This window comes from Schistocerca piceifrons, chromosome 3 (genome assembly GCF_021461385.2).
Source record: "Schistocerca piceifrons isolate TAMUIC-IGC-003096 chromosome 3, iqSchPice1.1, whole genome shotgun sequence".
NCBI classification, from domain to species: Eukaryota; Metazoa; Arthropoda; class Insecta; order Orthoptera; family Acrididae; genus Schistocerca; species Schistocerca piceifrons.
This window is the reverse complement of record NC_060140.1, coordinates 69,650,629-70,218,466: the sequence shown is the minus strand read 5'-3', so window position 1 is coordinate 70,218,466 and position 567,838 is coordinate 69,650,629. Positions and strand designations below refer to the sequence as shown.

At 43.3% G+C, this 567,838-nt stretch overlaps 1 protein-coding gene and 2 pseudogenes across 2 annotated transcripts; 1 reads left to right on the top strand and 2 right to left on the bottom strand.

The window, feature by feature from the left end:
- Positions 1–83,937: 83,937 nt before the first annotated feature.
- On the bottom strand, positions 83,938–346,009 carry LOC124789497 (arylsulfatase J-like). 2 transcript variants are annotated; one of them, XM_047256881.1, is made up of 11 exons: positions 345,902–346,009; positions 246,246–246,274; positions 103,761–103,885; positions 100,211–100,370; positions 98,696–98,922; positions 96,778–97,036; positions 96,529–96,686; positions 96,143–96,278; positions 91,648–92,004; positions 88,768–88,991; positions 83,938–85,788 (listed from the first exon to the last, which is right to left on the bottom strand). In XM_047256881.1, exons 3-11 carry the CDS (start codon positions 103,875–103,877, stop codon positions 85,429–85,431), a joined length of 1,998 nt encoding a protein of 665 aa, XP_047112837.1. In that variant the 5' UTR covers positions 103,878–103,885; positions 246,246–246,274; positions 345,902–346,009; the 3' UTR covers positions 83,938–85,428. The 2 variants fall into 2 exon arrangements, with proteins under 2 accessions (XP_047112837.1, XP_047112836.1); XM_047256880.1 differs by lacking the exons at positions 246,246–246,274; positions 345,902–346,009 and adding an exon at positions 111,999–112,137.
- A 2,033-nt stretch (positions 346,010–348,042) lies between these two features.
- On the top strand, positions 348,043–348,160 carry LOC124790309 (annotated as a pseudogene).
- Positions 348,161–538,498: 190,338 nt separating this feature from the next.
- LOC124790763 lies at positions 538,499–538,616 on the bottom strand (annotated as a pseudogene).
- Positions 538,617–567,838: the final 29,222 nt, after the last annotated feature.

The following is a 567,838-nucleotide window of genomic DNA, read 5'->3' as shown; positions in this document are numbered from 1 at the left end:
CTAGAACAACTTAAATTGGAATGATCACATATACACTGAAGAGCCAGAGAAACCAGAACAGCTGCTTAATATAGTGTAGGACCCCCATGAGCATGCAGAAGTGCCATGACACGATGTGGCAAGGACTTGACTGATGTCTGGTGTAGTGCTGGAGGGAACTGACACCACGAAACCTGCAGGGCTGTCCATAAATCAGTAAGAGTATGAGGGGGTGAAGATCTCTTCTGAACAGCAAGTTGCAAGGCATCCCAGATACGGTCAATAATGTCCATGTGTGGGGAGTTTGGTGGGCAGCGGAAGTGTTTAAATGCAGAAGAGTGTTCCTGGAGCCACTCTGTAGCAATTCTGGATGTGTGGGGTGATGTATTATCTTGCTGGTATTGGCTAAGTCCGTCAGAAAGCAAAATGGACATGAATGGACACATTTCTCGATTAAAAAAAATTAGATAATAAATGTAGGTTCTGGACCACTAGACGGATTTTATAAGAAATAAAAAATTGCTCGTTAACACATTTTTTATTTTTTGTAAAATTGATCTAATAATCCAGAACCTACATTTATTATCTACTATCCCTTTTACCTAATAATAAAATAATATGATAACAGCTATAACAACAAAAATCATCTACTTTACATACATTTCCCATAGGTGAATGTAATGTAAATAAATATATTAGAGAATTAACTATTATTTTAAAAACAAATTTTAAAAAAGAATTTTTTACTTTTTCTTAGCCCCAAAAATTGTCCTATTTTTGACTTTTCTGAAAAACGTGTTTTTTAAAATTATGTGAAAGAATGAGTATACAAAATTATTTACTTTCTGCTTTAGCAGCCATAAGATTATTATGAGTTGTTTTCCATTGTGAATGTGAGTAAATAAATAAAATTATATTAGTTAATAAAATACATTTAAAAAATATTTTTAGTATAAAATACAAACTTATTTTTTGTAAAACTAATAAAAAATTTTTCCACATAAATGGAGGCTATTATCGAGAAACTCAATGATGTTAGTGTCTCGAAAGAGATTAAAAAAATAACTGAAATGGAGATAAATGTTTTATATAATGTTACTGACTGTGAATGTTTAAATACTAGATATGGAGAAACAATTTGTATGGAGCTTAGCAATGATTTTAAAGTTCTTCAACCAAATAGATATTACAAATTAATTGATCATCGGGAACTTGAAATAATTATAAAAAAGGCAAATGAAACTGAAATTAAAAGGAATGAAGAAACTTAAAAATAGAAAAAATGAATTACATGATATAGAGTTCTCAACATGATTTTTTTTGAAAATAATGTAATTTTGAAATTATATCTAAATGATTTATTTCTAATTTTTTATAAATCTAATAAAAATTATTTCTTCTAAATGGAGAACCAAAACGAAATGCAAGCTAAAGAAAAAGATACTTACGAAATAATTGAGGAATGTGAAAAAGATTTTGATTGTCCTATTGTTTACGTGAAGAAAATAATAATCAACCTGTTAAAACAAATAGCAATCGTATATTTCATACAGAATGTATTGATAAATGGTTAAAGGAAAAAGAAAATTGTCCACTTTGTAGAAGTATTATTAAAAATATAGAACAAACATCAGTTGACATATTAACAACACTTGATTCTTTACCTGTAACTATAATTAGAACTTTTGATCAATTTTTTGATTCTTTACCAGTAACTACAAGGTCTTTTGATCATTTGTTTGATAGAATTCACAATTTAGAAAACAGTATTATGAACCCAATGAGGAATCTGATGATTCTTATTTTTAAAATAATTTATATAAATAATTTAAAATTAAAATTTATAGAATTATAAAAATTAAAAAATTATAAAATTTTTACAAATCTAATAAATATTTTTAAAAATACAAATAGAGCCAGTTCAACAAGATTATTCTGTGAAAAATAAATTTTGTAAATATTGTAATACAGAGTAATCAACTGATAATTTCACTTTACAAAAATACATAAAATATGGTTATAGAACTATATGTAGAACATGTATAAATAAATATCATATAAAATTAACAATAAAAACCGAATTCCTTGTGTATGTGGATAAAGTGTTGCTAAACATTTTTTAAAGAACATTTAAGACAAAGTGAAGAACAAAAATATTATTATCAATGGAAAATGAAGAAAAATCTAAATCTACAATGGATAATGAAGAAGTTATAACTGAAGAAAACATCTACATCTACAAAGAAATGTAAAATTTGTCAAGAAATTTAAATTGTTTTTTTTTTTTTATAATTCCATCACATAAAAATAAACATAATAATAAATGTAAGAAATGTACTTTGGGATATATTAATGATAAGAAGGCTTTAACATTATGATTTATTATTTACTCAATAATAATCCTTTATGATTAATTATCTGTTATATAATAATACTTATCCATCGATTAAATAATTTTCATTTCATTGATAAACAAATGTTTTAGAAATTTTTTTCGTAATAAATAGAAGAGCAAAGTAATTGATCGTTAAACTATATAATAAACTAATTGTTTAAAAACTAATCGATTGTTAAACTAAGTACTAAAACAATTGTTTAAACACTAATTTATTGTTAAACTAATTGTGTTTTGATTAATTATTTATTAAATAATAATCCTTGTCTATCAATTAAATAATTATTATTTTATTAAAAACATTTTTTTTACAAATCTAATAAATTTTTTGTGTTAAATAGAAGAGCAAAATTTTTGCTGCTCAACTAAAAAATTTCACTGTTGCTAGACTTTGTGAATTTTGTAAAATAAATAATTTATGAGGATATTCAAATTTATGTAAAGCTGATTTAATTACATTTATTATTACTAATCGTTCAATTATTATTAGTAGTTATCCTAAAAATGTTACACATACAACAATTACAAATAATACAAATATTGTTCATAATAATAATCATTCTGAAATGAAAATGATAAAAATTATATAGCTGAAGTGTGAAAAATCATAAAAAAATTGTAAATATTTATATACCTGAAGATAATACGAAGAATACAGATGAAGTAAGTGAAAATCCTTGGAAAAAATTTCCATTTTATGGCAGTTATGATGTTTTTCTAATGAAAGAAGATAAACCATTAAATAGATTATTTCTATTTTCTACAAATATATTTGTAAAACCAAGAGATAGAAGAACAATTAAAGATTTCATAGTTGAAAGAGCATTTGAAAATAGATTAGTATAAATTTAGAAAATAGTACAGATATACTTGATCCTAAACATTTCTTAAATGCAGTACAAAACAAAAAAATTTAAAATTCTTAAAGAATATTTGAAAGTACATCATAGTGTAAAAATAATTTTAATTTATATTGTGATTATGTAGTAAAAAAAGGTTGATATAAATGAAAAACTTGAAGAATTTTGGCAACGAACAGCAAACTACTATTTTAGCAGAAGAAAGATTTTAATAAAAAAATTCAACAAGGATGTGGATGGTCTTTAAGTGGAATTATTGGTTTACAACTAGCAATTAATAAATATGTTCCGCTAAAAGGATCAACTTATATTGGTTTACCTGTAGTAATAACGAACAAAAAAGCTTGTATTAATGTAAAAAATAATGATCAAAAGTTTTTTCTGTGGGGTATAAAATCAGCTTTGTTTCCTGTAGATGAACATTCTGATAGAATAACAAAACTTTAAAACGTTAGTCTTGATCTTTATAAAAAAACTTGAAAATATTGAATTTCCTGTATTAGTTGACCATATTCTAGAAATAGAAAATATAATTAATGTATCTATTAATGTTTATTCGTTTGATAATGGTGATGAAGAAAACTATCAAGTATATCCATTAAAAATAACAAATCCAAAAAAGAAAAACATGTAAATCAACTTTATTTTAACAAAGATATTAATTCACACTACTGTTATACAAAAAGATTATCTAGACTTGGATCAAGTCAAATCACCAAACATGAAACAGTAAAATTTATTTGTGATTTGTGTTTATTACATTTTAATAGTAAAGAAAAATTAGATAATCATACACCAAATTGTCTAACTAACAAACCATTAAAAGTTGAAAAGGCAAGTGAAGGAGAATGTGATTATTTTAAAAATTACCAATATGCATAAAAAGTTCAATTTCTTATTCATGCTGATTTTGAAAGTTTACTTTCAAAATGGATAATTGTGAACCAAATCCAAAAACACCATATGCACTGAAATATCAAAACATGAATTGAGTGGATTTTGTTATATTAAATATGTATGTGGAAATTATGAAGATCCTGTTGATCATAGAGGACCAAATTGTCATAAAAATTATAGAATGAATAAAACAAGAAGTTCAAGAAATTGGAAAAATTTATTCTGAAACTGAAGAAATGAAACCACTTACACGTGATGACTACAAAATGTATCATAAATCTAGTTCGTTCACTATGTAAATGTCATTATACAAAAAAATAATAGAAAAGTATGTCATCATGATCTTTTAAATGTAAAATACATTGCTCCATTATGTAATAATTGTTATTTAAAACTAAACCAACCTAATTTTGTGCCTATTTATTTACATAATTTAGCTGGTTATCATTCACATCTGATTGAAAAATAACTTGGTTATGATAATAAAGAAATAATGAAAATAAATATATTAGTTTAGTAAACATAAAAAGATTTAAAAATGTGATTTGTTGATACATTTAGAGTTATGGCTTCTTCACTTGTTAAACTTTCACCAAATGCAAAGAAAAATCAATTAAAAATATTAAAAAGTATTTTTCTACAGAATTATTTAATTTAGTAATTAGAAAATTAGTAATTAGAAAATATGATTATATGTATTCTTGGACTAGTTTTGAAGAAACACAATTTCCAACAATAGATAAATTTTATAGTAAATTAAATGATTGTAATATAACTGATGAAGATTATGAACATGCAAAATTAGTTTGGGAAAAGTTCAATATAAAAAATCTTGGTGAATATCATGATTTATATCTTAAAACAGATGTATTATTGTTCAGTGATGTTTTTGAAAAACATATATAAATACATATAATCTAGATCCTTCTTGGTATTTTATAGCACCATGTTTATCTTGGGATGCAATGTTAAAAATTACTGAACAAAAACTTGAATTATTATATGATAATGATATGCTCTTAATGGTTAAAAATGGAATAAGAGGTGGAATTACACAATGTTTAAAAAATATTTAAAAGCAAATAATAAATATTTTAAAGATTATGATAATAATGAAATATCAAATTATATTATCTGACTAGGGGCAAATAATTAAAAGGTTATGCAATAAATCAATATTTACCAAATGGTGCATTTAAATAGGTAGAAACAAATAAATGTAATTGTACAAAAATTAATGAAATGCCAAATAATTCTGAAAATGGTTATATATTGGAAACAGATTTAGATACCCAAAAGCATTACATGATTTACATACAGATTTACCACTAGCTCCCGAATCAAAATTAGTTCCAGGTACAAATGAAAGTAAATTAATAACTACTTTAGATAAAAAGTATAACGATGTAGTACATTGTAGAAATCTTAAACGATATTTACCCGTCGGAATGCAACTTACAAAATGTCATAAAGTTTAAAAATTTAAATAATGTGATTGGTTAAAGATGTATATACATCTAAACACACAGTTAAGACCTAAAGCCACAAATGATTTTGAAAAAGATTTCTAGAAATCTGTTAGGAAAAACAATGGAGAATATAAGATATAGACAATGTATAAAATAAGTTTCAAATAGTAAAATATGTGATAAACATGTAGCTAAACCAAACTTTAAACATAGAACCATATTTGATGAAAATCTTGCCGCTATTCATATGAGTAAAACCAGAATAATATTTATTAAACCTATTTATGTTGGAATAAGTATACTTGACATATCTAAACAATTAATGTATGATTTTCACTATAAAGTTATGAAACCTAAATATGGAGAAAATATTGAATTATTGTATCAAAATACAGATAGTTATATTTATAATATTAAAACTGAAGATTTCTATGAATATATGAGAACGATGATTGATTACTTTGATACAAGTGACTATCCAACATGTAATATATACGGTATTTCACAAGTAAACAAGAAAGTTTTTTGTAAAATGTGGTTTAAGAGCATAGATTTCTGCTTATTAAGTTGGCGACAAAATAGAATTTAAAAACCGTGTAAAAATAGAATAAGTAAAGAAGATTATTAAGATTGTTTATTTAACAATATAGAACAATATAGAAAACTTTATTTAAATAAAAGTGAAAAACCTGAAATATACACAATTCAAATAAATAAAAAAGCAAGTCCTCATGATAATAAAAGATATATATTGGAAAATAAAATAGATACATTACCATAAGGTCATTATAAGTTATTAAAATAATAAAACCACTTTTATATATAAAACTAGTGAAATTGTTTTATATATAAAATTTTTATATATAAATGGAATCTTTTTGCAAGGATAAAGTAAAATATTTAAAAAGTCAAATAAACAATAATGATTATAGTATACAAAAGTACAAAGATTAAATAAAATAAACAATGAAATAATTCAAAATAAGGTGATACAATTAAAATGAAAGATGATAGAATTAAAATAAAAGATGAAAGAATTAAAGCTAAAGATGAAATAATTAAATCAAAAGATGTTTAAAATCAAAATTGGATGGAAATATTTGATACTTATTTTTTAAAATTTAAAATATTGTTCAACTTATTCCTTATAAAATTACTTTCTCTTTATTTAACTAAGTGTTATATAAATAATCAAATCCTAACCATTTAACATAAAGTTTCTTATCCTCCTTTTTTAAAACTTTTTCAATTAAGTATACATCTGGAAATTTAGTTTTTTGTAGTTCTTGGTGACAAAAATGTCCTTTTAAATCTGTTAATTTATATGGAAATGGATTAGAATGGATAACATATTCAATTTCATATATTTCTGGTGACCAATTAGCTGTATATCCTTTTTCAAATAGACCTTTAAGTTTACTGATTCTAGCTTTATCCCCTTTTTTAAATTTAGCTTGGTCATTAGATACAATATTACTTATATTTAATTTTTTTTTCATTTACTTCTATTGGTTTCACTTTTATTGTAGAATGTTTTGTATTATTATTTTCATCAATTAAATTTTTAATTAAATTTAACCATTTATAATTTCCTTGTATAGCAAATTTCTTCCACATTTTTTCTTTGAGCGTTTTATTAAAACATTCAAAAACAGATGCTTTTAATTTTGAAAACTTCAAATGGTGATGAATGTTATATCTCTTCATTAAATCTTTAAATTCTTTGTTATAGAATTCTTTAACATTACCCGTACATAAATTTTGTTTGCTAATTATTAAATTTTTTTTAAAGGCATCTTCTATATTATTGGCTGTTTTATTTTTAAAAGGAATAGCAAATGCATATTTTGAAGAAAACATCAATTATTGTTAATAAATATTTATGACCATCGTTTATCTTTGAATTTCCTTTTAAATTACCAGAATCCATTTCAACTAAATCAGCTTGCCATAAATCATCTATATTAAAAGAAACAACATTTCTTCCTTTAAAATTCTTTCTAATTGTTTTTTGTAATGCGTTAATTATTTTTTCACGAATATTATTATTTAAACCTGTACCATCTACAATATTTTTTTAAGAAATTTACTTTTTTCAGTTTTACACATCGTACAAAACCTTCAAATCTTTGTCATCCATTTTTAGTTGTTACTCTATGTGGATTATGTATTACAATAAACTTTTTACACTTTAAACAATAAATGTGATTGTCTTTAAGAACTAAATGTGAACTATGGATTTCCATTTATATATATAGTAATTTATATAGATTAAAAAGTTTTAATATATGAAAATTTTTTTAAAGCTAAGTTAATCTAATGATTTCAGTAACTCTAGATCTTCACCTTCTTTTTTGTCTAAGCGTCTATTAATTTATGGTTCTAATGATTTAAAGTAACTTTCTGCTGAATCAATTTCAACTAATGCATTAAGAAGACCATTTCTTTCCTTTAAATCTAAAAGAAGCTCGTTAAATCTTCTTTATTAACATAGTTATTAATTTGTGTTAAAATGCTTGTGTATTCTGGTTTTGTAACATATTCTTTTTCTAAGATTTGTTTGTTATTATTTACATTAACACGTCTTCTATTTTTAAAACTAATATAACCTTTAGTTATTTTAAAAGTAACATTAAATTCTTTTGAAATTGTCTAATTCTATTAGTTATCTTTGGTACTATTGATGATTGTAGTTCTTTACTACTGTTTTCAATATTTCCAACTTTTTCAATTTTTTCTAAATTTAATGTATATGTTTGAACTAATTGTTCATTCTGTTTAGATAAACATTTAGGAAATGTAAATTATTTTTAAAATTATAATTTTCACAAAACAATAAAAAACAAATAAACATAAATGACCACATATTACTTAATCAAAATTTTGTATTCTTTCTGTATTGTGGTTTAATTAATTTTTTCCTACATAATTAACTAATTGTTTTGTTATATTACCACCAAATGAAAAAAACAACTTTTTATATTTATTTTTATAATAATAAATCCAATGTGTACCAGGATTATCAGATACATCTAAATTAACTATACCACATACAATTTTTGATGGTTTATTTATTAATTCAATAGTTATGTCTACACCACTAAAGTTTTAATTTTAATTGTGTCGTTAATTTATCTATATATAAATTACTTAATGCATTAGGATATTTATTAATTGTTTTTTGAAATTTTTTGTTTTCTTTATTCTATTACCCACTTTCTTTTCCATTTCTAAGTTATATCTTTTTTGTTCTTTATATCCTTAATCATTTTTCTCTTTATTTAATACTGCATTAGTAATTGCTGCAGATCCTCCAGCTAAAGAACCAATTGTTGCTAAATAAGGTAATGCAGCTAATATTAATGGTAAAAATCCACCTGCATGTTGTGTTAGTCCTTTAGCTTCTTTTTTGTTAAATATTCAATAATTTTTTTTACAACAGGAAGAGCTAATGTAACAAGTAAATTTCCACCAATTGTCTTTTCTTTTTTTCCTTTTCTGAACATCTGTTAAAAATGATTCAATTGTATTTAATTGTTCATTATTTAACTTTAATTTAATTGACTTTAGTTTGGTTTTGTTACTAGGCAGCAAAGTGTAATCAATTGTAAAGTTATTCATTTATATAATTAAAGATTTAATAAAGATTCTTATAAAGTTTAGATTTTATACCGATTTTTTATGTAATTAAAGATTTATGAGGTTTAAAAATTTATAAAATTTTTTTAGATCTCCAACCATTTTCATCAAAATCTAAACCCATACCTAATTTTCTTTTTCCATATATTATTCCTCTATGTGGTGTGGCTGCTACTTTTTCACCAAATGAAGCATCATTTGCATATATTATTTATTTTGCAGCTATCTGAAGTTCTTAATCAGCCATATGTCTTTTTTCTAAATCTTTATTATGTCTATAAGCAATATCATATTTTTTACAAGCTTGATCTAATGCATTTATACCTATATCACCTTTATCTAATCTTTCTTCTTATTTTGTACCTGGATCACAATAATTGTAAACTGGAAGATACATTTCAATGGGTAATTTGTTAATTAAAGTATTTACTAATTCTTTCCATATTTATCACTTTTCCATAATGTATGTGGAAGATTATTTAAAAATCTAAATATGGGATTCATTTTGGATTTTCAATTATAAAATCACTAAATTTATTTTTTAACATTTGTGCAATACTACCTTTTTCATTATGATAATACTTATGTCCAGCTAATTCTTCACCATGAATTACGGCTACTCTATCAATTAATTTTCTAACATCATTTAACCAATCATATTGAATTGTCTGTATATTTTTTAATTAAACCTGTACCTCTTTAGTCTGGAGAACTATTATCTGATGAATCTATAGTTTGTATTCTTAAATTTGGAAATTAATCATTGACAATTTCTTTTATTATTATTATTATCATTATTTATTTTATGCCCTTCACTGGATCACTCTAGTCAAAAATACAAAGTTGTATACAAGTTGTTACACAGGGATGCAATTTGGCTCAACAATAACTTAATATGATATTTAGGTAAAATAATTATTAGATTCTGTTCTTGTATGAAAGATGTTTTGCTCTTCTGTCTGCCCAATATTTCTTCATTCTTTCTGATATTTTCTTTCTTTCTTCATCTGAAACCGCTCTTCCTATACTCCTTTTATTGATTTTCAATTGTAGTCTCGTTTCCGGCTCTTGCAGTATTCTGGTTTTTTCTGTCTCGTTTTTTAGGTCATCTACTGTAATTTGGAGTTCTTTTATATCTTCCTTAATTTCTGTTATCCATTTAATGTCGCTCTTGCTATTCCACAATTTTTGTTTTATTTTTTTTACTAATTCTGTTTTCTGGAGTACTCATCAGATGTCCAAAGAATGAGACAGGTTTCTTCCTGATCGTGCTCATGACTGGTTCTATTCTCTTATATACTGTTTCATTTGATGCTATTCTCCAATGTTTATTTATTTTATACTGTTTACTATTCATGTCCTAATTATTTTTCTTTCTATTTTTAGTATTCTCTCAATTTCTGCTGTATTAGTTGTTTTGAAGATAGTTTCAGCTGCATACGTTATTTCTGGTTGTGTAACTGTTTTATAGTGTTTTTAATTTTTCATCTATAGATAAGCTTTTTTGTTGTATGTAGTTTTGGTACTGTAATTCGCGTAATTCAGTTTTTTATTCTATTCTGCCATGGTGGCTTCTCATTTAGACTTTATGTTATTATTTCGCCTAAATATTTAAATTTATCAACAATTTTAATTTCCTGTTCTCCTATTGTAATTTTGTTTGCATAATCTCCTTTTTTCAAATGATTTTCTAATTCCCACTTTCTCTGCTATTTCTTGTAGTGAGTTCACCTTTGCCTTGTTTCTTGAACGGTGTTGCCTAAGAGAGCAAGATCATCAGCGAATCCCAAGCAGTTTAAGCTAATATCATCTTTTGCACTTCCAATTCTTATCATGTTTGGATTGTCCTTGTACCGTTCTCTCATTATGTATTCCAGTGCACAGTTGAACAGTAATGGTGATAGGTGATCACCTTGTCTTAAGCCTGTTTTTATGAGGAATGGTTCCGAAATTTCTCCTCTGAACTTCTCTTTTGATTTGGTGTTGGTTAGAGTGAGTTGTATTATTGTAAATAGTTATGGATGGAGTGCTAGACTTCTTAAAATTTTTAATACTGAAGATCTGTGGAGACAGTCATATGCCTTCTTAAAAACTATAAATGTTATTGCCAGAGGTTTGTTCAATTTCTTGTAGTATGCCATAATCAATTTTAAACTAATTATCTGCTCTGCACAGCTTCTGCGTGGTCTGCAACCTCCCTGATATTTTCCTAACTCCTGTTCTAAGTGCTCAGCGATTCTTTCATATAGGATAGATGGATAGAATTTTGTATGTGCAGTCTAGAAGAGAGATTCCTCTGTAGTTGTCTGAGTTGCTCTTATCTCCCTTTTTGTGTAGTGGGAGGATGATAGCTGTGGTCCAATGCTCGGGGAATCGTTCTGTTAACCAAATTTTTGCTAGAGCCATGTGTAAGGAGGTCTTGACTGTGTCACTTTCATATTTCCATATTTCAACAAAAACCTGATCTTCTCCACATGCCTTATAATTTTTTTGTTCTTTAAGAATTTTTTCTACGGGTCTAGTTTGTTAGGTTTTTATTGGGGTACTTGTGTTGATTTGTAAGGGTTTTTGGGTTCCTCGCAATTCATAAGTTTTTTTAAATGCTTTTGCCATGATTTCTGCATTTTCCTTGTTACTGTGTGTCATTCTTCATCTTTCAGTATTAGTGTAGGGGCCTCATATTGATGTAGTTGTTTCCCAAAGATTTTATATTAGTTCCTGGAGTTGGTTCTATGATAATTACCTTCTATAGAGTTTATAATATCCTTATGGAATCCTCTCTTGATTCTTCTAATATTTTGTTTGAATTTTTTCTTCCATTTTTTAGATTGATGGCATTTTCTTCAGTTTTATGTATTTGAAACTTTAACAATGCTTGGTGTCTATCTTCATGGAATTTGTCACATTCTGATGTCCACCACGCGTGTTAGCTCAAGGGAGATAGGTTCTCTGCTTCTTTCTTAAGACTAGGCACTAGTTGTTCTAGATTGTCTGTTAATTTGATGGTTTGTGTTATTTGTTGGTATTTATTATTTTTAATTAGCTGATGTGGGTAAAACCTTTTTATTTTATTAGTTTTTCCGGTCCACTTCTATAATGGAGTGAATTTGATTTTAATTTTAACTATATTATGGTTTGTGCCTCTGTCTACTCCCCTCAGTACTTTAACGTTGTGGATCTCCTTATGAAAATTTTTGTCCTTACATACATGGTCTAGCTGCCACTTCCACTTCCTCCACTCTGGATGTTGCCGTGTTTTAAGTTGACTTGGCTTCCTCTTAAAGTATGTTGATTTAGATATAAGGTTGTGTTCTCTGCAGAGTTCTACAAGTCTTTGACCGTTTTTGTTCGTAAATTTATGAGGAACCCATTTTCCAATTATATATTTATATTTCCTTTCTTTTCCCAACTGAGCATTGAAATCTCCCAATAAGATTTTTACATTCATTTTATTTACTCTGTTGACAGTTTGTTCTAGAAGGTCCCAAAATTTATCTACCTTTTCCTTTGTTTTGTTAGACAATTTTTTTCATTTGTTGGGGCATGAGCATTTACTATTGTATAGGTTTTATTCGTTGTTTTAAAGCTTAGAGTCGCAATTCTTGGTGATACTGCTTGGAAATCCGTTACTGAATCTATTATTTTTGTGTTTACTAAACACCCTGTTCCAAACTGGGGACATTGTTTCATTGCCCTCGGTCCTGGTTTCCCATTATAAATTCTGTATCCTTGTGATTCGAATGGATCCCCTGTGGTGTTTATCATTTCTTGGATCCCTGTTATTAAATTTTTCGTTTATTTGGCTCATCTGTGAGATCCTTGAGTTTTCCTGTCTGAAGTAGTGAGTTTTATGTTGTGTGTTGCTATATAATTTATCTGCTCATGTTCAATCTTCTTTTTGTGTTTTAGTGGCCATTTTGATGGTTGCAAACACTCCAATTCATTGCTGTCTTCTAGCTGACTACCCACCGAATCCGATGTAGCCTTTTCCTGTCTTTTTGAGCCAGACAGTGGAATTTTTTTCCTAAAAGACCTTTCCATAATTGACTTTCAAAGGTTGTCAACCTTACTTGGAGCAAGCTCTGATTTACAACTATGGTTGTTAAACGGAGAGGGTGTGTTTGGTCCACGAGAGCTATTTTATTTTACTCATGTCCACCAGTAAACTGGTGAGGACTTCCCTATCTGCCACCTGGGACATGGCACATTGGAATGTCACCTCTCCTCCTACTATGACAGAATAGTAGGTTCATGAAATTTCTTTTATTAAGTAATTATATTTATTACCCCCTCTTGATCTTGATCTTATGTTATTTGGATTCTTATCAGAATATAATGTTCCTTAATTAAATAATATATCTGCATAATTTTTAAACCTACAGCATCAACCTTTTTATTTAAATCTTCCATAGTAATTTGTATTTCAATTAAAAGTTTCATTAATCGATCTTCATCTTCATATTATTTATCACCAGTCATCATATGACCATTAAATTCTAGAGGTAAATTATGAGCATATTTAAATATACCAACAGGTTTTAAACCAAATACTTTATCTTCACTCATTTATATACTTTGGCATTCTTTCACTAACATTTATCTTTTTAGTTTCGTTTATATTTTTACTTTCATTTTCATTCATATTTTTACTTTTATTTTCTTCTTCATATTTATTAAATATATCATTAATTTCTGTTTTACTTAATTTACGGTCATATTTTCCACGAATATCATCAGACCAATCTTTTAATCTTTTAATTGGTGATAAATCTCCAAAATCTTCTCTAAGAGACGATATGGAATCATTTGTTTTCCAACTTCCCTATTTTCTTCAATTGCTTTTAAAACATTATCACCTAAACCTTCAATACCTTGTTTTACTTTTTCAATAGCATCAATAACAGGTTTATCTTCCTTTTGTTATTTTCCATATTTTGTTCCTGCTTGTTTTATCCAAAGTTTAAATTTTTCTTTTAATTCTTCAGCTTTCTATTTTGTTGAGCTTTTTTAACAACTTCTTCATCGTACTTTGCAAACATTTATTATGGAAGAAAAAACATTAATTTAGTTTAATGTTTATATTTAAAATTTATGTTTATGTTGATCATTTTTGTTTATGTTTATGTTTAAGGTTTATGTTTATGTTAAACATTTAAATTTAATGTTTATGTTTATGTTTTTTGTTTAATATGTTTATTTAATGTTTATGTTGTTAAGAAATGTTGTATTTTATTTCTAAATCATCCTTCATTTATTTTTCTATATATATCTATTGTTAAAAAACCAAAGTCATCATTCCAACATTTTCTACACATTTCTTTAAAATTATCAGAATTTTAATCTCCATCAACAAATTCGTGACAAATATGATTTAATTTTGTATCATCTTGCCTACATATACTTAAAAAATTTAAATTGTCTCTTACAAACTGTTTTGGTATTTTTGAATGCATTTGAGCAAAATAAAAACAATCTATACCTTTATGCCACCAGTTAAATAATCTCTAACGATATGTTGTTTTTCCATAATAAAATCATAAAATTCAACAACTGAATTTTCTTTACATTCATCTAATAGAATAATTTCTTCATTATTTTCAATAAAACTAACAGTTTGTTTATTAATTTTATGTTCAATTCATTTACATTGTTTTATAAATTCTGGATACTTTGGTTGTTCTAAACTTTTTGAATAAATATACAAATGTTTAATTTTATTCCATTTAACCATCCTGGAGCTAAAATGTAATAATCAATTATTAATGTTTTTTTCCACAACCACTTGATCCAATTATTGCATATCTTACATTATTTGGTAAAAGCTTACCATGTTTGTTATTTAAATTATTTTCTTTAATTCTGACTTTAGGTTCTCAATCTGATTTGTTCATTTAGTTTATAATTTATTTTTTGTTTATATATTTTATTTATTTATATTTTTCATTTTAGTATTTTTTTACATTATTTATATTTTTCACTATTTAATAGTTGTTATATTTATTAATAATTTTTCAATAGTAAATGAGCCGCCTTTTTCAACTTAGTGATAAATGTAGTATATTTAGAAAAAGATTAACTGTTCCATTATGTGATAATTATACTAATGTTTCATTAGTTTTTTTTATTCAACTTTTTAACACCAAATATTACAACAAAAAATAATAAACATTATTGTGATGGAGAAACAATAGAAATTCCTGTAGGTCAATAGTTTTAAAAATTTTAAAAAAAATTATGGATTTAAAAAACCTAATATACATATTAAAGCAGATGAAGTTGTAAATAGAATTGTTATTGAAAGTGATGTAAAATTATGTATGGATATACAAGATAGTATTTGAAATTTACTTGGTTTTAATAATGAAGTTGTTTTACCTAATGAAAAAGCTGTAGCTGAAGATGTTCCTAAAATAATTCCTTTTGAATTAATAAATATAAATTTTAATCTTCCTTATGGAGTGTATGTAAAACATAGTAATAATTTTCATAAAGAAACTAATATTATTGCTTCATTTAAACCTAATGCAGAATTTGATGGACCAAAAATTTATGAACCAAAATATTCTGTAAATGTTGCTATTTTCAATAGAATTCAAGATTTAGAAGTTACTATAACTGATGAAAATGATAATTTAACTAACTGTAATGGTGCTATTGTAACATTTATTTTAAAAATATCTTACTACATTTTTTCTGTAATAAATAACTACTAAAACAATTTAGACTGTCATTAATAAATTTGAAAGTTATCAGTTTTACTCACGTTCTGTTAATGAAAAAACTAAAAATAATTTAAATGTTCCTAACAAAGATACAGGAATTTAAATAAATATTGTTGATTGTTGGCTACATCCAAATCATGCACAGTTATACATGAATTTTCGTATTATTGGAAATGATGGTACAGATAATCCAACTTATGATGAAAAATCAAAGAAAGCGTTAATTGATAATTATATAACTAAATTGTTTGACTTTGTAACAATAAAAAAAGGAAATAATTGTTTATCTAGAGTTAAACATCCTTTTATTTCATCAACAGTGTTACTGCATTTAACTTCATCTGTTACTGACAAAATATGTTTAGAAGCACCATCATTAATACAGGAAAAATAAACAGTAAAAGAAATGAAGTGCTTTATCCATTATGATTACTTGTTGAATTATGAAGATTATAAAGAAATTATGGTTGAAGGAGAGTTAACTATAATTTCTACACATAGTTCATCTTCTGGAGATGTAATTCTATGTTGATCTGATGAAAATGATGCTGGAGTTGAAATAAAAGATACATTATCTAAAGAATATAAAATTATTATAGAATCTATGGAAATTCGTGTACCTGTTGTTAAATATGAACCAAATTATGAATTTGAACAATGTAAAAATATTTTAAAAAATCCCAAAATACCTATTTCTTTTTATGAACTTCAAACAGAAGAAGTTACTGTTTATCTGGTGAAAACAGTTTTGAACTAGATATAACAAATTACTATAACTCTACAGAATTTGATATGCCTTATTTTGTATTTGTTGTATTTCAGACAAATCGTAAAAATAATCAATTATTTGATTCATAATTATTTGATCATGTAAAACTGCAGAATACATATTTAAAAATGGTAGAAATGTAGTTTTTCCTCAAGAAATGTGGAATATTAATCCACCAAATAATTTTCTTAAAGTATATGATGCATTTCTTGATTTTAAAAGAATGACTTTACTAAAATCAAATATTGATATTAGTCCATTTAGTTTTATAATTAATTATCCAATTTATGTAGTGAATATGACATGTAGAAAGTATGTGGTAACTACACAATAAACAATTAAAATACTTTGTGAAACTTTTAATGATAAAATTCCAAATGATACACTTGCTTATGTAATTGTGTATGGTAAAAAGAATCTTACTTATGATGCACAACATAGAATACTTACTGAAAATTTTTAATTATTAATATTTGTTTCTATATAAATGAATGAAGAACTTAAATTTATAAAAATGTTAACCTCATTTATACACATTTCTGAAAGGTTTTAAGAAAGATATAAAAAAATAAAAACTGAAATTTTTAATATAATTTAATTTTGTTAACTAATTCAATAATTATTTACTATTGTTAACTAATACATTTTAATTATGTACTTACTATCTCAATGTGGTTTTTAAAATAATGTACTTTGTCGACTAATTAAGTTTATTTATTTTGTTATTGTTGTCCATTTTTGTTGTCCATTTAAGTTTTAATATAATTTACTTTTGTTAGTTAATAAATTTTAATTAATTTACTTACATCCATAAAAATTAATTGTTTTCAAAAAGTAGCTGAAACTAGGTAGATGAAAGCAAAGTGAAGTACTTTTCTTATTTATCTGAATGTGGTAGAAGTGTAAATAAGTCTTCCTTCAAAAAACATTTACAAACAACAAATCATAATAATCTTATGGCTGCTAAAGCAGAATGTAAATAATTTTATATGCTTATTCTTTAATATAATTTAAGAAAAACACGTTTTTCACATAAGTCATAAATATGACACTTTTTGGGTCTAAGAAAAAGTTTTTAAAAATGATTTTTATATACATATTCTTTAATATATTTTTAAAGAGCACATTTTTCACAAAAGTCAAAAATAGGACAATTTTTGAGGCTAAGAAAAAGCTGTAAAAATGCTTTTTTAAAAATTGTTTTTTAAAATAGTTAGTTCTCTAATATATTTAATTACATTACATTCACCTATGGGAAATGTACGTAAAATAAATGATTTTTTATTGTAGCTATTATTATATTATATTATAGTATATTATTATTAGGTATAAGGGATAGTAGATAATAAATGTAGGTTCTAGTTTATTAGGTCAATTTTATAAAAAAATAACAAAATTGTGTGTTAGCGAGCAATTTTATATAAAATTTGCCTAGTGGTCCATCTTCTAAAGAACTTTACCAACAGCCATAGATTTTGGGTTACTTTATATATCAAATGCTACCAGTTTCGTTAACTCAATATTGCCATCTTCAGGCCTCATATGCTTTTTTCATTTTAACAAGTTTATCATGTGGTGGCATAAAACTGGAACCATAAATCCGAACTGTTATACAACTGATTCATGTGATTCAGATTTACGGCTCCGGTTTTATGGCACCATACAATAAGCTTGTTAATACGGGAAAAGCGTATGGGGCCTGAAGATGGCAATATTAAGTTGCTGAAACTGGTAGTATTTGATATATATGGCTGTTGGTAAAGCTTTTTGAATCGAGACGTCCCTGGCCATAATGGACTGAATGGATGCTGGTGATCAGGCAGGATGCTTACGTATGTGTCACCTGTCAGACTTACATCTAGACGTATCAGGGGTCTCATATCACTCCAACTGAACACGCTCCACACCATTATAGAGCCTACACCAGCTTGAACGGTGCCTGGTGACATGGATGGTCGATTGATTCATGAAGTTGTCTCCATACCCGCTTACGTCCATATGCTCGATAGAATTTGAAACGAGATTCGCCCGACCAGGCAACATGTTTGCAGTCATCAACAGTACAACGTCGGTGTTGAGGGCTCAGGCGAGGCATAAAGCTTTGCTTCAAGCAGTCATCAAGGGTACATGTGTGGGCCTTCTGCTCCGAAAGGCCATATCAATGATGTTTCGTTGAATGGTTCGCACGATGTGACTTCTTGATGGCTCAGCACTGAAATCTGCAGCAGTTTGCGGAAGGGTTGCACTTCTATCATGTTGAACGATTCTCTTCAGTCATCGTTGGTCCCATTCTTGTAGGACCTCTTTCCGGTCGCAGCGATGTTGAAGATTTGATGTTTTACCAGATTCCTGATATTCACGGTACATCATCAAATGGGCATACGGGAAAATCACCACTTCATCGCTATCTCTGAGATGCTGTGACCCATAGCTCATGTGCTGACTGTAACACCACGTTCAAACTCACTTAAATCTTGATAAGCTGCCATTGTAGCAGCAGTAACCGGTCTAACAACTGCGCCACACACTTTTCTTATATAGGCATTGCTGACCACAGCACTGTTTTCTGCCCAAGTACATATTTCTGTATCTGAATAGGCATGCCTATACCTGCCTGTTTACATATCTCTGAATAGGCATTCCTATACCAGTTTCCTTGGCGCTTCAGTATATAATGTTGTGAGGAATGAAATCTGGTCTCGCAGGACAGAGCAGATACGGTTATAGTTGTGGAAAGGGGCAAAAATAAGTTACTGTCAGTTGCACAAAACATATAAACTTTATTTTCCTAAAACACTTAATCACACATACCGCTATAAGCATTCAAAAAAATGCGCCTGAAGGCCTGAACACAAGTTATTAAAATTACCTTAAGGAATACACATGGCTGAAGGCCTTAGTTAAAAATTTGTACGTAAAAACTCGGCTGAAGGCCACACACTAGAGATGGAAGAACTGAGGGCTTAAGGCCTGGATAACAAGGATTTGCAATAGATCAAAATTCCCCTTTTTCTCTTTAACAAAAATTAGTTCAAACAAGAATTTTCAGTTTTAAACTAAATTAATAGGCGGCTAAAGGCCTCGCACCGTACTTGAGACAAAAAGCACAATCTAAAAACAACAGAACAATGGTGCTCAGAAGTGTTTCAAGGGTCGGGCTGAGGAGGTAACTCTAACGTAAAATTAGGTGAGATAGGCAGCCAAGAATAAGATTAAGTAATCACGTGGCGACCCGACCCAGGAACTGCTGATGGACCGACCAACAACCTAATCAATTTCACTGCGTCGACCAACGGCACGACAACGGAAAATATCAGCCTAGGACGAAGATACCAGCAGCACTACGTCTTCAAAATTGGCGTCTAAAAACAGCCAAGGCACAATAACCACTCAAAAACGTGAACTACACCAAAGGCTGTCAAACTACACGCAGTACGGACAGCATCAACATGGCGAGGAAAAACACACTGCGGAACACTACACTAATGCCCTTGCTGCACTGACCCAACTGCCTGCTCCTGTTCGCAGACAGCATTAACATAACTGCTCAGTCGAAATTACACACGCCAGACACCGTTCCACGAAACAACCGTAAAAGCAATCACTGTGGAACAACCAGGACGAATGACAAGTCGACACACACACAGAGAACCCGAAGCGGTCGGTGACCAAATACACGTCGCCCGATGAGACGACCGACCAAACGACCAACCAACGGTCGTTCCCACTCACGTCATCTGTGTCAACAACAGTCGGGCAAGTCTTGGGTGTCCGGACCTTGCTGCAGCTCCACTCCCGTTCGGAACTCGGAGACACGGCGACCTGGGCACACGGCTCGGACCCACTCTCTGGCTCTAAGCACTATGGGACTTAACAGTTGTGGTCATCTGTCCCCTAAACTTAGAACTACTTAAACCGAACTAACCTAAGGACACCACACGCATTCATGCCCCAGGCAGGATTCTAACCTGCGGCCGTAGCAGCAGCGCCTAGAACCGCTCGGTCGCCGCGGCTGGCCATGCAAAGGTAAAACACTTGCCCATTTGCCACCTGACAACTCAGCACAAGGAAGGAACTGACCCATGTCCCGCACGATGACCAACTGACGAGGCCCAGAAACGGTCAAAAGACCAAATACACGTTGCCGGATGAGACGACCGACCAAACGATCAACTAAAGGTCGTTCCCGCTCCAGTCTCCTTCCGTTGGACAGTACATGAGTGTCGCCAGCGATCGGCGAGTACTGGCTGTCCGCAGATCACTGGGGCTCCGTCCCAACTGAACTCCCGACACACAACGAGCCGGAATGCTAGCGGTCGCTTCAAACATAATACGACAGTGCTCTTGTCGATACGCGCTGCTGCTGCCACTTACAAGCCAGCAACCTAGTGACGCCAATAAATCGAATAAGAAACGAGGCGACAGTTCCGTAAAGACAAGTTGTCAAGCAAGAAACGGAATGAACACGAGCCACGCACTGCTTGAGGAAGACAAACCAACGACTACGTTTTGCTGGCAGAGCTGTTAGAATATACAACAGCTCTACTAAAGAGACTGAACAACGCTTATTCGTCCTCTGCCAGAATACTGTTGTGCTGTGTGGGATCTTTACCAGATAGGAGACATCGAAGAAGTTCAAAGAAAGAAGGCCTCCTTTTGTATTACCTCGAAATAGGGGACAGTGTGTCACAGATATGATAAGCGAGTTGGAATGGCAATCATTAAAAAAAGGTGTTTTTCGTTGCGACGAGGTCTTTGCACGAAATTTCAATCACCAACTTTCAAAATAGCTTGCCTGTTTCCAGCGAAGCAGAAAATTAGGTGGAACACAAAAGACAATCTGCTCAAGCAGGCCGCACATAAAGAAGGAGAAATGATCATCATATTAAAATAATGGAAATCACATAGAAAGATTTAAGTGTTCATTTTTTTTACGCGAAAAAACCTCTGCCCGACACTTAACGTATTAACTGCAGAGTACTCATGTCGCTGCTGTAGATGTAATTACTGGTCGAGGTTTCGTAACGCCTAATACTCGCCGTCGCACCTCGTGCCTCCTCTCCCCCTAAATATAGTTTAGTTTTTTTTATGTGCGGCCCACTTGAGCAAATTGTCTTTTGTGTTCCACCTAATTTTCTGCTTCGCTGGAAAGAGGCAAGCTATTTTGATTTAGATAATTTCTAGTTCGACTGTGTAAGTAAACAGTTTTTCTTCCTTAATCTTGCATCTTATACATCTACATCTACATCTACATACATACTCTACAATCCACCATACGGTGCGTGGCGGAGGGTACCTCGTACCACAACTAGCATCTTCTCTCTATGTCCACTCCAAAACGGAACGAGGGAAAAATGACTGCCTATATGCCTCTGTACGAGCCCTAATCTCTCTTATCTTATCTTTGTGGTCTTTCCGCGAAATGTAAGTTGGCGGCAGTAAAATTGTACTGCAGTCAGCCTCAAATGCTGGTTCTCTAAATTTCCTCAGTAGCGATTCACGAGAAGAGCGCCTCCTTTCCTCTAGAGACTCCCACCCGAGTTCCTAAAGCATTTCCGTAACACTCGCCTGATGATCAAACCTACCAGTAACAAATCTAGCAGCCCGCCTCTGAATTGCTTCTATGTCCTCCCTCAATCCGACCTGATAGGGATCCCAAACGCTCGAGCAGTACTCAAGAATAGGTCGTAATAGTGTTTTATAAGAGGTCTCCTTTACAGATGAACCACATCTTCCCAAAATTCTACCAATGAACCGAAGACGACTACCCACCTTCCCCACAACTGCCATTACATGCTTGTCCCACTTCATATCGCTCTGCAGTGTGTAAGTAGGCCGTTTATGTTTTCTCTATGTAAGTAGGCTGTTTATGTTTTCTCTATGTAAGTAGGCTGTTTAGGTTTTTTTATGGTAACGCCACCTCTGTATGAAAATCACTGGCTGTGCTGTGTGCAGTCTGTGGCTGCTTTGCATTGTTGTAATACTCGCCATTGTAGTGTTAGGCAGCTGGCTGTGAACAGCGCATAGCGTTGCGCAGTTGGAGGTGAGCCGCCAGCAGTGGTGGATGTGGGGAGAGAGATGGCGGAGTTTTGAAATTTGTCATGAACTGCTATATTTATATATGATGATATCAAGGTAAATACATTGTTTGTTCTCTATTAATATCTTTCATTTGCTAACTATCCCTATCAGTAGTTAGTGCCTACCATAGTTTGAATCTTTTACTTAGCTGGCAGTAGTGGCGCTTGCTGTATTGCAGTAGTGGGAGAAATGAAGATTATTGTGAGGTAAGTGATTTAGTGATTTGTGAATGGTATAGTTTAATGTTAGTCAGGGCCATTCTTTTGTAGGGATTTTTGAAAGTCAGATTGCGTTGTGCTAAAAAAAATATTGTGTATCAGTTTAAGGACAGTCGTGTATAATTGTTCAAAGGGGACGTTTCATATGGCAACCACCTGGGTGACGGCCGCCCAAAAAAAAAAAAAGCCATTAGCCTTTCAGAGGCGCAGGTGGAGAAAAAAAAGGAGAGACCATTAACCTCGCTATTGACATTCCTTTGTGGAAAGCATCGCAAATAAGACACGCTCATTACTTGGAAACATGATTAGATTGTGGAGCGCCTACTTTCTGCTACTTACTGAAATGCTTATAAACTGATGGGAAATATTCTTACATCTGCAAACCTGATTATGACAAGTGTCTTTCTACGAGAGTTGAGAGCTACTGACTTACGAAATGCCACATGACTATTGAATGATATATTTATGCTTTGGTTTGCGTAATTGCTTATTTCATTTGACATCTGTTTTCCAGCTGTGTTGCAGCATTGGTTTCATAAAATAAAATTAAATGCGTTTGCTAATGTGAACACTTTCTGTCAACAGATCTATTAAATAATAATTTTGTGATCCACATTCTTTAAAAAAAAGGAGCACTTGGAAAGGAAAGAACAATAAGAAGGGACTAGTAACAGTAACTGGACACATAATTTTCTTTTCAAGTACATGGTAATATTTTTTTTTACAATAAGTTGTTGTGGTGCACCACTTTAATTACTTAGACATTAAGATGTGATTATGCATTTCCCTTATCTGCATTGTTGTTTTTACTGTAATATTTTTTCTGCTTGAGCTATGTCATGTTTAGGTATAAGTTGCTGCTGTTTGCCAGGCATAGTGTTATTGAATTTGACTTTACATTATTCTGTTAAGCCAGTGTTACTAATGATTTATTTTTATTGTTTGCTGCACATTGCCTTAGATTAGTTGTAATATTACAATTGCTTTGCTAATTTCTTAATACTGCTTGCTTCGAAAATCTGCGTTTTTTTTTCATTGCTGTTTATGTTAATTGTTTTATGTGATGCTGCATTGCCTCGTCCCTTAGTTTAGCATCTGAGCTCAGTAGATTTAAGTTAGCTTAAGAGGGGTAGACTATATAAGAAACTGACTATGGAGAGTAGGTAAAGAATGCGTTGCGAAGTTATATGAAAAAGATTTGGGCCAAAATGAGTATTGTACACTGAGAAATAATTATATTGAAAGAAATATGAATAGAATACAGAAAGCAGGTATAGATAGGACTTTTTGGGAATAATGATGAATGAAGGGAGATCTCCAAGAAGTAAAGAAAGTTTTGTTTGCAAAATACTGCAGTACAACAAACCCTGTCCTTTCCTTTTGTGTTATCCCACTATATGTTTGTGTACCCTTGTGTATTTGTTTTCTTCCTGTCTCTGTGTAGTTTCATAGAATTTTTTCTTCTTTTAATATTAAGCTACATTCACTATGATGAGGAATACTGTTATCCTCAAATATAATTTGCATTAATAATATGTTATTTACCTTGTAAATATGCTTAGACATTATTTATTCTGGTTTGTTGCTCAAATGTGAAGGTGATGTTTCAAAAGTTCTTGTGATCTTTATGTATTTACTTATGTCATAATTCCTGTAACACTGATGTATATGTCTATTTCTATTCTTTTGTAAAGCCTGTACTACAAATGTTATCTGTATTATTATGTTCTTTAATGATGTATTTTGTACCTTTGTAATTGTATTTTCATGTTGTAAATTTATAAAATTGTAATTGACACCAGTTCATCTTATTATTAACTTGTAAGTTACATTTCACTGCACACGTTTCTGTTGGTCATAGTATATGGACAATATGTGAGAAGTAGGGACTGTTAGTGTTTGCACGTGTGTTAATAATTCAGAAAGGGACTGGATAACAGCATTGCTGGTTCTAAGGACAATTCCAAAAACTTTGTGAGTGCACAAGTGGTGGTTTATAGACTTGCTATATTCTCCGCAAGACTCTTCGATGGTGAATGTGCACCTGCACAATCGCAACAGATGGCTGCTGGCCATCTCTACAAGGACTACAGTGGGTCTGCATCTTTGATGGCCCACCATTACCATTATCTCTACAAGGACTACAGTGGGTCTGCACCTCTGGTGGCCCACCAATACCGTAATCTCTACCAGGACTACAGTGGGTCTGCTCTGTGATAACCTACCTACCAATATTCTTCCAAACTTCGAATGACTCTGCTGTGGGTTTGCTCTGTTGTGACCCAATACTTGTCTGCATGTCGAGAGTCAGCACTGTCTTTCCGTTGGAAGGACAACACTACTTCTTCGAGACTGCATGGAAATCCACTACTTCCGTGTGCATTTTCTTCTACTGCTCAGACTTTGAGAAAAACACTATATTTTACCGTAATGAATGATCAGGACTGTCTTTATGGACTGTGACAAAATTTTAGCTTTTGACCAACGTTGTATCAATAAGTGTGTGCATTTGATATCTTTGTTATTGTAATTATGAAAAATTTTTTCAAATCTGTATTGGGCACTGCCCAAACCAATTTGTAAAATTTATTGTGGGGAGCATGGGGGCTATGTAAGTAGGCTGTTTATGTTTTCTCTATGTAAGTAGGCTGTTTATGTTTTCTCTATGTAAGTAGGCTGTTTAGGTTTTTTTATGGTAACGCCACCTCTGTATGAAAATCACTGGCTGTGCTGTGTGCAGTCTGTGGCTGCTTTGCATTGTTGTAATACTCGCCATTGTAGTGTTAGGCAGCTGGCTGTGAACAGCGCGTAGCGTTGCGCAGTTGGAGGTGAGCCGCCAGCAGTGGTGGATGTGGGGAGAGAGATGGCGGAGTTTTGAAATTTGTCATGAACTGCTATATTTATATATGATGTTATCAAGGTAAATACATTGTTTGTTCTCTATTAATATCTTTCATTTGCTAACTATCCCTATCAGTAGTTAGTGCCTTCCATAGTTTGAATCTTTTACTTAGCTGGCAGTAGTGGCGCTTGCTGTATTGCAGTAGTGGGAGAAACGAAGATTATTGTGAGGTAAGTGATTTAGTGATTTGTGAACGGTATAGTTTAATGTTAGTCAGGGCCATTCTTTTGTAGGGATTTTTGAAAGTCAGATTGCGTTGCGCTAAAAAAAATATTGTGTATCAGTTTAAGGACAGTCGTGTATAATTGTTCAAAGGGGACGTTTCAAGTGTTACGCCCAAATATTTAATCGACGTGACTGTGTCAAGTGCTACACTACTAATGGAGCATTGAAACATTACAGGATTATTTTTCCTATTCATCTGCATTAATTTACATTTATCTATATTTAGAGTTAGCTGCCATTCTTTACACCAATCACAAATTCTGTCTAAGTCATCTTGTATCCTTCTACAGTCACTCAATGACGACACCTTCCCGTACACCACAGCATCAGCAAACAGCCGCACATTGCTATCCACTCTATCCAAAAGATCATTTATGCGGATAGAAAACAACAGCGGAGCTACCACACTTCCCTGGGGCACTCCAGATGATACCCTCACCTCCGATGAACACTTACGATCGAGGACAACGTACTGGGTTCTATTACTTAAGAAGTCTTCGAGCCACTCACATACTTGGGAACCAATCCCATAGGCTCGTACCTTAGTTAGGAGTCTGCAGTGGGGCACCGAGTCAAACGCTTTCCGGAAGTCAAGGAATATGGCATCCGTTTGATACCCTTCATCCATGGTTCGCAAGATATCTTGTGAAAGAAGGGCGAGTTGAGTTTCGCAGGAGCGCTGATTTCTAAAGCCGTGCTAATGCATGGACAGCAATTTCTGTGTCTCAAGGAAATTCATTATATTCGAACTGAGAATATGTTCGAGAATCCTGCAACGAATCGATGTTAAGGATATTGGTCTGTAATTTTGAGGATCCGTCCTTCTACCCTTCTTATATACAGGCGTCACCTGCGCTTTTTTGCAGTCGCTCGGGACTTTACGTCGGGCAAGAGAACCCTATAAAAGCGAGCTAAGTAAGGAGCCAATGCAGTACTCTCTGTAAAACCGAACTGGAATCCCATCAGGACCTGGCGATTTATTTATTTTCAACCTAGTCAGCTGCTTCACAACCCCAGGGATGTCTATCACTATGTCCTCCATATGGGAATCTGTACGAGACTCAAACGGCGGTATGTTTGTACGATCCTCCTGCGTGAAAGATTTCTCATCTTCTTCATATACTCAAGACGAACTTCTGTAGATTTTTTCAATAATTTCTCTAATTTTTACCAGCACTGCTATCCTTACCACGTCTTCGGCAGTGTACCCAATGAGGTCAGTGTACCTGGTGGAGCGCGCCAATCCCCAGAGCGGAACTCACTACATCTGGAACCGAACAGAGAGCTGCCGTCCATCGAGGACATTTACTTGTGCGACCCCGCTGCACGTGCTTGACGTTTTTTTCAATGTGCGTTAGTGGTATCAAACTGTGCTACTACGACGTAACGCATTTCAAAGCATTTTCTGACGTTGGCTATGCCGCATTTCCTATCGCGCACGTGATTAAAAGATGAGGCGTGAGTTATGAAGACGTTGACTCTGATAGTTTTGGAGCCTACTCTATCTTCAAGGAAGTCATCAGTATTGCGAGATACTCTGCTAGAAAAGTAGTTGTCCGACAACTTCATAATTGGTGGCAGGAAGATACGAGTGGAGTACTGCTAAAGGTGAAAGGTCACCTACAAGAAGTGAAAGCAATGTCTTGCATGAAAGTGACTAATCGAAGTAATCACTCAGCGTCATTTGATAATGAACTAGGCATAATTGAATTAGAATTTTTGAACTGTGGTCTTCGAAGTACGCACAGCATCGATGAAGAGAAGTTCTTGATGGCAGTGTTGTGTATGAGGCGGAACTATGGGCCTCATGGAAAAAGAGTGACCCGGCTGAGTCACGCAATTTGACTCCTAGTCTGATCACGAGGGGTGTCCATTAATTGCACGCGTTGATTACGTAGGCTGACGTGAGGATCAGTGAACTGTACTTGACGGGATGTATCTGGAAAATCTCAGGCGATTAGAAAGTTAGTAGACAAGAATACAATTAAATACTTAGCTTTAACTCAGTATCAGCGGTGAACATCGATCTTGACTTTGTACAATAATATTTACAAGTGCAGTTATAGACTGAACTGCGAATACTTCTTTACAATTCTGATTGCTTCACACATATACATCGATTGCCATTGCATAAACTGTATGTGGCGCCTGGCTGGGTCGTAGCTACTGACTTAGTTGAAGGCTATGCTAACTACCGTCTCTAACAAGTGAACCATTCCTATTAAAGTCGACAGTAGAACTGGGCAGTGCGCTCGCTTGTCTCGTAAGACCAGCCGAGTGGTGGCGCTCGGTCTGCTAGCGTCGACAGTGGAGACTAGCGGGTCCGACGTGTACTGGCGGACCGCGGCCGATTTGAAGCCTACAACCTAGCAAGTGTGGTGCCCTGCGGTGACACCACACTTAGACTCATGCTTATTGAGATGAAGTAACGTCGTGGCATATGTGTCAAAGGACTACGCAAACGGAAGGCATAACACAAACCGTATTTCAATTAAGTTCACTATGGAAAGTGCAAATATAGCTATTGTACGACTTTCAAGTTCGGTTGCTTTCTTAACAATGTAGCTGTCCGCGTCTGTTTGACTATAATTGATGTAATCGGAAATCAGGATAACAAATTTAGTACTTTCAGAGATGCCAAGAAAGGAAGGATGAAAAGTATTCTTAGAGATGTCGCTCCAAGGCAGCGTATCTTAAACTGAATTACCTCTGTGACGAAAATCTTGCTTTGAGCGGTAATATGCAAGATGTTCGTAAATTATGTGTTTTGCAGAAAGCGAATCAGAAAGCTTTTTTTGATCGTGATTTGGATACGAATGATTATCTCGATATGGTATTACGTTCCCTAAGTCAAAATGCAGAAGGCATGCCCATTCAGCGTGTGCCTGTGCCGCTTCAAGTCTTCATGTTTTGCTCCGAACACTTCACTTTGTTAAACACAATAAGGCATGCTACTCTATATTTCGCAACGCAACAGGATGCGTATTTTGCGGGCAGTCAGAAGTGGAAGGAAACAATTTATTACTACGCTGGAGTAATAAATATTTACAGAAGAATTATGTGTTCAAAATGGTATGTGCTACGCATGACGTCAACTAAATTGCATCTTTGTTTGGATGATTTAAGAATATTGTGTTACAGGAGGCGTCAAATGCCAAGCCGTGTCTAGGATCGTAACGGATTGGCTTCGGGCTAGTATACACTCCGTTTTGGAAAAAAATATGTGGTGTAAACTTGGAGGTATACTTGGATATTCTGTACACTTACAATGTATCCAGTATGCCTTTTTGAAATACCAATGTTCAAGTGCACTCCGTGTTTGCTTGCTCATTTCATGAAGATTATACCCGTGGATCTCGAAAAACGAGGGCTTCCAAACTGCAGCAAGAAGTTTGTTATGGTGGTCATGGCTATAATGGTTTTTGCAAAGAAGTGGCAATAGCTGCTCTCCAGTCCTAAACATTTTGTCACTGTTTGATGAACAGAGCAGTGACGTCACGTGTGCGGGAATCGTTAGATTTGCTAAATCAGTTTAACACGAAAGACCGTTAGCTGTAACATACAGATACCTCTGAAAGCGAATCTGAAGATCATATGCAAGCATCAACTGTATGCGAACTGAGTAGATTTTACTGGCTTTCCAGAAGGAAGGTAGAAGAAATAAGAGAACAAATATTGCTGGAAGCGGATACCGCCCAGAATTCTTGCCATGACGAATATTTTGTTACACATATTTTGGAGAGATGTATGCCATTTGTGCCTTTGTGGTCAGATCAGAATTCAGGAAACAGAAAGGCTGACGGTAGTTTGAGATCATGGAAACCCAAGTATGATCTATTTTCAGAGAGTTTAAAGTCCCTTCACTGGAAGAAGTTCCAGGAGAGTTAAAATGGAAGAGAAGACAGAAGCAGTTTGAAAAGAGTAGAGGGCCAACTGCTGAGGAATTCTGTCAAAGAAAAAAGAAGACCAAATTTTCTTATTTCAGTTAGTATTTTGATGTTGCAGCTCTTCAGTATTCTGCGCGTGGTTGCAAAGACATTAAGTGCACAGGAAGTGCTAACGTTCGTGACTGTGTAACAAGATGTTTAAAGAACGACTTGCTCAAGTGTTCAGCCTGCTATGAAAAAAGCTGCCATGTGGATTCTGTTGTTGCTATTTACTGTGGCACGGTTGAGCCGCAAAAAGAACAATTCTTGCGAAGTGATGATTATAAATATCTCTGGCTGATAAATGTTATTGATTGTTGTGCAGTAATTATTTTTCATTGTCATTAGAATGAGTCCTGAATTGGTTTTCAGACACAAGGCAGCATTTTGGAAGGAAGAAATTGTAAAAATAGTTCTATATATGGGAAGAATGTCAACGATTTTGAAAGGATTTTCGTTACAGTATATGTAAATGGTAATCACTGGTGCCTGTCTGCAGTCAACATGAAGCTAAAAGAACCAATGTGTTTGGATTCCTTGCGACAGCAAAATAGGTAAGGTGAATATTTCTTGTCAGTCTTCAGAAACTTTTGTAGGTCTTGGAATTACTTGTCTATGTTCGATAAAGTGACCTGGAGGGACTTTCCTAAGTTGGTTGAGGTGGAACAGTCAAGACCAAAAGATGGCTGGAGTAGTGGATTATTTGTCATTACTTATTTGAATAACGTGGCTGCAGGAAAGTCACGCACTGAAGGCGTAAATCCGTTTGATTCAAGAATGTATTGCCAATTGAAACTGTTAGAGATGTCTCTAAACGTGCACGGTAGATATCTTTACTATGGTTTAGAAGCAAATGATCGCCAAAGCGTGAAATGCTTAAAAATACGGGCGATTCATGCATGACAAATGCTGTGAAGGTTTTTTCAGTCTCAACGACGCAAAAAACTTTCAGTTCACTAGTAAGGTGTGCACCGTCGCACTTCTTACTGAGTGAAAAATGTGTTTCTCCATCAGAGTGGTTATATGGCTCCAGGCGAGATCACCACTTACCAAAAGGGGGAACGCACTGGACTGTGTGCTTCCTGGGTAATACGGAAACTGCTGGAATTCTGTTACTGTTGCTACGTTTAGAGCACCTATTTCCAATAGAGTACCGAGCGAGGTGGCGCAGTGGTTAGCACACTGGACTCACATTCGGGAAGACAATGGTTCAAACCCGCGTCCGGCCATCCTGATTTAGGTTTTCCGTGATTTCCCTAAATCGCTTCAGGTAAATACCGGGATGGTTCCTGTGAAAGGGCATACCGACTTCCTTCCCGATCGTTGCCGAATCGAATGGGACCGATAACCTCGCCGTTTGATTCCTTTCCCTGAATCAATCAGACAGTCAACCAACGGGGAAGATGCATTGTCAATGAGGCCATCCAGAGCTGCAGACCTGCTATCTGCATAATTAAGTGATCAGATGAAATCTAGTGAAGTTTCGATTACAGCGGTTAATTATGTTGGAAATATTTTGAATACTGCAGATGCTGACACGGCATTATGATACAAACATACTCGCCGACACCTTAAGTTGTGAACAGTGGCAGATTTAGGTCCGTTCGGGTCGTGGAACAGCAAAAAAAAAGTATCGGTTCCCTCGCCCCCCCCCCCTCCCTTCCCCTTGTCACACAAAATAGCATAAGAATGCATAGTAAATACATTATATTTCTAAATACATTAAAAATATTATGTAGCATTAGTATTTTATCTCCATTAAGTTTGAATTTGATATGTGTATAAACTTTTTCTTCTTCCAGTAATTTTCGGGTTTGCAGCCGGATCCCATCAACATTCTGCCACGATGTTTCGGCCCAGAGACGTCCGGCCATCCTCAGGTGATTAGACGAAGTACTGAGGAGCCCTGATGCAGTCATGGTATTTATAGCGAATCCCGCGCATGCGAATCGTACCGGCGGTTTACGCCGCATGCGTTAGATGACATACGGGAGGCACCCAAGTTGTGTGCTGCCCTCAGTGGTGAAGTAAAAACTAATCGCTGGGTATCGACTGAGGGTGTCGATTCCGTTGTGACCGCATAATTTTAATAATGGGATTCCAATTTTTATCTAGCTGAAAGTCGTTATCATGATTCATTAAATTATCAGCAAGACGTATTTCCACGGATTCTTTAATTACAGAGTCCCAGAAGCTGGAAACTGGTGCTAAAATTTTGGTATTATTGTATTCCACTGAATGTATCATGGAAATGCAATGCCCTGCTACTGCTGATTTTAAAGGTTGCCGCAGACGGGTGTGTCTTTCGTGCTCTACTCAGTGTTCCTGGACCGTTTGTGTCGTCTCACCTGTGTGTATGCAGAGCCACACCCACAGGGAATTCTGTAAACATCCGCCTTCCTCAATTGCAAATCGTCTTTAACGGATCCGACTAAGGCCCTGCTCTTTGCTGGTGGACGGAAGATGACATTAATACTATTCTTCCTAAGCAATCTGCCTATTTTAGAAGACACGTTCCTGGTATAGAGAAGGAATGCATTTGATTTGTAGTTGTCATCAGTGTCCTCAGGGCGTTGCTTCTTGTTATTATAATCGTGCATGTCCTTCCGTATTTGAGGCGAAATGTAGCCATTCTCTTTAAAAACCTTCTCCAGATGCACTAATTCTTCGTGAAGGCTATCAGTATCCGATTTTACATGCGTCCAATGAATTAAAGTACTGAGAACACCAGCGGTTTGTGCAGGATGATGGCAACTGGACGCCTGAAGATATAGCTCTGTATGTGTGGATTTTCTGTACACCGAATGTCACAAAGACCCATCATTCTTATGGCATACTAACAAATCTAGAAAGGACAAAGTCCCATCTTTCTCAGTCTCCATAGTAAACTTGATGTTACTTTAAATGAGAAAGGAATTTTTCCAGATCTTGTCTGCCGTGAGGCCATATAACGAAAGTATTACCTACATACCGCCAGAAAACCGTACGCTTTAAGACGGCGGACTCAGAAGCTTTCTCCTCAAAGTCTTGCATAAAAAGATTGGCCACCACGGGGGACAAGGGACTCCCCATGGCGACACCGTCAGTTTGTTCAAAAAATTCGTTATTAAATAAAAAATAAGTTGAGGAGAGAGTATGTTCAAACAAAGCCGTCAAATCATCACTGGACAAGTTACCAATAAGATGTAGAGAATCAAATATAGGCACTTTGGTAAATGGTGGGACCACATCGAAGCTAACTAGCAAATCCGAGCTGCTTAGCTTGTCTTCAAACGATTGATAAAATCCTTGGAATCACGTATGTGGTGGCAGTACTTACCCACATTCGGCTTGAGTAAGGAGGCCAGATGTGTTGCAGTCGAGTAAATAGAAGCACCAATATTATTCACTGTCAATCGTAGTGGAACGCCAGCCTTGTGAATCATGGGCAGCCCATACAGTCCTGGTGGAACAGCATTGTGTGGTCTCAGCCTCTTGATAAATTGTTTAGGTAAAGAACTATCATTCAAAACAGTAGCAGATTTTCTGGATATATGGCTAGTTGGGTCCTTATCGATTCTGCGGTACATAGCCGGGACCGTGTCTTCTAAAATAGGCAGATTTAGGAAGAATAATATTAATGTCATCTTCCGTTCATAAGCAAAGGACACGGGCTTAGTCGGATCTGTTAAAGACCATTTGCAATTGAAGAAGGCGGGTGTTTATAAAATTCCCTGTGAGTGTGGCTCTGCATATATACGGGTGAGACGACACAAACGGTCCAGGAACACTGAGTAGAACACGAAAGACACACCCGTCTGCGGCAGCCTTTAAAATCGGCAGTAGCAGGACATTGCATTTCCATGGGGCATTCAGTGGAATACAATAATACCAAAATTTTAGCACTGGTTTCCAGTTTCTGGGACTCTGTAGTTAAAGAATCCGTGGAAATACATCTTGCTGATAATTTAATGAATCGTGATAACGGCTTTCAGCTAGATAAAAATTACAATCCAATTATTAAAATTATGCGATCACAACGGAATCGACACCCTCAGTCGATACCCAGCGATTAGTTTTTACTTCACCACTGAGGGCAGCACACAACTTGGGTGCCTCCCGTATGTTATCTCCTAACGCATGCGGCGTAAACCGCCGGTACGATTCGCATGCGCGGAATTCGCTACAAATACCATGACTGCATCAGGTCTCTTCCAATACGACCACGTTTTTCTGTCCGTTTTCGTACAGTCACTGGCCTGTTCTTGTCCAGCTACTTTTTTCTTTGACCATAGAGTTGGCGCATTGCTGCACCCCTCTCTCTACTTCCACCGTCGGAGGGTGGCACGGAACTTGAAAGTTCCAAAGCCACACCTTCAATGTGCTACGCTTGGCTGTTATTCTGCCGTTACTTTGAGTGTCCTATCACTTGTCCACGGAGACAGTTGGACCGTATCTGAACCGGTGACGCTGTGTATTAGTAAACTGCCACAAAAAAAGGCCTCTTCAGTACTTCGTCTACTCACCTGAGGATGGCCGGACGTCTCTGGGCCGAAATATCGTGGCTGAATGTTGATGGGTCCCGGCTGCAAACCAGAAAATTACTGGAAGAAGATATATGCCGGGAAAATTTCAGAAGTCACAGCCTTTTTCTTCTCAACATTTGTCCCACTTCAGAGCAAGGTTCATCTGCTTGTTTATCTTCCATTCAATAATGTCTTGTGGAATAGCTTTTGGGGTAGCTCGCCAATTAGAAAGAAAGTATTGATTGCACATAAGTGGAGGCACCTCTTCAAGGAACTAGGCATTTAAACTACGCTGTCACAATAGATACAGTACACTCGCTAATGAAATACATCGTAAAGAACCCATCGCAATTTAAGAACAATGAGGTCCATACCTTCAACATTAAACTTTTATCACACATTATCGCATTTGTCAGTGGTTCAGAAAGGAGTTGAAAGTATTGTTTCCAAAATCCGACTTATCCTAACTTGTCAGGATAACTGCAATACCTTCAAATGTATGTCTGAATGCCTCTCACGAGGTGTGAAAGCTGTTGTAGCATTTTTACAGCATCGCCCCTGCCGTTTGGCACCAGGTGTAGGACTTAAACAATAGGTTCATACGATGTGACGATACTGGTTACTGGGTTATCGATCACTGCAGTTTGGCGGAGAATTGCAGGACCCTCCTTAATAGGCTAGGCGTGTATTACACGCAGAAGGCAGCTAGCTGCGTGTCAAGAGAATATGTGGGAAGATCCAGAGATGAGCAGCACGTTCTTCCAGGGAATTGTTTAGTAAGACCGAAAGCATCAAGGAGATGATGATTCAACTTCTCTGGCAGACATTACAAGACAGGCTTTGTACACGACGATGTGATTACTGTTACGTTCCTAGCAGACTCAACCAGCGTATTGCTTCCTCCTACATACAGGGCGAGCTTTAATAAAACCGACAAATTGCAGGGACGGGTTCCTGACTGGAAACGGAGCAAAAAAGGTCCTATGAACACGTGTCCGGAAGTGTATCGTTGCCACGGTGGACAGCGGTGATGAATGAAAGTTCCTCTGATCACGTATCGTGTTTTCCTTGTGCGTTGCAGGCTGTGTGATTGACGCAGTGTACTGCAAGCAGCAGGATAGCCCCGTATTCATGCCGGAGATAAGCCGAGATAGTGTTTTTGCACGGCCAAGCAGATGGAAACGGTCGAGAGGCAGCACGGCTATACCAAAACAAGTACCCTCACAGACACCAATCACAGCACACAACATTTCGAGCCGTTCCTGGGCGTTTGTGTGATCGCGGGTCCTTCCAAACAGACGAACGCCCAGGGAGGCGACGGACTGTGCGTACATCAGATCTGGAGGATCGGGTTCAACAGGATACTGAGACGAACCCTAGGACAAGCTCCAGACAAGTAGCCCGCCAGCATGATGTAAGCAAAAGTATCCTGCATGACAACAGATACTATCCCTGTCATCTACAGCCAGCGCAATGGTTCTTAGCAGCGGATTTGCCTCATGTCGATGGCTTTAGCACTAACACCGTTCGTTGCCGGATACATGTTCGTGGGACGTGTTTTTCCTCCGTTTCCAGTCAGGAATCCGTCCCTGCAATTTGTCAGTTTTATTAATGTATACCTCGCGAAAAACCGTTAGTCTAAAATTATGTAGACACGAACTCATACGTTAACTGTCAATAGGTATTAATCCTGCGCTTCATTAGCAACGAAAACAGAGAATGGAGGTAATTGTATTGGTGAAAGGAGTACCCATCGCCACACCCTGTAAGATTGCTTCCTGTAGACGCCCCCAATTATTCTGCGTCTGTTTCTCACGCACACATTTTAGTGGGATTATAGTTGAGATTGAGGTAGTGTAAAGCTATACAAAGGTTTCTAGAGTGGAAACGCAAACATGCTGGAGAGCAGTCGCGAATGGATAGAAAAACACCAGAAGGCCTTCCAGATGGTAAAAGAACATCGTTGAACGATAACAGGAAAGCACACGCAGCTTCATTTTACTTTTACAGCATCGTTCAAAAGATATTTCTTCTTCGTGAAAACTGAAGTAATGGGTTGCAGGAGTTAAATTCGTAGTATCAACCAAAATTGTCGTTCGCTTGCTTGAGTGCTCAAGCAGACAAACAAGGAAGGTCACCTGTCTCCTATTTAAATCCCCCTACCCAGGAGGGAAGTAGTGCACACATTCTGCTTGCATATAAAGCAAATTTTCTGTGAAAGTGTTAAAAAGTGTTCCCGAAGTTTGTGTAATTTGTATCTGAGGCGTGAAATTGGAACCAGCCCAGTATTCACCAACTGGGGTGCGGAAAACGGCTCAAAAGCCACATCCAGGCTCGTCGTTATCCTCCAGACAGATTCAATCCGGGGCCGGAGCATCTCCCTGTATTGGAAGCGGGTCCATTAACACGCGCGTCTAAACAGGCGGGTGAACCAAAACGACAAAATTTTGTTGAGTTACTAATGAGAAGATACCAACTTAATTCAAAAAATGGTTCACATGGCTCTGAGCACTATGGGACTTAACGTCTGAGGTCATCAGTCCCCTAGAACTTAGAACTACTTAAACCTAACTAACCTAAGGACATCATACATATCCACGCCCGAAGCAGGATTGGAACCTGCGACCGTAGCGGTCGCGCGGTTCCAGACTGTAGCGCCTAGAACCGCTCGGCCGGCCATACTTAATTCATATCTTGCTTTCTGTGTTGCCAACTTATTACAAACTTCGTCACAACCAAAAATATGAAGAGAACCTGACATCTGAACTGGTGTGAAGTTAGTGTCCGTGGCCCATGCCTGGAGGCGGACCTCAGGGAACGCCTCGAGTCTGCTTGCCCTAGTTGTCTCGAAGGAAACGGTCTGTTGAGATCACTGTTTGTTTTCAGACAAATTTATGGAGGCTTCCGGCGCGAAATGTGTCAGTTAGCGACGTCGCAATGGAGATGCGCCAGCAAACCAGCCACAGTCGCTGGCTGTATTCTTCAAGTACCACTGGCTTTACGTGCAGTGGCCGCGCGGGATTAGCCGAGCGGTCTGAGGCGCTGCAGTCATGTACTGTGCGGCTGGTCCCGGCGGAGGCTCGAGTCCTCCCTCTGGCATGGGTGTGTGTGTTTGTCCTTAGGATAATTTAGGTTAAGTAGTGTGTAAGCTTAGGGACTGATGACCTTAGCCTTTAAGTCCCATAAGATTTCACACACATTTGAACACATACGTGCAGTGTGATCATTACCTTTCTACTGATTATTCACTCATACCAAGAAGGATGGTGGTTCCCTGTGTTAATATGCACCACGGCCATTAAAATTGCTAAACCACGAAGATGACGCGCTACAGACGCGAAATTTAACCGACAGGAAGAAGATGCTGCGATATGCAAATGATTAGCTTTTCAGAGCATTCACACGAGGTTGGCGCCGGGGGCGACACCTGCAACGTGCTGACATGAGGAAAGTTTCCAATTGATTTCACATACACAAACAGCAGTTGACCGGCGTTGCCTGGTGAAACGTTGTGATGCCTCGTGTGAGGAGGAGAAATGCGTAGCATCAGGTTTCCGACATTGATAAAGGTCGGATTGTAGCCTATCACGATTGCGGTCTATCGTATCGCGACATTGCTGCTCGCGCTGGTCGAGATCCAACGACTGTTAGAAGAATATGGAATCGGTGGTTTCAGGAGGGTAATACGGAACGCCGTGCTGGATCCCAACGGTTTCGTATCTCTAGCAGTCGAGATGACAGGCATCTTATCCGCAAGGCTGTAACGGATCGTGCAGCCACGTCTCGATCCCTATGTCAACAGATGCGGACGTTTGAAAGACAACAACCATCTGCACGAACAGTTCAGCGACGTTTGCAGCAGCATGGGCTATCAGCTCGGAGACCATGGCTGCGGCTACCCCCTCACGCTGCGTTACAGACAGGAACGCCTGCGATGGTGTACTCAACGACGAACCTGGGTACAGGAATGGCAAAACGTCATTTTTTGGATGAGTCTAGGTTCTGTTTACAGCATCATGATGATCGCATCCGTCTTTGGTGACATCGCGGTGAACGCACATTGGAAGCGTGTATTCGTCATCGCCATACTGGCGTATCACCCGGCGTGATGGTATGAGGTGCCATTGGTTACACGTCTCGGTCACCTCTCGTTCGCATTGACGGCACTTTGAACAGTGGACGTTACATTTCAGATGTGTTACGACCTGTGGCTCTACCCTTCATTAGATCCCTGCAAAACCATACATTTGAGCAGGATAATGCACGACCACATGTTGGAGATCCTGTACGGGCCTTTCTGGATACAGAAAATGTTCGACTGCTGCCCTGGCCAGCACAATCTCCAGATCTCACACCAATTGAAAACGTCTGGTCAATGGTGGCCGAGCAACTTGCTCGTCACAATACGCCAGTCACTACTCTTGATGAACTGTGGTATAGTGTTGAATCTGCATGGGCAGCTGTACCTCTACACGCCATCCAAGCTCTGTTTGACTCAATGCCCAGGCGTATCAAGGTCGTTATTACGGCCAGAGGTGGTTGTTTTGGGTACTGATTTCTCAGGATCTATGCACCCAAATTGCGTGAAAATGTAATCACATGTCAGTTCTAGAATAATATATTTGTCCAATGAATACCCGTTTATCATCTGGATTTCTTCTTGGTGTAGCAATTTTAATGGCCAGTAGTGTATTTCTAACTTCAGACGTAAATTCAAAAAATGTTTACTTCTAGGTAAGGTAAGCAGCTGGAAGGCAACATTAATGCACTGAAGATCCAAAGAAACTGGTACACATGCCTAATATCGGATGGGGCCCCCGCGGATACGCAGAAGTGTCGCAACACGACGTGGCATGCACTCCGCTAACGCCTAAAGTAGTGCTGGAGGGAACTGACACCATGGATCCTGCAGGGGTCTCCATAAGTCTGTAAGAGTACGAGGGGATGGAGATCTCTTCTGAATAGCATATTGCATGGAATCCCAGATATACTCAATAAACTTCATGTATGGGGAGTCTGATGGCCAACGGAAGTGTTTAAACACAGAAGACTGTTCCTGGATCCACTCTGTTTCGATTCTGGACGCGTGGGGTGTCTCATTGTCCTGCTGAAATTGCCCAAGTCAGTCGGAATGCGCAATGGACATGAATGGATGCACGTGACCAGACCGGATGGTTACGTACGTGTCACCTGTCAGAGTCGTATCACAACGTTTCAGGGGTTCCTTTTCTCTCCAACTGCACACGCCCCGAACCTTTACAGAGCCTCCACCAGCTTGGACAGTTCCTTGATGACACACGTTCATGGGTTCATGAGGTTGTCTCCATACCCGTACACGTCCGTCCGCTCTATATAATTTGAAAGGAGAATCGTCCGACCAGACGGCATGTTTCCAGTCCTTAACAGTCCATTGCGGCGTCCACGGCCGCAGGCGACGCATAGAGCTTTGTGTCGTGCAGTCATCAAGGGTTCACGACTGGGTCTTCTGCTCCGAAAGCCCAGGGTTGTACTTCTGTCACGCTGAACGATTCTCTTGAATTGTCGTTGGTCCCGTTCTTGTATGATATTTTTCCGGCCGCTGCGAAATCGGAGATTTGATGTTTTACCGGATTCCTGTTATTCACATCCACTCGTGAAATGGTCGTACGGGAAATTCCCCACTTCATCGCTACCTCGGAGTGCGCCGACTGTAAGACCACATTCAAACTCACTTCAATCTTGATAACCTGCAATTGTAGCAGTAGTAACCGATCAACAACTGCGCCAGACACTTGTCTTAAACAGGCGTTGCCAACCGCAGCACCGTATTCTGCCTGTTTACTTATCTCTGTATTTAAACACACATGCCTGTACCAGTTCCTTTGCAGCTTCAATGCAAAATAAGCAAAACGTAGACGTTCGCTTTTGGCTCGAGAAACAGCTGTTTTCTCAGTTGCAATATGTCAGATTACGCGCATGCACACTTAAGTTTGGAGCATGGATTGTAGCCAAGTTTCCATTCTGTATTTTCCCTATTCTGTGATGGCGCTATCGTTATGCAGCACGTCGACTCGGCGTCAAAATGTTGCATCACCATCTGCGTAAGGCTTTATTATGTGACAGTACTGAGGTGCACTTGATGCGAAATTCTTTTATTTCTTCTGAAGTGCCAAGCTACTGTAGCACCAACCCATCTGGGCAAACTGCAAGAGCGCCACCATAGCGTCCATGTACTTCCGCTTCGAACAGCCGATTTTGTAAGGGAATGTTACACGTTAATGGACGAATTAGATTCATGATATCACGTGGCGACTTTAAAGAGCGCAATAGGGTGACTAATATTTCTTGTGGTGAGCTACCGTGTTTCCGTATTTGGATAAATTTCTTCAGAGGACAAAAAGACAAAATTAAAAAGAAACGAATTGCTGGACACATCAGAGGAAGCAAAGACAGTGCCGTCGCGAAAGAGATTTTCCATATTTGTTAAATTTTTAGTGAATAAGTTTATCTTCAATTACAGAACAATTCTAATTATGTACCTTGGGGATTATTGTATTCCAGATGACTTTTGGTCATTTTTACCATGTAAACTAATCAACACCCAGTTCAGGATTTGTACTGATATTTAAAAAAATGCTTCAGTTCAGTAACCAGAATAAAACAATAATTGGATCCTTTTACCGACCTCCCTATTCAGATGATACAGTTGCTGATAGGTTCAAAGAAAACTTGAATTTGATTTCAAACACATACCCGACTCATACAACGATAATTGGTGGTGACTTTAATTAACTCTCGGTATGTTGGCGAAAATGTATGTTTAAATCCACAGGTACGCATAAACCATCATCTGAAATTGGGGCCGGCCGCTGTGACCGAGCGGTTATAGGCGCTTCAGTCCGGACCCGCGTTGCTGCTACGGTCGCATGTTCGAATCCTGCCTCGGGCATGGTTATGTGTGATGTCCTTAGGTTAGTTAGGTTTAATTATTTCTAAGTCTAGGGGACTGATGACCTCAGATGTTAAGTCCCATAGTGCTTAGAGCCATTTGAAACATTTGGACCGAAATTGGGCTAAACGCATTCTCTGAAAATTGTTTCGAGTTGTTAGTTCATGAGCCCACGTTGTGGAAACACACTTGATCTCTTAGTAACAAATAATCCTGAACTGATAATGAGAATCAAAACAGATACAGGGATTAGTGAGCACGGGGTTGTAGCACGATTGAATATTGTAACCCCAAATCCTCCAAAAGCAAACGAAAAATATACCTATTCAAAAAAGCATATACCTATTCAAAAAAGCATATAAGAATTCACTTGACACCTTCCTGAGAGACAATCTCCATTCTTTCCAAATTAACAATGTAAATGTAGACCAGATGTGGCTTGAATTCAAAGAAGTAGTAGTGGTAGCAATTGAAAGATTTGTACCAAATAAATTAACGATCGACGGAGCTGATCCTTCCTGGTACACAAAACGGGTCAGAACACTGTTGCAGAAACAACGAAAAAACCGTGCCAAATTCAAACAGATCCAAAATCTCCAAGATTGGCGATCTTTCACAGAAGCTCGAAATTTAGCGCGGACTTTAGTGTGAGATGCTTATAACAGTTTCCTCAACGAAAATTTGTCTCGAAAACTAGCAGAAAATCCATAGAGATTTTGGTCGTATGTGAAGTATGTTAGCGGCGAGACATAATGAATGCCTTCTCTGCGTGACAGCAATGGAAATACTATCGACGACAGTGCTGCAAAGCAGAGTTGCTAAACACAGCCTTCTTGAATTCCTTCACCAAAGACAACGAAGTAAATATTTCAGAATTCGAATCAAGAGTAGCTGTCAACATAACGTAGAAGTAGATATCCCCGGAGTACTAAAGAAACTTAAATCACTTAACAAAAGCAAGTCTTCCGATCCGGACTGTATACCAGATAGATTCCTTTCAGAGTATGCTGATACAACAGCTCCATACTTGACAATCATACACATCAACTCTCTCGACGAAAGGTCCGTACTCAAAGAATGGAAAGTTGCACAGGTCACACCAATATTCAAGAAAGGGAGTACGAGTAATCCACTATATTACAGGCCCATATCATTAACGTCGATATGCAGCTGGCTTTTGCAGCATATATTGAGTTCGAACATTATGAATTACCTCGGAGACAACCGACTACTGACACACAATCAATACGGATTTAGAAAACATCGTTCTTGTGAAACACAACCAGCTCTTATCTCGCATGAAGTGCTGAGTGCTAATGACAAGGGATTTCGAATTAATTCCGTACTTCTGGATTTCCGGAACTGTACCACACAGGCGGCTTGCAGTGAAATTGCTTGCTTATGGAATATCGTCTCAATTATGTGACTGAATTCGTAATTTGCTGTCAAAGAGCTCACAGTTCGTAGTATCTGATGGAAAGTCATCGGGAAAACAGAAGTGATTTCTGGCGTTCCCCAATGTAGTGTTATAGACCCTTTTCTGTTCCTTATCTATATAAACGATTTGGGAGAAAATATGAGCAGCCGTGTAGGTTGATTGCAGATGACGCTGTCGTTTATCGACTAATAAAGTCATCAGAAGATCAAAACAAAATGCTATACGATTTAGAAAAGATATCTGAATGGTGCGAAAATTGCCAGTTGACGCTAAATAACGAAAAGTGTGAGGTCATCCACATGAGTGCTAAAAGGTATTCGTTAAACTTCGGTTACACGATAAGTCAGTTAAATCTAAAGGCCATAAGTTCAACTAATTACGAACAACTTAAATTGGTAGAAACACATAGAAAATGTTGTGAGGAAGGCTAACCGAAGACTGCATTTTATTGGCAGGACACTTAGAAAATGTAACAGATCTACTAGGGAGACTGCCTACACTACGCTTGTCCGTCCTCAGTCGGAATACTGCTGCGCGGTATGGGATCTTTACCAGATGGGATTGACGGAGTACATCGAAAAAGTTCAAAGAATGGCAGCATGTTTTGTATTATCGCGAAATAGGGGTGAGAGTGTCACTGAAATGATACAGGATTTGGGATGGACATCATTAAAACAAAGACTTTTTCGTTGTGTAGGAATCTCCTCACGAAATTCCAATCACCGACTTTCTCCTCTGAATGCGAAAATATTTTGTTGACGCCTACCTACATGGGGAAAAATGTTCACCATGATAAAATAAGGGAAATAAGAGCTCATACGGAAAGATATAGGTGTTCGTTTTTCCCGTGCGCTATACGAAATTGGGATGATAGAGAATTGAGGAGGTGGTTCGATGAACCATCTGCCAGGCACTTAAATGTGATTTGCAGAGTATCCATGTAGAAGTAACCTTCGTGTATGACATTCAGCTAATCGGTATAGTATTGTAGCATCGAATCGCTTGGGGGTCCCTTTTCTGGCATGTCTCTCTAGTGAACGCCGTTTATTTCGATATCTGCGGCAGTTTCAATTATTTGTGCGTTATTGCCTTCAGAAGTATCAACTATGTTTTAGTCGCATGTGAATTGTTTTGGTATTGTTATTTAGAAATTATTGTTGAATTTAATTCAGTTTTTTTAGCCTTTTCATAAGAGAGCACTGAAGAAAATAGTAATTTCCGAATCATAACTCCAGCAGAATATGTAAACAAATCTGGGGTAAATATGGAATGAGCGCCATGTACCATCAAATGAGACAGAACAAAAATGGTGATAATAAATGGCTATGTTCAGTAGTGAATTCATGCTAACTGTAAGCAGTGGGTTTCTGCTAAGTGGTGAAATCTAACTGGATAAAAATGTCGACTACAATATTTCGAAAAAAAAAGAACCCTTATAAATCAGTGAGAATCTTTTCCAATAAGTATGTAGACGTCGATATACACATTATGGACTGCATGTTGTACATATCATGTTTATTAATTTTACAGTTCCTTGTGATGTTTGGAATTACTTGAGAAATTTTACTGCCTTTAACTTGAAACATTCTGGCACACAGGGACGGAATGCCACTGATAACAATGAAGTCTATCAATCTTTATTGTATTGTAAATACACCACGATTCCGTACTGCAGCTGTAAATAAGAAGCCAAACGAGGCCACAATTCACACCCAACCATTGCTGAGAGCACGTGTTGATTAGCTGTTTTTGTCCGTGGTTAACCTGGAAACAATTTCAGCAATAGTGTTCACTATGACGAATACGTAATTAAAAAAAAGGAAATCAGAATGTATTTGGAACGTCGAAAGTGATACCCTCAAGTACCCTTTGAGAAGCTTGAGCATACAAATTTTATCTGTACGGCTGTACGTCGCAGAAACGGGCTAAACGTTTCTTTTTGGAAAATCTGAGCGAGATGCCTCCGTGCTGAGACACAGGACTCGCATTCGTGAAGACGGCGTTCCAAATCCCCGTCATTCCTTCGAGATTAGGCTCTCGCTGTTTTCCCTAACTCTCAGAAAGTAACTGCTGGCATGGTTCCTTTGTAAATGATACGGCCGATATCCTTCTTCACCCTTTTCAGTCCGAGAGTGGACTAATAGGAGAGACAACCACGAGAAAGAGACTGAATAATCAACGAAAGGGTAAAATTCTACTAGTCCGAGCGTGGAATGGCAGAAATTTGAAAGTGGTACGGAAGTCAGAAAATCTAAAAAGAGAAATGCAAAGTTTCACTCTAGATATGGTGGGGAACAGTAAAGTAAATCGGCAAGAAGATACGGATTTCTGGTCGGATGATTACAAGATAAAATCGACAGCAACGGAAAATGGTGTAAGGGAATTAGGATGCATCATGAATTGGAAGTTAGTGCAGAAAATGTGTGCCCCGACCGGGACTCGAACCCGGGATCTCCCGCTTACATGGCAGATGCTCTATCCATCTGAGCCACCGAGGACACAGAGGATAGCGCGACTGCAGGGATTTATCTCTGGCACGCCTCCCACGAAACCCACATTCTCAACGTAGTGTCCCGCACTACATTCGTAGTGCCCCCGCCCATTATACTCATTACTCGCGGCGCGTTGCTGATTCCCGTGAGAGGTCGGGCACTGTTTTTGCATTCGCACAGAAGGAGAAGATGGTCAAGTGGCCGGTGAGCCGAAAGAACAGATACCATCTTATCTTATCTAAATCATTTTGCAAGTCGTTCTGATCATCTGATGACTTTACAAGACGGTAAATGACAGCATCATCTGCAAACAATTTAAGACAGCTACTCAGATTGTCTCCTATGTCGTTAATATAGATTAGGAACAACAGAAGGCCTATAACACTTCCTTGGGGAACGCCGGATATTACTTCTGTTTCACTCGATGACTTTCTCTCTATTACTACGAACTGTGACTGTGTGGCAGGAAATCAGGAATCCAGTCGCACAACTGAGGCGATACTCCATAGGCACGCAGTTCGGTTAGAAGACGCTTGTGAGGAACGGTGTCGAAAGCCTTCTGTAAATCTAAAAATATGGAATCAACTTGACATCCGCTGGCGATAGCACTTATTACTTCATGAGTATAAAGAGCTAGTTGTGTTTCAAAAGAACGATATTTTCTGAATCCGTACTGACTATGTATCAATAAATCGTTTTCTTCGAGGTACTTTGCTGTGCTGGCAGAAGAGCCAACACCGTGTTGCTAGAGGAGGCCGAAATGCACGCGTTTAATTACACGCAGACTGGCGTGGGGTCTGGAACAGTTAAATGTAATTAATATAGCCAATAAGGTACGCTGTTGCTGGACTACTTAACTTTAATCCATAATTGGTGTACATCGCTCTTGACGGTACATAATTTCCATTTCAATATAAACTGGTAATGGCGCCTTGCTAGGTCGTAGCAAATGACGTAGCTGAAGGCTATGCTAACTATCGTCTCGGCAAATGCGAGCGCATTTGTCAGTGTAGCATCGCTAGCAAAGTCGGCTGTACAACTGGGGCGAGTGCTAGGACGTCTCTCTAGACCTGCCGTGTGGTGGCGCTCGGTCTGCAATCACTGACAGTGGCGACACGCGGTCCGACGTATACTAACAGACCGCGGCCGATTTAAAGGCTACCACCTAGCAAGTGTGGTGTCTGGCGGTGACACCACATACTTCATAAAGTTCGAATACAGTATATGTTCCAAAACGGTACTGCAAATCGACGTTAGTGATATAGGCCTGTAATTCAGCGGATTACTCCTACTTCCCTTTTTGGGTTTTGGTGTGACTTGAAAAATTTTCCAGTCTTTAGGTACGGATGTTCCTGTGAGCAAGTGGTTGTATATAACTGCTAAATGTGGAGCTATTTTATCAGCATACTCTGAGAGGAACCTGACTGGTATACAATCTGGACCGGAGGCCTTGCCTTTATTGAGTGATTTTAGAAGCTTTGTTACACCGAGGATATCTACTTCTTTGTTTCTCATCTTGGCAGTTGTTCTTGATTGGAATTCAGGAATATTTACTTTGTCTTCTTTGGTGAAGGAGTTTCGGAAATCTGTGTTTGATAACTCTGCTTTAGTGGCACTGACATCAGTGACTTCACCGTCGTTATCACGCAGTGAAGGTGTTGATAGCGTCTTGCCACTGGTGTGCTTTATGTATGACCACAATCTCTTTGGGTTTTCTGCCGGATTTCGAGACAGAATTTCGTTGTGGAAATTATTAAAAGCATCTCGCGCTATATTTCGAACTTCTGTAAAACTTTGCCAATCTTGGGGATTTTGCGTTCTTTTAAATTTGGCGTGCTTTTTTCGTTGCTTCTGCAACAACGATCTGACCCGTTTTGTGTACCATGGGGGATAAGTACCATCACTTATTAATTTATGTGGTATATATCTCTCAATTGCTGTCGATACTATTTCTTTGAAAACATTCCACAAATTTTCTATGCTTACATGGTCAGATCGGAAGGAATGAAGACTGTCTCTTAAAAAGGCGTTAAGAGCATTTTTATCAGCTTGTATAAATAGATATACTTTGCGTTTCTTTTTGTCGGTTGTAGGTGATACGGTATTCAGCCTAGCAGCAACTGCCTTGTGGTCGCTAACCCCTGTATTCGTCAGAATACTCACTATTTGTCCAGGATTATTTGTTGCTGAAAGGTCAAGTATGCTTTCGCAACCATTTACGCTTCCAGTGGGTTCATGAACTAATTGTTCAAAATAATTTTCTGGGGAAGCATTCAGTACAATTGTGGATGACGTTTTATGCCTGCCACCGGCTTTAAACGTATAATTTTTCCAGCATATCGAGGGTAGATTGAAGTAACCTCCGACTTTAATTGTATGAGCGAGGTACTTATTTGAAACGAGACTCAAGTTTTCTTTGAACTGCTTAGCAACTATATTTTCTGAGTCGGGGGTCGGTAAAACGATCCAATTAATAGTATAGTCCGATTGTCAGGTATAACTTGTACCCATACTATTTTACACGAACTATCTACTTCAATTTCGCTACAAGGCAAACTACCTCTGACAGCAATAAATATTCCACCACCAACTGTATTTAATCTATCCTTTCTGAACACTATTAGATCGTTTGAAAAAATTTCGGCTGAACTTATTTCCGGCTTTAGCCGGCTCTCTGTACCTACAACTATTTGAGCTTCAGTGGTTTCTATTAGGGCTTGGAGCTCTGGTTCTTTCCCAAGACAGGTGCGACAATTTACAACTACAATACCAATCGTTCCTACAACTACCTTACTGTGTTTTACCTGCCCACTTTTAGACGGACGCCCCATCTGTGGTCCGCTGAGATCCTCTAACCTAAAAAACCGCCCAGTCTTTTCTACACAGCCCCCGCTACCCGTGTAGCCGCCTCCTGTGTGTAGTGGACTCCTGACTTATTAAGCGGAACCCGGAAACCCACCACCCGATGGCGCAAGACAGGGAATCTGCAGCCTACACGGTCACAGAACCGGCTGAGCCTCTGATTCAGACCCTCCACTCGGCTCTGCACCAAAGGACCACAGTCGGTTCTGTCGACGATGGAGCAGATGGTGAGCTCCGCCTTAGTCTCGGAAGTAAGACTGGCAGTCTTTACCATTTCCGCTAGCCGCCCGAAACCAGACAGAATCTGCTCCGATCCAAAGCGACACACGTCATTGGTACCAACATGAGCCACCACCTGCAGTTGGCTGCACTCTGTACTCTTCATGGCATCCGGAAGCACCCTTTCCACATCCGGAATGACTGTCCCCGGGATGCACACGAAGTGCACACTGGCTTCCTTCCCCTCCTTACCAGCCATGTTCCAAAGGGGCCCCATTACGCGCCTAACGTTGGAGCTCCCAACGAATAGAATGAAAGATCAGTAATGAATAGCTCTAATTAAAAAGGGAATAAATCAGAGGAATAGTCTAACATGTTCACCGAAGAAGCAATATCGGGCATGAAAGCTTGCCTCCAGAGTGATTACACTTCAAGGTGAAAGAATGTCAACTGTAAGATGTGAAGATGACATTGTCCTCCTCCAGTGAGAACAAGAATGAAACAAGGAACATGGTAAATGAAATGAAAGTCTAGTGAAAACCGGATATGAACTGAGAATAAACACAAGAAAGTCGAAAGGAATGAGGTGTATCACAAATTAAATTAATGAGAAACTTATCATCAAAATTGGGAACCATGAGGTAGACGAAGTTCAGCTTTTCCTCCGCCTTGGAAGTGAAATAACACGTGACGGGTGAAGTAAGGTCTTGAAAGGCAGACTGGCGCAGGCAAGGATGGCATTCTGGGCCTAAAGAAGTCTACTAGTTCCAAATGTTGACCTTAATTCGGGAAAGACCTTTCAGAGAATATATGTAAGGCGTACTTCCTTGTATGGAAGTGAATCACAGACTGTGTAAAAGCCAAAAAGAATTGAATTGATACATTTGAAAAGAGACAATATACAGTGGTGTTGGAAATTAGGTGGACCGATAGGATAAGAAATGAGGTAGTTCTCCAAGGAATCGGCAAGGAAAGAAATATGTAGAAAACAGTGACATGAACAAGCGACAGAATGATGAAACATGTGTTAAGACCTCAGGGAATAATTTCTGTGGTACTCGAGGGAGCTTGGGACGGTACATACTGTAGATGAAGACAGAGACTGGGAATAATTTCTGTGGTACTCGAGGGAGCTGGGTACATACTGTAGATGAAGACAGAGGCTGAAACATGTATCCAATAAATAATTAAGGGTGCTGGGTGTAACTATTACTCTGAGAGGGAGTACTATCGCCAAAAAGAAGACTTAGATGCAGTTTACGTCTCTGCTGTTCAATGTACACATGGAATAAGCAATAACGCAAATAAAAGAATCGTTGTGAAGTGGGGTTAAAATTCAGGATGAGACGATATCAACAATAAAATACTCAGATGACATTGTTCTCCTCAGTGAGAACGTGCAAGAATTATGGAACATACTGAATAGAGTGACCATTTTACTGAGAGTGGTGTACGGGTTGAGAGTAAACGCAAGAAAAATAAAATTATGAGGAGCAGCAGAAATGAGACTATCGATAAACTTTATATCAAAATTATGGAACATGAAATAGGTGAAGGAAATCAGTTTCCTTGAAAGAAAATAACACATGACGGACTAAGCAAGAAGGACAGAAAAAGTATGATAGAGGCCGGGCTGTGCCATCTCTAGGGTGGCAGGTGACACTGTCTGTGATACGCCAGGATGTATGGTAGTTCACCTACCACGGAGTGGCTGCAGTGCAGAGGTGGCATGTGTATGGCAGCGGATGTCATGGAAACAATGCTGGTTGAGTTAGTCCTTTGTTCCACGACGAGTGCAGCATTTGAGACAAAGTTGGAAAGGCACTGGCTGGCCTCCATGACATAGGCTGCCAAGACTGGAGAAGCGTGCTGGTGTCAGCCGTAGCCTGCCAAAAGGACTGTCCACTGTATGTTCCCTCAGGTGATCATGGCAGGTGGCAAAGTGCTGCTATCAGCACAATGGCACTGATGCTGACTTAGAAATGGCGCTATGTGGCGCACAGCGGAGAGACAGCGTGTGGCCTGAAGCAGCAGGTTTTCTCCCATTACTCAGCATGACACGTATCGTGCCAAGAGGGATCCAACTGCGACCGCCAGCACGGATGATGTCGGTGGCATGGGTTTGCACTGAGCATTGGTGGACAGCAACAGCATACGCCCAAAGGGGCCGATGTACAGCGACAATGTTTGCCACTTGGGACATGGTAGCTGGGCAGTTAGGGGGCCATGAATCGAACCCATGGTGCACCAGGAGGAAGGTGATCAGCAGATGGTAGCCGCCCAGAGGGTGGCGCGACGGTGTGAAGGCGATATTTCGGCTGCAGCCTGTAGTTATTAAAGTCAGAGTCTGACTGTGTCACCTTGTGGTACATGTCGGACGGTAGATGGGTGTAAACCCCCTCTCATGACTAGTGGCTCGATAACAGAGTGTCTCTCTGGGTTTTGGCAGTATATATACAAACCAGGCCGGCTAGTGTTTCTGAAATACCAGCAATTCCGGTCGTAAAGTCGTAACAGATCTGAAGCGCCAGGTGTAATCGTTGGGCAGTAACGATATCGTATGCCCTAGGTTTTTCCACCACGTCAGCGCCTACAGAATCCCTATCAGCGCTGTAATGTATAGCAGCACCTCCACTCAGAGGCGATGGACGGCATCTTCTGCATTTTCAGCTCACTGAATACTTGATCTTATCTTCTGAATGCAGGTCCTTGCGCCAGGACACATGTTTCCTGAGGCGAAATGCGATACCCTGCTGATGACTTCGTTTTGCTGATTCGGTGGCAGGAGCCGTTACACCAGGCCAAACCGTTTCGCAATACCCCTTTCCCCTTCAGGAAATCAAGTCCACCGGGTTGCCTTCTGTTTGCGCATCTGGAAAAAAGTATCACGACAATTTCCGTGGTTTTATATAAACTTACAATAATCTCCATTCCTCCTCACTCTGAGTTAGCTTGGACCACATTTTTCATTGCTCACATTTAAATCAATCTAATTTAAATCAAATCTAATGTTAACTCAGTCTTCTGCCAGTTCATGCACTGTGAACTCCAGTGGTTGGGTGATTTTCTGCCTAAAGCGGATACGGATTACACGAAATAGAATCGGTGCTACGAGAGTATCAGAAGCCGAGAGACATATTCTCTTGAGTTAACTGCGTTGTTCATCACGGTTTGCTGTACTGTCTGTAACATCTGCTCCACATTAATGCCTCCTAATAATTTTTTTATGATATATTTTTTTAGTCAGTACCGCCATTAGACTGTTGTTTATTTGCAGTGTTACATTTACACTTACGCGATCATGATTTCGGCTTCAAAGTGCCATTATCAAGTGTTTTTTGAAAGCATATTAGACAATAACGGTGAAATACATAACAAGTGATGTAACCGCATAAGAATCCATATTTATAATGCTTACGTACATGTGTTACACAGTGCATAAGATGGCATACTCTCGTATTTAAAATACACTGTTAGACACATTGTCTAAGGGTCGATATTTCTGGTAAAGCCTACTGCTTTGTTTCATCACTGAGTATACTATCGCCTCAAACGTCACTGGTTAATTAATTAATGAGTAGAATAAGTAATTTGCACTGTATTATATTAATTCTGAATGGAGGCAAAATTACACAACTTAGAGTGGGCCATGTGTTAATTTCATGTAAAAGCTGTATATTTACCCATTAAAATGTACTTCAAACAAGGTCAATGATTAGCTGGACTGCTATATTTATGGATGCAGAGAATATTATCGAGAGGTTTGTTACTGTTTATGTTTATGAGCAGGCAACTTTATTGTATACTACGATAAACGGGTACTGCAAAGATGTAACAACTGCCAAAGAAAATAAACTGCTGCTAACCTTTCCTATCCTACCGGACACTGAGTCCAAAGATTAAAAGAAAAAGTCACCTGCTTGTAACAGGAATTTCTTTGACCAAGACAATTTGAACTTAGCCAACTGTCATTCAGTCAAGATGGTATACTCAGTGATGAAACAAAGCAGTAGGCTTTACCAGAAATATCGACCCTTAGACAATGTGTCTAGCAGTGTATTTTAAATACGAGAGTATGCCATCTTAGGCGCTGTATAACACTTGTAAGTAAGCATTATAAATATGGATTCTTATACGGTTATATCACTAGTTATGTATTTCTCTGTTATTGTCTTATATGCTTTCAGAAAACACTTGATAATGGTAATTTGAAGCTGAAATCATGATCGTGTAAGTGTAAATGTAACACTGCAAATAAACAACAGTTTAATGGCGGGTCTGACTTTAAAGAAAAATTAATGCGTCCTTTTTGCGTTTCTATCAGTTCTCCCTGTAAATCGAAAAGGTCAGGTTCCTATGTGTGTTCAGGTAGGTGATGTAAGGGCGGGAAGAATCTTCAATGGTTCATTCGGAAAATACAAGGGCTGCTTCAAATTCACGATAGCGATGTCAGTGATAGTAGCTGGAAGGCGAAAATCTACTCAGTAACCCATTACCTGGTAGTTCTAGTCTCATCATCTCTCTCTGTCGACCTTGCTCTTAGCAGTTTACAGTAACCACTTTGGGTTTGAATATGGTATAGATCCAATGCATGCCGGCGTTTGGAAGTAAGAATGTGATGCTACCATATCATGCGAGCATTCTCTTGTTCCTGCTTTCGTTAAAAACAGCTGTACCTCACATGCCTTTGCATGGCCTGGACCTCTCTGACAACGAAGGCGTTTGTCCACTGATATTAATATTTAAGTTCACCTTTCGTTAAACATTTTGTCTTATTCTCTTACCTGCAGGTAATTGCCCAGAGCTTCCAGCTTTATCAGGTAGGGGTGGACTATATATCATTCATATCGTGTGTCAGTACTTGCCTGTGGAAACTGAACTAGTATTTGGAGCTGGGCTTGTAACGTCGCAGCTATTTGCACGGCTGCAGAGTTTTGCAGTATGTTTTATTCCGTTAGGTCAAGCTTTATTGGAAGCTGGCAATGAAGCCTCCAGCCCCGGCCATTGTGTAGTCGGCTGCTGGCGTGTGTGTGCAGATTGTGAGAACTGCTCTGTGTGGAGCGTACTAAGATCACTTATTCATCGCACCTAAGAAACTAAATAACTATGATAAACATGATCTGTTTGTTTTCAAATTTGGTATAGGAACTTTTATAATTTAGAAGAACAGTGTGTAAAATTTTCATGTGGATAACTTTAACAGTTTTGGAAATATAAAAAACCTATTAAAAAGTACTTAACCGACGCTTAGTAAAGTAAATTCAGATAGGAATCACGACAGTTTAAGTTTCTTTGTTATTTGAAAACAATAACAGCACTCTCAGTGCGCACAAGTTATTTTTAAAGAATTTTAATTGTAAACTTTTGGTAATTTTGCTTTCGTAAAGAAAATAATGGTTTAAAGTTGTTTGGGTGGGAGTAGATGAGAATGAATGTGAGTGTGTATGTGGGGGCATACGTGAAATTTCAATTTGACAATATATTACACCATCCGTAAATAGCAAGTGTTACGTAACCACGATGTCCTGAAAACGGTGAATCCCCCTAACTGGTGGATGGCGTATGTCTAGGAGCGTTTGCTTTTGTAATAAGGCAGCCAGAAAGACAGTAAGAGGATACTTAGTTCTAAAGTAAATATCAAGCATAGTTTTCTTTTGATTTTCGTTTAGTTTGGTTTTGTGGAACATTTTGTGAAATTTTGCAATATGAAATGACGAAGATGCATCTGCGTATGCTGATTGGAGTAAAGCAGTTTGCACGAGAAATTGATCATGAAAGGTTAATCTGATTGGATGATCATTTTGATCAACCAATGAGAGAAAAGTCTTTTCCGTGTAATTGAATGAGTTATATGCCCTGTGAGCGACGGCATTGAGTCAGTCGTGGACTCGCTGTCGGACGAGAAGGTCATGTTAAATGTGTCCGAAAAAATTATCTGTAAGTTGAAGAAATGACGGTTAAATCGAGCTTGGTTTATATTGCCGTGCTAGCAGATTTAATTACGGACATTTCGGTGAAGTTTTGAAAGGTTTTGGAATGTCGACTAGAGAATAAACCGCGTGTGAAAGTATAGGGCTTTGTGAATATTCTGCGTGGTGTGTTCCGTATGCATGTACAGAACATTTTGGCGAGCATCTTCTTTCGAAGAATCCACTGAAAAGGACCGAATGTGAACTCGTTTTGTAACAGTATGTTCCCTGTGTGAGTCTCGTAACATTTAGGGTTGGACTTAGCACATTTCCGGCTGTCTTACGTGTGATATAAGCTGCACGAACTAGTAGTAGATGTACTACCAACGTAAATGTGGGCTTGGTGACACAGTAAATGAAAAGGACCGAAATAAAACATCAGTATCTACAAACATTTTCAGTGAAGGTAGGAAGCACCCACTTTGCCCGTTATTAATAGAGATTTACAGATTTATCTTGTTACTTGAGTTAGGCGGACTTTTTAATCGTGAGTGTGGACGGTGATATTCTTTAACGCTGCTTTTCTCATCGTCTACATAGTAACTACGGATGCAGAGCAACGGGTTGTGAATGGACGCTATACTGTGGTAGGTGGGCATTAAATAAATCGCAAAATAAGACCCGCGAACCCCGCCCGCCGCAGGCTTTATCGGTGATAATTCCTACTGTTGCAGCATGATGAAATAACGAAAGCTCTGCCTATTCAATTTAAATTATTGTTCCAGTTCTGCTATTAGCTTCCTCCTTGACCTTCTGTAGGGCAGTCAGGAATTGTTCCAGGGGTAATAGTATAATACTCAGTTGCCCACGTACTACATGGTGTATGGTCTCCTGTACTGCTGCTACCCCTACCCTCCCATCTCGTATGCTATCAGCTAGTGAGGTTAGGAGACTTGCCACTGCCACTCCTGTTTATAACAAATATAGCTGGGTCTGCAACACATTCAGATCTTGATTCACCATGCTCGTGGTAGTTTTATGGGACCCACCAGTTCTCTTGTTAGTTCGCACAACATTCGGGTCTTATTCGGCATGCCTTGTTTCAGTTTTGTTAGATGTGTGATATGGCACTCCGTTACAGCGTTGTTCCAGCCTTCTACTCTTCTTACTTGTCTAAGCATGTTATTTAATTGTCGGATATCATCAGTATCCATGGTCCCACAGACAATTTTCAGCAACTACCACCTGCATCCAAACATTCTCTCACGTGGCAACGTGTGTAGCACCTGATCTACTATTTTACGTAACAGCTCCCAAAGTAGTTCGTAGGACTCTCCTTGGTACTCTCCCTGCTACTCTCCTCGTATTTTCTCCAACCTTCTTTGGCTCTGAGCACTATGGTACTTAACATCTGAGGTCATCAGTCCCATAGAATTTAGAACTACTTAAACCTAACTAAGGACATCACACACATCCATGCCCGAGGCAGGATTCGAGCCTGCCACCGTAGCGGTTGCGCGGTTCCAGACTGAAGCGCCTAGAACCACTTGGCCACACCGGCCGGCTCTCCAACCTTCTTTCTTCTCAGCCTTAAGTTCTGATTTGGCGAATGTCTGGAGAACAATACCCCACTTCCAGTTTTTGATTTTACAAATATCTACCACTTCCCCATTGAAGAAGTGCAACATTGCTAGAATTATGGGATGCACAAAGGTCGTCCTTGGTTGTAACGTTCTAGTTCTCTTAATTCGCCTTTCTTATTCAGTGTTAGGCGCTCTGATCCATACGTTGCTTGTGTCCTAATAACTGAATTATAATGCCTAATCTTCGCTTGTATGGATATTGATTTCTTATTGTAGTAGTTTTGTGCTAATTTATATGCAAATACTAACTTTTTTATTCCTTTCTATTTGTTATATTATCCAGTCCATTGGCTTGGATCCACTCCCCCAGGTATTTGAATCTATCAACTCTTTTAATTTTTCCATATTTTGTTTTCATAAACTTTTCTGTATTATGTTTGATGAGGATTTTATCAACTGTGTGAATTTTATCGACTGGTTTTTTTCCGAGATATGTATGCATGTGGAGTGCCCTTTAAGCTTTGACTTCATATAATGTTACGTGACAGTTTTATGAAAAGGTCCACAAAAACACATGATGGTAGCATAAGACTGTTGAAACCAGTCATTTTGGAACAATATATGTGTCTACACTGCAATCATATTGTACAAAGTGTGTTCTTCATTTCATTTCCTAGCTGGTTGGTGAATCACTTCAAAGTCGAGTTCATGTAATTTCAGCTGCCACAGAGTCGGTCCGCTGAATGATTTTTTAAAACTAATAACCACTTTAACTCAGCACGTTTCTTTAATACTTTGAATTTCGTGCCACATCCCAGACTGTGTTCGCTTCTCATTGGGGCTCAGTTCGAAACTGAACTCCTCACTGAAGACAATTCTACTCTAGTCAGTAAGATTCCAGGCTGAAGACGTGCCTGGAGGCGCTCCAGACAGCGGAGGGATACCAAAATGACTGTTGGCCACCATATGCCATATGGTCTGACTGCCAGGAGTGATGGCCAGGGGCGCCATTTCTTTTCATAGCAGTACGCCCACGGCACCGTTACAGCACAGCGTGTACATCGACTACATTCTACGCCCCGTTTTGTTGCCCTTCATGGCAAGCCATCCTAGGCTTATATTTCAGCAAGATACTGTCCACCCACATACGGCGAGAGTTTCTACTGTTTGTCTACGTGCTCGCCAAATGCTACTTTCGCCAGCAAGGTCATTGGATCTCTCCCCAGTTGACAACGTTTGGAGCATCATGAACAGGGCCCTCCAATCAGCTCAGAAATTTGACGATCTAATGCACCAACAGGACAGTATTTGGCACCATATCCCTCTGGACATCCAACAACTCTTCCAGTCGGTGCCAAGCCGAATAACTGTCCGCATAAGGGCGGGAGGTGGACCAATGCATTATTGCTTTCCTCAATTTTTGAAGCTCTTTCTCCGGAATAAATGATCCAATTTTTCTGAAACTGTGATCACTTGTTTATCTGCAGATATATGCGTATGTCACATCTACCAATTTCCGTCCCATTTGTGTATTTCCTTTGTGGTGTGTCTTTTTTTGTCTTAGAGTGTATTTGCACCTCTTCTTATTTTTGTATTCGCTATCACCTACAATATGCTTTCTGTGTGCTAACATAAATTTGTTTAAATCACCAGTTGTTCCATTCACCCATAATTTGGCACAGAGTGTAGTGTAGTGTATTGCGCAGAGAGTCTCGTGTAAAATATAAACAGTATCAGCAGTAGGGCACTAATGCTACAGGCAGAGATTGTGCTGACACAACGCTTTTTATATGGTGTCATGTTACAGCTGAGACAATTGCAGGTGTCATATTTCGCTGACAGCAACAGCAGCACTTCCATGTCTCCAAGGCCATTCCAGGAACCATGACAAGCCACTTGTCACCACTTGGCAAGATCAAGGAGGGGGAGGGGGAGGGTAGGGTAGGGTAGGGTAGGGGTATGGGAGGGAAGGGGTAGGGGTAGGGGTAGTGGTAGGGGGAGTGGGAGGGGAGGGGATCCTGCATTTGTGCAAATTTTGCATGATGCACCCTCCACCCCATGTACCACAACCCACACTCCCGCGCTTCCACGTACCTCACACCCATACTCTGCAGCTGTGATTGCATTACTGACTTACACAAACATTCGTTTAAGGACAGATTCACCAGTCCTTACCTTGGTATCTTTGATTTGAAGCTACATATCATTCGCCTTGCAATAATTGAACATGAAGGTAGCATATTTCTCTATAAATAACTAAAAGCCAACATTGGCATATAACATATAAATAATGAAATTGGAATTCTTATTTCCTGAAAATGAGTTTTTCACCTTAAATACTGTCCTATAAACTCTGAAAATGTAACTAAAAGCAAGACCACTTTCACAGCCTACTTTCTCCTTTCACCAGCAGATGGCTGCAAAGGAAAATCGATAGTTCTCTAAAAATAATTAAAAACCAACATTTACTTCAAAAATATAAATAATGAATTAGATATTCCTATTTGTTGAAAGTGAGTTTTACTTAAATATCATTCAACAAACGCAGAAAACGCGAAATAATACTAAATGCCAGTTCCTCCTGTCACCAGCAGACAGCTACACTGTAAAATCACGACCATATTCGATCTTCGTAATAATCAAATAGTTGGCTCCAATAGCAATTAAAATACACAGTGGAGTCGTAAATTAACTATATCCTGCATCTAAGATGCTGAAAAGGTTCTAAAGTGTCTATAAGATACAGTAGCAGCGCGAAAAAGTAAAATGTCTACAGTATTAGTTGAGGTTTACACATAAAAAAATACTGATTGGTGTCACAATATTGGAAAGAAACGTCTGCAGTGTAAAAGAAAGTGTAAATTGATTTGCACATATATACATATTTGTAAAATTAGTCCCAAAAATTCGGAAGTATTTGGCCCAGTGGTAGATTTCAAAAGTTGACATTTGAGAATGTAGGCCTAAAAATTAGATGTTGTAAAACTATTCTCACCAGGCTTATTACAACAAAAAATGGTTCAAATGGCTCTGAGCACTATGGGACTTAACTGCTGAGGTCATCAGTCCCCTAGAACTTAGAACTACTTAAACCTAACTGACCTAAGGACATCACACACATCCATGCCCGAGGCAGGATTCGAACCTGCGACCTTAGCGGTCGCGCGGTTCCAGACTGTAGTGCCTAGAACCGCTCGTCCACCCAGGCCGGCTTATTACAACAGAAAAATAGATATCAGCTAAGACTCTCATACTTAGCAAGCACAAATCAAATATTTCCGCAGCTAAATTGTCTGTTTAACTCATTAAAATACATGTTTATCGTAAAACCAACAACGTCGATAAGAAAACTCGATTGTGTATGCCTTGCAGTCACAAAGAGCTATCATAATACATCTAACTCAAGGCTTGCATTACTATAGAGGCTAAAAAAATGCCACAACACGTATTAAAGTGATGATGTTCTATATAACGGATAGATATGCAGATAAATTAATGGAAGACGACCGGAAATGATGTTTGAGATGCAGCCCATGATGCTGCCTCAGGTTTAACATACGTTTAATACCAATCCCTCAACCTCCTCGTTGATGTTAAGACTTCCAATAAGCAAAGCTCAAAGAAAATAGCTGCAAATTCTAGGAGGTATTCTATCTCAACACTGCAGTATGACAGTACGGTAGTGCCACTTCGCAGAGATATCGACGTCGTAATACACGGCAAAAAATGTGATTACAGCAACAATTGCGGTGCGGAATTACCAATAATTGCCGAAGTGACGGAATTACATTTTACAACAGAGTAGTTGATAAGTCATCAAGTAAGTACCTAAACAGTCTTGCACAGGAATCAAACACACGATCCATTCTGTAGTGGTCTCCAGCCAGGTAATACCATATTCAATAACGTGCGTGGTTACTCTAGAATCCACAGTAAACAATCAATCCAAACTGTCTTACCGTATAGTAAAACCCTAGGTGTCACTGTATTACCGAAGCTGGTGGCTCCGTTAATGTAGATTTATAGTGTAGTTTCGTGGGATAGAATACGGGCGCTGAGTATAAATTAACGGCGTCATGGCGTATTCTGCAAAAAAATGACAGCGAGTAATAACGTAATGGGATAATTTAATGGTAAATACCGTAATTTGTGCGGAAGAGCACCATTTAGCTACGGATAGACTGTACCGTCGATGGTGTTGTGCAGAACAACGCTTCCCCTGTTATAGTGCCGGCCGGAGTGGCCGAGCGGTTCTAGGCGCTACAGTCTGGAAGCGCGTGACCGCTACGATCGCAGGTTGGAATCCTGCCTCGGGCATGGATGTGTGTGATGTCCTTAGGTTAGTTAGGTTTAAGTAGTTCTAAGTTCTAGGGGACTGATGACCTCAGAAGTTAAGTCCCATAGTGCTCAGAGCCATTTTTTAAGTTCTAGTATTGCACTTCTGGCGTAGTCAGAGTAGCTTATTATAGCCGTATGCGGAGAGAATATGGTGGTTAATGATCTACCTGTACGCCAGTAGACAAAGCAGATTTTCCGGCACAGCGCTAGTAGAACTGATGGAGTCACAGCATACAAGTTTAGGAGACACATGACCGGATTGGGTGCTCGGATATCGGATACAATAAGCTGAACCTGCTACAATTGAGTAGCAGTAAATTGTCATCTGTCGTCCAGTTCTCATGTGCTGTAAACGATCTGATTGCAGCAAGAAGGTGGGGCTGCAGCGGTGTTAGTGATCAACAACAAGCCGATTGTGCTGCCACAGTGCCCCCAAACAATGTCATCTACATATAACAGATCATAAAGGAAGCTACCAGCCTACGTCACAATAGTAGCATTTCCAGTGGCAATGTAAATATCGTTTGCTAATCTGAATTTCCAAATCGATAGTCATAGCTGGATTTCGCCATGCACTGTGTTTAAAGCTATATGTAAGCCTTGCCTGCACGTTTTCAATAGTTTTTTCTCTTTCCATTGCTGTTTATATTCTTCCGTTACGGCTACATTTACTTTTTTTAAATACTTGCGGGATAACATTGCTTTTTGGCACCAGTACTAGTTAGTCAATATCTTCATCTGATAGTATTGTGGAGAAAAATGCACTGGGTTGAGAGAAATATGCTTCCCCTACTTTAATATAACATTTCTGTGTAATACCTATGTTGTCTCTGTTGGAGGCATTGTTAAGAACTTCCACGTAATTTTGAGGTAGATAATGGAAACCGTATTCCGACAAAGCATGATTTTTAAGCTTTTCTCTATCTTCAGCGTCGGGAAGGGTTATTTGTACACCAGACAATTTTCCTGTATACTTATTACCACAGTAGACAAACAGCTGAACGTTGTTAAACACCACACAGCAGCTGTTCTGTAAGTTATTAGTAACTGGCACCACATGGACATGATTGGCATAGAGTACAGTGGAGCACATTGTAAATACTATCTGTTAGAATCTAATGTGCTTAAACAGTCTTATACAGGATCTAACACACGATCCATTCTGTAGTTGTATATCGTAGCCTGCAGCCTGTTAATACCATGCTGCTTAACCAAAGAAGACGTGAAAGATTCTCACAGTCACGTGCCCGGCGTCGTAAAAGCTATAACGTGGTTACTAATAACTTTGTTTACTCCTGGACTTGTAGTTTGACATATAAAGCAATATGCTATATAGCACATATGGATCCAGCATGCAGCACAGAAGTACCGTTCTAAATACGGATCCGTCAGAACTACATTATATAATTTTACTGTACAACAGGAGGTCAGTCATATTAAGCAGTGTCTTCCAACTGTCATATTGCTATCCACAATCGCATTACGATTTTCGTGGCAGTCACGTCCCATGCTGAAGTTGTAAATGATGTTAGGTAGTCGCACATTTCCACTTTGTTAAAAATCTCGGCAAAATCTTTCGTTACGTCCAAATCCAAAAGGCAATACTCTTCTACATTAAACCACTGCAATATTCCAGGCAGCTCTTCCATTACACACCCATTTTAGCGTTGGCTGATCCCGCAGGATGCTTATATGTCCTAGAAATGATTACCATACCGTCCTTGCCGATTTTTCCCGGTATTCCTCATGCTGTCACATTGTCGTTTCCGCGTAGGAAAAAAAGGCAGTTTCGCTTTGACATCATATTTCACTGTGACAAACTTGGAGAATTTACTTCTTAGATAATAGGTAAACGATCCGAACAACTCCTTCGTTAACATCACGTGCTGCTCTTTCTCTAATTGCTTCTGACAATACACTTCATCACAGAATTTAACAACCGTAATGTTATCACGTAACAGTTCTGTAAGGGGTGTAACACTTGCTGCTAAGAAGTAAGAAGCGTACCATGTCTGATGTAATTTACACCACCAATATGACTAACAAGACAGTGTAATTTCACTTTTGTTTCATCTCATCTTTGCCCCCTACTTGTTCCCTCATTCTTCTTGTCTTACCTGGCAAATACTTTGCTCATTTGTTCAGTGAGCTGTTTAATCAGTTTACTAAACATACCTTAATTTTGATAATAATATTTTATACACTGAGACTGTTTTAACCACGCATAGCCCACGTCCTGTCACACAAACGATTTCTACATCATGTAGTGTACGAGTTAATCACCAAACCACAAAATGTTCATTCAAAGAACTGGTTTCTTTGTTCATCTCCCAGGACCAACAAAAAAACTGAACATAATACCACCCACTGTGATTCTTATTCTGATGGGATGTTACTAATCTGGGAAGCTGTTAATGAGCAAAGCCTTATACACATGGATCGTGATTACAGTGATGTGCATGCGATGTTACTCACAGAAGGTGCCATGATCAGTACAGGTAACCAGAAAATGTAGTGTTGTGCTTTGTACCCTGCACAGCTGAAGAGTAAAGGGTTCTGTTTGACCATGTGAGTGGTGAGTAGGTGAGTATTCTCTGCTGAGCACACAGAGATGCTGCAAAGTGTGATGTATATAACAAATGTAACAGTTATGATTTGCACTGAAATGCCAAAGAAACTGGTATAGGCAGGCGTATTTAAATACAGAGATATGTAAACAAGCAGAATACGTCACTGCGATTAGCAGCACCTATATAAGACAACAAATGTCCGGTGCAGTTGTTGATCGGTTACTACTGCTACAATGGCAGATTATCAAGTGAGTATGAACGTGGTCTTACAGTCGGCGCACGAGCGATGGCACACACCATCTGAGAGGTAGCGATGAAGTGGGGATTTTCCCGTACGACCATTTCACGAGTGCAATGTAAACATCAGGAAAACCCTTAAAACAACAAATCTGCGATATCGCAGCTGCCGGAAAAAGATCCTGCAAGAACGGGACCAACGACAATTCAAGAGAATCGTTCAGTGTGACAGAAGTGCAACCCTGGGCTTTCGGAGCCGAAGGCCCAGTCGTGAACCCTTGATGACTGCACGGCAGAAAGCTCTAAGCGTCGCCTGCGGCCGTCAACACCGCATTGGACTGTTAATGACTGGAAACATGTTGTCTGGTCGGACGATTCTCGTTTCAAATTGTATAGAGCGGACGGACGTGTATGGGTATAGAGACAACCTCATGAACCCATGGACTCTGCATGTCATCAAGAAACTGTTCAAGCTGCTGGAGGCTCTGTAATGGGTGGAGCGTGTGAGTTGATGTGGGACCTCTGATACATCTAGATACGACTCTGAGAAGTGACATGTATATAAGCATGCAGAATGAGATTTTCATTCTGCAGCGGAGTGTGCGCTGATATGAAACTTCCTGGCGGATTAAAACTGTGTGCCGGACCAAGACTCTAACTCGAGACCTTTGCCTTTCGCTGGCAAGTGCTCTACTAACTGAGCTACCCAAGCACGACTCACGACCCGTCCTCACAGCTCCAATTCCGCCAGTATGGTATGTAAGCATCCTATCTGATCATCTGCACCCATTCATGTCCATTGTGCGTTCCGACGGACTTGGGCAATTCCAGCTGGAGAATGTGACACTCCAAACGTGCAGAATTACTACAGACTGGCTCCAGGACCATTCTTCTGAGTTTAAACACTTCCACTGGTCACCAAACGTCTCAGACGTGAACATTATTGGGCATATCTGGGATCCCTTGCAGTGTGCTGCTCAGAAGAGGTCTTCACCCCCTTGTTGTCTTACGGATATATGGACGGCCCTGCAGGATTCAAGGTGTCAGTTCCCTCCAGCTCTACTTCAGACATTAATCGAATCCATAGCACGCCATGTTGCGGCATTTCTGCGTGCTCGCGGGGGCCCTACACGGTATTAGGCATGTGTACCAGTTTCTTTGGCTCTTCAGTGTATATGATGTCATGTAACGTGTCTTCACAATGCTTCTTACGTCTTATGCAGTCTACACCATGGCGATGCGCTATTGACATCTGGGAGACATACTCTGTTGCTAACTGTGATTGAAGTCTCTCTAGTTTAGTTGCTGCAGAGTCTAATTACAGAGATGGAGCTGATGAAATACCTTTAATTATAGGCCCTTGCTATTACTCCCCCTTTTTGGAAAGCTTTTGAGAAATAAGTGAGTAGTGAAACCTACTATCATATTTCAAACTATAATTTATTTCTGGCTGACACTTTCATTCCGAATAATAGACCATCTACAATGAAAACCATCTTCGAATCCACTAATGATTTTTTAGTAGAAATAAGTGAACAAAATATACCAAGGAGACTAGTGTGCCATTTTATTATCATCACTGTGTGATTAACTTTAAATTTTGACCATTCCAAATTTTGGCCTGATGGTAATAAAACGCGTTTATAATTGATTTTTCTGTGAGGTCTGACTCTTAATTTAATGAAGACATGCAGTACATAACTCTGTACGAATGAAGATGAGTCAAATCCTTGTCACCGTCATAAACAGCATAATTTGTAAATCATCATCTATGGTAATACATTATATGAATTCAGTGCAATTTTCATGCATATGGCTAGTTGTTCCAGGTAAATACTCGAAAATAGTTGTGTAACTACGAAGAGGTCTTAATGGATACAGTCTAAGTGGAAAAACATAACCTTCATTCCATAAATTAGATGTAGATGTAGAAATAGGCATCAGTTCTCAGGCAGTCTCATGTGTAAAATTTTCGTATCTAGATTTATAACTAATCTTGTATCGATTTAGTTGAAAACGTAAATGATCCCGCTTTCTCTTAGAATTATTTCTTGCTGTGGTGATGTATGTATGAAAATGGTAGTATATTTTCCATACTCTCTCTCCTCATTATCTTAACTGATGTTTTGTAGAGTTGTCAATGAAGTATCAATACCATGATGATGGAGAGGAATAAGATAGATAACCTAACATTTCACTTCTTCCTGCTAAAGGGTATAAACACACTAAGTACAACTACATTATTTACTACCCTTCTTGATGTTGCAATTTTAACGTCCAACTATGTACATCTCCCTCCATGATACAAATTCCGACTCATGCCTCAGACCATTGCTATTTCCGTTCTAAACTCTCATCAGTATTTAACCCATTGCTTCAGCCTGCAACATTATTGTAGATAAAGGTGAGACTGGGTATGTCTCACGAATATTAACTGCATATATCACCTATGCCGGAGGTAATCCAATTTCACTCATTGCTAAGGTGCTATTCCAATATTGGAGAACCTGCCAATACTGATGCGAGTTTAGAAGGGGAACAGGGATGGGCTGAGGCATGAGTTGGAATCTGTATTGGAGAGGGAGACGTAATTAGGCGATCAGAGCAGCTATGATAGTCGCAGTGTCAATGTAACATAACAGCTAGTGCTTCTCGCTAGCCGGATGACAAGGTACAACAGCGTGTTCAGTCAGAGGGCTGTTTGCCCCCTGTAGTAAAAAAAACTGAGTGAAGTATTCAATGATCAAATGAAATGGATGTCATGTGACGGCTGCCTGAACAAAATGCCAAGAATGACAATGGTACTGGTACAAACTTTAATTCATTGCTTTGGCCTATATCATTATCATAGACAAAGGTGAGACTCAGTACGTCTCAGGAACATCAACTGTATATGATTAAAATTCTAAATATTGCATTGGCCGTAAGGAAAAGCCATTATACTGAGATTTTATGTGTGGCCCATGGCCATCATGCAAAACGACTTTCTCTCCATGTCTCGACATTTGGCACCATGTGGAAAATGGCAAAACTAGAGCTAAAAAAGTCCTCGCTCAACACTAAAGATGTGACGTGGGTAGGGGAATGCAGCTAGTCTCTAGGGTTGGCAATGAAAACTACACTTTTAATCAAGGAGGCCTATTAGCCAGACTATTAAACTGCTGGAGACACTGTGCTCTGCGTCACTCGCTCGTGCAAATGACTGGCAGGTGACTAGCAGAGTTCACTTAATCGTTTCGTCTCAACGTTTATATTGGCATGACAGTATGCTGCCAAGGTAAATAAGAGCTTGCTGTGACTTCCATTACCTTAGAGTCGGACTTGCAGGGTATGGGCTTGCTATAAATTCCCTCGCTTCTGAAGGCATGGCATCAATGGACGCCAGACTGGAGACAATGCATTCCAGGGGTCGACCCTACAACTTGCTGCACACACACACACACACACACACACACACACACACACACACACACACATGTGCAGCTGATACACTAGTAAGTTCTACAGCCTGTGATACCACTTGATTAGATTAATTATTCATTCCGTAGACCCACAAAAGAGGAGATCCTCCTGAGTGTGGAACTTGTCAGATAAACACATTACAATAATGTAATTAGAAAGACTTAAGTTTCATTAATTTTAATGATCCTCAGACAATAAACAGTAAAATTATGTACATGAATTAAAATTAAACTTCTAATACTTACAGGTTTTGTACTTACATCTGCTTTCATTAATCGACCATTGACACAGCAGCTCATTACTTGGCTATGACAACCAAGTATTGTCAAAAATTAAAGTAAATTATTCATTTCAATAATCCTCAGTTAAGAACAGTCAAATTATGTACAAGGTTTAACAGTAAACTTCCACTATTTACAGACTTAGGACTTACATGTGCTTTCCATACATTCATCATTCACACAGTAGGTAGTTACTTGGCTGTTACAACCAAGTATTGTCAAAAATTAAAGTATAATAAATTTTCATTAAACTGGTCTACTGCACTTTTTGAGAAATTCATGGATGGAATAGAAGGAGTTGCCCACCAAAAATTCTTTTAAATTATGCTTAAATTTTACCTTGTCTTCCTGAATACTGGACTCCTTTCTGGGCAAGAGTAAGTGATTTTAAATCTTTATGTATACTGTTCTTCCTCCTAGTATTGATACTGTGCACTAAGCAGCAAAAGAGATGTATTATTTACATCAAACTTCATTATGTAATAAATATACTGAGAAACGGTTGTTAGTATGCCCAATTCTTTGAACAGGTTTCGACATGATGTTCTTGGATTTACACTACACATTACTCTATTATACACTTCTGTACTGTAAAAAATTTTTCTTGGTTTGTGGAGTTACCCCAAAATATGGTAACATATGACACAATAGAGTGAAAATAATCAAAATATGCCAGTTTTTTTATATTTATATCTGTGATGTCTGACATCATTTGCATTGCAAACACAGGATCCTTTAGGCACTTTAGCAGTTCATTAGTATGTCGCTCCCAACTGAATTTATTATCAAGTTGTAGTCCGAAGAATTTTACACTCTCAACTTCTCATACTTCCATGTCATCATGTTTTATACACACACAAGAAGGAAACCTCTTGGAAGTTCTCAACTGCATATAGTGGGTCTTTTCAAAGTTTAATGAGAGTGAACTGGCTAAGAACCACTTATTAATGTCTGTAAAAATTTGATTAGCTGCCCTTTCTGAATTTGTATTTGATTTCCTATTTATTGCAATGTTTGTATTATCTGCAAATAATACAAACTTGGCGTCTGGTAATGTAACAGATGACAGATCATTAATATACACAAGAAAAAGTAATGGACCTAGAATGGAACCTTGGGGGACACCACATGTAATTTCTTCCCAGTCAGATGACATATGATTGCTTACTGCTGAAGTGTTACGTAATGACACCCTTTGTTTTCTATTAGCAAGATATGACTGAACCACTTTGCAGCGCTACCAGTGATGGTATAATATTTTAATTTACTTGCAAGAATGCTATGATCCACACAGTCAAAAGCCTTTGATAGGTCACAGAATATGCCAGTTGTTTCTAATTTGTTGTCTAATGAATTAAGGACATTTTCAGTGTAAGTGTAAATAGCCTTCTCAATATCAGTTAACAACTCTACTGTCTCTCAGTGTGATTACCTCTCGAGTTCATTTGAAATTCGAATGGTTTTCTTCGTTTCTTACTCAATTACTCTATTTAATTGGTCAGTTGTCGTCTTTTTGTTCCGTTTAAACATGCTATGGACTATACCATGTAAAATCTTCTAGCTTTTTAGCTCTTTTCCTGTTCTATCTATTTCCTACCTGGCTAAATGCAGAAATTGCATCATTAGGGGAGACCTGGATGGAACAGGAGTAGGAACTTTATTCACAAACCTGAGTTTTTTGGAGGTTCTAGAGAAGCATGATCAGGACTGGGTAAAAATGCTGTGAGCCATGTGAACACAGAGTTCAGCGGATTGCTGCTGAGTGAAATGAAATCTCATGTGAAGGCCTGTTGCTACAATTGAGAAATGGGAATATGCTAGACATGTGCTACACCTGAATGATAGAGGGAAATATAGGGTAATTGACTTTCTTGCAGAAGTTGTACATGGGAGAGGGAAGGCACCATCAGACACAGCCAAATCCCAATGGTTGTTGGTGTCACAGGAGTATCTTTCTCACATAAGAGTGAGGAATCAGGCAACCTGTTGTGAAAGACGTTAAAACAACAGAAGAGCCTCATAAAATGCTTACGAATGCACAGAGAAGTAAAGTTAGCTTATTTCATAACAATGTTGGAAGACTGAGTAATAAGATAGATGAGCTTGTTGTCTGTTTGGAAAATTTACAGAGCTCTGAAAAGATAGATATACTGTGCCTATCTATGCATCACAAAAGCACAGAGCTAGAGAGGTTAAATATAAAATATTGTACTCCATATCTTATTCATATATAACAAATATGGGAGAAGGAGGAGTTGTTACATATTTTAATACAGAACACAAGTTTAAAAACACATGTAGATTTTATACAGACCAACATGTTGAAATGTGTGCTTGTGAATTAATACTGAAAAAGTTCATTATAAATGGTAATTATATATATATATATATATATATATATCCACTAGGAAATTCTGAACTGTTTATGTGGTATATGGGTTCCTTGCTACACTATCTGTTAGAAAGCAACAAGCAGTTAATAGTCTGTTTATTTGCATCCTACAATTTGATCTCAGTAATAACGTTCCAACACAGGTGGTTAAAGACAATGTTTTCTTTGATGAAGCTCAAAGCAAGAAAATAAGTGTATATACAGTAACAAATGCTGTCTCTGATCATGATGCTGAGTTGGTTGGATAAATAAGATATTACCTTAAAAGGACACTAAATACCCATGTAAAAAATCCCTGGATCAGAAGAGGGATTAAAGTATCACACGAAAGGAAAAGGGAAATGTATCTGTTGGCAAGAACAAGTAAAGATTCTGTAGTAGTTATACGATAAAAAACTATTAAAAATTACTGAGCAAAATTATTAAAAACTCAAGGAACATGCATATTATGTCAGAAATCAGTAATTCTGATGACAGACTTATGACTATTGGGAGTGTAGTGAAACTAAAGATAGAACAACAATCCACAGAATGGGGTAATATCACAATTGAATTAAATGGTAACGCTACATATTATCAGTTACAGGTAGTGTATATGCTTAATAATCATTTCTTAAATGTAGTAGAAAATATAGGAACTAAGAGTTTAAGAGAAAATCCACAGTAGTATATTGAAGCACTGTTTTCTAAATATGTAATTCATCGCTAATTTAGGGCGTTTTTCCAGGGATAATGAAATGTGCCATTGTTAAACTCCTTTATAAGAAAGGTGAAAGGAGAGCTGACGAAAACTACTGAACTGTTTCACTGTTGATGTCTTTTTCCAAAATTCCTGACCTTATGTATTTTAGAACAGTATCCCATCTGAGTATCCTCAGTAATTTGCAGATTGGATTTTAGATAATTGCTCAACTGAAAATTCCATTTATTCATTCACTCAAAAATTTTATGAACATTAAATAATAAAATAAATCAGTAGGTATTTTCTTGGGTTGTCTAAGACATCTGACTGTGTGAATTCTCTTAAATGAACTGAGCTTTTGTGGAATTGATCGTTTACCCAGTCAGTAGACAATGTCATTTTGAATCCAAACAATAATTTAACCAAAGTAAGCAGACGATATTCTTCTGACTAGAGAGAAATCACTTATGCAGTTCCACAAGGATTAACCTTTGGTGCACTATTGTGTCTCATACAATTATGTAAGCGACCTTCTGTCTAATGTACAAGAACCACAATTAGTTCTTTTTGTGGATGGACTAGTAGTCTAATAAATTTAAACATACATACAGTAACAGAAGAAATGGCAAATAATGTTCTTAAAATATTTATTGAGTGGTTTTCTGATCTCACTCTCAGTTAAAAAAAAAGAAATAACATCCGATTTTGCACATTCAGTGGCATTGCACCATCGATAAACGTAACTAATGGGCAGGAAATAATTACTGGGCTGAAAATTTCAAAAATTTTAGGTGACCAGATTGATGAGAGTTTAAACTAGAAAAAACGTATTTTGAAATTCGTAAAACAAGTTAGTTCATCCATATTTGCACTTCAAGATGTTGAAAATGCTGGGGAGAGACAAATCAGTAAATTGACATATTCTGCCATTTTCTGCATATTTTCATTCAGGAATGTCTTACCCAATAAATTTCTGGGATAACTCGTATTTAAGAAAGAAAATCTTAATTTCTCAAGAATGTGGCATAAGAATAATGTGTGGTGCTCACCTATGATCACTTTGTGGTCATGTCATCTGTTTAAGGAGATTGGCATTCTATCTACTGCTTCACAGTATGTTTATTCCATCATTAAGTTCGTTGTAAGGAATCCACTGCAGTTCATTACTCTACATTAAGATTGTTCTCAGCTCATACTGCTATCAAAAAAATTTTATATGTTACCTAGTGATAGAGAATGTCTGACAGATAGGAAATTTAAAACTGAAAAGTTTCTCCCTGACAACTCTTCTAAATCTGTAGAAGAATGTCTACTTTTGTAATATGTAAAAAAGATGATGGGTAGGCAAAATTAACTCACAACTGTTTTCTGTTTTAAAAAAATGATTATTGTAAATGGTCAGCAGATAGCAAAATTTACATATAAATGTGTAATGTGAATATTAAATAACTCGTTCCACACCATTAAGATTAATAGTACAAATGATGCATCATTTGCATTGAACATGAAACTGACTAACTAACCACTTCATGATGGGATTACTTGGATTATTAGCTCCCAAAATGGAAAGGATGTGTCAACTTTCACACATTTGAATAACATAGCTAAATCAAGTTTAACTTCTACTGACTGTTTGTTGTCTGTGACCATCCCACTGGGCGCAGTGTATCCATACAAATTTTTTTGACAGAAACGGTGATGGTTATAGGAAAACTCCTCTGGAATTAAGAGTTACTTGTGAGAGAAGGAAAGGAAGTGACAGTTAGGGAAACACAAGTTGAAACGTCCCCTTTGAACAATTATACATGACTGTGCATAAACTGACACACAATATTTTGTTAGCGCAACGCAATCTGACTTTCAATAATCCCTACAAGAGAATGGCCCTGACTAACATTAAACTATACCTTTCACAAATCACTTACCTCACAAAAATCTTCGCCACTCAAGCTACTGCAATACAGCGAGCGCCACTACTGCCAGCTAAATAAAAGATTCAAACTATGGAAGGCACTAACTACTGATAGGGATAGTTAGCAAATGAAAGATATTAATAGAGAACAAACAATGTATTTACCTTGATATCATCATATATAAATATAGAAGTTCATGACAAATTTCAAAACTCCGCCATCTCTCTCCCCACATCCACCACTGCTGGCGGCTCACCTCCAACTGCGCAACGCTACGCGCTGTTCACAGCCAGCTGCCTAACACTACAATGGCGAGTATTACAACAATGCAAAGCAGACACAGACTGCCCACAGCACAGCCAGTGATTTTCATACAGAGGTGGCGTTACCAATAAAAAACCTAAACAGCCTACTTACATAGCCCCCATGCTCCCCACAAAAAATTTTACAAATTGGATTGGGCAGTGGCCAATACAGATTTGAAAAAATTTTCATAATTACAATAACAAAGAAATCAAATGCACACACTTATTGATACAATGTTGGTCAAAAGCTAAAATTTTCACACAGTCCATAAAGATAGTCCTGATCATTCATCATAATAGTAATTACTGGTTTTTTTTCACAAAGTCTCATTAGTAAAAGAAATTGCACACAGAAGTAGTGGATTTCCATGCAGTCTTGAAGAAGTAGTGTTGTCCTTCCAACGGAAAGACAGTGCTGACTCTTGACATGCTGACAGGTAATGGGCCACAATGGAGCAAACCCACAGCAGAGTCATTCGAAGTTTTGAAGAATATTGGTAGGTAAGTCATCACAGAGCAGACCCACCGTAGTCCTGGTAGAGATTACAGTATTGGTGGGCCACCAGAGGTGCAGACCCACTGCAGTCCTTGTAGAAATAATGGTATTGATGGATCATCAAAGATGTAGACCCACTGTAGTCCTTGTAGAGATAATGGTACTGGTGGGTCATCAAAGATGCAGACCCACTGTAGTCCTTGTAGAGATAGCCAGCAGCCATCTGTTGCGACTGTGCCGGTGCACAATCACCATCGAAGAGTCTTGCGGACAATATAGCAAGTCCATAAACCACCACTTGTGCACTCACAAAGTTTTTGAAATTGTTCTTAGAACCAGCAATGCTGTTATCCAGTCCCTTGCTGAATTATTAACACACGTGCAAACACTAACAGTCCCAACTTCTCACATACTGTGCATATACTATGACCAACAGAAACGTGTGCAGTGAAATGTAACTAACAAGTTAATAATATCATGAACTGGTGACAATTACAATTTTATAACATAAGAATACAATAACAAAGGTACAAAATATATCATTAAAACATAACAATACAGATAACATTTGTAGTACAGGCTTTACAAAAGAATCGAACTAACATATACATCAGTGGAATTATGACATGAGTACATACATAAAAGATCAGAATAACTTTCGAAACATCAACTTCACACATGAGCATTAACACAAAACAGAATAAATAATGTCTAAACATCTTTACAAAGTAAATAACATATTATTAATGCCAATTATATTCGAGGATAACAGTATTCCTCATCATAGTGAATGTAGCTTAATATTAAAAGAAGAAAAAATTCTATGAAACTACACAGAGACAGGAAGAAAACAAATACACAAGGGTACACAAACACATAGTGGGATAACACCAATAGGAAAGGACAGGGTTCGTTTTCAGTGTAACATGTGGTACTGCAGTCCAACCCAAAACTTCATATATCTTTCCTCTTATTTCATCCTTTGTTTCCACCAAAAAAAATTCTATCTAAGCATGCTTTCTGTATTTATATGTTCACACATTTCTTACCTCAACATTTATTTCCAAGAAAATCCTACCTAAACCTGTTTTCTGTACTTTTTTTTGTAAAACTTCTCAATGCATTTCTTCCAATTCATCGCAACTCATTCTCTTAGAGGCTACCCCCTCTTAAGCTAACTTAAATCTACTGAGCTCAGATATATATACCAAGGGACGAGGCAATGCAGCATCACATAAAACAATTAATATAAACAGCAATGAAAAAAAACGCAGATTTGCAAAGCAAGCAGCATTAAGAGATTAGCAAAGCAATTGTAATATTACAACTAATCTAAGGCAATGTGCAGCAAACAATAAAAATAAATCATTAGTAAAACTGGCTTAACAGAATAATACAAAGTCAAATTCAATAACACTATGCCTGGCAAACAGCAGCAACTTATACCTAAACATGACATAGCTCAAGCAGAAAAAATATTACACTAAAATGGCCATGTCTAATACCTATGGCACATCTTAACACTAGAGTGATGCATCACGTGAACTTACACTAGCAGATAAGTTACCAAATCGTAAAGAAATTATTTATGCAATTCCTGTGAAAGGAAATGTATATTTATGTGCCCTCGTTTTCTTGGAAGTAGATCATAAATTTCTTATTGACTGGATCTGTAGGCATAAAATAACTATATTAGTACATACATTAAATTTTATTTTAACCAATGCTGCAGTGCAGCTAGAAACTTAATATTAAACAAAATGTGTAAATAAATACATAAAGCAAGCCATATGGCATTTTTCTCAACTAGCAAGACAATAGCCGTGAAATGTTTCTCATCGTTTCATTAGGCATTTCAGTAAATATCATAAATTACGACCTCCACAGTATGCTTTCAACAAGGAAATGTCAATAGCGAGGACAATGGCCTCCCCTTTCTTTTTTTTTACCTGTGCTTCTGACAAGGCACTCACACTAATGGCTTGTTCTCCAGGCGTCTAACGCAGCTGTGTGCCCACGACGCACGTGCAGGTGGTCACTTAACTTTCTTACGGAAATATTTACGACAGCAGCTTCCGCTACAGTGACAGTCTCATATAAAAATATTTCACAGGTCAAGAATTTGCATTGCAAATGTGTAGAAACAAAATCCTATGAATATAACAGTGTCATCTACCTCAAACGTACTTTAAAAATCATGCTCCCTTACGAAATACGACATTCAACGCTCTCATAGTATCACAATGGTTCCGAAAAAATATGAACAGTTCACACAGTGCAGACAAAATACAATTTCATAAGTGTGAAGTTATCCAACTGTGTAATTACGTAAACATGTGTCACTGACATAGTAAAAAGAATGTTTGTTTCTCTGTCAAATAATCAGATAGCTGTGTAATTCTGTGTTAGAGAAATATGGTACCGATGTGTAAAGTTGTATAAGCAAATGCCATATTAGCTAGGGTTCCTTGTGGTTGCCACACACATGGTACACAAAGTAAGCGTGTACCCCCCTGAGGATTAATGTAATTATACCCTCAGGTGTTACAGATTACAGCAATGGAATGAAATGTATCACGGAAAACTTTCTTTGTAATTTAAGTACAAAATTAATCACTGAAATGCGTGTCCTGTAGCGCTAAATGTGCATCTTGTTGTAAGATAATTCTGTGGAAGTGTCCTAATTATCGTCCTCCGAAAGCTAAGTTCTGCAGAAGTCAATGTACTTACCCCATCATAAACGAAAGTGAAATGCTTTGCGTAGAGATATCTTAGTTATTACGCTTATTGTTGTGATGATGAAAGTACTGTGCTGTAACGTATTGTTGTGCTATGGGAAAGGCTGTCTCCTTGTAGCTATACCACAAAAGTTACTAATAAAACATGTTTTGATTTCCAGAAGAATTCAGAAAAACTGCGCAGATTTAAAACAAATACTCTGCAAAAGCAACATTGTGAATTGTCACTCATTAGTAGCGTCATGATAACATCGTGTAGCTGTCACATAAACTAACCACTGTGTCCTCTGGTATCTCACAGAAAGTACTTTAAACCCAGAATGTATTTTCAAGTAAACCAAAAGTTGCATTAAAATCTCATTAGCAGTACCAGTATGTGTCCTAAGTATGTAAGCCTGATAGTCGTTACGTAACCGTGCAACTAACAAGCAAGAATGTACAATTAACAACACTGTGTCCTCTGTTCATTATAACAATGCATTCATAATTTCTGTTTAAATAAGTTCTCTTGGTTCTTGACTGGATATTTCACTTCAAACATTGTTACATGTTAACAGATTCTAAATCTGACAAAGCATACTAGAAATGTGAAGTGAAAAGTTTTATGGCAAAGACAAAGATAAAAAGCAGATTATCTTTCAATAAACGGTTTTACATGTGAAATGTGGTGTAAACCTTTACTCTTCCTAGTACTCAGAGTTTGAACTTGAATGCAATTGTCATGCGGTATACGTCGGTAAAGAATACTGGAATTTTTCTCAAGGTTAGCGTCTATATTATTTTTCTCTGAGCCAGCCGGCGCACGTGGGTGCCTGCAGCGCGAGTCATTGTCTGTCTCTTTGTTGGCGCGTGTTGTTATTGGGATTAGGAGACCTAACTTCTATAAATTCACGTTGTCGAAAGTGCCCTGCTCTGTTTGAATCCCGCCAGTTCTGATGCAATTCAGGTCTGTCGTTACGAATATATCGTCTGTCGTCATGTCGGTAGATTCCGTAGTTTCTTCCTTGTCCGTCACGTGGTGGAGAGTTTCTCCCTGAATCGTAACTGTGCGCTGAACTGTTGCGTCTGAAGTTATTTTGTCTCCCTTGATAGTATTTATTTTGGTTCCCATATTATCTGTTTCTCTTATTTTCTCTGTGATAGTCATTACCACGGAGAGGTGATCTTTCCCTGTAGTTATTATTACTCTGCCAACGGTTGTCATACGGGTGGTGTCTGTTTTGGTCACGATTTGTGTTGTGAGAATAGCCTTGTCGTGTCAAGTTATTACTTCTTTCATCGCGGAATTGCGACGGATGTGACCTGTAATTGTTGTGTACCTGGTTTCGCGTTCCGCGATTGTCAGTGTCAATTTCTAATTCTTGTAAGAGTCCCTGAAATGCTTCAATGTCGTCTTTGCAACGTCCTGCTAAAATAATATGTCATAAATGTTCAGGCAGTTTGATTAAGCAAATGCGGATGAGTTCTGAGGGGCTGTATGGGTTTGAAAGATATTGATTCTTATGCAACATGTCTTCAAAATATTTCATAAGACTGGAAAATTCAGATTGCTCGAAACGTTTCATCATTATGATGCTATGTTTTACTCGGTCTTGTGTGGCTTGAGACCAATATGCTGAGAGGAAGGCATGGTAAAACTCTCCTTCACTGTGGCAATCGTGAATTACCGATCGCATTCTTACAGCTGGTTCATTCTCCAAGTAGCCACACATAAATTCTAATCTGTGTTCTAACGACCAGTTGGGAGGAAAACAATGAGAGAATTGATGGAGCCATGCTTGTGGGTGAATGTCGTTGCCAGAATTCTTAAATGTTTTGAATTTACGTGTAGTAATGAACAGCTTATAGTCAAAATCATCATGTTGGCGAGTCGCATATCGGTCATTGTTAGGTCGTGTCGGCCGTTCCATCTCAAAATTCGGTGCACATTGCCAATTTCTTTCATAACTTCCGAAATGCCTTGTGTTATTATTTTGTGGCTGTTCCGTATTTCTGTGTCCTTCTTCCCGTATTGGGGCGCGAGTATCCTCTGAAATACGTAATTCTTGTATTACCTGTGTCAGCTGATCTTGTACTTCCCGGATTTCTCTTTTGTACTGTGTATTGATTTGATTTTGATTCTGTTTGAATTTTCTAATTTGTTCGTACTCTTCTGTGTCATTAAAGACTACCGGTCTTGCGTCAATCAGATTATCATCTACCTTCGTAGATAAATTAGTGAACTGATCCAAAAGTTCGGCTACTTTCTCCGATAGTGTACTTATTTCCTCAGTGTGTTTTTCTGAACCAAGTTTCAGAGTATCTACTGTGTCCTTAAAGTTTTCCTGAGTTTTTGCAAGTTGCGTAACCGAATCGGTAGATGCAACTGAGTCAAATTTAGCTTGCAAGGTCTCATGATTTTCATGAACAATAATTTGCAGTTCTTTTATGGCTGCTTCGTGATTCTGTAATGCATTTTCATGCCGCGAAAAAATAGGTTGAAAATGCTCACAAATTTGAGTTTTTACGTCATTACAGACTTTTTTGACATTTCGATTCAATGTTATGTAACTCAGTAGTTAAATCTTCACGCGTTTGTTCAAGAGTTTGTTCCAATGAGTCTAACTTTTGAAGCTGTTGCTGTGTTTGTCTCTGATTTTGTTCCAGTGTGTCTAACTGTTGCTGTGTTTGTCTCTGATTTTGTTCCATTGTGTCTAACTTTTTGGGATTTTGTTCCACTGTATCTAACTGTTGCTGTGTTTGTCTCTGGTGTTGTTCCATTGTGTCTAACTTTTTGAGATTTTGTTCCACTGTGTCTAACTGTTGCTGTGTTTGTCTCTGGTGTTGTTCCATTGTGTCTAACTTTTCAAGCTTTTGTCCCATTTGTTGCATTAATTGTAATAACAATGCACTGGTGTCTGAAACATGTTCCTCAGTGCTTTTCGGCAGTGAAGTTGCACCGGCAACATTCACATTTGGACAAGCGGAAAATGTGTCTTGACTCATTTGAGAAAACGGTCAGAACCCAAAACCTGAGTCTGCAGTATTTGCAATATTGTGTTCTGTCATTTCCGATTCCTGAGGCGAGCTGTTGCCGACCAATCGATCGATAACGCTTCCCTGTTCACTACCTGTTTCACTGTCTACACCATTGTCTGCCGCCCGCTCCATTTCCCTATGCGCAATTACCAAATTACTACTTTGAACATCAATTAATTCATTACACGGTGGCGCTAACACACTGCTTTCATTTTCACTGTCTTTTCTCAGTTTACTTTGGAGCCTAGTATTACGTTTTTCACACGCCATTATTGTCACAATATTTCACGATAACACAGAAAAGCACAATTTGAAGAGCAAAAATAAGAGAACACATTAACATAACACTGAAAATAATATCTAGTTAATTGCAGCTGCGAAATACTTGGTGCAAATCTACATGCATGCCACAACTGTTTTACTGTACAACAATGAAAAACTACAACTACAAAGGAGATTTTCTCTACAATTACGCGCTAGCAATAAACAATAGCTACACTAATTACACAAACTACAAGAAAAAATCAGAAGATTCCAGTGCGGTATCCTTGGCTAAGGGTCGACATATGAAACGTCCCCTTGGAACAATTTATACATGACTGTGCTTAAACTGACACACAATATTTTGTTAGCGCAACGCAATCTGACTTTCAATAATCCCTACAAAAGAATGGCCCTGACTAACATTAAACTATACCTTTCACAAATCACTTACCTCACAAAAATCTTCGCCACTCAAGCTACTGCAATACAGCGAGCGCCACTACTGCCAGCTAAATAAAAGATTCAAACTATGGAAGGCACTAACTACTGATAGGGATAGTTAGCAAATGAAAGATATTAATAGAGAACAAACAATGTATTTACCTTGATATCATCATATATAAATATAGCAGTTCATGACAAATTTCAAAACTCCGCCATCTCTCTCCCCACATCCACCACTGCTGGCGGCTCACCTCCAACTGCGCAACGCTACGCGCTGTTCACAGCCAGCTGCCTAACACTACAATGGCGAGTATTACAACAATACAAAGCAGACACAGACTGCCCACAGCACAGCCAGTGATTTTCATACAGAGGTGGCGTTACCAATAAAAAACCTAAACAGCCTACTTACAAAGTGGCCCGAGATTTACTCTCTTCCATTCATGAATAATGCATGGGAAGAACGACTACTGTGTGTAAGTTTCTATATGTAGTTGAATTTCTGAGATTTTTCTATCATTGTCATTTAGTGACATGTATGCCTATCTGATTTATGTTCTCACACAATCAAAATGAAAGCCTGTCCCCTACTTGTACACTTGTGATTGAGAACAGTGGGAGGATCCCACTTTGCTTTAATGGACAAGATACTATAGAAGTATTGCTGTTTGCTTGCTACAGTCTTGTATATGTATTGCATAAATGATTGTGAAGAGTGCTTGTGGAAGGTGATGATGTGTTTGTTTTGTTCTGAATCAGTCTGGAGTCAAAGAAAAGGAGTGTGTGAAACTCAGCGCCAGCCATCTCATCTTGAATAACCAGACACAAGATTCACCGTTAATGTGTCGCATGCCTTCAATGAATGATACAATACAGAAAAGCACAGTATGTAACCCACGTCACTGACAAAAGGGCTGACCATCATGAGCCATCACATTGTTCATTTTCGTTAATTGATTAGCGATATTTTTGGTAATCGAAGCAATAGTACAGTAGAAGTCAGTTACACTACATTTATTTGGTTTTCGTCTTCTTTTATTTTGAGAGATGAAATTTTAATGAATCATTGAATATTATATTTTTAAAGTATGTGATCAATTTTTTAACTCATGTGGGCCATCTGTGTACCACTGTGCTTGTGATTTTGCTACATTTTTGCTGTCTGCCACTTTTGATGTTCCCTGTGAACTTCAGTGGCAGGTTCCTTCCTAGTACCTAGAGATTTTCTGTTAGCCGAGTATTTCTCCATTTTCCTACTGAACTCTCATTCCTTTGATTATTTCCTAGTCACGTCGTGGTTAACTGCTGTAAGGGATGTTATGAAGGGTCTGGTTTCAATAGCTATATGGTAGTCGCACCTGTTAGCTATTAACTTTTGCCTAATATGAAACTCTGTGAGGTCTCTCTATTAGCTTGATCCGAAGGGATCCAGTGGTTTTCCGTTTTTGGCTGCTTTGAAAATACTTATAGAACGGCTTGTGGCGTGCAGGTAGTCATAGAAAGCTGTAAGTAGTTGTCTTCTTCTGATAGCATCAGTGAGGTTTGTTCCATCGTCTCCCATCTAACAGGATCCTTAGTCCCACCATCTCCTGCAGGAATTTACTTTCTTGTAGTTGGAGGGTTCTTATTGAGGGCATCTTGCTTGGGACAGGCATTGTGCTCCATAAAGGACTAACAGTCTGAAAACTGTGTTAAGTGCCTTAGTTTGATATTCATCGATAGATACTTCGAGGTACATATTTTTCTGACTGCAAGCATAGTATGCCCTATCTAGTTGGATTTTTCTTTGTTCGACAGCTACAGTTTCAGTAAGATCCATTATCCACGATTCTTTACGGTTTTGGCTCTATTGGTGTATTGGTAATTTGTGTTTTTCTTTAATTATTTAACCAGAATATAGTAGTGTTTAAATTTATAAATTACGTAATTTAGAATTTTAGGCCAAGTTTCTGTTTCCGGATGGTAGTTTTAAAAAGGTAGATATGTGGCTTATGTGAAAACTAACCATATAGCCACTGCTCGCGCTTAATACGTAAATGTCGGAGCTCAAAGATTTTCGTAATCATATTCAGGAGTAAATTCATCTGTTACCGAAAAATGTGAGGGAGCTTCGTAACATATCATTTTAAAGCTGCACTCGTTCACAATAGCGAACGCCAGCACCGATTATTTGTCTTCCGTGGTCGGGAACGATTAAGCAGATCGGAGATAATGGGTCAGTCCTCTCTTAATCTGACAACTGTGGCGGTCTGAGCTGATCCTGCAACTGTTTTCAAAGGCTAGAGATTTCCACAAGATTGACGGTGTTTCCTGATTCCCTTTCGTAGAATAAACTTCTGAGCCAACGCTTTACAGCAAGTACTATGAACATTAGCAGGAAAACGCCAACTAAAGTGCCTATATTTTCTTTACATAATCTCGAGGGTGGCTGGTCGAGACTGGGTGTTGTGTGATGTCCTTAGGTTAGTTAGGTTTAAGTAGTTCTAAGTTCTAGAGGACTGATGGCCATAGATGTTAAGTCCCATAGTGCTCAGAGCCGTTTGAACCATTTTTGACTGGTCGAAAAGTCCGCAGGAAAATTTTGTGGAGTGTTTTGGGAAGTTCGGGAGGAGTAGGAGTCAGACTGCAGCTCTCGTGGGCAGCATGAGACCAGTTTCTTGCTCTGTGGAAGAGGGGGAGGGGGGAGGGTAGCGTTTCGGAGCGTATTTTGGAAGCCGGTGGTCACTGTGCAGTGAAGTCGTTCTCCCCATGTGGAAAGTTTCGGAAGCGTTCATGAATGCATTCCTGTGCAACATTGTAGGTACTGACTTACTCGTTTTTCTTTTTCCAAGAGGGATGTTGCTGCCTAGTGGACGTACATGGCCTCAGTCGGAAGATGGTGAATAGCAGAGTGTGGACGCATAACTACCTGGAAGTGTTATGTAATGAAACAAACAGGCTTGGCGAAGATTATTATAAGATAATAAATTCTCTTTTGTTCCAATGGAAATCTGAAGTTTGGCGTTCTTACGGAGATATGGCTTAGCCACAGCTTGGGGGCTCGTTTCCGGAATGAAACGATCCCCCAGGCTAGGGCGAAGCCATGTCTTCGCAGTATCCTGTTATTACGAGTGCTAGTTCGGCAAGGTGTGTGGAAGAAGTTCTGTGAGGTTTGGAAGGGAGGAGAAGAGGAATTAGTGGAAGCTGCGAGGTCGGGTCGAGAGCTTGGATAGCTCAGTTGGTAGAGCATTTGACCACGAAAAGTAAAGGTCCGAGATTCAAGTCCTGGTTCGGCACACAGCTTTAATCTCCCAGGAAGTTTGATTGTGTGCCGTCAGAACGAGTAGCAAGCAGAGCGCTCGTCTCTGGTGGCGAAAGGCAGGTCTCAGGAACCGTGAGTTGCTGGAAAGCAATGACATATAGAGCGGCTGGGCGTGATCGTTGATGCGTGGAGCCACTGTAACACACTGCTCCGAATAAGGGTGAACTATTGGGAAATAAAATGTTCTCAAATCCATCAGTGTTTGCACTCACATCCTACAAAGCGAACAACTTGTCCCATCTGTTTCGAAATCACCTGTGGTAAGTATATTAGGAGAATTTCTCCCTCACACTTCGTTAAAGATAACTTAACGGATCTCAGTCCACATTGTTGCCAACAATATGATGGCGTCTTGCAGGCCACGTCTTCGCCCAAAGGATCTGTGCCACAGAGAAACACCTTACTTAGAATGACTGTGTATTGACTGTAGTGCAGTAAATTAATCTAGGTGCTCCAAAAATACCTTTCCTAGGATATCTATGGAGCAATTCGTTGCGTAATTTATCTCGCACACCGCATGGTGCTAAGAGTTATTGGACCGTGGCCACAAGTAGGTCTTCACCTCACGCTGCTGAAGCTGCGAGACGACAGATAAGGAGGAACTTTCCAACATCTCCTCCTTTTGCCAGTGTTCTTAAATTGCACTGTTCATGAATGGAACACGAATGGGAGGCAATGGTGGTGGTACTCGAAGTATCGTCCGTAACACGCTGTAAGGTGGCTTGTAGGGTATAGATGTGATATAGTTCTAGGTTTCAGTACAAACTTCTTTCACCACCAGATTTTGAACACAGTACTTCTAGATCAAGTGCCACCGCAGTAGTAACCATAAGCAACATTGAGTATGCATGGTGACTTCAATGCAGTAGGCCAACAGTATTAATGTACAATGGATACTGCATTAGATACTTCTGTCTCCTCTGTGTTTTGGAACTTTTTTGGTTTGGTATTATGATAATTTTAGAGTTTATAATGGTACTTATTTTTCGTTTCATACTTGATATTACTGGTTTTCATGTATGTATATTTCCTATTGAAACACATTTTCCGTTTATTGTAAGTCTAGTAGTCTGAGAAAGGTCAAACAGAAAATAAATCACGCATTTTTTGGATTAACTACTAAGTATTAAGGGAACGTCCTCCTGGAGAAAGCTGTTGTAAAATCTCAGGAACGAAGGAGGAGGAATGGAAGTTTAATCGCTTACTTCTCTGTGATGATGATGTTTTTAAAGATGTCTCTTAAGCTTGGATTGGATGGGAATGGAACAATAAGCAGGCTGTGGTCTGTTATTCAAAGAAATCATCCAAGCGTTTGTCTGAAGTAAAATATGGAAAACATAGAAACTCTAATAGCCACAAGTTTCTACCCACAACCTTACTTTTGTACAATTTTATTTCTTTTGTACTATATGTTTAAAAACGAAGAAAGAAAAATACAAGATCAATTTTATAAAAATATTTTATTACAATAACAGTGAAATATAAATAATATAAATTACAGAATCATGAAACTTATCACATTAGTGATTATGAGCGATGAAGTGAACAATATTACAAATGAAAAATGAATTTGTGACACTTTCATACTCAACTGCCTGAAATCTGCAACAACAGCTAAAGGCTGAAAATGATTGGTATGTACAGTGCAGTGTGTCTGACTATTATATACAATGCATATGTTACACACATTATACATATATATATATATCATGTAGTATGCTTAAGACCATGGACAGCAGTCAGTGACATGTTATATCACATCAAGTATACCTCACTTTACAGACCCCTCTTAGGTAAGTCACAATGAGGTAGTAGATCAGGAACCTAATACCATAAAATACTTCTGTATGGTGATTTGTAACTGTCACCTTTATACCCCTTTCTTTCTTACATCTGGTATTGAATGGTTCAAAATGAAGGAACTTTCAGTAAAAGAGAGAAAGAGAATATGAATAAAATTATCATAGGAAGGAACATTTATAGTAAAGTATACATCACTTTGATCTTGGTGCGTTGCTTTAAACTCTTCTTGGATAATTTACTCAGGTTACCAGATTTTTGTACATTAGCGCGAAAGCTACATCTTAAAATATGGATGATCTTTCTCATTCTGTTCAACATTTAAATAAATTAAATTACATTAGGCTGTACAGTGCTCCTGGCACATTTAGAACGACCGTGATTTTGTCACTGGCAAAATTTCAGTTAAATTCTCTGCGATACATTCTCACCTGACCATGTGTAGACTTATTGTTTACAGATGTTTTACGTCCCATGTTACCACACTGGTGAGAGGGAAAAGTGACAACTGCACCACTTTTGTTGTGCTCTGTTGCTTTTGTCCAAGGCACCAAACCAATATTCGTATGATAACTAATACTGTTTTTTTCATTTTAAGGTGCATCTGAAAATGGCATATAAAGAATTGGGACCACTTTTCCTGCTATGTTGTGGATCATTGTCAAAGAGTGCATAGCATGTAATGAAAGAGCATTTTATAAAAGTGTATTCTCTGAACTGCACAGTAGGAGGTGTGTGAAAAAAGGCCAGTGATCTTTTATATTTGAAAACAAATCTGTTGGAGTCTGAACTACATTTCCGTTCTGTAGAATATAGTGCCAACAGAGCAGAGGTTCCAATCTCTGCTCTGAAACTGATGGGAGCGTTTTGCGTAAAGTCAGTTACATCTATTTTTAATGTATCATAGTTTTTCTCATGACACTTGAGGAATCCAATCCGGATAGTTCTTGGATATTACGGAGCTCCAACAAGAATGTTACCGGTACGTTTGTTTGTGATAGGCAGTTTGTGTGTGTATGTGGCAAATAACTGACAAGAAACCACAATTTATGATGTCATCCTGTACACACACACACACACACATGCACACAGACATAAGCAATGTTACTGCGAGGCTATGAGCGACTGCCTCGAATTTTGAATCTTCGGTTCCTTCCCAACTGCTTGGGTCATTTCTTCTCCTCATCCTCTGAAGGCCGTGCCGAAGTTTTCTTCGTGGCCTTCTCTTCCTTAAAAGCTGGGGAGATGTTGAAGACAGCGAGTGCTTTGACGATCTCCTTTCCGAGGTCTTTCTCGGTGCGGAAGGCACGCAGCACGGCAGACGTGATCCCCAGCGCCACCGCCAGGAAGACCGTGACGACGACGGCCAAGTTGAGGGTCGGGCTAGGCTTCATCTGGAACGGCTGTTGTGCGGCCGGCACGTCCTGCCACGGTGCCCATGTGTTGTTGTAGAAGGCGGGGTTCGCCCGCGGGTCCACAGGAACGTTGTTTGGAGGCACCATCGTCAACCTGTACTGCTGCACTGCCTCCTGGAAGCGTCAAACAACCACTTGTAACAATGCACAGCGTCTTACACGTCTTCAGATTAAAATGACGGCTGCTGCTACTATTATCTGCTAGAAGGGAATCATCTCACACTTCCAAATTTATTACCTACAACAACATACTCACACCATCATCTACATCTAAACTCTGCAAACCGAGGGGAAGTGCATGGCAGATGGTACTTCTAACTGTACCACATTATTCTAAAATTTCTTCTTCCTGTCATCGCGGCTGATACAGCAATCAGTATAAGCTTCGACATAAAAATACAGTCTTGGTTGCGGAGGTTTTTTAAAATTTGGATGACAAGTTTCGCCTTTGGTAGGCGTGTTCAGATTGTAGAAAATTGTCACGGCGCACGCCGTCCGTAAAATGAGTACACTACGCGCATATGTCGGCAAAATGCAATTGGGATATGCAAAAGTTGAAAATCCCTAATGCCTGTCAAGTGGGTTCCTTACTCGTTGCCAAGCGTAAAGGACGCCTCACAAGTTAGGAACAGATGCGTAGAAGAGCTTTGTAGGGCGGAAGCACAACATGTATCAGCGACCCCGCTGACAAACGTAAAATATGCTGTGCTCCCGCTCCATGAAACTCTTCTATGCATCCGTTCCTCACTTGTGTGGCGTCCGTAGAAGTTTGGGAATTTCCGTACACCCTGTATAGATCGGAATGTGGAGTAAATTTTAACGGTACTATCAGGTCTTAAATTGAGCACCAGCTCGGAAACAGCGATATGTTCCGAAGGAAATTTGTGCTGGACTGGGATTCGAACCCGGGTCTCCTCCTTACCAGGATGGTGCGCTGACCACTGTACCATCTGCACATTGTGACCATCGCAACTGTACATTTCCCATGAGACTCAAATTCTCAACTTATACACACATTACTAATGTAGTGCTCCTTGCCCATTATCCTCATTAGATGTTCGAAAGAATAGTCACGACATATATAATTAAGGTGAGGAAGACCAACTGATCACTTCAGTGCGGATGTACACCACGCTCGAACTCTTACAGGAATATGGGAAATGTCACGGGTAATGACGATAGTGTGCAAGGGGCACTAAAATAATAGTGTGTGGGTAATTTGAGAAATTGGGTCTGCTGGGAGGCGTGCTAGGTTAGTCCGTGCAGTTGCAATGTTCCCTGTCTCTGGATGTCATAGTGCTCAGTGTGTCTGCCTAGTGAGCCGGAGCCTTGGGTTCGAATCCCAGCCTAGCACAAATTTTCAACTTCCATAATAGATTTAAATCATTGCCCACTTGCAGATGATATCATTAGTTCCTTTGTGTCTCGATTGATTCGTAAGGACTCCGGGATCAGAAATAACAGACCCCATACATACAAAGTTATACCATTTTTTTACGAAATAACATACCAAGTAATACCATAGAGTTCATGCATTTCCGCAAGACGCAGCACATCTGCCATGGTTCCAAACTATACTACTGGCCATTAAAATTGCTACACCACGAAGATAACGTGCTACAGACCCAAAATTTAACCGACTGGAAGAAGATGCTCTGATATGCAAATGATTAGCTTGTCAGAGCATTCACACAAGGTTGGTGACGGTGGCGACAACTGCAACGCGCAAACATGAGGAAAGTTTCCAACCGATTTTTCATACACAAACAGCAGTTGACCGCCGTTGCCTGGTGAAACGTTGTTGTGATGCCTCGTGTAAGGAGGAGAAATGCGTACCATCACGTTTCCGACTTTGATAAAGGTCGGATTGTAGCCTATCGCGATTGCGGTTTACCGTATCGCGACATTGCTGCTCGCGTTGGTCGAGATCCAATGACTGTTAGCAGAATATGGAATCGGTGGGTTCAGAAGGGTAGAACGCCGTGCTGGATCCCAACGGCCTCGTATCACTAGCAGTCGAGATGACAGACATCTTATCCGCATGGCTGTAACGGATCGTACAACCACGTCTCGATCCCTGAGTCAACAGATGGCGACGTTTGCAAGACAACAACAATCTGCACGAACAGTTCGACGACGTTTGCAGCAGCATGGACTATCAGCTCTGACACCATGGCTCTGGTTACCCTTGACAGTGCATCACAGACAGGAGCACCTGCGATGGCGTACTCAAAGACGAACCCGGGTGCACGAATGGCAAAAAGTCATTTTTTCGGATGAATGCAGGTTCTGTTTACAGCATCATGATGGTCGCATCCGTGTCTGGCAACATCGCGGTGAACGCACGTTGGAAGCGTGTATTCGTCATCGCCATACTGGCGTATCACCCGGCGTGATGGTATGGGGTGCCACTGGTTACACGTCTCGGTCACCTCTTGCTCGCATTGACAGCACTTTGAATAGTGGACGTTACATTTGAGATGTGTTACGACCCGTGGCTCTACCCTTCATTCTATCCCTGCGAAACCCTACATTTCAGCAGGATAATGCACGACCGCATGTTGTAGGTCCTGTACGGGCCTTTGTGGATACAGAAAATGTTCGACTGCTGTCCTGGGCAGCACATTCTCTAGATGTCTCACTAATTGAAAACGTCTGGCCAATGGTGGCCGAGCAACTGGCTCGTCACAATACGCCAGTCACTACTATTGATGAACCGTGGTATCGTGTTGAAGCTGCATGATCAGCTGTACCTGTACACGCCATCCAAGCTCCGTTTGGCTCAATGCCCAGGTGTATCAAGGCCGTTATTACGGCCAGAGGTGGTTGTTCTGGGTACTGATTTCTCAGGATCTATGCACCCAAATTGCGTGAAAATGTAATCACATGTCAGTTCTAGTATAATATATTTGTCCAAAGAATACCGGTTTATCATCTGAATTTCTTCTTGGTGTAGCGGTTTTAATGGCCAGTAGAGTAGTTTGCGAGAAAGAGGCGTTACCACAGGCGTGGGTTATCACTGCTAACTTTCTTTCTGGTAAGTCTAATACTGGAGTCTAGCAACGGCCCCAGTGACGCTTTGCTCGCACGCACCTGCAGACTGCGCAGGAGGAGCGGCTGTGAGGTGGCGAGGTTGACGGTCTCGCAGGGGTCCTCGCGCAGGTTGAAGAGGCAGGGCGCCTCCATGGGGCGGCACTGCGTGGCCTCGCTGGCGTTGTCTGCGCGCCGCGGCGGGCAGCGCACTTCGGCCTCGTGGCGCAGCCTGGCCACCGCCTCCTCCGAGAGCAGCTGCGTCGACAGATGCTCCTCCACACCGCCTGCACACAGGTGAGGACAGGGCGTCAGCAGGCGTCGCCAGCTCCGCATCTCGCAGGCAAACCCACAACTTCCGAAATACACTCCTGGTGCCCATAAATCGGGATAAGAGCACAAAACACTGCAATACCATCATCCTACGTGTTCTATGTAGTGCTGAGTGCATTATGTCGGATCTAAGTGAATTAGAATGTGAACAAATTGTTGGTGCTCGTATGGTGGGTCCTTCTGTAGCCAAGGTAGTCAATCTGTTTGGTGTTTGCAGAGGCACGATTACCAAGATAATACCAGACACACGGAGAAAGCAGAAAAGCATCACTAGCTGAGTCTCAACATCTTCGTTGATCCATTATGGATCGTGGGACGACGGCTGGCATGAACTTCTTGATGCAATAATTTACCAACAGCCGTATGTACTGTAGAAATTTATTTTATTTTATGAACTCCTATGTGTTACCAGTTTCGGCATTACATTGATGCCATCTTCAGGCCCCACTCGTCATAGTCGTAAAATCGCTATACACGGAAGGAGCCATATAACTGGATCCGTGAATCAATCATCCTGCAACAGCTCTTGGTGGCCAGGCGACACAGACTGAGGATCCAGTTATATGGCTCCTTCTGTGTATAGCGATTTTACGACTATGACGAGTGGAGCGTGAAGATGGCATCAATGTAATGCCGAAACTGGTAGCACATAGGAGTTCATAAAATAAAATAAATTTCTGCAGTACATACGGCTGTTATTAAGTTATTGCATCAATAAGTCTCAACATGGGCTGAAGCGTGTGTTGAGTGAGCGTGACAGATGGTCGTTGAAGAGGATTGAGACGAAATATAAGATTCGCTGAAGAACACGGTGAGCGGTTCAAAAGCACGGAGCTGCATTGCGGGCTGCAATTTCAAAACCCCTCATCAGTGATGCAAGTGTCTGTAACAGCAAAGCGTCGTGCCAGAGCTATAAAACCTGGACTACGGAGCAATGGAAGCAAGTCATTGTGTTGGATTAACCTCGCTTCCCACTGTTTCCGACTTCTGGCACAGTTTAAAACCAGGAGCGAAACGTGGGTGGGTCCGGTAATGATTTGGGCAGCCATATTGTGGTAGTCCATGGGCCCCATACTCTAGAACTTCGCGCTGCTGCCAAGGATTATGTGACCATTTTGGCTGATTGGGCCACAGCATGGTACAGCGTTTGTTTCCCATTGGTAACAGTGTGTTCAAAAAATGGTTCAAATGGCTCTGAGCACTATGCGACGTAACTTCTGAGGTCATCAGTCGCCTAGAACTTAGAACTAATTAAACCTAACTAACCTAAAGACATCAAACACATCAATGCCCGAGGCAGGATTCGAACCTGCGACCGTAGCGGTCGCTCGGCTCCAGACTGCAGCGCCTAGAACGCACGGCCACTCCGGCCGGCAACAGTGTGTTCTATCACAACAATGCTCCTGTTGACACAGCCACAGTTGTGTACAACTTGATAGAGGTGGGCTATAGTGTTGTTCGGCAATTGTCGTAGTTGGAAACCTGGACAGGAGCAGAAATGGTTGGCAAACAAGGTGAGACAAGAAACAGAAGATTTACTTCAGTAGTATTTCTCCAGGGGTACAAAGACTCCTTACAAATATAGCAGCAAGCAACAGAGTGCAGCGGTCACAACGTTATCACAGAAGAGGGTCCAAACGCGATTGGGCTAAGCCGCTTTTGCCGGTCGTCCTGTATTCCGGCGGCAGAGGATGCTCGTAGTACAGAGCTACTGGTGCTCAGTGGACACGTACCACTGGGTCCTCCAGATCCCAAATGATCGCTATCGGTGATTCGATCGATCGCTTGCGCCTTGTCCCGCATTAACGCAGGGTCGGCCATGGTTAACCGGATTTGGCGTGTCAATGTTAAGGGGTGGCCGGATGCCCTTGCTGCCGCCATCCCATACCCCCGGGACGGAATCAGTGTACCCCAGCTGTCTGCATCTAGTGTAAATCGTGAAATATCGTGAATGCGTTTAAATGTCTGCGAGTCGTGTAACTGAGGCGGGAAGTGGGGACCAGCCCAGTATCCACCTAGCAGGATGTGGAAAACCACCTAAAAACATCCAGGCTGGCCGGCACACTGGCCATCGTCGTTAATCCACTGGGCGGCTTCGATCCGGAGCCGGCGCGCCTACCCGAGTCCAGGAAGCAGCGCATTAGCGCTCTCGGCTAACCTGGAGGGTCAAATGACCTCTATGGGCGTCAGATGGCAATTCGCCATTCCGTTACCAATCTCGATACAGTTGTATCGAAATGTGATTCAACATCCAGGACTGGTTTTGTGAGCACGAGGTTGAATTGTCGCATCTTCCCTGGTCACTAAACTCACCAGATCTCAGTATTATTGAGCCTCTTTGGTCTACTTTGGAGAGAAGTGGGCGTGACTGCTACCCACCTCCATCATATTTACCTGGACTTGTCACTATTTTGCAGGAAGAATGGTATAAGGGTTCTCTTGAAAACTATTTTGGAATCTCTTTCGCATGCCAATGGTTATGCTGCACGGTATTAGGAAAGTGTTGCGGTTTTGGTGGCTGTATATTTGCGTCGATCCCTTGTGTGTATCGGTGGTGTAGTGGTCTGGGTGGCACATAACCAGTGCTCGCATCAGGTCGCTGTTACTGACCTGTGTTGCCGGCGGTGACGGCGGCCATCTTCTCGAGCAGCTGGCGCTCGGTGAGGAATCCGGCGAGCGCGACGCCCGTCTTGGAGGCGAGCACGCGCGCCACGTCGTAGACGGGGGCGGCGCCGTGACCCAGCCCCGCACCCCCACCCCCGCGCCGCCGCGGCTCGCCGTACCAGCCGTCCCAGGCGCCGCCGGTGGAGCCGGTGACGTACTTCCAGCCGCCGCGCACCAGCGCCGCGTACCCGTAGATGTCGTCGATGTTGTGCAGCACCTCGGAGCGCGGAGAGGGCGCGCCCTCGCTCAGCGACGCCCACATGTCGACGCCGTCGACGCGGCCCAGCTCACGCACGTCCATACCTGCGGGCAGACAGACGGCGGCGCTCAGCGTGAGAGGCGCGCTCGGTGAGGCGGTGAGGTAAAGCCGCATCCACTCCGTACTACGTCGAACTAGCACGCGATGTCGAGCGTATCTAGGTGTGCGTCCACACTGTGCAGACCATAGTGAATTGCATTGCACACGGCATTTCCCTTTGTACCAGATATTGGGCAGGATTTCGGTTCGGTGAGGTGGAGAGCAACTTGCTCTAAATGTCGTTCAGCTGCTAATGCAGACGAGTAAGAAAAGCAATCCTGTAATATTCGAGTACAACTTTGGTGGTGTTCAGCTTGACACAGCCACGTCAGTTGAGTAGCTGTGTGTGTGATGTTGTAAAGCAGCACACGTAAGGTTGGTTGTAGGGCGAACAGTCGACTTTGGCTTAATGGGAGAATTCTAGCAAACTGTGGATCGTCTATAAAGGAGACCGCTTACACAACACTTGTACGACTCATTATTGTTATTATTTATTTTATGGCCTTCATTGGACCACTCTAGTCAAAAATACAAAGTTGTAAACAAGTTGTTACACAGGGATACAATTTAGCTCAACAATAACTTAATATGATATTTAGGTAAAATAATTATTAGATTCTATTCTTATATGAAAGGTGTTTTGCTCTTCTGTCTGCCCAATATTTCTTCATTCTTTCAGATATTTTCTTTCTTTTATCATCAGAGACCACTCTTTCTGTACTCCTTTTATTGATTTTCATTTGTAGTCTGGTTTGCGGGTCTTGCAGTAGTCTGGTTTTCCGTGTCTTGTTTTTTAGGTCATCTACTGTAGTTTGGAGTTCTTTTATATCTTCCTTAATTTCTGTGATCGATTTAATGTGGCTCTTGCTATTCCACAATTTATGTATTATTTTTTTACTAATTCTAAATTTCCAAAGAATGAGATGCGTTTCTTCCTGATCGTGCTCATGACTGGTTCTATTTTCTTATATACTGTTTCATTTGATGCTATTCTCCAATGTCCATTTATTTTATACTGTTTATTTATACATGTCCTAATTATTATTATTTCTATTTTCAGCGTTCTGTCAATTTATGCTGTATTAATTGTTTTGAAGATAGTTTCATTATTGAGTACTGCTCGAGTGTTTGAGATCGCCACCAGGTTGCACTGAAGGAAGACGTTGAAACAGTTCAGAGGTGTGCTGTTAGGTTCGACCAAGACGCTATGTTACGGAAATTGTCCGTGAACTCACTTGATAATCTACTGAGGGAGGAAGTTATTTTTGTAAAATACTCTTGATATTGTCGGCAATTGCGACAGAAAACGGAATGATTCCGCTGCCATCAGTATCACGTAACGACCACGAAAACTAGATAAGAGAAATCATGGCTCATACAGAATAGACAGACAGGAATTTTTCCTCGCTCCGCTTGCGAGTGCAACAGAAAAATGTATGACAAGCAGCAGTACAGAGTTCCCTCCACTACTCACAGTTTGATTTGTTGTGGAGTACGTACAGGGTGCACAAAATAAAACCAACCCAGAAAATATTTAGTGCACCTTAAAATAGGCTACCCAACTTACATACTCTTCACCCAGGTGCAGAAGATGTAAGTTAGCTTTCCTATTTTAAGGAGTACGAAATTTTTTCCTCACTCGTTTCATTTTGTCTATCCTCTGTACAGATGTAGATGTAGATACTACGATTTATTGCTATTCCAATTACAAGTGCACATGAAGGGCAGAGAAAATCACGGCTTAAAAGTCTCTATGCTCACTATGATTTTGTCTTCCTGGTCACTATGGAAGCTGTAGTATATTGCTAGGTTCCTTAAGCTGTACTGGGTCTCAGAATTCTTAAGCGAGCTCAAACTTACGCAGACTAGGCCTATTGCCTTAGGTGACAACACAGTGACAATGTTTTAATTTTTTTTACTATATATTTCCGCATCAGCTCACGCCTGGTTCTGAAATATTATTAAAAAATTGTTGGCTTCCCAGGGATAGCTGAAGTCTGTCTTCAAGCATATGATAGTCTAAGTTTTTCAACATTTCTGTGACGTTCTTTTGTGAGTCAAACATATCTTTGACCACTCGTGTTTATCTTCTTTGCATACGATCAACATTTCCTGTTAGATCTACACAGTATGGGTCCCACATACTTGAGAAGTATTCTAGGAGGGGTCACATTAGCGTTCTGTAAGCAATTTCATAGAAAGAAGAGTGGCGTGAATCGTCACAGGCTTCTTCAACTGGCGACAGAATATAACATAAAGACGTCGAAAAATCTTAAATTCCAGGTACGCAGATCTTGTAAGAAACTGCTTAGAAAACACCAAGAACCGTCTTCCAGGTCTAAGTACGAGTGTCCTGCAGCTGCCTACACAGCCATTCTGTAAAAGTTTTGTAGGTAATTGTAAGCAGAAAGTATGTCCAGAATGAATTTTCACTCTGCAATGTAATGTACGCTGTTTTGAAACTTGCTGGCTGTTAAAAACTTTGTGCCAGCCGGGGCTTGAAACAGGGACCTCTGACTTTCACGGTCAAGTGCGCTACCGAATGAGTTTAGTTGGCTGAACACTTGCTCGTGGAAGACAAGTATCCTGGGTTAGAGTCCTGGCCCGAGACGGTTTTAATCTACCGGCGAGTTCAAGGTAGCATGTCGCTCACAGGTGTACAACCATCCATCCATTCTCCCCATCATCCTTCCGTGACTGGAAAGAGGAGAAACCTGATTATACAGTGCACGGAAAGTATCCTCTGTCACACATTTCAGAGCGATTCGCAGGGCATCGATGCAGGACTGGAAACTGTATTGTCTTTAGGCAGCGTCATATTGGAAATGATCTTCCGTCCTCTAGCTTTGCACTAACTGGCCCAGCCAGTTATGCCGGTTCAAAATGGTTCAAATGGCTCTAAGCACTATGGGACTTAACATCTTAGGCCATCAGTCCCATAGACTACTTAAACCTAACTAACCTAAGAACAGCACACACATCCATGTCCGAGGCAGGATTCGAACCTGCGACCGTAACAGCAGCGCTGTTCCGGACTGAAGCGCCTAGAGCCGCTCGGCCACAGCGGCCAGCTAGTTATACTGGGAAGCTACAGTTTAATATGGGCTCCAAACCACTGTGTAGCTTCGCTGTCTCCACATATCAGAGGCATTGCCACGAGTTTTTTTTTTTTTTTTTTTTTTTTTTTTTTTAAGGCGATAAATGGCAGAAGAAAATCCTAGTATTGACTGAAGATCGAATGCCGAAAACTTGGATTTTTAGTCTGCCTTTTACAGTCAGACGCCGAGACACAATGAATACATATTGGTACATAAGGGCTCACTGAAAAGAAAGGAAGATTTGCGTTTAACGCCCCGTCGACATCGAGGTCATTAGAACAATGAAGAAGAGCCCTGCCGAAGTAATAAAGAAATGTTGTTCAGCTTTCCTTTCTGGACTTATTTAAATACATCTTTTTATTCTAGATCACTAATGAACGGCGGTATGATGATGTTCATTATGGATAAAGGATTAAAATAATCACACATGAGAGAAGAATAGGCAAAGTTTTAAAGTTAATATGCCGACCCATGGGAAGGTTAATGTGAACTCAGTTCTTTGCGACTAAATACACTTCTTTTTGGGGAGTCGATCCATATCCACCTTTCAGCACAGACTGCATTACGAACTGACATTATTCACAAACAGAGTGAGATGCCAGAGGGGTTAAGGCGCTGACTCGCATTGAGGAGGATCGGTCTTTAATTACTCGTCTGACCATACAGATGTAGGTTTTTTGTGATTTCCCAAAGTTGCTTGAGGTAAAAGTTGCGACGATTGCTTGTAAAAGTACACAGCCCTATTCCGTCTCCGTACATCCTTACTCAGAGAATGCGTCCTGGCTCTTGTAAGTTCACTGGTGATGGGACACTAATTCCTACTACAGCTTTAGCTGAACTGGAGAAAGATGGGGGAAGAAATCGACTCCGGGCTATTTTAAGAAAACTACCTGGCACTCCCCTGAAGCTAGTATGGAGACTATGGAAGAGGCTGGAGGACCGATTGGTGGTACCGACTTCGTTCCTTGCGATTGCGAGTCCAGTACCTCAACTACGGCGATGTTCGGATACGTTCAGAAGTGGCAGGAAGGAGAGGAGGGCTCACCTGCTGCAGAGTAGAGCGTGGGAAGCCAGTCGGTCATGTGCATCAGCTGGTTGGACACCCTCTGGGTCCTCTTCAGCAGCGGGCTCCAGACAGCCGCGACGGCGCGCACCCCGCCTTCCCAGGGGCTGTGCTTCTGCTGCAACACGTCACAAGAGGACACCGTCAGTTTAGCCACAACTGCAGATCACCTTGCAGTGATAAACAGGAAAACCTCTAACGTAACTGTTATCTTTCGTTTGAAATGAACCATTTCAACAACCATCATCTTCAGATTATGAGGTATAAACTTAGGACATGAATCAGACTTGTGTTTAACGTAAAGCGGTATCAAGCAGCAGACAAAAATGTACAGCTGGGGCTGTATTAGTGAAACAGACGGTACTCACCCCTCTGAACGGCCAGTTGGAGCCTCTGTTGGAGTGGATGCCGTGCGTGGGCGCCCCGTGGTCTGACATGAAGACGATTATCGAGTTGTCCAGCATGTTGCTCTCTCGCAGGGCAGCCATCACATCACCCACCGACTTGTCCATGCGTGACACCATAGCTGTAAACAGGAAAGAAGCACAGGGCTGTTAGACACGCGAGAGCGTTGCGGGTGATGCAGAGAACGCTTCAGCAAGTGGGGGGTAGCTCACCGGCGTAGACGCGCCGCTCCGGGTCCTCGATGTGGCGGAACTTGGCGATCTCCTCGTCGGGCGCCTGGAAGGGGTTGTCCTGGTTGCCGGTGTGCGGCGCCAGGTGCGCCAGGTAGAGGAAGAGCGGGCCGCGCGACTGGTCGTGGCGCCGGATGATGGACACCGCCTCGTCCGTGTACAGGTCCGTGGAGTACTTGCCCGCCGCACTGTAGTCGACGCTCATGTTGCGCCGCATGTCGTAGCCCGCGAACGGAGAGTTCTGGAAACGCGGAAGCTACCGTTACACTGGTTGAGGAGCATACAGCCCTAAATGACGCGTCCCTCACCCCATCCATCAACCTATCATCTCTTTTCTTTATACCTTTTTTTTCTCTTTTCATTTCTTTGTTTGTTTTCTCTTTTCGTTTTATTCCTTCTTTTTGTTATCTCTTCTATCCTTCTCTTTTCATTTTCCTTTCTCTTTCCCTCTGCTTTTCTTTTGTTTTCCTCTTTTGTAGTTGCTTTCCCACCTTTTTCTACTATTTTTATTTTTGTCTTTTTTTTTCTTTTCTGTCTTTATATTTTCTCATTTTTCATTTCTTTTCCTTTTCTTCTTTTATATTTTCTTCGACTTTCCTCTTTCAACATTTTATTTTATCTTTTAGCTTTTATTTTCTTTGTTTCTATTCTTTCTGTTTTCTGGTTCCACAGCAGTTGCAGCTGCAAGGCAGCTACCTTAAGTTCTGCCAGGAATTTTCATAATTACTCAAGTTATTTCTGTATAAAGTTTTCTCGTTTGCTGAACTGACACAATATATCATACTCTATAAAGTCTTAATTTAAATGGAAGCCTTACTGAAAGTGGATTATGATGAAGAAGAAGTGAAGTATTTTTGGTGGGAAGTAAGATGCTTAATGTACCGCCGACAGTGTGATCATTAAGGATGAAGCACTCTTTCTCGTTTTGACTTTCCATCGTAATGGATGGTGCGAATGCATCAGTGTTATGATGGGCAAATATAAATAATCTAGGTCACACCTTACCGGAGTGAATCGGCTTAAAGCTACTCATAATAACAGTTCAAATATTTTCTAACCAGCTTCGATTCCATCATGATCTGTTGTGCAGATCGACCGTAGGTTTTAAAGAAGGAGACGGACACAGCAGTCAGTCACAATCTCATTAGTTTTTATTATGCTTGCAAATCTAGATTTCGGCTATTCAGTGGATTTTCGTTTCAATTCAACAGACTGACGGCAATTCATGTCACCATATGTTCTTACAGGTGTATATCCCGTACACCTATATGTATATCTGTGTATCACACATACGTGTAAGAACATATGGTGACATGAACTGCCGCGAGCCTGTTGAATTGTAACGGAAATGCACTGAAGATGACCATTCATGCGGAAATGCAAAATAAAAACTAATGGGAATGCGACTGACTGTTGTGCGCTTCTCCTTCAATACTATCTTCTGTCTTGCGTGTGTGACCGTATAATGTCGGCATTTAAATATGAATTAAGACCATTTATAATGGGACTGTGTGTATCACTCTCTACAAGCATCAACCATTTATGGCATTAAAAACAAACCTCTGTGATAAACCAGAGTGAATATTCTTCCGAAAGGGCACAGAGACATAATAAAATGCTGTCCTACACCCATGAGCCACATCGTCACGGGTTAAAATTATTTATAATTGCTCTCTCAGTTGGTCAAGCTTGGGGAAGAGAATCGACATATATTTAATGGAGCCCTCCGACTGTTGTTTGAAGAGGCTCGATCAAATTGTGGCAAACGTAAATGTGGCATACACAGGGAGAGATTTGAGTCTCGGTCATTGGCAGAGTAAGCGGTAGAGGCATAGCTGGATCTACGCTGAGACTGGTGGAAGGAGACTGCCAGCAAATACAGCTGAAGACTCGCGCTTACCGTGGCCTTGACAGTGTGGTCGTAGTAGTCCTGGAAGCCGTTCCAGTAGCCGAAGTGTGAGTCGAACCCTCGGTAGGTGGGCGTGTACTCCTTCTTGAAGAAGCCGAGGTGCCACTTGCCGATGGCGTGCGTGGCGTACCCGGCGCGCTTCAGGTGCTGCGGCAGGATCTTCTCGCTCAGCGGCAAGCCCCATGGCTCCGGCTCCAGAATCACCAGGTGCTGCATACCTGCCAAAGACACCACCTCAGTACCACGCCACAGGAAACAGCTACATCGTCAATTTAATATATTTCCTGTTAAGCATCTCGTCTTCTTCAGAGTTCGAGCCACCTAGCGCTAGTTAAGCATGAAAAATTCTGTGTTAATTTAATGGTATCCTCTAGGAATGGAGTGATGACCGAGGAAAGTCATCTGCGGGTGACTTTGATGTCTGATGTAGATTTTTCTTTCATCTACATTTACATATATATCTCCATTTATGTCTTCGACTCCGGCTGTTTTGGCCGAACGGTTCTAGGCGCTTCAGTCTGGAACCGCACTGCTGCTACGGTGGCAGGTTCGAATCCTGCCTCGGGCATGGATGTGTGTGATGTCCTTAGGTTAGTTAGGTTTAAGTAGTTCTAAGTCTAGGGGACTGATGACCTCAGATGTTAAGTCCCATAGTGCAGAGCCATTTATGTCTTCGGCTGCGTTTACATCTATGGTCCACAATACACCTTATGCTGCGTGACGGAGGTCACTTCTCGTACCACTTCAATCCCATCCTCCCTCCCAACCCTCTCGCCCCGTCCCAGTCTCCTCTTGCATGCTTGGGAAAAACGGTTGTCTGTAAACACCCGTATAACCAATAATTTCTCCTACTCTCTCATCGTGGTCATTTCGCTAAATTTATGCATGAGGAAACAAAATTTTGTCTGACTCTTCTTGGACCGTAGTTTCTCAGAACTACAAGCCTCTCCACGATACGCAGCTTCATGTCAAGTAGATGCATTACTCTGTACTTAATCTGCAAAGATCTGAAGATGGGCTATAACGGTCGAAACCGGTAATCACCTATATTAAATAGCAACTACGAGTAAACTAAATTATCAGCTATAGCTAATCAATAGTCGCTGCATCTCTCCATAGACGATATTCTGCCATTATATAGATAATTCAAGCTCAAAAACCGTTTATTGATTGCCTGTCCCTTCGAGAGAAACTGGTTTTACACTGGATTCGTTTTCACTTTTCTCTTCAATAAATCGGCCAATTTTTCTGAAAACTGTAATCATTTGTTTGCCTATACAATTACATCACACATACCGATTTCCATCCTATTCGGATAATTCCTTCTTTTTTTTGTCTTACAGTATATATTTACATTTAGCATTAGTGACAGGCTATTTTTTGGTCTTAGAATGAATACATACATTTAACATTAGTTGGCACACACACACACACACACACACACACACACACACACACACACAAACACACCAGCGCGGTCGCGGACGGATGCCATAGTGAACTTACCGGTATGCGTAGGGTATTTTCCGGTCATCAACGCTGCTCGGGATGGCGTGCAAAGTGCGGGCGCGTAGTGGTTGTTGAGGATCACCCCGTGGTAGGCCAGCGCGTCGATGTTGGGCGTCGGGATCTGGTCGGACCCGTGGAAGCTCACGTCGTTCCAACCCTGCACGTGCGACGAGACGGTAAAGTCAGGTGCAAACAACCAGCGCTATTAGGAACTATACAAGAAGGTTATCTTATCCTAAGTGCTTTTGGAAACTACCGGGATTGTCGGAAGATCAAGCAAGATATATTGCAATATTGAATAGGGACAAATAGTATTAAATTGATGAGTGATGTCACTATCGTGTAACGTTTGTTCTCTCTAATCTCCATGTCAGTTCCTCCCAAAAATTCGTTTGTTACTTTTATCGATCATATGCTTTGCTTTTCACCGCGTACATTCTTTCATCGTATCTACTGGCGAACCGCCGAGTCATTCATTAATTTGTTTCCACAAATCTTGCAGTTTATCAGTCAACTGATCGTAATTTCAGGATGGGCTCGTGTGTTTTGATTACGTTAGGTAGAAGTTTACAGTATCGTCATCGATCTTTCAGCTATTTGTGTTCGAAATAAATGTTTCACCGTGTGCCGAGATACTGCGCTGTAATGAACCTGATTACAGGTGTGGGTCGTTACAAGTCTCGAAACACAAACTTTTCCTTTCGCAGTAAATGCTCTTAGGAACTCTGTTAGTATACGATTATTCACTACAGCCTTGTGTGTACCACGTTTGCCACTTTTGGGAGTCAAGTACATGTAATGACCTATACTTTAACTGGACCTGTATCTCCACTTATCAGAAAGATGTTAAATCACACTGGAAATAAAACGATTTACATTGCCAGTTGTTATACTACGATTTACTTACTTAATTACGTTATTACATTCAGTTATTCATGTGCGTAAGTTGTACAGCAGCTTCAAGTGCATTCCTATACTTGTAAAAGTTTTCAATGCCACTCGCGATTATCTATACGGCGTGACTTGTTAACGGATGATTCACTCCTGTTTCATTCGGAGTAGTACGTTGCACCCACCTTTTCCGTATCTTGAGTCACGACGCCTTTTAAACCTCCTCCGTTAACCGACCGTAAACCCAAGGATAGACGTTTTCTCAATAATCCCAAGGCCAACGGTGCAGAACGGCACCGTGGTTTTATAGTGCTCCGTCGTAAAAGTGCAAAGTGTGCCATAAAATGGACACTGTGAGCTTTTACTCTCAATTCTGTTACTCTACATTTTTTTACACTGTTTCGAGCCGCTGGTTCTGTCACTGTCAAAAAATGTAACGGGGACAAGGGCGTCTCGCAGGCCCGTATGTGGTCCCTTCTCAGGAGAGAGAAATCTGGTGCAGAGGCGCGTGCTCCCCAGCAGCCAGGGAGGAGCTTGTGCTGGTCGAGCGCGAGGAAGAATATTTGTTGGATTAAAATATGCCGGGTTAGTACTAGATAATTTCTAGTACATCATGACCTTTTGTGTGCACGCCACCTTCGGCCTTATCGAAACTGGAATATATTATTCGTGAGGAAAATCAAATTTTGTAACAATTTTAAATATAAGACTATATTCACGAAAGCGTAAATCTATACGGTCTTATCACAGTATGAGAAGCAGGCAGACAAAAGGAGGGATGGAGGGAGAGAGGGAAAGAGAGAAAGAGAGAAAGAGAGAGAGAGAGACAGACAGAGAGAGAGAGAGAGAAAGAAAGAGAGAGAGAGATAGAAACGGAGAGGGAGAGAGAGAGAGATAATGTAAACAAAGCTTACACATATAAAAATTAACTTACAAATACTCGAATGTTCTTATTTGGTCCGAAGACAAATGCGACTATAAAAGGGAAGATATACAACTATTTTGTCGCGTGTTCATATTGGAAACTGGAAAGAAGATAGTACTTGAGCATCCTAATGAATATCGAGAGAAGGAAGGCTTTTGCCGAATCTTTTGCACAGGTAGTGAGATTATATGGAGAAAAGCTGAATAGTGGGGAGAGTAAAGAGGGTATAGTTACACTTAAGGGTAGCTGAGTAAAGACAACTTTTCACTGAAAAGAAGAAAGATAAAGAAAACTGCCTGAAAATATCCCCAGGTACTAGCAGTTTACGGTATAATTTTTTGTTAAATGGAAAAAAACCATGAACAACGAGCTGAGGTTGCCCAAGAGTCATTCCACGAAGAGTACTGATATGGACGATTAAGAGGTGTAAAGTGAAAGAAAGTACGAAATAAGGAGATGCTGCAGAAAGCCTTAATTTATGCAGCGTCATGATGAATCGTTACTTGTGTTCGATGTTGTCTTCAACCACGATGTTTATTGCTAAGAAATTTTCTACATTGCTTGCAGTGGAGATGGTGTGTGGTCTGCCGGTGTATCCACAAATACATGCGTGATAGTATCGCGCTGTAAAGTTTGCTGCGAGGTAGAGCCTGGCGGTTATGGCAAAGCGGTCATTCCTCATCAAAAGAGAACAGAGCTTACTCAAAATGTGTGGAAGAGTCTATTATACTTGTTTTACCTTTTGTGAGAATGCTTCGCGTAGCATGTCAGCTTAGTAAATCGTCATTCAGCCATAATAAAACGTGCTCAAGTTCGACAGACTGCCTGTCGAGGACATGAGGAGTTTTAATAACAGTACCAGTGAAATAACCTGGACCATTTCCTGTTGCTGTAGAGGATATGACACGCTGTTCGGATTTCTGGTCAGAGACAATGTATGAATAAGCCCCTTATCCTTAATGTCGTTTACAGAAAATCAGCAGAATCAGCAGTGGACTCTGAGTTTTGTGATATATTCCGTGCTGCAAAGACCAACAAATGGACTATTCGTTTTCGGTTCAGCAAAATTAGACAACTGTAAATGTGCTTGTTTCAAAAAAACCGGTGCCATGTCATTACCACAGTGTCTAACGTTGTCGGTAAACCAAACAGTAATTATGAAGTTCGTGCTTCAATCAGCGGAATTATGGAAACATGACATATCCTTTCATCGAGACATGTTTCATGTTGTGTGACTTAAAAGGATCACCGAGCGAGGTGGCGCACTGGTTAGCACACTGGACTCGCATTCGGGAGGACGACGGTTCAATCCCGTCTCCAGCCGTCCTGATTTAGGTTTTCCGTGATTTCCCTAAATCGTTTCAGGCAAATGCCGGGATGGTTCCTTTGAAAGGGCACGGCCGATTTCCTTCCCAATCCTTCCCTAACCCGAGCTTGCGCTCCGTCTCTAATGACCTCGTTGTCGACGGGACGTTAAACACTAACCACCACCACCACCACCACCACTTAAAAGGATCTAAAAAAGTTTAATGTAATGGACTACATAGATAGAAGCACAATTCATTCCAACGAGCGTAGTCTACGTCGTGAATATCATTACAAAACCGAAGTAAAATTAGCTGCAGATTGTGGATCTGTTGCTAATATTTTGAGGGAATTTATACCTGGGTGCTGTGAGGCAATTTCTGGTCTGCAGCGGACCATGAAAACAATCGTGGAGCAAATACTTACCAGATCATCGGCCAGCATGATGATAATGTTGGGCCGCTGCTTCGTGGGCGTGGAAGACGTGTTCGCGAAGAGCGCCAGCAGCACCACGGCTGCGACCGACAAACACGTTCTGGACATGGCTGCACCTGCAACGCGCCAACACCAAATGCTATAGGCTGTTTGTTCCTCACTAACCTCTACTAAAACTCTCAGATTCTTTCAGTAACATAACTATATTCTTCCTTGCGAATTAAGACGCGCCCATATCGGCTGAAAACAAAATGTATCAGAAGTTCGTGTTCTATCCACTCATCGAAGTCGCTGAAGTTATGTTAATGAACCCGCGTTCAGTACGTCCGAATAAACTTCTTTTATTGTATTATGGCTTCAGATCTAGCATTTTATGATGAATTATAGAATATCAGTACCATAATCTATCTCTGACGCGTGTTAAAAACAATGATTCTTCTTTGGCCGATTTCGTTAAAAACAATATACTCAAGATTTCTTGGGGACACAAGTTCAACAAGTTCAGTTCATTAGTACAGTTAAAAAAGCGTTATATTGCAGGTACTTCTATGAAACCTGGTTTGTATAAGGCACGTTAATTTCAGACCTCACAGCAGAGAAATACTCATGTGATAAAACAACGGAGAACAGTGTCGACAGAATACCGGCTGCAAATTGGTTTACTAAAAAATGCCTCTGCCATGCTTTTTCCTCTATGTTCCTCAGTGACGTCCTCTAAAAATCTCGCATGTGTTGAGTAACATAGTTGCTTTCTTTGTGAATGAAGACGCGCCTTTATCGGCCGAAACCGTAAAAATCGAGATCTAAATTTACTAAAGGTTCGTGTTCTATTCGCTCATCGAAGTCACCAATGTTAATAAAAAGGGACCGGCGTTCAGTACGTGCGAAGTAATTTCTTTCACCGTATTTTGGCTTCACCACTAACATTTTATGACAAACTATGGAGAACACTACCCAAACCTATTTCTGACGCATGTTCTTTGGTCGATTTCGTTGTAATATCATACACAACATTTGTATGGAAAACGAGTTCCATTCATTAATGATAATAAAAAAGCGTTTTTTTAGTCTGATGATACTTCACACAGTTTGATATCAGTCTCATGTAAAGACGAGGCAACGAAAGAAAACTCCCTGGCTCACTGCAAAAGCGCATGGCACCATTCTTGTCAGAACATGGAAGAAAAATACGATTAGGTTATTCAACAAGTTTTCGTTGCATGTTTCAGTCCTGGAATTGTGATAGAGACAGCGACGTGGTTGTTATCTACCCAAGGAAGCGTGGTCGGAACTCCATAGATTGTATCTCTGGTTACAGCTGTTAAGTTTCTGCCTGCAGCCTTGACCCGTTCAAGCTGTCCTGCGTTTCTTGGAACATAGTAGATATGTAGGACACACCGCCACTCCTGTAATATTCCGTCGCTCCGACTGTTTTGGTTGTATTTCATATATTTATTTTTCGGCTCTGTCGCGTCCAAAATCATAATCTGGAACGCAGACCACTAAAGATGTAACTGAAGCACAGGAGCAGGTCCTTGGAGGCGGCGGTCAGAAGGCGCAATAGGCCGCGTATTATGATGTAACCGGGTTGGGCCACGGCTTCCTTGGCGATGCACGACCTCGACACGGAACACCGTGCCAGCGGAGAAGAGAGCGTTTACCGACTCAGAGGTAGTCAGGTCATTACAGTGTTACCGAGATGCCTACAAAATGATCGCTCTCTTTGAACCGGGGCTATGCTCCCACTGAACTTTTCTTTTATGAGGCGGTGAAGCTTCAAGGTAAAGTACAATGTCGAGTGAAAATGTGCGGCAAATTGCAAGTACAGAGTATATTTTGCTGGAATTGACGATTTGTTCATTGAAGAATATTTTCTTGCAAAATGAGCAGAACACATCCAACAGAAATGGAGAACTTCATGGAAAGAAGCCTTCTTCTGAACTAAATGACGGACGGCATGTTACATGGATTTGACCCATTCACGAATTTGGTTATTGAGGAGACTATTTATGACTGTGAGGAAGGAACGATGAATGACGTTGGCATAATTCTCTAGGTAACAGTATTGTGATGTTGGCGTTATTGGATTTATATATGTAGACGTGTCTTTGGATTTTGGGTCAGGGTAATTGAGTTCAAGTGTCGCGCTGAAAAAAAAAAAGGATGTACTTCCAGTGACAAAAATTGACATTACTAGATGTCGTCTTATTTTCTACGATATTCATTTTGGAGATATGTCATTATGAAAGAAGTGTCTGGATACTGTCATTAATTCTAATGTTTAAATACGAGGGGTATTCAGAAAGTAGGATCCGATCGGGCGCGAAAAGGAAACGACATTGAAAATTAGATGAAGCTTTGCACAGATGTGTTGGGTAAAGTTTTTAGTAGGCCTGTCGATCGCGGCCGTCGCTCCTTTCAGTCCTGAGCTCACAGTGAGAACGTAAAGATGGCTAGAAAGTAGTGTCTGCCGCCAAGTAGGAGGCTCTGCTGAAAGATTTCGCCTGAAGCTATTCTACCCACGTAACATAAATTTTCATGCTACATGACAATTCTCAGCCGCAATCTGCAGGGACAATGAAGGTGCTCCTGCAGCGTTTCCTATGGGAAATGTTTGATCACGCACAATAAAGCCCATAATTGGCTCCTCGTGAGGTTCTTCTCTGCTCACATGAAACGCTGTCTGTGGAGACAACCTTCTGGCACAGATAACGAGCTACAGACCAGCGTAGGGAATTGTCGGAAAGCACAGGCAGCTACCTTCCAATGACGATGGTGTTGGAAAGTTGGTATAACGCTACGAGAGGTGTCTAATCGGAACGACGACTACGTAGATAAGTGGCTGGAAGTTGTAGCAAACTGTTGCAAATAAAACATTTTTGATTTTTTACAGTGGTTTCCATTTCACTACCCATCGGACCTTGCTTTCCGAATAGCCCTCGTACTATGTGTCAAATATATTCTTTTTCTGTGTCTGCAAAACACCTGACTGAACTGTTAACTTACGTTAAATGGAAAGGAAAAAGTACCTGCTCTAAAGTGTTCAAAATCTTTATGAGTGCAATTTACTGAGTAGTGTTCTTACAGAACATATGAGAGTTGATCCGGTGCAGTTATTAAGACAGATGCGCATTCGTCAGTAACTGGGCTCAAATCATGCTGCTCTGACACTGATATGGATTTACACGTTATTTATTTCACCATTTCAAGCTAACCAGTGTTCTACAAGAACGAAGTGGCAGATATGTATCTGTCGATAGCGGCATCCATCATAAGTTTTTGCATTGTCGAGCCTGGGTATCAAGACCACTGTAATTTGTGGACTTGCACATTTTACAGAGGAAGACTACGGGCTTAATTTGCCATAAGTAATTCGAAGCCCTCTATACGTCTGCGTCGTTGCTAAAGAGTTTGAAGAGTCATATTTGTGGACTAAAGCCCAGGAGAATCACCGACTACAGAAAGCACAGCGATTGGCTGAAATATCGTGTATAAGCGACAGAGATTTACGACCGTAATAATGATAATATTTATCATTATTATGGTCCAATGTTGTTATACCTTAGCCTGTAACTGAGCGTTGTATAACGTGTTAGTGGCACATCCGTAGTAATGTGCCAGTTTCATTAGCAATTATTGTACCTTCCATGATCCAGTTCACTATTACTTAACAAAACAAAGTCATCACAGCAGAGTTGTGTGCGGTGCCAAAGAAAGATGCAATCACTGAGCTGTTCAATGCTGTATACAAAAAACCTACATTTGTGTCGCAGCAATCATTTTTGTCCCAATAATTCATCGTTAACACCGTCTACCATTATTAAATTATGATAATGGTCAATGTTAAGTGAATATATAGGACTGTAATTTTCGGAAGGGTAAACTATCTTCACGCAGACTGTTAGGTGAAGATCTGTGAAGAACTGAAGTCTTGGAGTACTTCCTAGGTTCTCGTGCGTACGTCTACGTTGTGTACTAAACAGGCTAGCTATTCAGATAGCTTGCTGCTCTCTTCCCTAATAGATGATAGCTCCGCAGAAAGAGTTGTACAGGATTTTGAAATGCTTTGACGAGTTGGTAAACTTAAACACCCATTGAAATGCAAGCCACTCATTGATGCAGTTTTCATTATTAACTTCACTAGTGCCCCGATTTATTTATTTTTAAAAAGACGTCGTACCAGAACTCTGAACGCAATAGTGGAAAGTATTTTTTCTCGCTAACGATTCGACTATAGAAATAATAAGTTCATGTTTTGCAAGCCAACTGCTTATTAGAAGAGGTCGTTAGCCGAAATTCAGCACACGGAAATAATTGTTACGTCACGATGTGCTCTCGTGTTTCTTCATGGACAGCGTTACGAAAGCAGAAGGAGTATACTTGGCTTCCGTAACGCTGCGGTATCGGAAAAAAGGACGCACGTGGCTGGGCGAGTAGCTACTGGGTGTTCTCAAACTGGTGCTTTACGAAACACGTGACAAGCAGAAAGCTGAGGTGGCTGTGAGACAAATGCAAACCAAATAAAGCAGCGATTATAAGGCGAAGGACGACCGGAGGAACGGCAGCTATGCACACTGCGGCATAGCAGGAGGCCACATGGAAAGTTGTAGAGATTGTGGCAGGCCGATCAAAACAAAATAAGGGAAGCTTACGGAGCGATGCAGTAAAACAGATACGCAACGGCAGTGTGGATACTGAGAGGACCGGGGGGGGGGGGGGGTATAATGGAGTGAACGCTATGAATGATTCTACAGGCTATTGCTGGTACGCTAGAAGAAAAATTTTCCGTATGGAAAATGAATTAATTTGTGAGTTGAATAACGAAGCAGCAGAGAGAATGTCGTAACTGATCTAAGGGTAAAAACTGGTGGAGAGAATAGAAGTTCTATCCAGATAGCAGCAAGTTCAATTACAAGTGCGGCTGGTCTATGAAAGGAAGGAAGAGATAAAATAACTTTCAGAAATGGAGATGTTTTAAAACTGGGGACATAGAGATCAGGAAACCAGAGAAGCAGCAAAGGACCCTAACTGGCTGCTGGAGGCAGACTAAGAGTTAAAACATGAAGAGGTCTTGCTAGGAGAAAAGGTAGGAAACTGAAAAGTATAAGCTGAACGTTCTTCGAAGAAGGCCCAAGTGGTAATGAAGAAAAGTCACTGCTGTGGAAGAAATATATTTAGCTTTGTGTTACTGCGTATTTGGTGACTACTATGGTGTTAGTGCAGTGTCCATTATGGCCCACATGAAACAACACAAAAAATATTACGTTAATGAGTGATAACATTGCATTTACCAGTATTTTATGCCCTCTGTAATGAAAACGCCAGCATTGCCAGTTCTCAGAGTAGAGAACAGCTGCAGAGTGTGGTGTTGAATGGAGACAGAGAGCACGCTGACGAAGCCGCAAACTATTCTCTATCTGTCTCTGCTCAGAACGTATCACGCAGCTGTCTACATCGGTGCACACCACTCTGCAATGATGGATAGCGCAAGAGTTACTGCGTTGAACTGTCAGACGCCGCTTAATTCGAGCACCCGCTACGCATAGATGACAGATGGGTTGCCTACGCTGTGGCGCTGGGACCGACGTAAGAATCAAGGTCGGTCGGTGAATCGCACACCACCGGAATGACATGCGTTAGCGGCCTTGGCTACTTTGAGGGCTAGTTGGTCAGATAGTGTTGAGCTATTGACAGCAAATGTCACAGCAAAAAGTCTTTTGGAGAATAACAGGGAAATAACTTTGCAAGGAGAATCATAGTAGGTAAAATCGAAAACGGGAAACTTAGCCAGGATGATAAATTTATCTTTGTGTGATTTTAGCTCTCAGTTTGCTGTTACGATGAGGAAATATAGTAAACTAAGAAAAATCAAAGCTTGCTATAATGACTTGAGTCCCCCCCCCCTTCTCACCCCTTCTTCCCACCCCTCTGTAAAGAATCACAAGATGAAGTTCATTGGAAGAGGAACATTCCGACAGCCTTTTAATTCGTTTTACTCATTCCCTTCGCTCAGACAGATGGTGAGAAATGTAAAAGAAATCGCCGATGACACTTTCGCCCCACAATATGATACACCTGCTTGAGAGGTCAGGTCAAGAACCTATGAGATCGGTGCCGATTTGCTTTTCACTGTGATAGCATTGCAGAAATCAAATCCTATGAAGGGCGTTGCGCATCACATGAACAATTGCTCTTATCTCAATCCCTCGATGGCAGAGATCCAATACTGGGTCTTGTATTCGGGTGATAGTGGGTTCCAGTCCAGTCATTCTATTGTATCTCCGAACTACATCTTTAATAACAGTGACGTCGACATTAAAATCTTTTTTTATCTGTCCAAGACTATCTTCAGAGCTAAGTCACAGTCTTAGATATACGGCGCTGTCAGACAGAGCTCTTAAAATCAGAGAAATTATAACAGAAATCGATTAGTGTAAGGACGAATGAAATTTGTTCGAGGTATCACGACATCTGCAAGCGAAGCAATTTGCTCATAAAGTGTGTGAAGCATAACAGCCGCTCCAAGAGAATTACTATACAGGTGAAAGCATCATAACCATCGACATTCTCCAGAAAAGTAGTTATGTTAAAGCTTTATCGCGATCGCTGGGTTTAACCGGAACAAATGCTGGCAGTTTATTTCACAAGCTTGCTAACGAGAGGTGTTTTTCTCATTTAGAATCTCGCTATTTCTATCTGTCGCGGTACTTCGGCGATGACTGCATTTCACGTGTATAAGACGTCGCGCTAGTTTCGAAGACTGTGCAGCTGCATTCACTGATGTCAGGTGGCACGGTATTTCGGCGTCAGATCGAGACACAATCGTCAGGTCACCTAATCGTACCACTTTGACAATCATATTTGCCGTGGTTCTAGGAAATTTTCCTGCGAGACGTCTGCTAAAGGACTTTGGTTCACTAGCAATACAACTACCGAATTGTTAATGTAGTTAGCAGCGAAAGGTTATGAAGTACTACAGACATTTTTGGACTGCAGTATGTTTGCTAAATATTACTAATTTTCTACGGCACAATATTATAATAATTTTTCAAAATTTTTTTACACAAAAGCGTTTACACAAACACACACACACACACACACACACACACACACACACAAACACACACACGCGCGCGGAGTGATATCATGTCTGAGTGTCAGTGAATGAACATCAGCAAAAATAGAAAATAATTGAATGTAGTCGAATTAAATTAGGCTAAGTTGAGGTAATTAGACGAGAAAATGATACACTAAAAGTAGTAGATGAATGTTGCTATTTGGGTAGCAATATAACCGATGAATAGCGAAGAAGAGAGGGAAATAGCAAGAAAAGTGTTTCTGATGAAATGTGTTAACGTAGGGCGTTATGAAGTCTTTTCTGAAGGTATTTGTCTCGAGTGTAGCCTTATACGGAAGTGAAACGTCTACGATAAGCGATTCAGACAAAAAGGAAAGCCAAACTTTTGAAATGTGGTGCTGGAGAAGAATGCTGAAGATCAGGTGCGTACCCGTGTAAACTGTGAAGATATGCTGAGTCAAATGGAGGGGAAAACAAATTTATGATACAACTTGACTAAACGCAGAGATGGGATAATAAGACATATCCTGTGGCATCAAGAAATTGTAATTTGGTATTAGAGAGAAGTTTGTGGTGGTAAAAATTGTAGGAGACCAATGGATGAAATCCGTAAGCAGGTTCAAATGGATGTAGGTGTCGGGTAGTTATTCGGAGATGAAGAGACTTCACAGTATAGAGTAGCATGGAGAGCTGCACCAAAGCAGTCTTAGAACTGAAGACCACAACAGCAGTGTCGCAATGAATTTACGTTGTCCAGTCTTAAATGTTTACCCCAGTGATGTAGGTCTGTCGTGATCCATTTGATGACAACATGGACAATGCCGGCGATCTCTTTATTGGAGCTTGTACCAGAAAAGTGCCACACTTCGTATCCTCGTAGAGGATACAAGCATCAGTCTGTTTCACTAGCACTCCGAGAACCACTGCTTCTCACGGAGCTGCAGGTGTTACTGCAGTCAAGACGGGCAAACATTGTAAGATTTTAACAACACTGAAACGACAGTTCGACGGTATAGCCTGCAGAGTTCTTTTCAAAGCACCACGGGGTTGCTTGTTCGCCGGCGGATCTGACGTGGTGCTGGGCGTTTGCCGGGACACGGTGCCTACGGCTGGCACAGTCTGCTGAGCTCTTCGGTACTGGCGCTACGTACCCTGTGACACGGTGTGCTGGTCGCGGTCTCCTCGGCTGCGTGCTACGCTGCGTCCTCTGCTCCCTCGCTGCCTGCGACCAGATAGCCCCGACGCGACGTTCTGGCGGCGCCTCGCAGCCGACCACTGCCGCGGACCACGTGCCGGCCGCCGCTATATACTAAGTGACCGACCGCAGCAGAGAATGCAGCAGCAGCCCGCCCCCTACCCCCCACCGGCCCCCGGTGCACGCAGCCTGCCCCTCCACTGGCGCGTCAACCCGCCTCGCGCGGCACCGCCGGCGTCACGCCGCGTAAATCCCGCGCTGGTATTTCGTTCCCCAGTCTGGTCCGGCGGTCCGGCCACACTCGGAGGCGGACTAGCGGTAGCCGAGCCCTGGCCGCCCTGACGCACGCCAGCTAATATTAGCCGCTCCCACCTGCCGGCTCGCGCCGCTTTCCGAGAATCAGCCAGCCACTCGCGGGATGTAGGTGACCGGCAACAGGTTGGCGCAGGGGAAGGACCTGCCGCCGTTGACGTCACGGCTGCAGCGCGCGCACGCTCTCTCATCTCTCTCTCTCTCTCTCTCTCTCTCTCTCTCTCTGTCTCTCGCTCTCTCTTTTTCACCGCTTGCACGTGTGTGAGTGTGGCAGCTGCCCGGGAGTCCCCGGGTCGCTTCCCACTCGTATAGTCTGGGAGACGAGTCTTAGGCGTTGACGGCCCAGTAGCGGCTCTTCGTTGCCTAGCGGTCACAGGAAGCCAGCCAATGGCGGACTGAGCTCGAGCAGCTAGCATGAGCCACGTTGCCGGGTTCACACTCAGGCTACTGATAAAATATCGATACACTGATATTTTTTCCAAAAGTAATGTCGATATACCGGCTGATCAAAAAGTCAGTATAACTTTGAAAACTTAATAAACCACGGAATAATGTAGATATAGAGGTAAAAATTGACACACATGCTTGGAATGACACGGAGTTGTCAGCCGGAGTGGCCGTGCGTTTCTAGGCGCTGCAGTCTGGAGCCGAGCGACCGCTACGGTCGTAGGTTCGAATCCTGCCGGGCATAGATGTGTGTGATGTCCTTAGGTTAGTTAGGTTTAATTAGTTCTAAGTTCTACGCGACTGATGACCTCAGAAGTTAAGTCTCATAGTGCTCAGAGCCATTTGAACCATTTGACATGGAGTTTTATTAGAACAATAAAAAAAAAATAAAAAAAATAAAAAAAAAGAATAGTTCACAAAACGTCCGACAGATGGCGCTGGACAGCAAAACGTCAGTGACTGCGCATGACAATCGTGTATAAAAGGAGCTGTAATGAGAGAGAGAATCAGACGCGACAGCAGTCGCAGCATGTTGACGTTACCTGAAAAGGCGCTTTTAGTAAAGCTGTATTATCGGAATGGGGAATGTGCTAGTCCAGCGTTACGGTCCTATCGCCATAGGAAGGGGATTCGAACGGGTAAAGGTCCGTTGACAAATGCAGCTGTGGCGAGAATGATTTCGAAGTTCCGAAGCCACGGGTTGTTTAGACGATAGACCCCGTAGTGGCCGACCGAGCACAAGGCGTAATGCTGCTGAGATAGTTCAGGAAGAAATGGAGACTGTAGCGGGTTCGTCTATGCACGGGGAAGTCAGCGCTCGTGCAGTCGCACGTCACACCGGCATTCCATACACTACTGTTTGGTTGGCACTTAGGCGTACTCTACGATGCTATCCGCACAAAATCCATCGGCATCTTGAACTGTTACCTGGCGATTTAGTGAAGCGGAGGGCATCTGCGGTGTGGGCGTTTCAAAAGATACGGAAGATGAAGATTGGTTGAGTAACGTGTTGTGGACCGACGAGGCCCATTTCACGCTCCGAGGGTGTGTCAATGCCCACAACTGCAGAATTTGGGCTACCGAAAATCTTAGAACTGTCGTGGAAACTCCACTGTACGACGAGAAAGTCACGGTATGGGTTGGATTTACCACATCTACCGTTATCGGGCCTTTTTTCTCCAAGGAAATGCGTGATTCTAGTTTTGTAACTGCTTCCGTGACGGGTGAGAAGTACGCCGATATGTTACAGAATCGCATCATCCCCAGCCTGGCTGATAAACACCTGGTGGAACGTAGATGTTTATGCAGGATGGCGCTCCACCCCATATTGCTAGACGCGTGAAAGATCTCTTGCGCGCGTCGTTTGGTGATGATCGTGTGCTCAGCCGCCACTTTCGTCATGCATGGTCTCCTAGGTCCCCAGACCTCAGTCCGTGCGATTATTGCCTTTGGGGTTACCTGAAGTCGCAAGTGTATCGTGATCGACCGACATCTCTAGGAATGCTGAAAGACAACATCCGACGCCAATGCCTCACCATAACTCCGGACATGCTTTACAGTGCTGTTCACAACATTATTCCTCGACTACAGCTATTGTTTGGAATGATGGTGGACATATTGAGCATTTCCTGTAAAGAACATCATCTTTGCATTATCTTACTTTGTTATGCTAATTATTGCTATTCTGATCAGATGAAGCACCATTTGTCGGACTTTTTTGAACTTTTGTATTTTTTTGGTTCTAATAAAACCCCATGTCATTCCAAGCATGTGTGTCAGTTTGTACCTCTCTATCTACAGTATTCCGTGATTTATTCAGTTTTCAAATTTATACTGCTTTAAGCTGTAAGATATTTCACAATCTGCGCCGTCCAATTCAGAACAAAAGACGCGGCAAGTTGATCAAGGGCATCGTTTCGCTGGAAGACAATGCCCGTCCGCATGTCGCGAATCAGTCCAAAGAGCTCATCACATCTTTTCGATGGGAAACTCTCCATGTTTGAATTGTTGTATGATGTTTGTCAAATGTTATAAGCATCATAGAACAATTTAGATGTGGAAATCTTTAAGTTAGGGGTGTGTTGTGCCTTACACCAAGATTATGGCTAAAAAATAGAATGAATTATATCCTTCCAGTACTAGCGATAATTCAGACTACCTATTTGATTGTCTTGATTTGCCTGCATAGCTTAGTATTTTAGTATACGCGTGATAGTGATGACATCGTTAACAAGGAAGGTGGGCTTTACCACCATCTTGGATTGTGATGTCATTGTCTCTGCATGTAAGCAACATGCGCGCCTCCTCTCAGGTGCTAGTTGCATGGGATATGCACCAGGCAGTGCATTGATCTGCTGCTTGCACTGCATGGAAGTCAATAATATACTGTGGGCAATCTGGAAAGAAGAGGATCGAAGTGTTTGAAATGAGGTGTTGTGGAAGACGCTGAGAATTGAATGAACTGATAAGGAATGAAGTACTCTGCCGAAATGGTGAGGAAGGATGTGGAAAACAATGGTTAGAGAAAATAATAGGATGATAAGACATGTATTAAGGTACAAGCGAATGACTTCTGTGAGAAACTGTAGCGAGAAACCGATTGGGATATATCTAAAAAATCATAGTCGACTTCGCGTATTGTACTACTCTGAAGTGAGGAGTTCAGCACAGGAGAGAAAGGCGTAGCAGGTTGCATCAAACCTGTCAGATGACCTTAGATTCTGTGCCAGTTCCAGTCTGCGCCGAAAATTTTTCGTGGTAATGTAGGAATAAAGTCATTAACAATTGATTTAGGTTAATATGTAATTTAGTTATCAATCTCTTTGATAGAATCGTTACATGGAGTAGTATAATGGTTACACAATAGATACATGACAAGTTTATAGCATGTAATGTCAGATGACATCATGACGATGTTTGGAGGTCGTGATACGTTTGGGCGGCTAGGGCACATTTGCGCCGATTTATTTTGGGAATTTTTAAATTTTTTGTTTGATTTATCGTGTTTAAAATTGTTTGCTCTTATAAAATGGTTTTTAAAGTTGGTATATATACATCTAACTCAGCACTACAGTTCAGAATGCAAAATAATTTTAAATTGGCTTAAGTCGAATGCGTAAACGTGGCTCAGGTATGGGGCAGGTATACGCACCTAGGGTGGGGGCACGTTTAGCTGTTTACAACAGGTTATAAAGCGGACATCAAATGTTGTAATTATTACACGCTTCTATGCAACAAAATACTTTCTATTTGAATGACGAGTGACCCCAGAGTATGCTGCCACAAGGCACTAGACAATGGAAGTAGGAAAAGTAAATCAACTTTATGAATTTTTATCTCCAAAATCTGATATTATCCTTGACGCTGAAGTTACATAGCTTAGGCGTTACATGTAACTTCCAATTCAAGTTCTTATCAGTATAAGGACCTAAGAATGTACAATAAATGTTACAGCACAAATCTAAATCTTCACAGTTCGTGAGTAAATCATTCACAACTAAGAAGCTTCTGGCTGGGAAAAGCCCCTCTCACTCCACAGAACGAAGCACGTCAGAACTGAGTCATGCTGCAGGAAGTTAATATCTTCTTGTTTTGGTTACGCAGAAATAAAATCTGCCACAGCAGAAGAATGTTGCGCGGCGCGCGTTTACGTCCCTACATCAGACATAAAAACTCTGCCTTTGATTTTTACGAACGGATTCTTTCCTGGACTCATTTAAATCATGCGTCTATTTGTTGCTGGGGAACATCGGTACACCGACTCAGCGAGACGACGTGACTCAGAAGTTTGAAGTAATCCCAGAACGGAAAAGTGCTGTCCGAGGAACATGAGAGCGTGTTTTTATATTTAACAGGGATGTCAAACGTCACTTACGTTGCGACAGTAAAGGACATTGTGTGGCAACAGGTAGTGAGACGATTACGTCGGGCAGTCAACATACGCAGTTGACCCTCAACATAAATAAATGTTACGTGTTGCGCATAAACAGATGAGCGGTGGCGTCGTGAATGAGATAGTGGATTCGGGAGGAGCGAAGTACCAATCCCCGTACGTCCATATAAATTTTCATTGCCGGCCGCGGTGGCCGTGCGGTTCTAGGCGCTTCAGTCCGGAACCGCGAGATTGCTACGGTCGCAGGTTCCAATCCTGCCTCGGGCATGGATATGTGTGATGTCGTTAGGTTAGTTAGGTTTAAGTAGTTCTAAGTTCTAGGGGACTGATGACCTCAGCTGTTAAGTCCCATAGTGCTCAGAGCCATTTGAACCATTTTTTGAAATTTTAATTTTCCGTAGTCCCCTCATCACTCAAAGCTGAGGCTGTGAGGTTTTCTTCGAAAATGACAGATTTCTGTCCCGTACTGGTCAGTGCTAGCTTGTATTCCGTCACAAATAAAACGGTCATCTACAAATGGATGTTACAGCCATACCTTCCTGCGAAAGACACACACGAGTGGTGTTATCAGATTCAGTTTGCACAAAATTGGGACTGAGGATCATCGGTATTAGGACTTGGAAACCGGAAATGAGGATAGGAATGTAAATTTTTAATTATTAGATTTTATTATAATACAAAATGAGCAAAATTGGTACTCTTAGCAACTTTGCTCAAAAGTTCTAATTGTCCGGCGGAAGTACCAACTTTAGGCTGGTAATATAAAAAATTTCAATGTGCTTCGGTATGAGTCGACATGGTTTTTAAATACACGTGGACGTCACCGCTTCAGCTATAAGAGGGTTTTGTTCTTAAATTCACAACCGGTTTCAGGCTACAGCACCAGGCGCAATTACTGAAAACAAACAAGAGGAGTACGCTAAAAAAATACTCTTTACATATGCTTGTGTGCATAAAATAAAGCGAATGAGGACTATCCTTTTTAAGATTCTAACAGCGGTCGGGCTAGATACGGTGAAAGGCGGGAAAGGAATACGTCGCAATATCATGGTGACAACTAATACGAAAACAAAGAAAGTGCCCAGAGGCATGGTATGAGAAAAGAACCAGAACTAAAGTTGCGTTTTACCAAAATTACGGTTGGGTAGTTTTGGTAGAGTACATAACTGGCATAGTAAATTATAGGATTGCCGATGGTATTGGTAGCAGAGGTACAGAAAGAAACATAAATGAATGTATGGGAGAGAAGCTGGGGGCCGACGACTTTCCTTTGTTTTTTCTTTGTTTATTTATTTCTTTGTTTCTTTGGAATATAATTAGAACGACATATTATTCAGTGTTAGACCATGTGTATTTTATATTCCTACTGAACATAAACTGCATTTTATAAGTGAGCAAAGTTAGTCTGCGCCGTTATATAACCAAAGGAATTACTTCTGTTGCAAGTACAGTTTACATGCACAAACAAAAAAAATCTGTATAATTATTATTGTTATTTTGTGCTGCGTGGAACCTTCTTCATTATGATCAAAGTCAGGCATTTCCTGTTACTACTGACAAGTGCGACAGTTGTTTATGAACAACAGAAACATATTTTATATAAGCCCGACGAAGTATTGAAGCTATGTTTGATAGGTTTTTGCTTTGCCTTTTTCTTAATTTTACCTTTATTTTTAGGAAATTGCATTTTCTAGCACTACACGGTGAATTTGTATTGCTTTCATTATTTTTACTAAACTATCCCTCTGTTTCAGGTTAGAAACTGAGGGTTTTCGAATAAAACTTCAACGAAACATTGAAAATTTTAATTTTGCTGTAAATGCTGTTTATTTTTAAATAGCAGACATGGGAACATTTTTGTAGAGCAAAAACTTTCTGTAGGTTTCGCAGTCCTTTATATATATTCACTCAGTTTCTAGCTGGTTCACTGCTTCCGCTTTCTAAGAAAAAATAATTTAAGGATTTCCATACACCATTCAGAATTGGTAGTGGTTCCATGTGGCATGACGTCTACGAGCAGCAGTCCTTCTGAATAAAAAAAGCACAGGAGCCATTACTTTTTCTGCTGAAGGCGCATTTTTTAATTTTTTCATCTTCGGCGAGTTTGCGTCATGCCATTCCATAGATTGCAGTTTCGTCTCCTGTTCATAGTGATCGAGCAGGGTTTCATCTCCCGTCATAGATGTTGCAAGGAAGTCATCCCTAGAATTCTCGTACTGTTCCAAAAGTTCGCTGGACACTAACTTTCGTGTTTCTTTGTGGGCATCCGTCGACGTACACCACCCGCCGCAAACCTTTTCCAATTTCAACTTTCTCGACATTCTGCGCACGCCCGATCCTCAAACTCCAACTGGTATTGACAGTTCGCTCACAGTTATGCTTCTGCTAACGAAAATGAGATTGTTTATATGCTGCACAGTGTCAGGAGTCTCTGCAGTGTTCGGGCTTCCGAGGTCCCGATTATTGGCATGCCCACTCTCATCAGATAACCTGCTTCCTCGACGACCAGCTGCCCTGCGATCAACAGCGACGTCACCATACAGCTTCTCCCTTCTCGTGTGAATGTTTGTCACTGCCTCATTCTCACAACGCAGGAACTGTAGACTGAGGTGACAAAAGTCACGAGATACCTTCTAATATCGTGTCCGACCTCCTATTGCCCGGCGTATTGCAGCAAATCGGTGGCATGGACTCAACAAGTCGTTGCAAATGCCTGCAGAAATTCTGAGCCACGCTGTCTCTATAACCGCGAAAATACTGCCGATGGATGATTTTGTGAACTGACGCCTCGATAACGTTCCATAAATGTTGGATGCGATTCACGTCTGGCGATCTGGGTGGCCAGATCGAATTGTTCAGAACGTTCTTCGAACAGTCGCGAACGATTGTGGCCCGATGTCATGGTGCGTTGTCATTCATAAAAAGTTCCATAATTGTTTGGAAACATAAAGTCCATGAATGGCTGCAAATGGTCTACAAGTAGCCGAATATAGCCATTTCCAGTCAATGGCCTATTCAGTTGGGTCAGAGGACGAAGTGCATTCCATGTAAACACAATGCACGCCATTATGGAGCCAGCACTAGTTTGCACACTGCTTCCTTGACAACTTGGGTCCATGGCTTCCTGGGTCTGGGCCACGCTCGACCGTTACCGTCACCTCTGACCAGCTGATTTAGGGACTCATCTGACCGAGCCACGCTTTTCGAATTGTCTAGGGTCCAATCAATGTGGCAACGGGCCTAGGAGAGGCGTTGCATGCGATGTCGTGTCGTCAGCACTTTGCTACATCGCGTCGCTCGTCCGCTGCCATAGCCCATTAATGCCAAATTTAGATGCACTGCTCTCGGTCATTAAGTGAAGGCCGTCCACCAGTGGTTTATCCGTGGCTGAGAGGGAATCCCTGAAATTTGATATTTTGGCCACGCTGTTGACACTGTGGAGCTCGCAGTATTGAATTCCCTAACGTTTTTCGAAGTGGAACGAAACATACGTGTAGCTCTAGCTACCATATCGCGTTCTAAGCCCGTTAATTCCCGTAGTGCGGTGATAATCACGCCGGAAAGCTTTTCACTGGAGTCACCTGAGTACAAATGACAACTCCGCCAATGCATCGCCCCTTATAACTCGTGTACGCGACACTACCGCCATCCTATACCTAGTGTCCCATGCCTTTTCTCAACAGGACGTTACTTCAGACGAACGTCAAGTGCATCAGCCATCTTGGTGGGGCTCTACAACTGCGCGACTTACGAAGACGTGTTTAATTAAATTTGAATACAAGCAGGAGGATTGTTTCTACAATCTTCGTGCATACCAAAGACATAGAACAAACGGTGTATTCTTGAGGAAATGTTGTGTATTTCTTTTGGAGTGACTTTCGCATTTCAAAAGTGACTGGCCGCAGTTTTCTGTACTTATATTCTTTTAATACACTACTGGCCATTAAAATTGCTACACCAAGAAGAAATGCAGATGATAAACGGGTACTCATTGGACAAATATATTGTACTAGAACTCACGTGTCATTACATTTTCACGCAATTCGGGTGAAATCACTTCCCAGAACAAACACCTCTGGCTGTAATAACGGCCTTGATACGCCTTGGATGGCGTGTACAGGTACAGCTGCCCATGCATTTCCTTACGATTCAGCCGGCCGAAGTGGCCGTGGGGTTAAAGGCGCTGCAGTCTGGAACCGCAAGACCGCTACGGTCGCAGGTTCGAATCCTGCCTCGGGCATGGATGTTTGTGATGTCCTTAGGTTAGTTAGGTTTAACTAGTTCTAAGTTCTAGGGGACCAATGACCTCAGCAGTTGAGTCCCATAGTGCTCAGAGCCATTTTTGAACCTTACGATTCCTGTAATGAGAACTACAGCTTTTACATTAAAATTTCTCAGTTTACGTTTAAAGAGAGTGTTCAGAATAACATTCTGAAAATAACTACCAGAACCCTCATTGAATAACTAATGAAGCAACTGCAGATGCTGTCTGCATATGCTACGAAGATGAGTCAAATGAAAACCTTAAATGTTTAATAACAAATCGACATTTCGCGTCGTTATCCTGTAGGTTCGTAAGCGTGCTACAAACCGCGTGCAGAATAGCTTGTAGGTGGCAGCATAGTGCAAATGCACACATACCGTCGCAGTATCAGTATAAAGATGGCTGCCCCACTAGCAACTTGCACCAGGGAGGAACAGTCTTCTGTTATTCGGTTTTTGCGTAGTAAAGGTGTGAAACCTACTGAAATTCATCGACAAATGAAGGTTCAGTATGGTGATGCATGTTTGTCACAGCAGCAAGTCTACAAATGGAATAGGAAGTTCGCAAGTAGTGTGACTTCAGTGGAAGATGCTCCTCGTCCAGGTCAGGCAGAACGAGTTGTGACTCCACAGAACATTGCAGCAGTTGAAGCCATAGTGAAGGAAAACCGCCGAGTGACACTGAATGACATTTCAGCATGTTTACAGATTAGTCATGGGTAAGCACACTACATTGTGCATGCTGTGCTCCAGTTTCAAGTGTCTGCAAGATGGGTGCCACGGCAGCTGGCTCCTGAAATGAGAGAACGACGTGTTGATGCTTGTGAAGAACTTCTTCGGCGCTTTGAACGAGAAGGTGATGGCTTCCTTGCAAGAATCGTTACTGGGGACGAAACCTAGGTTCATTTCCACCAACCGGAAACAAAGAGAGCGAGCAAGGAATGTCGCCATTCCTCATCACCAAAAGCAAAGAAATTTCGAACAGAACCATCAGCAGGGAAGGTTATGCTGACTCTCTTTTGGGACGAAAGAGGCATCATTTTGGAGCATTACATGCCTAGAGGGACCATTGTCACCAGTGCATCATACACAGATCTCCTAAAAAATCATCAGCGGCCTGAAATCAAATCAAAGCGGCGTGGACTGCTGTCAGCAGGTGTCCTTTTACAACATGACAATACAAGGCCCCACACTGACCATTCAACAGTTGCAACAATCACAGACCTGCATTTTGAGTGTCTTCCTCATCCACCATACTCACCAGACCCTGTCCCAAGTGATTTCCATATGTTTGGACCACTCAAAGACGCAATGGGAGGAAAGAAGTTCCCTTCTGATGAAGAGATACATGAGTGGTTGCGCGGACTACCAAAAGAATTTTTTTCTAAAGGAATTTACGCACTTTGTAAGCACTGGAGGACCTGCATTGAGCGTTGAAAAGTGCTACAGCTTTGTACCACTTTTGCACAATAAATAATATTTAAAAAAATTTAAGGTTTTCATTTGACCCGCCCTCGTACAACAACAACAAAAAAAAGCAGTTCGTTGCTTGCTACTGAAGTGCAGAACGAAGCAACAGGAGGCGGAATATTTCACCTATCCGGGCTTTTGCTTCTAGATCGACTTCGTCGAGAATTGGGAAAATCATAGATTAACTTTAAAATAACGTTTTAACTCTGCAGCTAAATTTTTTCCAATAAATTTAATGCCAGTGCCTTAATCGTAATGGTTGCCGGAAGGCGAATGAAAAAATCCAAACGATTGTGAGACGAACTTTGAATTTCTGTGCATCTATAGTGAAACAAAGTCATTTAAGATATGTAAGTTACACTTGGAAAATTTATTGACTAGCTCAGACAACTCGCATGAGTGCATGAGTACCTACGTGAGAGGCGAGGCAGATCATGATAAGCAAAGTTTTGTAAAGAAGTGAGAATTCGTGAGCTGCGTATCAGCTTTACATTCTGAGTAAGGAGTATTTACTATTTGCGAGCGCTAACTTTCTTTCGAAAACTGTGGTGATTATTGTCCCACAGTGTCATAGAGAGGTTCAAGTGGTTCAAATGGCTCTAAGCACTTTGGGAGCTAACATCTGAGGTCATCAGTCCCCTAGGCTTAGAACTACTTAAGCCTAACGAACCTAAGGACATCACACACATCCATGCCCGAGGCAGGATTCGAACCTGCAGCAGTAGCAGCAGGGCGGTTCCGGACTGAAGCGCCTAGAACCCCTTGACCACAACGGTCGACCGTAGAGAGGTGTTGATGTACAGATCTGCACGTTTTACTTCGCGACAAATAATTCTAATAATGTCTCTTGAAAAATTGTTTAAGTAGAAAATAATATGATGACGAAATGGAAATACAATTTTCCCAGACCCAACTCCGTGGCAGTGGATGCCAACTGCATCCTGAGTTAGCCGGTTCGAATCTTTGTGGTGGAAGCCGAAGGAGTTACAAGTACGTCTACATATAAATGGACACACTGCAAATTACACTTAAGTGCCTGGCAGAGGGTTCATCGAACCACTTTCACAATAATTTTCTATTAATCCAATCTCGAACAGGGCGGGAAAAAAACGAACACCTACACCTTTCCGTGCGAGCTCTGATTTCCCTCATTTTATTATGATGATCATTTCCCCCTATGTAGGTCGGCGTCAATAAAATATTTTCGCATTCGGAGAAGAAAGCTGGTGACATAAATTTCGTGAGAAGATTCCGTCGCAACGAAAAACGCCTTCGTTTTGATTATGTCCACCTCGTATCGTACATCATCTCACTGTCACTCTCACCTATATTTCTCGATAATACAAAACGTGCTGCTCTTCTTGGCAGTTTATCGATGTACTCCGTTAATCCTATCTGGTAAGAAAGCCACACCGCGCAACATTATTCTAAAAGAGGACAGACAAGCGTAGTGTAGGCAGTCCGTTTAGTAGATCTGTTGTATCTTCTGAGTGTTCTGCCAATAAAACTCAGTCTTTGGTTCGCCTTCCCTACAACATTTTCTATGTGTTCATCCAATTTAAGTTGTTCGCAATTGTAATTCCTAGGTATCTAGTTGAATCTACGGTCTTTATATTTGACTGATACATCGTTAAGCGAAGTTTAATGGATTCCTTTTAGCATTCAGGTGGATGACCTTACAATTTTCTTTATTTAAGGTCAATTGCGAATTTACAATACAGATAAATTTTCTAAATCGTTTTGCAATTTGTTTAGATCTTTACTAGACGGTAAACGACAGCATAATCTCTAAAGAACTTAAGACAATTGCTCAGATTGTCTCCTAAATCGTTTATATAGATTAGGAACAGCAGAGGGCCTACAACGGTACCTTGTTTCACTAGATGATTTTTAGTCAGTTACTAGGGGCTGTGACCTCTCTGACAGGAAATCACGAATCCGGGTACGTAACTGAGACAATATTCCATAAGCACGCAATTTGATTACAAGTCGCTTGTGAGGTACAGTGTCAAAAGCCTTTTGGAAATCTAGAAATACGAAATCAAATTGAAATCCCTTGTCAGTAACAATCAACACCTCGTGTGAGTAAAGAGCTAATTGTATTTCACAAGAACGATGTTTTCTAAATCCGTGATGATTATGTGTCAATACACAGTTCTTTTCGAATAAATTTATAATGTTCGAACACAAAATAAGTTTCAAAATCCTGCTGCATATCGATGTTAATGATATGGGCCTGTAATTTAGTGGATTTAGTATATGGGAGGAAAGATGACGGCGTACATTTCCTGATCAGCACTGCATACTGCTATCTTCAGTGTTAAATACCAAACCTCTCCATTTTGCACTTAATATGGTGCTGTGCAATTAACATAAATAGGAACCATAAACAGAGGTTTTCAAAGTAGTTTGAGCACCAGGAGTCACCTCATGAATTCAAATAACTGTAAGTGATGCCACCAAGTCAGCCTTATAATTCCAGATATCCCGCTACATTCAGAGCTTACTAGTTTCGATTTTTTTTCTGTTTTTACATAGATACACACGCGACGCCCACAGTATTGTAAACAATCACTAGGAACTGTGTCGCTTGGCGACTTGAAACCGATAATCGTAAAATAAACACTCTACCGTCACATAAGGTGACTCGTCGCAGTAATTTGTGACATGCGTTATTTATAAATACCTCTGTGATTTCAAAAGACTATCGTGCGAAAACTGCAACATATACCCATATTTCCAACTTTTAAACTCACATTACAGGAGCTGAGTATGTACACCATTTGTGATGTGATAAACGCCTATATGGGCGGAAGAGCACGCGCGTGCTAATTCGTTGAAGTCGCAACGACAGCAGGCCGCTATGGAAATTTGATCAGTGTGTTGCCTGTCTGCAGGCGCGAGCTATTACGGTGCTGCATTATGGAGCACATGATTTGTCTACGTGTTCTGTCACGCTTACCCGCTAGGCGTACGCCCTTTGTCAAAGTACAAGGTGACCGAAAAGTCAGCTAACATTTGAAAATTCATTACTTCACGGAATAATGTGGATAGACATGTAAAAATTGACACACATGCTTGAAATGACTCGAAGTTTTAGTGAAACAATATGACCTACACTTGACGTTTCCTGTGGAACACCGTGTTCATTATAACAAGTGCTCAGAATGTCGGTCGTTATTCACAAACAATACCTGTAGTCGAGGGACAATTTTGTGAACAACCCTGTATAGCGTGTCAGTAGGTATGATGAGAAATTGCTGTTACATGTTCTCTCTGTGCATCCCTAATGAGGTCGGACGACCGCGGTAGACTTGCGACTCCATGTAACCCAACAACCAATAATCACACGGATTGACGTCTGGAGACCTGGTAGGCCAAGCATGACGGAAGAAGCGGCTCAGCATGCAATCCACACCAAACGATGTGCGAGAGAAATCTTTCATACGTGTAACAATACGGTGTGGAGCGCCATACCAGTCGTACCTTCCAGCAGGCGTTTATCAGCCACTCATCGATGACGTGATTCGCTGCATCACTACAGCTAGTTTTATACAGGCCTCTCATAGGGAGTCACTGACGTGTTGCTGTCCAGCGCCTTTGTTGGGCAGTCTTTGCACTCGTTTCAGGTTTCAATAAAACCCCTTGTCATTTCAGGCTTGTGTCAGTTTTTACTTCTCTATTAATTATTCCGTGAATGAGTGCATTCTCACTCGTTAAAGTCCTGTACTACGAAATGAAATTTTCGGATGCTCTGTCCACTAATATACACTAATATCCATTAAAATTGCTACACCAAAAAGAAATGCAGATGATAAACGTGTATTCATTGGACAAATATATTATACTAGAACTGACATGTGATTACATTTTCACGAAATTTGGGTGCATAGATCCTGAGAAATCAGTACCCAGAACAACCACCTCTGGCCGTAATAACGGCCTTGATACTCCTGGGCATTGAGTCAAACAGAGCTTGAATGGCGTGTACAGGTACAGCTGCACATGCAGCTTCAACACGATACCACAGTAGTGACTGGCGTATTGTGACGAGGCAGTTGCTCGACCACCATTGACCAGGCGTTTTCAGTTGATGAGAAATCTGGAGAATGTGCTGGCCAGGGCAGCAGTCCAACATTTTCTGTATCCTGAAAGGCCCGTACAGGACCTACAACATGAGGTCGTGCATTATCCTGCTGAAATGTAGGGTTTTGCAGGGATAGAATGAAGGGTAGAGCCACGGGTCGTAACACATCTGAAATGTAACGTCCTCTGTTCAAAGTGCCGTTAATGCGAACAAGAGGTGACCGATACGTGTAACCAATGGCACTCCATACCATAACGCCGGGTGATACGCCAGTATGGCGATGGCGAATACACGCTACCAATGTGCGTTCACAGCGATGTCGTCAAATACGGTGTGACCATCATTATGCTGTAAACAGAACCTGGATTCATCCGAAAAAAAAAAGTTTTGCCATTCGTGCCCCCAGGTTCGTCGTCGAGTACATCATCGCTGGCGCTCCTGTCTGATTCAGCGTCAAGGGTAATCGCAGCTATGGTCTCCGAGCTGATAGTCCATGCTGCTGCAAACGTCGTCGAACTGTTCGTGCAGATGGTTGTTGTCTTGAAAACGTCCCCATCTGTTGACCCAGGGATCGAGACGTCGCTGCACGATCCGTTACAGCCATGCGGATAAGATGCCTGTCATCTCGACTGCTAGTGATACGAGGACGTTGGGATCCAGCACTGCGTTTCGTATTACCCTCCTGAACCCACCGATTCCGTATTCTGCAAACAGTCTTTGGATCTCGACGAACGCGAGCAGCAATGTCGCGATATGATTAACCGCAATCGCGGTAGGCTACAATCCGACCTTTATTAAAGTCGGAAATTTGATGGTACGCATTTCTCCTCCTTACACGAGGCATCACAACAACGTTTCACCAGGTCAACGCCGGTCAACTGCTGTTTGTGTACGAGAAATCGGTTGTAAACTTTCCTCATGTCAGCACGTTGTAGGTGTCGCGACCCGCGCCAACCTTGTGTGAATGTTCTGAAAAGCTAATCATTTGCATATCGCAGCATCTTCTTCCTGTAGGTTAAATTTCGCGTCTGTAGCACGTCATCTTCGTGGTGTAGCAATTTTAATGACCAGTAGTGTACTTTATTTGTCTGTATGTCCTCCAGTTTTCGAAGAGCCTTCTCCTGAAATAACGGAGGTACTTATTAGTAACCCTGTATACACGTGCGCCGTAAACAGTACCGTGCCCTACAACTCTCCTTTCGGGTACTCCCGAGTTTACCTCTCCGCCGACGGAGACAAGTGCTGATGTCCTTGTGGGGGCTGCCTCTACCCCAGAGGCCGCGCGCCCTCTGGATGACGATTCAGCGGCCTGGGAACCGGAGTGTTGGTTAAGGACAAGGGAGTCGCCGCCGCCACAAGGCTGAGATGGGCCGCTTTCCTTGGCCCAGAGCGCCGGCCCCCAGAATGTGCGGCAGACACGCACCTCTCGCTGTCAACAAGACGCGGCCCTGTGTGCAGCTATTTGCGTACTCGCGTGTGTGGATGATTGTCCTGTGAAGCAGGCTGACGGCCTCAAGGTAGGGAATAGTGCGTTACGTGCAGAAGACAACCTGGCAGCCAGATTAAGTGAGAACTAGATACTCACAGCCTCGAAGCCTATAGGAATCGAAAGGGTATTTACAACTTGTACATAAAAACCAGGCAGCAGTTAAAAGAGTCGAAGGGCATGAATGGGAAGTAATAGCTGAGAAGGGAGTGTGAGCAGGTTGTAACCTCTCTCTGATGTTGTTTACTCTGTACACCGAGCAAGAAGTAGAGGAAAGCAGGCAGAAATTTGAAAAAGCAGGCAGGAGAAGTAAAAATTTTTGCGGTTTACTGATGACACTGTAATTCTGTCAGAGACAGCAAAAGACTTAGGAGAGCAGTTGAACAGAATGGATAGTGTCTTGAAAAGAGATCACAAGATTAATATGGACAAATGTAAAAGCAGGGTAATGGAATAAAATGGTTCAAATGGCTCTGAGCACTATGGGACTTAACTTCAGAGGTCATCAGTCCCCTAGAAATGGCTCTGAGCACTATGGGACTCAACTGCTGAGGTCATTAGTCAGTCCCCTAGAACTTAGAATTAATTATACCTAAATAACCTGAGGACATCACACACATCTATGTCCGAGGCAGGATTCGAACCTGCGACCGTAGCGGTCGCGCGGTTCCAGACTGTAGCGCCTCAAAGAGCTCGGCCACCCCGGCCGGCGGTAATGGAATATAATAGAACTAAATCAGGTGATGCTTATAGAGGATGGTCAAAAACAACCCGAAAAGCTTGCAATGTTATTGCAGGGTAGGGTGTGTTGAGAAGAATTTGTTAACAAAAAAATTCGATACGTTGCGCCGTGAGCAGTCGTCTTTGTAGACTGATGGTGTCTTCCCAGTACCCAACCAGTCAATCGAAATCTGCCACCCAATTTACGTACGAATGAGCCTGAGTGAACATTGCGTCTCATAATATATTGTTGCACTTAGTTAATTGTACGAGTTGTCTGATTACACTTGTGTCTCATCGGTATTATAGTCTTATGGGTTTTGTGATGTACACAATTTTACGTTTATGGACATTTAGAGCAAGTTGCCAATTTGCAGCAGTATCTGACTGAATATGGATGCAATTTTTTTTCAGATGAGCTACAGCCTACATGTTTGTCGCGAGAGAATTCAGCAGCTATATTGGTATTTAAAACAAAATTATGTCGTTTAATTTTCAGTCCACATTGCAAATATTTTTAACAGTACGGCTAGTTTTGATCTTCCTTGATCATTTTCAGGTCTATGAAGATGCGGTCGCAGGTTCGAATCCTGCCTCGGGCATGGATATGTTAACTAATGTCCTTCGGTTAGTTATGTTTAAGTAGTTCTAAGTCTAGGGTACTGATGACATCAGATGTTAAGTCCCATAGTGCTTGGAGCCATTTGATCTATGAAGATGCATCGGCAACCTGTTGTGTGTATACCGGAAATGGGGAAAGAGCAGATCCGTGATGATCACTTGAGGAAATAGGCAAGTCACCTGATAATCCAGTGGCAGAATGAACATTACTTTGTAAGGCTTGCGGTAGAGCATCCGGACCCATTCAGTTAGATCTTCAGGTGCTTCACGCTCCCGGCGACCAAACCACATGAGATCCCTTGTAATTCGGTCTAAAATCTTTTACAGGTTCAGGAAAGAAGAGTGAAGATGGTTAGACTTCTCACAGCCTGTTTTCAAGAAGCAAATGAGATGCATGGATAGCATCGGTGGTCCAGCCACAGCCGTTCACAAAGCCACACTGATGGCCGGTAATATTGCCAACAGCGCGTATTCTGCTTTCTGGAACTCTGGAGGTACTTATGAACAGCCGTATATTACAAGATTCTAAACATTTTATTGTATTATTATTAAAATTCTATTTATTTTTCGTGTGTTAGATTACATTGGGCGTGGGAGGAAGTAAAAATTTGAGACCTTTCCCACGTAATGTTCTACCGATGGCCGGCCGTTGTGGCCGAGAGGTTCTAGGCGCTTCAGTCTGGAACCGCGCACCGGCTACGGTCGCAGGTTCGAATCCTGCCTCTGGCATGAATATGATGATGTCCTTAAGTTAGTTGGGTTTAAGTAGTTCTAGGTTCTAGGGGACTGATGACTTCAGATTTTATGTCCCATAGTGCTCAGAGCCATTTGTTCTACCGATGTTACTACAAGGTGTTTCACTGCATGACACAATGGGGATGTACTTCCAACATGATGGATGTCCGGCACATAACTCACGTGCGGTTGAAGCGGCATTGAATAGCATATTGCATGACAGGTGGATTCGTCGTCGAAGCACTATAACATGGCCCGCACGTTCACCGGATCTGACGTCCCCGGATTTCCTTCTGTGGGGAAAGTTGAAGGATATTTGCTATCGTGATCCACCGACAACGGCTCACAACATACGTCAGCGCATTGTCAATGCATGTGCGAACATTACGGAAGGCGAACTACTCGCTGTTCAGTGGAATGTCGTTACACGTATTGCCAAATGCATTGAGGTTGATTGACATCATATTGAGCATTTATTGCATTAATGTGGTATTTACAGGTAATCACGCTCTAACAGCATGCGTTCTCAGAAATGATAAGTTCACAAAGGTACATGTACCACATTGGAACAACCGAGATAAAATGTTCAAATGTACCTACATTCTGTATTTCAATTTAAAAAACCTATCTGTTACCAACCGTTCGTCTAAAATTGTGAGCCATATGTTTGTGACTATTACAGCGCCATCTATCACAAAGCGAGAAAAGTGGTCCAACTAAAACATTCATATTTCTTTACGTACTACACGAATATGTAATAAAAATGGGGGTTCCTATTTTAAAAAAAACGCAGCTGATATCCGTTTGACCTATGGCAGCGCCATATAGCGGGCCAACCATAGCACCATCTGATTTCCCCCTACAAGCTAGACGAGTTTCATTTTTTGTAGTTTTCTCGTTTGATGCTTATTTCGTGAGATACTTGGTCCGGTCACTATCAATAGACCACCGTGTATAATGAGTAGGTAACGACGGAGAGAGAGATTAATAAGAAGAAAGAAAGGAAGAGAAAAAATTGGAAGTGCTCTTACTGTTAACATGCTGTGGTTAATGGAGCGTCACGGAGGTGTATGATTACCCACTGCAGGCTTACATCATCTGCTGGCAGGCGTTACGCAACACATCCCGTTGGTCTACTCCAGGTACAGCAAAGATGAAACCAGACGCTCGCTGGCTGAAAACACACAGGCGAGAGGAGCAGAAAAACGAGGCCCGCTTGTTATGATGGCAGACTGCAGAACCCGTTTCCAGGCCTCGCCTGCCGTCGCGGGACTGCAGCTAGCAGCTAGCTGGCTGGACACCTTTGTTCGTGCCGGTTCGTAAACCAGACAGCGGGAGACTGGCTGCGCGTGTTTACCGCGTGTAGAGACACGCTCCTGCGCACGGGAATCACCGTGGGTTCTCGGCCACTTGTTATCCAAGTCCGAGCCAGTGGGCGGTGTTGCGTCGTAAAAATGTTTGTACCCACTTCGTTTATCTGCACATAAGTAAAGTAAAGCGTCTTTTAGTTTACCCATCGTTTTTGATTGTAACAGAGGTAAGCAGCTACACTATATTTTATTACGTGAGAGATTACAGATTTCCTCACAGACGTTCTATTGTGTTCGGGGAAGGAGTTGCAAAGTTTTTCACTCTCCAGTCCCCTCAAACTCCCCCCCTCCCCTTCCCCACCACCACCAACCGTCCCATCCCTTCCAACTATTCTCCCATTTACCGTTTTGATCACATTTAACACGCCACATATGCTCTAGTACTTTAATAATAATGTCGCTTTAATAATAATATAGCTATAAGAGTCTAGGGACTCGAAGGGGACTCAGTGGTTGAGAAGGGAGTGAGACAGGTTTGTAGCCTGTCCCCAATGTTATTCGATCTGTATATTGAGCAAGCAGTAAAGGAAACAAAAGAAAAATTTGGAGTAGGAATTAAAATACATGGAGAAGAAATAAAAACTTTGAGGATTGCCGATGACATTGTAATTCTGGCAGAGACAGCATAAGGAAGAGCAGTTAAACGGAATGGAAAGTTCTTGATAGGAGGATATAAGATGAACATCAACAAAAGTAAAAAGAGGATAATGAATTGTAGCCGAAATAAATGCCAGCCGGGGTGGCCGAGCGGTTCAGCGCTACAGTCTGGAACCGCGCTACCGCTACGGTCGCAGGTTCGAATCCTGCCTCGAGCATGGATGTGTGTGATGTCCTTAGGTTAGTTAGGTTTAAATAGTTCTAAGTTCTAGGGGACTGATGACCTTAGAAGTTAAGTCCCATAGTGCTCAGAGCCATTTGAACCATTTGAACCGGAATAAATCAGGTAACGCAGAGGAAATTAGATTAGGAAATGAAACACTTAAGGTAGTAGATGAGTTTTGCTATTTGAGGAGCAAAATAACTGATGATGGTCGAAGTAGAGAGGATATAAAATTTATGGCGAGGAAAGTGTTTCTGAAGAAGAGAAATCTGTTAATACAGATTTAAGTGTCAGAAAGTCTTTTCTGAAAGTATTTGTATGGAGTGCAGCCATGTATGGAGGTGAAACAAGAACGATAAATAGTTTAGACAAGAAGAGAACAGAAGCTTTAGAAATGTGGTGCGACAGAAGAATGCTGAAGATCAGATGGTTATATCGCGTAACTAATGAGGAGGTACTGAACACAATTGAGGAGAAGAAGAATTTGTGGCACAACTTGATCAGATGATGGGATCGGTTGGTAGGACAAGTTGTAAGGCATCAAGGAATCACCAATATAGTACTGGAGGGAAGTGTGGAGGGTAAAAATCGCTAAGCATATTCAGAAGGATGCAGGTTGCAGTAGTTACTCGGAGATAAAGAAGCTTGCACAGGATAGAGTAGCATGGAGAGCTGCTTCAAACCAGTCTCTGGACTGAAGACTACAACAACAACAACAATAATAGCAATAAAATATTTAAAATTGTAAGCTTCCCTCCTGTGCAACACTCTTGAAGGATCACTTTTTGGAAATCCCATAATTATCGCCTATTCCGACGCATAAGTGTCAAATTTGGCTCAAAGTTGTCTACAACCTTTCTCTGTAACAGTTCAAAAGCAGGGAGTACTGCGATGTCACCCTGTGGCTCGGAAACACTTCAAACAGCAAGGTGTAGAGAAATTCGAATAAAGGCCACAGCTGAGAAGTTCATATGAGGTGTAAGGTGAACAAACGATATCACATTGGCACAAAACTGTACCAAAATTCTGCCCCACGCCACTGTGGACGTGTAACACCCTCTCTTACTCATATTTCACCTCTTCTACTGAAGCTTCTTCGGTGGGTATCAGAACCGCAATGCCCAACGTTGAAATCACGCGGTTTTCTTGTGGGTGGCAGAGGAAAAAACTGCAGAGACAGCTGCGCTCAGAACTGTCACAGAAAGGCCTCAGGGATGATATAAAGGATTTCAGTGGAGCCACCCTTTACCTTGAGGCGTTGATTTCCACACATTACGAGGTCGAAAACGACAGTCTGCAGTGTGATGAGCAACAGGGCGACGTGTTTTACAACCTTTGACATTGCTGACACCCCCGTATGATTCAACCATACTCTAAGGACATCGTGGGCCTGCAGACCCATTGTACATCATCCGACCCCTTTTGAAGTGTAAGACGACCGCAAGTTTTGCCCTGTGTACTGGATGGAACCGCTAGGGACCCTTAAAAACCATCCAAGGAAATTTAAAAGCGATTCGAAGCAGCTCCTTCAGATCTAATTTTTTTGTGCCTTCTTGTGTCATGATAACTGAGTAGTGTGGCATCGACGCATACATTAATAAAATGGCAAGGCATCGTTCTAAGACCCCCTCAGTCTGGCCACATCCCCGGTGGCAATGACCAGCCTTTTTTGAGCACTTCAAAAATGTATCGCAACAGGGGCAATCTGTGGCGAAGTCCTTGGCCCTTGCAGGCAGGCAACCACTTCGACACCACTCAGAATCCGGATTGTCTACTACCAGAGCAGCGGTGTAGCCTTCCTGCAGGAGCATAGCACTCTTGTCACAGGTTCTGTCTGTACATGCACAGTATAGGTTGCTCTACATAGGTGAGCAGGTGACACAGGATATTACCAAACTGGGTGTGTGTATAAGTAGCACCCTTCCGTGATCATGCCACAGGAGGGCGCGAAATGAGATAGCTGAAAATGTATGAGCACCCTTTGCTCCTTTAGATCATGTTCAGACTTTGGCGAATGGGTTTGAACGATCCTTAGTGGTTCAACCCTGTACAGGAGAACGAAAATTGCGATTGCACTACATTTCAAAGGGGCGATATCACATTCTGCGGTGTTGCAGGTATTAGATGTCCTTAGAGAAGGGTTGAATCGTCTGGAGCGCTGCTAGCAGTGCCAAAGGTTGCCATGAACGTCGTCTTGTTCTCATCGCACAACAAACTGTCGTTTTCGACTACGAAATGTGTGGGAATCAACGTCCCAACGGAACGGTAGATCTTATGGACGCTAGTTATGCCACCCACTGTGCTTTTTTGGTGTAGATTCTGATCGGTGGTGTATTTGGTTTTCCTCGGTCATCAAAAAGAAAACAGCATGATTTCAACCTGGGCGTCGCTGCTGTGACCTCCATCGGAAGGGTGTCAAAAGAAGGGGTGAAATGTGAGTAAGAGAGCGTATTACGACCTTTCCTTCGTGTGCAACGTCCAAAGTGACGTTGGTCAGAATTTGATGAAATTTGGTGCCAATGTGACATCATTAACCCACTTTCAGCTCATATGAACTTCTGAGCTCTGGCCTTCTTCTTGCATTTATCGACACCTTGTTTTTTGAAGCGTAACTGAGACCGAGAAGGCGTAACAGGGCCCATCGCTTTTGAAGCATTACAGACGAAGGTTGTACGCATCTTTGAGCCGAATTTCAAACTTACGCATCTCAGTGAGAGACAATATCTGGGTCTCAAAAAAGTCATCCTTTGATTGTGCTGCACAATATATACAAAGTAATATACAGGGTGGTCCATTGATAGTGAATGGGCCAAATATCTCACGAAATAAGCACCAGACGAAAAAACTACAAAGAACGAAACTCGTCTAGCTTGAAGGGGCAAACCAGATGGAGCTATAGTTGGCCCGCTAGATGGCGCTGCCATGGGTCAAACGGATATCAACTGCGTTTTTTTAAAAAATAGGAACCCCCATTTTTTATTACATATTCGTGTAGTACGTAAAGAAATATGAATGTTTTAGTTGGACCACTTTTTTCGCTTTGTGATAGATGGCGCTGTAATAGTCTCAAACGTTTAAGCACGTGGCATCACGTAACACTCCGCCGGTGCGAACGGTATTTGCTTCTTGATGCATTACCCGTGTTAAATTGGACCGTTTACCAATTGCGGAATAGGTCGATATCGTGTTGATGTATGGCTATTGTGATCAAAATGCCCAACGGGCGTATGCTATGTATGCTGCTCGGTATCCTGGAAGACATCATCCAAGTGTCCGGGCCGTTCGCCGGATAGTTACGTTATTTAAGGAAACAGGAAGTGTTCAGTCACATGTGAAACGTCAACTACGACCTACAACAAATGATGATGCCTAAGTAGGTGTTGTAGCTGCTGTCGCGGACAAATTGCGCGAGAATCGGGAATCTCAAAAACGTCGGTGTTGAGAATGCTACATCAACATCGATTGCACCCGTACCATATTTCTATGCACCAGGAATTGCGTGGCGACGACTTTGAACGTCGTGTACAGTTCTGCCACTGGGCACAAGAGCAATTACGGGGCTATGACAGATTTTTTGCACGCGTTCTATTTAGCGACGAAGCGTCATTCACCAACAGCGGTAACGTAAACCGGCATAATATGCACTACTGGGCAACGGAATACCCACGATGGCTGCGACAAGTGAAACATCAGCGACCTTGGCGGGTTAATGTATGGTGCGGCATTATGAGAGGAAGGGTAATTGGCCCCCATTTTATCGAGGGCAATCTAAATGGTGCAATGTATGCTGATTTCATACTTAATGTTCTACCGATGTACTACAAGATGTTTCACTGCACGACACAATGGCGATGTACTTCCAACATGATGGGTGTCCAGCACATAGCTCGCGTGCGGTTGAAGCGGTATTTCATGACAGATGGATTGGTCGTCGAAGCACAATACCATGGCCCGCACGTTCATCGGACCTGACTTCCCCGGATTTCTTTCTGTGGGGAAAGTTGAAGGATATTTGCTATCGTGATCCATCGACAACGCCTGACAACATGCGTCAGCGCATTGTCAATGCATGTGCGAGCATTACGGAAGGCCAACTACTCGCTCTTGAGAGGAATGTCGTTACACGTATTGCCAAATGAATTGAGGTTGACGGACATAATTTTGAGCATTTATTGCATTAATGTGGTATTTACAGATAATCACGCTGCAACAGCATGCGTTCTCACAGATGATAAGTCCACAAAGGTACATGTATCACATTGGAACAACCGAAATAAAATGTTCAAACGCACCTATGTTCTGTATTTTAATTTAAAAACCTACCTGTTACCAACTGATCGTCTAAAATTGTGAGACATACGTTTGTGAGTATTACAGCGCCATCTATCACAAAGCGAAAAAAGTGGTTCAACTGAAATATTTATATTTCTTTCCGTACTACATGAATATGTAATAAAAAATGGGGGTTCCTATTTAGAAAAACGCAGTTGATATCCGTTTGACCTATGGCAGCGCCATCTACCGGGCTATCCATAGCGCCATCTGGTTTCCCCTTCAAGCTAGACAAGTTTTGTTCTTTATAGTTTTTTCGTTTGACGCTTATTTCGTGAGATATTTGGTAAGGGTCACGATCAAAGGACCACCCTGTATACACTTTGTGTCCTGATATCTAACCCCAGAATGTGAATATGTCCCTATGACAAACTGATATGACTTTTTGACCAATGATAACACGTAGCAAGTTTACGCAAAGCGCAACAAAATGGGGAAAACTTAGGATTAACACAATTGAGTATAGAACACGTACATGAACTGGTAATAACGTACCACACAGCCTCCAAATGTGATAAATCCCTCTTCTAGTTCCGATTTGTGCAAGGACAAATGTTTTTACCGTCTATTACCTACTTCCTCGAATATCCTACGAACATATAGAATGTGTGGTGAATGAAATGATTTGCAGTTACATTGCCTCAGCTGCAGTAAATCTCGGAGTAACTGCGCCAGCAGCAAATTACCTTGTCTGTTGAAAATCACGAACAATATCCATTGGGAACTGCATGTGCAATGTAACCCTGAATCAAGTGCAAGACAAATGCAAAAAACGCACCAGCAGACGAGGAAGAATTCTAAGATAAACAGTACACGTGGCAGGATAAGTAATTCCGGGGAAAGGATGTCAATTAATGAACTCGCGAAGTCGAAAAGTAACAAAGAAGTAGTATTTTTTTTACGATTGGATTATTCTCACAACTTCGCCACTGTGGCGACGAATAATCACCGAGTCGGAGTATTTCACATTTCTTTCGAGAAACATCTCAGAATCACAAAAGGAATAACACTACGAATGCCCCGGAAACCTCGTCGCTCGTGCAAAAAGCTGCTTACAAATCTCTTGAATATAGAGATTCCGAGTACAGAGATGGATTTCTACCATCACGTGCTCTGAATTAATGGCAGATACGAACAAAGACTCGATATTCTGCCTGTGGAATACACAAAAGACGTGCAAAACCGATATGACTTTACATAACCAGACTATTATCTTGTTGCACAAGCAGATGAAGGCAACTGTAATGCTTGCGGTTTTTCTGCGGTATCACCCTCGCACGGAAGTCTGCTTGTCGAACGCGTTGAATGACCACGCAAGGCAAACTTCTGGAAGCCTATTTGCGACAGTGTGCTGCTCCGGGCGATTGTCTTGCAAAGCGTGCTGCAACAGAAACAAATTGAGCCTCCTAGCGTTGTCACTGTCCAGGACGGTCAAATCTCATATCTAGCAGCGATATAGGCTCGCACCCTCTCTTTTCCGCAAAGATAGTCGCTCGTAGGTGACCCGTGTCTGAGTATCTGTGATTAAACAAGTGACTTACGCCGAGCGCTTTTTTATTTTGCTATACGTGAAAGGCGCTCGTTCTGAAATGGCCGCGTTTCAAAATGTTTTAATATAACAGTCTGTTTACATCGGTGGTTACTAGCATGCTTTTTTGGGTGGGGGGGGGGGGGTGAGTCGTGACTCCCATTGGACACCCTCCCGCTTGCATTTGCGCCTCACTTCCTCAGCCTGGACTTTATCGATTTCGGAATGCATTCGCCATCATCAGATGTACCTGGGAGAAACGACTCACATCTATGTCGATTCAGTGAAATACGTCCATGCACAGATAGCGGACAACAACAGGGATACTGCGATACCACGTGGGTGCAATCACGAAAAGTTTTGCAAAATCTTTTTTGTTTTGTTTTGCTTCATACGGTATACGAAATTGAAACTGACCATGGAGCGCACCAATCAGAACTGAGCACAAGAGGTTGTACGGGTTACTTCCTAGTCAAACACCACTGCGCAGGTGTTTTTAAAACATTCGATTTCACAAGACCATATTTTCCGCATGAACGAAGACAGGAATTTGGTGTGAAATTTATCATAAGCACAAGATTACAAAGTTGTTATTTTCAAAAAAACTATCCGAGTTTATAACGGTTATCTTTCACATTCGAGAACAGGTAACCTTGTAGTACATTTATATTTACATTTAGGATCAAAGTTTGTATCTACCTTTCACACATGTTCATTGTGCCCTCCGCTTTACCCACGAGAAACAAGACGATAGTCAAACTCGTCTCATACTTTCGCGAGCGTGTCTGGAATACCAGCATATGCTTGTGTGGTGTAGGTTTCTAGCTTATTCTTGGGTTTCAGGAAAAGTGACGCAAGCTCCAGTTTCAGTCGATGTATCATACTTCATATTTGTATGTTTGATATGTCTCAAACAGAGGTTTCCAATAGTCGATATGTTACGCTACAAGGTTCTGATTACATGTAGTGCGATCTTTGGCTGTAGTAGCATTGTCGTTGCTGTAGCATTCTAAGAGAAGCTATTGAGTCGGGTCGGGAAATAGCTTGTGGTGCATAGAAATAAGGATACAGAGGATGATGAATTTTAGGAATACGGTAAATATTAATTTGAAAAATGGAGATTTACAGATTCTGTTGTTGGTGCACTGCTCGCTTGCGCGTAATTTATGATGTGTTTAGAAAATTGAAAGTTAGTGGGATTTTTCTTTATTAATTCGGGCAAGCTAGTTTCATTGTTGAAACGTGATTACGGAAATTTATCTCTTCACGGGGCTGGCACTCAAAAGTTATAGACTCAGCACTCCTTTTTCATTTCATTTCAGTCTAGGCAGAGTCATATTTTTAATAACAAATGTTTTGGAACGATTATTGTAATAGACAATGAGGTTCAGGATTCACAATATTGTTCTTTAAAAAAAGGTTAGTCTCTTTTCAGTCACTTAGGCGTTTTAAATTCTACCACCGTCTCGTTATGAAAAGTTTATTTTCTGATTATGTGTGTCACCGCATTGTAACTTTGCAGAACATAATGATCGAAGTATGATGTGCTTAGCGTAGCTGAACGTCCTTACGTTACACTGCACAAGGCTTCCTTTCTTATTTAGCTGGCTTCCTGCTGCGCTGTATTTTGCATGTCCATCACTTCGAGCAGTACCGAGGTTCTGTTGCCACACATACGAGGTGCGGCTAGAAAAAAACCGGACTGATGCTGAAAAAACATTTATTTACAATTATTTACAATTTCATGTTATCTCCTTCAATGTACTCTCCTCCTCGGTCTCTACACCGCTCCATACGAATTTTCCACTGTTCATAGCAATGCTGCAGATCATTTTCGGTAAGTCCATACATTACTTCCGTCGCTTTTTCTTTTACTGCTTCAACAGTCTCAAATCTAGTTCCTTTCAAAGCTGACTTGACTTTAGGGAAAAGAAAAAAGTCACAGGGGGCCAAATCAGGTGAGTAGGGTGGATGATCTAAGATGGGAATGTTGTGTTTTGCCAAAAACGTCTTCACTAACAACGCGCTGTGAGCTGGGGCATTGTCTTGGTGAAGGATCCATGACTTTTTTCTCCACAAATCGTTCCGTTTTCTCCGTACTCGCTCACGTAGGGTAGCCAGGACGCTAATGTAGTAATGCTGATTCACTGTTTGTCCCTCTGGTACCCAATCAATGTGCACAATCCCTTTGATGTCAAAAAAAAAAAACAATCATCATTGCCTTGAATTTCGATTTTGACATTCGTGCTTTTTTTTGTCGTGGAGAGCCAGGAGTTTTCCAATGCATCGATTTTGTAAGAAGGTGGGGTCACTTTCAATGTTTTCCAGGATGTCAGAACAAATCATTCTTCGGCGTTCCTTCTGTTCAATTGTGAGACACTTTGGAACCATTTTTGAACACACTTTGCTCATGTTGAAACTTTCATGAAGAATCTGCCTAACACTTTCCTTGTCAACTCCTGTTAACTCAGACACTGCTCTGATTGTTAAACGGCGATCTTGTCGAACAAGTTTACCGATTTTTTCAGTGTTTGCATCAGTTTTTACTGACAATGGTCTGCCAGTGCGAGTGTCATCACTGGTGTCTTCGCGGCCATCTTTAAATCGTTTAAACCACTCAAACACTTGTGTTCGCGATAAACAATCATCGCCGTACACTTGTTGTAACATTACAAACGTTTCACTTGCAGATTTTCCTAGTTTGAAACAAAATTTGATGTTAACACGCTGTTCTTTCTGTACACTCAACATTTTCCGACGCACAGACAAAACGTCAACTACTTAAAACAGACGCCACGGGCAGACTGAGTGCAGGAGGCAGATGAAACTCGAGCAGTAGGCGGAGCGAGAGTCACGTGACAGGCCACGCGACTTTCAGCCTTATTGCATTCGTTTTATTGTTTCACCAGTACTAGTCCGGTTTTTTTCTAGCCACACCTCGTATGGCATATAGATTTAGTACTTTACATGAGTTGGGAAATAAAGAATCATACACAGTTAATATTGGTTCAGTTTGGATAAAGCTCAGTTTTAAATTACGTTTCTTACGCAGACAGTTTTACTATTACAATGCAATGTTACATCTGCATGAAGCTATTCAGTCTCTCGAATTTTATTTACTCACATCTTGTACGTAAAGTTATAGGACATTTTCAGAGGAACTTTTTGGGTCATTTATTCCTCCAGAATTCGTTTTGTCGTTTTATTTTGTTATCTTTGTGTACTGAAAATGCAATTTACGGATTGTGACGTCACTCATTGTATCACTTTTTGTGGTGTCACCGCCAGACACCACACTTGCTAGGTGGTAGCCTTTAAATCGGCCGCGGTCCGTTAGTATACGTCGGACCCGCGTGTCGCCACTATCAGTGATTGCAGACCGAGCGCCGCCACACGGCAGGTCTAGTCTAGAGAGACTCCCTAGCACTCGCCCCAGTTGTACAGCCGACTTTGCTAGCGATGGTTCATTGCATGCATCCGCTCTTCTTTGCAGAGACGACAGTTTAGCATAGCCTTCAGCTACGTCAATTGCTGCGACCTAACAAGGCGCCTTATGCAGTTACTATAATCTGAACAGTTAATATTGTGAATCATGTACCGTCAAGAGCGACGTTCGTCATTAATGGATTACAGTTAAGTATCAAACTAATTACGTCCGCTTTCTGACCTCACGTCAGTATAGTTCTTCCCTCCTCACGCCAGCCTGTGTGAGCTAAAACGCGTGCATTTCGGCCTCCTCTAGTAACACGGTGTTGGCTCTTCTGCCAACACAACACTATTCACTCTACTGAACAATACAGAGTTTCGCAGGTCAGCTCATTTAGTTAACAATTTTGGTTTTCTTATTAATTTGGTAGAAGCTAATTGCGATACAGGTATACAGTTGTTGGGTTTCAGATAGTTTGGCGACTTATTTTGTCAGACAGCGTAGTCATAACTACAGCGCTTGCGTCGTTCGGGATAACAGCACAGATACACGAAGTTGAAGGTAGGAATCGAGTCAGGTTTAGTTCAAATAAACATTTTCTTATTCACGAAAGAAGGTACAGTGGCTATGCTGCAGCTCATCCAAATTGATTGGAAGGGGAGGCACGTAGAGAGACTACTTCACAAACCCACCAATCCACCCACCCACTCACACACACACACACGCCCGCGCGCACACACACACACACACACACACACAAGCACACACATAAGTTAAAAAAATATACAGTCGTCTATTGCATATTCACACATCGATAAATCGAATTTCTTGCTAAATCGAAGTAGTTGTGCGGTCTCTTAAAAAAAAAATCTTTATAATTGATAGAAATACGATGTGTTTCGGTACATTTGATTATTTGAAGTGAATCCTGTGGTGTCACCGCCAGACACCACACTTGCTAGGTGGTAGCCTTTAAATCGGCCGCGGTCCGGTAGTATACGTCGGACCCGCGTGTCACCACTGTCAGTGATTGCAGACCGAGCGCCACCACACGGCAGGTCTAGAGAGACCTACTAGCACTCGCCCCAGTTGTACAGCCGACTTAGCCAGAGATGGATCACTGACAAATTTGCTACGACCTAGCAAGGCGCCATAGCATTTGATATTGAGATTATAACATGTACCGTCAAGAGCGATGTACACCAATTGTGGATTTAAGTTAAGTATTATATCAACTACGTACTTTATTTGCTACTATTAATTCCCTTAACTGTTCCTGACCTCGCGCCAGCCTGCGTGAGCTTAAGCGCGTGCCTTTCGGCTTCCTCTCATTGTGACTTGGCTGTCTTGCCAAGTCACAACAAATCCGAAGTCAACGACAGGGACGAATCGGATTCGGCGACTCCGTTTTTAAGAGAAAAAAGGAGCCGATTCTGCTTGTGACTGCAAAACTGCTCGAGTACCTTTTTGAAACATCGTCTACGAAAAAGTGAGTTGCAGACGTGTGTACTCACTGTAGATCGAGGCTTCGTAGTCCGTCCGGATTCAACACTTGTCAGGTTCTCCAGGCCTATTTAAGGAGCTACTGAAGTCAGCAAGATGCCGCGGCTTTACGGCGGCGCTGCGACCAGACGCCGTCGGCTTGTCAGCTGGCAGTAAAGCCTGGACGGGAGGCGCGTCGGAACGTGGGCACCGATGCGGCGGTGGCGGCGGCTCCGAGATAGCCATCAGCGGCGACTCGTCGGCCTTTACGGCGTTGTTTAATGGCTGCTATTAGACGTTAGTGTCTCAATTAAGAGCTAAGGGCCACCTAGCCTAAAAGCTGATAAATGAACACCTTCTCACTTTCCGGCGAACATGAAGTGCCTGTGCTGATGCAAGCAGCTGTGTAGTGTGCGAGCTGAGATTCGTGGGTACCAGCAGGTGACAAGCCAGTTCAGACATTTCATTTGAATTTACGTTCTACTTTCTTAGTCGCTTCTTTAGTATCAGACACTGATTCTGGTTCTCTGTACAGACAGAGCATCCGTACGGAGGGAAGGTCAGATAAACAAAGTAAGAGCCTACGGAATATCAGGCCAGATGTGTGGCTGGATTGAAGAGTTTTTAGCAAACAGAACACAGCATGCTGTTCTCAATGGAGAGACGTCTACAGACGTTAAAGTAACTTCTGGCGTGCCACAGGGGAGTGTTATGGGACCATTGCTTTTCACAATATATATAAATGACCTAGTAGATAGTGTCGGAAGTCCCATGCGGCTTTTCGCGGATGATGCTGTAGTAGACAGAGAAGTTGCAGCATTATAAAATTGTAACGAAATGCAGGAAGATCTGCAGCGGATAGGAACTTGGTGCAGGGAGTGGCAACTGATCCTTATCATAGACAAATGTATCGCGAATACGTAGAAAGAAGGATCCTTTATTGTATGAGTATATGATAGCGGAACAAACACTGGTAGCAGTAACTTCTGTAAAATATCTGGGAGTATGCGTACGGAAAGATTTGAAGTGGAATGATCATATAAAATTAATTGTTGGTAAGGCGGGTGCCAGGTTGATATTCATTGGGAGAGTCCTTAGAAAATGTAGTTCATCAACAAAGGAGGAGGCTTACAAAACACTCGTTCGACCTATACTTGAGTATTGTTCATCAGTATGGGATCCGTACCAGGTCGGATTGACAGAGGAGATAGAGAAGATCCAAAGAAGAGCGGCGCGTTTCGTCACAGGGTTATTTGGTAAGCGTGATAGCGTTACGGAGATGTTTAGCAAACTCAAGTGGCAGACTCTGCAAAAGAGGCGCTCTGCATCTCGGTGTAGCATGCTGTCCAGGATTCGAGAGGGTGCGTTTCTGGATGAGGTATCGAATATATTGCTTCCCCCTACTTATACCTCCCGGGGAGATTACGAATGTAAAATTAGAGAGATTCGATCGCGCACGGAGGCTTTCCGGCAGTCGTTCTTACCCGCGAACCATACGCGACTGGAACAGGAAAGGGAGGTAAAGACAGTGGCACATAAAGTGCCCTCCGCCACACACCGTTGGGTGGCTTGCGGAGTATAAATGTAAATGTAGATGTAGATGTAGACACTGTGGCCTCATGCCGCGACTGCAGCTTGCTCCTCCAGTGCGGCCGCGACAACGTCACGTGAGCCTGTCCATTCACGTGACAGCGTCCATAAATACCGCAGCACTGCACCAGCGCGGCGCGTTTCGCTACTCGCTGAAGCCTTCGATCCGCACTGCTGATAGTTCAGTGATTGACCTTGCCTGTGTTTACGTTGTCTGCTTCGTATCACTCCCTGGAGTGTTTGTACGTGCTTACAACGACTTTAGCTATGCTGCGGACTTTGCTTCTGGCTAACCGTTCACTTTGGGAACTCCGCCGTCATCGACAACATGATTCGCCTATTTCTTGCAGCAGTCTCTGCGTCATCGCTTGTGCGAGTGATCATACACCGTGTTCTGACCACACTGACAAGGGCACCGTACGGGCTTCCCCTCGCCGATTTGATTTGTATTGACTGGAAGTAAAGGGCACGACTAGGAGTTCAACGCGTGGAAACGGGACGACGCAACTCTCAAACGTTTTCTAGAAAATCGAGTTCGAAAGTTTTAGACGTACTTATATACTTTTTTGGGCCGCTAATATTCAAGGACTCCACAGCCGTGCGAGTAAGCAGCTAGTTTTATAAACACCAGGTCTCGGGATCGAATCTCGCTGTCGGTAATTCTTTTTTACATTCCCACGTAATTCCAACAACAGGTTTATTACGACCGTGCAGATTATTAATGCTTAATCATTTATTTATTATTTTCTTAGTCTTTATGCCGGGGAGAAAAAAAGAGAGTGAGAGGGAACAAGCTCTTTTTTTTGTTGAGGAAGATTATAAATGCAAAAAGTACAGATGAGAATTTTCAATGAAATCACTACAGTGATTTTATTTATACTATTGTATCTACATGTTTGACAAGTAAACCTGAGGAGCACTGCACGAGTCAAAATTATCCCGATGGTAGAAACATGGCAAACAATAATTATTGTGACGTGCAACACATGTAATGAAGGTCGAATTTTTTCATATGCATCGTTTTTTCAGTATGTCTATTGCTAAGCAAACTTGGTCTACATTCATAAACGGTCAATAACAGCCACACAGTTTCGCGGTGTACCACGCTTGTGGAAACACATCACCGAATGTTGGTGCAAATAGCTCGCACAAAAGGTAGTAACGGCCGCGAGATTCGACCCCGAGACCCGCGCTTATGAATCTAAGAGCTTACTAGATCGGTTGCGGCTTTCTTAAGTATTACCGGCTCTACAAAGTATTTAAGTGCCCCCGAAACTTAAAAACTCGATTTTATCGAAAACGATTGAGAGTTAAGTCTTTCTGTTTACATGTGGTGAAGTCTTAGTTGTATGCTAGACATCCTGTCAACATGAATCAGATCGCTGAAGCGAAGTTCGTACGGTCCCTATGTGAGTAAGATTCGAAACTGTGTATTTTATCTGTTCAGGTTTTATTTATTTATGCTTTATTTCATTTTTCATGGATTGCAGAGCAGTACACAATAATAATATTAATAAGCAGAAGACGACAGCAATTCGAGGACAGCATTTAATAATAAAGAAAATTGTGAAATATTAGTTGACTGCTTTGAAAATTCTTTAAATTGTGAATGCTCTTCGTATTTGAACAAGAGTCCACCCAACGTCTTGACCCTCTTGTTACCACCAACAAGAAAGAAAATTGTTGAAGTAATTAAACTAGTTAGAACAAATAATGCAACTATAGAGAATTCAATAATTTTTGAATTTCGGCGCTATGCAATTAACATGTCTGTAAAGCATTTGGACAACAGGAAACTCCCCAACAATTATAGAGACAGATCGCTTGCTTGAGTCGCATATAAACTGTAAAGCTTTATTAACGAGAGGAGAGAAATAGATTCGGATATTGGAGACATCAGTGGAGCGCCTCGAAAGGCAGTCAATTCACAGAGCTCAAATCTAAAATCATTCATGATCTATTTGAAAAAAAAAAGGTCTAATAATTTTGTAAATATTTCTGTTAGTTTAAAGACGCCGGCAATTCAACTGATTGGTCACCTTCATTTAAAATTATCAAGTAATTGAGTCTATATAATAAAACAGTCGATTTCATTAAGAAAGAATTACGAAGACATACTCTAAGGTTAAATTCCGAGGTAAATGACACTAAAAAAAAAGGACTCACCACGAAGGCATTATCCGAATGGAACGGAAATCGCTTACAATTTCAGAAAAATTGTATCATTTGTCAATAGAAAGTGTTCACAAATTGAGCGCGTTGGTTCACCGGTGGACCTTATGCAACCAATTTTTCGGCTTGGCATTGATTGACAGGGTTGTTGGATGTCCTCCTGAGGTATCGTGCCACGTTGGCGCGTTAGATCGTCAAAATGCTGTGCTTTTTGAGGAGATCTGCCCACAGTGCTACAAACTTTCTCAGTCGTGGAGGGATTCGGCGACCTTGCTGGGCAAGGTAGGGTTTGGCAAGCATTCAAGAGATGCAGCAGAAACTCTCGCTTGTGCGGGTGGCCATTATCTTGCTGAAATGTAACCCCAGGATGGCATGCCTTGAAGGGCACAAGACAGCGAATAGAATATCGTCAAAATACAGCTGTGCTGTAAAGGCGTCGCGGATTACAACCAAAGGAGTCCTGTTACGAAGTGAAGTGCCACCTCAGACCATCACTCCGGGTTGTCGGACTCTATGACTGGCAACAGTTGGGGTGATATCCCACCAGTGTCCACAGCGTATCCAGAAACGTCTTTGTTGGTCATTGGGGCTCTTCTAAGTGGAACTCATCGCTGAAGACAATTCTACTGTAGGCATTTAGATTCCAGGCCGAAGATATGTGTGGAGACGCACCGGATTGTGAAGGGATACCAACGTCACTTTCACCCGTCCCAAGGCCCAACAGCTGGGAGTTAATGGTCTGGAATGCTATTTCCTTTCATAGCAGGACCTCTTTTGTTGTCATCCGCTTCGACGTTGTAACACTGCGGTACGTCGACAATATTCTACTTTCCGTTTCGTTTCCCTTCATTGCAAGCAATCTTGGGCTTATATTTCAGCAATATAATGCCCACCCACAGACGGCGAAAATTTCTACTGCTTGTCTTCGTTCTTCCCAAACCCTACCTTGCCCAGCAAGCTGGCCGTATCTCTTTCCACTTGACAACATTCTACATCTACATCTACGTGATTACTCTGCTATTCACAATTAAGTGCCTGGCAGAGGGTTCAATGAACCACCTTCAGGCTGTCTCTCTACCTTTCCACTCTCGAATGACGTGCGGGAAAAACGAGCACTTAAATCTTTCGGTGCGAGCCCTGATTTCTCTTATTTTATCACGATGATCATTTCTCCCTATGTAGGTGGCTGCCAACAGAATGTTTCCGCAATCGGAGGAGAAAACTGGTGATTGAAATTTCATGAGAAGATCCCTTCGCATCGAAAAACGCCTTTGTTTTAACGATTGGCACTCCAATTCACGTATCATGTCTTTTGCACTATCTCCCCTACTTCGCCATAATACAAAACGAGCCGGCCTCCTTTGAACTTTTTCAATATCATCCGTCAGTCCCACCTGAGACGGATCCCACATCGCACAGCAATACTCGAGAATAGGACGGACAAGTGTAATGTAAGCAGTCTCTTTAGTAGATCTGTTGCACTTTTTCAGTGTTCGGCCAATGAATCGCAGTCTTTGGTTTGCTCTACCCACAACATTATCTATATGATCGTTCCAACTTAGGTTATCTGTAATTGTAATCTCTAAGTATTTAGTTAAATTTACAGTCTTCAATTTTGTGTGTCTTATCGCGTAATCGAAATATAGTGGATTTCTTTTAGTACTCATGTGAATAACTTCACACTTTTCTTTATTCAGGGTAAACTGCCACTTTTCGCAACACAGAGATCTTATCTAGATCATTTTGTAATACATTTTGCTCATCTGATGACTTTCCAAGACGGTAAATGACAGCATCATCTGCAATTAATCTAAGAGGGCTATTCAGATTGTCTCCTATGTCGTTAATACAGATCAGGAACAATAGAGGCCCTATAACTCTTCCTTGGGGAACGCCGGATATTACTTCTGTTTTACTCGATGACTTTCCGTCTGTTACTACGAACTGTGGCCATCTGACGGGAAATCACGAATCCAGTCGCACAACTGAGACGATATTCCATAGGCACACAGTTTGGTTAGAAGACGCTTGTGAGGAACTGTCGATAGCACTCATTACTTCATGAGTATAAAGAAATAGTTGTGTTCCGAAAGAACGATATCTTCTGAATCCGTGCTGACTATGTGTTAATAAATCCTTTTCTTCGAGGTACTTCATAATGTTCGGATACAGTATATGTTCCACAACTCTACTGCAAATCTACGTTGGTGATATCGGTCTGTTATTCAGCGGATTTCTCCTATTTCCCTTTTTGGGTATTGGTTTGACTTGAGCAACTTTCCAGTCTTTAGATACGTATCTTTCTGTGAGCGATTGGTCTGTGAGCGATTGGTTGTATGTACTTGCTAAATATGGAGCTATTTTATCAGCATACTCTGAGAGGAACCTGACTGGTATACAATCTGGACTGGAGGCCTTGCCTTTTTTAAGTGATTTAAGCTGCTTTGCTACACCGAGGATATCTATTTCCTTGTTTCTCATCTTCGCAGTAGTTCTTGAATGGAATTCGGGAATATTTACTTCGTCTTGTTTGTTGAAGGAGTCTCGGAAAACCTTGTTTAATAGCTCTGTTTTGGTGGGACTGTTATCAGTGACTTAACCGTTATTATCGCGCAGTGAACGTATTGATTACATCTTGCCACTGGTGTGCTTTATATATGATCAGAATCTCTTTGGATTTTCTACCAGATTCCGAGACAGAGTTTCTTTGTGGAAATTATTAAAAGCATCTCGCATTGAAGCACGCGCTATATTTCGAACTTTTGAAAAAGTTTGACAATATTCGTGATTTTGCATTGTTTTAAATTAGCGTGCTTTTTTCGTTACTTCTGCAACAGCGATCTGACCCGTTTTGTGTACCATTCCGGTATTTTGACAGTCTAACGCGCCAATTGGACAGAATTTGGCAAGATATCCCCCAGGAGGACGCCCAGCGCCTCTGTGAATCAACACCAAGCCGAATAATTGATTGCCTCAGGGCCACAGTTGTATCAAGGCATTATTGGCTTGTTCAATTTCCGTCCTATTCGTATAATTCCTTTGTGGTTCGTCGTTTCCGTTATTCTTTTTATCTTAGAATGTATAAAACAAATTGAGGCTGAAAGAGGAGCCAGACAAGGAGATGATCTTTCATCATTTTCAACTTAGAGAAAAATCTAATCAGTGGAAGATTGGAATTAGAAAACAATATCGCCTGGTTTGAAACCGATTATCGCTGACAGATCGTGGCAATTATCTATTTCCCCTGTCGGTTAGGATCTGTTTATGACAACTGTTCTTACATCGTGATACATGACTACAATCGCTGCAGCGTTCCTCGTTGACACACTGAACGGTTCGTGTGATACACCAGCGAATCAGGAAACTTCGTTGACGGGCATGTCCGAGCACGACAGATCCGACATGCCACTCTGTCACGACTGCATGTCGATCCATTTTATTGTACTGATAACTGCACAACCGACTGCCACATGCAGAGTGCTTCATTGGTGCGGCTTACGTCAGTGGTGGAGGGCCATGTGGCCGCGTGGTGCTGGATGTACACCGCCAACTGCAGCGTTCCAAACCGACCGGTGTGCACTTCAGGGTCGTCACTGTTATTCTACCGTCTGAACTTACGTGATGAACATTGACGACAAGTAAAGTAGGGGACACCTGCTGAGGGGAAGAACATAAATTAGTGATCCAGATGACAATGTGTTATACGGAGCAGTGAGGACTACTTTGTTTTCAGTCTCCGACTGGTGACGGTATGCAAACCGCAGCGACAATAAAAAATGTTTAATTTGCAGCATTTAGCTACATCCCTCCAGCTACGTCTCTACATAGTCGCCACTCCGACTTTGACATTTGTCGTAGCGCGGTACCAACTTTCCAATATCATCTTCATTGTAGGCAGCCCCCTGCGATTTCTGCCAATTTCCTAGGCTGGTATGCAGCTAGTTGTCTGTGCCAAAATGCTGACCTCATAGTCAGCGGTTCATGTGAGCGAAGAGATTAATCAGAGGAAGCCAAGTCTGGGCTGTATGGTGGGCGATGAAATACTTCCCACTGAAAACACTTGTTGCACCTGCAACGCGCAGCAGAGCATCGTTCTGAAGAAGGAAATGCATGACAGTTAAGTTATGTGGGGGGCATGGAATCGGACGGAACTCCTCAGCAGGCATTTCACACTTGCTGGAGACACTATTGCATCTTTACGTGCTCACTGCGCGCTCAGAACTGAAAAGCGCGACGTGATGCGCTCGATGGGCATACTAGACACAGTGCCCAACACATTTACGCAAGGCTTCATCGGATTTATATTATGGTATTAATTTAGCGACTGATCGGCAGTTGAAAAATGAAATAGCCCTCATATTAAGGGAATAGCGCTATGATTTAAAGTGGCTCAAATGTTTAAAATTAAAAATCGCACGTAAATGAAAAGCAGCAGTATGTTGCTGTATGCGGTATGTTAACCGGGGACCTAGAAACGACAGAGACGCTCCGTTCCCGCCGCAGCCGCAGTGGTCCACAACCCCAGGACGACTACCGCAGTCCACTTCATCCCTCCGCCGCCCCACACCGAATCCAGTGTTATTGTGCGGTTCGGCCCCCGGTGGACCCCTCAGGGAACGTCTCACACCAGACGAGTGTAACCCCAATGTTCGCGTGTCAGAGTAATGGTGGTGTACGCGTACGTGGAGAACTTGTTTGCGCAGCAATCGCCGACATAGTGTAGCTGAGGCGGAATAAGGGGAACCAGCCTGCATTCGCCGAGGCAGATGGAAAACCGCCTAAAAACCATCCACAGACTGGCCGGCTCACTGGACCTCGATACAAGACCCCAGGGCGGATTCGTGCCGGGGACCAGATGCCCCTTCCCTCTCCGGAAAGCTGTTAGGCCGCTCGGCTAACCGGGCGAGCTAAGCAGCAGTAACTAACATATACGTTGTTTTTTACATTTTCGTGTTCTTGGGATGAAGAATGACTCTGACCGTAGTGGAAACAGATTTCTAACATGAAGCCGGAATTATTAGGACTGAAAAGCTTGGCAGGTAAACTGCGGATATCTTTTCGTTGTCAGTTCGTTCTGAAATACTGAATATAATAATACATGTTATCAAAACAGTGACATGGTAGAGGGCTTATAAGGCTCGTGGTGACAGCTGTTAACCTCCCCATGTTTACTTGTATATAAGTTCTGTCCGGCAGCTAAACAGATTCCGATCCTTAACCAAATAGCTACCGGTAGTGTCCATTCAAATATGGGGTGGACGCTGTGTAAACTTACGATGGATCACTCTATACAGAGTGTTTGCTGATATTATACGGACCGGGACCTGCAGTCTACTGTTTTTAGTATGCTTTCCCTCAGTACTCTTGAATGAATTCAAGGAAATCGAGAATCAGGATGGATCCATACGCATTTGAGCAGTTGATGCACAGCACTCCCGATCGCTTTAGTGTCGAACTTACGTGAGACTTCTTTACGTTGTTTTCCGTCTTTGTGCAGAGCTATTTAACTTCATACTACTGGGTACTTTATTTCTTTTCCTTTTACTGTGCTGAAAAAGGAACTGAACGAACTCACAAAGAAGATAGAGCATTCGATTATCTACACTCCTGGAAATGGAAAAAAGAACACATTGACACCGGTGTGTCAGACCCACCATACTTGCTCAGGACACTGCGAGAGGGCTGTTCAAGCAATGATCACACGCACGGCACAGCGGACACACCAAGAACCGCGGTGTTGGCCGTCGAATGGGGCTAGCTGCGCAGCATTTGTGCACCGCCGCCGTCAGTGTCAGCCAGTTTGCCGTGGCATACGGAGCTCCATCGCAGTCTTTAACACTGGTAGCATGCCGCGACAGCGTGGACGTGAACCGTATGTGCAGTTGACGGACTTTGAGCGAGGGCGTATAGTGGGCATGCGGGAGGCCGGGTGGACGTACCGCCGAATTGCTCAACACGTGGGGCGTGAGGTCTCCACAGTACATCGATGTTGTCGCCAGTGGTCGGCGGAAGGTGCACGTGCCCGTCGACCTGGGACCGGACCGCAGCGACGCACGGATGCACGCCAAGACCGTTGGATCCTATGCAGTGCCGTAGGGGACCGCACCGCCACTTCCCAGCAAATTAGGGACACTGTTGCTCCTGGGGTATCGGCGAGGACCATTCGCAACCGTCTCCATGAAGCTGGGCTACGGTCCCGCACACCGTTAGGCCGTCTTCCGCTCACGCCCCAACATCGTGCTGCCCGCCTCCAGTGGTGTCGCGACAGGCGTGAATGGAGGGACGAATGGAGACGCGTCGTCTTCAGCGATGAGAGTCGCTTCTGCCTTGGTGCCAATGATGGTCGTATGCGTGTTTGGCGCCGTGCAGGTGAGCGCCACAATCAGGACTGCATACGACCGAGGCACACAGGGCCAACACCCGGCATCATGGTGTGGGGAGCGATCTCCTACACTGGCCGTACACCACTGGTGATCGTCGAGGGGACACTGAATAGTGCACGGTACATCCAAACCGTGATCGAACCCATCGTTCTACCATTCCTAGACTGGCAAGGGAACTTGCTGTTCCAACAGGACAATGCACGTCCGCATGTATCCCGTGCCACCCAACGTGCTCTAGAAGGTGTAAGTCAACTACCCTGGCCAGCAAGATCTCCGGATCTGTCCCCCATTGAGCATGTTTGGGACTGGATGAAGCGTCGTCTCACGCGGTCTGCACGTCCAGCACGAACGCTGGTCCAACTGAGGCGCCAGGTGGAAATGGCATGGCAAGCCGTTCCACAGGACTACATCCAGCATCTCTACGATCGTCTCCATGGGAGAATAGCAGCCTGCATTGCTGCGAAAGGTGGATATACACTGTACTAGTGCCGACATTGTGCATGCTCTGTTGCCTGTGTCTATGTGCTTGTGGTTCTGTCAGTGTGATCATGTGATGTATCTGACCCCAGGAATGTGTCAATAAAGTTTCCCCTTCCTGGGACAATGAATTCACGGTGTTCTTATTTCAATTTCCAGGAGTGTATATCACTAATCGGCTAAATCATCGCAAGAGGCAGTTACATGTTGCGTACCTAATGGCTTTTAGATACAGCAAAAATTCGATTTTCAGTATTTCATAAAGTTGACGACCGAATTTAAAATTTTTAAAAGCTGCCATAATCTATTTATTAAGAGATACTGTGAGGTGACAAAAGTCATGGGACAGCTGTATGTGTATATACAGATTGTGGTAGTTTCGCGTACGCAAGATATAAAAGGGCAATGCAATGGCAGAGTGGTCATTTGTACTGAGCTGATTCATGTGAAAAGGTTTCCGACGTGCTTATGGCCGCACATGGTAAATAACAGACTTTCAAATCGGAATGGTAGTTGCACCTAGACGCACAGGACATTCCATTTCGGAAATCGTTAGGCAATTCAGTATTTCGAGACCCACAGTGTGAAGATTGTGCCGAGAATACCATATCTCAGGTATTGCCACGGACAACGCAGTGGGAGACGGCCTTCACTTAATGACTGAGAGCAGCAGCGTTTGAATAGAGTAGTCAGTGCTAATAGACGAGCAACGCTGCGTGAAATAACCACAGAAATTAATGCTGGACGTGCGACGAAAGTATCTGTTAGGACAATGCGGCTGAATATGGCGTTAATGGGCTATGGCAGAGAACGACCGACGCGAGTGCTTTTGCTGAGAGCACGACACCGCCTGCAGCGCCTCTTCTAAGCTCGTGATCATATCGACTGGACTCAAGAAAACTGGAAAACCGGGGCCTGGTCAATGGAATGCAAATTTAATTTGATAAGAGCTGACGGTAGGGTTCACGTGTAGCGCAGTACCAAGTTGTCAACAAGGCACACAGTGCAAGTTGGTGGTGGCTCCATAACGGTGTGGGTTGTGTTTGTATGGAATGGACTGGGTCCTCTTGTCCAGCTGAATCCACTGAGACCATTTGCAGCCACTCACTGATTCTGTGTTCCCCCCCCCCCCCCCCAAAAAAAAAAAAAAACAGTCGAATTTTTATGGATGAGAATGCACCACGTCGCTTGGCCACAATTGTTCGCGATTGGTTTGAAGAACATTCTGGACAGTCCGAGCGAATGAATTGACCACCGAGATCGCCCCACAATGAATCCCATTGAACATTTATGGGACGTAATCCAGAAGTCAGTTCGTGCACAAAATCCTGCACCGGCAACATTTTCGCTGTTATGGACACCTACGGAGGGAGCATGAGTTAATATTTCTGCAGGGGACTTCCAACATGGTTTTGGGAAGTATCTCATGACTTTTGTCACCTCATTGTGTAAGGACACAGTGAAAATTTAACATTCTAAGTCAACTACAGAAGTCAGAAGCTATATACATTATGCTTTCATACAGCGTAACTCACAAAGCGCAAATTTTCGAGACAATATTAATCCGGTATTTGAAAATGATAACACTTAGCTTCTTCCGACAAACGTTACAAATAATTTCAAATCTTTCCAAAATTTTGGAAATTTGTGGTAAGTTCCTATGGGATCAAACTGCTGAGATCATAGGTCCCTAGGCTCACACACTACTTAACCTAACTTAAACTAACTTACGCTAACGACAACACACACACACACCCATGCTCGAGGGAGGACTCGAACATCCGACGGGGGTAGCCGCGCGAACCGTGGCAAGGCGCCTGAGACCGCACGGCTAGCTCTGACACTCTCCACAAAATAATGAAAGGAAAGAAGTCTATCGCTTACTGCATTTTCGTTGTTCATGCAGTAAAACTTCAGCATCAGTTGAAACGTTTTAGCTTCATACTTATTTACTACAAACACTATTCACAAAAAGTTTTACGGGCGGTGTGCAAATACAGTATTGAAAGTACCATAATTGTAAGACACATAGTAGGGAAGATGTGTCATGATAAACACTGAGAAGCGTGAAAGGCGTATTTTGGAATATTTAAAGGATCGGAAGGGGGAGGGGTTCATTACTGGTTGCAAAGGAGAGGCAAGACTCGCTGTGACGAAACTTCAGTGACGCACACACATTGCGCAAGAACACTGCTTCTCGCACTTTTCAGCATTTCATTTGGCTTGGCTGCCGTCCACGAGAAAACAGCGTGCTTTAGCCTGGTCACTGTGACCACCCGCTGAATTCACCGACCACTGCACAATTCAGGGTGTCTGAAAATGAGGCGCGAGATATGCGTAACAGATGGGGCAGTCATTAATTGGTTTCTAAGTCTTTCGGTTGAAGGTCAGTACTAACTGGTCCGTAACACGCAGGTCCTGCGAATCAGGGCCTGCATCTGTAACAAAAAGTTAGAGGCGAATTGTATTAACAAGACCTTGCAGAAGTCTCAGGAGTGATATTTACGGTATACAGAAATGATCGCAGTGTTCATTACTGAATAGAAGGGCGCCTCTGTATTATCCAGTGAAGTTCTTTGGGCATGCCCTTCGAGTCATTATTGTGTCACATGTTTGTAAATTGCAAAGGGTGAGAATCAGTACAAAATGTGCTGTATTCATTATATCAGCCTTATCAAAGAGTACTGTTATGCACGTCGTGCGTGATTTGCTCGCTGTTAAATTACACTGAATTTGAAACTTCCTGACATATTAAATCTGAGCGCCGAATTCGAATGCATGTCTTTCGTCAACAGTGTTCCTAGATTGAACTATCCAACCACTACTCAGAAATGGTTTATGAAGCTTCAGGTTTGTTTCAACTTCTCGCATACTTACGAAACCTCAAGGAAATTTTCCTGTATAACTTACTGGACTAACAAACGTGGAAGTGAGGATATCGGGGAGAAATGGCTACTGTATAGTGCTGGAGGTTCTTTACGACTCACGTTTTCTCTCTGGAACGAAGTGTAATCTGTACTGAAACTTCGTGGTAGATTACAACTGAGTGCCCATCAAGGACTTTAACATGGAACCTGCAGACAGAATTATTCTGGTCACATCCCTTTGTCGAACTTCGGGTGTGTTTCCGCTCTGTAAACATGACCAATTAAGAAGATCGCTTTCTTTTACTGCAGAATATCCTCTTACAATTTCTGTACTTCATATTTTTTCTCGTTCTGTTAGTATTTATGTCAGTTGTTACATGTAAGGGCAGTTTTGCAGTTTACAGAACCTATTATTTTTATTGATTGATAAAGTTTTTGAATTGATAACTTATTCAAGTACAACAACCTACGGTCACTACAGGAAACTACGTTATGTGTAAAACGATACCTTAACATACAAATATACGGTACCATGTCTGCAATACCACGATAGTAATGCAGGATTCATTTCCTAACATCAGAGATGGTTTGTAACTACCACTTAAGGATTTCCTCAATTCAAATTCGACTCAAGATGGCAGTTCTCTAACCCCGAGAGGATATTGGAAACATTACAATCTCTCGTTTCGATAACTTTCCTACCGTTGCTTGGCAATCCTCGTTATGGTGGTCTCCGCTAACATATTTGAAAGGTAAAGTATTTTCTAGTAACCTAATTATAGGGAATATGTATTTAGAAATGTTGAATAAAATGATGTTCATATAATACGTAAACTTGTAGAGCATTTCTGCCTTAACTGTACCATTTCTTCTGGCCAGTAGGAGACGCGACCGACGCTACAATTTCTGGTGAAGGCTGAACTGATAAATCCAGAAGAGTGATCTAAGAGCAGCGTCGATATGCTGTACAGCTAATGTCTGGTTTGAACTGGAGCGAGCGCTACCTTGGGCATCGCCGAATGAGAAGTTTCTCTAGTGTAAACGGGAGACAGGCACGAGCGAACTGCATTCGGTCGTATTCGGTTCGCATTCTCTAGTGTTTCTGCTGGCGTCGGTCTTTTAGCGAAGCGTAGGCGCAAACAGTACAGACAGCTGTTACCCGCTATCCTGTCTATTTTTGTTGTTGCTGGCATGAGTTGCGGGAGCGATGGAGTGCTCAGGAGACAGCGTAAAGTTGCTGACTGAAAAATGTAGACACCTTAGGTGTTTTAAGGGATGCAAGAGATACACAGCACAAATGCCAAAGGGAAAATAAAGTGATTGATAGAGTATTGCCGAGGCACTCAAAGATAAAATAGGGGACGTGAGAAAGATGATAAATTCAAACGGTTCAAATGGCTCTGAGCACTATGGGACTTAACATCTGAGATCATCAGTCCCTTAGAACTTAGAACTACTTAACTAACTAACCTAAGGACATAACACACATCCATGCCCGAGGCAGGATTCGAACCTGCGATCGTAGCGGTCGCGCGGTTACAGACTGTAGCGCCTAGAACCGCTCGGCCACGATGATAAATTCATTAGATGGTTGCCTCACTGGGAAATAAAAAGGGAGAAGCACAATAAATTTCCTAGAAAGTAGATATTTGTGACTATGTACAGATCTGTTATACTGATTGAAATTAAAATATGCGAAAGATCTATGATTGGTGTTGCTTTCGTTCGTGGTAGCTGTAATTAGATGTCCGATGTGTCACTGTTACATCAAACATTTTTGATAATACTAAGAACTGTTTATCTGGCGTAGCGCTCTCTGTCCTCTTACGAACCTGTATAGCAGATCTGATCAAGTACCTATGTGACTAGCCATATGTAAGTGTATGTGACATTTCGCTAATCTACATTTATATCTACATAGATACAAAACAAGCCACTGTACGGTGCTTGACGGACAGTACTCTGTACCATTACTTGTCATTTCCCCTCCCGTTCCACTCAAAAAGAGTCTGTGGGGAAAACGACAGTCTGTATGCCTCTGTATTAGCCCTAATTTCTCGTATCTTATCTTCGTGATCCTTATGCGCGATATTTTATTGGCATTTCTTCAGTCATCAGTCTTCTGACTGCTTTGATGCGGCCCACCACGGTCTCCTGCGTCAACCTCCTCAATTCAGAGTAGCACTTGCAATCTACGTCCTCAGTCATTTCCTAGATGTGTTCCAGTCTCTTTTCCTCCATAGTTTTTACCCTCTGCAGTTCTCTCTAGTACCATCAAAGTTATTCCGTGATGTTTTAACAGACGTCCTGACATCCTGTTCCCTCTTCTTGTCAGTCTTTTCCATTTATTCCTTACCTCTCTCGTTCTACAGAGAACCTCCCCGTTCATTATCTTATCACTCCACCTAAATTTCAACATTCCTCTGTAGCAACACACCTCAAATACTTCGATTCTCTTCTTTTCCGGTTTACCCCAGGCCTTGTTTCACTACCATACAATGCTGTGCTCCAAATGTACATTCTCAGAAATTTCTTCCTCAAATTAAGAACTATGTCTGATACTACTAAACTTGCCTAGGACAGGAATGCCCTTTTCGCCAGTGCTAGTCTGTTTTTTATGTTCTCCTTGCTCAGTCCGTCATGGGTTATTTCACTGCCTTGGTAGCAGAATTTCTTCACCAATGTTAAATTCCTCGCTGTTCTCATTTCTGCTAGTTCTCAGTAGTTTCGTCTTTCTGCCGTTTACTCTCAATCCTTATTCTGTACTCATTCAGCAGATTCTGTAATTCTTCTTCACTTTCACAGAGAATAACAATATCATCAGCGAGTCTTATCACTGATAGCTTTTCACCTTGAATTTTAATTCAACCCTTGAACTTATCTTTTATTTCCATCACTGCTTCTTCTATGTATAGACTGAACAGCAGGGCGAAAGACTACGTCCCTCCCTGACACCCTTTTTAATCCGAGCACTTTGTCCTTGGTCTTCCACTCTTACTGTTCCATCTTGGCTCTTGAACATGTTGTATGCTCCCGTCTTTCCCTGTAGCTTGCCCCGATTTTTCGAAGGAATTCGTGCATCTTGCACCATTTGACATTGTCGAACGCTTTTTCCAGGTCGACAAATCCTATGAACGTGTCTTCATTTTTGTCTAGTCTTGCTTCCAATACCAACCGCAACGTCAGAATTGCCTTTCAGGCGTCTTTACCTTTCCTGAAGCAAAACTGGTCTTCTAACGCATCCTCAATTTTCTTTTCCACTTTTCTGCAGATTATTCTTATCAGCAAGTTGGATGAATGAGCTGTTAAGCTGATTGTGCGATAATTCTCGCACTTTTGCACTCTGTGTAGATGATGTTTTTGTGAAACTGTGGTGTTCAGTTGGCACCGCAAAGCAGCTCAGTCGTCTACAGTTGGTGGCTGGTTGATTTGGGGGAGGGGACCAAACAGTGAGGTCATCGGTTCCACCGGATTACGGAAGGATGGTGACGGCAGTCGGCCGTGCCCTTTCAAAGGAACCATCCCGGCATCTGCCTGAAGCGATTTAGGGAAATCACGGAAAACCGAAAGTAGGGTGGCCGGACGCGGGTTTAAGCCGTCTTCTTCCCGAATGCGAGTTGTCTACAGCGCCCGTTAAACACGGCGCTCTTCAGGAGTCGGTTAGAAATGACGCAAGAGTCGACCAATTTTGCACCATTTGCGCATTTCCATTATATTTTCTTGTTATGTTAATTTTCTTTGTGTCTTGCTGCGCATTTTTATATTTAATTGAGCTACACACCTGGCTCATCCCCCCGATTGTAATCTCATTCCTTCGCTGTCCATTAGATGATAGCTCGTAATACTATGTCAAGGAGATTTAACTAACTATGAAACTCAGATAATTAGGCACTTGGCACGTAATTGAGTTGCTAATAGGATCCACCCCGGCAGTTTTATCGCACTGCGAGAAGCTTTTATTGCTGAGTCACAGACGTTCATTTAATTAGTAGCTCTGCTAAATGAGCATGGACGCATTTGTTGTCCTGAACAAATTACGGTATTGAAAGCGAGACCATTGGATAGCAACGTTTGTGTATACGAAGATTCCATGCTGAGCTCTGATTACCAGTCAAGGAAAAACGCTTGCAATAGTGTCATCTGTATGAAGGACAGCTGTCCAAGTACACAGATACACTTTCATGTAGATTATGAAAAGATACATTTGTGTATAGATATATTTGTGTGTTTTTTGTAACGATTGGTTCAAATGGCTCTGAGTACTTTCGGACTTAACATCTGAGGTCATCAGTCCCCTAGAACTTTAGAACTACTTAAACCTAACTAACCTAAGGGCATCACACACATCCAAGCCCGAGGCAGAGTTCGAACCTGCGGCCGTAACGGTCGCTTGGTTCCAGAATGAAGCGCCTAGAACCGCTCATCCACACCGGTCGGCCTGTAATGAATGAGGTACCTTTTATACTAAGAACTTCATCGTTTTGAGTGATATACGATTACAAGAGGGTTTTCGAAGTTACGGTGGTTGTTAGACAGAATAATATCCATTCATATGACAAGGAAAATTCAAACGAAGTTTTATCAGTATTGTGAATAACTGGCGATGACTTAGGTGCTACGGTCACTCTATAGAAAAGGTATGAGTCATTTACGAAACGTGTTGCTGAGATACGATGTCTTCTCCAAAATTTCTAAAATGTGTTGACAAAATTAGTAACTTCGTACGTGACTCACGTCCAACACTGTTACCTCCAAATTAGTCACTCTGGCAGTCAGCGTTACTGTTACGTTTCAAATGTACCCTTGAACTTCTCACTAGTGTGAGCCTTCAGCACCGCTATATTTGTGTTTCTTGAGGCTTCTTCTACAGAACAGCTGTAGAAATGGTTTTTGGGCGAGACGTCGAATATCGTTGTGAAAGCCTTACAATATCTCATCAGCGCAACTGCCTGACATTTTCAGGTGCGACGAACACACTGCTGAGTTGCGACTGTAGCCAATTTACGTCAGTCTAAATAACGAAGAGGCACCTTCATGGCCGAGCGTTTCCTACTTAGACTGGCATAAACAGGTCCAGTCGTAACTCATCAGTGTGTTCGTCGCACCTGAAGATGTCAGTCAGTTGCGCCGATGAGATACTGTAGGGATTTCACAACGACATTTGCGTGACACGATCTTTTCACAAAACGAATAACTTTCAAATGCGATTTCTGAATGAGAAACCCGCTGCGTAATCTTTCCTTGTACACAAAGTGTGGTTGGCATTATCCATATCCGCTTTGAGCGATTGCGATGAAATGCTTATTGTTGTGACTTGGCAAGACAGCCAAGTCACAATGAGAGGAAGCCGAAAGGCACGCGTTAAGCTCACGCAGATTGGCGTGAGGTCTGGAACAGTTAAAGGAATTAATAGTAGCAAATAAAGTACGTAGTTGATGTAATACTTAACTTTAATTCACAATTGTAGAACATCTCTCTTGACGGTACATGTTATAACCACAATATAAAATAATATCCAATGCTATGGCGCCTTGCTAGGTCGTAGCAATTGACGTAGCTGAAGGCTATGCTAACTATCGTCTCGGCAAATGAGAGCGTAGTTGTCAGTTATCCATCTCTGGCTAAGTCGGCTGTACAACTGGGGCGAGTGCTAGGAAGTCTCTCTAGACCTTCCGTGTGGTGGCAATCACTGACAGTGGCGACACGCGGGTCCGGCGTATACTAACGGACCGCGGCCGATTTAAAGGCTACCACCTAGCAAGTGTGGTGTCTGGCGGTGACACCACACTTATCATTGGCATATTCAAGCTTGTTATAACCTTGACGTCAGTTTGACGTTAGTTGCATGCTGTATTCATGGTATTCCAATTATAACGGTCGTCAGTATACACAGGGTGTTAAAGAAAAAGTATTCCGTATTTTGAGAGGTGGTAGTATGAACCGAAAAAGAAAAAAAATTCAATAAACATGGGTTCTAAAATGCATACCTTTAGAGCAGTTATTCAGTAGAAGAGATGTATTTTAGAGTAGTGAAGATGAACAAGTGCTCATAGTTCTTAAGGTACGCGTTTCAGAGCACATATTTGCTGGGAATTTTGTCTTGTTTTGATCCATACCACCAACTCCCAAAATACGCATAACTTTTTTTTAACGCTCCGCAAGGAAGGAAGATTGGGTTTAACGTCCCGTCAACATCGAGGTCATTAGAGACGGAGCACAAGCTCGGATTGTGTCAAGGACGGGGAGGAAAATCTGCCGAGCTCTTTTAAGGAAATCATAGCGGCAATTGCCTGGAACGACTTAGGGAAATCACAGAAAACCTAAATCTGGATGGCCGGACGCGGGTTTGAACCGTCGTCCTCCCGAATGCAAGTCCAGTGTTTTAACCACAGCACCGCCTCGCTCGTTTTAACGCTCTCTGTTTGGGTCTTAGGAAGTCATTTCTCAAAGTATTGTTCTGGGGTGTACTTCCTTGTATGGATGTGAAACGTGGACAATAAACAGTGCGGCAGAAAGAGAAAAGAAGCTTGTGACATGTGGTGCTGCATAAGAATGCCGAAGATTACATTGGTAGAGCCTGTGAGCAATGAGGTGAGATTCTTATAATCTGGCAGAAAAGAAGTTTATGGCACTGTCTGACTAAAGGAATGGATATATCCTGAGACATCAAGGAGTTGTCAGTTTGATAACGGAGGGAAGCGTTCAGATTAAAAATTGTAGGGGAGACCTACAGATAATTACAATCAGCAGCTTCAGATGGATCTACGTTGTAGTAATTATGCAGACATGAAGCGGCTTGCACATTATAGCGAGGTGAGCTGCATCAAACCAGGTTACGGACTGAAAACCGGAAAAACAGAAAGCTAACAAAAAGCATCATAGCGTTCTTTTACAATACAGAGACTTCATATGCGTACTCACAGGAGAGGTCTATAAATACGCCACAACCTTCAGTAGTTCACGTGTCTGCCAACGGGAGGCGTGTTACGTAAACTGAACTCAGTCAGCCTACTTTCGAAATCCTCCGTCTGGAAGATCACATTGCACGGCTGGAGTCAGCTTGTCGTCCCAAACAGCAAGTGCGAGCACGCAGGCTTAATCTTTAGTAACGCTCATTTGAAAGCGTTGTGGTAACAATTATGACTGGAGGGCGGCAGAAGATGAGTCTCCTTGAGGTGCAGAGAGAAACCTTTTATGCGATGTATGTATTACACTTCACGAGATGGACCTCGGTGACATTTAAGAAATGCTCAAAATAAACCATTAACTTGCACCACGAACAACGCTAAAAATGGCGCTCCAGAGTGATAACAAAGGTTTGCACCAATAAGGTCGAAGGCGAACTCTTTGCGCAGGACTTTCGCTTAGGTACCCTCTCTTAAAGAGTGCATATCGAATCGTATTGGTTTAACGGGGTGAGGACAACTGATGGAATGTCGTGGCATACAACCGAATGCAAAACAATCTGTCATGGAGTTTAACGTGAAACTGGCTATCCTTTGGAGGCGTAGGTGCAGATAGTGCGATAGTACGTTTCATAGACACGGAAAAAACAAACATCCAAGGGCTGAATTTGTCCAGTCGTTCCATATAGTATGAACTGCAATGTTACACACTTTTCTGGAGGAATTATTTGCTCTAAAAGATTATAATTTTTGTACCCAGACCACGTATAAAGCAAAATTAACTGCTCTTGAAGCGCTATTGGCCAAAAGCAGTGTTCATACCATAATTGTAGTACGCCCATTTTTTCATTCTCGTTTGCTGTGCCGGCCGAAGTGGCCGAGCGGTTAAAGGCGCTACAGTCTGGAACCGAACGACCGCTACGGTCGCAGGTTCGAATCCTGCCTCGGGCATGGATGTGTGTGATGTCCTTAGGTTAGTTAGGTTTAAGTAGTTCTAAGTTCCAGGGGACTTATGACCACAGCAGTTGAGTCCCATAGTGCTCAGAGCCTCGTTTGCTGTGACGTAAATATTCCCTGCTTCCCTTGCAAGATCACGCACAACAGAAGGAATCGCATGGTCCAGAGCACTTCCACTTTCTCGTAGCAAATAAATAACTTCTCAGCTAATCTGCCATCCAGATTAACAGTCGGCATAATTGCATACGAATATGTTAAAGGCATTGATTTCAGCTGATATTGAAGCAGCTCTCTTGGTATTTCTATTTTCCAGGGTTCCTTTCATATGCTTTTCCCGACTAATCGAAGCTGGAAACAATTCCTTAATGAACGACGGGATGAGTTTGTTTATCTCATCTACACAGTTTCGAGCCCATTCCGCAGTTTGCTGTGCGTCGTCAAATTGAAGCTTTGTTTGAAATTTCGTTGTCTTACGTCTTCCAATTTTGTAGCACTGTTTTAAGTTATGCAGCCGGCCGAAGTGGCCGTGCGGTTAAAGGCGCTGCAGTCTGGAACCGCAAGACCGCTACGGTCGCAGGTTCGAATCCTGCCTCGGGCATGGATGTTTGTGATGTCCTTAGGTTAGTTAGGTTTAAGTAGTTCTAAGTTCTAGGGGACTGATGACCTCAGTCGTTAAGTCCCATAGTGCTCAGAGCCATTTGAACCATTTTTTTAAGTTATGCAAACCATCCACTGATTCCGTTGAAATCACTGTAATCTATGTCGTGCGCAGTTTGATGTGCATAACGCAGCAGGTCACTATTATTCACATCCTATAAACTGAATCGAGCGTCCTTGAATCGCGCAAAGACCGGTTTCTGTAACATGTGCGTCTTGTCCTCCTTTGAATGTCTATAGTTTTTCCTGTGCGCAGCATGGTGATATTGCCTCGGACTTATTCAAAATCTGTTCATCACTGTTTATTTACTCCGTTGCGGATGATATTCCGTGTACTTAATTACGTTTAGTACCGGCTCCTTGGTCCACGATTGTTCTTTACTACGTTGCTCTGGAGACGGGAGGTGTGGCTATCTGTCCCACAAGGATGATGAGCTACATGATTTCTCACGTGTTTCAGTATCACTTTCACTTGTTAAGCACGCATCGTCGTCGTCGCACTCCTCATGTACGTTGTCCACACAGTCGGGCATATACGGCGCTACTCATTCCACTGACCCATCTTGCAGAAACGCTAATATTGCAGCTGCCACTTCTTTCTCGTTCTGAGAAATTCCTTTGGTTTCTTTCTGATGAAGTGTCAACTTCGACAACTGCTGTTGTAGATATAATGCAATGTTTGCTTGGTTTATTGTTACCATTGCTCTGCTTTGTATCAACACCACTAGCACTGTAGCACTAAGCAGTTGGACTACGCTCCCTGACTTCATGCTGCGTTCATCATTGCATACCTCCAGTTCCACCCTTTGTTGCCTTTAGCGGCCAGTATTGTGGTAGCATGGCAGACAATATGTGGGACGTCGAATGCTGTAAATATCTTTGGCCTTTTGCGACCCCCATGACTTCGTTGTCAGATTTCGTTTCCGCGAAAATACACTCCTGGAAATTGAAATAAGAACACCGTGAATTCATTGTCCCAGGAAGGGGAAACTTTATTGACACATTCCTGGGGTCAGATACATCACATGATCACACTGACAGAACCACAGGCACATAGACACAGGCAACAGAGCATGCACAATGTCGGCACTAGTGCAGCGTATATCCACCTTTCGCAGCAATGCAGGCTGCTATTCTCCCATGGAGACGATCGTAGAGATGCTGGATGTAGTCCTGTGGAACGGCTTACCATGCCATTTCCACCTGGCGCCTCAGTTGGACCAGCGTTCGTGCTGGACGTGCAGACCGCGTGAGACGACGCTTCATCCAGTCCCAAACATGCTCAATGGGGGACAGATCCGGAGATCTTGCTGGCCAGGGTAGTTGACTTACACCTTCTAGAGCACGTTGGGTGGCACGGGATACATGCGGACGTGCATTGTCCTGTTGGAACAGCAAGTTCCCTTGCTGGTCTAGGAATGGCAGAACGATGGGTTCGATGACGGTTTGGATGTACCGTGCACTATTCAGTGTCCCCTCGACGATCACCAGTGGTGTACGGCCAGTGTAGGAGATCGCTCCCCACACCATGATGCCGGGTGTTGGCCCTGTGTGCCTCGGTCGTATGCAGTCGTGATTGTGGCGCTCACCTGCACGGCGCCAAACACGCATACGACCATCATTGGCACCAAGGCAGAAGCGACTCTCATCGCTGAAGACGACACGTCTCCATTCGTCCCTCCATTCACGCCTGTCGCGACACCACTGGAGGCGGGCTGCACGATGTTGGGGCGTGAGCGGAAGACGGCCTAACGGTGTGCGGGACCGTAGCCCAGCTTCATGGAGACGGTTGCGAATGGTCCTCGCCGATACCCCAGGAGCAACAGTGTCCCTAATATGCTGGGAAGTAGCGGTGCGGTCCCCTACGGCACTGCGTAGGATCCTACGGTATTGGCGTGCATCCGTGCGTCGCTGCGGTCCGGTCCCAGGTCGACGGGCACGTGCACCTTCCGCCGACCACTGGCGACAACATCGATGTACTGTGGAGACCTCACGCCCCACGTGTTGAGCAATTCGGCGGAACGTCCACCCGGCCTCCCGCATGCCCACTATACGCCCTCGCTCAAAGTCCGTCAACTGCACATACGGTTCACGTCCACGCTGTCGCGGCATGCTACCAGTGTTAAAGACTGCGATTGAGCTCCGTATGCCACGGCAAACTGGCTGACACTGACGGCGGCGGTGCACAAATGCTGCGCAGCTAGCTCCATTCGACGGCCAACACCGCGGTTCCTGGTGTGTCCGCTGTCCCGTGCGTGTCATCATTGCTTGTACAGCCCTCTCGCAGTGTCCGGAGCAAGTATGGTGGGTCTGACACACCGGTGTCAATGTGTTCTTTTTTCCATTTCCAGGAGTGTAGAAAGGTTTTTATTCAGTACTTGCTAGTATATTTTCTTCGGGAATATGATGACTCTCTGTGATATCATTAAAGCATTCGGATATTTATGTACGTAGTATGGTTCAAACTGAAGTGAAACGTCGACGATAAGCAGTGCAGACAAGAAGAGAATATCTGGTTCAGACTGTATACCAGTTAGGTTGCTTTCGGAGTATGCTGATGCATTAGCTCCATACTTAACAATCAAATGGCTCTGAGCACTATAGGACAACTTCTGACGTCATCAGTCCCTTAGGACATCACACACATCCATTCCCGATGCAGGATTCGAACCTGCGACCGCAGCGGTCGCGCGGTTCCAGACTGTAACTTAATAATAATATACAACCGTTCGCTCTACGAAAGATCCGTACCAAAAGACTGGAAATTGCACAGTTTACACCAATATTCAAGGAAGGTAGTAGGAATTATCCACTAAATTACGGGCCCATATCGTTAACGCCGATATCCAGCAGGATTTTGGAACATATATTGTGTTCGAACACTATGAATTACCTCGAAGAAAACGGTCTATTGACACACTGTCAACATGGGTTTAGAAAACATCGTTTAGGTGAAACACAACTAGCTCTTTATTCACATGAAGTGTTGAGTGCTATTGACAAAGGATTTCAGATCGATTCCGTATTTCTGCATTTCCGGAAGGCTTTTGACACTGTACCACATAAGTGGCTTGTAGTGAAATTGCGTGCTTATGGAATATCGTTTCAGTTATGTGACTGGATTCGTGATTTGCTGGCAGAGAGGTCACAGTTGGTAGTAACTGATGGAAAGTCATCGAATAAAACAGAAGTGATTTGTGGCATTCCCCATGGTAGTGTTATGGGCCCTGTGCTGTTCCTTATCTATATAAACGATTTGGGAGACAATCTGAGCAGCCGTCTTCGGTTGTTTGCAGATGACGCTGTTGTTTAACGACTAATAAAGTCATCAGAAGATAAAAATATCTGAATGGTGTGAAAAGTGGCAGTTGACCCTGAATAACGAAAAGTGTGAGGTCATACACATGAGTGCTAAAAGGAACTCATTAAACTTCGGTTACACGATAAATCAGTCTAATCTAAAAGTCGTAAATTCAACTAAATACCTAGGTATTACATTTACGAACAACTTAAATTGGAAGGAACACATAGAAAATGTTGTGGGGAAGGCTAACCAAAGACTGCGTTTTATCGGCAGGACACTTAGAAAATGTAACAGACCTACTACGCTTGTCCGTCCTCTTTTAGAATACTTCTGCGTGGTGTGCGATCCTTACCAGATAGGACTGACGGAGTACATTGAAAAAGTTCAAAGAAGGGCAGCACGTTTTGTATTATTGCGAAATGTGGGAGAGAGTGTCACAGAAATGATACGGGATTTGGGCTGGACATCATGAAAAGAAAGGCTTTTTTCGTTGCGGTGGAATCTTCTCACGAAATTCCAATCACCAACTTTCTCCTCCGAATGCGAAAATATTTTGTTGACCTACATAGGGAGGAACGATCACCACGATAAAATAAGGGAAATCACAGTTCGTACGGAAACATATATGTGTTCATTCTTTCCGCGCGCTTTATGAGATTGGAATAATAGAGAACTGTGAAGGTGGTTCGATGAACCCTCTGACGGGCACTTGAATGTGATCTGCAGAGTATCCATGTAGAAGTAGCTGTAGGTGTAGATAGAAGTTTCTGAAATGTGGTGCTACCGCAGAACGCTGGAGATTAGCTGGGTGGATGGAGTAACTAATGACGCGGTACTGAATCAGGGGAGAAAAATGACGCAAGTTGAATAAAGGAAGGGATCAGTTAATGGATCACATCATGAAGCACACTGAAACGGATGTAGGTTGCAGTAGTTGCTTAGAGATGAAGAGGGCTGCATAGGGTAGACTAGCGAGGAGAACTGCGTCAAAACCATTTTCCGGAATGAAGACAACGACAACACTCTCAACAGAATGCTTCAAAAAGGAAGTAGAATTCTGAAATGAAAAAGGATGTATGGTAAGACATAAATTATGTTTACGTTCAGAGAAATCCAACTTTAATTTTGTATCAACTCTGGATTCAAACGTTCTACTGATCGATACTTCACTTTGTGACATATTTTGAGTTACTGAGTTCATAGCCTCTCCTACGGCAAGTAACACTGCTGGAACGAATAAAATCGAATAATAATGATTTTGAAATACGGACTAGCGTCTGTTCTGTCAGCCATCAATTTCATTTCTCTGCAAAACTTTGAATTTACGTACAATCTGTGTCTAAAGGTTAACGAGTCTGAAGCCGCTGAAGAAACAATGACTATGTAACAGACAATCCTGGACTGGAGATTGACGAGTGTCGTAAATCAAGTGAAAACCTAAACAATGTAACGGGTGTTTATAACTGAAGTGCAGCTTTTCAGTGAGGTCCAGGGTCGGGTTTAATAAATCGTGTGGCAGCGATCTTTGGTCAGTATGCTAATGTGTTAACACAGAACCGATTTAGGCTGGTAAAACACTACTTCCAGTTTTGGTCACTAGTTGAAAATCAGGCGCTGTATGCTGTTTGTATGGCGGTATTAGATCCATGCTGTCATTTGACAAGCCATAACGTGCGTGAACAGTGTGGCTATCGTGAAGAGGGATAGTGCACTGTTAGTAAACTGTTTCATGTGAACGGCTACAATTACAATGCTCCATTAAGAGAGAGCCGCTGACTATAAGGTCTGAGGAGAGGCCCTGGAAGAGGAAGGTTATGTGTTGGTAAATGTGCCAACACCTTGTAGATAGAGGAGGCCGAAATCTAACGCAGACGGGCGTGAATTCTGGAACAGGATAAGTAGTGAATTCTAATAAGAAAAGTATACAGCTCCTCGAATACTTAACTTTATTCGATCCTTGTGGTACATCGCTCTTGATAATACAAATAAGACTATCTTCAGATACGGTTAATGGCGCCTTGCTAGGTCGTAGCCATGGACTTAGCTGAAGGCTATTCTAACAGTCTCTCGGCAAATGAGAGAAAGGCTTCGTCAGTGTAGTCGCTAGCAAAGTCGTCGTACAACTGGGGCGAGTGCTCGTCCGTATCTCGAGACCTGCCTTGTGGTGGCGCTCGGTCTGCGATCACACAGCGGGGACACGCGGGTCCGACTTGTACTAAATGGACCGCGGCCGATTTAAGCTACCACCTAGCAAGTGTGGTGTCTGGCGGTGACACCACAGAAGGCTCATATTCTGGAGGAAGTTATTGACGAGGTTGCTGTTGCTGTAAATGGCCGCACAGTACTTGCCCCAGGTAGACCTAATGCTCCCACAGCGTCACGAGAACTGTCCACGACACGAAAAGTTTTCCTGTCTGTTTTACACTGATACCACGTACAAGATCAAGACGGTGCAGCAACTGAAATATTGTTGTACAATACGTGAGTCCAGCTGTGGAACAAAGCAGCTGTGTGGAAACCACTGTTTTCATGAAAGATGGGCAACTCACGCCGTTCGCCCAGTGAAAAATCTGCTTTGTGCAATCTTTCAAGAACGTGTCATCTCCAGACGTTTTCCAGATGCATGGCCTGCAAGATTGCCTGATATGAATCTATGTGACTTTTGGCTCTGCAGATACAGAAAAGACCATGTCATCAGTGACACATTTGGTCTTCACCTGATCTTAGGGCCAGTATACAAAAACTAGTTGCTCATATTCAACCAGAACTGCTGCTAGCAAACAGTTGATCACGTCGTTTTACGGATGCAGCATCTCGTCGACATCTCCCACGCTCAAATTGTGTGGCGCCAGTTAATAATGAAATCAAAATTATGCCTTTCTCACTTGTTTGACATTTCCTCCCTATGTCCCATACCTAACCTGTTACACATGGAAAGTTTCCATATGTCTTTATTGCATTCACAGCGCCAGATTTACACCTGGTAGCCAAAATTAGAACTATTTTTTTTTCAAACGTAAATCGGTTCCATGCTAATGAATTACAACATCTACCAAGTTTTGCTGTCATGTGATAATTATAGCCCACTCTGGACCCCAGTTGGCAGCTGCACCTTAATTAGAACCACCCGCTATGCTATGTGAATGAAAGTATCCGAACAACCGTATGTCATGCGAAATTGAACACTAGATTTCACGAGAACTTGAACCAACCAGTACGACGTGGTACCCCCCCCCCCCCCCCCCAAAAGAAAAAAAAACCGGAATAACATTGCCGTGGGTGTGGCTTGTGTAGTACGCATTTCTGCCACTAGGCGTGTATTGTGCAACTCTTTGCCAATTCAGTGCTGCCATTGTTGTCGACGTGGCTTGTTCTGTTCACCTGCAGTGACTGTTTTTGCTGCCACTGTTTTGTTCCTGTTTCGTGGTTTCGTGTATTTTTTTTTTTGTGATGCCAAGTTTAAGCGAACAAAGCGCAACTGTGAAATTTTGTTATCCACACGGTAAAAATACTGCTGAAACTGTTTTAATGTTGAAAACAGCTTACCAAGATGACACTATGGGAAAACTAAAGTGAGGGGTCATTTGCTCGATTTAAAAATGGCGACATGTCGGTTAATGAGAAACCTCGTTCTGGACGTTCATCAACTGCCCGAATCATTCAGATTTTGTTCCTCCAGGTTAGACTCTTCAATGAAACCTTTTATTTGAAAGTTTTCAGAAGATTGCGCAGCAGTGTTCATCAAAAAAGATCCGATTTCTGGCAGAAAGAAGACTCGTTCTTCCGCCACGGCAAAGCACCTGCACACACAGTAATCTGCGGTAGACAGTTTTTGGCTAAAAAATGGCACGGTTCCGCTGCCCCATGCACCTTACTCGCCTGATCTCGCTCCTTGAGACTTTTTCTTATTTTCACACACGAAAAGGGGCATGAAAGAACACCGATTTGACAACACTGAAGAAGTCAAGAAAAAAACGAGGGAGGAGCTGTAAGCTATTTCTAAACATGACTAAAAAAATGTTTCGAACAGTGAAAGCACCGGTGCGACAAATGTATTAGTTGTAATGTAATGGAGTGTATTTTGAAGAGGATAAGGTTGATTGTAAACAATATCATCATTATCATAATCATTTAACACTGATTATGCCTTTCAGCATTCAGTCTGGAGCATAGTTCCCCTTATAAAATTCTTCCATGATCCTCTAATCAGTGCTAACATTGGTGCCACTTCTGGTGTTAAGCCTAGTACTTCAAAATCATTGTTAACCGAATCTAGGTACCTTCTCCTTAGTCTACCCCGATTCCTCTTACCCTCTACTGCTGAACCCACGAGTGTCTTGGGTAACTTTGCTTTTCCCATGCGTGTAACATGACCCCACCATCTAAGCCTGTTCGCCCTGACTGATACATCTATAGAGTTCATTCCCAGTTTTTCTTTGATTTTCTCATTGTGGACACCCTCCTGCCACTGTTCCCATCTACTAGTACCTGCAATCATCCTAGCTACTTTCATATCCGTAACCTCAACCTTATTGATAAGGTAACCTGAATCCACCCAGCTTTCGTTCCCATACAACAAAGTTGGTCGAAAGATTGAACGGTGCACAGATAACTTAGTCTTGGTACTGACTTCCTTCTTGCAGAAGAGAGTAGATCGTAGCTGAGCGCTCACTGCATTAGGTTTGCTACATCTCGCTTCCAGTTCTTCCACTATGTTGCGATCCTGTGAGAATATGCATCCTAAGTACTTAAAACCGTCCATCTGTTCTAACTTTGTTCCTCCTATTTGGCACTCAATCCGTTTATATCTCTTTCCCACTTACATTATTTTCGTTTTGGAGATGCTAATCTTCATACCATAATCCTTACATTTCTGATCTAGCTCTGAAATATTACTTTGCAAACTTTCAATCGAATCTGCCATCACAACTAAGTCATCCGCATATGCGAGACTGCTTATTTTGTGTTCACATATCTTAATCTCACCCAGCCAGCTTGTTTTCAACATATGATCCATAAATAATATGAACAACAGTGGAGACAGGTTGCAGCCTTGTCTTACCCCTGAAACTACTCTGAACCATGAACTCAATTTACCGTCAACTCTAACTGCTGCCTGACTATCTATGTAAAGACCTTTAATTGCTTGCAAAAGTTTGCCTCCTATTCCATAATCTCGTAGAACAGACAATAACTTCCTCCAAGGGACCCGGTCACATGCCTTTTCTAGATCTATAAAGCATAGATACAATTCCCTGTTCCACTCGTAACAATAGCTTTTAAAAAATAATTCCAGTTTGTTTTGGGTATCCGTTCATATAACAGGAGGTTGGGAATACTGTGATGCCAATAGAGCAAGTAGCAACAGCAGACTGGGTCAGTCAGGAGAGCTGACAGTCTTCTAAGGTACTCTAGGCACTGGAAATCATTTGAGTGACAAATCCATCAGAGGCATTTCAACCCTTCTAAAAGCTGCGCATGTCAGCAGTTGGTGATGTGACTGTGAAGTGGAAACACGAGGGAACAACCACAGGTAAACCGAGATCTGACATACCTTGTACACTGACGGACAGGGAGCATGGAATATTGGGGAGGGTGATTGTAAAAAAAAATCCCATGAATCTAGCTAGCAGAACAACAGTGCATAAGGAGTTAAAAAGAATAAGGTACAATTTACGAGCAACTCCTCACAACCAAACACTTCTGAAGCCACTGACAAGCGACGCTTGCGCTGTTGTAAAGATCGACGCAACTGAACAGTCGCCAACTGGAAAAGAGTGATTTTGGGTGATGAATCGTGTAAAAAAATGTTTCAAATGGCTCTGAGCACTATGGGACTTAACTTCTGAGGTCATCAGTCCCCTAGAACTTAGAACTACTTAAACCTAACTAACCTAAGGACATCACACACATCCATGCCCGAGGCAAGATTCGAACCTGCGACCTTAGCGGTCTCGCGGTTCCAGACTGTAGCGCCTAGAACCGCTTGGCCACTCCGGCCGGCAATTGTGTAAACCTTGTGGCAGTCCTATGGAGAAATTTCGGTTTGGCGAAAGCCTGGAGAACGCTGTCTGCCATCATGTGAAGTGCCAGAAGTGAAGTACGGAAGAAGTGGTTTCGGCTCTTGAGGAAGTATGGGCTGCCATTCCCCCACAGACATTCAGAGAACTGTTTGAAAATTTCCTTGCAGTGTTCAAGCCGTCATAAAGGCGGTGGGTGGGACACACCATATTAATGTCTATTAATAGATGTGCGGATATTTTCGGTCAAACAGATTGTGCAACACATGTATCACTTACAGCGATATTTCCCAGATTAGAAGCTACTGTTTTGGCGTACGTTTCTTTCCCTTATTCCTCATAGAAACGCATACGTGGAGTTTCAATGAAATGATTGAAACATAGCGGAATGGAACAGCTCCCAGTGAAGGTCTGGATGATATGATCACTGTGGCTTTGAATAAAACGTCGTAGAATGTCCACATATTTCCACGTGAGGTGAGCGTACTCCTCCATTCCGCTGTCTTTTAATTACTTAACGGAAACTTCACAGTCGGCCGCGGTGGCCGATCGGTTGTAGGCGCTTCAGTCCGGAACCACGCGACTGGTACGGTCGCAAGTTCGAATCCTACCTCAGGCATGGATGTGTGTGATATCCTTAGGTTAGTTAGGTTTAAGTAGTTCTAAGTTCTAGGGACTGATGACCACAACTGTTAAGTCCCATAGTGCTCAGAGCCATTTGAACCATTTTTTGTTAAGTCCCATGGTGCTCAGAGCCATCTGAATTTCAAACTTCACATATCAGCTTCGATGATTTTTAATGCCGTATTCTACAAAACAGTAACCTCTATTTTTCGTAAATACGACTCTTTAACTACTCCTTCTATAAACTTATAATGTTTTAACAAGGGTACGACGTCAAACGGGCCGACTTGGAGCAGGAGAGGCACCACAGGAATTTTAATTTCCGTCTATACTTCTACAAATAAATTCATAGAACTTTGTCAGCATGACCAGGAAGGATTAGGGACTCACATTCATAGCAGTGAACAGAAACACAGCAAAATAATTTCTTTTTACATGTGAAATTTCATCATTTTTTCGCTTACTACTGGCTGCATTTGTTGCTATAGATACATTTTTTTTCATAAGTAAGACAGATTCTTCGATGAATTTTGCACAGCATACAAACCATACGTACAGTTGAATGATTACAAAGAATCCGCCTCGATTGCAAATAGAAACCGGATGTTGACCTAGGTTTCGGCGCGGATAACCACGCCTTCTTCGGAACACACTAAAACTACAAACTGCCTAAAAAGGCATGGTCCAACATTAATACAGAACGCCCAAAATTAATGTACCAGTAGCAACAAATGCTACCAATAGTAAGTGGAAAAATGATGAAATCTCACACGGAAAAAAATTAGTTTGTTATGTTTGTGAACTTTCACTGCTTTGAGTGTGAATCCTGAGTCCTTCCTGGTCATTCTGACAAAGCTTTGTGAATTTATTTGTAAAAGTGTAGACAATGGAAACTGAAATGTCATGTGATGCCTCTCCTGCTCCAAGTCGGCCCGTTTGACGTCCTACCTCCCTTAAGCAAATGTTTATCTTTTTGCCTAAAAATATTTCATTTATTAATCTCACGAATCTGTTGGATGTGACAAGAAGTGTTTCTTTAGTGACCTGTATTTCTGTAGATTCCTTAACCCTCAAACTTCGATTGTACAAAAATACAGTTACACAGATAAGTGAGCTTGATCGGTGGAAAAAAAAAATTGTTAGATTTCACGGCTCGTCCCGGCGAAGGTTCGGGTCTTTCCTCGGGCATGGGTGTGTGTGTTTGTTCTTAGGATAATTTAGGTTAAGTAGTGTGTAAGCTTAGGGACTGGTGACCTTAGTAGTTAAGCCCCTTACGATTTCACACACATTTGAACACTTTTTTTGGTAGATTTCAACTGTTTGAGCTTGGGTGCTACGCGTTTCAATTAATTTGTGTGAATCCCACAATTTCAATACGAAAACCTAATCACATATGAAAGTCATATAAGGTATTTTCTGGTGACGTCAGATGCCTCGGATAGCGACCAAGATCTTGCAACCTTCGTATGTCCATCCACTATCTAGAAATCACTTCGTTAAAATGGCACCTTTCTTCTATAGGTTAACGGAATGCGGCGCCGTCATACATAAGAATAGAATTGTGCGTCAATATTGGTGCGGCTGCGAAACTAGCCTGTTTTTTTTTTCTGCGCCGACATAATAAAGCCCGGTAATAATTTTCTTCAAAAAAGGGGAAAGGTCGACCTTGGACACAACTTTTTTTAAAATCTAGTTTTCATTGAGGTAGTGAAACAGTCTCCCTACTGTTTAATGGCAACACCAGAGAGGCTTTTAATTATGTGCTCGTTGTTAGATTAGTCACGTGCTACGTCCGTTAACGATATGTCTTTTACAGCAGTGTTAGAAGCAAATGCATTGCGTGTGTGATAAATTGCTTTCGATACCAGATAAGCTGTCTAATGAAGATGATTTTTGCCGCGGAACATGTGTTTTGCGGTCGCTCCTGCGCTTCATTTACATAGGTAAAAAGGTGCCAACAAACTTACGTCCAGTTTTTCTAGCAGCAGTGATTCTCCGAATCGCATTAAGCCGTCTCTTCAGTCAGTTTCTTAGCACGTACCTGCGCCTGCATTAATAACTTCCTTTCCCGTCGAGGAATGCGTCCTTGGCTTATTTCGCTGCGGCAGATATCATCAGTCAGGTTGTCCTTTTTCGCTGCAGCGAAATATGAGTCCGCGCCGCTTAAATTGGCGCTGGGACGGCTCTGTTGGAGAGTGCACGGCGGCTCGTAAAGGCCGCTCGCCTCCCACCTGTCAAAACAGGCCGCCCGCTGAGGCCCGCGTGTTCCTGTTCTGAAACAGCGTAAGTCGCCCTCTTGGCCGTCAGCTTGCATGCTTCATTAGCTGCGTGTCCAACTCTGTTTCTCTTGCAGGAAGTCTAAATTTCCGTGGGATTTAAGCAAGGAGTCTGGTAAGGCGTAGGTTACGAGGGGCGTTTGAAAAGTCCGTGCAAAGTCCGAGAGATGGCACCACCGGCGCGTATCGAGGCCTTGCTCAGTCAGTAGCATCTTTGCAAAGAATGCACACCAAGTTTCAGCCATATTGGTCTATTTCCTTGCGTTTGGCATGCGTGTGAATCAAGGAAGTCGAGTGTTGTTTAGTCAGTAGCATCCTTGTAAAGAACGCACACCAAGTTTCAGCCATATTGGACTATTTCTTGTGAATCAAGGCAGTCGAGTGATTGTCAAGAAATGGACGAAAAAGAATTTCGTGTGGTGATTAAACATTACTTTATGAAAGGCAAAACACCTCAGGAGACTAACGAGAAGCTTGATAAACATTACAGTGACCCTGCACCTTCGATTAGAACAGTTTATAAGTGGTTTCAAAATTTTCGGAGTGGCCAGCCTCTGCCCCACCCTCACCTACCTTGGCCTCATCACTGACCGTCACCTCACCTGGATCCCTTATCTCCGTTCCATCCAATCCAAAGCCCACAACCGCCTCTGACTCCTCAAATTCTTCTCTGGCCAGACATGGGGGTTGCACCCCTCCACCATCCTCCACACCTACAAATCCTTAATCCATCCCATCCTCTGTTATGCCAGTCCCACCTGGATGTCTGCCCCCCACCCCCCTCCCCAAATTCTATAAGCCCCTCCAGATCCTCGAGCACCATGCACTCCACCTCACCTTCCGCATACGCCTCCTGTCTCCCAAGCTGATCTTCTATGACCTCATTCCTTTCCCCCATATGCTCCTATTCCTCGAACATATCTGCATACTCTACACCTCCCACTACCTTGATCCCCCTCACCCCCTGGTCGCTCCTCTCAATCCCCACCCTCTGTCACGCCTTCACTGTTGTGTCCCCCCTACCCTCCATCTCTACACTCTTCATCTCCTTTCCCAAGGTGGCTTCTGTCACCTACCCCTCCCAGATGATGCCCTCTCTCCTTCCATTTTATCCCTCCTATCAACCCTGATCCTCGCCCCCCCTCCTTTCCTGTCCTTTCCCCAGGCTCCCTCTTCCCCCCCTTCCATCCTGTTTTCTCCCCACCTAACCTCTCCCTATCTCCCCTCCCACCCCCCACCCCCCGAGTCCTTTTGTATACTCCTCCTCTGCCTTTCCCCACTCCCTGTCTCCTCTGCCCAGCACCCGCCCCCCTCTTTTGGGCCCTCGTCCTCCATCGGCTCCTTTCCCCCCTCCCTTCGTTTTTCTCCTCTATTTCCCCATCCCCCCTCTTTCCTTTCCCGTCACCTGTCCAGGTTCCCCCCATCTGCCCTCGGCTGTAGTATATAACATTTGTGCCGATTTTTTTTTAGTGCAGTGTTCAAAAAATGGTTCAAATGGCTCTGAGCACTATGGGACCTAACATCTATGATCATCAGTCCCCTAGAACTTAGAACTACTTAAACCTAACTAAACTAAGGACAGCACACAACACCCAGTCATCACGAGGCAGAGAAAATCCGGCAGTGCTCAAGTGAATGTTCAGTGTTGTTCGTCTTTCCAAAGTGTTGCGAACACAAACCATGCTGTCGCTGGGTGTCAATTTTATATCTCATGCGAACAGAAATCAGACTGTCGCCGTATTCTTTTAATTGTATGTCTATTCTTTTACCTGTCTGCTTCATATGTATTTTATCAGCATCAACCCTTTGTTTAATGTTTTAAGTTCCACGAGTTTCCACCCTTAACCACTTAAGTCACCGATTTTATCGACTGCTTTTATTGTTTATTATCTTCATCTTTTTTAAGCAAATTCTGTAGGCTGAAGAGCGGCATACTAAGCTGCTGCCAGGTCGCCCCATTCAGGGAGAATCGAAACTTAATAAAGGAAAAAAGGAGGAGTGGCCATATGGGCACAAGTGATGCTGAACGTTCTGGGCGCCCTGTGGAGGTTACGACTCCAGAAATCATTTATGAAATCCATGATATGGTGATGGATGACAGAAGAGTTAAGGTGCGTGAGATTGCTAGTGCTGTGGGCATCTCGAATGAACGGATACATAATATTTTGTATAAACATTTGGACATGAGAAAGCTATTCGCAAGATAAGTTCCGCGATTTCTCACGCTTGACCAAAACGGAATCGTGTGAAGTGTTGCAAGGAAGAATTCGCAGGAGCGTCGTTTCGTCACTGTGGATGAAACATGGATACATTACTATACTCCTGAGACCAAAGAACAATCTAAACAATGGGTTACAAGGGAGAATCTGCACCAAAAATGGCGAAGACCATTCCTTCTGCCGGAAAGGTAATAGCGACTGTCTTTTGGGATTCGCAAGGGATAATCCTCATGGACTATTCAGAAAAGAGTGAAACTATTACAGGTGCATATTATTCATCGTTACTGGACCGTTTGAAAACCGAGCTGCAAGAAAAACGCCGGCGATTGGACCGCAATCACGACAATGCACCAGGACAAACTTCAGTAGCTGTGGTCGCAAAAATGATGGGAATAGAATTCCAACTCGTTTCACATCCCCAGACTTGGCTTCCTGGGACTACTATTTGTTCCCCAATTTGAAGGAATGGCTGGTGAGACAAAGATTTTATTCAAAGAAGGAGATGATTGCAGCAACTAATAGCTATTTTGGACACAAGGACAATTCCTATTATTCGGAAGGGATCAACAAATTAGATCAGCGTTGGACGAAGTGTATAAGTATAAAAGGAGACTATGTCGAAAAATAAAAAGGATTTACCCCAAACACGTAAGTACTTTTTACTTTTGCACAGACTTTTCAAACGCCCCTCGTACATAACTGTATGCGAAGGGCGTTCATTACGTAATGCATATTTTTTTGCTGACAGCACTTTTTTTATTCAGGTCTCTAGAACACCGTATTATCCCTCTCTCTTTGGCTACAAAACCCTATTTTTCAGCCGGCCGGAGTGGCCGTGCGGTTCTAGGCGCTACAGTCTGGAGCCGAGCGACCGCTACGGTCGCAGGTTCGAATCCTGCCTCGGGCATGGATGTGTGTGATGTCCTTACGTTAGTTAGGTTTAATTAATTCTAAGTTCTAGGCGACTGATGACCTCAGAAGTTAAGTCGCATAGTGCTCAGTGCCAGCCCTATTTTTCAACAAAATCTTCGATCAATGCGACGGCTTTGCGCCACCTTACTTTGAGGGCCTGTATACCCTCATGATATTACTCTATGGTCGACGTCGGGGCCAGTGTGATGCTGCATCAATAACCTCCCCATCACCCACATACTGCTTTCGTGCGGAGGGCGTCCTTCATTGGGTCAAACAGATGGAAGTCGGAAGGTGCAAGATCCGGGCTGCAGGGTTCAGTGAAGTTTTATGAGCTCCTCCCTGCCGCGGAGATCTGTCCGAGGCCTGGTGTTGTCATGGAGAAGGAGAGGTACGTTTTCATTTTTGTGGCGACGAATACGCTGAAGTCATTTCTTCAATTTCCTGAGGCAGACAATACACTTACAAGCTGATCGTTGCACGGTGAGGGAGGACATGAAACAAAATATCCCCTTTGGAGTCCCAGAAGTCAGTCGCCATGGCCTTATCGCCTGAGCATGCGGCTTTGTAGTTTTCCCTCGGAGCAGAGGTGGTTGTGGCGCCACTCCATCGACTGCCGTTTCGTTTCTAGTTCGAAGAGATGAAGCGACATGACACTGTTTGACAGTAGATTGTCATGATACCTACTTAATGCTTAAACAGTGCCGCAAAGACGGGTTTCACTCGCGCTTTATAGTCTTCACTTAGGCGACGAGGAAGTCAGTGGGTCGCACCTTCAAGTACTCCAGCTGGTGGATGAGTGTCCAGTTCAGCAGAGATTTGTTTGATCATGAAGCTGTCGATCACCTCGAGTTTCTGCTTCGAAGAGATGAAGCGACGTTTCATCGCTTGTGATCAAGTTAGACAGAAAGTTGTCATAATAGCTACTTAATGCTTAAACAGTGCCGCAGAGATGGGTTTTACTTGCACTTCGTAGTCTTCTGCGAGTGAGACGCACCTTCGAGTACCCCAGCTGGTGGACGAGTGTGTCAGCACTACCACCAGAGAAGTCCAGGCTCTGGCTCTGAGCACTATGGGACTTAACATCTGAAGTCATCAGTCCCCTAGAACATAGAACTACTTAAACCTAACTAACCTAAGGACATCACACACATCCATGCCCAAGGCAGGATTCGAACCTGCGACAGTTGCGGTCACTCGGTTCGAGACTGAAGCGCCTAGAACCAGAGAAGTCCAGTTCAGCAGCGATGTGTCTGATCGTGAATCCGTCGATCACATCGAGTGAGAGTGTCCACATGTTCCAACATTGCAAGACTCACTGCTGTGTGCGGCTGGCCGGACAGGGGTGCGCGACCTTGCTGTGATGATGACAAACGCCTCGCCCACGATTCACTGTGCTTTTATTCACTGCCAGGTCTTTGTAGCGCCTAGGAGTATCTGCGATGCGCTGGTTTTCCGACAGCTCTCTGCTTGCAACGCATCTCCTTTAGAGACGTCCTTTTGAAGGCTACGGATGGCGCCCTTTCCTCTCGGAGCTTAATGAAACTATAGGGACTGAAATGGGAATATTACACGATCTCCCACAACAGGTTCTGAATTTTGTCAACTGGGAGAGAAGAAAAGTTCGTTGCATTACTTATTGAACACTCCTCTTGTAACTGACTTTAAACTGAATTTTGCACACAGATAAACGTAGTTTTTTATATATATATATATATATTTTACCATCAATGCATTGAAATTTGTACGAGGGTAATTCCAAAAGTAAGGTCTCCTATGTTTTATAAGAACAGACTTCTGGCAGTTGGTCACACTGTTATGAAGAGTGCTTCACGCGCTGTGTGTAAACATGCGCACGCCGCGGTCACGCGCTCACTCTTGGCTTGGCAGCCGTCGAGAATGGAGCTCCCGTTGGATGTTACCGCCAAGTGTGAATTGCGGTGCAGTTATTCGATTTTTGAACGCAAAGGGCACTGCGCCGACTGAAATCCATCGCCAATTGACTGTAGTGTATGGTGAGTCGTGCATGGATGTCAAAAATGTTCGTAAGTTCAAAAAAATGGTTCAAATGGCTCTGAGCACTATGGGACTTAACATCTGTGGTCATCAGTCCCCTAGAACTTAGAACTACTTAAACCTAACTAACCTAAGGGCATCACACACATCCATGCCCGAGGCAGGATTCGAACCTGCGACCGTAGCAGTCGCGCGGTTCCGGACGGCGCGCCTAGAACCGCTAGACCACCGCGGCCGGCTTTCGTAAGTGGTGTAGAGAGTTTGCAGTTTCTGAGGAGACAGTGTTGAAGATTGAGCAAAGATCTTCATCCAGGGATCACCCTGGATAATCTCTGCACGTTGGTTCTTGAGGTTTCCCGAAGCACCACTCATAGAATTTTAACTGGAACATTGAACTACCGGAAGATGTGCGCAAGATGGACGCCACGCATGCTGACTGAAGACCACATGCGGCAGCGAGCTGATGCTTCCCGCGCATTTCTTCACCGCCTTGCAGCCGAACAGGACAACTTTCTAGACTGGTTAAAAGAACATTTGGCCGGAAAGCGGTTCAGCTCCGACGACGAGGTGAAAGAAGAGGTTCATAACTTTCTGAACAGCATGGCAGCGAGCTGGTACGACATGGGCATACAAAAACTGCCACAGCGTCTACAAAAATGCATCGACAGAAAAGGTGATTATGTCGAAAAATAGCTAAATTTCAAGCTGTAAACTGATGTAAACCATTGTAGAGATAAACAGGTCTATGTGCTTATAAAAAATAGGAGACCTTACTTTTGCGATTACCCTCGTACATAGATAATAATCAAACCTGACACTTGTTACTGATGTGTACATATTATGGTTGATTCTATGGGTATTAAACAAAACTCTAAAAATAAATAAATACAAAAAATAACTTGTTTTCAATACTGTATGAAATGGAATGGTTGCGAGTAATGTTTCCTCATTGATCGTTGCTGTTGTGGTCTTCAGTCTGAATACTGGATCGATGCAGCAGCTGTCCATACTGCTCAATCCCGTGCAAGCGTCTTCATCTCCGAGTGACTGATTCAACTTACATCCATCTGAATTTGCATGCTGTATTCATCTCTTTGTCTCCCTCTACGATTTTTATCCCCAACACTTCCCTCCAATGCTAAACTGGTCATACCTTGATGTATTTGAATGTGTCCTATCAATAGATCCCTGCCTCTAGCCAGGTTGTGCCACACACTTCTTTCCTCCTCAAGGTTGTACAGTACCTCCTGATTAGTTACGTGATCTACCCACCTGACCTTCAGCATTCTTCTGCAGCACTGCATTTCAGAAGCTCCTATTTTGTTCTTGTCTCAACTGTTTAACGTCCGCGTTTCACTTCCACACAAGGCTACTCTCCAGACAGAAAAGACATCCTAACATTTAAGTCTACATTCGATGTTAACAAATTTCTCTTCTTCAGAAATGACTTTTTTTTCATTTCCAGCCTACATTTTATGTACTCTCTAGTTCAGCAATCATCAGTTATTTTGCTGCCCAAATAACAAAACTCATTTACTACATCAAGTACCTCGTTTCCTAATCTAACTCCTTCAGCATCTGATCTAAGTCGACTACATTACGTAATTCTTGTTTTGCCTTCAGTTACTACCACAGGTCCCGTGGAAGCCCAGTTCAGCTTCACCCTCAGCAAATTTCTGCTTCCGCTGGCCTGCTGCTCCTGTGGTATAGCGCATGTTTCGAGCAGCGATATGTCTCCAGTGATAAATGGTCCAATCGCTATCGTCCCGTGTCCTCTGCAGTACTAATTGATGATGTCATTGGGTCAACACGGAGCACGTATGGATCATCATCTGCAGAGACCTATAGTCAACAATGTGCTCTGAACGGCATGCTGCGAAATATAGTCACATTAATGTGAGCACCGCCTATACTCGACGTCAACGTGCAGTAACCGCTCACAGGCTGCAGGTGAGAGCATTAGCAGTGGAGGGCCGATAAAGCGTGTCAAGAGGACGTGGGAAACAGTGAAGTCGTTGTCGTAATCGGGAACGGAGTGCTTAATGTGAGCCGTAGTTACGTCCGGCTCTTCGAAAAGCGCGCCAGGCGAAGTGTTTCCGGTGGTGCTTTCGGTTTGGCGCTCTGTTTGGATCGCTACCGCCCTATGGCGAGAGGTGGAGCAAGTGTACGGTCACGTGACGATCGAGGAGTACGTACAGGGCGGTGACCGAGAGAGGTGGTGGCGCGAGCTGCTGTTGGGGGTCGTCAACTGCTCGCCTCGTGCTTTACCCGACCTCTTGGCTGTCAGGGGTTAAGTATGCCTTACCCGCATGTACGTGGCTTAGGAAGCTTAGAAACCGTGGTGCAGGAGATCAGCGAGTGGGACCTTATGTCTTCTTATCGGCCGTTGAAACCACTGGCAGCGGTTGGCTCTGACGAGCATAAGGCAGTTCAACGTGTTCCCGGCGCTGTGGTGGAGAAGTTGAGTACTGTTTTCATGTAAGAGAGTTTTATATTTCTAGTGAAGTGTATGAGGTTGTCCACCAGTGGTTTTTTTGGGGTCTTCCGACCACAGTTTTCGTTTGCCTGTCCGCGGGAATGTGGTAATTGCTTCTTGGTCCGGCCACCACCATTCTTTCTTTCTTTTTTCTCAGGGCCTGTGTCCCGCACCAACGCGGGGTAGGCTTTTGTTAGTACGGAATTGGCAGTGTTAATGGCAGAGGGGGGCCGGATGCCCTTCCTGCCGCCACCCCATTCCCCCTCGGATGGAATTAGTGCACCCCAGCTGCCTGCGTCTAGTGTAAGTCATGAAATAGTGCGAACGTTTTTAAATGTCTGTGAGTCGTGTAACTGAGGTGGAACGTGGGGACCAGTCCGGTATTCACCTAGCGGGATGTGGAAAACAGCCTAAAAACCACAAACAGGCTGACCGGCATACCCGCCCTCGTCGTTAATTCGCCAGGCGCATTCGATCCGGGGCCGGCGCGCCTACCCGAGTCCAGGAAGCAGCGCTTTCGCGCTCTCGGCTATCCTGGCGGGTTGAAGAGCACCAGCATGAGTCTACCGAACTCTCCTGGTCACCAGACTCCTCGGATTTAAACCCAATTGAGAATCTGTGGGGCCACTTCGATCGGGCTGTTCACTCACGGATGCTCAACCGAGAAACATAGCGCAGATGGTCGCCGCACTCGAGTCAGAATGTCTCCGCATCCCTGTCGGTGTCTCCCAGAACCTCACTAACGCCTGTTCCCGCACGTGTCGCAGCGGTCCCGTCTACAAAAGGCGGTTATTCAGCTTTTGACAGGTGACCACATCAATATGACTGGACAGTGTTCTTGGGCTTGCGCCAACATTGTTCTCTGTCGTCAGATTTGGCGTAGTTCGCCTCCTATCTTGCTTTACAGAGCGGGAGAGTCTCCGCTAAACGCTCTGTGATGAGGAGTGGTCGTCCAAAACCTCGACGTCTACTAGAGATTTCACCGTCCTTTAACCAGGATGCGTAGATCCTCAGAACTGTAACACGTGAACGCCCGACTAGCTTCGGCGTTTCCGAGGCCCTCTTTCTCAGGCGCTGGGCCTTAACAAAACAATTTGCCCGTCATCATTGTCGCTTATGTCAGTAGATTTCGTCATTTGCGACCCGCAGCGTCACTAAATTGATTTCCCATTTCTCTCTGCTCCTCTCGTATATCTTCCTTAATGCGTCACTTGTCTGCAACGCCGCCGCCGGCATTCAGTCTTGCGAAGGACAATGGTCACAATGTTTTGTCCAGTCAGTGAATGTACACTCATGCTCATAAATTAAGGATAATGCTGATACATGGTGAACAAACGCGGTTTGTGGGTTTAAGTCACCTCGGCGTATGACCATGCGGTGCATTTGGTCTGCGGTCGTCGCACGGTGGCCCTAGAAGCAGTCCACGTACGTTGAGGTGTGTTGGTGCATGTCAAATTACGATGCAGCGAGTAAGTGTGCAGACGTTTTCAGACGTGGTAATGGTGACTGTGTGTTGAAAATGGCTCAAAGAACACGTATTGATGACGTTATGAGGGGTAGAATACTAGGGCGACTGGAGGCTGGTCAAACACGGCAGGTCGTAGTACGGGCCCTCCGTGTGCCACATAGTGTGATCACAAGATTATGGCAGCGATTCCAACAGACAGGAAACGTGTCCAGGCGCTACAGTACGGGACGTTCACAAGAAGACCGATATCTCACCATCAGTGCTCGCAGACGGCTACGGAGTACTGCATGTAGCCTTGCTCGGGACCTTACCGCAGCCACTGCAACAGTTATCTCCAGACACACAGTCTACAGACGATTGAACAGACATGGTTTATTCGTCCGGAGACTTGCAAGGTGCGTTCCACTGACCCCTCGTCACAGGAGAGCCTGTAAAGCCTGGAGTCAACAACACAGTACATCGTCACTGAAACAGTAGTCCCAGAATATGTTCACAGACGAGTCCAGGTATAGCCTGAACAGTGATTCTCGCCGAGTTTTCATCTGGCGTGAACCAGGAACTAGATAAAAAAAATGGTTCAAATGGCTCTGAGTACTATGGGACTTAACATCTGAGGTCAACAGTCCCCTAGACGTAGAACTACTTAAACCTAACAAACCTAAGGACATCACACACATCAATGCCCGGGGCAGGATTCGAACCTGCGACCGTAGCAGTCGCGGGGTTTCGGACGGAAGCGCCTATAACCGCTCGGCCACCGCGGCCGGTAGGAACCAGATACCAACCTCTTATGTCCTTGAAAGGAACCTGTTGGAGGTCATGGTTTGATGGTGTGGGGTGGGATTATGATTGGCACATATGCACCCCTGCATGTCTTTGAGATAAGAACTGTAACAGTCAGGTGTATCGGGACGTCATTTTGCACCGGTGTGGCCACCTTTTCAGGGGTGCAGTGGGTCCTACTTTGCTCCTGATGGGTGATGACGCATGGCCCCACTGGGCTGCCATCGTGGAGGAGTACCTTGACACAGAAGATAGGCGAATGGAGTGGCCTGACTGTTCTCCAGACCTAAACCCCATCGAGCACGTCTGGGATGCTCTCGGTCGACGTATCGCTGTACGTCTTCAAACCCCTACGACACTTCAGCAGCTCCGACAGGCACTGGTGCAAGAATGGGAGGCTATGCCCGAGCAGCTGCTCGACAACCTGATCCAGACAATGCTAACCCGTTGTGCGGCCTGTGTACGTGTGCATGGTGATCATATCCCATATTGATGTCGGGGTACGTGCGCAGGAAACAGTGGCGTTTTTGTAGCACATGTGTTTCGGGACGGTTTTCTCAACTTATCACCAGTACCGTGGACTTGCAGATCAGTGTCGTGTGTGTGTTCCCTATGTGCCCATGCTATTAGCGCCAGTTTTGTGTGGTGCCATGAGCATCAGTGTACAGGGTGGTCCATTGATCGTGACCGGGCCAAATATATCACGAAATAAGCGTTAAACGAAATCTACAAAGAACGAAACTTGTCTAGCTTGAAGGGGGAAACCAGATGGCGCCATGATTGGCCCGCTAGATGGTGCTGCCATAGGTCAAACGGATATCAAGTGCGTTCTTTTAAAATAGGAACCCCCATTTTTTTATTACGTATTCGTAAAGAAATATGAATGTTTTAGTTGGACAACTTTTTTCGCTCTGTGATAGATGGCGCTGTAATAGTCACAAACATATGGCTTACAATTATAGACGAACAGTTGGTAACAGGTAGGTTTTTTTAAATTAAAATACAGAGCGTAGGTACGTTTGAACATTTTATTTCGGTTGTTCCAACGTGATACATGTACCTTCGTGAACTTATCATTTCTGAGAACGCATGCTGTTACAGCGTGATTACCTGTAAATACCACATAAATGCAATAAATGCTCAAAATGATGTCCGTCAACCTCAATGCATTTGGCAATAGGTGTAACGACATTCCTCTCAACAGCGAGTAGTTCGCATTCCGTAATGTTCGCACATGCATTGACAGTGCGCTGACGCATGTTGTCAGGTGTTGTCGGTGGATCACGATAGCAAATATCCTTCAACTTCCCCACAGAAAGAAATCCGGGGGCGCCAGATCCCGTGATCGTGCGGGCCATAGTATGGTGCTTCGACTACCAATCCACCTGTCATGAAATATGATATTCAATACCGCTTCAACCGCACGCGAGCAATGTGCCGTACATCCATCATGTTGGAAGTACATCGCCATTCTGTCATGCAGTGAAACATCTTGTAGCAACATCGATAGAACATTGCATAGGAAATCAGCATACATTGCACCATTTAGATTGCCATCGATAAAATTATCCTTCCTCTCATAATACCGCACCATACATTAACCTGCCAAGGTCGCTGATGTTCCACTTGTCGCAGCCAACGTGGATTTTCCGAAGCCCAATAGTGCATATTATGCCGGTTTACGTTACCGCTGCTGGTGAATGACGCTTCGTCGCTAAATAGAACGCATGCAAAAAATCTGTCATCGTCCCGTAATTTCTCTTGTGGCCAGTGGCAGAAATGTACACGACGTTCAAAGTCGTCGCCACGCAATTCCTGGTGCATAGAAATATGGTACGGGTGCAATCGATGTTGATGCAGCATTCTCAACGCCGACGTTTTTGAGATTCCCGATTCTCGCGCAATTTGTCTGCGACTGATGTGCCGCGACAGCAGCTGAAACACCTACTTGGGCATCATCATTTGTTGCAGGTCGTGGTTGACGTTTCACATGTGGCTGAACACTTCCTGTTTCCTTAAATAACGTAACTATCTGGCGAACGGTCCGGACACTTGGATGATGTCGCCCAGGATACCCACACGTACGTTGGGCATTTTGATCACAATAGCCATACATCAACACGATATCGACCTTTTCCACAATTAGTAAACGGACCATTTTAACACGGGTAATGTATCATGAAGCAAATACGTCCGTACTGGCGGAATGTTACGTGATGCCACGAACTTATACGTTTGTGACTATTGCAGCGCGATCTATGACAAAGCGAAAAAAGTGGTCCAGCTAAAACATTCATATTTCTTTACGTACTTCACGAATATGCAATAAAAATGGGGGTTACTATTTAAAAAAACCCAGCTGATATCCGTTTCATCTATGTCAACGTCATCTAGCGGGCCAACCATAGCACCATCTGATTTCCCCCTTCAAGCTAGACGAGTTTCGTTCTTTGTAGTTTTTTCATTTGACGCTTATTTCGTGAGATATTTGGCCCGGTCACGATCGATAGACCACCCTGTATATTATCCGTTCGGTCGGTGTAGACCACATCGCCGCTAGCGTGCGGCGCGGCGGCAGCGGCGGTGGCGGCGGCGCGTTACGTCACAGACTGCCCTGGCAGGTGGAGTTGCGGGCTGCAGGCCGGCGAAACGAAAGCGGAGAAAGCAGCCGCGCGGCACCGACTGGGAAGGCACCTCCCACCTCCCTCAGCCGTGTCCGCCACAATCGCAGAGAGGCTTCTTCCGGAAACGCGGTATGTGACGCGCTGACGTCCGGGCTCGTCGACGATTGTTGAACTAGCGCTACCGTTTATGCACGTTTTTGAAGTGTCGGAGGTTTAACGACTTTGACAACTGCGAAAACATAAGCTTTTTTTTCCGAATCGCTACAGCGGGAATAACTTCTCTCTAGCTTCGCTGAGTTCCTCATCACGTGGAAAATCATCTTGTATTGTGTAAAACGTATTAGGCATACAACCAGGTTTTACAGCCTAAATTATACCAGAGGTTGGAAATACCGCTACATTTTCGGGCTCTTATACCCCCATCTTCAGGTATTATTAGTTCGTACTGTGACCCCGAGCGCCGCGGTGGACTAGTACACGATGCGATGTATTACCAGTGAGCCCAGAGTACGCTCTTTACAACTGCAGCGGTAGTTTAAACCTCCGGCATAATGTTCAGCTGCGGATGTTCCTCCGACAGGATTATTAGTACACTAAATTATGTTCAGACGTGTTGCAGTACATTTTTGCCTTAAGCAGTGATTTATGTTTTATTCTAGTCTCGAAAATACAAGATTTTTACATAATGATTATTGAAACGAAAATTAGGCCTAAAAAGCTTTTGTACAGAATCGGCAAAATAAAACAGGACGAGAAAATATTTCATGCACCTTAAGACAGGGAAGAGCATTTGAACGGAATGGAAGTGTCTTGAAAAGATGATGTAAGACGAACATCAACAAAAGTAAAACGAGGATAATGGAATGTAGTCGAATTAAATCGGGTGATGTTGAGGGAATTTGGTTAGGAAATCAGACACAGTAGTAGATGAGTTTTGCTATTTGGGGGGCAAAATAACTGATGATGGTCGAAGTAGGGTGGATATAAAATGTAGACTGGCAATGGCAAGGAAAGCGTTTCTGAAGAAGATAAATTTGTTAACATCGTGTGTAGATTTACGTCTCAGGAAGTCGTTTCTCAAAGTATTTGTATGGAAGTGAAACATGGACGATAAACAGTTTAGACAAGGAGAGAAAACAAGCTCTCGACATGTGGTGCTACAGAAGAATGCTGAAGATTAGATGGGTAGATCACATAACTAATGAGGAGGTACCGAATAGAATTGGGGAGAAGAGAAGTTTGTGGCACAACTTGACTAGCAGAAGGGATCGGTTGGTAGTACATGTTCTGAGGCATCAAGGGATCACCAATTTAGTATTGGAGGGAAGCGTGGAGGATAAAAATCGTAGAGGGAGACCAAGAGATGAATACAGTAAGCAGATTCAGAAGGATGTAGGTTGCAGTAGGTAGTGGGAGATGAAGAAGCTTGCACAGGGTAGAGTAGAATGGAGAGCTTCATCAAACCAGTCTCTGGACTGAGGACCACAACAACAAGACAAGACAGGCAACCCAACTTACGTCATCTGAACCGGGTGAGAAGCGGATTACCTGCCGTAAGTTGCGTGAAATATTTTTCAGGTCAGTTTTATTTGGCCCATCTTTATCCATTGCGAATATTGCTTTATTCTCTAAATGGTTATGTTATGTAAAATCTTCTTTAGCTGACCATATAGCATGCCATCTTCAGCATCGCCGCGGGGTTTGAGGCACCATGTCACGGATTGCGCGGTCCCTCCCGCCGGAGGTTCGCGTTCTCCCTCGGACATGCGTGTGTGTGTGTGTGTTGTTCTTAGCATAAGTTAGTTTAAGTAGTGTGTAAGTCTAGGGACCTATGCCCTCAGCAGTTTGGTCCCTTAGGAATTCACACACATCTTCAGCAACATACTGTGTTTGTCAAGTTGGCGGGTGAGTCAGCAAATCACTCTATCTTTAAACGTAATTTCTTAATACAAAACTATTTCGCGAGATTATTATGTGATTACTTACATTTTTCCACGCAGTTCATTCAATCTGTATGCTTATCTGTTATAGAAATAGGCACAGAAACACGATCGATGATTTTTTTTATGAACAATGCTCCATAGTAAATACTTGCCATGTGAAACTAATGGCCAATTAATTCTAATGTGCAAGTTATGTTGTATACTACGTACCTATAGCAGCTATTTAGAATACTGAACGCCTTTATCCACGTATTACGAAATAATCTACTGAGAAATCTTTACTCTGTCTCACTTAGTTGCATAATTTACTCTGTCTTACTTAGTTGCACAATTTGGTTGCTTACGATAGGGGTGTAATTACTGCTTATCTGTATCCTCTACACTGTGTTCTTTCAACTGTTCATTCCATAGACACACGTATATGTTCTTTAATGTTTCTTCACAGGTCTTCAAATTCCAATGTGCCATGTCATTAAGACATGAACAACCTAATTTCTTGTAAGTTTCTGTCCAAGATGATAGATTAATCCCACTTAGGACGACCCAAGTTGTGGAATTTTTCTCTGTACAGACATTCTGCTTGCCGAGTGCCAGACTCAGCTAAAGGCATGCCTACAGGTTCCTGTAACGAGTGTCGGCCCATGTTCGACAACATGTCGTGAATTGGAAAGAGTGGTAAACACCAAAGAGGTCATGTCACAGAGTGTTGTGTGTAATTTTTCATCCACTTCAATGCGACAGGCAGTTGGATGTTAAGAGACACGAGTAATTCACAAAACGTGACTGAAATATGCATTGCTTAACCCGAAATACTCAGTCTAGAACGCCCTACCATCGGTATATCTTTTGCTGCTGAATGTTTTAGAAACCTTGTATAGATTATTATGGAAGATGTGGGACACCCTGTATAGGCTCTCCTGTGATCTGGGATGCACTGCATAGATTCTTATGTACGATCTGAAATACGTTGGATAGGCTCTTATGGCAAATTTGGGATTTCTGTATGGGCTAGTATTGATGATTTGGGTTATTTTTTACAGCCTCTTGGAATATCCTGTACAGATGTACAAGGTGATCAGTTGCCCTTACCCATAGGTTTTATACAGCCCACAACGTCTTCAATAAGCACACACAAAGTTATCGTATTCTCTCCCTCTATGCTCAAACTATTAGTCCTACAGAAAAAATGAACATAACCTTTTTGTAGGAAATTTAATGCACTTAAATTTTGTGTTGGGATACGTTTTCGAGGTACTCAAGAAAAACCCATCTTAATGTCACTTTTGTAAGTTTTCCTCTAATAATTCGAAAACTACGGCTTCTAGAGAAAATGTGTCGCTGTACAAAATTTAACAAAAATAAATTTCCTACGAAGTCGTTCTGTTCATTTTTTGTACGTAGCGAGTGAGAGAATATGAAAATCTTGTATGGAAGATGGAAGATATACGGGTGTGCAGTGCTACAGAGTTATACATGGGAAAGTGTTTTCCACAGAAACGCCTTAATGACATTTACGGCATCTATCAGAAAAAACGTATATGAAAAGTTTAAAAAGTTCTAGTAAAATTCTGAAGTTATTAAGTCGACGCACCGTAATAAGAGTCAAACTTTGCTGTACATTAAGAGTATTACACAGAGTGTTTCCGTAAGAGCGGGCAAAAATTTAACAGGACATAGCGAATGCTCCACTGAACAATCTGAGGTAGGGAACCTGGGTTCGAAGAAGCCAGTTTAAGGAGATGTGGAAGTAAGCCTGTTGCCGCTTTGTCTACGATTACTGATTTCCAGCTTATTTACAACTAGCATGCGTACAAGATTACACATACTGTGCTGTTTATTTGCGTGAAGGAAGCAAGGAGGACGAGCCTGATTGCCTGCAACTGATGATGCAGGTTTCGTTTATTTTACTTGTCCACGAGATGGCTCTGTTGTATCGTATTCACACTATCCCACGGCAGAACGTGCTATGAATCAACGACAGACCCATTCATTACTCAGTGTTATTGAGAGATGTACAGTACAACGTGATGGAGCAGTACCGGTACAGTATTTCCTGGTCACTCAGTTGGAGGGGAAGGGAGGCCCTACTCCATGGCCTGCTAGGTCACCTGTCCTGAATCCCCTTTATTATTTCGTAGGGGGGTATCCAGAGTCTCTTGTATACGAGACCCCAGTGGTTACGAAGAAGGAGTTAGTTGCCAGAATTGTAACTGCCTGTGATGTTATTCGAAACACATCAGGGATATTTGTCAGGGTGCGTCAGAATCTTGTTCGCCGATGTCATGCTTGCATTGAGGGTGATGGCGTCAGTTTCAGTACATTTTGTAAGATACAGTACAGACGGTATAAGTTCATTGTTTCAATTATGGTATTTGCAATTAACTAACTTTATTCCTATTATTTCCTTAAGGCGGTTTCTCCGCCGCCGCTTTCCTACCTCAAATTGTTCAGTGTCCTGTTAACTTTTTGCACGCCCTTACGGAAACACCCTGTTCATGAGAGCCGGCCGGGGTGGTCGACCGGTTCAAGGCGCTACGGTCTGGAACCGCGCGACCGCTACGGTCGCAGGTCGAATCCTGCCTCGGGCATGGATGTGTGTGATGTCCTTAGGTTAGGTTTAAGTAGTACTAAGTTCTAGGGGACTGATGATCTCAGATGTTAAGTCCCATAGTGCTCACAGCTTTTTTTTTTGTGCATGAGAACAAAAAACAAACGGAAGCAGAAAATTGCTTCTGCAAGTGGTGCTGGTTCACCCGTTGCAATCACGTTGCACAAAATTAAAAATCTGAATTTTTTTGTGCGCCGCTGGCTGTCCCCTTGTAAACTGTTACTTTTACTTGTTGTGTTACTGTGTTGTTGATTCGGTGACTGGCAATTTTCTCTTTACTGGAAGTCCTCATTTGAATTTTTGGTCAAATTTCCACTTTTTGCGCATAAAATGTCGAGAGCTCACCGACGCAGTCAACAGCAAGTAAGACTTGTTGTTCGGAATGCTGTAAGGCCAGGCGAATCGGAAAGATAACGAGTGGTAATGGTTCGAGAACATTCGGCGCAAGCGCAGAGTGCTGCGCGGCAACAGGTTTGAGTGACGAAGTGGGGTTAGGTTATGGACGCGGGCGGTTACACAACGCTTCTCCCAGGCCGTACCCGGCCGGCTCGCCTTCTGCCTGGAATCAGCTGGACAACGGCGCCGACATACATTGTGCTCTGTTCTGCTCCTCTCCAGACGACCCCTGGCTCCCGTCGCCATACTGATGACTCTTTTTCGTCTCGCCGACCGAGCAGCATTCCAGACTCGTGAATCGCTACCACGAGTGCAGTGCTACTAGGCTGCTTCGTCCTCAGGTGACTGCGCAGGCCTCTCGTAACGAAGAAAAGTACGTCCAGCGCGCAAGCAGGTTAGTTGCGCTGTGGAAAACTTCGGTGGGCCACGGCAAGGCCGGGTTGGACGTGCGGAAAGTGGAGCGCGTCTCAGGTGTGAATTATGTGATCCACGCACGGACCCTCGTATCTGTCGTAAACAGACACCATTCGTCACTGCAGCGCTAGCCTACATCTGTACACTACTAGCCACCTTGAGGTGTGCGGTGGAGCGCACTCATGCTATCGTTCCAGACTGAAGCGCCTAGAATTGCTCGGTCGTGATGTTTTTCCGAGATTGCAAAAAAAGAGACTCACCGCCACACACAGGTAGAAAAGCTGAAGAGTGATTACTACGGCAGAAATAGAAAGCTACGTGCTCTGATGCCATTCCACAACATTTTCACATTCATATATACGTGCACTAATATTTTTTGTAAGAGGGTAGTATTCATTCTAACTTCCTCCGTCCGTCCATAGCCCTCTTCTTTCGAACCCAGTTTCAAATGGCTCTTACTATAGAAAAGTGTGCTCAGTGTTAACTCCTCTTATTAGTTATTATTATTATTATTGTTATTATGATTACCGTTCCGCTTTGATGGCCCCATTGGACCACTTCCCCGGTTCCTAATTTCCTTTATCCATCCTACTTGTTGCTTCATGTTATTATTATCATTATTGTTATTATTTAAATTCCTCCGTCCGTCCATAGCCCTCTTCTTTCGAACCCAGTTTCAAATGGCTCTTACTATAGAAAAGTGTGCTCAGTGTTAACTCCTCTTATTAGTTATTATTATTATTATTGTTATTATGATTACCGTTCCGCTTTGATGGCCCCATTGGACCACTTCCCCGGTTCCTAATTTCCTTTATCCATCCTACTTGTTGCTTCATGTTATTATTATCATTATTGTTATTATTAAAATTATTATTTGTATTACACTGACGGAAAAAATCCCAACACCAAAAAATAATTAATGTAGAGTAATGAAATTCCGAGAATACGTTTGTCTAGGTAATGTATTTAAGGATTAACAATGCCACATCACAGGTTAATGTGAGCTCAAATGGTTCAAAAGGTTCTAAGCACTATGGGACTTAACATCAGAGGTCATCAGTCCCATAGACTTAGGACTACTTAAACCGAACTAACCTAAGGACATCACACACACCCATGACCGAGGCAGGATTCGAACCTACGACCGTAGCAGCAGCGCTGCTCCGGACTGAAGCGCCTAGAACCGCTCGGCCACAACGACCGGGTTAGTGTAAGCGCGAGGTAAGCCATTACAAAAGTGTGGTATATTAATAATCGGTGTAACTGCCAGTATGCTGAATACAAGCATGCAAACGTGGATGCATTATTTTGTACACCTGCCGGATGTCAGTTTTTGGGATGGAGTTCCATGCCTGTTGCACCCGGTCGGTCAATACAGGGACAGCTGATGCTGGTCGCGGATCACGCTGGAGTCGTCGTCCAGTGATGTCCCACATGTGCTCGACCGGAGACATATATGATGACTGACCAGGTCAAGGAAACATGTAGACACTCTGTAGAGCATGATGGGCTACAACAGCGGTATGTGGGCGAACGTTACCCTGTTGGGAAACACCCTCTAGAATGCTGTTCATGAATGCAACACAAGTAAAATCACCAGATTGACGGACAAATTTGCAGTGAGGGTGCGTGGGATAACTAAGGGACTGCTCCCGCTGTCACACGAAATCGCACCCCAGACGATTACCCCAGGTGTAGGTCCAGTGTGTATAGCCCTCAGACAGGTTGGTTACAGGCCCTCAACTGGACTCCTAAGCAACACGTGACCATCACGGCACCAAAACAATCAACTTCCATCAGAAAACACAATAGACCTCCACCCCGCCCTTCAACGAGCTCTCGCTTGACACCACTGAAGTCGCAAATGGTTTCGGTCACTCGAATGAACGCTACAGGGCGTCTGGCTAGGTGCTGTCCTTGAACTAACCTGTTTGTAACAGTTCGTTGTGTCACTGTGGTACCAGCTGCTGCTCAAATTGCTGCTGCAGATGCAATACGATGGTGTCTCCTCTCGGTAGGACCATGTGGCCGTTTGGAGGCTGATCTTCTTGCGACCGTACATTCCCGAGACCACCATTGCCGGCAATCAGGTACAATGGCTACATTCCTGCCAAGTCTTTCTGCAGTACCTGCAGAAAGAACACCCAGCGTCTCGTACCCCTGTTACTCGACCTCGTTGGGTTGATGACGGCATCTTTGTCGCCTTAAAGGTGTTCTTGACTAACGTCAACTCACCACGTCCAATCTCAAAGGTAACCAACGGTCACGACCGTTACCACGTGTATTTAAAGCAAACCTGCTTTGCATCCTCACAGCGGAGCTATTGGCGCTACTCTACTGCGACTGGCGTGAGAACTGAGTAGACATCATTTTTCAGATGTAGAAACACGCCTGCAACTTTCGTCTACGTCGCACAACTCCTTAGTGTTGCGATTTTTTTCATCAGTGTGTTAGTTTGCGATGTAACTTTGTAATCAATCAAAACTTTCAAAAAATGTTAACAACATGACCTATTACATGAATAGAGAGAGTATGTCTAAAGGAAGCTAAAAAGTAAATAAAAACTAGAGGGCAATGAAACAAGCAATAATCCTAATAAATATAGTCCTATAGGACGTAATACAGCTGAGTAGCCGGCCGCAGTGGTCTAGCGGTTCTAGGCGATCAGTCCGGCACCGCGACTGCTACGGTCGCAGGTTCGAATCCTGCCTCGGGCATGGATGTGTGTGATGTCCTTAGGTTAGTTAGGTTTAAGTAGTTCTAAGTTCTAGGGGACTGATGACCACAGATGTTAAGTCCCATAGTGCTCAGAGCCATTTGAACCATTTTTGAACAGCTGAGTACATAAACACCTTATAACAGAATCCCCGAGGATCAAAACTACATATACGCACTCAAAGACAGACACATTACAGACGCCACTTTTCACTGTGAAGGCGGGCTTCAGCAGCCTCCTCTTAGATGCACGCAAAAGTTCCAGGCGCGTTCCAAATACAGGGCTATTACAAATGATTGAAGCGATTTCATAAATTCACTGTAGCTCCATTCATTGACATATGGTCACAACACACTACAGATACACTAGAAAAACTCATAAAGTTTTGTTCGGCTGAAGCTGCACTTCAGGTTTCTGCCGCCAGAGCGCTGGAGAGCGCAGTGAGACAAAATGGCGACAGGAGCCGAGAAAGCGTATGTCGTGCTTGAAATGCACTCACATCAGTCAGTCATAACAGTGCAACGACACTTCAGGACGAAGTTCAACAAAGATCCACCAACTGCTAACTCCATTCGGCGATGGTATGCGGAGTTTAAAGCTTCTGGATGCCTCTGTAAGGGGAAATCAACGGGTCGGCCTGCAGTGAGCGAAGAAACGGTTGTACGCGTGCGGGCAAGTTTCACGCGTAGCTCGCGGAAGTCGACGAATAAAGCAAGCACGGAGCTAAACGTACCACTGTCGACGGTTTGGAAAATCTTACGGAAAAGGCTAAAGCAGAAGCCTTACCGTTTACAATTGCTACAAGCCCTGACACCCGATGACAAAGTCAAACGCTTTGAATTTTCGGCGCGGTTGCAACAGCTCATGGAAGAGGATGCGTTCAGTGCGAAACTTGTTTTCAGTGATGAAGCAACATTTGTTCTTAATGGTGAAGTGAACAGACACAATGTGCGAATCTGGGCGGTAGAGAATCCTCACGCATTCGTGCAGCAAATTTGCAATTCACCAAAAGTTAACGTGTTTTGTGCAATCTCACGCTTTAAAGTTTACGGCCCCTTTTTCTTCTGCGAAAAAAACGTTACAGGACACGTGTATCTGGACATGCTGGAAAATTGGCTCATGCCACAACTGGAGACCGACAGCGCCGACTTTATCTTTCAACAGGATGGTGCTCCTCCGCACTTCCATCATGATGTTCGGCATTTCTTAAACAGGAGATTGGAAAACCGAGGGATCGGTCGTGGTGGAGATCATGCTCAGCAATTCATGTCATGGCCTCCACGCTCTCCCGACTTAACCTCATGCGATTTCTTTCTGTGGAGTTATGTGAAAGATTCAGTGTTTAAACCTCCTCTACCAAGAAACGTGCCAGAACTGCGAGCTCGCATCAACGATGCTTTCGAACTCATGGATGGGGACATGCTGCGCCGAGTGTGGGAGGAACTTGATTATCGGCTTGATGTCTGCCGAATCACTAAAGGGGCACATATCGAACATTTGTGAATGCCTAAAAAAACTTTTTGAGTTTTTGTATGTGTGTGCAAAGCATTGTGAAAATATCTCAAATAATAAAGTTATTGTAGAGCTGTGAAATCGCTGCAATCATTTGTAATAACCCTGTATACTGACATACAGCAACAATGCATTCTCTGAGTTCATCGATATTATCACTAGGTCTTTAATTCGATAGAAAGTGTGCCGGTGCACCACCGTGTATGCACCACATACTCATTCTTTCGCCATCAGGAACATCATAAATGCAGTCGATTAGCTTGTCTTGCAGGAAATGTACACGCAGCAAGTAAGTCGGCGAAGTAGAAAATGTGGCCCTATCGGCCTGTCACCAATGACACCTGCCCAAACGTTGACGAGAAATCTCCGACGATGTGCGGTCTCAATGGTAGCATGTGGATTCTCATAAGCCCAAACGTGTATGTTGTGGATGTACGTAATACCGTGTCGGGTAAAGGTTGCTTCGTCTGTAAATAAGACGTGCATGAGGAACAGCGGATCACTCCCAATCAGGGCTTGCCCGCTTTGCACGTGATTTAGGTGCAACTGTGCTTCATGTGTTATATCCGCCCTATAGTGGAGGGCGAAACGTGTTCCGCCGCAGCAATCCTTGCAGTACTTGTACCCGCCATTGCGTCCGCTTGTTGTAATACACGCTCTTCTGCTCACGGTGCCAACGCAGTTGTTGGCCTAGGTGCTTGTCGCATGTTGCGTTTAAATGAACCAGTCTCACTCAGGCCCTCGTGGGATCTAGTGACCAGTGTTTCCTGGATGTCTCCTCTAAGAATTCCCTTCGTGATACAATCATGCTGCCTCCCATACGTTGCCATTAGCGTGCCCATACATGAACTCGATGTTGGGCATTTCTTCATTTGAAAAGGTGTGGAGGAATGGCAACCGCTTGAAATGCTGCAGGTGCACACAGCATATGCTGTTCGCTGTGTGATTTAGTATCTAGAAGAAGAAGTTGAATCGAAATACATGAAACTTTCTTAAATACACCAACATATAAAAATCGAGGCGGTTCAAGTCGGCGGACATGGGAGACGGCAGGCGATTCACGACCAATACACTTGTTGTCGAAGATGCCTGCTATGTATTCCCGCACAGCGACGTGAAAGTATGCCGGTGCCGATAACCATAGGTAGGAAAACACACCGCTCTCGGGCTACGACCTTAGAACGTCAGCCAATCAGCGACGAGGGCGCAGACGTTTATCCGGCTAGTGAATGTGTTTGGGTGTGTCCAGCAGAGCGGTTTTGACCGACTACGGCGCTGCCGTAATATTGTGGCGTTACACTACTTTTAGCGTACTTGTTATCATAGCCGAGCTTTACCAAGGTCATATAGCAGAAAATTTGCGTCTAACGTAACCGGCCATGGACAAGAATTCGGCTAACTGTAACGCTATAAGTGAAACCGCCAGCTTCAGCTGATATAATTAGTAACTGTTCTGTTTAGTATAACATGCATTAGATGGGTCAAATCTGTTTAAATGCACAGACTTCCGCAGGCTCGTCGGCAATTGATTTATGGCCGTAGCCCCACAAGGGTGCATTTTCCGACTTTTGGTTATGTGGAACAATTTGCCCAGTTCAACGTCCCATTACCTGCTCTGATCCCAATATCATATTATTTTTCTCCATTCTCTGTATAGACAGGGTGATTTTGCTAAATGGGGTAAAACTGCAGAAAACTATCGATGAGAGGAAAAGGATCTAGAGAAGTCATGTACCCATGTGACTGGAAATTCGTTCCACGGAAGGTTCTTGAAGGTTGATACAAAATATCTATGACTGTGATCATGGTATCAGCACCAAGCATGTGGCCCACCAGCATTGGGTAACCCAGACGACCACTACAACTGCCCCTGTCCTCATCACTCACAATTCGCACAAGCCCCATTACCTATGGTCATGCCTCCCAGCCGACGGTTTTGTCTCTGATTCGTTGCAGCTCTGTGCTGGGACTTCACCAATTTCACAGATGCAGCTGCCTTAATGGGAGGCAGTACTGTCAGCCAGCACAACACCCATCAATGGGCTGCAGAGAATCTCCATGGTATAGTGGCTCTGCAGTGTTGAGGCCTTGCCCTCCTCAGCCAGCAACCACCAACACACAGATCCCACAGAGGACAGCTCTTCAGATGAGAGACGAAGGATGGCCATGCTCTACCCAGCCACCAGGTGGGTACCTAACTCCCGTCATAGGTCGCTGGCCCTGCGGACCTCCGTGGATCGTGTGAGCAGAAGTAGTGCCTGCAGTATCCTGGCTACCGGGAAATATTTAGGACAGTGCCTGGGCTGTGATCCAGTGGTTCACACCGACTGAGTTTCCGGGGCCACTTTCCGATCGCGAAAGCATTTCAACAATCAGGCTCTGACTATGGATCCGCAGTAACGATGACGACGACGTCCACATCGACTTTCGCATCCAGGAGCTGCCAGCTACGAACCTACACCATTTGTGGCCTCTGCCCCGATGAGACATGGCCTCCAACGCCATGACCAGTAATTGGACTTTGTATATTTGCCTTCGTCTTTCATCGGTAATACGACGGACTTCTGTGCATCCCTTCGGAATTTTTGCTCGTCTGCTGGGGTTTTGACTGTCACACACTCAGTGAATGGACATTCGATTTTGGAATTTTCTGTTTACTGTGACATTTTCAGGTTTTCAGCCTTCAGATATTATTTTTGTTGTTTTGGGTACCCCACAGCCAGAATGCGGTCCCGAAAGTGCTCCTCCAGGACATCAAACACTCTCCTGCTTCGATGGGGTCGAGCTCCGTCTTGCGTGAACCACATCTTGTCTAGATCAGCGTCACTTTGGATAATGGGAATGAAATAATCTTCCAAACCTTCCAGTACCGTTTGGTAGTCGCCATGCCATTAAGGAATGTCTCACCAGTTATTCCATGACTGGACATTGCACACCCGTTGAAGGTGAAGAGTCATCTTGATTGCGAAATGCGGATTCTCAGTACCCCAAATGCGCCAATTTTGTTTATTGACGAACCCATCCAAATGAAAGTGGGCTTCCTCTCTAAACCAAGCCACACAACATATACTAATTCCCATTATGCCCGGCCAATCGTACAGTTTGAACGTCCTAACACAAACCTTTAAGAAATTATGAACATTTTATTTTATACAGTTCAGTAACTGTCACACTGTGTAACAAAAACGAAAAGACAAGCAACATTGTCGTTATACATACAAATATAAATATCTTTCATCAGTCACTGTAAATTATTGCCAATATGTGCTGCCTTCTGTTTCTGCCCTAGCTGTTGCCTAGCCCTATTTGGTCCTGTGCGAGTTTGTATAGCTGTTGCGTGCAAGCAAGCCACCTCATTACAGCAACTACTTCGGTGGTAGTGATTTCGCATCCTCCCACATTTATATGTTTGACGCCAAGTGCAGCTGGTTTCGCTGGACGGAGATTCGAAGTGCTATCCCCCCAAACGCAGTTACAGAGTCTTAACTCATTCGTTTAGAACACTAATTTATGCGAGCGACTTTTAACATGCTATGCTACCTCACCACACCGTTAGCAGTTAGCAGTGCTTTAGGTGGACAGGTGTGGCAAAAAAGAAAGCACACTTTGTTGCGCGGCCGTTGTGCAATGTTGGTGGCGGAGATCCTGTTGGCCAGAGGAATTGCCGCTGATTAGCCACGGAGAATGGATCGATTAGTATCCGGCGCGACACATACTGGAAGGTGAACCGGCGGCCATTACCCTCTCTCCCTGGCGGATGTCGGGGCCCACGGCCGTCAGCTGATGCCGGAGGAATTCAGACACTGCCCACCTGGCGCGGAGCGCATTGCGCCGTTGTCCACACTGTAAACAAACCGCTGACATTTGCGACGCGCTCCGTTTACTGCAACAGGTACCGGAGGCGTTGCGCAGTGTGTAATTGATTCGTAGCGTCCGACAGTTATGTTGAGAACGGTAAAGTAGCGCGTGTCAGTTGCGTAGCTGCTTGCTCATTACCTAGGAGAGGCTGCGCCACATTACAGCAAACGGACATCGCTTCATTCCAGAGAAGCTGTGTTACAGCAGCTGTGTGAAGAATCAAGTTTTGGTGCCGTTTTCCTGCATAGGTTGTCAGTAAATATATTGCCCGTGTGTCATATTGGGTGCATTAAAGCAACATCAAGTGTCCTAGAAACAAAATTCACGTGGCTGTAATACAATTGTTGATTTTTATGTGATACCTGCAGTAATTTCTAATAAATTCGTGTGTTAAACAAAGTAGTCGAATTAACGGATAGCCGGCCGCTGTGGCCGAGCAGTTCTAGGCCCTTCAGTCTGGAACCGCGCGGCCACTACGGTCGCAGGTTCGAATCCTGCCTCGGGCATGGATGTGTGTGAAGATCTTAGAATAGTTAGGTTTAAGTAGTTCTAAGTTCTAGGCGACTGATGACCTCAGATGTTAAGTCCCATACTGCTCACTTGTTAGAGCCATTTGAACCATTTTTGAATTAACGGATAATCACTGCCTGTGATTGATCTTCGAATTTACGAAGGGAGGCCACGACGTTGGGATTACGGATTTACTTCAGACTTTAGTAGGCCATTAGAACAATATAATGTGGAAATAGTAAGGTGCACTACTCTGGCAATTACTAGCAAATCGCAGTAGAAGTTTTACGCGTCTATTACGGAGCTGACGTATTTGTGCGAAGAGCTGCCTGTATGAAGTCATTGTGGTCAAGTGGGCTCGAAAGCCGCCACCGCGTAAGTTCGCCAGCACGGTAGCTCAGTGCGTTAGCCGGTACGGTAGCTCAGCGTGTCCGGTCAGAGGGCTGGTTGGCCTCTGTAAGTGGAAGGATCAATAAAACGAACTTTAACGGATGTCATGTGACGTCCGCAACGACCAAACACAACGATCAACAACACACAAAAATGAAAAAAAGTGTGTTCGGTGAGAAGGTTAGTCACCCTCTGTAACAAAAAACTGAGTGAATGGATGAACGATGAACCTGAACGGGTGTCATGGGACGTCCGTCCCAAACAAATGCAACGAACAAAATGGGTTTAAAAAAGGTGCTTGGCGTTTGCGTTGTGCAAGAGGGTCGAATCATGCCAACACTTATTTTCTAGCCTATATTTTTTCGTCACTGGTCTCATTATTTAATTTATATATTTAAGCGGTAATATGATGAAGAAAACTCACGCGCGTTTTCAGGACGTTGTGGTGAATTTCGTATGTTATTTGATTATTTTTCATTTTAATTAAATTTTTAAGGACGAAGGACAGGCTTGGGAACGCCAAGTCGCATCTCGATAAACATTGATGCGAATGACGTTATTCAGTAATATAGTAAATCACAATGTGCCAGACCACAAGAGTAATGTACAATTACTTGTCGGATGTGATCTCTACATCACATGTTGCAGGATGGTATTTGTTACACAAACATGGTAAAGATATGAAACTTCCTGGCAGATTAAAACTGTGTGCCAGACCGAGACTCGAACTCGGGACCTTTGCCTTTCGCGGGCAAGTGCTCTACCAACTGAGCTACCAAAGCACGACTCAAGCCCGGTACTCAAAGCTTTACTTCTGCCAGTACCTCGTCTCCTACCTTCCAAACTTTACAGAAGCTCTCCTGCGGACCTTGCAGAACTAGCACTCCTGAAAGAAAGGATATTGCGGAGACATGGCTTAGCCACAGCCTGGGGGATGTTTCCAGAATGAGATTTTCACTCTGCAGCGGAGTGTGCGCTGATATGAAACTTCCTGGCAGATTAAAACTGTGTGCCGGACCGAGACTCGAACTCGGGGTTCGCAGGAGAGCTTCTGTAAAGTTTGGAAGGTAGGAGACGAGGTACTGGCAGAAGTAAATCTGTGAGTACCGGGCGTGAGTCGTGCTTCGGTAGCTCAGATGGTAGAGCACTTGCCCGCGAAAGGCAAAGGTCCCGAGTTTGAGTCTCGGTTGGGCACACAGTTTTAATCTCCCAGGAAGTTTCATATCAGCGTACACTCCGCTGCAGAGTGAAAATCTCATAGAATTAATTCAGTTTTCCCGCATTTACCGGGAATGTTCAGAGTTTCTAAGGGCAATCACACCTAACTGAGCGGAGCTTGAGCGGGAATAGAGCCGTTGTCTTATACACGTTCGTCTTATGAAGCTCGAACAGCTACCCCGCGAGCAACTCTAACGGCCGCTGCCTGCTCACAGATACTTCTGTTACATAACAGACGCGTAAAAGTTCTCTTGCGATTTTCTTGGAGTTGCCAGAATAGTGCTCCTTACTACCTGTACATTATGTTGTTTTAATGACTATAAATATAAATGGTCTTTTTCGTATCTGAACTTTACACACACGGAAGAGAGATAACAGTACGCAATATTAATTATGTTTGATATTTTACAAACTTTGCTTTTGCTAGGCATCTTTGTCCGTTATGTTAATTACGACCGCGCTGTTGCAGATTCACCTTTTGTCTTTTATATCGGACTTCGTATTTAAGATCAGCACCCGAAGACGTCGATGGATCGTGCTGGACGACTATCTTTTCACTTCACGGATCCTTTCTTTGCCAAGCCAAGACATCCAACAATCTTACAAATAACTAGTGACACAAAATAAAACATACATTGATTAGTAATAATTATATTCTGAGATAGAAACATAGTTTAAAAATACATTTACATCATGTGATTACGAGTGACGGTGATTGCAACTCGTGAATAAAATATTGAAATAATACAATGTTAATGGCGGTGTGCCACACACTTCCGATCTGTACAGGACCTATCAAACAAAAAGGAACCTATACTTTCGTCATCTGACGATCGCAATTCTTCCTCTGTTTTCCTGCGGCTGCAGGCAATGCTTTCATCTGTGGTTTTTTAATGTGTCTTTATTTTTCAACTTATAACTGCGACTTTTTCCTAAATAACCGCTGAGCGTGCAAATATGCCTTTAAATGGCCTACTGAAGTTGTACAAAGTTTGAAGTAAATCTGTGATCGCAATGACGTGGCCTCCCCTTGTTAGATGCGGTACACCGATTCAGTCACGAATTCTTTTTGTATTCCGCTGTAGGTAGGATACTTTCATTCTTTAACATAAGGAATAGCTAATTTAGTAATGTAGGAGGTGTGTGTGAATACGGCGGGGGCGGGGTAGGAGGGGCGCGAGAAGAGGTGGGGGTGGAGGGGCGCGAGAAGACAGAGCAGGTCGGTAAAAATTATTGAGGGGGGCCAACATTATTATAGTCGGCACCAGTGAACACAATTAAAGGGCCGATAATAGTCTCCCAATGCGACGCAGAAGTTTTACAATTGGTCTGAAAGGTGTCTACAAACTTCCTTATAAAAAAAAAAAAAAAGGCCAGAGCTCAGAATTTTTAATGATGTTACATTGGCTCCAAATTTTTCCACAACGCCATCACGATCGTGTCACGCGATGGGAAGGACTTCACACACTCTCTTGCCCGCAGTTCACCTCTTCATTTTACGCCTTTGCGATTGAGACCTGAACGGCGACACCTAGCGTTGAACTTCAGCGATATTCTTATGGGTAAAAATTTGGAAATGTGTGGTAACGTCTTATGGGACCAAACAGCTGAGCTCATCGGTCGCTAAGCCTACGCACTACTTAATCTAACTTACGCTATGGACAACACACACACCCATGCCCCAGCGAGGACTCCAACCTCCGAGGGGTAGAGCCGATTCTTATGGGTGGCCGAGGAAAACATTTTAGACTCATCGCCGCTCTGAATCGACATGAAAGGGCCTCATGGGGTGACATAAAGGGCGTCAATGAAACCACACCTTTCCTGAGACGTTGATCGCCACACATTGCGCAGTCGGAAACGACAGTTCGCTGTGCGAAGAGCAATGGGACTATGTTGTTGACAATCTTTAACACAGCTGACATCTCACGGTCGGTACAACTCTTCTCTAAAGACATCGTTGGGCGGCAACCCCACTGAAAACGATCGCACCCCTTTAGTGTGCAGTGCGACCGCAATATTTGCTCTAGTGTACGGGGTAGAACCACTAGGCACCGTTCAAAACCATTTGATAAAATACGAACGCGATCCGAAGCAGCAAAGGCTGTTTCTGCTTTTGCAGCCCTCGTGTTTCGCGCCTCCATGTGGCGGGATCATAGGGAGTGTGTGAAACTGACACGTGCTTGAATAGAACGGCAAAGGGTGCCTTTCAGACTTCCCAGTTCGACACCGTCGGTGCCACCTGCGCGCCTTTCTCGAGTTCTGTGAGACCTTTTCGTGTAGATATTGAGCTGCGGAGTGTCTGAAATGTTTTCATCGGTCTCCCGTACGAAAACCGTGTAATTTCCAAGCTGGGTGACGTTTGGCTGATCTCTGTAGGAGAGGCGTTAAAAGAAAGGGTTTGATATGGATAAGAAGTGATGAAACGATCTTCCCATTGTATGACCTCTCCATGGTAGTGCAGTTGAAAGAATATCTATATATCGATATCTCTTGAAACCATATCGACATGTGTCAGTGACTACATTCCCACAGATATATCGATATGTCGATATCAAAATGACTATATCAAATGCCGATATTTTTATTTTATATTTTATTTTGCATAATCCTCGGTAAATATTTAAAGTTGTTCTTTTGCAACTGTAGTAGAACACAATTTTACGATCACTGTGTGAAGGAATCTTACTACTTTTTGGGCTTTCTCTGTGTCTATGTGAAGTAAGTATACGAGGTGCAAAAGAAGAAGTCCGAGTGCACTCGAAGCTGTCGCTGTAAATGGAATAAGATGATTTCCAATGTGAAGAACTAGCACACTAGTTCCGTTAAAAACATCGGAATTCTTCAAAAACAGTTGCTGAAAATGATGAACCTAAATCTAAATGACAAGACTGATCTCTGCGGTGGACGAAGACGTGTGAGGCGAAATGCTGACGTAATCGGCCCTCGTCGCTGCCAACATTAACTGCAACGTTTAGCTTCACCACGCAATTTTAAGACTACAACTGCTAGGTCGCTGGCGTTTGGAGAAATGAAAAAGCAGGTTAGTCGACAGAAAGTGTTCCGGACAAATCCGATATGTAAAAAAACCGAGCGACGGACCCATCGGTGTGGCCGATCGGTTCTAGGCGCTTGAGTCTGGAACCGCGCGACAGCTACGGTCGCAGGTTCGAATCCTGCCTCGGGCATGGATGTGTGTAATGTCCTTAGGTTAGTTAGGTTTAAGTAGAACTAAGTTCTAGGGGACTGATGACCTCAGATGTTAAGTCCCGTAGTGCTCAGAGCCATTTGAACCATTTGAACCTTTTACTCGTATTGTGCCACTTTCCTGCAGTTACCATTGTCAGCATAGTGCTTATCGCCAAGCGTGACGTGCACTGTTTTCTTTCAATTCTCGCTGTAAGGGGGATAGGCAGGCTGCTAGCTTGTTGATGTACAGATCTAATAATAAATCAATACTTAAATATACAACTCTAAAACTAGCAGTGTATTTACAATTAGTAGCCGATATCCAATATGAGATTTCCACTCTGCAGCGGAGTGTGCGCTGATGTGAAACTTTCTGGCAGATTAAAACTGTGTGCCGGACCGAGACTCGAGAGCTTCTGTAAAGTTTGGAAGGTAGGAGACGAGATAGTGGCAGAAGTAAAGCTGTGAAGACGGGGCGTGAGTCGTGCTTGGGTAGTTCAGTTGGTAGAGCACTTGCCCGCGAAAGGCAAAGGTCCAGAGTTCAAGTTTCGGTCCGGCACACAGTTTTAATCTGCTAGGAAGTTTCAGTGTAAAAAAAAAAAAATATCTGTCCCGAGATGTCGGTCTGCGAATATTTTCGGTAGAAAATGGATGCCAAAGAAAGGCGTTTTGGCAACCTAATGATGAGGGCGTATAAAGTCAAATTCCGTGAATAATTGAGTATAGATGGAATGTATGTAACCGGATTTGTGCTGGTGAAATTGTCAGATCTCGTATTAAAATGTGCTTCACATACGTGTCAATTAAAAGTAAAGATAGCGTAAAAGGAATGTGTAACAGATAGTAGGTGTAAAATTCCTCCCCCCCCCCCCCCCTCCCTCCTGACACTGTATCTTTTGTGCTGTTAGTACGCAGGGAATCTCGATGTGGTGTCCGGGTGTGTGCATTTTGGTCAGCCCCGTATGTCTGTCATACCGAGTATAACGTGTCTGGGATACCCTGCTATCCTCTCACATGCTCTCATATAGTCTACAGTCTATAAAAATTAACGACAAAAGTGTAAATAACAGAGAAAATAGCAGGAAAATTACCAGGTGTGATTTCCACGAACTTGTGGCTGCTTTTAGGGACTAATCGGCTTTGAAATTCCTGGCACTACTGAGAATTACAAGGCCTTCGTCTAATACAGGTGTATCAGGCTCCAGTGAAACGCGAACACTGAAGTTCCCAGAGACAGTTCCCATTCGCGGAACTTTGAGTGACTCAGGTGGCGGAAGCAATGCTAAGTCTGGAACACTCTGGCCTTGGGGGCCAGCGACGGCCGTTATCAGATGGCGACCGGTGTCTGATCGAGAAGTCGCCCAGGTGCTGGAGTGTGTGTGGTTGCCCCGAGATCGGCTGCACTGCTGGCAGAGTGTACCGTCGCCGCCTGCAGGGGAATCCCAGGCTGGCCGGCGGCCGCCCCGCTGACGTCACGCCCCCTACCCCTCTCCCCCCCCCCCCAGTTCAGTCACTGTCTTCTGGGTCAGAGGCCCCTGGCTCCAGCGTCAGAGCTCGCCGATTCTCGCTCCCTACGTCAGGCGCGGCATTTCGCATTTCTGGCGCGCTCCCGTTCGCGAATAGGTCGTATCACTCGCTTTCTCTTTTGAACATTTCGAAAGACGAAATATGTTGTAGAATAATAGCCGGTGACAGTCACAATAGCCTGTGATTTTAACTAACGCACGACTGGTTTCGGGTTTGTACCCATCTTCAGGTGTTTTTATATTCAGTTGCATGTTTCAGTGTTCAATGCTGCAGATCACTGTTTAAATAAAAGAAAGCATATAATGACTATACAGACCCAACTGACTTAACTGGAAGTTGCTACGCGATATATGTTGCATTACAGCATTATATTATACTGTAATTGCGTTATGGTATTATATATATTGTATAATGCTATAGTACTCGCACAACTGGAGTATCCAGTCGATTCCACACTAAGTCATACGCATTAATAACTTCAGAAGTACATACACTCACATCAAACGTTTGTACATAGGTAAACTGTGATCTAAGACGTCCAAAAATGTTACACGTACTGAAACATAACAAATATTACAGATTATGGAAATGAAGTAGTTACGCGATTACCGAGCCACACTATCATTTTTAATAGACAGGTGGGTTGCTGCCTAATTGCATAACGCTATAATCGTTGTCAATTTTTTTTCTTGATTGTTAAGCGGCAATAAGTAATAGTTTTCGTTTTTTATTCATGTGTTTAAAGATGTGTAGAAATGACTTGTTTGTCAGGACTGCTTGATGGTTGAGAATGAGGGGCAGGGGGGGGGGGGGGCGGATGAGTTGGTGCTATGAATGTAAATTCAAAGCTCTTCAGGAAGGTTCTTTTTTTTTCCTTTGCTGACCAAGTTTGGGAAAGAAAATGAATTTTGTTGAAGGGCTTAAAATTGCATCCATAACAGCAACTCATCCCACATCATCCTCACTGACCAAGTGGTCCTGGAAAACAAGTCATTTCTACACATCTTTAATGAAATTTTTAAAAACAAAAACTGGTACTGATTTCCCCCCACAACTAGTTACAACAATAAATGACAATAATTACATCGTTATACATAGTTGCCTAGCAGCCATTATACATACAATAAATCAGTGTCGTTCCATAATCGCGTAATAATTTCATTTTGATGATCTGTAACACCTGTTATGCATCTGTATGAGTAACATCTTTGAACTCTTAGGTCTAAGTTCTTTGACCATAATCTCTTGTTATCCTCATAACATGGAAGTACCACTATTTACTATTAAGTACAACATACAGTTAATGTGTAAAAAATCGAGATAATTTTGTGAAAAAAGTGATGAATGTAATGTGTAAAGGACATGAATATCCAGCTGTATGTAGGTACTGTAATACTACACAACACACGATGGCCACGTGCTCGAAAATAGTCGTGCATTGAATAAAATCACCTGCTATTGTGACTGGTACCGATTATTATTCTACGACCTATAAAGGAACAGTCACGGAGTTCACGTGCACCCATTACGGATAAATTTCACGAAATATGTGCCAATGTTTATTTTCTCGTCCGCAGATTCTGGGAGTATGAAAGAAACTAGTGTTCATACGCAGCTTCACCGACGTTACCTCCTGGCAATCACCTTCACCGAATAGAACAGCGTATGGAGGAGGTGGGGGGGGGGGGGGAGGGGGGAGGGGAAAGATAAAACCAAAAGTACCCTCCACCATGGACCACGGGATGGTCAACTGTCATGACACAGCACGCGCATTGCCTGACGATCGGAAACTGCACGCAGTGTTGTCTGCGTTAGCAACAGCAATTTCATCAACCACCTGTGGTGCAACCGGGAGTCGGCCTTTTACCGGAGTTCTCCAGTTGATGGGAACACCTTCATCATCCTCCGCACAGCAGGTGAAGAAAGAGGACCCTTCAGTGACCCTTTCAGCAGGCGATATCCTCGAAGAGCAGTTGTAGCATTACAGTTGTTTTGACAATAGCGCTTCACCAATAATACCCTTCTCCTTTTATCCAAGCTCATGTTGACACGTCAACAAGTGCACTATGACTGGTCAGGTGTGTGAGACTATGAATCATGATGACTGATCACTGATCCTGGTGGCCATAGTTGGAACTGGACGGTGGCGCTGTGACGCATGGAAATCATGCACCATACTCTGGACATTAATGCTACCAAGCTTGGTACTCGTACTGTAATTATATAATAATTCCAATCCCAAAGAAAGCAGGTGTTGACAGATGTGAAAATTACCGAACTATCAGTTTAATAAGCCACTGCTGCAAAATACTAACACGAATTCTTTACAGACGAATGGAAAAACTGGTAGAAGCAGCCCTCGGGGAAGATCGGTTTGGATTCCGTAGAAATGTTGGAACACGTGAGGCAATACTGACCCTGCGACTTACCTTAGAAAATCGATTAAGGAAAGGCAAACCTACGTTTCTAGCATTTGTAGACTTAGAGAAAGCTTTTGGCAATGTTGACCCGAATACTCTCATTCAAATTCTGAAGGTGTCAGGGGTAAAATACAGGGATCGAAAGGCTATTTACAATTTGTACAGAAATCAGATGGCAGTTATACGAGTCGAGGGGCTTGAAAGGGAAGCAGTGGTTGGGAAGGGAGTGAGACAGGCTTGTAGCCTCTCACCGATATTATTCAATCTGTATATTGAGCAAGTAGTGAAGCAAACAAAAGAAAAATTCGGAGTAGGAATTAAAATCCATGGAGAAGAAATAAAAACTTTGAGGTTCGCCGATGACATTGTAATTCTGTCAGAGACAGCAAAGAACTTGGAAGAACAGCTGAACGGAATGAACAGGGTCTTGAAAAGGAGGATATAATATGAACATCAACAACAGCAAAACGAGAATAATGAAATGTAGTCGAACTAAATCGGGTGATGCTGCAGGAATTAGATAAGGAAATGAGACATTTAAAGTAGTAAAGGAGTTTTGCTATTTGGGGAGCAAAATAACTGATGATGGTCGAAGTAGAGAGGATGTAAAATGTAGACTGGCAATGGCAAGAAAAGTGTTCCTGAAGAAGAGAAATTTATTAACATGGAGTATAGATTTAAGGGTTAGGAAGTCGTTTCTGAAAGTATCTGTGTGGAGTGTAGCGATGTATGGAAGTGAAAGGTGGACGATAAATAGTTTAGACAAGATGGGAATAGAAGCTTTCGAAATGTGGTGCTTCACAAGACTGCTGAAGATTAGATGGTGGATCACATAGCTAATGTGGAGGTGTTGAATAGAATTGGAGAGAAGAGAAATTTGTGCCACAACTTGACTAGAAGAAGGGATCGGTTGGTAGGGCATATTCTGAGGCTTCGAGGGATCACCAGTTTAGTATTGGAGGGCAGCGTGGAGGGTAAAAATCGTAGAGGGAGACCAAGAGATGAATACAATAAGCAGATTCAGAAGAATGTAGGCTGCAGTACGTACTGGGAAATGAAGCAGCTTGCACAGGATAGAGTAGCATGGAGAGCTGCATCAAACCAGTCTTTGGACTGAAGACCACAACAACAACTGTAATTATTTTCCGTGTTATAACATGTTAAGTAGGGAAACTTCAAATATAACCAACTGGTAGATATCCGTATCGTTGGTGGTCTTCATCCTCAAAGTAGCTATTACTGCTCAAAGTCTATCCGTAAGGTATCACCGCCGACGGTGTATTTTACGTAGGAAGAAAGTAACTGGCAGTACAGTGTTTGACCCCCGCATCTCGTGCGCAGTGATTTCCAGAGAAAGAGCGTGTGGCGCGCAGTTTGCGCGCAGCCCCAGGCGGGCTTTCACTCGCTGGAGAGCGGCTGTCGGCCCCTGGAATCTCCAGCGGTCAGGGCAGGGCAGGCCGCCTTTGTGTACGTGTGTGTCTGTCTGGAGCAGCGCGGAGAGCCTACCGGCTCATTCATATGCAGCAGCGAGGCCAGTTCACAGAGGCACTGCTGGGATTATTCTGCTACCAACAGGAGCGGTCTCACTAATTTACTATTTATACGTTTGCCAGCTGCTGATAATGTCTCCCAATTGGGTAGCTAACTGAACCGAACAGCGTGTTCTTCGCTCCAGGAAGTATCCTCTTATTTGAAACACGGCCTCCGCTTTTAAAGACGTGTAATTTTCTTTTTTTCCCCTATAGGTTTACGTTCGGATGATTCACGCATTATTGTGCTACATTACCCACCTGTTGCTCTGCAGTCTGCTCGGGTGCTACACGTAATCAAAACATCTCAATACGTAACACATTTTTGTAGCAATACATACGCTTTTTCAGCATACATCACTGCCTGTTCTGAGAAGGTTATTTTTGTTTACGCTTTACCGGTATTTAGTACGTTACGTGCTGCAGACAGCTGTAAATGACTATGTACAGCGCCGATTCCTGTGAGGGGACGTATCATTACCCAGCGCTGCCATCTCTGTAACGGACAAGGCGAAAGTGCGAACTTCCGTAAGCGATTTGCTTCGAATTGACAGGCTGTGCAAGGCGCGTCTAGGACTTCTACGTATGTAAACAGGAAGGCGCAACTTTCAATCGCTTTCGAGAAGCCGAGTTTGAATATTTTAATCCTGCTTGTAGGCCTACATTTTAGATGGTCGTTGCCATCCGAGGAGTCTGTAGCTGTGCGTGTGACGTATTAGTTTCGGAAGCGCAAGGTCCTTGGTTCGAACGTGTCTCCCCGTACTTTATTTTTCCTTCTGCGTCATTCTGCCAACGTACAGTATTAAAGCAATCCCTCTCATATCCACCCCGCTGGCGCAGTCTTGCAGCGTTTATTGTTACAAGCAGAAGAAGAACTTTTTAAAACGACTACAAAATTGCATGTAAACATCGAACAGAACATGGAGATAACTTCTAGAGCAGATTGCTTAAAAATTCATTCAAACGTACGCCTGTACCAATATTCGGTGATACGCTTCGATATGCGTGACGGCCGAGAGCCGTTTATGAATATAAAACGAGTTTGTTTTGCAATAGACACTTTGAAAAATCATCCAAATGTAAAAATTCGGCGTTCATAAAAAAATGATTCAAATGGCTCTGAGCACTATGGAACTTAACTGCTGAGGTCATCAGTCCCCTAGAACTTAGAACTATTTAAACCTAACTAACCTAAGGACATCACGCACATCCATGCCCGAGGCAGGATTCGAACCTGCGAACATAGCGGTCGCGCAGTTCCAGACTGTAGGGCCTAGAACTGCTCGGCCACTTCGGCCGGCGGCGTTCATCACATGTGCTGTTTGTCACAATAGTTATTGTTTTCCAAGTTTGTAAGATCAGTATCACCCCGATTTCTACATGCTCCGTAGGTTAAATATTATACTTGTCACAGAGCTACGAGGGTTGGAAACTTAATAGTGGAAACTATTTATTTACAGCTCGTTCAAAATAGATACGGGTTTCAAAGTTTTACTGACCTTCAGAGTAGTCAACAGCATTGTGTATAATCCGTTGCAACGGATGTGGAAGTCGCAGGATACTCTTAGCAGTGACAATTGTGTTGACAGTTCGAGCGGCGCGGTCTATTGCCCCATGAATTTGTAGCAGTTCTGAAGCGAATCCCGTGAAGTGTTTCCTTCAGTTTAGAAATCGAGTTGAACTTACGAGGGCTTATGTCAGGGGGGTCATGGCCCATCGAACATAGGCCGGTGTGAGGTGGAGCGTACACTATTAAGTTAAGTAGTGGTTTTGACCTTGTACATATGTGCTGCTTGTGTTTTCCTTTTCTTTTTCGTTTATAAATGTATAGCTATGGTGTTCTTCTAATCATTAACAAAGGTCTTCTTAGGCACTTGTGGGTTTTATTGTTGTTCTGAAGAAGGTGTAGTTATCTATGCCGAAGCCTGGGTTAACACTAGGTGCTTTTTTCGCAATCGAGGCGGATTTTTAGTTTTTTAATAAAGGTATTTCCCATTTAAAGTCGTCACTCTCTCCCTTCTTTTTCGTGGTCATCAGAAACAACTGCACGATTCTAAACTCTATGCTCACTCGTAGCGGCGATGTACACGTAACAGATACGCCTAAGACAGCTCACGCACTTCGTGGAAAAATGGAGTCATTGTGTGCGAGGAGGGGAAGCTTTTGTGGGGAGGTGGGTGCACAGCCTACAGGAGGTCTCTCAGTGCTACGTGACTGTAGTTTGCTGCTCAGTAGTGTGCGCTCACATTACCTTATACACCACTAATTCAACTATTGATTAAGATGGACATTCCCATATGTGTATGGAGTCAATAACGAGGTGCTTTCGAAATATCGGTTCTACTCTCAACATTATGAACAGCAATACTACACCTTGACTGTTATTTCGGGGACACACGTGCATTCTTAGAGATATTCGTCTATTTTAAGTGAGAACTAGAGGCAACGGCAGAGAACCTGCTAGAATGAAATTATGATGACCTTACAGGGAGAAGACACTAAATACTAGAGGGCGTCTTTTTACGGCTAAAAATTCTAACAATGCATGATGTCAATATCTATTTAAAGGTCCCACACTGAGTGATAGTGGTAACAAAATTGGCTTATTTTCTGTCTGTCGATTGCCTTTTTTTTTCATTTCTAGTTTCGGGCGACGTCGCTTATCTTCAGAGCATTTCTCGTAGCTACAGAGTAACCAGTCTTAACGGAACTGTCACTCTCATTGTCATATACTCAATCGTGAAACTTATAGTTCCGTTATCAATGGTTACCCTGTAAGTACGAGAAATGATCCACTCAGACGACTTATCACACTGAAATTACAGGAGCTGTCATCAACTTCTTATAGGAAGCGTAATATATTCGACAAAAAAAGCACTGGTGACACTATACAAAAATTGGTCAGCAACGGATATGTTTGTTGAACTGGACATAACGTATTTATTGTTTTTTGGTTCTTTTGCAGATGACCGAATAATTTTCGCAAACTGCAGACAAGATATGGACTTATGGTAGATAAATCGCAGAAAGAATACATAAGACGGGGTCTGAAATTAATTTCGAGACAGAGTATAAGTATATTGGTGAATATGGAACGGATTTTGTTCTGGAACATGAAAAAGTTAAAAAATGAGAAGATGGTAAATATTTAACTTCTGTTATATCCAGTGATGGCTCCTGTGACAAAGATATTGAAACCAAAGTAGTGATGGGTAAACGAGCGCCGAAGACCCTACATGGACTTATTTCGGACAGTAGTATTGGGCAACGGATCAGAAAGAGTGTTCCGTAGTATTGTTACTTATGCCCCGGAAGTGCAAGCATTTAAGAATAAAAGAAGGGACACCATTAGGACAATGGAATTAGATTTTATGAGAAGATGTGTGCAGGTCACCCGTGAAGATCAAATCAAAACATCTAAAACGTACGAAAACATGGGACTCATTTCTTGACGATAAAACTGGAGAGTAAACGTCTTCAGTAGTGTGGACACGTTCAGAGAATGAGCAAATGACAGGCGGCCTAAGAAGGTGGGCCCCAAGAAGAACTAAAAAGGGTTAACAGCGTTCGATTGGAGTAAAATCAAAGAAGAAGTAGATTTCCTACAAATCTACTCTGTATCTCTACACAAGAACTTTATACACGTTTGCAAGACAACAACCATCCGCACGAACATTTCGACGAGGTTTGCAGCGTCATGGACTAGCAGCTCGGAGACCATGGCTGTGGTTACCCTTGATGCTGCATCACAGACAGGAGCCCCTGCGATGGTGTACTCAGCAACGAACCTGGGTGCACGAATGGCAAAACGTCATTTTTTCGGATGAATCCAGGTTCTGTTTGCAGCATCATGATGGTCGCATCCGTGTTTGGTGACATCGCGGTGAACGCACATTGGAAGCGTGTATTTGTCATCGCCATACTGGCATATCACCCGGCGTGATGGTAAGGGGTGCCATCGGCTACACTTCTCGGTCACCTCTTGTTTGCATTGACGGCACTTTGAACAGTGGACGATACACTTCAGATGTGTTACGACCCGTGGCTCTACCCTTCATTCGATCCCTACGAAACCTTACATTTCAGCAGGATAATACACGACCGGATGTTGCAGGTCCTGTCGGGCCTTTTTGGATACAGAAAATGTTCGACTGCTGCCTTGGCCAGCACATTCTCTAGATCTCTCATCACTGAAAACGTCTGGTCAATTGTGGCCGAGTAACTGGCTCGTCACTGACCAATCACTACCTTTGATGAAGTGTGGTATCGTGTTGAAGCTGCATGGGCAGCTGTACCTGTACACGCCATCCAAGTTCTGTTTGACTAAATGCCCAGGCGTATCACGGTCGCTATTACGGCCAGAGGTGGTTGTTCTGGGTACTCTCAGGATCAATGCATCCAAATTGCGGGCAAATGTAACCACATGTCAGTTCTAGTAGGCTATAATATATTTGTCCAATGAATACCCGTTTATCATCTGCATTTCTTCTTGGTGTAGCAATTTTAATGGACAGAAGTGTACAACAGACCTCCAGCCCTCTAATGAGCTATCGGTTGACACCACTGAAGTCGCAAATGGCGGTGGTTTTGGGGTCAGTCGAATGCACGGTACAGGCCGTCTGGGTCGGAGCTGTCCTTTAAGTAACAGATTTGTAGCCATTGTGTCACGGTAGTGCCAACTGCTGCTCAGATTACTGCTTCAGTGCAGCACGAGGCACGAGAGCCACAAGCCGAACACGATGGTCTTCCCTCTCGGTAATGCCACGTGGTCTTCCGGAGCCTCGTCATCTTGCGACCGAACATTCTCCTGACCACAGTTGCCAGCAGACAAGCACAGTGGCAACCTATCTGCCGAGTCTTATCGCAGAAGGAGCATCCAGCTTCTATTACGCAACTTCGTTCAAATGTTAACCTACCGAATACAAACTGGGCTGTTATAAGAAATTACGGGCAAACAGATTGTAAATTTCGGTCTGGAGAATTATGGGCATTGCAAGTGGATTAAGGAAGAAAAAGGCGCACCGTGGTTTAATAACGAGATTCGGAAACTGCTGAGGAAGCGACGCTATTGCACTCTCGTTTGAAAAGAGAACGCGCAGACGAGAAGCAAAGGTTAGCAGAGATTCGTGCTACTGTGAAAAGATCTATGCGCGAAGCATACTACTACTACCGTTGTCGTACCTTAGCAAAAGATCTGGTAAAGAATCGGAGAAAATGCTGATGCTATGGAATCGCGCTAAGTAGGTCTAAGGCTTCCATCCGGTCACTTGTTGCCCAGTTTGGTGTGGCAGTTGAATACAGCAAAACGAAAGCCGAAGTTTTAAATTTCACATTGAAGAAATCGTTCGTGCAGGAGAATCGTACAAACGTACCGTCGTTTGACCATCGAACAGACTTCCGTATGGGCAACATAGTGATACACAACAGTGGTCTAGAGAAACAACTGGAGGAGTTGAAAACAAATGTCACAATGTCCGGATGGAATCCCAGTTCGGTTTTTCAAAGAGTACTCTGCTGCATTGGTCCCTTACTTAGTTTGTATTTATCGCGAATCTCTCGCCCAGCGCGAAGTCCCAAGTGACTGGAAAAAAGTGCAGGTGGCCCCTGCGTGTAAGAAGGGCAAAAGAGCGGACCTGCAAAATTACAGACCAATATCCCTAACACTGGTTTGCTGCAGAATTGAACACATTCTCAGCTCGAATATGATAAATTTTCTTGAGGCCGAGAAGCTTACATCCACAAATAGCATGATTTTTGAAAGCTTCACCCCTGCAAAACTCAGCTTGCCCTTTTCTCACATAATATACTGCAAACTATGGATGAAGGCCAACAGGTAGATTCTGTATTTCTACATTTCTGGAAAGCGTTTGACGCAGTGACCCATTACAGGCTCTTAAGGCATGGGCATATGAAATAGGTTCACAGATATGTGAGTAGCTCGAAGACTGTAAGTTACAGAACCCAGTGTGTTGTCCTCGACGGCGAGTGTTCATCAGACGGGAGGGTACTGTCGGGAGTGCCCCAGAGAAATATGATAGGATCACTCTTGTTCTATATATAAATAAATGATTTGCCGGACAGGGTGGGCAGCAATCTGCGATTGTTGTTGATGATGCTGTGGTGTACGGTAAGGTGTCGAAGTTGAGTGACTGTAAGAAGACACAAGATGATACAGACAAAATTTGTAGTTGGTGTGACGAATGGCAGCTAGCTCTAAATGTGGAAAAATATAAGTTAATGAGGATGAGAACGAAAAACAGGCCCCTAATACAGCATAAGTAGTGTTCTTCATGACACAGGAATGTCGTTTAAATATGTGGGCGTAACGTTGCAGAGCGACATGAAATGGAACGGGCATGTGAGAACTGCGGTAGGGAAGGCGAATGGTCGACTTCGGTTTATTGGGAAAATCCTAGAAAAGTGTGATTCATCCATAAGAACGTTAGTGCGACCTGTTCTTGAGTACTGCTTGAGTGTTTGGGGTCCGTACCAGGTCGGATTAAACAAAGACATCTAAGCAATTCAGAGGCAGGCTGCTAGATTTGTTACCGATAGGGTCGAACAACACGTAAGTGTTATGGAGATGCTTCGGGAACTCAAATGGAAATTCCTGAAGGGAAAGCGACATTATTTTTGAGGAACACTACCGGTATTGCTAAAATTTAGACAACCGGCATTTGAAGCTGACTGCAGAACGATTCTGTTGGCTCCAACGTACACTGGTCGTAAGGACCACGAAGATAAGGTTCGAGAAATTAGGGCTCATGCGGAGGCATATAGATATAATTTTTCTCTCCTCATATTTGAGACTGGAGCAGGAAAGGAAACGATTAGTAGAGGTACAAGGTACCCTCCACCACGCACCCTAAGATGAATTGCGGGGTATTGATGTAGATGTGGATGTAGAACTCAGTGAGGTGTTGGTAATGCCGTCTTTGTCGCCTGAAATGCATTCTTGGCTGACATCAACCCACTATGTCCAATCTCAAATGTAACTAACACTCACGGCCTTTACAGCGTGTATTTGAAACAAAGCCTATTTGCGTCCTCATAGAAGCATTAGTAGCGCCACTCTTATGCTCAAAAATGGTTCAAATAGCTCTGAGCACTATGGGACTTAACATCTGAGGTCATCAGTCCCCTAGACTTTAGAACTACTTAAACCTAACTAACCTAAGGACGTCACACGCATCCACGCCCGAGGCAGGATTCGAACCTGAGACCGTGGCAGCAGCGTGGTTCCGGACTGAAGCGCCTAGAACCGCTCGACCACCGCGGACGGCCACTCTTATGCGATTGGAGCTTAATTTAAAAAGATAACACCTTACAGATGTTGAAACACGCTTGCCAACTTTCATCTCACACAACTTCTTCTTTGCGTTGCGGTTTTTTTCCGTCGGTGTATAAGCAAACGGCCCTTACTTTTCGAATACGTCTCGTAACTGAATCTAAGAGCGTTACAGAATTACCAAGTGTGTACAGGAAAAAGGGACGTCTACAATAATCGAATTATCATTTCCACTGTGTTGAGGAGAGTAAAAAGCTCGAAAAACATTTGTGTGTTTTATTTCGCGAAGATACATTACTGCATCCGGTTCTTACTGTTCATCTAACCACGATCAGTTTTAGGAACTTGAACAATATTCTGGTCTGTATTTTATCCTGTCGGGTGTTAATTCAGTTGGCTACTTGACAAATTTGAAAAAAAAGTGGGTAAATCACTGCGTGACAGAGTTTGCGAGATTAAGATCACTCCGTGAAATTTATAACGATGGGGGATAAAACAGCAAATCGCCTCCAAAGCCCGCAAAGAATACTGCGTCGTTCCCGGTAGAAGTAAAATACAGTGAACATATGAGGCAGTTGATGTATTGCTGTGTCAAATATAAAGGATACCGGTGATTGTAATTCAGGCGATTTGTGCTCAGTATTTCCTTTTGTATTCTGGTCGCCATAACTTATGGTAATGAGCTAGCCGCTACTTGCTCGAGTAAAGCAGGCGAAATGAATGAGCCATGATTACTAATAAAGTATGCAATTAGACTTGCACCAACAACACTGGACTGTAGTTTAAAATGCATTCTTATTTTCTTTGTAACGTTGTGTGTAGTGCATAGATGTGTTTAAGAGAGTAAAGTCATACAACGAGCAGCAATCCTTTCTTCTAACATTTTATTTATTTTTAACAGACGGTCACTCTTGTTTATGGCTGCTTTTAACATTCTGAGTGAGGAACAGACACCCTAACATAACGTTCCCTACAACTTGAATCCATAGTGTTTTTATAATGGAAACAAATAAATAAAAGGGCGAAACAAACAACACTCATGTAGTCGGACTGTAAACCTCTTTGGTGTACCTTATCCTTAATCTACGTTGTCTTGCCCTCCCGCCCGTTGTACATGTAAAAATATTTATGTGAACGCGAATGCAGCATCACTTGTTATTATGCTGTATAATATGAATTCTGTGCTACAGATAAGAGCCTGGCACTTAGCTTCACAGGTGAATATTTTACACACATCCATGTTTGGAACTCCGGTGTGTTGCACGTAAAAGCAGTAATTTATCCTGATGTATATGCGAGTGTACGACCTCTTGATGTCATGCAAGTTGATGCAAAAGTATGTGTAATTGATGTAGATGTTTCTGATTACTATTCAGACACCATGATTACCCTTGGTATCGTGTTGTTTGTATTGGTCTCGATTTCAGTCCTGCGCGTTAAAAGTGCAATAAAAATAACATGTTTCTGTTTGTTTGAAGAACATATCTTGAAGCCTTAGTGCGTATAGAGGAAGCTAAGTAGATAATGGCTTCAACAGAAACTCATGTTCGGGCAGCAAGTAAAGGGAGTCAACGACATGACTACAAAAGGCAGTTTTAAGCGGACGCAGGTGACAGTAAATACGCAGGGACGGTGAGGCTTAGGCAGGATAGACTATTCTGGACACCTGCATCAAAATATTCTTACGATTCGAGATCACAACAACAACAACGGGAATGGAATCTCCCCACTCTCCTCTTCTTCCCCTCCCCTACTTCATTCTTTTATTTATGTTGCTAAATTTCATTTCATTTAGTTAGTTCTTTCTCTGAAATACAATTACCCACGACGACAGCAACAATCCGTTCTTTTTAACACAATGATTATTTTCTATTTACACCGAAGCGCCAAAGAAACTGGTATATAAAGAAATATATAAACAGGCAGAATATGGCGCTGCGGTCGGCAACGCCTATGTAAGACAACAAGTGTCTGGCGCATTTGTTACAGCGGTTACTGCTGCTACAATGACAGGTTATCAAGGTTTAAGTAAGTTTGAACGTGTTTGTTACAGTCGGTGCACGAACGAAGGGTCACAGTATCCCCGGTAGCGATGAACTGGGGATTTTCCCGTACGTCCATTTCACGAGTCTGTCATGAATATCGGGAATCCGGTACAACATCAAATCTCCGACATCGCTGCGGCCGGAAAAAGATCCTGCAAGAATGGGATCAACGACGACTGAAGAACATCGTTCGACGTGACAGTAGTGCAACCCTTCTGCAAATTTCTGCAGATTTCAGTGCTGGGCCATCAACAAATGACAGCGTCCGAACCATTCAATGAAACATCATCGATATGGGCTTTCGGAGCCGAAGACTCACTCGTGTGTCCTTGATGACTTCACGACACAAAGCTTTACGCCTCGCCTGGGCACATCAACACCGGCAATTGACTTTTGATGAGTGGGAACATGTTATCTCGTCGGACGAGTTTCGTTTTAAATTGCATCGAGCGGATGGACGTGTACGGGCATGGAGACGACCTCATGAATCTATGGACCGTACATGTCAGGAGGGGAATGTTCAATTTGGTGAATGCTCTGTAATGGTGTGGGGCATGTACTGTTGGAGTGATAAAGGACCCCTGATTCGTCCAGACACGACTCTGACAAGTGACACGAACGTAAGCATCCTGTCTGATCACCTGCAACCATTCATGTCCACTGTGCATTCCGACTGACTTGGACAATTCCAGCAGGGAAATGCATCAACCTATACGTCTAGAATTGCTACAGAAACGGAATAATTTGAAAACTGCTGAAAAGAATTAGAAGTCTTGAACACACCTTTAGTAAAGATTTACTGGCGCCATCCCACTTTTGTCCATCTTACATCGATGAGTTTTCATTCGTTCTGGTTCTTGCATAAGTTTCTCTCATCGTGCTCTCTTGGTCTGACGAGAAGAAGGTAAGGCACTTTTGATGTAAATGTGCGCGTGCAGTGTTTTTACAACCCGCATTTAGCCTAAACGATTGTGGGAAATGCACGACACACCAGGCCGAAGCGAAGATTTCAGCGGTACTGAAGGTACCCTGCACTATTAACTGTAGGAGTAAAATGATGCGCCTGAATTGTGTTTAATAATGCTTCTACGAGCGTCCGTTAATGATCTTCGACAATATCTCTCGCGGAGAATTACAGCTTTGTTCTTACTTGTAGCGACCGGTAGCTTTCGAGGCAGCTTCGCTGAGCACTCTCCTGACAGGCCAATGGGATATGTTTGTTTACGTGGCCTCGAGTGCCTGCTTGTTCTTGCTTTGGGTTTGTTCCCTGTACAGCTGTTCGTCACTTATCTTTTTTTTCCGCAGCGAGAATGACGAGCGACGCGCGACATACTGATTGTGCCCTTCTGGTGTCCGGTGGACGTGGAAAACCCGTTTCGTTGGAAATGCGACGACGAATGGCGAGCAGCAGACAATGGCTGCAGCTGGGAGGCAAGTCGGAATGTGGACTGCCGGAGCATCCCAAGTCACTTCTCGGAAAACAACACCTGGCGGACGGTGAATGGCTTCAACGTGATGGGACGATGTTTACGCAATATGTCAAATTATTTCAGTTCTAAATTTCACTAGCTTATAAATGTCATTCCTGACTTGAAGAATTATATAGTATTTCTGAAGATAAGTAAGTGCAGTCACAGTACTGCCAGTCAGATACTAGGTCAGGGAAAATTAAGCGGGAAGGGCGGTTGTATGGTACACACTTATCCCAGGCGCTCTGTTGTGTAGGCAAGCGCTGAGTTTATTGTTAAGAGGATGAGTCAAATGAAAACCTTAAATTTGTAATAACAAATCGAAATTTTGCGCCGTTATCCTGTACGTTGGCAAGCGTGCTACAAACAGCGTGCAGAATGGCCTGTAGGTGGCAACATAGTGTAGATGCACACTTACCGTCGCAGTATCAGTATAAAGATGGCCGCCCCATTTGCGACTTGCACCAGGGAAGAACAGCGTTCTGTTATTCGGTTTTTGCGTAGTGAAGGTGTAAAACCTATTGAAATTCATCGACAAATGAAGGTTCAGTACGGTGATGAAAGTTTGTCACAGCAGCAAGTCTACGAATGTAGTAGGAAGTTCGCAAATGGTGTGAATTCAGTGGAAAATGCTCCCCGTCCAGGTCAGGCACAACGAGTTGTGACTCCACAGAACATTGCAGCAGTTGAGGCCACAGTGAAGGGAAACCGCCGAATGACACTGAATGACGTTGCAGCATGTTTACAGATTAGTCATAGGCCAACACACCACACTGTGCATGATGTGCTCCAGTTTCACAAAGTGTCTGCAAGATGGGTACCACGGCAGCTGACTCCTGAAATGAGAGAACGACGTGTTGATGCTTGTAAAGAACTTCTTCGGCGCTTTGAACAAGAAGGTGATGTCCTCCTTGCAAGAATCGTTACTGGGGACGAAACCTCGGTTCACTTCTACCAACCGGAAACGAAGAGAGCGAGCAAGGAATGGCGCCATTCCTCATCACCAAAACCAAAGAAGTTTCGAACAGAACCATCAACAGGGACGAAAAAGGCGTCATTTTGGAGCATTGCATGCCTAGAGGGACCACTGAGATTAGTGCATCATACAAAGATCTCCTAAAAAAATCATCTGCGGCCTGCAATCAACTCAAAGCGGCGTGGATTGCTGTCAGCATGTGTCATTTAGCAACATGACAGTGCAAGGAACCACACTGCCCGTACAACAGTTGCAACAATCACAGACCTGCATTTTGAGTGTCTTCCTCATCCACCATACTCACCAGACCTTGCCTTAAGTGATTTCCATATGTTTGGACCACTCAAAGACACAATGGGAGGAAAGAAATTCCGTTCTGATGAAGAGGTACGCCACGCAGCGCATGAGTGGTTGCGCGGACTACCAAAAGAAATTTTTTCTAATGGAATTTATGCACTTTGTAAGCACTGGAGGACTTGCATTGAGCGTGAGGGAGATTATGTTGAAAAGTGATACAGCTTTGTACCATTTATGCACAATAAATAATATTTAAAAAATATTTAAGGTTTTCGTTTGACTCTCCCTCGTAGCTTGTCACAGCTTTTCCATAGTGGTCATTCTCCTGTCATTCCGCCACTCACAGCCCTACTCTCTTACAGTGGTGTAGTGCAGCAGTAAATCCGACGGGCACAAAGGCTGACCTTCAGGTACTCACGCGTTACAAGTACCTCCCCACTTCCGTGAAACTAACGTGGCAGTCGCCTGTTTTAAGGAGCAGTAGGTGATTAGTGTTAATCGTCCCGTCGACATCGAGGTCATTAGAGACGTAGCGCAAGCTCTACTAGGGAAGGATGAAGAAGTAAGGCTACCGTGCCCTTTCAAAGGATCCATCCCGGCGTTCGCCTTAAGCGATTCTGGGAAATCACGGGAAACCTAAATCTGGATGGCACGAGGGGGTTTGAACCGTGGTTTGAACCGTCGTCCTCTCTTATGCGAGTCCAGTGTACTTACCACTGCGCTACCGGCTCGGTGACTCTTTTAAGAATAGTACGTACTTCATTAGAGGTATGCAGTGTTGGTCATTAAAACGAGCTGAGAGAGCCACACTAAGTTACGAGCACTAAGGGGCAAGAATGGATTCAAAAAAAAGAAGGAAGTCCAGACGCCAGAGAGTCGCGAACGAGAAACGAACCCAAGATGGAGAAATTGTGTGTCGGTGGCGATCCATAGTGGCAACGAAATCAGAAAGATTTTTTTTTTTCGTAGTAGAGGCGCTAAGCCTGTCTAAGAGTGTAGCTTCATAAGAAATAGGTGAACGCAGAGAGGTTAAACATGTTGTAGAGACCAGAAAAAAAATATAACGGGCAGCGAATCTGTGAGTAGGTACGAAGCTTCTCATCCAAAACAGAAACTGAATGTTAGCACCTACACCCACCCACCCACCCACCCACACACACACACACCCACCAACCCACCCACCCACCCACACACACACACACACATACACACACACACACACACAAACACACACACACACACACACACATACGCACACAGACTAATTTCTTATTTTCCAACGTACAACACTGCCCTGGAAGTATATTAAAAACAATTCTCATCACCTCAGTCTCGACGGAGGTTTATGATCTGTTTAACTTGATAGTAAATCAAATGCTAGCACCGGTAATCCTCTCCCATTGGTTCCCAGCTGGGAATCCAGATTGCGTGATGCATAGCTGAAAACAACTTAGGCTCTATAACTTATCATATATCAAACAGCTCAGCTTTCTCTACCTCTTCGAATTCAAATTAATAATAATAATAGTAATTCTCTGTCTCTCTCTCTTTCTCTCTCTCTCTCTCTCTCTCTCACACACACACACACACACTAAAGAAAAACAATCTGGTATGCCTAGGCATGAGACTATTGGATCCACAAATATTTCTGGGCCCTTTCACTTGGCAAATGCATGAACAGGAATTCATGGCTGGGAATCCCTCTTCCATACCACCACCGCTCCAGTTATAACGTAAGCCCCACTGCCATCTAGTTCGGTATTTGACTGACTAGAAGTAGGCTCTACAATGGGTTGTAGCTCAAACAACATTCGTGGTACAGAATGATGAGACCATAAAGGAAGGACGGGAGGTCATGCTCAGGGGTTACATAAAAAAATATTAGCCACTTTTTATACGAATTAAGCGTCAAATATTTTGCTGCCGCAGATTGTGCCAGAAATAATTACTTATAGCATAACCATAATAGTATGATATAGGCTTTCCCAGCCGTATATACTTCATTTAAAAATGTAGATCCATAAAGAAAATAAAAACAGCCGCACCCGGGGTATGTAAAATTCGTGTTTGCAGGCAGGTAGGAGAGAGTGTTATGCCTAAACAATAGTATACCTAGTAATGGACGATGTTTTTTGGTCGGTACTTCAGTCTAGTGACAGCTTTTATATCTACATATATACTCCGCTAGCCACCAAGCGGTGTGTGGCGGTGGGCACTATTAGCGCTAAAGTCATATTTCTCCCCCTCTGTTCTACTCGCGGATAGCGCGAGGGAAAAACGACTGACTGAACGCCTCAGTACGAGCTCTAATTTCCATTATCTTTGAATGATGATCATTGCGCGATTTGAAAGTTGGTAGTAATAATATACGCTGTACATCCTCGGCGAAGATCGGATTTGGGAATTTAGTGAGCAGCCCCTTCAGTTTCGTGCGTCGTATATCGGCAAGTGCCACTTCAAACTTTCTATTTGTAACGCTCTCACGATGGCTAAATGTACCAGTCACGAATCTTGCCGCTCTTCTTTGGACCTTCTCAATCTCTTGAATTAGATCCAACTGGCAAGGGTCCCATACAGACGAACAATAAGACTGTACAAACTGAAGTATTGTAAGCAATTTCCTTTTTTGAAGGACTGCATCGCTTTAGGATTCTACCAATAAACCACAATCTAGAGTTCGCCTTTCCCGTTACTCGTGTAATCTGATCGTTCCATTTGAGATCATTTCTAATAGTCACACCCAGATACTTGACGGATGTCACCGCTTCAAAAGACTGGACATCTATTTTGTACTCCTACATTAATGGGGATTTTCGTTTTGTTATACGCAGTAGGTTACACTTACTAATATTGAGAGATAACTGCCAGTCATTACACCACGCATTTATTTTCTGCAAATCCTCATTGATTTGTTCACAACTTTCGTGTGATACTACTTTCCTGTAGACTACAGTATTATCGGCAAACAGTCTAATGCCGCTGTAAGTACCATCAACCAGATCGTTTACGTAAATCGTAAAAAGCAGCGGACCTATTATGCTTCCCTGGGGCACACCTGATGTTACACTTGTTTCTCTTGAAGTCTCCCCATTCAGAATGACATACTGCCCCCTGTCTGTTAGAAAACTTTCTATCCAACCTCATATGCCATCGGATAGACCGTAAGCGCCCACTTTTTGGAGCAAGCGACAGTGCGGAACTGAGTCGAACGCCTTTCGAAAGTCGAGGAATATGGCATCAACCTGGGAGCCGGTATCTAGAGCCTGTTGTATATCATGCACAAAGAGTGTCTCGCATGACCGCTGTTTCCTAAAGCCGTGCTGGTTTCTGAAGATGAGCTTCTCAGGGTCTAGAAAGGTCATTATGTCTGAACACAAAATATGTTCCATGATTCTACAACAAATCGATGTCATCGAAATTGCCCGGTAATTATGTGCATCCGATTTTCTATCCTTTTTATAGACTGCTATGACCTGGGCCTTCTTCCAGTCCCTTGGAACTTTTCACAGTTCCAATGATCTCTGATAGATGATGGATAAGAATGGAGCTATATTTGTAGCATAGTCAATATAAAATCTTACGGTGATACTGTCTGGGCCAGATGCCTTCCTGGTGTCTAAGGATCTTAACTGTTTTACAATCCCAGATACATTAAACACTATGTCACCCATCCTTGCGTTTGTTCGATAATTGAAAGGGTGAATGGTTTTTAAAGCTAGGGTTTGTATTTCGGCCTTCTGTTTATCATCATCCGTTACATTTCCCGTATTGTCAGCAAGAGAAGGTACTGAATTATTTGTAGCATTCATAGATTTTATATGACTAAAATTTTTTTAGTGATTTTTAGAATCTGCAGATAAAATATTACTTTAAATTTCATTAAAAGAAGCTCTCATTGACCTTTTGACAGCTGCTTTCATTTAGCATAATTTATGTTTGTCAGCGGGGCAATTTAGAATCAAATGAAGGAATGCCCAAGCAATTTCCACAATTTCCTAGTTGTTGTTGATGTTAGACATGAGGTTTTGTACCCCGCAGCGTCCGTAAATACCCGTATTTCGAGTTCTACACATGTCAGTGCTGCATAATGATATATTAAAGTTATTTGCAATCTTCTGGTAATTCTACAGTTACAGAATTTTACGATGAGCACTATGTATGTAACATGTAGACAGTTACGCCTTACTTCGTCGATCGTGCACTACCTTGTATCTTGAGCAGTACGCTATCTTCTACGATGGCAGATGTGATACTTGTAGATGAATCGAATTTCTTTCGGTCTTACCAATTTTCCTTGTCTTGAAAGTGGAAATTTGCGTTGGTTTCCAATAGCTCCTATTTTAAAATGTTTTTAAGTTGTAATTGGTGTTTGATAATACTTCTACTGAATTTGATTTCGTTTACTAATTATTGGAGTTTAGTAGCGTACTCATGTAATAGATTTAATACAGTATTTCACAAGATTTTCTCTACTGCAACGCTTTTAAATTTCGTTAGAATGTATTTTCATAGGCACATGATCTTGTTGTATGTTCGAGCTTTTTTTTTCACATTTGTAAAAACCTTAATTTTTCAGAGATGTTTTGTAATTTCAGAAAATGGCTGAAGTACGTGAAAAGTGAATACATTGTTTAAAAATGGGATGAGAAGATATTTTATACTACTGTTACAGGGCTGCCTACGGGCGCTTCAGTGTGTACCAAGGTACGGCACTCACCCTTACACTGAAACCACCAACATCGGCACAGCCGAATATAAAAGTTACTGCCGCCTCGGACATACGGACAAATGGGTCGTAGCGGAGCATGCTTTTTGAGGTGTAAATCACTACATCAAATACAGTCTGACGAGCGAATTAGGTTCAAAATGGTTCAAATGGCTCTGAGCACTATGCGACTTAACTTCTGAGGCCATCAGTCGCCTAGAACTTAGAACTAATTAAACCTAACTAACTTAAGGACATCACACACATCCATGCCCGAGGCAGGATTCGAACCTGCGACCGTAGCGGTCGCTCGGTTCCACACTGTAGCGCCTAGAACCGCACGGCCACTCTGGCCGGCAGCGTATTAGGTACCGATGCCATTTACAGTTATAAAACTCGTGGCAATAATAATGAAAAAAGGAGTGCCGGGTTTGCAGCAACAGAATGACGATCGATTACTGTTGATGCAGAACGATGACACCATCCAGAGATAATCAGCACATCACGTGACCCATGATGAGGCCATCTATGGAGCTCTATAACTCAGGGGGTTCTTCGAGACCTAGATGCAGCCGCCGTTTTACCTTCGAAGATGTCTCCCGCAGTCGGAGCCCAAACGTCAGGTAACAGCTTTACACATAGACACGGCCAGTCAGCGCAGAAGTTTTAACTGAAGGTCGAACCACAAATTGCGTCAAAAGTATTTGGAAACAGCTCCGTTCCCCTGATTCCGACCAGTATTCCACTTGGTATTCAGGCAAATATCGGAAACGGTTGTCCCCTAATATTCGCAGCTGGGCCTTCCACTACCCCACTCGTGGCTCGCTGAAATTTGGCTGAAATGAACTCAAACCCTAGTGGACGTGAAAGAATAAATCTTATAGTTACCAACAAACTCTTTTCGTTTACAAACGAATTTACAGCCAGTTTTCACTAACACCGTCACAGAAGATTATCTGGATTTTCAGGAGACACGGACCCTCGCGGTGACAGTACCGCTATGACAACCCAACTCGCTTTATTTGTTCATGAGACCCAGAAAATATTAGATACAGGCTCCCAGGTAGATGCTATTTTTCTTGACTTCCGGAAGGCTTTCGATACAGTTCCGCACTGTCGCCTGATAAACAAAGTAAGAGACTACTGAATATCAGACCAGCTGTGTGGCTGGATTGAAGAGTTTTTAGCAAACAGAACACAGCATGTTGTTATCAATGAAGAGACGTCTACAGACGTTAAAGTAACCTCTGGCGTGCCACAGGGGAGTGTTGTGGGACCATTGCTTTTCACAATATATATAAATGACCTAGTAGATAGTGTCGGAAGTCCAATGCGGCTTTTCGCGGATGATGCTGTAGTATACAGAGAAGTTGCAGCATTAGAAAATTCTAGCGAAATGCAGGAAGATCTGCAGCGGATAGGCACTTGGTGCAGGGAGTGGCAACTGACCCTTAACATAGACAAATGTAATGTATTGCGAATACATTGAAAGAAGGATCCTTTATTGTATGATTATATGATAGCGGAACAAACACTGGTTGCAGTTACTTCTGTAAAATATCTGGGAGTATGCGTGCGGAACGATTTGAAGTGGAATGATCATATAAAATTAGTTGTTGGTAAGGCGGGTACCAGGTTGAGATTCATTGGGAGAGTCCTTAGAAAATGTGGTCCATCAACAAAGGAGGTGGCTTACAAAACACTCGTTCGACCTATACTTGAGTATTGCTCATCAGTGTGGGATCCGTACCAGATCGGGTGACGGAGGAGATAGAGAAGATCCAAAGAAGAGCGGCGCGTTTCGTCACAGGGTTATTTGGTAACCGTGATAGCGTTACGGAGATGTTTAACAAACTCAAGTGGCAGACTCTGCAAGAGAGGCGCTCTGCATCGCGGTGTAGCTTGCTCGCCAGGTTTCGAGCGGATGCGTTTCTGGATGAGGTATCGAATATATTGCTTCCCCCTACTTATACCTCCCGAGGAGATCACGAATGTAAGATTAGAGAGATTAGAGCGCCCACGGAGGCTTTCAGACAGTCGTTCTTCCCGCGAACCATACGCGACTGGAACAGGAAAGGGAGGTAATGAAAGTGGCACGTAAAGTGCCCTCCGCCACACACCGTTGGGTGCCTTGCGGAGTATAAATGTAGATGTAGATGTAGACAACCTCGTGACAGGACCGCTGCTGGCAGAATGTACAAACAATCCCCCTGCTCACTCACGGTTCCACTGTCAACTTCTGCAGACTCGGCCACTAGCGGCACTCTTTCAAGAGTGACTGGGACGTTTTTGATCACTGCATCACTTTCTACCCACGAAGTGAAACCGTTTTTATGCCACAGAGAAAGTGTCTACGAAAGTTTGGGGCAAGAAGGGTAACGTAGTAAGTCCAAGGTATTGCTATGCTCCGACTGAATCTCTCTGGCATATCCGAGAAAATGAATAGCCTTAATGAACAGTTTGTTATTATATGGGACTGCAGGATTTGTCGGCGAAATTAATTGACGTAATCTTCTTCGTTTATTAACCTGATGATGACGAGCAGGAAACTCGTTGAAACGTTCTAACAGTACGACGCCACGACTCGACTAATAACCCGAGAAGTTTTCGTCAGTTTGTTTTTAGTTCCTGGCTTCTAAAGCTCCGCCGAATTTACCAAAGCCTAATGCACTGCCTTAACTCACTTTGGGTGGCTGTTAATTAGACCTAGGTTACTCTTTTTGAGGAAATAGGCATTTTGAAACGTAATCATTCGCCCACTCAGCGACGGCCCAGGATTGACCGTATTTCGGTAGAACTGTATATCGACACTCTCATTCTCCGTAATGCCAATGATAGATCTACTTCAGAACGTTTAGTGTATCTCAGACTTACAATTACCGATTCATATTTAGATACCGGAGGGGGGCCATCTCCTTTCCCAAATCGTTGACATATGCAAAACTTTGGTGCGCAGGGCAGGAGGTGTTTTGAGAAAAGTGTACACTGCACGATGAACTGGGACATCCTAGTGTTTTAGAAGGGAAAGGATAGTCTCAGCAGCCGGCCGCTGTGGCCGAGCGGTTCTATTCGCTTCAGTCTGGAACCGCGCGACCTCTACGGTTGCAGGTTCGAATCCTGCCTCGGGCACGGATGTGTGTGATGTCCTTAGGTGAGTTAGCTTTAAGCAATTCTAAGTTCTAGGGGACTGATGACCTCAGATGTTATGTCCCATAGTGCTCAGAGCCGTTTGAACCATTTTGATAGTCTTAGCAACCGATTTGACAAGCGTTTTACACGACACCACAACATCAGACACAAGGTTAGGAATATGAGGGCGATGCATTCAAGTCTACTGCATTTTCACCTCTGGCAGTTCACTTGTGCCGAATACAAGCCAAATTTTCACGAAACATCGAGTTAAGGTCATCATCGTCCTGTGATGGAGGCTATGAAATATTAGATATTCAACACAGTGTTGGACACAGCATGTGGGACGAGATTTTTTCACACAGTTGATAGCATTATCAAAGACTCAACGCTAACGAGGCAGTGAGCGTGCCAAACTGATGTGTAATATGCGAGTGTGGTATTAGAATCTGTCAGCAAATGACCAGATGCTGCAAATTCCAAGGGAAAAGGCATGATGTTGCAAGAACTTGTTAAGAACTGCACACAGAAGACTGTCGACTACTTCGATCGTGGGTGGCAGTTAATTCGTTACATGAATGCTCAAATCATTTTTTCATTGACCGGTGCTCCTATGAGAGAGCAAATTGCAACCTAGTGACAGAAACAACAGGTCATACGCTATGTTGTTTTCCATTCCGGGTTTCCATCATGTGTTATCGAAAAGAAATTTCTGTCTTCGGCCAAGAGATGTGGCTGCACTTGACTTTCATCCTTAATGAGCAGGTTTCATCTCATCACTCAGCCATTCTGATTGATTTATAATGATTTCGATAATGCAACGGAACGATTTGTTCAACAACTTTCAGCCGGCCGTGGTGGCCGTGCGGTTCTAGGCGCTACAGTCCGGAACCGCGGGACTGCTACGGTCGCAGGTTCGAATCCTGCCTCGGGCATGGATGTGTGTGGTGTCCTTAGGATAGTTAGGTTTAAGTAGTTCTAAGTTCTAGTGGACTGATCATCTAATATGTTAAGTCCCATAGTGCTCAGAGCCATTTGAACTATTTTTTGAACAACTTTCAAAAAGTGAAAATTCTAATCCAACAACGAATAGCGTAAATAATCTTCGCCGGTTTTCTGTTCGTTCTCAGATATAACGGCAGCAGTGCTTATCGCCGTTAATACGATAAGACAATTGTGCGTTCTTCTTGATCTTATTGATATTCCCTCTAACTTAAAACTCTCTGCGATTTCATGAAGGAAAGTGCTCGAATTGAAAAATGAAAAGGAAAGAGACAAAGAATGTTGAATTCATTGCTGATCAAGAACCTCCATCATTCTTCGATTAAAGCCGGTTACCCATTGGGTATTCGGAAAACAAAGTTATTTCTTGGTACTGTTCCGCTATGACTGGTCCAAGTATTGAGAAACATTTGAAAGGACGCAGCCCGCAGGTCGTATTATAGAACTCGTAACTTTTAGAGACCCGTATAAGTAGCTGACTTTCCTGAAGCAGATTACACATAGATTACGACTACTCATGGTTGTTGATACTGTGTTAGGTAGAACAGCGGTTTATATCCCGGTCCGCCATCCGGGTTTACCTTTTCCGTGGTTTCCACATACCACTCCAAGCAAATGCCGTGATGGTTCCTTTCAAAAAGACATGGCCGATTTTCTTCCCCCATCTGAACATGAGCTATGTTCCTAATTCACTCATCACTGACGGGACACTGACGGCTAATCATTGTGTGAAAATCTCGCGTTGATAGGTTGTCTGCTAAATAGTACGGATATATTGAGGTTTCCTTATGAACGTGTTAATTTAAGAACAAGTGGCGTCTGAGCCACACTCAGACGAGAGAAAAAAAAAAGAGTAAGCAAGTACTTCATCTACAGTTTCCAACTGCTTGACCTTCACTCTTAATTGAACCTCATGGAGTATTAAAGCTGCCTGCTCAAAGACTGTACACCTGTTGCTTTAAGTGGCTGCTAAATGCAGACTATTTAGTTGGCCACTTAACTTATTAAAGTAACAGTTTACGTAAGAAAAAGGAAAACGTGTGACTCTTGTTCCGTCCCTGCTTACCTTGAGAGACCAACAACAAAGTAGCCCAGGAGTGTGTCAAGAATCTTATCGTAGTTGTTGAAAGAGTTGTTCATTTGGTGAATGATATTAAACTTCAACACAGTCATTCTCACTTTCATTATTTGCGAATCAAACTGACTAGGGGCATTCATTACTGCTTCCTAATGAAATGCTGCTTGCATATTTTTTTATTCTCTGTTAAATACACTTGATATATTGACATGGCGACCACGTTCGGACTGCAGATACACTATTGGAAAGGAAAACGATGGCAAAAATAGAACCAAATGAGGTCACACAAGGTTAAATGAGATGAAAATACAACTAATCTGGATGCAAGAATGCGAAAAAAACTTGGAGCGGATGATAAATTAGCAGTTGTCTTCAAGTTAAACACTCCTATAAAAACGGAAGACCATCAACTAATATGTTCATCTAACTCTAACGTACGACGCAGAAATTACGATTCTAGCAAAAAATGCAATGAAAATGCTACCGCTATTTAAAAAAATCTCGTTTGCAAACCTGTTTATTTTAGTCTGTTTTCGTCCATTGCTTCACCTATGGTAGCACCTTCTGACTTGTCACTTTTGTTTTCTGTTAGGTGACCTAATAGGTTAAGGTGTTATATTCGTTCTGTGGTTTCATGGTTAGATTCTTCAGTAGGTGACATATTGCTTAATAAATTGCTTTGAGAGTAGTATTTGTTTCTGGGGAATCTGAGTTCTGTTAATGTTTCTTCTAGCATCCATTCGGCGTGTCATCCTGTTTTGTCTTAGTTTAAATGCACACACATACACACAAAGGCACACACGCACACACACATACGCTTCTTAAGTGCGGAAGGGGTTTCTAGTTCCGCCAGTTGGCTTCTAACCAAACGTTACCTCCCGAAGTCATTGGTCAGAACAGTTGGATGGGAACAGTTTTTCATTTATTTCTAGAACGTTACATCCTAAAGTAAAAGTATAACAGTCTAGTGTATGCGAGTTTGTTTACCTGTGCATGAAAGTATTGTGGTGTTGCAGAAATGACATTAAAGTTGAACTTAAAATCAAAATTGGGGGTCAGGATGTAGACGAAGTGAAGGAATACTTTTATCTCGAAAGCGGAATAATACATGATGGACGGAGCAAGGAGGATATAAAAAGCAGACTAGCACAGGCAAATAGTACATTTCTGGGTAAAAGACGCCTGTTACTGTCAAACACATGCCTCAGTTTGAGCGTAACTCGTACGATGACTACCGGGAAAGGTGCAAGAGGACCACCATCATCCCGTTCTTCTTCAAAATATCACCATACATCACGAGTATGTTTGAGTACACGAGATTGATACATTAAGATAGCGTCTCTGCCTACTTTCCTGCTGCTTGAGGAAAAGGTCGTACCACATGCGTTTGAAATTAACAATACGACACTTCACTCCGCTCCGAATACGAACTCAGCCGGTAGCAGTGGATCCGCGATAAACTCTGTCCAGCCACTGACAAGGGGAACTTCCCATTCCACACCTCTCAGATTTAATGGTAAGAGGGCCCAGAGCATAGCCCGTCAAAACCTGAACGCAGATCAAGTATAGAAACAGGAAGAAGGAGTACTGAATTGTGAAAAAAAAGCAAAAAAAGACTTAACTTTCGAAGGACAAGGAGTGTAATATAGAGCAGCCTCACTGAGCACTAATGTCGTGGTGAGGTGTTTTTTCCGATGTTCGCTGTATTAACAGTTGTGTCTGTGTCGGGGTGCAACGCCCATTTGCAACAGCGAGGAGTAAGGAAGAGACCTATAACGACAGTTGATTCTGCACAACTATTCTATTAGCAGCCGAACGGAAGTGGTTGTCGTATGGGAATCGCAAACGTTTGATGACAAGGCGACAAGTCAACTGAATCCTCCACCGAAAAACACGTCTAGTGTGTCTACACGGCATTAGTGACGGTACGTGTGTCATGTGATAGGAATCTCTTATCGACGCACCTAACTTGTACGCCGGGTAGGTGAGTGAGATATGCTTCCTTCCCCGATTTAGGTGTTCGTGTGAATGTAAATGTGATCATTTCCAAGGAAAAGATGAAAAGATAATAGCTTGTCACATAAGCTGCAACAAATAAATGCAATAGTGTCGCAATCATACAGTTTCTCTATGCTCTGTCAAAACATATGTTTTTACCTTTTTTGAAGTTGCGTTCCGATTTCGAAGTATTGACTCTTGAATTCCTTTGTTGTAACATAGTTCAGACCCGTTTAATCGTTGTTTTCATTTCTGTGAGACGTCTTTGTGGTATCTCGCTTGCTCTCACTATTCATCATGTTAACTTGTGACGGTAACGTATTCTTACCACGTGATTCATATTCTGTAACCAGTGTACATTATGACAAATGCCAAGAGTACCGAAAGAGAACAAACATTTCAATGGCCGGACGGACAGTTTGTAATATTGTGAAAAAAATGAAAATAAATGCCACGAGAGAGATCTGAACACGGCTCTTCCGCTTCCCACTTCAACAACGTGATCACTTAACCATAACGCCGTGGTAACCTGGCCTCCTTCAATATTGCAGTTGTTAATCAATTGTTCAAAATGACACACACGCATTATTTATTTTGCCACCAACCGGTTTCAACCCGCGATGGGATCATGCTCAGAGAAAATTACATCATTTGGTCGCACGCTGGAGTCGTCACCCTGCCTCTGCACGGTTGGTAACTATCAGATACGTCATCTTCTGGGCAATTTACGTCATTTGGTCGCTCGCTGGAGTCGTCACCCCGCCTGTGTACGGTTGGTAACTATCTGATAGTTACCAACTGTGCACAGGCATGGTGACGACTCCATCGAGCGACCAAATGGTGTAAATTGCCCTGAAGATGACCCCATCGCGGGTTGAAACCGGTTGGCGGCAAAATACATAATGCGAGTGTGACTGTCAGTTTGAATAATTGATTATAAGTAAATTAATCGCTGTTTATCTCCATACAACTATGTTGTCTAAAAATTTATGCAGTTGTTAAGCTTGGACCGTTCAGTGTTTCAACTATGCTTTTGTTTCCACAGCTCAGTACACCTTTTCCTGTTTGAATGCTTGTTCTATTTTTAGTTTTTAACAGGCTTTCCACTAGGTCATCTTACCACTAAATCTAAGGGGGGTGCTAGGGAAAGTTTCCCTCGTGAGTCTAGCACCACGTGTAATCCTGATTTGATGTGATGACAATGAGGCACCCTCATTATGCTGGTGTTTTTTTTTTTTTTTTACGGTGAGATACAGAGTCATAGCATGAACCTGTGTTCAGTGTATACCGCCTTTAGCATCTGAAGATGGTCATTGTACGGCCGAAACCGGTTATGACTGCGCCATAAACGTGTGGTTGTGTCTAGAAATAAACAAAAAAATAGTGATTAAAATTCTTCTGGGTATTATGCCGCGTCATTGCTAAAAACTAACAACAATAATAAAGTAAAACCGACTTTTCGGCCGAATTGCAACGGCCTTCCTCGTGCCCTGAAGAATTTTAATTACTATGACACCGGCCGCGTAAGCCTACTTTCTTATAAAACAAAAAAAGTTTTACAAAAGAATCAATCACCCACTCCATAGACAAAATGTCGTTTTTTCCTAAATCATCGGTGGGTCTCATTCTTACTGTCTTAGCGTAAGGGTAAATTTGTTCTATCCTATAACGATGTTATTCCAGGATCTTTGGGGTGCACGTCGTGGGTGTGGCGGTGGTATTTGAAGTCCCATACCACCCTCCGACGTTGGAAGTCCAAGGTAGCAGGTAATATGTATCACAACTACATAGGTGCTAATGTTGGTGGTCGTATGATGGTCGGTACATATCGAGTTGTCGTATCAAGACTGACATTTCATTAGTGGCCGTAACAGGGCTGTTGTTAGCCATGTTCTAATCTGAATCCTCAAGGATGGTGAGAGGAACAGGTTGGCGGTGCCAGTGCCGGGAAGTCGTGGTGCCAATGTTTTGTAAGCCAGCGACCGTGTCGCGTAGGGCATCCATTTTGTCGTAGAGACACCTTGCCTTCTCTTGAATGGACGTCTTCTGAGTTATCATGCTTGATTCCTCGTGGAGGGTAGTTGCCCTCGTGAGGTGGGGGGGGGGGGAGGGGTAGGGGGCATGCAGGCTCTACCGAAGCACCTTATTGTGCAGGGGCTGGAGGTTCTGCATCGGGGAGGCACTAATCGTGGCCCACGCAGTGGAGCCACAGGTGGGGGGGGGGGGGGGGGGGAGGGGGGAGGTGGACAACCCTTGCGGTCTAACTGTAAAGGCACACACGGCGTTAACATGACAGCGAGGGCGTACCGAGAACGTTGCGTTACTCCCAACGCAAAGTCACTAAGCACCAGGTGATACTGAGACCCCGCCGTCTCCAGGATTTGCGAGGCAGGGACGAACGGCGGCCGCTGGGTTACGCCGGTGCGGCCTTGAGCGCCGCTCGGCTGTTACGGAACGAGGCGGTGTCGGTGTCAGATTGCCGCGGCTGTCCCGTTATGTCCATTCTGGCGGGCGCTTGTCGATCGAGAGATTAAGCACCTCGCCCGCTGCCAGCCAATTCCGCAGGCGCGTGCGTCCGGCCCGGTCCGGCCGCCCGCGCCTTGTGTCGTACTGTGCGGGGAATGGAACGGCCGACGCCTTCGACTGCGTTGCATAACGTCCAGTCCCGTCCATTTCCGCGGAACTGCACGTTGACTCACAACTTCCCCATTAAGGTCCGTGGTATTTTGGGAACCGGACGCCTTTCCAATGACATCACTTCCCTTCGTAATTTCTAGACTCGGAACGAGGAAGTTGTGTTCCATCTAAACCTACACGCATACTTTGCAAACTGCAAAGAACATTAGCGTTTCTTCTCATTCCATTCGTGCCTGGAACGCTAGTAATATGGGAGTTTAAATGTCTCTTTGTCCACTGTAATTGCTCCAGTCTCGCCCTACGGTCCATACGGGAGTGATACACAAAAGGCTGTATTCCTTAATTATTCATCTAATAGTGATTCATGACATTGTAATTCTGTCACAGACACCAAAGGACCTGCAAGAGCAGCTGAATGGAATGGACAGTGTCTTGAAAGGAGGATATAACATGAACACCAACAAAAGCAAAACGAGCATAATGGAATATAGTCGAATTAAGTCGGGCGATGCTGAGGGAATTAGATTAGGAAATGAGACACTTAAAGTAGTAAAGGAGTTTTGCTATTTGGGGAGCAAAATAACTGATGATGGTCGAGGTAGAGAGGATATAAAATGTAGACTGGGAATGGCAAGGAAAGCATTTCTGAAGAAGAGAAATTTGTTAATATCGAGTATTGATTTAAGTGTCAGGAAGTCGTTTCTGAAAGTGTATGGAGTTTAGCCATGTATGGAAGTGAAACATGGACGATAAATAGTTTAGACAAGAAGAGAATAGAAGCTTTCGAAATGTGGTGCTACAGAAGAATGCTGAAGATTAGGTGGGTAGGTCACATAACTAATGTGGAGGTATTGAATAGAATTGGGAAGAAGAGGAGTTTGTGGCACAACTTGACTAGAAGAAGGGATCGGTTGGTAGGACATGTTCTGAGGCATCAAGGGATGACAAATTTAGTATTGTAGGGCAGCGTGGAGGGTAAAAATCGTAGAGGGAGACCAAGAGATCAATACACTAAGCAGATTCAGAAGGATGTAGGTTGCAGTAGGTACCGGGAGATGAAGAAGCTTGCACAGGATAGAGTAGCACGGAGAGCTGCATCAAACCAGTCTGAGGACTGAAGACCACAACAACCGCAGTGATTCTTGAAAAATTTGTAAATAGCTTTTCGTGTGATAATTGGCGTCTACCTTTAGACTCCTCTAATTCGAAATGTGCTGCTTTTCCTTGACGCTCTCCCGCGAATCGAACGATTTGTGATCATCTACATCAACAGCTATACTCCACAATCCACCTTACGGTATGTGCCGAAGAGGACCGTCTGTATTGTTCCGTGCGTTGAAACCTTCCACAGATTTGTGCCTCTCTGGTGGAGTCGCTGGTTGTGTAGAATCTCTTTTTCCAGAGAGGCTGGTGGTGCGAATGTGGTCCGCGAGGCGGCGTGTGACAGACAGCGACAGGAGTTGAGTTAGCAGCGGCATGAGGAAGGTAGCGAGCTGGTGGGAGTCTATGTATGTGCCGGAAAACGACTTCGCCGCACCTGGAGTGATAGCGCGGGCTACTTGTTGTTCAGAGCCGTTGTTTGAAAAGCTGTAATTTGGAAAGGAGCTCCCCTTCTGCACGCAAGAGCGCTTCGGTTGCACAGTACTGGTGTTGCCGGAAGCAGATCAGCGTTTAAAGCAACGGTTGGATGTCTTTGCAGCCGTCACTATACTGTCACAGCGGCCTGGTTGCATTGGCACACGGGGACTGGATAACTCCATGTGAAGATGAGTAACTTTATTATTGAGTACTTGCCCATCTCTGAGTTTTAGTTCTTCGTCTTGCAAAATTGTAATTCAGGCTGCCTTTGTGGGATGCCATTAGCTCTACTATTTTCTGACTGGTCTTCTTTTTATTTTGTTTTAACTGTTCATCTTAGAAGTTGTCAATGAGTTTGCCCTGTGGGGCCCATTACTTGTATGCATCTGTGGGACCAGTGGTAATTGATTTATGTTTCAGGTTTTATCACGCCAATTTAATGATGTGTGTAATGATTTGCCAGGAAGTATGTGCAAGACTGACGTGTGAAGTAAAGTAAGATTGCAAGATTACGGCTCAGTGAACCCACTGAGGTAGCAGCGGATGAATTCTAATGTTGAAGATTTGTTCATGAGCTAAGTAATTACCTTTGGTAATTGAACTGAAGGAGTTTTGCAACTAAACTTACTTTGAAATTCTTCTGTACTACTGTACAGTAAACGAGCAAATTTTAAACTGTGGCACCAAAAAAAACTTGTGTTTACAAAACTTGTGATAATGGGGTCCCGCTGAAATTTGTGGTTGCGTATTTCAAGAGTTTTTGTTAAATTGGATTTATTAGATTATTATTTTTAAGTTTGAATTGTTGTCAGTTTCTTCTTATAAATTTGTTTAAAGGTTACTACATGCATTTTTAAGGTAGCTTTGGGCTTTTTAAATTTTTTTATCACAAATAGTTGACACTTTTATTTCATGTTTTATTACTTTGGGGTCAAATTTGGCGCTACGTATCACCGGTGTTTTACCCTTGATGTTGGAACAGTGAAAATGTCATTAATTAAGAGTAAGCCTTGTAATGGGTATCCTTTAAAGAAAAAATAAAGGTGTCGGACAATACATTTTCTAATAACTGTTGACTAAGAACTGTTTGTTAATAAATTTGTTTTAAAGGATGTCTAAATTCATGTTAGCCCTGCATCTTACCACTCCTTAATAGCTTCTACCCCACTATGTATATCACTTACCCCTTTGCCTGTTTCAACTGGAAATGGTTCGCGGGCAGAACAATTGCTGGTAAGCCTCAATGTTCAAAAATGGTTCTCAGCACTATGGGACTCAACCTCTGTGGTCATCAGTCCCCTAGAACTTAGAACTAATTAAACCTAACTAACCTAAGGACATCACACACATCCATGCCCGAGGCAGGATTGGAACCTGCGACCGTAGCAGTCGCGAAGCCTCAATGTGGCTCGAGTCTAACTTTATCTGCCTCGCCTTTTCGCGAGGTATACATAGGAGGAACCAAGGTATTTGTCGGCTCGGAACTTTAACAGTAAACCAGTTCCGTGATGGAGAACGCACCTCTTTCTTGCAGCGTTCGCAACTGCAGTTGGTTGATGATCGCTGTGACGCTTTCGTGCTTACTAAAGGAACCTGTTCCAAAGGCGCTGCGCATCTGTGTATCTAATCTGTTTCCTCTATCAGTCCTATCTGGTGCGGATACCAGAGCGCCGAGTGATATTCAACTGTTGGGCGAACGAGGGTTTTGTAAGCTACCTCCTCAGTGTGGCGTCTGCTTTACTACGATTGCTTTTATGTGGTCATTACACTCCAGAGCAATGAATGTGTTAGCTTTCAGTGATTGTTCTGCACTCGTGTAATCATACAATAACGGGTTTTACTTTCTATGTATTCGCAGTACGTTACATTTATTCATCTTGACGATCGATTACCAATCCCTGCACAAAGCGTCGGTCTCCTGCAGGTCTTCCTGCATTTCACTACAATTTTCTAGCGCAGTGACTACTCTGTACAGAACAGCGTCATCCGCAAAAAACATCAAGGAATTTCCGAGGTTCTCCACTATGTCATTTATATACACAGAAGCCCCAAAGAAACTGGTATAGACATGCGCATTCAAATACAGAGATATGTTAACAGGCAGAATACGGCGCTGCGGTCGACAAAGCCTATAGAAGACAATAAGTGTCTGGCGCAGTTGTTGCGTCGGTTACTGCTGCTACAGTGGCAGGTTATCGAGATTTAAGAGAGTTTGTACGTGGTATTATAGTCGGCGCACGAGCGATGGGACACAGCATCTTCGAGATAGCAATGAAGTGGGGATTTTCCCTTAGGGACATTTCACGAGTGGGCCATGAATATTAGGAATCTGGTAAAACATCAAATCTCCGACATCGCTGCAGCTAGTAAAAGATCCTGCAAGGATGGGACTGAAGACAATCGTTCAACGTGACAGAAGTGCAGCCCTTCCGCATATTGCACCAGACTTCAATGCTGTGCCATCAGCAAGTGTCAGCGTGAGAACCATTCAACGAAACATCATCGATACGGGCCTTCGGAGCCGAACGCCCACTCTTGTACCCTTGATGACTGCACGACACAAAGCTTTATGCCGCGCCTGGGCCCGCAACACAGACATTGGACTGTTGATCACTGGAAACATGTTGCTGGTTGGATGAGTCTCGTATCAAATTGTATGGAGCCGATGGTCGTGTACGGATATGGAAACTACCTATTTAATCCATGGACCCTGCATGTCAGCAGGGGACTGCTGAAGCTCGCGCAGACTCTGTAATGATGTGAGACGCGTGCAGTTGGGGGTGATATGGGACCCCTGATCCGTCTTGATACGACTCTGACAAGTGACACGTACGTTAGCACCCTGTCTGATCACTTGCATCCATTCATGTCCATTGTGCATTCCGAGGGACTTGGAAAATTCCAGCGGAAAAATGCGACACCCCACACGTCCAGAATTGCTACAGAGTGACTCTAGGAGCACTCTTCTGAGTTTAAATACTTCCGCTGGCTGATGAACTCCTCAGACATGAACATTATTGAGCTTATCTGGGATGCCTTGAACGTGCTGTTCAGAAAAGATCTCAACCCCCTCGTACTCTTACGGAATTATGAACTGCTCTGCAGGATCCATGGTGCCAGTTTCTTCCATCACTACTTCAGACATTAGTTAAGTCCATGCCACGTCGTGTTGCGGCACTTCTGCGTGTTCGCGGGGGCCCTACACGATACTGCGCAGGTGTACCAGTTTCTTTGGCTCTTCAGTGTATATTGTGGAAAGTAAGGATTCTGTAACACTCTCTTGCGGTACGCCCGAGGTTACTCTTACGTCTGAACATGTTCAGAATGATGTACTGTGTTTTATTTTCTACAATCTTCAATTCGCTCTCACAGCTCGTCTGGTATGCCGCGCCGCTTTGCTCGTATTTAGTTCATTACGCGGCTGCGCAGAGCTGTGTTGGACGCCTTCCGGAAGTGCAGAAACACAGCATCAAACTGGGCGCCAATATCTTCTGCTTTCTGGATCTCGTGGACGAACTGGGCGTGCTGGGTTTCACACCATCGTTGTTTTTGAAACCCGGGTCGATTGCTGCAGAGGAGATTTATGGTCTACAGAAATCTGGTAATATGATAGCGTAAAGAATGCTCTAGTGCCTTACAACAGATCGATGTCAGAGTGTGCGTCTGTTCGACGACCCTCCTTGAAAACGAGAAGGACCTGCTGTTTCTCCCTCTGCAGTTAGCCACCGCTCCGAAGTCCTTCGAAACGTCATCTTACTTGTTTAGTCTTTTGTAATAATGTGGCCTAATACTGAAAAAGGTTTTCTTCAAGTTTGACTCCGGCCGTGTAAGCCTACGAAGCTATAGTCACGAAAATATTGGGTGAATATTTAATTTAGTTCACGGGCAACGTGCTCTTGCCAAAGTAGAACACTCTTCAGTGTTTTGATCACTCTTAATTGCACAGCTATTTCTGTGACAAATAATTTTTAAGCACTGTTACATGCAGTAAATTCATGCTTTACACATGTGCTCGAATGTAATGTTGGAAGTTTGTTGAATGAACTTACCCAAGGGAAGTTGTGCGGTGCGTCAGGCACTGGAACAAAAGAAGGTAACATTTTATTATTAATAATGTGTGATGAATAAACCGCTGAACAGCGTGTTGCTAGAAGTTGATGGTTTCGATGTTTTTCGCATGTGTTACTCAAGTAATCTTAAAATGCAAATGTAAGTTAACTTTTTTACGCAGGACTTTTCAATTTGGTCTCATTCTGACATATAGCAATGCATGGTAAACATGCTACGCAGAATGCATTCATTAAGTTAAATATTGTCTGATACGTGCTGACTCTGTTTAATTGCTTATGTAAGTGTGCGTGACTGCTGGAGTAAGTGTGCACAGAGTGCTAGCGATAATCTCCCTTCCCCCCCCCCCCCCCCCCCCTGCCTCCTCCCAATTATACAGGGTGAGTCACTAACTATTGCCACCTAGAATAATTCCGGAAGTATGATAGTAGCTGAAAAGTTTGTGGGACGAATGTTGCATGGGACAACGGGGGCCGTAATATGATGTTGGTTTTTTGTTGCTATGTAGGGTCGCGTCAGAGATATGAAGGTCAACTTTTTTTTTTTTAATGGGATGCTATAGTTTGGTACTTAATTTCTGTTAGCGGCTATCGAGACGAATCCAGTGATGTGTAACAGTAAGGTGTTTGAAGGCCAACGAAGGTTAAAAAGGTGGCATGAACATCCATTTACCGAAGGTGTTCGAAGTGATGATCATTGATATCAACGCAGTGCTGCAGTATTCGTATCATAGATTGAGTGGTGTTTCTTATCACTTGTCAAAGCACATACTCTGACAATTCTCTCTCGCATATCGTCAGGTGTAGTTGGAAACTCTTTATAAACAATGTCTTTTACGAATCCTCACAAGAAAAAATCCAGAGGCGTCAAGACTGGCGAACGAGCCGGCCACTACACATCTCCTCCGCGTCCAATCAACGATTTGGGAATTGTCTCTGCAACTCATTTTGTTTGTATATCGACTCATGCTTTTGTCAAATGCCATCGAACTTTGGCAGGGGAGCGGCGTCTCCTTGTAGCTAATAGTTGAGACAGAATAATTGTCTGGTGTCACAATAATCCTCTTTACCTGCTGACGGCGCCTTGATGTCTTACTGAAATGAGGCATGTTTCGAGGCTACTCAGTTGAGTAGCAGACATTAAGTCTGTTTACTTTTGATGAAGCTGCTCTTTTTGGGCTACTACTGCTCCATTTTAGAGTAATAATTAAAGGTGTTCGCCTTCTACGACCCGATATTAATGTAATAAATACCATGGCTCAATAAGCTCTCGATATTTTGCTCTCCATTTCGTGTAGGAACATACACTGGCGAAAAGAATTGTCTCGCCAATCACCATAACCTCTCAGCACTGCATGCTGAGTATAGCCAGTGAACTTAATAGCGACAACCACGTGCATGTTAACCTTGCTGAGTTCTCTCACAAGCAGAGCATAAACAAATCGGAGATGCCACGACGCTGGGTCCGCCAAGCAAGCGCCTCGCGTGCTAATGGACGAATATTTCGTTGAATCTGGACAGTGAGCGGTCCGTCTGCGACCAGGGAACCTGTTTAATTGAGAATCTGCATTTTAAGTGACGCTGTCCTGTAAAACTGTGGAGAAATAAGGCTAACAACGGCAGAAAATTTGTTGACATCTGTCTTGATTATGCAGAAACTCACAATTATGCTTCTTCAGACAGTAATGAGGACGCTAAACAAAATTTACTTTTCCAGTGCTTCATTCAGAATAGTATGCCTGAAGATGTTGTTTAGAAAGCTAATTCGTTGACTGAATGCAGTCATGATCTACCCATCATTTCAAATGAATGAATAATGAGTTATAATTTTTCGTCGTAGTTGCGATTTTATGTAGGCTGTTGGCGGTTTGTTTGATTGTTTACACATCTAGTTCCGTACGACCGAACTGAAGAGCAAATCTCCAAGTCATGGAACGTGTCACTACATGAAATTACAAGATAAAAGTAGTAACAGATAAAATAAAATGTCTATAAACCCAAAAAAAGTCAAGCAATAAGTTTCAGTTGACGCAGTCAACAATATAACATAAGATTCAGCCTAATTTTTCATGGAACTTCTCAACAGAATAGAAGGAGTGACCCATGTGAGCCGGCCGCGTTGGCCGAGCGGTTCTAAGCGCTTCAGTCCGGAACTGCGCTGCTTCTACGGTCGCAGGTTCGAATCCTGCCGCGGGCATTGTTGTGTGTGATGCCCTTAGGTTAGTTAGGTTTAATTAGTTCTAAGTCTAGGGGATTGATGACCTCAGATGTTAAGTTCCATAGTGCTTAGAGCCCTTTGAACCATTTTGACCCATTAGGAAACTCTTCAGATTCGATTTGAAAGCGCGTGGATTACTGCTAAGATCTTTGATTTCTTGTGGTAGCTTATTGAAAATGGATGCAGCAGTAGACTGAACACATTTCTGCACGAGAGTTAAGTAAATGCGATCCAAATGCAGATTAACTGAGTGAAAGCTACTAATTCTTGGGAATAAACTGATTTGTTAACAAGAAACGAATGCATAAAATATATGTACATATTGAGAGGCCAGTGCCAAAATACCCAGACTCGTGACCAGGGGTCGACAAGAGGTTCGCGAGCTTACACGACTTATTGCCCGAATTGCCCATTTCTGAGCCAAAAATATCCTTTTACTATGGGAAGAGTTACCCGAAAATATAACACCATACGACATAAGCGAATGAAGATAAGCAAAGTAGACTAATTTTCGTGTCGAACGATCACTTACTTCACATACCGTTCGAACAGTAAAAATGACAGCATTAAGTCTTCGAACAAGATCCTGAACGTGGGCTTTCCACGACAGTTTGCTATCTATCTCAACACCTAGAAATTTGAACTGTTCAATTTCACTAATCATATGCCCATTCTGTGAAATTAAAAATCTGGTTTTATTGAATAGTGCGTTAGAAACCGTAAAAATTGAGTCTTACTGTGATTTAGCGTTAGTCTATTTTCTACAAGCCATGAACTTACGTCATGAACTGCACTGTTTGAAACAGAGTCAATGTTGCACACAACATCCTTTACTGCCAAGCCAGTGACACCAGCAAACAGAAATATTTTAGAATTACCCATAATAGTAAAGGGCATATCGTTTATATAAAAAAGGAACTGGAGTGGCCACAACACTGATCCCTGGGGCACCACCCATTTGACTGTACCCCACTCAGACCCCATATCACAGACATTCTCAACACTGTGAATAATGACCTTTTGCTGTCTGTTGTTAAAGTAAGAGGTGAACCAACTGTGAGTCGATATGACCATAGTAAGTAATAAAAAATGACTAATTTAAAAAATACAAGCTGTCTTACTGTTTGATTCAGTATGCAAAATCATTTGCAAAATGAACTCTAGGCACAAAATGGAGAGATTTGAAGATGATAATCGCATATATTAAGTCGTAGCTGTGACGGAAAGTTGTAGCTAATTAACTGTTTAGTTCAAACAGTTGCTGGGTGTCTCCACAAACATTAGGTCTGTCCTTATAAATAAATAAATCGCAATATTGTGTAAGATTTGTTGTTAGCACATGAGAGGGAGATTAAATGTTTCATCGCATAAAATATAAATATTTTTCGGTGACTGTATATACTGTATATAGTTATACCTCTTCAGAAAAAAGTGAAAATGCGATTCACAATGTACAAAATTGGAGGGAAGTCAATTTTTTTACTTAAATCGTAAGTACAAGTCACTTTATGTTGCTACGCAGGGAGGTCCATTTGTGCTACCGTTATTATGGGACAAACTGATGGAAGTCAGTGTCTAGAGTGTTTACTGTCGAAAAGAACAATAGTGTTTAACGTTCCGTAGGTAATTTCTGCAAATGATGTCCAGGTATACATGGCTGTTGTCATTGAACTCAAAATCTTCCTTTATTTGTCCGCTTCGTATTCCTCTTCGAGCTGCAATCATACGAGCGCATGAGGTGAGATGTACTGAAGGCGAGTGGCTGACTACTGTGTGTTGGGAAAGCTATGGCGACGTGTAGCGTACCTGTAAAAGAGACGGTGTACATAACACTGGTGTGAGCCATTCCTGAAAACTACTCGAGTGTTTGGAATTCCAAGCAGGTCGGATTAAAGAAAGACATCGAAACAGTTTAGAATAGTGCTGCTAGAATGCTTGGACAGTACGACAGAGATGCCGAAATTCTTATGTTTATAGAGGCATCAGAAGGAAGGGGACGGTATATACACGAAACACTCTGCAAGAGATTTATGGATGTCCATCTTATTGCATGGACGAGGGACTTCAGCTGATTATCTACGTGACGAAAGTTACCACCACAGCCGTATCTTGAAAATGTCTTTATTCTATCACACGACTAGTTTCGGCGGCACATTACCGCCATTTTCAAGCCCTCCACCGCCAAAAGAGTATTTCGGCATTTACTGTGAGGTCCCTGTTACTAACGCACGTTGGCTGGTTTGCATCAGGAACTGCAGTGTGGTGTCGGAGTGGGGTACAGTCAAATGGGGGGTCCCCAGGGACCAGTGTTGGGGCCACTCCTCTTACTTTTTTATATAAATGATATGCCCTTTACTATTACGGGAAATTCTACAACATGAAGATGGCGGTAATGTGCCATCGAAACTAGTCGTGCGACCGACTAAAGACAGTCTCAAGATACAGTTGTGTAGATACTTTTTCTCACGCACTCTTCAAGAGGTTTTAAGAACAGGATTTTCAAGAGACGGAAGGACGAGCTCATTTACCTCCAATGCTCATCTCGAGAAGGTACCGAAAGGAGAAACTGTGCGACCTTAGGGCTCGTACAAAGGTAGATAAATGTAAATGTCGTGAGACCAGGGCCTCCCGTCGGGTAGACATTCTGTTGCGCTGACCGCTCAGCTACCAGGGGCGGACCGTTCAGAGATGTACAAGAAGTAATAATTATCTCTCTCCATTTGTTAGTGGAACAGGGAAGGTAATGAGGCCACGAGGTGTGAACACAGCTGTGGCGCCAGTCATTGGCGTGAACGGTTTCTGGCTGACCCCATGACAGCGTATTCCAGAGGTGCTCTTCTCGAAAAAGCCATGGCTGGACTAGCAAGATTTCTTTACTGCCCCGCCACCCTTTTTGAGGAGGAAGATTATCAAACGGACAGCGCAACCACGGAAGCGGACGATGCCGCAAAATTGCCAGTCCCAGAATTACAAGTAATTAGCGCAGTATGGGATCTGGTTTACTAAGGAAATGCAAAAAAAAGGAAAAGATAATGACTCCTATTAAAGAGAGATTCTTCTTCTGCAACAAGGGGAAGAGGCCAGGCTTGTGGTGAAGTATTTAGCGATCTTCTATTGTAAATTCCAAATGGAGCAGCTGAGTGCAATAAAGATGCCAGCCTGGCAAAAAACGTGGAGCGGAGGTGCGAATAGCGTTATATGTTGAGTGATTACTGTGAAGGTCACGCAGATGCTGCATAGTCGTGTGAGACAGTATTATCAGCACTTAATAGAGCTTAAAAGGGGCTAATTGTGGGTGTCTATTTGGCCTGCTGATCGACTCATGGAATATTCAGATTTGTGGGGGCCGGTGCTGGTCTGCATGGGAGTGTGAGAGCTCAGTCAAATTCGTCTTGCAGTATAGTATCTCCCATCTCACGTTTACCTACTGCTTCTTCTCATTGCATAGTATTGTCCACCCCGATAGCTGAGTGGTTTGCCGACACAGTAACTCAGCGTGTTCGGTCAGTGGGTTAGCTGCCCTCTGTAATAAAAAAACTGAGTTAATGGATCAACGATGAACTGAAACGGGTGTCTTCTGACGTCTGCACCGAGCAGATGCAACGAACAAAAACGAACAAAATGAGACAAGAAAAAGTGGTCAGCGTGACGAATTGCCGTCCTACGGGCTCAGGTTCGATTCCCGGCTGGGTCGACTGTAATAAGACCTGCACCAAGGCGGCCGGACCTGCCCCGTAAGGGTCCGCACGGCCAATGACGCCAAACGCTCATTTCCATTGCATAATATTGTCTTCATGTTTGTTCCATTTATATATAGCCTCTATATATTGCTTCCACATTTCAGCTTTTCCTTCTTTACTTAGGACAGGCTTGCTTCCTGCTTAGTATGTTTATATCAACGTATGTATACCTTTTGTTTTTCAAAACTGGTTTCGCTTTGTTGAAAGCGAGAACTCCATTGATACTTGCTGCCGATGATCTTCTTAAGCTTATTTCAGGAGCTATGTTTTTGAAACGATTTAACCCTCTTTCCCAGCCGTTATGGTAATTTTATTGGCATTTTGCTTCAGGCCTAGTTTTTCGGGAAGGTGACGTGCATTTCGCCCCAAGAAAACCAGGCAAATTCCATGGAATAATGTTGCGTCTGTAGGCACATAGTTGACTAATTCTTGTTCTTGTTTGGGAGTAAAAACAGATCTTCTCCCCAGGGAAGATATCATGTATGAATACGATTATAATCGACCACAAACCGTAATTCTGCTATGATCAGCTCCTTTGATACTCTGTTCGATAATGTCCCTTTTTCACTCCATTCACCCCTCCTTGAATTTTTTTTTCTTGTCCTCGACGTCTGAAGTTGGATATACACTGAAGAGCCAAAGAAACTGGTACACCTGCCTGATATCGTGTGAGGCCCCTGCGAGCACCCAGAAGTGCCGCAACATGACGTGGCGTAGACTCGACTAATGTCTTAGGTAGTGCTGGAGGGAATTGACACCACGAATGCTGGAGGGCTGCCCATAAATCCGTAAGAGTACAAGGGCATGCATATCTCTTCTGAACAGCTCGTTGCAACGAATCCGAGGTATGCTCAATAATGTTCATGTCTGGGGAGTTTGGTGGACAGCGGAAGTGTTTAAGCTCAGAAGAGTGTACCTGGAGCCACCCTGTAGCAATTCTGGACGTGTGGGGTGTCGCATTGTCCTGCCGGAATTGCCGAAGTCCGTCGGAATGCACAGTGGGCATGAATGGATGCAGGTGATCAGACAGGATGCTTACGTACCTGTCACCTGTCAGAGTCGTATCAAGACGTAGGGGTCCCATATTATTCCAACTTAACCCCCCCCCTCCCCCTCACCCCCGTCACAGAGCCTCCAGAGCTTGAACAGTCTCCTGATGGATTGGTTCAAACTGGTTCAAATGGCTCAGAGCACTATGGGACTTAACATCTGAGGTCATCAGTCCCCTATAACTTAGAACTACTTCAACCTAACTAATCTAAGGACATCACACACATCCATGCCCGAGGCAGGATTCGAACCTGCGACCGTAGCGGTCGCGTAGTTCCAGACTGTAGAGCGTAGAACCGCTCGGTCACCCCGGCCGGCATCCATGGATTCATGAGGTTGTTTCCATACCCGTGCACGTCCACCTGCTCGAAAAATTTTGAAACGAGACTCGTCCGACCAGGCAACATGTTTGCAGTCATCAACAGTCCAATGTCGATATTCACGCGCCCAGGTGTGACTTAAAGCTTTGTGTCGTGCAGTCATCAAGGGTAAAAGAGTGGGCCTTTTGCTCTGAGAGCCCATGCCGTGATGTTCGTTGAATGGTAAGCATGTTGACACCTGTTGGTGGCCCAGCGTTGAAATCTGCAGCAATGTGCGGAAGGGTTGCGCTTCTGTCACGCTGAACGTTTCTCTTCTGTCGTCGTTGGTCCCGTTCTTCTCTCCGGTCGCAGCGATGTCGGAGATTTCATGTTTTACGGGATTCCTGATGTTCACGGTACACTCGTGCAATGGTCGTACGCTAAAATCCTCACTTCATAGCTACTTCGGAGATGCTGTGTCCCGCAGCTCGTGCGCCGACTGTAACACCACGTTCATACTCACTTAAATCTTGATAACCTGGCATTGTAGCAGCAGTAACCGACAACTGCGCTAGACACTTGTTGTCATATATAGGCGTTGCCGGCCGCAGAGCCGTGTTCTGCCTGTTTACATATCTCTGTATTTGAGTACGCATGCCTATACCACTTTTTTGGCGCTTCAGTGTATATTAACAACCTAAGACCCGCTTAGCTACTCAGCTGAGGAAACGATGGCGTCTGTAACTATCTAACAGGTGAGCTTCGCAGTCAAGAGGCCGGGCGTCTTCGAGCATCTCTTTTACAAGGAGACGGCACGACCGTGGGGCCGGGGATTTGTGCGAAATTTTGTGTGGTGAAAGAGGACTCCCAACATCTCACATGGTTAAAGTATTAGGACGCACTACTCGGAAAATCCCGAGAAAAATCGATCCAAAGTTTCTTAGGTGGTGTATGAGAATAAAATTTTAGTCCGTTGCCGAGGCGCCGTTTGGCCTATATGGTTAGCGATCGGACCTTTACGACAGAGGTCTCGGGTTCGATTCCTACTCAGGCACTTTATTTTTTTTTTATTCTGTTGCTTACAAAATTGCAGCGCATTGTTACAGGAAAATCGTGAAATTAATTCCCGGGAAGATTGTATAAAAATTCATTCTATAATTCACCATCAATTATCGTCACCAATATTCCGAGACATGATTCAGTATTCCTGGTTTGCCTCAAAATTATCAGAAACTCAAAACATTTTTGTAAATATTAATGGGGCATGTTTTTGTACAGATTTATTGTAAACGCCCTGTGATTGTAACAAATCCGCTTTTATATGTTGAGCAAGATGTCGCAAAAATTATTGCTTTGTTTGTTTTTACGATAATTACCACTGCAGTTCTTGTTTATAATTATTATATGTATAAAAATTGAATGTTTCCCAATTGTTGTGTACATAGTACCGCATAGTCAGTGCATACACAACTTTCCCAATAGAGCGGGCCCCGCTAAGCACAACAGCGCAGGCGCAGCGCTCGTCTGTCTCCGCACTACGAGATGGCGCTGTCTTAGAGACGGACCCAATTCTGCTTCCGCTGATCTGTGTATTAATATGTAACGCAGCCAATGAGATTGCTGCTAATGTAGAACCTTTTCTCCTCGCGGATCACACTCATGCAGTGATATGTGAACGCGTGAGGTATTATAACGAGCGTACAGACCTCCGATTAGTCAGTCTGCATTTGTCTGCACCAGTCTGCATTAGTCTGCGTTTATCTGCACCTGTCTGTACCAGTCTGCATTAGTCTGCATTAGTCTGTACCAGTCTATAGTCAAGTTTCAGTCTGCGCCTATTAAGATTACCATATTCCTGTGCATAGACATGAAGATAAATGAATAGACACTTTGTCAAGTATCAGAAATATGTGAGAATAAGATTAACGTACCAAGACCAAAGGAACTTCAGATTGTCAGTTGTAAACAGCATCCAGAATCAAGTTACGTAATATCTATGTTTTTTATTATTTTAATAAATGTGTGTGAAAATTATCAAGTTCTGTTTAAAGTGGGTCACCGTGAATCTGCTACTCTAAGCGTGCAAGTGGCATTTCTATCGTCTGACCTAATGGCAAAAGGTAAACACGCCACTATAAGACCACGAGACATATTGCTAACACTCGCCTACTTCGTTAGAGCCACAAGTCAAATAATTTGATGGTGTGTACTGAAGGTCATACAGTACGCACGCCACACCAATCGACTTTGTTATTCTGATTAAATACCCAATGTTTCTCCTCATAAACTTTACAATGAAAAATGGAAACCCACCGTCATGAATTGTGTTGTTGGACAAAAAGAGAATAATTTTTATTCAAAAATGTAACTAATTTGTTAAAGATAATGTAGGTTTGGGAAACTTTCTCAATAATTGGTGGAATAACAAAAGAAAATGAAACAGAAGAAAAAAAAGGGCCGGAGGAGGAATCGAAGCCGAGACCTCTGGCGTAAGAGTCCGAGCCCTAAACGTCTAGGACAGACGGCGGCTCGGCAATGCACTAGCATTTTATACTCATACGGCATACTGATCCTACGACTTATCTTAGAAGATAGATTAAGGAAAGGCAAACCTACGTTTCTAGCATTTGTAGACTTAGAGAAAGCTTTTGACAATGTTGACTGGAATACTCTCTTTCAAATTCTGAAAGTGGCAGGGGTAAAATATAGGGAGCGATAGGCTATTTACAATTTGTATAGAAACCAAATGGCAGTTACAAGAGTTGAGGGGCATGAAAGGGAAGCAGTGGTTGGGAAGGGAGTGAGACAGGGTTGTAGCCTGTCCCCGATGTTGTTCAATCTGTATATTGAGCAAGCAGTAAAGGAAACAAAAGAAAAATTCGAAGTAGGTATTAAAATTCATGGAGAAGAAATAAAAACTTTGAGGTTCGCCGATGACATTGTAATTCTGTCAGAGACAGCAAAGGACTTGGAAGAGCAGTTGAATGGAATGGACAGTGTCTTGAAAGGAGGATATAAGATGAACATCAACAAAAGCAAAACGAGGATAGTGGAATGTTGAATTAGATTAGGAAATGAGACAAACTAGTAAAGGAGTTTTGCTATTTGGGGAGCAAAATAACTGATGATGGTCGAAGTAGAGAGGATATAAAATGTAGGCTGGCAATGGCAAGGAAAGCGTATCTGAAGAAGAGAAATTTGTTAACATCCAGTATTGATTTAAGTGTCAGGAAGTCATTTCTGAAAGTATTTGTATGGAGTGTAGCCATGTATGGAAGTGAAACATGGACGATAAATAGTTTAGACAAGAAGAGAATAGAAGCTTTGGAAATGTGGTGCTACAGAAGAATGCTGAAAATTAGATGGATAGATCACATAACTAATGAGGAGGTATTGAACAGAATTGGGGAGAAGAGGAGTTTGTGGCACAACTTGGCTAGAAGAAGGGATCGGTTGGTGGGACATGTTCTGAGGCATCAAGGGATCACCAATTTAGTATTGGAGGGCAGCGTGGAGGATAAAATCGTAGAGGGAGACCAAGAGATGAATACAGCAAGCAGATTCAGAATGACGTAGGCTGCAGTAGGTACTGGGAGATGAAGAAGCTTGCACAGGATAGAGTAGCATGGAGAGCTGCATCAAACCAGTCTCAGGACTGAAGACCACAACAACAACGGCACCTAAGAAACTTTGGATCGATTTTTCTCGGGGTTTTCCGGTTAGTGCGTCCTAATATTTTAGCCACGTGAGGTGTTAGGGGTCCTCTTTCACCACACAAAATTTCGGACAAATCCCCGACCCCACGGTCGTGCCGTCTCCTTGTTAGACCGTCCCCAGCTTGCGTCTTGTGCAACATCCCGGTGTTTCTCGCGCTGTACCTGGAGGTGCGGTGCATACGGCGAACGTTGGCCCGGTAGCCTGGTGGCGGCCCGGCGGCCTCGCCTTACGTAAATCGCCTCACGTCAATTGGTCCGCGGCACGCCCTACTGCCTGGCCAATGGCGGCGCGAGCTGCAGCGTGCGAGTGTCTGGCTTTGTCCGCGCGCCGCCCGCTCATTGGCCGGCGCCGTAATTTATGGGCGAAATTCAATCAAGACCTTGGTCGATGTTAATTTCACACGGCTGCCGCTAGGAACTGGCACAATAAAATAACGTTCCGCACTCCTTTTAGTCGCATTATTGGCTGGAGAACCGCGTGACAGAGTGCAGGCCTTGAAAGCGTACCTCCTGATTAACAAAACTCGCCTAGTTGTCGATCCACATTACCGACTCGACTAATGACGTACCTGTCTTTAGCTTTTGGACAGTAAGGAATTCGGCCGTAATAAAGATATGATACATAGTGAACTTGCTGTATCGGGGAAAACTCCAGGGAAACTTGCTGAGAGGAAAAGAAGCCATAAACGTCCCATGGACATAGGGACATGCGTTTTGAGGAAAGAACACACACATGAAGGCGGAGTTTAAGTATTGGCTCTGAGCACTATGGGAGGTCATCAGTCCCCTAGAACTTAGAACTACTTAAGCCAAACTAACCTAAGGACATCACACACATCCATGCCCGAGGCAGGATTCGAACCTGCGACCGTAGCGGTCACGCGGTTCCAGACTGTAGCGCCTAGGACCGCTCGGCCACTCCGGCCGACGGAGCTTAAACGGTTAGGTTTGAGTAATTAAAAGCACACACGAGAACACACCGTCGCGCGGGATTAGCCGAGCGGTCTAGGGCGCTGCAGTCATGGACTGTGCGGCTGGTCCCGGCGGAGGTTCGAGTTCTCCCTCGGGCATGGGTGTGTGTGTTTGTCCTTAGGATAATTTAGGTTAAGTAGTGTGTAAGCTTAGGGACTGATGACCTTAGCAGTTAAGTCCCATAAGATTTCACTAACATTTGAACATTTTTTTGAGAACACACCAGGCAAGTGGGCGTGTTCTGTCTGTGCCAGTGTTTTGATAATCAAGGGGGCAGTGATGTTGTCCAGCCAGCCAGGGTGGCCGAGCGGTTCTAGGCGCTACAGTCTGGAACCGCGCGACCGCTACAGTCGCAGGTTCGAATCCTGCCTCGGGCATGGATGTGTGTGATGTCCGTAGGTTAGTTATGTTTAAGTAGTTCTGAGTTCTAGGGGACTGATGACCTCAGAAGTTAAGTCCGATAGTGCTCAGAGCCATTTGAATCATTCTTTGATGTTGTCCATGACGACGACACGCTCACACATCGGTACTAGAAAGGCATCCGCTTCATGCTGATGGCCATTCACTCTGGTGTGGACATGTGTCGTGCAGTGGAGCGTCCAGAGACGTCCGCCAGGTATATTAGCGAACTATGATGTTGTTGCACTTAGCATCGCGTGGCCGTTACCGGGAACGCTAGGTGACGTTACAGTAAACAAGTACAGTGGTGAGTTGAGTTGTAAAACTACCGTAGGCTACCGTAAGCTGTCACAAGTTAGTGTAGACTACGGTAGCTTTCCTGGTAGCCTTGGTCAGTTAAGATCGATCCGTATTAGCTGCACGTTAGGCGCGTTGCATATCTATTGGGCGTTACCTCATTTCCATCCCTCTGTTTTCGTATGCGATCAGCGGCGTGTTACGTAGAGTCCCCTAGAAACTGGAAGCGGTCAACCGTTTGGAAACTGAGTGAGGATATATAAAGGGCTGCATGACCTACGGAACATTTTTGTCCTACATAGTCATCCTCCTGTTGTTACTTAGAAATAAATTGTATTTACAACGCAATCGAAAATGCAGTTATCGATAGTGGCAGGAAACTCTTGCCTCGGATGAAGAACGGTCTATTGATTACAAAATAATAACAATACTGACATAGATTTTCTGAATTCTTCAGAAAATTTACACTCTTTATTGTCTATTAGCTAACAACTTTCTCATTTGTGTGACATAAAATTAAATATAGGAATCATAAAACCAGTAAAGACAAGAGACAAGCAAGACAGTACATACTTCGTCAATCCCTAGGTCCTAGCATTTTTTCTCTCTAATCGTGCTACAGCTTTACAAGGCGTGTTATACCTCATCAAAGTTGGTCAAACGTCTTGTTACATCAAAAATCAAGATGTCGTTGTCTAATACTGAAAAAGCTGTTAATACAACAGTACTCAAGACTGGTGTGGTTTCTCGATCTGATTACGTCTGTTTTGTCACTGTCTGCTAGATGAAACGATATAGGCCTTTCTAATATTGCAGCAATTGTTACGCAGGCCAAATAAGCGAGACTGTTTTGGCACAAACTCTCATTTTTATCTACGTCGTTTATATAAATAACACGAGAGAATATAATTCACGAAGTACTAATATCAAATGGCAGTTAGGCATGCTACAAGCAGAAAGTTTTATGTTAGGAAATAGTTTCACATTTCATTTATGTCCTCCAGTTTCTCAAGTATGAGATCTATAAGCAGTAGGAGTACGAAATTAATAAATAAATCTGGAATCGTCATATTCTTCCATATCATTTGTGTGATGTCCCCATTTCTTCTCCTTCCTCGTTCTAACAAACAATCTTGTCATCACTAGTTCTGCAACTGTTCCTACCATTGTAAAAACTTATTCTCCGGTTACCTTCACTAACTCTGCCAGAATTACCGGTTCAGTTATCCCGCGTTTATTCACCGGTTAGGCGTTATTACGTGTTCATACAACGCGTTTTCCGCGCTATTCCGAGAATAGAACTTAAGTGGCTGCTAACCAGGGACTGTAAAACAGACTCTTAGTGTAGCATTGTGGGAAAAATTCTCTGTCCAAATTTCATTTTCTTTGGATATATCGAGATGATAATAAGACATATTTCTTACCTGTTATTCCTGTTAGTCGTTTATTTCCTCTCTGAATCTATGGATTTCGTTAGTATTATAACAACATTATCATTCGCACACGCAATCAACCATCTAAATAAACAGCGATGGTATTCATCCCTTCGTGTTTATTCGGCTCAGCTTGTACAGCCCCGTCTCATTTTGTCTGCGGGACAGTTTCTTATTTTTAGACGCGGCGGGGATTCTCCTGGCAGAGACATCACGTATAATATGCTCTCATTCAAAAATCAACTTGTGATTCGTTCAGAAATCAACTTAGAATGTGTTCAAAAATGTCTAAAAACCAGCGGGGATGCGCTGAAAGAAGTCGTGTATGCGGTGTTCATTCCGGACGTGCCCACGCTGGAACAACGCATTCAAGTTGCCTGCAACGCCTTTCTGTTGCCGGATGGCACATTTGAACGTGTCGCGTCAGTCGCGGCTGCGTCCTGTTCGCACTTGCTTAGAGGTCCGTGGGGGCCACTTTGAACACCTTGTCTAACGGTGCTCTCATCACAGCATGCCATGTACTGCACTGTACAGGCGTGATGAATTAATACATATATTTTTGAAACTTGTGAAAACATAGTAAGTGAGATTAAAATTTGTTAAAATTAAAATTTAAAACAGTCTTGATCGCAATCTTGTTAAAATATTTTTTTTTTTATTGGAGTGAGTGACCGGTTTCGACTCTGTGAAAGAGTCATCTTCAGACTCCAGAGCGGTGGATGAGTTCCGTCGATGCTCTACGCTCGTGTAATTGCAGTTATACAAACCAAAACTATTTATCAGTTATACGAGCGGCGAGGGTCGACTGAACTCATCTAGCAGTGTCCATCCACCGCTCTGGAGTCTGAAGATAACTCTTTCATAGAGTCGAAACCGGCCACTCACTCCAATAAAAAATATTTTACGGAGATTGCGATCAAGACTGTTTTAAATTTTAGTTTTAATTAATAAATACCCTGTAGCACAGGCACCATGCATTTCCGCACATACGCTCACATGAGCTTCTTTGCTCACTATCCTCTCAGGGATCCTTCCTTGTAGTTTGTCCCCATTTAGCAAAATCACCGTTACGAAAATCCAGTGATGATCGGCCTATTTCGTCACGGGATCGGACAGTCAACACGAGGGCAGTGGCAAACGCAGGAGGGGTGTCTGAGCATGAGGAACGGGTTCAATACTCAACTTCCGAGAGCGTGCTTTCCAAGTAGAGCCGAAAAACGAATTAATTTCTCCCACATTCGTCTCGCGTTATGATCACGGTGAGAAAATGAGAGAAATCGGAGGCCATACTATTGTTTCCCGGCACTCGATCTCCCTACGCGCAGTTCGTGAATGGAACAGGAACGGGGAGATAAGACGTTGTTAGCAGAATTACTCTCAGCCACAGTACGTAAGGGGGCTCTTGGACTATAGATGTACGTCTGTACACACACGTTAGACAAGCGTAGATGAACTGTTGCATGCATTACAACTAGTTGCCTAACTACGCTGCCCTGAGCGAAATTTCTATGGGGTCGCAGTTTTGTGACAGGCGAGAGGGGCGAGTTAAGGAAAAGGAGGGCAAAGGATGTGGGGAGGAAAAAAAAGAGACAGGATCGGGAGACACTAAAACGCGAAGAGGGCGGAGATGTCTGGAAGGAAACGGTAAGGAGATTCGATTTGGTCTGTGTCGACCAACACTTCCCTATGACCTACTTCTCTCTGGTATTGAGATGCATATGCTTTCTTGTCGGTGAGTATAAGGGGGTATTCTGGAATGCCAAGTCAGTCAAAGCAGTGAAAATTTCTTAAGGAAATGTAGCCTATGTGTGGTAAGGCACTATCGACTGGGATATCTCACGGGTTGGGTTCAGCGTCGTGTCGGAAATTGTGTTCTTCCTCCGCTCCTCTTTCCTTGCAGATGTGTCAGGATTGTGTTGTAGGTGTATGACTAGAGTGTAGATGTGTGTAATGGATGCGAGTATAGTCCAATGTTATGTTTGTGTTTTTTGATGATAAGAGAAATGAGAGCGTGAAACCCCTTGGGGTACAGAGGTTACTCCTATGGAATAGCACCAAGAAGGTAGCAAGTTTCCCCATCCGACGGACAGATCACCAACATCAGCGCACGTGTCATCACTGCAGTGTTGGGAGATCTGGAAGTTAGTCCAGAACATTGGCGCAAAGACTGGTGCTTAGGAACTTCACGACACCAGCTCTAGTCTCTTCTCTCGCTTTTGCACGTCAAGTATTAAGCCTTTAAAACATCACTAAATTTTTTTAAAATTTTTCAGCTCGCAAATAATATACAGTCTAAAAAGCTGATAAATAGTTTTGGTTGTTAAAAAAATGGTAAAGAATTAGGTCAGTATACAGATAACAAATGGACGGCTTCGTCTGTATAACTTTGATACACGCTAATGTAAGAGACAACTCCAATAAAATGCTGGCTATACCACCATGATAAAAGGCTTATCCTAAACAAAGAGGCTCCGAGCACTATGGGACTTAACATCTGAGGTCATCAGTCCCCTAGACTTAGAACTAAGTAAACCTAACTAACCTAAGGACATCACACACATCCATGCCCGAGGCAGGATGCGAACCTGCGATCGTAGCAGCAGCGCAGTTCCGGACTGAAGCGCCTAGAACCTTTCGGCTACAGCGGCAAGCGCTGATCCTAAACAATGATTAATAAAATTGCAGTCAAGTATAAAATATTTATAGGTACATTATTTGCGATCTAGACAATTTAAAAAAAACTGTAATTATAAGAACTCGTTTCTCCATTCGTGACGACGTCATTTATTGCCATCAGGCTTTTGTCCAACTCTTTCTTCGCCTTCCCGTGCTGCTTCGTCCTCCCGGTTTATAATAACTGACGTTATGGGTTGTCTGCCCCACTTCATTATGTCAGGATGTTCACCCATTTCCTTCTATTGTCTTCAGTTTTATATCTTACCTTAAACAAGTTTAGTTCCTAATGTACCTGGTTGTTAATCTAGATACTCCGTTATATCTTTTCACAGTCCTAAGAAATCTCATTGTAGCTGCTTGGATCTTACTTTCTTGTCGTTTGTAAATGACCCACGAGTCACTTATGTAGGAAAGCGGGAGACCGCCATTACTTTATAAAACTTCATTCGTGTTTTTCTGTTTCTTGTTCCAAAAGTGCCTGCTTATTGTTTCACATATGTTCGCAGATTTTGCTACTTTCTTGTCCATATCTTCGTCACATTCGTATGTAATACTCGTAGATAATTAAAACTATCCCAGATAATTAAAATGACTGACCATTTATACTAATGCATTATTCGCCACTGTATTTGTTTTTATGGGCTTGTTTCGTATAAAAGTCACCGTATTAGTTTTCTTTGTTGATATAGTAATAATGTAGTCGCTGACTCTTTTACTTGGAAGGTACATTTCTTTTTGTACATCATTCTATTTCTCTGATAAATTTGTGACACAGTTCAGTGTAGTCTCTTTGTCTATAAAACTTGGTTTTCCATTCACACAGTAGATCATCTAAACGCTAAAAAGTGTGGGTGAAATGATACGCCATTGTCTGACATCTCCTGTTAGTGATGAAACGTTTTACCATCTCCCCATTTTGTCTACAGCGATTACCATATCTTCATACAGGTATGTGTTGCACAGTAGTCTAGATGAACAAACTCTCATAGCTCTTAAAGTATTCATTTTAGAGCCATGCTTACTGGACACTTTTTCTGGTTTTGATCGATACTATGACTTCTCAAAACATGGAAAGCAAAGAGCTTGTAGTAGAAGAGATATATCTCACAGTAGCTAAGATATAACATGTGCTCATAGCTCATAAGGTATGTATTTTAAAATCCATGTTTACTATAGATATTTTCTTTCTTTGGTCCGTACTGCCACCTTTGGAAGTCTGGCGGTGGAGTTCTGGTTAATCCTTTATAAGTACAATTAATACAGAACACTATTTGAACAGCTGCTCACTTTAGTAAATTTAATGTACAATCGAGCAACCTCACGGCTAATAAAATATGTATGACATCAGCTACGTTCATCTGTTTACTAGGAAGGGAAGGCGATATCTGTTTTGCAACTGTCTTGCAACACAACGTAGGATCTAATGGAAGGAATCGCTCTGTAACAGTTTGTGTGTATACAAGAGTTTATCTGACTGACGCATCTAGGTGAGAGAGAGAGAGCAGCATTTTTCACAGCTTTGACAAGGCCTAGAAATGAAGTTGCTCAAGGATATAAGAACCATATACGATATTAATGTGTTCTTGACTGTGGAATTTTTCCAGAGAGAGGAGAGAGTTTGTTTGTTTGTGTGTGTGTGTGTGTGTGTGTGTGTGTGTGTGTGTGTGTGTGTGTGTGTGCGTGCGTGAGTGCATGAGATAGAGAGAAATGAAATGTGCGTAAGGCATTTTTGGGTAGTTCGGCCAATAGTTTTTTTTTTTTTGGCACCATATCGGCGGCTTGCGCGTCGATGATAATGAGGACAACACACACGCCCAGTCCTGAGCGGCTAAAGCACCGACCCGACCGGTAACCGACCCCGGGACCCTATGATTAAGTGTTTGCTAGGCTAGCCACAAGTCCACGAGCTGTTACAAATGATACGTAACAAATGATACGTCGGTAATAAGACTTAACTTGGAATGAGGAAACATTAAACATAGTGGCCAACATGGTTCTGACGTACGTTAATCATTTACCGGAGATATTCTAGCAGCCTTAGGAAACTCTGATGTTTACCAGTGATAATAGCACACCGATAAAAGTCCAGGAGCATCAAGCCGGGCACAGTCACGGAAATAATGGAACGCATTTACAACAGTCTCACAGAAAGCAAATTAACCCATAATCTCACAAAGCTCTTATTATACAATTTCGGACCAATCGAAATTACTTATAGGTACTAGAAGTAGAGGTCAATGGGCACACTGTGAATGAAGCTCCAGGTGTGAAGTTCCTAGGTATTCAAATGAAAGATAAACTGAAGTGGCAACGCTATGTGGCTAAATCAACCAAAAATCTCAGTTATGGCTTCTTTGGCCTTTGAGGTCGTTCTCTCTTCGTTAATCTGCATACAGGACTGTTAACATACTTTCACTCAATACTCTCCTATTCCATAATCTTCTGGGGCATTGCAGTTAAGGTAAAAAATATTTATTTTACGGAAGTGCGCAATGAAAATATTGTTTAAAGTCAAAAAGTTAACATCTTGCCGAACGTCTTTACGACCTAGCGATATTTATCGTTATCTATAAAGAAAGGATAGTATTTGTAGTTAATAACAAGAGTGAATCTAGGATGAACTGTATCAGTAATAACTACATTGCTACCAATAAAAAACAGTGTATATAATCTAAGCGTCCGTGGATTAGCGTTCAGAATCGAGTTGCACAGTCTGGTGCAAAAGTATGTTCATTCACGCATCGTGTTCTATGAATCGCATCATGAAGGAAAGCCTTCAGTTATGAGAAACTAGTCACGTTACGCAATAAAAGTAGGAAAAAATCCCTGCAGGATACTTCTGTAAAGCATGATAACATTTTGTGACCAGTGCCCATCTATTTATATTCTTAATTGCTTCACGTATGTATATTACGAGAAAACAGACATCAGGCTGCAAATGCAAAATCCATAGATATTCTGAAAAGAGTAAAAGAATAGCTCATTAGCTATTCTTTCTACAATTTATCAGATATATGGATTCAAGAATGTGAATTCAGCAGAACTCGGTATCTGTGTTAAATGAATCTTGACTTCGCTAGTATTATAGACAGTTGGTAGTGGTCGGTGTTAAGTTACATAACAAATGAATAGGAACAGTTTTCAACTTTAAAAGAAAAAAACTGATAATTTTGAAAACAAATATGAAAATCAAAATTATATGCGGTGACGGGTCTTGCGCCTTATAATTAAATTTGGGACTTAGCTCATGCTTTTGTAATATAAAAAAATAAAAAACCTTGGTGTTTCTATTCACTTCCATTAGTTTTTCTGATTATTGACTTTTGGGGTGAATAGGGACGTGTCATAATCTTTTGGACGTAGGAGAATAAACACCAAAATTTACCTGGTGCAAAATAAGGTTTTGTTCAGTACAGAAAGGAAAAAAATATTGCATGACTTGTGATTTTTATTCTGTTTACAGTTTTTTAAAATCGTTATGTCTCTAAGTACTTTATTGTTTTTTAGTGCAAGAAATCAGTTACATCGTGCTTAAAAATGAGGTCTTTCAATCCACAAGTCGTACCCCCTCTACCAGAAGTAACGAAGAGAATTCGAACAAAATTTACTTGACTAAAAACAAAAAAAAGTGATTCCTCATCTGTTAAAATAAACATCTTTAATCGCTCTTGTTTTTACAAAAACATCAACATAGCCTTTGCTTTTCCACAAAACAGCTTTTATACGCATACAATCTAAATGACTGCTTATTTTTTCGGTACACAGTAATCACAGAAAATTCTCGTAGCTTGATAAGAATGCCAGGCGGTTCTTAAGTTTCGTCAAATTCTAGGTTCTCTTCTGAAGAAACACTGACAACTATGATTTCTCTGTTTCTGTTTACCCCACAAATTCCGAAAACAGACCTACTGTTTCAATTATCCAAAACACAAGTCAGTTTAAAGTATACCTTAAACCTGAATTTTTGGTTAATGAAACAGAACTGTACATCTGAGTACCATGTACTTGCATTAAAACATGTCATTTTCCATTTGTTCGAAGTAAACCACTTCAGCACCGCATCCGATGTTTCTCATCAACTGACAGTACCGAAAATCTTGAAATTTATAATTTCCCTGTTAGAATGCTTTACTACCAACCTAGACAAAGATATCTTTGAATGGTATTCCCATTTGTGTTTCTACACGACAGCATAAAGCTTTTTTGGAAGTTTCATTTCTTTTCAGCCCTGTGTTTCTGTTCACTTCCTTTTGCAGTATAAGAGGATGAGATGCGCATGTTCTGAAAGTAGCTGATTCCTCACAATACACATGCTGTTGTTGTGGTCTTCAGTCCAAAGACTGGTCTGATGCAGCTCTCCTTTCTATTCTGTCCCGTGCAAGCCTCTTCATCTCCGAGTAACTACTGCAACCTACGTCCTTCTGTATTGATCTCTTGGTCACCCTCAACCATTTTTACCACACTCGCTTCCGTCCGGTACTAAATTGGTGATCCCTTGATGCCTCAGAATGTGTCCTACGAACCGATCCCTTCTTCTAGTCAGGTTTTACCACAAATTTCTCTTCTCCCCAATTCTATTCATTACCTCCTCATACAGTTACGCGATCTACCCATCTAATCTCCAGCATTCTTCTGTAGCACGACATTTCATGAGCTTCTGTTCTCTTCTTGTCTAAGTTGTTGATCGCCCATGTTTCACTTCCATACATGGCTACAGCCCATACAAATATTTTCCGATTGTTCAGAAACGCTTTTCTTGCCATTGCCAGTCTACTTTTTATATCTGCTCTACTTAGACCATCATCAGTTATTTTGCTTCCCAAATAGCAAAACTCATACTACTTTAAGTGTCTCATTTCCTAATGTGATCCCCTCAGCATCACCTGATTTATTTCAACTACATTCCATTATCCTTGTTTTGCTTTTCTTGATGTTCATCTTTTATACTTCTTTGAAGACACTGTCAATTCCGTTGAATTGCTCTTGCAAGTCTTTTGCTGTCTCTGACAGAATTACAATGACAGCGGCAAACCTCAACGTTTTTATTTATTCTCCATGCACTTTTAATTTCTACTCCTAATTTTTCTTTTGTTTCCTTTACTGCTTGATCAATGCACAGATTGAATAATATCGGGGATAGGCTACAACCCTGTCTGACTCCCTACTTAGCCACTGCTTCCCTTTCATGCCCTTCGACTCTTGTAACTGCCGTTTGGTTTCTGTTCAAATTGGAAATAGTCTTTCTATCCCTGTGTTGCAGCCTCCCCAATGTTAAAATTTGAAAGAGAGTATTCCAGTCAACATTGTCGAAAGCGTTTTTTAAGTACATAAATGCTAGGTTTGCCTCTCCTTATTTTATCCTCTATGAGACGTCATAGGGTCCGCTTAGCCTCCCATGTTCCTGCATTTCTCTGGTATCCAAACTGATCTTTCCCGAGGTCTGCTTCAACCAGTTTTTCCATTCTTCTGTAAAAGGTTCGTGTTACTATTTTGCAAGCGTGACGTATTCAACTGATAGTTCGGTAGTTTTCACATCTGTAAGCACCTACTTTCTTTGGAGTTGCAATTATTATACTCTTCTCGAATTCTTAGGCGCAGTACGCATGTATGAAGTAATTACCATAATTGTATGAGAAGATTGGAAGTTGTCATAACTTATTCTTTACAGACTAGCCTACACTGGTTCCTTCTGGCTGGTAATTACTTATTCCACATAGTTCAAGGAACACGAAGTATTTACGTCGTTGTCCTCTTACGTGGAAACACAGGCATAGGCAACAACCAAATCTAGGTGTCATAAGTATCTCAGCTCGCTGAATAGCTTGCTGTGTATGTCTAAAGGGATACCGGTAGCGCGTGCCTGATCCCGCAGCCGGAGGCCAGCGGACTGGGGACGTGTTTTGTTGTTCGGCCGTCCAGTTAGGACGGAAACCTCTCCTCGCTAACGTGGCGTTGACGGCCTCTGGTCACACGCGGCGCTGTGGCCGGCCTGCTGACGTAGCCGTGACCTTTTCCTCCTCGTTAGCGCATGTGCCCACGGCTGAAACCCTAGCCTTCGCACGAGACCGAGCCTTCACCGTGACAGCGACACCGCTCGCTTAAATGACAACAACCAGCCGAGGACAGGCTCTGGGTGCTGTTCACACGACAGCTCGCTCACCTGGTTCTCACCTACTCCTCCGACTCACTGTGTGCTGCTTCGCATCTGCAGTGAGCACACTGCACGAAAAATCAGTCACCCACAGGAGACACCGTGCTACTACCGCGTGACACCGTCTCTAGCCCAGATAATGGCTTCAGTTCGTCGAAGACGAAAGTACACATAACCCAATAAAAGCCAGTGATTATTAGAGACCAAAAGGCAAACAAATTGCGGGGATATTGACTACTGGCAGCGCTATTTTTTTTTTCAGCCTCCGATCGATCGCGAAATGGAAAACACAGGGCAAATCAGAAATTTTTATTTGCAACATTTAGCTACACCTTTCAGCTACTTCTCTACATCCATCGTAACATGATACCGTCATACACCAACGCCATATCGGGGTGTAAAAGTAGACTGCCTCCAAGTGGTACACCCCGGGCAATGCCAAAAGGTAGCTAAAAGTCTACTACTGTCGCGGCGCTGGTGTGAACTCATCTCGCGGCTTAAAAGTGCAAATGGAAGCAAACAATAAAATGAATGGGTCTTCTCAAAACCCAATTACAAGAGACCTCGGCCCATCAGTCCGAGTACTGCAAATTAACATAGAAGGCATAAGTAAAACTAAATGTGATATCCTCTCAAGACTAGCACGGGATAACAATATACATGTCATACTGGTCCAAGAAACACATGTAAACCACGAGGCAGATCTCATGAAAAGAGGTCTCATAAGTGGAAAAACCGTTGCTGGAGCTATTCACCATGAAAACTGTGGATCTGCTACATACGTGCGTAGTGACATTGATAACTGGGCTCCAATAAAAAGTTCTTGGGATAACATATTTTTAATAGAAACACTAGTAAGTAACCTCACAATAGTCAATGTATATAAGCCTCCTAGCATCCAATGGCCAAAAGAAGCACTCCCTGAAACAAAATTCCCTACCCACTTAATGGGCGATTTCAATAGCCACCACAGTTTATGGGGCTATAGTGAAAACGATGATAGTGGTCAAGCCCTACTTGAGTGGGCAGATATTGAAGACCTGCAACTAATATATGTTGCTAAAGAGAGACACACCTTCTGGTCATCTAGATGGCAACGCGGTTTCAACCCAGATCTGTGTTTGTTAGCAGAGACCACAAGGGTAAAGGCTAACCATCAAGCAGGAAAGTATTAACTAACTTCCCACACAGCCAGCATAGACCTGTCATTGTCCACATTGGAATACAAGTCCCTCTTATAAAATTAGCTCCAAAACCAATATGGAATTTTGAAAAGGCTGATTGAGAGTCATACGCAAAACGTGCCGATGCCACTGTACGGTGGATAAAGCCAATCATTAACAACTATGAACGATTTAGTAAAGCTCTTATTGCATCAGCTAAAAAAACTATACCACGCGGTTTCAGGAAAGAATATACGCCTGCCTGGAATGAAACAACTGAACGCCTCTATAACGAGTTCAAAGAGTCGGGGGACAGGGAAGTGGCAGAGGAACTTATCGAGTCACTTGACAGCGCCCGAAGAGAAAAGTGGAAAAAAACCGTGGAAGGTATAGACTTTAGAAAGTCCAGTCGAAAAGCGTGGCCCCTACTCAGGAAACTAGGATCTGGTGCATAAAATCCCTGTGAAAGAGCAAAAACCACTCCCAATACAATTGAAGGCCGTATAGCTAATATGTCCAGGGCACTTCTTGACAATGAAACCGCCAGAAACATTAAGAAACCAATTAAAACGCGGTGGAGACAAGCTACTGAAAGATCACATCCTGCAGCGACTTTCACAGTGGAAGAACTGAAAACGGCTATCTCGAACATCAAAACTAGGAAGGCAGCTGGGCCAGATGAGTTATACCCTGAACTCATTAAGTATAGTGGGAAAAATGTTATCAACTGGCTCGTGAACTTCTATAATAACATCCTTGAAGAAAGCCGAGTGCCTAAGATATTCAAAAGATCTAAAGCATTGCCAATATTAAAACCTGGGAAAACACCAGACAAGCCTGAATATTTTAGACCAATCTCTCTCCTGAGCACCTGCTTCAAACTCTTGGAGAGACTCTTGTATAATCGTATTGGGACGACTTTGAATGGTAGAATCCCCATCGAGCAGGCTGGTTTTCTACCACAACGTAAATGTTGCGACCAAGTACTGGCTTTAACAACACATATCGAGAACGGTTACGAACGGAAACTTAAAACAGCTGTTGCATTTGTAGATTTAACCGCTGCATACGATACTGTGTGGAGGCATGGTCTTCTTAGCAAGATACTTGAGATTATCCCTTGCCAGACCTTGTACAAATTACTAAGTGATATGCTCAGCAATAGAACCCTTGAAGTTCATCTAGAAGGAAAGAAGAGTCGAACCATTGTTTCAAACAACGGCTTACCGCAAGGTTCTATATTGGCACCATTACTTTTCAATGTGTACATAAGCGACATACCAACAACAAATGCGCGGAAGTTCTGTTATGCAGATGACATGGCCCTGGCTGTGCAACATAAAAGTTTTGAACAGTGTGAAAACTCCCTTAACCAAGACCTCGGAGTAACGGGTAAATATTTCAGATCTTGGAGATTAATTCCTAATCCAATAAAGTCAGAAGTTACAGTGTTTCATTTAAACAAGCAACATGCAACTCGATCTCTTGACGTTTACCTTTGCTGGTAGAAAGCTAAAGCATAACCCAAACCCAAAATATCTTGGTATTAAATTGGATAGATCGCTTACATTCAAACCGCACCTAATAGATACTGCTGCTAAGATACGTACAAGAAATAATATTATTCAAAAGCTCGCCAATATTAGCTTGGGAGCTGATGTACATACTCTGAAGATTTCTTCTGTAGCGCTGGTATACTCTGTTGCGGAATATTGCAGTCCTGTTTGGCTTAACAGCAACCTGACGTCTAAAGTGGATACTCAACTAAACAATACCATGAGAACCATAACTGGGACCATTAAATCCACCCCACTACCTTGGCTTCCTGTTCTCTGCAGTATAGCTCCACCACATCTTAGGCGGCAAACCGCCTTAGTTAATGAATGGCGTAAAATCTCGTCCAATACCAACCTTCCAATCCATCAGGACATTGCCCCAAATCTTTCCCGACTAAGATCTAGAAGATCACCACGGAGAACAGCTCAAAACCTTATGGCTACGTCTTACGATGCTATGGATTCATGGAAAAATGAATGGTCTCAGACCGGACTATCCAAGAACTGCAATGAAATATCACCTGGTGGAAACCTACCTGGTAACACCTGCCAAGAAGAACTTGGGTTATACTCAATAGACTCAGAACTGGTCATGCCAGAAGTGGCGAGATGCTCTGTAGATGGGGCATACGAGATTCACCACAGTGCGATTGTGGACATCCAGAGCAAACGATCCAGTACATCATTCAGGAATGCCCTAAACGTGCGTTTAAAGGATCCATTCGAGAACTTTATGCAGCCTCCCCTGCAGCCATCGAGTGGATGGAAAACCTAGACATAGAACTTTAAGAGACTCTATAGATTCCATATATGTGATTGCTGAATGACCTTATAGTAACAATTTCTATATGATAATTTTATCTTATCTATGAGAAGATACCTTATTGTAACAACCTGTGTATACCTACTTTATCCTCAATTGAATTTCCACAAGACGAGACATTATTTATGTGTTATAATGTATGTTGATTTCATCTTTATCTGTCTGTATGTATTTAAACATGAAACCATTTGTACTTGAGAACCACACACGCTAAATAACCAACGCCATAGAAAGCAGATGCCTGTGATTTCCACCAATTTCCTACGCTCGTCTGCAGCTCGTTGTCCGTGCCAAAATGCTGCCCTCATAGCCAGCCGTTCGTGTGAGCGAAGGGATGAAAATCAGAGGCAGTCAGGTGCGGCCTGCATGGTGGTTGATAAAACACTTCACATCGAAAACACCGCTGGAGTGTCCTCGTTGCACTTGCAGTGTGCGGTCGAGAATAGTTCTGGAGGAGGAAACACATGGCAGTTACGTTACGTGGGCTGTATGAAATCAGGCGAAACCCCTCAACAAGGCGTTTCAAACTTGTCGAGAGACATTACTGTTGTTGGCATCTTTACGTGCTCACTGTGCACTCAGAAATAAAAATTACGACAAGGCGCAATGAACAGTCATACTAGGGACACCGTGAAAGATACCTGCGTGAAGCTTCACTGTGGTTTTAATTCCGCAACCGATCGCAGGTTTGTATCTTTTTTCTTCTTCTTTTTCTTTTCTTTTTTTCAAATTGCTCTAGCACTTCTCACGAGCTGGCCGTTGCAAATAGCCCCATGACATAAAATAAAGGCAACACCGAGAATGTTGAAATAATCTTTCTGGTTCATGTTCAGAGTTCAGTGCGACTTTTTTCTGGGATTTAGATTGGGTGATTTTAGACGCATGCGTGTCCGAAGGAACCTTGCACCAATCTGCTTAACAACATAGGCAGTGCAGTGTCGTGTTTATCCACCTATAGCAGGCAGCGACAATCAAATTAAAATGTCCTCCTCTGTGCAGGAATTACATAATATCCTCATTATCTACATCGGATCAACGTTTACGCTTCGCCAGCCTTTGAATATGCTCCTGAGTCGTAAGCTGATGTCAACCATATCTTGTTTGTGTGTCCCAAATTTCACTGCGAGCGGTTCGACTTTCTGAAGACATTGCTGGGTATGGCATGTCACCTTTCTCAATATTTACCAAATACCCTGAAGAGCCAAAGAAACTGGGCCCCCACCAGCACGCAGAAGTGCCGCAACACGACGTGGCATGGATTCGAATAATGTCTGAAGTAGTGCTGGAGGGAACTGACGCCACGAATCCTGCAGGGCTGTTCATAAATCCGTAAGAGTACGAGAGGATAGAGATCTCTTCTGAACAGCACGGTATAAGGCATCCTAGACATGCTCAATAATATTCATGCCCGGGGACTTTAGTGGCCAGCGGAAGTGTTTAAAGTCAGAAGAGTGTTCCTGGAGCCACTCTGTAGCAATTGTGGACGTGTGGGATGTCGCATTGTGTTGCTGGAATTGCCCAAGTCCATCGCAATGCATAACGGACATGAATGGATGCAGGTCATCAAACAGGTAGCTTACGTATATGTCACCTGTCAGAGCCGAATCTAAACGTATCAGGGGTCCCATATCACTCCAACTGCACACGCCCCACATCATTACAGTGCCAGCTTGAAAAGTACCCTGCTGACATGAAGGGTCCATGGGTTCATGAGGATGTTTGCCATCCTCTCTTTACAATTTGAAACGAGACTCGTCTGACCAGGCAACGTATTTCCAGTCATCAACAGTCCAATGTCTGTGTTGACGAGCACAGTCGGGGCGTAAAGCTTTGTGTCGTGCAGTCATCAAAGGTATACGAGTGGACCTTCGGCTGCGAAAGGCCACATAGATGATGTTTCGTTGAAGGGTCGCACGCCGACACTTTTTGATGGCCCAGCATTGAAATCTGCAGCAATTTGCGGAAGGGTTGCACTTCTGTCACGTTGAACGATTCTCTTCTGTCGTCGTTGGTCCCGTTCTCGCAGGACCTTTTTCCGCCCTCAGCGATGACGGAAATTTGATGTTTTTCCGGATTCCTGGTAAAGATATAAGTGAGTTTGAACGTCGTGTTATAGTGGGCGCACGAGCGATGGGGCACAGCATCTCCGAGGTAGCGATGAAGTGGGGATTTCCCCGTTCGACCATTTCACGAGTGTACCGTGAATATCAGGAACCTGGTAAAACATAAAATCTCCGACACCGCTATGTCCCATCTCTTGTCTGCCGACTGTAACACCACGTTCAAATTCACTTATATCTTTATAACCTGCCATTGCAGCAGCAGTAACCGATCTCTTCTGCGCGACACTTGTTGTCTTATATAGGCTTTGCCGACTGCAGCGCAGTATTCTGCCTGTTTACATATCTCTGCATCTGAAGACGAATGCCTATACCAGTTTCTTTGGCGCTTCAGTGTATATTCGTCTTCGTAAAGAGATTATTAAATTCCTTAAGAGTACTTGGAACGATCTGTTGGTTTTAATGGTGTCCATATTCTATTTTTCCGTCTTGCTTCTGAAGATATTATTGGTAAGGTGTGCGCTGTAATTGAACGCAATTTTAATCTAATTGTTGCAAAAAATTATGGACACAGCTGTGACGGTTTGGGATTTCTCAAATGGTAAATAAGAATGTCTGTATTATTTTATTCAATTCTGTGTAAATTGTAACTGTATGTTATTGATGGCTAAATCGAGTTGTTACTCGGAAGGCCAAATCAATAAAAAGCGTTAGATAATGTGTGTACGTGTACAGCTAGTGGCGCAGAAAGGACGACATATGGAATTTTCGGTCTGGTCGTGAGTAGTTTACGGATAGCCAAAGCGGTTACGGCCACCGCTCGTGTACAGCGCGAAATCCGGGTTGGAATCTTGGACAGGCACAGCTTTTCATTGTAGTCATTCCCTTACATAGCTGAGGGTTGCTCGTATTTGCAAATGCGAATACATGTAATGTATTCTGATTGGTGCCTGAATGAACGGCCTGGAGACCGTACCAGGGAACCACCTCATGCCTGGACTGTACACTCTGCGTATTAAACACCTCATTGAGCCGTCCGTGCAACTGACGACTTGCTTCATTGGAAAAAGAGGTAAAATGGCGAGTGCTCGGAAACACTACATGTCTCCAGTCACTTACCGACTAGGTTTTGTTGCTGTTTGGCCCACTGAAGACGTACATTATAACGTGCCGCTGTCAGCAATGGCCTGTTACGAAATTTCGAGATCAAACGTCCCCAGCATGCAGTTCCCTTCGGAGTATCAACTCGGCAACTGACTGAGGCAGACCTGCATCACCGGCAGCTGCAGTTCCTGCCGGGTTTGAAAATTACAGTCGCTAACAACGAGTGACACTCGTCTCCGGTACACGCAGGTTAGGACAGGCAGCTGTCCTGACGCCGTATTACATGGCGATGAGTAGTACACCATTCCTCATCGACACACTGGGCAGTCCGTGTTGATACACAAATACATCCGATGACTGCATTGACAGTGTGGTCACGGACACGTCAAAACTCGATAACTCCTGTCTAGCCACATTACGGACTGATTCCACACAGCCGACTGCCACATACACCTTACTGTACTTGCATGACCGACATCCGCAGTGGAGCGTCACACGGCAGCCAAGTCCTAGCTGTACAGCATCTACAACGCTCCAAAGCGACCAGAGTGATCTTTTAAGAGACGACTAAAATTCACGAAAAGCAAAAACATAGAACGCTGCATCTTAAGAGAACTACACACTAAAAAAATACTGCGCACTACGAAGAAATTATCCGAATGGGACGGAAATCGGTAGATGTGCTGTTCAAGTTGTAAGAGGTTCGAGCAGATGTAATTTCGATGTATTGCTCGTGCGCTGCCTGCAATAGGCAAGGTATAAGAGAATCTCTGACCAGAGAGCAGTGTTGACTGCAGTAGGAACTGTGTAGCTGTAGCAGTTAGGACATGAGGGAATGGTTTCCATGGTATTAGAGGGAGCTGCAGAGGGCAAAAACTGAAGAGGAGGACAGAGATTGGAATACCCCAGCTAATAATACAGGACGTAGGTTGCAAGTGCTACTCTGAGATGAAGAGGTTAGCACAGGAGAAGAATGCGTGGCGGGCCACGTCAAACCAATCAGAAGACTGATGACACAAAAAAAAAACAATTGAATTATTTCACTCCTTTGCTCATTATTCTAAAATCACCAGTGCAGTCAATTAAATCATGCTCATGAAAGAGTAACGTTTGTGTGGAATATAGTCACTATCGAAGTTAGTTAATCAGGTTAATTCAAGCACTTGCATGCTCTAAAATACGGTAACACAGGGGCATCTGTGGGGAAGTCAGTGACCAATTTCTCAGATTCTCATTACCCGTTAAAATGTGACGTTTTCGGAAGTGGCTAATTTAAGCTATGTGAGCAAAAGCTACGACTATTCGGCTTGAGGAAACCAAACGAAGAGGACATGTGGCGAATCTGTCTCTTGCAGGCTGCTTGAATTTGCACCCGCCACAACCTGATTGGCTGACTTCAGTGCTAAGTAACTCTCAAACGGTACAACGTGTCGATGTCTTTTATGAATAGTAATTTTTCAACACAGTCTCCCCTGCAACACCCTTAGAAGCTTTTCACACTCTTTCTGGCCACCCTGCATAGCACATGAATTGTCTTCACCTGAGATGGTATTTCTTATTCCATATAAAACTTTCAGCTAACAAGGCAAGTCCGCATCGCAATGGATCTTCCAGACACGTGCTGCGTAGCAACGAAGCCGCCGAGAATTTTTCATTAAATGAAACGTTTTCAGTTTGTTAGTTGTTGTAGGATACGGTGTGTAGACATATCTGCACGGTAAGAATCGGTTCTCTAAGGAGTGACTCATCGAACCGATTATTTATATTAGATCAACTTTAAAGATTATGAATTGAGTTAGTCTCGATTTAACTTATGTTAAATGCACCTCTAACCATCCAGTTGCGCTATAAGAAAATTGGTTCCATAGTGCATATTTACTGAAAGTAGTCATATAGCATTCTTGTCCTTTTATGGGGACGTTAAGATCGGGGTCATAACGTGTTATATACCTACAGGTTAATGTTAAAATGTAGTGGCCGCTTTCAGTGTTATACAATTGATATCAATTAACTGCTACAGATACCTTGGTGTAGCACTTTGTAGATATACGAAATCGAGTGAAATAGAGCGAGCACTTCGAATCATTGGTATGATGCTGGGACATTGCAGTCGGCCTACAAAGGAGACTGCTAACAAAACAATCTTTGTATGTCCATCTTTGTAGGGGACGGTGGTTTGGATGTTGGCTGCTCAATATCAAGTAAACAGCAGGACACTGTCAGCCGTAAATTCTGAAGTCTTTATGAAGCTACTTGTTTCGATCTCACATTACATCGTCATCAGGTTCCTGTATAAACAATATAATCAAGCGTAAAATTAAACAAGAATGCAGAGGACAAATATCTGATGAATGAAGAATAGTTTGGGACAAGTAAATATTGCTAACCCGTCATACAATAGATATATGAGAAACAATTAATATATTCCACAGTGTATGGTTTTTACAGAGTTGGTTTAACGTATGATTATGGTCGCGTTTCACGTGTCATGTAACAATGGTCTTACATTCCTGCTCATGATTCTTCTCTATAGGTACAAATATAAATTGTACTTACACTCTATACAACATTTATTTATTGACATAATTAATCATGCTAAGTTATGATCCAATTTGTTTAGTTTTGCTATTTAAATAATACACACTATAGAGTATTACTTAGTACTTTTCGGTGTACAGTCTTGTACATTACTTCTCGTTTTACTATCGGTATCTGTAACTATTTATTCACGAATCTATACAGAAGACATTATATTACTTTTTACATAGGATAATTTCTATAGTAGATACATGGTTTTCGATGTAGTTTTTAGATGTGTTCTTCTATTCTTTAACTTACATGACCACTTAGTTTACTCTTTTATTCTATTTGTATACTTCATTTTTCTTCTTCCCTACTATTTTATGTTATGTAGTGGTGCTATTCTCTACATGTGGATTAGTCTCTTCGCGCCTAATGATTATACACGTTTTCTACTTATGATTCTATTCGTCATTTCACCTATTTATCTTTTACATGTTTCTTAGGTATTTTTAAACAGTGGAAGTTTGTTACAATTACCTCTGCCCGACCGTTACAAATTATTTTATTATTACAAGGATGGTACACCTGAGATTGTTTGAGGTTTGTCAGTTATTGTATTTTAAATTCCAATTGATGTATGATGATTCTTGTTATTCTATACTTGTTATATGACATTGGGACAATGTATACTTGTTACCTATTACTTTTAATTATTGGTAATGTTACTAATTATTACATCCACGTTGGTAAGGTACCCTGCTTAATGTTGTCTATTATTTTCTGTTAATTATATTAACAGACCGTTATGTACCTATTCTATGACCCATCGGCAATATTTACTTATCCCAAACTATTGTTCGCTCATCAGATATTTGTCCTCTTCATTCCTGCTGATTGTTACGCTTGATTATATTGATGTTTATACAGGGACCTGATGGCGTTGTAATTTATGGCTGAAGGTGTACTGCTGTTCACAGAGCATTCGTGTGGCTAATCCTACAAAATTACTCACTTACGTGAAAGCCATACGAAGTGGGAATAACAGGAGTGTTGACCGTATGTTTGATCCACAGAAGAGTGTAGGAAATTGCTTAAAAAAAAAAAAAATTGGTCAAATGGCTCTGAGCACTATGGGATTTAACATCTCAGGTCATCAGCCCCTAGAACTTAGAACTAATTAAACCTAACTAATCTAAGGACGTCACACACATCCATGCCCGAGGCAGGATTCGAACCTGCGACCGTAGCGGTCGCGCGGTTCTTGACTGAAGCGCCTAGAATCGCTCGGCTACAACGGCCGGCTAGGGAATTGCTGAAAAGGCTGAACTGGCAGACGTTTGTAGAAAGACAACCATTCCGTGGAAGCTGACTCAGAGTTTTTTGAGAAACAGCACTAAGTGAGGTATTCAGCACTATACTATTTTCACTGTGTACACAGATTGCTGTGCAGTCGACCTTCACGATCTCAATACGTGAATGGAAAAGCAAGTAACTCATACATGGTGGGATGGGATGTACGTTCCACCATACAGTTCACTGAGGTTTGCAGAGTATGAATGTAAATAATGATGTAGATGGCGATTTAGTATTTTCGTTTATTGCACTAAGTTGCCCTAAAGCAGCTTCCGCCTCATTGTTTGATTCTTTCTTCAGGAAATTATCAGAAGAACCCTTCATTGCCTATTCGTTGTTATGGCTTGCCTCTCTGATTAAGTTTCCTGCGATGGGACCATACTCAAGTAACGATTTTAGTGCTACAAATGTCTGTGAACAATATTTTTCGATCTGAATTTCCCTTAACTCCCAAATGTATTGCGTTGTCGATCAGCATGAGGCAGACAATAAGATGTCTTTCTGAGCGAAGTCAATGGCTGTAGTACACTTCGAAACAGCAGCTCACATCACAGAACTTTTCTTTTGTAGGTTTGTGGTGTCGTGATTACACTGAACGCGTCCCAGTTTTTCTGACACTCCATGTAAACAGGTAACCTTATAATGCGGAAAATTAATCCTGAATCACTTTATAGGGAACTTTCCACCGATAGCACCAGGATTACAAAAGAGGTTTCACAAATATTGGTACATCGAGCACCAAAGCAAGTAAGAAGCTCACATCACTCAACCAAAGAGCCTGAACTGAGTGCGGAAAACTTCTCAGAGTTTCATAGCGACTTTTATTATGTATATACGGTGACCTACTTTTCGAGTAACTACGTAAGAAACTCACATCACTCGGCCTGAATGTGCACTGAGGGCGGAACACTTCTCAGAGTTCAATAGCACTTTTATTATGTGTATGCGGTGACCCACTTTTCGGATAACTCACAGCGTGGACTGTTTTTGTGTGAATATTTCTGTCAACGGCGGAAAATAGTCTTCATCAGTAAATAGTTAAATTCTGTTATCCGTTTTCAACAAACTGTCATCAGTGTTTAAACAATCGTGCAAAGACGCGGAGAGAATTCATCTACAAGACCTCCCGAGTTTGACATCTTTCACCCACTTGTTCCATCCAATAAGTTCCTATCTCTTACTGACAAGTGGAGACGTTTGCTTTCTAATATATACTTCGCAAGTTGTTAACGGTGAGCACAGATAGGTAACCTTCGTTGCGCTCTGACATGTATTACCAGCCAGTCTCGTTTCTAAACAAATGTCGGTAAGCTGCGAATCTGACAGCTGAAAAGCCCGTTTTACTTCACTTGTGCCACTTCTATGCTGAGCAGTAGTGGAACTTTTTTTTCTGTGTCTGACATCAGATAGAGTAGCAACGACAGGCTTCTGTAAGAGGTTATATCTGTCATATTTAGCAAAGTATGTAATCTCGACCTTCGCCAATCAATTTCGTGGTACCTGTTGACCATGTGCGTCAGAGGATAATTCAGTTGTAGAAAAATAGATTAGCAATTATTTTTGGTGTGGATACGAGAGGACCGGTGGTGAAACAGCGTTTCCTGGACGTGTCTCCATTTTTTGTGGTTCTTTCCAGCTTGTGCCTCTTGCAGATGGTTCAGAGAGAGTCATCACTTTCAGAACACCTCGTTAATTAGCATCATTTCCTTTTTCTTGAGTATTCAATTTACCTTTGAGAGCACCTGCTGCCCGTTCAGGGTTGGCGAGTATTTTAATATTAATTCTATAATCGGATACACTTCCTGTAAACGTCAGAAAGGCCTGGCCGCCATTTGTAAACGAATTGATTAAATTTGTTCTTCGTGTATTCGTGCTTTAAATTAAGTGTGATGTTTTTGAGGCTAAGACAGAACGAGACGAGCGTTTGTCAAGCCGACCGCTGTAGACCTTTTGAGAGTCACATATGCGCATATGTGCATCACACCAACGCACGTTAATCTGACGTCGAGATTTCGTTCGGCTCTGCCTCATGGCCTTCGACTGTTGCTAGCTAGTGATCTGTCCTGTCTCACCGGCGCCTATAGAGACTAATTACACTGTCAAGTCAGGCTAATGTGACCACCTGTCCAAGCCTAAATAACCACATTTTGCAGGCGGACCGCTGCGAAACGTGCAGGAAGGGAGTCAGTGAGATGATGGGAGGCACTAACAGGGACAAGGAGCCATGTCGACTCCAATGCCGTGGTCAGCTGCGCTAGGTTGAGCATCCGTGGCGCGAACAGGCCTATCGAGGTGGTCACACTGAGCCGTGCGCGGCTCGTGTTCATGCCGTTTATTGCTCGTCATCTTGTCTTTACCGTTCTGTCACCTCGTTTCTTATTCGATTTTCTGGCGTCACTAAGTTACTGGCCTGCCTGCTCGTGAGTGGCGGCAGCAGCAGCGCTTATCGATAAGAGCACTGTCGTATTATCGTTGGAGCGACCGCTAGTATTTCCGGGTCGTGGAGCGCCGTGAATTCAGTCGGGATGCAGCTCCAGTGAGGTCTGGACATCCAGTACTCGTCGACCGCTGACGACACACATGCACTGTCCGACGGAAGGAGACCTGAGCGGGGACGACCGTTGGTTGGTCGTTCGGTCGGTCGTCTCATCGGGCGACTTGTATTTAGTCTTCCGATCGCTTCTGGGCCCCTTCAATCGATCATCTTGCGGGACGTTGGTCGATTCCTTCCTTGTGCAGAGATATCGGGTGGCCAATGGGCCGGTGTTCCCTCTGCATGGTTGGGTCCAAGCCAGTGTCTCCGGGACGTCATCCGTCCAAATGGAGTCGGGACGGAGCAGCAGTGAGGTCCGGACAACCTCGACTCGCCGACCGTTGCCGACACACATGAACTGAGTGGGAACGACCTTGGTTGATCGTTCGGTGGGTCGTCTCATCGGACGACGTGTATTTGGTTGCCGACCGCTTGGGTTCTCCGTCTGTGTCGACTTGTCCTTGTTGTTCCACAGTCACTGGTTTTAGTGTTGTTCGAGTTGTTTGTGGAAGTATTCGCGGAACCGTGTGTAGCTTGTGTGGTTTTGACTGAGCAGTAGTTAACCGGGTTTCAACACAGGAGTGTCTTCCTCAGAATTTCAATCAAAGAATGGTCTACAAAATGGTCACAGAATTATGACAAAAAGTATGATACGTTGTGTAAGTACAGAATCATCGTGAAAGACTGGCAGTACTTTGAAGGGGACAAGCTTGATGTTGATGAATAAATGAAGGTTCTTTAAGAAAGACAAAAATTCCCGTTACATTTTGCGGATGTTACGGAATGGCAACTGTGGCTGACGTTGTCAGCGGTGAGACGCTGCGTCCGCCACTTGGACCACGGAGCGGCTGTCAAGTTCACGTTCACGGCCGCTGCCCGCCGAGTCACGCCGCAGGTCGTTAACAGACAACAGAGGGCGGCGGCGGCGGCTGCGTCATGGCTGCTGCCGGCTGGACGGCGGGGAATCCCCGCGAAAGTCCGGTGGCGTGGGCCGAAAGTGCCATTCCAGACCCCCCCTCCACAATGTCCCCGTCCGTCAGAAAGAGGCTCTCCGCGAGGAGGGGCGTTTGGAAATCCCTACTGGCAGTATTTTAATCTAAAGTGGCGCGGTCATCAACCTGAAAGTTGGTCTGAACACCATTGTGCTTCGCCAGCTGTACCTTCTTCCGACCTCAGAATTGGCCCACCCAATCAGTTAAAGCTGGATCTATAGGTTCATAACTAATCCGAATTTTAGTGTCATTGGATACTCCCAGTGTTGACAGATGTCCCGATTCTCGCGTTATGTCCCGATTTTCAGTTGTGACACGACCCACTCTGCGTAAGCCTTACGTGGCACCCCAGATGCTCCATAGTCTTTGCCACCGCTAACAGTTTCAAATACGAGGCCCGGTCAACAAAAAAAACTGAAACTGTTTTTTTCACAGATGTTTAGTACTCCATTTGGCAACGGCTTTGCCGCAGTGGATACACCGTTTCCCGTGAGAACACTGAAGTTAAGCGCTGTCGGGCGTGGCCGGCACTTGGTTGGGTGACCATCCAGGCCGACATGCGGTGTTGCCATTTATCGAGGTGCACTAAGCCTCGTGATGCCAATTGAGGAGCTACTCGACCGAATAGTAGCATCTCCGGTCAAAGAAAACCATCATAACGACCGGGAGAGCGGCGTGCTGGCCACACGCCCCTCCTATCCGCATCCTCCAATGAGGATGACACGGCGGTCGGATGGTCCCGATGGGCCATTTGCGGCTGAAGACGGAGTGGTTTAGTACTCCATTCCAGTCTTTACATGACGTTATTCAAAGTACTACCCTCCTACTTGAATACACACTCTATAGCATGTCTGCCAGTCCTCGAATGCATGGTGCAAGCCATTCTTTGCCAGGTCCTTCAGAATCGCCTCTCTTTTCTTGAACACTACTTCAAAGCTCTGAATTAGAATGCCCTCAAGCTTTGTCTTTATTGATGGGATTAAAAAAATCACAGGGTGCAAAATCAAGGCTATGTGCTATATGCTATATGCTGTAAGCAGGTAATGTTGAATTGAGCCAGAAACTGCATGACTTGTTTTGCGACGACAGGTCGCGCATTGTCATGGTGAAATAGTCACACAGACCGTTAAAGTTCTTGTCGTTTCCTTGCAGTGTGCTCCCTCATTCTAGCTAGTAATGACTTGTAGTATGCTGTTATAACAGTAGTGTGAAGGAGAACAGCATACTGATAAATCATTCCACGAAAGTCAAAAAATGAGACCATCATCACTTTCCCTCCAGATGGAACAACTTACACTTTTTTGGTGTTGAAGAGCCTGGCGTTTTCCACACTGTGCTGGTTCATTTTCTTCAGGATTACAGGATAAAAACGATGGGAATGATCTCGCATAATCGTAAAGACTTTTTCCATCTATCCTCACAGACAGTCACAACAGCTGTATTGATGTTGACTTCAGTCGCAGCAGAAGCTGAAACACGAGGCTCACCGTGGTTAACACAGACAAGTCGGGACTCTTCAAAGAGTGCAGTTGCTGCAGCTTTTCATAAGTTGTAGTGGCTTGTTTGGTTTAAACGAACACAGGATTTTATTGTACCATACTGTTCCTCTCGCATCACCTCCACTATTTGGTATGTGAATGCAAAGAGCATGTGCAACACAGTGTATTACTACCAACCTACCGATACGAGAGTGCTGCCACCCATGAACATTATACATAAAAACCCTCTATTTTCCAAATGTTCAAATGTTCGTGGTATATAGACGAAACTATCGGGGACACTACAGGAAAAAAAAATCAGCCTCAGTCTTTGTTGATCAGCCCTCGTTTAATGATTATTATCTTCGAACATGGAAATCCCGAAATGAGTTTCTGAACGTGTCGATGGCGGTAACCAAGAAAGAATACGATGCGCCAGGAAGTCGTGCCCGTCCGATGACCTGAGGGGACCCATCAGTGCATGATGCAACTGTACTATTCGACCACGATATTACTGCACATGGCCTCCAGTGGCCGTTATCAGACACAAGCGGTGACGTTACAATTGACAAATATAGTGCTGACTAAGGGAAGCGCACTGCACTGTCAGCGATTTCTAGACGGTTGTGCATACACTGTCTAGTGATTCAGCATGTCCTCGTGAAATACCAAGATAAAAACTCACGATAAGCCCACAGATGCGCCCTCACTTCCACGTGAAAAAGTAATCGACTAATACTCTCGAAAATACGTGGACATATGGCTTCCGTTGTTGTGTTGTTACTGCCATGCCGCTGTTTCCTGATACATGTTTCAACTTGCCTCTCACTGACTGACCACAACTTCTCTTGGCGTGCCAATTAGTACTGTATTTCCACACCATTGCAGTGACCGACGCTAGCGCCCGGCCACTTGTTCGTTCCTTGCTTTCGTTTGTAGTGAGGAACAAAACGGGAAGGGGGGGGGGAGGAGCAGGCGACTTTTCTCCTGCCAACAATATCAGTTCATTCATTACTGTAAATACGAATCTTTAAGTAATCTATAGGATGCGTGTATATTTTGCAACATCCAATCATTTTGAATGGAGTTAGATGCTAACTAGGTACATTATGTAATAACACTAATATGCGAAAGACACTGACCCGTCTTACGTTTCAAGGTTTCATTAATTTTCGTAAGAAACGCGCAGCGAACAGTTCTTTATTGCGCGTGTGCTTCTTCGTATTTAACTCTTTAAAGGGCGGTTTCATATATTAAGCATTTTTTTGTAGACGAGCTGAGTGATACGCGTCAGGAAGACTAAATGAAATTTTCACTATGAAGCGGAAACTTCCTAGCAGATTAAAACTGTGTGCCGGACCGAGACTCGAACTCGGGACCTTTGCCACAGCCTGGGGGGGGGGGGGGGATGTTTCCAGAATTAAATTTTCACTCTGCAGTGGAGTGTGCTCTGATATGATATTCCTGGCAGATTAAAACTGCGTGCCTCCAGGCTGTGGCTAAATTATGCCTCCGCAATTTCCTTTCTTCCAAGAGTACTAGTTCTCCAACGTCTGCAGGACACCTTCTGTGAAGTTTGGAAGGTAGGAGGCGAGGTACTGGCGGAACTGAGGCCGTGAGGAGGGGTCGTGAGACGTGCTTAGGTAGCTCAGTTGGTAGAGCACTTGCCCACAACAGGCTAAGATCCTGAGTTCGAGTCTCGTTCCGGCATACAATTTTAATCTGCCAGGAAGTGTCAGGAAGACTACGAGAAAGTAGTTTTATTCCCAACTTAATGCCGGTAATTTTGACAAGCAGAACAGTATCTTTAAGTGAAGTTTGTACCTATCTTTCCGATAATATAAGAAAGTACATACCTAATGACTAAAGGTTTTGTGTCTGTTTTCTGTCTCCTGACCTTTACGCCCCTATCACAGCGATTTTTGAAAGCAGCTGTACCTAAGACACGAGGGTGATCAAACTGGCTCTGGCAATACTGTGCTACACTACTCAATCAGACATGCAGCAGGTGGACGCTACTGCTCTATGGTAATAGTATTCGGCGTGTGCCGAATCTTCGTAAAGTAGGCGCAAAGTACAAATGCCAATCTATGATTCAAGAGAAAGCCATAGTCCGACGATCAGGAATTGGTACTGAGATCCAGGAAATATTTTATTTTTGTGTCACGTATTTTATTGTCGGTTCTGCTTTGGCCCATCTGTTCGAATTTTTCTCCTTGTATTTTGACAATCTATTATCCTCTCCAACACGTAAATATTAGGCTCGTGACAGTGTAACAGAGTGAATGAATTTTTTTTCACCAACTTTAGTCACTGTTTCATTACCGTATTCCATTTCGTTTAGGAATACGCGTTTCATTGGTTCGCACTCATCATATTCCTTTACACTGCAGTGCATCGGTATAGTGCCTCTTACGTACAGTTGTATTGTTTTCAGCAAACACGTGGCATTTTACAATGCACAATGTCACTCTGCAGAAGAAATCGTAATGCACCGAGCTGACTCCACTGTTTTATGACGACGTTTGGTTTGTGGGGCGCTCAACTGCGCCGTCATCAGCGCCCATACAAAGTCCCAATTTTTACACAGTCTAGTTTCTTATACAATCCAATCTAGTCACTGTCACGAATGATGGTGATGATGAAATGATGAGGATAGCACAAACACCCAGTGCCCGGGTGGAGAAAATCCCCAACCCGGCCGGGAATCGAACCAGGGGCCCCGCGATCCAGAGGCAGCGACGCTAACCACTAGACCACGAGCTGCGGTCTGACTCCATTGCGTCACTTAAAGACACATACATTCAAATCAAACGTAGTCATGTGACATATATACACGAAAACAAGCATTGTTTGAATGCCTGGCTGCCAAAGGGCAAAAGCGAGAAACGACGAAACAACGTGCGTATTTGCGTAGTCCCAAATGATTAACAAGGTGAACGAATGCATTTAAAATTATGAGAATTCAGATGAATCAGGGCGAAGCTACTTGACGAAAGACCGGGTGTGTTGTAACTCCTGAATTCCTTACGATAGCATCGCTTTTGGACACATGTTATTACTTGCTGGTGGGTGAAGATGTTAGGCACGGTGTCTGCTTGTGTAAATCGATTATTTCTTTAGAAATATTATTAATCATAGTTACGATAACTAGTAGTTATATCATAAAACTGCTTGTTATCTGCGTAGGCTGAAATGTGAAGCGTTGTGAAACGTACAACTACGAAAATTAGACCTCATATGAGCGACGCGAATGGCTGTGAAAGCCAATATTCGCTGCGTCAGTGGGCGTCAGGCGGCGGTAAAAGCCATTCTGCCTAGAGTATTGTATGGGCGACAGATAATGCTCACATTTGGGGGCGGAACATACGTGTTATTAGCGACGATGACCTTGCGCTTGTTCGAATGTAACATTGTGTCCGCCGCTTTTTTTCTGTGAGGCCTTTCAGGTGTGTGTGATTAGCAGCATTGTGAGAACTTCCGAACGCCGTCTCAAGGATGTTCTGCAATGGAAGCCTACCCACAATGCCTTAAGGAGAATCGACTGACGTCACAGTGAGGACTACAAAAGACCGTAGAACCGGCAGCAACCAACCAGCGCAAGTATCGAAATAATGGTGAAATGAATGGGGGACTTGGATGGAAAATAGTAGGTAATATTGTATGTTGTTCTACAATGTTTGCTGAGTGTTTTCATTTAAGAATGTCGTATTTCCCGTACACTTTATCTGTTTTGCCTTTCGATCGCTGTACTCAGTCCTTTCGTGACCTTCATCAGAAAAGAGAGCAGAAACACTCCATCTCAACAGAGCGAAACAATTTCTCTTCAAATACCTCACACACCTGGCGTCTCTAAACATTTTTCTGCATCGTTGACACAATTTTGGAATGACGTCCGGCGCAGGATCAGAAAACAGAAACAAAGTTAATGGAATAGTTCTCTAATCCGTTGTTCCGCAGTGGAACAGCAACCATCTGTTGTGGTTAATACTAAAAGACAGTGCTAGGTTGCAGAATGGACTTCATTGGGTCAAGAACGACGGGTTTCACATTCTAATAATGAAGCCTCACCCGGATGAAACTCGTCGTCTTTGACCCTCTAAAAAGAGCATTCTTCAGCGTAGGACTGTGTTTTGATATTAATATAATATCTCTTCGCAGTGTTATTGCTAGATACCCGTATTTAGTAGAAGTGATAGACTCCACAAGTTAGAATGAACTATTTCCTATTTTGTTCGACTCACAAATAGAGCGAGAGATAAACGACTGACTATACATCTCCTTACGAGCCCTAATTTGTCTTATCTTGGTGGTCCTTAAGCGCCATGTACATTGGTTACAGTAGAATCATTCTGCAGTCAGCTTCAAACAACAGTTTCCTAAACTCTCTCGGTAGCGTTTCTCAAGGAAAAAAAAAAATAATAAATTAATTTGTGGTAAGGTCTTATGGGACCAAACTGCTGATGTCATCGGTCCCTAAGCTTACGCACTACTTAATCTAACTTAAGTTAACTTAAGCTAAGGACAACACACACCCATGCCCGAGGGAGGACTCGAACCTCCTGCCGGGGAAGCCGCGCGGACCGTGACAAGGCGCCCTACACCGCGTGGCTTTCTCGGAAAGAACATCATCTTTCTTCCAGAGATTCGCACATAACTTCACGAAGAATGTGCATAATACTCGCCTGTTGATCCATCTAAACTTCGTTTTTTTTTTTAATCATCAGTCCTCTAGTTTTATGCGTCCCGCAACGAGTTCCTCTCCTGTGCAAACCTCTTCATCTGAGCGTAGCACTTTCAACCTATTTTCAGGATGTATTCCAAATTCTGTCTTACTCTACAGTTATTGCCCTCTACAGCTCCTTCTAGTACCATGAAAGTCATTCCCTGATGTCTTAACAGATGTTTTACCATCCTGTCCGTTCTCCTTTTCAATTCCTTTCCTCTCCGATTCCGGACAGACCCTCCTCATTCCTTACCGTATCAGTCCACCTAATTTTCAACATTCAGCTGTAGTACCACACATCAAATGCTTCGTTTCTCTTTTGTTCCGGTAACTAGATTTGTTACCTACTCGTAGGTAACAAATCTTGTAGCCCGCCTGTGAATTGTTTCCATGTTTTCATTTAATCCAACCTGTTGGGGATACCATACACTAGCACAGTACTCAAGAATGAGTGGCACTAGTGTAAAATTCTCCGAATGAACTGATGTCTACCATTCGCCTTCTCTACTATCATCCTTAACGTGCACGTTCCATCTCATATCGCTTTGCAGCGTTGCACCTAGATATTTAATCAACGTGAAGCGTCAAGCAGCGTACTACTAATGCTGTATTCGGACTTTGCAAGATTACTTTCGCTACTCATTTGCATTAAGTTAGATTTTTTTTTACATGTAGAGCAAGCTGCTTTCATCACACCAACCAGAAATTTTGTCTGCTTGATCTCATATCCTCCTACAGTCTCACAACGACGACACCTTCCATTACACCACAATATCAGCGAACAGACGCAGATCGCTGCGCACACTGTCCGTCAGATCATTTACGTATACAGAAAATGGCAGCGGTCCTGTCACACTTCCCTGGGGCGCTGCTGACGATGCACTTGTCTATGATGAGTACTCACCATCGAGGACGACGTACTGGATTCTGTTACTCACATATCTGGGACTCCCAGTTCGCATGGTCGTTAATCTTCGTTAATAGTCTGCACCAGACCGGACCAGACACTGAGCCTTGCGTGTTACTGTTGGACGCCTGTCATGTGGGGTAAACTGGATGGTAAGATATTAAGAGCAACTCTTCGCCACGTGTTCGATTAGGGAGTGGGAAAACGTTACTGAAATGCTACTGGTAGTTCAGTGACAAAAGCTACAAAGGAGGCGTTGGACATCACGGAGAGGTTTACCTTTGGGAAACGCGGGAGCGTACTACCCAAAAAAATGCACATCTACATCTACATGGATACTCTACAAATCACATTTAAGTGCCTGGCAGAGGGTTTATCGAACCACTTTCACAATTCTCTATTATTCCAATCTCGTATAGCGCGCGAAAACCTATATCTTCCTGTACGAGCTCTGATTTCCCTTATTTTATCGTGGTGATCGTTTCTCCCTATGTAGGTCGGTGTCAACAAAATGTTTTCGCATTCGGGGGAGAAAGTTGGTGATTGGAATTTCGTGAGAAGATTCCGTCGCAACGAAAAACGCCTTTCTTTTAATGATGTCCATCCCAAACCCTGTATCATTTCTGTGACACTCTCTCCCATATTTCGCGATAATACAAAGCGTGCTGCCTTTCTTTGAACTTTTTCAATGTACTCCGTCAGTCCTATCTGGTAAGGATCCCACACCGCGCAGCAGTATTCTAAAAGAGGACGGACGAGTTTAGTGTAGACAGTCTCCTTAGTTCGTAATTGTAATACCTAGGTATTTAATTGAATTTGGGGCCTTTAGATCAGACTTATTTATCGTGTAACCGAAGTTTAACGAGTTCCTTTTAGCACTATGTGAATGGCCTTACACTTTTCGTTATTTAGGGTCAACTGCCACTTTTCGCACCATTCCAATATTTCTTCTAAATCGTTTTGTAATTTGTTTTGATCCTCTGATGACTTTATTAGTCGATAAACGACAGCGTCATCTGCAAACAACCGAAGACGGCTGCTCAGACTGTCTCCCAAATCGTTTATATAGACAAGGAACAGCAAAGGGCCTATAACACTACCTTGGGGAACGCCAGAAAACACTTCTGTTTTACTCGATGACTTGGTCAATTACTACGAACTGTGACCTCTAGGACAGGAAAACAATGATCCAGTCACACAACTGAGACGCGACGCACTGCCGTAACTTTGTTAGGGTACTGCACTCGCGAAGCATAGGTGTATGCAGCTGTCCATAGATGTTGCAACTCCATGAAGGCGCCATTTGCCATGACGTGTACTACTAGATACGAAAATGTTCGGCGTTTCAGCTCAACCACGCGATGTAGTGTAGGAGAATCGGAACGTAACACGTGGTTATAATTAAGGTGCACCAACTCATGAAGATCCATTGTGAAACTTGATAGATACGTTAATGCGTTAATAATGAAACGGTTTACGTGGGAAAAAATTCGATCCAGTCTTGGTCGCCAGGTGCAAATCTGATGCTGCATACCGTTTGTATGACGGAATGACATCCATGCTGTCATTTGACAAGCCATAATGTGAGTGAGAAGAGAGGTCGTTTGCTGTAAGTGAAATCGTTTTATGTGAATGTCAGCAGGTACAGTGCTGTTTTGAGAGAGTATTGCCTTAGGAGAAGCCAGATGTCTTTAAATGGTTTAAAGAAAATGCTTTTCCAATCTTCCTATTTTCCCCCGTCTTGTTGCATGAGCACGTTGGAGTACAACATTAACATGTGCGTCAATAAAATGGCAAAGGGTCACTCTAAGACCTCCAGTTCGGCAACACGTTCTGTGCTTCCCACGCACCTTTTTCGAGCGCATTACAAATATACCTTTGGAAATTTTCACATCAAATCAAGGCTGGCGGCTGTTCTAGCCCCCATGAGTAAGGCAACCCGTTAGACACCCCTTGGGTGCGGTTTTTGTTGTGCAGTGTAGAAGGTTATGTGCATATGCAAGAACACCTTCAATAGCATCTTCCCGGCCTAACAGATGGAATAAGGACTCAGTACTAAGATCCAAAAACAGTGGACCGCTTATGGGTCAACAGCCCTTGGTTACCTTTTTGATTCACTTGCTCTACCCTGCAACCTACTGGACGCTACGTGCACTACAATAACCAACGAAGCTCTTCTACACAGGTTTGAGGACCGTGAGATTTCGGAGGGGTGCGAACGCGGCATCGACACTTAGTGTTGGATACTTCTTGGCCACCAGCTTCTTCCGACCCCTCAGCCCTTGGGTTACGGTGAGACGGGCATGTCACCATTCTCCAGCCACTACTTTTGATGGACCCTGGTACAGACTCGAAGCGTACCTGTATCCGCCATCAAACCTCAGTTGGACTCGATGCGCATCCTGTCACCACCACTGTCGCCACCAGAATTGCCAGCTCCGTGTATTAAAACCTGTACTTCCGCATATCAACTACAAAATTCATAATATATTCTTCCCAATACACTACTGGCCATTAAAATTTCTACACCAAGAAGAAATGCAGATGATAAACGGGTATTCATTGGACAAATATATTATACTAGAACTGACATGTGATTACATTTTCACGCAATTTGGGTGCATAGATCCTGAGAAATCAGTACCCAGCACAACCACCTCTGGCCGTAATAACGGCCTTGTTACGCCTGGGCATTGAGTCAAACAGAGCTTGGATGGCGTGTACAGGTACAGCTGCCCATGCAGCTTCAACATGATACCACAGTTCATCAAGAGTAGTGACTGGCGTATTGTGACGAGCCAGTTGCTCGGCCACCATTGACCAGAGGTTTTCAGTTGGGGAGAGATGTGGAGAATGTGCTGGCCAGGGCAGCAGTCGAACATTTTCTATATCCAGAAAGGCCCGTACAGGACCTTTAAAATGCGGTCGTGCATTATCCTGCTGAAATGTAGGGTTTCGCAGGGATCGAATGAAGGGTAGAGCCACGGGTCGTAACACATCTGAAATGTAACGACAACTATTCAAAGTGCCGTCAGTGCGAACAAGAGGTGACCGAGACGTGTAACCAATGGCTCCCCATAAACCATGCCGGGTGATACGCCAGTATGGCGGTGACGAATACACGCTTCCAGTGTCCGTTCACCGCGATGTCGCCAAATAGGGATGCGACCATCATGATGCTGTAAACAGAACCTGGATTCATCCGAAAAAAAGACGTTTTACCATTCGTGCACCTAGGTTGGTCGTTGAGTACACCATCGCAGGCGCTCCTGTCTGTGATGCAGCGTCAAGAGTAACCACAGCCATGGTCTCCAAGCTGATAGTCCATGCTGCTGCAAACGCTGTCGAACTGTTCGTGCAGATGGTTGTTGTTATGCAAACGTCCCCATCTGTTGACTCAGGGATCGAGACGTGGCTGCACGATCTGTTACAGCCATGCGGATAAGATGCCTGTCATCTCGACTGCTGGTGGTACGAGGCCGTTGGGATCGAGCTCGGCGTTCCGTCTTACCCTCCTGAACCCACCGATTCCATATTCCAGTAACAGTCATTGGATCTCGACCAAAGCGAGCAGCAGTGTCGTGATACGATAAACGGCAATCGCGATAGGCTACAATCCGACCTTTATCAAAGTTGTGTTGGTCCGCATTTCTCCTCCTTACACGAGGCATTACAACAACGTTTCACCAGGCACGCCGGTGAACTGCTGTTTGTGTATGAGAAATCGGTTGGAAACTTTCCTCATGTCAGCACGTTGTAGGTGTCGCCACCGGCGCCAACCTCGTGTGAATGCTCTGAAAAGCTAATCATTTGCGTATCACAGCATCTTTTTCCTGTCGGTTAAATTTCGCGTCTGTAGCACCACCTTCGAGGTGTAGCACTTTTAATGGCCAGTAGTGTATATTCTTTCTACTATACTGTAATCGCACATGAAGTAAACTTTCGTTCGTTGCTATCCTTCCCGGCGCTGCAGTTTTAATGGCAAGTGGTGTAGATTGCAAGTAGTGTAGATGGCAAGTAGTGTAGAGTACCGCAGGTGTAAAGAAATATTTAAAAGAACCGCTGGAGACGAGCCGGCGCGCAGACACCGTGCGCTGGTGACTGCACGCGGTCGGACCCTTGGCGGGCGTCATTGGCAGCGTGTGACGGTCAAGAGCGGAAGCCGTGTGTCGCGACACCGCAGGCAATCCCGTCGAGTCACGGCTAAGTTTGCCCGCCGCAGCTGAGCTGCCGCCAGCAGCTGGGTGTGAGGGCGTGGCCGGTCGCGGCATAAAGGCGGCCGCCCAGAGCACAACCGCAGGTATGGCAGGCACGCACGACCAAGTGATTCGTGCAAGCACTCGCAAATTCTTCACGCCTCCACAGAGTGCGAGCGTGCTCGTAGAAACATCATCTTGCGCATGGAATATGTGATACTCTGATGAGGCATATTTCCTCATTTTGGCTGGCTCTGCCGTTGTGGATTGGAAAAAAAAATTACTCCAGAGGAAGCGTCATGAGCGGGGTAAGTACTGCCTAATGAAATGAAACCACCGTATTCTCACATTGAGCTGGCGGTGATCTACTTGCTTGGCTTAATTATTCCGGGGTGAATAGAGAAACATAAAGGAATCTCCTGTCATTCGTAACAAATTAGTTTACAAAGCACCATACGATTATGTTGAAGCTATAACATCACATGACAGACTGACAGCAATATTATAATTTCTACGCTGCGCAACAAAATTACAGGACTACTTTTTCGAAACCGTGTAATTTGACTCCATTGCGACGATTAACTTCGAAATTTGGCTGGAAAGTGCCTACAACCTTCCTCTCTAATGGTGCGAAAGGATGGCGCCTTGCGACCTCAGCCTCGGGCTCGCCGACGCTTCAAACAGCAAGTAGCTCATGTGAGATGTTAATTTGGATCACTGATGTCACATTGGCATCAAATTTCACCACACCTATGCTCAACGACACCGTGGACGTGTCACACCATGGGAGGGCCATGGGTGTGATACCCACCCTTACCCACATTCCACCCCTCTTTTTGACGTCACTGTGACGGAGATCAGGAACACGACTCCCAGCGTTGAAACCTGGCTGGTTTAATATGGATGGCCGAGGTAAACATTTCAGACACACCGACACTCAGAATCGAGACGAAAAGGTTGGTTTGGTTGGTTGGTTGTTTGGGGGAAGAGACCAAACAGCGAGGTCATCGGTCTCATCGGATCAGGGAAGGATGGGAAAGAAAGTCGGCCGTGCCCTTTCAAAGGAACCATCCCGGCATTTGCCTGGAGCGATTTAGGGAAATCACGGAAAACCTAAATCAGGATGGCCGGACGCGTAATTGAACCGTCGTCCTCCCGAATGCGAGTCCAGTGTGCTTGCTCGGTGGCACGAAAAGGCCTCAGGTGGTGTCACAGGTAGTGGCAATGAAACCATCCCTTCCCTTGGTGCTTAGGTTCACACGCATTTCGCGGTCAAAAACAACAATTCGTAGTGTTATAAGCAACAGGACGACGTTCTTGACAAATATGGCCATTGCTGAAACTCCCTCGGCATTTCAACTCCACTCTTTGGGCAATGTGGGGCAGCAACTCCACAGAACGTGATGGTACCCTTGTCGAGAGTAGCGTCACAGCAATTTTTGCCGTGCCTTGCAAGTTGTAATCACTAAGGACTGCTCAAAAACCATTCAATGAAATGTGAACGTCATCCGAAGCAGTGACGTGTTTTGTGCTTTTTATCCTTCGTTTTTCGCTCTTCCCTGTGGCATGGTCACCGGAGAGTTCGAAACTGACACATGAATGAATAAAATGCCACCCCCCCCCCCCACGCATCTTTGTACAGTTCGTCAAAATGTGGCTTTCAGGAACTTTTTTGGACCAGAAATTAGCCTTGCCGGCGCTGTAGTGCCTGAAGGTAGGCAAACTCTGCCTAAGGGTGTCGGAAGAGTTGCCTAACCCTCAGTTGCTAGAGCAGGTTCGTGGTTGGAACGGTGTTCGAGTTTCTGACAAATACGTTTTTAATGCACTTAAGAAAGGTTCGGGGGCGCCACCGACGGTGTTGCCGAACTGGGCGGTCTTATAGTAACACTATGCAGTTTTATTCACTCGTGTGTCAGATTTGCACCCTTTCATGATCACTCCAAAGGAGAGCGCGAAATAGAAGGGATGGAAACTCATATAAACACTTTTCTGCTTCGGATCGTGTTCACATTTTGCCGAATTGCTCCTAGTGGTTCGCCCTGTATGACGCAGTAAAAACCAATACAGAGATCAGAATTTTTTGCATTTAACATCGAAGCGGGAATGTAGTATTAAACTGGTTTAAAATATTCAGTATTAAATATACCTTAACGATTCTCAGTTGATAATGTGCCGACTAACGAGTAATAAATCATAAATTACAAAAAATCATCGTCTGCTTTTCGGATGAGATTAACAAAAGACACGTGACTAGACTGCCGATTCTAGTGGTCTGCTGCTACGAGTTTTGACGTTTATACGATTAATTTGATGCTAACACGACAGTACGCTACGTGCAATTCCTGATCTTCAGACTCAAATCTCTGCGATTTAGGAGGGCGCATTATAAAGTAATGCTCCCAAATTTTGTACGAGAAATCCCTTTAAAACTTTTAAATAAAGCAAATTTCATTAACATTCTACATCATTATTCTTCACGTCTATGTATTTATTTCTCAACATAGTCACCCTGGTGAAGAACACATTTCCTGCAATGAGAGCCCAGTGTGCTGACACCGTCACTGTAGAGTGTTTGTTGACAGAGCTACAACCTCACTTTTGCTAGAATCGCTTCATCACAATCAAAGTGATTTCTCTGAACGTCTTTTTAAATTTGGAAAACAGATGAAAATCATATGGAGCGAAGTCGGGACCACATGGAGGGTGATAGATGACAATGAACTCAAGGTGCCCGTATCTCGTGGTCGTGCGGTAGCGTTCTCGCTTCCCACGCCCGGGTTCCCGGGTTCGATTCCCGGCGGGGTCAGGGATTTTCTCTGCCTCGTGATGGCTGGGTGTTGTGTGATGTCCTTAGGTTAGTTAGGTTTAAGTAGTTCTAAGTTCTAGGGGACTGATGACCATAGAAGTTAAGTCCCATAGTGCTCAGAGCCATTTGAACTCAAGGCGTCGCGTTGTTGTAGACGTTGCATCGCTCTTGTGTGGTCTGGCATTGCCTGGCTGAACGAGAGGGACCTCTGCGCGTGGACAAACTTTTCGAATTCGAAACTCGACCACGGAACGCTGTTTCACACACACCGACATAGTTACGTTACATGCCGCCATGTTACACGCTACAATACGGAGCACTCTAGCGCCAGAGGGCTGCAAATATGTAGACAGGAAGATTGAAGATGTAGAATGTTAATAACGTTTGTTTTATTTAAAAAAGCTTTAAGGGTTTTCACATAATAAATTCGGAGGAATTGCTTTTAAGCACGTCCTCGTAGTTTTGTCTATCTGTACGTAATGCTATAGCGGCAGTTTCGTAAATTTAATCCCGGACATTCCCCGCAGATTCTTGTAGTATGAAACAGATTTTTTATCGTCTGTCTACATTCCTTAGTTCTTTTTTTTTTAATGATCGATTTTGATTCACGTTAGCCAACCTCAGGTCTAATTACAAGAGTAGCCTGTCCAACTTACGTTACGTCCCAGGGTAAAGCAGTCCGCATCTACAGTTACACACACACTCCGCAAGCCACCATATGGTGGATGGCGGAGGGTAGTCTCTACCACTGCTAGTCATTCCCTTTCCTTCTCCACTCACCACTGACGCGAATGATGAGCGGTTGTCTATATGCTTCTCTAAGGACCTGTGATTTCTCTTGCCTCGCGCTTCTTACCTGAGATGTGTGTTGGTAGCAGCAGAAACATTCTGTAGTCTGTCACAAATCCCGATTCCATAAATTTTCTCAGCAGAGTTCCGGAAAAAAAAGAACGTCATCTCCCCTCCACGGATTCCATTTCACTTCACGTAGCATCTCTGTAATACTCGCATATGGATCGCATCAACCGGTAACAAATATAGCAGGATGCGTCTGAATTGCTTCTATATTTTCCTTTAATCCAACCTGATAGGGACGCTAAACATCCGAGCTATACTGAAGACTTGCTCTCACGAGTGTTCTACGCGTTGTCTGCGTTATAGATGAGCTACCCTTACCTAGAATCCTCACAATACACCGAAGACGAACAGTAGCCTTCCCTGTAACCGACCTTTCGAGCTCACTTTCCAGTTTTTCGCCTAGATATTAATAGACGTGAGTGTGTCAAGCAGAGCAGTACTGATAGTGTATTCGAACACTGTAAGGCAATAAAAATCATTTTTACGACAAGTGATTACGAATCTTCTCCTAGTACACTATATAAGTTTTTGCAAATCTTGTTGATTACTTTAGTTATTTGCATGTCCACCTCTCCCTACGATGTGGAACTGCTAGTGAGCTTTGTAGTTACAGTATTTTTTTTATTGAAAATGTGGCTCCATGCTGACCATTTACGTAACTATCATAAGCGTCTTCTCCCTTCCACACAGTGATTTATTGTTACCTATGGGATCAAACTTTTCACTCCTTTCTGTGAGAAACGAAGTAAGTTATTTTTCTTGTGGTATTGTATTTATAAATGTCCTCGTTGTTTTCGAAATATGATTGAACTTCATAAGGCATTAAATGTGCTGTGAGGCTGTTTTCAGTGTGCTCAATAATTAGAACTTTCCGAGAGATTCTGTAGTGGGTACCACATGTTATCCTTATTACTCGCTGCTATGCAACAAATACTTTTTTCCTCAGTAACGAGTTGCCGCATAATATGATGCTCTCAGTCATTAATGCAAAAAAATTTATAATAAACTTCCAGACAGATTAGAACTGTGTGCCGGACAGAGACTCGAACTCGGAACCTCTGCTTTTCGGAGGCAAGCGCTCTACCATCTGAGCAAGTCAATCACGACTCACGATCGCTCCTGATAGCGTGTTCCTCCAGTACCTAGTCTCCTACCTTCCAAACTTCACGGAAACTCTCTTGCAGATCTTGAAGAACTAGCTTTCAAAAATGGCTCTGAGCACTGTGGGACTTAACATCTATGGTCATCAGTCCCCTAGAACTTAGAACTGCTTAAACCTAACTAACCTAAGGACATCACACAACACCCAGCCATCACGAGGCAGAGAAAATCCCTGACCCCGCCGGGAATCGAACCCGGGAACCCGGGCGTGGGAAGCGAGAACGCTACCGCACGACCACGAGATGCGTGCAAGAACTAGCTTTCCTGGAAGAAGGAATAATGCGGAGACATGGCTTAGCCACAGCCTGGGGGATATTTCCAGAATGAAATTCTCACTCTGCAGCAGAGTGTGCGCTGATATGAAACTTACTGGCAGATTAAAACTCTCTGAGTCGTTCTTAGGTTGCTCACATGGTAGAGCACTTTTGCGCGCAAGGCAAAGGTCTCGAGTTCGAGCCTCGGGCCGGCGCACTGTTTTATTCTGTTAGGAAGTTTTATATCAATGCTCTCTCCCCTGCAAAGTGAGAATTTCATTCTGTAAACATCCCCCCCCCCCTCCCCAGGCATTAGCTAAGCCATGTCTTCGCAATATTCTTTCTTCCAGGAGTGCTAGTTCTGGAAGGTCTACAGGAGAGCTTCTATGAAGTTTGGAAGATAGGAGACGAGGTACTGGCGGAATTAAAACGGTGAGGAACAGTCGTGAGTCATACATCTACTTGATTACTCAGCTATTCACAATAAAGTGCCTGGCAGAGGGTTCAATGAACCACTCTCGAACGGCACGCGGTAAAAACGAGCACTTAAATTTTTCTGTGCGAGCCCTGATTTGTCTTATTTTATCAAGATGATCATTTCTCCGTATGTAGGTGGGTGCCAAGGGAATGTTTTCGCAATCGGAGGAGAAAACTCTTGATTGGAATTTCATGAGAAGATCCCGTCGCAACGAAAAACGTCTTTGTTTTAATGATTGCCACTGAAATTCACGCATCATATCTGTGACACTATCTCCCTTATTTCGTGATAATACCGAACGAGCTGCCCTTCTTTGTACTTTTTCGATGTCATCCGTCAGTCGCACCTGATGCGGATCCCACAACGTACAGTAATACTGCAGAATAGGGCGGACAAGCGTGGTGTCAGCAGTTTTTTAGTAGACCTGTTGCACCTTCTAAGTCTCCTGCCAGTGAATCGCAGTCTTCGTTTTGCTCTACCCACAATATTATCTATGTGATCGTTCCAATTTAGTTTATTTGTAATTGTAATCCCTAAGTATTTATCTGAATTTACAGCCTTCAGATTTGTGTGACTTACCGCGTAATCGAAATTTAGCGGATTTATTTTAGTACTCATGTGAATAAGGTACTCATGTGAATAACTTCGCACTTTTCTTTATTCAGGATCAATTGCGATTTTCGCACCACACGGATATCTTATGTAAATTATTTTGCAGGTCTTTTTGATCATCTGATGACTTTATAATACGGTAAATGACAGCATCATCTGCAAACAATCTAAGACGGCTACTCAGATTGTCTCCTGTGTTGTTAACATAGATCAGGAACAATAGAGGGCCTACAACACTTCTTTGGGGAACGCCGGATATTACTTCTGTTTTACTCGATGACTCCCCGTCTATTACTACGAACTGTGACCTTTCTGACATGAAATCACGAGTCCAGTTGCACAACTGAGACGATACTCCTTAGGCACGCAGTTTGGTTAGAAGACGCTTGTGAGGAACGGTGTCGAAAGCCTTCTGGAAATCTAAAAATATGGAATCAATTTGACATCCCGTGTCGATAGCACCTATTACTTCATGAGTATAAAGAGCTAGTTGTGTTTCACATACTTCGGTTGTTCAGATGGTAGAGCACTTGCCCGCGAGAGAAAAAGGTCCCGAGTTCGAGTCTCCGTCCGGCATACAGTTTTAATCTGCCAGGAAGATTCATATCAGTGCACACTCCTCTGCAGAGTGAAATTTTCAACCTTGAATTTTGACATCGTTCGTTACACCGAAGTACACTACTGGCCATTAAAATTGCTACACCAAGAAGAAATGCAGATTGTGAACGGGTATTCATTGGACAAAATATTATACTAGAACTGACATGTCGTTACATTTTTGGGTGCATAGATCCTGAGAAATCTGTACCCAGATCAACCACCTCCGACCGTAATAGTGGTCCTGACAGGCCTGTGCATTGAGTCAAACAGAGCTTGGATGGCGTGTACAGGTACAGCTGCCCATGCAGCTTCAACACGATACCACAGTACATCAAGAGTAGTCACTGCCGCTTTGTGACGAGCCAGTTGCGCGGCCACCATTGACCAGACATCAATTGGTGAGAGATCTGGAGAATGTGCCGGCCAGGGCAGAAGTCGAACATTTTCTGTATCCAGAAACGCCCGTACAGGACCTGCAACATGCGGTCGTGCATTATCCTGCTGAAAGGTAGGGTTACGCAGCGATCGAATGAAGGGTAGAGCCACGGGTCGTAACACATCTGAAATGTAACGTCCACTGTTCAAAGTGCCGTCAATGCGAGCAAGAGGTGACCGAGACGTGTAACCAATGACACCCCACACCATCACGCCGGGTGATACGCCAGTATGGCGCCGCCGAATACACGCTTCCAATGTGCGTTCACAGCGATGTCACCAAACACGGATGCGACCATCATGATGCTGTAAACGGATTTATCCGAAAAAATGACGTTTTGCCGTTCGTGCACCCAGGTTCATCGTTGAGTACACCATCGCAGGTGCTTCTGTCTGTGATGCAGCCATGGCCTCCGAGCTGATAGTCCATGCTGCTGCAAACGTCGTCGAACTGTTCGTGCAGATGGTTGTTGTCTTGCAAACGCGTCCATCTGTTGACTCAGGGATCGAGACGTGGGTACACGATCCGTTACAGCCCTGTGGATAAGATGGATGTCATCTCGACTGCTAGTGATACGAGGCCGTTGGGATCCAGCACGGGGTTCCGTATTACCCTCCTGATCCAACCGATTCCATATTCTGCTAACAGTCATTGGATGTCGACTAACGCGAGCAGCAATGTCGCGATACGATAAACCGCAATCGCGATAGGCTACAATCCGACCTTTATCAAAGTTGGAAACGTGATGGTACGCACTTCTCTTCGTTACACGAGACATCACAACAACGTTTCACCAGGTAACGCCGGTCAACTGCTGTTTGTGTATGAGAAACCGGTTGGAAACTTTCGTCATGTCAGCACGTTGTAGGTGTCGCCACTGTCGCCAACCTTGTGTGAATGCTCTGAAAAGCTAATCATTTGTATATCACAGCATCTTTTTCCTGTCGCTTAAATTTCGCGTCTGTAGCTCGTCATCTTCGTGGTGTATCAATTTTAATGGCCAGTAGTGTAAGTTTCAGCGCCTGCACTTTGTACAGCGCGCGCGCACTCCGGCATGAGGACGCATCGCGAGGACTTGCGGCATACCGCATCTCTCACGGATTAGACGGGACAGCCGCGAAAGTGCTCGTCCTTGGTGAGGCGATCGACGGCAAGTGGCTGGCACGCTGCCCCGCTTGGCCGCTCGGCCGGCGTCCACCTTGCGTGGATCAGGGCCTGCAGTTCTGCGTGCGGCCGGCCCACGTGACCGCGCCACTGCCAGGGCGCCTCCGGAGCGAGAGGAGAGGAGAGCGCTGAGCGACGTGATGTCACCTACTTAGGGAGCCTTCTGGCGCTCTCGAAACACGCTGTGACATCACTCTCGGCATATGCAGCAAACTTAGCCTTACGTCAATAAAAGTGTGCCGTCCTAGCTCAAAGAGTTTCAGCAAACGGGTGTTACAGCAGCTAACGGTTCTTCTCGGAGTGTTAACAACATGGATTTGCTATGTTCCAGTTTTTTTACATTGTAGTTCTTTCTTCCGAATTACGAGACGAATGAGCAAAGAAATGAGACTCATTTTTTATTCATCGAAGTTTTTATTTTTTTCAAATAATACTAACGTCCACATTATTTTCCTTAGGAAACGCTTAGGCGTTGTTCGCAGTCTTGGTAGAGCGCTGAAAGGCTTCAACTGATAGCGCCTTTAACAAGACGGTCACTCATTCTTTTGAAAGTTTTCCAGAGTCCCAAAATGACGTTATTTTAAGAAAGTTTTCAATTTCGAGAGAAGAAAAAGTCACAGGGACTTAGATCAGGTGAATAGGGCGTGGTGGGGGGAGGAGGGAGGAGAAGCTGAGGAACAGCAGCAAAGCCTTTTTAGGTCACAAATTCCGTGATAGAAGTGTGTAAGGTTGATGCATTAAGTTGTTCTGAAAGCGGTGCTGATATTCAACATAATAATAACGGGTTAAAAGCTGTGAGCTATCTGGGGAAGTTATCCTTGCACTACTGAGCAACGAAATAAATCGGCTTATATTTGGACATTTATTATAACATTGATCATTGTTCCGTTAAAATTTCAGCATATTAAACTTGATTCATAACAAAACTGGTGCTTTATTTAGGACTGTGAAAATGTACGTTTGTAATCTTACGAACACATCAAATATGGACCCAAGATTGGGAGACTGCATACAACACCGCAGTCATAAAATAATACACGAAGAACGTTGAAACAGATGCAAGAGGAAATTAACCACAACCAACCGATTCAATTTTCACCCAAAGAAGTTACGGTCGTAGCGCAATCCTGTCCGTCATGAAATTACCGCACATTGGTATACTAAATTCATACTAATTGTCTGTGAAATCTTCTCGAAAAGAATAACTGAGGGCTACTTTGATGATGTGAAAATTACCGAACTATCAGTTTAATAAGTCACAGCTGCAAAATACTAACACGAATTCTTTACAGATGAATGGAAAAACTAGTAGAAGCCAACCTCGTGGAAGATCAGTTTGGATTCCGTAGAAACACTGGAACACGTGAGGCAATACTGACCTTACGACTTATCTTAGAAGAAAGATTAAGGAAAGGCAAACCTACGATTCCAGCATTTGTAAACTTAGAGAAAGCTTTTGACAATGTTGACTGGAATACTCTCTTTCAAATTCTAAAGGTGGCAGGGGTAAAATACAGGGAGCGAAAGGCTATTTACAATTTGTACAGAAACCAGATGGCAGTTATAAGAGTCGAGGGACATGAAAGGGAAGCAGTGGTTGGGAAGGGAGTAAGACAGGGTTGTAGCCTCTCCCCGATGTTGTTCAATCTGTATATTGAGCAAGCAGTAAAGGAAACAAAAGAAAAATTCGGAGTAGGTATTTAAATTCATGGAGAAGAAATAAAAACTTTGAGGTTCGCCGATGACATTGTAATTCTGTCAGAGACAGCAAAGGACTTGGAAGAGCAGTTGAATGGAATGGACAGTGTCTTGAAAGGAGGATATAAGATGAACATCAACAAAAGCAAAACAAGGATAATGGAATGTAGTCTAATTAAGTAGGGTGATGCTGAGGGAATTACATTAGGAAATGAGACAAACTAGTAAAGGAGTTTTGCTATTTGGGGAGCAAAATAACTGATGATGGTCGAAGTAGGGAGGATATAAAATGTAGGCTGGCAATGGCAAGGAAAGCGTTTCTGAAGAAGAGAAATTTGTTAACATCCAGTATTGATTTAAGTGTCAGGAAGTCATTTCTGAAAGTATTTGTATGGAGTGTAGCCATGTATGGAAGTGAAACATGGACGATAAATAGTTTGGACAAGAATAGAATAGAAGCTTTCGAAATGTGGTGCTACAGAAGAATGCTGAGGATTAGATGGGTAGATCACATAACTAATGAGGAAGTATTGAATAGGATTGGGGAGAAGAGAAGTTTGTGGCACAACTTGACCAGAAGAAGGGATCGGTTGGTAGGACATGTTCTGAGGCATCAAGGGATCGCCAATTTAGAACTGGAGGGCAGCGTGGAGGGTAAAAATCGTAGAGGGAGACCAAGAGATGAATACACTAAGCAGATTCAGAAAGATGTAGGTTGCAGTAGGTACTGGGAGATGAAAAAGCTTGCACAGGGTAGAGTAGCATGGAGAGCTGCATCAAACCAGTCTCAGGACTGAAGACCACAACAACAACAACTTTGATGATTACACCACATTCTTCACGTGGTCAACTTGGTTTGCACGAAGAGTGTAACTCCACAATAATTTTGATAATGAAAATAAAATACATCGAAACGCGATTTACAAAAGAAAAACCTCGAACTGGTTACTATCGTCGTACTAATAACCTGATGGATCAAACAATTATATAAGCACGTGGTACTGGTTTCACAAAGTACATCCCACGTGGGGTGAGCATAAAGAAAAGTTGCTATATTGAAAAAATTGTCAAGACGAGACGTTATAATCTCACGCGCATTCTCATTTAAGATTGATGATCTTAGTTAGAGTTGCGTATCATCAACACGTGGTTCCTCTTTGCTCACAAAGTAGTGACAAAGCAAACTAGTGGAAGATATTCTGAACTCGAATTACACTGAGTTGAAATTGAAGATAACATAAGATATTTTAGATCTAAAACTGAAACAAAGGTGATTAAATTTTCAGTTAGGCTGAACTTAAGAAATCCATTGTCCTATGGACTTAGCAGAGACGCGCTTAGCCGGACATCTTACCACATCAGGCGCTCGCCGCGGACAGACTGCCGTGGGCCCCTACCAAGGGTGCTTCCAGATAAAAAACGGAAGTGACCAGAGAGGCAGCTTCCTATGCCAACATGACAAGGGACGAACAGGACTATACTAAGAATAGAAACCTCTTTGCTTTTAGAAAGCGTAGCTGTTCTCTAGCAGACAGGCTTGTCTGCTACCATCAAGCATGCAACTAGAAATACATTTGCTCATTCACCTTTTCACACAGAAGGGAAGGGGGATGACAGTATCTTATCATATACACTGTATAAAAGAAAGGGCATGTAGGTTCCATATGAGACTGTGTAACATGAATTAATTATAAACTGTGTTTTAAGGTGTAGTAGTGTGACAGATCGTTCTTGTTTATGTAAAAAAGTAACACGTTCCACTGCTCAGTCTCCTCCCAGATAGAGTCCGAAACACGACAGTAAATTTAGAGGTGGAATGTATGCCGTAAATGACAAAAGATTTAAGAAATTAACATGAAAGGAATCCAACAGAGACCTTTCAAGTGGCCATGTGACATTGTGCGTTGTCATGATGTGCAGCATCCACTTGTCTGCAATGTCCAGTCTCAATCCCTTTACCTTCTCCTGAGCCTTTCAAGAGTATGTTTGTCAAACACTTGTTTGACGGTTTGTTCTGGAGGAAGAAATTCTTTATGCACGATACCCCTACTGTCAAAAAAGCAAATCACCATTGTTTTGATCTTCGATGCGCTCATTCGACATCTTTTCGATCGAGAAGATCTCTCAGTGTGCCACTCCTCACTTTGCCACTTTGTCTCAGGATCGTACTCAAAAATGCAGGATTCATCACCTGCGATCGCACGACCGAAACATTCGTGGTCAGTGGCAAACCTTTGAAGAAGACCCATGCACCCATTTCTTCGATTGTCCTCCTTCTCAGTTTTGGCACAAACTTTCCGCGTGTGCAAAACTTCAGTCAAAATTTAATTTACGGTGAAAGCTTTTACGTTTAACTGTTCACTCATCATCCTTATTAATAAACGTCGGTCTGATCTCACAAGAGCAGGCACATGTTCGACGTTTACGTTGGTTTTTGCAATCTGAAAGTCTCCATGAGCGAGATTCATCATCAACGTGTTCTCGGCCTTCCAAAAAATGATTTGTACCAGCGGAAAACTTGTGCTGTTGACGATGGATGTTCCCGACAGGCCTGTTTCAAATTTTAAAATGTCACACTCACGGATTCTGCCAGTCTAACACAAATTTTGATGGCATAATGTTGCTCTAAATTCTGCTGTTCCATTTACATTACACACAACAAAGACACAATTCACTGATGGCGCTCACAAAAATCGTGTGATGGTTGTAAGGAGCTGAAATTCAGACTGAGCATCTGAAAGGGATGAACGCACCAGTCTGCACAAGGATAACAATACAGCGTTGCCAGATCACTCCCAGTGTTGTCAGTCCATTACTTTTCTCGCACACTTCGTAATTACATGTTATTATCGTTTGTTTACTGAAACTGTGAGAGGAAGCATTCATTTGAAAGTATGTTATGCTCTGAAATTGTTTTTTTCTGAAAAATTCTAGAGTCTATTTCATCTCCTTACATAATTAGTATGCTACACTACTGGCCATTAAAATTGCTACACCAAGATGAAATGCAGATGATAAACGGGTATTCATTGGACAAATATATTATACTAGAACTGACATGGGATTACATTTTCACGCAGTTTGGGAGCACAGACCCTGAGAAATCACTACCTGGAACAACCACCTCTGGCCGTAATAACGGCCTTGATACGCCTGGGCATTGAGTCAAACAGAGCTTGGATGTCGTGTACAGGTACAGCTGCCCATGCAGCTACAACACGATACCACAGTTCATCAAGAGTAGTGACTGGCGTATTGTGACGAGCCAGTTGCTCGCCCACCATTGACCAGACGTTTTCAATTGGTGAGAGATCTGGAGAGTGTGCTGGCCAGGGCAGCAGCCGAAGATTTTCTGTATCCAGAAAGGCCGGTACAACACCTGCAACATGCGGTCGTGCATTATCCTGCTGAAATGTAGGGTTTCGCAGGGATCGAATGAAGGGTAGAGCCACGAGTCGAACACATCTGAAATGTAACGTCCACTGTTCAAATGCCGTCAATGAGAACTAGAGGTGACCGAGACGTGTAACTAATGGCACCCCATACCATCACGCCGGGTGATACGCCAGTATGGCGATGACGAATACACGCTTCCAATGTGCGTTCACCGCGATGCGACCATCATGATGCTGTAAACAGAACCTGGATTCATCCGAAAAAATGACGTTTGGCCATTTGCGCTCCCAGGTTCGTCGTTGAGTACACCATCGCAGGCGCTCCTGTCTCTTCAAATGGTTCAAATGGCTCTGAGCACTATGGGACTTAACTGCTGTGATCATCAGTCCCCTAGAACTTAGAACTACTTAAACCTAAGTAACCTAAGGACATCACACGCATCCATGCCCGAGGCAGGATTCGAACCTGCGACCGTAGCAGTCGCGCGGTTCCAGACTGTAGCGCCTAGAACCGCTCGGCCACAGCTGCCGGCCTCCTGTCTGTGATGCAGCGTCAAGGGTAACCGCAGCCATGGTCGCCGTGGTGTTAGTCCATGCTGCTGCAAACGTCGTCGAACTGTTCGTACAGATTGTTGTTGTCTTGCAGATGTCCCCATCTGATGACTCAGGGATAGAGACGTGGCTGCACGATCCGTTACAGCCATGCGGATAAGATGCCTGTCATCTCGACTGCTAGTGATTCGAGGCCGTTGGAATCCAGCACGGCGTTCCGTATTACCCTCCTGAACCCACCGATTCCATATTCTGCTAACAGTCATTGGATCTCGACCAACACGAACAGCAATGTCGTGATACGATAAACCGCTACCAACCTTTATCAAAGACGAAAACGTGATGGTTCGCATTTCTCCTCGTTACACATCACAACTACGTTTCACCAGGCAACGCCGTTCAACTGCTGTTTGTGTATGAGAAATCGGTTGGAAACTTTCCTCTCGTCAGCACGTTGTAGGTGTCGCCACCGGCGTGCACGAACCTCGTGTTAATGCTCTGAAAAGTTAATCATTTGCGTATCACAGCATCTTCTTCCTGTCGGTTAAATTTCGCATCTGTAGCACATCATCCTCGTGGTGTAGCAATTTTAATGGCCAGTTGTGTATTTCATTACATACATAAATTTAGTTTCATAGTTTTCTTCCCATTTGAGAAAACACTGGTCATCTATGATCTCCGAAGTGAAGCGGCTATGCCGTGGCAAGGTAGTCTATTCGGTCAAATTTTGGAACATTTGTCAATAAAACGACTGTGTATTTACGTTGGAATGCCTGGTAACCATCTTTGTAGTTTGTGTAAGAAGGGAGGGAGAGAGGGAGAGAGGGAGAGAGGGAGAGAGGGAGAGAGGGAGAGAGAGAGAGAGATAGATAGAGAGAGAGAGAGAGGGAGAGAGAGAGAGTGGAAAGTAACCATCGGATCCATTGTGTAAGAGAGACTGAGTCTGTCTTCATCATCACTTTCTGGGCATAAAACCCCCTGTGTTCATTTGTACCAATAAACACATATGTAATCTTCGCATTTCACATCACTTTTGAATCTATTGTATTTCATGCACTTTAGTTCATTGTGATGCTGATGGAACACATGGTCTGCACGTCAGGGTTGCAGGATGGGCTAGGCTCTGCCGCTATTTTTTAAGATCGCCAACTGTGCAGCAACATGGATAATTCTCACATAGTGCTAGTAATTGGTTTTGGTTAATTTTTTTGCAGGCACATAGTGCCCCGATGCCTGCAATGGCTAAATAGGTGTTTAATGTCAAACATGCATCCAATTACAGTGCTCCTAACGCCTCCAAGTATTACGTAAGATAATGTTTCTTTTTTCGTGTTTCATTCTCATTTTGTGACCTGTGAGGGAAAAGAAGTACAATAGAAGCAAGCAAGTAGCACGACAGATTAGCATTAGTACAAGTAATGGTGGCAATGCCACAACAAACTCCACATACATGTTTCACTACATCAAATTGTTCTGATGGACTTGTTAACTGCAACATTTTGTTAAGTGCACTGCAGCGGGTTTCAGTCTTTCCGCTGGTATGATACCGGTTTTCTATCTTTTTCTTATCTTTTCAGACCTCCGTAAATACTGCAGTCAACATGTTGCATATTCGAGCTTTATTTTGTATCCTCGATTTTTCCCCTGTAGTTCTCCTTTCATAATGAATTTTTGATTCGGCAACGAAACGTCAGCTGCAGTTCATATGACTGCTGCGTATAGTTTTTTTTTCTTTATTATGATTTCATTCCCCTGCCCCATATGGGCGGGGGAGGGCTGTCAGCAGCACAATCCGCCGCTCTTCAGCGGAGTGACATGACAACTAAAACAAGAATAAAAGAATACGTACATAAGGAGATAAAAAAGGGGAACATAAAACAGAGTAAGGGGAGAAAATGGAGGTAAAAATACACTGACACGTAGACGTTCATTGGGGACAGTTAAAAAAGTCACCAGTAAGTTAAAAAACACAGTTGGCGATTCTTAAAACACAGAGAAGACACTGGATGCGCATGCACAGGTTAAAAGTTGGCCACAGTATTAAAAACACTCCGAAACAACACACTTAAAACCCACTTGGAGCACACACGACGAAGAATAAAACTACCAGGTGGGACCTGCCGAGGGAAAGATCAGAGAGGATGGAAAAGGAGGGGAGAGCATGGGGCAGCTGGGGAAGCGGCGGGATGAAGAGAGGAGGGGCAACCGTGGGTTCACGAAGAGGCAGGAGACACATGGGGCGGGAGAGGAAAAGGTAAGACAGGGCAGGAGGGAGCGCAGAGACACTGAAAGAAGGCACAAGAGTAGGGGGAGTAGGAGGGGAAATCCGCTCAGAAGGAGGGAGGGGGGGGAGAGGGAGCGCTGAGGAGGAGGCAGGAAGAGGGAGTTAGAGTTGGTAGGAAGGTTAGATGTCAGGGCGAAGTTCATCATCCGGGAGGGGTAGACGGTGGAAATTGCGTTGGGAAAAGAGATGGAGGGTGTGGAGATGGAGAGAGGGAGGGACACAACGGTAAAGGCGCGGCAACTGGATGGGAGTGGAGAGGAAGGGAGACACCAGGGGGTGAGGGGGATCAAGGCAGCGGACAATATATAGTGTGCGGATGTGTTCAAGGAAAAGGAGAAGGTGGGGGAAGGGGATGACATCATAGAGGATGCGAGTGGGGGACGGAAGGCGGATGCGGAAGGCGAGGCGGAGTGCATGGCATTTGAGGATTTGGAGGGCTTTATAGAACTGGGGAGGGTCAGAAATCCAAGCGATGCTGGCATAACAAAGGATGGGGCGGATCATGGATTTGTAGGTGTGAAGGATGGTGGAAGGATGCAGACCCCACGTCCGGCCGGACAGGAGTTTCAGGAGACGGAGGTGGTTGTGAGATTTGTTTTGGATGGTAAGGAGATGGGGAGTCCAGGTGAGGTGGCGGTCGAGTGTGAGGCCAAGGCATTTGAGGGTAGGAGTGAGGTGGATAGGACGGCCATAAATGGTGAGGTAGAAATCATGGAGGAGGAAGGAGCGGGTGGTGTGGCCTATGATGATCGCCTGGGTCTTGGAGGGATTAACACGGAGGAACCACTGGTTGCACCAAGCGGTGAATTGGTCAAGGTGGGTTTGGAGGGTACGTTGGGACCGTTGAAGGGTAGGATAAAGGGCTAGGAAGGCGGTGTCATCAGTGAACTGGAGAAGATGAACAGGAGGGGGAGGTTTGGGCATATCAGCAGTGTACAGGAGATAGAGGAGAGGGGAAAGGACAGAACCTTGGGGCACGCCGGCAGAGGGGTAGAAAGTACGGGAGTTGGAATTGTGGATAGTCACATAGGTGGGACGATGGGAGAAGAAGGAAGCAATGAGACGGACGAAGTTGATGGGGAGAGCGTAGGTCTGCAGTTTGAAAAGGAACCTGGGATGCCAGACACGGTCATAGGCATTCTGGAGATCAAGGGAAACAAAGATAGCAGAGCGACGGGAGTTAAGTTGGAGGGAAAGAAGTTGGGTAAGGTTAAGGAGCTGGTCCTCAGCAGAGAAGGAAGGCCGGAAGCCACATTGGATAAGAGGAAGGAGGCGGTGCTGGTTAAGGTGGCGGTGGATACGGCGAGTGAGGATGGCCTCAAAGACCTTACTGAACACGGAGGTGAGGCAGATGGGACGATAGGAAGAGGTAGCAGAGGGGGGTTTGTTAGGCTTAGGGAACAGCAGGACGGGAAGTCTTCCACAGATCAGGGTAAAATCCAGTGGAGAGGAGGACATTGTACAGGGTAGCAAGGACAGACAGGAAGGATGGAGGGGATTCCTTGAGGTGACGGTAGGTGACGCCATCATGACCAGGGGCGGTGTTGCGTTTTGAGTGGAGGACGAGTGTGATGTCTTGCATGGTGATAAAAGTGTTGATGTCGGAGGGGGGTAACCGATCCAAGTACTGGAAGCTAGGGGGCGAGCGGGGCGACAGAAGTGTCAGTGCGGTCAAGGACGGTGGGGAAGAGGGAGTAATCAAAATGGGGATCGTCAGGAATGGAGAAGACCTCAGATAGGTGGGAAGCAAAATGGTTAGCCTTACTGAGGTTGTCAGGAAAGGGTCGATCGTCATGGAGGATGGGGTAATGCGGGATGGGATGGCTACCAGTAAGGCGGTGGAAGGCTGACCGGTACTTGGAGGAGTTGACAGGGAGGGTGGAGTTGAGGCGTGTGCATGTCTGGCGCCAGTCCCGGCGTTTCTTTGCTGTAAGGAGGTTCCGGATATGTCTCTGTAATTGCCGGTGGCGGGTGAGAGTATCCCGGTCACGAGCGCGGAGGAAGGAGCGGTAGAGCCTGCGGGATTCACGCAGAAGGAGGATGGCCTGTGGAGGAAGCGTAGGGCGGTGAGGGTGGATGAGTTTGGTAGGGACATGAGCCTCCACAGCGTCAGTGATGGTCTTCTGAAGGAAGGAGGAGGCATGGGTGATGTCATCAGGGTGGCGGAAAGTGAGGGGGTGGCTTTCGACCTGTAAGGCAATGGATTCCCGGTAGGCATCCCAATTGGGACGGTGGTAGTCATGGACAGACTTTGGAGGGGCAGATGGGCGGGTGGCTGCAGTGGCGGGACGGGTAGAGGAGATGGTGAGAAGGACAGGGAGATGGTCACTACCGACGGGATCGAGGACATCAACGGCAATGCGACCAAGGAGGTTGGGGGAAGTGAGGATAACATCGGGGGTGGAGCTACTTTCAGGACGGGTGTGCTGAGGGAGAGGAACAAGGTCACCATGGAGGGTGGCAAGGAACTGATGCCACCGCCCTGCGTATAGAAAAATTTTATTATTATTAAACAAGATATCTGTAAATTCATTACGAGAACGAAGACAGAAGAAATTCAGCTACAGTAGAGATCATTGTCAGCCTTCGTTTTTTTCCCTTTCCTGTTTTTAAATCACCGCTAAATGTTAATATCGCTGCAATTTCATTTGGATCATAATAGCAGCCGATTAGGCAACAATTTCCGCATTCCGCTCCTGATGGTTATAGCTTACTATTAGGAGTGCACCGCACCACAGTACTCCTGCAGCGGTGAAAGCTAAAGCCGGTAGAGGTCAGTGTGGCGCCTATCTTTTAAGATCTGGAATGTCTTGGTAGCTCAAACTTGTCGCTGGAGCAAGTTGAAAGTAGATATTCATCAAGTACGTTCTCCTTCACGAGATGACAACGTTATAATACAAGCTGAAGGCTTGCTAAATAATTCATCCGGTTTTGTTCTAGTTGTTGAGGAGAAGGGCTAAGAATTTTCTGTTTACGTAGTCTGACAAGTCCGGCATAAGAGCTACGCCGCTATAGATATCACTTTTATTTTCATGTACAGTGTAAGATCAACTAGCAACATAATTTCTCTGCAACAATTTCGTATCTTAAAGAAAAGAGAAGAAAGAGAGACGGTGAAACATCCCCTTAGAAAAATTAATTTACTGTGCTGATAAACCTCTTACGTTATTTGATTTTCAAACAGCTGAGCAGAACTGAACGTACTCAGACATTTCTCTCTTTACTTATTCTGATCAACACTAAACTGACACACAATACTTTTAGCGCAACGAAATCTGACTTTCAATAATCCCTACAAATGAATGGCCCCGACTAACAATAACCTATACCTTTCATGAATCACTTACCTCACAAAAATCTTCGTTACTACTGCAATACAGCGAGCGCCAATACTGCCAGCTAAATAAAAGATTCTAACTACTGAAGGCACTAACTACTGATAGGCATAGTTAGCAAGTGGAAGATTTTGATAGAAAACAAACAATGTATTTACCTTAATAGTGTTCAAAAGTCATAATATATATATATCAGTTCATGATATCCAATATTACAAATTTACTCTTTCTGATGGACACACGTCCAGATCGTCCGCTCTCAAAATTCTGCCATCGCTCTCCCCACATCCACCACTGCTGGCGGCTCACCTCGAACTACGCGCTGTTCACATCCAACTGCCCAACACTACAATAGCAAAAATTCCAGCAATGCAAACCAGCCACAGACTGCACACAGCACAGTCAGTGATTTTCATACAGAGCGCTACGTGGCGTTATCAACATAAAAACCTAAACAGCCTACTTACAACGGGAACGGACAGCAGCCGTGGTACTATGGTTAAGACACTGACCATGTATAGAGTTCCGCCAGTGTCGTGATTGAGGAAAAAGTCTAAAGCGAATACTGCAATGGTTCTTCCAACAGTGCCATAGGCAGTTTACAGAATTATTATTAACAAGCTGAGACCACCGTTCCTATTGACCTTGTTGTCGGTCGAATGTAGGGAACCAGAAAACAAATTAAGGAGGGCAGGCGTTTGCCGGTACGGGAACAGCGTATTTTAGAAACTAATACTATAGAGCCGCTCAAGTCGCACGTAGTTTTCTCTTTATTTTACACGTTTCATTCCATCAACCCGAGCGTTTTCAGAAATTACGTCATACATAAAAAAATTATGTAGGAACAACAATTGTGCTGAGCAAAGACTTGCGGTGCAAGGAAAACCGGTTAAGTTTGAAGCAAGGAGCGCAGGTTTAACGTTTCATCGACTTCAGCGTTTTCAGAATTCGAGCAGTAGTGCGGTTGGAGAAGGGAGACAGAAAGAAGTGGAAGTGGCTAGTTTCAGCTCGACATTCTCTGCAGTGATATGAGGAAACTACGGCTATCAGGCAAAATCACAAAATTATTAATGTGGAGTAATGTAATTTCGGGAATACGTTCGTCTAGGTAACATTTTTAAGTGATTAACATTGCAAGATTACAGCGCGAGATAAGCTATTGCAAATTTGAAGTGCTGGTACATTAATAACCAGTGTCACCGCCTGAATGTTGAATGAAAGTACGCAGACGTGCATAAATTGTGTTGTATAGGGGCCGGATGTCAGTTTTTGGGATAGAGTTCCAAGTCTGTTGCACTTGGTCTATCAATACAGGGACGGTTAATGCTGTTTGTGGATGACGCTCCAGATGTAGTCCGATGACGTCACATATGTGCTCGACTGGAGACAGATCTGGTGATCGAGTAGGGCAAGGCAACATGTCGACACTCTGTAGAGCATGTTGTGTTGCAACAGTGGTGTGCGGGTGAGCGTTATCCTGCTGAAAAACACCCCCTGGAATGCTGTTCGTCAATGGCAGCTCGACAGAGTGAATCACCAAATTGACGCACAGTTTTGCAGTCAGGGTGCGTAGCATAACCATGAGAGTGCTCCTGCTCCCCTCAGAGCTTGACTCCAAGTGTGTCTAGCACGCAGACTGGTTGTAGGCCCTGGACCAGCCCCCTTATAACCAACACGCACCCATCACTGACACCTAGGCTGAACCGGCTTTCATCAGAAAGCACAATGGACCTTTACCCTGCCTTCCATTGGGCTATCGCTTGACACCTCTGGAATCGCAAATGGCGGTAGTCTGGGATCAGTAGAATGCTCGCTTCGGGGCATCTGGCTCAGAGCCGTCCTTCAAGTACCCGATTTGTAACAGTTAGCTGTGTCGCTGTGGTGCCAACTGCTGCTCACATTTCTGCTGCAGATGCAGTGCGATGTGCCAGAGCCATACGCCGGAAACGACGGTCTTCCCTCTGGTAGTGCCACGAGGGCGCCTGGAGCCCGGTCTTCTTGCGATCGTACATTTCCGTGACTATCGCTGTCAGCAATCATGTATAGTGGCTATATTTCTGCAAAGCCTTTTTTCACTGTTGCCGAAGGAACAAATATGTTCTCAGGAACTAAAAGAAGATAATTTTATAAAAAAAATAATCATCTTCTTTACTAAATTAAAGGCAACGGCCTTGCCGCAGTGGATCACCGAAGTTAAGCGCTGTCGGGCGTGGTCGGCACTTGGATGGGTGACCATCTAGGCCGCCATGCGCTGTTGCCATTTTTCGGGGTGCACTCAGCCTCGTGATGCCAATTGAGGAGCTACTCGACCGAATAGTAGCGGCTTCGGTCAAGAGTACCATCATAACGGCCGTGGGAGCGGTGTGCTGACCCCACGACCCTCCTATCTGCATCCTCCACTGAGGATGACACGGCGGTCGGATGGTCCCGGTAGGCCACTCGTGGCCTGAAGATGGAGTGCTTTTTTACTAAATTAAAAATATTTACATATACGAGGGTAATCCCAAAAGTAAGGTCTCCTATATTTTTTGTAAGTACATAGACCTGTTAATTTCTACAATGGTTTACATCGGTTTACAGCTTGAACATTTAGCTACTTTTTGACATAATCACCATTTCTGTCGATGCATTTTTGTAGACGTTGTGGCAGTTTTTGTATGCCCATGTCATACCAGCTTGCCGGCATGCTGTTCAGAAAGTTATGAACCTCTTCTTTCACCTCGTCGTCGGAGCTGAATCGCTGTGACCACAATTAACGCTGACAGGTACTATGAGACTCTGAAAAAGCTCAGACGGGCCATTCAGAACCGGAGAAGTGGAATGTTGAGCAAGGGGTACACATTCTCTATACAACGATTGCCCACACATCGCTAGGCAAACCGTTGCTCTCCTGCAACACCTTCAGTGGAACGTAATCACCCACCCACTCTATAGTCCTGACTTGGCGCCCAGTGACTATCACCTGTTCCCTAGGTTAAAAGAACATTTGGCCGGAAAGCGATTCAGCTCGGACGACGAGGTGAAAAAAAAGGTTCATAACTTTCTGAACAGCATGGCGGTGAGCTGGTATAACATGGGCATACAAAAACTGCCACAACGTCTACAAAAATGCATCGACAGAAATGGTGATTATGTCGAAAAGTAGCTAAATGTTCAAGCTGTAAACCGATGTAAACCATTATAGTAGTAAACAGGTCTATGTACTTATAAAAAAATAGGAGACTTTATTTTTGGGATTATCCCCGTAGTTCTTACATTTATAACAAAAAAAGTATATTTCCTTTTTACATAGAGTGCAAGTTTTATATTTACATAGTCAGTGGTTCTTCATTAGGAAATGCACTCGTGGAGTTGTACTATCGATCATTGGTTGTCTTATATGTTGTGTTCTAGGAGAAGTCGGAGCTCGCACAGGAAGATTGAAGTGTTCGTTTTCTTCCGCGCACTGAGAGTGGAACTCTAGAGACTCTGAAGGTGGGTCGATGAACCCTCTGCCAAGCACTTACATGTGAATTGCCGAGTGGTAATGTAGATGTAGATGTAGAATTATTGGTACCTACCTAAATTTTATTAGTCTTCTTATAATTTATTACATTAATATTTATTAATTTATTTAGTAATTTACAATATTTTAAGCCAATTTCGAAATTTTTTCTCTGTCTTCATTGCCGCCAAGTGTTGTAGTTGTTTGAGAAAGAATATAGGACCAGTGTGTGAGTCGAACAGTAAATTAACTGCATTTTTCTTGTTATGCACCATGTAGGATTTCATGAGTTGTGCTTAACATATTCGAATAGCAGCGTTACAAAGAAAACGAGCTTAGGTTACTACTTGCATACACGAAAAATTCTACTTCTACTATTAAAATTAGATCGAACATTTCAGAATGCCATAGTGAAAGACTCAGATGCATCATGCGTTGCGTTCATCACGGGCACATGTGATGATACGAAAATAACATGCACCTAGTGAAAAAGACACGTGGTGCGTTACGGCAGCATACAGCAAATTTCTCTTGTATTACACCTGCAGGACGACACATAACCTACTTGTCTCATCGCTGATTGCCATAAACACATGACACTCAACGACATCGACCTTGTGACGAGGACGCCACTGAGGAAAAAGGTCGATGTTATTTTGTTCAGAATTAAATTTACGATATGCTAACACTATCTTCCAGTAATTCAATAGATTTTCGTATGGAATCTAACACATTGTTCGTCAAGCACAAAATATAAAAAAGAATCAAAGTTAACAAATATAGCTTCGTTCGAATCGCGTCTCGTTTGATGTTATATAACTAAACTAGATCTGCGCAGTCACTCACTAATTAGCAAGTTGAGTTTAGCTCCTAGTAAATGGACTGTGATCTCCCTCCAGCAATGTGACATGTTTGCATAGATCACGACAAAGAAACGTCTGAAACGATCCAGTCGACAAGGCCTTTTACTTACCTCATCAAAAAGTTTTGACTTATGATAGATATGGAATGGATCTCTCCTTCCCTCTCTCTTTCACTTTCTGTCTCTCTCTCTCTCTCTCTCTCTCTCTCACACACACACACACACACAGACACACACACACACACACACACACACACACATACACACACACACACACACACACACACACACACACACACACACACAAATAAGAAAGCAAATCTGAAAATCTTGGAACTAAGAAAACAACTGATGTCTCGAACGACTTTTTATCGACGAAAATGATAGACGCTAAAGAAATGAATTAAAATTTGTGCCACCACCGGGACTTCAACCCACGTCTTCTGCATACGAGGATGATGAGTTAGTCATTACACCATCATAGCAGTATAGGCAACAGGGCTGCACGGACTATCCTCGTCCAGTGCCCTACCTAACACAAACTTCAATTTACGCATTTAGCCTATTTTCCCCTTCTTAAATCGTCAGTATTGCCGAGGCTCTCCAGTACTGAAATAGCACCCCAGCTTCGTACGTAATGAGGAAATCCTGCGTGCACCTGAGGCGTAGGTGATAGATCCGATGTAATGACGTTTTCCTTGGGATATATGACTCTCAACTTTATCTACGATAGTGATAGAAGCTGAAAAAATGCAATGTAATTTGTGCCATGGCCAGGGCTTGAAGCCTGACTTCCGGCTTCCTATGCTGATGTGTTAGCCATTACACCATCGTTCCCAGACATTACAGATGTACTTTATACGTACTTATTTCTGCCTGTTATAAGACAGATTAGGGCAACGGGCTTGCCGCTGTGGATACACCGGTTCTCGTGAAATCACCGAAGTTAAGCGCTGTCGGCGTGGTCGACGCTGGATTGTTGACCATCCAGGCCGCCATGCGCTGTTGCCATTTTTTCGGGGTGCACTCAGCCTCGTGATGCCAATTGAGGAGCTACTCGACCGATTAGTAGCGGCTTCAGTCAAGGATGCTATCATAACGACCGGGAGAGCGGCGTGCTGACCACACGCTCCTCCTATCCGCATCCTCAACCGAGGATGACACGGCGGTCGGATGGTCCCGGTAGGCCACTCGTGGCCTGAAAACGTAGTGCTTTTTTTATAAGACAGAATAATGATTATCAAAAGAAATTGTCTCACGGCCCATTACAGTCGATTCCCGAGCCCAACAGATCATGCCAAGGAATTGTTTCTCGCCTTGTAGAGAGACGTCCTCGTGCCAGCAGCAGAAAGGACACGTTTTTACAGGTAATTGAGGACCGGACAACACGCATGGCCGTAGGCGTGTGGTTTCCGGCATTGTCTCGAGAACGCGTGCCGATCGGCGAGACCTTGGCGCGGTGAGTGGCGGTCTTTCTAGGGCATTCCCAGTGCTGAGTAGGAGGTACGCCCTCTGCTACAAAGGACGCATACCGTATGTGTCCGTCCGGATGCACGCTCCAGGGTGCGCCAGCTCGCGGAAGCGGTAAACACACTCCCGCCATACATCAACCTCCGCGTCTCTACATCTCAGAAGCGGCTGCATTGAATCATCTGAATTCAAGGCCGGCCTCCACCATTCAGCTCTGGATCACACGGAAAGTACTGAGGATATTAATTTTTGTTCTTACGCTGCAGTTAGATGTTTATTTAAGAAAGAACAACGTTTCGTTCGTGACGTAGACGTTTATGATCGTCAAAAATTCCTTTTAGAATGGGTTATCGTTCGACAAAATCACATAAAAATTTCAAAAGGAAAATGTCGATATCTCCCGTCATCAGACATTTCTACAGACCCTAAGGATATTCAGTAGTCCACTCAGAAGCAAACTGAGGAAGTTTGGCAATGAATAGCATGCTTGTCGAACATCCGATTCACTATCGAGACAGAGAAGAAAGCTGTCATTTTTAGACGTTTTGGTTGAACGAAAGTCGGATGAGGGGTTCGACTACTCTCTGTATAGCAAGCTGACACGCAATGATTTACACAGGGGTGCACAAAAAGTATAGGAACTCCACGAACACAGCAAATTATCGCGCCTAATACGGTGTACGAAAACAGTTGGCATTCAACACAGCTCCCAGTCATTTCGGAGAGGGTAAATACAGGTCATATGTGGTTTCAAGGGAATCACATTGTAAGACGGCTATTTTTTGATGTTATTGGATGTGTTAATATTTATAAAAGAAAATGATGTATTTGAAGAATTGTGATCAGAGAAACAGTTGTTAGGCAACACTATCTGTGTCTGCGATAGCAGCACTGTGGAGCCGTAGAATCTTTGACAGTCAGTAGTGGGTAGCTGCGGTGTGTAGCAGGCGGGGTTTCGCGGAGTGTTCAAATGGTTCAAATGGCTCTGAGCACTATGGGACTCAACATCTGAGGTCATCAGTCCCCTAGAACTTAGAACTACTTAAACCTAACTAACCTAAGGACATCACACACATCCATGCCCGAGGCAGGATTCGAACCTGCGACCGTAGCAGTCGCGCGGTTCCAGACTGACGCGCCTAGAACCGCTTGGCTACCGCGGCCGGCTCGCAGTGTGTGCAGTGTAATGTATGAACCCACTTTTGTAACTATGTGAGTGGCATATTTGTTACGAGGAGGAATGATGATGTTTGGTTTGTAGGGCGCTGGAATAATCAGGACATCACAAACACCCAGTCCCCGAACAGAAAAATTCCCCAACCCGTCCGTGAATCGACCTCGGGTCCCCGTGATCCAACGGCAGCCTCGCTAGGGCATAATACGAAGAGGAATGATAGCTCAGAACAATGGCTGGACAGCATACGGATATAAAAAAGGCCTTGAAATGAAGAACGAGTCATTATTCGATGAGGTAAAAAGTTTATTTTTATTTTTGTAGACTTGTATTGTTGGTCGAGTTCACCTTTGTCACATTCGTGTTTTTGTTAATTATTCTGTTGATTGATCTTGAGTTAATTTACTTTACCGTGTATGTTATGAGATTAAATGAATTTTCATATTAGAGTCTACAATGTTTTTATTTTTAAATAAGTTCCTTCCTAACTGAAACTACAGTCATGTGTTTCACTGGCATTCTGCGTCAAGACTATAAACCGACAATCCCTGGAACAACTCTATTTAGTTTTCAGTAGAATCTTTTTAGCTGTTGTAGAGTCAGGCGGTGTTGCTGTTACTCCCAGTACATCATTTTGTAGGTGAGACTGATAACACGTGATTGTTTCCCTGGAACAACTGTAGTTAGCTTTTAGCAGTATTTTTTAGCTGTTGCGGAGTCTTGCTATGTTGCTGTTTCCGCTCGTACTTCATTTTGCAGGTGAGATTCATAATATGTGATTGTTTCGTGTCATTTGCGCAATGTGGATTGTGTCCGTTTCTTTATTTTACCAGGGCCATAGGTCAGTGCAGAAATTTTCGTGTGTTTCAGGTTACGTTCTTATACAGGTCGACATTACGGTTGTTTTATATACAGTTACGTTTTTTCCAAAGAGTTCGCTTGACCAAGTCTACTACATCTACATCTACATACATACTCTGCAATCCACCATACGGGGCGTGGCGGTGGATACTTCGTACCACAACTAGCATCTTCTCTCCCTGTTCCACTCCCAAACAGAACGAGGGAAAAATGACTGCCTATATGCCTCTGTACGAGCCCTAATCTCTCTTATCTTATCTTTGTGGTCTTTCCGCGAAATATAAGTTGGCCGCAGTAAAATTGTACTGCAGTCAGCTTCAAATGCTGGTTCTCTGAATTTCCTCAGTAGCGATTCACGAAAAGAACGCCTCCTTTCCTCTAGAGACTCTCACCCAAGTTCCTGAAGCATTTCCGTAACACTCGCGTGATGATCAAATCTACCAGTAACAAATCTAGCAGCCCGCCTCTAAATTGCTTCTATGTCCTCCCTCAATCCGACCTGATAGGGATCCCAAACGCCCGAGCAGTACTCAAGAATAGGTGGTATTAGTGGTTTATAAGCTGCCTCCTTCACAGATGAACCACATCTTCCCAAAATTCTACCAATGAACCGAGGACGACTATCCGCCTTCCCCACAACTGCCATTACATGCTTGTCCCACTTAATATCGAGCAATGTTACCTCCAAATATTTAATCGACGTGACTGTGTCAAGCGCTACTCTACTAATGGAGTATTAAACATTACGGGATTCTTTTTCCTATTGATCTGCATTAATTTACATTTATCTATATTTAGAGTTAGCTGCCATTCTTTACACCAATCACAAATCCCGTCCAAGTCATCTTGTATCCTCCAACAGTCACTCAACGACGACACCTTCCCGTTCACCACAGCATTATCAGCAAACAGCCGCACATTGCTATCCACCCTATCCAAAAGATCATTTATGTAGATAGAAAACAACAGCGGACCTACCACACTTCCCTGGGGCACTGCAGATGATACCTTCACCTCCGATGAGCACTCACCATCGAGGACAATGTACTGGGTTCTATTACTTAAGAAGTCAAGCGTGAAATTATTGGTTTGCTTATATATTTGCTTACTTATGAGCTCGGTTTTCACACACACACACACACACACACACACACACATACACACACACACACACACACACACAAGATTCTTTTCAATTTCATGTAAGTGATGTGGCTTTGAGCTCAGTAGCACATTTAGGTTGTCAGTTCAGATTCATAGGTTTGTATTTACAATAACACTCACACAAGTAAAGGCCACTCACTTACAACATGCCATTCTTTCAGAAAAATAGTGGGAAGTTCAGGTAACGATGACGTAGGGGGATACATCTCATGTATGTGATGTCGTCAGTCATACGACCACACCGCCGACTGAGAGATCGATCCGCCGGATGCGATTCTCTCGATAAACGGAACAGAAGAACGCTGTGTTAGCCGAAGAGTAGACAGCCAGTCGCAGTACTTATGTTCGCCGCGAGGCGCCGTTAGGCCACTTCATGTGTATCAGGAGAGTAGTGCAGTTGTGCCAGTCTACAGTTCGTAGCCGCGGTCAGTGGTCAGCCAGCGCCGATGTTAGTCATTGTCTGCAGCTCACTCATTGCTGCCATCAAGTCTTTGTAGCTCCGTTCCAAGTTAGTCTTCAAATTCACCGGATTCGACATTGAAGATTACGAGAGATTAATTCGCGACTGCAAGATATGTGACTTGTAAATTATGACATTCTACAGACGCTTAGTCTAGTCGCGTCTTCTGTAATTGTCAACCAACTGATCATTGACTACAGCAAATTTAAGTAATAAATACTTTCTTATTCTGTACTCCTGCTAATTAATTGTGCTTTCCTGTTGTACCAAACAGTCTTGGCATAGTAGAACCCACGTTTCCACCTTCTTGGCTGCTTCATATTTGCCACATCATGTTGATGGACTCGATTATGGTGGAAGATCGAGAGCCATCAACGCATGCTTCTCTCTGAAGTAGATTACAGAGGTTCAGTGATGCAGAAATCTGGCGACTGTAACGGCCAGAGGAGATGCCGGAGTGGCCGAGCGGTTATAGGCGCTACATTCTGCAACCGCGCGACCGCTACGGTCGCAGATTCGAATCCTGCCTCGGGCATGGATGTGTGTGATGTCCTTAGGTTAGTTAGGTTTAAGTAGTTCTAAGTTCTAGGGGACTGATGACTTCAGAAGTTAAGTCCCATAGTGCTCAGAGCCATTTGAACCAGAGCAGATGCGACAGTTCATACTTGTGCTTTCAAAACCAGTCTTTGACGACGACAGGTGTATGACCAGGGACCCTATCATCTCGAAACCCAGCGTCACCGTTGGGGAACAAACATTGTGCCGCTGGATTGGTCAGATCAGCCAAAATGGTCAGACGAACCTCGGCAGTAATGTGACCTTGCAGAGTAACCATATCGTGGAATATCACGACATGGCTGGCCAAATCATCACCGAACAACCGCCATGTTTCACTCTTGAGACGTAAACTCAGACGGACGTTGGAAACAGCCTGTAAAAAAGATTCATCCGACCAAATGACAGTCCTGCATTGCTCCATCGTCCAAATTTTATGGCTTCAGGGCCACGTTTTCCTGGCATCTGCGACAGCGATGAGCTGTAATGCAGTTCCAGCTCGCCCTGCATTTCCCTGCTAATGTTGTTTTCGTGCGGACAGGTTCGTGAGTGCGACATTCGGTCGTGCAGTGAGTTTTGCAACTGTCATCCTCTTATTTTTCGTCATAGTTCTCTTCAATGACCGTTGTCACGATCACACAACACACACTTGCGACCGCGTTGTGAGTGGTTTTCTTGAAGCACCAAACACATCGATTACCTTGATTACCCACCATATGAGCACCAGCTGATGATGATGATTTGAGGTGAGGGACTCTCGACATCGTGGTCATCAGCGCTGTGAGGAAAAGACAGCATGCTAATCTCATGGGTGGGGACGAAGGCTGTCCCCACATACGGAGCAGTTTATAATGTATTAAAGTCTGCCTCCCCTGCCCACCAATTTAGGCATGTGTCCCGACAATTCACAAAATTTCACAACCCTTGTAACAGTGGAATCAGTGTCTGCGAGGATGGTGTGTAGACCTACATCGAGACTGAGGGCTGCCCAAATATCAATATATCGGATTCACGCAGCCACAATGTTGTTGTGGTCTTCAGTCCTGAGACTAGTTTGATGCAGCTCTCCATGCTACTCTATCCTGTGCCAGCTTCTTCATCTCCCAGTACCTACTGCAACCTACATCCTTCTGAATCTGTTTAGTGTATTCATCTCTTGGTCTTCCTCCACGCTGCCCTCCAATAATAAATTAGTGATCCCTTGATGCCTCAGAACATGTCCTACCAACCGATCCCTTCTTGTAGTCAAGATGTGCCACAAACTCCTCTTCTCCTCAATTCTATTAAATACCTCCTCATTAGTTATGTGATCTACCCATGTAATCTTCAGCATTCTTCTGTAGCACCACATTTCGAAAGCTTCTATTCTCTTCTTGTCCAAACTATTTATCGTCCACGTTTCACTTCCATACATGGCTACACTCCATACAAATACTTTCAGAAACAACTTCCTGACACTTAAATCTATACTCGATGATAACAAATTTCTCTTCTTGAGAAACTCTTTCCTTGCCATTGCCAGTCTACATTTTATATCCTCTCTACTTCGACCATCATCAGTTACATTGCTCCCCTAATAGCAAAACTCCTTTACTACTTTAAGTGTCTCATTTCCTAATCTAATTCCCTCAGCATCACCCGACTTAATTCAACTATATTCCATTATCATAGTTTTGCTTTTGTTGATGTTCATCTTATATCCTCCTTTCAAGAAACTGTCCATTTCTTTCAACTGTTCTTTCAAGTCCTTTGCCGTCTCTGACATAATGTGCCCACGATATGCTGAACTAAATGCTGCACTCCACAAACTTCACAGAGTGGTGAATCCTCTCGCCGGAGGAGGAAGCCCTATGTGAAAGGGCTATGCCCGATGGGCAGTCTGATAAGTACAGCCTCTTTCCTGCGGTGAGGCTGACATGATGTGCGCCAAGCCTTTGTGGTCGATTTGAGCGACCACAGTTTGTTGTCTGACACTTGCAACCATTCAGTCTCCCACTGACGCATGATACGTCTCTCGGAAAATGAGATGATGGCTTGCAACGGGATGGGACATTGGTGAACAACACCATCCCAACATGCTTCCTTGGCGGCTTTGTTGGCCATATCGTTGCCGTTTATCTCAATGCGGGCAGGTACGCAGCAAAAGATCATCTCCTTGTCACGGTGTTGGAGCCGCTATAAGGATGAGCATCAACTATTAGTCCACGTTGGAATTCACTAACCTCCGACATGATGCGCCCACAACTACACAGACTGACTCTTGCAACGTACTGAGGACATTGTACAGGTGCCGTTCGTGGTCTGATACAACAGCGCCACCCACAGGCTTGGGCAGCACCTGCATTTATATTCAAGCATGCATAGCTCGCGGTGTTTCGATGTCTGTATCCAACCCCTGTAACTCAGTGCGCAGAATTTCCACCATCCTGTCCAGAAGAAAATTACTTTAAAGTTTGTAACAATAATTAATCATCTGAACCAAGCATTCCGATTGCATGGCTATGGCTCTCGGCATATAAAATTACCTCTCTACAAGAAACGGAAATACGAAGATGTTTAACAATCAAGTCACTATCTATCGATTGGGCTTGTTCCTTTCTGCGATGGTCCCTGGAGTAAAAGGCATAAGTATTGTACTGCAAACGTCCAGGAAGATAGACGCCGGCAATTGTGGCCGAGCGGTTCTAGGCGCTTCAGTCTGGAACCGAGCGACCGCTACGGTCGCAGGTTGGAATCCTGCCTCGGGCATGGATATGTGTGATGTCCTTAGGTTAGTTAGCTTTAAGTAGTTCTACGTTCTAGGGGACTAATGACCTCAGATGTTAAGTCCCATAGTGCTCAGAGCCACTTGAACCATAGAGGATACGCAGCATTGTGTTAAAGACATTTCCGATCAGGGTTCCCAGGATTTATACACTACTGGCCATTAAAACTGCTACACCACGAAGATGACGTTCTACAGACGCGAAATTTAACCGACAGGAAGAAGATGCTGTGACATGTAAATGATTAACTATTCAGAGCATTCACACAAGGCTGGCGCCGGTGGCGACACCTACAACGTGCTGACATGAGGAAAGTTTCCAATCGATTTATCATACACAAACAGCAGTTGAACGGCGTTTCCTGGTGAAACGTTGTTGTGATGCCTCGTCTAAGGAGAAGAAACGCTTACCATTACGTTTCCGGCTTTGATAAAAGTCGGGTTGTAGCCTATCGCGGTTGCAGTTTATCGTATCGCAACATTGCTGCTCGCGTTGGTCGAGATCCAATGACTGTTAGCAGAATGTGGAGTCGGTGGGTTCAGGAGGGTAATACGGAACTGCGTGCTGGATCCCAACGGCCTCGTATCACTAGCAGTCGAGATGACAGGCATCTTATCCGCATGGCTGTAACGGATCGTGCAGCCACGTCTCAAACCCTGAGTCAACAGATGGGGAGGTTTGAAAGACAACAACCATCTGCACGAACAGTTCGACGACGTTTGCAGCAGCATGGACTATCAGCTCGGAGACCATGGCTGCGGTTACCCTTGACACTGCATCACAGACAGGAGCGCGTGCGATGGTGTTCTCAACGACGAACCTGGATGCACGAATGGCAAAACGCCGTTTTTTTCGGATGAATCCAGGTTCTGTTTACAGCATCATGATGGTCGCATCCGCGTTTGGCGACATCGCGGTGAACGCACATTGGAAGGGTGTATTCGTCATCGCCATACTGGCGTATCACCCGGCGTGATGGTATGGGGTGCCATTGCTTACACGTCTCGGTCACCTCTTGTTCGCATTGACGGTACTTTGAACAGTGGACGTTACATTTCAGGTTTGTTACGACCCGTAGCTCTACCCTTCATTCGATCCCTGCGAACCCTACATTTCAGCAGGATAATGCACGACCGCATGTTGCAGGTCCTGTACGGGCCTTTATGGATATAGAAAATTTTCGACTGCTGCCCTGGCCAGATCTCTCACCAATTGAAAACTTCTGGTCAATGGTAGCCGAGCAACTGGCTCGTCAGAATGCGCCAGTCACTACTCTTGATGAACTGTGGTATCGTGTTGAAGATTCATGGGCAGCTGTACCTGTACACACCATCCAAGCTCTGTTTGACTCAGTGCTCAGTGGTATCAAGGCCGTTATTACGGCCAGAGGTGGTTGTTCTGGGAACAGATTTCTCAGGATCTATGCACCCAAATTGCGTGAAAATGTATTCACTTGTCAGTTCTAGTATAATATATTTGTCCAATGAATACCCATTTATCATCTGCATTTCTTCTTGGTGTAGCAATTTTAATGGCCAGTAGTGCAAGATTTCTTACGAGGGCAGAAGCAAGTATACAGGTCAGTATATCCGTCTCGTTACAGATCTGTTTGCAGAGCATCAAATGTTTGATGAAACTAAAATCTTGCCCCACGCTTCTATATACTGGGTTTCTGTTATTGAAAAAGCGATAGAAATTAGTATGTGTGAGAAGAACTTGAACCATAGTCTTAGTGGTGCATGGAGGCGAGCTCTCGACGATGAGAAGACACAAGGAAATGATCTGAATCGTTTAGTTCCTATGAGAGCCGTCAGTGCAAAGATGGACAATCTCTGGCAGTTTGACGTAATGATGAAGTACACCGATCAGTCGCAAGCCGTCAACGGACTGCAAATGGTTACCACAACACTTTTAACACAGTCACTTGTTCCTAACGAGGAAGATGGAGGACTACGTCAAAACTTCGAAATTATGGCCAGATCTGACGCGGGAAGTAAACCGAGAATGTTTTAAACAAGGATGTAGTCGAGAGAAATTTCACTTTGTTAGGACATGGTCCTTGATGTTTTCTTGACAAATCGTCTTGTCATCAACTTGGAGGCTACTCATATAGTATGAGTAATTGCTGCGATAATTTGACGGTGATACTGTATGTTATTAGACATCTTAATGATTGTTTTTTAACGAAGTCCTGCATATGACTCAGAACATAAGGCAACTACAGCTGAGCAAAGGTAAATTAGGGAGTGTCAGATATGAACGACAATTATCGAAAGTGGGACAGCCCTGAGCCGTGGAGAACGTATCCGTAGATGCATATCTCCTGTTTTCGCTCGAGAACTTCGGCGGAGGCCTGTTTCTCTTCCGATTTTCTGAGAATATTAACAATGGTCAGTAACCACTGCTAATGTCAGATTAACACCTTATTTATTTTTCAGTGCTGCTGAGTCATAAATTTTGTTTGTTTTTTTTTTATAGTTGAGACATTATTCGCGTTGAGACCGGTGTGTTTCCCGTTGTCGCAGGCATTAGCGGGCTGCGTGGGCGTGTCCAGCGGCGACCTTGTAAGGATTGGCGCAAATGCAGCGCAACTGAGGTCATTGTTGCGACACGGTAAGGGGCGAGCCGACGAAATGTACGATTTAGGCGAGGCACGGAAAGCGACCCGAGCGTGAAGGGCGTAACCGCGGCTCAGTCAGAGCTGATGCAATGTCCGAAGGCAGCGCGAGCACTCCCGAGTAGGGAACTTTGGCGCCCTTGAAGAACTACTCCGTAGTTTTAGTTGTGGCAGGACTGTAGGTAGGACACGCCCTCTTCTTCGGCCTCAGAAGGTTGTGGCGGGAAAAGGGAAGCAAGGGGGGGGGGGGATGCTGGCCGAAGCCTTCCCGTGAAGGGTATGATCTACCCCTCCTCTCTCTCCCCCCCCTCCCGCACGCACCAGCACCCGCCCTCCATCGCCGTCCAAGAGTACTGCTGTCAATTAAAGTGGGGCACGTAGTTTGTGTTTGATACCGAGGACTTGTCAAGACAAAACTGCCATGCATTGGCGATGAGCATTTGAAAGTACGGGTGAGCACAAAGTCTTGCCCCGATTACAATTCCGGAATAACGGTTGGACATAATAATTTACATTTGATGCCGTTACATAGGTTAGTGTTACTACTACTACTACTACTACTACTATTACTACTACTACGTGATTAGGCCCAGTGGACCGCACGCATCTACAAGTTTCCTCCTCCACTGTATTCTGTCCATTGCTGTCACCCGCCATCCGTTCACATCTATTGACACTTGGTTTAAATCTTCATGGAGTCCATCCCTCCAACGCTTCTTGGGTCTCCCTGGCGGTATATTTCGTGTAGGTGTGAAATCCAGGAGCTTCCGAGGCCATCGTGATCCTCCATCCAGGCCACATGGCCGGCCCACTGCATTGGCTTTGACAGCTCCTGCTATGTTGGGCTGCTGGTATAGTTCCTCAATCTCTTGGTTGTATCTGATCCTCCATTCCCCTGCATCTGTATCCAGAACCAGACCGAAGATCTTCCGAAGCACTTTTCTCTCAAAAACAAGGAGCTTATGGAAGTCCTGTTTCCGGATACTCCATGTCTCACAGCTATATAGAACAACAGGCTGGATCAGGGTTTTGTACAGTCGAATCTTGAACTGTCTGGAGAGATATCTGGACCGAAGCAGTTGTGCTAGGCTGTGGTGCTTATATTCTGGCTTTGATCTCTGCTTCAAATGACGAGTTCTCACTGAAAAGTGCCCCTAGGTATTTGAATTCTTGCACTCTCTTGTAGGACTGGTCCCCAACCTGATGGTAGAGATCAGCAGTCTGACCACGACCACGCGTCATAAGGAGGTACTCTGTCTTGGCTTCGTTTATGTTTAGCCCAAATTTGCTGGCAGCTTCCTTTAGTGCTTTGGTCATTTGCTCCAACTCCTCTTCCGACCTAGAGAGTAAACAGATGTCGTCTGCATAGGCTAAGTATGCCAGTCTCTTTCCTTCGATTTCAATCCCTTCGTCCTCTTGGAAGGTCTCGCGTACGAGAATGTCGACGCGGTATTCCAGTTCCTGTCAGGTGTTTCGTAACATGCGTTCTGTCACAGAACCCACAGCAGCTTCTATCCTAGCCTTCAGTTCGTCGACGTCAGCGACTGGTGCGACGAAGACTCTGTTCTCGATATAGCCCCAGAAAGAAGGTCAAGGGGCGTAATGTCTGGAGAGCGGGGTGGCCAGGTTGTTGGACCTTTCCTTCCAATCCAGGAAATTACGCTCTATCAAAGGCCAGTGGAGGAGGTGGGGGGGGGGGGGGAATGTGTGCTCCATCTTGCTGGAAAATTGTCCATGGTTGATATTCTTCTAACTGTGGGGCAATGAACTATAGCAAAACGTCTAAGTAAATGTTATTGGTAATGGATTTTTTCCACGAATGAAAACGGTCCAAAAACCTTGTTATGCGTGAGGCCGCACCAAACATTCACATTTTTCGCTGTCTCGCTGTAACTGTACATTAGCACGTGGAGACTCTGAACCCCATATACGGACATTATGCCTATTTACCATTCCACTGACATGAAAGGTGGATTCATCGGTAAAGCATATGCGATTTAAGTAAGCGTTATCACCAGCATCTTGTTGAAAATCTCAGTTGCAAATTCGGCACGTGTCAGCAAATCATTCGGTTGCAAGGCTTGCATGATTGCACTTTGTAAGCACGCAACCTAAGCCTTTCGTGAAGAATCTTTACCACACTCGCTTGCGGTATTTGAAGTTCACTTGATGCTTGACGAGTTGATTTAAATGGACTCCGGTGAAACGATTGCCGAACACGATCAACAGCTGCATCACTCACACGAGGCCTGCCACTTCGAGGACGATCTTCAACGCTGCCTGTTTCGTTAAACTTTGAACACCATCGTTTTATTGATTTAACATCAGCAGGGCTGCGTCCATAAGAAGCCCGAAATTTACGCTGAACACTGACGGGCGATTTCGTTTCGTGAAACCAAATCACACATTGCGCTTTCTCCTGCTTCGACGCCATTTCGCCAGCAATCAACGTGACCTAACAGACTGCGTCGGTGATGTGGAGCACTAGCGCCACCTATCGGTCACAACAACTAGTAACACTAACCTCTGTAACGGCATCAAATGTAACTTATTATGTCATACGTTTATTCTGTTATAAATTTTTATAATCAGGTTAAGACTTTGTGCTAACCCTGTATATACAGTCGAAGCTGAAACTGCATCTATAAGGAGAAAGAACAGGCGAATCGTTGGTGAGCCGACAGGTTTCCCTATTAGTCTTTCCCGAGCAAAATAGTCAAAACGTAGCACAAGAGACATAAAATGTTATTCAACAATGTGGATGTGACCGCTGCTGCGCTGCGTTATATTGTCTGATCCTAGATGTTGCCAAATACACGAATCGTTTGAAGCCCTCTCGTTTCTGATACTGGAAGACAAGCAGCGGAGATCCCAGAAGAAATTAATTTTTTTCGATAGACGTTAATAGGGCAAGAGACTCAAATCTTTGTAAAACCGAAGGTTATCGGTAAGTATTGTGTACGGTCTAACTGGAACTGTTATGCCCTTGCCTTTCTCTGGCCTGAAGGCAGGTGAGCAGTGGTGTTTGATATGGATCAGTTGTGTGTACGTAGTCAAAAACATCTGTAACAACAACAACAATCAAAATCAAATACAGGTCAATGTGAGTGATTCAGACATTGTAAGTAGGCTGTTTAGATTTTTATGTTGGTAACGTCATGTAGCCCTCTGTATGAAAATCACTGGCTGGTTGGCATTGTTTGAATATTCGCTATTGTAGCGTTGCGCAGTTGGAGGTGAGCCGCCAGCAGTGGTGGATGTGGGGAGAGAGAGAGATGGCAGAATTTTGAGAGCGGACGATCTGGACTTATGTCCATCAGAAAGAGTAAATTTGTAATGCTGTATATCATGAACTGATATATATATATATATATATATATGATGACTTTTGAATATTATTAAGGAAAATACATCGTTTGTTCTCTATCAAAATCTTTCATTTGTTAACTATGCCTATCAGTAGTTACTGCATTCAGTAGTTAGAATCTTTTATTTAGCTGGAAGTATTGGCGCTCGCTGTATTGCAGTAGTTCGTGTAACGAAGATTTTTATGAGGTGAGTGATTCATGAAACGTATAGGTTATTGTTAGTCAGGTCCATTCTTTTGTAGGGATTATTGAAAGTCAGATTGTGTTGTGCTAAAAATATTGTGTGTCAGTTTAGTGATGATCAGAATAAGTAAAGAGAGAAATGTCTGAGTAAGTTCAGCTCTGCTCAGCTGTTTAAAAATCAAAATGTCTGAGTACGTTCAGCTCTGCTCAGCTGTTTAAAAATCAAATAACGTAAGAGGTTTACCAGCACAGTAATTCATTAAGTTTTCTAAGGGGAGGTTTCAACATCAACAGCTAATCAACCAAGAGCCTCAGAGCCATCAGAGTTGGAATTATTACATGCAACAAAGTGTCAGGTCACACACAGTCTACAACCCTACATCTATACGACTAATCTGCAATTCACAATCAAGTCTCTGGCAGAGGGGCCATCGAATCACCTTCAGACTTTTTCTCTATCGGCCCACTATCGGAAAGCGCGCGGGACTAATGAACATTTGAATCTTTTTCTTCCGCAAATGACCGGGGGGTTGGCGAGCGAATAAGGAAAGGAGTACCTTGGACGGAGGATCACAAGCACAAAGGAAAGGAATTCAGAACGCAAAAGAAATCAAAGTCAGCTGCCATATGAGTCGAGGTTCGATGTATAGAAACAAATTTGAGCTACAATACAAAATAGAGAAAGAGCTAAAAATATGATGGCCACCTCAAAAATTGCGTGAACCGTGGGAAGTTGACGAACAATATTTTTTGGAACAAGTTTCGTACAAATGATACGTTATTCGACCAGTGTTGAGGACTCTTACAATGCCACTAATCACATCCAGTTTGGCTTTGTACTGATAACAACAGAGCTACTACATTTTTAAGGAAGAAACTTGAAAAAATATAACTTGTTAAAATAACTCATGTTAGATTCGGTAGGAGACCAAATTTACTGAATATTTACTTTTATCTATTGAAGCTAGCATGAGCTGTTGCTTCTACCTTGCGATTTTAATAAGCTGCGACGTATTTATATGGTTATACTTCTTATGTTTTCCCCCCTGACAAAAGTGACGCTGACAGTCACAGGACAGTAAATGTGATACCAACTTTGGTGTGATTAGTACCAGTATAATTTTTCTGCGTTGTACGCAGCGTAAAAGCTTTCTTTTTAATCATTCATCAAGCGGAAGGAAGTCGGACGATGTCTGGAAACCAAGCGGTCGCGGGATCGAATCCCAGTCGGACCACGGGTTTTTCAGTCTACTTTTTAACCTAGCACACACTTCTCAACGATGTTAGGAGTCACCGGCAACCACACGTTTTCGGATTCCACGTTAAACTGTAGGTCCTCTTTCCTCGCACGGATAACTGGGAGATGTTAGGGACACGCAAGTCCAAGTAATGATGTCCAGTTAAAAGAGTTTCACCAAGTTGTTGATCCATACGAGATATTTGGGTGTACGGAAGCTGCAAGAGGCCAAGAATCTAAAATGTACGAAGTTGACGCGTCCATTGCGAGAATCTGTGAAGCTGCGCACCAAGGGACACAGTGGCCTCTCAGTAAACTAACAAGGCGAGGGCACGACGTTTGGAACGCGGATTTACTGCAAGCTTCGTACACTCGTAGAACTCCATTAGGACAACAAAATGTGTAAGCAGTAGCGCGTACTTCTCAAGCGTTATTGAGGAAATCCCAAGATAATTTAGGTTTTCAAATATATACCTGCGCTTGGCCATTTTTACCGTGAAGCGGCAGCAGCCGAGTGGTTAGCGTTCAATCTCCGTAATCGGTGGATAGAGTCCCGTTCGTCAGTTTCTTTTTTTATTTTCAACACGGTCATTTTCTTTACTATTTATATTACAATTGATATAATGGGAAAATGCTGTAATCGGATGAACTTTTATTAAATTTACAATGTTATTGTCTGTCTAGAAATTTTTATTATCACAAATAATATAATATTTGTGGTGTCACCGCCAGACACCACACTTGCTAGGTGGTAGCCTTTAAATCGGCCGCGGTCCGTTAGTATACGTCGGATCCGAGTGTCGCCACTGTCAGTGATTGCAGACCGAGCGCCGCCACACGTCAGGTCTAGAGAGACGTCCTAGCACTCGCCCTAGTTGTACAGCCGACTTTGCTAGCGATGGTTCACTGACAAATTACGCTCTCATTTGCCGAGACGATAGTTAGCATAGCCTTCAGCTACGTCATTTGCTACGACCTAGCAAGGCGCCATTATCAATTGCTATTTATCTTGTGATGCATGTACCGTCAGACCGATGTTCACCAATTATGGATTAAAGTTAAGTATTCCAACAGCTGCGTACTTTATTTGCTAGACTCAATCCTTTAACTGTTCCAGACCTCACGCCAGCCTGCGTGAGCTTAAACGCGTGCCTTTCGGCTTCACCTCCTAGTGGCTTGGCTGTCTTGCCAAGTCACAACAATATTCGTAACTATTGACTAGTAAACGACCAAACGCATAAAGTGATACTGAAAATGTATGCTTGTCCGTGATTTGAGAAATCCCTTATACCTGGAAGGATCCCGAAACTACCTGTTACCTGCAAGTTCTGACCGTCACACACGGCTTTCGAAAGATGTACAATTAATCGTCGCTTTCGACATACGAGTACAAGTTGCAGGATGGTATTTTTCGTCAAAACATGGAAAACATAAAGTTATGAATATTATATTATTTGTGATAGTAAAAATTTGTAGACTGTCAAGTAACATTGTAAATTTAATAATAGTTCATCCGATTACACGTATTTTTCGCATTATATCAATTCTAATATAAATAGTAAAGAAAATGACTGTGTCGAAAATAGAAAAACAAACTGACGAACGGGACTCGGTCCATCGACTACGGGGCTTGAACGCTAACTACTCGGCTGCCGCCGCTTCACGGTAAAAATGGCCAAGCGCAGGTATATATTTGAACACCGAAATTATCTTGCGATTTTCTCAATAAAGCTTGAGAAGTACGCGCTACTACTTACACATTTTGTTGTCCTCGTGGTGTACTACGAGTGTACGAAGCTTGCAGTAAATCCGCGTTCCAAACGTTGTGGCTTCCCCTTGTAAGTTAACAACAAATCCCCAATTTATTATCGAGCAGGGAGAGTTGTTTGAGTGGGGGAGAAAAGCTTCCAGACCACTATTTCTCACCGGCTTATCTTACTGAGTACTCTAAGAGGTAATTTAAGACTTGAAGTTTTACACAAACATGGAAACTATCGACGTAAAAGTTTTCTTGGTGTGGTACCGCGTCATAATGTATAAAACTACTGCTGCTTGAAAATTATGAAGTAATGGCACGCGCAGTGAACAGTAACAACAAAACATAAAGGACACTGCATAGCTAGAACGCACCATTAGAGCCAGAAGAAGGCCGCTGCAACAGTGGCCGAAACGCTGGTTTTTATCCAGCAGCAGTAGCTTTATACATTATGACGCGGTACCACACCCAGAAAACTTTTATGTCGACTGACTCTGACCACGGAAGCCTACGCAAACATACATGGAATCTATATTACACCAAGAATATGTTCCGTGCGATTCTGTTTGTAGTTTAAAATAACAAACTGGTGCAGACATAGTGGAGTTATTCACATTATCATGTCCTCAACTGTCTGCGAGAACGTGCTGAAAAATATGGGTTCAGAATTTTTTATTCCGTTCGAATGTCGGCTGAGACGTTACATGTCATTCATATTACTCGGTCGACTTTTCCGATTCGCTGACGAAAGTTGCAGCCCTCTGCCACTGTAGGAGTCTTAATTATAACGTGTAACGTGGCTGTGCGTAACGTAACTGTGTCTTTGCGTGAGAAACAGCTTGCTGTACTCGAATTTCGAACGCGAAGAGTTCGCCCACACATGGAGTATACTCTCATTCAGTACGACAATGCCACACCACACACGAGCGCTACGACATCTGCAATTATCCAACACCTTGGGCTCACTGTCATCGATCATCCTCCACAAAGTCCCTACGATCCCATTCGATTTTGAACTGTTTCCAAAACTTAGAGAACGTCTCCGAGAACTTCACGTTGGTAGTGATGAAGTGGTGCGAGCAGTGGTGAGGTTGTGGCTCCGTCAAAAACTCAAATATTATAGAATGATGAAATCAAGAAAGTGGTTCCTCTGTGGGAGAAATGTGTTTGTCGCCGTGGCGACTGTATTGAGAAGTAAATATGTAGACATGAATAATAATGATATGGGGTGTCAATTACGTTGGTTTATTTAAAAAGCTTTAAGAGTTTTCACATAAAACATTCGGAGGCATTACTTTTCAGCACCCTTACGTACAACCTTCCGAAGTGCACAGAGCTCGTTATGGACATAGCAAGAACGGATAATTACATTTAAAAATGTTAAGTTAGCTACCTAGCAGCTATTTAGTTATTAATACTTCTGAGGTGTATTACAGCTTGCAACGCAGTTTGGTTGCACACGAAATTTCAAAACGATGCATCTAAGTGTTATAAAAAGTCCTGGGAAGAAAACGAAGACAGACATTTATATTCGGAAACATAATCCAAACACGCTACTGTGCGCCGAAAATGAGGGGCAAACGCCTAGAGGTGCGCTACCCGAAATACACACATCGCCTCACTACCAAATAATTTGACAGCGTTCGAAACCCACAACTAATAATATACAGCGTAAATGGCAGGATACGTACGACCGACAGGTGACGATGTTTGCAGTGTGCTGTTTAAATGGTCTACTAAGTAGTATTGCTCCCATACTGTCGTTGCCCTGTAGGGCCGTTCCCTGAGATCTCCGACATGAGTTCCAATCTTCAATTTATTCTACCAGGCATGCACTTGAGTACTAGAAATGTAACGAAAACAGCTGGCACCACTAACTTGATGATCTTTTTCTTCAACACATTTTACGGTTTTCGAAAAGAAAATGTATGAGTTTCAAATGTATTCACTGTAGGGAACCATAGTGTCTAAAGCGTTGAAAAAATGATTAACAGTTCGGTCTGTAAATACAATCCAGACAATTGGCTACAAACAAAATTTCGTCACTGGTAACGGTATGAAACAGTGAAATGTGTTAAAGTAAAAGTCATCGTGTTTGTGATTAGCGGCTTTTATAACATGTCTTATAATACGAGTACAACCACAGAATCCTCCCAATGTCATGCGTTGACAAAACAGCTTAACTAAATATGTTTCGTTGTATGATTTTAAATGTACCGAAGATCGCGTTTTGGTTTTAATAGGAATTTCTATGGAGTTGTAGACCAACCAAACTTTCGAAAAAAGTCTTGAACATATATGTGACATTCCGCAATCGAATGGTGTGACATTGCAGCGATAGCTACTTAACATTCCACTGAGCATGCTGTAAGTTACAAGAGCACATGCAGCGCTCTAGCGTCGAGTTACGCCACGCCTTGTTACGGTAAACTGCACGGCGTGGTGAAATTAACGTTATAAATCTACTCGAAATATCGTAAGAACAGAAAATGTAGACTTCTTACATCTGAGTTTAAGGCATTACTTCTGATACAGCTTTGATGATAAAGGACTGGCAGCAGTTTTAATGATGGCGACGAAAGGCAGTAAATAAACGAAGATGTCTTTTACGATGAATCAGCTTCTCGGCAGCGCACTAGTTTCCAACACATTCATTCCGTTTGAGGATTTTTTATCAATCGGATAAACGTCTGAACTTCGGATACGATGGACTAAAAGATTCTACCTATTCCGAGTGTTGCGTTATTTCTGTCTTTAGAGCGTGAGCTGCAAGGAAAACCATATCGGAACTTTAATGAATAGTAGTGTTTCAAATTTGTAGTATTTTTCCTAAATTAAAGGGTTCCGCATTGTATCGACAGCGATGGCGCTAGAAATTGTAATTTCGGCGATTTAAGCTGACAACAGACGTCCATTACATTGTATGCTACATTAAGATACGTTAGGCCAAACAAATCAGGTCACGGTACGTTACTTGCTCTGCCTAATTCGCAGGAGTCCAATGTTTTGGAAGATTTTGTCAAAAACTCATAGATTTAATTACTTAACAAAAATTACGCGTTCATTCTCTATAGTAGATTGTTAGTGTTTCCGTTCGGGACCGAAAATTCCTTTTGGACAGACTTTCACCACTGGATGCAATTGAGGGGAATGCTGACGCTTAGATCCAGAAATGTCCTGTCTTATAATCATTTATACGCACTGGAAGTTGTCTGTCGTAGTTAGGATGTTACGTAGTTGTGCACAGACGACGTGCAGTAAGCTGAAACTGTCTGGTCGGTGGGTATTCTGATTGTGACATGCTCTTTCTGCCTTGTGGACCAACTAAGCCTTTCAGCTTGTCATTGATTCCTCTCTCTTCCTTCCGTACTTCGGTCGTTCAAGTGAGCCAGCGGCATCAAAAGATCGAAATCCAATCTCACTGCGGCATACGATCAAGCAGGAGATACTCGGTAAAATAATTTAATCACTTTTGAAGAGGATAGTTTGTAGTCGAACAGACTAATATAGTAGGGTGCATGTACCTCAGAGCACTAATCTGTAGAGTTATTAGACGAAGTAATGTGTGACCCGTCAGCGGTCTTGAATGGTTCATTGTTGTTTTGACTGCCTCGTGTGCGACACGTTGACATGAGAATCTGATCTGCAACACAGTTACATCTTATTGCTTTTTTCGTTACTTCAGCAATGTCTTCTTCCCTAGATAAACATTACATTGTTATTGTTTGTATTGTTTTGTGTTTACATGAAACTCTACAAATGTTTTCACGGCTTTGATACTTGATTACACTCTGAGTTAGCTGACAGGCGTATCATTTCTGGGGAGACATGTCGCCTATGTACAGAACGATTTCTACATAATGTCACATTTCCAACAATTGTTGGTCTTCTTTGTTAAACCCCTAGACCATACCGGCGAGAAGCTGGTAGACCTCGCAGACTACGAGCTGATCAGCCCTTTTGGCTGAAACTGGAGTCATTGTTCGTGGAACACCTGGTTGTTTCGGGTGCGTTAGACAAGTACGTAGCACGCAACTGCCAGCAGTGCATTAATATAAACGAACATTTTCAGCAACATCTCTAAAACAAAATTTATCACACGGTACTTCCAATACCGACTGTGAGCTCCACCAGCGTCAGAATTTCCACGGACCCCTAGCGGAGAACAGTGCAACGTGACATTTTTGTCGCATTAAAAGTGTTTTCTTTTATCTCCTCTGAACACTAAAATTTTGTATAAGTAGTTTTTCACACCCCATTTAATTAGTTACTGTTGGCAATAAGTGTTAACTTTGTTAACTTAGGGGTCACTCGTCTCAATACTCGCCTACTTCTCACCGACATTGACTATCCTACTACACCATATAAATATGCCTCATAAACTCATATCTCTTTTTTTTTGTATGGTCAGGGATCGTGCCAGTCCTCCGATTCCGACAAGATCTTCTAGAGGTTCACCTTGGCTGTAAGGCCAATGCCTTAACTAGCAATCCCATCCTAGTTATTTCGAATCGAGAACGCCTTGAGCTTCACTACCAGCTCTTTTGGTACTTGGCTGAAAAGAAGCCTGGGTCTACGTTGAACTGCACCTGAAACAGTCACTGTACCCACTAGAGTAGGGAACGAAAGGTACACCAGAAGCTCAATGCTTCCTACGTCGAATTGTAGTCGTGATTCTATCGCATGTGATTATCAGCGACAGAGGTACACTGCATGTGTGAAGTTATAGACTTCACTCTGTTATACATACAAACAAATACACTTACACATATGCTATGATTCCATCTATTTATCTGATACGTATTGTCGAAGAATTAAATTAAGATAAGCATCATCATTCGGTTATGACCAAGTTTTTTGGGAGGTTTCCCACGGTTGTAAGGCAAATATCAGAAGTGGAAATCGCCTTCCATATTTTTCCATTTGTCAGCTCATCTGGTTTTTTTGCCCGCCCCCGGTAGCTGAATGGTGAGCGCTACAGAATGTCAATCCTAAGGGCCCGCGTCGATTCCCGGCTGGGTCGGAGATTTTCTCCGTTCACGGACTGGGTGTTGTGTTGTCCTAATCATCATCATTTCATCCCCATCGACGCGCAAGTCGCCGAAGTGGCGTCAAATCGAAAGACTTGCACCAGGCGAACGGTCTACCCGACGGGAGACCCTCGTCACACTTTTTGTTTTTCTTTTTTTCGCTGAAACGATCTGGGTCCTACTATGAGTGTGACCTCGAACAGTGCGCTCTGCGCATTTGGGTAGGCAATGAAAGGTGTAGAATGTGGTGTCACCGCCAGACACCACACTTGCTAGGTGGTAGCCTTTAAATCGGCCGCGGTCCGTTAGTATACGTCGGACCCGCGTGTCGCCACTGTCAGTAATTGCAGACCGAGCGCCGCCACACGGCAGGTCTAGAGAGTCTTCCTAGCACTCGCCCCAGTTGTACAACCGACTTTGCTAGCGATGGTTCACTGACAAATTACGCTCTCATTTGCCGAGACGATAGTTAGCATAGCCTTCAGCTACGTCCTTTGCTACGACCTAGCAAGGCGCCATTATCAATTGCTATTTATCTTGTGATGCATGTACCGTCAGACCGATGTTCACCAATTATGGATTAAAGTTAAGTATTCCAGAAGCTACGTACTATTTTTGCTACTATAAAGACCTTGTCCTGTTCCAGACCTCACGCCATCCTGCGTGAGCTTAAACGCGTGCCTTTCGGCTACCTGTCATAGTGGATTGGCTGTCTTGCCAATCCACAACATAGAATAAACTTGAAGGCGTCGTCAAGGCGGAGGTACACTGAACTTATCGAGCAAGCCATAGTCGCACACAAACTTACTGAAACACGCATAATGATTTCGTATTTTTTGTTTCGATATATTGTCCCAGGAATAATTAAAAATATCTCCAGTCATCTGTTTCGACAAATTTACTCGAGAATTTCCTCTTGGTTGTACTGGAAATACCAGAATTGGAAGACCCCTCTCGAACTGTTCCACTTTGGGTCCATTCTGTTCCACTTCGAATCGTAGTTCAACTCGTAATTTAATTCATCCGAAATCATGAAAAAAATTTTTTCGCCTCTTGGTTATTCAGCAGGTACAGTCGCTAACGCTCACCTTTTCGGGATTGGCGAGAATCAGAGGACCTACACTGAAAGACACTATTATTTGGGTCTAGACGGGTTTTTTTCTTCGCGTGCGACTTCAGCATAGTGAGGCGTCTATTATAGTCAGTCTCCTAAATCATTAGACTGTGTTGATGATTTTCAACCAGCTAAAACCGAGCACTGAACACGCACTCATATTACACACTTTTCATGATCAGTGCCTTTCGATTTGAACGACGTGACTCTCTCACGGATCAAATCAAAGTTTTAACTTACCATTCACCGAGTAGCATTATTACGAGAACGATAATAATCAACGAAGCCCATTTAGAGGAAAAATACAACTCTGATAAGATCGCCTACGCTTACTAGGACAGAGATATAAATCACAATTTAAGTCGTTGCTATCTTTCGCACCTTTACTCGCTGGTCAATGATGAGATCGTGGATGAAGACGACTGTAATTTGTTCTGTTGTGTCGCACTGCTGAGACGTAACGTGTCTTACCGGCGGTAGAATTTGTTATTTCAAAAATGAACTACGGATAATATATTTACTATTAATTCACCTGAGCTCTGATTTGTTCAGAAGGATTAATACTACTAGCAGTAACTCTTTTTATGAGATAGAGAAAGATAGAGAGCTTGTCTTCTCTTCGTATATTTCATGTCTTTAAAAAAATCGGAATTTCGTCAAAAATTATTATTACTGCCAATTTGAACTCAAAATTTTACCGGTTTCGATTTACTTGGCCTATGTTTCCTCGACATTTCACTACACTGGGAATTACGTGCTTAGGCTTTTAATTAACCTAAAGAGTTGAGAAAATAGAGCCGACCATCCATGTAGCCCGCCCTAAACGCTCGGAACAACCCAAACACGTCTCATGGATATAATTAATCCTTCAACGTGCCACTAAATCCTCTACACAAATCACAAACCCTCTGCGAGCGTCTGGAACTCGTTACATCGTTTAAAATTTTGGTGGCGATTTTGGAGACGGTTTGAAATGGGGTGAAGGCGGCAAAATAGTATTACGGAAGGTGAATGGGAGACTTAGATTTATTGAAAGTGTCGCGGAAACGTGATGGAAATCACTTACAAGACGTTAGTAAGACCAGTCATATACTGTTACCGTCTTTGGAGTCTGTAATCAAGTTGACTTGACGGTAGGGGTCCGTGTAGCCCGATCCTTCCCAAACATTTTTAGTTCCAGGCGCTCTTAACATCACAGAATGCTTCTGTTACGAATGCTTCTGTTAGTCAAACGTCAAAACAGTGGTTTGTCTAATGCAGTTAAAGTGCATAGTTGATGCGGTTAGGCCAGGTTAAAAGTGTAGGAGTAAATGAAACACGGGTTTTAACTCCACAAACATTTAACGAAGAGATTTATACTTAATATAATTAATGTAATGGTTTACATAACCCTCAAATCTCGGCATCAAACAGGATACAGATACTTTCATTTACCGTCGCACGCTAATTGTCACACCATAATAAGCAGAACGGTACACAACCATACAACGGGATCAATGGACTTTGACAGCTTTCTCCGTATCTGTTACAGTTTGATGTGTCGCAGACTTATTTGTGACACTCGTTTTTAACAGTGGCTGACGTAATTGGTGCTCGACACTTTTATTCAAGTCTTTATTTTGTTTTGAGACAATACGAGTATGTCTTAACTGACTACACAAACTGTATTTTTGTCTTTTAATGTGACTGTTGATCACAGCGAGAATATGTGACGCTATTGAAGAAAGGCTGCTCTGTCGAATATCTGGCAGCAATCCGTAATGTCCCAAAGATCATCGAGACTTAAGGCAACGGTCGAACGTTGTCTTGTTTCTCCGTGGACTTTTATCGAAAATTCGTAACTTTTGTTATTGGAATGGTTTTGAGTGCAGTCTGATTTTATGAGATTGGTATGTACGTTCAAATGTACAAAGCTTTAGAAACAAAAAAATGTTTGTTGAATCTGGAAAACTGATGTAGTTGATCTGGATTTACGTACATTGAATTTTGTGGAGAAGAAGATAATTAATTTTAATCGAAAGAGCACACTATTTATTGTACACTGCAGCCTGGGTCTTATGACTAAAGGTTAGTGTACTATTTAGGAATCAGAAGACGACTTTAGGAGAGAAAAATTTGTTTTACTATTTTTAAACTACAAATAGAAGTTCCCTACTGACGACAGATCTATTAGAAATTTATCACAGTTGTGAATCCCTACTCGATCAATTCCATTATCTTTTCCTCCGACGCTTCTTACAAAGACGAACTTGCAAATCTAGAAGGGATAATTCATATTATGATTTTGATACTCAGCGGAGAACATCTAATCGGATTAAGATTCTTTGGCGTCTGGATTGTTATATGGTGTTTAACAAAGATGCCGGAGATAACATACAACCAGTAAAAAATTAACACCATTCACGATGACATACCACAAGCTGCAGAAGGTGTCTAAAACTGGAATACGTTCACGGCGCCTTATTAGCAGAATTTTGGAACAACTGACACAGCTCATAAGAAGTTTCGGGACTACTCGTATAGCCAATAAAAAGATTTAACTGAGATGCTCCGAGAACTTAAATGGGAAGTTTTTGAAGCAAAACGACAGTCTCCTCCGAAATATTCTCGGGTAAATTTAGGGAGCCTTTATTCGAGGGAGGCCGTGTGTTAATTCTGCCATCGTCGAATATTTTACTTGATAGTGTGGTAAGTGAGATTACGAACTTAAAGGGACACAGAGTCAATGCATGAATGGAACAGGAAAGCAAATCGCTTATATTAAGATGAAATTCACCCCGCCACGCACTATATGCCGGTTTGCTGACTGGATGCGTAAATTTGTAAGGTGACAGTACTGGAAGAAAATTAACGGCAAAAGATTGGACTCTGGGGTTCGAATCCCGGTGTGGCACACATTTATGTCACAGATCACCAACGTGACGTACACTCTATCAAGCACAAAACAGGTTCATCACACCCAGCTTAGATTCAACGGTCAGCATAAGACTGAGTATCCTGTACTAGATTCTGTGAGAGACAGACGGCTGCACTTTTGCCAAATTTCAACCGCGAAGTGCAGGAGGTTGCTGTCATCTCTGATTGCGGGAAACGTTGAGGGATTGCCACAGAAACGAAAACTCGATCGCTTTACGCTATTGGTCGCGCGAAGCAGCCGCGCAGACCTCCCGTGGATCTTCTTTGGGCGCACTGTAGGAAATAAAAGCAAAATTCACAACCTAACCAGCCGCTGAACTTTGGGTTCTTATTTGCGATACGTTTCGGATGTTTGGTGCATGATTAAGAGATAGTTTCAGTTGTTAGGTCAGGTATCAATCACTTTGACTGCAGGGTGCTTTTGGTGTATTCTGCGATGAAGGTGGTACATTTAAAACATTCTAGGTTGTCCTCGGAGCAGCTAACTGATGATGGCGTAAGGAATCAGAAACATTTAGTAATGAAAAATTTAAAGTTTGGAGGATGGTTACATAATATTTCTTATTTATACTGCAAACGTCAGTCGCGGAAACGTAGAGGACTCTAGGAGTGTCGCTGACTCACCAAAAGTCGCCTTGTCGGTTGTCGGTTGTCGGGTGTCGGGGTTGCACGAGCCACCAGAGTCCTGGTTCTGCTTCGCCACCCTCCAGCGCCCGTCGCAGCCGAGTAGCGAGTAGCGAGTAGCGCGCGCCGGCCGACGCGCCCGCCTATATGTCACCCCTACTCCCACCCCCGGGGGCCGCGCCTGCACCTGGCCGGCCGGCCGCTCGGCCCTCGGTGGGGAGCAAGTGGGGCGCGCGCCGAGGTTCGACAACCCGCCTCGGCGGCTGGCGGTGCGCCGCCATTCATCCTGCGCTCTGCTCCTTCTCCCTCCTCCCCAGAGGCCGCCCTTGGCCTTGGAGCTCTGCGACTTGTTGCACAGCGCCGGAGAAAGGAAGGTCGATAGCAGGTCGAGTGCTTCTCCTCCAATTACGCCGCTGAGATAATCTGTCAGTGCCATATGAACACACGCTCTCGTGGCCATCGTAAAGCCTCTAATGGAAGTCATCATATCTGCCCCTCACTAACTTTTCACATCCCTTGTTATTTGTGGTACTCTGCCAGGAAAAAGAAAATTCAGCACTCTCGAGGACAAAGTCATTTTACTGACAAGTGCCGATATCGCTTTATGCAACCTGAATTTTGCCTCTAAAACCCATGCGTGAGATTATCATATTCTCTCGCTCGCTACGAGAGAATTATTAATCCTACGAAAATTAATGCAATGGCTTTTTTTATAGGACATTTAATGTACACTACTGGCCATTAAAATTGCTACACCAAGAAGAAAATCAGATGATAAACGGGTATTCATTGGGCAAATATATTATACTAGAACTGACATGTGATTACATTTTCACGCAGTTCGGGTGCATAGATCCTGAGAAATCATTACCCAGAACAAACACCTCTGGTCGTAATAACGGCCTTGATACGCCTGGGCATTGAGTCAAACAGAGCTTGGATGGCGTGTACAGGTACAGCTACCCATGCAGCTTCAACACGATACCACAGTTCAACAAGATTAGTGACTGGCGTATTGTGACGAGCCAGTTGCTCGGCCACCATTGACCAGACGTTTTCAATTGGTGAGAGATCTGGAGATTGTGTTGGCCAGGGCAGCAGTCGAACATTTTCTGTATCCAGAAAGGTCCGTACAGGACCTGCGACATGCGGTCGTGCATTATTCTGCTGAAATGTAGGGTTTCGCAGGGATCGAATGAAGGGTAGATCCACGGGTCGTAAAACATCTGAAATGTAACGTCCACTGTTCAAGGTGCCGTCAATTCGAACGAGAGGTGACCAATGGCTCCCCATACCATCACGCTGGGTGATATGCCAGTATGGCGATGACGAATACACGCTTCCAATGCGCATTCACCACGATGTCGCCAAACACGGATGCGACCATTACGATGCTGTAAACAGAACCCGGATTCATCCGAAAAAATGACGTTTTGCCATTCGTGCACCCAGGTTGGTCGTTGAGTACACCATCGCAGGCGCTCCTGTTTGTGACGCAGCGTCAAGGGTAACCGCAGCCATGGTCTCCGAGGTGATAATCCATGCTGCTGCAAACGTCGTCGAACTGTTCGTGCAAATGATTGTTGTCTTGCAAACGTCCCCATCTGTTCACTCAGGGATCGAGACGGGGCTGCACGATCCGTTACAGCCATGCGGATAATATGCTTGTCATCTCGACTGCTAATGATACGAGGCCGTTGGGATCCAGCACGTCGTTCCGTATTACCCTCCTGAACCCACCGATTCCGTATTCTGCTAACAGTCGTTGCATCTCGACCAACGCGAGCAGCAATGTCGCCATACGATAAACCGCAATCGCGATAGGATACAATCTGACCTTTATCAAAGTCGGAAACGTGATGGTACGCATTTCTCCTCCTTACACGAGGCGTCACAACAACGTTTCACCAGGCAACGCCGGTCAACTGCTGTTTGTGTATGAGAAATGGGTTGGAAACTTTCCTCATGTCAGCACGTTGTAGGTGTCGCCACCAGGGCCAACCTTGTGTGAATGCTCTGGAAAGCTAATCATTTGCATATCACAGCATCTTCCTCCTGTCGGTTAAATTTCGCTTCTGTAACACGTTATCTTCGTGGTGTAGTAATTTTAATGGCCAGTAGAGTAGTTAAATTATGGACTGGCCAGTGGCCTTGCTGCAGTGGTAACACCGATTCCCGTCAGATCAGCGAAGTTAAGCGCTGTCAGGCTGGGCTAGCATTTGGGTGGGTGACCATCCGGTCTGCCGAGCGCTGTTGGCAACCGGGATGCACTCAGCCCTTGTGAGGCAAACTGAGGAGCTACTTGACAGAGAAGTAGCGGCTCCGGTCTCGGAAACTAGCGTACGGCTGGGAGAGCGGTGTGCTGACCACATGCTCCTCCATATCCGCATCCAGTGACGCCTATGGGCCGAGGATGACACGGCGGCCTGTCAGTACCGTGGGGCCTTCATGGTCTGTGTGGAAGGGTTACGTTTTTTTTTTGTAAATTTTGGACGGTGATTCTAGAGGTCCTAGTTTTCGATTTATTAAAGGAAAACGTACAAAAGTGTCTTCAAACGCATCTCCACACCCACACTCTTCCCTCAACAATCACGATTTCTACCACTTTGTTCGTTGCACTCCCTCCTACCACTGTACAAAAATTTGCGACTATACGAATCATTCCCTCACAATCGATGTTTTTCGGTCCCCATTGACTGGCCTTATTACACGATCGCCTTAGTCGAACACTTACAAATTGTAAATTTCACGGTTGAGTAAATGTTATCCAACAGTTTTGGGAATTCTAACAGTGCAAGATAAAGAGTTACGACGTTGAATTCGTCAGGCCTTGTGACTATGAAACTACTGTACTTGTTAGGGTTATGTTTGGATTAAAATTTTAACGTAATTACTTTTAGCGTAACACTTACAAAAGTAGTTTTTGTTTAATTATATTCATGGGCACGTTGAAATTATTAATGTTAACGAAATAGTCTACTACGCTGGTAGTGTAATAGCCCTAGAGACCAAAAAAGATCCAAATCGGGAATAGCTCGTGTAGTGGGAAATTTCTGTTCAGTGGTACGGGAAAGTGCCACGAACGACGTACTAGAAATCATGACTGGTGAGGAATGAGTGTGGCGGTGGAGGTGCCTTTGAAGGTTACTTTCGTACTTTTTCCTGAATAATTCGAAAATCCAGCGACAAATTTAACCACATTAAATTTCCTACAGAAAGATACTGTTCATTTTTTTTTGTGTCGTACTAAAAGTTGGCGCATAGCGAGTGGGAGGATATGAAAATCTCATCTGTGGTTTTTGAAGGCCAGATAGAATACTGCCTGTCGAATCTCTGGAACAGTTCTGAAGCGAATGCCACGAAGTGGTTCCTTCATCTTCGGAATCAAATCAAAGTCACAAGTGGCTGCTCTGTTCAGTCGTGAACAGAGCAGCCACAGCTTGCGCTGTATGCGCCCGCGCACTGTCGTGCAAAATGATGGATGGGTTGCGCAGAAAGTGTCGCCGCTTCTTTCGCAAAGCTGGTGGCAGGTGATGTTCCAGAAACGAACAGTAATACTGTGCATTGACGGTCTGCCGTGGAGGAACGTAATGCGTTAGGATATCACCATTAGAGACGTGCACGAGAATCACCATAGCTTTAGACCGCTCCATTCGCACCATCAACAGAACAGGCTCTGCTAACTGTATACTACGCCTCCCACATCGCTGGCAACGGGTTCTACACAACGCTGGTGACTACTTTGAAGGACAGTAAGAGGTGCAAACATGTAACTCTTATATATATGTATATATATATATATATATATATATATATATATATATATATATATATATATCCCGTGTGGGGTTGTTGGTACCCCCATCGGGCGCCTCCCCGGGTGGCGGATAGGGGAAAGCTTCCTAGATATAGGTGGTACTGGGGAAATGAAATACCCAGGGCGGACCAAAAACCAATAAACCCAGTGGTGTCTGTTCAGCATCTGGCGGCCAGTGGTCAGCGTCTGTTCCTCTAGTTGAGGCGGCTGCACAAAATCTTCTCGAACTCAAAAATCGAGTCGTATACCTGTGGTCTCAACAGAGATCACCACAAAAACTAAAATTCAACTTGAACGCATGATCGAAAAGACGACCACAGAGTCACTACCCCAGGCACCTGTCGATAGACTGGATTCACCTGATCATCGGATTCTGGGGGATCAGGGACACCATGCGGAGAAGAATCGGAGCTTCTCAAAAACTCGTCACACTCTCAAAATGAAACGTAAAAATTTTATTGGTACAATTAATGTGAACACCTTCACTAAAACAGGAAAATTAAAGCAACTCACCAACGCAATGGGAAAATTTAACCTGAAAATCACTGCGCTGCAAGAGACAAGATTCACAGATGAAGGACACTTTAACACAGAGAATTACAGGATCTACAAGGGCAAACCTGCCATAAAAGTAAGAGACAAACTACCACTTTTCGGAACACTTCCGTACTCGACTCAGTTATTGACTTCACGTCTCCCAATGAAAGAGTCTCCCTGTTGTCAGTAAAATCAGCTAATGAAGCATACACTCTGATCAATGTGCACGCCCCCACAAATCACCACAATAAAATCTACCCTGGAACAGTGGACAATTTCTGGGAAACACTAGAAGAAACAACAAATAAAGTACCTAAGCACCATGTGAAAATCTTTGTAGGCGATTTTCATGCACAATTAGGGAAGGAAAAAAAATTCAGAGATACCACTGAACCCCACACCAAACGCAAACGTACTAACAAGAATGGTGAAAAACTAATCGACTTCTGCAGAAACTTTGGACTTAAAATAATGAGTACCCAGTTTCAAAAACCTGCACATAAATTAACCACATGGAGACCACCCAGTCTTAGACAGGGTGAATACCAAATAGACCATGTCGCAATTTCTAAAGAAAACATAAAAGAAATTCAAAACATCAGAACCCGCAAAGGTGTCTTTGAATCAGATCATCATCTTCTCCAAATAAAAACAAAATTCCAACCCAACAGAATGCTAAAAAGGCCACCCAAAAGTACCAAACCAGATCCGGAATATCTGCAACTGAACAAAGAAAAAATCATCATGCAAATTAATCAGGAAAAATCAACAGATTGGAAGAAACTAACAGAGAAAATTCAGGAAGCCCTCAAATTAGGACAACCCCCTCGCAACAGGAAACATCGCTGGTGGAATGCAACCTGTGATGAGGCAGTTGACAACCGAATAACTGCATGGAAAAAATTTAGCAGTCACAAAACTGAAGAAAACTGGGAGAACTTTCTTAAAACCCAAAAACAGACCTAAAAAATAATTAGAAAAGAAAACGGGGATATGACAACAAAAGACCCTCTGAAATCCAGCAGGATTTCATCAAAAATAATACAAGAAATTTTTATAAGACTTTCAGAGAAAACTTACAGGGATACCAAGCGCCTAGCTTGTGCTTCAAGAAAGCCGATGGCTCTTTGGAAACCAACACGAAAAATAACTGCAAAATCTTAGCCCAATATTTCAGTTCCCTCCTCAACTTCGAACCACCCCAAGAAAAACTTGTCTTCTCTTCTCCAGTATTCACACACCCAGACTCACATGCCCCGGATCTTGAAGAAATTGTGGAGATAGTCAAGCAGTTGAAAAATAACAAAGCACCAGGAGAAGATGGGATCATTGCTGAGTTCTGGAAACTAAACGATCCTATACTTATGCAGAAATTACACCGTATAATATCAGACATATGGATAACGGAGCAGATACCAGAGGACTGGAAATGTGCTCTAATTCACCCGCTACACAAAAAGGGCGACAAGACAGACATGAACAATTTCAGAGGAATTTCTCTGCTCCCAGTCGCTTACAAAATCCTTTCCAAAGCGCTTCTAAACAGGATAGAATCTCAAGCAGATACACTAATTGGTGAATACCAGGCCGGATTCAGAAAAGGACGGTCATGTGCGGAACAGATCTGGTGCTTAAAGACAATATTACAAATGAGGAAATGCAGAAACACAGTAGTTACATTCATCGACTTCAGCAAAGCATATGATTCAGTGGACCGTGGAACCCTGTTTAAAATCATGGAAGAATTTGGGATCGACCGAAAGACACGAAAAATCACAGAACAGACACTTACAGGAACAACGGCCAAAGTGAAATTCATGGGCGAAATATCAGGACCCTTCGAAATCATATCTGGAGTCCGACAGGGGGACGGACTATCCCCAATCCTTTTCAGTATTGTTCTAGAAAAGATAATCAGGGAATGGGAACCTCACGTAAAGGGTATCCAAATTGGTATCAAGAAAGAGAACCGAATTAAAGTCAAGTGCCTTGCTGTCGCTGACGATATTGCAATTATCACCAATAACAGAACAGAAGCGATTCACGCAGTGGAAAAACTACACGAAATTTCACAAAAAACCGGACTACAGATATCTTATGAAAAAACCCAATATATGGAAAGGCAGCCAGAAAATAAATCCCCTTTAATAACAAAATATGGTAAAATTGCACAAGTCTGCCATTTTAAATACCTCGGTGAAACTATACAGTCCTCAGGATTAAACCGAATTGCCAATGAACAAAGAATCACCAAGCTCCAGAAAGCCTACAAGCTAACATGGACGCATTACAACAAGAAGTGCATTTCGACAGACGCAAAATTATGGCACTATACAACAGTGATTCTTCCAGAAGCAATCTATGCAGCTGAAACAATGGTGATCGATGGTCATTCTAAAATTAAGGAAATAGAAAAGCAGGAAAGAAAAATTCTCAGGAAGATTTACGGTCCAATCAACAAAAATGGCATTTGGATGAAGAGACCACAAAACGAGCTCTATAGAAAGATCAACATAGTAACAGATGAAATCACAAAGCGCCGAGCCAAATTTTATACACACATGTACAGGATGGAAGAATCCAGAACAGCAAAGAAATTATTCAATATTATAACAAGGAGTAAATGTGGCACGGAATGGCTGAAAGAAGTCCAGAGGGATCTACAGCAGATCAACATAAAAAATCTCGAAGATCGCACCGAGTGCCGGCATAAAATCGCAAGTGTGAAGTTTGGGGAAAGAACATCGCGTCAGCCTGGTAAAAAATGGACAGAGGAACGGAAGAAGGAGCATTCTGAGAGGATGAGGAGGTTTTGGGAAGCAAAGAAGAAAAACTTCCGAAGATGAAATTATGAATTCAAGTTCAATCGCTCTCCTCAAGGGGAACAATCGTTGTAATGATATATATATATATATATATATATATATATATATATATATATATATATATATATATATATACACACACTCCTGGAAATTGAAATAAGAACACCGTGAATTTATTGTCCCAGGAAGGGGAAACTTTATTGACACATTCCTGGGGTCAGATACATCACATGATCACACTGACAGAACCACAGGCACATAGACACAGGCAACAGAGCATGCACAATGTCGGCACTAGTACAGTGTATATCCACCTGTCGCAGCAATGCAGGCTGCTATTCTCCCATGGAGACGATCGTAGAGATGCTGGATGTAGTCCTGTGGAACGGCTTGCCATGCCATTTCCACCTGGCGCCTCAGTTGGACCAGCGTTCGTGCTGGACGTGCAGACCGCGTGAGACGACGCTTCATCCAGTCCCAAACATGCTCAATGGGGGACAGATCCGGAGATCTTGCTGGCCAGGGTAGTTGACTTACACCTTCTAGAGCACGTTGGGTGGCACGGGATACATGCGGACGTGCATTGTCCTGTTGGAACAGCAAGTTCCCTTGCCGGTCTAGGAATGGTAGAACGATGGGTTCGATGACGGTTTGGATGTACCGTGCACTATTCAGTGTCCCCTCGACGATCACCAGTGGTGTACGGCCAGTGTAGGAGATCGCTCCCCGCACCATGATGCCGGGTGTTGGCCCTGTGTGCCTTGGTCGTATGCAGTCCTGATTGTGGCGCTCACCTGCACGGCGCCAAACACGCATACGACCATCATTGGCACCAAGGCAGAAGCGACTCTCATCGCTGAAGACGACACGTCTCCATTCGTCCCTCCATTCACGCCTATCGCGACACCACTGGAGGCGGGCTGCACGATGTTGGGGCGTGAGCGGAAGACGGCCTAACGGTGTGCGGGGCCGTAGCCCAGCTTCATGGAGACGGTTGCGAATGGTCCTCGCCGATACCCCAGGAGCAACAGTGTCCCTAATTTGCTGGGAAGTGGCGGTGCGGTCCCCTACGGCACTGCGTAGGATCCTACGGTCTTGGCGTGCATCCGTGCGTCGCCGCGGTCCGGTCCCAGGTCGACAGGCACGTGCACCTTCCGCCGACCACTGGCGACAACATCGATGTACTGTGGAGATCTCACGCCCCACGTGTTGAGCAATTCGGCGGTACGTCCACCCGGCCTCCCGCATGCCCACTATACGCCCTCGCTCAAAGTCCGTCAACTGCACATACGGTTCACGTCCACGCTGTCGCGGCATGCTACCAGTGTTAAAGACTGCGATGGAGCTCCGTATGCCACGGCAAACTGGCTGACACTGACGGCGGCGGTGCACAAATGCTGCGCAGCTAGCGCCATTCGACGGCCAACACCGCGGTTCCTGGTGTGTCCGCTGTGCCGTGCGTGTGATCATTGCTTGTACAGCCCTCTCGCAGTGTCCGGAGCAAGTATGGTGGGTCTGACACACCGGTATCAATGCGTTATTTTTTCCATTTCCAGGAGTATATATATATATATATATATATATATATATATATATATATATATATATATATATATATGGTTTTATATATGGTTGCCAAACCTCGTACATTTTCGTATAGTTATATGGTAGTGGATTCCCCCGTTTTGAGTCTTCAGGTTGGGAATCGATCGTTTCATATGATCCAAGATCGGTTAGTACGTGCATCTCACCATAACCAGTTTCCCCGCAAGGGGCCTCCCGGCCAATGACGCCAAACGCTCATTTCCACTTACCATAAACAGTTTTATTACACCCTACACACTATGAAGCCTGCAATGGAACCTGTGTGTCGTGGGCACCATACTCAGAAGTAGACCGCTCCCCGTGTCCACGCCGTACACTTACGTGTCCTTCACCCAAAACAGACAAAACCAACTGTCATCACTGGAAGCAAAAGAGCGCCATTTGACCCTCCAGCTGTGTCTACCAAGACACCAGATAAGCCACGCTTGGCAGCGTCGTGGCGTGAGTGGTAGTCTGGCTAGAGGAGCACCAGATCTCAGACGGTTCCAAATGGTCCTTGGCGACACACATCAGGTGAAACTTGTACTCAGATTGCTTGCATGGATGACATTCATTCGGCCACTGCTGCTCTCACAAAGCGTCGGTCTTGGCGTGCGTTTGTACAACACAGAGGTCTAAAACCTCATGAACTGGTGTGGGAATCTTCCAAAGACCTCTGCTGAAAGCACCGACACACCACCGATACACTGTGTCCAACAAGTGCAGCAACCCTTCTGACACGCCCGCTAAACCCGCTGGGCAGAACAAGTAATAGGATTGTGGAAAGGGCCAAGGGTTGAGGTCAGTTTCTGCTTCTAATTTTTATTTATTATAATTTAATAACCTTTACAACCAAAACGGCACATAGTCGAATCTTTAACAAATGTAGCTCTTTCACGGCTGAATGCCTCCAACAAGAAATCTTAACAAGATAAAAATCCAATTAAGATAGCAATAAAATAATTCAAAAACAACATACGCAAAGTGCAATACAAATGGTTGAGGGCCACAATTAAATTCCAAAATTTAGAATATATTACCATAATCTTTAAAGGCACAGGGCCGCAGTGTTTAAGGTTGAAAGATAAATTTAACGATAAATTTTGCAAAATTGTAAGGAAACCAAACAAATAACCATAAGCCTAAAATTTAAAATAGCTGACAACAGATAATTATATACCGGTGGCAGTCAGAAGGCCTCCAGGGAGGTCGGTCTGCCATCGTTCAGTTAGGTGACACAGGTGGTGAGCCCAACCATACTTGATCCGTCGGAAACCAACCAGGGAACAGCCACGGACCGACCGACACACGACTTGCCACCAAACAGTACATGAGAACTCAAACACAAAAGGTTACGAACGTGATTGTCGCACAGATGACAAAATGGTAGATATCGAAATAGATGACGGAGGGATAGAAAAACAATTAAAATCGCTTAAAAGAGTAGATAGAGTACGCCAAGGAACTTGCCCCCCTTCTTGTAGCGGTGTACCGTAGGTCTCTAGAAGAGCGTAGCGTTCCAAAGGATTGGAAAAGGGCACAGGTCATTCCCGTTTTCAAGAATGGACGTCGAACAGATGTGCATAACTATAGACCTATATCTCTTACGTCGATAAGTTGTAGAATTTTGGAACAGGTATCACGTTCGAGTATAAGGACTTTTCTGGAGACTAGAAATCTTCTCTGTAGGAATCAGCATGGGTTTCGAAAAAGACGATGGTGTGAAACCCACCTCGCGCTATTCGTCCACGAGACTCAGAGAGCCATAGACACGGGTTCCCAGGTAGATGCCGTGTTTCTTGACTTCCGCAAGGCGTTCGATACAGTTCCCCACAGTCGTTAAATGAACAAAGTAAGAGCATATGGACTATGAGACCAATTGTGTAACTGGATTGAAGAGTTCCTAGATAACAGAACGCAGCATGTCATTCTCAATGGAGTGAAGTCTTCCGAAGTAAGAGTGATTTCAGGTGTGGCCCAAGGGAGTGTCGTAGGACCGTTACTATTGGCAATATACATAAATGACCTTGTGGATAACACCGGAAGTTCACTGAGGCTTTTTGAGGATAATGCTGTGGTATATAGAGAGGTTGTAACAATGGAAAATTGTACTGAAATGCAGGAGGATCTGCAACGAATTGACGCATGTTGCAGGGAATGGCAATTGAATCTCAATGTAGACAAGTGTAATGTGCTGCGAATACATAGAAGGAAAGTTCCTTTATCATTTAGCTACAATATAACAGGTCAACAACTGCAAGCAGTTAAGTTCATAAACTATCTGGGATTAGGCATTAGGGCTGATTTAAAATGGAATGATCATATAAAGTTGATCGTCGGAAAAGCAGATGCCAGGCTGAGATTCATTGGAAGAATCCTAAGGAAATGCAATCCGAAAACAAAGGAAGTAGGTTACAGTAGACTCGTTCGCCCACTGCTTGAGTATTGCTCACCAGTGTGGGATCCGTACCAGAGAGGTTGGATAGAAGAGACAAGATCCAACGGAGAGCAGCGCGCTTCGTTACAGGATCATTTAGTAATCGCGAAAGCGTTACGGAGATGATAGATAAACTCCAGTGGAAGACTCTGCAGGAGAGACGCTCAGTTGATCGGTACGGACTTTTGTTGAAGTTTCGAGAACATACCTTCACCGAAGAGTCAAGCAGTATATTGCTCCCTCCTACGTATATCTTGCGAAGAGACCATGAGGATAAAATCAGAGAGATTAGAGCCCACACAGAGGAGTACCGACAATATTTCTTTCCACGAACAATACGAGACTGGAATAGAAGGGAGAAACGATAGAGGTACTCAAGGTACCCTCCGCCACACACCGTCAGGTGGCTTGCGGAGTATGAACTACACTCAACTTCGCCATCCTGGGTCGGTGAACCGCGAAGCTCATAGCGATCGGACGGCTTGTAGCCCTACGCTACTGCGCACGATACTTATTAAAGCCTGTACTATGGTAAGTTGACGGGCTTCACCTTATGAGAAAGGATTTTGGTGTAATTATTGACCGCGTGTACCTGAATGGAGGCAAAATCAGACTTTCACCCACTCAGTAACAACAATGATACGTCAAGCAAGTCTGAAGTGCAACTACACGTTAGGACGGACAAGAAACAACACAGCAGATGTTACCAAATTGTTAATAATACGGTCACCAGCCTAATTAGCCATTAACAGAGTTTCTTCCCAGTACAAGTTGATGTACGTTCATACAAAACAACACGTAATGACACTGCATAATATGGTAAATTTTAGAACCAGAAAATCTACTGAACTAATAATTTCACTTTCTGTACTAATATGAACAAGCCATAAATACACAACAATACACTATAATGTTTACTACAAACTTCGTACTGTCTACTGATCTGATTAAAATCGGGCATAGGTTACCCTAGAAATAGTACTTTCGAAACATACATACAATGTCAATTTTGAAAAAGGTAAAACACTAATAAATTTTGGTTTTATATTGACTTTAACTTTGCTAGTCAAATCAGTTCAGTACACTTCAGAATTTAAATGAATAGAAAAGAAAATGGGGGGGGGGGGGGACCCTGAAACTGTTATGATCACTGTACTGATATTTTGACTATTGAGAGCACTAAGCACTCAAGATTTCCAATATATGAGTTACAACTCTTTTTGTCTTATTTCTTGCTCATTTAACTACTATTATTTTTGTCTCAAATTAATCAAACTACATTACTAAACCAATTTCAACATTATCTTCCAACTTTGTCAGACCTACGTTCTTTACTTGTATATTCATTAAAAATAAAGTTCTTTAAACATCATTCTAGCATAGATAGGTCTGCAGGTAATTCTTATTAACATGAACTTTAAATCTTCATTTCGGGACACTCGGATTGCACAACATGTGGAAAGGACCCTGTCTAGGTTAGTGATGAGGATAATTAAATGATAGGACAATTCTGGTAAAAGTTAAGTTGTTATTGAACAGTCAGGAACAAAAGTAACACTGGTCCACACGAATACAGTACTAAAAGTTTCAACCTGTTCGTATTGATGCGGGGGTTGGCGGCAGGCGAGATGGCGAGGCGCAGAGCACACATACAATCACAGCTATGGCTCTTGATGTATCGGCACTTTACTTCTTCATAGCGTCGCAATATTTTTCCATTTAGTGCCTATGGAATATTGCCATGCTGTATAGGCGTCGGAAACGGCACATCCGAGGCTCAACGAAATCACGTTTTCCAGGAGAGCCTCCTCGATTCAGAACGTGTTTCTCAGACCGATGCCCAACTCCGACTACCACTGCTGAGCCCATTATGCCGTGCCGCGCCCGTGTGCATTTTCCCGAGCTCGCCTGCCATCCACTTACAGACAGGGTATTCACCCGAGGTTTTGCATTCTACATATCCTAATACATTGCCTACGTATGGACCAGACACACAATTACAATTTTAAACATGTTACAATAGATTCAACATGGGTTACACTTCAATTCTGTTATAGCATTGCTCGAAATTTGACATAAATATTAATATTCACATCGAAAGTTGTTTACAGTTTCTTTAACATAATGACATGAAAAGAAAAAGGAATGAAATCAAAACATTACTTACACTAATTTATCGAAAATCGGAAGAAAAAATTGTCATATGTACAATAGTATAGCGGTGTTGTTACAGGCTCCACACACGCTGCGACACTGCGCAGGACCCGACAGCGGACCCAGGCGACTGCACCGTGCGGAGATAACTTCCCTCGTCCGCAACAACCGACCGACTCCTCTCAGAATGCCGACAGCATCTCAAATAGTCCTCAGTGGAAATAACACCAACCAACTACACACAAAACCTGACAAACACCTGCCCGAAGACCTGAACGATACGTAACAGTAACTAAACACGCACGAAGACAAATCGATGCACACAGACACACACTCACACACGCACGCACACACACACACACACACACACACACACACACACAAACACAGCCGACTGATGAACGATCGGCGAGTCAAAACGCGTCGTCCGGTAGGACGACCGACCGACGATCCACCAAGACCGTGGCCCGGCTCAAGTGATGCGTGGCGGCAATGGTCGGGCGAGCCACGTCGACGCAGACCTCACTGCTGCTCCAACCCGACTGCACTAGTGCCGCATTGCAACTCCCCGACTGGCAGGTCCGGACTGCGCTCCAGACACGTTCCAACTGACTGGCAGACCCGAACTCGCTACCCGAACTCTAGACCGGAACTGCTTACTACAGACAACGACCGAGAATTCATAGTGATCGAGCAAAGATACTACGAGAGGGGATATATCGATACGCGCTGCTAACGCCACTCACGGTCGGGCAAAGCACCAACTCAGCGACAGTAGTAATTTAAATTAACGGAATGAGGTGGAAGTACGTTAAAAACAAGGTGTAAAATACATGATGGCGGGAACACAGCACGGCTCACGGCTCACCTCCGATACCTCCATCCTAGCTTCCTGTACGCGCACAGTACGACCCTGTTCAAATGGCACTCGTCGTCGGGCGAGGTTGTACCCTAGAATGAATCGTTGCACACGCTCTTAACCTCTATGCAGCACTGTTACTGCCTACAGATTCAAATCAGAGGATGCACAGAGACGTCTCCTTGCTCTCTCTGACTACCGTGAGAAGTGAATCACTAGCACCACAACTCCTCAGTGTGGACGTACTGTACGCTGATAATGGGGAACAACACAGTCCTTGCCGGTGTTGCACGTTTTTCTGGTAGTGTAGTTTTCATATACCGTAACATATCTGCCTCTGGGACCCATAAGGTCTATTCCGATGCTTCACATATTTAAGCGAATACGCAGTGGCGTATGTGTGACATCGTAAAGTGGAGTGAGTTACACCGATGGCACTAGAAATACACTTACTCTGAGAAATTGCACCTATGGAGTTGTCTTGTAATATGATTGGCTGCTGTGATAGAAGATTTTCCGTAACTTCTTCACCAAAGAAGATGAAGTAAATATTCCTGAATTCCAATCAAGAACAACTGCCAGCCGGCCGCGGTGGGCGAGCGGTTCTAGGCGCTTCAGTCCGGAACCGCGCGACTGCTACTGTCGCAGGTTCGAATCCTGCGTCGGGCATGGATGTGTGTCATGTCCTTAGGTTAGTTAGATTTAAGTAGTTCTAAGTTCTAGGGGACTGATGACCTCAGATGTTAAGTCCCATAGTGCTCAGAGCCATTTGAACCATTTGAACAACTGCCAAGACGAAAAACATAGATATCCTCGGTGTAACTAAGCAGCTTGAATCCCTTAAGAAAGGCAAGGCCTCCGGTCCAGATTGTATACTAGTCAGATTCCTCTCACAGTACGCTGATAAAATAGCTCCATGTTTAGCAATTATATACAACCACTCGGTCACAGAAAGGTCCGTACCTAAAGACTGGAAAATTGCACACGAATACCAAAAAAGGGAAGTAGGAGTAATCCGCTGAATTACAGGCCTATATCACTAACGTCGATATGCTGTAGAGTTTTGGAACATATACTGTATTCGAACATTATGAAGTACATCGAAGAAACGATTTATTGACACACAGTCAGCACGGATTCAGAAAATATCGTTCTTGTGAAACACAACTAGCTTCTTATATTCGTGAAGTAATAAGTGCTATCTACAGGGGATGTCAAATTGATTCCATATTTTCAGGTTTCCGGAAGGCTTTCGACACCGTTCCTCACAAGCGTCTTCTAACCAAACTGCCTGTTACGGAGTATCGACTCAGTTGTGCGACTGGATTCGTCATTTCCTGTCAGAAAGGTTGCAGTTCGTAGTGATAGACGGAAAGTCATCGAGTAAAACAGAAGTAATATCCGGCGTTCCCCAAGGAAGCGCTAAAGGCCCTCTATCGTTCCTGATCTATATTAACGACATAGGAGACAATCTGAGTAGCCGTCTTACATTGTTTGCAGATGATGCTGTCATTTACCGTCTTGAAAAGTCATGAGATGATCAAAACGACTTGCAAAATGATTTAGATAAGATATCTATATGGTGCGAAAAGTGGCAATTGACCATGAATAAAGAAGTGTGAAGTTATTCAAATGAGTACTAAAAGAAATCAGCTAAATTTTGATTACGCGATAAGTCATACAAATCTGAAGGCTGTAAATTCAGCTAAAAACTTAGGATTACAATAACAAATAACCTAAATTAGAACGATCACATAGATAATATTGTGGCTAGAGCAAACCAAAGACTTCGATTCATTGACAGGACACTTAGAAGGTGCAACAGGTCTACCAAAGAGACTGCTTACACCACGCTTGTCCGCCCTATTCTGGAGTACTGCTGTGCGGTGTGGGATCCGCATCAGGTAGGACTGACGGATGACATCGAAAAAGTACAATGAAGGGCAGCTCGTTTTGTATTATCGCGAAGTAGGGGAGACAGTGTCACAGACATGATACGTGAATTGGAGTGGCAATCATTAAAAGAAAGGCGTTTTTTGTTGCGACGGGGCCTTCTCATGAAATTTCAATCACTAGTTTCCTCCTCCGATTGCGAAAACATTCTGTTGGCACATAGGGAGAAATGATCATCACGATAAAATAAGAGAAATCAGGACGCCCACAGAAAAATTTAAGAGCTCGTTTCTCTCGCGTACCGATCGAGAGTGGAACGGTAGAGAGACTGCTTGAAGTTGGTTCATTGAACCCTCTGCCAAGCACTTTATTGTGAATAGCAGAGTAATCACGTAGATGTAGATGTAGAAAAGTCATAGGCTACAATTATTACTAGAGTACCAGTCAGATTTGTTTTATAACAATGGGGATGAACCTCTTAATACTGAGATATGACCACATGGTCGAAACTTCATTTTAGTATCAAGCATCAGAGTAAAGAGAAAGCCGAATAACTTCGCGCGTCATTCGCTTCACGCCTACTGACGGCCTTGTGAAGCGGTTTGCGCAACGTGAGTCAGTCCGTAGTGCGATTCCAGAAGGTGTCGCTTTCCTCCATCGGTGTATCGCTCGCCGAAACCTTAAAGACAGTTTTGGCACACCAAGAAGCTTTCTGTGCTCCGCTCAAATATCTTTGCACGGGAGGCACTAGCTGGTGGGGTACTGACGCATACTTTGATATGTTAGACAGCAGTGGAGATTGAGGAATGTGGACGTATGCATATCTGATGACAGTTATGTTGGAAATCTGATTTCTGGAAGCGACAATAGTGAATCGTGAAGTGATATTAACACGCGTGTAAGAGCTTGCATGGCCATCGGCGCCCAGTAGGCCTATGAAGGAAGCGCCATTTTGCAGCGAGTTGAGTCAATTGTAGCTGCCCTGAGCTACTGCATTATGTGGATCGCAAAAGTGGTAGATATCTACATCTGCAACGATACTCCGCAAACCACTGCACGGTGCGTGGCGGTGGGTACCCTGTACCACTACTTGTAATTTACTTTCTTATTCCACTCACAAACAGAGCGAGGGAATAAACGACTGTCTCAATGCCTCCATATGAGTCCTAATTTCTCTTGTCTAATCTTCGTGGTCCTTACGCGCAGTGTATGTTGGTAGAATCGTTCGGGAGTGAACTTCAAATGCCGTTTCTCTAAATTTTCTCAACAGAGTTTCTCGAAAAGAATGTCGGCTTTCCTCCAGGAATTCCCATTTGAGTTTCCGAAGCATGTCCCTAACACCTAGTGTTGTTCTTACCTACTGGTAACAAATCTAGAAGCATGCCTCTGAATTGCTTCAATCCGACCAAGTACGGATCCCAAATACTTGAGCAGTACACAATAATAAGTCGCACCAGCGTCCTATATGGCAACGGCCTTGCCGCAGTGGTTACACCGGTTCCCGTGAGACCAGCGAAGTTAAGCGCTGTCGGGCGTGGTCGGCACTTGGATGGGTAACCATCCGGGCCGCCATGCGCTGTTGCCATTTTTCGGGGTGCACTCAGCCTCGTGATGCCAACTGCGGAGCTACTCGACAGAATAGTAGCGGCTTCGGTCAAGAATACAATCATAACGACCGGGAGAGCGGTCTGCTTATCCCACGCCCCTCCTATCCGCATCCTCCACTGAGGACGACACGGTGGTCGGATGGTGCCGGTAGGCCACTAGTGGCCTGAATACGGAGTGCTTTTTTATTTATTTACTTTTTTTTAACAGCGTCCTATAGGCGGTCTCCTTTACAGGTGAACCACTATTTTCTAAAATTCTCCCAATAAACCGAAGTCGACGATTCGCCTTCCCTACCACAGTTCTCACGTGGCCGTTCTATCTCATATCGCTTAGTAACGCGACTTGAGTGTGTCAAACAGGACACTAGTAATACTGTATCCGAACATTAAAGGTATTTCCTAGTCATCCGAATTAACTTACATTTTTCCTCATTTGGAGCTAGCTGCCATTCATCACACGTACTGGAAAGTTTGTCTAAGTTGCCTTGTATCTTCCTACAGTCACTCGTAGGATAGACGCTAAGCGCCTTTAGTTGGTATCACATTGCAAGGCGTTTGGGTCGTGGAGTGTTATTGTTATGACGTTGAATTAAGGTGAACATCACTTCGTCTTGATAAGTGTGCAAAACTTCGTTCAATGCCCGTACTTTAACTGTTTTAGTGGGTTTCACCCTGTACCCAATGCTACGGACTTCTTTTTGTTTATGTGAAATTTGTATGGTTCAAATGGCTCTGAGCACTATGCGACTTATCTTCTGAGGTCATCAGAAATTAGAAGTATTAAACCTAACTAACCTAAGGACATCACACACATCCATGCCCGAGGCAGGATTCGAACCTGCGACTGTAGCGGTCGCTCGGCTCCAGACTGTAGCGCCTAGAACCGCATGGCCACTCCGGCCGGCTGAAATTTGTATGTTATGTGCCGACTGCACTTTGAAGACAGGGGTTTTATTATTAAAGTTGTTTTAAAGCTGTCTTTTAGTGATTTAAATTTTATCATGTTATCTTAAGTGGTGCTGAGCTTACTGAAAGACTCCCTTAGTTCGATTTGCAATCATTGGCCCATTAGATTAGGGCACCAACAGTTTGCAAATTATTTGCTAGTGCTCAAGTACTGGTAGAGCATCATTTCTTGCAAGCAAATTAACTGCTGAAAGTAACCGTGGCGCTATTAGCTGAAGCAGTGTAGCTTTTATTTGAAGTTGGTTTTAGAGAAATGTAAAGTTTCTTCTTATCGATGAAAATATTCTTTAATACTATTATAATTGTTTATAAACCCCAATTTCGGGGAGGTTTTTAGGCTTATGAAATCATTATGTCTGTTGTTGCATGTATGTACCTGTCTTGCCCGCATCTCGTGGTCGTGCGGTAGCGTTCTCGCTTCCCACGCCCGGGTTCCCGGGTTCGATTCCCGGCGGGGTCAGGGATTTTCTCTGCCTCGTGATGGCTGGGTGTTGTGTGATGTCCTTAGGTTAGTTAGGTTTAAGTAGTTCTAAGTTCTAGGGGACTGATGACCATAGATGTTAAGTCCCATAGTGCTCAGAGCCATGTCGCTGTCTTGTTTTCGAAGTTCCCTGTACCAAGTGTAGCCAGACTGTTCACGATGCAGAAGGCGGCCGCTGCCGGCATAATATGGGGCCTCGGGGCGTGTAGTGCCCGTTCAGCAACACAGGGTGGAACAACATTCTAATTAATAATGATTTTCAGTTGCAGCTGTTTAATTAATGTAAAGATTTTGTAGCAAAGTATTGTGAATTTTCGTTACCTCTGGGTTAAGTTCGTAGCACACCAGAATTTGAATGTAAATTTGCCGTTCCTGTTGAAAACTATGATTGTTCCTGGGCTGTATTTTATTTGCTTAAAGTTCAGTGCTGAATTAATAGAGCTACACAGCATAGTCTCAAGGAAGTCTTACGTGTTAATGGTCTACCTTGCTGATGAAAAGAAAGACACTGTTCAAGTGGACGGGCCGAACAGTAAAGCCGTCGGCACACGGACCGTGCTGTCGAACGTTAACGTTGAGTGTGCCAAGTCCAACGTGCTGCTGAACGCTCAGGAACGATGCGACTTGTGCATACGGTACGTGCGCCCCAACGTGGTATACGCGATCGCAACGCACTCCAGCGGCAGTTGAGGGATGTTTCTAGTTCGTAAATCACACTGTTTACTCAACGGGCGCGCGTAAAATTCCCAAGTTAGCTCTATTAAAACGCACATTTCCTCCATCGTCCACGAAAAGGAAAGTACCATGTCCAATCAATAAGGACAAGACTTATAAAAGTTCCATTACAAACTGTGCGGTACCAATTTGGAATACTTCTCCGCATAAGAAAACATTATTTCATCATTCCCACATTTTAGTAAAACCCCAAGGTCAGTCTTACTTGATCACTGTTTCTACCCAGTAGCAGAATTACGAAGCGTAGAAGAAAAAGGAACAAAATATGTGGTGTCGTGATTGATCAAGGAAACTGCAGCTCCGGTATCGAGCTGGAATGGTATCACGTTGCGATTAATGTCCAAGTCTACAAAAAGTTTATTGTCCTGCTGATGACAAGAGCGACTGTCTCGTGCAACGTGAACTGACACTGGTACAGAATCACTTGCGACTTGACGGGATTTCCGGCGATGTCGACGCACACTACTTGTGGGACGAACACAGTCACTGTTAGAGAGAGTGGCACTGGGCAGAGTGGAATGAGCTACATGAATTTCCATGGGCTAAGGTTCACGAGCCTGAGCATTCTGGGTTCGATTCCGATTCCGAAGCAAAGCAAAGGGCCTGGAATGGTTGTGAGTGTCCAATCGGAGCTTTTTCTGGCAAGTACTTTGAACATGTCCTTATTTATTACAGAAAAAGCAAATAGCCTGGCCTGACGGGCAATTCTCATGCGAATGTCTAGTAGCACACCGCGGGCATCATTTTAGCACTGCATTTGCCTGCTTGCATGGCACACGTGGCTGAGAGCTTGGCGGCAGCTGCGCGGACGGGCGCAAGGGCTGTTTACTGTTTCGTGCAGCGCGCCCGGCGGGCCGGTTAATGTGACACACAGCCGGTGAAGTTTCAAATCATTCCTGCGCAAAGTCAAGTGTGTCCTGCCAATTCAGTATGTCTATCACTTGTTGAAGGAAGGGATTGACTAGTTTCAAAATCTGTTCCCTTATACGAACATCAGAAACGTTCTGTGCAATAGCATCACGTACCATAGTATCTGAATAAGCGAGTCCACATTCACACTCAAAAGCACAATCCCTAGTAAGGCCTTGCAAAGTTGCAACCCACTCCCGATTAGTCTGACCGGCCGTACGTTTTGTATGAAAGAAGGTATACCTTTTTGCAACTACATTGACTGATTCTTTGAAATATACATCTAATGCCGACAAAATTTCGTCGTAGGACAGAGTTGCTACGTCGCGTCGGGGAAATAATTTCACTATCACACGACACGTACAAACAGCTGGGCACACCTCCGTTCCGTGCTGAAAATGCTCAGTTAAGTAGTTATTCAGGACAAGCAATCCCTGTGTTAGGACAGTGCACCCTTCTTGCAACATACAAGGGACAAACAAAACTTGTGTCATTGTATGTCCTTCGTTCTTCTTCTGCCGTGAACTTGTTTGGTTTAGATTTATTTCAGTTGTTTAACTTGTCTATAGTCAATCAGGTCCTATCAGTGAACCAGACTGTGCCTTCAGACAGTGTTTCTCGTCTATGTGAAGAGTTAGCAGACATTTTTGCATCGGGCCTTGGTTGCGCTATGAACTATGAAGCACATTTGCACCTGAAACTAAATGCGCAACCGAAATTTTTCAGAGCACGCATTGCGTGATGAGGTCGCAAGAGCATTAAACGATTTGGAATCACAAGGTGTAATTGAACGTGTGCAGGCTTCTCTCTGGGCATCACCCTTAGTAATTTTGCAAAAACCTTCCGGAAAATTGAGACTTTGTGTGGACTTAGAGGCAACAGTGAATCCACAACTAGTGATTGCAACTTTTCCTTTACCCTACCCGGAAGATCTTTTTGACAAACTTTGCCCGGGTAAATATTTTTCGAAGTTGGACCTAGCAGATGCATACTTGCAAATACCGGAAAGACGGAAGAAGAACATTTAGCCAATCTCAGAACATTATTTCAGGTCTTGCGCCAAAATGATCTTCGCTTGCGGAAGGACAAATGTGTGTTTTTTGATCGGGACTTACCCTATCTGGGCCATGTACTCAATGCCCAAGGCATACATCCCAGTCCAGAGCACCTCCGTACCATACAAGACTTGCCTTCGCCGCAGAATTTGAAGCAGCTACAGAGTGTGCTGGGAAAAATCAATTATTATCATCGCTATGTGCGCCACGACTCTTCCATTTCAGCTCCGCTTCATCGCTTACGCCGGAAAGGTGTTCCGTTCGTCTGGACGACGGAATGCGAACGCGCCTTTTGCCATTTGAAATCGGCATTGCTTTGCCATCCTCGTCACCAAACTGTTGTGGCTGCGGGAGCGGTGGAGCGGCGGCGGCCGCATCGTTTTCCTCTTGCCCGCTCCGGACCACATGGCGTCTTCGCCCGTCGGGTGCCCCGACCCGATGGAGGTCGACCCTTCGGCCCCTCCTGTCTCTCTACGGGCGCGTACACCACATGTTGGCATGCACCCTGGACTAGGTTTTCAGGCGTTTCCTAGCTCCCCTCGGACCGAATGGCAGGGTGCGCGTGGCACAGCCTCGCCTGTTGTTAGGCTCCCCACCTTGTCGCATACGTCATCATGGGGTCCTCCCCACGGCGGGCGGAAGCCTTATAACACAACCGTACGCCGAATTGCGGGGGAGGAATGTGGTGTCACCGCCAGACACCACACTTGCTAGGTGGTAGCCTTTAAATCGGCCGCGGTCCGTTAGTATACGTCGGACCCGCGTGTCGCCACTATCAGTGATTGCAGACCGAGCGCCGCCGCACGGCAGGTCTAGAGAGACTTCCTAGCACTCGCCCCAGTTGTACAGCCGACTTTGCTAGCGATGGTTCACTGACAAATTACGTTCTCATTTGCCGAGACGATAGTTAGCATAGCCTTCAGCTACGTCATTTGCTACGACCTAGCAAGGCGCCATTATCAACTGCTATTTATCTTGTGATGCATGTGCCGTCAGACCGATGTTCACCAATTATGGATTAAAGTTAAGTATTCCAACAGATACGTGCTATTTTTGTTAGACTCAACTCCTTTACCTGTTCCAGACCTCACGCCATCCTGCGTGAGCTTAAACGCGTGCCTTTCGGCTACCTCCTAGTGGCTTGGCTGTCTTGCATATACTTATATTAAACTAATAATAAAGTATCAGAACCCAAAAAACGCGAATGTTAGGAGAAACATTTTGAAGTGTTAAGATGTGAACAACCTCCCCAACATAAACTCATTATTGGACAGAGACGCTAGTAATTACGGTAAACTAACAACACGTTCCTTGCACTTAATCATATTTTGTTACCCATTGCTGAAAACGTTAATCGTAGATAATTATGTTACTAACTGAAATTTAATTATAACAAATTGTACCAAGAACAATGCGTTTTGGGTGGATCTTCAGTGTGTCGCTGTCTTGAAATAGCCTACTATCATAATACGCAAGTTACAATTATTCTATTGGAACAAATCACACAACTAATAACAGGTTTTCCAGTGATTCTCAATTTGCTGGTGCTCAGAAACGGCATATACACATATAGGCTTGAAATGAACGCCAATATGGGGCCTCACAACTCTGTACTGAAGGGAGACGGCGTGGGTATGACGTAGGTGGCGTTGTGCCAGCTCATTGATCAACGCTCAGACGCACGCTCAGAATATTTGACACGCCAGATACTGCTCTGCACGTTCGGAAAGACTCCCGAACGTGCTATTCCACGCTATGACATCAGAAACTCGGCACGCTCAACGCTCAGCGTTCGGATGCACGGTCCGTGAGCCGACGGCTTAAGGTTGAAGCGAACGTCCAAGAGAGCGACTCTAAGAGCAATAGGTATTATAACTGAGCTTAGGACGTGTAGTTTGATTTGTGAAACATTTACATTTTTTTCTATCATATTTAACACTGTGAAAGTATGTTTCTGGTAAGGATGATTAGCAACTTCACGTGTGACTCTTGTAGAAGTACGTTCTGTACGGCATCATTTCTGTGATCAGTTTTCTGTTTCCTCTGATGCTATGCACATAATAGAAAGCAGGTGGCATCCTGATAAAGTTCAGATCTTAACGCTTCAGTAAAAGCGGGCCTTAGCCCGTTGATTAGTAGTAGCTTTACAGCTTCACCGCAAGAGCAGCGGACTTACAGTTCACGTGCTCCCACTGTGCTGGGGCGATTGTTTGTAGAAGCCACACCGGCGGGCATTTTCGGAATTTCAGTTGTTGTGCTTTGGTGTAGCGAGACACGATTAGAACTCTTACACGTCCTGTTACTCCAGCACTGATGGAGAGACACATACGAGTCGTCTGTCGCCACACAAAGAAGAAAATCGCAATGACACTTACTCTGATGACTGGTTCACGTCATATTCACTGGCAATCATGCATTTTATCCAGGGTGTTTCAAGATCTTTGAGACAAACGTCGACGGCTGACAGATAACGTCATGGGGGACTAACTTTTGTTAAGGGGAGACGGAAGGCAAGTGGGCTTCAAAGCCACTTCAGGCCGCGAGTGGCCTACCGGGACCATCCGACCGCCGTGTTATCCTCAGTGGATGATGCGGATAGGAACGGTGTGGGGTCAGCACATCACTCTCCCTGTCGTTATGATGGTACTCTTGACTGAAGCCGCTACTAATCGGTCGAGTAGCTCCTCAATTGGCATCACGAGGCTGAGTGCACCCCGAAAAACGGCAACAGTGCATGGCGGCCTGGATGGTCACCCATCCAAGTGCCGACCACGCCCGACAGCGCGTAACTTCGTGATCTCACGGGAACCGGTGTATCCACTGCGGCAAGGCCGTTGCCAAGTGGGCTTGAAAAATTCGATTTTTAGATTTTAGCATATCTGAAATGCCTGGTCTTTCCTGCGTGAAACGGTTTTTGTTTTATGTAAATACGACAATTTTTTCGTGAGGTATGATGGTTTTCCTGGCGCTGTGTGCAATCTGGCATTTAAACGCCACGCCTTCCTTTTTGCGCCATGCAGAGAGACAATGCATTCTTTTACTTGTTGTATATTATTTCATGCTTCTATTGTTTTATCGCTTCATTGTTTCCTACCCTGTATCTACTGTCGATATACCTGTCTGTCAGCACTCACAACTTTACGCAAACGCCGCTGCTCTCGATCGTTAAGTGCAGGCCGTCGGCCACTGCGTTGTCCGTGGTGAGAGGTAACGCCTGGAACATGGTATCCTCGGCTTGGCCATAAGAAGAAATATAGGATTAGATTAGATTAGATTAATTATTCATTCCATAGACCCATAAAAGAGGGAATCCTCCTGGGTGTGGAACATGTCAGCATGACATGTAAGCATGAAAGAAGCTGTATGGGCTATCTTTTTCCATAAGTTTTCCACAAATGAAAATCCAGTGCACGTTCTTTGTTCGAATGATCCTGAAACTTGGTGCAGGTACAGAGGAAGTGCAAGATATGACCACAAACATTCTTTACCTGCATCAGTAACGAGTGAAATTATACCCATATTAGGGACCTTTGTAAAGATACTTTCATGGGAAAGCCCAAAATTTACATGAATGTGTGAATTCCGTCATTTGGAACTGGTTACCAAAAACTGTATTTGTTCAGTTTACAACCCTCAAATTGGGTGTTTGTGATGCTATTTTATGCTTCAATGATGGTGTAATTAGAAAACTGGTTGTTTTGGAATTATTGGGGCCGGCCGTAGTGGGCAAGCGGTTCTAGGCGCTACAGTCTGGAACCGCGCGACCGCTACGGTCGCAGGTTCGAATCCTGCCTCGGGCATGGATGTGTGTGATGTCCTTAGGTTAGTTAGGTTTAAGTAGTTCTAAGTTCTAGGGGACTGATGACCTTAGAAGTTAAGTCCCATAGTGCTCAGAGCTATTTGAACCATAATAATTTATTTGCTATCCCAAATTTGCCTTGTCTTTGCTTTTCACGCTTTTTATGAAAATATTAATAAACACAACACATTGAGCGTTGTCTCGGTTTATTTTCAGTGCAAGTAACGTGCTATTTTTCTTAAATACTTGGTCTTTTGGGGCTTCTAATATTGTCTCTCTCGTTTCTGAGTAATATCTGCATATTTGGACGGAAACGGTGATGACTAGTAAGCACGGTCCCCTCATTCTTATGATTTTCCCGTAGAAAATCACTGTCAGTTTACTAGGACATGTAGTAGGCCGCACACCTGGTTGCTAGAGTGACATTTTGTCGTCTTAGGGCCGGCTAACACTGAACGAGGCCTAATGAAGCTGGGAAGTGTTAGCAAATATTTTATTTGTAACAAAATTTGATGATAGATATTCCAGACTGTATGGCCAGACGTTTCGTCCAGAGCTGCGCTGGACATCTTCGGAGGTGCTCCTGCCTACCCTGTGTCATGTCGCCGAAGAAGTCTAGCGCAGCTCTGCACGATTGGTCAGGAACCGGAAAGTTTCGTCGACCACGTCCATACAGCCGGAAAGACTCATCAGCAAGTACGAAAGCCTTCATTGGTTTGTAACGAAAGTTGTTCCCCGTGATGTGATGTTTTATCTCTAGACGTTTTTCGCAAAGACTTTGAAACACTCTGGATACACATGCTAAGCGAGGTTCGCAGTAATACCCACTCGATATCTAGGAAAGCGAAGTGGCCCAACTCCATTGTATTTTTGACTTCGGCTGACCTGCAAACTTTGTGTACACATTTCACGCCTTTTCCAAAGAGGAAAAAAATACATATTTTAATCCTAATTTATGATCAATACATGATTTGCAGAAATAGTTCTTCAGCCTGCGGAAGACTGTGTGCTTTATTGACAGTTTGTCGACGATTAAAACTATGTCCTGGCCTGGGACCCACAAGGGAACTGTCGGGTGCGACACGTCGAAACATGCTCGGAAATCTTTTACACAGGAAGAGACCAAAAGAAACAAAATGTCAGAATTGTACTTGCTGAGACAGGCTGATAGTATTTATGGAGAAAAATTTTAAAAATTGCCAAAAACGTAGCTCGCCAGGTGGCTGGAGGAATGTGCACCCCTGTAGTAGCTGCGGAAGACAGCGTATTCACAACATGGCTGGTGCATAAGCTTAGTTGAAGGCACAACGGCACAACGGCACGACGAGGTCGTAATTTGAAAAGTGAATTTCAGTTGCGTTTATAGTTTCTCTAATACAGTTATTCATAGTTACTATTTGCTTGAAATTCCAGTTAATTTAATAGCCATAAAAATTAGCATATTCTCTTGTGGTATCGCTAAGTGTTGACAATGGAGATGAAACTGAATAGATTTTCTTTGTGTTTTCTTCGTGTGTACTAGCTTACAGTATTTGCTTTCGTGAAGGTTGCAGTATTTCACAGTAATGTGGAATCCAATTAACGTTTTCAGCCTTGCGAGAACGTTTTATGCAGACGAAATCCAGAAGATCCACATAGAAGAAACAGGAAATAACTGACGATTCCGTGAGTTGTGAGTCAAACGACGATTGTCGTGCTAATTAAAGTCCAGAGCAAAAACACAATATCTTCCTAGCCCTAAGAAAATATATACAGTAATAGGCCTCAGTATCGGAGAGAACGCTGCAAAATGATTGGTTAAACGAAGGAGGGAGAAAACGCTTTAAGTTAAGCAGAGTGCGAAGCCGGTTCCATTTCGTAAAATCTGAACATGCACTGCATAAATGGAACGAAGATTTACACGCCAAAATAAATCTTGCAGAATTGTGGAACGAAAACTATTCAAAAGTTTTAGAACTGGTCGTTGGAGTCAATGCACCGTTACCGAAAGAGAAGTACGTGACTGGGCCCTGTGATTTGCAAGTGAGATTAACATTACTAATTTCAAGGTCTCTTCGACATAGTTAAATTCAGGAAATTACGCGAAAAAGGAAGTAAAAAATTACAAGGTTTACTTCAAGTAAACATGTACAGGAAATTTGATTAATAAGTAAAACGAATACTATAGAGAAATTCATGGCTGACGTGAAGACGAAGCTAAAATATGTACTCTGTATAAAGCCAATCAGTCAGGTTGCGTCTAAGAACTACATGTAAACCCCACTTTATCATTTCGAGTAAGAGAAAGACAAAGTGTCTCGTGTAGGCAGTGAATGCTGTGACACATTCGTATACGGCAATGCCAGAGGTAAAAAATAGTGGCTTACTGTTTCCGCAGCGTTACACCTGTCTCCAGGAACCTTCAGGTAAATTACATCCAAAAGTTAGGAAAACGACCGTTTAGATTTTTGGAACTACTACTGGAAATAATCAGGGAACTGTTTCATTATTATAAAATACACAGTATTCAATAAGTGTCATAAAATCTGTGCTACAGAAATTGTTGTCGTAAAATAATTTAAGTCAATATATAACATTCCCGACTGATGAAAGTCGTCTGTTATTCGTGTAACAATTACATCCGCAAGAGTTTAGCTGCCGGCATGATATGCAACTTGTTCAAAAAATTAACCATTTGAGACATTTTTTGTATGGTTGCTGCAGTCATTGCCGTTTAGGCCACCCCAGTCCTTTCGCAATCACTCTGCTGGGGAAAAATGATTCGACCTCAGCCATGGTCACTTGAGACGTTTGGCATGTGACACCATCCTGTTGGTAGCAGCTGAGAGTAAGTTTTTCATCGTCCAACTGGTTCACAAATTCCCGAAATATTTCGATGTAAACTGCGCTTGTCACAGTTGACTCGAAAGAAATTGGCCCGATTATGCAACGCTGTGTTATTTCACAGAAAGCGCTAATCTTTTGTGACTGCAGGGGTTGCTCGACCAGTGCATGTGGATTTCCATTAGACCACAAACGTGTATTCTGCGAGTTTACATAGCCGAGGTGGTGGAACCACTTCTCATCACTGAACCATGTGTTCTGCAATATTCCTGGACTCTGAGCGATAAAGTACCGAAACCGAAGGGAAAATGTAACGCGTTTGTCTTTTTTATTGTAATTCAGTTCCTGAGCAACTGGAAACCTGTATGGATACATGCCGGCTTTCTTCGCAGCTCTGTGACAAGTGCTCCGTGACATTCCACATTCCTCAGGTAAACGTCGGCAGGACTTTTTAACAGAGGTCAACAAGCGTTTCACGTCAGTCACTTTTTCTTCCGATAATGGCAGCCCCCGCCTTGAAGATCCAACCTGTTCCACTGCAAACATTCGCCGGCGTGTCTTAAAAGGAACCGGTAAACCAATATTTTTTCACAAGAAACAATTGATTTTCGGCAGAATAGCGATATATTGCCATCAAACACTGAACACTGAGCTCCAGTCACAGTGACCTGGTGGAATACATTGTTGCAGAGTGCATTGTTGCTACGTAAAATGTCAAAAATTACACGCTGCAACTTCAGCGGAATTGCTATAAATATTCGTGGGGTTTCTTTCGAGTGGTACGCTCTGTAGACTGCCTGACAGTCTGGAGCTAGCAGAGCGGCATGCAGGGCAATTGGGTAGGTCCATCAGATAGAATGCCCAGCAGTCTGGAGTTAGAAGAGCGGTGTGCAGGGAGACCAGCTAGATGCGTCCTCCAGAGTGCCCCACAACATGTTCATGTGCGAGCTGTGGTATCAGTCATTTGACAGTACACACAGTATCCGTGGGCCTAATTTTATTTTATATAATTTTTCTGTTGTCGCGTTTTTTCATTTATCACATCAAACCAGACTGAACGTATGAGGGATTTAAGGCTACGGTTGTCAATATTTGACCATTCTTGTTTCGATTTTAGTCCTTTATTCCCTCTATGGAAGAGGTTGGTCATCTACTCTAGTGGCAAAATATTGATCTGTGTACATCGATAGAAATCAAAACTTGCGATGATCATTTTGTAATGTTATGTGAGCCTCACTGCCATTTCTTTTTAACTAATTTGTGCCTGATTTTATTCTGAGACGCTCAGTAATGTGTGTAAATACCGTAAATGTAAATGTGATTCAAGAAGTACTTGAAGTGAAGTGAAGCGCAGCTGGACAGAAAGAAACTCTTTAGCGTGCAATCCCCGCAACGATAGTAGTTGTGAATCTTTGAGTATGGACTCTAAAAAAAAAAAAGACAATTGATTCATTTAAAAAAGAGTACTGTTGATCTGAATCTTGTGGACAAAGGACGTGTTGCTAGGCCGTCGCTCAGAACGTATTGTTACATTAATGAAAATTGCTATTTCAGTGATAAAACCGAGTGAAGTATGTGTAAGAGTTGCCAAATGTTTATGTAGACCAATTTTCTGCAAGTGAAGAATAGAAATATCTTGTTTTTTGGAAAAGGAAGTGAACTTCATTGTCGTCGCTGTCTATCAATCGACAGAATTGTAAGTGTACAAAGTTCATTAAAATACAGGAAAGAAATGCATTTTCTATAGTTTTCATTCAATACGTAACAACCTCCCACGATTTCTTAGTTACAGTAATTGGATTATGATCTTGTACAATAGTATGGTGCTGAACTCCACTAACCAATTTTGATGTAGCAGGACGTGTAGTTTGTAGGAAGTTTGTGTGCCAAACTATCTCCTTTTCTCACGAAAAGCATATTGCTGTTTGATCGTATTTACTTACAACAGTAGTCCCTTAGGTATGATAAGCTACTCAAAGCTATCCGCAATACGGCCAAGTAACCAACAGAGTCGTACATTAAATCTTAAAGAAGAATAACTTCCTCCAAATTGTAAAACATCACCAACTGGTGCAGAAGCTGATCATTTAAGGAGGCAACAACCAAAATTCAGGTACCAGTTACGACTTAAAGTAAAGTCTCAATGAAAATCAATCTCTCTCTCTCCAAACACATATGTAAATATTCATATTATTAATATAAAAGTCATTTTATAAATTCTCCTTGTGCTGTACGCTTAGTAATGTCCTCCAAGACAGAAATAAATGAATTAGCCGGCCGGAGTGGGCGAGCGGTTCTAGGCGCTACAGTCCGCAACAGCGCGACCGCTACGGTCGCAGGTTCGAATCCTGCCTCGGGCATGGATGTGTGTGATGTCCTTAGGTCAATTAGGTTTAAGTAGTTCTAAGTTCTTGGGGACTGATGACCTCAGAAGTTAAGTCCTATAGTGCTCAGAGCCATTTTTAAATTAATTAATTACTTAATCGACGCAGCACAGGAATCATCCGAATGGGTGGGAAATCGGTAAATGGGTGTACAAGTACAGACAAACAAATGATTACAACTTCATAACTGTTGGATAATTTGTTCAAGAGAAAGAGTTTCACAAATTGAGCAAGGTAACAGCGTGTTGGGCAAGCAGCTGTTCTGCTTGTCATTGATTGACAGATTTGTTGGATGCCCTCCAGAGGAGTATCGTGCCAAATTCTGTCCGATTGGCGCATAAAGATCGACAAAATTCTTAGCTGGTTATGGGGCCTTGCCCATAGTGCTCCAAATGTTCTCCTTTGGGGAGAAATCCGTCGACCTTGTTGGCTAAGGTATGGATTGACAAGCACGAAGACACACAGTAGAAATTCTTGATACATGCGGGCGGGCGTTACCTTCCTGAAATGTAAGCGCAGGATGGTTTGCCACGAAGGGCAACAAAATGGGCGTAGAACGTCGTCGCCGTACCGCTGCGGATGACAAGCAAAGATGTCCTGCTACGAAAAGAAATGGCACCCCGTACCGTCACACCTGGATGTCGAGCTGTATGGCAGCCGACAGTCAGGTTGGCATCCCATTGCTGTCCGGGACGCGTCCAGACACGTGTTCGTTGGTCACTGTGGCTCAGTTGGAAGCGGGACTCATAAATGAAGTACATTTTAACGCTGTCAATGAGATTGTAAACCAACGTGCCCAACACCATTGCAAACGGGTCAGTGGTATACGGCTCAGCGCCCTTGTGTGAGCTGCCTGTTAATGGTCCCTGTGCTCACTGAAGCACCAGTTGCATGTCGGATCGACGATAATGGAGAATCCGAGGCTCTGAATGGCACTATGATGATTGCTCGGTTTTCACGTTATTTCATCACTACAGTTCGACCCTTCTATCTTGACGCTGTTTGGCAATGGTTCATATATTCCTGCCAACATCATCGAATAGAGGCATCGCCATTTTACAAATTTATAGCTGTTCGACTCGGTTGGTTGATATGGGGGAGGGGACCAAACAGAGAAGTCATTGCTCCCTTCGGAGTAGGGAAGGATGGGGCCCTTCAAAGGAACTATCCCGGCATTTGCCAGAAATCATGGAAAACCTAAATCAGGCTTGAACCATCGTCCTCCCGAAAGCGAGTCCAGTGTGGTAATCACTGCGGCACCTCGCTCGGTAGCGATTCGGCGATTACTCCAACCGGCTTCTTTGAGTCCAGCTATACGTCCTCTCCCAGAAGCTGACATTTGCATAAATTGACATTTTGGGCTGTCGGGTGTTCTGCCGGATATCATCCTTCCCATGAGGCCAGATTACGAAGGTGTCATCCACATACCTGAAGAATCATGTATGTTTATATTTGGCCGTCTCTAATGCCCTCTCCTCAGATCTCTCCATGAACATGTTGGCAACCACAGGAGACAGTGGGCTACCCATAGCTATGCCTTCAGTTTGCTCGTAGTATTGGTTCCAGTACAGGAAATACGTGGATGTCAGTGTATGCCTGAATAGGTCCAGCAAAGCACCATAAAATTTTTCTGCAATCAGTTTTAGTGAGTCTCTCAATGGGACCCTGGTAAACAGAGATACCACATCAAAACTAACCATGATGTCTGAATCTGTGATGCGTAGTGACACCTGATGAAGGTAACGAGTTACGCTACCGAAATATCGTGCAAGTACGACGCTGATATCAGGCAGAACACTCGACAACCCAGGGTGTCATTAGACCGCCGATAAAGCCTAAAGAATTTGCATACAATATGAAGCTGATGGATGAATGTGGCTCCTAAATGAAAAATTGCGGAAGAGTCTCAGGGCAGTGAAAATTGCAGTTTTTCATAACAGACAGTATGGGCATATGAACAGTTAAAGTAAGAAAATAGTGCAATGGGCACTGTAAGAGCAAACAGACCTTTTAGTGTGTTGAAAGCATTTCAAGGACTGTATTATACACTTTACTCCTGCTTACCCATAATAGTGAATGATGTTAGTTAAAGTTAAGAGGTTCGTCAGAGGTACACACTTAAAACCGGAACTGCTACGCGCCAAGGATAAGAAATTATTAATATCTTAAGTGTAGAGCGGATACCAGCACAATCTTAATAAATAGGAAGCAGTCTTCAATCTTGTATCCACAAACCAAGGTATACGAAAGGTATTTAATTAGTTTAATGATGAAATCAGAGGTCCTCAAGAACATTAGCTATCCTCGTAGAATTATTCTTAGCACAGTTTTACGTGTAATTGAATAGAGGCAAGAAAATGTAATGTAAAATATTCCACTAATTTCTCCTAAAGGTTGTTGTGTGGTCTCTAAGGTGGGGGGGGGGGGGGATGAGAGGTGGGGGGGAGGCTTACTGGCTGCATGAAAGACATCAGTGCCACTGAATACAGCGGCAGTGACCAAGTGTGACTTAGAATTGGGCACAGACCTCTAGGCCTTAAAATTATATCACCAAAATAGCAGCCTGAACTTTAATTAAAATTGGGCCCCCAAAACGTTTTAATAGCTTTTACTCAAGGTATAAGCCTATTTACCCCACGGGAGAGAGTTGAGCACGTGCCGCAAACCCTTTCAAAGTCACATTCAACAGAAAATTGGAGAGCGCAGCACAACTAAAAAAATTGAAAAGCCCAGCAGCAGGGCAGCACCAAGCTCCTTCAAACACAACCGACAGCAGGCACTGGAGACAAGTCTCTGGAGAACTTACAAATGATGTTCACCGTAAATATAAAGAAGCAGACTCGGGATTTTTCCTCGACCAGGGAATCAGAAGAATCCATTGACTCAATGCCTGGCAAAATCATGTGGTGAGGGCGTTCCGGTTCCCCATCCATCATGACATCCCCACCTGACTTTTTCCATCTGTACCATTTATGTCCCTCCATAATTCGATGTCACCAGGGCAGACTTCCTTCAGGTTATTGGGGAGCTACCTCCCCCATTTTTGCTACTCGGTGACTTTAATGTGCATCATCCCCTTTGGGGTTCTCCCAGGACCTGTCAGAGAGGTGCGCTCTTGGCTGACTTTCTTAACCAACTTAACCTCTTCTGCCTTAACACTGGGGCACCCTCTTTTCTTTGCGACTCCTCACATACCTGCTCCCATTTGGACGTATCGTTCTGCTTTGCCAAGCTTGCCCATCATCTTGAGTAGTCCATTCTTTCTGATACTTGCTCGAGCACCCATTTCAGGCTGGCTGGCAGCTCTACTCCTCCCTGGCAACCTTCAAAGACCAAGATTTCCCCAGTTGTGATGACCAGGTGGAGTATCTCACAAATGTGAGAACGTTCCATTCATCACACTTTACCGTGTCGTGTCCCAGTCCCTTGGTGGACTGAGGCATGCCACGACGCAATTCGCGCACGGAGACGTGCTCTCCGCGTTTTTAATCGTCATCCTACGATGGCAAACTGCATTCATTATAAACAGATGCGTGCACAGTGTCGTCGCGTTCTTCGGGATAACTAAAGAACTAGCAGGATTTCATTCACTAGTTCTTTTAACAGTTCCACCCTATCGTGTGATCCATCCTCCGACGGCTCTTTGGGACCAAGATACATACCCCAGTTTCCGGTCTGACAGCAGCATACAATGTCATCGTAGACCCTATTGCTATCTCCAACACCTTGGGCCGCCATTTGCGGACATTTCGAGTTCTTTCCACTATCACCCTGCCGTCCTCCATCGGAAACGAGTGAAGGAGGCTCGGGCGATACCCCTCTCTTCTCCGAATCGTGCTCCAGTGCCGCCCTTACTATGACGGAGCTAGATCATGCTCTCAGTTCATCCCGATCCTCCTCCCGAGGGCCAGACGCCTGCCACTTTCATATGTTGCAGCACCTTTCTCTTGCGGGCAAGCACTTTCTGCTTAACATGTACAACCGCATCTGAGCGGACGGCACATTTCCCGGACGTTGGCGTGAAGCCACCGTCATACCCACCCCTAAGCTCGGTAAGGACAAAAACCTTCCTTCTAGCTGCCGCCCGATCTCTCTCACTGGCAGCGTTCGCAAGGTGGTGTAACATATGATTTATGCCCAGCTGGTATGGTGACTCGAGTCTAGCAATTTACTGACAAATGCACAGTGTGGATTTGGAGCGCAGCGTTCTGCAGTTGACCATCTCGTCGCTACGTCCACCCATGTCATGAATGGTTTTCTGCAGAAATCGCAGATGTGGCTGTGTTTTTCGATTTGGAGAAGGCCTACGACGCCTGATGGAGAACTGGCATCCTCCATACTTTTTTTACGTGGGGCTTCCGTGGCCACCTGCCCTGTTTCCTTCAGGAATGTCTAAAAGACCGGGTTTTCCAGGTGCTTGTGTGTTCTGCCTTGTCAGACACCTTTATCCAGGAAGATGGTGTGCCTCAGGGTTCCATCCGCAGCGTCGTCCTCTTTGCTGTCACCACTAACCCTATAAAGGCCTGTCTCCCACCAGGCACCTCCGGCTCCCCTTCTGTCGACGATTCTGCTATCTACTGCAGTTCTACAAGGACCTGTCTCACTGAGCGGCGTTTTCAGCGATGTCTTGATCGTCTTTGCTCCTGGAGCATCGACAATGGCTTTCGCTTTTCCACTGACAAAACCGTCTGTCTGAATTTCTGGCGACACAATAGTTTTCTCCCACCATCTTTACGTCTTGGGCCTGTTGCCCTTCGGTTCGTTGAAACTACGAAATTCCTTTGGCTCATGCTCGATAGGAAACTCTCTTGGTCCTCCCACGTCTCTTACCTGACAGTCCGCTGTACGTGGTTCTTCAATGTCCTACGTGTCCTGAATAGTACTTCCTGGGGTGCCGATTGAATCACCTTCCTCCGTTTGTACTGGTCCCTTGCCCGTTCGAAACTCGACTACGAGTGCTCTGTTTATGCGTCTGCACGTCCATCCCTCCTACGCCGTCTCAACACTATCCCCCATCGTGGCATCCGTTTGGCCACTGGTGCCTTTTATACTAGCCCGGTTGACAGTCTGTACGCTGAAGCTGCTGAATTACCGTTGTCCTACCGCCGTGACTTTCTCCTCAGCAGGTACGCATGCCGTTTGCTTGCCATGCGTGGCCACCCATCCTATGCCTCTTTCTTCGATGATTCCTTTGATCGCCAGTATGGGGCGCGTCCCTCTTTTCTGTTACCTCCTGGAGTCCGCTTTCTGCACTTGCTACGGCGGCTGAGCTTCACACTACCTGCAACTTTTCCGGTGGGTGCCAACCCTTCACCACCTTGGCTTCGTGAAACGGCCCATGTTAACCTTGGCATTTGTTCGCTTCCTAAGGACACTACTCCCGCCTCGCTCTATAGCCTTCATTTTCTCGAACTTCGCATGGAAGTTCGCGATAGTACCCTTGTATACACTGATGGCTCTCGAACTAACCGTGGGGTGGAGTGAGCCTTCGTCATTGGCACCCGTGTCTTTCGGCACCCTGGTCAGTATTTACAGCCGAACTCTTCGCCCTGTATCAGACCACGTAGTACATCCGGTGACACAGCCTTCTCAATTGTGTCCTCTGCTCATACTCACTCAGTGCTCTTCAAAGTCTATGTGCGCTGTACACGGCCCATCCCTTAGTGCAGCGGGTCCGGGAAAACTGTTACTTGCTCACTGTTGGTGGAGCCAGGGTGATGTTTCAATTGTGTCCTCTGCTCATACCCACTCAGTGCTCTTCAAAGTCTGTGTGCGCTGTACATCCCTTAATGCAGCGGGTCCAGGAAAACTGTTACTTGCTCACTCTTGGTGGAGCCAGGGTGATGTTTCTGTGGTTTCCTGATTATGTCGGTCTGCCAGGAAACAAGGCCGCTGACGCTGCTGCCAAGGCTGCAGTCCTCGTACCTCAGCCCGCTAGTTCCTACACTCCCTCCGATGGTTTCCATGTTTCCGTCTGTCAGCAGGTGGGTGTCCCTTTAGCATCGCCAATGGTCCTCCCTTCACGGTAATAAGCTCCGCTTATTAAGCCTCTCCCAGTCGCTTGGACGACCTGCTCTCGGCCCTCCCGCCGGGAGGAGGTCATTTTAACTCGGCTGCGTATTGGGCACTGCCTTTTTAGCCATCCTCATTTACTAAGTGGCGCTGGCCCACCGCTTTGTACACATTGCCCCCAAGTTTTGACTGTCGGCCACTTCCTGACGGAATGCTCACATTTTACGTTCTGACTTGGGTTTGAGTTATCAAACGACGCGCGGGCTGTCGACCGTGTTTTACTTTTTGTCTGTCAAAGCAATATGGTGAAGGCCGTTTAATTTTTAGTTTTGAAACTCCGTTTCTGTATGGTGTCCCTTTTTCCAGGTCCTTTGTTCAAATGGCTATGGCTCTGAGCACTATGTGACAACATCTGAGGTCATCAGTCCCCTAGAACTCAGAACTACTTAAACCTAACTAACCTAAGGACATCACACACATCCATGCCCGAGGCAGGATTCGAACCCGCGACCGTAGCGGTCGCGCGGTTCGAGACTGAAGCGCCAAGAACCGCTTGCCCACAGCGACCAGCTCTCTGTTTGGACTTGGGCGCGTATGATCCCAGTTGTTTTTGCGCACTAAAGCAAAACAAAACTAAAAGCAAATCTGTGGCCGTTAAAAGAGCGTGACGCAAAAGCGATAGGGCGGCTCTCCCCGTACTGTTCCCACAGCAGGACGACTGCTATTTCCGAATATGAAATATCAGTTGGTAAAATAAAGAGTAAATCGAAATTTCAGGTGGCCAATAAGAGGGCCATTCAGGAAGTCAAAGGCAGCTTACTGACTTTTGGTCCATTTGAGTTCTTCCTCTTTCCTAAACAACAAAGTTCAATGCAGGCGCCTACTCGGTGAACTTTGGAACTCACTTGGGAAAATATCTCGATAAACTGAGCTATTCTCTTTTTGGTTCCAGGGGGACGAATACTGTGAATAGCCCGAGTCCATGAACGGTCTACGCGAATTCCAACATCCGAAACTAAATGACACAAAAAAGAGACCGCACTAAAGTAACCCTTGAGGTGTTTCACAGTTATGTCCACCTCCTCCAACCTCACCAGCACCTGGTGCTGACGTTCGAAAAAAGTATTGCTTTAAATGACGGCATCACCCATGTAATTATAAACGACTTGGAACTTGCTAGCATCTAAAACAGATTCGAACTAACATGGAAGGACCGCTGCTCCAACGGACAACCCAAAAAGCAAACAGTTAAATTCATACACGTTCCATTCCGTAACTAATACCGTCACAGCTTCCGATTCCTCTGCCAGGGGAATTTGGTAATATGCTTGGTGGAGACCGAGAACGGGGAAATACCTTGCCCTAGGAAACAATTGTGTAGATCTGGCAGGGCCACTAATTCAAATACCTTCTTGCCATTCAAAAGAAGATAATCAACAATGGTTCTAGCTTATCCTCCAATATCCTGTTTTACTAGAAAAATAGGGGAAGCATAATGCGAAACTGATGATCCGATAACATCTCCTGCCAATGTTTACCCTATTTCCTGACGCAACGCCTTCGTTATCGGTGGCGCCAGGCGGTAGAGAAATAGACCAACTGGAGCCTGATGCGTCAGCTGGATCCAATATTCGATTCTGTCTGTCATACATAGTTTACTATGAGGAAATTGCCGAAATACCACCCATAGCTGCTGAGCCTCCTAAACGGACACCGAATGAACCCCTGACCTGTGAGCACGCCAGCAAAAGACGAAATTGAAGTGGTAGTGTCGCGCGGGATTAGCCGAGCAGTCTATGGCGCTGCAGTCATGGACTGTGCGGCTGGTCCCCGCGGAGGTTCGAGTCCTACCTCGGGCATGGGTGCCCGGGTTTGTCCTTAGGATAATTTAGGTTAAGTAGTGTGTAAGCTTAGGGACTGATGACCTTAGCAGTTAAGTCCAATAAGATTTCACACACATTTGAACATTTTTTTAAACTGGTAATACCCTTGGTCATAATCGGGGACGACTCTGCTGTTACTAATAAAATCACAGCCCAACAGAAAATCAACACGCAGACGTTTAATGCCCATGAAATTAAGTGGCCAAGAAAAAACGCTCACCCCGCAATGAATGCGCAACGAGCCAAGGGTAGAGCGCTGCTGCCCGCTAACTGTACGACATCCGGTAAGCACTTGTCGTAGCTGTGTCAACTTACGAATAGCCTTAAGTCTGAGGTACCAGTCGTACCTCAATGAAGAGCTACCAGAATCAAGAACACCATACACAGGTTCATGATTAATACTCACGCAGGCATGGGGGAGGGGATGCAATCTAGCTGCGCCTAGGTGATTACAGGCCCCAGGAATAGAGAGAGCGCCTCCGCGTTTGCCCTTTGGCGTCACCTGTTTTGTGCCGATATAGATTTTCGCTAACACGAGCGAGCAAAATTTCCGGGTTCCCCACAGAGGAAACACCGTGCCTTACTTCGAGTGACTTTGTTAGTAACGATAACATGCTCATATCTATCATCGGCTTGAGCAACCGCAATGATGTCAGAAACCAGACGCCCTAAATATTGGGATGTAGAAGGTCTTTCCGAAACAAAACGCGGAAGCGATCCTCTGGACTGGTGCCCTACACAACGGTAGCAACTACTTCTGCCTCCGAACGTTGCACGTCGGACCCAAGGGCAGCAGTATGTACTTCCCACGTGTAATAGTACAGAGTTCGACAACGTGCTATTCACAAAACAAATATTTGTTAACTAACTCGTTCCTGGCCCCAGCAGATATCCACTTCGGAACCGCGCTGCTGCTACGGTCGCAGGTTCGAATCCTGCCTTGGGCATGGATGTGTGTTATGTCCTTAGGTTTAAGTAGTTCTAAGTCTAGGGGACTAATGACCTCAGATGTTGAGTCCCATAGTGCTCAGAGCCATTTGAACCATTTTGAACCCAGCAGACATTCTCTGCTGAAGGATCATGGAGCGTAGTTCACACAAGTCACCCTTACGGGCCAGATCACTTCTCACCCTTTCAGCTAACGAACCCTTACACAGGGAGTAAATAATCTGAAACACTAAACCTCAAGTATTCTTAAATACAATGACTTGCTCTTCTAGATTTACAGAGAACCACAAAAATTTCGTCAAGGAGATTTTTGCCCGCAATCACGCTAAGATACGGATTGGGAAGTTTGGCAAAACAGGCCGCATCATTAGGCATTTTTCGTCCAACGGGATTGTGAGTTTCACCGGAAGCTTCCCCGCAGTTAACGAAATACAAGTTGGCCTCATCACATAAAAAATCTCTTATAAAGCACGTTGATAGTCTCTAACACTGTTACTCTTACAACTGAAAGAAAAAAAAGCCCTCTGTCACTATTTTTAACAAATTAAATCGACAGGAAGTGCAAAGTGGCTAAGCAGGGATGGCTAGAGGACATATGTGAGGATGTAGAGGCTTGTCTCACTAGGGGTAAGATAGATACTGCCTACAGGAAAATTAAAGAGACCTTTGGAGAGAAGAGAACCACTTGTATGAAAATCAAGAGCTCAGATGGCAACCCAGTTCTAAGCAAAGAAGGGAAGGCAGAAAGGTGGAAGGAATATATAGAGGGTTTATACAAGGGCGAAGTACTTGAGGACAATATTATGGAAATGGAAGAGGATGTAGATGAAGACAAAATGGGAGATAAGATACTGCGTGAAGAGTTTGACAGAGCACTGAAAGACCTGAGTCGAAACAAGGCCCCGGGAGTAGACAACATTCCATTAGAACTACTGATGGCCTTGGGAGAGCCAGTCCTGACAAAACTCTACCATCTGGTGAGCAAAATGTATGAGACAGGCGAAATACGCTCAGACTTCAAGAAGAATATAATAATTCCAATCCCAAAGAAAGCAGGTGTTGACAGATGTGAAAATTACCGAACTATCAGTTTAATAAGTCACAGCTGCAAAATACTAACGCGAATTCTTTACAGACGAATGGAAAAACTGGTAGAAGCGGACTTCGGGGAAGATCAGTTTCGATTCCGTAGAAATGTTGGAACACGTGAGGCAATACTAACCTTACGACTTATCTTAGGAGAAAGATTAAGAAAAGGCAAACCTACGTTTCTAGCATTTGCAGAGAAAGCTTTTGACAATGTTAACTGGAATACTCTCTTTCAAATTCTGAAGGTGGCAGGGGTAAAATACAGGGAGCGAAAGGCTATTTACAATTTGTACAGAAACCAGATGGCAGTTGTAAGAGTTGAGGGGCATGAAATGGAAGCAGTGGTTGGGAAAGGAGTGAGACAGGGTTGTAGCCTCTCCCCGATGTTATTCAATCTGTATATTGAGCAAGCAGTAAAGGAAACAAAAGAAAATCTCGGAGTAGGCATTAAAATTCATGGAGAAGAAGTAAAAACTTTGAGGTTCGCCGATGACATTGTAATTCTGTCAGAGACAGCAAAAGACTTGGAAGAGCAGTTGAACGGAATGGACAGTGTCTTGAGGGGAGGATGTAAGATGAACATCAACAAAAGCAAAACGAGGATAATGGAATGTAGTCAAATTAAATTAGGTGATGCTGAGGGAATCAGATTAGGAAATGAGACACTTAAAGTAGTAAAGGAGTTTTGCTATTTAGGGAGTAAAATAACTGATGATGGTCGAAGTAGAGAGGATATAAAATGTAGACTGGCAATGGGAAGGAAATCGTTTCTGAAGAAGAGAAATTTGTTAACATCGAGTATAGATTTAAGTGTCAGGAAGTCGTTTCTGAAAGTATTTGTATGGAGTGTAGCCATGTATGGAAGTGAAACACGGACGATAAATAGTGTGGACAAGAAGAGAATAGAAGCTTTCAACATGTGGTGCTACAGAAGAATGCTGAAGATAAGGTGGGTAGATCACGTAACTAATGAGGAGGTATTGAATAGGATTGGGGAGAAGAGAAGTTTGTGGCACAACTTGACTAGAAGAAGGGATCGGTTGGTAGGACATGTTTTGAGGCATCAAGGGATCACAAATTTAGCATTGGAGGGCAGCGTGGAGGGTAAAAATCGTAGAGGGAGACCAAGAGACGATTAAACTAAGCAGATTCAGAAGGATGTAGGTTGCAGTAGGTACTGGGAGATGAAGAAGCTTGCACAGGATAGAGTAGCATGGAGAGCTGCATCAAACCAGTCTCAGGACTGAAGACCACAACTACAACAACAACCTGGTTTCAACACTGCTAGGAGTGTCTTCCTCAGAATTTAAATCAAAGAATCGTCTATAACATGATTCTTTGATTTAAATTCTGAGGAAGACACTCCTAGCAGTGCTGAAACCAGGTTAATTTGTTCAAAATAGTGACCGAGGGCCGTTTTTCATTCAATTGTAACTATTTACGGTCTCTGTACGTGCAGTCACGTACAAAATTTTACTTTTACTCTTATTTTAGTTTGACAATGTGCGGCTAAGGTCATTACATTAGAAAGGTCTCAAAACCATTGGTACTGCTCTGACAACGAAGGCTCATCAGATTTAACATAATCCAGTTACTTGGACGAGATTTCAGTAAATGGCCCTGAGCACTATGGGACTTAACATCTGAGGTCATCAGTCCCCTAGAACTTAGAACTACTGACACCTAAATAACCTAAGGACATCACACACATCCACGCTCGAGGCAGGATTCGAACCTGCGATCGTAGCGGTCGCGCGGTTCCAGACTGTAGCGCCTAGAACCCCTCGGCCACTCCGGCCGGTGTCAGTAAATCATCAGTGAAAGACGACTCAGCAATATGCAGACAAAAGTTTTGGGCCCACCCGGCTGTAACGTCCCGTCCATTGCGACGCACCACACACAGGGATGATTACTGACAAATGCAACACTTCCTCACGGTACGCCAGTCTCCATCCCACATGGGGGTATAAAGATTTGGTACGAACCGTCAGTTGTGTAGCACACCGCGTCAGCACTTCATTTTTATTTATTCGTAAGGCTCACAAGAAGTTTAAAAATACAGTATATAACATTAGTATACACATATAACAAGAATATGAAGATAAAAATCTAAGGCGCTACAGTCCTGGACTGTGCGGCTGGTCACGGCGGAGGTTCGAGTCCTCCCTCGGGCATGGGTGTGTTTCTTGGTCCTTGGGATAATTTTGGTTAAGTAGTGTGTAAGCTTAGGGACTGATAATCTTAGCAGTTAGGTCCCATAAGATTCCACACACATTTGAACATTTTTTGATAAAGACTTCACACACATTTCAACATTTGAAGGTACAAAACTACATATAAAATTAGCTAAATGTCAATATCTAAATTCCTAATTCATATAAGAGCTATTTCATCAGCTTTCATGAGCTCGCTCCAACTCCCCTGGCCGGCCGGAGTGGCCATGCGGTTCTAGGCGCTTCAGTCTGGAACCGCGCGACCACTACGGTCACAGGTTCGAATCCTGCCCCGGGCATGGATGTGTGTGATGTCCTTAGGTTAGTTAGGTTTAAATAGTTCTAAGTTCTAGGGGAATGATGACCCTAGCTGTTAAGTCCCATAGTGCTGAGAGCCATTTGAACCAACCCCCCTGATAGGAAAGCAAGGGGCATTCGTCTCTAATGTGCTTTATTCTCTGTTCGGAGCCCAACAGTAACAAACCAGAGACACTGTGGCACCCCACCTGTAAAATGAGTCCGCGTATCGACCATGTCCAGGGTCGTATGTATTGTAGAAATTTTTTTATGAAATTATACGTGCTACCAGTTTCGGCTTTACATTGATGCCATCTTCAGGTCCCACACGTCATAGTCGTGACGGAAGGAGCCATATAACTGGATCCGCGAACCAAATCTAAAATACAAAACAATGGGGTAAATGATAGAGTTTCAAAAAGACATCAAGACACTACGTTTTATGCTCGACATACCGGCATAGCGACAGGGACAGATTTGTCTGATGTGATAGAAGAAGAAACAGGAGTCGATTTAGAAGAGATAGGGAATCCACTATTAGAATCAGAATTTAAAAGAGCTGTGGAGGACTTAAGAAGGCAGAAGGGATAGATAACATTCCATAACAATTTCTAAAATAATTGGGGGAAGTGGCAACAAAACGACTATTCACGTTAGTATGTAGAATGCATGAGGCTGGCGACATACCATCTGACTTTCGGAAAAGCATCATCCACACAATTCCGAAGACGGCAAGAGCTGACAAGTGCGAGAATTATCGCACAAACAGCCTAACAGCTCATGCATCCAAATTGCTTACAAGAATAATATACAGAATAATGAAAAAGAAAATTGAGGATGCGCTAGATGACGATCAGTTTGGAAAAAGCGTTCGACAATGTAAAATAGTGCAAGGTGGTCGAAATTCTGAAAAATTAGGGTTAAACTATAGGGAGAGACGGGTCATATACAATATGTACAACAACCAGGAGGGAATAATAGGAGTGGACGACCAAGAAAGAAGTTCTCGCATTAGAAAGGGAGTAAGACCACCCCCTACTGTTCAATCTGTACATCGAGGAAGCGATGATGGAAATAAAAGAAAGGTTCAGTTGCGGAATTAAAAGTCAAGGTGAAAGGATATCAATGGTACGATTCGCTGATGACATTGCTGAGTGAAAGTGAAGAAGAATTACATGACCTGCTGAACGGAATGAACAGTCTAATGAGTACACACTATAGTTTGAGAGTAAATCGAAGAAATACGAAGGTAATGAGAAATAGTAGAAATGAGAACAGCGAGAAACTTAACATCACAATTGAATGTCACGAAGTAGATGAAGTTAAGGAATTCTGCTACCTAGTCAGTAAAATAACCAATGACGGATGGAGTAAGGAGGACATCAAAAGCCGACTAGCATTTTCAAAAAGGGGATTCCTGGCCAAGAGAAGTCTACTAATATCAAATATCGGCCTTAATTTGAGAAAGAAATTTCTGAAAATGTACATCTGGAGTACAGCATTGTGTGGTAGTGAAACATGGGCTGTGGGAACAGAAGAGAATCGAAGCATTTGAGATGTGCTGCTACAGAAGTGTTGAAAATTACGTGGACTGTTAAGGTAAGGAATGAGGAGAAGAAACGAACATGAGGAAAACACTGATAAGGAGAAGGGGCAGGGTGATAGGACATCTGTTAAGACACGAGGGAATGACCTCCATGGTACTAGAGGAAGCTGTAGATGGCAAAAACTATAGAGGTAGACAGAGATTGGAATACATCTAGCAAATAGCTGATGACGTCGGTTGCTAGTGCTACGCTGGGATGAAAAGGTTGGCACAGGAGAGAAGTTAGTGCCGGGCCCCATCAAACCAGTCCGAAGACTGGGGAATAGTTCTTTCAGAAATGCTTCCTGGCATCCAAGTTTAGTACGTTCGCAAAATGTAGCGACTGCTGCTCCAGCCAAACAATGCATCACATTGACAGAAGATCGCTCCTAGTGTTGACAGTTCACGTTCGTTCAGTGTTTTGTGTCTGTAGTCGTCAGATTGGTTAACCTTCAGACATAGCCTGTACACAAAATCAGGGTGTTACAGATAAATGAAAGTAATGTATACTGCGACAGACACATACGAGTATTGGAAAAACATTTCTCGTTGATTTTAACAAGTTTAGCAGAGAGTACGATGACAGACTTTTATATGTAGATGGTAAAATCATTGAGTGGGTAAAACTGTGCAGATATCTTGGGCAGTATTCAGTGAAAGGAATGAGGTAGACCAGGAAGTAACGGCAAGAATTCAGGCAGGAAGCAGGTCGAGGTTTTGTTCTCTGAGAGCTGCTCAAGTCACGCCTTCTATCGATATTCGTGAAGATTATGATCTAGAGGACTGTAATATAAACTGTGATCGTATATAGAGTAGGGAACTGGACTATAGCCCAAAAGATAGAAAGGAAAGTCCTGACATTTTTTAAAAAAGCGTGACATACACGAGTTGTTCAAATCACTGGACGTTATGGCAGTGATTAAAGAGAAAAGACCGAAGTGGTTATCAGCACATAATGCGTCGAGAAAGCCATAAAACCAGACAAGTGGTGGTAGAAGATATCAGAGATAACAGATCAAGGGGAAGAACACGGCTGAGATGGAGTGACGATATCGGGAAACATGTGAGCACGATGGGACTAGATGAAAAAGAATTCATGGACAGATGGAGGCTGATTCGCTAGGCCAGAGACCGACTGCGGTTTATGTGGACAGCCGAACAAGTAAGCTGAGGTACGGGGGTGGACAAAAATAAGGAAACACCAAAAAACGCTACACACAACCGTGCCCATTACGGTGTAGGAGAACCTTTGGCATTCAAAACAGCGTTCATTCGTCCCAAAACGGATAAATACAGGCTTTCAAGTAAATTATGCTATTTCAAGTAAATTACACTATTTCAAGTAAATTATGCTATTTCAAGTAAATTATGCTATTCTTTTGCTAAATAGTGGTTCAAATGGTTCTGAGCACTATGGGGCTTAACTTCTGAGGTCATCAGTCCCCTAGAACTTAGAACTACTTAAACCTAACTAACCTAAGGACATCACACATATCCATGCCGGTTCCAGACTGTAGCGCCTAGAACCACTCGGCCACTCCGGCCGGCTGCTAAATAGTGGCTATTTCAGATAATGATCATGGAGGTGGATAGCGAACATGCACTCTCCTCTCCAAACTATACCACAAAGGGTAAATATTATTGAGATCTGGTGGCTGTGGTGTTCAGGGACGTTGAGAAAATACATTCTAGTGCTCACAAGACCAGTCCTGGACGTTGCGAGCTGTGTGAATAGCGATCCTCGTCTTGGAAAACAGCATCACCACTGGGGAATAAACACTGTGCCACTGGATGGGTCGGATTTCCGAAAATGGTCACATAATCCTTGACAGTAATGCCACCTTGAGGAGTAACCATGGACTTCCACAGTCACGATAGGGCTGCCCAAAGTGTCACAGAACCCCTCCACGATTCATTCTTGAAATCTAAACTCGACCAGAAGTTAGCAACAGTGTGACACGAGAGTTATCCGACCAAATGAAATTCATTCGCTTCTACATGGTCCAGGTTTCGTGGCATCGGCACCACGTTTTCCTGTTATGGGAATTTACGTCGCTGATTAATTGTTTGGGAATTCCGGCTCGCCCTGCAATTTCCAGCTTCTGGACACTCCTTCACATTGTTTTCATGCGGAAAGGGTTCTGTAATGAATTCGTCAGTTGCAGTCCCTTTTTTTTCGTCACAGTACTCTTCGACGGCCGTCGTCACAATCACTGAACACACATGTAATTGCGTAGGCTTCCGCGGCCTGAGTCAGTCGACATAAGCGTTTTCTGGGTGTGATACCGCGTCATAATGCATAAAACTACTGTAACTCTTCAGGCTTTCCCGACGAGATCTTGACGTGTGGAATAATCGAGTCTACTGCCGGATGTTTGTGTCGCTCTGGCACAATATTTCGGCCACGTAACTCGTTACCTCCAATACGGCAGTCTCAGGTAGCACCTGAAGAAGGCAACGAGTTACGTGGCCGAAATATTGTGCCAGAGCGACACAAACATCCGGCAGTAGACCCGATTATCCACATGTATAAAACTACTGCTGGAGAAGAGCAACGTTTCGGCCACGGTTGCCGCGGCCTTTTTCTGGGTCTACTGTTGCGTTCTAGCTATGGAGTGTCGCTTATATTTTGTTATTACTGTTCACTGCGCATACCATCACGTCATAATTTTAAAAGGTTAGTTCATTTCATTGGTCACTTAAGGAAGAAGGAGAAGGAACTTTATTTTAATAGGTTACTGCGGTGGAGGGAGAGCTATAGCCTCTATTGTCTACTGACTCTTGTATTATGTGTCATGATTGGTGGCCACCAGCGAATGAGAAGTTGGCGCCGGCCGGTGTGGCCGAGCGGTTCTAGGCGCTACAGTCTGGAACCGCGCGACCGCTACGGTCGCAGGTTCGAATCCTGCCTCGGTCATGGATGTGTGTGATGTCCTTAGGTTAGTTAGGTTTAAGTAGTTCTAAGTTCTAGGGGACTGATGACCTCAGAAGTTAAGTCCCATAGTGCTCCGAGCCATTTCTGAGAAGTTGGCTCCTGCTTACTGGCAGGCCAATAGCAATGCTCATTCGGGAACATGAGAGCTATATTCGTCTTGGGCAACACAACAAATCTGCAGTGGCAGAACATCAGCAAAACTGAGGGAAAGAAATATAATTCAGCGAAGCCTGTGTGTTGGCCGATTATGACGCAACGCAAAATCAGAGAGGCCATCGAAATTTTAAACATCCTATGAACATGAATAGAGACGATGGACTCAGGCTTGCCCCATCTTGGCTGCCAGCTATCAGAGCCTAACAGACCGCACTGTCAACACGGCGCTCGAGCACTACTGACGAGTAACTGCCGCAGCGCGGCCGACGTCCAGCGTTTGGTAAACAGCAGACAACTTCTCATTCGACGGTGACCACCAACCGTGGCACATAACACAAGAACCAATAGACAACAGAGGTTACGTTATCCCCCCTCCGCAATAACCTATTAAAATAAAGTTCCCTCTCCTTCTTCTACTAGATCTAAATTTATACGCAAGCCACCCAACGGTGTGTGGCGGAGGGCACTTTACGTGCCACTGTCTTTACCTCCCTTTCCTGTTCTAGTCGCGTATGGTTCGCGGGAAGAACGACTGCCGGAAAGCCTCCGTGCGCGCTCGAATCTCTCTAATTTTACATTCGTGATCTCCTCGGGAGGTATAAGTAGGAGGGAGCAATATATTCGATACCTCATCAAGAAACGCACCCTCTCGAAACCTGTACAGCAAGCTACACCACGATGCAGAGCGCCTCTCTTGCAGAATCTGCCACTTGAGATTGCTTAACATCTCCGTAACGCTATCAAGCTTACCAAATAACCCTGTGACGAAACGCGTCCCTCTTGTTTGGATCTTCTCTATCTCCTCTGTCAACCCGACCTGGTACGGATCCCACACTGATGAGCAATACTCAAGTAAAGGTCGAACGAGTGTTTTTTAAGCCACCTCCTTTGTTGATGGCTACATTTTCTAAGGACTCTCCCAATGAATTTCAACCTGGCACCCGCCTTACCAACAACTAATTTTATATGATCATTCTACTTCAAATCGTTCCGCACGCATACTCCCAGATATTTTTTATTTTACAGAAGTAGCTGCTACCAGTGTTTGTTCCGCTATCATATAATCATACAATAAAGGATTCTTCTTTCTATGTATTCGCAATACATTACATGTGTCTATGTTAAGGGTCAGTTGCCACTCCCTGCACCAAGTGCCAATCCGCTGCAGATCTTCCTGCATTTCGCTACAATTTTCTAATGCTGCAACTTCTCTGTATACTACAGCATCATCCGCGAAAAGCCGCATGGAACTTCCGACACTATCTACTAGGTCATTTATATATATTGTGAAAAGCAATGGTCCCATAACACTCCCCTGTGGCACGCCAGAGGCTACTTTAACGTCTGTAGACGTCTCTCCGTTGAGAACAACATGCTGCGTTCTGTTTGCTAAAAACTTTTCAATCCAGCCACACAGCTGGTATGATATTCCATTGGCTCTTACATTGTTTGTCAGGCGACAGTGCGGAACTGTATCGAACGCCTTCCGGAAGTCAAGGAAAATGTCAACTGCCTGGAAGCCTGTATCTAATATTTTCTGGGTCTCATGAACAAATAAAGCGAGTTGGGTCTCACACGATCGCTGTTTCTTGAATCCATGTTGATTCCTACATAGTAGATTCTGGGTTTGCCGAAATGACTTGATACGCGAGCAAAAAACATGTTCTAAAATTCTGCAACAGATCGATGTCAGAGATATAGGTCTAGAGTTTTGCACATCTGCTCGACGACCCTTCTTGAAGACTGGGACTACCTGTGCTCTTTTCCAATCATTTGGAACCTTCCTTAAGTGACCAATGAAATGAACTATCTTTTTAAAATTATGAAGTACACGCGCAGTGAACTTAATAACAAAATATAAGGGACGCTGCATAGCTAGAACGCACCAGTAGACCTAGAAGAAGGGCACTGCAACTGTGACCGAAACGTTGGTTTTCTCCAGCAGTATTTTTATACAATATGACGCGGTATCACACCCAGAAAACTTTTGTGTCGATTCAACACACAATTTCGTCACTCTTGTGACTTGGATGACGTTTCTCCACTTTCCTCGAATGCGGTAGAAATCTTAGATACGGTGACTCTTGAAACACCAAACACTTGGTTACAGAAGCATCCACCACAGGAACAGCAGTTTACCCTCGTTCTACATCACTTAGCTCCTACATAATGTACTCACAACTACTCGGAACATGACTGACACTTGCAACCTACGGAGGAGATTTCAGAGGTGTTGTTCTGGGTCAGACACAGTTTTGTAACTTGCAGTCTTGCCTAGCATCAGCATCTGTGTTCAAGCATGCATTTCTCGCAATGTTTTCGTATCTTTGTCCAGCCCCCGTGCTTCCCTCGCGAGAAGATTCTGGTGGTTCTTTCTAGTAATGCAAGCTAACTATGTCCGCACGGGCGATTTGTTCGTATACCTGTGTCCTGTACCTCCGTGTAAGCCAGAGTGCTCAACTGCGCTGAAAGGCTGCGGTGACACGGCACACTCCGTGCTTTAGTGCCTACGGAGACTGCTGAAGGTCGCCGCGGCTTTCGCTGCCAATGCCTGGCCGGGCGTGTTTCACTGCCACGGCTGTGCCGCCAAGTAGACCGCACCGGCGCGTGCTGCCCTGGGGCACGGGTCGTGCGCGTTCACGTCCGCCCACTCCAGTCTAGCAGTTCACTTCATCAAGTGGCGGGTCGTGTGTCTGGCCGCACGTAGCGGAATCGGAAACCTTGACAAGTGCTGCTGCGGCGAATGTCCGCGTGAAAGTTGGTACGGAAGAAACGAAGGAAGAACAGAATACAATCTCGAATCGAGATGTAGCTGTGTGGAGACATCGGCCTTGCCGAGGTGGTAACACCGGTTCCCGTCAGATCACCGAAGTTCTTTCGGATTGGGCTAGCACTTGGATGGGTGACCATGAGGCCTGCCGAGCGCAGATTATAAACGGGATGCACTCAGCCCTTGTTAGGCAAGCTAAGGAGCTACTTGACTGAGAAGTAGCGGCTCCGATCTGTCATACGGCCAGGAGAGTGGTATGCTGACCATATGCCCTTCCACATCCGCATCCAGTGACGCCTGTGTTCTGAGGATGACACGGCGGCCGGTCGCTTCCGTTGGACCTCCATGGCCTCTGCTGGCGGAGTTCAGTTTTTTTATAGCTGTGTCGGCACTAATTGCCGGAAAAAGCTGTGATTAGACTACAGAGTCGCACTCTATGAACGATAGGGAAACAGCACAAGCGAGGAGTTGATAACAATTACTGGTAGAGAGCAACAGCGAAACAAGAGAAAATTAACCCTGGAAGCGCAATTTTCGATTTAACGCCGAACAACGTTAGTATTTTTCGCAAATTTATAAAGGAATTATGTTAGTTTGTTATGGAACAACAATGGACTTTAGATGCATAATTGGACTTTGTTATGGGAGCGAAAGTTAGTTGATAATGTGATTGAAAATGTTGAACCCGTATCTTAAGCATATTTTATTAACTGACGTTTGAAAATTTTAAATAATACTATTTTTCTAGATAGTAATATATGTTAAATAACATGCATTTATTTTTGTTGCAATGAAGGAAAATCCAGCAATCAATGTATGAAGGAAACTGAAGTTTTCTGCATTTATCAGTTACGTCTTGAAACAATTTTCATGCTGTTGTGATCTAAAATTTGAAGCAAGTTCTGGTGCAACTGTGATTTCATATATCGCAAGTGCGAATGGGGACGCTATTGATATGAAGTTTAGACCTAACTTCGAGGGTCCTGAGTTCAGAGAAACTCAGTGAGTGTGTCGCGAAGTTACCTGAACACTGTGTTCCCTAGTGCACTACGTAAGAGACAGAACTGTTACGAAATTTATCAGTATTTCGCCAAAGAAGTGATAGCATCTCAGAGAGACGTGCAGAGCAAGCGAACAATGTCCGCTTGGTCTAGCTGGACAAGTCGGTGGTAGCAGAGCACACCATCATCGAGGAACACGCGTTCATCTTTTGAGACACGGAGGTGCCATGTCACCCCAGGGGTACCTGGGATTCTATAATAATGGGAGCAGTTGACTGTGTGAATATCTAGCGAATATCTAGCTCCGCTTGAGACGAGACGGACGCACCCTGATAATCGGAAGCTAGGATCCATAATTTCACCAGAGCATGAGTAGTAAAGGACTTGTTGAAACGTCGTCCCGGAACTAACATATTATTCTGGTGATATCACGAAAAGTATTCATCAGTAACTGCGTTCTTCTGTCCTAGCTATATATTCTTGTGTATCATTTTTTTCTCTCATATTGTCAAACTTTGGTTCCTACAATAATATAGTTTATGTATTTTCCCGTTTGACTATATGTAATTGTTAATTCCCGTTGCTGTTAACCCAAAAACAAACATAATTTCACGAAATATGATTTCTGGAAAAAGTGAAAAATGTTCCTGGAATCGTAATTTTGTTGTTCATGTGTATTCGATGTTTCGCGGATGGTCGCCCCTGATGATCGATTCAGAACAAATTTTTAATTTGGTGAAATAATGTGCTGTTTGGTAAATATTATAGTATTGCATAATGTAACGTCTCAGCCAGTTCTGACTAGCTGAAAATACTGGTCGTTTCTACACATTTTGTTTGTCGCTTGTTATAAAAAATACTTGACTTACCGCAAAGTAAATAAGTCAAATACTGAAAATATTTGTGCACACAACATTTCCATATTATCTTACAACATGTGTAAAACGTCGCTCTGGTTATTTCTTTTACATAACAGCTTCTGATGTCGACACATTTTATGTGCCTCGGTGTGAGATGATTTTTCTCTGTAACACAAAGAAACCGATTTTTGAGTAGTATGCAAACCACTCCCTCCATTGTCCATATTTTTTTAGCTTGGAGAGTACTCGTGGCAGAGATTCTCAGCTATAGGCCATTACGAATCGCTGCAGATGCCACGAAAAGAAAAACTCTCGTGTGTACCTTCGATGAATTTGTAAAAGAGTGCGCGAAGCTAACGAGAAGAATTCTCTTAAATTTCAAACAAATTTTGAGTACCGGTACTGCAATTTGACGTGAGGATCTGTGAATAGCGAGTAAGTTGAAAGTTAAGTACTAAAAAACCCACAACATCTGGAGGCAATTAGTCGAGGATGAAGTAATTTGGCAGCAATGTAATGAAGACGATGGAAATACAGTTTAATATTGCGATACATGGAACTGCAGTGACATTTCGATTAAAGTGGGTGTTTCCTGAATCTGCGAACGGCAGTTGGTATGTCGACAATGCTGGAGCTAAACTCCGCTAATCCGTCTGTGAAAGGGTCATTAGATATTTGCGTATGGCATACAAACGAACGTAAACTGTGTTCAGTGTAAACATAAACATGTGTTTTTACTACTACTAGTAATAGTAGGAGACGAAATACTGGCAGAAGTAAAGCTGTGAGTACCGGGCGTGAGTCGTGCTTGGGTAGCTCAGTCGGGGCAGTCTGCGTTCGGCAGGGCAGCAGTGCGCACCGCGCTCGGCCGTCCACGCCGCTGCGCGCGCGGAGAGTTTTGTTTACTTCGTCGTCACCGCGCTTCTCAGTCGAACAAGCTCTAATGGCCAACTCTTACAGGAAGAACACTCTTAAGTTCACCTTCTCAAACGAATACGCACGACCCAAAGCACTGGCCGTCGAACGCTTCCTACGCCAAGACGTGAAGATCCCGCGTGACGAACTCATCGGCATACACCTATCGATCATTAGCAGCGTCGTTTATGTTAAGATGACTTCCGACGCTGCCTGCAACGAGATCATTCAAAGGACGCGACATGGACTAAAATTTCGGCACTCCGACGGAAACGTCGGGCCTGTGGATGTCGACCATGCAGGACTTGGCCTTCGGACGATCCGTGTATTCGAACTGCCTTTCGAGGTGACTGAAGATGAAGTCATCGCGGCGCTAAGCCCGTTCGGAAAAGTCCAGAGCCACGTAGCCGAGACATGGGCACAGTTTACGACGTATCCGGTGCATAATGGTGTGAGACAAGTCCGAATCGATCTCAAACGGCACGTTCCATCGTACATTTCTATCGGCGGCTGCCGTGCGGTCGTCACTTACGACGGACAACCTCGAACATGTTCCGGTTGTGGCAAAGAAGGCCACGTCCGTAATGAATGCCTGCAACGCCGCATCACACAACTAAGGCCCGACGATACGAACACCGACAGAACCACGACCACCCTTCCAGTCACCTATGCGGCGACACTGCACGTCCAGCCCTCACAAGGCGCCGTTCACGAGCGTCTCTCTGGTCCGATACACCCGGAGGCGTCCCAGCACCTTGACACCGGCGATGCCGCCCGTGAACATGTCCAACAGCCGGACACACCCATGCTAGAAGATCACAAGGATACCAATGAGAGTGTTCTGGAGAATGAAGACCGCATCATAGCACCTGCGGCTTTTGTACCGGAACGACGTGAATCTCTTCCTTCCTCAGACACCGAAACTCATTGCCGAAAGCAGAAGTCGCCCAAACGATGAAAAAAACGCCGCAAGACATCAGACTCGACCATTGAGCCCCCTCCGCAGGACGAAGAGATGCCACATCACTCCGACGGAGAACACGATAACACTTTCTCCTCTGCCACGGAGACGCGTCATCCACAAGACGGTGAACCGTCCAACAGAGATCGTGCGCAAGCCCCGCGCCCAGAAGCCATGGAACATAGCACGCCTGTTGTCACCGAAACCATTGAGCCGACTCGGCCAGCGCTGCCACCTCTCGCCGATGTCAAACCTGTCGGACATCTTTCATGGGCGGATGTCACGGATTTCCCACCTCCATCTGATGCGGAAATGAGATCTGTTTCTCCGTTAGACCAAAACTAAAATGGGGGAAGTTTCTACGGCGAATCCTGCGACTTCTATGGACTTCCAGCATCCACCACAACAATCTTCACCAGCTACGACCCTATCAGCAGCATGGATCTCCCATCAGGCGTACCGAATAGCTGCTATCAATACTAATAATATCGGCTCCCACGCTAAACTTCAACCGCTCCGTGACACGCTAAGAGCAGCGGATATCGACATCGCCCTGTTACAAGAACTGAGGACAGCGACTTGGACTGGGTGTTATGGATATGAGACGTACGCCGCCCCTGCAGCTATGGAACACACAGGCGCAGCCATCCTCCTCCGAGAAGGAATTGCAGTTTCCGATGTCGCATGCCTGCCAACAGCGCGAGGGGTGGCCATAACAGTTGAAGGACTCAAAATCATAAATCTCTACGCACCATCGGGCACTCATAAACGGAGGGATCGCTCCCAGTTCTACGCAGAAGATATCACGCATTCATTCCTCGGTCGATACGATCATCTCATCGTAGGTGGAGATTTCAACTGTGTTCTCGAGCGCACAGACCAATACCCCCACTTCACCACATGTCCCGAACTTCGCTTCCTCGTCCGCCGCCTTCGTCTCCTCGACACTTGGCGAGTGGTACACGGCGACCGCCCGGGATATACATACATCACGAGCCACTCCGCCAGCCGACTTGATAGAATATACATCTCTCACGCTCTAAAATCAGTTCTCCTCGACGCGGAACGTTGGCCGTCTGCCTTTTCGGATCATGACATCTATATCTGTACCATGAACCTACGTCGACAATCTATATGGCGCAGTCCAGGATCTTGGAAACTCAATGTCGCGCTACTGCGGGACCCTGAATGTCGACAACAGGTCACCGACACGTTGCACACCTGTGTTCAACGCATTATGCGTTACGAGACCACACTGCAGTGGTGGTTGCTGTGCGCCAAACCGGCCATCCGACGCACATTGACACACTATGGCAGAGCCAAAGCCAGGTGGAATCACCATACAACTGATTTCTACTATAGCGCTCTATGTGAACTCATGGATCATCCTCCATCCCCGGATCGCCTCAAAGAAGCTCAACGCATCAAGGCAAAGATTTTATCCTTGACCAGATGCCGTCTAGAGGGAGCCATTGTACGAGCCCGCAGCCAAGAAAGAATTAATGGTGAAGAACCATCTATGCATCATATTATTCAAAATGTTCGTCGACGCCGACAGGCTTTAATGACAACTTTAGACTTACCTGATGGACGACGGCTGACTTCGCAAGCTACCATTGCAGATGCATTCACAACGCACTACAGACTTTTCTATCAAGAAGTACCTGCCGGTGCAGAGGCCATTGCTGAGGTTGCCCATGAGACACTTGGTACTCTAAACGCAGCAGCTGCAACCCTCCTGACTGCTGAAGTGACCACCGACGACGTCCAGGGCGCTGTGGCCAAGGGGTCTCTGAATCGATCTCCCGGCCCGGATGGTTTACCTCTCGAATTTTACAGAACCTTCCAAGATTTGATGATGCCACGATGGAGGGACATGTACTGGGAACTTTTGTCCGGCGCGGCGAACCCGCCACCAATGTTCATGGAAGGCTTACTTGGACCAGTCCCGAAACCCGCAGGAGGAACGCGACTCGACAGTTATCGGCCGATCACGTTACTCAATTCGGACTTCAAGATTTTCACACGCCTTCTGGCAGTGCGACTCAAACATGTCTTACGGGACATTGTTTCCCACGAACAAACATCCTTAGGCGGCGATCGTAATATACAGACGGCCCTCAGTGAATATCGAGATGTGATCGCTGTGGCAACACACTCGCAACTGCCAGGCGCTTTAATCTCCATCGGCTTCAAACAAGCGTTTGACCGCGTCAATCATGCATTCCTCAACGCAGTGATGGACCGAATGGCAAAAACCCCGACGTTCACGCAAGTGATTATGCGGCTCCTTCGTGGAGCAACGTCCAGACTTCTCGTCAACGGCAGACTTACAGAACCTATACGGATTGAACGCTCAGTACGGCAGGGTTGCCCTTTGTCGACGGTACTTTATGCCATTGCGATGGAACCACTCATTTGCGGATTACGGCGACGTTTGACAGGTATTCCACTCCGGGATCATATGTTCCGCTGCCGAGCTTACGCGGACGACTTGGCCCTCGTCGTACGTTCAGCGGCTGAAGTACAAGCTGCGATGCAGTGGATTACCCGTTACAGTGCAGGGGCAGGGAGCGCTATGAACGTGGCAAAATCATGCGCCATGAAGATCGGCCGCGGCCTTCCCGCAGACAGCGTAGTTCCATTTCAACTGGTGGACACCATTCGTTGTCTCGGATTGGTGTACACGCGAGACATTCGCCGCACCTCGGCGATCAATTTTCGGGCGCTGTTGCAACGCATCCGGGCCAACATACAAAATCACATACTACGCCCGCTGAATATGTGCCAGAGAGTCACCTTCGTCAATACCCATCTGGCAGCTCGGATACCCCATATAGCGCAGATTCAGCCCATCACTGCGACAATGGCAGCCAGGTTACAGGCGGCATTGGGCTATTTCATTTGTTCTGGACACATCTTCAAAGTCCAGTATGAAGCTCTCACCTTACCGAAGCGGGATGGTGGCCTCGATCTGGTTAATGTGAGAGCCAGGACAATGGAACTTTACACCGATACTATGCTCCGGTTACGGAAAAGCCAAAATGCTAGTTTTACTGGAATGTTGACCACCGAGCTCGCGCCTGTTTCGAGACGCCCACCGACGTCTTTGGCACACATCCCACCTCCGATGTCACATATCGGCCGTTTCTTTTTGGAGTACAGCTACATATGCACCGAGCTCCCCAGGACCAGGAAGACGACCACCCGCGACATCTACCGCCTTCTCCGAAAGTCTCCACCCCGCAACCCCGTCGAAACACGTCACCCCCAGGTTTCATGGCCTACAGTTTGGAAAACGATCCACCAACCATATCACACCACTGACACCACCTCTATGTGGTACCTTGTCGTCAACGGCAAGTATACTACAAGACAGAAACTGCATCGCATCGCACTGGTGGACTCACCCCTGTGCCTCAAGTGCAATGTCGAAGATACAGATTTACATCGTTTTGAGTGTGGGCCAGCGGCAGCTGTCTGGAGCCTCGTACAGAAGATTGTGGCTTTCTACCTCCGAGTACCACCACATCATGTTTCTCCCACTATGATGATATATCCCGACACGACCTACTTTCCATCGGCTAAGTGGCACGCCATCACATGGATCAGTGGCATGGCTGTCAACTACCTCTTCCGGGACGACATCATCGATCCGGCGGACTTTTGGACACGCCTCCAAGTACATCACCACACCTTTCGCCGGCATCGACACTATCGGGCCACTTTCGCGAACTATTTACAGAGCATTTTCACCAACCCGCCTCAAAGCTGGAATCTCAACGAACCGTGCCAGCCAAGGCTGGACGATCCCACGTTCCCCTTCAATAGTCAATGATAGAATGCATTTTGTTCTGCTGGCGCGCCAAAGTGGAGCATGGCGCGGAAAGTATTCCTATTTTATTTCAGTTCTCTTTTCTCCTCCTCTTCTAAGTTTTCTTTTTCTCCTTACACATGTTTATCCTTTTCACACATAGCTCTCTATCTGCAGCCTATTTGTTTTCTTTCTCTTGTGCTCCCAAAAAAAAAAAAAAATTGCTGCTGATGGTGAGACTGTACACTCATTTATGTTAACAAAAACCGTACAAATACAAAAGAAGGCCGTTTCGGAAATATGGCTACCTTTTATGTTCTACGTTTTCGAAGGATATTGTGTTATTTATGAAGAACGTCGTCTTTTATTTTCATACCCAAGAGGTTTTTATTTGTTTTCTTAAAAAAATTTGTAGAGCACTTTAAAAAAAAGAAAAAAAAGAAAAAAAGTGGTCAGCAAGGCGGTCTGTCACGCCAAGGGGCCAGGGTTCGATTCCCGGCTGGGTCGGAGATTTTCTCCGCTCAGGGACTGGGTGTTGTATTGTCCTCATTATAATTTCATCATCATCAAGAAAAAAAAAAGTTGGTAGAGCACTTGCCCGCGAAAGGCAAAGGTCCCGAGTTCGAGTCTCGGTCGGGCACACAGTTTTAATCTGCCAGGAAGTTTCATATCAGCGCACACTCCGCTGCAGAGTGAAAATCTCATTCAAGAAAAATTGTGTTTGCTTAAGGCAGAACCGCATTTACTTATTACATATTACTAGAATTCGTCACTCATGTCTCTGAACTGTACAGCACAACTGGCAAGCAACCACCTCGTAAAATTTCATTCTTGATTCTTTTCTTTTTTTGTTGCATAAGTTTGGTCGTATTGTTCAGCACATGGCCTGGTACTTATTCAGTTCGAGATCGCTGTCAAGATTTGTGTCGTACGTATGTCACAGCCAAGGTATTGGAAGTGAAACAGTTACTCAGTAGGTCTGTTATATAGAGCTATTTTCTTTCGGAATGGTTATTTCCTTTTAAAAGCCGTATACCCTTGGTCTTTTGTGCTGAGAGTTTCGCGTTATTTCCCAAACGGATCTGTTATACGTATCTCTGAAGGTCGTCCTCAGTTGGTTGAATACTAACTTGACAATCAAGAAATAGCATTGTATCTGCAATCAACCGTGTTTCGAGTTAACTGTTGGCGTTGAAGTACTAGAATCCTTAGAAACCATCATCAAGTTTTGGAGAATTTCCAGTTTACCCATTTAGAGGAAACTCACGCAAGACGGCTAGTTTAAAAAACTTCATAAACTGTCCTGCACATTCGGCTGACATTTGACTTACGTTATTGCTCAACGTTTAACACTATAAAAATAAAAATCATTTAAATCTGTGCCATGTTTGTGACAGAATGAGAACTTTCGATCTTGCCGAAGCAGTGGATTTCTGGAATAATTCGAGCGAGGCGATGCGTTTGTAAGACGCTCGATTCGCAGTCGGAATGACGACGGCTGAAATTATCGTCTTGCTATACGTACTGAGGTATTCCGTGGTTTTTCTAAATCGCTGATGACAAATGCCGAGATGGCTCCTTTGAAACGGACATTTCCGACATCATTCCTCACCCTTACTTCTTGGCTCCATTTCCTCTTCTAGAACTAGGCTAGTTGCCTTTTCTGGCTTCAGATTTCCTGCCGTCTCTTCACTAGTCGGTCAACATCTTTAATTCCAGTAGAACGATACCTAAGGGGAAGCTTTCGGAATTCTGTTGTCTCCTTTCTAAAAGTTTGGTTTTCCGAACTTCTCCTGTTTTGGGAAATTCTGTTTTCCACGAGCATATTTTGTGCATTAATTGCATTTTATTTGTGTTTTATGGAGTGCTTTAGATGACTGCATTTTATTTCGATAGTTTTTTATTCACCATGTCTCTCTTGCATACATGTTGGCGAATCTATAGTCTTACAAAATTTTCGTTTCTTCTTTCACTTTACCGTTCAATGTTCGCCGAATTGTTCCACACATATACCGAAATTGATGAAATTTTTTCTTCACTTCCTCATAACTGTTGCAATATAAATCACAATCTAGATAAGTGAAGTTTGAAACTTGTTTCATTGGTCGGTCATCAGTTAGTATTTTGGCCCCAACTGGTTACATTTTTGCCATGCTATAACTTCAAATTTGTCCTAATATATCTCAAAACTTGCACGAGTGATATTTAGAGTATCTAATGATTTCTGAAACCTATTTTAGTCTTCATTGGATAACTTGAACAAAATGTCTTGGTGTCCATTTCATTTCATTATGTCCCGGAGCTACCCTCAATGTATTATGTCGAAAACTTTTACGTAACCAACGAAGGCGATGTATGTTTTTAAGTAAAATTCTCTTATCTCTCCAATATCTGTTTTGTGCTAAATATATTTTCTATTCAAGGTCACTCTTGTTCTTCCAGTATAAGAAAATGCGCTATAATCTTGAAAGTATTGTTTACTATTTTGTGATATATTTTGTACTTAACAGTTAGTAGAATTATTTCACAGTAGTTATTACAAGAACTATCACCTTTCTTGAAAAGTAAGATTTCTTTAGCTTTACTCCATTTTGTGGATATTTTCCTTCCTCGACTAAAGGTTAATTGAATGCAAGTACCTGAATTTGAGAAGTATCCCACCATATTTGAGCAGCTCCTAATTCGTTTTAATGGGACCTATCTACTTTTAAAGATTTTCAATGCTGCATTAGTTTCCTTTTAATATATTGGGTCAGTTCGTGTCATACCGTTATACAGGGTGAGTCACCTAACGTTACCTCTGGATATATTTCGTAAACCACATCAAATACTGACGAACCGATTCCACAGACCGAACGTGAGGAGGGGGGCTAGTGTAATTGTTTAATACAAACCATACAAAAATGCACGGAAGTATGTTTTTAACACAAACCTACGTTTTTTTAAAAATGGAACCACGTTAGTTTTGCTGGCACATCTGAACATATAAACAAATACGTAATCAGTGCCGTTTGTTGCATTGTAAAATGTTAATTACATCCGGAGATATTGTAACCTAAAGTTGACGCTTGAAACCTCCGACGTTCAGTTGTAACAAACACGGGCCACGGTCGGCGAGCAGCATCTCCAGGGACATGTTTACGATGACGACCGTGTTTACTAGTGTGGCTGTAGTGCACTGTTGTGGTTTGGTCTAGCTGTCGCAGTGTCCGCATGTAGCGCTTGCAGCTATTGTTATTCTGCATTCGTCTCCGCACGCAGACCAACTGTAGTACACCGTGTTACCAGACGTCTGTGATAGTGTAGTGTTGTAGGAACTGTGACCATGGTGGATTCGAACTCTGAAAAGGCGGAGATGATACTCTTTAACGGCGAGTGTCGACGAAGTGCAGCTGAAACCTGCAGGGTGTATGCTGAACGGTACCCGGACAGAGAGCATCCAACGTGCCGTACATTGCAAAACATTTACCGCCAACTGTATGCAACAGGTATGGTCGTAGCACGCAAACGGGTCCGTAACAGGCCCGTCACAGGAGAAGCGGGTGCAGTTGGTGTGTTAGCTGCTGTTGCCATGAACCCACACATGAGTACATGGGACATTGTGACAGCCGGTGGACTGAGTCAAAGTAGCGTCATGCGCATACTGCATCGTCACCGCTTTCACCCGTTTCATGCGTCGCTACATCAGCAATTACATGGTGATGATTTTAATCATCGAGTGCAATTCTGTCAATGGGCATTAACAGAGAATGCGTTGCAGTTCTACCTGTTTACCGATGAAGCGGGTTTCACAAACCACGGAGCAGTGAATCTACGGAACATGCATTACCGGTCCGTGGACAATCCTCGCTGGCTCAGACAGGTAGAGCGACAGCGACCGTGGACTGTAAATGTATGGTGCAGAATCATTGGCGACCACCTCATTGGTCCTCACTTCATTGCAGGGGCCCAGACAGATGCAACATACATCGCGTTTCTACAGAATGATGTGCCAACGTTGCTCGAAAATGTCCCATTGGAAACGCGTCGACGTATGTGGTATCAGCATGATGGTGCACCTGCACATTCCGCAATTAACACTAGGCTGACCTTTGACAGGATGTTCGACGGGCGTTTCATAGGACGTGGTGGACGCATAAATTGGCCAGCCCGTTCTCCTGATCTTACACCTCTGGACTTTTTTCTGTGGGGTACGTTAAAGGAGAATGTGTTCCGTGATGTGTCTACAACCCCAGAGGATATGAAACAACGTATTGTGGCAGCCTGCGGCGACATTACACCAGATGTACTGCGGCGTGTACGACATTCATTACGCCAGAGATTGCAATTGTGTGCAGCAAATGATGGCCACCACATTGAACATCTATTGGCCTGACATGTCGGGACACACTCTATTCCACTCCGTAATTGAAAATGGAAACCACGTGTGTACGTGTACCTCACCCCTCATGGTAATGTACATGTGCGTCAGTGAAAAAGACCAATAAAAAGGTGTTAGCATGTGGACGTAATGTGCTGTTCCAGTCTCTTCTGTACCTAAGGTCCATCACCGTTCCCTTTGGATCCCTACGTAATTCGGTGCTCTCCGATACACACGATCGAACAGCGGAGGAGTGGTACTCAAGCGTCAACTTTAGGTTACAATATCTCCGGATGTAATTAACATTTTAAAATGCAACAAACGGCAATGATTACCTATTTGTTTATATGTTCAGGTGTGCTAACAAAACTAACGGGGTTCCATTTAAAAAAAGATAGGTTTGTGTTAAAAAACATACTTCCGTGCATTTTTTTATGGTTTGTATTAACCAATTACACTAGCCCCTCTCCTCACGTTCGGTCTGTGGAATCGATTCGTCAGTATTTGATGTGGTTTACGAAATATATCCAGCGGTAACGTTAGGTGACTCATCCTGTATATGCTTTGGTCTTGACGCTCTGTATGAGTTTTTATTATAGTACCACAGTTATTTGTAATGTTGGATCCATGATTAATCTTCAATTATATTTATATTTTCAGTTTCTATTATATCACTATTAAGGTGTTTCATTAATTGTACAAGCCATATTCTCTTGCCTACCATGGACATTGTCTGCTATTGAATTTATTAATGTATCCCAAGATTCTTGCTTCAGTTTCCTTGTTACTGAGTTAACATCATTTCCACATCTTTTATACTGCCCGTCACTAGCTGCGTTCCGGTGGTGTTAAATAGCAGAGCCCAGTACGTTGTGCTCGATGGCGAGTGTTCACCGTAGATAAGGGTGCCCCAGGGAAGTGTGACAGGGACCCTATTATTTCCTGTATACATAAATGATCTGGCGGACACGCTGCACAGCAGTCTGCGATTGTTTGCTGACGATATAGAGGTGACCGGGAAGGTGTCGTTGTTGAGAGTCTGTAGAAGAATACGGGATGATTTAGTCAAAATTTCTAGTCTGTGTCATGAATGACAGTTAGCTCCCACTGTAGAAAAATATAAGTTAATGAAGATGAGTAGAGAAAACAATCCCACAATGTCAGAATACAGAATTAGTAATGTACTGTTTGACATAATCACGTCGTTTAAGCACCTGGGCGCATCCTGTTACAGTCTGATTACCAGTAAATACCTCATTAATACAATAAATGCTCAAAATGATGTCCGTCAACATCAATGCCTTTGGCAGTACGTGTAAAGACATTCTCCTCAACAGCGAGTAGTTCGCCTTCCGTAATGTTTGCAAATGCATTGACAATGCTCTGACGTATGTTGTCAGGCGTTTTCGGTTGACCACGATGGCAAATATCCTTCAACTTTCCCCACAGAAAGAAATCCGGGGACGTCAGATCCAGTGAACGTGCGGGCCATGGTATGGTGCTTCGACGACCAATCCGCTTGTCATGAAATATGCCATTCAATACCGCTTCAACCGCATGCGAGCTATGTTGGAAGTACATCGCCATTCTGTCATGCAGTGAAACATCTTGTAGGAACATCGCTAGAACATTACGTAGGAAATCAGCATACATTCCACCATTTAGATTGCCATCGATAAAATTGGGGCCAATTAACCTTCCTCCCATAATGCCGCACCATACATTAACCCGCCAAGGTCGCTGATGTTCCACTTATCGCATCCATCGTGGATTTTCCGTTGCCCAATAGTGCATATTATGCCGGTTTACGTTACCGCTGTTGATTAATGAGGCTTCGTCGGTAAATAGAACGCGTGCAAAAAATCTGTCATCGTCCCGTAATTTATCTTGTGCCCAGTGGCAGAACTGTACACCACGTTCAAATTCGTCGCCATGCAATTCCTGGTGCATAGGATTATAGTACTGGTGCAATCGACGATGATGACGGAAAATCCACGATGGCTGCGACAAGTGGAAAATCAGCAACCTTAGCGGGTTAATGTATGGTGTGGCATTATGAGAGGAAGGATAATTGTCCCCCATTTTATCGATGGAAATCTAAATGGTGCAATGTACGCTGATTTCCTACGTAATGTTCTACTGATGTTACTACAAGATGTTTCACTGCATGACAGAATGGCGATGTACTTCCAATATGATGGATGTCCGGCACATAGCTCGGTGCGGTTGAAGCGGTATTGAATAGCATATTTCATGACAGGTGGTCTAGCATTTGTAGATTTAGAGAAAGCTTTTGACAATGTTGACTGGAATACTGTCTTTCAAACTCTGAAGCTGGCAGGGGTATACACAGGGAGCGAAAGGCTATTTACAATTTGTACAGAAAGCAGATGGGAGTTATAAGAATCGAGGGGCATGAATGGGAAGCAGTGGTTGGGAAGGGAGTGAGACAGGGTTGTAGCCTCTCCCCGATGCTATTCAATCTGTATATAGAGCAGGCAGAAAGGAAACAAAAGAGAAATTCGGAGTAGGTATTAAAACCCATGGAGAAGAAATAAAAACTTTGAGGTTTACCGATGACATTGTAATTCTGTCAGAGACAGCAAAGGACTTGGAAGAGCAGTTGAACGGAATGGACAGTGTCTTAAAGGGAGGGTATAAGATGAACATCAACAAAAGAAAAACAAGGATAATCGAATGTAGTCGAATTAAGTCGGGTGATGCTGCGGGAATTAGATTAGGAAATGAGACACTTAAAGTAGTAAAGGAGTTTTGCTATTTGTGGAGCAAAATAACTGATGATGATCGAAGTAGAGAGGATATAAAATGTAGACTGGCAATGGCAAGGAAAGCGTTTCTGAAGAAGAGAAATTTGTTAACATCGAGTATAGATTTAAGTGTCACGAAGTCGTTTCTGAAACTATTTGTATGGAGCGTAGCCATGTATGGAAGTGAAACATGGACGATAAATAGTTTAGAATAGAAGAGAATAGAAGCTTTCGAAATGTGGTGCTAGAGAAGAATGCTGAATATTAGATGGGTAGATCACATAACTAATGAGGAGGTATTGAACAGAATTGGGGAGAAGATGAGTTTGTAGCACAACTTGACTAGAAGAAGGGACATGTTCTGAGGCATCAAGGGATCACCAATTTAGTACTGGAGGGCAGCGTGGAGGGTAAAAATCGTAGAGGGAGACCAACAGATGAATACACTAAGCAGGTTCGGAAGGATGGGAGATGGAGAAGCTTGCACAGGATAGAGTAGCATAAAGAGCTGCATCAAACCAGTCTCAGGACTGAAGACCACAACAACAACAACAGCAACATGACTGGTGGATTGGACGTCGAAGCACCATACCATGGTCCGCACGTTCACCAGATCGACGTCCCCGGATTTATTTCTGTGGGGTAAGTTGAAGGGTATTTGCTATCGTGATCCACCGACAGCGCCTGACAACATACGTCAGCGCATTTTCGATGCATTTGCTAGCATTGCGGAAGGCGAGCTACTCGCTGTTGAGAGGAATGTCGTTACACGTATTGCCAAATGCATTGAGGTTGACGAACATCATTTTGAGCATTTATTTCATTGTTGTGGTATTTACAGGTAATTATGCTGTAACAGCATGCGTCCTCAGAAATGATAAGTTCACAAAGGTACAGGTATCACATAGGAACAACCGAAATAAAATGTTCAGAGGTACCGACGTTATGTATCTTAATTTAAAAAACCTACCTGTTACCAAGTGTTCGTCTAAAATTGTGAGCCATATGTTTGTGACTATTACAGCGCCATCTATCGCAAAGTGAAAAAAGTGGTCCAACTAAAACATTCTTATTTCTTTACGTACTACACGAATATGTAATTAAAAATGGGGTTTCCTTTTTTAAAAAAGCGCAGTTGATATCCGTTTGAGCTATGGCAGCGCCATCTAGCTGGCCAACCATAGCGCCATCTGTTTTCCCCCTTCGAGCTGGACAAGTCTCGTTCTTTGTGGTTTTTTCGTTTGACGCTTATTTCGTGAGATATTTGGGCCGGTTACAGTCAATGGACCACCTTGGATACCGATACAGTGGTCAGCGGAACTCCACAGACTGCTCTAGCACGCCTCCCGTCACTCAAGCAATGAGGATAATGGGTAAGGGCACTATGTCAGTAGAGCGTGGATGAGTTGAGAATTTGGATCTGACAGGAGGCCTAGTAGCGATGACTACTGTGTCCGAATGGGTCAGTGCATGTCGTACCGACCACGCGGCTCTTAGAATCAAGGAGTTCTAACGATACTGTCAACGGACACTGCCTGCTAATGTGATAGAAAGCCGAAATCCTGCGTTTAGCTGGGGGCGGATGTGGAGAAACATACACTCGCCTTTCCTTCCCACGCCGGCGAGGGCGCTGTGGTACGTGATAACGGCTGAAAAATTCCGCGCCAGACAACTTTTATACAATACACATCTGCCGAGGACCCATTCTGCTCCACATGCGCCGCTGTCGTCACCGACGTGCACCGTTGCGTTTGCGATATGGCTGCCGACTGCCGGCTCCTCACACGGCGCATGCTGGCGTCGTTGCTGCGACCGACGCCTCAGGCCATAGAGCCCACAGAAGTGATCCACCCCGACATCACTTACTATCCTGCTACCCGTCATACCGCCACGGTGTGGGTTAAGAGTATGGCATCGTCAAACTTTTTTAGTAAGAGCGTTGCAGGATTATTAGATTTTTGGCACTATGTAACGAGCAACGACACGGGTTTAGGTATGGTTTCCTTTTTGCGAATTCCTTGGGATCATCTTTTACACGCCCTCCAGAACATTGGGGTGTACCGGGTGTGAGAAGAGACTGAGATAGAGCACATGATGGACTGTTGAGAGACATGAACGGTAATTATAGGGTGCTTCACTCTCGCTGAACGAAAAGACGACTTGGAAACCTCACCATCGGTGTGCTGTGGACACTCCGGAAGAAGATTAAAGAAATACTATAAAAAATAACAAATAAAATATAAGAAAAGTATTGGACCCTTTCTTTTATCCTTTTCTTTTTTTAATAAAACATTCAGAGGTTCATTTAATTTTTGTTCGTGGGCGGAGACTGAAGTGGTGGCAAACAACTACGTTAAGCTTTTAGGGTGAAAGTGGGGGGGGGGGGTTGGTTTTTAGGATAGATAGGTTTTTGGGGATAGCATGGGTCATAGGGGCCAACACCTGAAGTGGAAGAGGTCTAGGAAAAATTTTTTAAAAAGCAAAAAAAATAAAAAAATGTAAAAAAGTGGTCAGAGCATCCGCCTAGTCAGCATGAGACCCGCATTCGACTCCTGCTCTGGGATAAATTTTCAACTTCCCTCTTTTAGGTAAATCAATGCCGACTAGCAGTCAAATGCTATTAACATCTTTGTGTCTTAATTCGTAGTGGCTGTAGGTTCACGTTCATGTCTGTTCTTTCGGACAAGTCTGACGGAAAAGACATCACATATATATAACACAGGATAGCCTGATGTTAACGTATCAATAAAACCAAACGCGTTTGAGATTCACCAAGAAAGATTGTATTTACACTGTAACTAGTTTCCGTATCTAGGATTTATTTCATACTCCCTTGCGTCAACTTATGACTTTCTTCAAATGACAGGATACAAATCTGATACGATTTATTCTGTACTGTACCGTACCGTAGCGAATGAGTTGTTATTTCACGGAATTTCTAAAGTAACGAACCTAGATTTTGCCATATAGCTATCGTTCGTGCCCATATCCTGCGTTTTACCTGCCCACGCTTACCTGGGAGCCAAGCAAGCGAGTTGCCGCAATTTATCAGCAGAAAATGTAGAGAACCCGCATTTGAAGCTGACTGCCGAAAGTTTTTAATGCCGTCAACAAACAATTCGCGTAAGGCCAACGAGGGTAAGATACGAGAAATCTGGTCTCATACGGAGGCATATAGATAGTCGTTTTTTCCTCCCTTTATTTGCGAATGCATCAGGAAAGGAAATGACAAGTAGAGATACGATACCCTCCGCCACGCACCGTACGGTGGCTTGTGGAGTAACTATGTAGATGTAGATGTAGAATGGGTAGGCTGCTTTAATCCCATCCAAGACAAGCTACGCTCAAGCCAAGTAGGCTATAGGAAATTTGCTTGCCTGTCCATTACGCTACGTAGCAGTTTATTCTGTTCATTGTAGTGGAATGAGTAGGGCTCGGTATCGATTAGAAGTACTTTATTACCCCAGTATCACAGATATCACAAGACTACACCCGACATAATAAACATTCATTTTGGGTCATTGTAGCACAGAAAATAGATTTTATTTGTCTTGTTTTTTTTTTCTTTTCGGTGTTTTTCCGGCTTATTTATTTACTTTGTTTTAGATATGAACGGGTTTCCCTGCAACTTCACCTTCTTTCGAATAGTAATGGATATTCTCAATTTGAACCTTTATCAGGTCACTCTAATGCACGTTTTTGTAGTAATGAGAACTATCTCTGAAAATCGATCCTTTGCAACTAGAAAACTGGAGGTGACTATTATGCTGCAACGTCAATTAAAGTAAGGTTTTCGAAGTATAGCTTCTGTAATCTTTATGTGTTTCAGCCAAATATGAACCCAGAAATTGAATTACTTTTTCCAGGATGTGTATTGCAGGTTCACTGAATTCATAATAAGTCGCCAAAATAGTTCATTCTAAATTCCCCAAATGCATTTTAGCAAACACGAAGATCGTTTTTCATATAATATTAGCCTAAAAATAGATATCTGAAGGAAGAAGCTTTTAATCCATATTATGCTTTCTTCGCGCTACGTATTTAAATTTGGTTTACATTTTCCCTCCTATTTGCCAGGCTTTAGGTCCTTATAGTAGTGTGTTATTTTTGTAAGTATTTTTAAATAATGTATAGGTCCGATCCAAGTGTAGGCTGGATTTCTGCCGAGTGTTAACCGAGTGAAAGACGCTTATTCTTTGGAATAAGCTGATATTGTTAACAAGACACGGCAGTAAAGAATATATATATATGAAGAGGCCAATGTCAAAATACCCAGACGTGTAAACAGGGGTCGACCAGAGGTTTGCGAACTTCCACCACTTATTGCCCGAACTGCCCGTTTCTGAGCCAAAAATATGGGAAGAGTTACCCCAAAATATAATACCATACGACGGAAGCGAATGAAAATAAGCAAAGTAGATTAATTTTTGCGTTGAACGATCACTTATTTCAGATACCGTTCGAATAGTAAAAATGGCAGCATTAAGTCATTGAACAAGATTGTGAAAGTGGGCTTTCCACGACAGCTTATTATACCTAGAAATTTGAACGTTCAGTTTCACTGATCATATGCCCATTCTGTTAAATTAAACGTCGGGTTTTGTTGAATTATGTGTTAGAGACTCTAAAAACTGACTCTTACTGCAATTTACCGTTAGTTTATTTTCTACAAGCCATGATATTATGTCACGAACTGCACTGTCTGAAACTGAGCCAATGTTGCACACAACATTCTTTACTGCCAAGCTAGTGCCACCAAAAAACAAAATTATTTTAGAGCTACCCGTTAATACTAGAGAGCGTATCATTTATATAAATAAGGAACAGGAGTGGCCCAAACACTGATCCCTGGGGCCCCACCTATTTGACTGTACCCCCCTCTGACCCATATCACAGCCATTCTCAACACTGTGAATAATGACCTTTTGCTGTCTGTTGAAGTAAGAGGTGAACCAGTTGTGAGATACTCCCCGTATTTCGCAATGGTCCTACTTCTGCTGCAATATTTTGTGATCAACACGTTCAAACGCCTTAGTTAAATCAACAAATGTACCTAACGTTCTGGAACTTTCGTTTAACCCATCCAATACCTTACAGAGAAAATAGAATATAGCATTTTCAGTTGTTAAATGACTTCTAAAGCTTAACTGTACATTTGATAGCAAATCATGTGATATAAAATGATCGATTATCCTTACATACATGCCTTTTCAATGGCTTTAGCAAACACTGATGGCATAAAAATTGGTCTAAAATTGTCTACATTATCTCTTTCTCCCTTATTACTGAGTAGTGTAATCGTTCAGGAAACTAACCATTCCTAAAGGAAAAATTACAGATATGGCTCATTACAGGTCTAACAAGAACTCTTACCTGTGCTGTGGTAGCTGTACGATCTGCCATGCTGCCCTTACAATAAAACGATCCTGGCAGGCGTCAGTGCTGCGTGAACGTCAAAAAACCTCGTCTATGGGTGTGAGAATATTCACGTGGCCACTGATACCACCATCGCTGCACAACCCCCCAGACAACTTGCGTGGCAGAACCATCAAGCATCTCGGAAGACCAAAATCTGACCCCATTCAAACTCGCTCAGTTGGTTGTAGGAAGCACGAATGCGTCTACATGGCATGGTTGAATGCTTGTTTCACACGTTTGCACCACACTGAGCCTTCTTGCTGTGAACATTCCCTCTTATAGGATAGACACAGATGGCAGTCTGTGGCTATGCCACTACGCTACCTGTTGACGGACGACGATGAAACCATTATCAAAACATCTGCTATCTCCCAGGTGGCATATGCTGTCATCAGATCAAAATCGACTTCGTCTTTCCAGGTGTAATATTATTTTCTGGTAATGTGCATTCCCCAAATCTTAATTTATGCCCATTCTCTCTTATGTTCGCTTTGTTCATTTTGTTGCTCCCATCGTTACGATAACAGAGCTTCAGCGAAAGTATCTACGCAGACGTATACCTGACTATTCTGTTGTCACATTGCGTTGAAAGCACAATCTACACTACTGGCCATTAAAATTGCTGCACCAAGAAGAAATGCAGATGATAAACGGGTACTCAGTGGACAAATATATTATATTAGAACTCACATGTGATCACATTTTCACGCAATTTGGGTGCATAGATCCTGAGAAATCAGTACCCAGAACAACCACCTCTGGCCGTAATAACGGCCTTGATACGACTGAGCATTGAGTCAGAGCTTGGATGGTGTGTACAGGTACAGCTGCCCATGCATCTTCAACACGATACCACAGTTTATCAAGAGTAGTGACTGGCGCATTCTGACGAGCCAGTTGCTCGGCCACCATTGACCAGACGTTTACAATTGGTGAGAGATCTGGCCAGGGCAGCAGTCGAAAATTTTCTATATCCAGAAAGGCCCGTACAGGACCTGCAACATGCGGTCGTGCATTATCCTGCTGAAATGTAGGGTTTCGCAGGGAACGAATGAAGGGTAGAGCTACGGGTCGTAACAAACCTGAAATGTAACGTCCACTGTTCAAAATGCCGTCAATGCGAGCAAGAGGTGGCCGAGACGTGTAAGCAATGGCATCCCATACCATCACGCCGGGTGATACGCCAGTATGGCGATGACGAATACACGCTTCCAATGTGCGTTCACCGCGATGTCGCCAAACGTGGATGCGACCATCATGATGCTGTATACAGAACCTGGATTCATCCGAAAAAAATGGCGTTTTGCCATTCGTGCATCCAGGTTCGTCGTTGAGAACACCATCGCACGCGCTACTGTCTGTGATCCAGTGTCAAGGGTAACCGCAGCCATGGTCTACGAGCTGATAGTCCATGTTGCTGCAAACGTCGTCGAACTGTTCGTGCAGATGGTTGTTGTCTTGCAAACGTCCCCTTTTGTTGACTCAGGGATCGAGACGTGGCTGCACGATCCGTTACAGCCATGTGGATAAGATTCCTGTCATCTCGACTGCTAGTGATGCGAGGCCGTTGGGATCCAGCACGGCGTTCCGTATTACCCTCCTGAACCCACCGATTCCATCTTCTGCTAACAGTCATTGGATCTCGACCAACGCGAGCAGCAATGTCGGGATACGTTAAACCTGCAATTGCGATAAGCTACAATCCGACCATTATCAAAGTTGGAAACGTGATGGTACGCATTTCTCCTCCTTACACGAGGCACCACAACAACGTTTCACCAGGCAACGCCGCTCAACTGCTGTTTTTGTATGAGAAATCGGTTGGAAACTTTCCTCATGTCAGCACGCTGTAGGTGTAGCCATCGGCGCCAACCTTGTGTGAATGCTCTGAGAAGCTAATCATTTGCATTTCACAGCATCTTTTTCCTGTCGGTTAAATTTCGCGTCTGTGGCACGACATCTTCGTGGTGTACCAATTTTAATGGCCAGTAGTGTATTATAAGGTGAACCAGGCTGATCAGTTACCGTGAAATTTTCGGGGCTTGCGGAAACGCTAGTTGACGTGCTTTAAGGAGACGCAGTTAGCCTATAAAATAAACGACTTCATCGATTTTTTTTTGGGAAAAGTAATATACACTCCTGGAAATTGAAATAAGAACACCGTGAATTCATTGTCCCAGGAAGGGGAAACTTTATTGACACATTCCTGGGGTCAGATACATCACATGATCACACTGACAGAACCACAGGCACATAGACACAGGCAACAGAGCATGCACAATATCGGCACTAGTACAGTGTATGTCCACCTTTCGCAGCAATGCAGGCTGCTATTCTCCCATGGAGACGATCGTAGAGATGCTGGATGTAGTCCTGTGGAACGGCTTGCCATGCCATTTCCACCTGGCGCCTCAGTTGGACCAGCGTTCGTGCTGGACGTGCAGACCGCGTGAGACGACGCTTCATCCAGTCCCAAACATGCTCAATGGGGGACAGATCCGGAGATCTTGCTGGCCAGGGTAGTTGACTTGCACCTTCTAGAGCACGTTGGGTGGCACGGGATACATGCGGACGTGCATTGCCCTGTTGGAACAGCAAGTTCCCTTGCCGGTCTAGGAATGGTAGAACGATGGGTTCGATGACGGTTTGGATGTACCGTGCACTATTCAGTGTCCCCTCGACGATCACCAGTGGTGTACGGCCAGTGTAGGAGATCGCTCCCCACACCATGATGCCGGGTGTTGGCCCTGTGTGCCTCGGTCGTATGCAGTCCTGATTGTGGCGCTCACCTGCGCGGCGCCAAACACGCATACGACCATCATTGGCACCAAGGCAGAAGCGACTCTCATCGCTGAAGACGACACGTCTCCATTCGTCCCTCCATTCACGCCTGTCGCGACACCACTGGAGGCGGGCTGCACGATGTTGGGGCGTGAGCGGAAGACGGCCTAACGGTGTGCGGGACCGTAGCCCAGCTTCATGGAGACGGTTGCGAATGGTCCTCGCCGATACTCGAGGAGCAACAGTGTCCCTAATTTGCTGGGAAGTGGCGGTGCGGTCCCCTACGGCACTGCGTAGGATCCTACGGTCTTGGCGTGCATCCGTGCGTCACTGCTGTCCGGTCCCAGGTCGACGGGCACGTGCACCTTCCGCCGACCACTGGCGACAACATCGATGTACTGTGGAGACCTCACGCCCCACGTGTTGAGCAATTCGGCGGTACGTCCACCCGGCCTCCCGCATGCCCACTATACGCCCTCGCTCAAAGTCCGTCAACTGCACATACGGTTCACGTCCACGCTGTCGCGGCATGCTACCAGTGTTAAAGACTGCGATGGAGCTCCGTATGCCACGGCAAACTGGCTGACACTGACGGTGGCGGTGCACAAATGCTGCGCAGCTAGCGCCATTCGACGGCCAACACCGCGGTTCCTGGTGTGTCCGCTGTGCCGTGCGTGTGATCATTGCTTGTACAGCCCTCTCGCAGTGTCCGGAGCAAGTATGGTGGGTCTGACACACCGGTGTCAATGTGTTCTTTTTTCCATTTCCAGGAGTGTAGAAACCAACTTGAAATTTTTGACATTATTTATTGATTCTTGTAAAACACTGTTCATTTAAACAAATTCGGACATCATTCTGTGGGGCTGGTCCCGGTGGAGGTTCGAGTCCTCCCTCGGGCATGGGTTTGTGTGTTTGTACTTAGGATAATTTAGGTTAAGTAGTGTGTAAGCTTAGGGACTGATTTGTGTGTTTGTACTTAGGATAATTTAGGTTAAGTAGTGTGTAAGCTTAGGGACTGATGACCTTAGGAGTTAAGTCCCATAAGATTTCACACACACACACACACATGATTAAGCTCAATATTCGACATGTTGAAGTTGCTGTGTCCAAATTAAGGTGTGTCCATGACAGAAGTCCCGCAGATTGTATATATTATCTCAAATCAAAGAACAAACAATTTTCTTAATCTATAGGAGATTGGTCACGGAGTAATAACACGAGTTTTTGAAATAAAAAAAAATAGTAAAGTAATGGACGTTTGAAACAAGGATGTAGTTTTGTCATGTTTTTTTGTCACGATTTTTGTTATAAATAATGAACAAGTTATAAAATGATAGGTTATTACGACTTGTGGAGACGCCTGAAGATTAATTCAGCCGAATTTCAGAAGGATATCTTTATGAGTTGTGCAGTCTGTGCAAAGTAACTGCAACTTCTCGGATGGGGTGCTTAATGATGACCGAATTTCTTAAAAAAATCAGAGCATATTGCCCAAGAACAAATAAACAACGTGCAAAAAAGTTTTACGTTGATTGCTTCACTAATTAAAAGAAACAGTAATCGTAAAAACTGCTTATTTTATCGGCTGACTTAGGAGAATGGATCCTTAGCCACAGTGCTGCAGTAGATATGTACTCTTGGATTTCCTTCGAGACAGACTGAACTGCTTTAATGCTTGCAGCGGGGATAGGGGCAGGCAGGATGAAAGGAGAATTTTTACACCTTTGTACGGTACCTCTGTTACCGGCCTGCAGACTACACATTTAACACTCCTGTAACGCAGCGTTGTATCTGCCCCTGCGGCGGAATGCTTCTAGTTGCGTCACTTTATCATACCAGATGCCGTATCATCGCAAACGAAGGCGACTACCTTCACATTCTGATGTGTAGCCATAACTTCACTCATCGTGGAGGGAAATCAGTCCTGTGTAATGCGGCAGTGATTGCAAATATTTCATAAGATACACAATCCGAATCTACCTGACAGTTTTCTAGAACACATCTTTATCTAGTCCTAGTTGCTAAATGTTCCGTATCAATTCGTTATTAAGTCGATAGGCTCGTTTCTCATATTAAGCGTTTCTCAGTAGAATTATTGGAGAAAAAAGTGTTTCGATCCATAAATGAGAAAAGAAAAATCAGATATTTTATTGGGAGTAGCACGTTGTCGTAAATTGCAACTACTTCGTAATTCACTCTTTGTTTCTACACTAATTTATATTTTCCCATGATTCTGTTTGGCTTCACGGAATTGATACGACAGTTTTTCATGATAGTGACTTATGTGTGGTACGGAAACATGTTACAGAAAATTTATTACTTTTTTCCTTATGGTCTTTTACTATGCTCCGTGACTACAGAATACAGTTTTATGTATTAGTATTAAAATCAGTGGCGACCTATTATGTTTCTTGTTGTGCTCTACTTACAATACATAACTAGTTTCTAATGGATGACATCTCTTGCTCAGATGTACGAACAAATTTTTCAGTCTGTCCAACAGCACGTGCCCCTAAACATTTCGCTTCGTGAAAATTATAGAGTAAAAATTAGTTTTGTGACAATTTTAACTAATAACGGCTGTGTAGGAGTACTTTTGTGTCCTTGTATGGTACAATTACACGAACGGAGAAAAATCGCAGCACCAAAAAGGAGTTGTACGACACGAACGAAAGCTGGCAGGCGTGTTTCTACATCTGAAAGATGATGTTTATTCAGATTTTGCGCCACTATGAGAAGGCAAATCAGGTTTGTTTTACACGCTGTAACGGTCGTGAGCGTTGGCATGGTGAGTCGATGTTAGTCACGACTGCCTGTAAAGGGACAAAGACGCCATAATCAACACCTCACTGACTTTGAACGAGGTCGTGTAATATAGGTACTTTCTGCGACACTGTGGAAAGAGTTGGCAGGAATGCAGCCATTGTACATGGTTGCTGGTAGTGGTGGTCACGAGAATGTAAGGTCGCAAGAAGACAAAGTTCCGAACGACCACGTGACACTACCGACAGGGAAGACAATTATGTTCGGTGTATGGCATGGTTTATCGTGCTCCATCTGCATCAGTAATCTGAGCAGCATTTGCCACAACAGTGACATAACGAACTGTTGCAAATCGGTTACTTCATGGTCATCTCCGTACCAGAGGCTTCGTAGCATGCATTCCACTGACCGCAAACCAACGCCACTTGCATTTCCAGTGGTGTCAAGCGAGAACTCACTCGAGGGCAAGACGGAGACTGTCGTGTTTTCGGATGAAAGCTGATTCTGCATCGGTGCCAATGATGGTCGTGTGTTGGTTCGTCTCCGACGATTGTCTGGTTGAAGGCATATGCGACGCTCGTCGGTGAAGAGAACGTAGTGCCAATCCTGAGCGGTCCATTCAGCATATTGTTGGGCCCATGTGTACCGCCCTAGATGGTGTCATGGTTGGAAAGATGGACATCATCATGGTCGTCGGGAGTGAAGTTGCGCGTCATGCAGCCTATTGCGCACAGTTTGAGTCGTAACACGACACTCCTGCACGAAAAGCATTATTGAACATGGTGGCGTTGCTGTCAGGGTTCCTCCCAGCCATAATCCGTAGGTAGTGGTCATTAACTGCAGTAGTAGCCCTTGGGCGGCCTGAGTGAGGCATGTCATTGACAGTTTCTGTCCCTCTCTATCTCGTCCATGGCCGAACAAATTCGCTTTCGGTCACTCAGAGACGCCTGGATAATTTCTTTGTTGAGAGCCCCTCCTGGCAGACAGTAACAATGCGGACACGATCGAACCGCAGTATTGACCGTCTAAGCATGTTTGAACTCCAGACGAGCCGTATACCTGATGGAACGACAGGAACTGATCGGCTGTCGGACCCCTCCCTCTAATAGGCGCTGCTCATGCATGGTTGTTTACATCTCGAAACAGTCAAAGCGACTGTGTCTGTGATACAATATGCACAGTCAACGCCTGTCTTCAGGAGTTCTGGGAACCGGGTTGATGCAAAAATTTTTTTGATGTGTGTATTTTGGGTGTAGTAGTTGCAGTTTCACATGTTTTTGGTTTATAATTTCACAACGCTTAATGTTTACACCACATTTTTCACGAGGAAGGGCGATCATTAGCACCAACTGATGGGCAGACATTCATAAAAACACATATTTCGAGGATCTGAAAATGTATTGCTACCCACCCCGTAACTAATACTGCATTGTAAATAGATAACAAAGCGAAGCCAAAGAGACAGCTTGAAAGGATTCTAGTCCATTTTTCTCTTTATTAATTATCTCGCGCATGCACAGCCTGACAAAAAAACGTGAAGCACCTAGGAGGAGGAATCGAAATTAAACATCAAGCGTTGAGTGGGTCTTTGTTGTTATTGCAGTGATTACAAAACAGAATCAAATTTCCCGACAAGTTGATAGTATGAGCCCACTTATTAGCATGACGTTGTGCCCATTCTAGACTGGATGTATGCACTGACTCAGTTGGGAACGGTGTCATAAAACCATTGTACCCTTTTCTGAATCAAGCTGACCCACAACTGTTGTAACTGGCCGTTTACATCCTAGACACTGGCTCTGGGTCGGGGTTAACATCCGTGCTGGTCCCACACCCGCTGGAGTACCTCGTCGTCACGCCGACAGTTCATACAGGCACGAATCATCTGTAGACAAGCATTGTCGTGTTGAAAAATGGCACCACAATATTGTCACATGAGACGTAACACATAAGGACGCAGTATGTCAGTGACATACCGTTTGTATGGTAAAAAAGTTTAAATTTATGGACAAAGAAGTTCCACATACGATTGCTCTGATGGAAGCAGCCCACTTAACTACATGAACCGCTCCCACCCACCCCTCAAAAAAAGGAAAAAAAAAATTGTAACTCGATCTGACTGGTACTCAGGAATAACTTAATACAAACACACATCAGCACAACGCATATATTTAGGCATCTGAAATAATTTACTGGTGTCCAATGAGAATACTTCTCATCACCAAACATAGCATTAGATTCAGTGAATTTGTTCTAGATTACGCCTAATAAGAAACATGTACTGTGATTAGGCTCTCGCTGTAATTCAGAATACTTTGCAATTGAGAAATGTTTACACAGTATTTCCATAGAACATTATATAGAACGTGGTATACCACCTACTGCTTCGAAGTTTTCGAGGCAAACTTACCTTCGGAGATCTAAAAACAGTCTGTTGGAATAATGCCAATGATTTCATTTTTTCGCAACGTTTATGTAAGTAACTATCGGACTGAAGGCACGTTGCTCTGCTCTTTTATCATTGCTACATGAGGCATAAATGTATGTGTAATTTAATTTAATTTGACGAGGGAATGAAGCGTAAATAGAGACTGAAGATTTGTGTTTAAGCTCTGATCGTTAAAACAGAAAGAACACATTTGATTTATGTAGAACATAAGAATTTCCATTATGTGAAGCACGTGGTGCTTACGTCACTATCACACACAAACTTCGTTTGCAATTTATACTTGAAATCATCAAGAAGCAGAGAAAAGCTGGATGAATGAGAAAGTTTCTGCTCTTTTGGGTTACGAATCAAAACACAGCATAGGAAACACGAGACTGGCCGACTTAAATCGAAAACTGCATTTCCCACATTACAGTTCATCATGGCTCGATTCGAAAAAGAACAATACGTTTCAAACATGGCTCGCAAGTTGCTGCAGTATTACTTAGTTTTACGCCGCTCGTCTGCAGAGAAAATGCGGCTCGTACTGCTGTTACTACACTGAAGAGTCAAAGAAACTGGTACACCTGCCTAGTATCGTGTAGGGCCCCCGCGAGCACACAGAAGTGCTGCAACACGACGTGGCATGGACTAGACTAATGTCTGAAGTTGTGCTGGGGTGGAATTGACATTGCGAATGAATCTTGCAGGATTGTCCATAAATCCATAAGAGTACGAGGGCGTGGTGATCTCTTCTGAACAGCGCTTTACAAGGCATCCCAGATTTGCTCAATAATATTCATGTCTGGGGCGTTTGGTGGTCAGCGGAAGTGTCTTAAACTCAGAAGAGTGTTACTGGAGCCACTCTGTAGCAATTATCGACGTGTGGGGTGTCGCATTGTCGTGATGGATATGCCCACGTCTGTCGGAATGCACAGTCGACATGAATGGATACTTACGTACGTGTCACCTGTCAGAGTCGTATCTAGATGTATCAGGAATCCCATATCACACGACATACACACGCTCCACACCATTACAGAGCCTCCACCAGCTGGGTCAGTCCCCTGCTGACATGCAGGGTCTATGGATTAATGAGGTTGTCTCCATACTCGTACACGTCCATCCTCTCGATGCTATTTGAAAGAAGACTCGTCCGCCAGGCAACATGTTTCCAGTCATCAATAGTCCAATGTCGGTGTTGACGGGTTCAGGCGAGGCATAAAGTTTTGTGTCGTGCAGTCATCAAGATTACACTAGTGGGCCTTCGGCTCCGAAAGCTCATATTGATGATGTTTGGTTGAATGGTTTGCACGCTAACACTTGTTGATGGCCCAGAACTCAAATCTGCAGCAATTTGCGGAAGGGTTGCACTTCTGTCACGTTGAACGATTCTCTTCACTCGTCGTTGGTCCCATTCTTGCAGGATCTTTCTACGGCCGCAGTGATATCGGAGATTTGATGTTTTACCGGATTCCTGATACTTACGGTACACTCCTGAAATGGTCATACGGGAAAATCCGCAATTCATCGCTACCTCGGAGATGCTGTGTCCCATCGCTCGTGTGCCGACTATAACACCACGTTCCAACTCAGTTAAATGTTGATAAGCTGCCATTGTAGCAACAGTAACCGATCTAACAATTGCGCCAGGCATTTATTGTCTTATATAGGCTTTGGCGACCGCAGCGCTATATTCTGCCTGTTTACGTATCTCTGTATTTGAGTACGCATGCTTACACCAGTTTCTTTGGCTCTTCAGTGTAGTTCTGTAGGCAACCCTAAACATTTCTACACGAAGGCAACAACCGTCTTGTTCATATTTTCTTAAATGTATCAATAGTTACGGCGATTTTTTGAAATAATGAACAGTTTACTTACTTTTTCCCCATCTCTCTCGTTTTCATTTGAGTACTCCTTATACAATCCTAATCATTTGTATTGCATACCCGGTATACTCGTCTGTGATGAGTATGTGTACGACGTTACATTGGCATCCGACCATGTCTTCTGGGTGCATTCTTTTTTTTGTCCAGCATTGTATATCTTTGGTCTTCGGGTGCACTATCGATCCTGAAGTTAGAGTTGTACTATGGTTCAGTTATCTTTGACGGTGTCTTTCCAGCCGTAGTTGACTGAGGAAGTGAGAGTGACCGTTTGTCGTGGGTCACTCGGAGCTGTTTGGTGGGGCACATCACGTATTGAAGATCCTCGAATACAAGCGAGTTGGAACTTCCCGGCTGATTAAAAGTGTGCGCTGGACTGGCATTCGAACGCGGAACGTTTTCTCTCGCGAGCAATGTTCTTGCCGACGGAGCCGCTCAGGCATATAACGCTCCCCCATGACTACCGTCGTACGTCACTCCTATCTTTGTGCCTGGGTGGCACAATTGGTACGAACATTGCACGCGAGAGCAAAAGTAAGGGTTCGAATGCCTGTCCGGCAGCAGTTGTAACCTGCGAGGCAGTTTCAAAATAGCGCGCACTCACCTACAGAGTGAAAGATTCCTTCTGGATACAATCGAGCTGCATGTGTCGTTCGTGAAGCCTCCTTACTCTGCTCATTTTGATATTTCCATGAATTAAGGTACCAGCGTAATCTTTACCTAAGTAAATTTTTGCTAAAGCTTGTTTACACAAACTATAAAGCATAAAGTGTAAGTCTGTCTGTGAAACAGTTAGTGCCGCATAGTGTGAAGAAGGAATCCGTGGCAGGCTAAAACCTCGTCCTGTTCCAATCTCATGATTTTATCTCAACCAAGCCGATGCCTGCAGCACTTTGTTAAACATACGATACTCTTTTGTTGAAACTATTCAGTGGCCTGGACTCCGAGTTTTCAGGGTTCGCTTACGTCAAATCATGTTATAAAGTACTTAAAACTGATAGTACATTTTATAAAACAGCTCTGTTTGATCTGGAATTTCTTGTGACTTTTCTCACTTAGTCGTCGCAACATCAAGTCAAGCTGTACGATAAGGCAAAAACCATCTATTTAATCTGTTTCATAATTTATTTTTGCGCTTACTGTCCCAGGGCTATCCACCATACAATATTTACCTCTTCAACTATCCTTTGTCATTTTTACATCGAGTGGCTAGGGCACTACAACCAAGGATATAATTTGTTCTGTAGAGTGTGAATACCCCGACCAACACTGAACGAAAGAGAAAAATATCTGTAAAGGAAGTAACTCAAGGTTGCTGTAGAAACAAACTGCGTGATCAAAAGCATCCAGATACCCCTGTATAATACGGAATTGACCACTAACGTCGCGAGAAGCGATACCACGAATATAAAAGGAAGCGAGAAGTATTCAGTTATCGGAAGAGTAGCAGTGACAGCATAATTGGTCGGTCAGGAGAGTTCAGTGATTTAGTACTAGTCACTGGATGTCACCTGAGTAGCAGATCCATATGGGTCGTTCCGATCCTTCTGCAGCTGCAGGGGTCAACTTTTGGTGGTGTGACTGTGTAATGACGAGCGAAGGAACATCAAAGGTAAAAACCTAGACCAGGCAGACCTAAAGTACTGACGGACAGCGATAGTACACCATTGCGGAGGATGTGACTATGTAGACTTTCCCGGCGTATTAGTATATCAAATTCTTGTCGGGTTTCCAGCCGGATCAAACTGTCATCTGAGCACGACATTTCAGCGGTCCGCCTGGCCGCCATCATCAGGTGAGAAAAGCTACACTGCTCTCACCGATAACTGATTCCACTCTTACGTTCTCTTCTCTATTTCAAGCTACAGCGAATTAATCTTGTATATCAAGTTTATTTTCTGTGTAAAGTATGTATAAAACTAAAAATGTAATGTATTAAGTTATTTCAGGAATAATGCATTCAAGTAGCAATGAACTACATTCTATTTCTACTAACAAATTTACAAACACAAGTGTATTTCTCATGTAAAGCTAAAATTCATGTATTCCATGTATCAAATGCTCAGTCAGTATTTAATCTGTGCAATACGAGGTGAATGTATCTAAGGTATCACATACTGCAACTACCAATGATAGGACAAAGAAACAGCTGGTGAATATGATGTAGTGTCCTGACTTGCAACATTCCCGGTCATATACCAATACACACAAACACAGTCAACATACATAGGATCAAACCATTTCAGATGAGAATAGCTCGAAATTCTACCGAGACCTTCTCACCTGAAATCGGTAGAAATAGGCCATTACCAACCATTATGCTACGTAAGCTATATTACACTTCCCTCTACATACTGCAAATTATTTTCACCACACTCATTGTATTACTTATTTCTTTTTATTTTTCCTTGACATTTACATTATATAAATTATATTCTCATCAACTGGGTAAAAATAAATTATATAGAAGCATTTTCATAATTGTTACGCACTCAATTTGTTGTATACTTAGAGAGAAATTTTTGTATATTATGTTCTTTATATTATTTTAGAAAGCATTAAGAACTGTATACTAATAAGATTGTAATAATGACAAGTGTTTGCTGTTGGATTCAGAAGCTTCCGACCCACCTTACATTTCAAAGCGGTGGGTTAAATGGTTTAAATGGCTCTAAGCACTACGCGATTTAACGTCTGATGTCATCAGTCCTCCAGACTTAGAACTACTTAAACCTAACTAACCTAAGGACATCACACACGTCCATGCCCGAGGCAGGATTCGAAGCCGGCTGGTGTGGCTGAGCGGTTCTAGGCGCTTCAGTCTGGAACCGCGCGACAGCTACGGTCGCAGGTTCGAATCCTGCCTCGGGCATGGATGTGTGTGATGTCCTTAGGTTAGTTAGGTTTAAGTAGTTCTAAGTTCTAGGGGACTGATGACCTCAGATGTTAAGTTCCATAGTGCTCAGAGCCATTTGAACTAGGATTCGAACCTGTGACCGTAGCAGGCGTGCGGTTTCGGATTGAAGCGCCTAGAACCGCTGGGCCATAGCGGCTGGCGCGCTGGGATACTCTGTACTGTTAATGAAATAAATAAATAAATAAAATAAATAATCACTACTGTCTCTGACTTCGCCTCTCGAGGACGAATGGATGTTATTCTTCCGCAAACATTCAGACAACACGCTGACAGTGTCCACAGCAGAGACCAAGCCGTCATAAATGCGAAGGGTGGGCACACCACGTATTTGTGTCCACCAATAGGTGTCTAGATACTTTTGATAAAATAGTGCACAAATAACTAAAACGAGCTGTATTAAAAACTGTCGCACACTAAGGATAAAACATTCTCGGTTTGCTTGTTGCCTCAAACCCTGTGTAACCTCGGGCTTCTGACGTAATCCTCCATCGTATTCGCCAAGAACAAGTGACTATTAACTTCTAATTTCCATTATTTCCAGGTAGTTCGTCTTTCTCCCTTTATGGATGTGATGTAAGACTTCGTATTCTACTTTGTTACTATGGTCCCCTTTTAACAGGTAGTCTGGGGCAACAGAGTCATCTTCTCTAATTTTACTTCTTCTATGATGTTCCTTCAAGCGGGTATGTATTGCCCTGCTAGACTGACTTCTTAACATTTATAGCCCATAAGCGGCTTGTGATTGGTCGGTTTACGTCATCCTCACTTCATGCTGCCAGAGACTGTGTCTATAGTGTTGGCTCTCGTAGGGAAGTAAACGGTTCAGCGCGTGTCTTCTGAGCGTCGAGAGTTCACTTCCGCGCATTAAGGGCAGAGTCTCTTTGCCGGCGGGAGTTGTTCTCGCGCATTCTCTCTCGCTGCTTTAGTAACAGAATCCCAGTAGGCAGAAGGATACGGCACTATTTTAGTTTCGTTAAATATGTATCTGTGAGGCAGTGTTTTGCAGCTGCTGATTTCTCAGGTTCGCGATTTTTGGTCTGCCTTTGATGTTCTGCAGAACCGTCGGAAACGGTACGGATAGACCGGCCGATGTAGTTGATTCCGCAGTGGTGAGCAATCTTTTGAAGATCAGGGACTCACAGACAGAGACTGTCATTAATCAAACACAGCGTCTCTTTTTTTCTTCTTGGTTGGTCGATAAACAGGTCTTATACCTGTTCTTCCCAGGAAACTATTTTCCAACATGCATCGTGGAAATTTTCTTGGAAAGGGAGGAGGCGTCTCTCTTTACTGACTTTTTATTAAATGCATGTCGTTTTGACCAAGCAATATTGAAAACGATAAGCATATCATAAAAAGCCGTAAAGACAACACCTCCTTCCTTTCCAAGAAAATTTCCACATGCAAAAAGCATTAACACAAAATAAACAGTTGCTCAATGACCAGATAAATATAGGAAACCAGACTCTATATGGGATAATTAATGAAATTACATGAAAAAGAAAAGAGCCTTTTCAATCTTTCAGCCCCTCCCACTTTCCCAACTCCCCCCCCCCTCCCCCACTCCAAGTTCCATTTCACTTCTCGCTCCTCACCTTCTCCTCTAACTCACACTCTATCACACTGCTACATACTTCTGTCCAATCAACATGGTTTTCCATTCTTCTAAAAAAAATCTCCATCGCTATTCCTACTATACTCTTACACAGTAAATAAATACAAAGAAACATAATTAAATATAATCAGACACACAATCTAATTTAAAAAATGTTGTAGGTCAAAGACAAAGCAGTGGAAAAGTTGTGTTGGCAACACTACAAAACACAAACAACACATACTTGAAGTACAAAACAAAGAGAATACAGTGGTGCGCATAAAAGTGTGTTGTGAGAAATGCATAGTGCTGCAGAACATCTAAAAATTAGACCAAAATTATCAGTGTCTAACACGGAAAAACAACGATGTGCTAGCAGACGGCATTTCCCAATGTAAGAGAGAAATCAGCCGAAAAATAACGGTAAGTACAAAGCATCCTGTTCTTAACGAACTGTTTTTCATCTAAAAAAGCAAATCAAAATGTAAATAAATTAATTACACACCACTGATGATGCTTTACCTCAATATACCCAAACGCGTCTAGTGAAAAAACATCACGCGTTTTTGTAGTTGCAACGGCAGAACAAAAACACCCTCAAGGGACTATGTCTGATCGTTCACTGTCAAGCTTGGGGACATGCAGATATTTCCTTTGTTTCTAGGTAGTTCGTCTTTCTCCCTTTATAGATCTGATGTAAGACTTCATATTGCACCTTGTTACCATGGCCTTCTTTTAACAGGTAGTCTGAGACAATAGAGTCACTTTCTCTAATTTCCCTTCTTCTATGGTGTTCCTTGAAGCGGCTATGTATTTCCATGCTAGACTGATCGATATAGAAATTTTGTACATTCTCTCTTGTCAAGGACTGGAGTGCTGTGGTGGCTAAAAGTGGTGGTGGTGGTGGTTAGTGTTTAACGTCCCGTCGACAACGAGGTCATTAGAGACGGAGCGCAAGCTCGAGTTAGGGTTGGGAAGGAAATCGGCCGTGCCCTTTCAAAGGAACCATCCCGGCATTTGCCTGAAACGATTTAGGGAAATCACGGAAAACCTAAATCAGGATGGCCGCAGACGGGATTGAACCGTCGTCCTCCCGAATGCGAGTCCAGTGTGCTAACCACTGCGCCACCTCGCTCGGTGGCTAAAAGTCTCCATCAATGTTGTGGACGTAAAATGATGTAAAGTTCCTAGATTTAAGCGTTCTGGTCACACTCAGAGAGACTGTTCCTAAATATGGAAGGAATCATGCATTGCTTATTGAGGTCTTGAGGTGTTGAGTTGAGAACAGAGTAAAAAAGGGAGGAGACCTGTCGATTCTGATTTTTAATGTATTACGGAGACCACCAAGGCAGGAGAGTAGCCATTGTTTGATAGTTTTTGTTTGGTCATGTTTAATTCAGTTTCGAAGTTTCCATCACTCATGAGGCTGGATTCAGGCGATATGTCGTTGAATGAAAGGCAGTTTGTTTACAGGTCACTGGGTGTTGAGAATTGGTGATAGGTTTCCTATAAATCCTGGAAGTAGGGCTGTGATCACTGATATCTATTGTTAAGTGAAGATAATTTATGGGTTGCCCCCAAACTCAACAATGTATTTTATAAATGTAGTATTTAGAACATAACTGCTCTAGGAATTTTTGAAGGTATGTGGTAGCACACGTCCGTAAGCGCAACACGACATGAGTGCGCCTAAAGCAGTATCCAAACTTGGAAGATAATGGGTTATTTTCCATGAACTTTTTTCAGAATTGTGTGTGAATATATCAGCAAGAAATGGGCTGAGAGTCTATCCCATAGCTGGATCATCCATCTGTTTTTATATCTTGCCACTGAATAGGAAATAAATTTGTGTCAGGCAGTTGTGTGTGTTTAGCGAACCTTATGTCACCTGTGGCAAATGGGTTAACTATTAATTTATCTAGTAAGTCTGTGAGAATGTCTAGCACTCCCGCACAGATGTAGTAGTGACTAAAATACTGACATCACAAGAAACTAACTTGTAACGAGGGGTGAATTGTATATTATTTAATGGGACATTGTATGCGAAATTCGTTGAAATTGCCGGCCGGGTGGCCGAGCGGTTCTAGGCGCTTCAGTCTCGAACCGCGCGACCGCTGCGATCGCAGGTTCGAATCCTGCCTCGGGCATGGATGTGTGTGATGTCCTTAGGTTAGTTAGGTTTAAGTAGTTCTAACTTCTAGGGGACTGATGACCTCAGAAGTTAAGTCCCACAGTGCTCATAGCCATTTGAACCATTTTTTTTCGTTGAAATTCGTCGACGCCTTCTGTTTTCTACTCCATAATGTACTTTGGACTTTCATGAACATTGTGGTATACAATACATTAAAATCAGACAGTTGTGAGACCTTCAAATAATATATTGAACGTTGAGTTGTGACTGTCAAATTTCGCGGCTACGCATATACTGCCACAGTTGAGCAGTCATATATCGGGAACTACACAGTCTAGTAGGCTATGAATTGCTTTGTGTTGTGTCTACTGCTACGTCTCAGAAGGTGGCGTTACGAATAAACAAATCAGTCCTTTGTTTCTGATACTAATTTTCGTTGAAAGTGGTGTGACTATCGGCTATTTTTTTGTTAAGCTAACTTCTTTGTTTTTTATACGTAAATAAAATGACTAAGCGTAAAAGTAACTTCAAGAAACTCAGATCTGCGGGTAACAGATATTTGAGACCTGCATTTTCTTCTGGAGTACTTGGAAACACGTGTGCTAGCAGTGTAGGAAACCACGATAATGCTCCTGAAGTGATGCAGTAGGGAGCACGGTTACTTTTGAATTTTCTGGCACCCTGCACGAATTTACACATAAACATTCTCTTCCTTAGGCAGTAATGGAGGCAATCAAACCTATTAACAGAGATCTGGCAAAACCTGAGCTACTACAGAAGTGTTTATATGGGAAGACCCAGAATGTGAATGAGTCCTTCAGTAACGTTGTGTGATGCCGGGTGCCTAAAAATGTGTTTGTTGGCCTTATGGCTCTAAAGTTACCAGTGTCTGATGCTATAATTTAACTTTTAATGGTGGGAACTATGAAAGACTTAAGGTTCTAGAGAAGTTAGACGTAAGATTTGGACAGAACACAGCCAAAAGACTGCGGGAACTGGATGAGCTTCGTGTATGACAAGCAGTGTTAGCTGCTCACACAATGACAAAAGAAGCAAGAAAGAAAAGGAGGATGCAAGCACTGGGCTGTTATACTGAAGAAGCCGCAGACTATGGGCCAGTGCAATTCTAGTACATAAAAGACGCAGAAATGTACGTCTGTATAAGAATTTGTTATAAAATAGTCTGAAACCTCAATATCAATGAACAACATTTTTGGCAATAAGTGACCCTTTTCCTAAAAAAATGTAGTGATTGTAGAGACATGAAATTTTCACAGCTTGGAAGTGTGAGATTCAACACTTATGGAACTAGAATAATTAAAATACCATGAGTTGTTGTGTTTTTGCCTTCAATTATTTACAAAATTCTGTCCAAAAATTAAGCGTTTGAAAAAAAAAAAGATAGCATGCCCCGCAATACAGTTTTAGTAACAATTCTCAATTCTAGTTCAGTGAATCTAGAAAGGTGCATTCAATAATTATGGAAAATTGTAAGTTGGTGTCTTAAAAACTTTCCAAGGTAATGGGTCACAAAATTCGATAATTTATCATTGGCGGGACAGGACATACAATGTCCCCTTAACATGTTCACTAAGTCAGCTGAATTGAGAGTACCATGACTAAATATGGTTTTGATTTTGATCAGGTCATTTAATTTTCTGGCTAATTAGTAACATAGAGCTGAGGCTAAAGACGCTACAGGAAGGAGCTACAGGATTTATATTAGTGACTGCGCAATAATATATTTACGAAAAGAGAGGAGGATTAAAATAACGCCCCGTCAACGAAGAGGACGCTAGAGAGTGACCCATAACCCACCTGGACAAAGATGCAAATACCAATCGGTCGTGCCATTGTTCTTGTCTCGGCATTTACTTGGTGTTAACCTAAAGAACCGAGTTTGTAACTACTGGGACTTTCAGAGGACCTGTGTAGAGTTTATTAGAGGTGTTGCTATTCTGAACCTCCGGGTCGAATCGTAAACTATGGGTGGGTAGCTCTGTCAGTGGAGGTGAGCTTCTGGTTCCAGTCTCTGACTGAAGCGCACTTTCAGGCAGAAGAGAAGTTTCAACAGCAGCGTACTTTCCACTGCAGTATGGAAGAATCACAGCGAAACCACAACGCCGACCACAGACCTGTGCTAAGGCCCAGGGAGTCAGCCAGACACTGTGCGACCTCGCTCGGTATCTTTAATGCGATTGCGTAATCGATAATAATAGGACATACGAGGCCTATCAGAAAAGGAATGAGACTGCTCGCATTTCTAAAGAACTTTTTGTCGCGGCGTACTACTGTGAGATTGTTTTTCGACCTTGAGTTGCAACCTTACTTTATGACAAGTTTCATCAAAATTGATCAACTCAATGCCAGTGTCGACTGCAACATGACGTGAAGTGTGTGGTCTGCACTGGCTGGCGTGTTACAAGAGCTGGCTTCAGATTCTCTCCTTAAGTGATCACATAGAAAATTACCATTGCTGCTGTTCTACGACATCTAAGTTACGTTGCGGTTTGAAATTACATACGTACTTACGCAAGATCAGAAATGAAATAAATTTGATAAATGTATAGTAATATTTGAAAATGTGTAGCACATGGAGTCTCTAACAGTCGCCACAACCAGTTATTTATTTTGGATAGTTAAATTAGTGCCGGCCGCGGTGGTCTCGCGGTTCTAGGCGCGCAGTCCGGAACCGTGCGACTGCTACGGTCGCAGGTTCGAATCCTGCCTCGGGCATGGATGTGTGTGATGTCCTTAGGTTAGTTAGGTTTAAGTAGTTCTAAGTTCTAGGGGACTGATGACCACAGCAGTTGAGTCCCATAGTGCTCAGAGCCATTTGAACCATTTTTTTAAAATTATTCCGTCTGGAGATACAGGTATTTTATTTCCGTGTCGATGAGTTACATAATGTAACGATGACTATTTTATACTTTGTGATTGACTGCGATTTTATTAACCAATGAATGTGTTTCTCGTTATTTGTAATAATGCTTTCAACTTGTTTCATTTTTTTACCATTTACTATACAATGTCTGGTTCGCTTACAACAGGTATCTTTTGGACGAATGTTATGAAAACAAACACTCCAAACCGACATTTCACGTAAGTCACATCCAGTGAAAATCTGTAACGCAATTATCTGTGTGGCGTGCTTATAATTATGTATTATTTATATTTTAGGACAATTAATCTGTAAAAAAACGCACCACATGGTGTAAGGAAAGCATGGAAACCGTCTGAAGATGAATCATAACGATTCGAAACCGGTAACGGTACCCTTTGGATAAAGGAACTGAGAGTAAATTTGTGGCTGGTTGCTATCCCATCACCATCAACAGGTATAGTTATTGTGATCGCTTCTCAGTTTTGGTTACTGATGACTTGATACCAGTGTCTATGAGTTTAATTTGTACACCACAGCACTGAAGATGATCACTATGTGATTGAAAATCGATTTTGCTAACAATAAAACATCAATATTTCCGCCAACGCTGACCTTCCTTTTAATTTAACATATATGGTCGTTGTGCACACAGCACTCCATGGAGTCGTCAATCAATAGGTACACAACCAATCTTAATACTTGTACCATTGCGTAGAAGATTTTTCTCTTAACTTGCCTTCCATACAACTGCAAGTTAATGATTGATGTGATTTTTACTGCTACAGTCTGTTCATCCAGCCTTCGTAGTGTATCAGCATGCTACGTTTTTAAATTTTCTATTCAACACTAGAATGTTACGCGTTCATTTAAAAATGACAGTAATACTGGGTATTTCTTCCGTATCTTACATGTCGACGTTTTCAGTATGAGTAACAGCTTTTTAGGCTTACAATGACGTTTTCTCTAGTCCCTTTAAAATTTGTAACATATTTTGGTATGAAAAATTTGTGCTAAATGATTTGTTTTCGAGTATTTCTTCAATTGTTGAGTTAAGCTTAGTTTTGTTTTTGCTGTTAGCACTGAATTTCTTATTCATGTTGGATTCTACACAAATGCATCTAATGGTGTGATGGTTATTGCTGTTACAGGCAGTTTTCGTTCAACTTGCATTTGATATACATTACGCCACGCCTGCTCGAACTGTTCGTGTAGTTGTTGGTTGACGGGTCGCGCGAGTCACTTCTCTTCCTTTCGTATCGAAAACGTGCTCAAATGGAGGCAAGTCGGGCGATCGTGCTGGTCACGGAAGTTGCTGCACGTCTTGTAGAGTACGCTGAGTTTCACGGGCAGTGTCTGGGCGAGCATTATCCTGTTGGAACAGCACATCATCTTCCTGTTGCAAGGGCAGCAAAAGTACCGGTGCAACAACATTCTGCACACACGGAGCGCTGGTTAGCTTCCCCCCTTCCCCCCCCCCCCCTCAAGAAACAACAAAGGTGAAACAAAGTATAACAGATCGTACGGCCTATGGGCGGAGCCAGTGCGTCTTGTACGAATGCACACTACGAAGCAACACTCACGAGGTCTACTTTGTAGGCACAAACCACCGTCACTTGAGTACAGGCAGAAACTGCTTTCATGTCTGAAGACCACAGCACGCCATTGCATATTCCAAGTCAACCTCTGACAGCACCAGTTGAGTGAGCAGTGCACCGGCTAGGGATGGGATGCCCATAGTCCCACTGCTAATAAGCGGTTCGTAACAGTTCGTGCTGACACGTCTGGGTTCACAAGCCTTCTTATCTGTTATGTGGTAGCTGTACGATCTTCCACTGCAACCCGTGACTGCTTCGACGTTCAGAACCTCGCCTACGTGTGTGAGAATGTTCACGTGACCACTGATACCAGCAGTGTTGCACAACTGTCGCGGCACGCCCGACTTGTATGGCAGTTCTACGAAAGAACCATCCCGCCACTCGGAAGGCTACAATTTGACCTCTTTCAAAGTAGTTCAGTTGTTTGTGGGAAGCACGAGTGCATCTCGGTGGCATGGTTGCCTGCTTGTGTCACACGTTTGCGCAACACTGAGCCTTTTAGCTGTGAGCATACTCTATTAAAGGGTAGACATAGCGCTGTTGTAGCTCTGCTACTACACTGTCTGTTGGCGGACGACGATGAAACTATGATCAGTACACGAATGCTCATAAATTAGGGGTAATAGTAATACATGGTGAAACAACGCGGTTCGTGGGTTTAAATCACCTCGAGGTATGACCATGCGGTGCATTTGACCTGCGGTCATCGCATGGTGGCGCTGGCAGAAGTCCATATGCGCAGACGTATGCCTGTGCATGTCAGAGTATGGTGCAGCGAGTAAATGTGCAGACGTTTTCAGATGTGCTAATGATGACTGTGTGTTGAAAATGGCTCATAGAACACATATTGATGACGTTATCGTGGGTAGAATACTAGGGCGACTGGAGGCTGGTCGAACACAGCAGGTCATATAACGGGCCCTCCGTGTGGCACAAAGTCTGATCTCAAGATTATGGCAACGATTCCAGCAGACAGGAAATGTGTCCAGGCGCTACAGTACGGGAGGTCTACAGTGTACAACACCACAAGAAGACCGGTATTTCATCATCAGTGCCCGCAGATGCCCGCGGAGTACTGGAGGTAGCCTTGCTCGGCACCTTATTGCAGCCACTGGAACAGATATCTCCAGACACACACTCTGCAGACGAATGAACAGACATGGTTTATTCACCTGGAGACCTGCAAGGTGCATTCCACTGACCCCTGGTCACAGGAGAGCCCGTAAAGCCTGGTGTCAAGAACACTGTACATGGTCATTGGAACAGTGGTGCCAGGTTATGTTCACGGACGAGTCCAGGTATAGTCTGAACAGTGATTCTCGCCGGGTTTTCATCTGGCATGAACCAGGAACCAGATACCAACAACTTAATGTCCATGAAAGGGACCTGTATGGAGGTCGTGGTTTGATGGTGTGGGGTGGGATTATGATTGGTGCACGTACACCCCTGCATGTCTTTATCAGAGGAGCTGTAACGGGTCAGGTGTATCGGGACGTCATTTCCCACCAGTATGTTCGATTTCTCACGAGTGCAGTGGGTCCTACCTTCCCCCTGATGGATGATAACACAAGGCCCCACCGAGCTGCCATAGTGGAGGAATACCTTGAAACAGAAGATATCAGGCGAATGGAGTGGCCTGCCTGTTCTCCAGACCTAAACCTCATCGAACAAGTCTACTCTCGCTCGATGTATCGCTGCACGTCTTCAAACCCTTAGGACAGTTCAGGTGCTCCGACAGGCACTGGTGAAAGAATGGGAGGCTATACCCCAGCAGCTGCTCGACCACCTGATCCAGAGTATGCCAACCCGTTGTGCGACCTGTGTACGTGTGCATGGTGATCATATCCCATACTGATGTCGGGGTACATGCGCAGGAAACAGTGGCGTTTTGTAGCACATGTGTTTCGGTACGGTTTTCTCAACTTATCATCAATACTGTGGACTTACAGATCTGTGTCGTGTGTGTTCCCTACGTGCCTATGCTTTTAGCGCCAGTTTTGTGTAGTGCCACGTTGTGTGGCACCACATTCTGCAATTATCCCTAATTTATGAGCGTGAGTGTACTATCCCTTCTATCCCCCAGATAGCATATGCCGTCATCGGATCAAAATCAATGTCGTCTTTCCATATGTACTTTTTTTTCGGCAGTGTAGTTTTTTTAAAGTTTGATGCTTTTTACGTACATTGTTAAGTACTGCGATGGTTATCAGCGTAGTAGGTTTTACCTCTGCATAGTGTGCTTTCTTCAATCATGTCCACCTTGAATATTACTTTTTAAAGACATTCCAAGTCTGTTTTCTGCTTGGCTCGTTTACAGATCTGAAGATGTTTGTTACTTACAACAGAAACTAGCTAGTCATTATATTTGAATGTCCTTATGTAGATGCGATCTAGGCATTGAATGAGCTTTTGAATATATTTTGATTTCAACAAATTACATAAAGATCGCTTTCTACACTCAAGATAATATCAGGCATTACTAAGAAAAATGACTCATGAAGGTCGAAGTTTTTATAACTAAAATGAAATGATAATAGTATGAACAGCTTTTCTGGAAACGAGAAATATTACACTGAATACTAATTTTAGTGTTAGGAAGGCTTTTGTGTATGTATTTGGTTGGAGTGTGCCTTGTACAGTAGTGAAATGTGGACAGCAGCTATTAGAGAAAAGAAGCGAGTGGATGGTTTTCAAATGTGATGTTAAAGAAGAATGCTGAAGATTAGATGGGTATATTGCGTAACTAATGGGGATGTACTGAATGGAACTGCGGAAAAACAGAAATTTGTGGCGCAGTTTGATTAAAAGAAAGGATCGGTTGATGCATTAAGGAACAGTCAATTTTGTAAGACGATGGTAGACTGAGCCCAAGGGGTGAAAACAATAAGTGGGTTGAAATGGCTGTAAGTTGCAGCAGGTATGCATAGATGAAGTGTCATGCAGAAAATGTAGTAGCATGGAGAGTTGCATCATATCAGTCTTCGCACTAAAGACAGAAGGAAGACAGAATTAACTTCGTGAAGGGCACCTGATCAGAGAAACAAATCGATGACGAATGAAGATTCGTCATGGTGAAACCCTGAACCTGGTGTGAGTACATGAGGATGGTTAATATAAGCTAACTTTATACCTCCTCCGATTATTTCCAAGGTGAACGAACACCCAGCCACTGTGCAGACGCCGTCGGATGCGTGGTCTCCGGACGCTGCACGGTCTAAGCTGGCTCCTGTCAGCTGTCCGTGCGTGCAGCTGTACAGGGCTTCGAGGCCTTTTCCCTGTACCGACTCTGTCACTGAATTCGAGCGAATTCCGACAAGTCATTGAAATTCCGATGAGACGTCCGCATTTAGACCAGGGACGTGCTTACCTCACTCAATAACAATTCCCCTGTCTTCCAACACACATCCGCCTGCAAGGCATCCGTTAGCCTGTTGTTATACATCTACATACATACTCTGCAGGCCACCGTCTGGTGCATGGCGGATGGTGCTTTGTACCACTACTAGTCAAAATGTTCAAATGTGTGTGAAATCTTATGGGACTTAACTGCTAAGGTCATCAGTCCCTAAGCTTACACACTACTTAACCTAAATTATCCCAACGACAAACACACACACCCATGCCCGAGGGAGGACTCGAACCTCCGCCGGGACCAGCCGCACTACTAGTCATTTCCTATCTTGTTCCACTCGAAAATATATAAAGAAGACAGCGATTGTCTGTATCCTTCCTTACAAGCCCAAATTTCTCTTATATTCAGGTGTTTACGCGAAATACGTCGTCGGCAGAGGAATATTTCTAACGTCAGCTTCAAACAATTCTCCAAATTTTCTCAAAAGCGTTTCAACAGAAGAACGTCATCTACCCTCCAGGGATTCCCATTTGAAATCACGAAGGCATTCCTCGAACCTAGTGAGATAGCTGCACGCGTCTGGATTGCTTCGGTGCGTTACTGTTATCCGACCTGGTGCAGATCCCAAACACTAGAGCAGTACTTAAGAATGCGTCACATTAGTGTTCTAAACTCGTTTTCCTTTATAGAAGAGCTACACTCCCAATAAAACGAAGTCGACCGTTAGCCTTACCTGCTAACGTCTTTAAGTGATCGTTCCACTTCATATCGCTTTGAAACGTTACGCCTAGATATTTGATCGACTATTAATGCTGTATTCGAACATGACGGTTTTTTTTCCTATTCGTCAGCAGTAACATACATTTTTCTATAATTAGAGCGAGATGCCATTCATCACAGCAACTAAAAACTTTGCCTAAGATATCGTGCATCGTCGAACAGGCACTGAACTTCGACACCTTCGCGTAGCCCATAGCATCAACAGCAAACAACCACAAATTGCTGCCCACACTGTCCGCCAGATCATTTATTTATGCAGAAAATAACATTTTCCTGGTCACTCCTAACGACAGCCTTGTGTCTGATGAACTATCGCCGTCGAGGACAACATACTGGGTTATACGAGGGCTAGTCTTTTCGTCAAAGTCGGGAAATTAAAACCACAGAGAAAATCTGATGAAGATTTGCAATATCTGTTGTGGAGTGTCTCTCTAGTATGTCCGTCGATCGTGCCATTTCTCACTTTTCAGTTCTGAGTGCACACTGAGCACGTAAAGCTACCTAGAACAATAGAGTCTCCTGCCAAGTGTGAAGTGCGTGGTGTCTGGAAATTCCTTCATGCTGCCGTGTTCCGCCTGATTTCGTGCAGCGCACGTAACGAAGCTGTCATGCATGATACCAGAGTGTGGCAATGGTGCAGGAGCTTTGAAACAGGATGTACAGACGTTCGTGATGCAGCCGGTCTGGAAAGGAAGCATGATCTTGTTCAGCGAGTGGATCAGGTGACCAAGAAAATCGTCTACGAAGGGCAATTCAGAACACGCGACGAGGAATGTTATCATCATACTTTTTCCTTCAGGAAAATGTTCGGCTGCACACTGCTGTTGGAACAAAGACACTCCTGCAACGTTTTCGATGGCAAGTGTTTGACCACCCACCACACAGCCCGAACTTGACTCCCTCTGATGGTTCAAATGCCTCTAAGCACGACTTAACATCTGAGGTCATCAAACCCCCAGACTTATAACTACGTAAACCTACCTAACCTTAGGACAGCACACACAGCCATGCCCGAGGCAGGATTCGAACCTGCGACCGTAGCAGCAGCGTGGTTCCGGACTGAAGCGCCTAAAACCACTCGGTCACAGCGGCCGGCCTCCCTCTGATTTTCATCTCTTTGGTCACATGAACCGCTGGTTATGAGGGAAGCATTTTGGCACAGACAGCGAGCTGCAGATCAACATAGAGGCCGAGAAGCGGCTCGCGGGCCCCGAGGAATCATGACGTCATATCATGACATGACGTCGTCTCTCACGCTAGCCAATATCGCTGGTAGTTTTCGAAACGCGAATATTCTTTGGACATGAAATGCTGATGCCTTGTGGGTGTGTGTATAATGGCGGGCTTTGTGTTTTGTGTGCGTTAAAGCATTTCAATCACGGAAAAAATTGATAACACTTGCTGCAAAAGCACATGTTTGCAGATGAGAAAGGATAGTTTATATTCCAGACATTGGACGGTAAGTAACTTCCGTTAGTAATCTTATCATGCGCAAGAAAAGTAAAGTGTCTGGTAAGTCTGCAGAAATTTCATTCTTCGTGCCTATAGTATTCTGATGCATAATGTTAGCCTGTAAAGTTTCTTTCAATGCATCTATGTGGATTATTTGTGGTAACGGCGTATTCTCATAACAAATGGCTTCGGTATTTAAGTTTAATTTAATCATCGTAACTTTTTCCTGATCGATAATTGTCTAGTAACTGTATTCTAACTTTAGTAACCTGCACATTTGAAAACTTTTGAATGTCCAAAATTACATCATTGACCATAGTCAGTATTTTTTACAGTAAAGTAAGTATGAATTGCAGTAACTGAATCCGGATTTGTGAGTGGTGTAATCTGTTTTTGTAATGGATGTTTCACAGTTTCTGAAGTGAAAGTCCAAAGAAGAGAAGACAGCGAGAAGTAGCTTTTTGTCTCTTTCATGGTTTATTGGCATACTAGGGAAACTCGCCATGTAAAAAAACGAGTAACGCATCAAGCTTGGTACCTCTATGGTGATGTGGAATTCCGAGCGTTGTTAACAAAGAAGTTAATTCAGTGTGTGCCTGTTGCTTTTGATTCCTTTATCATGTTGCTTGTTGTTGCTGTTGTGGTCTTCAGTCCTGAGACTGGTTTGATGCAGCTCTCCATGCTACTCTATCCTGTGCAAGCCTCTCCATTTCCATGTACCTACTGCAACCTACATCCTTCTGAATCTGCTTGGTGTATTCATCTCTTGGTCTCCCTCTACGATTTTTACCCTCCACGCTGCCCTCCAGTACTAAATTGGTGATCCCTTGATACCTCAGAACATGTCCTACCAACCGATCACTTCTTCTAGTCAAGTTGTGCCACAAACTTCTCTTCTCCCCAATCCTATTCAACGCCTCCTCATTAGTTATGTGATCTACCCATCTAATCTTCAGCATTCTTCTGTAGCACCACATTTCTAAAGCTTCTATTCTCTTCCCGTCTAAACTATTTATCGTCCATGTTTCACTTCCATACATGGCTATACTCCATACAAATACTTTCAGAAACGACTTCCTGGCACTTAAATATATACTCGATGTTAACAAATTTCTCTTCTTCAGAAACGCTTTCCTTGCCATTGCCAGCCTACATTTTATATCCTCTCTACTTCGACCATCATCAGTTATTTTGCTCCCCAAATAGCAAAACTCCTTTACTACTTTAAGTGTCTCATTTCCTAATCTAATTCCCTCAGCATCACCCGACTTAATTCGACTACATTCCATTATCCTCGTTTTGCTTTTGTTGATGTTCATCTTATACCCTCCTTTCATGACACTGCCTATTCCGTTCAACTGATCTTCCATGTCCTTTGCTGTGTCTGACAGAATTACATTGTCATCGGCGAATCTCAAAGTTTTCATTTCTTCTCCATGGATTTTAATGCCTACACCAAATTTTTCTTTTGTTTCCTTCACTGCTTGCTCAATATAAACCTTGAATAACATCGGGGATAGGCTACAACCGTGCCTCACTCCCTTCCCAACCACTGCTTCCCTTTCATGTCCCTCGACTCTTATAATAGTCGTCTGGTTTCTGTACAAATTGTAAATAGCCTTTCGCTCCCTGTATTTTACCCCTGCCAGCTTCAGAATTTGAAAGAGAGTATTCCAGTCAACATTGTTAAAAGCTTTCTCTAAGTCTACAAATGCTAGAAACATAGGTTTGCCTTTCCTTAATCTAGCTTCTAAGATAAGCCGTAGGGTCAGTATTGCCTCACGTGTTCCAATATTTCTACGGAATCCAAACTGATCTTCCCCAAGGTCGGCTTCTACTAGTTTTTCCATTCGTCTGTAAAGAATTCGCTTTAGTATTTTGCAGCCGCGACTTATTAAACTGATAGTTCGGTAATTTTCACATCTGTCAACACTTGCTTTCTTTGGGATTGGGATTATTATATTCTTCTTGAAGTCTGAGGGTATTTCGCCTGTCTCATACATCTTGCTCACCAGATGGTAGAGTTTTGTCAGGACTGGCTCTCCCAAGGCCGTCAGTAGTTCTAATGGAATTTTGTCTACTCCCAGGGCCTTGTTTCAGTGCTCTGTCGAACTCTTCACGCAGTATCGTATCTCCCATTTCACCTTCATCTACATCCTCCTCCATTTCCATAATACTGTCCTCAAGTACATCTCTCTTGTATAGACCCTCTATATACTCCTTCCACCTTTCTGCTTTCCCTTCTTTGCTTAGAACTGGGTTTCCATCTGAGCTCTTGATATTCATACAAGTGGTTCTCTTTTCTCCAAAGATCTCTTTAATTTTCCTGTAGGCAGTGTCTATCTTACCCCTAGTGAGATAAGCCTCTACATCCTTACATTTATCCTCTAGCCATCCCTGCTTAGCCATTTTGCACTTCCTGTCGATCTCATTTTTGAGACATTTGTATTCCCTTTTACCTGTTTCATTTACTGCATTTTTATATTTTCTCCTTTCATCAATTAAATTCAATATCTCTTCTGTTACCCAAGGATTTCTACTAGCCCTCGTCTTTTTACCCACTTGATCCTCTGCTGCCTTCACTACTTCATCCCTCAAAGCTACCCATTCTTCTTCTACTGTATTTCTTTCCCCCATTCCTGCCATTTGTTCTCTTACGCTCTCCCTGAATCTCTGTACAGCCTCTGGTTTAGTCAGTTTATCCAGGTCCCATCTCCTTAAATTTTTAACACCTCCGATTTATGTATCTCGACCCTATCCGGATCTGAATAGCAGCCCAAATAAATATTAATTAATGTGACCGTGTACCTAATGGTGCTGGCAATCGGAATGGACTGCTGCGGAGTTGTTACATTCCATTTTGTCCTTCTCAATGCTGTAATAATGTAATGTCTGGTGACAAGAAGAACGCCAACACAGCTTCACTAATCAAGACCTATATTCGTTTCAAAAACACAAGAAAAAGGAGACAGCCACTGCCTTCGTCATACATATTTAATAACGGCTAATCTCAGCACAGGCTTCCTCGCTATTCATTATTGTCACACGCAAAATTCAATCACTGCAATCCAACACTGCAATCCAACACTGCAATCCAAATGATGCCGGCGCGGTAGACGCGAAACCACAAATATCGGCACAGAAATATTACTGATCACTCTCGTAATTGTACTTTTTCACTTTCCCGTATTATTCTAACACAAAGGGGTTAAACCGCGGCGATGGCCACTCCCTTTGTCGGTAAGCCTTGTATCACAGCAACCGGCCTCCGCACGGCTCGGCCCGCAACCTGGGAACTGACTTCACTCACACTCGCTCTCGCAACCCGACACTATCGATTGTTTGCCCTGTCGACCTGTGCCGAGAGCAAATTTATAGTAAGGGCCTACGGACCCCTTACAAATTCCCACCTTTTTGCAGTTCTTCAGTTTTAATCTACAGTTCATAACCAATAGATTGTGGTCAGAGTCCACATCTGCCCCTGGAAATGTCTTGCAATTTAAAACCTGGTTCCTAAATCTCTGTCTTACCATTATGCTCTGCACAAAATTCGACCAGGCGGCTTCCTCTTTCATTTCTTACCCCCAATCCATATTCACCTACTACGTTTCCTTCTCTCCCGTTTCCTACTACCGAATTCCAGTCACCCATGACTATTAAATTTTGGTCTTCCTTCACTATCTGAATGATTTCTTTTATTCATCACACATTTCTTCAATTTCTTCATCTGCAGAGCTAGTTGGCATATAGACTTGTACTACTGTATTAGGCGTGGGCTTCGTGTCTATCTTGGCCACAATAATGCATTCACTGTACTGTTTGTAGTAGCTTACCCGCATTCCTACTTTTTTATTCATTATTATACTGATGCATTACCCCTATTTGACTTTGTATTTATAACCCTGTATTCGCCTGACCAAAAGTCTTGTTCCTCCTGCCACCGAACTTCACTAATTCCCACTATATCTAACTTTAACCTATCCATTTCCCTTTTTAAATTTTCTAACCTACCTTCCCGATTAAGGGACCTGACATCCCACGCTCCGATCCGTAGAACGCCAGTTTTCTTTCTCCTGATAACGACGTCCTTTTGAGTAGTCCCCGCCCGGAGATCCGAATGGGGAACTATTTTACCTCCAGAATATTTTACCCAAGAGGACGCCATCATCATTAACCATACAGTAAAGCTGGATGCCCCCGGGAAAAATTACGGCCGTAGTTTCCCCTTGCTTTCAACCGTTCGCAGTTTCGCAGTACCAGCACAGCAAGGCCGTTTTGGTTAGTGTTACAAGGCCAGATCAGTCAATCATCCAGACTGTTGCCCCTGCAACTACGGAGAAGGCTGCTGCCTCTCTTCAGGAACCATGCGCTTGTCTGGCCCCTCAACAGATACCCCTCCGTTGTGGTTGCACCTACGGTACGGCTATCTGTATCGCTGAGGCACGCAAGCCTCCCCACCAACGGCAAGGTCCATGGTTCATGGGGGGATCATGTTGCTTATAGTTGACGAAAATTCCCAGGTGATAATTTCATTTAGGGAGTAAAATAACTGACGATGGTCGAAGTAGAGAGGATATAAAATGTAGACTGGCAATGGCAAGGAAATCTTTTCTGAAGAAGAGAAATTTGTTAACAACGAGTATAGATTTAAGTGTCAGGAAGTCGTTTCTGAAAGTATTTGTATGGAGTGTAGCCATGTATGGAAGTGAAACATGGACGATAACTAGTTTGGACAAGAAGAGAATAGAAGCTTTCGAAATGTGGTGCTACAGAAGAATGCTGAAGATAAGGTGGGTAGATCACGTAACTAATGAGGAGGTGTTGAATAGGATTGGGGAGAAGAGAAGTTTGTGGCACAACTTGACTAGAAGAAGGGATCGGTTGGTAGGGCATGTTTTGAGGCATCAAGGGATCACAAATTTAGCATTGGAGGGCAGCATGGAGGGTAAAAATCGCAGAGGGAGACCAAGAGATGAATACACTAAGCAGATTCAGAAGGATGTAGGTTGCAGTTGGTACTGGGAGATGAAGAAGCTTGCACAGGATAGAGTAGCATGGAGAGCTGCATCAAACCAGTCTCAGGACTGAAGACCACAACAACAACAACAACAACAATTTCATCATAAACTGGACTTCTGCATAGCTGTTTCTAATGACTTTGCTGCTTCTCACAGACAAAGTATGAATATTCACCATCCTCTGGCATGTGTGTTCACTAGTCAGTTATGGCAAAAGAAATCACTGACTCAAAGCATAATTTGCTTGGTAGACATAATTGGAAATGGCCTTTTTAGTTATAATTTTACGTTTTTAGGTTATAGTACTCCCTGAGAGATTATCTTCTGCATTTCTTGGCCCTGACATGATTAGTAATGGATGTTTCACCATCAGGTCAGGCAAACAGCATTAAGTGTGCTGCTCTGTTGTCAGCAGCATGGTAGTCAATGTGTTAAGCAGGCATTTAGGAACTTTGAGTGTGCAGTATATGCATCTATGGTACAGTCTTGGCTAAAAAGATACAGCTAGAATGCTAATTACTGTTTCAGGAATCATCCTTTACACATTTAAATATCTTAAGTTAAATATATATCTAAAACTGAATTCAAGAATAACTTTGTAGTCATTTAATCGTTTGGGTTTGTAAGACATTTAAATAAAAATACTGCAGACCCAAAAATAGTCTGGAAATGTTAAGGAATATCAAATATAAGTAAATATTTTTCCTCAGTAAGATAAAATTTTAAAATTGCTGATATGTGGTTGTCACCATGAGATCACTGCCGGCCCCGGCAGAGCAATATGCCGTGATTACCTGCACCTTCATGCCAGCCAATGGGTTAATACACAAAACAGGGCAGTGCAAGACTTGGTCCGTAATTCTCATTGGTTGAAGCAATTAAAATTAAATTTCTGAGGTATGCTGGAACTGTGTTATTGGTATATTTCTCAGCATGATTTAAAATTTTTGCATTGAAATAGCAATGACAGTGCGTAATATATTTTGCAACTGAGAATAGATATAATTTATGTGGGAATATATTACAAGAAACCCTTTCAAACCAAACCTGACAATTATACTGACACACAAGGAAACCCACCTGAATGGCATTCTGAGTTACACAAGCATTAGTTGTAGGTGTAGAATTGGTAATTTACACAGAAAACTTTTCATACAAATTTTATTGCAAAGCACGCTAAAGTTAAGGGAAAGATGCAATGCCTAGATGAGATAAACTTGGACATGCAAGAACTGGTTTTGCTCAGGTATATGGAAAATTAACTGTAGTGTTATATGACATATAACACATCTGAGGTGCAAATTTGTGGAGAGGAGAGATTGCATTGAACCTGTCGTGTATGGAGCACATTTTGTTGCAGTGCGGGGATGATGTCATCCAGATTTCAAAAATTAGGGGTCTAGTAATGACACTCTCATAATTTAAAAATAAACACGCCCAAATAAGGAAGCTGAATTAGAACTTTCAATTAAATTGCAAAAATTTTCTTGTTTTGCACATTCACTGCGGCTGACATTTAAAAGCACAGGGTTAGTAGCTCTTGTTGACCTTTGTGTCAGCCACGGTGAACATGTTGAAGATTTTAAAGTAACAAAGTAGTTGTGGACATTCTGGTATTAATGGATGACAGCAGGAAACACAGCAATGAAATAATGTGAGTTACTTAAACCAGGAATTAAACAAGTCTACATAGTTCGAACACAGTCAGTTCACACTTCTTAGTCACTGCATATTTGTGTGCTATAACTAATACAGCAATCTTTTATTTTCTCATCTTTGATCTGGGACACGTGTCACATCTTACTCATTTTCCTAGGGCATCTCTAGGTTTACAAGATCCACATTTCAGAATTCCGGTGATTGCTAGTCCTACATCATGCTGAAAGTTTGGGTTGATAGCTGTCTCTTCATATATGATCTCATCAACTGCCATTTCAGAAACTTGAAGCAAAAATGTGATTATTCAATTTTCTGTCAATGATGAATATATCACTAATGTACACTCCTGGAAATGGAAAAAAGAACACATTGACACCGGTGTGTCAGACCCACCATACTTGCTCCGGACACTGCGAGAGGGCTGTACAAGCAATGATCACACGCACGGCACAGCGGACACACCAGGAACCGCGTTGTTGGCCGTCGAATGGCGCTAGCTGTGCAGCATTTGTGCACCGCCGCCGTCAGTGTCAGCCAGTTTGCCGTGGCATACGGAGCTCCATCGCAGTCTTTAACACTGGTAGCATGCCGCGACAGCGTGGACGTGAACCGTATGTGCAGTTGACGGACTTTGAGCGAGGGCGTATAGTGGGCATGCGGGAGGCCGGGTGGACGTACCGCCGAATTGCTCAACACGTGGGGCGTGAGGTCTCCACAGTACATCGATGTTGTCGCCAGTGGTCGGCGGAAGGTGCACGTGCCCGTCGACCTGGGACCGGACCGCAGCGACGCACGGATGCACGCCAAGACCGTAGGATCCTACGCAGTGCCGTAGGGGACCGCACCGCCACTTCCCAGCAAATTAGGGACACTGTTGCTCCTGGGGTATCGGCGAGGACCATTCGCAACCGTCTCCATGAAACTCGGCTACGGTCCCGCACACCGTTAGGCCGTCTTCCGCTCACGCCCCAACATCGTGCAGCCCGCCTCCAGTGGTGTCGCGACAGGCGTGAATGGAGGGACGAATGGAGACGTGTCGTCTTCAGCGATGAGAGTCGCTTCTGCCTTGGTGCCAATGATGGTCGTATGCGTGTTTGTCGCCGTGCAGGTGAGCGCCACAATCAGGACTGCATACGACAGAGGCACACAGGGCCAACACCCGGCATCATGGTGTGGGGAGCGATCTCCTACACTGGCCGTACACCACTGGTGATCGTCGAGGGGACACTGAATAGAGCACGGTACATCCAAACCGTCATCGAACCCATCGTTCTACCATTCCTAGACCGGCAAGGGAACTTGCTGTTCCAACAGGACAATGCACGTCCGCATGTATCCCGTGCCACCCAACGTGCTCTAGAAGGTGTAAGTCAACTACCCTGGCCAGCAAGATCTCCGGATCTGTCCCCCATTGAGCATGTTTGGGACTGGATGAAGCGTCGTCTCACGCGGTCTGCACGTCCAGCACGAACGCTGGTCCAACTGAGGCGCCAGGTGGAAATGGCATGGCAAGCCGTTCCACAGGACTACATCCAGCATCTCTACGATCGTCTCCATGGGAGAATAGCAGCCTGCATTGCTGCGAAAGGTGGATATACACTGTACTAGTGCCGACATTGTGCATGCTCTGTTGCCTGTGCCTATGTGCCTGTGGTTCTGTCAGTGTGATCATGTGATGTATCTGACCCCAGTAATGTGTCAATAAAGGTTCCCCTTCCTGGGACAATGAATTCACGGTGTTCTTATTTCAATTTCCAGGAGTGTATATACCACACAAATATTCATGATGGTATAGAACAGCGCAGGGCCATCTTCTGGAACACCTGCTGGGTTGACTAAACTGTGCACTTCACATCCAGTGCATCAATTTCTTCATAGGTAGTATCATAGTACACTACTATCCCAGGCTTGATTGTTGCGATGCTCAATGAAACAGCATTGTGCCGTGAAGACGCTAAACTAACAGCCTTCTTAAGTTTTTGAATGAAGGATATAAGTAAGTAATATATCCAAAAACAATTAAGTATTACATATTGCTGTCAGGAACTCTTTTGGAATCTTTCCTTTTACTATTATTTTGTACATGTGTGGCCTTTTTGTGCCCTCTTACCAATTTGACAGGTACATCTGATTTGCTTAATGAGGATATTTATGGTTACAAACAAACAAAAAAAAAGGAAAAGAAAAGAAAATGTGGTGACAATGCAACCTGCAAATCAAGATCATCCTCCAAAACTTTACAAGCCTAGGAAATAAGCACAATTATTTGGACATAATAGCATGTTTTAATAAACCAGATGTTTCAGTTATTACTGAGCACTGGTACACCAAAAAAGAATCTTACTATGCACCCATTAACAAAGAATTTCTGCTAATTTTTCAGGAGGAATATCAAACCTTATGGTGATGTTGCAAAAAGTGGCAATAATTGGTGCTCAAAGATGTAATTCCTTACATGTTGAAGGTGTTACCGAAGTTTCTGCGATAAGCTATAGATGGGAAAGGAAACACAATTTTAGATATAGACAGACCTCCATTTGAAAGTACCGATATTTTTTTAGCTACTCTCTATCAATTGCTTGTAGAGAGAGATAGTAAATACTCTGGGAAAATGGCTGGGTAATTATGCTGATAATTGTTCACAGTTTAATAAAACCTTATCTAACACAAATCAGTTTTCACTCTTAAGAATGGCGAGTGGCACACACAGATGTAACATTACTGATACTTAATACAGGGTACCCAGGACTTCGTACTGGGATACTTTCTTTTGTTGATTCATGTAAATGACAAAATACTGCTCCCCAAATTGAAGGATTGTTCTGTATGCTGATGCTACATCCATTGCAATCAAGTGTAAAGATAATGAGCAACTACAAAAACTATGAAACTGTATTACAAATGAAATAATTCAGTATTTCTATGAAAGTCATCTCATTGTCAGCACAAGATAGCAGCAGTAATGGATTTTAACCCCACAAGACAGATTTTGAAATTCAGTTTGCATTGGAACTGATATTGTCATCAAAGAAAACTACTGCTTGGTTACAGTTAAACTTTCTATATTTAACATGTTATAACTTGGAAACTAATTACCATACAAGAACATACCTTGGTAGCATTAATGTCAAAGATATGGGGAAGAAAAATAATGCAGAATCGATTCAATTGAAACACTTTTAATGTGCTGCTGCAGTACACCATACCATTACATACCAGTACCGTTACTGGTGATGGAGGCTGTTATGAAAAGCTAGTGATTTTATTCAAATCTGATGTGGCAAGTTAACAGAACTTTTTATCCATGTGAGTAAAATTATTGTGTAAAATCAATACCGCAGCTTCTTACAGAAGTCTCTTCAGGGCCCTTCGGAGTCTTTCACGCACATGTCAACATATTTACTCCCTAATAGTATTTGTTGTTAATAATAGGGGTAATTTTACTCTGTTCAGTGAAATGAACATGCAAAATACTGGAAGTAAGAACAATGTCGATGTAGACTATACATCCCAGCCTGCGATTCAGAACGGAATTTCACATTCTGATCGAAAGTTTTTAACAGGTTGCTACTGGACATCAGGCAGAAAACTGAAAATCCTAAGATATTAAAAAAATACAAAGTAAAAAATTATTTTATTAGCCTCTCCTATAATTATAATTAAATGTAATGTTTCGACTCAAGGATGCATATGCTGGTTAACACTAAGGCTCAAATTAACAGAATTTTAATGTTACCGCTATATGTAGGGCTGACAGTACTCATCGTAAAATTATGAAATGCTTTGTACGAAGCATGAGAGAAAAACAGCACTTGAATAAAAAAGCCATTTCTAGCTTTCAGGGTCATTACTTCCTTCCTCTGGGAAGATGAATATGTTTTGTGACTGGAAATGAGGGGAAGATCACTTAGACCACCCGTATAGAACACTTATGTGACACATTCATGAGTACTGCTCCAATGTTTGAGATCCAGGTCAGATTTATGCAACACATTGAAGCAACTCAGAGGCTGGATGCTAGATAGGTTACCAGTAGTTTCAAACTATGTGCCAGTATTATGAAGATGCTTGGCAAACTCGTGAAAATCCCTGCAGGAAAAACAATGTTCTTTTTGTGTAACACTATTGAGAAAATTTAGAAGGCATGAGAAATCAGGGCTCGTATGGTAGATAGCCTTTCTTCCCTCTCTCTATTTGCGAGTGGAACAGGAAAGAAAATGTTTTGTAGTGGTACAAGGTACCCTCCACCAGGTACCATTTGGTTGCTTGTGTAGTATGTATATACATCAAAATACGGAAGAAAATTGTGACTGCCTACTACATTAAAAAGTAGTAGTTGAACTAACCTAAAGCTTCGTGATTTACTTCAAATCTTTTGTCCCACTGATACACTCTGGCAATCAGTGACTTGCATCTATAGCAGTCTTACAATTTGGAGATGTCAGTGTTGCTTATATCTATTAATATTCCATCATTGAGCTCTTTTTATCGAAAGATCACAAAAAACTGGATTTTTGAGAAACTACATACAGGAAGATGTGATTGGCATATAGCTGTTTGTTTACAGAAAAAAAACCGATCAAAATTTAACCATATCGGTAATACACACTGGGAAAGAACACATATCTGGGCTAGAGTACTATTACACTAGATTTCGCCCCCTCCCCCTCCCCCCCTTTTCCCTAGAAACCTTGGCTGGAGTAATAAGTTTATTTGTAGCATAGTCTGAGGTCTACATTTGGTTGAAAAGCGGTAATTTCGTTGACAGTTGTGGAACACAGAGAATGAGAAATAAAGGTTGTGGTAACAGACAGACGTGTGACTCATATTTAAATGCACTTTCCCAAATGTAACGCATTTCTCATAATAAAAAAAAAAAAATAAAACTACTAGGTCATCCCAAAAAAACATATATTAGAAAATCAACAAACATCCGACGTGTTTTGATGCATATAACGTACAGATATCGTACACAAACTGGAAAAATGCAATGGGCGTTCCACTATGTATCCTTTACCATATTTGATTCGTTTTTCCGCATTTGCTACTGCTGATATGGGTTCAAAGACAAATTCATGCTGCAAACGTCTCAGTGGTAGTTAGCCTACATTAGTAAGCTGCAGTTAATGCGTTAAAAACATTTAGACACGTTGTCCTCATTGCGTAATATGTGTTATGCTATAAATCACTCTGCCTTTCGACCAATAATTTGTAATCAGTTGGCTTCAATCAATCACGTAAGACTCTAATATGTCACTTTCACTACGCTGCGGATTATTGTGTCACTATTCGCATTCAAACCCTCTTCCTACGGAAGCTTCGTTCAAACAATCTCGATTGATTTGACGTTTCAAAAGAACAGCTAAACGCAAGTCTGTATAAACGCTGTGGCCAATGTGTGAAGTCACTTAACGTCAACAGAGTTGTTTACAGGTCTAGTCACCAGGCAGCGCTGTCACGCTTTCAGCTTTTCTGATGGCGTCATGAAGCGATTCCTCGGGGCCAGCGAGACGCACGTTAGAGGCCGCGCGGGATTAGCCGAGCGGTCTCTGGCGCTGCAGTCATGGACTGTGCGGTTGGTCCCGGCGGAGGTTCGAGTCCTCCCTCGGGCATGGGTGTGTGTGTTTGTCCTTAGGATAATTTAGGTTAAGTTGTGTGTAAGCTTAGGGACTGATGACCTTAGCAGTTAAGTCCCATAAGATTACACACACATTTGAACAACATTTGATCAACGTAGAGACTTTGTGGCTATCTTCTACGACAATGTATAGGAAAGTTGATAAGGCGGTACGACAAATGTCCAAGTGCTTGAAAGTGGAGAAGTAGTTGGGAGAAGTAGTTGAATGTGGCAAAAAAATGTTTTTCATTTTCTCTGTGCTTTCCATTTCACGACCGATCGTACTTGGACCGTAGCGGTCGCGCGGTTCCAGACTGAAACGCCTAGAACCGCTCTGCCACCCATACCGGCAATGGACACCAGAAAAGCTTTTTTGTCTCAAGGAATTTTGTTATCTTCGAAATGAGAATATTTTCAAGAATTCTGCAGCATCTAATGTTAAGGATATTGGTCTGTAATTTTGCAGGTCCTTTATTTCAACATGTGCTTTTTTTACAGTCACTTGGGACTCTGAGCTGGACGAGAGACTTGCGATAGATGGAGTCCGTGTGAGAGGTCAATGGAGTTTATTTTCTGTAAAGCCTAAATGGGATCCAGACCTGACTACTTATCCGTTTTCAGTTGCTTCTCTACACCAAGGCCGCGTTTTACTATATCCTTCACATGGAAGTCTGTGCAATGGTCAAACGACGATATGTTTGTCCGATCCTTCTGCGTGAATGATTTCTTAAACGCGAAGTGTAAGACTTTCTGCTTTTCCTTTTCTCTGTTCCTATTTCCACATCAGACTCGTCAACGATTGACAGGATAGAAGCCACAAAACTGCTTAGCGATAAAGTAGAATTTTCTCGGATTCTCAGCCACATCTTTTGCTAAGGTACGACGGTGGAACTTGGTGTATGCATCGCGCATCTACCTTTTTGCAGATGCTAGAATTTATACTAAGTTTTGCCTGTCATCATATGCGCATTCTTTTTTGAACCGAGAGTGCAAGAGTCTCTGCTACCTCAGCATTTTCCGAATCTTGTTATTAAATGAATTAGCCGGCCGAAGTGGCCGTGCGGTTAAAGGCGCTGCAGTCTGGAACCGCAAGACCGCTACGGTCGCAGGTTCGAATCCTGCCTCGGGCATGGATGTTTGTGATGTCCTCAGGTTAGTTAGGTTTAACTTGTTCTAAGTTCTAGGGGACTAATGACATCAGCAGTTGAGTCCCATAGTGCTCAGAGCCATTTGAACCATTTATTAAACCACGGTGGGACTTTTTCGCTTGCAGTCCACGTATTTGGCACATAGTCCTCCAAAGCGCGATTTACAATCAGGTTAAACATAGCTATAATCGTTCTCCCACAGCCTTCTTGATGGAATTATTGACTTTAGTAGTCATTGTCGCCATGAAGACATCACGGTCACTAACCCCTGTCTCTGTACAGACACTGTCGATAATGTCACGACCGTTTGTAGGTACAAGGTCTAAAATATTTTCATTGCGTGTGGTTTTTTTGACTAACTGGTCAAGACAGTTTTCGGAAAACATATTCAAAAGTATTTTATGCCTGTCCGTATTACCTAGACGTCCCAGTCTAAGCTCGGTAGCTTCCAGCTAATACTGCATGGTCTTAGTATTTCGACGCTACCGAACATAGACTTTCCTTGAATAATTCTACAACTGTTACGGCGGAAATGTGTGCCCGATAAAAACATCTGAAAATTGAGTTCACCTAGGTCTGTTACTCACTTACAGATAGTTTCACTGTTGGACTCAATTTCGATCACAATTGACACAACGTTTTTGTAGACAGCAGTGAACACTTCTGCTCTTATCGCGTCTAATCTGTGTTTTAGAAATGCTTTCCACGCCTAGTTAAGTGTTTCAGAGCTTTGTACTTCGGGTTTCAGCCACTTTAGTATATTCTTTGTGGGCATAAGCAATAGTATTTTTTATTTTACCTGCATACTATATGTATGTATTTTAGAGTAAATTCTGCAGTATGTACTATAGCTGCGCCATTTTGAGATGAGATTATTGTATTACTATTGAGACAAAATACTATTTTGACTTCTAGGGTTATCAGATTACGGAACTGTATGTTTCAAGTGGTTGAACACATAGGCTTTGGTATTCATATGTCGTCTTACGTTGTAATATGCACACATCAAAAAAAGTTTTGCATCACCTCGGTTCAGAGAGTTCCGGAACCTTTACAGAAGATTGGAATAGAGATCAACATACACATCATTTCCGACCTTTTTATTGCTCATGAAAACCACACATTGCATGTTGTACCGCCATACAGCGAGACCTTCAGAAGTGGTGGTCCAGATTGCTGAACACATCAGTACCTCTAATACCCAGTAGCACGTCCTGTTGCATTGATGCATCCCTGTGTTCGTCGTGGCATACTATCCACAACCTCGTCAAGACACAGTTGGTCCAGATTGTCCCACTCCTCAACGGCGATTTGGCGTAGATCCCTCAGTCCTTTTCAATCCATCCCAGACATGTTCGATAGGGTTAATGTCTGGTAGACATGCTGGCCACTCTAGTCGAGTGATGTTGTTATCCTGAAGGTAGTCATTCACAAGATGTGCGCGATGGGGGCGCGAATTGTCGCCCATGAAGACGAATGTCTCACCAACATGATGCCGATATGGTTGCACTATCGGTCGGAGGATGGCATTCACGTATCGTAGAGCCGTTACGGCGCCTTCTATGACCACCAGCGGCGTACGTCGGCTACACATAATGCCACACCGAAACAGCAGGGAACCTCCACCTTGATACATTCGCTGTACAGTGTGTCTAAGGCGTTCAGGCTGACCGGGTTGCCTCCAAAGACGTCTCCGACAATTGTCTGGTTGAAGGTTTATGCGACACTCATCAGTGAAGAGAACGTGATGCCAGTCCTGAGCGGTCTATTCGGCATGTTGTTCGGCCCATCTGTATCGCGCTGCATGGTTTCGTGGTTGCAAAGACGGACCTCGCCATGGACGTCTGGAGTGAAGTTGCGCATCGTGCAGCATATTGCGCACAGTTTGAGTCGTAACACGAAGTCCTGTGGCTGCACGGAAAGCATTATTCAAATTGGTAGCGTTGCTGTCAGGGTTCCTCCGAGCCATAATCCGTAGGTAGCGGTCATCTACTGCAGTACTAGTCCTTGAGCGGCCTGAGTGAGGCATGTCATCGACAGTTCCTGCCTCTCTGTAGCTCCTCCATGCCTGAACAACATCGCTTTGGTTCACTCCGAGACGTTGTTGAGAGCCCTTCCTGGCACAAACTAACAATACGGACGCGATCGAACCGCGGTATTGACCGTCGAAGCATGGTTGAACTACAGACAACACGAGCCGTGTACCTCCTTCTTGGTGGAATGACAGGAACTGATCGGCTGTCAGACCCCCTTCGTCTAATAAGTGCTGCTGATGCATGGTTGTTTACTCCTTTGGGCGGGTTTAGTGACATCTATGAAAAGTCAAAGGGACTGTGGCTGTGATACAGTATCCACAGTCAGTGTCTGTCTTCAGGAGTTCTTGGAACCGCGGTTATGCAAAACTTTTGATTTGTGCATTATTTAATAAAGCCTAGGTTAACTATAAGCTCACACTTGTGCAACCACCAGCCACATACTACCCCGTCCAATGGCTACCCCGTCCAAGCCCTGCACCAAGAGCTCACACTGGATGTTTATAATTAAAGTGCAGCTACTGACAGAGTTCAACAGTGGGCTCTAATTATTCTATGTCATTGACACTTCTTATATATGCTAACGCGTTATTGCCGAACCGATTTAAGCAAGAAAAAATAAGTTCCAATTTTGGCCACCAGGTGCAAATATGGCGCTTTGAATGTAAGAAAAACATATACACTCCTGGAAATTGAAATAAGAACACCGTGAATTCATTGTCCCAGGAAGGGGAAACTTTATTGACACATTCCTGGGGTCAGATACATCACATGATCACACTGACAGAACCACAGGCACATAGGCACAGGCAACAGAGCATGCACAATGTCGGCACTAGTACAGTGTATATCCACCTTTCGCAGCAATGCAGGCTGCTATTCTCCCATGGAGACGATCGTAGAGATGCTGGATGTAGTCCTGTGGAACGGCTTGCCATGCCATTTCCACCTGGCGCCTCAGTTGGACCAGCGTTCGTGCTGGACGTGCAGACCGCGTGAGACGACGCTTCATCCAGTCCCAAACATGCTCAATGGGGGACAGATCCGGAGATCTTGCTGGCCAGGGTAGTTGACTTACACCTTCTAGAGCACGTTGGGTGGCACGGGATACATGCGGACGTGCATTGTCCTGTTGGAACAGCAAGTTCCCTTGCCGGTCTAGGAATGGTAGAACGATGGGTTCGATGACGGTTTGGATGTACCGTGCTCTATTCAGTGTCCCCTCGACGATCACCAGTGGTGTACGGCCAGTGTAGGAGATCGCTCCCCACACCATGATGCCGGGTGTTGGCCCTGTGTGCCTCGGTCGTATGCAGTCCTGATTGTGGCGCTCACCTGCACGGCGCCAAACACGCATACGACCATCATTGGCACCAAGGCAGAAGCGACTCTCATCGCTGAAGACGACACGTCTCCATTCGTCCCTCCATTCACGCCGGTCGCGACACCACTGGAGGCGGGCTGCACGATGTTGGGGCGTGAGCGGAAGACGGCCTAACGGTGTGCGGGACCGTAGCCCAGCTTCATGGAGACGGTTGCGAATGGTCCTCGCCGATACCCCAGGAGCAACAGTGTCCCTAATTTGCTGGGAAGTGGCGGTCCCAGGTCGACGGGCACGTGCACCTTCCGCCGACCACTGGCGACAACATCGATGTACTGTGGAGACCTCACGCCCCACGTGTTGAGCAATTCGGCGGTACGTCCACCCGGCCTCCCGCATGCCCACTATACGCCCTCGCTTAAAGTCCGTCAACTGCACATACGGTTCACGTCCACGCTGTCGCGGCATGCTACCAGTGTTAAAGACTGCGATGGAGCTCCGTATGCCATGGCAAACTGGCTGACACTGTCGGCGGCAGTGCACAAATGGTGCGCAGCTAGCGCCATTCGACGGCCAACACCGCGGTTCCTGGTGTGTCCGCTGTGCCGTGCGTGTGATCATTGCTTGTACAGCCCTCTCGCAGTGTCCGGAGCAAGTATGGTGGGTCTGACACACCGGTGTCAATGTGTTCTTTTTTCCATTTCTTGGAGTGTACAAATGTTTCCATATGGAATGTATTAGGAACAGGACGTGGACTGGAAATTTTAAATAATTGGAATATGTATAATATTGAGTTTATTGTTAACAGAAGATTATACATTTTGTTCAGCGTGAGCACTGAGGACGTCGACGAGATGCTGCGACCTCAGAACTACGTGATCAACAGTTCCTCGCAGCAGTTCCGGTGTAATATTTCCTGTATACTGGCTTCATATCAGGTAGAGACCGAACGTGTCCCTGGTACATGCGTTATTTTAGATATCCCCAGAGCCAATATTCACGTGAATTTAGATCAGGTGATCTGGCAGGCCTTGCATGTGAAAGCTTCTGGAGGTAACACTTTCGTGGATCGCTGCATTAAGTCACTAGGCGAACGATGTGGCGTGTTGCTCGAACTTGCATCAAAAGAGGGGTTTCAACACACCTCCGCTTTTGCGAAGCAGGAATCACATGCTGTACAAGGAGGTCTCGATAACATGCGGACGTCACGGTACACCTGACAGGTCCTATTGGACCGAGAATTAACGTGCTTGTGAACCCTCACCACACCGCCACACGCGGCTAGTGCAGTGGCTTTTCGTACACAACACGCGTTTTACCAATACTACAAATTATGAAGTTCTGTGTATTCGCTACGCTCTGTTATGTACAATGTGGCTCATCACTTCGTAGAATATTGCCCGGTCACCTGCCATCAACTTCGATCCGTACCAGAAACCGAAGAACAAATATAGAATGTTGTTGAGGGATCGTGAGGTTCCAGTTGTTACGCCGTCTGGATCTTGTACGGGTACCAGTGCAAAACAGACCGAAAAACATTCTGTACCATTGACAATGGGCTGGACGATTCTCGTGATCCTGCACGAGCATTAGAACGACCCGCGAAAAGTGCTGAATGGTCGATTACAGCAACAATAACCTCGTCAGTAACTAAGACTGGCATAGGACGCCTTCCACTTTCAGTTGCCACACCAAGGTCACCCGTGTGATCGAATTTCACTATCATCTTCTTTAAACTATTTAATGACGTCAGGCCTCTTCTCAGACCTTTCAGTCAGCGATACTCAGAAAACATTAACTGCTGCAGTTCACATAAAAGAATTTCACTAACACCACACGGTCTCTCTTCACGATAACCGTACTGTTGACTCACCTTATGGCTTGTCAAATGACAGCGTGGGTGTCACACGGTCATACAAACGGTGTACGGGGCCAGATTTGCACCTGGTGGTCACAATTTGATCTGATTTGTATTCCAGCACCAGCCGGTTCCGCATTAAGACATTAGCATACTAAGTTTTGCTGCCATACGATAATTGCAGCCCACACTGGACTTCCGTGAGTAATTGCACTTTAATTATAACCACATGATACCAGCGTTCACTTTAAATGACTTGAGAAAAACATGTTGGAATAAATAAATCTTTTTGGCCATTACTTCCGAAGGCTAATTCATGGCCCTAAGCATTGCCCAATGTTACGCTGTTCATAGCGGCGCGTCATAGCTGCCATGCAGTCTGCCAGGAAGTTACCCACCAGCAAACCACGCAGGGCGAACGAATTCTCTTCATTACGAGACACTCAGTGGTGACTTCCCCTCCAGTTTGCCTACGGTCCATCGTGACAACTGTTGGCTATCCTTTAACAGCTATGCCAGATACAGGCCATTAAACTGATTCTCTTTGTAGGTCTACACTGTCCATCTCTGAGCGTCGATTTGTAAACACTGGAATGTGCGAGTTACTTGTTTTAGCATCTGTGATGTCCTCTCGACCCCTATATTTATGGTTTCGGAAAACGTTTCAATTTCCTTGTGTCATGCTTTACTGTGTTTAATAAATCTGCTGATGAAATTTTAATAACTAACCCAAGTGCTTTCTGTTTCTGTGACTATAGCGGTTTCGTATTGTTACACAACTGCAAAGAGGGGCACATGTGTGTAGAGTGAGAACTTGTCTCTAATTCTAACGAGGTATAGAAGTATGAAACCGGAATTTCCCTATAGATGGTGTTAGCCGTCAGTGTAGAGCCCGTGAGACCGCGTCTGCAGCGTCATCTGCTTCTTGTATCGCCTGACGACGAGTGTCAACACACAGAAACCCAGGTTCCGTACGTCGGTATCTGTTTCAAACCCGTAAACATGTCGAGTTTTTTGCTTACGAACTACGATTTGCCGACAGCATTGGTTTTCCGTTGTCATTTGAAGAAAACTGCCGCAGAATCGCATCGAATTTTTGTTGAAACTTTCGGCGAACATGATCTTGGGAAAACACAGTATTTCGAGTGGTTCAAATAACTCAAAAGTGGGGATTTTGACGGAAGAACCGACGAGCACGGAAAACCACTGAAAACATTGTAGACAATGAACTGCAGACCTTATTGGATGAAGATGATACTCAGACTCAACAGGAACTCTCGGAATAATTGAATGTGACGCAGAAAGCGTTTTCTCTTCGGTTGAAAGCTATGGGAGAGGTGCAGAAAGTGGGGAAATAGGTTCCGCATGAACTGAATGGAAGAGAGCAAGCAAATCGAAAGACCACTTGTGAAATGATGATCGCCAAATACAAAAGAAAGTCGTTTCCCCAGAGAATAGTGACAGGCGATGAAAAATGGATCCTAAGCGTCATAAATCATGGGTGAATCCAGGAAAATCATTGACATCCACTCCAAGACAAAATCGCTTTGGAAAGAAGACAATGCTCTGTGTTTGGTGGTATCAGAAAAGTGCTATCTATTATGAGCTGCTACAACCACGTGAAACCGTTAACAACAAATGATCGATTTAAATTGAGCATTACGTGAAAGACAACCGGAATGTGGAAAAAGGCAATACAAAGTCATATTGCTCCTCGATAATGTCCCATCACACGCAGCAAAACGGGTTAGGGACATGATCGAGGCATTCAGTTTTCAGTATGGAAATACTAGGATATGCGGCTAATTCTCCGAAATTGGCTCCGTCCGATTATCATCTATTTGCATCACTGGGACACGCTCACTGAAAACGCTTCAGTTAATATAGAATGGCTCGCTGAGTGGTTCGCTTCAAAAAAAGAACTTTTTTTTTTTTTTAGCGTGGCATTGTTAGGCTTCCGGAGAGGTGGGAGAAATTTATTAACGGCAGTGGAGATTATTTTGAAGAAAATATTATCAGTTTCAGACAAGAGACGTGTAATTACTGCAACCATATTCCGGTTTCATACTTCTACACCTGCTACATTTAATGCAGCATAAAACAGTAGATGACAGAGCTTACACAGAGGTGTGCAACATTTAAGAACGCAAGTACGAGAGTCGTTCAATAAGTAACGCTCCACATTTTTTTAAAAAGCCATTAATATACATAGGCTAACGTCCTTGTTGTTGCTTCACATTTGATGTTTGTTCTATGCGCCGTTGAAATTTCGAATCGTTCTGGCATATGGCAGAGCCGTAGTACAGCCTCAAAATGGAGTCTGCATACGACTCACGTTACACGCAGCGTGCTGTTATTTAATTCTTGTGTGCAGGAAAAAAACCGTGGTGAACATTCACAAACATTTACGTACAGTGTATGACGGTGCTGCAGTTGACAGGAGTACAGTTGGGCGATGGGTAAAGAAAGTTACAGCCTCAGGGAATGCAGAAACAGAGCTCCATCATCAGACACGGTCGGGACGTCCTGTCACAGCCACTGCTCCACACATGCTGAATCTTGCGGATGCCATTATTCGTGCCGAACGGCGCATCACAATTTGACTATTGGCTCTACAGTTGACGGTCAGTGTTGGAAGCGCATCTTTAATGATCGAGACGCTTGGATATTCAAAGAGGTGTTCACGATGGGTTCCACGAATGCTCACAGCGCACCACAAGATTCAAAGAAAGGCCTTTTCATCTGAATTATTGGAAGGTAAAGGTTCTCTACGGAGAACACACTTCGAAGATGACGAGAGCGCCGGTCATGCAGTGAAAACATGGCTACGTCTAGGGTGCAAGAGCTTTCACCAGCAGGGAATACATGCTCTTCCACAACGTTGGCGTACGGCCACAGAACGCGATGGAGACCACCTAGAAAAATAGGGCGTGGACAAGACATGTTGACGTATATTGTCACGAAATTCTGACTCTTAACAGTAAACGTGTTCTGAGAAAAGAAATGTAGAGCATTACTTATTGAAAGACCCTCGTAACTTCCGAACAATGTGTCACTGCCAAATAACATGTTGTTGTTGTTGTGGTCTTCAGTCCTGAGACTGGTTTGATGCAGCTCTCCATGCTACTCTATCCTGTGTAAGCTTCTTCATCTCCCAGTACCTACTACAACCTACATCCTTCTGAATCTGCTTAGTGTATTGATCTCTTGGTCTCCCTCTACGATTTTTACCCTCCACGCTGCCCTCCAATGCTAAATTTGTGATCCCTTGATGCCTCAAAACATGTCCTACCAACCGATCCCTTCTTCTAGTCAAGTTGTGCCACAAACTTCTCTTCTCCCCAATCCTATTCAATACCTCCTCATTAGTTACGTGATCTACCCACCTTATCTTCAGCATTCTTCTGTAGCACCACATTTCGAAAGCTTCTATTCTCTTCTTGTCCAAACTGGTTATCGTCCATGTTTCACTTCCATACATGGCTACACTCCATACAAATACTTTCAGAAACGACTTCCTGACAATTAAATCTATGTTAACAAATTTCTCTTCTTCAGAAACGATTTCCTTGCCATTGCCAGTCTACATTTTATATCCTCTCTACTTCGACCATCATCAGTTATTTTACTCCCTAAATAGCAAAACTCCTTTACTACTTTAAGTATCTCATTTCCTAATCTAATCCCCTCAGCATCACCCGATTTAATTTGTCTTCATTCCATTATCCTCGTTTTGCTTTTGTTGATGTTAATCTTATGTCCTCCTTTCAAGACACTGTCCATTCCGTTCAGCTGCTCTTCCAAGTCCTTTGCTGTCTCTGACAGAATTACAAGTCATCGGCGAACCTCAAAGTTTTTACTTCTTCTCCATGAATTTTAATACCTACTCCGAATATTTCTTTTGTTTCCTTTACTGCTTGCTCAATATACAGATTGAATAACATCGGGGAGAGGCTACGCCGTCTCACTCCCTTCCCAACAACTGCTTCCCTTTCATGCCCCTCGACTCTTATAACTGCCATCTGGTTTCTGTACAAATTGTAAATAGCCTTTCGCTCCCTGTATTTTACCCCTGCCACCTTCAGAATTTGAAAGAGAGTATTCCAGTTAACATTGTCAAAAGCTTTCTCTAAGTCTACAAATGCTAGAAACGTAGGTTTGCCTTTTCTTAATCTTTCTTCTAAGATAAGTCGTAAGGTTAGTATTGCCTCACGTGTTCCAACGTTTCTACGGAATTCAAACTGATCTTCCCCGAGGTTGGCTTCTACTAATTTTTCCATTCGTCTGTAAAGAATTCGCGTTAGTATGTTGCAGCTGTGGCTTATTAAACTGATAGTTCGGTAATTTTCACATCTGTCAACACCTGCTTTCTTTGGGATTGGAATTATTATATTCTTCTTGAAGTCTGTGGGTATTTCGCCTGTCTCATACATCTTGCTCACCAGATGGTAGAGTTTTGTCATGGCTGGCTCTCCCAAGGCTATCAGTAGTTCTAATGGAATGTTGTCTACCCCCGGGGCCAAATAACATAACCCGATGAATCTTGGACCATATATAGAAATGCCACGGTATAGTACAGAGGGTAACTGAACGATAGTCACCATGAGACGGACTCAAATGACACTTTTATTCATCGACATCAAATTACACTACGTTACCTATTCATAATGGTGTTTTGGATATAAGCAAAGGCCGCACATGGTTCCTAATAGAGTGTATGGTCACCGCGGACGGCAATACACACTCTGCAATGTCCACAAGGTTGAGAAGGAGTTCCTGTCGCAGTGTACCTTCTTTGTTTTCGGCTTTTGAGGAAGAGTGTGGCGTCACTCCTCCACAGACATTCAGACGCCCCAGTACAGTTGAAACCGCCATGCAGGGGAATGGTAGACATACTTCATATTAATGTCCACTAATAATGGATGCAGCGCCTTCCCGAATTTAACGAATTAAAAGAAAGCGAATGAATAAACTTTGGTTGTCCTTATGAGCTATCGCGAACAAGAAAATAACCCAATAAAATTAGGTTTCTCCGCAATACGTGAATCTCCATAGCGTACTGTGCATCTCCCTGGCGGGCGATGCGGGTTCAACGAGCACCCGGAAGACATACGAAGAACCATACTTTCCGATAACAGATTCTTGGGAAACTAACAGTGAGAGATAAATAGCGCGAGACTTTCACTTAAAAGAACTTAGTGCATTAGTGATCCTACGATACAGCTCAATGGGCATTGATGCGTGTGTAGTGTGTAGATTTGCAAGGTCTTGACACGATTAGAAAATGGATTGGATTCCTTCAACACTGAAATAATCGTGTGGAACAGAGAAGAGACTGGAATGGATCAGCTAATTATGCTCGGTATGACCTGGCTGGGCAAGTGGTCAGGCGAATCGACAGAAGGTGGATAGAGGAAGGGCCTCCTGATGGTGGAGACATTACCAGAGCGTATAAAGAGCGAAGCATCAGTTTCAAACAAGCTCAGTAGGCCGAACTGACTAAACGTATCCGCGCAACGACTGGCTCAATGTCGTCATCAAAAAATGTTCAAATGTGTGTGATTTCCTGAGGGACTAAACTGTTGAGGTCACCGGCCCCTAAAGTTATGTACTACTTAATCTAACTTAAAGTAAAGTAACTTATGCTAAGAACAACACACACGCACTTACCAGAGGGAGGAATAGAGCCCCCGGCGGGAGGGGCCCCGCAATCCGTGACATGGCGCCCTAAACCGCGCGGCCGCTCCGCGCGTCTGTCGCCATTAGAACACTGCCTATCATTACGGACTCGTGCCGTCGTCGTTATAGTGCTTGTGTGGGAAAGACGAAAGACTATCGCCGATTTGGAAAATTACGCTTAATTTTCAGTTAAAATTTTGAAACAAGTTTTGCGATATTTTTCAGCCAATGTCAAGGCATCGTTCTCTGATAACATAATCTGTCTCGAAAATTTTATGACAGCTGTACTGTTTCTGTAAAACGCAACGGAAATTACACTGGAGGTTTGTGAAGAAAAAGAGATTAATAAGTTTTTAACCAGGAATACTGCTGCATTAATGAATAGATGTGTAATGAGCCCTCTCTTATAAACTCGTGCCACACAGATGTGTTCGTCATCTGTACCATCGGAAACTAAAAAGCGAGGGCTACAAATTTCAAATTCTAATATACAATGATGATAGTTACAAATGAAAGCAGCAGAGGTCGTGGCTAAGTACGATACCTGCATTTGTTAGTGATGCAGAACCGTTAAAAGGGGTGCAGGCATCACGAGAAAAGCCGAGTACCGGCGCAATCAAATCAAGCCACGTGCCTGCAAGCCCAAACAAAGCAAACGATTTAATACAATGAACAGGCGTTAAAGAAGATTATTTAGAGGGCAGACAGTTTCATCTGGGCGATTTTAATTCATCTGAAATAACGCACAATAATTATCTGGGAGCAGTTATTCAAAAATAACCGAGGAATAATACAGTGTTCTTCCTGATTTTAGTTAGAGAGACACAGTTGAATGCCGTCGGTGTTCAGGGATGTGGTAATCACAGGTTGATATCGCCATCTACTTGAGCAAATGGTTCCAAACTGGTCGCAGAGGAACACTGATTTTCATTACAGTATTAACAAATACACGATCTACAAGGAGGAAAAGTGATACGCATGAAATGCACAGAGTGAGGAGCTAATAATATATGCGACTTTACGATATTTTTTAGAAATTAATGAAGAAACCAACGTAATTTTTTGCACATTATTTACTGATTCCTGGATTTTTTTTAAGAAAATTATGAGTGGTCATAATTAAGCCCTCCATCCGAGAAGTTAAAGTTGCTCTGACCAAAATGAGGTATGAGGTGTATCCTTGGCGGTAATACACAATAATCTCATGCTGACGGAATGGGTTGCGGACACACAAATAAACATGTCTTTCTGAAATTTGGCTGAATTACTCCCCGGACATGTCCTCAAGGAGTAATAAGCAAATGGTTGATTAGTTCAATTTATTCATCAGTTATTACAAGAGACGTGACCAGCAACACACGAAAAAACTACAACTTCCTTTCAGACGTCCTCCATTTTATTATTTTCTCAAATTTCCAAAAATTATGCTGTTACTCCCTGGGTAGTATCCTATAAATTAAGAAAGCTATTTGTTTTTATGGTTCCGTGTCTCAGTCTGTTAAAACGGAACCCTTATAAGAGCACTCTGTCTGTGTGTCCGACTATTAAGGGCTGTTTATCCCGGGAACGGGTGGACATGTCAAGTTGAAATTTATGTCGTACATTAAGGTCTATGGTCCCTCGGAGGTACAAAAACTTTAAGCTTTTAATTCACTCCAATTAATAGATACGACCATTTATGTCACATTTTTGATACTGGAAATTTCACTCATCAAAACTTATAGGGTTCTTCCCATTGACCTCGAACCATTAAATTTGGTGAGAAGCAAGGTTTCACAGTATAAGTAAAAAAAATCCTAAAATTGTTAGTTTGTAATTATATAACACGAAAAAAGTTTTTTTTCCATTTTTTGTTCGCCTGTCTGTCTGACTGTCCGCCTATTAAGACCATTTTCCTGGAACATTTGGCATATCAAGTTCAAATTTATGTCACACACTTAAGTTTATGACCCCTTGTCAGCGTAAATATTGTAAGCTTTTAAGTCAATGCAGTCAAAAGAAACGGACACTTATGTCACATGTTCTTATACTCGAAAAATCACTCATCAAACCCTACAAGGAACTTTATGAAATTTGGTAAGAACTAAGGTTTCACAGTATACGTAAAGGGAATAATCCGAAAATTCCTAATTTGCAATTGTATCGCAGGAAAAAGTATTTTTTGTCATTTCTAAATCCCTCTGTCTGTTAGCCTATTAATTTTTTTTTTCTCTGGAGCAATTTGCCGTATAAAGTTCGGATTCACGTCACATACTATGGCCCTTTGGCGGCTTAAATATTGTAAACTTCTAAGTCAATGCAACCTAAAGATTCCGTCAGTTTTGTCACATATTTTCATACAAAGTCATAGGGCTCATATTGAGGCATATAGATGTTTTTCTATCGCTCTATTTGCGAGTGGTACAGGAGAGGAAATGACTAGTAGCTGTGCTGGGTGCTATCCACCACTCATCGTACGGTGGCTTGTGGAGTACCTATGTAGATGTAGATGTAGATCGACCTGTGCTGAAACACCCATATTAATGCGTTCTATGGCTTCCACGGGCGACAATGATACGTTACGTCACGATTGCTCGACCTTTTCATTTAGTTCTGGAAGAGTTGCTCGTTGACGAGTCACTTTTGTTTCCATCATATCCCACACGTGCTCCATTGGCGACAACTACTGAGATCGTGCTGGGCAAGGAATTTGCAGCCAGTGTGTCTTGGAAGAAAGCGCTCTATCAGACGGCTCTCACCAGATCTACGTTGTACGCGCAAACGACCATCACTCGCGTGCAGGCAGAATCTACACTACTGGTAATTAAAACTGCTACACCAAGAAGAAATGCAGATGATAAACATGTACACATTGGATAAATATATTATACTAGAATTGACATGTGATTACATTTTCACGCAATTTGGGTGCATAGATCCTGAGAAATCAGTACACAGAACAACCACCTCTGGTCGTAATAACGGCCTTGATACGCTTGGGCTGTGAGACAAATAGAGCTTGGATGGCGTCTAGAGGTACAGCTGCCCATGCAGCTTCAACACGATACCACAGTTCAAGAGTAGTGACTGGCGTATTGTGACGAGCCAGTTGCTCGGCCACCATTGGCCAACCGTTTTCAGTTGGTGAGAGATCTGGAGAATGTGCAGGCCAGGGCAGCAGTCGAACATTTTCTGTATCCAGAAAGGCCCGTACAGGACGTGCAACATGCGGTCGTGCATTATCCTGCTGAAATGTAGGGTTTCGCAGGGATCGAATGAAGGGTAGAGCCACGGGTCTTAACACATCTGAAATGTAACGTCCACTGTTCAAAGTGCCGTCATTGCGAACAAGAGGTGATCGAGACGTGCAACCAATGGCACCCCATACCATCACGTCGGGTGATACGCCAGTAAGGCGATGACGAATACATGCTTCCAATGTGCTTTCACCGCGATGTCGCCAAACACGGATGCGACCATCATGATGCTGTAAACAGTACCTGGATTCATCCGAAAAAATGACGTTTTGCCACTCGTGCACCCAGGTTCGTCGTTGAGTACATCATCGCAGCCGCTGCAGTCTGTGATGCAACGTCAAGGGTAACCGCAGCCATGGTCTCCGAGCTGATAGTCCATGCTGCTGCAAACGTCGTCGAACTGTTCGTGCAGATGGTTGTTGTCTTGGAAACGTCCCCATCTGTTGACTCAGGGATCGAGACGTGGCTGCACGATCCGTTACAGCCATGCGGATAAGATGCCTGTCATCTCGATTGCTAGTAATACGAGGCCGTTGGGGTCCAGCAAGGCGTTTCGTATTACCTTCCTGAACCCACCGATTCCATATTCTGCTAACAGTCATTTGATCTGGACCAACGCGAGCAGCAATGTCGCGATACGATAAACCGCAATCGCGATAGGCTACGATCCGACCTTTATAAAACTTGGAAACGTGATGGTACGCATTTCTCTCCTTACACGAGGCATCACAACAACGTTTCACCAGGCAACGCCGGTCAACTGCTGTTTGTGTATGAGAAATCGGTTGGTAACTTTCCTCATGTCAGCATGTTGTAAGTGTCGCCATCGGCGGCAACCTTGTGTGAATGCTGTTCAAAGGTAATCGTTTGCATATCTCAGCATCTTCTTCCTGTCGGTTAAATTTCGCGTCTGTAGCACGTCATCTTCGTGGTGCAGCAATTTTAATGGTCAGTAGTGTATTTCCATCGCTGGAGACGATGGCGCGCCATTCCATCTTCCAAACGATCCTCTGACAGCGCCGTGTGCTTCGATGCTGTGGCGTGATTGGAAGACGGGCTAGATGTGTGCGTGCCTGGAGTGCCACTGCTAATAACAGGTTCGCAACAGTCCGTGTTGACTCCTCTGGGCTCGCAAGTCCCTTTATCTGTGTCGTGGTAGCTGCACGAACTGCCACTGCTGCCCTCACAATACGACGATCATGGCCGGCTTCTGTGCTATGTGGACGTCCAGAACGGGTGAGAGAATATTCACGTGACGCAGCACGTCCAACTTGTGCGGCATTTGTCCGAAAGGACCATCCAGCCACTCGGAAGGCCGCAATTGGACACCTTTCAAACTCGATCTTTTCCTGGAGAAAAAATGAGCATATGTTTGACACGCACCACAATGAACCTTCTAGCTGTGAGCATTCCCTATTAACGGGTAGACACAGATGGCGTTGTGGTAGCTATCCCACTACTCAATCTATGGGCGGACGACATTTTCAGAACATCTACTACGCCCCACATAGCATATGGAGTCATCGGATCAAAATGAATCTCGTTTTTCCAGATATGCTGCTTTTTTCCGCATTGCAGTTAGTCGTGACGGGACTACAGGGTGGTCCATTGATACTGACCGGACCAAATATCTCACGAAATAAGCATCAAACGAAAAAACTAAAAAGAACGAAACTTGTCTAGCATAAGGGAGAAACCAGATGGCGCTATGGTTCGCCCGCTAGATGGCGCTGCCATAGGGCGAACGGATACCAACTCCGGTTTTTAAAAAATAGGAACCCCCATTTTTATTACATATTCGTGTAGTACGTAAGGGAATATGAATGTTTTAGTTGGACCACTTTTTTAGCTTTGAGATAGATGGCGCTGTAATAGTCACAAACGCTTAAGTACGTGATATCACGCAAAAAATCCGCCAGTGCGGACGGTATTTGCTTCGTGATACATTACCTGTGTTAAAATGGACCGTTTACCAATTGCGGGAAAGGTCGATATCGTGTTGATGTACGGCTATTGTGATCAAAATGCCCAACGGGCGTGTGCTAGGTATGCTGCTCGGTATCCTGGACGACACGATTCAAGTGTCCGGACCGTTCGCCGGATAGTTACGTTATTTAAGGAAACAGGAAGTGTTCAGCCATATGTGAAACGTCAACTGTTGTGGATTGGCAGGAGAGCCAACCCAGGAATATTAGAGGAAGCCGAAAGGCACGCGTTTTAGCTCGCGCAGGCTGGCGTGAGATCTGGAACAGGACAGGGAAATTAGAATTTAGAAAAACGGACGTAGCTGGAGGGATACTTAACTTTAATCCATTAATGGTGAACGTCGGTCTGACGGTACATGATTAACAAGATCAATAGCAACAGATAATGGCGCCTTGCTAGGTCGTAGCAAATGACGTAGCTGAAGGCTATGCTAACTATCGTCTCGGCAAATGAGAGCGTATTTTGTCAGTGAACCATCGCTAGCAAAGTCGGCTGTACAACTGGGGCGAGTGCTAGGAAGTCTCTCTAGACCTGCCGTGTGGCGTTGCTCGGTCTGCAATCACTGAAAGTAGCGACACGCGGGTCCGACGTATACTAACGGACCACGGCCGATTTAAAGGCTACCACCTAGCAAGTGTGGTGTCTGGCGGTGACATCACATTCCTTCCCCGCAAATCGGCGTACGGTTGTGTTATAAGGCTTCCGTGAGGGAGGACCCTATGTTGACGTATGCGACGATTTGGGGAGCCTAACAACAGGCGAGGCTGTGCCACCCGCACCCTGCCATTCGGTCCGCGGGGAGCTAGGAAACGCCTGAAAACCTAGTCCAGGGTGCACGCCAACATGCGGTGTATGCGCCCGTAGAGTGACAGGAGGGGCCGAGGGGTCGACCTCCATCTGGTCGGGGCACCCGACGGGCGAAGTCGACATTTGGTCCGGAGCGGGCAAGAGGTCCATGTCAGAGGACATCCGGTCACGGGAAGCGATCGGCAGCGTGTGACCCAGGGAGGCGCCCGGCGGTTGCAGCGACGCGTCCACTGCGGGCGTCGCTGGCGGAAGAACAGGCGGCGGCGGCGGTGGCGGCGGCGCGTCGCCATAGGGCAAAATGGAAGGCAGCGTCGGTAACACCTAGGGCTGAGGCGAGCCAGTAGATGGGTCCCCAGGGCGCTGACCGGACAGCACCCTCGCTGAAAGCAGATGGCGAGCGGCAGATCCCATGTGACGACAGAGGCGCAGGTGGTTGAAATGCCGGCGCACGTCACCAGAGGCCCCCAAAACCAGATACATAGCGCGTCCGAGGCAGCGAAGAGTGCGCCCTACGAGCCAACGCCGTGAACCTCGGTAGTGACGATAGTAGACAACGTCGCGTGGAGCAACAGCAGGTGTCTGCCGCTGCACAGGAACCTGATGCGGCGGATGTATATTTCAAAGAATCAGTCAATGTAGTTGCAATAAGGTATACCTTTTTTCGTACAAAACGTACGGCAGGTCAGACTAATCGGGAGTGGGTTGCAACTTTGCAAGGCCTTACTAGGGATTGTGCTTTTGAGTGTCAGTGTGGACTCCCTTATTCAGATACTATGATACGTGATGCAATTGCACAGAACGTTTCCGATGTTCGTATAAGGGAACAGATTTTGAAACTAGTCAATCCCTCCCTTCAACAAGTGATGGACATAGTGGATCAGCAGGACACACTTGACTTTGCTCAGGAATCATTCGAAACTTCGCCACCCATGTATCAGGTTAACCGGCCTGCCGGGCGTGCTGCATGGAACAGTAAACAGTCTTTGCGCCCGGCTGCGCTGCTGCCGCCAGGCTCTCAGCCATGTGTGCCGCGCAGGCAAGCAAATGAAGTGCTAAAATCATGCCCGCGGTGTGCTACTAGACATTCGCGTGAGAATTGCCCGTCCCACCAAGCTATTTGCTTTTTCTGTAATAAAAAAGGCCATGTTCAGAGTGTTTGCCAGAAAAAGATCCGATCGGACACTCACAACCATTCCAGGCCCTTTGCTTCACGCCGAATTCGAACCAAGGATACTCAGGTTCGTGAAACTTCGCCCATGGAAATTCATGTAGTTCATTCCACTCCGCCCAGTGCCACTCTCTCTAACAGTGACTGTGTTCGTCCCACAAATAGTGTGCGTCGACATCGCCGGAAATCCCGTCGTCGCAAGTGATTTTGTACCAGTGTCAGTGCACGTTGCATGAGACAGTCGCTCTTGTCGTCAGCAGGACAATAAACTTTTTGTAGATTTGGACATTGACGGCAAAGTGATACCATCCCAGCTCGATACCGGAGCTGCAGTTTCCCTGATCAATCAAGACACGTACAAACTGCTGGGCACACCTGTAATAGGACAGTGCAGCCTTCTTGCAACATACAAAGGACAAACAAAACTTGTGTCATTTTACGTCCTTCGTTCTTCTTCTGCAGTGAACTTGTTTGGTTTCGATTTATTTCAGTTGTTTAACTTGTCTATAGTCAATCAGGTCCTATCAGTGAACCAGACTGTGCCTTCAGACAGTGTTTCTCGTCTATGTGAAGAATTTGCAGACATTGTTGCACCGGGCATTGGTTGCGCTACGAACTATAAATCACATTTGGAACTGAAAGTCAAAGCGCAACCGAAATTTTTCAGAGCGCACAATGTTCCCCACGCATTGCGTGATGAGGTCGCAAGAACATTACAAGATTTGGAATCACAAGGTGTGATTGAACGTGTGCAGGCTTCTCTATGGGCAACACCCTTAGTAATTTTGCCAAAACCTTCCGGAAAATTGAGACTTTGTGTGGACTTCAAGGCAACAGTGAATCCGCAACTAGTGCTTGCAACTTTTCATTTACCCCGCCCGGAAGATCTTTTTGAGAAACTGTGACCGGGTAAATATTTTTCGAAGTTGGACCTAGCAGATGCGTACTTGCAAATACCAGTGAACGAGGAATCCCAGCGCGTTTTGGTTGTTAACACGCATCATGGTTTGTATCGATTCAAACGACTGCCATTCGGGTGTGCATCCGCCCCTGCATTGTTTCAGCAATATCTACAAACTGTTTGTGCGTCGGTCCCTACTGCTGCAAACTATCTGGACGATATTGTGATCTCCGGAAAGACAGAAGAAGAACATTTAGCCAATCTCAGAACATTATTTCAGGTCTTGCGACAAAATGGTCTTCGCTTGCGGAAGGACAAATGTGTGTTTTTTGCCCGGGACTTGCCCTACCTGGGACATGTACTCAATGGCCAAGGCATAGATCCCAGTCCCGAGCACCTCCGTGCCATACAAGACTTGCCTTCGCCGCAGAATTTGAAGCAGCTACAGAGTGTGCTGGGAAAAATAAATTACTATAACAAATATGTGCGCCACGCCTCTTCCATTTCAGCTCCGCTTCATCGCTTACGCCGTAAAGGTGTTCCGTTCGTCTGGACGACGAAACGCGAACGCGCCTTTCGCCAGTTGAAATCTGCGTTGCTCTCCAATACTTGCCTTACGCCATTCGATCCCCAGAAACCCCTTCTGTTGATGGTAGATGCATCGGATTTCGGGATCGGTGCTGTGCTTGCGCACAACGATGGATCGCACGATCGCCCTATTGCCTTTGCGTCCAAATTGCCCTGATCTGCGCAAAGAAATTATTCACAGATCGAGAAAGAAGCATTGGCTCTCGTATTTGGTGTTACAAAGATTCATGATTTCTTGTATGGTCGCCACTTTACCATCATCACGGACCACAAACCTTTGACATCGCTTTTTCATCCGAACAAGCCTGTACCTCCACGTACAGAGCAGAAATTCATTCGCTGGTCTATTTTCCTCTCGCAGTATCGCTACGATATCTTGTATCGGTCCACTGCTAAGCACGGAAACGCCGATGCGTTGTCCCATTTGCCTGTTGCTGAGGATAGGGCATTCGATTCCTTCGAACTTGCTTGCATGTTCACTGATGCGGAAACCGATGACGTGGTCGAATCGTTTCCGATTGATTTTCGTCGTGCAGCTACAGCCACAGCTGCCGACCCTGTCCTTCCTACCGTTCAGCGTTTTGTTGCTACGCAATGGCCCTTGTCAAAGTCACGGATCGGGGATCCGTTGGTTCGCAAATTTTTTGCTCACAAGGAGAAACTTTTTGTTCGACGTGGTGTTTTGCTGTTGCGTTCTGATAATGATCAGTCCAGAGTCGTGGTCCCACGTTCGTTACAGTCCTCTGTCTTACAGCTTCTCCACCAAGGACATTGGGGTATAGTGCGAACGAAACAACTTGCTCGTCAGCACTGTACTTGGTTCGGAATCGATGCCGCGATTACGAATATGTGCTCTTCTTGCATGGCGTGTGCCGAACAACAGTCAGCCCCACTGCGGAATTTCTTTGCATGGCCGAAAGCCACTTCCCCTTGGCAACGCTTACACATCGATTTTGCTAATCCAATGTGCTTTGCACGCGTGGGTTCAGATCCCATCCTCGTCGCCAAATTGTTGTGGATTGGCAGGAGAGCCAACCCAGAAATATTAGAGGAAGCCGAAAGACACGCATTTTAGCTCTCGCAGGCTGGCGTGAGGTCTGGAACAGGACGGGGAAATTAGAATTTAGAAAAACGGACGTAGTTGGAGGAATACTTAACTTTAATCCATTAATGGTGAACGTCGGTCTGACGGTACATGATTAACAAGATCAATAGCAACTGATAATGGCGCCTTGCTAGGTCGTAGCAAATGACGTAGCTGAAGGCTATGTTAACTATCGTCTCGGCACCACATCAACCACGACCTGCAACAAATGATGATGCCCAAGTAGGTGTTTTAGCTGCTGTTGCGGCTAATCCGCACATCAGTAGCTGACAAATTTCCCGAGAATCGGGAATCTCAGAAACTCGGTGTTGAGAATGCTACATCAACATCGACTGCACCCGTACCATATTTCTGTGCACCAGGGATTGGATGGCGACGACTTTGAACGTCGTGTACAGTTCTGCCACTGGGCACAAGAGAAATGACGGCACGATGACAGATTTTTTGCAGGCGTTCTATTTAGCGACGAAGCGTCATTCACCAACAGCGTAATGTAAACCGGCATAATATGCACTACTGGGCAACGGAAAACCCACGATGCAACAAGTGGAACACAGCGACCTTGGCGGGTTAATGTATGGTGCGGCATTATGGGAGGAAGAATAATTTGCCCCCATTTTATCGATGACAATCTAAATGGTGCAGTGGATGGTGATTTCCTACGTAATGTTATACCGATGTTACTACAAGATGTTGCACTGCATGACAGAATGGCGATGTACACTCCTGGAAATGGAAAAAAGATCACATTGACACCGGTGTGTCAGACCCACCATACTTGCTCCGGACACTGCGAGAGGGCTGTACAAGCAATGATCACACGCACGGCACAGCGGACACACCAGGATCCGCGGTGTTGGCCGTCGAATGGCGCTAGCTGCGTAGCATTTGTGCACCGCCGCCGTCAGTGTCAGCCAGTTTGCCGTGGCATACGGAGCTCCATCGCAGTCTTTAACACTGGTAGCATGCCGCGACAGCGTGGACGTGAACCGTATGTGCAGTTGACGGACTCTGAGCGAGGGCGTATAGGTGGCGTGCGGGAGGCCGGGTGGACGTACCGCCGAATTGCTCAACACGTGGGGCGTGAGGTCTCCACAGTACATCGATGTTGTCGCCAGTGGTCGGCGGAAGGTGCACGTGCCCGTCGACCTGGGACCGGACCGCAGCGACGCACGGATGCACGCCAAGACCGTAGGATCCTACGCAGTGCCGTAGGGGACCGCACCGCCACTTCCCAGCAAATTAGGGACACTGTTGCTCCTGGGGTATCGGCGAGGACCATTCGCAACCGTCTCCATGAAGCTGGGCTACGGTCCCGCACACCGTTAGGCCGTCTTCCGCTCACGCCCCAACATCGTGCAGCCCGCCTCCAGTGGTGTCGCGACAGGCGTGAATGGAGGGACGAATTGGAGACGTGTCGTCTTCAGCGATGAGAGTCGCTTCTGCCTTGGTGCCAATGATGGTCGTATGCGTGTTTGGCGCCGTGCAAGTGAGCGCCACAATCAGGACTGCATACGACCGAGGCACACAGGGCCAACACCCGGCATCATGGTGTGGGGAGCGATCTCCTACACTGGCCGTACACCACTGGTGATCGTCGAGGGGACACTGAATAGTGCACGGTACATCCAAACCGTCATCGAACCCATCGTTCTACCATTCCTAGACCGGCAAGGGAACTTGCTGTTCCAACAGGACAATGCACGTCCGCATGTATCCCGTGCCACCCAACGTGCTCTAGAAGGTGTAAGTCAACTACCCTGGCCAGCAAGATCTCCGGATCTGTCCCCCATTGAGCATGTTTGGGACTGGATGAAGCGTCGTCTCACGCGGTCTGCACGTCCAGCACGAACGCTGGTCCAACTGAGGCGCCAGGTGGAAATGGCATGGCAAGCCGTTCCACAGGACTACATCCAGCATCTCTACGATCGTCTCCATGGGAGAATAGCAGCCTGCATTGCTGCGAAAGGTGGATATACACTGTACTAGTGCCGACATTGTGCATGCTCTGTTGCCTGTGTCTATGTGCCTGTGGTTCTGTCAGTGTGATCATGTGATGTATCTGACCCCAGGAATGTGTCAATAAAGTTTCCCCTTCCTGGGCAATGAATTCACGGTGTTCTTATTTCAATTTCCAGGAGTGTACTTCCAACATAATGGATGTCCCGCCCATAGCCCGCACGTTCACCGGATTCGACGTCCCCATATCTCTTTCTGTGGGGAAAGTTGAAGGATATTTGCTGTCGTGATCCACCGACAACGCCTGACAGCATGCGTCAGCGCATTGTCAATGCATGTGCGAACTTTACGGAAGGCGAACTAATTGCTGTTGAGAGGAATGTCGTTAGACGTATTTCCAAATGCACTGAGATTGACGGAAATTATTTTGAGCATTTATTTCATTAATGTGGTATTTACAGGTAATCACGCTGTAACAGCATGCGTTCTCAGTTATGATAAGTTCACAAAGGTACATGTATCAGATTGGAACAACCGAAATAAAATGTTCAAACGTACCTACGTTCTGTATTTTAATTTAAAAAACCTACTGTTACCAACTGTTCGTATAAAATTGCGAGTCATGTGTTTGTGACTATTACAGCGCCATCTATTACAAAGCGATAAAATTGGTCCAACTAATACATTCATATTTCTTCACGTACTACACGAATATGTAATAAAAAATGGGGGTTCCTATTTAAAAAAACGCAGTTGATACCTGTTTGACCTATGGCAGCGCCATCTAGTGGGCCAACCATAGCGCCATCTGGTTTCCCCCTTCAAGCTAGACAAGTTTCGTTCTTTGTAGTTTTTTCGTTTGACGCTTATTTCGTGAGATGTTTGGCCCGGTCACGATCAATGGACCACCCTGTATAATCGACCCCTTTTCATCTTTACCACTCACAAAATTTCGTTATGTTCCCCAGGAGTAATTAGCACTGCCTTTGGATCACTGCTCCTGAAAAACTTATACTCTTCTCTGAATACTAAATTTTGATTGGGGGCGATGGATATGCCAATGATCTTGAGAGGTGGCATGAGCCCCCTCTTATATTTCTATCTTACTCTGAGTAATTCGAGTTTCCTCTCTAATTGCATGCGTTGAAATGTTGCTATTCCTTCACATGCGGACTTCCCACGCAGCGCCTCTCGTCACCCGGGTGGTCCGGTGACAGGCGGGCTCTGCCGATCTTGAAAGGGTTAAGCCGACGGGTGTGAGGGAGTCGAGTGGATGCTTTCCAGGCGCTGACATTGTCATAAGAGCGGGAGCGACACGCCCAGAGGGGCCAGAAGGGGCGGCTGGGCTAGAGATTCCGTTACTTCGCAGAAACTTAGTGAATACACTTTCTGGCGGGCTACCAGCGAATCGTGGGAATGACTTATGTTCCCAGGCAGTCTTGGCGAACAAATTCCCGCGTTTTCTGCAAAATCGTAACTGTGATTGGCTTGCTCAGGGCATAGCTTCGTGACGTAGCAAAATCGGCGCAGAAATTGGCGCCAAGAATCTCCATTAGTGGAATAGTACTGCGTCGACAATAGAGGGGAATTTTTCGCCGGTTTTCCAGTTGATGATATGAACGTTTAACCATGACCAATGTTGTGAGGGAGGGAATGTTCTGTGTTCGGCTTGTACGGGTGCTCTTGAGAGAGTCGGCTCTCGCCTTTCGGTCGGGATAGGTGACAAGACTGAGCTCTCGCTGCTCTGGACAGTCTGCCTTCCGTTCGCTGTCTAATATACTTTCATTTTTAATTGTAACTGGTTGACGAAGTTACTGAAGTTTCGACTTCATCGTAACTTTCCGAGTACAGTTGAGCGTTCTGCATACAATGGGCCGATATTGTCCGTCTTGTGCAGTTTTGGCTAAAGTTGACTGTATCGGAGTTACTGTGTGACTTCGCTTGTTAAAATCAATCACTGTACCATCAGTGATTCTGTGGCGCGCCTTCTTTGTCTCCCTCAGAGGCGCATTTTTATTGATAGGAAGTCTTTAGTCTGGAACAACCAGACCAGGATAATTTGTTTCGGGCTATACTCGCGACATTATCATCACCACGATGGGAGGTCGAAGCAACCACCCACCGCTTCCGGTACGCCAGATCGTGTCCTTGCAGTTAAGAAGACAGCTTGGTAAAGTATGTCCGCAGCACTGACAAATTAGGGAATTTTGGTAGGTGATAATCAGAGCTCAGCAGAGTGGCCTGTTCCTGTCGTTTCTTACATGGTTCTGTCTTGGATGTTCATTGCCTGAGTTCTCACTACTGTAGCAGCAATTAATGTTGGCTTGGCTGGGTGTTTCTCTTAAGATTTGAGTTGAAAGGATTTGGATCCACATACTACTTGGTCATAAATGTCACAATCTAGTTTATGGACAGCCTCACCTTCACAGCATTTATTTGAGTATCCAATTTGATGTACTGTAAATGTTTCATGTGTTTGTTTACTATTTTGAGTTTAGTCATAATAAATCAAATTATTATTTTGGACAACACTTTCATTCTGTTAATCGGTAGAGCAACCCTTTCATTTCTCACTACGTTAATGAAACTTTCCTTTATTTAATTTCCATCAAATTAAATTATTGCAGGTGCCAAACTCTTTTCTACTCCACTTGCAGGCTCGATTACAGTCAGTTCGCGTTTCTTCTTAATCCATGTGCAACAGCAAAAGTCGGAGTTAGAAAAGGGGGGCTTAGAGCATCATTTACATATGAAGATCCTAGAAGAATTTAGTGTTAAATACACAGTTAGCCCCGGCACCTCGCAATCTTTTAACGTTGTTCACCTGATGAAGCTGCTTGAATCTGCGATACCGATCGTGTTTTAATAAATAACAATTTTACCAGCTGAAGCGTAGTTCTTCTTAACATCAAACCTTCAGTTAACAGCAGTTGAAACTGTTATACAAAACGTGCTAGCTACGATACGACATTCTGACGTGACAGCGGCGCCTCGGAATGCGGTACGTTGACGACAATGCGGACGTTAGATCGCCAGACGCCTTACGACGGCGTACGGCGTAATTAGTCTGCCGGGTTGCGTGTCGGCATTTCTTCAGGGGCCGGAACCGACGCCCCACCCACACACATTACTTTCCAGGAGCCTTCGCCGAGCCAGCGGCGGAGGCTACAGCCGCGGCGGGTAGCCGACCTCCAGACGCTGCTGCTGACACACGCTGACTGGCCTCCAGGAGTTTTCCAGAGGCCCGGATGTCGACAGAGCTTCTGCGGGTGTCTTCGACCGAGGGCGGCTCCTGGAAATCGCTGAGCGCTCATTTCTGAAGAATTCCCACAAATACCGTATTTCCGCATAATGCTGAACCATGGTTAGCACTGTTCCAACATATGATCTAAGTTGTCAATACTTTCACCGTCTGCAATTAACGAAATCGCTGCCAGAAAGAGTGTTTTACCCGTGGCCGCTGAGAGTACGGTGTGAGAAGAGGAAGCGGACAGCTGTGACGGCTTTCCTCGTACGCAGACGTCCACAGCTGCTGTGGCGTGTGCCTTTAAGTTTATGCCCTTAAAGACTGTATATCGGAAATCTGTATCCTGCTGGGCTTGTAGATGGAAGAGAGTCTATTTGTCCTGCGCTTAGCGAGCCTGGGTTGCGCTTGATATTCGTGTTGAAAGGTTGAGTCATATTTGCTGAGTCCCGACTTGCATGGTAGTCAATTGTATTGAGGCCACCGACAGACTGTCTTCCTGTATTGCGTTTCTTGGGCGCTGACATTTCTGCTTGCTTTTTTCTGAATCCGAGTTGCACTGGTATGTCTACTGATATTTACGCTGGCTACCAGTTCTGGCGAAAGAAAGAATTTTGAACTGCCTTGATGTTAAGAACAGTGATTACCTTGGGTTAATTATAGTCTGTCGCAGTTTAAAAAAAATGGCTCTGAGCACTATGGGACTTAACATCTGAGGTCATCAGTCCCCTAGAACTTAGAACTACTTAAACCTAACTAACCTAAGGACATCACACACGTCCGTGCCCGAGGCAGGATTCGAACCTGCGACCGTAGCAGTCTCTCGGTTCCAGACTGAAGCGACTAGAAGCGCTCGGCCACACCGGCCGACCTATTACAGTTTCGACTCCCTTTACATTTATTACTTGAAAGATTCGGATCGCTAAGTACCTGTAACATGTGGAAAGGAGACTAAAGCCTGTGTAGCAGGCAGTGAACAAGGGAAGCTATCGTTATTCATGTGCTGTATCTATTATAACAGTATTTTCTCATGTTAGTTTGAGGTGTTGAGAGATAGTTTTCCTAATGATTACCACAGCAGTCTCTATGCAGCTCTATTCCCTGTCGCAGTTGCTGTTGTGCTCTTCAGTGCAATGGTTTGATGCAGCTCTCCATTCTACTCTTTCCTGCGCCAGCATCATCATCTCAGAATAATTACTACAGCCTACATCCTTCTGAATCTGTTCACTGTACTCATCTCTTGGTCTACGATTTTTACCCCCTCACACTTCCCGCTAGTACTAAACTGGTGATCCGTAGATGCCTCAGAATGTGTCCTATTAACCGATACCTTCTATTGGTCAAGTTTTGCTCCAAATTTTTTGTCTCCCCAATTCTATTCAGCGCCCCCTTCATCTAATCTTCAACATCCTTCTTTAGCATCACATTTTGAAAGCTTTTTGTCTAAACTTTTTTTCGTCCACGTTTACACTCCAGACAAATATCTTAAGGAATGAGTATCTAATACTTAAAACTCGTCTTCTTCAGAAATGCTTTTCTTGCTGTTGCCAGTCTACATTTTATATCCTCGCTACTTCGGCCGTCATCAGTTATTTTCCAGAATGAAATTTTCACTCTGCAGCGGAGTGTGCGCTGATATGAAACTTCCTGGCAGATTAAAACTGTGTGCCAGACCGAAACTCGAATTCAGGACTTGTTAAAGAAAGGCAAAGGTCCCGAGTTCGAGTCTCGGTCCGGCACACAGTTTTATTCTGTCATGAAGTTTAATATCAGTTATTTTACTGCCCAAATAGCAAAACTCGTATACTACTTTAAGTGTCTCGTTTTCTAAGCTAATTACCGTACCATCAGCAGATTTAATTCGACTACATTCCATTAGCCTTGTTCTGATTTTGTTGATGTTCAACCTATAACCTCATTTCAAGACACTGTCCATTCCGTTGAACTGGTCTTCCAAATCCTTTGCTGTCTGTGGCAGAATTACAATGCCATCGTCAAACCTCGAAGTTTTTATTTCTTCTCCGTGAACTTCAATTCGTACCCCAACATTCTCTTTGCTTTACTTCACTACTTGCTCAAAGTACAGATTGCATAACGCCGCAGATAGGCTAGAACCCTGTCTCACTCCCTATTCAACCACTGCTTCCCTTTCATGCCTCTCGAGTCTTGTAACTGCCGTCTGGATTCTTTACAAATTGTAAATAGCCTTTTGCTCCTTGTATTTTACCTCTGCTACCTTCAGAATTTAAAAGAGATTATTCCAGTCGACATTGTCAAAAGCTTTCTCTAAGTTTACAAATGCTATAAACGTAGATCTGTCTTTCCTTAAGGTATCTTCTAAGTAAGTCGTAGGGTCAATATTGCCTCGCGCGTTCCCATATTTCTCCGGAATCCAAGCTGATCTTGTCCGCTTGTACCAGTTTTTGTATTCTTCTGTAAAGAACTCGTGTTAGTGTTTGGCAACCATGCCTCATTAAACGGATAGCTCGGTCATTCTCACACCTCTCTGCAACTCCTTTTCTGGAATTGGGATTATTATGGCCTTCTTGAAGTCTGAGGTTATTACAGATGGAAGAGCTTTGTCATGGCTGGCTCTCCAAGGCGTCAGTAGATCTGACGGAATGTCGACTACCGTCGGGACTTTTTACTGCTCTGCCAAATTCTTCCCCCAGTATCATATCGCCCATTTCGTCTACGTCCTCTTCCATTTCTATAATACCACCTTCTAGTTCATCTCCCTTGTACTGACTTTCTACATACTCCTTCCACGTTCCACTTTTCAGCTTTCCCTTCGTTGCGTAAAATTAGTTTCGCATCTGCGCTCTAGTTATTCATACAGTGCTTCTCATTCCCCCAAATACCTCTTTAATTTTTTTGTAGGCGGTATCTATCTTTTCCCTAGTGAACTATGCTTCTAAATCTTTACAATTGTGCTCTTGCCACCCCAGCTTAACAATTTCGCACCTACTACCAATCTACACAATTTTTCAGTCATTACGCACTCTTCCTTTCTCCATCGACCTATGATAAACTGCCGCTGGAAGGGGAGAGAGTGCTGTATTTGCAGAAGAACCAACACCGTGTTGCTAGAGGAGGCCGAAATGCACGCGTTTAATTACACGCAGGCTGGCGTGAGGTCTGGAACAGGTCAGAGAAATAAGACTAGCAAAACAGGAGGTAACTGGTAGAATACTTAACTTTAATCCACAATTGGTGAACATCTCTCTTGACTGTACATGCTTCACAAGATAAATATCAATTGAATACGGCGCCTTGCTAGGTCGTAGCAAATGACGTGGCTGAAGGCTATGCTAACTATCGTCTCGGCGAATGAGAGCGTATTTGTCAGTGAACCTTTCCTAGCAAAGTCGGCTGTACAACTGGGGCGAGTGCTAGGACGTCTCTCTAGACCTGCCGTGTGATGGCGCTCGGTCTGCAATCACTGACAGTGGCGACACGCGGGTCCGACGTATACTAACGGATCGCGGCCGATTTAAAGGCTACCACCTACCAAGTGTGGTGTCTGGCGGTGACACCACAGAGAGTTCTTTCATATGATCTTAGTAATATCTTAGAGGTATCCGATCTGCTCACATGCGTTTCCACCATCAAGCCATGTTATTTGCTTTTCCATTTCGTGGTCACTTATCTCAATATTTACCATCATGGTGTTGGGTTTCCGCTATCAAGCCATGTTATTTGCTTTTCCATTTCGTGGTCACTTATCTCAATATTTACCATTATGGTGTTGGATTTTCCGTGAATTCCGTAAATAATAGAGGCAAAGAGGCGAGTTGTCCCTTAGTAATAACAAGGCCCACTTTCTTTCCTTCTCCGAGTTTCTGTTTCGTTTCTAACGGCTTCGTCGTATGTGGCATGTCAAACCTTAAACTTAGTTCCTTCTTTCATCAGTGGTATCACTGCCAAATTAGGCTGTCATCAGCGCTATGCAGACTATGCTGAACAGGTTATGAGGATATCTGTACAACCCTGATAATGTCTCACCTATATGAGAAGTCCATCCTCACAGAATTCGAATGTCGGAATGGATGTAGTGTTGTATATCAGATGATCATGATGCAGCAGGCAGAAAATCAGCACAGTTCAAAACAAAACATAGAAGTCTCTGGGACGGCCAAAGCATCAGCTCATACAAAGCGATCCAAAACATTTATGGCTCTTTACAGTAAATACACTGATAAGCCAAGACATTATTACCACTGCTTAGTAGCGCGCAAAATCGTCTTTGGGAAAACGATTTTGCGTGGTTGTGATTCGGCAAGTCCTTTCAGAAGAAATCAGGCGCCAGATGTCTACGCACAGGTGGAACAAGTCCTGCGAATTACGGGCCAGTGGTTTCTTCGTTCGCGGCTGGCGTCCGATGTGTTCCGCACAGTTCAGAGCGGGTGAATTTAGGGATATCGGTGTGAGTTGAGTATTGCGCTCCTCACACCGTTGTATGACGATTTTGACCTTGTGACATTAATACTGCTCGAAGACACCACCGCCGTCCAGCCCAGTGCGACATCAAGCATGAAGGTGTGCAGGAAGTGTGCATTAATGTTCAAGTAACCATGGTGCCTTTCATTGGAGCCATAGGTCCTGTAGAGACCCAGAAAAATATCGTCCATAGGGTAATATTGCCGCCTCCGGACTGTGCCTTTGTCGTGGATCTTCTTTAGATCAGCCGCTGGCCTCGATGACTGCGTCTCTGAACACCAACATCGACCTGATGTGATAAGAAGTGCGATTCATCCGATCGAGTGACAGGTTTATGTTGATCCACAGTCCAATTTCGATGACCTCATGCCTACTGGAATCGTAACTGAAGCTGTAGTTTGTGCAAAATACGAATACGTAGGTGTCTGCTACTTAGGAGCTCAGGAGTGCACAGCGAGCAGTGTGTTCCAAAAGTTTTGTGTCTGCACCATCACTGTCTTCTGTCGTCATATCTGTCGCAGAACGTCCCATGCCCCAATTCACAGAGCAGGCAAGCATTCTACCTCTGCGTTCTATGATAAGGCGTGGACGTCCAATAGTTTGTCGCCTATTCGTAGTTCGAACCACTTCGCATATATATCTACATCTACGTCTCCCAACGGTGTGTGGCGGAGGGCTCTTTACGTGCCACTGTCATTACCTCCCTTTTCTGTTCCATTCGCGTATGGTTCGCGGGAAGAACGACTGCTGGAAAGCCTCCTTGCGCGCTCGAATCTCTCTAATTTTTCATTCGTGATCTCCTCGTGAGGTATAAGTTGGGTTCAAATGGCTCTGAGCACTATGGGACTCAACTGCTGTGGTCATCAGTCCCCTAGAACTTAGAACTAATTAAACCTAACTAACCTAAGGACATCACACACATCCATGCCCGAGGCAGGATTCGAACCTGTGACCGTAGCAGCAGCGCGGCTCCGGACTGGAGCGCCTAGAACCGCACGACCACCGCGGCCGGCTATAAGTTGGGGGAAGCAATATATTCGATACCTCATCCAGAAACGCACCCTCTCGAAGCCTGGACGGCAAGATACACCGCGATGCAGAGCGCCTCTCTTGCAGAGTCTGCCACTTGAGTTTGCTAAACATCTTCGTAACGCTATCACGCTTACCAAATAACCATGTGACGAAACGCTCTTCTTTGGATCTTCTCTATCTCCTCTGTCAACCCGACCTGGTTCGGACCCTACACTGATCAGCAGTAAGTATAGGTCGAACGAGTGTTTTGTAAGCCACCTCCTTTGTTGATGGACTACATTTTCTAAGGACTCTCCCAGTGAATCTCAACCTGGCACCCGCCTTACCAACAATTAGTATTATATGATTATTCTACTTCAAATCGTTCCTCACGCATACTCCCAGATACTTTACAGAAGTAACTGTTACCAGTGTTCGTTCCGCTATCATATAATCACACAATAAAGGATCCTTATTTCATTGTATTCGCAGTACATTACATTTGTCTATGTTAAGGGTCAGTTGCCACTCCCTGGACCAAGTGCCTATCCGCTGCAGGTCTTCCTGCATTTCGCTGCAATTTTCTAATGCTGCAACTCCTCTGTATACTACAGCATCATCCGCGAAAAGCCGCGTGGAACTTCCGACACTATCCACTAGGTCATACCCTTAGTTTCTCAGCAGCACGTGATCTGCCGACGATCTTCGCCGTTCCCTGGCGCCGTGACATAACACAGGGCTTTGTTAAAATCGCTCTTGTGACTGGATTTCCCCATTTGTGCTTCTCGTCGTCGCTACGACGATTCCACATTCGTCACTGCTGCCCTCATATGGAGTCCGCACGGGATACGGTGGTCGATGCTCAGTGACAAATTTTCGTTGAAAGCGCTGGGCGAGTGCATTTGTTTGTTCCGAAGGGAAGGCCGTCAGTGTTTGCTCCCTTTCGGCCGGTAGGCGATGATAGGATGAAGGCGCACAACCTGCAATCTTTCTCAAACAATTTTACAGAAACTATTCAGTAAAAAAATTCATTTTTGCGTTACTTGTATCTTTAGATGTCAACTTCATGATGATGTGCCCATCGTTTCGTTGATGGTCGTAGTTACTCAGACATTTGCTTGGAAATAGCTACTGCGCGAAATTAGAAAAAGTTTTCCATGAAAAATAAGGGTGACTATAATTTTGCTTTTGGTGCACATACATAATATGTAGTTTTGCTATTATATTGAATTTTTCTTTAGCCTTTGGCTGATGTCTCTATCTGTCTCCAATTTCGAGAAAACTGATCTAATGTAACAAACTCATCTGCGATCGCGCGCTTCAGATGAAGCGAGAGTAAAATATCCACAACATTCCTCATTTACATAAATGGTATGGGATATCGAAATGAGATTTTGGCAAACGATAGCAGCCTAAAAGGAGAGTATTTCACCATACGACTATTAGTCAATTCTTCTTTATCTACCGTATTATTCCAATAACTACAGACTTTTTCGATGAAACAGCATAATTTTTAAGGACCAACGGTAGCTGGATCCGCAGCTCGTGGTTTAGTGGCTGGCGTTGCTGCCTCTGGATCATGGGGTCCTGAGATCGATTCCCAGTCGGGTTCGGGGTTTTCTCTGCCCGGGCACTAGATGTTTCTATTATTCTCCTCCTCCTCCTCCTCCTCCTCATCATCATCATTCGTGACTGTGGCTAGATTTGATTGTGAAAAAATTGGACTGTGTAAAACTCAGTACTTTGTATGGGCGATGATGACCGCTCAGTTGCACGCCCTACAAACCAAATATCATCGATAGCTGGTGAAACGAGAAATGCTGTAGGTTTTGGAACAATATAAGTGAAGACAATACACACTTGTTCGAAGGATGCGCTTTTTCATAAGCTACTCACCCAAGTAAAATGTCCACAACATTCCTCATTTACATAAACGGTTTGGAGTATCGAAATGAGATTTCACTTAATAAACTTAATGAACCACTGTTTCAGAATTCTCTCGCAACTGCCTCTGCACAGCATGTTAGTGTGGTGAGACTGTATAAACTCGGCTGTGTTTTGGAAAAAAAGGCCGGCCGAAGTGGCCGTGCGGTTAAAGGCGCTGCAGTCTGGAACCGCAAGACCGCTACGGTCGCAGGTTCGAATCCTGCCTCGGGCATGGATGTTTGTGATGTCCTTAGGTTAGTTAGGTTTAACTAGGGGACTAATGACCTCAGCAGTTGAGTCCCATAGTGCTCAGAGCCATTTGAACCATTTTTTTTGGAAAAAAAGAAGCAGAATTCAACATGGCAACAAGAGAAAAATGTAGAGGTTTTACTCAAAAATCCCCACTCTTGACGCTTCTCTGAAAGTTACAAATGGTTAATAAACCACACGAAAATAAATTGCTTCTTTTCTTGCATTTTCAGCGGAATTCTTTTTAGATAGTAACCAAAGCTCAGGTGAAGATGTTTTTGAATGGTAGCCATGCAAATGGGGGCGTGGAGGGTCCCTTTGGTGCTTTGGTTTTTCTGAGACCGCTCTGGTATTCCGTGAACAGCACATTCTCTCAGCGTTTCTCAGATCACGTATGTGTCATGCCCGGCGAGATTTTAATAAATTAAGTACCGGACGCCATCCGATATTCAAACTGAAAACTCTGTCGCAGTTTACTGGGTTTCCCGAAGTCTTTATGTCAACATAATCCTTAATTATACTGTCCAAGAAACATGTTCATTTCAAGATTATATTCGAGGTAGTGTTCGGAGACAAAGGATATGTTTTGTTGCAACCATCCTGGGCTCGGTACAGCGGCTGATGAAACAGTATTTAGTACAAATGTCAAACGACAGCCGTGTTCAGTCAGCTGTTATTCATTTTACCTTAAAGTATCCGTTTCCCTACTTCATTGGCGCCATCTTCAGGCCCCTGTACATTAGAACAACAAGAAGTATACACTGTAGTGTATGCCTGGCGTATGAAACAAGATAATACAGATACAAAGTAAGACTGGCAAAGGTCACTACATTATACAAAATGCAACAGAAAGGGAGATAAAGAATTAAATGTGCACACAAACCACGCTATAACAGGATATGTTCATATACTGGTTAGCATCAATAAACTAACACATTATGTATAAAAGATATCTAATCGAAACTAAACAAAGTATCAGATGTAACATAACTAATCAAATGTATCAGTGTTGCAATTACACATGATTACAGTGTAGTGTAATAATGTGTTTTAAGTGATTTCCCTCTCTGTCTGATATGATGTCTGGAGCTTATCCTTAGCCCACCCTTAGTATTTGATTAATTGAGATTACTCGTTATTAAAGGTGCACTTAGCGTATAGCTACTGGCCTGATATAAAGTTTTATGCCATTCACGTTCTTGAGTTCCTCCACGCTAGTTCTATGTACACAGTCCTTCACTTAATAATAGGAGGACTGTTCGGTTAGCCACTGAATGTGGTTTCTTTGATAGTACGACTCCTATTATAGTCGTATTTTCGTCAGTGACGCTTGATATATAGGTGAGAGATAACTTGCACTACGATATATTTCATAAGTTGTAACTCCAAGGTTTTTTTTATGATGAGGGTGGTTTTCTTTTTAGAACTACGATTGTTTATACCCGTATGACTAGCATGTTTCTTACATTCTTTATAAAAAGAAATGCACCACTGTACTAGTACGTTTTCTGATAATGTTCATGTTCCTGACATTCCTGAGACTTCCTTCGGCTGTTCTAATAGTCTGCCCCACGCAAAACGTGCCACATTCACATGGAATGGGACATACGTCCATTTTTACGAGACCTAGATCTTCTTTAACGTGACAAAGCAGATTTTATTGACGGAAGGGAAATACACTGGATACCATATGTTAGGCGTCTTCCGATCATTCCGAATAATGGATCAGTAAAGGTAGATTAGCGATTACAGGCTTCTGTCCTTCTACCTTAGTCTCGATCTCTTTCTCAGGCATTCTAGATTGGTGCTACAAGTCCCGCTCAGTCTGATGACCTGAGTACTCATTCCTTTGCAACGCTGTTCTTTGGCTTAGTAATTCTTCGGGGGGTTCTTCTTGTCTGAAAGAGCACGAGCCTTATCGAGTGGAGCTTGTGCCACCGAATTTCTTTGTGACGGATGCTGATAGCTCTATGCGTGGAGACAGAGAACAGTATGCACAGATTTCCTATGCTCACCATGACGAAGAAATCCGTTGGCTCTTCTCTTAACTAACACGCCGAGGAAAGGTAGATGGCCCTATTTTTCGTATTTCAAGGCGAATTTTGGTCTTGGATGGAATGAGTGTAGATGTTACAGGAAATGCCTTGAACACAATCATGAAAGGAAATGCTGACAGCTTCGTGGGGCAAACTCCAAGCTTCTGGGACTGAGTAATTAAGGAGTCTATCGAAATAGAGATACTGTACTGGAAAACGCAATTAACCGGGCTGCAGGTTTCAGTTTAAACAAGGTCTGGGAATCATCACTCATTTTATTACCATCTCGTCGGCCACCACATCCACCAGCGCTTGGAAACACTGAGCGGATAAGCATTTCACGAAATATCAGTGCGGGCTGTGAGAAACAAAAGAGTATCTATTAAGTGTACTGCGATACATCGGTCATGCCAGCATTCATCATCACCAGTGGCGCTGCCTTCTGCGCTATGCTATGGGACAGTAGTAGCAGCTTCTATCGCATGCGCAGTGGGCTTTCTGAGGTCTATTCTCGGGCAACGGGTCTGGATTCTCACCAGTTTGGCTTCGTACCTGAAAATGGTGCCCAGTAGGAACGCCGAAACATTCTGTCAGAATGATGTAAAATCCAAATTGCTAACTCAAAAAACATAAAAATAATTATGACACTGGGAAAGGTTACACAGAAAAAATCGTCTCCTATACTCGATACAAGTTAGTACAACGCAAGAAATGAAGGTAGAATACACATATCTTAGCAACTTCCTTGTACAAGTACTATGTTTCTCTATTTTTCGTATGACATGTAAGAGGTAATGAGTGCTGCTTGTAAAGTTCATCTATGACATGTGTTGACACGAATGCGGAAACAAATGATGTAACGAATTCGTCCCTTGGATGTGACAAATGCAGGTGACCTAGACAAATAACGTATTGTCAGTTTTTGTCGACCACAGCTTGCTATTAAACGGCATCATTAAGAACATACGCAAGAGCTCATTAGCCACCTAGACGGCAAGGCAGTCCGTAATGAACCTACGTGCTCAATTCCAGATGGCCCTGTGTCTCGCATTCTGATGCAACCAACACAGAAATTATGACAGGAGATTTGCAGTCGCTCTGAGCAAATACAGATAGAGAGGCCAGTGCAGATCAGATACGTAACTTTCATTTCTGAAACCTACTTCAGGGATTAACTACTCCCGCAAGAACGGCTTTGTTAGAGCTTGTAATATTTCTGTTCTTACTATAAGAACGATTACAAAACCTATTACTCCAGTACTGACTATCCGTCCTCTTCTCACCTCTCCTCAGTAACCATCATTCCATGTAGCTTTGGTCTAGAGACCTTCCAGCAACTGAGAAACTTCAACTAAATTAGTGTCTTATTGCTACACCGCTTGCGCTCTTATCGTTCATGTGGCACCCCACATACTTTTCGGAAATGACTTTTGTATAGTTGGATTACAGTTACTGTGGAAGGCACTATATACACAGCCTACACATTATTTTTAAAAATGAAGCTCCTAAGGAATTTTTTATGTTTTCTTTTAGTGTTCTGACTGCTTTGATGTGGTCTGCCATAATTTCCTCTTAAGTGCCAAGCTTTCCATCTCAGAGTAGCAATTGCAATATACGTCTTCAATTATTTACTGGATGTATTCCAATTTCTGTCTTCCTCTCCAGTTTTTAATCTCTGTAGCTCTCTCTAGTACCATGGAAGTTACTCCCTGATATCCTATCATCCTGTCCTTCTTGACAGTGTTTTCCATATATTACTTTACTCCCCGATTCTGCGTAGAACTTCTTCAGTTGACATAATCTTCAGCATTCTTCAGCCACACCATATTTCAAATGCTTCGATTCTCTTCTCTTCCGGTTTTCTTACTACCGTACAATGCTGTGCTCAAAATGTACATTCTCAGAAATTTCTTCTTGGGACTAATGCTTATATTCGATACTAGCAGACTTCTCTTGGCCAGAAGTGCCCTTTTTGCCATCGATAATCTGTTTTTATGTCCTCCTTACTCCGCCCGTCGTTGGTTATTTCGCTGGTATCGGAAATCCTTAGCTTCGTCTACCTCGTAATCTCCAATTCTGATGGTAAGTTTCTCGTTGTTCTCATTTCTGTTAGTTTCGTCTTTCCTCGGTTTACTCTCAGTCCATATTCTGTACTCATTAGACTTATTCCTTTCAAATATCCTGTAATTCTTCTTCCCTTACACTCAGGATATTATCAATGAATCTTATCATTGATATCCTTTCTACATGAATTTTAGTCCCACTCTTGAAGCTTCCTTTTACACTGAAGGGCAAAAGAAACTGGTACAGCAGCCTAATATCGTAGGGGGCCCCCGCGAGCACGCAGAAGTGCCGTAGCACAAAGTGGCATGGACTCGACTAATGCATAAAGTACTGCTGGAGGGAAGTGACACCATGAATCCTGCAGGGCTGTCCATAAATCCGTAAGGATACAAGGGGGTAGAGATCTCTTCGGAACAGCACGTTGCAGGGCATCCCAGATGTGCTCAATAATGTTCATGTCTGGGACGTTTGGTGGTCAGCGGAAGTGTTCCTGGAGCCACTCTGTAGCAATTCCGGACGTGTGGGGTGTCGCATTGTCCTGCTGGAACTGTCCAAGTCCGTCGGAATGCACAAAGGATATTAATGGATGCAGGTGATCAGATAGAATGCTGAAGTACGTGTCGCCTGTCAGAGTAGTATCTAGACGTATTAGAGGTCTCATATCACTGCAATTGCACACACCCCTCACCATTACAGAGCCTCCACCAGGTTGAACAGTCCCCAGCTTACATGCAGGGTGCATGGGTTCTTGAGATTGTCTCCATACCCGTACACGTCCATCCGCTCGATACAATTTGAAACGATACTTCCGACCAGACAACTTGTTTCCAGTCATCAACAGTCCAAATGGGTTCAAATGGCTCTGAGCACTATGGGACTTAACATCTGTGGTCATCAGTCCCCTAGAATTTAGAACTACTTAAACCTAACTAACCTAAGGACATCACACACATCCATGCCCGAGGCAGGATTCGAACCTGCGGCCGCAGCAGTCGCGCGGTTCTGGACTGAGCGCCTAGAACCGCTCGGCCACCGTGGCCGGCAACAGTCCAATGTCGGTGTTGACAGGCCCAGGTGAGGCGTAAAGCTTTGTATCGTGCAGTCATCAAGGGTACACGAATGGGCCTTTAGCTCCGAAAGCTCATATCGATAATGTTTTGTTGAATGGTTCGCACGCTAACACTTGTTGATTGCCCAGCATTCAAATTTTCAGCAATTTGCGGATGGGTTGCACTTCTGTCGCGTTGAATTATTATCTTCCGTCGTCGTTGGTCTCGTTCTTGCACGATGTTTTTCCGGCAGCAGCTATTTCGAAGATTGATGTTTTACCGGATTCCTGATATTCACGGTAGAATCGTGATATGGTCTTACGGGAAAATCCCCAGTTCATCGCTACCTCGGAGATGCTGTGTCCCATCGCCCGTGCGCCGACTATAACACCACGTTCAAACTCACTTAAATCTTGATAACCTGCCATTGTAGCAGCAGTAACCGAACTCACAATTGTGCCAGACACTTGTCTTGTATAGGCGTTGCCGACCGCAGCGCCGCATTCTGCCTGCCTACATATCTCTGTATTTGAATACCAGTTTCTTTGGGCGTTTCAGTGTATTTCCGTCACTGCTTCTTCAATCGATAGATTAAACAGTTTGGGGTGAAAGAATTCATCCATCTCATACACTGTTTTTAATTTTTTGATCTTTCAGGCTTATTGTTCACTCTTGGTTCTTGATTATATTGCATATTACCGGTCTTTCCCTACAGCTTTCCGATATTATTTCTACTCGCTCGTTCCTGCTACCAAGCGTGTATTGTCCCGCAACCCTTACTGCTACTCCCTCCCCAGTAATTGCATTCCAAATCCAAGATTTTCATCTTCCTTTATATACTGAATTACCAGTTCATTATCCTCATATACTCTATCTCTTCAATCATTGCTTGCGGCGTCCGCATATATACCTGAACTATTGTTGTCTATGTTGATTTACTGTCGATTATGATGAGAACAATCCTACCGTTGAATTGTTCAGAGTAACTCACTCACTGCTCTACCTTCCTATTCATAACGAATCCTGCACCCATCATACCATTTTCTTCTGCTGTTCATATTACCCTATACTCATCTGACCAGAAATGATTGTCTTCTGCCATTTCACTTCAGCCGCCCCTCCCCCCATCTCCCGTCAATATCTACAAGGGCTATTCGGAAAGTAAGGAAAGGTCGGTCGCGAAATGGAAATCACAGTGAAAATCAAAACTGTTTTATTTGCAACAGTTAGCTACAACTTCCAGCTAATCTCCATAGTCGCCGATCCAACGTAGACGTTTGTCGTAGCTTTGCACCAGCTTTCCAATACCTTCGTTATAGAAGGCAGCCGCCAGTGTTTTCCGCCAATTCTCTACGCTGGCCTACAGCTCGTTGTCTGTGCCAAAATGTTGTCTTCATAGCCAGCGGTTCATGTGAGCAGAGGTGATACTCAGAGGGAGACAATTAAGGGCTGTATTGTTGGTAATCAAACATCTCCAATTGAAAACGACGCAGGAGCATCTTCATTGCCCCTGCAGAATGCGGCTTAGAATTGTCTTGAAGTAAAAACCGCTCGGCAGTTATGTAATGTTGGCTACATAGCTCCAGGCGAAATTTCTCACCAGGCCCTCGTACTTGGTGGGAGACACTATTGTTCTAGGTACCTTTATGTGCTCCCTGTGTGCTCAAAACTAGAAAGAACGACGTAACGCGATCGAAGGGCATAGTAGAGACACTGCCCAACACACCTGTGCAAAACTTCATCGGATTTACTCTGTGCTTTCCGTTTCGCGACCGATCGTTCCTTACTTTCCGAATAACCCTCGTAGATTGACCCTTAGCGTCTCCCTTTTCAGATTTTCCTATCACATTCAAACTTCTGAACCTGTGACATGTAGAACGTTACCCTTTATTTCGTTATTCAGTCTTTTTTTCATGGTCACCAGCCCCTCGGCAATCCCCTGCCAAAGATCCCAACAGGAGACCAGTCCGGAGTCTTTTTCTAATGAAAAGATCATTATGAATCTTTTTCAGTTACAGGCCACAAGTCTTGTGGATACAGATCACGTGTATTTAATACACTAGTTTCCATTGCCTTCTGGATTCTCATTCCGAATCATTAACCAGATTAGTTTTCAAAAAGGTTTTAATTTGTGCTTTAAGTTTGTTGGAAGCTGCATTGTGCGGATAAATATAGTCTGGGTAATTTGCGCTCCATGAGTTTGTCAAGACATACCAAGAGTTCCTTATTGTGTTAAACCTTTAATGGGAGGTTGTCGTTAGATTATGACGATAATATGAAATACTGAAAATTAAATTTGCATTTCTCCTGGAAGCCATTAGATAGGCAGTTTGCAACTTGGACTGACTTCAGTAATATAGGTCAGCAAAGCACTGTGTGCATTGGCTGCCGGCTTGCGTTTCTATCTCAAGAGTTCTTAGAGGTAAAAAGGGTTCTTATAAATCAACTTCTTCATTTGAAACTATGAACTACAACATCGTCTAGTGTAACCAATCGTATTGTCCCTAACTACTTGAATTCATTTGATACCGCAGCTTACAAGCTCTGTAAACATACTGGACGAACGTGGAAATACTTGACATCGGGCCTACGAAAATGAGCACTTATCTCCCAGGGCATACGCCATCCTCCTACTGTCGTTGGACGGTGTCTGCAATGAACGAGGGGCCGCAAGCTTCCCCTATTGGGGCCTGTACCGCCTCCGCCCGCTTGTAAAGGGCAGGCAGTCACAAAACGGTGTGCGGACATTTGCCACGGCGGACATTTGCCAGAATTTTACCTGCTCCGAAGGGTTGGGTCCCTTGTCTTCCCCCCCCCCCCCCCTCCTCCTCCTCCTCCTCCTCCTCACCCGCCGCCCGACCCGCAGTGAAGGTACTTACTGAGCCTTTCCGAATGGTTTTCTTAACATAGGACTAGAATCTCTATGGATTTCCCACCACATTTCTAGAGAGAGTTTCGTTGTGGAAACTATTAAATGCATCTCGCATTGAAATCCGCACCAAATTTCGAGCCACAGTGAAACTTCACCAATCTTGGAGATTTTGCGCTCGTCTAAATTATACGTGCCTTTTTCGGTGCTCCTACAGCAACTTTCTGTCCTTTTTGTGTACCATGGAGGATCAGTTCCGTCTGTTATTAATTTATTTGGTATGAATCTCTGGAGTGCTGTTGATACTATTTCTTTGGGAGGATTGGAGACTGTCTCTTAGAAAGACATCAACCGAATTTTTAGTTGCTTTTATAAATATAAGTTTTGGTGAATTTCTTTGTTACGGAATTGAGCCACGCTGCGACTGTGTGTTCACTAATCCCTGTATCCGTCGTGATGCTCAGGATTATTTGTGGCTAAGAGGTCAAGTGTGTTTTCGTAACCATTTACAATTTGAATGGCGTCGTGAGCTAATTGCCCAAAATAATTTTATAAAAAGCATTTAGAACAATTATGGAAGTTGTATTCTATCTACAATAGGGTCTGAAAATGTATTTCTGTCAACATACAGAAGGTAGATTGAAGTCACTTCCAATTATTAGTGTATGAGTAGGGTATCTATTTGCGATGAGACTCGAGTTTTCTTTGAAACGTTCAGCAACTGTTTCATCTGAGACCGCTGGTCGGTAAAACGAGCCAGTTATTAATTTATTCCGGTTGTCGAATATAACCCCTGTCTATACTAAGTCACAGGAACTACCTGCTTCAATGACGCTTGTGAGCTGGAACACACATTACATTATTTTTCCTTAAGTTGTGCTTGTTGCTTCTGTTGTAGTGGAGATCATTACAATTACGGCTTTTCGCTCCAAAACCTAGGATGCTTTCTCTGTGACCCTGTAAATACCAGAGCTAAACAATGTAGAACAACAATGTACGTTACAAGCATAGCATTCTGTATTACTTCGTTTCCTTATTTCTAACATTTTAAAGTTATACGTCGACTTTAGATGACATGGCAATCATAGATTTTCTTATCTCTGTCTATGAACGCACTTTCAGTCATGTTTTGAACATTGTCCCACTACACTTAATTAACTAATGTTTCGCCGTAAGGGATATCGGATTTTTGAGAGTAAATTAATATGGAGTATGTCGTTCTTCTTTTCAGACATTCACATACCCATTTCTTCTTTCCTTATTGTCTTTTGGGTATGCGGTTGCAGTAATTAAAGTAGGCACAAATGCAACGATCAAAAAGAAATGATTAGCGTACATTCGCATTCTCTTTACAGCGTTCCTTTCTTGTTGCTTCCATGGCGATGGACTGTTTCTATCGCAATCAGTAAGCGTGAAAGGAAGCTACCATACAGAGGGATCTATATTTATACTTGGCAGAACTAATTAAATGCTGACATAATCGTCGTAATTTCTTTCGTTTCCCAAAAGTTATAAATATTTCGATTTCGGAAAAGAAGCTCTGTATTTCGCCAAGATGTCGAAGAAGAAGGTCCCTTACGTACTTTTTGTATCGAGTAAGATGTGGAGACGGCGGTTTGAAAGCGGACAGAAGAAATACGAGGAAGGACGTCCTTTACCTGAGGGATCGCTACTAAGGCTACCTGGCGAAGGGGCAAGTGTGGCAAATGTCCGGCATTCTCACAAAACACACGGATCGCTACATGAGCTGATTGCTGCGGCATCTGCCGTTAGCTGCCACAATTAGCAACACCAGTAGCGGCCGACTGCACGTAAGAAGCGGGAGTTCGTACTGGAGTTCTCGTGGCCTCGGCGCGGGGCAGATCTTTCCGACATAGGTTTGAGAATCTTACGGAAACGCCTGTACTGCTTGTAAATTAAGTGTTGGGGGCATAAGGAGATTGGTTCCTACGCGTAATAGCACGCTTCCCGATTGTGGCTGCTATTCCTTCGGAACTACCTGTCTGGTCACCAGCGTCGTCTTGAGTGGAGCTTAATGGCGGTGAATTATTCCACTTGCACGCCCCTGCGTGTATTAAAAACTCTGGAGGCTCTGGGTATCGATCCCAGTACCGCTCACATGCTAAGCGAGAGCTCTACCACATGAGCTACGACCCCACAGCGTAGGGTAGCCCTGGTACCTGCCACATCATGATCCCAGACACCAGCAATCCCATTGTTCCGCAGAAAACCATTACTCTCAGCGCGTCCCGTGAAGACATCTTCCATCTTTTCCTGCATTTTTGATCGAATCTTAGTTGATCACAGTGAGAGTGGCACACACTATGTCGAAAATAACCTTCGACCGCCCGCTGAATAAGGCGACGGCAGTGCCTGCTGTCTTGGTCTCATTGATGTTGGGCCGTTATACCTAAGAGGCGTTTGCCCAAGATGACACCTCGAGAATAGTTGATGCTCTCATTCACTGCTCGCCTCTCCACGCGTCAGCATCATTCTATGAGACTCCGAGCCTGCCTTTGTACGTCTTGCGATTTAGTTCCTTTAAGAGCGCCGTGTTGAGTTCTATCTGCAGGAATGTCTTGAATCCAATCGAAGATCTGCTCCGATACTCCGTAAGCTCGTATACTTTTCATTAAACGGCAATGTGGGACGGTGTCAAATGCCTTACTGAAATCAAGGAACATGGGATCTACCTGAGAGCCGTTGTCCATTGCGCTGTGAATCTCACGGAGGAACAGAGCGAGCTGTTTCGCAGGATATCTATTTGCGGAATCCATGCTGATATTTATAGAGGAGATGTTCAATTTCCAAAAACGTCATAATTTTTTAGCATAAAGCATATTCTATAAGATTACAACAAATTGATGTCAACGATATAGGTCTATAATTGTGTGGATCTGACTGACGGCCTTTCTTAAAAACGGGAATGACCTGCGCTTCTTTTCAGTCGTTAGGTACCTTACGTCTCTCAAGCGATCTACGATAAGTTACTGCTAGAAGGGGAGCAAGTTCTTTCGCATAATCTTTATAGAATCTTATAGGTATCACATCTGGTTCTGAAGCCTCTCCACTAATAAGCGGTTGTAGGTGATTTTCATTTCCGCGATCGGTTATCTCAATATCTGCCATTTCGTTGATCGTACGACGATTGAAAGGAGGGACAGTATTACGATCTTTCGTGGTAAATCAACTTCGGAAGATCGAATGCAGACTTGAAGACATAATTTCTCTGTCTCAAATAAAGATTTAGTGGAAACTTTTGGGCAAAGGACTGAAATCTGTGCTTCTAACGTCGACACCCAATAAAGAACGAATAGAAGAAGAATGTGTGGAAAAAGAAATGGTTGCTACTGAGAATGAAAGACGTGCCAAAGAAAGAAAGAGTTTGATATGGAAAGAAAACGACGTAAACTAGATTTCGTTACATCAGTGGCTAAAAAAATAAAGAAAACAGATCAAACAGCCAGCTGACTGTTCTTTAGAGTCAGATTCAGACTTCTCACATCACGACAATAGCTCAGATATAGATATGGACATACTGTTTGGTGAAGTAGTATCGAAAGAAGAAGAACGAAAGCTTGTGATTTCAAGGAAGACTCAGAGGGCCTAAAAAAGCACGCTATTTACTAGGTACCCAGACAGTTTAGCCTCAGTAATTGACGTATTTCAGGTTACCCTACTAATCCTACAGTGGTGTAGAAGAAATAATTATTTTTGAAGAACTATTTTTAAGCATTATATTCTAATTTACGAGACATTTCAATTCAATATGGTTTTGGCTAACTTCAGTACAATACAAGACTGCTACAGAGAGTTATTTCAAGTGTTTTTATTATGCAGTCATCCAATTTTGTCCATGTTTATCTGATATTTAACAATGACCCGCACTGCGAGGCTTTACACCATTTTATGGAGTAAAATCTCGTAATTTTTGTTTCAGCAAAATTGTAAATTTCTCTGTAATTAATAAGCAGAGGGCGCTGGAATTTGGATCAGTTTGAAATGGCATTGACTACAGTATTCGAGAAACTGATAATTGCAGAACTTCATCCCCACTCACTCTATTGACCGTAGAGTCACTATTCGCCTGTGCTCGTTACTGCCCGTACTCTCGTCGCTGCAGTGGAGAACCGGCTGAAGTGGCCTAGCAGTTCTAGGCACTACAGTCTGGAACCGCGCGACCGCTACGGCCGCAGGTTCGAATCCTGCCTCGGGCCTGGATGTGTGTGATGTCCTTAGGTTAGTTAGGTTAAAGTAGTTCTAAGTTGTAGGGGACTGATGACCTCCGAAGTTAAGTCCCATAGTGCTCAGAGCCATTTGAACCATTTTTTGCAGTGTAGACGTGTACGTCCACACTGTGTCATCCATACAGATGACACCAAACCTGGCGGCCTCCTGACCACAGTACTGTGGCCTTACGGCGGTGGCAGGAGTGTGCCCCTCACGGCACAGTGTACGGAGCGCTGTCAGACAGACAGCCTTCACGGATCGAGGCGAGGGCGCGCATTACGGCTGTGGGTCAAGTGTCGGAAACGGCCTCCGCAAATACGGCCGGACCCACCAGCCGCTATCTCGCTTTGTTTGCTTTCCAGACTCGCGCGTTGACAGAAGAATGGGCGATAAATTTCGTGGGGGCCCGTAATTAGGCAGCTTTCTCCTTATCCAGACGCCGGATATCCTTACGAAAACTGCGAATAACATTGCCGCAAACATTCCGATAAGAATGAACCCGTAAATCAAGAGAGACACACGGCGGAAATTGTTCAGCTCGATATAATCGTAATAGGATGCGGCAATTATCGCGATTTGCTAGTTTCTTTCACACTTTTACTGCTTACCAAAGAATGGGACAAATACGTTATTATTATCTTTTTTATGCAGTTTTTGGTCTCTTCCAACAGTACAATGACGGAGTTATACTCTGATGAGGCAAAAAACAGTAACCATACTCTGATGAGGCAAAAAACAGTGACGATCTGCTCAATAGTGTGTCGGTCCATCTTCCGTAGCCAATTCAACAGTGATCATTGGTAGCTTTTCGGGGGCATGTGGCACCAGATTTCCTTTCAGAGATTAGGAAATTCTCGTAAATTAAGGGCCGTTGGATTGAGGAATTGTAGCACCTAATAGGGTGTGAGGTGTGTTCCATCCGATTCACACCAGGCGAGTTTCTTGGTCAAGATATCAATGTGAGTGAAGCACCATACTCCTCAAGTCTAACTCGACTCTGGCCTTGTGACACCACGTCATCACAGGCGGGAAATACATTCTAAGACTAAAAAAAGGCGCACCACGAATGAATTACCCGAGTGGGATGGAAACCGATAGATGTGATGCACACCTACAGACAGACTAGAGATTACAATTTCAGAAAAACTGGATGATTTATTCAAGAGAAAGAGCTCCACAAACTGAGCTAGTCAATAACTTGTTGGCTTACCTCTGGCCCTTGTGCAGGCAATTATTCGCTTTGCATTGATTGATAGGTGGCAGGAGGAACAAGACTTCTGGTCAGGCGAATACAGGGTTATAAATACAAAATCAAATAGGGGTAGTGCAGGAGTGGGTTTAATAATGAATAAAAAATAGGAGTGCCGGTAAGCTACTACAAACAGCACAGTGAACGCATTATTGCGGCCAAGATAGACACGAAGCCCACGCCTAATACAGTAGTACAAGTCTATATGCCAACTAGCTCTGCAGATGACGAAGAAATTGAAGTTATTCAGATAGTGGATGGAGACGAAAATTTAATAGTCATGGGTGACTGGAGTCCGATAGTAGGAAAAGGAAGAGAAGGAAACGTAATAGGTGAATATGGATTGGGGGTAAGCAATGAAAGAGCAAGCCGCCTGGTAGAATTTTGTACAGAGCATAACTTAGTCATAGCTAACACTTGGTTCACGTATCATGAAAGAAGGTTGCATACAAGGAAGAAGCCTGGAGATACTAGAAGGTATCAGATAGACTATATAATGTTAAGACAGTAATTTAGGAACCAGGTTTTAAATTGTAAGACATTTACAGGGGCAGATGTGGACTCTGACCACAATCTGTTGGTTATGATCTGTAGATTAAACTGAAGAAACTGCAAAAAGGGTGGAAATTTAAGGAGATGGGACCTGGTTAAACTGAAAGAACCAGAGGTTGTACAGAGTTTCAGGGAGAGCATAAGGGAACAATTGACATGAATGGGGGGAAAGAAATACAGTACAAGAAGAATGGGTAGCTTTGAGGGATGAAGTAGTGAAGGCAGCAGAGGATCAAGTAGGTAAAAAGACGAGGGCTAATAGAAATCCTTGGGTAACGGAAGAGATATTGAATTTAATTGACGAAAGCAGAAAATATAAAAATGCAGTAAATGAAGCAGGTAAAAAGGAATACAAACTCCTCAAAAATGAGATCGACAGGAAGTGCAAAATGGCTAAGCAGGGATGGCTAAAGGACAAATGTAAGGATGTAGAGGGTTATCTCACAAGGGGTAAGATAGATACTGCCTACAGGAAAATTAAAGAGACCTTTGGAGAAAGGAGAACCACTTGCATGAATATCAAGAGCTCAGATGGAAACCCAGTTCTAAGCAAAGAAGGGAAAGCAGAAAGGTAGAAGGAGTATATACAGGGTGATGTACTTGAGGACAATTTATGGAAATGGAAGAGGATGTAGATGAAGATGAAATGGGAGATATGATATTGCGTGAAGAATTTGACAGAGCACTGAAAGACCTGAGTCGAAACAAGGCCCCGGGAGTAGACAACATTCCATTAGAACTACTGACAGCCTTGGGAGAGCTTGGCCTAACAAACCTCTACCATCTAGTGAACAAGACGTATGAGAAGGCGAAATACCCTCAGATTTCAAGAAGAATATAATAATTCCAATCCCAAAGAAAATTACCGATCAGTCAGTTTAATAAGTCACAGCTGCAAAATATTAACGTGAATTCTTTACAGACGATTGGAAAATAGGTATAAGCCGACCTCGGGGAAGATCGGTTTGGATTCCGTAGAAATGTTGGAGCACGTGAGGCGATACTGACCATACGACTTATCTTAGAAGAAAGATTAAGGAAAGGCAAACCTACGTTTCTAGCATTTGTAGACTTAGAGAGAGGTTTTGGCAATGTTGACTGGAATATTCTCTTTCAAATTCTTAAGGTGGCAGGGGTAAAATACAGGGAGCGAAAGGCCATTTACAATTTGTACAGAAACCAGATGGCAGTTATAAGAGTCGAGGGACATGAAAGGGAAGCAGTGGTTGGGAAGGGAGTGAGACAGGGCTGTAGCCTCTCCCCGATGTTATTCAATCTGTATATTGAGCAAGCAGTAAAGGAAAAAATAGAAAAATTCGGAGTAGGTATAAAAATCCATGGAGAAGAAATAAAAACTTTGAGGTTCGTCGATGACATTGTATAATTCTGTCAGAGACAACATAGGACTTGGAAGAGCAGTTGAACGGAATGGAGAGTGTCTTGAAAGGAGGATATAAGATGAACATCAACAAAAGCAAAACGAGGATAATGGATCGTATTCGAATTAAGTCGTGTGATGGTGAAGGAATTAGATTAGGAAGTGAGACACTTAAAGTAGATGAGACACTTTCCCATATCCGTCTTCGCAGGAGTGCATCGGACCCTGACATCATTTTTGTAGATGACAATGCGCGACCGCACCGAATCACGCAGATGGAATAGCTCCTGGAACGAGAGGATATTCAGCGAATGGATTGGCCTGCACGTTCTCGCGACTTAAATTGCATCAGGCACCCGTGGGTTGAGTTGGGAAGACCTACTGTAGCACATCCACATGTACCACCGACTATCCAGTTGTCAATCATGCTGGTGGAGGTATGGGACGCTCTGCCACTAGAACTCGTTTTCAGTCTTGTAGTCGGCATGAGACTATGTTGCAGAACATACATTGACATCTAGTGATCACACGTTCATTGAGATCTATATTCCACCTTTTGCAATGTCCAGGAGACCATCATAAATCGCGCTGTTTTCATTATAATAATTGTCTTTGAATAAAAGTGTGATTTCTGTTCGTCTCTTTAAGTTACCTTCCGTACTGTACTGTAGCAGTTCTTTCTCCGTATAGTCAAAGTTTGGTCAAGCTATGTTACTTGGAAATGATACATCATATGAAGGTTACTTTCGTACTTAAGTTTTGCACGCCAGTATAATTTCTGACAACATATGCATTTGGTTAGCACAGCAATTATCTGCCTCTGAAAGGACCGCTCCTCATCCATAAATAGAAAGTCACATGTTGACAACGTAACTTATGCGCTCCGCCTTAAAACTGATTGGAAGACTCTAAACTAACGTCGTGGTCTTATGGCCTGAAGACTCGCACATTCTCTACATTATATGAGTATGGGGAATGCTCTTGCACAACTGAACACCCGAGAGCGTAGTTTCTGTCTTCAGAAGGTCCATTCTTCCCATACTTGGTCCAGGATTGTCATCAACTTGTCGCAAATCTCGGTCCTCCGTGTCCGGCATGAGAAGTATTCGAGGCGCAGCCAATCATCTGTACTGGTTTGAAAGAACCCGCTAAACCTTTTTCTTCAGACGGAATGCAGCATTAACAACGTCGTTCGGCGTAAATTACACGTTCCTGTTGATAAATGTTGTCGGCTAATTGCAGCATAATGCTTTGTTCACCACTCCCCGCATGGAATAACAGGGTTCAGTCTCGCAGTTTATGTCGTTCACAACTCGTGTTCTGATGTGAGCACAGCTAACGTACGGAACGGCTGGTGTACGCGGAAGTTGCAGTACAGTGTCTGATAACAGCGTACTAGTCGGAAGACTAAGCACAGAAACAACCATGCTCCACAAGAACGCCAACAGCAAGACAGCGCACGCCACTGACCGCTGACCGCTCTATAGCCAAGTAAGACGACCTGTATCTCAGCTATTGTTGTTCACGTGTGTATGCTGAAAAGACGCGCTGTGATTCGCGCTTGCGTAGCTCAGTTGGTAGAGCACTTGTCCGCGAAAGGCAAAGGTCCCGAGTTCGAGTCTCGGTCCGGCACACAGTTTTAATCTGCCAGGAAGTTTCATATCAGCGCACACTCCGCTGTAGAGTGAAAATTTCATTCTACCTTTTATCTAGTTTCGACCAAAACTATTTCCTGTAAGAATCTAAAAGTACTTTATTTAAACACCCCGTAAAAAAGCCTACAGTCGTATTCCACGTTGTTCACGTGTGTATGCTGAAAAGACGCGCTGTGATTCGCGCTTGCGTAGCTCAGTTGGTAGAGCACTTGTCCGCGAAAGGCAAAGGTCCCGAGTTCGAGTCTCGGTCCGGCACACAGTTTTAATCTGCCAGGAAGTTTCATATCAGCGCACACTCCGCTGTAGAGTGAAAATTTCATTCTACCTTTTATCTAGTTTCGACCAAAACTATTTCCTGTAAGAATCTAAAAGTACTTTATTTAAACACCCCGTAAAAAAGCCTACAGTCGTATTCCATGTTTACGAAATTTTACTTACATCTATAATCGATAAAAAATAAAGTTTTACACAGTACTCTTTCAACGCCCTACGACGTCTTTATTCGCTGACTATCATGCTGTTATGGTACTGCAACTTGTACATTTCAGTTATCAGTATTGTACTAACTACGAGGGACGTTTGATATGCAACACAACACTTTTTTTCTGAAAGCGGGTTGGTTTTATCCAGGAATCCAATACACCGTACTATTCCTCACTCTTTTTGCTAAAAAGCGCTATTTTTTAACATAATCTCCATTCAATGTGACGGCCTTACGCCATCTTACTGCGAGGGCCTGTACGCCTGTGTGGTACTATTCTAGTCATCTATGTCGAAGCCATCGTCTTGCTGCCATAAATAACCTTCCCATCATCCAGGTACTGCTTCCCGCTGAATACATCCTTCATTGGGCCAAACAGATGGAAATTGGAAAATACGAATCCTTGCTGTAGGCTGGATGAGGAAGAACAGTCCAATGAAGTTTTGTGAGCTCCTCTCGGATGCGCAGAATTGTGTGAGGCCTTTTGTTGTTATGGAGAAAAAGAAGTTTGTTTGCATTTTTGTGACGGCTGACACGCTGAAGTCGTTTATCAACTTCCGGATGGTTGCATAGTACTCTTCAGAGTTGATCGTTGCTCCATGAGGGAGGACATCAAACAGAATAACCCCTTCAGCATCGCAGAAGATCTTCGCCATGACTCAGCCGGCTGGAATGAAGCTTTGAACTTTTTCTTCGGAGGTGGTTGGCACGACTCCATGGACTGCCGCTTTGTTTCAGGCTCGAAGTGATGACCCCATGCTTCATCGCCTGCGATTATGTTCGACAAGAATTTCTCACAGTCAGGCTCGCAAGACCTAAGCAGCTCTACATAGATGGTCCTTCGTTGATCTTTATGGCCTTCTGTTACTCGGCGAGGAATGAAGGGGACACACACATTTGAGTACCCCAAATGGTGGACGTCCAGTTGTGCAGCGAGGAGTTTGACTGTGATCATTCGATCGCCTGGAATGAGAGTGTTTTCACGTTACACGACTGCAGGAGTCAATCCTATAAGCGACCGACCGGTATGCGGGAGATCAGACAGGTTATTGCAACCTTGTTGCGATGATCATAGAATCCTCATCCACCGAGTCACCGTGCTTTTGTTCACTGCCATGTATCCGTAAACATTCTGCAAGTGTTTATGAATGACTGCGATGCTCCACCAAAAGAAACTCATTGACAATTCTCTGCTTGGAACGCACCTCCATTGTACACCACATCTACATCATACTGCGCAATCCAGATAATGGTGTGTGGTGGAGGGTACTTTCGGTACTACTATCTGATCCCTCCATCCATAAAGAGCCAAAGAAACTCGCACACCTGCCTAATATCGTGTAGGCAGCGCCAGCACCATGAAGTGCCTCAACACGAAGCGGCATGGGCTCGAAGTAGTGCTGGAGGGAACTGACACCATGAATCCTGCCGGGCTGTCCATAACTCCGTAAGAGTGCGACGCGGTGGAAATCTGTTCTGAACAGTACGTTGCAAGGCATCCCAGATATCCTCAATAATGTTCATGTCTGGGTAGTTTGGTGGCCAGCGGAAGTGTTTAAACTCAGAGGAATGTAATGGAGCCACTCTGTAGCAGTTCTGGAAGTGTGGGGCGTCACGTTCTTCTGCTGGAATTGTTTAAGTCCGTCGGAGTGTACAATGGACATGAATGGATCCAGGTGACCAGACAGGATCTTTACGTATATATCATCTTTAAGAGTCGCATCTAGACGTCTCAGGGGCCCATATCATTCGAGCTGCACACGCTCCACTCCATTACAGAGCCTCCACCAGTCTGGACAGTCCCCTGTTGACATGTAGGGTCCATGGATTCATGAGGATGTCTCCATTCCCGTACATGCCCATCCCTTGGATATAATTTGAAACGAGACTCGTCCGACCAGTCATCAACAGTCTAATGTCGGTGTTGACGGTCCCAGCAGAGGCGTAAAGCTTTGTGTCGTGCAGTCCCATCATGGTACGCATGTGGGTCTTCGACTCCGAAAGCCCGTATCGATGATGTTTCGTAGAATGGTTCGCACGCTGACACTTGTTGATGGCCCAGCGTTGAAATCTGCAGCAATTTGCGGAATGGTTGCACTTCTGTCACGTTCAATGATTCTCTTCAGTCGTCGTTGATCGCGTTCTAGCAGAATCTTTTTGTTGTCATAGCGATGTCATGGAATTGATGTTTTATCAGATTTCTGATATTCACTGTACGCTCGTGAAATGGTCTCACGGGAAAGTCCCCACTTCATCAGTACCTCGGAGACGCTATGCCCCATCGCTCGTGCGCCGACTATGACTCTACCTCCAAACTCACATCTTTGTAAGCTGCCATTGTAGCAACGGTAACCGATCTAACAACTGCGCCAGACACTTTTTGTCTCATATAGGCGTTGCCAACCGCAGCGCCGTATTCTGCCTGTTTCCATATCTCTGTATTTGAATACTCACGTCTCTACTAGTTTGGGGGCTGATGGCCTCAGATATTAAGTCCCATAGTGTTTAGAGCCTTTTTCTTTTCTAGTTTCTTTGGTGCTTCGGTGTAAATGCCATTTTGAAGGCTACGTATAGCGCGGCCACCAAACAAAACTTCGTAAAATTTTACTGCCTGAAGTTGAAATATTCCGCAATGTCTCTCAACAAATTTCACATTTTTTCAACCGACATTGTCCGAGCATAACAACGAGAGAAAAAAAAAACAGTTTGTGTTTCCCTCACTACATTTGTCATGACTTACTAATTTTTGGTTGAGGATGACGAATCCAACAAAGAAACAATTTATTAGCTTCGTTTCTGTGACATAGTGAAAGATGGTAGTCGATCCACCTTTCCTATAATATGGTGGTTTTGTCAATTTTTATAGAGATTCTTTTCTCACCCTGTGTTTTTTCACATCTTTTCGTGCCAGGGAGGACCATAACGCTATTAACCGAAAATGAGTGTGTTTTATTCTCATCTTTATTACATTCGATTTCAGGACACCATGTACCTGAACCACCTGTGCTATACATGGATAATCGCATGTAGGTATAATTACAAACGCATGCAAATGGTGGACTTTCTTGGCATAGCTTTGCAGCAGAGAACCAGGAACGGCTGCTGAGTTGAACTTTCAGAGCTGCCTCGAACAGCCAAATTGTAGGGGCATCAGAGGGTTTCGTAATGGGCACACTTGAGATTGCATATCTGAGGGGAGGGAACACGTTCGTTTAAATTTCGGAGTGTGAACCTATGGAAATTTTTTGAGGACGAGTTAACAGACGTAGTTTCTCTTGTGTTCTGAGTGGAAGAGATGCCTACTACCACTAAAGGACATGTTTCTTTGATTGGTCAGTTCGCTCCCCTCTTATCTATTTCGGTCTCCGTGCTCGGAGGCCACGCAGAGAGGATGAGCAGCGTCGCAGACGACTCGCCGAACTGATGTGTGTGACGTGGCGGTCCTGTGTGCACTTAAAGCGGTGTCTTTAGATGGGAATTAGTTCAGAAATTTTGACTAGGAAGCACCACGGGGTTCTCGCTAGTGATAATGTTCCTACCATTCAACTAAATTCAGATGGAGCCGAACTCGTTGTTTACCGGCTACGGTTCACGTCTCATTCATTATGATCTTGATAACGTTTCATGTTTCCTTTCCGCTGCTAGACACCAGCCAGTTTCGTCGATCGACTGAGCCTTGGCTAGAAAATGGAGAACGCTATCTTCAGTAATTTTGTGAATGGCTGAGGCTTATATGGGAGTGTATGTGCGTCCATGTTGCCCTGAGATAGTCTTATTCTCGCTGAATAATAATGATTAATACAGGTTGCTCTTATGGAACCATGGTCTTAGGATTTTATGCTTATTTCGTGTTCAGTGCGTTTCAAGCGTATCTTTCTCTTTTTAAATAACTGTCTTCTCAATTTTAATTCAAATTTTTCTCCGATGTTCATACCAGAATGCAAACCTTCCTGTTGTGATCACTAACCTCATGTGTCCTGTAAGGGAAAATTACTAGGAAACATTTTGTAACGTTGAACCCATTATAAGTCGATCTGAAGCCCTTTACACGCTTCCCTTGTGACAGAAACTCGGGCTAAATTCAATTAATATTTGTGGAACTTCAGACAACTTGGACCGAGAGAGGTGGCTCAGTAGCTAGCACACTGGACTCGCATTCGGAAGGACGACGGTTCAATCCCGCGTCCCGCTATCCTGATTTAGGCTTTCCGTGGTTTCCCTAAATCACCGTAGGCAAATGCCGGGATGGTTCCTTTGAAAGGGCACGGCCGACTTCCTTCCCTGTCCTTCCATAATCCGATGAGACCGATTGCCTTGCTGTCTGGTCTCTTCCCCCAAACAACCCAACCCAACTCAGACAACTTGGCACTCAGAGGTAGTCAAACTTTTACTATTCGCATGAACAACTAATACTTTTATGCATCATATAGCCACACATTACAGCTTAATAATGAGCTTCTTTTATTTTCGTTATCGCGCACAGTTAGTGTGTTGCTTCAGAGTGAAGCATAACTTCCTGCATATATTGAAAAGTTTGCAGTGAAAAATGTACTCGCTGGTCACTTTAAGTTTGCTGCGTTTTATGCTATAAATTGCTTTGTGCGACATATACAGGGTGAGTCACCTAACATTACCGCTGGATATATTTCGTAAACCACATAAAATACTGACGAATCGATTCCACAGACCGAACATGAGGAGAGGGGCTAGTGTAATTGGTTAACACAAACCATTAAAAAATGCACGGAAGTAGGTTTTTTGACACAAACCTACGTTTTTTTAAATGGAACCCCGTTAGTTTTGTTAGCACATCTGAACATATAAATACGTAATCAGTGCCGTTTGTAGCATTGTAAAATGTTAATTACATCCGGAGATATTGTAACCTAAAGTTGACGCTTGAGTACCATTCCTCCGCTGTTCGATCGTGTGTATCGGAGAGCACCGAATTACGTAGGGATCCAAAGGGAACGGTGATGGACCTTAGGTACAGAAGAGACTCGAACAGCACATTACGTCCACATGCTAACACCTTTTTATTGGTCTTTTTCACTGACGCACACGTACATTACCATGAGGGGTGAGGTACACGTTCGACGGGCGTTTCATAGCACGTGGAGGACGCATAAATTGGCCAGCCCGTTCTCCTGATCTTACACCTCTGGACTTCTTTCTGTGGGGTACGTTAAAGGAGAATGTCTACCGTGATGTGCCTGCAACCCCAGAGGTTGAAACGACGTATTGTGGCAGCCTGCGGCGACATTACACCAGATGTACTGCGGCGTGTACGACATTCATTACGCCAGAGATTGAAATTGTGTGCAGCAAATGATGGCCACCACATTGAACATCTATTGGCCGGACATGTGGGGACACACTCTATTCCACTCCGTAATTGAAAACGGAAACCACGTGTGTACGTGTACCTCACCCCTCATGGTAATGTACATGTGCGTCAGTGAAAAAGACCAATAAAAAGGTGTTAGCATGTGGATGTAATGTGCTGTTCCAGTCTCTTCTGTACCTAAGGTCCATCACCGTTCGCTTTGGATCCCTACGTAATTCGGTGCTCTCCGATACACACGATCGAGCAGCGGAGGAGTGGTACTCAAGCATCAACTTTAGGTTACAATATTCCGGATGTAATTAACATTTTACAATGCAACAAACGGCACTGATTAAGTATTCGTTTATATGTTCAGATGTGCTAACAAAACTAACGGGGTTCCATTTAAAAAAAACGTTGGTTTGTGTTTAAAAACATACTTCCGTGCATTTTTTTATGGTTTGTATTAACCAATTACACTAGCCCCTCTCCTCACGTTCGGTCTGTGGAATCGATTTGTCAGTATTTGATGTGGTTTACGAAATATATCCAGTGGTAATGTTAGGTGACTCACCCTGTATATCTAAAATATCGAAATTGTTTTTAACGGCGGAGGGAGAGTCATATCCCTTTCCATTCTCCAGAAATTACGTGAGATGTACTGGAGATGGTCTGCAGCGAGTGCGGCAGCTACCGCCGCCTGCCATGATGAGTGCGGAGCTCCCTCGCGTTTCTCTTCTTCGTCTGCTGCTGGTGCAGACCGAAGCTGGAAATAAAAAAGAGAAACATTATCAGTCATCAGCTCACGACGCTAACTGTACGTTTTTTTGGTTCTGTACCTTAATCGGTAAGAGTGGAACCCTTACAGGATCACTTCGCTGTCTGTCTGCAATTCTGAGTGTCTATCTGGCCGTTAAAAACTCCTTTTCGCAGGAACGAGCAGACTTATTGAAATTTATATCACATATTAAGGTCTATGGTTCCTTTTAGATGCACTCGACAGACACGACCGTTTATGTCACATGTTTTTATACTCGTAAGCTCACCCACGAAAACCTATAGGGGACTTCCCGTTGACCTAGAAACATGAAATTCGGCAAGAAGCAAGGTTGTGTGACGTGCTGTAGGGAAGCAGCCTACTCACGCTGTAGTAAATTCACATCAGTTTCCATTGTGTGCCAGCCAGTCTGCTGTAACTAGCTCTGACGTCATAAATGTTGCGCAATACCTTAAAAATCAAGCAAATGACCTAAAACTTTTATTGCATGTCAGAAGTAATACTAAATTAATGTGTGTTAAATATCAGTTCGATAACTTTAGCCGTTTCCGAGATTTGGACGTTTTTCTGAAAAAATCATTGGCGCAACAGAAAAGAGCTAGAGACTTCAAAATTTATATTTAGATTCATCTTTCATAGTGATTTAATAAAAACAGTACTTTGGATTTCACATATTAAGACTTTAGTGGAAATTCATGATTTTCATCTCAAAACTAAAGGAAGCAAGATAGATTAAGTAGGCTAGTAAATAAGGCTAGGATGTTTAGATTTAAATAGGTTGGAGGTCCGCTATGACTATGAAGATGTGTAAAGTTTCTTTTGAATACCTATAAAATTATAGCGATAGCGGATCTCAAAAGGGCCAGTTCAGAGCTCATCTACTGCGTGCAGTGTAATTTAATTAATTCTCTCGCCCAAAATATTTAACTTAGCCACGTCCAAATTTTATTATCAATACTTACCTGCGTTCTGAATGCACGTTTAAATTAAGAGCTTCTTCGGCCATCAGCAAAAGAAGCTATAAATTATTATGTAACTTGAAGTGGTGCGTTACTAGCACAGCGGCTAGTCGAGAGAGCCGAAAAGATCAGGCGTTCCCTTCGCCGTCCGCACCACGGCTTTATACACTCCTGGAAATGGAAAAAAGAACACATTGACACCGGTGTGTCAGACCCACCATACTTGCTCCGGACACTGCGAGAGGGCTGTACAAGCAATGATCACACGCACGGCACAGCGGACACACCACTAACCGCGGTGTTGGCCGTCGAATGGCGCTAGCTGCGCAGCATTTGTGCACCGCCGCCGTCAGTGTCAGCCAGTTTGCCGTGGCATACGGAGCTCCATCGCAGTCTTTAACACTGGTAGCATGCCGCGACAGCGTGGACGTGAACCGTATGTGCAGTTGACGGACTTTGAGCGAGGGCGTATAGTGGGCATGCGGGAGGCCGGATGGACGTACCGCCGAATTGCTCAACACGTGGGGCGTGAGGTCTCCACAGTACATCGATGTTGTCGCCAGTGGTCGGCGGAAGGTGCACGTGCCCGTCGACCTGGGACCGGACCGCAGCGACGCACGGATGCACGCCAAGACCGTAGGATCCTACGCAGTGCCGTAGGGGACTGCACCGCCACTTCCCAGCAAATTAGGGACACTGTTGCTCCTGGGGTATCGGCGAGGACCATTCGCAACCGTCTCCATGAAGCTGGGCTACGGTCCCGCACACCGTTAGGCCGTCTTCCGCTCACGCCCCAACATCGTGCAGCCCGCCTCCAGTGGTGTCGCGACAGGCGTGAATGGAGGGACGAATGGAGACGTGTCGTCTTCAGCGATGAGAGTCGCTTCTGCCTTGGTGCCAATGATGGTCGTATGCGTGTTTGGAGCCGTGCAGGTGAGCGCCACAATCAGGACTGCATACGACCGAGGCACACAGGGCCAACACCCGGCATCATGGTGTGGGGAGCGATCTCCTACACTGGCCGTACACCACTGGTGATCGTCGAGGGGACACTGAATAGTGCACGGTACGTCCAAACCGTCATCGAACCCATCGTTCTACCATTCCTAGACCGGCAAGGGAACTTGCTGTTCCAACAGGACAATGCACGTCCGCATGTATCCCGTGCCACCCAACGTGCTCTAGAAGGTGTAAGTCAACTACCCTGGCCAGCAAGATCTCCGGATCTGTCCCCCATTGAGCATGTTTGGGACTGGATGAAGCGTCGTCTCACGCGGTCTGCACGTCCAGCACGAACGCTGGTCCAACTGAGGCGCCAGGTGGAAATGGCATGGCAAGCCGTTCCACAGGACTACATCCAGCATCTCTACGATCGTCTCCATGGGAGAATAGCAGCCTGCATTGCCGACATTGTGCATGCTCTGTTGCCTGTGTCTATGTGCCTGTGGTTCTGCCAGTGTGTTCATGTGATGTATCTGACCCCAGGAATGTGTCAATAAAGTTTCCCCTTCCTGGGACAATGAATTCACGGTGTTCTTATTTCAATTTCCAGGAGTGTATATAAGGGCGCTACGCGAGGAAGCAAGGCCCCAGTTCTCTCCAGATGCTGAATGACACGCCATCTGTGTCGGTAGTCGCGTCGCATCAGTGCATCTGCTACAAACAGCCTCGGGTGCCGTATTAAGTTACTAGAGATATGCGGAACCATGAAAACATTTCATGTGAAGTGTTAATTCTGGAATGATTTTCATTATCTAGCTTCAGTTTGCGTATTGTCGTATTTTCACGTGCCGTCGCGGGACAGACTTCTACCAAATATTTAGCGTGGCGTTTGATAAAATACGCTCATCAAATTATGGCGAGCATTCATTTCAACATTTAATTCGGACATTTATAGTTGCATCAGCGCATTAGACTCTGAACTGCTCTGTTAGTTAGGTTGTAGGGATACTTGTGTTTTTTATAAGTGAATTTCAGAATATACTCAACTATTTTGGAAAACCGTTTTTGATTAGAAATCCCGGACAATCTCCTAATTCCTCAGAGTTATAAGCTGCAGCTATAATGGTATCTCAATTGAATTGGGCACTAGGATCTCTAATTACTGGCTCCATGTTTTATTAAATCACTTTCTGGGTGCCAAGAAGTAAATAGATGGCCAGTGTTGAGAACGGCGAAAGACAGCATTAACAACATTCTAAAAGCCAGAAACTGATTCTACATGCAAGCGTTTATCCAGCAATTAATTAAATTATTTTTACAAACTTATCCGCCGCCCCACATATGGTGCATCGGCCGGGAAATCAACTAAGTGAAAGTGATCTTTAACTATTCGGATTCGCGAGTGAAATGCGACACGCAACTGAGTATAGAACAGTGAATGTGTTACGTGTGCATGTGGACGACGCAATTGGATTAACAACGCATCTGGATTGACGGAGCTGGCACTGAGTCTAGCGGTGCTGCCGGCATCGCGAGAAGCCAGTCTCGCCGCACCGCAGTCGTCCGCTGGAGCAGCCGGCGCAGCGCCTGCAATTGCGGGCCACGCAAACACACAACAGCCGTCGGAGAGCCGTCTGCAGTTCAACGTGCCACGTCGCATCAGGAATCCTGGTACGCCGAGCCGGCAACGCCATACGTCGTGCAGAAGGAACTAAGTTAAGTGAAAAGGTGTTAAAAATTTTACTAACCTGCACTAAAAGTCTGTTGGCGATGGAACCGCCAAAAGAAACTGAGGTTAAACTTATATCAGAACCTATGTCTGTTGAGGGAACGGTAAATCCAGACAACGGTTCAAGTGTAAATATGCATGAAAGTAGTAATGTTAAAGTGAAATATGAAGTATTGTCTCCTGACAGTAGTGTGCGAAGGGGCAATGATTCAATAATAGAGACCCCTGTAGTAAAGCGGAAAGTAGAAATTGTAAATTTATTGAATGATAGTTTCTCTGATGAATTAAGAATGAAACAGTCATCAGAGATGGTAGAGTTTAAGAAGGAGAAGTTAGAGATGACTAACCAATCAGAAGTTTCACTTAATTTTGATGATTCGGGTATTGGAGCTAGTTTTTTGTCACCCGAGTGTGATAAAAAGCCAGCCAGTGAGCAACCCAAAGATGCTGGGGCTGTTGATCTAAATGTTATATTACAAGCAATAGCTGCCAGTAATGCACAAATGACAGCTGAATTAAAGTCTGAAATTGTGGCCAGCCAAACAAATTTTAATAATCGATTGGAGGTAATGGACGATACCTTCAAGGCTGGTTGCAATAAGTTGAAAGAGGATCTAGACAGTTTGAATTATAAAATTGATTACAATCATGAAGATATTAAGAAAAAGGTTGATCAACAGTTTTCTGAAATGTATAAAACAGCTAAATCCGAAGTTGCTGAGATTCGCAAAGACTTCCAAATGGAAGATGCGAAGCTGGAGCACAAGTTAACAGAAAAGATCGAGGCGGAATCTGAACTGTGCTCAAATAGATTTAAAGATGTTAATATAAAAGTAAACATATGTCAAGCAGAAGTAGAAGCAATCAAAATTGACACTACTCATATTGTGCAAAGAGTAGATAATGTTGAAATGAAAGTAGAAAATATCAGTACTAACATTGCTAACATTGAAAGTAAAGTAGCTTCAGTAACTTCTGGTAATGGTAGTATACAACGAGTTGTAGCTGCAAACGCCGCTTTTATCGGGTGTCGGCAGTTCTTGCGGTTCGATCCAGACAAAAATATCCATCCGCTAGATTTCTGGAACGATTTTGAAGATGTGATTCCACCAACTTGGTCTGAACGAGAGAAAATCTCATTTGTTAGAAGCCATTTAGCAGGTGACGCCATGCGTTGGTCAGCTGATGTTACGTTGAAGTGTAAAACATTAGCAGAGTTTAAAACAGCTTTCATTAATGAGTATTGGTCTAGTAATAAGCAAAATGAAGTGTTGAGAGAATTTTGGAGTGGAAAACGCTTCAATGCAGGCAAGGAATCAATTAAAGAGTTTGCTAGGTCATGGATTTCACGTTTGTCACATTTGGCGGAAAAGCTAAAACCTGAAATGATTATACTAGGTCTTGAAGCCAAACTGCCATGGTATTGGCAAACTAGAATTATATCTGCCCCTAGAGACAATCTGGATCGTTTCATTGAGTATTTGGAACGTGTAGAACGTGTTGCTGTCAGTGAGGAGCAAGCACGTAATAACAGAAATGCTAATAACAATAATAGTAATTTTAGGAACGAGCAAAATGGCAATGTAAATATCAGAACAGTAGGTGTTCGTAATCCTAAGAGAGGTAGGAATTGGGGAAATAATTTTCAGAACCAACAATGGCGTCCAAGGAATAATGATGTTGTTCCAAACAGAAATATGCATGTAAACAACAGTACGGAAAGTAATGCTGTGCCAGTCAACTATAATGAAACTAAAGGAAACAGTAGTAGGCCGAGGCAGGAAAACTAGTTCCCGTCTATGAGGACACTGGCGCTCACCAGGCGGTTACTTTTCCTATGCCAGTAGTTAAGGGAATTGGTAAGACAGATCAGAATACTCAAACTGAACATGTGGATGAAGTGTCGGTAGCATCTAAGGATACAACAGAAATATTAGATCACTCACAGTATTTGATAGATACTGTGTTAGAGACGCTTTCTAATGGGAAGAGAAAGAGAAGGCGCAGCAGTATAACGATAGGGACGAGCTACAAAATACTGAATTGACAGGTGAAGAAGCAGAAGAAATTCATGCTTATATTTACGATGAAGATGATGTGCTCTTATCTAAAGTGCCTGTGCAGGATGTTGATAATGTACTAATAGATTTAGGACAGGAGATAAGTGGGAATGTAGAGGGTAGGCTGTTTGGGGTTGATGAACCCAGTAGCTGTGACCAGTTGTCACTTGAGAAGGAAACCGACGATAATGGTGAAAGTGGTTTAGCTGTAACTAATGTTATGCCCGGTCTGGAGGCGCAGAATCGCTCAGACTACAGTAATTTGGGTCATGTTCAGCAAACTAAATGTAATGAAGTCGTGCGGTGTTTCGATTTGAAATTAATAGATCGACTGGAAAAGGCAGCTGAAAATGTAATTCAGGAAACCCCTACACACTGTGACCTAAATGTAATGAAGACAGATGTCGATCACTTTAGTTGGAGACAAATCCAAAAGGAACTATTAGATGAATTTGAGGAACCACCTGTACAACCTAGAATAAGCCACCCTATAATAATAGTGAATATGTTGGGTATCAATGTACGTTGTCTCTTAGACAGTGGAAGTGAGGTGAGTGCGATATCTCAGTCCTTCTTTGATGCATTACCTGGTAAAGACAAGCTTACAGTAATGAGGGTATCAGGACTAAGAATAATTGGAGCTACTGGCAAGGTGTCAAAAACGGTAAAGGAAGAAGCTTTGCTGCCCTTTAACATTAATGGTAATTTAATTGATCATCCATGTTTAATTGTAAACAATCTCAGTATTGAGGTTTTAATTGGCATAGATTTCTTGTCAAAATATCAGAGTGTTGTTGACTTTGAAAGAAGCCAGTTAAAAATGGTCTTGCCAATAACCGGAGTAATTATAGTACCTTTTAGTGATAAACATGTAGTAACTGATCATGAAACTTGGGAACTGCCTATACGAGTTCTGAAAAATAGGAGGTATTGGGACGAAGGTGTTAATCTTAGTAACAGTAAGCTGAACACAGAAGAAGAAGAAGCAATTATTTTAGACAAAATAGAAGCTAAATTGCAAGAAATCGATAAGATTTCGGCCAATCAAAAGGAAGAACTGAGACAGGTTCTAAAAAGGCATCATAAAGTATTTTCAGATCGACGTGGCGTGGTCAAAGGTTGTGAATGAATGCTGTAGGGAGGAGGTTGTTCTGTAACCTCTACACAGTGTGGCAGCTGTGCAGTCCCAGCTGTGTGAGATCTTCTTTCCTTTTCAGGTCTCACTCACTCTTCATCTTTTCTATCCACCTAAAATTTCTAACTCTTCTTTACAGCATTAAACCAATGAATGCTGTAGGGAGGAGGTTGTTCTGTAACCTCTACACAGTGTGGCAGCTGTGCAGTCCCAGCTGTGTGAGATATTCTTTCCCTTTCAGGTCTCACTCATTCTTCCTCTTTCCTGTCCTCAAAAATTTCGACCTCTTCTTTCCAGACATGAAAATTTTCTGTCATGGCTATCAAGCCATGAGTTATGTAACAATTCTATCTACCGATTAGTGAAGAAAAATACCTAATGTGACAAACCTTATAGTGACAAACAATAGAGAAGTATGACGTGATGAAGATATAAAATGTATTTGAGTAACAATTATGTATAGTACCCTGGTAATGTAGTAACTACAAAGTGTTATTTTATTGGAAATGGTCCACCAACAGTAATTTAAAAAGATGTATGAATTCATGTACAAGCAGGATCTGAAGTGGTAGTGAAACCTAGTGTATGCTGTAGAGCTAATTAATTAATAATAAAAGAGATTGCTTAGTGTTAGGAAAAATATGCAGATAAGTTGTAAGATTAAACTCACCTGGTGTAGCAAGGAAAGGCAGTGTAATAGAATTGAGCAGTGTTTGTGGTTGAGACGTGAAGGACACGTCCCTGAAGTATTTATAAGGTTGGAGCTGGCCATTATTTTAGTGTAGTGTGTGACAGGATACACCTACACGTATTGAAGTTATGAGTTGGAGGCGTGAATGCGACCATAGGTACCCTTATGTTAGATGAGACAGAGCAGCTCATGGTGTCCTATAGGTTTAAGGAATTTAGCATTACGCTCGTCCATAATTACTTGATGCACTTTAGTGGTAGGTCTGAGAGAGACTACCTGAGGTTTCAGCGTCCGATCGAGTGGAAATGGATTGCCACGTGAGCAAACTAATCAGCTGCAATACACTATGAATATGAAAGAAATGTGCTATCCTATGCTTTAAATATCAATAGAGTGAGTGTTAAATAAGTACATACACTAGCAAAATAAATAAATAACATACTGACAGACGTGAAACATTATTTTAGCTCAGCATAAATACACTTCAAAGTAAGTAAGTACCTAATTGCAGATGTGGAACTGACAACAGCAGAGGACCAATAAGTGGATTTAGTAGTCAACTAAACGTAGTGTGTTTTGAACACTCACAACTGTACTATTGCCAAAAGTTACTCACATGTACAAAGAAGCTGAGAAAACAACCGCTAATCATACTCATACTATCTCTAAGAATAAAGTAATCAAAGATGAGTCAGTTAAGTGAGTAAAATGCAGATTTGTCAGGAATGTACCGAGCATTGGTTCAGTGTTCCGGCCCAGAAATAATAAATTCAGATTAAATATGATTCATGATTGTATGCCTTGAGCATAGATTTTCTCTAGTACATGACTAAAGGCGTTTTGAGCCATTTGTTTAACGATTTTATGACAGTTAAGTAACCGCGTGAGTAATACTGAAAAAGCTCTGTTAACTTTGTTCCAGCAAAATATTGGAAGATAAAATGTATATATCCCCATTTCATTGTGATCCACCCATAGATATTAAGTGAACAGAGTCTGAGGCACTCTTTTTGTTTGTTCTACAGGACAAACCAGATTATGGCAGCCTGGTAGCTGCGTGAAAGCGTGGAGTGACTTGGACACAACTCACAGTGACCCCTCCCCTTTCCCCCAAGTAATTTAGAGAGAACGTGAAGGACGCACACCATAGCAACTTCCCCTCCTCTACCCTTGTGAATGGAAGTGTAGGACGCCAGCCAAAGCGGCTACAACCACGTGTGTAAAAATTATTTGTGAACTTTTCTTTCAGGTTTAGAAAAGACTGCTAAGAGATATTCATCTGTTTATGTATCATGTTATTTTCTTTGAATTTGTGTATGTAAAAATGTATTTAATGTATTTAATGGATCTAAGATTTTTCAATTTGTATGTGTTTGTTTGTCTAAGGCAATATGTATGCCAAAATATTTCATTGACTTTGCTTAAAATTTTGAGTAATGACATTGTTTAAAAGGCAGTGAACATGCCTACAATTTAAATAATTAATGTAGGTAATCAGTTTTCTTTAATGTTTCTACAGGTTTATATTTCAATTTTGAATTTTCATAGGGAGTTAAACTGTACTCTTGCTTCCCTTTTTGTAATTAAATTTTTTTCATTCATTAACATTCATAAACAAAAAAATTTAAGTAGAGGGTGATGTAGGGAAGCAGCCTACTCACGCTGTAGTAAATTCACATCAGTTTCCATTGTGTGCCAGCCAGTCTGCTGTAACTAGCTCTGACGTCATAAATGTTGCGCAATACCTTAAAAATCAAGCAAATGACCTAAAACTTTTATTGCATGTCAGAAGTAATAGTAAATTAATGTGTGTTAAATATCAGTTCGATAACTTTAGCCGTTTCCGAGATTTGGACGTTTTTTGAAAAAATCAGTGGCGCAACAGAAAAGAGCTAGAGACTTCAAAATTTATATTTAGATTCATCTTTCATAGTGATTTAATAAAAACAGTACTTTGGATTTCACATATTAAGACTTTAGTGGAAATTCATGATTTTCTGATTTTCATCTCAAAACTGAAGGAAGCAAGATAGATTAAGTAGGCTAGTAAATAAGGCTAGGATGTTTAAAGTTAAATAGGTTGGAGGTCCGCTATGACTATGAAGATGTGTAAAGTTTCTTTTGAATACCTATAAAATTATAGCGATAGCGGATCTCAAAAGGGCCAGTTCAGAGCTCATCTACTGCGTGCAGTGTAATTTAATTAATTCTCTCGCCCAAAATATTTAACTTAGCCACGTCAAAATTTTATTATCAATACTTACCTGCGTGCTGAATGCACGTTTAAATTAAGAGCTTCTTCGGCCATCAGCAAAAGAAGCTATAAATTATTATGTAACTTGAAGTGGTGCGTTACTAGCACAGCGGCTAGTCGAGAGAGCCGAAAAGATCAGGCGTTCCCTTCGCCGTCCGCACCACGGCTTTATATATAAGGGCGCTACGCGAGGAAGCAAGGCCCCAGTTCTCTCCAGACGCTGAATGACACGCCATCTGTGTCGGTAGTCGCGTCGCATCAGTGCATCTGCTACAAACAGCCTCGGGTGCCGTATTAAGTTACTAGAGATATGCGGAACCATGAAAACATTTCATGTGAAGTGTTAATTCTGGAATGATTTTCATTATCTAGCTTCAGTTTGCGTATTGTCGTATTTTCACGTGCCGTCGCGGGACAGACTTCTACCAAATATTTAGCGTGGCGTTTGATAAAATACGCTCATCAAATTATGGCGAGCATTCATTTCAACATTTAATTCGGACATTTATAGTTGCATCAGCGCATTAGACTCTGAACTGCTCTGTTAGTTAGGTTGTAGGGATACTTGTGTTTTTTATAAGTGAATTTCAGAATATACTCAACTATTTTGGAAAACCGTTTTTGATTAGAAATCCCGGACAATCTCCTAATTCCTCAGAGTTATAAGCTGCAGCTATAATGGTATCTCAATTGAAGTGGGCACTAGGATCTCTAATTACTGGCTCCATGTTTTATTAAATCACTTTCTGGGTGCCAAGAAGTAAATAGAGAGCCAGTGTTGAGAACGGCGAAAGACAGCATTAACAACATTCTAAAAGCCAGAAACTGATTCTACATGCAAGCGTTTATCCAGCAATTAATTAAATTATTTTTACAAACTTATCCGCCGCCCCACAGTGCGACTTATTCAAAATTTGAGACGTCTTGTCTAGTCGAGTTCTATGAAGAACTACTGTTATTGAATCTGGTGCAGTTCCATATTAAATCACTATAGTAAGCTCCGTTGTATGATTTATTTTATTATTAATTATACAAATAATATATGTAGTGTTGTGTCGGTAGCTGGGCCGACACCGTGATGTTGATGGCTGAAAAGGAATGCTAGACTAACGCTGTGGCCGATAGGGCACGCAAGGCTAAAGCAGACGGGCGTGAAGTCTGGAACATGAGAACTTATAAATGAATAAGAAGAAAAGTATGTAGATGCTTATTACTTATCTTTTATTGAGGCCTTGGAATACATCTCTCTTGAATACTTCTAAGCTATAGGCAGTGATACAAATGGCGCCTTGCTAGTTCGTAGCCATTAACTTAGCTGAGGGCTATTCTGTCTCTCGGCTAATGAGAGAGAAAGGCTTCGTACAACTGGGCGGTAGCTAGGTTCTCGTACAACTGGGCGATAGCTAGGTTCGCGTACAACTGGGGTCGAGTCCTCTCTCGTATCACGAGACCTGCCTTGGTGGTGGCGCTAGGTCTGCGATCACAGTGGCGACACGCGGGTCCGACATGTACTACATGGACCGCGGCCGATTTAAGCTACCACCTAGCAAGTGTGGTGTCTGGCGGTGACACCACATTCCTCCCCCGCAAATCGGCGAACGGTCGTGTTATAAGGCTTCCGCCCGCCGTGGGGAGGACCACATGTTGACGTATGCGAGGAGGTGGGGAGCCTAACAACAGGCGAGGCTGTGCCACCCGCACCCGGCCATCCGGTCCGAGGGGAGCTAGGAAACGCCTGCAAAACTAGTCCAGGGTGCACGTCAACATGCGGTGTATGCGCCCGTAAAGAAACATGAGGGGCCGAAGTGTCGACCTCCATTGCGTCGGGGTAGCCGACGCGCGATGACATCATGTGGTCCGGAGCGGTCGGGAGTTCCATGGCGGAGGACAGCTGGTCACGGGAAGCGATCGGCGGCGCGTGACCCTGGGAGGCGCCTGGCGGCTGCAACGAAGCGTCGAATGCGGCCGGCGTCGGCGGGAGAACAAGCGGCGGCGGCGGCGGCTGCTGCTGCTGCGGCGGCGGCGGCGGCGCGTCGCCATCGGGCAAAATGGAAGGCATCGTCGGTAACACCTGGGGATGAGGCGAGCCAGTAGATGGGTCCCCAGGGCGCTGACCGGACGGCACCGTCGCTGAAAGCAGACGGGGAGCGGCAGAACCCGAGCGACGACAGAGGCGCAGCTGATTGAGATGCCGACGCACCTCACCAGAGGCCCCCAAAACCAAATACAACGCGCGGCCGAGGCAGCGAAGAATGCGCCCTGCGAGCCAACGCCGTGAACCTCGATAGGTGCGATAAAATACAACGTCGCCTGGAGCAAAAGCAGGAGTCTGCCGCTGCACAGGAACCTGATGCGGCGGACGCAGCAAAGACATCAAGGTGCGATGAGGACGACCGTGGAGCAACTCAGCCGGCGAGCGACCATCTCGGGGCTGAGAGCGATACGAAGACAAAAAGAGCAACAATGCTTCCTCCCGAGAATGCGACTCTTTCAATTTCAACATCTGTGACTTGAAAGTTCGGACCAATCGTTCAGCGGCACCGTTGGACTGAGGCGAACACGGCGCGGATGTCAGATGTTGAATACCATTGGCCTGGCAGAATGACTGAAATTCTGCGGACATGAATTGTGGGCCATTGTCGGAAACAATAGTCTGCGGAAGACCTTCAATGCAAAAGATAGCAGACAACGCTTGGATGGTGGCGGAGGACGTCGTGGAAGACATCCGGACAACAAAAGGAAAATTACTGAAGGCGTCGACCAGAACCAACCATCGAGCATTCCAGAATGGACCAGCAAAATCAATGTGCAAGCGTTGCCAAGGGGAAGTGGCTTTTGGCCACGCAAAGACTTTCCGCGGCGGTGCGGACTGGTGTTCGGCACACGCCGGGCACGAAGAACACATATTCGTAATCGCAGCATCGATTCCGAACCAAGTACAGTGCTGACGAGCAAGTTGTTTCGTTCGCACTATACCCCAATGTCCTTGGTGAAGAAGCCGTAAAACAGAGGACTGTAACGAACGTGGGACCACGACTCTGGACTGATCATTATCAGAACGCAACAACAAAACACCACGTCGAACAAAAAGTCTCTCCTTGTGAGCAAAAAATCGGCGAACCAACGGATCCTCGATCCGAGACTGTGACAAAGGCCATTGCGTAGCAACAAAACGTAAAACAGTAGCAAGGACAGGGTCAGCAGCTGTGGCTGTAGCGACACGACGAAAATCAATCGGAAACGATTCGACCACTTCATCGGTTTCCGAATCAATGAACATGCAAGCAAGTTCGGAAGAATCGAATGCTTTATCCTCAGCAACAGGCAAACGGGACAACGCATCGGCGTTTCCGTGCTTAGCAGTGGACCGATACAAGATATCGTAGCGGTACTGCGAGAGGAAAATAGACCAGCGAATGAATTTCTGCGCTGTACGTGGAGGTACAGGCTTGGTCGGATGAAAAAGCGATGTCAAAGGTTTGTGGTCTGTGATGATGGTAAAGTGACGACCATACAAGAAATCATGGAACTTAGTAACACCAAACACGAGAGCCAAAGCTTCTTTCTCTATCTGTGAATAATTTCTTTGCGCAGACGAGAGCAATTTGGACGCAAAGGCAATAGGGCGATCATGGGAGCCAACTTTGTGCGCAAGCACAGCACCGATCCCGAAATCCGATGCATCTACCATCAACAAAAGGGGTTTCTGGGGATCGAATGGCGTAAGGCAAGTATTAGAAAGCAACGCCGATTTCAACTGGCGAAAGGCGCGTTCACATTCCGTCGTCCAGACGAACGGAACACCTTTACGGCGTAAGCGATGAAGCGGAGCTGAAATGAAAGAGGCATTGCGCGCATTCACTCACACCTTGTGATTCTACATTGTTCAATGTTCTTGCGACCTCCTGACGCAATGCGTGGGGAACATTGCGCGCTCTGAAAAATTTCGGTTGCGCGTTTCCTTCCAGTTCCAAATGTGCTTCATAGTTCTTAGAGCAACCTAAGCCCGGTGCAAAAATGTCTGCAAATTCGTCACACAGCCGAGAAACACTGTCTGTAGGCACAGTCTGATTCACTGATAGGACCTGATTTACAATAGACATGTTAAACAACTTAAATAAATCTAGACCAAACAAGTTCACTGCAGAAGAAGAACGAAGAACGTAAAATGACACAAGTTTTGTTTGTCCCTTGAATGTTGCAAGAAGGCTGCACTGTCCTAACACAGGAATTTTCTGTCCGGAATATGTAGTTAGCTTAACATTTGCGGAACGCAACGGAGGTTTGCCCAGTTGTTTGTACGTGTCGTGATTGAGCAATGAAACTGCAGCTCCGGTATCGAGCTGGAATGGTATCACTTTGCCTTCAAAGTCTAAGTCCACAAAAAGTTTATTGTCCTGCTGACGACAAGAGCGACTGTTGTGTGCAATTGGAACAGACACTGGTACAGAATCACTTGCTAATTGACGTGATTTCCGGCGACGTCGACGCACAGTTTTTGTGGGACGATCACAGTCACTGTTAGAGAAAGTGTCACTGGACGAAGTGGAATTAACGACATGAATGTCCATAGGCGAAGGTCCACGAGCCTGAGTGTCCTTGGTTCGATTCCGGCGCGAAGCAAAGGGCCTGGAATGATTGTGATTGTCTGATCTGAGCTTTTTCTGGCAAACACTTTGAACATGTTCTATCTTATTGCAGAAAAAGCAAATAGCTTGGCGTGACGGGCAATGTTCACGCGAATGTCTAGTAGCACACCGCGGGCATGATTTCACTGCATTTGTGGGCTGGCGCGGCACACGTGGCTTAGCGCGCTGCGGCAGCTGTGCGGACGGCCGCGAGGGCAGTTGACCGGGCCGCGTTGCGCGAGCGCGCCCGGCGGGCCGGTTAATGTTACACACAGCTGGCGAAGTTGCAAAAGATTCCTGAGCACAGTCAAGTGTGTCCTGTCTATCCAATATGTCTATCACTTGGTGAAGGGAGGGATTAACTAGTTTCAAAATTTGCTCCCGTATGCGAACATCAGAAACGTTCTGTGCAATTGCATCACGCACCATTGTATCTGAATAAGAAAGACCACAGTCACATTCAAAGGCACAGTCCCTAGTAAGTCCTTGCAATGTTGCTACCCACTCCCTATTAGTTTGACCGGCCGTACGTTTTGTACGAAAAAACGTATACCGTTTTGCAACCACATTAACTGTTTCTTTGAAATAGGCATCTAATGCAGACAAAATTTCCTCGTAGGACAGAGTTGCTACGTCTCGTCGGGGAAACAATTTCACTATCACACGGTATGTGGACACACCGACACAAGAAAGCAAAAACGGCTGCCGCTCATTACCTTGAATTCTGTAGGCAGCGAGGTGGAAGGCAAACTGGCGGGACCACTCTTGCCAGGTCTCATCGGCTGCCACGTATGGTCGAAAGGGAGGTGCAACAGCGTTTAGTGGCAGCGGTAGCGAAGAAGCGGCGGCGGCCGCATCGGTTTGAATGGTACGTTGACCCTGGACGAGCTGTCCAAGGGCATCCAGTAACGCCTGCGTCTGCTGATTCTGCAAGCGATAAAATTCGGACAGTACATCTGGAGAATGTGGCGAAGCCATGACACAATTAAATGTAAGCAATCAGAACACTTTAAAACGTCGTCAATGTTACAAACGAAGTAATACAAACTCTTTTTCTCGTCGCCAATAAATGTTGTGTCGGTAGCTGGGCCGACACCGTGATGTTGATGGCTGAAAAGGAATGCTAGACTAACGCTGTGGCCGATAGGGCACGCAAGGCTAAAGCAGACGGGCGTGAAGTCTGGAACATGAGAACTTATAAATGAATAAGAAGAAAAGTATGTAGATGCTTATTACTTATCTTTTATTGAGGCCTTGGAATACATCTCTCTTGAATACTTCTAAGCTATAGGCAGTGATACAAATGGCGCCTTGCTAGTTCGTAGCCATTAACTTAGCTGAGGGCTATTCTGTCTCTCGGCTAATGAGAGAGAAAGGCTTCGTACAACTGGGCGGTAGCTAGGTTCTCGTACAACTGGGCGATAGCTAGGTTCGCGTACAACTGGGGTCGAGTCCTCTCTCGTATCACGAGACCTGCCTTGGTGGTGGCGCTAGGTCTGCGATCACAGTGGCGACACGCGGGTCCGACATGTACTACATGGACCGCGGCCGATTTAAGCTACCACCTAGCAAGTGTGGTGTCTGGCGGTGACACCACATGTAGGACCATCAGCATTAGTTATTTCAAACAGCTACTGAATGAATAAACCAATCATTTCATATAAAATGTTCTTGGTCGACTACATCATTTGTAACATCACTTGATTTCATTTATTTTATTTAATGCAACCAGTTGCACATTGTTATTTATTATGTGCAATGACTAACCAATGTCTGGTAAATTACGCTGTAGGATCACTAGAAATTGTTGTTTATTACGCAATCAAGACGCTACAGGATCTTTTAGCTAAGGTGTGTGGCTCAACTCTGCGACAATAGTGAAGCGCCAAAGAAACTCGTAAAGGCATGCGTGTTCAAATTCAGAGCTATGTAAACAGAACACGGCGCTGAGGTCGGCAACGCCTATGTAACACAACAAGCGTCTGGCGCAGTTGTCAGATCGGTTACTTCTGTTACAGTTGCAGGTTATCAACATTTAAGTGAGTTTGAACGTGGTGCTACAGTAGCCGCACGAGAGATGGGACACAGCGTCTCCCAAGTAGCGATGAAGTGGGGACGTTCCTTGTACGACTATTTCACGAGTGCTCCGTGATTATCAAGAATCTGGTAAAACATAAAATCTCAGACGTTATTGCGACCGGAGGAAAATCCTGCAACAAACCGGACCAACGACGAATGAAGAGAATCGTTCAACGTGACAGAAGTGCAACCCTTTCGAAAATTGCTGGCCATCAAAAAGAATCAGCGTGCGAACCATTCAACCAAACATCATCGACATGGGCTTTCGGAGGCGAAGGCCCAGTCGTGTACCCTTGATGACTGCACGACACAAACCTTTACGCCTCGCCTGGGCCCGTCAACACCGACTTGACGCGAACATGTTGCCTGGTTGGACGTGCCTCGTTTCAAATTGTGTCTTGCGGATGGACGCGTACGGGTATGGAGACACGCTCATCAATCCATGGACTCTGCATGTCAGCGGGGGATTGTTTAAGCTGGTGGAGTCTCTGTAATGGTGTGGGGTGTGCGCAGTTGGAGTGATATGAGAACCCTGATACATCTATATACGACTCTGACAGGTGACACGTACTTAGGCATCCTGTCTGATTCCCTGCAACCATATATGTCCATTGTGTATTCCCACAGACTTGGGCAATTACATCAGGACAATGCGACGTACCACGCGTCCAGAATTGCTACAGAGTGGTTCCAGGAACACTCTTCTGAATTTAAACATTTCCGCTGGCCACCAGACTCCTCAGACATGAATATTATCTCCAGGCAAATGCCGGGATGGTTCCTTTGAAAGGGCACGGCCGACTTCCTTCCCCGTCCTTCTCTAATCCGATGAGACCGATGACCTCGCTGTTTGGTCTCTTCCCCCAAACAATCCAATCCAATCCATGAATATTATCACCCATATCTGGGATACCATGCGAAGTGGTGTCAATTTCCCCCCCCCCCCCCCCTCTCCCTCAAATTTTGCTTCGGACATCAGTCGAGTCCCTGCCACGTCGTGCTGCGGCTCTCCTGCGTGTTCGCGGGGGTTAATTTTCGTCATTCATTCCACTTTTTTCACTGGTACGTCACAAGTTTCATCTCTTTTGCTATCTCAGGATCCAAGAGTGACTCCCTTTAAGCCTTCCAAGCGTGCTGTACAAAATTCGGCCAAACGCAGTACCCTATACAAACTGCCTAATTTGAGGCTCTGAAAAAATACCTTCCTTAACTTTCGCATCACTTCATATAGGAAATATGTTTTTGGCAATAGTTTTCATCGAACCAGCTTAATATTATGGGGGTGGGAGAAGAACGTCCTTTGGGTCCACCATGGGCTCGTCAGCGATGTTTTTCTCATTGGACTTAAGATAGTAAGTTTTCGATCACTTATCACAACTATGGATTTATGGTTAAAACAGGTATTTCGTTTCGAATATTCCATCGTATCGCCGTTCTGGTAATAAAAGAAGTATAAATATGTAAAGGTTAAGCGTCTCTGTTGTGTATGTGACTGGTTCGCACAGAGCAGTGTTGATGAGCATCCACAAAACTGACGCATCTTTGCCCAAGACGGTTCCATTCGAATAGGCGTCATTCCTTCATTTGCTTGGGTAGCAATCAGTTCGCATTAGTTTACAGTAGACTATGTGGATCTAGCAGTGTCTTTGTATACTTGATCAGGTTCATACCATATTTGCTCCTAGTGGGTCGGAATCAGGAGCTTGTAACTGAAAATCGTACTGTAATTGTAGTTCTGCATGAGGAACGCTATCGTTGTAAGACAAAAATTGGCGTAGTCCAATCCACAGTGGTGCATTGCAGCCGTTCCAACAAATGGTGCCAATTCAAGTATTTCGCGATCTGGAAGACCCCGAGTAACAGCATACAGGGAACTCACTTTACCTGTGTACAGAGTAAGCGTTAGAGGATTCGAACCGTACCTGAAATTCGCGATGAAGTAAATAGTATGCGAGTAGCTCCAATCTCTGTCCCTACAGTGCAACGCCGTCTGAGTGAACAAGCGTTAAAGGCGTGCATAGCAGCCGAAAAACCTTTGTAAAGTAAACAAAATAAGGTGAAATATTGCAGTGGGCGCGGTAAAATTAAAACTGGAGCTTGCGGTAATGGTTCAAGGTGTTATCAGAGCCGGCCGAAGTGGCCGTGCGGTTAAAGGCGCTGCAGTCTGGAACCACAAGACCGCTACGGTCGCAGGTTCGAATCCTGCCTCGGGCATGGATGTTTGTGATGTCCTTAGGTTAGTTAGGTTTAACTAGTTCTAAGTTCTAGGGGACTAATGACCTCAGCAGTTGAGTCCCATAGTGCTCAGAGCCATTTGAACCATTTTGTTATCAGAGGACGAATCTAAGTCTGAGCTGTTTGGAAGCCATCATAGAATGTTGGTTCAACTAGTTCGTGGTGAACGTATGAAATGTCCGTGTATGGCGCCAATGGTTAATCATGGAGGACGGTCGGTCGTGGTATGGGGATGATTTTCGGTTGCTAATGAAATCAATTAAAATGATAATAATGATAAAGATAACGAAAATTAAAGGAGTGTTAGCGAAGGAAAGATATCACAGGATACTGATCAACAAAGCAGTTCGAACTGGCAAGAGAGTTATTGGTTGGGGGTTTGTTCTGCAGCAGGACAGTGATCCCAGACATGCCAATACAAAAGAGAAATGTGGAGAACTGAAGAATATGATTTGGCCACGTCAGTCCCTTGTTTTAAATTCCATTGAACTGTTATGGGATGAACTTGACAGGGAGATCAGAAAACAGTGGTCGTCTAATGTTGAAGCTTTATGGCATAATTTAAACACGTGTTAGACTGCAACGCCTGGAAAAAACAGTACAAAATCTTATCTCCAGAAGCCGAGAGTGTGTGCAGCTGATCTGAGGACAAAGAATAGGACTTTGAAGAGGCATATTGCACTGCACTCAATGATAGAGACACAAAGTATTTATTCTGTTAGTCTATGTAGTTTGCACCATATGCTTCTACAGTGAAATAAATTATATAGTTTTTGTCATGAGTAATCGAAAACCTAAGACCGGTAGTGTATATCGAGGAAGACTGCTGTGATTGTGTGTGTCTCCTTCAATTGCATGTTCTGCAGGAACAGAAGGATGGCGGTTGGCCGGCCGGTGTGGACGAGCGGTTCTAAGTGCTTCAGTCTGGAACCGCGCGACCGCTACGGTCGCAGGTTCGAAACCTGTCTCGGACATGGTTGTCTGTGGTGTCCTTAGGTTAGTTAGGTTTAAGTAGTTCTAAGTTCTAGGGGACTGATGACCTCAGATCTTAAGTCCCATAGTGCTCAGAGCCATTTGAACCATTTGCTGACGGTTGCCGTTGTGAAGTAATACAGTTGCTAAACTTAGCTGAAAGTATTCTATGACTCCGCAACAAATAGCAACCATGCATTTCTTCTAAAAAAGAAAAAAAAAAGGAATTAGTCACCTATGGCGATGTTTTTACTATGAGACCCTGACACCACGTTGGAGAAGATTTCATTGCTGCAGTCCTGATTGTTCTGCCTTCTTCTTCGATAAATCAAGGTCTCGAATGAGATAATTCATTTCCGCTTGAGTCAGTCTGCTCGTGTTATCATCTTCTTCGTCATGGATTTTCAAAGGCTTGTTGGAATCCTCTTCTTCCACACTGTCTTCATTTTCTACTTAAAGCTTGTAATTTTGTGGTTACGTAGGATCTGTAAACTGTCTGAATGTTAAACAACTCGAACAATAGGTAGAAGGTTCTGTTCATCTTTTCTTTACTGGTAATGTTGCCTTTACAGGTAGAGTCACGCAGAAATAGAAGTTGTTATGTGGTTTGTAGGCACCCACCAAATTATAGGCACAAGGGAGGTCATAGACCGTTTTGTTTTTATTCTTCAGCCATTGTCCTACTACAACTGCACAACGTTTGCAATATATACGCGAAGACCATGACTTATCCCGTTCTCCTTCTTTCGTACCAAAATAATGCTGATATGCAATCTTCACAACAGGCGTCAGATTATGTCTTTGTGACGAAAATGTTATTTCATCACAAATGTAGCAAACATTATTAACTGACTTTGTATGTTTTCGTCCACTTTGATTTAACAAATTCCATACTTCAAAAGCACTCGAAAACCAGAAAGTCTTCACTATTTGAAACACAAACGATATGAAACACACGATCTCAGTGACAGTAATAATGTTCATTACCTACGGACAGCTGGAAAACGTTTGACATGTGTGACAACACCAAAAATGTAATTACAACCAAATAAAAAAATAGATCGGAAAAAAATGAAATGTCATTGTATCTCCAAAGCAATAGCTTTTTGTACTTTAGTTTTTGAATTCAGCACTTGGAAATACATAAAAATAATTTATTTACGAGTCCGAATCGTTTTCGTTGATGGGCAGTTTAATCCAAGCATTGCTCTCCAACTCTTATACATTGCGGCACTTAGGGCACAGGTACTATTATCATACCACAGTTTTCTGTGTACTTCATTAAGCATTACAGATGTTAGTGGCCTCTTTCGTGTTTCGTGATAAACAGAGAAATTGCTGGAAGATAACCCTACAGGGTGATCTGTAAATAGGTGCTGGGCACGGTTGGCTTCTCCAGGAAACATCAGTCCGGACTCATTATCTGTGGGAATTTCTGTGTTGTCTTCTCGCTGGAAACCAAAGAAATTATTTTATGACACTGTTCTCGAAAGACAAAGGCTGCGGAAGCTATGAGTGTCGAAATAGCCATTAGTTCCAGCAGAAAATCAGAAAAAGTCAAGGTTAGTAAGGTTACTTTTCTTTTTGGCATTTCAATAAATCCGTCGCAGAGAGCACCAATTATCCAGTTTGGAACCAAATGCAACATTTTCCACGTGTTCTAGTTCACAAATATATTTCTGTTAGTTCTTAAGCTCAGCGGCATTAAAGATCGAAGAAACTTTGCCTGAGGTGTCATTTAATGTTTCACTGGAAAATCTTTACTTTTAGATCACTTCATCATTGCAAGGTTTTATTCTGGCATTTTAAGATGGCTTCTCCCATCTACCTACCTGCGCTCGTTGTACACCATATTTCTGTCCTTCATAGATATGACAAACTATCGAAATGTTTGGTATGTGATAGCACCACTGTTTGCAATATTGTAATTTGTATAATTTTTATAGGAGACTCCTGCAATGGGCGTATCAATTTTGCTTTAGTTATGTGTGTTTATCGTTATCGGTTTTGAAGTTAAAATTCTACGATGTTGTTTCATTTAAAATGCCAAGAACAACAAAAAGGTGGAGTGTGAATTACAAAATTCTGTCGCAGGTGCAAATATTATTTTGACGGCCATTCGCTTCAGTGTTCCATAAATTATGTTGTTTACTGGTGTGGAATGGACGGCCGGCCGCTGTGACCTAGCGGTTCTAGGCGCTTCAGTCTGGAACCGCGCTGCTGCTACGGTCGCAGGTTCGAATCCTGCCTCGAGCATGGATGTGTGTGATGTCCTTAGGTTAGTTAGGTTTAAGTAGTTCTAAGTCTAGGGGACTGATGACCTCAGATGTTAAGTCACATAGTGCTCAGAGCCATTTGAACCATTTGGAATGGAAGGTGAACCATTCTGAGGGTTTTCGAAAGGTCTCAGATATTATACCAGCTTATCAGATGAGCATTCTGAGGGTTTTCAAAAGGTCTGAGATATTATACCAGCTTATCAGATGCATCAGCTATCATGAGGATGGAGTCTCAAAACGTTCTATGAAGGTGAAAGAAGCAATAGTGCCTAGAAAGACAGAAATATCGAACTTAGAACGGAATTGTGACGAAAAGAATGGGAGAAACAATACGATGTCCCAAAAAGCCAAGAAATCAATTGTAAGGCCCTAACGGTTCGTGGATTTTTCATAGTTAATCCTGTGAGAGAATTTATCCAGTGTTAGTATGATTCGGTAAGACGGAAAAGAGCAACAGCATACACTTTGCTCCAAAGATTGCGAGTCATTCTGTGGCCTTCACAAGGTGCTTATACGTGCGGGACTCATAAAACACTCTACACAAGAACATTAGAGGCACTACATTTTAAACATCTGCGTTATTTTTTCAGGAATGTTTGGAGTGAAACAGACTTCTGTTATGGAAAATGAATCTATTATTTAACGGAAATGCACGTATCCTGTTTCTTCCCATCACTCTGTTGGTGCAACGATCAGAAATTCAACACAGTGTCGTCCAAAGTGGAAACTCCTTTACATAAGTCACGTAAGACACAAAAGAAGAGATTTCAATATCTGGAAGGTTCCCCATGTACCAGTATAACTGCCTCACATTTTCGAGGCACGTTCCTGATTGATCTGCGAACATTTTCTTGTGCTACAGGACGGGTCCGAAGTTGTCTGTGCAACATCTCCCACACATACTCAACAGCATTATGGTCAGGACTCAGAGGAGGCCGGTCTAATGTTTGAATCGCGAGGTCCTGTGACGTTTCCATGGTGGCTGCAGCTGAACGCCCTTTGGCATTGCCTTACTGCAGGATAATCTGAGACAAACTACAATCTCGTTGACCTGAGCATTATGTCTGCCTGTAACGAGGAAGCCCTTGAGTGCGTAGTCGCAAGTCCAATCTCTTGCAAGCCTCATTTGTTAACAGTTATGACAGGAAAAACATGTCCGCCCATGGTAGCTCAGTGGTCAGCGCGACGGAATGTCACACCCAACGGCCCGGGATCGATTCAAGGCTGAGTCGGAAATTTGCTCCGCTCAGGGACTGGGTGTTGTGTTGTCCTTATCATCGTGATTTCATCCCCATCGACACGCAAGTCAGCGGAGTGGTGTCAACTCGAAAGGCTTGCACCAGGCGAACGGTCTACCCGACGGGAGGTCCTAGCCACACGGCATTATTTTACGGGAAAAACATAAGCTACGAATGACTCAACATGTGCATCAGGAAGGAGACAGAAAATGCACCCAGATGGTCGGTTGGTTTGGGGATGGGAACCAAACAACGACGTTATCGGTCCCATCAGATTAGGAAAGGATGGAGAAGGAAGTCGTCCGTACCATTGCATAGGAACCGTCCCGGTATTTGCCTGAAGCGATTTAGCGAACAGTGCAACACTGCGTGAAATCAATGTGGGACATATGACGAACGTATACTTAGAACAGTGCTGCAAAATGTGGCGTTATTGGGCTATGGCAGCAGACGACCGTGCCGAGTGCCTTTGCTAACGGCACGACATCGCCTGCAGCGCCCGACCTAAACTCGTGACCAATCACTTGGATCCTAGATGACTAGAAAACCATGGCCTGGTCGGATGAGTCCCCATTTCAGCTGGTAAGAGCTGATGATAGGTTTCGTGCCATGGACCCAATTTGTCAACAAGGCACTATGCAAGCTGGTGGTAGCTCCATATTTGTGTGGGCTGTATTTACATGGAATGGACTGATTCCTTTGGTCCAACTGGACCTATCATTGACTGGAAATGGTTATGTTCGGCTACCTGTAGACCACTTGCAGCCGTTCATGGACTTCATGTTCCCAAATAACGACAGAATTTTTATGCTAGAGGTTGAAAATACCGCTTCAGTTGCAAATTTCCTTTATTATCAAGACCGGTTTCGGGCCCTCATAGCTATCCTCAGGTGTTGCAACTGTGCTGAGGCCCCCGAGCGCCGTGGTGGACGTGTACTAGGCGCGCTGTGTTACCTATAGGTAGTATAGCTAGTATAATGCTCAGCTGTGGATGTTCGTCCAACAGGATTGTTTGGAATTTTTATGGATGACAATGGTCATGATATCGGGTTACAACTGTTCGCGAATGGATTGAAGAAAGTTCTGGACAGTTCGAGCGAATTATTTGGCCATCCATATCACCAGACACGAATCGCATCGAACATTTGAGGGACATAATAGCACTCCGTCTTCGGGCCACAAGTGGCCCATCGGGAACATCCGACCGCCGCGTCATCCTCAGATGAGGAGGCGGATAGGAGGGGCGCGTGGTCAGCACACCGCTCTCCCGGTCGTTTTGATGGTTTTCTGTGACCAGAGTCGCTATTATTCGGTCGAGTAGCTCCTCAATTAGCATCACGAGGCCGAGAGCACCCCGAAAAAATGGCAACAGCACATGGCGGCCCGTATGGTCACCCATACACGTGCCAGCCACGCCCGACGGCGCTTAACTTCGGTGATCTGACGGGAACCGGTGTATCCACTGCGGCAAGGCCGTTGCCCAAGGGACATAACAGAGAGGTCAATTTCGTGCACAGAATCTGGTATTGACGACAGTTTTGTAATTATGAACGGTTGTAGAGGCAGCATCGCTCAATATTTCTGCAGGGAATTTCGAACGACTTGACGAGTCCAAGCCACATCGAGCTGAAGGAATACGCCGGGCAGAAGGATGTCCGACAGGATATTAGGAGGTATCCCATGACTTTCTCCAGCTGAGTGTAGAGCGGCTCGTAGGATGTAGAGGATGCAATAAGGCTGAACGGTGTGTGTACTTGTGTACAGAATATCCAATATTCTTTTACGTAACGATACATATCTCCTGATATTTTAGTGATGTACAGAACGAAATATGTAATGCCTGAAGAATTATTTTCTAACACAATCTGATCCGAGAAACATCTATAATGATTCAGCACACATTTTCGAAAATTCTGCTCAACGAAGGAAGAGAAAGGGCTTGCATATCTTAAAAAAGTTTTGCTAAAGCAACGGTTTGGGTAAGTTTGTGTTAGTCTTCTGCTTCTAGCGTCCAGCAGTGCTCTGCGGCAGCTTCCCCTTTCGTGTACACATAAATTCAGAATGCAGACAATTATTAACTCTCTGAAAATATTTAAGAGAAGCCTGAAGTTGGGCTGACTGTATAATGTTAGCAGTTCAGTGAGGTAGTGCCACCACACGTCTCATATAAGCGCTAGCAACACAGGACTGGCCTTCCCTTGCCTTACACAATTCCTGAAAAGTAACTGCCATGCAAAGAGATTGCAGTGTTTGCTAATAATAATAACTTCTGGTGAGTTAACATTGTTGTAATTTGAGACATTACGTAACGAAATGAAGATATAAATCATCCAATAACCAGCCTCCAAGGATTTAATAATTTACAATCTCTACAAAACATGCAGAAGCGTACCATCGTGTGCAGTAATACTAATAAACAAACCTGGCTAACCTTACACAATAAACTGCACTTCAGTAAGAGGTATAAATTAGAGCGATCTTACCAAAAATTTTGCAGTCTGTTCAATAACGCGGTTCGCTACGAAAAAACGATGAGTTCATTAGAAGACCATGTACCCTCAAAAGCTCCCAAGGCAGGCATTCTTAATACTTAATAGTACTGTACAGCAAGATAGCAGTAAGTCGAATGATGGCTGACTTCCTTCCAACAAGGCACACACATGGCTTACTAGCTGCCAACGAATCCTGTTGGCTGGCGGTCAAATCTACTCTCCAAAGACATACTACCGATGCAGGCGTTAGCAAAGACTTGACGAAAGTATTTGACTCGATGTATTGAAACTTGTTATTGAAGATAAAATAAATATTACAAATCACAAAAAAGAAATAGAGTTGAGAGGAAATGAAAGAACCACCCAATAGGCACCGTTCAAGATGGGCAGATTATTAGAAGTGCATAGTTCTAGAGTCTGAAACTCAGATAAGTATGCCACATAGAGGTATGTGGTTTTTCATTATACAAGAACACAGAGATGTATAATATAATACAAAATATATATAATAAAAAATTTTCCGATGTATGGAATTAATGAGATTAATTTTTCGGCGCTCGGACAAGCACAGTAAGCTAGGCAATGTCTGTAAATGAGCTCATGCACGAAATAGCACGAAATAGTCTTTCTCTTGCTGTAGATTTATGCTTACCAATTAATAATACTACGTCCGACCGCCGTATCCACCTACAAAAGTTTGACCGTGTTTATCATATGGTAATCGGATCATCGTGATAACTCCGAAGTATATAGGTGGGCTTCAGTTCTTATTATAGTACTACTTGGAATAATATGTCAATCTTTCACCAACGCAATACGAATGTATTATATCTCGACACAGATAAAAAATACAGACTTTTCACTTGTTCCCATAATCAAAATGGCTACCGCCGATTAAGCTCTAAAATAACGTGCGTCTACCCTCGTTCATTAACAGAGAGCAAGTCCAGGAAGAGGAAAAACATCTTATGGTTTTTAACACTTGAAAATCAAAAATACATGACGGTGGGCGCAGGCTCTACGCTGGGCTACCGCTTCACCTTTTCTCTTTGCCTTTGAAGAAAACGAAAACATAAAAGCAAGAAATACAAAAGGCACATCACAGATGTCAGATTTACGATTGGAAAGGAGGTGGATGAGGCACTGAGGCTGCTCGTCCGAGGAGGTATTAGGACGGAAGACACTGTTCGACAGCGATTGCTGGTTTAGTTGTTCATGAATGCATTGGGAGTTGATTGATTTCAAGGTGTTGCTGAAGATCAAGGTGAGGTTGGTGGCTCAGTGAAAGGAGGTGTCATTGGCACTGACAGATTTTTGGAGTTTAAGGAAGAGCAACGTGTTAGGAGAACTTCACCATAGTATCCTCTGTGAAGAATCATATAATTTAGTTTGGAAGGATTTCTAGTAGTGTGGGTATTCTTTCAAGTGGCCCTGGGTGATACAATCATATTGATGCAGTATTTCTTCTCTTTCGGATTTGTTCGACATCTTGTGCTTTGATTGAGGCACTGAATTCTGTGTGTGGTATGTAAAGTACTGACATTCAGGAACAAGAGGTGGGACAGAGATATCTGTTCGTTGTGGACTATGGGAAATACAGAGGGTCAGCGGAGACTACAAAAGTGCCTGACACATAGGACTCAGATTGATCAACTTCACTTAAATGGAGCTCATTCTGCAGGGTTGAATAGTAGGAAGCAGTATTGTTACGTCAGGCTGAGGGGGAGTGCCTGTTAGGTCAGCTAATTGGCACGTTGTAAGTGTGCACGCTAGAGGCGGCGATGAGTCGACTAACGCGCTAATTGCCTGTTGGAAGCAAGGCAGCTGTGTGGGTCTAGACCGCGCAGTAAGACTCCCAAGCGCTATGTTAAAAGGCGCAAAGTTTTCAAGCGCTGCAGGCTGGCCGCAAACGGCCAAGCTAGATTTAGTACCTAATGCACCACAAATAAAAGACAGCTAGCGGTGTAACGAAGCCTCATCTTTGGGAACTTTTCAAGCGTGCGTACTCCGTGCGTTTCAGCGTTCATAATTATGGAAGTTAGGACGACTGTCACAGACCTTGACTTGGCATTCGCCAGAACAAATTTACCCTGTACAAGGGCGAGGGAAGCTCACAGCGTCCCAGTCTCGCTCACTGCGTGAAGTACCAAACAAGGAATCAGACGTTTGCAAGTAGTCATCGAGCGTGTAGTATCTGATTGGTAAGAACTGGTGCAGGAGCACTGCACAGTCTAATTGATCGCTAGCTCAATGCCTACAGTTGAGGCAGCGATAATTTTTGCTTTAATTCCGCAAAGACTAAATAAAATGAGTCCCGATTTGGTCTGGAGAGTGATTCTCCAACCACTCTCATCTGGGAGGAACGTGGAACATGATTTTGGCACCCATGTATTGTGAAAAGAGACCAATATAGAGGAGGATACCTAATGGTGTGGGCAAGGATTACGTGGATCACTCGAACATCTCCTCATAAAACCGTACATCTGAACTGGCAAGGTTTAACTGCTATAAGGTATCGTGACGAGATCTTGGGACCTCATGTGCGGTTACTCCGAGGTGGTGTGGATTCAGACTTCGTATAGGTGGACGATAATGCTCGGTAACATAGAGACCGGATGGTTGATGTTTTCTTGGAAACGGAAAATGTTCCACGCATGGCGTAGCCTGCTTGCTCTCCTCATTTGAATCCCATAGAGCATGTCTGGGATGCGCTAGGGACACAGGTTGCGTCACGTCAGCATCCACCAACCACTCCCAAGAGTTGCGAGCAGCTCTGCACAAAGAATGGCCGTTATTGCCACAACATGAGACTGATGATATCATTCACAGCATGTCGTCGGTCCTGTATTGGTGTCAGAGGTCGTCACACCCCATACTGAGCACGTTAGCCAGTTGTCGGAATGTGTATGCAAATACGTTAAGCTGAAAAAAAAACGAAAAAAACTTTTGTCTGCCGTTATGCACGTAGCAGTTCTTTATGTTCTGTAACCTTTACATTGTTTCTACTTTACTGTCACCTGTTTGCACTGTTTCGTGCAAAATAAAAACAACCTTGCAAAATTTGCATTTCTTGCTTTAATTTTGGACACCAGTGTATATAGTCTTGTAAGACTGATTATAAAACATAACTAAATTTCATTACTAAATTCAAATATTTTGGAAGGGAGGTTGATCTTACCAAGGAACCAATAGGTTGCTTGCCTAGTTGACGCCACTATCAGGCATTGGTTTCAATACTGACACTGAACGGAGTTCAAAGTTTTTTTATATCTGACGATAGCAATAGGCTGCTGAGTCCAGTACAATGAAACAAGTAGCTACAGCACATGACTACGGTGCCACACTAATTGACAGTCTAACACAAAAAAGAAAAATATCTATGTTAAACTAACTTCTACACAGGAAATGAAAAAGAAACTGACTGCTTGCATTCCCTTCACAGGCAGACTCTCCCATCAAATAGCAAACATTTTCACACTGCACAACACTAACATCGCCTTACAGCACTGAGACACAATGTTAACACACATACTGTAATAATAATAATGTCGTGTGACGAGGGCCTCTCGTCGGGTAGACCGTTCGCCTGGTGCAAGTCTTTAGATTTGACGCCACTTCGGCGACTTGCGCGTCGATGGGGATGAAATGATGATGATTAGGACAACACAACACCCAGTCCCTGAGCGGAGAACATCTCCGATCCAGCCGGGAATCGAACCCGGGCCCTTTGGGTTGACATTCTGTCGCGCTGACCACTCAGCTACCGCCAACAATCATGCATTTATAAAATAGTATGTAATTCCTGCAAAGCCTTCTATGTAGGCCAGAACAGGAGAGACTTCCAAAAACGATACAACGAACACATACTCGTAAATATCTACCACTCTAACAACTATAAGAAATCAGCAATAGCCCTCACATAAAAAGACACAGGCCATCCTAGATAATGTGCTCGATCTTCTTATATTATATAAAATGGACAAACAACGCCAAATGGAGGTATATGAAGAATTGGAAATATTAATTCCTGCCACAGTAGATGGAGACTACCCATATCATATTTGCCATGACATAAATACATCTAGATACAAATGTTTCATCTTCACTGTACACTGCTGTTTTAGCAATAAAAACTAGTTTATATTTGCTTTCAAGACTCTTTGGATTAGTGTAAACAAATGATTGTGAAAGTGTTATGTTGTTATGTACCGGTTACTGTGCTCTTTGTCTTAGACAACGAAATTACCAACAAAAATGTAAGTAAATGCACTAACAAAATACCGAGCGAGGTGGCGCAGTGGTTAGACACTGGACTCGCATTCGGGAGGACGACGGTTCAATCCCGCGTCCGGCCATCCTGATTTAGGTTTTCCGTGATTTCCCTAAATCACTCCAGGCAAATGCCGGGATGGTTCCTCTGAAAGGGCACGGCCGACTTCCTTCCCTAATCCGATGAGACCGATGACCACGCTGTCTGGTCTCCTTCCCCAAACCAACCAACCAACCAACTAACAAAATGACTAAACATGCTTATCACAAAATTTTACACTGTAACATATTTATCTTCAAGAACAGGTGTGTTTTTCGGCGCATAACCTCACTGGCACACACAGTAAAGGAAACTAACATCATCTCATATTTATTATAATATAAAAGTAACTGTAAATGCACCTGATGATTGTTACGAGGTAAAATCAAGCGCTGGCACGGCAGTCGGGAAGATAGAGCAGAGATGGCTGTGAGAAGAGGTGAGCCAATAGCACACACTGACCGACCCCTCTCCAGACGATAACGTGACAGCAGTGGCCCCCAGGTGAAGAGGACATAAGCACCGCGCACGACCAGTCAAAGAATAGCTTCAAGATTAACCAGTCGAATAGCAGCGACTTAGGAATCGTTTATACTGAAGGAGCTTCTTTATTTTGCATTCGCCCCACACCTGTGTAGTCACAAAGTATTGTAACCTTTTCATTTTGAAGATGCTTTTTTATTCCTGTCTCTGATCACGATATGAATTCTTTAGACGATGACCGGTTTCAGTCTCTAGTGACCATCCTCAGATCTTTTTTACACCATGTCCTAAAGTGATACGGCCATAATGGCATCGTCAAAACATATCAATATAATCAGCATAGCATCGTCACATAGATTTAAAATATGGTGTAGAATAGGCCACATCGTTTAATTTTGTAATAAAACTCATGAATACGTATTGTATGTTTCTACAGATCCGAAAAAGCAGGTTTCCTAGATTCCCCATATTTGACGCCTAGGCTGGATTTAACAATATGAAAGCATGGTGCCGAAATGTGTCATGTTAATAAATAATTAGTAATAAGTGACTGTTGGAGTATATGTTATTTCATAGATAGTTGTTTGATGAGTTGTGTGATGGCTGGTATTGTCAAGATAAACAACGATTTCATGTTTTCGACTCTTTTTACTGATTACATCTATCAAATATACTGTTGTTTATCAATCAGTATTAACTGTTCTTCGATTCTGTAAGGCAGCGGTCTCGAAATGTCGAGTGTAATCAACACGACCGAACAACTTTTGCTGGAGCAACGAAACAGTCTTGATCGTCGGAATATGCCTACACATCAGTTTTGTTGTTTGGGCAACAAAATAAATGACGGTGCCGGAAGTAGTGAAGATATAAGTGCATACAAGCAATAGCCAGATAAGCATTCCTGAAAATCGGAATGTTCATAGCATCGAAAATAAACTTAAGCGGTAACAACTCTCTTCTGAAGCTATTTTTCTGTTTCTCTGTAGTGTCGCCTCGTGTGGACTGAAGCGTGGACGACAGTTCAGACAAGAAGAGAATAGAAGTTTTTGAAATGTAGTGCTACAGGAGAGTTAGATAGTGTGGATAGAGTGTGTGAGCAATGAGGAGGTCGTGCATAGAATTTGGGAGAAATGAAATTTTTAGCGTAACTAAAAGAAAGATTGGTTCACTGGAAGCACGCTGAGGGAACTCATCTTAGCATATTGCTCAAGTGTGTGGGACCCGTAGCAAACAGCACGTTCAGAGGATATCGAACGACTACAGAGAAGGGCAGCACAAGTACGTTTGACACATAGGAGTGGGTCTCGAAGATGCTAAACTGGCAGGCTTGAGGATAGACGTAAACTGTCTTGAGAAAACCTGCTTACAAAGTATTGTGTCGGCTACTGTGGGAGTCAGCACCGGCACAAACAAGGAAAGAGAGAAGTTGCGATGGCCGTCGGCAGGAATCCTAAATGATCTGTACATAACACGTGAAGTTTAATTGAGCACTTTATTTCTAAAAAGAAAATAAACATAATTTCTTCCTATAAAGTGGCTTCCAGCGCCTCCTACTTGCAAGTACCTTAGCCACTACTACTACTCGCAGGCTAAGTGTCCTCTTCCTAATACCTAGTACTGATGCTCTCCAACTCTACGACCGATCTGGACCGACCAGTGATGGACGGCTGAAATCAGCGTTGACAGACGGCGCTGAACTCTGTCGCCCTGGAGGTGTGGCGCTGTCCGCTCTTTCCACTGGCTCGAGGGTCAGCACCTTCTTGACGTCGTTTCGCTCTGCGCTGGTCGGTGTGCAGTGAATGCTTTAGGACTGCACACCAAGTTTCAAGAACCAACTTGATATGATCAGTATAAGAATACAGTAGAGCTGCCTAGGTATCGCTTCCGTACAGATCGCGAGAACGAGTTTACACTAATTCCAGCGTGCACAATGGCGTTTTAACAGACCTTCTACCAGCGCTCCTTATGTGACTGCAACGGGAGTGAGCCACAATTAATGGAACAACGGTAAGCACTCGGTGCCAAGCACTTCACAGTCGTTAGCGAAGAATGAATGTCGATGTTGCATCCAGGAATCGTTACGGCGTGAGTGTGGGGAGTAAAACTTCTAGAGGAAGAGCAAGGCTTGAATATAGTAAGCAGGTTCAAAAGGATGAACGTTCGAGTAGCTGTAGAGATGAAAAGACTTTTACAGACAGACTAGCGAGCAAAGTTGCATCAAATCAATCTTCGGAATGAAGACCACAACAAGTACTGAGGCTCCTGTTACGAAGATGTGTACATATCTTGCGATTCCCAGACGAGATACTTTGAGCATTACCTCGCACCAACCAACGAGGTGAAGTTGTGCGGAACCTGTCGCGAACAGGTATTTTTTGCAGCTGAATATTCAAGTAAAATCCAATTTACTGCAGGATTCAATACCATTTGCCAAAAAATTCTGTCTCACAGCACATAAAACGCTGATTTTCCACAGCCATATTGCACAGAGCTTGGATGTTATGTAAGTAGGCTGTTTAAGTTTTTATGTTGGTAATGCCACTTAGTGCCCTGTATGAAAATCGCTGACTGCGCTGTGTGCAGTCTGTGCTTGTGTAGTGTTGGGCAGTTGGATGTGAACAGCGCGTAGCGTTGCGCTGTTGGAGGTGAGCCGAGAGCAGTGGTGGATGTGGGGAGAGAGATGCAGAGCTTTGAGAGCGGACGATCTGGACGTGTGTCCCTCAGAAAAAGGAAATCTGTAAGACTGGATGTCATGAACTGATATATTGTGATTTCGAACACTATTAAGTTAAATACAGTGTTCTCTATCAAAATCTGTCATTTTCTAACTATGCCTATCAGTAGTTAGTGCCTTCAGTAGTTAGAATCTTTTATTTAGCTGGCAGTATTGGCGCTCGCTGTATTGCAGTAGTTCGAGTAACTACGATTTTTGTGAGATAAATGATTCATGAAAGGTATAGGTTATTGTTAGTCAGGACAATTCTTTTGTAGGGATTATTGAAAGTCAGATTGCGTTGTTCTAAAAATATTGTGTGTCAGTTTAGTGATGATCAGAATAAGTGAAGAGAGAATTGTCTGAGTACGTTCAGTTTTGCTCAGCTGTTTGAAAATCAAATAACGTAAAAGTTTACCAGCACAGTCATTCTTAATTTTTGAAGGGGAAGTTTCAGTCGACATTTACTAAAATTCATAAATGTCGGAACCACGATGACGACAAAATTTTGCAATCCGATTGTAAACAATGTGACATTACTCTCACAGATTGCTACGTGATGATACTGATTCATTTTTGCCACTGTTTCTTACTTAATTTTATTTAGAGGGTATTGGGAACATTTGCTACTAGAAAACCTCGGCAATTTTCTCGCTAGGAAAGTCTTCTTTGTCCGCAGGAGACAGGAGGTAAATCTTGTTAGGAAGGGCGAAGACGCCGGGAAGTTAGGTAGTTTCCGCCGGAAGTTGGGCTGTGACCCGCCCACACCTTTGCCGGCACCGCTCCTAGCTCTGAGCGGAAGGCGACGTGTCGTCACTAGCATCTCCAGAGAACAACTAAGCACGAAATTTTTGCCTGTTCTGTTCGGTCACCAAAGAACGAGACCCGAACAGCCGCCCGACCAGCGAGGGAAAGTCCGTCGCTTTTGCTCCGAAATTTGGTGTACCTAATCGAATTGAGTCGTCCTGCCACCGTATTTTTCGCGAAGTAGACCAGTCGATGAGCCACTGCTCCATCCCAGTACCAACCTCTTATTTGTTACGATGCGTTTTGTACGCCATTTGTACACTCTCAGTAATTTCTTTCTCAAATTAATGCTGAAGTTTGACATTAGTATACTGCTTTTGGCAAAGAGTGCCCTCTTTGCTTGCGCTAATCAGCTTATTTGTGTCCTTCTTGCTTCGTCCACAGTGCGATATTTTGCTTCCGAAGAAGCAGATTTCGTTCACTTCGCCAGCTACGTTATCTCCAGTTTCGATGTTAAGTTTATTGCTAGTCTCATTTTTGCTAGTGCTAATTACTTTCGTCTTCCTTTGGTTTAGATTCTATTCACATTCTGTGCTCATTAGACTGTTCGTTCCATTCAAAAGATATTATTATTCTTCGCCACTCTCATTTAGCGTAACCATATCATAAATGAATATTGCCATTGAGATCAGGTCATGCTGATTTTAATTCCAATCTGAAAATTTTTCTATCCGTCATTGCTTCTTCGATCATCAGATTTTCCGTAGGAGCGAAAGACTGCATCGCCGTCTTACAAACTATCTAATCCGTCATGTGTATGCAGGATGAAACAGCGAATGAAAATCATTGTCGGAATTCGAACCCTTGGTACAAATTTTCATTCGTCTTTTCAGTCTGCTTATATGTATTACAGACCTTTGAGACTTGCAAAGGTTTCTAGAACCATATACACTACTAGCCATTAAAATTGCTACACCAAGAAGAAATGCAGATGATAAACGGGTATTCATTGGACAGATATATTATACTAGAACTGACATGTGATTACATTTTCAAGCAATTTGGGTGCATAGACCCTGGGAAACCAGTACCCAAAACAGCCACCTCTGGTCGTAATAACGGCCTTGATACGCCTGGGCATTGAGTCAAACAGAGTACAGGTACAGCTGCCCATGCAACTTCAACACGGTACCACAGTTCATCAAGAGTAGTGACTGGCGTATTGTGACGAGCCAGTTGCTCGGCCACCATTGACCAGACGTTTTCAAATGGTGAGAGATCAGGAGAATGTGCTGGCCAGGGCAGCAGTCGAACATTTTCTGTATCCAGAAAGGCCCGTACAGGACCTGCAACATGCGGTAGTACATTATCCTGCTGAAATTAATGTTTCGCAGGTATCGAATGAAGGGTAGAGCCACGGGTCGTAACACATCTGAAATGTAAGGTCCACTGTTCAAAGTGGCGTCAATGCGAACAAGAGGTGAGTGAGACGTATAACCAATGCACCCCATACTTTCAAGCCGGGTGATACGCCAGTACGGCGATGAAGAATTTATGCTTCCAATGTGCGTTCACCGCGATGTCGCCAAACACGGATGCGACTATCATGATGCTGTAAACAGAACCTGAATTCATCCGAAAAAATGACGTTTTGCCATTCGTGGACCCAGGTTCTTCATTGAGTACACCATCACAGGCGCTCCTGTCTGTGATGCAGCGTCAAGGGCATCCGCAGCCATGGTCTCAGAGCTGATAGTCCATGCTGCTGCAAACGTCGTCGAACTGTTCGTGCAGATGGTTGTTGTCTCGCAAACGTCCCCATCTATTGACTCACGGATCGAGACGTGGCTGCATGATCCGTTACAGTCATGCGGATAAGATGCCTGCCATCTCGACTGCTAGTGATACGAGGCCGTTGGGATCCAGCACGGCGTTCCGTATCACCCTCCTGAACCCACCGATTCCGTATTCTGATGACAGTCATTGGATCTCGACCAACGCGAGCAGCAATGTCGCGATACGATAAACCGCAATCGCGATAGGCTACAATCCGACCTTTATCAAAGTCGGAAACGTGATGGTACGCATCTCTCCTCCTTACACGAGGCATCACAACAACGTTTCACCAGGCAACGCCGGTCAACTGATATTTGTGTATGAGAAATCGGTTGGAAACTTTCCTCATGTCAGCACGTTGTAGGTGTCGCCACCGGCTCCAACCTTGTATGAATGCTCTGAAAAGCTAATCATTTGCATATCACAGCATCTTCTTCCTGTCGGTTAAATTTCGCGTCTGTAGCACCTCATCTTCGTGGTGTAGCAATTTTAATGGCCAGTAGTGTAGCAAAACATTTTGAAACCATAGCGTTATCACATCTCCATAGCACTGTCTGCTGGTCGCTTTTTGGTGAACGAGAGGCCGTCACACCTGCAGGCCACAGTCCCTCTCGTGGGAGGAAGGGACCCGCCAAAGTGGCACAAGGTTTACAGCGCGAACCGCCAGATACGCATCGGCTCACGGCGTGACCGGCGACTGGCGCGCCAGCCAGGCCAGCACGCAATTACTGGCGCGAGGCCCGCGCACGCTTGCCAGTTATTCCTGCGAGACTGGGAAACGCGCACTTCCGACACGCCGGCCCCTAGCTGTCCTAGAGCTGCGACGCCGCACCATTCCGAAGGTTTCAGAGCCGTAGGGACTCACCTCCGGAGGCGTGGCCCTTACGGCTGCTACGTGACGACGGGCGCGAGATCCGTATCGCTCGGGCAGGCGTTAGAGGGACATTCTCCGCCTCGGTACCGATCTTACCCTTGAACGATTCCTCGACTGACCCATTTCCTTCGCTGCCCCATAAACATTAGTTGTTTTGTTTACGTGGTACAGAGGCAAGCAAGCCTTTCCGGCCATTATTCATCGGAACGGGCAGTATCTGTAACTTACGCTGAACAAGTAGGGCGGCAAAGCTTTATTGGTTCCAGGCCTAGCGGGACAGCTAGATACAAAAAAAATGTTTCATATCTTCACTGGCAGTCATCTTGGACCTTATCCGGAAGTTAATTGCGAGAACGAACATTTAACGCGATCTACAGGATGGGCCACAGAAAGTAGTACATTTTCATTTACCTGTTATGAGTTTTAGCGTACATTTACACCAATATAACCTATGGATAATTGTTCTATACTCATTGCGAATACTAAGAAACCAAACACAAGTTTATTTTTTTAAAAAGGTACATTACACAAATAGCGTCCACCATTGATGTTGCGCTGTTGAAGACGTTCATGGAGGCTCATCATTACGTTCTCGATCATTTCATCACGAGTAACTTCTGTCTCCGCCTTCAGCTCTTCAGTATTGTGGAGTCGCCGTGAAGAAAACTTTGTTCTCTGAATTACCCCACAGAAAAACAAGTGGCACTGGGTGGTCAGGTGACCTCGCTGGCTTTGGGGTAGCACACTAGTAATAGCAGAAGGTGCGTTAATCGTTAAACCAATTCAGATGGGATTTTACCTCATCAGACATCACAAGATTTGTCACGAAGGCGTCACAATGGACAGTTCAATCCAGTAATTTGCAGAGACTGCAAATACTCGCTTTATCTCCTGGCAGCAACTGTTGAGATTTATGAAAACGAAACTGTCGACCCGTACAAATAAAACAGTTTTTGCGTCAGTCACTTATTTGTTTTGCCAATACGCGTTCCGATGGTTTACACCATCATCACCAGGTGGAGAATCGTTTATTTACATGGCTGGTGTTGGTGAAGAGCACAGACATTTGTTCGCAGTAGCACACCAAGGACAGTGAAGGTTATTTTGCGTCTTTTGAGGGATGGTAGAGTTGTATAAGGTCTGCATACAGGTGCCTGATGTATGACCTCTCCACCGCAAATTAAATTTACACTGTCGTTTCAAAAAAGTAGTACGTCTTACATCTTACTTCTCTCCTCACCCACGTCAAGTATTTCCATATGTCCTGTAGCAGCCTTGCGTAGTTTGTGAACGAACTATCTCGGAAGAGCGCTCCTACAGACGAACTATGCGAACTAGTTCCCAGATCTGTCGCTTCGTAGATCGTTCGATCCTTTTTCGAAGACCGACGGGCAATATCGAGAGGATGTGAGAGGACGCAGTGGACTTTTAAAAATCACAACCTTCCCTGTCGCCAGTGAGCGTCACATCGTGCTGAGCGTCGGCGAGCTACATTACACAGTTCAGTGCTACAAATTTTCTGTTTTACGGTATTCCACCCTGCAGTGTCTGACTAAACATAACCCTCATTCCATAGTGTCGAAAAATAAAACGTTTCACTGCTTTAGATAAGCAGCCGGCCGCGGTGGTCTCGCGGTTCTAGGCGCGCAGTCCGGAACCGTGCGACTGCTACGGTCGCAGGTTCGAATCCTGCCTCGGGCATGGATGTGTGTGATGTCCTTAGATTCGTTAGGTTAAGTAGTTTTAAGTTCTAGGGGACTGATGACCACAGCAGTTGAGTCACATAGTGCTCAGAGCCATTTAGATAAGCACCTTATAAATGTAATGTAAAATGACCACAATGTGACCTGGTGGTCAAGGCAAGGCAGGATTCGGCTGCGATTGTGGTCGGGCCGTAATCAATTACTATTGGTTGCCTTTTACAGTTACACACAATCTATTTTAAACCAGTGATTCCACACTCAACAATAAATTAAACAAACCACACATTATTAATAAAGGAACAAACAACTGTGTAAATAATAGTGTTTTCAGTGAGTTACAATTTAGAAAATCACCATTAAATACAGATACAACAGATGATGTTTTAAAAGCAAGCCACTGTGATCTGGGCAGAAGACCTTACACGCCAGGAATGGCAGTAAATTAAGAATTGCTTATAACTCGCTGCAGCTTACAAATTACAGGTATTGAAATATTAAAGGCAATTCCCCGCGAACACAGCAGACGGCATCAGACGCCAGGAATGGCAGTAAATAAGGTTTTAAAGGCTTACTACGTAAATACAAATACCAAATTAGAATATTAAGGCTGAAGGCCTTACACGCCAAGAATGGCAATAAATTAAGAATTGTTTAAGAACTCGCTGCAATTTACAACTTACAGGTATTGAAATATTAAGGTAAGTAGCCACACACACGCCAGGAATTGCAGTAAATGAGGTTTTAAGGCTCACTGCTAAAATACAAATACAAAATTAGAATTCTAAGGAAAATAGCCACAAATACAGCTGAAGGCCTTACACTCCACGAACGGCAATAATATAAAAAAAATTTGAAACGTGCTGTAAAAATACAATAGCAAAAGTTAATTTAAAAAATCAAGCAACTCATCCAGACAGTGCTCCAGGAATCGACCTCTCAGAAGGTCCAGCAACAAAAACTTTCGCGAGCGATGACATAGGCAGGCAAGAGTTGCATTCACTTCGCAAGATGGTAACTCAGACTAGTGGCAGTATCACGAATGATTAATGATAATCTGATGAAGCTACCTGACGTCCGATAAACCAAATGCAACGATGGAACAAATTTCCAAAGTCGAAACCGGCGGTCTGCACTACGTCCCCAGAATACTCTGTTTAGAGTGCCCACAACGGGAAGGGAATCACTACCACCAGAGTAGAACAATCACCAACCGGCCTACAATCAAGAAAGGTGTCAAAACTACACGCCTTACCGGACAGCAGCGGCAAGGCGAGGAAATGTACACTGCCGTTACATACACTAACCCCCAGGGCAGGTAACTGGGGCGTTAGCGGCCACCAGGTAAGAAAAATTACTGATGGTTGAACTTACCAACTTGTAAAAAGTGAACGCAGTAAACAGTAATAAGAAGTCGAGGAAAGCTAATCATATCCGCCTTCCCCAAGCACTCCACTCGCTGCTCTTCGCCTCGGCGACACTACGAGCAGCAACACGAATCCAAGCCACTGGAGAATCGCGAGACATCACAATGGTGGAGGTTTCTCCACTTGGATTGAAATGCACTCATCTTAAGGGTTGCTGGATCCGGTTTACGACGAGGTCATGCACCCTCGTGACCACAGCCCTTCCATCCGGCAGCCCATGTGTGCCGCCAGAGGTCCCGGCGTGTTCTCTCACTGCGCGGACCTGGCTTCTCGTCAGCCCCCAACCGAACTCGCACACTCACACGACCCGGAAAAACAACGACGTCGCACCAAAGGTAGGGCAACAGTTACTACATATCGATAACCGCCGCTGTTTCCACTAGCGGACAGGCAACGCTTGCGAAACCGAGTGGCGGCAGTGAACGCGAGAAGAAGACAAACTACCGCAACCATGCCAACCAAACGATGCCGTCTGACCTCCAACAGGGGCGGAAACCTACAAACAGCACAACGCGGTCCGCAGCACAGCTCAATCAACATATTACAGTGAGACTCCTACAATGAGATGAGGTGGAGTAGTGTTATAACATCAGTTTGATTATAGGGATACTATTACGATGTTATCAAAAAGGAGGACACGAATAAAAGAAAAGCAAAATGTAACCACTAAGTATTGCACGATGCTCAAACGGAAATTTAATCCGGTATTTGAGAACAAAACGCGCTTTGATGCCAATAACAACTGAAAGACAACCACCGATAACGTCTAGTTCAAACGCACTGCAGTCAAATCAAACCACATCCGTGTCGAAGAATGACGGGAGCAATCAATGAACCAATACATTCTTAGACCAACGCGAGTCCGAAGGAATGAAGAAATAGATAGACAAGTTCTCAAGATGGTCAGTAAAGGGCATCATGCTCTACGAATCATGGAAGGATAAGATTTTCGAGAGTTAATAGAATTAGTTTCTAATTGCCCAGGCTACAGACTTTCGTCAAGAAAAACATTATCAGAAAATTTAATATCAAGCGTTTACAATGTCATAATGGATGATGTACAAAGGAAGGTGCAAGCTCTATCTGTGCTATCTCTAAGTACTGAAAATTGGACGTCTAGGAGTAATGAAAGCTATACAGTCATTGTTGCCCACTTTACAGAAGGAGAGACCAAACATTAGTCGGAATTACTTGGCTGTATAAAGGACACCTCACCTCCTGTCTTCCCACTATCCACCACAACATTCGTCTCCTTTGCTTCCTGCCCAATTGCCTCTATATTTTTTACAAACACTTTTCGACGCTATAGAACACTTTCCCGCTCCTCTACCCTTTTCCCCCAGAACGGATCCTGTAGCTTTTTAGTTAAAATGCAGTGCCGCTTTATGATCAAGGTCGCTACGTTTCCAGTGTGTTATATCTAGTTTCTTTTTCTTTTTATGTGCATCAGTTGATCTTTTTTCATTTTAACTTAAAAAGATAGATTCTAAAGGCATTTTAACCAAGCGTTTTTAAATCCTTGTTCGCATGTCCCTTATTTATATTTTAAAGGCCTTTAGCTGAAGACCTCGATATTATACCGCTAGCAGGCTAAACGCCCCCCCCCCCCCCCCTGCCAATACAGGGCGAGGAGGACGAAATAACAGAAAGGAAAAAAAGTGGCTGTTGAATAGATGTTATTAACAGATTCAGTGAATACTCGTCGTCTAGGTTAGATGAAATGCATTCATTGCAGCCATCTAAAAAGTTAATGTCATGATAATGCAAATATACTCATTTAAATCGAGGTATATGATTTGAATTTTCATGGTTCGAATTAATAGAATATCGTCTTTAAATAAGTGTGATCAGAAGAAAAATGGATAATGATGAAATCTGAAGTCAACACACTAGCTCTACTTGGCGAGTAGAACATACATCTTTGTACAATTTATAGACCAGTTGCTATTTGACGCTCCACTTAGGTTTAGGTTTTAATACTGACGATGGTCCTTGTTTCTGAAATTCAGAATTTTTGGTGAGTGAACTTTCTAAAAATATTTTTGCAGTTTTAAGTTTTCGTAGCTTGGTGTTGCATAACAAACGCTAGCCGTTCTTTGCGTTTCTTTAATCTTAATTGCAGATATGTGACGAAATGGCGTAATAAATAAAGAAACTTATTTACAGATGTAGACGATTTTATTTACAAAATTGTAATATTATGTACTGATAAGTGAATTGCAAATGGTGTCCTCTTCTAGGGACGTCACATTATGAAACGTCCCCTTAGAAAAATTTATGTATTACTGTGCTGATAAACCTCTTACGTCATTTGATTTTCAAAGAGCTGAGCAGAACTGAACGTACTTCTGATCAACACTAAACTGACACACAATATTTTTAGCGCAACGCAATCTGACTTTCAAAAATCCCTGCGAAAGAATGGCCGTGACTAACAATAACCTACACCTTTCATGAATCACTTACCTCTCAAAAATCTTCGTTACTCGAACTACTGCAATACAGCGAGCGCCAATACTGCCAGATAAATAAAAGATTCTAACTACTGAAGGCACTAACTACTGATAGGCATAGTTAGCAAATGAAAGGTTTTGATAGAGAACAAACAATGTATTTACCTTAATAGTATTCAAAAGTTATATATATATATATATATATATATATATATATATATCAGTCTTACAAATTTACTGTCTCTGATGGACACACGTCCAGATCATGCGTTCTCAAAACTCCGCCATCACTCTTCCCACATCACCACTGCTGGCGGCTCACCAACTGCCCAACGCTACGCGCTGTTCACATCCAACTGCCCAACACTACAATAGCGAATATTCCAACAATGACAACCAGCCACAGACTGCACACACCACAGTCAGTGATTTTCATACAGAGCGCTACGTGGCGTTACCAACATAAAAACCTAAACTGCCTGCTTACAACATTTTTCGTTGCTTGATAAAAGCGTATCAGCAAGCTGTGCTTTCATTGCAGAACCCTGCCGATCAATGAGGTGGCCAGGCTGCTCGATTCAGTTCAAAGAGGGCCATGCGGCGAACACCTTTGCTCAGCATCTTCCCGTGGTTACCGAAGGCAGCAGCTAACATTCTGGTGTACCCTTACAATTTTTTCTTTCTACTGCTCCCTCCAGTGAGAAGTTACCTACTTGTAGGTGCCTGGCAGAGTCACATTAATCTATCTTCTCTTCTGCAATTGACTTCCGTAACCTCCTTTCCTCACATAGTCTCTTTAGGACTTCTTCATTTTACACTCCAAGTGTCTACTTGAATTTTGACAGTCTTTCGATAGCACCGCATTTCTGCTGTTGCAGATCTGCATTTTCTGTGCTCCGTATTCAGACATTTCTTCCTCAGTTCCATGTCAATATCTGTATCACTGCAGCTTTCTTTCCATGTACCGGTGTTTCACGACCACCTCAGTTCAATCGTTTGTTCTAGATACACTTCTTTCATTACCATGTGACTTGCCTGATGTCAGGCAAGACATTATTCACCTTCCTACCACCCTTAACCACATTCGTCACTGCTCTATTTATCCACAGTCCATGTTCAAATGTGTGTGAATTCAAGGGACCAAACTGCTGAGGTCATCGCTCCCTAGACTTACACACTACTTAAACTAACTTACGCTAAGGACAACACACACACCCACGGCCGAGGGAGGACTCGAACCTCCGGCAGGAGGGACCGCGCGATTCGTGACATGGCGCCTCTAACTGCCCGACCACTCTATGTGGCCCCACAGTCCATGCATGGGGGAGGGTGGGGGAGGGAGGTAAAATTAAACTCGTGTGGAAAATATTTCAAGCACCTCAAGTAGGCAAACTATCTTACATCATCTGTGCTGGCGTAAGCTGGCGCCAGCACACTATGCGACGTAGTGGCTACAAGATGATCGATAGAGACCAACTACAAACTCGCAGGAAACGTGCCGCCAACGGCATCTCGGCCGCCAGTATTTTGACCGGAGGGCCAGTTAGTTCGAGTTAGTTGGAGTCTGTCGCACCTAGTGAGTTCCAGCGTGTCACCGAGTCGGAGCTGTAGTCACAGCCTCTAGCTCAGAATCAGGCAGCACATAGAAACCAGAATAGTGTTCATAGCAGACTTTGTACTATAACAGCAGTGAGGCTAACACCGACTAACAGAGAGCTTCTACCACACCACATGGAAGCTTAAGCTTGGAGTTCTTTGTTTACGTTAATAAAGAACCCAGTTAATAATTGCATGCAGCTTGAGTTATAGAAAGACGATACCGACCACCAGCCAATATCCTCTCCTTGCTTCCCATGGTACAGATGTACAGAGACAAAGAGATGACATAAAATCATCTGCACTCAGGGCGGATGATGTAAGTTGGGTTGCCTACCTTTAGGTGCTTGAAAAATTTTCCACGCCAGTTTTACTTTGCCCACCCTCTGTATACTGTCCATGCGTTCCAGAAGCACTTCTAGATATTTCATAGATCCCTCCTCAAAAGATCTGTCGTCTGCGAATCTCATAATTGATATCCATTCCCTTTAAACTCTTACTCTTGTTCCAAAATTTTCCGTCACTTCTTTTATTACTTCTTGATGTGCGAACTGAACGTTAATGATAAGCTACAATCATGCAGGCAGCTTGTTCTCCAAGTAATAGTTCAAGTGGGCGTTGAGGTGGTTGCGCAGATACATATCACAATTTGTTTCCCCACTCCCCGCAAATTTTTTATTTGTGTTTATTGTTACAGCATAAACAACGAACGATCCTAGATATTTTTGAGTGTTCAGTCACCTTTCATGACTATGTGCAGAATTATAATGAGATGACACAAAATTTTTTGTTAATCACAAATTTTCCTCAATCTTGGTTCAATACAGAAACCAATGTAGTAACTTGACATACCGAACTAATTACGCACCAAATTCCGATATCTATTATACACATTGTCGGCACCATTCAGACATTTAAATTACTCATAGTTCTAAAAATCTGCATCCTACGCAATTGCACAGCGAAGAAATTACACCTCAAGCAGTGGCGTCTAGCATATAGGTCCTGTGGAACTGCAGCACCCGCTATTTTCACTTGACGTTACCGATAGCATTTAATATAAGCACTGTAGGTCGTATTTACTTTAATTCTTCCTTATACTTGTACGGTAGGTAATCTAGAAACGTTTTTCCAGTAGCTATCACCAGTTAATGAAAAAATACATATAACTGTGCACTTCCCATTTCCTGCGGCTTGATGTTTGGCTCTTGTGGAGGTAATGTAACGTGGACAAAAAATGTTTTAGAAAAACAACCAGAATGAAACAAAAAACCGAAAATCATGAGAAATCATAGAAGCACGATGATAACGTAGCCTCACTCTCACTTTCAAGAAGAGTTGGTATTAAGGACAAATTTAATTAGACATACAGCCTTTCATTCAGTGAGGATTATATAAAGATTAAAAGGAAACGTGAAGTTTTTTCCAAAATAATGGACTGCATTTTATTTCACTGAAACTTCGAAACTCCCTTACGTGGACGCGATGAGAAGGACTATTTAGTAAATCTATGTGTATTTAGAGGGTTAGTAATTTTTGCACCTGAATTAGATTAAGACATGCAGAAATTCTTAGAAACTAGTGGATTCTTAAGAGGTGTTTCTAAGACAATTCAGAATTTGATCTTGACTACCTGCTGCAAAGGGGATGAGGACGGAAATTACAAAAGCTTACATTGTTGCTCTCCTGGATTATGACACAAAAGATGTTTCGGAACACACTCGAATAGCACTTGTCCTACGGTAGGTATTGAATGGAGAAATATCTGAGAGTTTTTGGTGACAATTTATTCAGGAACTCAAGCTGCAGACTGCATATCAAAACGTAGTTTAGAATAGTGCGAGGCCGTCCTTGAAGAAAATGGACAAAAACTGATGTCTCTCTCAGAGATTTGATGGCGCATATGTCTTGAAGGCTATTCCAACATTTTTCTCGAGATCACCGCAACGTGTGTTCATACTCAGGAAGCATATGGACGTCGGCATTCCACATTCATCTTCTACAACGCGGAACGTCAACGTACGGACCACAGAGTTCGTGAAAAGTTGCAATCTATAAAAAGCATCCCTACTGAAAATCGGTGAACGTCAAATGCAGATCAAACCATAATAGAAGCAACATGATTTTTAAAATACCTGAATTATGATACTTTCAATTTTTACAGCTTTTTCATAAGATTATGCCGTATTTGGCATGATGTATAACCGATTGCAATCTCGAGACATAAGTATTTTTAAATTCAATGAAAATGTAACTACGTTATAAGACGCTGTTTGAGAATTAAGAAAGTCAAAGTTGTGTGAGAATTCTTCACAGACGCTGCTAAGGAAGTGAGTGACTATTGTGACTATTTGTGTGTTGATATAACGGACGGGTATTATTCCACTAAACACTTAACATCTGCCAAACTGTTCAAGAAGAAATGCTTCGCTAGTTTTGTAGAATGAGCGTCCTACACAAGAAATAGCATACCACGTGATGGTATATTGTAGTTCCGATATTCATGAATGGTGTAAATTAATGAGCTGCTGAAACCCACCACGAAAAAAAAGATCTATTCACTGTTGTTGTCGAATTTACGAAACTGTTAAAGATCCTCTTGACAGTGTCCATAACTACATCAGAGGAAGAACGCTGCTTTTCAAGACAGAGAAGAATAAAACCGTTCCTAAAAAAAACACTATGAATTCGCAAGGACTAAATGCACCTTCATTGCTTTCAATTGGTAAAAATTTCCTCACATGTCATTCAGGGATCAAGGAGAAAGTTGTTGATCTTTTTGTGAAAATTAAGATGAAAAGAATGAATTTCCTTTTTAAATGAACAGATCTAACACGAACTGTAACAGTTTAACATAAAGTAAGACAAAAAAGTTTTATTTTTTTGTTGTAGTATTTTATCAAGTTTCTGAATAAATTTGCTGTTTGTAGATGTTCGTTTGCATTCATACAATTTCAAGACAAAGGCCAAAAATTTTCTGGAGCAGCACCACCGCTAAGTTAAGTTTGTACTAGCCGCCTATGGTCTCAACCTAACCACGTCAGTCACCCCAGTCTTATCTTTTCCGACTGATCTCTTATCACGAGCCACTAGGTAGCATTTGTTTCATATCCACGTAGGGACATCATTAAACCAATCAATGGTAGGCTTGAAATGTGTTGCTGTGTCATTTTCACGCGATAGTCCACGCATCCCGCGCATGATACGACGCATAATACTGCCCGACTCTTCGACGTCATCGGGTTCCACGTAGGTAATCCCATATTACACAGTCTTGTACTACTTTTTATTTCTAATGAAAGCCAAAACTAAAACACTGGACTAATTTCCCTCCATTATCAATATCGTTTCCGTCTTATCAAGGATGAGGCTAACTGGTGATAAATAATTACCTTGTTCTGTGTTAACCACAGTGTTTAATTTTCTGGAGTTTCTTGTCAATATAAGATTGTATTCATGCTGCCTTATTTTTCTTAATTTATCTAAGAGACATAGAAACTGACATACACAAACATATAAACTCCTTCAGTCAAATATTCTTTGGATTTTGGGGGTATGAACCCCATGAAGCCTTCTCCCAGTTTGTATGTTTTTTGTCTTCTATCACGGGTCAAAATTATATCACACGTTTTTAATAAAATATAAAGTGGTAATTCACCGAGTCAACTCGAAATGAGTTAGGTAAAGTCGCAGATAAGGACCAAATGTACGTCTCTGCCTACCTTCTCGCATTTTCTCGTCAGGAGGGAGAGACGAATCTTATCCACTTTTTGAGACATATTTCGATTCCACCATTAGGGAGAAGCCCACGCAATTGGTCTGTAGTCGTTATTATATTGAACTGCACATCTGAGCTGACCTAATGAAATTAATTATGACTGATTAAAGTAATATGTGGAATATATATGGAAATAAGTCGAGTCATAAACCCAAATCTTTACTTTTAAATTGACCAACATTCTAAATTCAGAAAAGTTCTTCAGTTTAAATACCTTTGATCACGTTTCAACAGTAAAAATATCACAAAAATGGATATAAACGAAATAATAGCCTCAGGGTCAAGATGTCTGTACCCACTAAGCAACCCACTCAAATGTAAAGGTTTGTTAATCACCACAAATATGAAGATATACAACACTATCATCTGCCCCATAGTACTGTACGGTTCAGAAAACTGGACGCTTACAAAGAATGAAAGAGAAAAACGTAATGTTTTCGAAAGAAAAATAATGAGAAAAATCTGGAGACCTAAGTTGGAGAATGGCGTATGGAGAATTCGAAAGAAGAACGAAATTTATCAGCTAATGAAGCAACCCACTATCATCCAGAAATTAAAAAGTAGGAGACTGCTGTGGGCTGGACATGTGGCTAGAATGGAAAACAACAGAATCACTAAAAAAGCATTTGAATGAACTGTCCAGGCAACAAGACCATTGGGCCGACTTCGTAAAAGGTGGAAAGATGACGTAGAGAAGGACATCGCAGCATTAGGAATTTACGAAGGGTGGAGAGAGACTTCGAGAGATAGAAGGCAGTGGAAGCATATAGTTGACGCAGAACGTGGTCTACAGAGCCTTTGATCGCTGAGAAGAAGGAGAGAAGAAAATTAAAGTAATTATGATAAATGCTCCAAATTATTTTTGACCATCTGCCCCACATCCAATTGACTTTGCTGGTGTGCCGCTATTGTAAATTATAATATATCCTGTTTCTCTTCAATGGCAGCGGGGCGAGTTACAGCCACGGAAATGGTAGAGAAATTTCTCTTCACGTTCTTCCCAGGTGGGCTCGTTGGTCTAGGGATATGGTTCTCACTTAGGGTGCGAGAGGCCCGGGGTTCAAATACCAGACGAGTCCTTCACAGTATTTAAATACGTTGTTTTTTCACGTTCACGAGATCGTTTAATCAATGAACTCCCTCAGTTTTCCAATAGATGCTGCAGTACTTGATCCGAACTTCATAGAAATCTCGGAAAGCTGCAGCAACACAGTTTCACATATGCGCTGTAGAGTAATACGTGCAGTTATAGGAAATTTTAATCTTTGGAAGGGTCAAATGTCACAAAACGTCAACATTTGCCAGTTGCTCTCACTTTCGTGCATAACGGCAACTTATTGCGTCGTGATGGGTCTTCACTTATCACTGTTGTGTGGTCACGTCAATATGAAAGCAGCAACTTCTGTAAGCTTTGACTAACTTGGTATTTTCTGTCTGGGTCAATCGTTACTGAAACTAGGTTCTATGGAATAATTCTTGAATGCGATTTAACATCAGAAGCAATAATCGCACTGAAATGAGGCAGCGAACTCAAAACTGGCTTTAATATGCAGGGTGACAAAAAAATAAAATAAATGAAATAAAATCGTCATAACTTTTGAAAGGTTTTAGTTTGAACGTTCTAACCGTATGTTTGGCCGCGGGACAGGATGGGGATCAGCATCGGCTGAATCCTTTGATCTAGTTCAAAAGCTAGTTTGCAACAAATTTACGGTTTTTTCCACATAGTTCAGTAATTGTGATCCTGTATCATTTTCTTTTTTAAACGTCTTCAGATATATCGTCATTATGTGTGGTTCTGTCACTGACACTGGATAAAATACAGCCTGCTACTTCCATCGGCCAATGTGCAAGCACAGGTAGTCCCAGTCTTCAAGAAGAGTCGTCGAGCAGATGCGCAAAACTATAGGCCTATATCTCTGACATCGATCTGTTGTAGAATTTTAGAACATGTTTTTTGCTCGCGTATCATGTCATTTCTGTAAACCCAGAATATACACTGTAGGAATCAACATGGATTCCGGAAACAGCGATCGTGTGAGACCCAACTCGCTTTATTTGTTCATGAGACCCAGAAAATACTAGATACAGGCTCCAAGGTAGATGCCATTTTCCTTGACTTCCGGAAGGCGTTCGATGCAGTTCCGCACTGTCGCCTGATAAACAAAGTAAAAGGCTACGGAATATCAGACCAGCTGTGTGGCTGTATTGAAGGGTTTTTAGCAAACACAACACAGTATGTTGTTCGCAATGGAGAGACATCAACAGACGTTAAAGTAACCTCTGGCGTGACATAGGGGAGTGTTATGGGACCATTGCTTTTCACAATATTTATATAAATGACCTAGTAGATAGTGTCGGAAATTCCATGCGGCTTTTCGTGGATGATGCTGTAGTATACAAAGAAGTTGCAGCATTAGAAAATTGCAGCGAAATGCAGGAAGATCTGCAGTAGATAGGCACTTGGTGCAGGGAGTGGTAACTGACCCTTATCATAGACAAATGTAATGTATTGCGAATACATAGAAAGAAGGATCCTTTATTGTATGATTATATGATAGCGGAACAAACACTGGTGGCAGTTACTTCTGTAAAATATCTGGGAGTATGCGTGAGGAGCGATTTGAAGTGGAATGATCATATAAAATTAATTGTTGGTAAGGCGGGTGCCAGGTTGAGATTCATTGGGAGAGTCCTTAGAAAATGTAGTCCATCAGAAATGGAGGTGCCTTACAAAACACTCGTTCGACCTATAATTGAGTATTGCTCATCAGTGTGGGATCTGTACCGGATCGGGTTGACGGAGGAGATAGAGAAGATCCAAAGAAGATCACAGGGTTATTTGGTAAGCGTGATAGCGTTACGGAGATGTTTAGCAAACTCAAGTGACAGACTCTGCAAGAGAGGCGCTCTGCATCGCGGTGTAGCTTGCTGTCCAGGTTTCGAGAGGGTGCGTTTCTGGATGAGGTATCGAATATATTGCTTCCCCCTACTTATACCTCCCGAGGAGAGTGTAAAATAAGAGAGATTCCAGCGCGAACGGAGGCTTTCTGGCAGTCGTTCTTCCCGCGAACCATACGCGACTGGAACAGGAAAGGGAGGTAATGACAGTGGTACGTGAAGTGCACTCCGCCACACACCGATGGGTGGCTTACGGAGTATAAATGTAGATGTAGATGTAGAGTGTAATATAGCGCACACTGGTTACTATGCCCAGCAGAAACACTACATGTTGCCGCGAGTTGTAGCTGACGGGCGCCACACCATGAAGCCCGGTGTGGGAAGCGTCTCTCTTGGGCGAGTGCGCTGCGGAACAGGTCGCACACCAGGTCCGTGCTGTACATTTGTACTTCCATTACTCGCAGAGAGACCGGACCTGATCTCAGCAGTGAAGACAACAGGGCGATCTCCAAGTGACTTCTTCACGACACCGGAGCAGCGGCGCTCGGCGGTGTCGCGGTGTCAGTGGTAGCCTGCCCAGAACCTCACGTGTTCTTAGTTCTGCTGCAAGCAGACGGTTCCCTATGGCCCTGGGTGACACAACAGCTGCTACACGTGCCCTGAAGTCTTCCCTGGATGACGCTCGTTCGGCCACCGCTGCTCGCATTATGCGTCGATCTTGACCTGCGTCTGTACCACGCGGACCTACAGAATCTGATCCACTAGTGGGGGAATGTCCCATAGACCATTGTTGAAATCAGCGACAGACCATCGGTACACTGTGGCCAACATCTGGACTAATCCATCGATACAGCTACACAGTTGTCTGCAGGCCCACAAAGTGAGCTCCTTGAAATGTTTAAGGCTGTTCAATATGAAGCCCTAGAAGATGGCGGGGTCTGGTTGTACCCTGGAATGAATGTTGTAGGCAGTATTCCTTTCTAAACTCAGTACAGTTGCTGGCCACGGGGGTAGAATAGAGGGCGCGTACCCTGCTGAGCGCCATCTGATGGCCGACGACCAACGCTACATCTCCTTAGTGTGCACATATTATACCCTGCTGTCACTGAACGCAGTACTTGACGGTATATACAAAAAAGAACAGCAGCAAAGTTTAAAGGATCAACACTTGCGTGAATCGTTACGCGATATTTCTCGCACGTCTTCGAGAGGTCGCAGGCAAACACCAAGTTCTCGGATTGCTATATATCCGAAGGCCGTTCTCCTCCGCAGCACACGTTGACTGACAATAAAGAAACGATCGGAACGTGTATCTTTGCAACCATATGAATGGCTCGAACAATTTTCGTTACATAGCACAATTTTCGTTGCTACTGACGGCGTCAATGCACGAGAAAGAGAGGTACTGTCGGAGAGTGTTAAGGAAGCGTGATAAGTGAATGACCCCATTCGCAACGAACAAAAAAGTGTGCGAGACAGAGCTAATTGAACACTCAGATTGCTTGGTGATAACGCAGTTTTGTGTCTACCATCATTGACTACAGCATCAGTCACATCAGATTAAGCGACGCCAAATGGACGTCTCAAAGTTATTGCGAAAGTTCTGGTTCGGTACAGTGCGGCTGAATAGCTAAGAGCGTTATAATTCGCTCGTGGGACATGTTCGTCAATAGTGTTCTTGTATTACAGTCTGTATCTGAGAACAGTGTGGAGGGTAAAAATCGTAGAGGGAGACCAAGAGGTGAATACACTAAGCAGATTCAGAAGGATATAGGTTGCAGTGAGTACTGGGAGATGAAGAAGCTTGCACAGGATAGAGTAGCATGGAGAGCTGCACCAAACCATTCTCAGGACTGAAGACCAAAACAGCAACAACATCTGAGAACACTATGGAAGGAATTCAAAGGTGTGCTACTGGCTTCGAAAACGGACAGGAAGTGTTACCAGATACTCAGTAATTAGAGGAACGGTATTCGCGATAGATGGCTAAATGATTCTGCTGCCTACATTATTTAGCTCGTAACAAGAGAATAAAAGCAATGTGAAACGAATTTATATGTGTCCTGAATTACAGTAACTCTCTTCCTGTGTGGCGCTAAAAGTGAGGAAAACTGAAATACGTGAAATAGTCATGTGAGTAGAGTTTGTGTGGACACTGGTGTTGACATGGGACGGCGAGGTTTTCTTCTGCCTTCCTCTTTAAGTAGAAGGTACACACCTTAGTGAGGCCTGTTCTGAAGCGGTGTATAACATATCTCAGCTAGGAAAAGCTGTAGAAAAATTAACTGCACAACAAGTGTCAACACGGTCCACGCATACTTTTAACTGATTTATGCTGCTGACGTAAGCTAATTTGTCCAGCTTTGGCTGTAAATAGTAAGAAAAGTCCTCGCACTAAAGTATATGTTATGTATTGTCGGTATACTTTTTACTAATCCTTTCACACAGCACAATACCTCCCTCTATTAGTCGGTTTAAGTTTTGAACTAAGACCTGACGGTAAAAAGCTGCACATTTCTTATGTAAATAAGCAGATTGTAAAAACATACGTATTATAATAGTTTTGAATGCTCACTCAAATACTATGCAGATCAGACGTTTGGACTCTCAAAATTCATGGTTATTGCACAGCACGGCAATCGAAATTTGCACCGTTCGAAAGCAAGTTCAGTTCTCATTGAGAAGTTTGAAATTTTCGTGGTCGTCATCTACAATTACTGATGAACTTTTGCTGAAGACACAGATTCTCCGAAAAATCACTATTACTCAATTTCAACAAGGGCGGGTGCCAGGTTGAGATTCATTCGGAGAGTCCTTAGAAAATGTAGTCCATCAACAAAGGAGGTGGCTTACAAAACACTCGTTCGACCTATACTTGAGTATTGCTCATCAGTGTGGGATCCGTAACCAGGTCGGTTTGACAGAGGAGAAAGACAAGATCCAAAGAAGAGCGGCGCGTTTCGTCATAAGGTTATTTGGTAAGCGTGATAGCGTTACGGAGATGTTTAGCAAACTCAAGTGGCAGACTCTGCAAGAGAGGCGCTCTGCATCGCGGTGTAGCTTGCTTCAAATGGCTCTGAGCACTATGGGACTTAACTGCTTCCGTAAATATCCCTGGAGCTCTGGCCTACGTGACCTCTCGTCACAAGAGCTGACAACGGACTCAGCTTAGACGAACGCACGAAAGTCCTCTTACAGTACTGAGGTGCCGGAAAAGTCCCTTTCCTTGTCGGCCGAATGACTCAGTAGGCCGGCCGGTGTGGCCGTGCGGTTAAAGGCGCTTCAGTCTGGAACCGCGTGACCGCTACGGTCGCAGGTTCGAATCCTGCCTCGGGCATGGATGTGTGTGATGTCCTTAGGTTAGTTAGGTTTAATTAGTTCTAAGTTCTAGGCG

Coding starts and splice junctions, on each gene's coding strand:
- LOC124789497 (XM_047256881.1), bottom strand. CDS start 103,877: ATGTCCAGAACGTGTTTGTCGGTCGCAGCCGTGGTGCTGCTGGCGCTC. Junction 96,279..96,528: donor CCAACTGGCCGTTCAGAGGG/GTGAGTACCGTC, acceptor GACGTGTTGCAG/CAGAAGCACAGCCCCTGGGA. Junction 88,992..91,647: donor CGTCACCGCCGGCAACACAG/GTCAGTAACAGC, acceptor ACCTGTGTGCAG/GCGGTGTGGAGGAGCATCTG.